We start from the raw sequence: 576,716 nt of genomic DNA, 5'->3' as shown, positions 1-576,716 counted from the left end.
TACAACCCAACGTCACCTCATAGTATGATTATGAAGCTAAAGCACAGCCAAAGCAGTGGCAGCCAAGCAGAAGTGTTCCTATCAAAGCAAAACTGACCAGTCAAAAGGAAAGGTCACAATAACTTTTGTTGTTGTTGTTTACTTTGATATTTTTTGTTGACTCTTTAGATGGCCAAAAACATTACATGTGCTTCTCTTTCTCTTTTTAAGATATTTGTTTATTTTGACAGTCCAAGTTACAAAAAGATGGGAGAGGTAAGGAACTTGTATTCACTGATTCATTGCCCAGATGACTACAGTGAAGCTTCATTCCAGGCTCCCGCACATTCGGCAGGGACCCAAATAATCATGCTCTTCTATGTTGTTTCTTCAGGTCATTAGCAGGGGCTGGATCCTAAGTGGAGGAGCTGGAACATGAACTGGTACCCATAAGGGATGCTGGCATTGCAGGATGTGGCAGTGTTGGCTACTAGCATCAGCTTCTCAGCAGAGTATTTTGGGAGCTTTAACAGGAAAGTGCCTGAGGTGCCTTCCTGGGTCTCCCTGCGCCAGGCTAATGGTCTTGTTGGCTCTCCTCATCAAACCAGAACATTTTTGTGAGTGCTGTAACGATAAATCACTAGATATCCATCTTGCAGTTCTGAGTTGGCTCCTCCTCTCCCTTCTTCTTTTCATTGATTAATCTTCAAAAAAAAAATCTCTAAAGTGTGCCCATATTTTTTTTCAGCTAGTAATGTGACAAAGACTATTTTGGCTCAGTTACATCCTCAAGACTCCCAGTTCCTCATGATACATGGCATCGTTGCTTTTGAAAGTGTTGTGAACGTGGTGGAGCTTACATGCAGAAATAAGATTTATTTTTATTTTCATAAAGTTCAATTACATTTTTCCGTGAACATTTCTGAAGTCCCCTCACAGAGTGCCGAAGAGTTGGACATAAACAACTTTCTTTTGTTTGAATGTTCAGCTAATTTAAACTAATATCATTTCAAGGTTAGGAAATTAAAAGAAATGACTGTGTTTGAACTTTGGATGATATCCAATTCCTTGAAAATGAGGTAGAGGAGGTATTTGTATACAGAATAAATGTAAGGCATGTGAAGCTATTTCTGATGTAATTATTTTCTGGTACAAATAGTGGCAATAATACATCTAATTACTTTTGTTACTTTGCTTTTGCTGTATTTAGATTTGGTTGCATCTTGAGACATCGTGTTGTACCTGCTCTTCGACATTAATGCCAAGATCTGTAGCCTTCTTTGTATCACGCTAGGCTATCTCGATGCATTCTCCTCTGAAATACTTTGGAATGTTTGTTAAATAAGTTCTAAATCACTATGAAATACAGCAAGTTGAAAAGATATTTTCCAATATAGTTAAGTGAGTGGGATGACTAAGCTTATTGAACAAGGAAATCCATGGATGAATAAAACTTCATATGCTGAATAGTTTTTCAGTGTTTTTCCTACTCACTCGCCCTAACACTGATTTCCTATTTTTAGATAAAATGTAATCTGTAAGGAATGAGGCAGTGCTGTTATCTAAATGTAGTTGTCACCATGGACTAATACGTTTGATCAGCCGCATTAGAAGGAATGCCCTGCAGGGAGTTTTAGATCAAACATTAGCAACCTGGATTGTCAACAATCTCAGTCCTAGCTGGGCCTGGGAGTCAATTTACAAATTGATTGTCCTATAATTGGATTTCCTGGGGTTACCACATCAGTTTCGTTTTAGAATTCCATTGGTTTTGCTTCAGCCAAATGAAACAGACTTTCATCGCTTACCTCTTCAATCTGTTTTGTTAGAAAAGTTTGGGTTCTTACTGAACACACTGTATAACAATGAGGAAAAAGTCCAACTATGTGTGCCCCTTTCACCCTTGCGGGAGACCTGGAAGAAATGGTATTTCCTGGGTTCATCCTGGTCTGGCCCTGACTGTTGAGCATACCTGACCCAGCACATGGGAGGTTTCTCTATTTTTCTCCATTGCTTCCTGTAACTCTGACTTTCAAATAAAAATGAAGTAATTTTTTAAAAAGCAAGATTACCCTTACATAAAATCTCAATTTGATTTCTAAGGTTAATATGATTCCCCCTTGATTTAGTCAGAGGTTTTCTCTTGATTTTCAACATCCTGATTTGTCACTGTAGTAGTGGCAATTTTGTTTTTTCTATGTGCTACTCAATGAATTAAATTATTACTATTTTTTAAATTTTAATTTTTTCATGATACAGTTTCATAGATACAGGGATTTCCCTTACCACTTTCCCCATTCTCCACCCCCCGTATGTCTTCCCCCATATTAGTACAATAGCGTAGTCCTTCAGCAATAGTCACAAGTCTGACATTCTCCTATTTAAGTGTATCAAGACATTGTGAATACAGACAATGGTAAAAAGGCAAGTATCCTATTGTCAGTATATATTAACAGTTTCATTGCAAGTCCTCTTTGATTCGAGAGTAGAGACGAATGCTGTAGCATATCTCCATTTTGGTATGCTAGGCTCCATGATACAGTTCTTCTAGATGAATATCCATGTACCTGTTTATATATGTATATATATGTATATATATAGATAGATAGATAGATAGATAGATAGATCTTGTTTTGCATGAAGAAATTACGATATGTGTCATTTGAGGATTGGCTTATTTCACTGAGCATACTGATCTCTAGTTGGGACCATTGTGTTACAAATGGTAGTATATATTTATTTTTAACAGCTCAGTAGTGTTCCATGGATAGCTGTACCAGGATTTCTTTATCCATTCCTCATTTGAGGGGCATGTGGTTGTTTCCCTGTCTTTTTCAAATATAGAATATTATTTTTAAAATATTTTTATGCTTGAAAGACAGAGTTATGGGGTGGGGGGAGACAGAGACAGGGAGAGAGAGAGAGACCTTTCATTTGCTGTTTACTCTACAAGTGGCTACAGTGACTGGCGCTTGGCTAGGCGGAAGCCAGGAATTTTACTTAGGTCTCCTGCATGGTGTACCAGATCCTTTTGCACTATTTTCCAAGGCTCATTAGTATGGAAGCTGATTGGAAGAAGAGCAACTGGCTTCTGGAACTGGCACCTATGTGGGATACTAGCACCAAAGGCAGTAGCTTAATTTGTGTTGCAATATCAACCTAAATTGGCTAAGTTAAGCATAAGTTGTTTATCTCTTCAGTGTTTTAAAAATGATGTGCCAGCAATCATTACTTCCTTCCTCATGATATGGAATCAAATCACCAGGTCTGACAAAGCATTTTTTGCATTTCATGTCCTGATTCAATCAGATGCCTAAGACAGTCTTCATTGTGTTCCGTCAAACTTCTGAACAATCTGAATAAATTTAGAAGTTCCCCCTTTCTTCCTCTTCATTCTTTCTGCCTCCCAGCAGTAGTGGTGGATTAGTTGGACATGAAGATTTTTTTTTTTCAGTCTTACACATTTTCAGTTGGTAGATCATACCAGCTTAAGTGTTCACTGCTGTATTTCCTTGTAGTAGATGTCTCTCTGCTTGATGAGAGGAGAAACTTACCCTATTTTAGGGGGTGAAGCAAAGTGTAATGAGCTAAGAGGGAAGGTTCTTAAATATTATCCATAGGTGTTTTATGCACTTTATATGTAGCTGCTGTTAAAATTCTGTTCTTAGCTAACTTCTACCAGTTTGCTTACTACCACAGTCTTTTTTTTTTTTAAGATTTATTTGGTTTTTTTTGGAAAGTCAGATATACAGAGAGGAGGAGAGACAGAGAAGAAGATCTTCCGTCAGATGATTCATTTCCCCAAGCAACCACAATGGCTACAGCTCTGCCAATCCAAAGCCAAGAGCCACGAGCTCTTCTGGGTCTCCCACGTGGGTGCAGAGTCCCAAGGATTTGGGCTGTCCTTGACTGCTTTCCCAGGCCACAAGCAAGGAGCTGGATGGGAAGTGGAGCTGCCAGGATTAGAACCAGTACTCATATGGGATCCTGGCACGTGAAAGGTGAGGACTTTAACCATTATGCTATTGCGCTGGGCCCGACTACCACAGTCTTAACATCAATCTTTGTGGCTACAGTTTTATGACATCCAAATTCTCTGGATTCTGTAGCTTCACATATTGTTCTTGTGTTTTTAGTGTTCTAATCTCATTTCCCTGTCTGTTAATCGTCTGATTTTAATTTACTTATTTATTTGAAGAAACTTATTTATTTTGTTTGAAAGACAGATCAGCTGGTTCACAATCTAAATGATCCAATGACTAGAGCTAATCTAATTTGAAACCAGAAGCCAGGAGGTTATTCCAGGTCTCTCATATGAGTCCAGAGTCTCAAGGCTTTGGGTGTCCTCAACTGCTTTCCTAGACCTCAAGTAGAGTGCTGGATGGGAAGTAAAGCAGCCAAGACACAAACCAGTGAAATGGAATTCTGGTGCTGGCAAGTTGAGGAATTAAGCACAGAGCCATTGCTTTAGGCCCAGTCATCTGATTTTAGAGATCCAATGCAAATGTCTGATTCTCCCAAGTATGTGCTTTGCATATAAAAGCTCCAGCTGGTTTAACTTTCCTCTGATGATCTGCAGATTTGGGAATGTGTCAGTTTTTGGTGTTTCATTTCATACCTTGAATTCCTAGAGCTATTTGTTCCTCTTTCATGATTCCTGTTCCTATGAGTCTTGGTAGTTACAGGAATCCCTACCATTAAGACTGAACGAGGGGTGTAGGAAGCCAGCTGTGACTGCCCTGTGTTGCTCATTAGCTCTCTCCGTGGACATGAAATCCCATGCCTTCTCATTACCTATTTCTCATTGCTTTTTGCAACCTGCGGACTCAAGGTGCAGCTGTCCCTTCTTTGGATTGTTGCTCTGGCTTTCCACAGCTGGCTGGATTCCAGCATTGCTCACATTTAATCTCTCTCCCTCCTGCAGCTGGTATGATCTTCACTAAAATGCAAATGTGACCTTTTTCTCTTTCCTGCTTAAAACTTTTCAATGATTATAAAATACTTTTAAAATAAAGTCCAAGTTTTCCAGCATGACATACAAATGCTTTATGATATAGTCTCTGCTTAGTCATGCAGACCTGAATCTGCAAATCCTTTGCTTTGCAACCCAAACTCCTGGTACCTGAGTTGAGCACAGACATTGTCGATAGTACTCAGTATGGAATGAACATTTCATACTGTCTTGGAATTTCTGCTAAAGTCCCAAACTGTGGTATAGAGCAGATTCTGATTGCTAAAGGGAGGCACTGGACATTTCTGCAGGGCTTTTTAAAATACAGAAAAATGAGATTGTGAGTATTACTTTCCATTACCTTATGCAAGAGAAAATTAGAAATTCAAAAGACACTTTCCTGGAAAGGAGAGTTACTGGAAGTAGATGATGCTGATGTGTTCCCCCCACCCCTCAGCAGAAACCAGGGTGATTATATTCTCTTCTTCAAGATGACTGAGGGACAATCAAGAGTGTTACTCACTGAAATGGACGATGTCCTAAAGAGTGGCACTCCACATATCACAGTCTTGTTGTTTACTGTTTTGTGGAACTGCTAGTTTGGGCTCTGAAATACTCTGATTAAAGTGTTGGAGAATCCTTGGGAGAATGCTCCCCTGGATATTGGCACCATAGATGGACCTCATCATTTATATCCTCCTGGTGAATTTGAAGGGCTGTAGTTTTAAGTGCCCAGGTGAAGGAGATAAAGCAATGACAGTTGGTAGGAACAACCCTAGTCAGAACTAGGAAGTGTGAGTTTGCTGTGGGCTCAATCAGTGCAATGGAGAGAGTGCCCGCCTCCTGCAGAGGTGAAGGGAATCTAGCTTTTGGCTCTGCATGAGAATGTAGCCCAGAGTAGGAGATAGAGGGGCTAGACAAGGATCCAAAACGGGGATGTGTTTTCAGCTTATGGAACATTGGCGTGGAGGACTCTTCAGAGGCCAGGGTTTGGGTACACCGAAGGGTCTCATCAGCAATTAGCATTTGAACTTCCTCCATGATGAAGAACCCGAGACAAAGCCAGAGTTCACCAAGACAGAACTATGAGCATGCCCACTTGATTGGAAGTTCTCTGTCTGCTGTGTTCTGACCCTTCTTCCCATAGTCCTGACTCGGAGCATCCTGGAAGGATGGACAGAGAACAGAGCAGCAAGACCAATGCTTCCCTACATGCCATAGATGTGGGAGGCTTGTGATGGGGGAGAAATTGTGAATGGGATGTGATTTTTCTCATTTTTTATCAAATATTTGCTGAGCATTTATTTTATGTCTGGCACTTACTAGATAGAGGGAATGTAGCAGTGAACAAGACATAAAAATAAGTCTTCCTGATAAGGCAGGAGAAATGAATAGAGTTTACCTGAAAAATGTGCAGACAGCTATATGTGCTACAAAAGAACAATAAAATGGGAAAGAGTGGAAGAGCAGTAAATGTTCGTGTAAGAGGCGAGAAACATTAGCTTCCCATTAAGGACAGTTAGATTTGCTGGTTGGTTGGATCTGATCTAAAAGAGCTGGGAAGGTAACATGACTTTTGGTCTGAATAATGAGAAGAAGGAAACGCTCTTTTGCTGAGAAAGTCTCTATTATAGGATGCCAGAAACAGCTGCAGCTGACTTCAGAGCTTGCAAAGGATGTGTGGATTGGCGAGAAGACAAGAAGAGACGTGGACCACTACACACGATGCTCGTAATGGACAACTCAGAAAAGTTGCCTTTATTTATACAGAAACCATCACAAGCTTTTGTACAACATCCAACTGTTTCATGTTAACTTGATGATTAAAAGAATGCAAAAACAATCCTTAAAAAGCGTGGTTATCATTTTGCTTCAAAGAAAACATTTTCAGCAAGCCATCACTCATTCAAACCTGCACTCACCCAGCTGAAGCCAGGAACTTCACAGTTGGCAGCACATGTGGTTACATAGTGACAGGTGGTTTACTTATACCCCAAATCAATTTCACTAAGCCTAAACTAACATTTCTTAAAATATCAATGATCCAGAGTTGAAAACAAAATTTATAAATGAAAGGAATTTATAAAGGTATATATTTTATATTCTTTATTAAATCTTGTAATTAATGCAACACCAATTACCATCACCCTCACCTAGCACTGATTCAATTTTTTTATTCTTTTATTAAAGGGCAGTGACAAGGATCAGCACAGCTCAGTCTTTCTAAATGGAAGGTCTTCTCAGGAAATTTCTTTATATCTTTTTAAACTGTTTTCTTTCTCTAAGTATAAGTGCCAATATAAGGTAGAATTTTCAAACTATTTTCCTCTAGGGGCTCACAACATTTGTCTTGCTTTAGAAGATGTTCCATATACTTTCTGCTTTACCTGGCAGGAAGCCAAAATGCATCATTTCTTGTAATGCAGGACTTTGGTCCTGCACGTTAAATAAACTCTTGGCACCTCCACGATTGACATCTATTTCCAAGATATTGTATTGCCAAGCCATCTGTTAACATAATGCATTTTAGGGTAAGTTCTAGGACAAAGGTGGGCACATAACAAGGCATTTGGTAACAATGTGGGCTCATTTGTACTATTGTATGCTTTTAGCTGTGTGACATTCCCTAAAGTTGCTAAAGACCCTTTTACCATAAAATGATGGATAAAATCAGTTCAGGTGTTATGCTTGTTACAGAAATCATTTCACATTTGCAAAAAAACAGTAAGACCCTCAAGAGAATTCCATGAAATATCAGAGAGGTGATAGGGTGTTCATACAATGAGTTGATGTAGCAAAGAGGTGATTAGAGAGACATTCTGCCAGGCATGCAACCAGAAACTCCTCGTAGACTTACTGAGGAGCAGTGTTCATTACCCTCTTGCATGGTTTGTCCCAACTGTGTGACCTCCTGCAATAGGAGAAGCAGGTTGGAGGGAGGCTAATTTTGAGATGTTTATTAGATTCCCAAGTATACCTGTTAAGCAGACTTTGGGATTTCATGGGAGAAGCTAGGTCTGGGGACACAAATATGGAAGTAGACACTGTATGGCTATGAGATTGGATGAGAATAAAATTTGGTTAATATGTTTAAGGAGCTATTTTTAAATTTGATTTTTGATGATGTTTACATAGTTGATTAGGGTGGGAAGGGTTAAGGGCTAGGGGAAAGTGGGCGAAGAAGCTATTTTTCAAGCTAAAATTGGTCAGTGATGGGATTGGTGCAAAATGACAAAATGGGATAGGAGTCGTTGGGAATCAATGGAGCGTGATCAACCAGGTGACCAGAGAGCAAGAGCACTTCACTCAGTGCCCTAAATATATTGTATTCTCTCTAGCCTTACATTTCTTTGATGCCTGGGTATTTCCCATCCCACTGCAGTTTATCTTTTTCTAGATAGCTGTATGGATTTTTCTGACATTCTGTTTCTCAAAAGTATTTTCTACCTTTTTTTGTGACTGAATCTGTTTTGTCTCTATGAACTGTGAGGTTCTTACTCTTCATGATACCACTTACTTCTTTCTTGTCTCTTTCAGAATGACCAATTGCTTGATTCTACAGAATCTCTTTTAGGAACCTGTGTCTCTACTGTGCAGTAGTGTAATATTCATATCTGGGAGGTTCCTGGTGATCATACTTTTCCTTTGCATAGTTTCCTGTGGTGTTTGGGTAAAACACATCATGCTTGAGAGCAACTTTGTAAATGTCTGTGTTGTGCAAGGGATGTTGCTTGCTGATGTTTGCTCAAGGGAAGGGTCAGACAGTGGTCTGGCTGAAGAGGACTGGAGGGGTTCTTGTTCCTTGAAATACTGCTGAGTTTCTTGACCTCTAATCTACAGGAAGATGACAAAATCATTTGAGGAGTAGGATGAGATTTACCTTCTGGGATGAATATTATATATTTTCTATGCATTTATCTTATGTGTAAATGTGTAATGACTCTGGATACTTGGATATTTCTCAGGACAGCAATATATACCCACAGTAACAGCTTTCTTTTCTGGTCTGTGCTTTTTTCCTTCAGCCTTTGCCAATTATAGTGATGTTCATCTCTGTTCTGCAATGACTCTCTTACAGGTTCTGTCCTGGGGTTGTATCATTTAGCATCAGTTGTAGACGAATGTTGCAAAGGACCTAAACTAACAGTTTCTTAAATAACATGGTTACTTGTTTTTCTCTATTGCAAGAGAAATCCAAAGACTGTACAGGGGTTTGGATACCACACAGTCACCAGGGCCTTGGACTTCTTCTTAGTTTCTGTTCCTCCACCCCAGTGCTGTCTGCATCTTCAAGGTCACCTCAGGATCTGGGAATGGTTTTGAAGTTTCATCCATTCTGTCCAAGGCAGAGAACATGGAAGGAGTAGAAGAAGGGACAGCGGAGACTTTGCTTCTGATGGGAATGTTTTGAACAAGCCTTCCTGAGAGCCCTACGCCATGTTTTTTGCTTGTTTCTACCTGGCTGGAATTTAGTGGCACAGAACCTATCTGTTAATGCTGGGATTTGGACATGGAGTCTTAATCTCTGTGAGGGTTTATTATTGAAAGAAAGCAAGCCAGCAATTGATGACAATGGTGAATATGGTTTCTGCGATGATTGAATTCTTGGATCAGTGTTTACTATTTACCGCACTGTTCCTTATTTTACTCTGTCTTCCTTTGAATGCAATGTTCTGCATGTCGATTTCCACAGAATGACTTATTTCTCTACCATCTGCTTGAAATTCTGGCTGACTGCTCTGTTGGTCCACAAATGAATCGCTTTGCCTGGTCTTGCTGCTATCTGTCCTAAAAGCTCCCTCCTGTGTTTGTCTTCTCACAGCCAGATGCACTGTCTTTGGAGCACTGAGACAAAGGCACGGATTTATTCTGCTCATTTCTCAGTTTAAGTCTTCACTCTTTTATGATCTGAAGCTCCAGCCAATACTGAGTCCTTTTGCTGTGTCCCAGAGGAGTACTGGCAGGACTAGGGATGTCTCACTTGTGCCCTGCAGGGGGCACCACCCTGCTGCCGACTGTCACTGCTTGCTGATGCCAATAGAATGGTGGGTCCCTGATGGCTTCTCATCCCTCCTGTGACAGCATGGCTAACTGCAATTTTCTCAGGATCTGCTGCTGCCATTATGAATGTGCCCTTGGAAAGGCAAGCCCTTTATGATCCAGGCTAATATCAGATAAAGCTTCATGAATTTGTGAGACTTTATTCAAAGGCTTGGGAAACTGTTGTAAATTACAAGGTGGGCAGTAGAAAATGTAAACTATATGAAAAATAGGGTTTTTTCTTGGTTAATGAGAGCTGTTGAGAGAATCTTTCAGAGGGTGTCCGTGTGCTGCAGAATTTCTGAACCCTTTTGAAGAAGCTTTATTTCCAATCTTGGAGATTTACTAACTAGTCTGATTTTTTTTTTCTATTGATTGTAAGACACCCATGCTCTGATGTTTACACACACACACACACACACACACACACACACACACACACACACACACACTCTTTACCGAAGACAGACCAAGGCCACTCATGGCTGGTAAAGAAATTGCCCTACTTTTGTTGTGGAGAAGGCTTTAGGGACCTCCCGCCACGGGCCACGTGCTTACTTGTATATTAATGTATGACTGTGATAAGTTTCCATAGCAAGTTGTGTTAGAAGAAATCTATATAAATTCTACCTCTGCCCATTTTTGTTTTCTGTTAATTTTGTGAAGAACTCTAAAATTAGGGCTTGCTGATCTAGAGATATGAAAATTTGACTACTCTGGAAAGAGGTGGTTTTGCAAGGGTTTTTGTTTTTTTTAATGGCTTAGAAAGTAACTAAAAAATCCCCCAGATGAATGAGATAGGACCAAATTGTTATGATTAATTTTGCCAAGCTGTGGATTTTTGGGGGGTTAATAGTGGCAAACAGTTATTTACTTCACTAAGTAACATAGCAATTAGGAAGAATGCATATTATTCTTGAGAGGATTTGTAGCTTCATAGCAAAGTTGAGTGGAAAGTACAGAAAGCTCTCATGCATTCTATATAATTAGCTTATTTGTTCTGCTAAAAAATTGCAATGAATTTACTGTACTATTAAGATTTGGCATGTTTTCAGTTAACATTCTAGTAATTGTTGGGGAAAATCATGCTTAAACTCAGAATAATCCAGACATAATAAGATTTCTATTTACCATTTTGCTCAATATTAGATGCTATTTGCCAGGCTATGATGCTGCTTTTGGGTTGAAGCAGCGTATCTATAATATGCATGACATTTTTTTCCCTTGAAATATAATCCCTTTATCTATTTGATGAGCAAATGAAGTGAAAGTAGTTTGATTATATGTAAATCATTATACTTCACTTTAAATAATAATTTGCTGGGAGTGTACTCTAAATAATGGTAAGCTAAACTGGGTGTGTACGGTTGAGGCCTGAAGGAATTTCTCATGTGACAGGAGGGTTATTTTTGAATCTATTACCTTAGTATTATGGAATGAAAATTATGGTAAAAACATACCTGGTGAAAATGTGAATCAGACAGGAGTGAGAAAAAAATCTAGAATGCACCCAGAGATAGGCTCCCTTTGAGTTTTGAGATGACAAGTAAGAGTTAGCTTGGGGGCTGGTGCGGTAGCATAACAGCCTAAGGCTCAACCTGTAGTACCAGAATCCCATATGGGCACTGGTTCAAGTCTCAGTTACTCTAATTCTGATCCAGTTCCCTTCTTATGGCCAAGGGAAGCAACAAAGGCTGGCCCAAATCAATGGGCCCCTGAACCCATATGAGACTTGGCAGAATCTCTTAGCTTCTGACCCCTGGTTCTAAACTGGCATAGCTCTGACCAACAGATGGAAGATCTCTCTCTCTCTCTGTGTCTCCTTCTCTCTCTGTAACTCTGCATTTCCAATAAAAAGAATATATACATATGCATATATGTTTAAATAGTTATCTTGAAAACTGGAAGAAAAAAGATATTTAAGGGGAGGGAAGTCTGAAGCAATGTATTTGAAGAATGAAAAATCTGCTGATGCTCAGCTAAGGGGGAAAATTATGTGGAAAGTGATGGAGACGTTAGTGTGGTAGGGGTGTCATCATGAAGGGGTTTATGTGTAAGTGAAGGATTTTGAATTATCATGAGAAAGTGATGAGGAAATTCAAAAGGATTTTTAAACAGAGAAGACAAATGATATTTACATCTTGGGAACATCATTCTGGCAGTAATGAGGAAGAGTTGGAAGCAGGACAGAAAGCTATCTGATCATGATGCTCCTAAGATACAGGGGTTGTGGGGAAATGACAGTGGGAGTCAAATCCAAGGCACAGATTAAAGAGACTTGAAAGTGATGCCTTTATTATGCCTTCTACATCTGGGGGAAAGAATCAGCTGGTGATGTTAATGCATAGGATAGGGAACGCAGAGAACAGTATAAGCCCTGGGGGAAAATAGCGTTTTGTTTTGCTCATGGACAGGATAACGTTATAACCAAGATGTTCAAGGTCACTGTCTCAGGCCTTCACAGCAGATTCTCCAGGACTTTGAACGTTAAAGAAGAATGCATGGATGGACTCAGATCCGAGACATGGAGCGGAGGGTGTTTGAGAACGTTATGCTGTCAGTTTTTAGTGTGCAATACTCGTCCTCTAATGGGAAAAAGAAGCGTCATTGTGGTGAAGCAGAACCGTGAATTTGTGAGTTTAGCTTAAGTGGTGCATTGTTTCTGTAGCTTCTCTTTTCACTATTATTGCAGTTCATCTTTTCATGACTCTTGATGCACATGACAGTGTATAAACTCACTTTAATTATGACTTTTTTAAAAAAAGATTTATTTTTATTGGAAAGTCAGATATATATAGAGAGTGGAGGAGAGACAGAGAGGAAGATCTTCTGTCTGATGATTCACTCCCCCAAGCAACCACAATGGCCAAAGCTGCGCTGATCTGAAGCCAGGTGCCAGGAGCTTCTTTTGGGTCTCCTATGTGGGTATAGGGTCCCAAAGCTTTGGGTCATCCTCTACTGTTTTCTCAGCCACCAGCAGGCAGCTGGACAGGAAGCAGGGCTGCCGGGATTAGAACCGGTGCCCACATAGGATCCCTGTGTGTTCAAGGTGAAGACTTTAACCACTAGGCTACAGCAATGGACCCTAATTATCACTTTCTTATAGGAATTATAATTTGAGCCAGTTTCTGCACTATACAGAACCCTTAGAAATGTAGATCTACCTATTACGTTAGCTCTTCAAATTTGTTACCATTTCTAATATTTATAAATAAAGTTGCAAAATTTTTAATCTCTTCCTCTTGACAAAATTACAGGAAGCAACTAGTGGCATGTAGTGCTAAGACGAGTTGTCTGAAGCAGAAACAGGGGAAAAGTAGCTAATGAGGGCAGTAGCTATATCCTTCAAGAAGACAGTGGAGAGAAGGCGTGTCAGAGGTGGAAAGGGCTCATTGAAAGCAAAAGTTCAGGAGCGGTAATTAGAAAGTGACCTGTACTTTTCCGTCTGAGCTTAATCCTATCACACGGCTCCTGTGCAGAACTGCCCAGTCATCTGTTAGCCACCATCTCCGGATTTTCTTCCAGCTGAGTTACGTTTACCTTTCTTCTCATGACTAGTAGGTGGATGCTTAATGAACTGCAAAGCGAACGCTGTTAGAAACATTGTCGCGAAGGACAGCTGTCTCCTTTGAGCCCTGATAAGATAGCAATGGTGAAGGGCCAGGCAGCATAGGAATCCCAACTTGTTTGGAACAGTGTTTATTAACAGGCAATTGAAAGTTTAAGAGCAGTACCAAAGTGAGTGCCCCTGATTCTCTTGTACTTCAGGGAAACAAGTAGAAATTTAGCAACATCAAGCATCAGGTCCCTGCAGACATACCTTCTCATTTCAGTTAAATAGATGGTCTGTGTAGGGGAAATAATCCCACGCATTGTGATGATAAAGAAGCAGGTGCTAGATCTTTGGCATCTGATCTTCTCTTTGCCGGTTTTCGGGTGGGAGGGGGTAATGCCAACTTCTCCACACACCTGATCTAGTGCTGGGGCTCCAGCTGCAGTGGGGTGCATGTGTGAGCATTGCTGGCTCTTGGGTGTGATCCCCCTCTTCAACAGTTGGTTGGGATTGATTACCTTTAGCACTCAGCCCCAGCTGTTGCTTTGTTTGCTTTTTCTCTGCATAGAAAGCCTGTCTTAATTAGTTTTTGGACAAATCAACACTTCGCTCTATGCCCCCTTTTACAGTGTCTCTCAATAAGCAACTATAAACAGCAAGTGAGAGGCAACTATGAACCATCATAGACCCTTCTGTGTAGTACTGGAAGTTAAAATGGGTCTTCTTTATACCACCAGACTTTATTTTTGTAGAAATTTCCTGTTGAGTTAAAGAATGCTTTTGTTTTATCCAAACCACCCACCACAAAAACTGCATGGGGTTCATTAGCTGTGACAAATAAATCACTAATATGTTAGTGATTACATTTTCATGTTGTAGCAGTGGGTCCTTAAGAACCCTAGTTTTATCAAACTCATTTGCTAAGCAATTTAATGTTTATATAACTAAAGTTAATGAGTGTTTACCAAGTATTATGTGCACAAGGGGGGCACAGTCATTATATTTATATTACAGATAAGAAAATGGGGACTCTGAAAAATTAACTTACTGAAGGTCATATGGCTAATAGGTTTTTGAAATGAAGCTAAAGGCCAAGTTATTATGTCCAGATCCAAATCTTGATATGACCATGGCTTGTGAAAATACAAATACTAACCTAACCTAGAAGATGCTAATTTGCAGAGGCCTCGCATTGCGTTGACATTTTATTTCCTCTTGAGATCTAACAACATGAAGTCTTCCGGACCCAGATGTGAAATTTGCATTTCTTTAGTTTTATCGCATATCAACCCCACCAAGTTTTGTTTAGTAAATAGTTTGCTGAAGATTTTGTAGGGGAATCAGAGATGGAGTTTGCATTACTATATCCCAAATAGCCTTATTATTATGTATAAACCTGGCAGAGAAACTGAGATGGAGATCTCCCATTTCTTTAATTTCCTGTTTGCAGTGGCTGAGGTTGGATCAGCCCTCAGCGAGGAGCCTCAAACCTCACCTTGTCTCCCATGTGGATGGCAGGGTCCCCGCTAGGGAAGGAAAGAGGAGGAAGCTGGGAAGGGAAGAGGAGCAGTTAAATAATAGGTCTGTTTTTCACCTTCCTGCTTTTTGGGCTTGCTTTACATGTGAACTTAAAAATGCCAGTTGAGTTTTCTTTCCTTTGTTAAGACATAGCTGTATTCGCACATCAAATGTTAGAGCACCTAGCTTTGAGTCCAAGTTCTGCTTCTGGTTCTAGCTTCCTGCCAATGAGCACCCACAGAGGCAGCCAGGGGTTGGATCCTGCCACTGAGCTGGAGCACTCAGACTGAGATCTTGGTTCCTGGCTTCAGTGTGCTTAACCTTGCCTGTAGTGAATATGTTGGAAGTGAACCAGCCGATGGCAGATGCCTCTGGGATTGGTCTTCCTACCTCTCTTTCAAATAAAATAAAGTTTTAAAACACCTTATTTTACTCATCTGCCTATAAACTTATTCTCTTCTCTTGCCTTAATTCAGAAGTTTCACAAAAGATTCACAAGCAGATATACTTGGGAGGAAGCTATTTAGAGGTGGGAGAGCAGTGTCCACTGCTTTATTTTAACCATCTTATATACATCGATTCATAGGAATATGCAACTTTTCTTAAGCTGTTTTGTGTCATTACTCATGTCCACCCTTCAGTTGTCCAGCTTGTAAACTCATAGTATTTGGTTTTGTTGAGTCTGCTTAGCTTTAATGAATTGCTAGTTTTTACGTGAAAAATCTTTTTGTGAATGAGCTGTATCAGTTAACTATCATTTGGCTTAATGAATTTGTAGTTTGTGGGAAATCACCCCTGGCTCTCTGCCTGCTTGTCCTATGAGAGGTCATAAGGACACGGTGTGCCTGGGAGAGCCCCCTGGTCCTGGGAACTGAGACCTCAACTTGACCTGATCACTGGCAATACAGACAAGAGCAGTGGTCTGCACCCCAATCTTCTCTGTCCTTGAAGGAGCTCTGCGGGGACTTCCTTGATCAGCAACTCTGGGAAGTTGGTGCAGTCCCACGTTACCTGCCAGACATATGTGATATACGTGACCTGCAGCAGGACTGGAGGGTTCAGAGACATAGAGCTGCCTTCTAGCCAATTACAGTACCGTTGGTGGATAGGAAGATTTTCAGGAAACATCCTTCTGCCTTCCCCTTTTCTTAGGCCATTTAAGTTTGTGCTTGCTTTACAATAAATGGATATTCTTGACCAGCCTGTGGTACTGTCACTGCATCCTCTCAGTGGTTGTGGGAACCTGCTACTCAGAACTCCCAAGAGTAGTTCACCATATGTTTTCAGTAAATAACACTGCATGTAAAGGATGAGTTACTGATTTTCTCAAAATATAGCTTCTGTAAAACTGAATTTCAACAAACATGTTCAGTAGCATGTTGAAGGCTTACTGTACTATATACTAAAGTTTTTTAAATGAATGCAAAATGTGTTAAAAGCAGCCCTTGCCCATAGGAGGTGAGTCAAAGCCTAATTTGAAGGTAAGATGTCTCTGAATATAACACTAAGTGGTTGGTACTTCTGAAAACTAGTGCTTCTTGAACACGGATGAATTCCCCTCCCCTCTCCATCCCTCTTTCTCCTCGAGGCTATGGACAAATAACTGGGAAATAAAAGATGTTTCTTCAGGCATTCACAATAAATACTAATACATATGAGTCAAGTGGTAAGAAAAACACCAGAATAAAAAACCCATCTTACCTTGTCTGATATACAGTCTCCCAAATGTACTGAACGGTGGAACCCTTGCTTGCTGCACTGCATTGACCTGTGGAGAGAAACGTATTTCAGGGAATTCAGTTGAGAAAAACTTCAGTCATTGCTGCAGGCAATGGAAAAGAATATAAAATGCTTACGATGGGCAATAGCAAAAACAACAAAAAAATCCCTATTAAAAATTCAGATTGCTTATTTGTTTCTGGATAATATAGCACTTTGGGGACAGTTCCTCATTTTGGATATATGTGGACGTGTGCATTGATAGATACTGCTGACTAAGAGTGTGGGGGATAATATCTTCATGAAGAGAACTTTTTGGAAGGAGTCACCATGATAAAATTCAATGCCCAGCTGGTGTCATTTATGAACATTAACTGGCTGTCAGTTTCTCTGATACATTCATTAACTGGAGATAAAAGGGCAGAATCTGCTTAGAGGAAGGTTCACAAGTCTCACGGACATTAGGAGAAGGCCACACAGAGTAAAGAGGATATTTGGGTTGTTATTAAAAAGCTTTTCCTTCTCTGTCTAGGATGATGATGTTTTATTTTTACTGAAATTCCTTTTTGTTTCAGTCTTACCTTAACAGGTTACATGCCTTCATTCTTATCATGATGGAGAAATCCTTAAAATGTCATGTAAAGTCTGTAGAAATCTTATTTTAAGATTTAATGTGGTAAGTCAGATCTGTTTAGTATGATATCCAATATTTTAATAATTACTGTTTTCAAAAATAAAGTTAGAGTACTACTATTGAAGAGTCCACGAATGTAGTAAGTCTTAGGAAAAGAGATTGCAAATATTATTATTTAACAAAGGATTGCCTGGAATGTTACAACTGTATTTAACAAGGATGTGAAATCTCATGGTTATAAGGTCATCATATCTTTGTCACAGATTTCCAATACATACTTTTGGGGAGTTCCTTGTGTCCTTGTATATGTTCCTCTCTTCATACATGTTCTTTTGGCAAGACTCTTGCCCCATCTTGACTTCATCTCTGATATGGTTTGAAAAATCATTTATTTACCCTAAGGCTCCTGTGGAGTATGGGTCTGCGAGGCGGGGCTTTTAAGAAGTGACAAGGCTATTGAGAAACGGTAATGCTTCTCTTGTGGGACTGCATTAATTCTTCCAAGACTGGGTTAATTTTACAGGAAATAAGAGTTCCCTTTCTCTCAAGAGTGGGTTGTTCTAAAGCAAGGTCACTCCACGCTTTCTCCTTCTGTCACATATGGCCGCTAGCCATTTCTCTTGCAGCTGGGAGTCCAAGCAGCATGAGATAGATGCCCAGCAGGGGCTGGGTAGATGCTGGTCCCAGGTCCTTGAACTTCTCATTGTTTGGGATCTCTATTCTTTATAAGTAACCCAGTCTCAGGCATTTTGTTATAGCAACAGAAAATAGACTAAGACATTCCCCTTCTTCAAACCTTTTAGAGCAGATAATCCACTTTGCACAGTGAAGATATTCAAAAGCTAAGTTTTCAAGGACGTGGAGAAAAGAATCAAGGATCCAAGGAGGAAAATGTGAAATATCCTAATATTTGAAGTGTGCTATTTTCAGATAAGAGAACTAAATATTAAACTATTTTGATAGGAGGCACCAATCCAGGAAGATTCTATGTAAAATTCCATAGTACTTTTTAAGCACCAGTGCTGGTGAGAGATAATAGGAATTTTGGGGTGAGAATGAAAGCAGTGGATTTTTTTTTTCAGTAGACTTTGGAAATATTTTGGACAAAGGATGATAGAAAATTATGTTATGATAAAAATAGAGACGTTAAAATAGAATGAGAGATGAAATATGCAAGAAATTAATTTCACTCAGACTGGTGAATATGGGCATTACTGGGAGAGTCTGGTAGAAAAATAAATCGTTGCTAGTGTTATTTCTGATGTAGTAATTCTGGTGTTATTTAGACTTTGGTGATTAACTGGATTACTAGCATCAGCATTCAAAGTAAGAAATACAGGAGAATGGTGAAGGATTTTTCAATCAAGATATGAACAATCTGTGCTTGACACGCTATGGAAAATGGAGCTAGATTGTATTTTACACTTGCATGTTTATTTTAATAGATTATTTCATTTATATAAAATGAACACATTTCATGTATTTCATAATACACATCTAGGGGAATAGTGATGCTTGCAACCCTCTCCTCCCTTCTGTCCTCATTCTCCACCCACTCTCCTCCTTCCCTATTCTTTTTAAAAACTTTTTTTTATTACAATGACATATATTCCTTTTCTTTGCAATTATAGGCTGAACACTTCATTAGATACATATTTCAACATATAGCAAGTGGGAAAAAATTACTGTATCAGTATCACTCAGACTACATTTTTTTTTTTGTAATTGTGTATTACTTGTCACAGATCAGGGAACCCATATGATATTTTTGGGGAGAGGAGGAGTGGCTAATTTCACTAAGGATAAAGGTTGCCAGGTGTGTTTTGCTATGAAAGACAAGATTTCATTCCTCTTTATGCCTGAGAAATATTAGTGCATATATATGTACATACACATACACACATGCATACATGTATCTGTATATACACTTATATGCATATGTATCACATTTTCTGTATCTAATTAAAACTTCTGTGTTTGCTTTTGGCAGTTATATAAGAAATGCTAGCCAAGATCAATGTCATGAAACTTCCATTATTTTCTAGAAGTTCTAGAGTCATTAACCTCATGTACTTTCAGTTATTTTTGTCTGGATACAAGACAAGGACTAACTTCTTTCTTTTCCGTGTGTGGGTCCAATCTTCTCCAACCTTATGCAGATCCTATCTTTTCCTCATCGTGCACTGTTGGAACTCTGTCAAAGATCAATTGACTATAACGTGCGTGAGTTTGTTTCTGTGCTTAGCATTGTTTTACTGGTCTCTATGTCTTCATGCCAGTACCATATTGTTTTTATGCCTTGTATATATTTTTGATAACTTTGTAATACATTTTGAAATTGAGAAATGCAATGATTCCAATTTTGTTCTTCCTTATCAAGACAATTGTGGCTATTAGAGGTCCTTTGTGGCTTAAGTGAAGTTTAGGATTATTTTTTCTATTTGTATGAAAAATGGTATTGGGATATTGATAGGCATTGCCTTGAATCTATAGATTGCTTGGGAAACATTGACGGTTTTTATACAAGTAAGTTTTCAAATTTATAAATGTGGGGATATGTTTTTGTTTATTTGTGTTAAGTCCTGATAGTACATCTTTCGTTTCAGTTATCAGGTTATTCAGTTTACTTCTTAGTATTTCCCTCTTTATTGAAATTCTCAGTTTCATGTACAAAGTTTTTCCAGCACATTGAGAACATTTATATGTTATTTTAAATTTCTTGTCAGATAATTTTTCTGCACTTCATTTTCTTTAGAATCAGTTTACAGAGTTTTATTGCATCCCTTTCCTTTGGGTTATTTCCTTTGTTTCTTTGTTTTCCCTATAATTTTTCTTTGTCTTCGAATTTATGTATAAATAGCCATCTCTCCGTTTCTTTAAGGAGTGCTTTATAAAGGAAAAGATCTTTACTAATTATTTTTGCTAAAAATCCTGATCCCTCTCAAACATTTTCCATGGTGTATCTTTGCATGGATATGTGAAGTTTCCTGGTTAGAGCAATTTGCTTTTAATTTTTCAGGAACTCATAATCTTTTGCTTTCTCTGGTGTCTGCTGGCAGTACTATGCACCAGCAAGTCACTTGGCTCTTTTTGTTTTCTGTGACATTTAGGCCTCTAGAGGATATTAGGCTCCTTCCTTGCTCCAAAGCCAGGGTGAAAGAATACAGTTTCTTGGCGGGCACCTGTAGCACTTGCATGTTGGACATGTGTGCACTTCGCTCCTGCTCCTGAAGGCGAGCCTACTTGAGTATGTTGGCCTCCACCTGCTTTATTGCAGTTCAGAGAATTCACAAATTCTCATTTGTCTTTAGCTTCCTGCAGCACTCTGGGGATTGTCAGAGCTCTGTGACAGGTAGGACAGTCCTTTAGACTTGTGTGAAAAATCAGAATGCTTGCTGTGCAGTACAGTTTTCTTTTTCCTTCTCCAGAGAGAATTTGGGAGCTAAGAATTACTTCCTTACCATGTGGTGCTATGCTGGAGGAAGGAATTCTGTTGAAAGGACACCAGTAATTATCCTGCTGACTTCAGGTGGTTTCATTCCCTTTGGTGCGGGAACCTCTTGACGTGTTTCTGAATTTCTCACAAAGGGAATTGTTTCATGAATTGTTGAATCATTTATCATCATGGGAGAAAAGTCTGGAGATTCTTATCCACCATGTTGCTGATATCACTCCTTATCTTTTAAAAAGGATTCCCTCCTCCCCGCCAAGTGTTTCTGTATGCTCTGAATTTTAAAATTAAATTGCCAAGTAAATGCTGAGTGCCAACTAAAGAACAATAGAGAGGCAGAGACACATAGCACTTGTGTTTGAAAATGTGCTGTCATTTTCCCACAGAACCTCTCATGTGAGGGCATGAAACTATTTTGTCACGCGTTGATTGGGGTTTGCTGTCTGTCATTGCTGTTGCTATCCTCAGTGGGCAACGGGCCTCTGATGTCTGTGACTGAGTTGCTTTTGCTTCCATCCTAGCAGGTGGGCCAGCATGTTTCTTCTCCTTCCTCAGTTTTCACATGTCCTTGTATAATAGTACCACAATAGTGTTCCTTTCTTACTCCTGTTGGGGACATAAGTGCAACACTTGTGTTGGTTGTTCTGGGGTTTTCTTTTAGGTGAATCCAGCTTCAGTCTTTCCCAGAACTGCTCCATTCCTGTCTGTGTCAGGTGATCCCAGTCTTGGATCTGTGGTTTGTACCAGCCAACAATCTCTTCCTCCACTTTAAGCAGCAAGATACCCCAATGTGGTATCCATAGAGATGCCCGGATGTAGAATGTTTTCCTGCTCTTCCACAGTAGAAATGAATTTTCCTTCTGTCCTTCTTCTAAATGCAAAGGGTCATTGACTGTTTAGCATTCATAGCATTTCCTGCCACATCCCCAGAAGTTTAAGGTTTTCACTTCTTATAAAGGAAGAAGTCTAAGAAAGCTGAGAGGAATTCATGTTTTATTTGCCCGGAGTATTGAACCACACCCACAACCATGCAACATTGAGGTTGGTTTTTTATGGTCTTCTGTTTTGCCCATTTGTTCTTGTGAATATGCAGAGGAACAAGGAAAAGAACTCTCAAAAAAATGAATACTCCTGAGCTATGCTAAACTGTTTGTCTCATTACTAAAAAACATTCAGTTGATTATTCTCACCCATGTGTTAAGTATGTGGTGCCCCATGCTCTGCCACAGCAGAGCCTGTTCTGTCTTGGAAAGACAAGCTTTTATTAGGAATTCAGTTTTATTTGATTGTTTTGCAAGGTTGGATATCTAATATGACCAGAAGCAGCTAGTATTTTATACCTCTGTTGATTTTTTCATTGTTTAGATGGGCATAATTATCTGTCTAGTTTTATTCAGTCAGACAGTGGATCTTAATTTAAAAGATTGTGAAAGTTGATGGTCTCATTTAAAATTGCATGCTTTAGATTACCTCTTAATTACCTACCAATTGTTGAATTTTGATGTTGTCTTGGTGAATGATATTCAAAGTTACCTGAAAGAATGTTCTGAAATTTCTGTATTTTCCAATGGTTTGGGTGAAGTTGATTTCTTTTCTAATTCAGTTAAAGCAGTGTGTTATGAACAGTGGAGCAGATACGAAAATCCAGCTGTCTGCTGCTAAGGTACACATGAAAAACTGTGCAAAAAGTAAAATAATACCATTCTACTTAGTATTTTCATCTATAAAGTTTAGATTTTAAGAATGGAAACATTTATGCTGGTACATGAGTTCAGTTTTCTAATGAATCAGTTTTTCTAATGAATCAGTATTTCTAATGAATCAGTATGAAGCATGTATATTAAAATACTATTTTATAAATAATTTTCCTTTTCTAAAGCAAGTTCTACAGATAAAATCTGTAAAAACAGTATCTCTTGAATTTGAATAGTTTTCAAAGAGTATAAATGATTCCTAGTGTAAAGATGTTTGTGTAACACGGAGATAGCTAAGTTCAATAGTAGAAAATACATGTGCTTGGAGCTCAGAATAAAGATATGAGACAGACACATGGATGAGATGCCAATGGTATTTGGTTCAATAAGATTGCACAAATAGATAATATCCAGAAAGACAATATTGAAAGGGGTACAGGGAAGAGAACTAAGAATCGACCTGTGAAATTTCCATATAATGCGTAGTTCAGTGAAGAAAGATAAGTAAGCAAGGGATACTGGAAACCACTAATCAGGATATCATAGAAGTTAGCAGGATTGAGTTTCAGAAGAAGGGTTTTACTGAATCTTCATATTTCTCCCTTTACACTATCAATGTAATTCTCACATTTTGATTTCATACAGCGTAGGTCAACATGAAAACCATGTTTTGGTAAGTTAAATGAACTGATAGAAACACTTTGTACCCACTTAAGTTTATGCATTAAATCCAACATTTTAGTTCAGGGTATCCAAATCACAATGTTTGTTTTTAGAAATTGACACCTTAGGGCTTGGTTTGGTGCCTTAGTATCTAAAGTCCTCACATGCACTGGGATCCCATAAGGGTGCTGGGTCATGTCCCAGCTGTTCTGTTTCCCATCCAGATCCCTGCTTGTGGCCTGGGAAGCAGTAGAGTTCAGCCCAAATGCCTTGGGACCCTGTACCTGCATGGGAGACCAGAAAAAGTTCTTGACTCCTAGCTTCAGATTGGCTCAATCTGGGCTGTTGCGGCCATTTGGGGAGTGAGCCAGCAGATGGAAGAACTTTGTCACTCTACTTCTGTTTATGTCTTCTTTTTCAATAAAAATAGACAATTCTTTCTTTTTCCTTTTTCTACATAAAAGATTTTTAAATTATTTTTTAATATATCTTATTTAGTTGATTAGGGTACCAAGGGTTAAGGGCTACAGGATAAAAGTGGGTATTACTATTGTTTCCACATTAATATTATCATATTTCCCTGTATTTGGGGTCAGGGGAGAAACAAAGGAAAAAGCCCAACCCAACCTCCCACCAATCCCAGATCCCCAAGGGGAGGTGCACTCTGAGGGTCCTGCTCAAACAGTTTTGATAGTTCATCAGTTCTGCATTGCTGCCAATCTCGCAGTTTCAATCGCAATGAAACCTATTCAGAGTCCACTGGCTGACATAGTCTCTTCATGGTTGGGATTCTAAGATCAGCAGTTCAGTTGGAGGAATCTCCAAAGAAACTTTGTCTGAGATGATCCCTGACCTGATTCTTGTGTGAGTTTGCTAGTACAGACTCCAACAGCCAATCAGCTTATGCACATGCTGGTCACTGCTATTGCTGGGTCCATTCTGTTGCCAGCCCTGTCTTCCTCGTGAACCAGCGGGTGTTGTAGTCCAGCTCGATCCTACCCACATCATACTCGATCCTCACACAAACCAGTGGGAGCTGCAGCCTAGTTGGGGTGACTCCCCATAAGCCTCACCAGTTCTGCCCCATAGCTACTCTGGTTCCCATGCTTGCCAGTACGTACTACAGGCTTGTCCAGTTTGTCCCACATCCCATTTAGCTCTCACACATGTCAATGGACATTGAAGCCTAGCTCAACCCAACTAACCTACTATCCAGCCCACACACATACTGGCAGGTATGTCATACTGCCTTTCTGTCTTGCCACTGCTGCCCCTATCCTGGTTTTTGTGCTGTCCAGTGAGAGTGGTAACCCTGAGGGAGGTGCCCACTATCTCCCTTCTAGGTCACACTCACTCTCATACTATGCACTCTTCAGGTTGTTCTGGCATTTGACTTGACAGAATTAGCTCCCAGTGCCAGCCTCTGCCAGCTAATGCTGTGTCTAAGCCCAACCAACCCTCACGCTCTCTAATTTTTGCTTGCAGCTGTCAGAACAGTCAGCCCACCACCATGGCCTCTCCCTTATCTAGCTCACATGAGGCCCACAGATGTTATAGCCCTGCCTAGTCTGATCTGCCCCCATCCCAATGGAAGTAGTTGTCCATTATGGGAGCCCACCTTCCCCTGTCGGCTTTGCCTCCTCCTCTTGATTATCACATGTGCTGTTTGGGCACTATAACCACATCTGGTGCTGCTCATCTCACCTTGGCATTCCTTAATGTGTACTGGTATGTGTTGCAACCGAACCTGGCTTGGCCCATACTCTGTTCTGGTGCTTAGATTCGCCAGCGGGTGATGTGAACAGGTTCAGCCTGGTCTGCTCCCAACCCATGCCGTGTGTATGCCAGTGGGATAACTTCCATTGCCTCTTCTGGGCTGTATCCTGTTGGCTTCTTGCACTTACCTGTAGGGACTGTGCCCTGCCAGAGAATTTGTCCAGGCTCCTCCCTCAGAAACTCCCAGTGCCAGATTTCGCGCATAGCAAGAGGTCAATGGGCCAGCCCTACTCAGTTTACCTCCTGTGCTAGCAGGGACAGTGGCTTTTCCTGACTAGCCTTCAACCCAATCTGGTTCTTACTGTTGGATGTTTCAACCCAGCCACGGCTCTTCCATACCCCCATATAGCTCACACATGGTTTAGTATGGGCTGAGACCTAGCCTAGTCTGTCACACATCTCTCCCCGGTCCTCCAGAACACCAGATGGTATTGGAGTCTGGCTCGGCTTGGTGTTTCCAGTTCCAGTCCATACTTGTGCCAAGTGAGATTACAATCGTATCCTGATCAGAAAGCAGCCCCAATTCCAGCCCATGTTCTCCTTGGCAGGAAACTCAACCCAGCTAGAGTGTCCCCTTAGCTCCCCAACTGGGCCTATTCACAGCCTTAGATCATGTGCAGGCCAGTGGTTGCTCTGACTCAGCTTGGCAGAGCCCCTCACTTGTTCTGGACCCTTAGATGCTGTGGTTTAGCGTTCCTGTCTCATGCAGATCAGTAGGTGCAAAGGCCTACTTGGCATGACCTGTGCTCCAACCTGATTTCTGTTTTTTCTTGTGAGTTAAGGTTTGCTTGGCCCTGCCCATTCTGCCCCCTTCCAGTGGCTGCCCAGCCCACCCTACATCCTGTTTTAGGATGCACATTCAGGCGCTGCAGCCTTGACCTGCCCTGACTTGTAGGTTCTTTTACCTGAATGGTTGCAGGTGGCATGGTCACACCTAGCTTAGTCCATCGCAACCCCAACTTGTGAGCTAACCAGGGGGACTTGTATTTCCACAGGGTTGGGCCCACACAACCCCACAGAGTCTACCCCCAGACCACGTTCTTTCACATGCTGGATGTTGTCTTGACCCTGCCAGATGTGACCACTCCACCACCCAGTTGGGTAATGGTACTTAATACTGCCAAAGAGGCCCCCATCCATGGCTTTGGTGTGGTCTCTTGTGTGGTGATTAATTATGTTCTATGCTAACAGCCCATCTCTGGATTCCTAATTGGGCTGGTGAATCTGTCCATATTATCTGTCCATATTATCTTCTGGATACTTCCCTCCAAACCACCAGTCCCTCAGTCCCCATGCATGGCTGAAGCTTTCATGACCCTGCAACTAGAAATCACCCAAAATTCACTTCTCACCTACACTCAAACCCTGACAGGTTAATGCACTAGATTTTAGGCATTAACATTTAGTATGTTAAACACTCATGTCATGAATCATCATTGCTTGATTATTTTTGGTAATGAGCTATTTATCACCTTTAAGTCTAATTAATTCATAGAGTCAATTCTTTATCTTATATTTTGAGTTTTTTTTTTTGTTTTCCCTGCCACTAAATGAAAATCTGTTTATATGTCCCCAAGTTGAAGGATTTTAACTAAAGTTCTAATTTCTAGGATAAGGAACTTGAGGCTCTTTTAACTCTTGCAATAAAATGGCAGCTAAGTCAGTGAGACTATCATGACCCATCTTTTCCCTTTTTTTTTTTCAAAGTTACTTACCTATTTTGAAAGTCAAGGCTGCAGACAGAGAAGGAGGGAGAGAGAGAATCTTCCGTATGTTATTTTTCTGCCCAGATGGCTGAAGTAGCAGGGGTTGGGTCAGAATGAAGCCAGGAGCCAGGAGCCAGGAGCCAAGAGCCAGGAGCTTTATCTGACTCTCCCATATGGATTGCAGGGCCTAGAGACTTGTACCATCTTTTTCTGCTTTCTCTAGTCTCCTAGCAAGGAGATGGTACAGCTGTGCCAGAAACTGGCTTTCATATGGGATGCTGGCATCACAGGCAACAGCTTCACCAACTAAATTATGGCTTCCAGGAATACTCTTGACACATGAAATAAGCATGTTTCAAGATCTCAAACCCTGCTTGAGATCACAGCATCTAGCCGAACTTGCCACCGGAGAAAACTGTCCTTTTCTTTCTTTAACCTCAGTGAATGACAGCTCTTTTGGGAATTTGGAGGGAAGGAAGTAGATTCTGGCAAGTCTTATTTCTAGCTTCCCATCTGCAATGCAGATATTTTTTTTTTTTAAGGAAAAGTTGGCAGTGATGCTGTGCTGACCATGTTTAATTTAGTACAGAGCATGAAGTGTTGGGTCCTACCAGGAAATCTGGGAAGATTTACTTCCTAAAATGAAGCAATGGAGCCAACAGGTAGCGATTAAAATAAACTACAATACCTGGCTTGAGGGTATTACGGCCTAAGGGATAGCTCTATGTTAAAACCTAAGTCAGGAACATGAAAAAAATAATTATTGACCATAAAAGTTCTCCATGTTATGCTCTGAAGCTGTCTGTCCAAGCTTAGTGTCTTAAATTACTCCAAATTTCTTTGTTGCAGGGATTCTTTTGTTTCTCTGAGTGTTACGCTTGTGTTTCTCTTTGCCTGAGATGTTTTCCACCATTTCCTTCCATGAAGCCTCTGCTTCAGTTTTTGGATCTTGGCTCAGAAGCCTGCCCCTCAGAAACATACCTGGTAGGAGTTGGATTTGAATAATGTTACTTTCAAAATGTGTAAATCATGACATGTTGGTAACTGCCACTCTGCTTCGGTGTGCTTATCTCTATAGGCAGGCACTATCTTCCCTTCTTTAATTTCTATATTTTGTTCTTTGATTGAATTATTTAATGAATTGTTCTAATGCTTGGTGCACTTGAATAGGTCAACGGACATGTATTCTAAATTCTGAAATTGCTGATTGGTTTGTTAATTCATCTTACAACTACATACAGATATCCACTAGCTTTCCAAAATTTTAGACACTTATATTTTCATGGTATTGAACTTGCATGGCAGTTAGATAATAAACGACCTCATTCATTGAAACCTCTGCTTATTCATCTGCATTTACAATATTATAGCTATTAAGGTACATTTGTTTCACATTCCATTTTATGAAGTCAAGCTTAAAGAACAGAAAAAGAAAGAGACTGTTTCTTTAAGAGGCCAATCCATATTTGTCATTATGGATTGTACTGCTTTTATTGCTGCAAATTTGACCTACAATATTCTTAACAGTGGGGGCAGAACTCCTGTCTGTTATAGATGAAGAATGCAGCAGCAGATTCTTACATATTTGTTTTGAAAGATATGATTGAATACACAGTGAAGCCAAATTCATTGAATAAAGATGTTCTATATAAACTAGATTTCATCTTTCTTTAAATGGCCCTCTGAATATATTGTGTTTATTTATGAAATCATGCACACGTACACCCAAAATGCCATATAATTTGATCCAATCGATTCTGTTTGACTGCTATTTCGCCATTATCTTCTTTCACTTCTGTTCTCAGTTCTTCCAGCTTATTAGTCACAAATCCCTCACCTTCCCTGCTTCCAGGTTTCCCAATCATAGTTTTCACATTTGTATCTCTAGTGGAATCATTCAAGTTCTCCCTAATGAGATTGTTCGTGAATGAGTGCTACAGATTTCAAACTTTTTTCTTTTTCTAAATTTGTATCTGCCCTCAGTTCTTCTGAAGTGAAGCAGTTTACATATTTTGTTTCAGTTTGTATTTAAAAATGTTTTTTCATTTGTTTCTATTTAAAAGAGAAGAGGGAAGTAGGAAAGAGATACACTCAGAGGAAAACATTTCTTCTGGTTCACTTCCCCAACACTCTCAACAGCCACATTTAGTAGTCCAGAGACAGGAGCCATGGTTCGCTCTGGTTCTCTCATCTCGGAGCTAGGGATCCAAGGACTTGAGCCGTGATCCGCTACGTCACATTGCGTGCATCAGCAAGAGGCAATAGTACAACTCAAGCCTAAGTTTTCCAGTAAAGAAAACAGGGTCTGAAGTGGTAGTTTATCCTGCAGCTTTCACTGTTTACCAGATGGTAAAAAAAGTCATATCAGCTTCTCAGGTTTGTTATGAAGATTAGATGAGCTAATATATGCAAAGGAAACCACACACACACACACACACACACACACACACACATACACACACACTCGGCGGTAGAGCAGAAGAAAGGAAAATAGAGGGAATGCGACTCAAACTGGTGTCTATATGGAATGCTGGTGCCACTGGCCATGCAATGCCATGGCACCAACCCAATCTCTAATTACTTCTACTAGCCTGTTACACCCATACCAAACATTTGGCAAGAGACAATTTTGATACCCTAGTGCTGTTCACGAACCTTATGTTTAATCTTTATTTATAGGTGTTAGTGACTTGTTTTTAATATCTTTTTTATTTTAAATTCTTATGTAGTAACGTGCCTTATAAATAAGATATATATGATGCCAAATAAATGTTTGTTAGTTTAAAGTTGGTTATAATTTGGATTTCAAAATGTTTGTTTTGTATAACATGGAATTATTTTGTTGGTAACTGTTCTTTTATGGGGAGAGGGGCACAATGACACCAGTTTTTGGATTTAAATGTCCACACTTGCAGGGCTGAGAAAAATCACTCTGTGCTTCATGCTTCAAACACTGGATTGGAAAAACACAAACCTATGCCTGGTACAGTCATTTCCTTTCTACGGCCTGCATGTTCAGACTGAGGCCCGTGTTGACAATCTACTACTCTAGAAAGTTCACTGGTGCTCTAAGAAACTGTCAGGTGACTCACCAAGTCCTTTTTAAAGCAATGCTGTAGCAGGTCCAGGTGTGGATCGGTTATGACTTCTCTCTGCCACTGCTCCAATCAAGCTGCGTGTGCTCATTTTAGTAACGCAGTCTGCTCTGGAGGACTCGTGCTGTCAGTTTGTCAGTTTGGAAAGTAATGCTGACTTAAGCTTGTCTTTCTAGTTCAACACCCCTGTCTGCTAAAACTGGCAGGTTAAGGGAATAAGAGAATATGAAAGCCACATGGTAAAATTTGTTTCTAGTTTTTTTGAGACATCTCCAAACTGTTCTCTTAAGGGCTGCACTAATTTATATTTCTACCAACAGTGTGCAAGTGTTTCTCTTTTTCCACATCCTGGGCAACATTTGTCACTTTCTGTCTTCCAGTAGGAGTGAGGTGGTATCTCATTGTCGTTTTAATTTACATTTCCCTGATGGACAATGAGATACCACCTCACTCCTATTGAAAGACAGAAAATGAAAAATGCTCATTTTTCATTTTCATATAGCTGTTGTTGGCCATTTGTAGTTCTTTTAACCTGGATTTTGTTTTGAGTTGCTGATCTTATGGATATTAATCTTTTATCAGATAAATATCTTGCAAATAGTTTTTGCCATTACGTCAGCTGTCTCTTCTTGCTTTTGATTGTTTCCTTTGCTGTGCTGAAGTTTCTGAGTTTGGTATCCTATTTATTGAATTTTCATTTTGTTGACTGTGCTTTGGAGGTTTTATCTAAGATATCAACACCTATGCAAGGCCTTGAGTAATCTCTGCTGCTTTTCCCAGGCTATGAGCAGAGAGCTGCATGGGAAGTGGACATCCCCCCACACAGGTTGGCTTTTGTGCCAGACCATGTTGTTTTAATTATTGTATCTTTGTAGTGTGCCTTGAAGTCAGATTCGGTGATGCCTCCCAGCTTGAGTTATCATTTCATGTACATAGTTTACAAGACATCCTAGCCTTCCTTTCTTAATGTTCTTTTGAATTTAATTTAATTACAAGGAATAACATCTTGAAATTTATAACTGTAAGCTTAATCCTCTATTAAAGAATTGAACAAGTAGAAAGTTGTAAAACCTCTTCTCTGTTCCTCATGATAAAGTCAGATTCCCACAGGAGTGGGAAGTATAGGGGAAAATCTTTTAAATCTTTTAAAAAAGCATGGCACTAGATGTGAAGGGATAGTAAAAAGTAAAAATGCAATTGAAATGTTATTAAATACTAATTTTCAAACATTTTACAGAGACTGAAGTAGGGTATACTTGCACAGATTTATAGGGTATCTCATCGTTACATAAGTTTTACCTGAATACAATATTTATATTGTTTGCAAAGATATATGTACATGTATGTATAAACTTTTTTAAAAAACAGATTTGAGGTGTTCTTGGTGACTGAATTTCTATCTCTATTCTTTTGCAAACATCTTATAGTTTTAGACTTCTCTGAGTTTACCTACAGAAAATATTCAGAAGCTGCAGAATATTGAAGATCAATGTTCTAGAAAGTTCTTATCTTTATCTCTTACTCCTAGAATAGGAAAAGTGCATTTGTGTGTAGATTTCTTCCAAATCACTGGTTTCAAATACTCTTTATTCAAGTCCTCATGCATGGATGGTTTTCAAAAAGTAGTTTTTCAACATCACTATGGTCAATTTCATTTGAAAAATGTGGAGGGATCTAAGGAAAAGATGTAATGAAGATAAATGGTTTATTACTTTGAATAAAAGCCATCCTTCCATAGAAATAAGTTTCAGATAGAGTGTAATCACAGCTCATGGGACATTGATTGAGAAAACCAGTGCTGCTTGTTGATGGTTAAGAATGTAACAATCTGTCCTCATGTTATTTCAGAATAGCAGCCAAGGCATGAAAATATCTGTTCAGAAAACTTATTACTTTTTAGTCTCACAATCTTGCCAAGACGCGTTTATCTTGTCTCTTTTTCATTAATATAGAGGATGGCTTATTAACGTTACATAATGAATAGAGGAAAACACTGACATTTCTTTGAATACTGTTAAACACCACAGCGAGACTGTCAGTGCAAACAGCATTTGAAAAAGTCGCTGTTTAATTGAATATAGCTCTAAGCCCATTTAAAAATCAGGAAATATTGCTTAAAGAGCATAATAACAGAAACAAAAGATTCGAATTGTAGTAACTGTGACTTGAACCAGTGCCCATATAGGATGCTGGCATTGCAAGTGGTGGCTAACACACAATGCTACCCCATTCCCTGGTATAGTTCAGTGCTGACTTTTTATTTTTTTAAACTACATTTTGAAGTTTGTTTTATTTTTATTATTTATTTTTTTTAGTAAGAAAAATATTTGTTTGATAGGTGTTTCTAAAATGAAATGAAATTGTCAGCAAGGGTAGTCATTATGGCTCACATTGAATTTTAAAGGTGGGAAGACTTAGCCAGTGGCTCTCTTCTTTCACAAGGCCAAGAAGCACTCCACCACACGTTTATATATATGCTTTCATTATCCAGTCCTTGGTTGGTAGTCTTCTGGGATGATTTTTAACTGTTGTGAATTGGGCTACCATAAACATGAGAATGCAGATAACTTTTTCACATGCTGATTTCACTTCCTTTGCATAAATTCCCAGCAGTGGAATGATTGGGTCATATGGTACATCTGTTTTTTTTTTCTTTCTTTTTTTGTTTATCTTATTTTGCTTTTTTTTTTTATGGTATAGTTCCTTAGGCACAGGTATTTCCCCTGCTACCCTCTGCAAGTCTCTTCTTCCTGCACTGATTTCCCATTTTTATTATAATAGTATAGTCCTTTGGCAACAGTCACAAGCCCATCATCCTCCTATTTAAGTGCATCATGACATTGCAGGTGTACACAATGGTAGAATGTCCAGCATCCTGCTGTCAAGATATCTTTAACAGTTTCACTGGGAGTCCTTCTTTTATTTGGGAGTAGAGATGAATATTGTACTCTATCTTTACTTCTTGGTATGCTAGTCTCCATTTTATAGTTCCTATAGTGATAGATATTTTTCTGATTTATATGCAAGCTCCATATTGTCTTCTATAATACTGTACTAAGTTATATTTCTGCTAACAATGGATTTCTGACATCTCTGCCAGCATTTATTATTATTAGTTTATTTTTGTACAATAGACATTCTAACTCGGATGAGGAGAAAACCTCAATGTAGTTTTTATTTGCATTTCCATGACAGCTAATAATTGTGAGCATTTTTTCATGTCTGTTGGCCATTTGTATTTCATCCTTTGAAAAATGCCTTAAAAGATAAGAACTTAAGAATGTCACCATACTATTACATCATGGTACTATGAAAATAAGAATTCTTTTTTATTTTTCTGAAATTGGACACCAAATGGCTAGATTTCTTCCCATAGCTTATTCTGTAGAGGTGGTGAACATATTTAGTAATAAAATAAAAGTCATCTATCAATACAAAATTCTCTACTGTTGATAATGTGACGTATCCCCTGGCAATGGCACCATTGATTTCCTTAATGTGACAGATAACTGGATAAAACCAAGAGGTGAGTCAGAATCAGTCAATAGGTCATGTTTTTGTTCAGAAAAGATCTAGAGCAAAATTTAACTTGACATTAATTGAGAAACAAAAGTGTAATATTGTTTTATAATCTGTAAGAAATAAATTTATCTTTACCTTAAAATTGTTCTGTGAGTGCTAAATATAAACTTTACATTTGTAGAAAAAATTGAGAAGAAACATAAGGGATCATACCGTCAAATTCAGTATGATTTAGGGCCCTAAAACCATTTTTTTTCCAATTCAATGAGCACTTATGTCTAAAAGGTTTTATTCCCCGCCCCCCCCCGTGCCATTTCCACACTAAGGTGGGATATTAATTCTATACTATTTCTTGTTCATTTTTCTTAAAGATTTATTTTATTGGAAAGTCAGATATACAGAGAGGAGGAGAGACAGTGAGAAAGATCTTCCATCCTATGATTTACTCCCCAAGTGAGCGCAATGGCCGGTGCTGTGCCAGTTCGAAGCCAGGATCCAGGAACTTCTTGCAGGTCTCCCAAATTGGTGCAGAGTCCCAAGGCTTTGGGCCGTCCTTGACTGCTTTCCCAGGCCACAGGCAGGGAACTGGATGGGAAATAGGGCTGCTGGTATTAGAACCAGCACCCATATGGGATCCTGGGGCATTCAAGGTGAGAACTTTAGCCGCTAGGCCGTGCTGCTGGGCCCTATTTCTTGTTCATTTTTACAGTAATGTTTTCTGCTTAGCCAGTAAATAGCCTGTTTAGGAATTTTTGCCGGAATACCCCATATCCTGATGAGTAACGTGGAGAGAGAAGGATCTACAACTACTGGATTTGCTCACTGAAGTAGGACAAGCAGCCAGGTGGCTACAACCTGAAGCGATCCTTGCCTAGAAGACTCACTTGTGGAGCAGGAAGAAGGTCCCTGAGTTTTAGGAATTGTTGGTCACAATCCAGGTGGTAATGAGGGAATTACCTAAAGTGGTGTCTTATTTTCAAAAGAGGATCCAGTGCTACCCAGGGGATTTTGTGGAAATAGAGCTTCGTTTATACTGATGATGAATTTAGTTGAGAGTTGTATTTGGAAAGCCTGTACCGGGACATGAAAAGCCCTGGTTATTATTGGCATGCTGAGTAGTGATTTCAGGTGTACGAACGGGAGTACAAGATACACGAATAAAAGATTGGGAAGAAGGTGGGAATTTGCTTTTCACAGCTCTGAAGCACATGCTACGTCAGGACCTTTGGCAGACAAAATAGGAGGAAGCATTTAAGATGCTTATTAGGTGAAATAGCTTTTGGCGAGGAAATGGCGAAGGAGCTGCCAAACTCTGAGGTCAGACCAGATGAAAATCTGACCCTGCGTGAAGTAGAACTGGAGGAAAGATTGGGAGGAGTCATCTGAGTCTGGCGTACAGCCCACTTAAGGCACCCTAGGGCTGCTTGGGAATGCTTACTCCAGTGTCCACCCTGTGAGGTCTCTGATTTCTCACAGAGATCACTGCCCATACCTGGCAGGGCCCTGGGTGCTCAGTCACTCGTTTGGAGCAGCCCTGGGGAATGTTAACATCAGTGGACAATGGATTTTGGAGCACGGCAGTCATGACTTCTTGACCTGAAGCTGGGTAGTGGGGACGAGTTTGATTTTCCAGGGAATCAGGTGAACACGGGCAGAGGATGATGAGATGGATCCCAGGAACTAGCTTGATTGACTTGTTTGGGAAGGGAGTCAAGGATCTCTTGGCTTTAGCTTTCTGTGTAAATACATAGATGGTTCCAGTGTGAGATGTAAGAATAAAGCTTACCCTATAATAGTTTCTACCTCAGTTTCAAAATACTCTGCTCTGTGTTTCGGCTTATGCTTTTTCATTTTATCCCTCTTGTGATATATTTTTCAGGCTTCTATTTTTCTATAAAAGTAGGCTCATGTTCTTAATAAGGTACAAAGATAAATTACCCTTTTATGTAAAAATTCCTTGGGATTAAAAGTTAACTTCATTTTAGTGCAAAGTTCAGATCCATGCTTAGTTTTTTTATTACATTAAATTTCCATAAATTTTTGTAAAGACTCTGCATATGCAGTTGACTTATATATTGATCCTGAAGTCTTTGCCATAAGTTAGTTGAGTCAAAATGTTCTCCCCCATCATTTTTATGAAATTTATGGTAGTATTTGTGTAAGTTTAATAACAGAAACCACCACAGTGACAAAAGACACCATTGCGGTATGAGATATTTTGAAGGATATCAGGTGTTCTTATCTCATATCCTTTTAATATATTACAGAGAAAGAACAATGAAAAGATGCTGTTTCTCCAAAATAAAGAAGTATTCAAATTGATACAGTAACACCCAAACTGGCTCAAATAATAGTGGAAGCAAATGATTTCTTTGAGTTTTCAATGTGCAGATTCCTGTGTTGTGATGATACATAGTCTGTATTAGGGATGAGGCCTGGTGAGTTCTCGCAGTTGGGAAGGCAGGCTGGCCTCCGGAATGCTGAAATGCAGGGCTCTGTGGATGGCGCAGGTGCATCTGTAGGCACTGGAAAGCAGTGTAGTGAGACAGTAAGGGGGAGCATCGGTTCCCACAGTCTCCTCCTTCACTGAAGGGACTTCCTGAGTGCCTTAGGTGAAGGGTGACAATCAAGGATCTTCCCCTTTCTGCTCTCATGGTTACTGCAGCACGCCATGTCTCTTACTGTTTTTCTTCCTTGCAGGTCTAATTATATAGACTATAACGATAGTGATCTTTCACACACATACATTTTGTTTTCTCCACAGAGAAGTACTCTAGCAGGCAACCTTTGGCACAGTGGTTAAGCAAATGGTTGAGATTTCTGTATCCCACATGGGAGTGCCTGATTCAAGTCCTGATTCTTTCGATTCTGGCTGCTTGCTAATGCACTTCTTGATGGTGAGCGCATCTTTGTCATCAGTATGGGAAACCCAGATTGAGCCCTACACTTTCAGCTTAGTCCAACTCTGGAAATTGGGAACATCGGCATGACACTGGGTAGGGTGTATTTATAAGCTGCTTTCCCATTCAGCCTCTCCATCTTTCAAATAAAGAAAGAAGTCTCTCTCTCCTTAGTATCTTTTTCTTTCTTTTCTTTTCTTTCTTTTTTTTTTGAAAAGCAGGTGTTTTTTTATAAAAAAGGAAAGTCAGAGAGAGAGAGAGAAAAAGAGATCTTTTATCCCCTGTTTCACTCCTGGAGCAGTGGCCCGGAACTGAGCTGATCTGAAGCAAAAAGAATAGGAGCTGTTTGCATGTCTCCCACATGGGTTCAAGACCCCAAGGGCTTGAGCCTCTGCTGCTTTTCCAGATCATAAGCAAGGAGCTGGATCAGAATTCAAACAGTGGGGACATGAACTAATGCTCATATGGAATGCTGGTGTTGCAGAAGAGGCTTAGCTCACTAAACCACAGTGCTGGGCCCACAAAAAGTATATATATATTTTAAAAATAGATTTTACTTCTAGTCAGTTTGAGAAACAAAGGAAACATAAAATAACGTATGTATAAATAAAATAAATATTACATTATTTATTACATAGTCCATATTGTTTGAAGGTACTGGTATTTTTTGGTTTGTAATTCATCTGATTTGAGACTTTTGCAATCTACTTATGCTGTGTTCAAGGAGCAAATTAGTAACCACACATTCTCTTTGGTCTTGCTAAAACAAGCTTTCACTTTGTCAGCCTCGCCTCCTAAAGTCAGTTCATAATATGTTCGGAACAGAATAGTTGCAGTTCTTTTCACCTAAGTGAATTTTACTTCCTGAGGATTTTGCAAAATTGATGACTTGCAGTTTTGTTGTGTTTGTTGAAATCACTGAAATACCCCCGTAGGTTGTTTCAACAATGTCCAATGAATCACATCCCGCCCCCTCATGGCTGTGTCTGTAATCAAGAAGTAGAATCTATTTTTATACTCTCTGTGTCTAGGCTGGCCTTGTGACTTGCTTTGATGAATAGAACATGGCAGAAGTGATATTGTACAAATATGAGGGGTCTTCATAAAGTTCATAGCAGTGAAAATGCAAGTCATAAAAAATGCATACCTGTCAAAATTCTTTTTGTGTCAAAGGAAACTCATCTTTTAGTTATATTTTTTTCCCACCAACTTTTAAAAGTATTCTTCATTCTGGAGTTTGGACCTTAAGGTCTCTTGTAGTGGTTATACATATGTTATGATTAGTTCTGAAGAATGCTTCCAGCCTTCTGGAGGGGGCTCAGAACAAATGAAGAAAATCCAGTTGCCAGCCTACCACAACTGTCAGATACAGAAGCCGAGGTTGTCTTGAACCCTCCGGTTCCAGTGATCAGATAGTTGTGGTTATAAATGAAACCAGAAATGGTTCTTAGATTGATTGTGAGAAGTGGTAAACCCTTGTTGTTTTAAACTGCTAAGTTCAGCAGTAATTTTCATTCAGCAGTAAGTAGCTGACACCCCTACAAGGACTAGGATGCTTTTCCTGGGAGATTTTAAAGACTGAGACATGATCCAGGTTATTATTGCATGATTGTAAAAGTTTTTTTTTACTCACTTTTCTTTAAAAATCGGTATGGTTTTAGATTCTGCTCAATGGTATACTGTTTATTTTGATGGAGAAGTAACGTTAAAATTTTTCCTACCATGAAGTCCAGCAGATACTCATGAAAAGTGCTTCATGTGTCCTGTGGCAACCTAAACGCTTACATACAGCTTTATACTCTCAGTTTGAACAATACAGCGTTTTTATCATCTAGCCACTGGCATGCAGTGTGTTGTCTATCCTTCGCAGCTTTGTCTGAAGACTGCTGCCTCGTCATTGTGATGTGGTGAGTGCGCCTGTGGTTTCTTCTCTGTTTCCCTGAATTAGGGTCTCCGTTATGGAGGACAAGCAGGGTTTCATTGGCAACCTTAATAAGAACCTCTAGCCCTGGTTTTGTTCAGCTCTCTACAGACCTCAGGCTTTGTTTTTGTTGTGAAAGATGTGACCTGCTCATTTTCATTGTTGCTTGAAGGAAACTGGTGGTTGCCTGGCAACCAGTTGCCCATCAGCAGGAGAAGTCTCAGGGTAAATCATCTTACATATTTTTTTGCAAAGATTGGCCTTCTCCAAACATAGACTAACATTTTAGAAAGTATTCTGGAAGCATCGGAAAGACAAAGAAAATAAGGCTGTGTCTGATCTTATGTCGACCCAGTGTGCTCTGGTTCCACTTATTAAACTGTGGAAATACTTTTATTTACTGCTAGCTAATTCAGACTGTTATTCCTTATTTTCTCTCTCATTCCTGCTTCATACCTCATTTCCAAGGGCTAAGATCCGGATACAGGACTCTCCTCTGGGAGCCTGTTCTGGTAATTCTTGTCGTTAATCATTATTAATGTAATTCCTGGAAATGACTATGCAATACAGTTCAATTTAGCTTTCATCAGAATAATTAGGGTGACAGATTAAAGAAAATATGAAAAAATATAAAGCACGTGTGACTAAGAATAAGGGAACTTGTGCTAAAGCTTCAATACATTGAAATGGTCTACCAGGGATTGAACTATTTAATCTCTTGAACCATGGTCGGAGCAAACATTTTAAGTGATTTTAGTTAACAACCTTTATCTTCAGATTTGAAATGCATTTGAACTCAGAAAACATACGCTTTAGAAGGTGGACACTTGGCATGATGGCTAAGTTACCACTTAAGATGCCACAATTTCCATATGAGCCCATTGCTTTGTTTCCAATCCAGCATCATGCTAATGCAGAGCTTTGCAACTCAAGTACTTGATTCCCTTTCTCCAAGTTAAGTGGCGTTCCAGCATTCTAGCTTTGGCATATAATCTGGCTGTTGTACCCTTCCAAACAAAGTAAATAGAATGTAAATCAACTCTTTAATTCATTTCTTTAAAAAAAAACATAGACAATATAGGTAAAAATAAAGCTCAAGTTACAATGCCAGTGCATGACAGAATAAAAGAACACTGCTCACTGAGGCTAATTACAAATCTCAAGGGAAACCAGAGAATTTCTACAGGCTATAAAGAGAATTGGTTGTAGATTGTTCATGCATATCACACTGAGCTGATTTTATAATTGGATGTTTTGGTAAACAGTTATAAAATTGCATACTTTATTAATAATAAAGGCTTTTATAGCAAGGTAAACGACTCTCCTCTGGAAGAATGAGACGAATATATTGGATCACAAGAGATTTATAAACAGAGCAGCATATCTTACTCATAAATACTTGAATTAGAGCATGGCTCCTGCTTGGTTTATATAAAGGAATAGCGCTAACTAAATGAAGTTGTATGTATGTACAGAGATGCAAGACTGGGCATTAGCAAAATGGTGTGATATGGAGTTCTAGTATGGAAAGACTCACTTAGACCTCGATAATCTAAAGTTAGGAAAATGGAACTTTATCATGATGCAGTTTTTAGATTAATATCTATTCAGATTAGATTGTTCTCACTTTAGTATGCTATCATCCCTTTGACAATAAAATATATGGAACCTCTAGAGAAAGAAAGGACATGAGATGAATTAAGAACCTTTTCCTGATTTTTCTTAAATGAGAAATGCAAACTAGTCACATTTATTAAGACACAAGTTTAGTAGTTACTAGGGACATAGACCAAGAAGAAAAGTGTCATTTAATGGGTGCAAAGTTCTTGTTCAAGGTTTGAAAGTTCTGGAGATTATGATATAGATGAGGATTATATAATGTGAATATACTCATTGACACTAAATTGAACATTTAAAATGGTAAAAGTAGTAAATTTTTTGTCATTTGCATTATATCATAATTATAACTAAAATAGAAACAAAAGACACAAAATAATCAAGAATCAAGATGCATGCACATTAGTTTTGGAAAATTTCTATAACTGGACTGATTATTCACACATAAGTCTAATCTACTCAATTAGCTCTATGACAGGAGACATTAGGTAAATCAGTATGGAAAGAATTAAATATTTTGTTTAAAGGTGATGAGTGAGAGTGAAAAATATTTATGTGTGGGTCTGCATAAAATTATCCTTTTTTCTCTATATTTTCATGAAATATATCTTTATAAAAAGAAAGTAAGGGTATGAATTTAGGTAATTTATGATGAAATATGCAATTAACATACAAATATACATAAAAACAAAGTAGCAGCATGCTACTAGAAATTTTTCAAGGTTTTTAAATATCACATAGTTTCTATGAAATATATTTTATTTTCATAGGGAAAATAATTAATGAAATTAGCTTTATTCAAGAAAACTCTTGTTCACTATTTGATTTGGTTTTCGGCTATGTTGGCAGTGGATCCGAGATAATCAGTCAAATATCTGGCTGGCATATCTTTCTGAGTGCGTAACTGGAGTGTGTTTCCCAGCCTCTTTGTGTTTACAAACTATCATTTGATTGAATTACAGCCAGTGAATTACAAAAACTGCTATGCATATTTCTAATCCCTTGGATACCTCCCACTGATGTCCTTCATTTCCTTTTATTTTTACGAAAAATTGAGATGTTATCCATTGTGACTTTGAAAACCACTAAGATGGTGTTAACTCTGTCACCGTTAAGTCCTTGAATAGCTGTAGCAAAAGGATGTCCTAAGTTCTTGTGTGTGTGTTTATATGTATATACACATAAAATATGCAATGTATGATATAAATGTATGTAGTATATAAAATAAACAGCATGTTTGTATATAGATTTATTATACACAATATATAGTATATATACATATATATTTGTATGTGTATTTATTTATTATACATAGTATAAATATTATAAATAAATATATATTCTTTTAAAAAGGACCTTATTTAATTTGTAATGACACGGAGTGATTTTATGTTTAAGTGATATGAGTTACATAAAGAAAGCCAGATCTGTTTGATCACAGTTGTTTGTGGGATCTGAAATTAGCACAGAGATGGAGCGCAGAATGCTGGTTGCTGTAGACCGAAGCGTAGGAGAAAAGGGTACTAAACTTGTGTTACAGAGGATGAATAACTTCCAGGTTTCTGGTGTGATGCCTGGTAACAGTTTTTAATACTATTTGGTATACTTGAAGTTTGCTAAGAGAATAATATTAAATTTTTCAACACACATACAAAATTGAGAGCTGTGTAAGAAGATGGATATGCTAATCAGCTACATTGCAGTACGATTTGAATACCCTTCATTCAAATTGCTGGAGAAAAGAAGTATTGTAATTTTGAATTTTTAAAAATTTGGTACATTTGCATACATGTGATGAGATGTCTTGGGGGGATCCAAGTATAAACACAAACTTCATTTATGTTCATACGTATCTTATGTAGCATGAAAGTAATTTTACACAATGTTTTTAGTGCATTTCCAGTTTGATTGCAAAGTAGCACATGAAATTTGATATGGAGTTTTCCACTTGTAGCATTGTATTACTGATTAGGAATAGTTCCACAGTATTTCACATATATCACAGCTTCATTTGTGTACTTTAATGACTGCTGTGATATGAATCTTGTCTCTACCAAATTTACATGTTTAAAACTAATCGCTGTTGTGAGGGGTTCAGGAGTTGGGGTCTTTGTGAGGTCATTGGGAATGAGTGGCTTTATGAAAGGATGCCAGAGCATTGCTTTGCCCTTCCTCAGGTGAACTTCACTGGGCTTCCATTTGTTGGTATCTTTCACCCTAGACTCCACATCTAAGAGAAATGTTTCTGCTGTTACAAACACTCTAGTTATTGCATTTTTGCTATAACCATCTAAAAAGACTCAGAGACATGTAATATTTGTCAGTTGTACCTCAATAAGAGGACTAAAGGAAAATCTTTTTATTTAAATAAAAATATAAAAATTAAAGCTATTCTTAAAGAAAGGAAGTACAAATTTTAGCTATAGTTACTGGTGGAGGTGAGAAAATTATGATGCGGAGGCAATATACACTAGGATGAAAATGATAAACAAGACTGATGTATAAAAGTGTGAGACTGGATTTTATTTATCTCTAACCCAACCACCGAGAGTTCAGCACACTGAAGGAAAGAACTGTGTTTAATTTAATACTTTTTCTGTTTCTAGCAATGTCTCACACATGAACTAGTAAATTATTCATGAGACCTTGAAAAAGTGTTGATTGCTACCTTTTAAAACCATACAATAATCTCAAAATTGTGGTGATTATAGCTAAAAACCTTCAAAGGATATAAATATAGACTATACAACTTGTATGAATTTGTACTTTAAATTATAAGGCTCTCTACATCTGTGTATATCACTAAGTGATAACATTTTTTCTTTACAATAACATTTAACATATTTGCCTACTTAATAATTTGTAATTGAGTGGTTTAACACTGTGTTTATAAACACACCATGTATATCCATTACAGATCAAGATTGAAAAACCTAAAATGTCTAGTTTTATATGTAGTTTATGGGTAACAAAGGAAAATTTACTCACTTATGCACAGTTTGCAAACATCTACCAAAATGTCATACTAGTTGTACTTTGGAAAGATATTAGGTTTTCTGGTTCCAGTGAATTCTCTTGTTGAAAGTTTTCATGGGATAGTAACAGATGCCTAATTTGCTGATCTATCACAAAGAAAAGAAAAATAGGATCATGACGGGAAGAATTGGCCTCTGTTGTTTCATTGCTTTTGAAATGTTGAAACTAAAAAAGAATTAGTGGAAGCAAAAAACCTATTAGAATGATGTATTGCTTAATGGTGGGTCTATATCAGAGACATGTACTATTAGGCTAGTTTACCATTGTGCTGTTTTGTCATTTTGTCAGCATCACGGAGTATACACACACAGTCAAATGGCTTAGCCGACTACTCACTTAGCTTTGTAGGATGTATATATGGTATAGTCTGTTCTTGAGGGCTGTGATTAACAATGCATGATTAAATCAAGTATAGCATAAGTGATGTGATCCTGAGATGTAGTAAACGGTTGTTTAAGATAGATGCTGCAGTATTGTACAGCAAACATTTTTTTTGTAATGTGAAGGAGGTATGTTTGAAAAGAATGACAAAATGGTAGATCAGTGTACTAGCGAGATACTGGTTTATTATCAAGCATAATGTACTATAGATGATTGTGCATTATGATTTATTTATACCAGCATCACCACAGAGTTATAGTTAATGTATTGTACTTTTTACAATGATTATGATAGCACTAGGAGATAAGAATTTTTGAGCTTCATCCTATTATGGTACTATACCTGTGCATGTGTTGTCATTGAAATGTTATTAGTTCATTATTATACTTTGTACTTTTGAAGTTATATAGTCTTTAAGAAATTATCTCTTGACCGTGGGAGTAAATTTATAAAATTATCAATGTCTTAATTTCTTCTGATATAAGTCTTTCTGCTTTAATACATTTGCATCTTTAAATTCACAGGACTTTTTATGTTTTCAGCAAAACAGTGCTTCTCATTTCCAGGAGCTTGGTTTGAAATAAATTCTTATATATAACTTACATGTCTCTAATTTCTATTCTCAGCTATTTTTCTGTCTTCTTGAACATACAGAATACAGTTGTAACAATTGTTTTTGCTGTTCTTTATAATTCATGTAATCTCTAGACAATTTTCGGTTGATTTTCCCTACTCATTATGAATGAATATATCTGCTCCTTGAGCATTTTTATTGGCTTTCCTATATTTTGAAATTTACCTCCTTTGGTGCTAGATATGTTGGTGTTCCTGCTGAATTTTATTTTGGGATTCATTTAAGTTGCTTGAAAACAGTTGAGTCCTTTTAAATTTTGCTTATTAAGCTTCTTAAGCAGAATTAGAGCCATGCTTCTTCTAGGGCTGCTGTGGCAAGAGCCCTATTGAGTGCTGTTCTCACTGTGCCCTGCATTAAGATGTTTTCTACTCTGGCTGATCCACCTCAGGAATTCTTTCCTTCTCGCATTTCTGGATGTTTCTGTTTTGCAGGGGGCGGGTGGGGGGGAGGCTCAGGCATGGTTAAGTAGTTATCTTATTCTCCTCAGAACAGAACTTAGCTGACTCTCGCGGGGGGCGGGGGTTGTTCCTCAACCTTGGTTCTGTCTTTGTGTCTTTGCATCTTTTTCTCTATTTTCTATACATTTGTTCTATGTTGGTCTCCCTTGATTATTCGTGTCTTTTTGATGAGTTCATCAAACTTTTCAATCATTGAGAAGGGTATTGTGGGGCTCCTGTTGTTGGCTTTCCTGTTAGGAATCACTGTTTCACTGTCTGATGCTCAGTTGTGGTGCTCAACATCTTCAGATAGTCCATTTTATTCATTTTGTCTGTTAAAAGAGTATCGCTGTTGCTATGGTTTTTTGTTATTGCTGTTTCTAGTACTTATGAAAAAACTATTCTCTGTCACTCTGTTTTTTCCTGTAACAGATGTTCCCCTGACGTTTTTGAAAATAGTGAAAATAAATAATTTGTGACAAATCATCATTGGAAAGACTGTGTAGTGAAAAGAGCTTAAGACTTGCAGGGAGAAGATCCAGTTTGAGGGTCTACGCTTTGTTGTCCATGAACTCTTCAGCCAATAGACTCGGGAAAATAAGAGAGTAGAGAAAAGATGCTTTATTAATCCTCGCTGAAGAGACTAACCTTCCACAGTTGCCCTTATTAAACATAAATCTGCTATCTCTCTGTTTTGACTTCTAAAATGATCCCCCAGTATAAACAAACACTTGAGCAGGTAGAGAAAGCATAATGAGCTCCAATCTAACTAAGAACAGGTGGAAGAGCTTTGAGACAGGATGTAGAAGGTAGGTAGAAATTAGCAGATGTGTGGCTACCTATAAGACTTGTCTTAATCTGAAATGGTGAAAATATATAGAGTACATTATTCAAGGATGACTAGGTGAGAACAGCATGGCTATAACTGAGAGCGAGCAGATCTACAGTAGTTTTGAAAAATTAAATTTTGTAGTTAAACCCTTCTAAATCCAGGTATGGTGAACCTTCTAGGTAACTGACTGATAGCTTTGTGCAAGACTTGGAACTACAGGGTAATGCTTTCATTCGTTCATTTATTTAACAGAGATCTATGTGTCAAAATCAAGCTCTAGAAGAGTGACAACGAGAAGTTCTGAGAAACATTTGCTTGAGCCAACTGTTTGACACTTCCTGACATTCATTATGATTACATGTTTTTCTGTTTCTTTCTTTGTTTCTTTGTGTCTTTCTCTCTTTCTCGCTTGAATGTACAGAGGCACAGAGACTAAGACAGATTTCCCATCTTTTGGATCATCTCCCAAAGGGAACAGGACCCAGGAAGAGTTATGACTTCTTCCCCAAAGCACACTTTGGTATAAAACTGGATAGGAAATAAAGTCAGAATTTGCAACATAATCATTGAGCCCTGCACTCGGTTCAGCAATTAGAAAGATTAACAAAGACAAGTGATCGTTTGCTAATTGCAGAATTGACCCAGCTGCTCTGGGCAGAAACATGAACTCCTTCAAACTGTATTTCTAGAGTTAGGATCTATGCGTATAAAGATGTAATGCTATGAACTGAATACTCAGCACTGATGGAAATGTTTTACCTGGTTCAATAGTTATCAGAAACACATACTTCTTTGTCCCAAAATGAATATGCGATTAGCATTTTTGCTCCTGGATAAAGTAAGACACAAAGACAGGAGAGATAGAGATCTTTCTACTTTGAATTCTGGGCTGTAAAGAATGTTAATCTGTAATGGACATACTTGTATACTTGTGGACGGAATTTTTGCTCAAAAGCTGATTTTTCAGAATATGACTAGCAATTGTATAAAAAAGTTTTATGTTATATTCCTGAAAGTATATTTGGGTAATATATATTAATATGAGTAGCCCTGACTCCTCAAAAATCCAAATGATGCATGCTTATACATTAAGTATAAATAGATACATCAAACATGGCAAAATATACTCACAATATGCTTTAAAATATGGGGAGTTGAATTCAGGATCTGTTCATTGATTTAATTTCTAAAAGATGGTCACTTTAAGGAGTGTGGTTTGTATATGAGAGGAAGTCTGCCACTTTTTCTCTGGGAGAGTTTCAATGTATTTATGTACATTTTTTTTCTGGATAAAATTTATTTACTAAGTGCCAATAGTTATAGACATGAGAAAAATATGATATTTAACATTGTGATTCTTAACATAATGAATATAGAATATACATTTGTTGGATGCTAAAACACTTATACTGACTTGGTCTTTTGGTGACTGATGATCTGCAGTCCAGAATACATGCAGGATATAAAACATATGATATCTGTAAAACCCAAGTTACTGAATATAAAAAGAACAAAACCTAGATTCTTATTTTAACACATGATCTTTTCATATTGATGGTATAATATTATTTTTGAGTACTGCCAATTGATATATTTTTGGAATGTTTTTGCAGAATATTCATGGAATTTTTTGTAACCATGCATTCAATTCTACTCTCTTGTGGTTTACATTTCAATGGGCTTTTCATGTCTTAGTAGTAATCTGGCAGCTGCTAGGTTCCTGTTAATAAGTTCATTTGGATGCATGCTCATTCTTTAGTTAGTGCTCTCTGAGCTTCTTTCTCCGTGAAGCAAATCTTCTGATTTTGCCAGCCTCTATTAGTTCTTGCTCATTGCTGACAAACAACTTCTTGAAATATGCTGCCTGACGATTTTGGATTAATAAAGATTGAATTGCATGTGGTGATGTTTTCCATCAGTATTCAGCTACTCCTGTTTACAATGTTAAGATGGTAATGCAATAGTTGGGTTTCAAAGAAACAGTGCTTCATTTTTTTTTAAAAAAGGGCTTCCTTGCTAATATCCACAAGGCTGATTTTCAAGGAGTTCATTAACATTTTGTCCAAGAATCAGTTCTTTACTTAGGCAGTGTTCTAAATGGCTCTTTCTTCTCATCCAGGCTTCACTAATTGCTACTGAAACCTAAGTTTATGGACACCCCATGTCTATGGACACCCCTCACTTGTGCATCTCCATTGCTGTTACAAATGCTCTCATCAGGACACGAATTACCTGCTGCCTAATGATGTTTACATGGCTGCCAGCTTCCGCTTCAGGTTTTTTTCCCTTTAGAGTCACTAAAATTTGGTAGTGGCATGCAATGAATAAAAGTTTTCTGAGTAAAGAATGGTCTAATTTTTTTTAAAAACTACTTTTAGGATATTCTTGAGCCCTTCTCTTTAATATCTATTAAGTATACCTTAGTTATCAGGGTTTTTGTTGTTGTTGTTGGCAGAAGATCTTTATGCAAGAGATTTTCTGGGAATTCCAAGATGGCTGATTAGGGAAAACATATGCTGATTTTGAACAAGGAGAGATAACAGCAAGTGGAGGAAGTGCATTCCCAGGGGAGAATTGTATAAACGTTTGCAGTGGAAATTCTGCAGAAATTAACGATATGTTGTCGCACAGCATGAACAGTACAAGTATGCCACAGTGAGTGGGGCTAGCACCTGTGACTTCTGCAACTGGGGACTAGAGGAGATGCTAGTTTCTCACTGTAACTTATGAACTGCCTGTTCTAGCCTGTGCCACTGGTGAAAATTTCTGGGGTAGAATCTTGCAGTTGCACTGACTTTGAGATCAGGTTTGAACCCAGGTTGGGGTAAGTACCTACTAACTCCATGAAGAAAAGCATACTTTCTCCTCCTCTCAACACAAGGGTCCCTAGCAAGCAGCAGAGAGAAAGCACCATCTGAATATCAATGGAGGCTATGGTAGCTCTTGCTCAGGTGACCACAGTGTTTCATCTGAGGAATAAATTCACATTCTCCTTGGACTCTGAGTCTGTCCTGGAGGCTTGGTAGAGGACTGAGCACTCACTTAAGACTTTGAGAAGGTCCCATTCTCCCACTCTATAACATGCTCTGTGGTCAAACTACCAAGCAGTGCTCGTGGATGCTTTAGTAAGACTGCTAATTCTGAATCACCTCACAAAGACCCCTAATGGCTGCAAATGTCCTCACTCCCTCCATGGGTAGGGCAGGCTTACAGCTGAGAGTCGATTTTCTGCACCCTGTGAATGTGACAACTTTGTGCATGAAAGGGTGTAAGGTATTGTTGGGTCTCTGGACAAACACTGTATCTAGCTTCAGAGCCTCAGAGCTTCCTGATCGCTGGGTGTGTTGTTGCTCCATGCTCACTCTGAAGAGTTATCCAGATCCTTTATACAGTTCACACACCTGCATGGGTAAGGATTTTTCTCATTGTAGGATAATCCTAGGCATGATCACTACTGATTAGAGGGTTTGAGATTGTGATCATGTTAACAGATGTCATCATATCCTCCCCAATAGAGATCTCCCAAGTGGTTTCTTCTTGCCCAAACACTGTTTGGAGCTTCCAGATCCAATCTAGCACATGCCTTTGGATATTCAGTGCTGAAGCAGACACTCCACTTAAGCCACAGAAGCATAAGTCAAAGATAAAATACATCAGAGGAGAAAACTAGCAAGTGTTTGTATAAATGTCTAAAAATAAATGCAGAAATACTAGAAACAGGAACAAGGAAGAAATGTACCTGCTTACAAAGAATTAGAATGTGAAGCCAAAGAGATTTATGACGTCTGCAAATGAATTCAAAAGAGTGATCATGATTACTCAAAAATCAGAGAAATATATTAGTAAGATAAAAATATTTATGCACAATATTGATGGAATATTTTTCTGAGATATGGAAATATTGAAGAATAGTCTAACTGAAATATATAAATATGATCAGTTCAATATGCAAATAGAAAATACAATGGAAATCTTTAACCACAATACTTGATGAGGCAGATGAAAGACTAGCCAAGCTATAAGATAAATCTTTGGAAATGTATCAGTAAGACAAAATAGGAACGAGGAAGAGGAAGAAGGAAGATAGGAAGAAGTAGGACAAGGAGGAGAGTAAATGTAGAGGGGTTAGCACTGTGGCAGCTGGGAGCTGGTGTCCCACGTAGGCCCTGATTTGAGTCTCTGCTACACCTCTTCCAATCCAGTCCTCTGAAACTGTGTCTTGGAAAGCAGCAGAGGCTGGACCAAATTCAGGTCTCATACTGGCCCGGGTCTGGCTATTATGGCAAGCTGGGACATGAATCAGAGGATGAAAAATCTGTCTCCCTGTCTCTCCCTCTCCTTTCTCAGTAACTCTAGCTTTCAAATAGATAATCAATCCTCTAAAAATAGAAAAAGTGAATATGGTTTTTGAGATTTATGAAAACTATCAAATGACCTAACCTATATGTCACAGGACTTCCTAAAAAGGGGGAAAGAGACAATGAATTTGGAGTCCTATTCAGTGAATGAATGGCAGAAACATCCCTAATTTTGAGAAAGAAAGGGACATCTCAGTAAAGAAAGCAGATAGCAATCTTGCCAGACATGATCAGTCTTCATCACAACACATTGTAGTCAAGCTTTCAACAGTGAAATGTAAATATTCTAAAATGTGCCCTAGAGAAATGCCACACTACCTTCATGGATCTCCAGTTAGACTGATAGCTGGTTTCTCATCAGAAACTACAAATCAGGAGAGTGGAGTTTAGTAGCTCACATCCTAAAGTGAGGAAATTGCTGACTCAGAATACCGTATACAGCAAAGCTCTCATTTATAATTGAAGATGAAATAAAGACTTTCTGCAGCTGGCCCTTTGGGGTAGTGGACTGATCCTCCACTTGTGGCTCTGGCTGTTCTACTTCTGATCCAGTTGCCTGCTTGTGCCCTCCAAAAGCAGCAGAGTATGGTTCAAGTCCTTGGGCCCCTGTATACTCCCAAGAGTCCTAGAGGAAACCCCTGGCTCCTGATTTCATACCAGCTTACTTCCAGCTAGTGTAGCCATTAGGGAGTGAAGTAGTGGCTGGAAGAGCTCTCTTTTTTGTCTCTCCTCTCTATAAAAATCTGCCTTTCAAATATAAATACATAAATCTCTAAAAAGAAAATAAAGACTTTCCAAAACAGAAATAAAGAATATGAGGAAAGAAAATCCCCTGGTGCAATTACAAAGAAAATAAAAATTGAACAATAATAATATTTATTGGAAAATGCCATGACCAACTAATTATGTGTCACTAATAACCCTGAATGCAAATATTATCCTAATAAAAGATATAGAGTGGATGAATGGGTTATAAAAACAATACCTACTTGCTATTTGAATGAAACACACCTTACCAATAAAGATACACACAGAGTTAAAGTGAAAGGTGGACATTCAATACTAATTGATAGTGAAAAGGAGCAGATATAGCCAACTTGGTACAAGACAGAATAGATGTTAGCAAAGACTGTCAAATGTCAGCAATCAAGGCCACTATGTTATATATGCACCCAATGCCGGAGGGTCTAATTATTTAAAACAAATGTCAATAAATCTAAAAGGAGATATAAATATTTTTAAAGATTTATTTTTATTATTTTTTTATTGGAAAGGCGGATATACAGAGAGGAGAGACAGAGAGGAAGATCTTCCGTCCGATGATTCACTCCCCAAGTGAGCACAACGGCGGATGCTATGCCGATCCAAAGCCAGGAGCCTCTTCCGGGTCTCCCATGTGGGTGCAGGGTCCCAAAGCCTTGGGCTGTCCTGGACTGCTTTCCTGGGCCACAGGCAGGGAGCTGGAAGGGAAGCGGGGCTGCCGGGATAGAACTGGGGGCCCATATGGGATCCCGGGCGTGCAATGCACCACCGCGCCGGGCCCGAGATATAAATTTAATACCGCATTTGTGGAGGACTTTAACATCCAGCTTTCATCAATGAACATAACAACTAGAAAGAAATCAACAAACAAATTAATTATACCTCACTGATATTTATGGAAGATTTCATTCCACCATTGAAGAATAAACATTTTTTTTCTTCAATGCATGGAATATGCTCTAGGATATACCATATTCTAGGCTACAAATCAAGTCTCAGAAAATTAAAAAAATATGGAAATTATACCATGTATCCTTTTTGACCACAAAGGAATGAAGCTGGAAATGAATAGCTTACAGGAGTCTAAAAAATATGCAAACAGATGGAGATTGAACAATACAATCCTGACTGGTGAGTCACAGAAGAAATCAAAGGGAAATAAAAAAAATGATCATGGAAGTGAATGAAGATGATAATAGATAATATTCAATCTTCTGGTGCAGGACCAAGACAATATTTATAGTTGATTTTATAGCAATTTGTGCCTGTTTCAAGATATTTAATAGTCATCACATAAATGATATATAAGTGCATCTTAAGGACACAAAAATAGGAAAACAAACCAAGAACCAACAGAAAGAAAGAAATAATTAAAATAAGATTAGAAACAAAAAAAATTGAAACAAAAACGACACAATACATCACTGAATTGGAGAGCTGTTCAGTTTTTTTTTTTTTTTTTCAAAAAATAAACAATATCAATACAGATTGGTCCAAAAAACAAACAGACATAAAAGAGAGGGAGGGTATCTACATTAGCAAAACCACAGATGAAATAGAAGCTGTACCAACATACACCCCAGAAATAAAAAGGAAAACATTAGAAGTTACGGAAAACAGTGACAGTCCAACAAATTGGAAATCTAGAAGAAATGGATAGATTTCTGGACACATACAGTCTGCTAAAATGAAGCATGCAAGCATAGAATACTTACATGGAGCAATCATCAAGACGAGATTGAATCAGTAATGGGGACCATTCCAACAACAAGAACAACGAAGACTGGAACCAGATGGCTTTACTGTGAAAGTCTGCCATGTTTTTCAAGAAGAGCTAATTCCAATTCTTCTTAAACTATTTAAAACTGAAATGGAGGGAATCCTCATAAACTCCTTCTTTGAGGTCAGTACCACCATCTTTTGCAAACTAGAAAAAGATATAATAAAGAGAACACTAGATCAATGTACCTGATGAACATAGATAAAAACCCTGAACAAAATACTAGATAATCAAAACCAACAACATGCCAGAAAGACCATTCACTCGAATGAAGTCAGATTTATCCCTGGTGATCAGGAGCGTTTAAATACTTGCAAATCAATAAGGTGAAACATTACATTCACATGTCCTAATTGAAAATTCTGATATATCAGGTCACCCTGTGTTTCCAGAGGTTGTTATCACCGTGTGTGTGTGTGTGTGTGTGTGTGTGAGAGAGAGAGATTCATTTTAATATATCTCATAACTATTTGTAAGAGTAGGGTTACCAGCTGCCTTTTCCTCATTACCTTTGCAAATGATGCATCAATTTATTGTGCAAATAGGATTTGGAATGTAGTAAATTTTTAAAATGTGAAAATAATCAATTCGTTATGAAGAAGGAACTTTTATACCAGATCCATTCCTCAAGACTAACCTGTAGTAAGCATTCCCAGTGCTAAAGCCTCATGGGAGACTGAATTTTGTTATTTAGTTTTCTTTTAAAAGAGGTGACATCACCACAAATTCTAAGAGTTTATCTAAAAAGTATACTAGAAAATCAACCGATCCTTTTTTATTTATCGTTTGTCTTCTAATTTCGTTCCCCTTGAGAACATTATTGGAGTTTGTTCTCAGATTATTTATTTATTTTAAGCAAGGTGATTTCTGGAATGTTTTGTAATGTAGATTTCTCCATGGAACACATTAAATGAAGTCTCTTTTGCTCCCCTGCACCTTTGAAGTATTGTGGAATGAAAAATTCAAGTTGCCACATAATTCTATCATCACATTCTTAATATGTTATGCAAATTGTTGCCATGGTTGCCCTCTGTGGCCCTGCCACTTGAGAGCTCCCATTATAGCTGCAGAATGAATGACAGGTCAGATCCAGTAACACGTGTTTAATTTTCGTTGAGATACCATGAGAAAAAGGAATAGGTCTTCTTGTTTAATAAATCTGCTTATTCCAGCATTATATTGCCTTTCCAACAGGTAGGTGGTTCCAAAAGAAAATTCAGTACATTTGTGTCTTTCCTTGCATAGTAGTCGGATATATGGAATGACAGGTCTTTTTTATTGTAGATGAGGAAAAATGTTTGTATCTAGGTTCCCTATTTCTGCTTTTCTAAGCCATTATGATGCTGTTACATATGTTGATAAAGATATTAAATCTTTATTGTGGCAGAAACTACACATGCATTTGTATTGCATAATTTGTCATGGATATAGTTATGGATTGCCACACCATCACTGCAATCAACGATTTGTTGAGTCTGCGAGTACAGAACCCACAAACATTAAGGGCCAACCATACCATATTTCATTCATTCATTCATTTGTGCAAGGACAGGAACTTGGGTTACTTCCACTTGTTAGCAATTGTCAGTACTGCTGCTGTGAACATAGGTATGCACACATCTGTTGGAAACACTATTTGAACAGTTTTTGAGTATATAGGCAGAAGTGGAACAACTGAATCCTATGATAATTTGTTTTTGAATCTTTTAGGAGGTGCCACACTGTGTTCAATTTTAAATATCCACAGACACTGTGTAAGACTCTGAGTTTCCCACATCTTTGGCAATGCTTGGTATTTTCTTTTTTAAATAAGAACCATTCCAGTAAGTATGCCATTGTGGCATTAATTTGCATTTCCCTGGTGATTGGTGATGTTGGAAAAGTTTGCATGTGCTTGTTGGCATTTGTTATTAAAAAGTGTTGTTGTTCTTTGCTCATCTTTTGCTCAACTCATTTTTTTGGTGGTGGTAATTATAGATTTTTTTTTACATATTCTGAATATTAGCCTACTGCCAACTATATTACTTATATGTTTTCACTATTTCATGGGTTGACACATTATTTGGTTAATGTTCTTTGATGCAACATTAATTATGAGGTGGTCCAGTTTATCTTCTACTTTTGCTGTCTATAATTTTAATAGATAAAATGAAGCCTAGAATGCTTCTCATTTCAAAATTCAATGATGTGAAAGTTTTGCCTTATCTGTTCTTTTAAGAGTTTTATGGTTTAATTCTTATGCTTAGGTGTTTGACGTGTGTGTGTGTGTGTGTGTGTGTGAGAGAGAGAGAGAGAGAGAGAGAGTTGTGTAAATGTTCCATGAATGTTCCACACTGGGATGATCTGAGTCAGAGTTGAGCTGGAGGCAAAGTGGCTCACTCCTCTTCTTTTAACAGGATCTCTGGAAGTCTGGCTGCCCCATGCTAGGCTGTAAAACACCATTATCTGTGCAAACTTCCAACTGTTCCCATCCTTCTTGGTTATGAGACTCCTCCCCCTTAGACCCTGTATGATTTTTTTCTGTCTTGGGGGCAGAGGACTTGGTTTTCATTGTTGTCTTCATGCTCTGATATCTCCCAGAGTAGGCTTTTAGACCTTTACAACTTGAAAACATTTACATTCTTTACATAGTAAGTCTCATTTATGTCACAAAATCAGATTACTGAACTAATGGAAGATTACTGAAGAAATCAGAAACATTGAAGCACGGAGAAAGCATCCGTTACTGTTTCAAATATATTTGTCTCCACAACTAAGCTATAAACTAAGGGGAAGGGTATGTTTTTGTAAGCAGAGGAATGGATTTGAATACTCAAATTAACTCTAATTTTTAACTCTGCTTGATTGTTGGCGTGTTACTTAGTGTTCTACTTCAGAAGGAATTCTATTATATTATTGCATTCTGCAGTTTTATTCCCTAAAATGTGTTGTGTACCTGGTGGACAATTTACCTATGTTGTACCAAGTTGAATCATTTCATATGAACAATATTAGTTTTCTTTTTAAAGAAACTGTTTAAACTGATCCCTATAATCCCCCAAGTCCTAGAATCGTATTTCCAGATTTTAAGAAGTAGATACAAAAACTAGTTCTTTAATATTAAATTATAATATTTGTCCTATGTTAAATTCTCTGTTCTGTTTTCAGTAATGTCTTGACAATGTGATTAAAAATACTAGTAAAGAAGATTTAGTGAGTATATGCACAGATGTATAGTTCATATCTAAAACATAATTTAATTCAAACAATTATGAAATATAAAATTAAAATTGTTATCCATCACTTCCTGGATAACCCATAGTGACACTTAAAAAAAAAACTTGTAAACTTGCTATTTTCAGTACTGAGGACTTTGGACTCAGTACTGAAAATAGTGAAATATTTACTCAGTACTGAAATATTTGGACTCAGTATTGGAAATACTGAAAATATTTATGTCCTACCATCAGCGATTTTAAGTCATTTTGTGACACCAGAAAAATATTGAACACTTACAGCTATGTGGGTTTTTAAATTTTTATGATGGAGGAACTATATTGGATTAGTTGTAGTCTTGCTGTTTGGCAAGAATATCAATTCTGTAAAAATTGGTCTTCAGAACAAATAAGACGCAAGTACTGTTAGTTATTTAGTTAGCTTATTAGGAATTGCAACATTTGCAAGTGTGTGTAAGATTTCTTTTATTATTCCTCTAATAAAGAGTTTCTTTTTGAATTGAATTTCAGAATTACAATAAAGTATTTTTAAGGAAGAATGTTGATAGTTGGTATATTTTGCCTCCCAACTACGATCTGAAACCGTCTAATTGAAAATGTAATTTGTCAAAAGAAAAAAGAAGACTTCCAAATACTATATTCTTTAAAACAAGATCCAGCAGTGTTTTTAATCTAAAAACATGTGATTCCACAGGTACTTGGTATTGAAAGGCACATTTCCATCAGCTCTTTTCCTCATGGTGCAGGCCACTAGGTATACCTTACATTTTAGAGTAGCCAGGCTCTCAAATACTGCCTTCTTTTAGTTCTTTGTTCCTGTGTCTTGCACAGAGGCAATCTCTTTAACACTTAACCTTCTTTTTTGAAAGGTTTACTTATTTTTATTGGAAAGTCAGATTTACAGAGGAAAGGCGATAACAGAGAGAAAGATCTTTCATATGCTGATTCACTCCCCAAGTGTAGGCTATTGAGTCTTCCAGAATCACATGAATAAATTCTTCGAAATTTTCTTAACATGGAACTCATTCAGATTGAACAGCATCTTGGTAGTTATGAAAAAGCGATCTCAGTGATTCTTGAGAATATTGGTAAACACTCATTTTGGATGCCCAAGAGTTTGCTTATGGATTGACAGATTCAACTCGCCTAAGAATACAGTAATATAATAATACCCTCTTAGCCTTAAATGATTTTGGAGATTAACATCATCCCAGAAGTACAGCAGCTCCCTCAGCAAGTTAATTGAGGTTTGTATAGAAGTACACACTTCAAAGTGCACATAAAGGAACAGTCAATAAAAGACATGCACATTGTCTACAAACATCACAATTGCAGTCAAACTGAAGTCAAAGCTTCCCTCATATTAAAGATTGGTCCAAATAACAGCAGTATTTGTATGATAGCAGTTTTTTTCAAATTTATATTTATTTGGAAGGCAGAGTTACAGAGAGGAGACACAGAGACAGAAAGATCTTCCATCTACTTGTTCACTCCCCACCTGGCTGCAAGAGCCAGAGCTGAGTTGAACTAAAGCCAGGAGCCAGGAGGTTTGAGCCTTCCTTCTTCCACTGCTTTTCCAGGCCATGATCAGAAGCCGACTAAGAAATGGAACAGCTGGGACACGAACTGGCAATCTTATTGTTTACCAGTGCTCATAGGCAGAGGATTAGCCAATTGAGCCTTCATGTTAGCTCAAACAAGAGACAATCTGATGCAGATTTATCAATAATGTAAATACCACTCACTATAAGCAGATTTAAAGCATTCTCAAATGGATGGATACTATAAACTGCAAATCATTCATTGATAGTGAGCAGAGTTCGTATTTACAAAACGCATTATCATTATATCCCTGATTAGGACAGATGTGGTAGAGATAGTCTATGTATTTCTCAAAGTTCATTTCATGTCTTTTGGGGCCTATGCATAACATTTCCCAACCTCTCTTGCAGTTGAGGGGCATGGGTATATTATGAGAGCTTACCAATGGAAAGTGAGTAAATATAAAATATACTGCTTACAGTCTTTATGTATGACGTTTTCTGTTATTCACAATTTCTTTCCCCCACCACATGACTCTGGAAGGAAGATTCAGTGAACGTTCTTCAAAATTGCAGTTTATGGTGACACCCTGAGCTGTGTTAGTACCTGCATGGAGCATCTTTACATGTCATTTCATCCCTTGGTCATGCTGCTTGTTACTAAGGAATGAATGAAAGATGATTTTTTTTTTAACTGGGAAGCCTGGCAAAATTTGAAATGGTTTCAGTAGTTAACTTGTCTTGAACAATACAGCTTGTTTGCCATTCTTCTCAAATAATCATACTTGCCAGTCAGACATAAGCTGTGCATTTTGAAGTCTCAATGAAAAATGACCAGTAGACTTTTCCTCACTAATAATATGGCTGCTTGTGGAAGGCTGAAGAGTTACTCACTTTGGCAGATTCCACTAAAGGTAAGGATTGGAAACCCTTTACTGATCTTTGTCATGGGCAAAGGACAAAATCATGGTATAACTATCACATGTTTGAAACCCTGGGGTTTCAAATCTCTTTGTAAGATAGGATCGTATCATACCCAAAGCTTTTTTCATGATAATACCAATTTGATTTACTATTGTAACTAAGTAGAGTCTGCCTAAAGTCCTAGAATAGTGCCTGAATCTCCTTTTTTTTTTTTTTTTTAAAAATATTATTTGTTTATTTATTTTCTTGGAAAGGCAGATTTACAGAGAAGAAGATTCAGAGAAAAAGATCTTTCATCTGCTAGTTCATGCCCCAAGTGGCCACAATAGTCAGAGCTGAGATGATCCAAAATCAGGAGCCAGGAACTTCTTCTGGGTCTCCCGTATAGGTGCAAGTTTCCAAGGCTTTTGGCCACCTTCCACTGCTTTTCCAGGCCACAAGCAGGCAGCTGGATGGGAAGTGGAATATCCGGGATACAAACCCTGAGTCTGTATGCGATCCTGGCACATGCAAGGCAAGGACTTCAGCCATTAGGCTATTTCACAGGGCCAGGGCCTGAATATTAAAAGACATCTAGCAAATTTTCGTCAAATGAGTAAGTGGATATTATGAGTGATTGCCTCTTAAGCAAAAATTCTTTTAAACTATATTGTAAAAAAAAAAAAAGATTTCACATTTACACATGGGTGACAGCCTGTTGGTGATGTTTTTGTCATGAATCTTTAGACGCTGAACCTCATTGGGATGAATATCTTATCTTAGTTTCATTTCTAACCCCAAAGCGTCTGATATATTGGGGGAATTCAGTTACTTATCTGCTGACTCAATCCAATTAAGTTTAACTTACTCTTCCTTTAATCTGCTTTCTAGAAGTGAAAGCTCTCACTTGCCACATGTAGGGGTGATAGAACTTTTATGCTTAGTGCCATGGTTTAGTAGGCAGGCTATATGCTTAGTAACTATCTATCCATTTCAGGAAATTACGGACCCTACAATCAAATTACAGAGACCATCACTTCTTCATGTCCCAAGTATTTGGTTCTGTAATCAGAAGTGTTGTATCATTTCAATAGCATCTTTCAGTGCACAATTGGCCTTTCCTGGAAACTTACTCTTGTGAATTTAATAAACAAAACAACGTGTCAATAGATACAAATGTTGATTTATTTTTGTTACCAGCAATGAAGGGCTTAGATGCCGTATCTTTCTTTTCTGTAGTTTACAAGACATTCCAAATTTACCTTAATTATGGATTGTTTAATATGGAAAATCATAAAGAAGGCCTAGCACTAAGTCACTGTTCAGGGCCAGAATCATGGGCAGTGAATCTGGTTGCCCTGTTCTTGGTTAATGCTCTTAAAATCTCAACAAGTTTTGTAAAAGTGATCCCAAGTATTCAGTTTTTGCTACACCTACAGATTGTGTAGCTGGGCCTACCATGTGACATCTTGTAAAACAAAACTCATAGATAAGCAGATCATTGACTGGCACAGAACCGGTAGCCATAGCAAAAATCAGTTTTTAAAATGAGCAAATGTATAAAATGCTTTAGTAGAATGTCATAAAAATACAAATGTCTGTACTTAAACTGGGGCAAAGAGGTTCTTATTCAGACGAGCAAATGGAAAGGAAGGGAATGAAGGGCAGAAAAGGGCAATCCAAAGTGATTTTCTTTGTAAATCCAAGTGAGTACAAAGGTGAACCTGAGTTCATAGCCTGTGAAGCCAAATAACAGAGAATAAATTGTTACTGGTAACAGAAAGTTATTATCTTTTAACCTTTGCTGTTTTTATGGCATATTTGCTGCAATATACTCAGACACATTTGGAGGTTTATTAGACAATCCATTGAAAATCCTTTAATAACACCCCAAACTACCACCACCCACCAATATCACCACAAAATCCTCACACCCCCACCACCACCCCCCCCCACCCCCCCAAAACCCCCACACCACCCAAAACACCCACCACCAACCCCACACAACACCCCAACCACCCACCCCCCCCCCACCACCCACCCACCCCACACCAACAAAACCCCCACAACCAACCACCCCCAAACCCACCCCCCCACCCCACCCCCCCAACACCCCACCCCACCCCCACAAACCCCCAAAACCACCCCCCACCCAACCCCCCCCCCCCCCCCACCAACAACACCACACCAACAACAAAAACACACCCATAAACCCCCCCCCCCCCCCCCCCCCCCCCCCCCACCCCCCCCCCCCACCCCCCCCCCCCCCCCACACCAACCCACCCCAAACAACAACCCCCCAAACCCACCCCCCACCACCACAAACCATCACACCCACCCCCCACCAACACCCACCCACCCCACCCCCCCCCCCCACACCCCCCCCCCCCCCACCCCCCCAACTTGCCCACAATACCCCCCCACACTCCCATTCATTATACTACTACCCCCCCCTGCCATAAGCTGAAATGACTTAGGTAATGGGTCTGGTGTCAGTGCAGATCTCTTATTTCTATCTCGCATAAATGGTACCTCTACAAAAGTGATAGAGTGTACACATGTTTAAACATTAGGTTTTATGTTTAACCTTGCCCCAGACCAAGAATGATATATCTGATTACTTTTATTAGATGCGAATTCGCAAATTGTATTCTCACTAGAGATGCTCATTCTGGAAGAAATAAATGATCTTTTCAATATCTGACTTCATGACTAACTTAATAGCAAGTTTCTAATTCATTCTGTTGCCATTGGTAGACATTTCACTTATAGAAAGTGGCACTTTCAGATTAAGTTGAAATATTGGCATGCTGGCTGACAAGTGGTACTGATTTCATTTTTAATGGAAAAAATTAAACTAAAATTGGATATTGATTCAATTTTGAGACCATATTTCCTTGGTAGAGGCCTCTTTCATTTATTACAAATTAGAAGTTATTTGGCTGCCTGCTACACCTTCCAATTTCCTCTCTAACACTATTAAAAAGAATTAATGAAATAAGAATGTGAAGCTTCAAGTTTTAACAGAGTTAATACATATAAATCTTCTAGTTGGGGTTTTTACTCTTGATAAAATAAACATCTAGATAAATCTAGCAGACTTTAAATATTAATAATGTGCATGTTAATTGTTGGCATTTTGGCACCACAGATTAAGTCAGCACTTTGCGAAAAATTTGATTCTAAATGTTCATGCCTGAGGCTGAGTCCTATCTCCTCTTCTGATTAAGATTCATGTTAATGCACCATGAGAGGTGACAGATGATGCTCTGCACTTCAGTCTTGGATGCAGCTTCCAGCTCCTGTTGCAGCCTGCATTGTTGCAGACATTTGAGGGAAGTGAGCAGCTAATGGATCTGTCTAATGTATCTGTGGATCCCTCTTGTTCTGCCTTTCAAGTAAATAGAAATATATCCTGAAAGAAAATACACCAACTTTTTAATTTCTCCTTCTTAATGCATTACTGATTATCTTATTATTACTTTATAAACATGAAAAATGAAAGATTTAAATTCCTTAGCTCAGTTTCTACTTGAGTTTATATATAGTTATTGAATAAATAAATTAATAGTATTTCCCCTGAAAATAATAAAATTTATATTTGTCACTAACCATGCAGTGGAAATAGCAAAAAAAAAAAAAAATGGGGCTAAGAAACAAAAGATAGACATGTACTACATGCAATTTGGACAACTTTTACTTTGAACTTGGTGTTCCAGCACTATCATATAATGTTACAATGGTATTTCCTTTGACAGAAAATATTAAATGGAATAATTATTCTGCAGAAAAGTAGGTTAACATAAATTCTTTGCAGAAAATACATCTGCCACTGCATTAAGGAATAACAAATATTAGAGGCAAAATGTTTTTGCAGCTCCTCTTTTTCAGAAATGCCACAGGTCTGCTTTTTGTGTTAAGTATGTGTAGGGAGAAGTTAGGTCTTTTGTATGCCAAAACAGTGCAAAGGAAACAAGTAATGTCATCTTACCAAAGTTTAAATTCTAGTGACATTTTACCATGAGAGACCAAATAGTACAATCCATAAGGGCCTAAAATCATACACTGTGGGAAATAAAATAAAATTGGAGATGGTCTTTTATTGTCAGTCAGGAACTCTAGATAATTCCTCAGACTAGCTCAACTATACTCAGGAAACCCCTTACGTTACCCCATTCTCCGTCAACATGTTATAAACATAAGCTTCAGGGCCACTTGCTTCATTGACCTTTCCCCCTTTAAACAGAAAAATGAAAAGACTGTGTATGATTGCTATGTGCTGGTTAAATAATTTCCAAGGACATGAAGCAAAGGTAAAACACTACCAGTTCCGTTTGCTTTATCCTGAAATTCCCTATTATTGCACAGGTTAAAATATGGACACGTCCTTCCCTCCCTAGCTCAGAGCAGACAGCATAGATGTTGAGGCTATGGGGTGATGGAAACATGAAGGAACCACAAGGAGGCAAGGCAGAGTGGCAGAGGCCGCGACGATCAGCAATATAGTATGAGTGCACCTCAAGAAGTTTGTGGAAAATGGGATTAAAAGCATACAATTATTTCACTACAAAGCAAAAATAATTTTGTGACAGTTTTTTTAAGGTATATAGTCTATATACATTATTGAAAAGGTGATTTACATAAAGTAAATATGCATTTTTTAAAGACCATTTCATTGAAATGCAGTTTATATACCAAAAAAGGCACAGATAAATACATTTTTCGTTCTTCTAGCACACTCATAACCACACTCAGATTAAGAACAAAACATCACTGGTATGCTCAGAGTCCTCACTGTTTCCCAAGTTCCATTTTCTCTCTTCTTTAAAAAAGAAAATCTTAGTTTAAAAAAAAAATTATGTATTTGAAAGGCATATTTATAGAGGAGAGATCTTCCATCCACTGGTTCACTTCCCAAAGTATTGCAACAGCTGGGATTGGCTAGGCCAAAGACAGGAGTGAGGAGCTTCATCCAGGTCACCCACCTGGGTAGCAGGGACTCATGCGCTCGGTCCATTTCCTGCTGCCTTTCCACCGCTGGCAAGGAGCTGCATCAGAAGTGGAGCAATGAGCCTGGAACAGCAGCACACAGAGGAGATGCAGATATTCCAGGCAGTGGTCCCTCCATTGATCTCTCCATCTCTACTTTATTTTAACATGGCAAAGAACAGTATTATTATATTCACATCTACATGGTATGATTCAATGAAGCAGTGTTTGTAACTAAATATAAAATTTTGTGACATACAACTTTACACTATCTATAGTTAATTTACACAAATAAGTAAAAAGGCGATATTTGTATTTCTGGATCTGGCTTATTTCACTTAGGATAATGATCACTAGTTAAATCCATTTTCTTGTAAATATCAGGATTCCATTCTTTTAGATGGTTAATATATTTATACCATACTTTCTTCATCCAACTATCAGAGTGAGGTGATAACTCATTTTGAGTTTTATTTGTATTTTCCTGTTGACTAGAGATCCTGAGGTTTTTTTTTCCCTGTATCTGGTCTGTTAATTATTTATATTTCATCCTTTGAGAAGTACCTGTCCACATCCTTAGCCCATTTCTTAACTGGAATGATTTTGTTGTTAAATTTTTTGAATTTATTCATACTGGATTAATCTTCTATTGATGAATAGTGCTTAAATACTTTCCTCCCATTGTGCATGTTGCTTCTTGTTGGTGATTGTTTCCATTGCTATACAAAAGCTTGGCTGGTTGGTATAAGTCTGCCTAGACTAATGACTTGCTGTATTTCCCTTATATTTTCCTCTGGGTAATTTGATGACTTGGTGTCTCAGTTTTGGATCCTTACTCTGTTATGGGTTGGTTTTGGTAAAGGGCATAAGGTAAGGGTCTGTTTCAAACTTCTACATGTGGAAATCCAGCTTGGTAACAACATTAGCTGAAGAAATTGTCCGTTCTCGAGGGGATGATTTTAGATTTTAGACCATTTATAAAAGACTAGTTAATTGTGGATGTGTGGATTAATTTCTGGGGTTCCTATTTTGTTCCATTGATTGTGGGTTCATTTGTGTGTGTGCGTGTGTTATTGTCAGACTTTTTTGAAATTAGCAACTCCTTAGCATGTCTTGAAATATAATGCGTGATATCTCCAAATTTGTTATTATTTAAGAGCACTTTTATGATTCAGGATTTTTTGTGTTATTGTTTGAATTTGAGGATTATTTTTTCTATTCCTCTATGAAGAATGTCCTTGGGAATTTTGGATCGCATTGAATCTGTAAATTGCCTTAGACAGTATGCGAATTTTGATGACATAAATTCTTCTAATCTATGAATATAATTTTTGTAATCTGTGTCTTCTGTTTCTTTCATTAATTGTGTTGTAAATTTATTGTGTCTATTGTTCATATTCTTGTTCAAATATATCTCAGAGTACTTACTTTGTGACTGTTGTGAATACAAGTGATCTGGTAAGTTCTTTCTCAGCATGAGCCTTCTTGTAGTTTAAGAGTATCATTGATTTTTATGTGTGGATTTTATATCCTGCAACTTTGCGGAATTGTGAGTTCCAATAGTTACTTACTGGAGCCTTTTGGCGCTCTGTATAAAGAATCATGTCATCTGTAAACAGGAAAAATTTGAAGTTCTACTTTCCAAGTTTTATATCTTTGATATTTTTTTTCTTGCCTAATGGTTCTGGCTGTTATCTGCAGAACTTGGTGGAAATGCTTCCAGCTTTTCCCCACAAATATTATTTTGGCCATTATTTTTGTTGTACATTTTTTTACCCTGATCAAGTGGGATTTATCCTAGGAATGCAAGAGTCTTTCTGCATGTGCATTTCAATAAATGTGATACATCACATCAACAAAATAAGAAACAAAAGCCATATGGTTATTTCAATAGTTGCAGAGAAAGTACTTGATAAAATGTGTGACTGTTCATGATAAAAAACTCATACTTTAAATTTTGGTTTTCCACGAACTTTCTGAAATCATTTGGCAGCGTATAATCTCTTGATACAATATGGGATTATGTTGAAATTTCTAAGGAGGCAGGAAGGGAATAGGATCCTCTTCCAACTGGATTCTATTAAAATAGTTGACAGATTATATACATATATATATAGAGAGAGGTTAGTTTTCCTGCTCTAGCGAAAGGGTAGAACCAGGGCAGGCAGAAGCTTTGAAGATAACCCAGTATTCGGAGAGACAAAGATGCTGCTCCAGTGCATACTGCTGTGTCTTCTTTCCAGATTCACTGTCATATCTCTCCCTTACCAATGATTACATGGACTGGTATTTCGTCTGGTAGTTTGTCATTCAAATGGTGGCAATAGCCAGGGTTCAGCCATTCCAAAGCCAGGAGCCGGGAGTTTTGCTGATATCTCCCCTGGGAGAGGACTTATTGGTCCAGCTTCCCTGTGTTACAGCTGTGTATTAACTGGAAGCAGAAATGAGAAGTAGAAACTGGACTCGAATCAGGGCACTAAATTTCACACTTGTGTGACTTTTTTATGACTAATTTATTTTACTAGCTTTGTTTTAATATTTCTCTATGAAGTAAGTTGGCTCAATGTTACATCCTGTTTCAAAACTTTATTTGAAAATTAGATATAGAGATAGAAGTAGAGGGGAGGAGGGAGGGAGGAAGGAAGAGAGGATGAGAGGGAGGGAGGGGGAGAGAGAGGAAGGAAGGAAGGAAGGGAGGATGAGAGAGAAAGAGAGAGAGAGAAAGAGAGAGAGAGAAAGAGAGAGAGAGAAAGAGAGAGAAAGAGAGAGAGAGAAAGAGAGAGAGAGAGAGAGAGAAAGGAAATCTTCACATCTGTTCATTCCCACATAACCACAATGATCAGAGCTTAGCTAATCCAAAGGCAGGAACCTCTTGCCCTGGCCATAAGCAAGGCATTGTATCACAAGTGAAACAGCCTGGACTTGAACCAGTGCCCATGTGGGATGCTAGTGCTGCAGGTGGAGGCTTTACCAAGTACATCATAGTGTTCGCCCCATGTTAGTCATTTTTTAATTTGAAGGAATTTTTCAAACTTTTCATCTCACTATGTTTTTCTTTTAAATATCTTGTTCATGTTTAAGCTCGTATGAACAGTTCCTTGCTGTTTGTTACACATTTTTGATGGGCCAAGTTAGTTGCTGAGAAATATTGAAGGAAAGGATGATGGAAGGCAGTGCTGGAGAGACACATACATTTAGAAGTGAGATTTTTGATTTTTGTGTCATTCTTTTGCCCAGAGAGAAAATTTTATTGTCTTCCCCAGGGTGTAAGTATGACCATGGTTCATATATCTCTTTTCTATCACTTCAGCCCCACCTGGCATGCAGTGTTTTCCACGTGGTAGAGCCTCATACAGTTTTTGCAAGGGATTTTTTTCTAACTTCTGTAACTGAGAAGACAACAATATATTTAAATTGCTTTTATCTCTTCTTTTCAAGCTTACAGACGCAATTATATTATAATTTGTGAGAATGTTGGATGGAATAGAAAGTGGCTGTTGAGGATGTCCTCAAGATATCCCTAATTGCTGTGATATTTGTAAATACACATGTGGATACTTCAAAAAGTTCTTGCAAAAAGTGGAATAAACGAAGTTTATTTTGGTACAAAAACTGTGTGAATTCCATACATCTTTTTTTTTTCATAATACACATTTTCCTTGAGTGCAAATCAAAGATACATTCCTTCCAGCATGTATGGATGTGAAATTATTTTGCACCTACATAAATGTCTATTCAAACGCCAGCATGTTTTCCCATGTAACTGCCTGCAGGTGATCACATTTTGAATGCGTCTTCCTCCACTCCAGAATCAGTTTCTAGCCTCATGTAACAAGCGATTAACGGAGTCACACATCTGAAGGCAGCACTGCCTAGCAGCACGTTGCTCTTCCTCTGCAAGAGCCTAATTTCACAGAGCTGGTGAGACAAACCAGTCAGTTGTGCTTTAGGCTGAGTTGTATAGGTCTATCTGGAATTTGCTTGATGTTTTGGAGTGACTGAGAGGTAGTTAGAGATCCTGGAAGTGACAGACTGGGATTGTGTTCACTGTTCAGCAGAGAAAGGTCAAGTGTCCAGAGCTGTCCTGACAGTCACAGCTCCCTTTAAAAGAAGGACCGTTGCAGAGGCGACAGTCCTTTGTGTGATCTTTTTTCTCCATTCTGCAGCTGCCAATGAAATTTTGGGAAAATTGCTTTTGTAGAAGCAATACACCAAGGATACCGCAGAGGGCGGAATTTGTTACCAACAGCCATCTAAGGAAGCAACATGTATTTTTTTTTTCATTAATAAAAGGAATTTATGTCAAGTGGTGGAAAAGCATGCCAATATAAGAAGATAATCACATCTCAGTGAACTACTGAAGTAAATATTTAAACATTTTCTATGTTTCTTCCGAGAGTTTTTTTTTCCTGTGGAAGTGTTATACATTGAGATTACACTGTCAATGTAATTTTTGATTTATCTGATTAGTTCTTCAGATAGTATATGAAATATATTTGCATGCTTGACATTTGGAGGAAGCATAATCTTTAGTTGATGGGCAATAGTCAGAATAAATAAGCATGTATATGTATGTACATATATAACATGTAATTTGATTCCCATATTGTACATTTATTTTGTAACTATATATGCTGTTATAAGTAACTTCGCAATAAAAATTCAGGGTATATAAATATTTTCCTAGATTTGTATTTTGTTTTCTTAGCTGATTCAAGGAATATAAATATTTTAAGCTATTCTGAAAAATATTTATTATTCAGATTTGTTGTACATTTATTCTAACTTTCTAACTTGTCTTTATGATTCAGTGTTAGAATCCCAAACCTTAGGCAGTTCAATGGTACTATGTATAAGTGTGCAACTGTGTGTGTGTGTGTATGTGCATACGTGCCATAATGACTAAGCTAGTGTTTGTCAAAATACTTATCAGTAAATATTGCTTATGTTAGGGTTTTGAGTATGTACAGAGGGAAAAATGGCTTATGTTCAAATAAATATAAGGGACATTGACCTAAATGCTATTACTTTTGCTTTGCCTAATTACTCACCCTTGGCTAACACCAACGTCAAAATAGCATCTGAGAATTTCATAGAGTGGGAGTAGATTTTCTAGTTTATTGCCAGCAAGCCACCTTGCTATGGGGCTGGTGACCTGAAATATTGTTCCTTCAGAAAGGGAATCCTCAGAGTGCGTGGGAAGTCAGGTGGAAAGCAAATGTTGCTGTTCTCTCACACGCTATCCGTGGACTGATTAGTGATGATGGGTATGCTTGACAGCTGCTGGAACTTTTTCAGGGCACAGAAGGTAATGTGGTATACTGTGCATAGTATTAAGTCTCAAAGGCCTAGAATGCCTTCATGAGATGTATAATTTGTTATTATGTCTTTTACCCACACATGTATTAACTTGCATAGAGTAACAATTAAACCCAGCAGGAAAAAAAATAGAGATTTCACAATGTTTTATAAAGTATTGAAAGGTATGCATGTTCTAAGCAGAGAGAGGAGCAGGTCTGGGATGCTGCCTATTATTCGAAGGTCCACTCCTCTATCCCCCCACTAATTGGATAATTATTTTAATAGGAGACTGCTTGAAAACATAATTTCTGGTTCTTAAAAAAAACCCTACATTAAATGGGGATGTGAAAAAAAAGAAGGACATCACTATTTACCAAGCAAACGTGTTAAATGTATTGTGGCATGTATTATATTTTCTTAAGAGAAAATTATTAATTGAATAATTCAATAACAGATATTTCGGAAACCAGCATACATTTAATCACAATTTTTAATCTGAAACTCTTTTTTACTTATTCTTAGAATAGTTTTATTATCTTAAAAACTGAAAAAAAGTCTTTTCTTTGAATTGGCAAATTAATTTCTAGAACGGTCAGGGAGGTTAATAGATATTAAATAAAAAAGCAAACTTTAGTATAGATGATAGAAAGTTCTCAGAAAAGTACAACAACGAAGAAAAGTACGCCCAGTATCTGAGAATACTCTCTTCACAGGACTGCTGTTGGTGTTGTGATTCAGTTACAGTTTTAAGTGTGACCTCCAAGGTTCATTGATCCTCACTGTGGTCAGAGGAGTTGGAATCTTGAAGAGGTGGGGCTCAGTGCGAGGTAATAAGGTCACTGGGCTGATGCCCTGTGAGCAGACTTAGGGGTTGGTCTCACGGAAGGAACTGGTCCTCTGGTGTCTGGGTTTTAATCAACTGAAGCCATATCATGCCATTGCCCACTCTGCCACAGCATTTTTCCTTCCTGCTTCTCTGTTGTGATGTGATGTAGCCAAGAGGCTCTTACTAGAAACCAGACACATAGAGCCACCAGATTTTGTACCTCCAGTCTCCAAAATAATGAAATAAATGCCCTGTGACTTACAAGTACGAGCTTCAGGTATTTTATTACAGCAACAGCAAATGAACTGGCAGTGTTTTCTTTGCTTTCCACTCTTTAATCTCTGCTCTCTGGAGTTTCCTATCTTATTCTTCCCAAAATAATTGTTCATCTATTTGAAAAGAGTGACTGTAATTTCCACAAGTGCATGTTGATGTACATTCACATTTGTTCCAAATATTCCTTTCAATATCATGTACATATATAGGCAATGATCATATGTACTTGTAATTACATATATTTTTACCCCTTTATGCTATTGGACAAATGGTAATTCTTAGAAATAACTTTTATGCTTAAATACTTTTCACTGTTCTCAACAATTAGTAGAACTAGATGCATTCACATATATTTCCACCTATTTCTGTGCATCAGGACAAGATTATGGGACTCAAACATCAATGTTTTCCTAATGGCCCTTTTTCATTTGATTTTAGCCAGAAGGTCAAGAAGCAATTCTAAAAGCCTTTCTATTTCTCATCGTATTCCCAGAGATCCAACTCTTCCTCCCCTGTCTCAGGCTAGAGACACAGAAGTTCTCTTTGCAATGTGAAGACTTATTTTCCTCAGATACCATCAGTGTACACTTTGAGTTCACCTAGTTTGGGAATGTCTGATTGCTCAATTCAAAGATACATTTCCAGGCATACTTATGTACAAATCTGTGTATGTGTGTGGTCAGTTGAATGTTTTGGGTCAGACAAATATGTGTGATTGATTGTGTGAAATGCATCTTTCCCTTGTCCACTTGCTTCACTTATTGTTGTACTAAATCCATTAATAATCAGCGACATTGTTAGATTTCATGAAGTTTCAGCTAATGCTAACTCTTTAGAACATGTAGTATTTAAATGGATTTTTATCCAATATCAATGCTCTGAGGCTAAATAACGTATGTAATGGATAGCAATGGTTTTAAAAACAATTTACCAGATAATCTTCTTTCTTTTAAGAAAAAAGATTTATTTATTTATTGGAAAGTCAGATATACATAGAGGAGAAGAGACAGAGAGGAAGATCTTCCGTCCGATGATTCACTCCCCAAGTGAGCGCAACGGCTGATGCTTTGCCGCCCCAAAGCCAGGAGCCAGGAACTTCTTCTGGGTCTCCCACACAGGTACAGGGTCCCAAATCTTTGGGCTGTCCTTGATTGCTCTCTCAGGCCACAATCACTGAGCTGGATGGGAAGTGGAGCTGCCGGGATTAGAACCGGTGCCCATATGGGATCCTGGGGGGTTCGAGGTGAGGACTTTAGCTGCTAGGCCATGCCGCCGGGCCCCAGATAATCTTCTATAGAATGACCACTTGAAATCAGCACCAAAGGTCAATGAAAGCACCTATAGATTTTAAAATGAGTGAGAAATTACTGTAAAAGACACATTTACATGTTTAAATATAAAACATAGTAAGTTCTGTTGTAGTGAATGTTATGACCATGACTGTAATGGTAAATACAAGTTACTACTGAAAACAGAAGAATCACAATACATATCTCAACACTTGCATAAGTACATGGTATTAGTGGCAATTCATTCACCAACCCTTGAATGCTTGATCGTTGGTGGGACAGCCATTCTCCTTATTGTGAGAACCGGAAAGAGAATGTTCATGACTCCTTGGCTGTGGTCCTAGAGCTCTGGGAATCATGGGATAAGGTTTTATTATAAGAAGTCAGAGCAGGAAAACATGAAGCCAGCCAGACAGCTCAGATTCAAATTATGGTTTGGTCATTTATTAGCTGAAGTCTCAGGGCAAATCACCTAACCTCACATTCATCAGTAAATTAGAACTAACGATGTTTTCCTATCCCACAGAGGTTTGGTATAAACAGTAAATGAATTAATGCTTCTAATTCAGAGTATTGCCTGTGCAGACAGAAAAATCTTTTCTAAGAAAACCTCTCATGTAGTGGCCCTAGGGTTTCCCTGTATTATTGCCAAGATTTTTATCTTACTTTATAGATAATTACCAGGTGTGATTTTGCATTGCAACTTAGCTCTCTCCCGCCAAATGACATCTCCTGAAATGGGGTTCTCCTTTCAGTCTCCCCAGCACTCCTAGGAAGACAGTAACCCAGAGGATTTTCAATAGGATGTGCTAAAGCTTTCCTTTTGGCCCTGAGTACCAACATATACAGCTGAAAATTAAAGAATAATACCTGAGTATTTGAAGGGTAGGGAACTTTAGTGCTAATAGTAAATTTATTTAAAAACTTGATTGCTTAACCAAATCAACTAGCTACAGTGTCTTGGCAATTGGATAATATGTAGACAGAGTGAATTATAGCCAATTCAGTTAGAGTGTTGAAAATATATTTAAGAAGTTCTCAAATCAAATTGTATGTTCAATTTCTAGAGACTTAGGGGTTTTGAAGTTTACAGATACTTTTATCAGCATAACCTCTTAACAAGAGGTAGATGGAATCAGAGCAAATGTGGGTAGAAAGTCTGAAGCACAAGGAAGGTTATTGGAAGCTTTGCAATTGACTGTTTCTTAGGTAATACTTTCCAGTCATCTTGACCTTCTCTTGAAAGCAGGTGCCATGTGAGACGCTTTCCACTAATGGTGATAGCCTAAGCTTCTCCATCACTACTTGGTATATCAGGAAATTTTCTCTTCAGAAGGCCTGAATAGCTCCACCGAGGATCAAGTATACTTCAGTTTGTAAAACACCACACTTTGGAAACACGAGTGGGGTCAGACAAAAAAATAGAACAAGAGAGGAGAAGTGGAGAGGGCAAGAGAAAGGAGGAAAGGAAAAGGTGGAAGGAAGAAAACAGCCACTCAAAGCAATTTCAGCAACACCAAAAATCAAAACACAAAGTTGAAGACCAGATGAAACTCAATTCATTAGATATTTTGTGTTTGTTCATACTATTCACACTGATTTATAAGAATGGTACATGTAGCAAATGAAAAGTTGACAGTGATTATTAGGATAAAGCTCTGGCCTTAGGAAAAAATGTCTCCTGTCAGTAGGGAGCCTGGCATGTCAATTGAACAGTGTCTTGTGATTCATAGAAGGGCTGTGGATTAAACACTAATGACCACTTACAGGTGTGATAAGGGCTCATAGTGTGTGAGCTGGGCAGTATAGGATGACAAACTGTAAAAACAAACTAAAGAGGGGAGAATGAATAGAGTGACAGAAGGACAAGAACACTAGTTATCTTTACAATGAGCGTTGGCTCTGTTTCTAGTGCAGACAGATGCTGAAGTTGTATCAGTGTAATGGGTATCAATGACTATATTTTTCCATTTCAAGGAGTTTAAGAGTTATATGCAACAGAAAGACAAAAGATATGTGTGTTCTCATAAAGATGTAAATTTTAGCAAGAACATTGTAGATTTATACAATTAGTGGTTATTTTTCCTATAATTTCTTCCAGTATCTGCTTGTAAATTATTCATATGCAGATGACCAAAGAGGAAGATGTATGAATGAATGAGGTACTGTTTTGTTTTTTTCAATAATTGAAGGTCAGTGTGTACCATTTTATTTGAAAGAAATCGTAGTCATTCATGAATCGGATTGTCATTGAAGAAAAATCCAGTTTGATGAATGGCAAGGCTTAGAAACATGACTGGGATCCTTTAACAGCTGTCTTTGTTGTCTAAAGATCCAAATTCTGTTTACAAATCATGAAAATGCTTTTCTCATATTTTTAAAATTTAATTATGTTTGCTTAGCTACTTTTTTTTTCTACCTTCAGAAATTATGTGTAGGTAAAATTCAGTCAATTTCCTAATTTATTTTGATAAATGCTGTGCAATTTTAAGTAATTTCAGCAATGGGCCTAAATTAGGATTGGGGAGAATAATGTGGAGTAAATAATGTGGCATTTTATGGGTTTGGTAAATGGATGTTATCAAATTTCATAGAGATGGTGATGTTGTCATGACAGTATATATTGATGATCATCATTTTGAATCGTGGTGAGAGTTCAAAATACTTCTCCACAATAACTAACAACAGATTGACTGTTTGAAGCTAGCATTTAACTCAAAAACATAAAGAATTGAAGTAGACTGATCCTCATGTGTATTAGAATATTGACTCTGGGCTCACATAAACATAGTACACCCATAGCTACTTTCCCTATTTCAGACATTGAGGAATGCTGAGAATTTTGCTTCAATATTAATTGTTAAGATACATTTCTTTTGTACCTTCGTTCTAGTTCTCCAAGGGCAGGAATTGCTTGATACTGTTAGAAACTAACTGTGTAGTCTCCAAAAAGAAAAACATCAACATTATATAGCTTTGGAAATAAAAATAAATTTGATTGAAAGTCTCACCATGGCATTTAAAGAGGGCTGTTCCCGTCCAGCTCTCTGCTTATGACCTGGGCAAGCAGTAGAGGATGGCCCAAAACCTTGGGATTCTGCAGCCACATGATAGATCTGGAAGAAGCTCCTGGCCTGGCTTTGGATCAGCTCAGCTCTTGCCATTGTGGCCACTTTGAGGAGTGAATCAGCAAATGGAAAATCTTTCTGTCTCTCCTTCTCTATGTAAATCTGCCTTTCAAATAAAATAATGAAATAAAACTCTTTTAAAAAGCCTTAAAGAGGGTTGTACAAATTCCCTTTATTCTGTTTAGTATATGAAAGCTGCATCTGAAGGAGCAAATTCAGTCTTTCTAGTTCATGTGAAGGAGACACTCCTTCCTTCAATGATAGGACTTAATAATGGAAAGAGAGACATAAGGCAGTTAAGAATGTACTTTTCCTGCTCAATCAGGCACAAATATTTATATGGAGATGATTGGAGAGAAAAGAAGATACTAAAGCATTTAGATGTACCTTTCTCAGTTTTGCTTTATGGTCCTGGTCAAGGTTATACTGGGAGAGGCAGAGTTGATGGTAATCACTGGTCAGATGAATTGCTTAAAATTTACATTATCTGATTGGAGAGTTCCTAGGCAGCATGAAAAAGCAAAACGATCCTTACAGTGCTTACTGGAGTGGACAGTTAAACCGGGGGCCAGGAGGAAACAAGAAATATTCAGAAGTCTGTCTCTATCATGTGAGCTGAAGACTGATTGAGTTGATATTTCTGAGACGGGATATTTCTAAGAGAGATTCTAGAGGCTAAAGGCTGATTCATAAATTAGCAACTTTAAACTTGAGTAAGAAGGTCAGCAGAGCCCACAGGAACCCAATCAAGAAAAACTGGTTGTCTGGAAAATAATGTACAATATCTGTATTGCAGCTATCTGAAGGTCAAGATAAAGTCATTTCCACTAATGAAGAGAGAAGGAGCAATGCCCAGAACACATCTGTGGTACACAGTTCACCTTTGTCTGCTCATGCAGATTCCTTAGAAAGAAGACCAAAGGGAAGAAAAGCCTTTTTTTTTAATCTAGAGAATGAACTGTCACAAATTGGGCTAATCTTTAATCTGTACTGAATGGTTAATTAGGTGTACCCTTCAGTCACTAAGAAATCAAATCCTGAAATGAAAAAAAGTTATTTCTTCTGCATGTTTGATCTGCATCAAAATACACCATATAAACAAAGGCTTATATTTTAAATAAACATTTTGAAGATTTATCTTAATTTTCAAATCAGTTTCACTTAAATTTGAAAGATACAAAGAACTATTTGATGTTCTGCAGTGGCATGTGTATGATTCAACAAATGCATGTGTCAGTGCTGTGATAAGGCATAGGAGGAGGGCTGCACCAGCACCTGGAAGCCTAAAGATGTGGGCTTGCAGGCAGAGGGCTGGGGCATTGCACCAGTGGGGTGTGTGAGGATCTGGATCTAAGCAGGTGGAGCAAATCTGGGGATTTCCCCATGTGGTTGGTCCTGGGCAGAGTGAGAAGAGAGAAGGAAGAGCCCCAGGCCAGCAGCCTGGTTTGCTGATAGTCCAAGCCTGGAGAACTTCAGTGGGCCTGGTTCTTGGGTGTGTGGAGAGGTAACATGCCAGGCCAGCACATGTGCCATGAGCTTGTGGTTCTGGTGGGCAGACAGAGCTATGGATCAGCACACCACCCTCTAGGTTTCCAAAGGTATGAACTCGGTCCAGGTGTTCCAGACTGGGCTGTATTCTAGCACCATCTGGTCCTTGTGGGAGCCAGGGTGGGTGTAGGACAGGCTATGCTAGGTCCCTGCTCCTGCTGAGCCATGCATGAGCTGTGTCTGGGTGTGGACCAGTTTTGGCTGGGCTGTAGTAACCAACAGTAAAAACCAGAATGGGTGCAGGTTGGTCAGGAAAGGCTACTATTCAGGTTAGGGCATGAAGTAAGGAGGTGGACTAGGTCAGACTGGGCTGTTGACTCACTGGTGTGCATGAGAACTGGCAATGGGAGAAGTTCTGATGAAGGGGTTTGGGGAACTCCTCTGTTGGGACATAGTCTCTCCAGGGGAATGCAAGAATCAAGGCAAGGAGCAGCCTGATCTTGAGCAGCTCAGACCAGGCCAGGTTATAGTTCAGATCAGGCCAGGTTACAGTATCCACTGGCATACATATGACTCAGGAGTAGGGTCAAGCCAGGCTGGCCTAGTTCATATCACCTGCTAGCAGATCTGAGAACCATTATGGAGTTTGTGAAAGCTGTATTGGAATTCAACCCCAGTCAGTTCACATTAGGGCCAGGAGTGGGGCTGGCTGTCTGGGCTGGGCTGGACTAGGCTATAGCCCCCACCAACATCAACTGGGACTGGAGTTAGCCTGGGCTAGGCCAAGCTACAACACCCACTGGCAAATGAGGTGAAAAAGGCTGTACCAGACTGGGCTGTAGCAGCAATAGCACATGTGAGAACTGGGGATGGTTTGTGAGCCTAGTATGGGAGCTGTGGGGAGTTCCTCTGCTGGGCCACTTTTGCCACTTAATGAGCGTGAGAGCTGGGATTAGGGGCATACCAGATCAGTCAGGGCTACAACACCTGTTGGCTTACATGTGATCTGGGTTAGTGGGAAAGCTAGGTTAGGCTGACTGTACCCACTGGTGCATGCTTAAGTCAGAGTGAATGAGGGTTATAAGGGCATTGGCGCAGCATCATCTGGAAAATACTGGCACTGGGGACAAATCCTGTCAAGCTAAACTGCAGAACCACCTGGAGAGTGCCAGATACATGGGTGGGAATGGGTCCAGTAGTGAAACTGTGGGCATCTCCCTTTTGGGTTGCCACTGGTAAGCACTCGAACCAGGACTGGGAGCAAACATGGCTAGACAGAGAGTAGCACCTGCTGGCACCAGTGTGGACTGGATAGTGGGGCTAGTTAGGTTGAACTAAGCTTCAATGCCCATTGATGTGTATAAGAGCTGAATGGGATGTAGGACAGACTAGACAAGTCTTCTATACTTATTGCAAATCACAGGAACCAGGGCAGGGCATAGGCCTAGTGGGGGTCACCCCAATTAGACCACAGCTCCCACTGGTTTGTGTGAAGGCCAAATGTGTGATGGGCAGGATTGGGTTGGGCTGCAACACCCATCGGTTTGTGCAGGAGATGGGGCTGGAGACATACCTGACCAGCAAATGCATCACCACATAGAGTGCATATAGGCTGATGTGTATGACAGACTGAGCCAGACCCTATATTGGCAAGTATACAAGAATCAGGTCTGGGATCACCTCAGAGGAGGTTTTTTCGGGGATCCTCCCAACTGAACCACTGTACTCAGAACTCTAATCATGAGGAACCATGTGGGTTCCATGGCTGACTATGGAATGCATGTGTCAGCTGGGCCTCTTCAGTGGCTAGGATGGAGGGTTGGATAGCATATCCAGATGCACATGTAGTATGTTGCAGTCCATGGGAGCCTACAGAGAACACCTGGTACCATGACAGAGGAAGGAGGGCAGAACAAATTGATTAAGTACCCCAGCCAAGTGTTGGCAATGAATATCTGGGCAAATGGAGTCTCTAAGTTGGACTGTGTCAGCCAGTGGATCCTGGAGGGATTTCATCATGTTCACAGCAACAAGATTGATAGCAGTTCAGAAATGTTGAACTATTGAAACCATTTGAGCAGGACCCTCAGAGCATACCCTACATCAGAGACTCTGGGATAACATCAGGTGGCTGCCCCCCATACCTGGGTACTGGGGCAGTTGGGAAGCTGGGTATAGCTTGTAACCTTATCTTCTCGATTCCCTGAATCGGAAGACAAAAAGAATGTGGAAACAATGATTTCCTCTAAACCTTGACCCTTTCCCACCGTAATCAACTATATAAATGTCATCAAAATAAAACTAACAAACAAGCAAACAAAGTGCCTTGTGATGTAGGATGCATAATTAGGGGAGTATTGAATGCCACAAAATACACAAAAACAAGGCAAAAGTGGACCCTGGAAGTATCACAGAAGTCTTCATCAAAGGTGTTGCTCTTTTGATGCACCATGAAAAATATGGAGAATTAGGATGAGGATACAATTCATTGATATTGGTATCAATGTGTGTGCTGCAAGAAGAATGTACAAATCTGGATTCAAAACTCTATGACTTAGTCATCATGAACTTGCACAAGTGATCTTAGCTCCCTGAATTCATTTCCTCATCTGTGCAATATGTGGACAAATAATGTCCAAATCACCATGGTTTTAAGAGGGAAATTAAACAAATTGGAAGGCATTAAGTCAGGTGCCTGGAGTAGAACTCAGCAATGTAATCTAATTCTACTTCCTTTCTTTTCGTCATTGCTTTTCAGCTCCATTGATTCAGCAGATTTTGCATCCAGAAGATTTTGTTTCATTTATTCTTTCATTCCCATTACTGTGTTTATCACATCCCTCTAATTGCTAGTATACTAACACTTCCAAAAAGAGTCACTTTGAACAAATACTACTAAAAGGAAACCCAAAACCAAGAGTATTTAATTCAACTGTCAGACTTAATGAAATATAACATCTGTGTTTTCACAAGCACTGCCTTAAGTCCAAAGCACACTATGCTGTTGTGCTGTTTCTCAGAATAGTAGTTATGCTGACTACATGTACTAGAGAGCCCGCGTAATGGATGATGTATTTCTGCATAGTCTGTGAATATGGCCTTTTTGGTTGGGTATTTTCTCTTTAAACTGTGCTGTGTAGATAAATAAGGGATGTAGACAGGGCCATTTATCCACGTGGCTCTTATAACACTATCAGGATGGAGAAACCCGACCTCAGCTATTCTAGTGTTTTCTTTATTTCTTTCTACCCCTCAGGCTAAAGTTGCACTGAGGAGCCTAATAATGAATTTGTGGAGATTATAATTAGATGTTGTAACTCTCCATAATCAAGTTTTCTTCTGAAAGTAAGGATACAGTCCACTTGCACTCTGGACACCTCTATGTTAATCCCTTAATTTTGAAGGTAAAATTGCATTTCCTTCATTTTGAAGAAACAGCATAGACTGTGGAGACTTGCCAACAGATAAGTCAATCGGTTTTTAGCTGAACAAGTGCTATGTTAGATGCAGCAGTTGGGTTTTAAATTCACGATTTGAGACAAAGACACATACCCTGTTTACATGCTGTTTTTCTGTGTCACTCCTACTGCGTCTCTCACCATTTCCATTAGCATAGATATTAAAAAGGTATGCAAGGTAGTTATGCAGAGCAGGAGATGAGGAATATATTTAACAAAGTTCATCTCAGGCCCTGGATTCTTTATGATTGTGTAATCTCTGGGCAGTTTGGATCCTCCTAAGGTTGAGAATCATGCTTAATTCTTCTTAATTCTTCTACTTAAGCTTATGTACCATTATTAAAACATGTGTGTGTGTGTGTGTGTGTGTGTGTGTGTGTGTGTGTACACACATTTCTGTTTAAGGTGGTAAGCATATTATGCCTTTTTGTTTATGAGTTAAACGCAGAATTTGTGATGTTAGCTAAGGGAGAAAATGGAATCAATGCCTGAATATCTCTAAGATGTATCTTCACAGGGCTCCAAATATTCTAGAATATCTGCATCCCCAAACTATTAGCAAATACTATAACATCATTTTTTTTAACTACTTCTCTGAGCTTTGTGGAATGAAAGGGTTAAAATAAGCTACAAAGAAGATGTGAGACAAGAACATGGAGAGTGTCAGGTCAATGTTAGCCACTGTTTGCAGATTAGAAGCACAGAAGAGTGGCTTCAAACATTTGGTCTCTGGACTGACACTAAGTTTGGGCTTTGTGTTTTTGGTTTCTGGTCAGATTTAGGTCTTATTCTTTGGGTGTTTTCAGGTTTATCCTGTCTGCAGTGTGGTTCTGACTTTGATCCTTTGCATGGTGGATCCAGTGACTGTCACTAAAGGAAAAATAGTCTCCCAAATTTATGGGGTCATGCAATCCTAAAGTCAGGATATACTATCCTATTTTACACTAGGACACATGATTTAAAAAAAAAGCAGCAGCAGCTACCTTTGAACTTGTTTATGTCAGTATCTTGGAGACAATGAGGAAAGTGTTTTAGAAACTGCAGTCATACTCTCTTCTTAACTCAGCATGGAGCAAACAAGTTTTCCTTAAGTATTGAGGTTGTAACAGTCATTGGGAGTTGAAAATGGAATGTAGTGTAAAATAGGTCGTACTTCATATATATTAAAAAAAGAAGGTGGCTCATGGTAAACTGTTTTCACAAATTGCTTAAGAAGCTTTTCTAGGGAAGAAAAATCCTTGAGAAGGTTTTATAAATCGATTAATTGGTAGATTCATGCAGCATCTCTGACATCAAGAACCATAACATTTACTTAGAATCCCATTGGCTTTTGTTTTTTGATTCACTTACTGCATATACATTAACCTGTGTGTAGCTATTACTTGTTACTTCCCCAAGGTGACAGACCTTGACAAGCCCACGGGACATGACTAACGAGAGAACACATGATTTTCTATTTCAACTTGGTGATTCTGAATTCCAAAGCTCCATGTGAAAGTTCTTTTATTTCTTATATTTTAAAAACTATCACACACGTCAAGGCAATAATCACTGATTTTCTAGGTCCAAGGCCTTTCTAAATGATGCAGTTTGCTGTTGAGAGTACTTCTGTGGGCTGACAGGTAGGTAGGGTCACGTCCCTGTTGGAAGAGGATAAGAAAGATGTATGCGCGATGGTCATCTCCTGGTTTTGCTGGCCATAGAGTGGTTTTCTCCCTAAAATAAGCAACTTATCATTAATGAAAGACTACTTCATCTTGTTAAATATTCTGCTTCATTGAGTTTTTTGTTTCTTGAAGATTTTTAAAAAATTTCTTCTTCATTTTTTTACAATTATTATTGTTGTTGGTTAGAGGAAAGTTTATTTCAAGAAGCCAGTGTCTTGGGGAAAGAAGAATCTCTTGATAGACAGCGAGAAGGGTCTTTAAACCACAAGGATATTTGCAGATTAGAGCTAAAACAATGAGTCTATTCAATTGACACTTATGCAGATGTATAGGCCTTATTCTGATGAGAGTCCATCTAGCTCCTTTGGGGGAGTCCAGGATGCTGCCAGGTGGAAGCCTCTTGGTAATGGTGACAGGTAGAGTGATATGGAGAGAAAGTCAGAGGAGAGACTCCAATTGTTGGTTCACTCTCTGAACAACTGCAGTAGTTGGTGATGGACCAGGCTGAGACTAGGAGCCTGGAATTCAAGGCAGATTTCCTAATTGTATGACAGGGCCCCACAATTTAAGCTGTCTTCCACTACTTTTCTAGGTACCTTGGTAAGGAGCTGAAGCAGAAAGAACAAAGCAGCTGGCATTTAGTGTTCAGGTGGAATGCCAGTGTCACAGGGAGTAGCATAACCTGCACATAACCTTCCATAATGCTGACTCCTCCAGTTAGATTGTCTTTTGATTGGAAATTGATTACTTCGTATTGGCTCAATAAGACTGTTACAACTAAATTTCATTAAAGTTTTTCAAAGTGCAAATTTTAAATTCAAACTTTTTATTTTTTATTTATTGATACTGGAGGAAAGAGAGAGAGAGAGATTGATTGATGTTTGGAGCAGCTGGGGCTGAGCCACACTAAAGCCAGGAGACAGGAACTCAAGTCAGTTCTCCCTCATAGGTGGCAAGAAAGCACCTACTTGATTCATTATGTGCTTCTGAGATTCTGTGATATCAGAAAACTATAATAAAGGCTAGAGCTGGGATTGAAACTCCGATATGGGAAATGGGCATGTTAATCAGCATTATAACACTAGGTCAGATGCTTACTACTTATTTTGTTCCCTTGAGATTTAGACTTCTGGTTTCAAAATTCCATTGAAATTTTCACTAAATTTATTGTCATAATCACCAAATTTCAACAAAATTATTAGAAGTGTAAGAAAGGACTTATTTGTGCTACTGAAGTATGCTGGTTTACATTGGATTTAAAATTAAAAAAACAATTATACTGACACTCAGTTCAATAGTTTCATTTGGAATTCAGCCATTTTGTTGTCATCTTCCATTTATCAGGCCCTAGAACACAGCTCTTTTTGGTTTAAGTATTTTTTTCCTCCAGGATTTTGGAATAGTAGCCTTAATGTTATGTAATTATTTGGTATTTTTGGATTGATTAGAAACATCTGATGCAAGTTATGCCTAAATTTAATCCAGAGCAAAAATATCAAACTATTTTTTGTGAATGAAGTAAGCGTTGTTTTGTGTTTAGATTTTTACAGTAATTCATTGTTGTTTATATTACAGTACTCAATTTCATACATCTCTGTTCTACCTAAGCAGCAGGAAATTTAATTATAAGCTTGTAATTACCCTTTTTGTCCAAGGTTAAACTATTCCTGGCTAATTAATACAGAATAACTACTTCTAGTAGCCTGACAGTCTTAACAAGGGAGAGTGTTTATTTTGCTCCAAATGGTGAACAATTTATTTAATTTTTATGAATAACGTAAGGATGAAGAGACTGAGAATTTATTTTGCGTTCCACTGAATCAATAAGATAAGCCAAAGAAACGTTTGATAACAAATCATTTAACTAGTGTGGAACATTCCAGAATGAAGTTTTCATTTCAGTCTGTATTTGAATTGATAGCAACTCTTCTGACACTTTATCCCAAGCCATTTTTTTTCTAATCTCAACTATGACACAAACAAAACAAAACTCCCAATTCATTTCAGAGATAATAAATCATTCAAGAAAAGAGTATTCTCTGATAATGTAGTTGCCAGCCAAGGACCATTTATCTTAGGTCCTTCTGCATCTGAACAGATTTAAGAGATTGGTTCTCATTATGCAACAAGAGGCAGAATGGAACCTACCACATTCCCATTTTAGCTACTTGATGCAGACGAGTCTATGTAGGTATTCCTCCAAATTGACAAGCAGGTGTTGAAGATGGCAGAGCCATGAAATGAAAAGACTTTGAATTCCTGAACCAACATTTGACAGAGAAATATTGTGAGACACACTTATTTTGAATTTAATGTTTAGGAGAAGAAAATTGCTATTGTTTTTGAGCATTATATTTTTTTAGAAGACTTATTTATTTTTCTTGCAAAGGCACATTTACAGAGATGGTGAAAAATAGAGAAGGGTCTTTTGCTGGCTTACTCCTCAAGTGGCTGCAGTGACTGCAGCTGAGCTGATTCAAAGCAAGGAGCCAGGACTCTCCTCTGGGTTTCCCACATGGGTGCAGGATCCCAAGGACTTGGACCATTCTCCATGGTTTCCCAGGTCATAAGCAGGGAACTGGATGGGCAGTGGAGTCCAATTGGCACATTGATCTGGTGCCAATGTAGGATCCCGGTACATTCAAGACAGTGATTTAGCTCCTGAGCCATTGTGCCAGGCCCATGAACATTGTAATTTTGTTCAACTTTCGTCTTTAGCACCTGAATTTAAAATGCATTTCAGCTGAAACATCCTATTTAACATTATTTAATTTCATCATATGCACCAACCATGTACATAGAACTTAAACCTTTTACATACATGTGTCAATAGAGCTTATTTACAGATTACTTTTTCTGCCAGATGCTGAGAACACACACAAAGAAGACCTACTTCGTCTTCCACGATAGCACATTGCTTTGTGTTCTCAAAGATCTGCCTCCCTGTATTTTTCTCTTTTCCTGGCCTGTCATTTTCCTTCTGCTTCCCAACAGCAGTTGTTTTCCAATATCTTGCTATCTTGCTCGATATAATCAATCTTTTTTTCTTAGTTATCCTTGATGCAAATGATTTCTAAATCTAATTTCCTGGTTGGAAACTTGTAAACATGACTTGATTTTTCATTAAAATTATTTCCAGAAGAATCTTCCCTTGAATGTCTATAACCATTCAGTGTTCAACCTGGAGGCAAAATAGAGCTATGAGCAACAACATAACAAAGAAGAATAAAAGTTAAAATTTGTAGAAGACATTGCTAAATGAGCAACCACTAAACCACCATAGACTATCTTGTTTTTATCGCCACTTATTGCTGACATTTGGACACACACTGAGTTTCAGTTGAGATAAATTTGTTTACATTTATTTCACATAAACAAGTCAGCATACTCTATGAAGAGCTGTTGCTATAATTGTTTGAAGACTTTTAACATTCGCTTTTATTCTGATGTGAAGCTTCAAGCACTTCTTTTCTAAATGAGGGAGGCCTTTGTAAAAGTGTTTGCTGACCTAAACCCTCTTTCCAATCTTTTAACAGTATTAGGGCACTAGAGTCTGAGCTTGAGGACTAGCATGGCCTGATGCATGAGTTGATGACCTAGTTACCTGGAGTTCTATTTGTATATGGTTTTCAGAAGATTGTGTAAGAGAAACACAAGACATCCTGGAGCCTGACAGGTGTTACCTCCACTGACCCAATACTGAGACCCTCTCTGTGACCAGTGGACAGGACTAACCCTCTAATATATGTTGCCTTCTCTTGGTGTCAGGATTAGATTCAAGTGACTATGGTGGTAAATTCATAACAGGAGTCATGGACACATGCACAGAAGTTAGCATTTGGGAATTGACATGAATCTCTACTTTTCAGAAGCCTGGGCTGATACTCCTCTTTCATTTTACTTTTCAGAATATTTTCTGTCCAAGATCATTGATTGCTCTAGATCGATTTTGGAGTCTTAAGAAATAAAAAGGATGAGATTAATATCAGCCAACACCGCCCACTGCCCATATGTCTATACAAAAGTTAGGCTGGGGGCCTCCCTGGCAGGGGTAGATCACAGTACCCAGCAATGACTGTAGAAACAGTGGATGGATCATGTTAGGTTGGGCCATGACATTAACCAGCACATGAGACAACTGGGTCTAGGGGTAGATTTTGTAGGGGTATGCGGGCTCACCCCTGTGAGAGCACCATTCTAGCTGGTTTGCTCAAAAGCTGGGGCAGTGATGGGCCAAGCAAGGCATGACCTTGGAAGTCACCAACACTATGGGTACTGGGGTTGGAAAAAGCCTGGGCTAGTCCAGGCTGCAGTATCTACAGTTACACCCGAGAATTGGTTGTGGGATGGTCTGGGCCACAACATGCACCAGCACACATAATCAGTGGTCTACATGGGTATTCATCCTTCTCAAATATGTGAACATCATCCAAATGAAATAAATTTATAAAAAATAAATTTAAAAAAGAATATGCAAAAATCCTTATCAGGCCCATAATCAATCCAAAAGTCACTGAGCTGTCCTTATGTCTGTAGTTAAGTTGCTATAACAGTATGAGAAAGCATTCTCAAGTAATCTCTGCAATTTAAATTTTTGTTTAATACAAGTCAGCAGATAGTGATGAAACATAGGTCCATTCAGTATCCACAGCAGCCGACCAGACTTTGTGGACTATTTCTTTATTAATATAAATATGGCTTGGACGCATCTCTGCAGTCTCAGTGGAATGTTCTGTAGATACACACTGTGTACATATGGTACATAATATAGATAGACTCTGCTGTTTCTTTGTTGATTTTGTTTTCAGCTAGTTCAGTTCTCCATGCATGAAAGTGGAGTGTTGAAGTTCCCCCATTCATTATTGTCGTATTGGATCTATGTCTCCTTTTAGATCCAGGAACATTTCCTTTATATTGCCAAGAGACCTGACCTTGTATGCATATCCATCTATCATTTCCACATATTTCTCTTGACTTGATACTTTAATCATTGGATAATGTCCTTGTTTGTTCTGACAGTTTTTGTGTTAAAGTCTATTAGTATTTTGTCTGAGTCTACATTGTTTGCTTCTGCTCTTTGCATTATCATTGAATAATGTTCCCATCCTTCCACTTCCATTCTCTGTGTGTCTTTGTTTAGGTATGTTTCTTGGAGGAAGCAAATAATGGGGACATGTCTTAAATACAGTCTGCCAAACTGTTGCTTTTTATTGGAGAATCTAGGTATTTACTTGTAAATTTACTATTGATAAATAATGACTCAGGCTGGCCATTTCCCCATGAATGTTTCTATTGCTTAATTTGGATTTCCTTCATATGTTTACTAGGGGTTTTTGTATGTTTACATTATTTCATAACAACGACTTCCATTTCTGTTTCTTTGTATAGCACATGTTCAAGCATCATTTGTAACGCTGGGCAAGAGGTGACAAATTTAATTTCTATTTGTTTTTAGAAGACCTTTATTTCACCTTTATTCAAAAGTGAAAACTTTATAGTGTATAGTATTTTGCATTGACTTTTTAAGACATGGAGTGTATTTCTCTATTCTGTCTTATTCTGTTTGTTTTCTGGTGAGAAATCAACTCTCAGTGTAGCCAGACTCATGAAGGTAATCTGGTGTTTTGTCTTGCGCACATTTAGAATCTCTTCTTTATATTTTACCATTGAGAGTTTGGCAATAATATGTTGTGACAATGCTTTCTGGTAATGTCTTTAAAGAGTTCTGTGTGTTTCTTGTGTTTCCATGTCCCTTTCTTTATCCAAATTAAGAGAGTTTCTGTTATTTCACTTTATAGGCTTTCTAATATACTCCTTCTTCCAACCTTCAGGAACTCTTCAGAAACATTTGTTGGATATTTTGATAGTATCCCATAAATCCCAAATAGTATTTTCAGATTTTCTCATGTTATAGTTTTCTTTTTTGTAATTATCTGACTGATATTTCCAAAGATTTTTCTTATAGCTTCAGTATTCTTTCTTCCATCTCATCAAGTGTGTTGTTACAGTTTATTACATTTTGAATTGAAATGCTAAATTTTTTATATCCAATAGTTCAGTTTGTTTTTTCTTCAGTATATCTATGTCTTAGGAAATTTTTTATCCATGTTTTGTGTGGATTTCTTTGAATTTGCTTCTCATTGTTTTTAAGTAATTTTATTAACATTCTTTTAGCATAATTTTTTCAGGTTCTACCTTTTAACAAAAATTTCTTATTTTATGATGCAGTTTTACAGGCTCTGGGATTTCCTTTTCCCCTATTCCCAACCTCTCTTCCACTGATTTCTTCTGTATTAATATAATAGTGTAGTCCTTCATAAATAGTCATAAGTCTATCATTTTGCTATTTAAATGTATCCTTACATTGAAGGTATTGGTCATGGCAGAGAGTCCAGCATCTTATTGTCAAGATACGTTCAACAGTTTCATTAGGAGTCCATTTTGATATGAAAGTAGAGATTCATACTGCATTTTATCTTCACATCTCGATATGATAATCTTTATTATATAGTTACGATACATCCCCTTAAATGGAAAGCCATAAAACAAAATCAACAATAGGAAGAAAAAATATTTAGAACAACATAAAGTTAAAAAAACATGTTACTGAATGACCAATGTGTTGCTGAGGAAATGAAAACAGAAGACCTAGAAAAAATGGATAGGTTTTTGGGCACATACAATCCACTGAAATTGAATCAAGAAGCAATTAACTAGCTAAACAGATCTATAATATGGACTGATATTGAATGGATAATTAAAGCCCTCCCAAGCAAGTAAAGTCCTGGGCCAGATGGCTTCACTGCTGAATTCTACCAAACATTTTAAGAGGAGCTTATCACAATTGTCCACAAACTTTTCTAAACAATAGAAAGGGAGGTAATCCTTCCAAACTCTTTCTATGAAGCCAATTTCCTTACATTTTCTTTAAACTTGATTTCCCTATTCTGTACCAGGCAGGACATCACCTGTATTTCCACATGCATCTTTAGGTACTCCAGAGAGACCATGCCTATCTGTTTTTGATGGCCTTGACAGTTTCCCAAACTTTGGTCAGGTATTTTATGGAATGCTACCAAGTTTTTGAACTATATAGATTTGAGAGCTTTTATAGATGAGACAAATATGCTATGTTGCTTCTCATATAATGGAGAAACCTTTAAAATAGTCATCTAAATAACTTTCAATACTTTAAAATGCAGATTATCATTTATTATTAAATTTTCATTTATACCGAACAGACATAATTATCATGGTTATGTTGTTGAAATTAACTGCGTGGTGGCACATTACCAAGTACTATATTTTTCTTTTTTTATTTTTAAATTTATATTGTTTTTATTTATTTTGAAGTACTATATCTTTCAAGGAACAAATCTGCAAATTTGGGATCATGTCTCATAAAAGAAAAGAAAATGACCTATCTTTGGTTCAACAATTCCTATAATTCAGATGGAACATATCAGATAGGTCTCTGGGTTGTGTAACAAATTCTCTTGCTCACTTTCCACTTCATTATAATGTAGTATGAAGGGCTCTAATGTGTTTTAAAAGTCTTATTAAAATGAATTACATCAGTGGTTTCTAGCACCACTTTGTGCACTTGTACACTGATTTTCCTGTAATAACTTCCCTGTGACCAATGACATGAAAGGATTAAAAGCATGGCTGTATGTCTGTAATTTCTCTTCACAATAATTCTTTCAGCTGGAAAAGTTGTTTTACTAATTTAATAACAGAATTTTGTGGAAAAATCAATTTAAATATTACGGAACTCACATTTAGTCAGCAAGATCTTTTACCACTCATCTAATACACAATCAGTCCTGTTTTTGCAACAATATAGTAAGTACTGTAAGATAAGTCATATTAGAAAGATCTGTGCATTCATCCAACATCATAGAAAACACCCAACCAGCTGCAGATTTCATCCCAGTTGTTTTTTTTTTCAAATTCTTAAATAATTCTTCAAATTTTTAAATATATTCTAAGACTGCTTATGAAGGAGGCAAATTTTGTTTCCATTTTATGTATATGCATCAACCAGTTTTTGGCAAAGAAAGTTAAGACGTGTCTCTGCATAGTATGTGGTTTTGTTTATTTATTTTAAGGGTATTAAATCTTTTTTCATTTTTTATTATATTTATATTTAGCAGTATAGTATTCAAGACAGATTTTACAGAGCTTCATGCATTTTAGGATAATCAATACAGGCTATAACTCTAACAAGCCATATTAACAATTGAAGAGTAGAACAGTTTTAGGAGGGGTGCACAGAGAAATCTCCAATAACTTAGCTAGTGAGGAATAACTGAATTTGCATCCTACCTAGCGAGGTATATGAAAAGCCAAGCTGACTTTTTCTTGTCTGTTCTTGGCTTGCTGAATTAGTCTCTCTCTGTCTTTCTGAGCTAATTTTGGGGTTCTGGAGCAACCCTGATGATCAGTGCAAGAGAGGATGGTGGGCCAAAGTTGGAACGAAGTAAGGGCCAGAGAAAACGCCTCTCCTGGGTCCAAAAGGAAATTTACAATTCTTCTATCTGAGGACCACCTGGGGCTCCTGGCTATTGTTCTGACATCATTAGATTCTGTGAGGAGCATTCTGGGCTGCTCCAATCCCATGTGGGTGATCTGTTAGGGAATGGTTGACCTCAGAGTTCTCGGCCTACAAGGGCACTCAAATTCCCCGTGATCTCCTTGGCAGTTGGGATGTGGCTCTTGGTACCCATAATGACAATTCTTGATGAGATATCCACTGCTTCTGTGCTGAAAGCACTTGGGACGTTTCTGGGGGTCTCCGGGACTAGGATACAGACCTCCTCTTATCCTCCTGTTCTGCATCGTGTCCCCTCCTGCTCTGTGCATAAGACCTCCTGTTAAGAGACTGTCAGGATCATTCTTGGATCCCACTGTATGTTTCTATAGTTTTTGCTAATGTCTAATGCAGTTTCGAATTTTTTAGCTATAAGTCACCTGTTAACAATCTTGATAGATTATACTTAACATCTTCTTCAAACACTCCAAGAAGGTAGAAGATTTCTCTGCCATCCCAACCTATTGCAGAGTAAAAAAAAGATATTAAAAGCATATCAGGTTTTTCAGTTCTTCGATGTAGCTCCTCGGGGGATTCCATCTTCTCCAGGGGCAGCATTGTATTTGAAGTGGTTGTTGCAACTCTGGGGTCAGAGGAGTCATAGGGAAACCCACAGTTTTTCAGGGGAATCCCTCAGAAAAGTCTAGTGACAAGAACGTAACCTTGACCATGAGTTATTAGTGTTCCAGGATACCAGTCATTTAGTTATTTTATCTACATAGGAGTTTGTAAGGTCTTATCAGAGAAAGTAGAAAAATGTTTATCAGCAGGGATGTTTCAGTCTCTCTTTCCAGCCAATTTTAAAAATAATTGTTAAAAGGCAAATTTTTGTCAATGTTATCATATGTAGTCTGTCTTTCATCGATTATTGATTCATAGGTTATATCACAATATCTTATTATGTGTGGTACAGTTTGAGGGTGTAATAATATTATAATTTAAAGCTACTATTTTTAGGTTTGACATCATTTTATCTTATATTAAGGCAAACCTGTGATATCAGTATATTGTTTTAAAATATTTCCCTAAAGTGAGACAACTTCAAAAGGTGAATGGATATCTATCTTGAAATTTGTTTAATTTTAATTAATTTTGAATAATTAAAGTTACTTTTAGACATGGTTTAGCAATTTTGTAGTTCACGGATGTTCTGAGTGCTTAGTTTTAATGGGTCTTACTCATTGTGAGAAATTCATAGCATCAGTACAGAAAATGCCATGGTCCACCATTCATAGATTTACCATATGTGGTAGTTAAGATTAAGTCCATATTAACCCCTCTGCCTGATGCTTACCTCTCTGTTTTCCTAAAGTTCTCATATATGCATACTGAGATGCATTATTATATTCAGAAAGCCACTTAATGACTTAGGACCATGTAACAGCCTCCAAAAAAAAAAAAATGTGTCTACCCAGAACCTCATTTCTAGACCCTGTTTGAAGTGCAAGTGTTTGTAGAAGTAATTAAGGACACCCAAGATGACATCATGTCAGGTTAGGTGTGCCGTAAATCTAATTGACTTGTAAGAGACAGTAAAGAAGAAAGGGGTAGGGACAAGGGAGAAGTCACTCATGGAAAAACAGTGACATATTGATATGATGTGTCAACAAACCAAGGAACATTAAATATTGGCAGTAGCTTATGGAAATGGAAAGAGGCAGAGGCTGGTGGTAAAGTCCTTGTGACAGACCTGCAAAACTACAGATCTCTTTCTTTCATGTGGTTAATGATATAACACTCCGAATTCACTTACCTATCTTGATATAATTACTGTGAAAGTTTTCATCAAGGCCATATGCGCATGTAAGGATTGATGTGTATCATACCTGCAAAGTGTTTTAAGCTTCCTTTCTCATAACTAGTAGGGGCTTAAAAGCAATTATTTTCACTGTAAGGTGACAATAAATAAGGGACTCAATAAATAAAATAGCTTTCATTTTTTTTTTGTCAAGTTGATAACTAGGAAATCTGATGCAGAAATGTTCTGGTCAGGAGCAATCATTTAGACATCCCGTAGATTACATTAATTTGGTGGCTATGTAGATCTTACCATTTCTCTGGCTTGCCAGGAATAGGAACCTACCACATAGACTTTGATTTGTGTGTGTTTTTATATCTTTTCTTGGCCAAAAAGCTGCTGCTGTTCATATTTTTTAATTCTGGAAAGCATTATTCCTTTCCAGTCTCACCCATCCCTGTTTAACTATATATTTCTACCAAGGAAAAACAGATACATACTTTTGTATGTATAATTTAGAACTGTGAGCATTCTGACACCTTTCTGCAGGGAAACAGAGCTGTTGAAGAGATTTCTTGGTTTTTTTTATCATCCTTTGCTGCTGGGACAGGAGAATCTGGATGCGAGACTTCCATTTCACTTTTATCACTGAGGGCATATGTGATGTAAGATATGATTAAAGGCAAACATACTTTTTCATTTTGTTAAATTGCCTCTGTTCCCTGCATCATTAACATTGGTTGATGTCCTGCCATGTAGAACTGAAAATATTGGGAGAAGACATAATTCAGTAGGATAATTTCCACGAAAGCTGTGCCTTGTCAAAAGCCAATCATTTAAATGTGAACTGAGGAAGTTACTCAAAATGTGAATTAAGCTTTTGGGGTATTCCTCTCAGTGTGTAGGAACTTTCTAAATGGGCCAAGTTGAATGAAGGGAACCGATATTATTACCACTGAGTTTATGAGCATAGACTGATCTCTAAGACAAAACTGTAATTTAATCAGGAAAACATGTTGCTTGGTCTCTGCAATATCCTGCAGAAATAAGAACAGCTGTTTTGCCAGCAGTGTGGATTCCTTATTCTGAAGTGTTAGTAACATCAGAATTTTTTTCCCTGATTTTGAAAGGACCAGCTGCTCTGATGTTTTGGGAATATTCCAATATGTTCTGAATGGGAAAAATTAAATGAAGCCAAACCAAAGACTTCTGATTTTATACAACAGACAAAGGTTCTCAAGACTTTCTCAACCAGAAAATTTATAATTAGACTATTAATTTGCTGGAGGGAATTTTTGCTTCATTGTGTAATTTAAAGGACAAATTTTTGATCCATTTTCTCACAGGATTTTGCTTTGTACTTGGACCTAATAGTCCAGGTGAGCCTTCTGGTTGGCTGAAAAGCTAATTTAAGAGCCACTAGAAAGGTTTTAAACATGAATTAGTGCTGAAAATCAATCTTGTATCCCCTAAGAGAAATATGTGACTCTTTTTCATGAGAGACTAATTTCTTATTTGTGCTCACTGGCACTGCTTTGGAGATATCTAGTTTATGAATATTTGCAGACAATCCAAAGAGAACAAAGAGACATTTCTCTCCCAAGAAATTCCTACAGAGACACTAAATGGCCTACAACTGGCGAATCAATTAGAAGAGTCCAGCTTAGATGCTAGCTGCCATTTCTCACAGCTATAGTTTGGTAACAGGGAAACTTCAGGCCTTTTGTTCAATCCTGAACAGTTTAAACCAAGTAGCTGGGAAGTGTATCCACATGACACATGTTATAATCTTCTGTGGCTGCTAGAGCTGTGGTGACCTTCCCAACTGGATATTATGTGCAGTGTTAGATCTAAGAAATGGCTATATTCCTTTAACTTCGGTGAATGAACGATGTGAAGTAGTTGTTTGTGTTAATGAGGAAACCTTATACATAAAAGACTTATGTATCTTATTGAGAATGTGAACACAGTTGACTTCTGTTTTCCGGTTGTAAGGCTTCTAAGTATTCCCTAAGCTAACATTTTAAAGTCACATCATTTTTGCACTACTTTTCCTTCTGCATTTTTCCCTTCGCCAAGAAATTTTATCAAACTCCTATTGCTTTTTTGGTAAAACAATAAGCCAGAAAACCACACAGGTACTAGGATCTTTATGCAAAATGCCAATACACTCCTCACTTCCTAACATTTAGATGTACACTCAAAGGACCTGCATTTACTTTTGCTTAGCTCTGACTGCTTGAAAATCATCATCCAGAACAAAGCATCCATGAGTTCATGTAGTCTTACACACCACTTAAATCTGAGTTAATGTGATGAAATAGGTGTATATTGATTGTTTGTTTAGGTAATATGACACAGTGATGAATTGATAACAAATATTGTTGGTGATACTAATTGATACAGAATAGCATGCTCCAGCTGTGATGTGTATTACATGTTTAGTTTTAGTAGCACATGGTAGCCAGTTATGTTTAGAAACTATCTTTTTTTACGGATCCAAAGCCAGGTGTCTTAGATCATCTTTCTTAAGGTCACCACGCTACTTAGAGGGAACTAGAATCAGAAGCCCAATTTGCCTAACTCCAAATCCAAAGCCTTTGCTATTTCTGTTATGTTGGGTGCTTTCTTGGCTGGGACATCCCTAGGAATAACGGCAGGAATGTACATTGGTGTCAATGATAGTTAAAGCCTTCACACCCAGTGCTATTTTTCTTCATCTGTATGCTAATAACTTTTAACTCTTTCCTGCAATGGACATCTAGTTTTCTCATGCTACCACAGACCCTGCCGCATATAACAAATCAGGCTGAAGAACTATTTGTGACAATTATATGTAAGAATGTTATAGGGATGAAAAATATTTGTACAAATGTGTTGAATCATAAATCACACCATTTCCATTGTTGATTTAGGCTTTGGGGTATCTGGGAATTTTTCCAAAATTTTCTACCTCTTGTTTGGGGGCTGAGAGCTTTCACACAAAGACACCTGTGAGGAATTGGGCTTATTTCAAACGCAGAAACTAATATATTCCATGCCGATATCCACATGATGCAACCCCCCTAGGTCAGGTGGAAGTTTGGCTGAATCCAACTGGGATCAAGAACAACAAAGTCCTCCTTATCAAATTTTCCTTCAAGTAGAGCACATTGGTTTTTATTGCAAAGTCTTCCCCAGAGCGTGGTGATATGAGGAAGAACGACAATCTGAGAACATTGTAATAATTCAGTGTCCTGGATTAAATGAGATTATGCTGTGCCTGAATATCACATCTCCAGGCTGTCTCTTTTTAGCACTTGTCACAGATAAGGATATTTCTCCAAGAGAGGTGCTATGTCTGTTGCTGTTGTTTCAGCTACCTATTTTGTGGACAGTTTGTATACTTAAGTAATTAGTTCCAGAACAATGTAACCTTTGACACTATGCATGTGAGCATTTAGATGCTTATGTAATCTATTTATATGCCAATGAATTTTTTCAAGGATCTGCCTTTCTCCCAGCTCCTAGAAATGCTGCAGTATGTAAAAATGATATGTCACCTCAGTGGTAAAACAGTTTCCAAATTTTATATAGCCTCTTATCCAAGTCAAATGAAAACATCTCCTTATCTTTTTTAAAAAATTAAGCTTATATCATTGGGAACTGATTAAAGGTTGGAAGTAGCAAACGAATTCTCTTATAATTGAGGGCCCAGCCCAATAGCCTAGCAGTTAAAGTCCTTTCCTTGCATGCCCAGGATCCCATATGCATGCTAGTTCTAATCCTGGCAGCCCTGTTTCCCATCCAGCTCCCTACTTGTGGCCTGGGAAGGTAGGAGAAGACAGCCCTGCACCCAATTGGGAGACCTGGAAGAGGCTCCAGGCTCCTGGCTTTGGATTGGGTACAGCTCTGGCCATTGTGGTCAGTTGGGGAGTGAACTGGCACTTGGGAGTGAAAAAATCTTCCTGTTTCTCCTCCTCTCTGTACATGTAACTTTGCAAAAATAAATAAATAAATAAATCTTTTAAAAAAAATCTTACAATTGACAATAACACCTCTTGACTTGGCTCCAATGGCAGTCATTATTCAAAGCAGCCTGTATTATTAAGCTAACTAGATACACTTATCAATAACTGTGAATAATTTATAATTGTTCCATCTTCATAACAATGAGTTAACTAGCTACAGTTTCATTGATGCTGTGTGTTATTTAGCTCAGGGTACTTAAAAGAATGCCTTGGACTGGCAGCATTTTTTTTTTCTCAAATCTGGAAACTTAGAGGTCCAAGTTTGATGTGTCAGCTGATTCAGTTCTAGGCATGTTGTGGACCCCTTGCTGTACCACCGCATGGCTAAGAGAGAGCAAAAGAAAGGAAAGCTGTAGTCTTTCCACCCCTTATGGAGGTATAGTCTTAGTCCATTTTATGCCTCCATAATAGAACATTGAAGACTGGGAATGTATATAATGAATGGAGATTTATTGACTTGTGGTTCAAGAGAATGTGAAATTCAAGATTGTGGGGCCAGAATCTGATGTAGGCCTCTTGTTTCACCATTTTCTGGTAGCAGGGGAAAGAGAGGGAAGAGAAAGCAGAAGGAAATTACAGCTTCCAGCCCCTTCCTAATCAGCATATTAAACCATTCAGGATGGTGCAGTGCTGTTGACCTGAACACCTGCCATTTGGCCCTTCCTTCTAACACTGTTGCATTTGGGGCTAAGGTTCTAAAGCATACCTTTTGGGGAACTCATTCAAACTTCCATAGGCATCAATCCTACTGTGTGAGCTGCACCTTCATTACCTCTCCTAAACTTAATCATTTCTTGAAGCACCCACCTCTGAAAACCATTACATTGAGGATTCCATTTTCACAACATACATTTGAAGGAACACAGTAATCAATCTAGCATACTGGGAGAAGACCCAGTTGATTGATTAGAGATAAAACATGATCTACAATTTGATTTATTGCATAGTTTATCATAACTAATACATATATCAAGATCACCCAGATTTTTATGATACTCTCTGGTCACCAGTTCCCACAGTCAGTTCTCTGATGTGAAAGAGGCCAGACGGCAAGCCTGCCCAATAGTTGGTTGACTAATAATACAGTGCCATTATCTTAAGGGAAAATGTTTTGCTTTTGTTTTTATTATTTTTATATAAATAGTGAGCAAATCTTCTCTTTTTGGGGAAACAGTAATTTTATTTGTTCACTATACAAAATAGTTTTGAAAATAATGATCTGAAACAAAGGGAAATATTCACCTTTGCTTTCAAAATATGTAAGAATGCAAGAAAATTTGTGGAGAATTATTTTGTAAGAGTTTATTTTCTTGTTTTACATTTCATGGTGTTTCTATTTTTCCCCTTTCCACCAGCCCTATCACATTATGACCAAAGCAACACAGAAGGAAAGGTTCAATCCATGGCTTAGTTATTTTAGGAGTCCATTTGGATCAGCTACGTGGGAAAGCTGATCATCTGTGCAAAAACTGGCAATTGGACTGTCATAAATAGCAGTCATGCAAGAAACCATCCACTGCAAAATATGGTTTGATAGAACAAAGCATGGAATGTCACAAAGTAAGGAGCTTGACTCAGATCTGGACAGCATTAGATTATCAGAAGCTGGTGGCCTTACAGCTCAATTCCAGAGAGCAGACTGAGCAGTCATGGATATAGAAGCTATAACTCATCTGAGGAGCAGGGTTAGAGAAAAATCAACCTGGAAATGGCTTCCTGGTTATTTTCCTCTTGGTCTTACCAAGACGTCTTCCATCTATACTGGCCTCTTTCTGCCCAGAGGGATATGTGCCTGCAAACTTCGTTGCCCTGAATCTCTTACCACCTGGCTCACAGAGGGAGCCACCTGGTAGTAGTGTCTGATGGGGTCAAGAGAGAAAGGTAGGGAATGTCTTGCTATGCCCTGCTTGGGCCGTGTTTCTGGTGGTCACTCAGTCTCCCTTGAAGGGCTCCTGTTGGACAGCACTTCCTCTAACAGCTCCCACTCTCCTTAGATTCCAGAGTAACCACCCCCCAACTGTCCTTAGGATTCCATTTGCTTCAAAATTTCGGCGTGGTTCTCTTAACCCTGCACATATTTCGATACGTTTCTTGAATCTTTCAAGTCTCTTTAATCTTCTAAGCTGTATTCTGTCTCCTGCTGGGACTCTGACTTGCATTACCACGGAAAAAGCACCCAAATCTCCTGGAACCAGGCTTAATAATAAACATGAATGAAGTCCTTGCTGTGCTGAGCCTCACAACATTTTAAGCCTCTGAAGTTGAACTGTGAATGGTTCCATTAGACAGCTGAAGAAACTGGGGCACAGAAATCTAGCAAAGTGTGTGGGGGTAGGACTTAGATGCAAACTGAAGCCTTGCCTTTTTCACTAAACTGCAAGACTTGTCCAAAAAGTGTTAGTATCTTGTATTTCCCTGTAAGACAGAGGCTTAGCCACACAATTGGAAGAAGCAGGCGTCTCTCAGGAGGAATAAGGCAAGTGAAATTTTGACAACTAGTGTTCAGCCATTGGCTGACCCAGCACTGCTTTAGCCTAGGATGGTCCCACATGTCTAGATGGAATCAGTGTTTTGATGTTGAGACTCCCTCACTGTGGGAATCAGGGGGCAAGGTATCAGTTGGCATTTATGAGATCTAAATTTTAGCATATAAAGTTGTATGTCCGTTGTAGTTTTCAGAAATACATGTGGCCGTATTTGAAATGTGTAATTATATCTAAAATATTTATGACTATATTTGAAATTTATATGAAAAATTATACAAATGTTTGCATTTAAAAAAAATTGACACCAATTGTCAATATCTTTTGATTCCATTTTCAACCAACTTTTAGAAAGACCCGCAAAGATACATTAAAATGAGAATAGAAAAATAAGTCATTGTGTGCTGAGAGTACAATTCAAAACTCATTAGAGTGTGAACATGTTCTTAAAGAGAGCTGGTATCTTAGTAAAATAGACTGAAAGGAATCAAACAGAATGGGCAAAACAAAAATAGCAGTGACAGCTGGATGGTGACCTGCCTTTCAGATGTCTGGCACTCTTAACTTTCGTAAACAACAATGAATGTTTAGGAAAGTTAAACACATTGAAGGCTATTAATCTAAAACAATAAAAATAGCTCATAACATATTTGAAAGCATTTGGTAGATAAAAGGAAAAGCACTATCTCGTGCCCTTATAATTATAAAGAAATTCATTTCTCTTTTGCACCGAAGCCCAAAAGCCCTGAAGAAATAATAACAGAGTAAACAGCACAAGATTGATGAAATATTATTTTGAAATATCTGTATCCTAGTTCACATCAGGAGGACAACTGTCTGGCCTCATTGCAGATGAAATGTGGCCAGAAGAGAGAGGAAAGTAATAAATTGTTGTGGAGACTGTGATGAGAAGTGACAGCTAGTGACAGAAAAATTCTCACTAGAGGCAGTGGAAGAAATACCAATTAGCTGAGTGCAGCAGCCAGAGATCAGCTGTGTTGGCAAGCACAAGTCAGCATCCCTGACACCTTCCGAGTGTCCTATTGGAGGCATTCCAACCAGCACAGTGTGGGAGTCTGTGGTCAATAGCAGTGATTCAACCCTTTCCCTCTTAGTCCATGCTCTGAGGGAACAAATACAATGAGAAAATACTTCTCACAATTTTCTTCTCCTGCAGATTCTCAGTGAAGTTTCACACCTCCAAAGTATGTGAGTTTTGAGATAAGAAAGCCATTTGGTTCCGCTGAATGCAGTCAGTGAAACTGAACTAACAGGAGAATGTTTTTCTTGCTGTCTCAAGCATGTCCTTTGGTAAAGGCTGCTGGCATCCCTGGCTACAGGGCAAGAACTCGTGCAGAATCACCTGTGTCAGTCAGAGTGGAGTAATGTCAGGAGTTTCCTAAAGGGGCCTGTTTTCTGCACGGGGTGCATTCATTTTAGGAACAGGAACAAGAACAGAGGGAGATACCTGAGCTAGTAATATCAAGTTATTGCTGCTTTCAGATGACTGTGGCTACAGAGGGAGAGAAAGATGGCCTCTAGGAGAAAAACATAGCCATCCTATGGTGACCCAGCAGGGAGGGGAGAGGGAATATGATTGATTTTTGATGTTTTCCCTCTCTTTGATTCTGCTGCTGCCCCCACTGTGTGCCAGCATACAAAGTGGCTCCCAGTACAATTTGTACAGTTGGTGAAGGATGGAAACTGGATATGAAGTAGAGAGAATTTATTTGACACAACATCTTACATGAACAGACATCGAGAAGTTCATGGATAACACATATCATGAGAAAACTACAACAACAACAACAACAACAAAACTCAAATTTTATTTTTGCATGAAAATAAATTTTAATTCCATTCTCCCTCCCAGACGTTTTGAAGTTTCTGTGTATTATCAATCAAAATTTCCTGAGTTATTAACAAAGCATCTGTGAAATTACTGTATTCAGTAAGATTTTACTGGTTCAGATAATGTTGCCCTTCCTTGCTTAGTAATATAATTCACCAAGGAAAAGGGAAATTTCTGGCCAACTTTGAATGAAATAAAGCTATCAGCTAACTCCATTCATACATGCAGCTTAATGAGAGTCTCAAGCTGTGTTTTGTTTGAGTAACACTCAGCAAAAAGATCAGGAAATGTTGGTATCCTTGATTTACTGCTTGCTGAGGAGTGAAAAAAAATCATGTGACTGAAGTTAAAAAATTATGGCAGTAGACAATAAAAATACAGCTGGCAAACCTAATGATGCAAGCAAATAGTTGATAAACCACAATCTGGTGATCTACTTGGAGAAATAATGCATAATTGCAGCTTGTAATTCATGTTACAGAGTACGTATTTTGTCAGTCTGGGAAAGAGGTGTTTTCTAGTAGTTAGATGTAAGAACCCGAAGTCAGAAAGGCAAGGATTAGCTGTGACTACCTCATTATGTAACAACAACTAGGGGGCAGATCCATCAATCTTGGCAAGCTGGAGTTCCTTCAACTTTAAAATATGGACTGTCGTCTTAGTAAATTATCAATGTAAGATGCAGCCTGGTGGGTGGGGAGTATCTGAATTTCCCCTACCAGGCTCACTCCTAGTTTTTGATCTTACGTGTGATGGCAGGTGCTTCAGCCAAGTCTGGCATAGCCAGTTACGGAATTTGAGAGCAGGTGCTGCAGCCTGGCTCATCTTGGTCTACCCCTGCTCCCAGTGTTTTCCAGCAAGTACAATACTCTAGCCCAACTTGGTCCAACCCCAGCTATAATATTTGTGTGAACTGGTGGTTACTATGGGACAACCTGGCCTGCCCTGTAGTCTTTCCTGGCTCTTGCTTATGCCAGTGTGGACTGCAGACTGGACCAGTCTGGCTCTTCTCCAGACATGGCCTACTTTGTTTGCTGAATGGCACTGCAGCCCGGCCTGGCCTGGCCTGCCCCATGCCCTGTCATACTAGCTGCAGTGTTCCCTGAGTTCCCCTACTAGGCCTGCTCTTAGCCTTGGATCTCACACATGCCTGCAGGTATTGTGCCCTAGGTATTGAGCTGGCATGTGCTGCAGCATAACTTGGCCTGTTCCACACTTACCGTGGCTCTCGTGAGTGCCATGGTACTGGACCTATCCCAGTGTGGCCCACACTCTAGCCCACATGCTTCCCTATAAGTGCTATAACCTTGCCCAGTCCAATCTTCCCCAATCCCTGGCTTTTGTGCTTACAAGTGTGAGTTGCAGTCTAGCAGGAGTTAGCCTACTAGGCAGATTCCTAGTCCTGGAGCTTGTGCATGCCAGCAGATGATTGGATTTGTACTGACTCGGCCCACCTATAGTTTCAGTCCTTGCTTGTGGAACTTGCAGCCTAGTTCAGCCCTGGCATGGCCTATCCTTTCCTGGCTCGCATGTGTGCCAGTTGGTACTACAACCTGACCCAACCTGGACTGTCCCAAGACTTAGACCATATATACACATGCTAACAGAGCAGCTTGGCCTGGCCTGTCCTCAGTCCTGGCTCTCATTCTCCCTAACATCAGCTGCAGTCTAGCAAAGGAGTTCTCCAAATTCCCTTATCAAGCCTGCTCGCACCTTTGGATCTCACTCATGCTGGTGCGTACCACAACCCTGCTTGCATTGTCTCTCCTTTCTCATCCTTTGCATCTTCTAGTGGGTGCTGTAGCCAGGCCCAGCCCAGCATTCTCCAACTCCTGCTACCATGAGTTGTTCAGCTCATTCTGGCTTGGTTTTGTCATCCCCTAGCTTTCACACAAGCTGGTGAGTTCTGTAGTCCTACAGAGGAGACTCTGTTACAGATCTTTCCCCTAGTTCTGGTTCTCTTTTAATCTGGTGGTTGCTGTGGTCCATTCCCTGCCCCAACACTCACAAGTGGTTACTATGGCACCACGAAGGCAGACATTCTCCATAGCCCTAGTTTTAGAGTACACTGGAGGGCAGCAGGCAATGCTAATTAGCGCAGCCCAGTTGAACCTAGTAGAAAAATGCGTTGGCTTATTCAAGACATGCTCTTCAGTACCCCCCCCCCCCCGCCGCAGCCATCCTCTCTCAGTTGCCTCACCTACCTGTGAGTTCAGTGGCTTGATCTGTGAGAGCCCACCGGAGTCACCTGTCCTGTCAAACCTCCTCTCAGTGACCCAAATACAACATGTCCCCAGATCATCTTCCCAGGCAATCGGCAGCCCCCCTACCTCAGAGCAGAGTGTGGTGTGCTGAGGGGCTGGGGGGGCATGTCACAGTCTGGTGCCCTAGCCTTCCCCATACATATTTAAAAAAAACAGAATAGGGAATTATGTTGGCACAGTGGTATAGTTAACACATACTTGGCATTAAGCAGGCCCAGAATGCCTGGCAGCTATTGGCTGCTTTTCTCTCAGCAGTGTAATATTTTGCTTAGGTACAAGGCAACCTACACAGTTGCTTACAGATGGGGTCAGTTTAACCTATTAAAACTACACAAGAATCAAAATGAAAAAAATCAGGTAGAAGAGGAATAGAGATTAATGTTTGAGTCTCAGATAAAGTATTGGCACAATTAATTCATTCGTTGTCAACATCAAATTGAATGTGTATTTGGGTGAGTGAGTATGTTTGTGTGTGAGCATGATTGAGGTATAGTTCTTCTACTCAACAAACTTGTAGTTGGGGTAGCTTTCTCCTGAAAGTCAGGTTTAAATAGGCTTTACTCTCTTCCCACACACCAAAATTGTGTATTGATATATCCCTCCCTCGTGCTTTATGTTCCTTGATCTGATATTGCTATGCTGACACTAGTTTGTTCCATAAAAAGCAGCAAGTCGTTGGCCAATGGTTGTGGGTTTCTATGCATTGGCTGTAATGCCATATACCAAAGAGAGATGTCCTTGCTTACCCTAGCTCAGGTGACCGTGACTTTCTGAAGTCCTCCCTGCTGCCCCCTATTGCTACCTGCAGACTCAGCCTTCTGTTCCTATACAAAAACAATTTAGTGTTTTTATTATCAAAATCATGCAATACCTTTTAGATTTAGAAGTCTATTAACTATATATGTTATGTTTAGAATTTTATTAAGTATTAAATATTACGAATGGCATTGGTCAAGATTTGTCCTCTGTGTTTGCACCGAGTGTCTGAGTGCTGCTGCAGGATGACATATAGGTTTTATGACACTATAAAGTGTCATAAATAAATTGGATAAAATAATATGATATATTTCTTCATCTAAGCAAAATAAAATTTAAGCAAGGTGATAAAGGTTCTGTGAATGGTGTTATTATTCATAGTGGCCATATAAATGTATACTGACAATACTAATGAAGGAGTATTGTGGCCGTATAAATGTACAGTGACAATGCCAATGAAGAGGGGTACCATTAGTGATTAACATGCAGATGTGCTCATGAAGCTCGCGAATTCTCCATGAGCTAGAGCTGGAAGAGACATTCTTGCGATTAAAAAATAGTTTGAAGCCAGTTTACTTGTTAAATGCGTGTTGAAAGAAGACACATTTTTCTTCTAATTCAGAAGTTCCATTAGTGCATGATTACCTGTGGGCAACTGATTATTTTCTGAAGGTTCATTTAGTACTTTATTTTCAGCAACTGATTTGCTTTGCAGTACTTCAATTATAGTTACAAGGGCACTATGAAAAACTATGCATAGATTTCAAAATGTTTTGGTGCAAAAATGTAGTAACTTTTTATAACTTGTCTGACCAGAATCTGATTTGAGAACCCAAGAAAGATATTTCTTTGAAAAAGCCTCTATAACAGCAAGATGATTTCAATTAAAATCAAAAGAAGGAAAAGCATTGAGTGTATGGTGAATCTTAGGTAAAAGAATGCTGAAATCATTGATGCTTTCTAAAGTCTAAAGGGACAATACTCCATAGGAACCAGAACTATGTAGATAACTCATTTAAGAAGAGATGAGATCTTGAATTTTTCTACTTCTTTGTTAGATTGTCTTTTACGTAAGTCTTACTGTTTTTAGCCTTTATGATGACATGTAATTTTTGACAAAATTATCAGTACATTGCTGAGTGTGAACTATAGAAATAAACAAATATTCAAATGTGTGTCCAAAAAGATTCTTCATGTCTCGCAGATACTACTTATGAGACACTTCTGTTTAGTTTTCTGTACTTTTGTAATTCTTTAAAAAAATGCCTACATCATCTTGCACAAGAACAGAATGTTTATGGGATTAGTAAATCTTCCATAGAAAGTTTTAAAAAAATGATTCTGGAAATTAAAATCATGGTTTGTTTCCTTTTGTATAATCTAGTTTTGCTACCAAGTTTCAGATTTTCCGAGAATTAAGTAGCATGCCTTTTAGTCCTGTTTTTATTCATAGAAATAGTGCAATGCACAAAGTGCCTGGGGCAGTAGTGCCTTTCATACTACCTCATTAAATGGAGAACTAAAGTCTGGGATTGATATTTTGCAATAATTGGGAAATTAAACCTCATTTTGAAATTCACAAGGTAAAATGTTTTAATCTTTATGCTTAATTTATATTTAAGTTTTTTGAAGCTGCCAGAAGATCTGCTTGAAACCATTGATTATTTTTAAAAAAGATTTATTTATTTTTATTACAAAGTCAGATATACAGAGAGGAGGAGAGACAGAGAGGAAGATTTTCCATCGGATGATTCACTCCCCACATGACTGCAATGGCCGGTGCTGCACCAATCCATAGCGAGGAGCCAGGAACCTCCTCCAGGTCTACCACCTTGGTGCAGGGTTCCAAGGCTTTGGGCTGTCCTCAACTGCTTTCCCAGGCCACAATCACTGAGCTGGATGAGAAGTGGAACTGCTGGGATTAGAACCGGTGCCCATTTGGGATCCTGGCATGTTCATGGTGAGGACTTCAGCCGCTAGGCCAAGGCGTCAGGCCCTGAAACCATTGATTATTTTCATCTCTTCACGTTTGTGAAAAAAATTCCAGTTCTCAACAAAATTCACTACCCAAGGGGGATTTAAGTCAGATAGGTAAAGACATGTAAATGAGCCTCTTGGTCTTAGATTTATTTCATTTATTTGAAAGACAGAGTGGCAAACGAGCAGAGAGAGACAGAGAAAAGATGCGTCATTCATTAATTTATTCTCTAAGCTGCCTCAGCAATTAGGACTGGGTCAGCCCTGAGCCAGGAGTCTGGAACTCCAGCTGGGTGTTCCACATGAGAGGCATGGATCAAAGTACTGGAGCCATCTCCCACTGCTTTCTCGTGCTCATTAACATGGAACTGGCTCAAAAGTGGTGGAGCCAGTACTTGAACTGGAACTCCTATGGGATGCAGGTGTCGTTGGTAGCTGCACGATAGATTGATGTGTCGTGGTGGCTGCATAGTGTATTGTGCAACAATTCACACTCTGAACTGGTGAGATGCTGCTCCCTTTTCAGTGTTTTGTGAAGTTGATGGTACTCAGAAAATGATTGGGAGTGTCTCCTACTTGATGGGCTACACTGTTGTTACTGCTCTTGATCATTGCTTGTGGCAATGTATAGGGTGATATTCTTTGCAACTGCCCTGTTGGTGCAGAGATGAATCTTGAATTCTTAGTAGACTGATTTCAGAAATGGTGGTGCTTGTGATTTCTGTTTGGGATTGTTTCAAGCAAAGCTACCTCATGTTTTCTGTGATAGAAGCTGTCCCGTCCAGCAGGACAGTCAACGGGGGTCGCAACCACCTAGGAGAGATTGGGGGACAAGAGACACGAAGAATGGACAGCAAGACAGGATGTCTGATCAAGCTGTCAGTTTATTGATTTTAATTGAGGGTTTTTATACTCTTCAGTAACTAAGGCTCAGGGAGGAAAGGAGAAACTAGGACGCAAGCCATGGTCTCCAGACCGATTGTTCTTGAGCAGTCACCATATCCACAATAGTAACCAACATATCAACAATAGTGTAGGTAACCAGTAACAAGATGTCGGCAGGTACAGCATAAATCATATTCTAAAACAGTTGCTACAAACAATTGAAGCTAAGCGTGTGATTAGCTTCATAACTTCTTTCCCAAGCATCTAGCCAGCCAGGGATTTTCCACTGGCCCATAGTTCTATATTCAAAATGGCTTCAGTGTGGCTACAGTACACGGCTCCTGACAAGAAGCATCTGTAGGTTTCACATGCTTGTAGTAATGGTGTGTAAGAGCAAGATCAAAATGTTTTTGGTGAAAAAGAAAATCCCCTTTTCACTGCATATCACACATTCTAGGCCAGCAAAACTCTTTCCAAATATACTTGAGATTAGTCAAATACCTTTTCACACTCCTAAATTAGTTCATGTTTTTGCTGCTTCTGCTGCCACTGCTGGAGGCATTCCTTTTATACTGCATACACAGACACACAGTGCACTGACTTCGAATCCAATGACACTGCTGCCTGTGTTTCCACATTCAAGTCTAGGGCTCTGTCATCACTTGTATAAAATATCTACAGGTGCATATCCACTGCTTTAGTTACTAAGCAGGGCTGTCACCCTTGCCTTCACTTAGCAGACTCCACTGTCAGAGAGGAAAGCCAGTCTGATGGTTCAGGTTGGATGAAGAGCATTCTCATCCTTCCTTGTGAGCTCCACTGCCAGGTGAATGTGGAAATGGCTTCCTGCCTGTAGAATAAGGTCCATTGTGCAGATTGCCTAGAAATATCAAAGACCTAAATGCATTCAGTATCGAGGCAGCTCCTTACTGAGGGAAGTGTGCCTTTATTCTTTTGGGTGTTCATAATCTAACTTAGAGTCAAGAGGTTCCAGAATTAGCTATTTACAAAACTGTATCTCACCTTTGGTCCTCAAACTGTATGCAAATTTCTTGAACTTTTCCAAATATTTTCCTTGAGATGAAGTCTCTCTCAAGTTCTGCCGATTCTACTTGAGATTTGCTCCTGTAAATCCTTCTTTGCCCATGTCCTTAGTATGTGTGTGTGTGCATATATGAATATATTCATATATAAAGTTAACCCTCTCATCAATAAGTCTGGCATCTATGGATTCAATCAAGCAAATATTAAAAATATTTAGAAAAAATTGCAGACTCCTATTCTTTGTCATTATTCCCCAAACCATACACAAGAGCATATAACAACTATTTAAGATACCTTCTGTATTGTGATATGTACTGTAGGTATTCTAGAGATAATTTATATAGCACTCTAAGCATAGGGTATTTGCCAGTACTACACTACTTTAAACAATGAATTTGAATATCTGCAGATTGACAAAGGGTTGCTGGAGCCAAATCCCTGACTGATACAACGGACAAATGTATGTAGTCATGATTTTGGACTTCCTCATCACCTGTGTAAATCAATTAATTGTTGGGGAAGAGTTGCAAAGAGTCACACAACTAAAGAATTTCAGTCATAAATATGCAATACTCATCCGGAACTGAGGACCTTCAAATGTGGAAATGAACTGTGTATAACCTTAGGTTCCTACCTTGGCTGGGTGGACAGGTGTAACTTAAAATTCCCTTACATGACATCTGAGTCATTTTCTGGGAAGATAGACACTTCAGAAGTAATGTGCTGCTTGTGGATACTCTACCCTACTCCATACCAAAGTATCCCCAGTGCTCCAAGGATAATAAATGTCAAGTTGTGAAATGATATCTGTAGCTTAATTACTCCTAGAAGCTGAAGTTAACATGGAATTCTGCAGTGGTCTTCAAGACTTAAGGAGTAAAAGCCTGAGAAGCATTTGTTTACAGTTACTCCAGGCATTTAGTTTATCCCGGTTTTGTTGTGATTTCTATTCTGATTCCTCTGAATATTATGGTTTAATAACATACCCACCAATTTTCTCAGCTCATGCCTCAGGTGTGCTTTTACATTTTTCTTATTGTACAGGAGGGATTAGTGTGTTTCCCATTTTTCAACTTCTTTTAGTAGACTCTCTTCTATTACTGCAGAGAATAGCTGTAGCTACATACTCTAAGCTCCATTGGTCAGCCAAATAGCCATGAATTGGCTCCCAGGAAAAGAAAATCCATAGGAGATTAGCTCGTAACCTTCTGGAAGGAAAAAAAAATCCTCAAATCCATATTTGTCAGGATATGGTAAAAACTGATCATCTGAAGTCTAAGAAAGTCGTAACACATTAGAACTTGTTACATCACACATGGTTTACCAGGTCAGCAACACACAATTAGAACAATTGGAGCTGGAAAGGCTCTTCATGAAGCACTGATTTTTCAACTTTTTGAATAAACTTTAGAATGTCAAGGGTCTTTCACATTGTTGCACCATAGAAGTATGTCTGAAATAAAAGTTTCAAACACACTCAATAATAATAACATTTATAATTACTGCAGAGAAGCATGTCCTTATTCTTTATTTAATCCTTTTAAGCTATGATTAATTTATTCAATTGAAATCGTGAGGCATCGTGAGATGTTCCATTCACTGGTTCATTCCCTAGATAGCCACAATAGCCAGGTCTGCACCAGGACAATGTCAGGTGCTAGGAGCTTCATTTGAGTCTCCCACAAGGGCAGAAGGAACCCAAACACATTGGCCATATTCTGCTGCTTTTCCCAGACTGTTAGTCGGGAGCTGGATTGCAAGTTTAACAAGAAGAATGCACATAAGATGCTGACATAATAGAGAGTGCTTTCACTCATTACACTACATCTCCAGCACCGTCTTCAAATTCTTGATTCACTAAATTATTTTCAAACTCCATGTATGGTTGTGAGCAGAAATTAGAAATCATTATTTTAGGTTAGCATGACTGGCCTTTCACTTTATTAAGGAATAGAATGGATCTAGACATAAAGTGAATTTCACAACCCCAATATCCAGCTAAGTTTTCCCTCAGGTCTTCTGATCCCTGTGTCTGCACTGTCTTCTGAACATTAATGGATGGTCTGTGATCCAGGGAGTTCGTGGTTAATGTGTCTGACGGAAGATGTATTTGTTGGGCTTTGTAAGCAATATTGCTAAAAATATAGTAATTTTGAATATAAATGCAAATTAAATCCTATTGTTTAGATAATGATACATGTAAAACTTTTACCTGTGACTGATTTTATATATAGTGAGTACATTTCATTGTTTCATATCTATATTTTAAGAAAATAATGCTACTTCCTGCATCTCTTCTATTCCTCCCCCTTTTCTTTTTAATTTTTCGATAACATTCAATTTTCCTTATAATCACAAGCTTGACTCTCCATTAAATAAAGTATTCAAAAAGTGGCACATACTATGCATGCAAACTGGGAACAAATAGAAGCTCAATACCATGAGGAATGAAATAGAAATTTATTTCGGAAAACTAGAGTTCTGGGCTTCTTTCCGATTTGCATCAAATTTTCTTGATTCCTGATCAGCATGATGATGTAAAGCCATGTCTGGCCTTGCGAGGACAAACCAGAGACTTTTTTCCATCCACAGCAAAAGGCTTCCCTGTAGAAAGGGCTTTGGGATAATCTCAACTCCAGCTGATCTCCTGTTAGAAGTTAGGAGTCAGGATAATTTCGTCTCCAACTGATCTCCTGTTAGAAGTTAGGAGTCAGATAGCTTCACTTGCTTAAAAACTGCTTTGACTCTCACTTTCCTCTGAAAATCAGTTGTGTAACATGAAGAGAATACTTGAGTTGTTTTTTCAATGGTTGTTAAAGAGATATAATGAACTTGAATGTTTCCATTTAAAGTTAGTGGCACATATTACAAAACCAATGGTTGACCAATCATCCTGATAATGTCATAAGACCATTAGTGTCAGGTACTCTGTGCAGAGTTACCACCCCTATCTATAGGATCTTACCCAATATCCCCAGTAGATGTCTGAAATCATCCATAGTACCATATACTGCTTATATTGTCTTACATAAAATTTTTACATATATATTAAGCAGTTATAAGTAGGTATCAAGAAGAGATTAATAATAGTAACTAATGGTTCCAACAATGTGGCATAGTTGGCTAAACCTCAATCTGTGGTCCTTATATGTGCTAGTTCATGTGCTGGCTGCTCCTCTTCCCATCCAGTTCCTGTTTATGGCCTGGGAAAGCAATGAAGGATGATCTAAGTCATTGGCTCCCTGTTTGTAGGAGAGAACTAGAAGAAGCTCCTAGTTCAACTCAGCTTCAACTGCTGCAGCCATTTGGGGAATGAACCAGTGGGAGGGAGATCTCTCTCTCTCTGTCTTTCCTTCTCTCTGTTAACTCTTGCTAATATTTAATAAAGATATTTAATAAATATCTTAATATTTATCTTAATAAATACCTTAATAAATATCTTTATTAAATATAACTAATGATACAGTAGCATGAGTATGATATATTATTAATATTGTATTGTATTTAACCTTCTTGTGGTAATGTGAGATGACATACTACCCATGTGATGTGATGCGCTGAAGTGAATTCTATAGGCAGTGTGCTGCAGAGTTAAGCTGCTACGTGAGGGTTATTTCCATGAAGCATGGGGGTACCACAACAGTAGATGATCAGGATGTGACTGGTAATTAGGTAGCACTGTATGGACATACTGGACAAAAGGGGGACTGACGTGCTAGTTGTAGCTGAAATGCTTTTCAGAATGGTTTTTGATTTAAGTATATTGTTCATTTCTGGAATTTTTTCATGTCATAGTTTCAGACCATGATTGATGGTAACTGAAACCTCAAAAACTGAAACTCTTGATAAAGCAGTAACTATTTAATTAGAAGTACAAAATCTTTAGCCTTTGTATAGTTCAACCAAACAGCATTCTCAGGGATGAACCTGGGAATTCATATCCTTTGTAAGATTTTCTTCCATGTACACTGGCTGATACAGTTCCCCAAAGCCAGACAATATATCTGTTTTGTACTTTGCTATGGCCTATACGAATCCCCTTCAAGATTTGGGTATTGATACTTAATGGTCAAGAAATAATATTATTATACAGAGTTGGTGCCTTTAGGAAGTGATGGATCATGAGGACACAATCTCCTATGAATGGAATTAAGACCTTTATAAAAGAGACTTAACATTGGGTTAACTTGCCATTCTGCCTTCTGCCGTGGGGAGAGATAGAATTATGCCACTCAGGAAGAGAGAGCCAAAACAGTTCCAGTCTTAGAAGCAGTGGGCAGGTCTTGACCAAGACCTTTATCACTTCATTCCTGGTGACTAACAGAATTATTTGTTGACTTACTTCCTAGTTTTTCACCTTTAATATCTGAGGTGAATGATCTACCAACAGCTCTGTAAAAACTTAGTGAGATGGTGAGGGGTAAACTCTGACATGCTCATGTACATGTATTGTATGTGTTATCCAAAGTTCTTAATGCAAACATTTTAACTTAATTGGTAGGTAAAAGACTGTGTAAGTTCAAGAATGAGAATCGGAAGCACTGAAATCGTTGTTTTTTTTTCTAAGAAATATACAGGAAATCACTATTGAAAATGGTTTTAGTTCTTGAACAAAACAGATATTAATATGTTTAAATTAGTTGAAAAATTAGATCCTAGTGGAAGGAGATGCTCCACCTATCCAAGTTTCTGGAATTCCTGAAGCAATCAGGTCCTAGAGGTAATGAATAAGACTGAGATAAAGTTTCCAGTAGGGCACTGGTATTGTAGCACAAGTGAAGAAAGCTTCCACCTGTTATGCCAGCATCGTTATCAGAATGCAGGTTTAATTCTGGACTTCTCTTCTGATCGATTGAGCTCCCTGCTAAAGTGCCTGGGAAGGAAACTGAAGATGGCCCAAGTGCTTCGTCCCTGAAATCCATGTGGGAGACTTTAAAGAAATTACTCCTTGTTTTTAGCCTTTGTGAGCATTCAGAAAGTAAAATAGTAGATGGAAGATTGGTTCTCTCTTTCTCTCTCTCTGTCTCTGTCTCTGTCTCTCTCTCTCTTTCTGTCCTTCTCTCCCTCTCTCTCTCTTTCCTTCATCCTTCCTATCAAAGACATAGAAAAAAATCTTTCAAAAAGCTCCCATTTGGAAGTACTATCTGTACAAAGATTTTTTTTCCTTTCCTTTTAAAATAAAAATTACAGCTGGGAGAAAGCAAAGTCTTTGGTAAATACATGCATATATTAGATGAAATATAGTGCATACATTTCTGTGTTTTATTTGTTTTGAGCTTGGAATGGCTTGGGTTTCGTTGATTTATTCTGTAGCAGATACTATTTGCAATTAAGGACTATTCAACATCAGCTATCAACACCTGCTATTTGTCTCAGATTTTTTTTTTTTACCTGTTATGTTCCAAAGGCTCTATCTCTGAATTACAGATTTCCTCTTAGAAAAGACATGCCCCTAATTTTCAAAGGAAGTAGCATGTGCACTAAAAAGCAAAATCTTCCTTGTGTATTTGTGGCTTAGTTTTACAATTCTGCACATGACAGGAAAATTTTGTGGAAAGGTTTCCAGTTTATTTATTGGATGACAACACACCACACTGCAAACAAATTTTTTTTAACTTTTTTTGTTGTTGCTTTCTGACAGTTGGGAGTTTTAAGAGCAGTGTAGCAGTGCATGCCTTTGTATGAGACCAAAGAAATTTAATCTAGTTGACAAAGATAAGTTACATATGACTTGCTTAATGGATCAACTATGTGAGATGAAGCATAAATATAAAAATGATGAGTGAATGGGTAAATCCTCAGTCCTTTGCCAATAAAAGAAATGGCTGAATTTACTGGGCTAATTTTGTATCATAGTTATAATGTCAACAGTAAAAAAAAAAGGTAATCTCTTTAGGTTGTTTTTTCTAATCAAAAACTATCATGCATTTTCTTTTATTTATTTAATTAATTATTATTATTATTTTTTAAAGATTTATTTTTATTATTTTTTCATTGGAAAGGCGGATATACAGAGAGGAGAGACAGAGAGGAAGATCTTCCGTCCAATGATTCACTCCCCAAGTGAGCGCAACGGGCCGATGCTATGCCAATCCGAAGCCAGGAGCCTCTTCAGGGTCTCCCACGCGGGTGCAGGGTCCCAAAGCTTTGGGCCGTCCTCAACTGCTTTCCCAGGCCACAGGCAGGGAGCTGGAAGGGAAGCGGGGCTGCTGGGATTAGAACCGGCGCCCATATGGGATCCTGGGCGTGCAAGGCGAGGACCTTAACCACTTGCGCCACCGCGCCGGGCCCTAATTAATTATTTTATAATACAGTTCCATAGGCAATGGGGTTTTCTTTCCCTCTTCCTTAAACTCCGTCTCCCCTACTGTTTTCCCTCATATTATTATAATAGTGTAGTCCTTCATAAACAGGCATAAGTCCATCATTCTGCTGTTTAAGTCTGTCTTAAATTGCAGGTATGGACAATGGCAGACATTCCAGCATCCTACAGTCAAGAGGGCTGTTGTTGTTAATTGCTAAGACCTTGATGGGATTCCAGGGTGGTTCACAGCTGAATGTCAGGATGGGTAAAGGGAAGGCATTGTTCATCTGCAGCCTCAGGATTCACAACACTTCAGTGGCAAGGGGTGAGCTAGATTGGAAATAGCTACTGCGGGTGTATTCCCTTCTTACGGAAGCACTTGCAAAGAGCTACGGCCTAGGTCTGCTGTCTCGCCAACACTGTCACCTGCTTTTGTTTATGAATTCAGGATATTGATACTGTATTAAGTGCATATAGTTGTTAAATATTTTCTCCCATTCTGTTAGTGCCCTTTTACCTTATTGTTTGCTTTCTCTGCTGTGATGAAGCTTCTAAACTTAATGTAGTCTTTTCTATTTTGTTGTTTTTATTGCCTGTTCTGGCATATTTTCATAGCCCAAGAAGTTTTTGCTTAGGCCAAGGGACTATAGCAATTAAGGGCCTAATTTCAAAATTTGACTGTGAAATTCCAATTTTCCCAACACCATTTGATGAAGAGACTATGATTTCTCTGGAGAGTCATTTTAGCTTATTAGTAAAATGTTAGCTGATTATAGGTACTTGGATTAATTTACGGAGTCTCTATTCTGTTCCATTGATCAACATGTATATCTTTTAACCAGAACCAGTTTTTCTGGTTTATAACCGTTCTGTGATATGTCCTGCAATCTGTTGTTGTGATGCCCTCCGCTTTTTTTTTCAATTTTTTTTTTTCATGATTGCTGTGGCTGTTTGAGATCTTTTGTGTTTCCATATGAGTTTTCGGATTTTCTAGATAATTTTTAAAAATCTTTAATATTTTGATACTGATTATAGTGACTAAATTTTCATGGATAGTGTGGATATTTAGATGATAATAATTCTTCCAGTGAATGAACATGGAGGATTTTTCCATTTTTTGTGTCTTCTATTGCTTTCCTTAATATTTTGTTATTTTCATTTCAGAGCTCTTTCACATCATTGGTTAAATTTACCCCAGTGTGCTTATTTTTTCTTTTGCAATTATGAATTGGACTGATATTACAGGTTATTTCTCAACCTGAACATTGTTGTAATTCAAGAATGCGATTGAATTTTCAGTGTTGATCTTACATCCTGCAGCTTTTCCACATTTTATTTCCAATTAGTGGAGTCTTCTAATTTTCTTTCATAAAGGATTATATCATCTGCAAACAGGGATGATTTGGCTTCTTCCCTTTCAATTGCTATCCTTTTGATTTCTTTTTCTTGCTGAGTGGCTCTGGCTTATGCTTGCTGAACTATATCGAATAATAATTGCAAGAGTGAGAATTCTTTTCTGGCTCTAGATCTTTAATTCATTCAGCCAGTCTGTGTCATTTAAATGGAGAATTAGGTCCATATACATTCCAGATTATTATTGATAAGTAAGGGCTTGGTACCACCAAATTGTACCCCAAAAATATTAACATTGCTTAGAATCTTTTCTGATTTTTTAGTAGGAAGAATTATGCCCTCACATTCTTTTAAGATGCAAACTATCTTTGATTATCTTTCTGTGTTTCTGTGTGTAGTACATCTTAAAGTGTTACTTGAGAGAGTGATTGCTTGGTAACATATTGCTTTAATTTTTTTTTGTTTTCTTAAAGATCTTTATTTTTCAGTTACAGTGTGAGTTTTACTTGCAAAGTATTTTGTGTTAGCATGCTGGCAGTCTTTTTTTTTTTAAACTTTATCTTTCTATTCTCTCCCAGCTTTTAGGGTTTCTGTTCAGAAATATTATATCATTCTGGTAGGAGCTGCTTTAAAGGTGATCTGGCTTTCCTTTCTGGAAAATTTTAAGATATTTTCTTTATGTTTTACAATTGAAATTGTGACTATAATTTGCCATGGAGAAGCTTCTTGACTTTAGTCACTATATCTTTTCCCAGAATTTCTCATCCATGTCAGGTAAAGGTTACATTATTTCATATAACTGCTTCTCTGTGTTCTTGAGTATCGTTAGGATAATTCTCCTGAATTCCTTTTCAGCATTTTGTCAATCTCCCCTTATTTATGTTCTAGTGTTAATGTTTATTATATTTCTTTCTTAAAGTTATGTTGCTTTTGTCATATTTCTAGTGGTTCTACATTGCTTTTTATGCATCTGCGGTCATTTGTTATTCATCTCTCTATTTTCCTTAAATTGAAAGTTTTTACTCTTGGAAGTGCGCCTCTGTGGCTTGGTGGATTACCCAAAAGTTTTTCACTACAATTTTATAGTTGTCTGCTTGGTGGGGCCAGAGAGCTCTGGCTGCCATTGTGGGCAGAGCGAGAGTATACTGATACCTACATTGGGCATGGTATAGCTCCTCTGGCTATCGTCAGTAGTTGTGGGAAAGTTGGAGTTAGCTGCTGTGTTCATAGTCCCATCTCTTGTGTGTGCCAAGGTGAACCAACTGATTTGTGCTGTAGAGTGAATTAACTATGCATGTCCTACAGATTCCCAATCCACTTGTTCATCGGGCCATATGGATGCACAGAAACCCAATCGCAACCTGCAAAGTTTGTGATCTCAGATCCTTGGCCCAAACCCAGAACTCTACACAGTCACAATAGACTTTTTACCCTGAAAACTGCTCCCATATCTTGAGTCATGAGAGAGACCAACTGCAGCTCCCCCTCAGCAAATCGAATCTGGTTCCTGGATGGCGGTGTAGGGTGGGTTGCAATGCAATATCATTTCATATAGTAAATTAGTTGCTCAAACACTGCTGGACTCAACACCAGTAAAAGTTTATGGAATTCTCCCTTAATCAAAGTTGCCAGTGGCGGGGATCACTGTAGTCTCTTCTCCACTAGGCCCTGAGAAGTTTCCTAGCCCTATGTCAGCTGTGGATCTGCAAGAGTTGCTAGCGGTATGCAGCTAGCAGCGGTGTGTCTGTCCGCTCCTGGAAGCTCTACTCTGCTCTGCCCCTTCTGCCCTGGAGATGTTTCTCAGTTAGTCCTCTAGGAATGTGATTCTTCTTCTGTTTCTCTGGTATCATTGTGTGCCTGAGATGAGTGCAATTTCTCATTATGTAGCCGTCTTGGATCTCCAACCCTGGGTACCTCTAGTAATTAACTACTAGAATGATCTATAATGCATTGTTAATAATGGCACTTAACTTACAGAATTTCTGTGAAGATAAAATAATATAATCCATGTAAACACAAAGCATAATGCCTCAGAAGCTCTTGAAAAATGTTAGCTGTTACTACTATTCCATATAACTGTTAAAATCAGGGTATAAACAAAGTGAAATCTGTGCAGTGAGAAGAAATCCAGCAGATATGTTATTGATAACTTTGTTTCAGAAAGCATATCTTGATCGATCTGTAAGATTCAAAAAGCAAGTATGCAAACCAAAAACACCAGCAGTAGCAACAGCAAAGATTTAAAAGCTTAAAAGTTATGCCTGATTCAGTCCATCCCCCTGTGACCTAGGTTCTCAGGCTCTCAGGGAAGACACTCTGTGTTCCAGAAATGCAGGAACCTAGATTTATCCCTATCTCTTTGGAATTCCCATTCACAGCATGATCTCAGCTCGTAAACATCAGAGAACTCTGGATAAGAATGCTCTTTATACCTTGGAATAAGATGAGAATAAAAACATAAAAACGAACATAAACATAAGACAGAAAAATAAAGAAGCAAAGGTGACACAAGATGAAGCAGAGTCGTGAAAGGAAGAGATGAGGACAAATGCTATATGCAGTTATTTTATCAGTCAACAGAAGAGTTGGAGAAGAAAAGACTGGTTTTGCTACATATTACCTTTCCTTGAAGGCTGTGCAACTCCATGCAAGACAGAAGCTTGGTGTTAGAGGAAACAGGAAAGCAGTGAGATTATTTCAATAGGAAGACTGGAGATTGTGTGAGCCAGGAAGAGATGTCATAGGTAGAAGGATTGATTCCAAGCACAGCAAACAGGCAACTCTAAGTCAGGGGTGATGTTTTCCATCTCCTGTGCTCCCCAGCCAGATTCAGGGAACGCTCTGTGTCTTGTGTCTTCCTGCTGGCCTATGCAGCTCCTCTTGTGTTTATACAATGTAGAAACATGGAAAGCTCATTTTCCTGCTGTATTTGACTCGGTAAGTGCAGAATACCTTTAGAATGCCATTTATTCCAGTTTATCCCAGAGATTATTTTCTTGGTATTATACATGCATAATTAAGCTATAATTTGCCCAAATTTTCTTTGCTTTTCCTGAAGAATCTTAAAAAGAATATGAAAAAAGCATATTCTGAGTTCTTTATATCTTGCTGTATATTATGATGCCTAATTAAATCAAGTGACTTCTTATTGGTCCAAAAATTCAATGGAATAGCCCAGCCAAGGTCTCTATGCAGTGACAAAAACTAAAACTAAAAAAAAAAAAAAAATTCATAGGGCCAGGCTCGGTGGCGCAAGTGGTTAAGGTCCTCGCCTTGCATGCCTGGGATCCCATATGGGCCCGGGTTCTAATCCCGGCAGCCCCACTTCCCTTCCAGCTCCCTGCTTGTGGCCCGGGAAAGCAGTCGAGGACGGCCCAAAGCTTTGGGACCCTGCACCCGTGTGGGAGACCCGGAAGAGTCTCCTGGCTGCAGATCGGCATAGTATCAGCCATTGCGCTCACTTGAGGAGTGAATCATTGGACGGAAGATCTTCCTCTCTGTCTCTCCTCTCTGTATATCCGCCTTTCCAATAAAAATAAAATAAATCTTTAAAAAAAAATTCATAGCCAAAAGTTCTCAGAAGAGATAATGAAAGTAACATCAAGCAGATGTTTGTACAATATGAGAAATTTGGATACTGATAAATACATATGTCTGGTATGTGCAGGTGTGTGTTTTCCTGACTTGTGAATAAAGTTCAGTAGCCAAATGTATGAATCAGAAACATCCAGACTTCTAGAATCTTAAAACAGCGCCAATCACTGTTAATCCTCAGTGCTCAAGGGTTCCATATGTCTGGCTCTAGCAGACTGTATATTTGTTCCCCGAGTTCACATTCACTGTTGGGCTAAACATTTTATAGCTCTTGTATTACCTCTTTGTAATATGGGTGGGGTACACTTTCCCACCCCACTGACTTCAGATTTAGTGATATGACCGAATTTGCTTAAAAAAAAAAGAATGTTAGCAGATGCTACGTGCACTGAAGTTTCAAATATGTCGGCCTGGATGGGCAAGGTTTATTGAAAAGAGTACACTCCCAAAGCGGCTGCTCTTGGGACAACAAGCATGTTAAGTAAACCTGAACCTGAATTGACCTTCAACCTGAAGTTGACCCATCCCGAACAAAATGCAGAACTACAAGTCTTTTGTAAGTGATACATACTGTTTGTGAGCCACTGAGTTTCTAAATTTGTGTATTAGACAGCATTATTATAGCCAAATGTTGACAGATATATCAGAAGAATTCTTCCTTTTCTGGATTTAGCTTTCAGTGAAGTTTACACATTTTCCAATCCTCTTAATAATAGATACAACTAAAGAGATATGAGGGAGGTTATCTCTGCCTCAGGTCGATAAACCTCAGGCTTTCTGATGTAGGATTTGTTATTTCTTTTGGAAGCATTGCCATGCTAAGATATGCTTTACAGAAAAAGCCAGAAAGCTTATTTGAATTGTTCCTACCTTTTTCTCATGCATAAAAATTTTTTAATGGTGTATCCCATTCCAGGGGAATGCCTGACATATTGATTTGGAAGCAACTGGATTCTTTTCCTTAGATAGCTATCATGAATGCAGAAATGTGGGGTAGCATTTTAAAATCCCTTTTCAGGAGGCACACAGAAAACTTTGGAGAATCAAATGCAGCTTATCTCCTGTATTGCTTGCTGCTTGGATGGCTTTGTCTGTGTTGCACATTGCTGTGTTCTGTTTAGCAATGGACAACCACATCTCCTGCCATTGACAGGCTGATCTCACTACAAGTTCCTCAAAAGCCCTGATAGACACAGGGGAGGGGTACATTGCCTTTTTCTAGCCTTGCCCTTCTCAGCAGTTAGGGCTATACAGACTGGCACATTCCTAAAAGGACAATCATCCCCACTAACTGGTAGTTTCCTTATAACTACCTGGTAGGAGGATACAAGCAAAATGTGGTAAAGCAATGTGTGAAGCATCTGGCTGCCCACTCTGACACTGGTCAGCTAGATTGGAAATACAGCTTTGCAAATACTTTTCTTTCTGAGAAGAACCTCTGTTCTTTATATCTGCACATAGATAATGGGTCACTAAGGATAAGTTTAGTGTCACGAATGAAGCCCCACCTACATTGTTTGTAACACCATCCCATGGTTGTGTTTGTACATAGCATGAAGTCCCTGTATTTCAGACCTGAGTTCCTCCCACCTAATGTGAGACTCCTCTTCACACAAAAGGCTATCCCATAATGAATTACTGATTGCTCCAGTTGTGAGGTCTGGCTCCTCAAAGTTATGGGTTGCTTCGCTCAGTTACCAACACCAGATTACTGTCATTCCTTCCCTTGCATGTTTGTGAGTTGTGACTTTTGTTTTCTTGATGTGTTTTTGAAAGATAAATCTCCTCATGTGTTAGTGTGGATTGCTGAGAGTTTGAAAGTTCAGGATACAAGGAGAACTATTAGGAAAACTGGTAGAAGAGAGAGGCATCCCCTGGACAGTTGATAGAACCATAAGTGACTACATGGTGGTTAAGCTTTAAGAAGGATACAAGGGGATCACCCAGAGAAAGAGGAAGACTAAAGGCAGATCTTGAAAAAAATGAGAATAGATCCTGGAGTCGGAGAGGTAGTGAGCACTCAGAGAGAAAATAAGCAAACAGGAAGGAAAATTTGGTGTTTTCTGCCAGCATTGTCTTGGGAATCTTAGGGAAAAGGTTTTAAATGCTAGCCCTGCCTTTTTTTAAAAGATTTTTTATTATTATTATTTTTTATTGGAAAGGCGGATATACAGAGAGGAAGATCTTCCGTTCGATGATTCACTCCCCAAGTGAGCACAACGGCTGATACTATACCGATCCGAAGCCAGGAGACTCTTCCGGGTCTCCCACATGGGTGCAAGGTCCCAAAGCTTTGGGCCGTCCTCGACTGCTTTCCCGGGCCACAAGCAGGGAGCTGGAAGGGAAGCAGGGCTGCCGGGATAGAACCGGTGCCCATATGGGATCCCAGGGTGTGCAAGGCGAGGACCTTAACCATTTGCGCCACTGCGCCGGGGCCTAGCCCTGCCTTGACAGGACTCCAGGAGAAGTGGTCACGGATGTCTGGAGTCTGTCTTCTCTGGCACCATTGTTTATTCCAGCAGATGGCCTGAAACTAACCCAAGACCATGCACCCATTTCACAGGAAGGTTGTTCAATGGCAACTCGCCTCACGGCTCTTGGCTGACCAAGATAGGCACTTTCTTGGAGAGTTGTGAGAGTTAGGTGAGTCTGTCAGGTGAGGCACAGAGAAAGTGACACAGACATGTAACAAGCAGAGCTGTGCATTACCAACAGATCCTAGAGATAAGGGGCAGCGTGAGTTAACGGGCCGTAAGGAACAGGGGTGATCGTAACACACATGTTCAGCCGGGGGGGAGAGAAAAATTGAGAAAGATTTGTTGATCAAAGACCTTATTTTTGTCCTAAGTGTTACCCAAACAGGTGTCCCTGCAGGCTATTCTGTTCAGTAGTTTTAAAGCAAGCAGACAGGTGTTATACGAATTCATGTTGTGACTAATGGTGGTCTCTGTGGCTTATCTGTGTAGTCCATATTGGATATGGGGGCCAATAGGGAATGTCAGATATGCTGTACCTAGCTGTTCCATAAAGAGGTGGCCACCAGGGGGCAGCTGAATAAGGTAGATGTGTATTAACTGGATGGGGAAGTATGAAGAGGCAGAAGAGTGCAGACAGCATCATTGACTAAGTCCTGTTCCTTTCATGATGAAATACATGTAGTAGCAGCATGACATATGAATCCACTGCAGTGGTGTGTACAGAACCCACACTGCTGTAATGAATAACACATCATTACATAGCACAAGAGTTTTACAGCCTTGTTCTGTACAACAGAACAGAGATTTATTTATTTAAAACATATTTATTAAACTTTTTGGTATGATCTGGGCACTTGACATATGAAAATAAAAATTGTGATACTTACACATTGGAAGTGAGAATGGGAGCAAACAGTGAGCCAAATTACAAAGCAAAGGTGTGCTAAAAGGTGATAAAAGGTTATGGGAAAAAATACCATAAGAAAAATCAGTATGGGGAATCTAGAGTGCAGGAGTATTTTCAAATTAAAAGGATGATCAGAACTGGCTTACTGAGTAGTCAGTGTTTCAAGGAGACCTGAGTGCTAGGTCTGTTATGACATGCAACACTGTAGACAGAGGGCAGCACCAAAATCAACCTATGAGGATAGAGGACTTAAGAAGTTGGAAGTAAGACAGAAGACAATGTCCAAGAGTCCAGACACCCGTAAAGAGCCCGGAAGCCATGTGAAGGCCGCACATACCCTGGGAGATATCAGGGAAGTGGACTATGGGCTGCGGCACCAGAGACAGCATCAAGTTGGGACTAAGAGAACACAGCCTTGCATACTGGAGGCACAGACAAGGCCAATGATACAGAGAAGGAAGAGGCTGAAACTTTGGCTGGTGGGGAGAGGGCAGCCAGGCCTCAGTGTGGTCCAGTGACAGCAGAGCGGAGTATCCACACCAGTAATTTAACCCCTTTGTAAATTCAGTTACCTTAAAGGAGACGGGAAGGAGGAAAGACTAAATAACTGAGTGTCTGTTTCAGGAGACTGAATTATAAGAGAGAGGAACAATGAGCTCAGTTTGGAAATATACCCACTTTTTAAAATAGTGTTGCAAAATTGTAGCTCATTGAATCAACCTGAATTTTTATTTTAGACTCGAGAGACTTATAATACCGGTCATATGAATGGTTTGCAGATGCTAAAAAATCAAGATTTTTTTTAAAGTTATTGCAATCTTTAATCCTTGAAGGTCATGCACTATCTAACTGGTGGAATCATATATGTTCCATCTACTACTGGCCAAATTTTTACTGGTTATTCTCATGCATAAACTCTTTGATTCCATCTATATAACCAAGTTTAATAAGATGCTGTGCTCAAGGGGCTGAAAGTATAATATAAATTCTTTGTCATTGGCAGTATATGAAATTGCCCTTAGACATTTTCTTTTGGATGGGACAAAGACAAAATTGAAGATGAAGATTATTTTTGAAGAGTTGTAAGATTGCAGAGTAGACAAATTCAAGGAGTTGTCTACCCACTTTCACCTAAGCCCCCAATCCCCTATTATTATTAATATCTTATATTATTGCTGTACAGTTTTTTTTTAAGATTTGTTTTTATTAAAAGACATAGTTACAAAAAGAAAAGGAAAGACAGAGAGGGGTTTTCTATCTTCTGGTTCACTCCCCAAATGGGTACAATGGCTGGAGCTGCATTGATTCCATGCCAGGAGACAGAAACTTCTTCTGGGTCTCACACATGGGTTCAGAGGCCTGAAGACTTGGCCCAGCAACCTCTACTTTTTCAGGCCACTAACAAGGTGCTCGATGGAAAGTGAAGCAGCCAGGACTAGAACCAGTGCCCTTGTGGCATGCCAGTGCTGCAGAAGTAGCATTAGCTTGGTAAACCATGGAGCCAGTCCCCAGTGCTGTAGAGTTTCCCCAGCTAGAGTGGTGTATTATAAAGTAAAGCTCATGGTTCACACTGGACAATAGCTTTTAACAAATGTCAATATGACAAATATTTGCCATTATAGTTTTATGAGATGGTGTCTCCTAAATATCCCCTCTAATTGGCCTGTTCATCCTGTTCGTCCTTGCCTAACTTCTAAATCCCAGAAACTATTTATCATTCACATTTTCCAGACTGACATATAGCTTCTTCAGTTTGACTTCTTTTAGTTTGTGCAGTGTATAGCCTTTTTGGGTTGACTTCTTTCACATAACAATAAGTATTTAAGTTTTCTCCATATCTTTCCATGACTTGATCACTCATTTATTTTTATTACTGAATAATATCCTATTATATTTATGAACAGTATTTTGTTTGTCCATTTGCCTATTAAAGGACATACTGGTTCCTTTGACTTTTTTTTTAATTTACGTTTTCATTCTGTTCTATGACTGAATATTATTTTTTCATTTAAATCCTATTTACTACTAGAAGCATTAGTACAATGCAATATTAGAGCTTATTTAATTGTAGGTGTTAGAAACAACAAATGGAATTAACTTAAAGAAATGGTTTAATTTACTGTAAGGATACTTTAATATTGCAAAGAGCTGAAAGAAACTGGGACTTGAGAATGAGTGGAATTCATCTCAGAACATTTCCCCTTGAGTGTGAAAACAGGTTGTTTATAAATGTATTTGTCAAACCATCTGGATATGCTTGCATGTGTATCCGTGTATACAGATATGTGCAACTGAATTTTTTCAGAATGACATTTCAACAATCTGCAACTTTAGTCAATAGAAAGAATGTATCCTGATTTTCATTTTGATACCCAAATTAAATTACTAATGATGGAGTTTAAAGAAAGAAGAATCCCCATTTTAAATACAAAATAATGACAGCTATCCAAAAATCTCTGAATAACGGGAAAATGAGAGAATATTAAAATATTTTAGTGATTTCCTTATGTTTTTACTTTCCTAGATTTTATTAAATTATTTTGTTTGTTTTAATGAAGAAGCGCTAGATTAAAATTATGTTTATAACCATGTCTTAGGATAGCTTCTGTTTTCAGGGTGTATTTCTGGCTCTTAGTATGCTGCTTAGAAATTAAGATCAGGAAAGATTATTCAGTATTGTTTAAGCAAATTAACACCCTTCATGTGAATATCTACCGTGGCCTTTCTATGTTTAGCTGTGCACTTGTCTTTACAGTCATTTTGGAAAGAATGAAACACAACAGAGACAATGCGTCTCAAAGTGCTAGAAGCAGCCACACACTGATGAATTTATCGGTTATGGCTGGAAGTTGAAATGACAAAGAATACAAATATGTTGTGGTTTTAGTTTCAGAAATGCTATTAGATAGGCAGGAATGAAAGTAGCTATTCATTGACTATCATTATTCATTTGCTCGTTCAATCAGTGCTTACAGAATGTTTGCTATAAAGAACTGTCACTCTCTGCGACTCTTTTATGAGATTGAACTCCATGAGGAATGACCCCGTCTGTGATCAGATCTCTGTATCATCAGTGGGCAATGCTGTTCACGCTTCACAATAAGGACATAATCAACACATGGAGTTGAACTGAGTCAGCTTGCCTGGTTCTGACAATCACGGATGATGAGAAGTTCTCTGTGCTTAGGGATCTCTGCCTAGTGAGGCAGTGATGCTTTGTGGAAAGTCAGCAGCACATGATCAAAAGTTACTCCCTTTAATCAATAAGCTACAGTGTGCCTCCCACTACACACATAGTACACTTACACCTTATAGCAACCCTGTACACGTGTGTATGCTGTGGGATGAGGGATGCTACATGGAAAGACTAACACAGTTTTTTAAATTACCTGTTTATTAAATAGCCTGGTTGATAAATCTTATAGTTTGGATTTAAAGTCAGGTTCTTAAAGAATTTTATGTTTAAATTCATTAATGGTCTGTATGGTGAAGCTGCACGGTTTATTTATATTTTCTTTATAAAACAGCTCCCTTTCCTTTGAATAACATGAAAAATGCTGTTGATTTTGAATAACATGTTTGAATTGTTTTCCAGTTCAGATTATGTGACTCATTAAAATGTTTATTCTGTCTCACTTGTGACCAAGAGCAGACATTTCCAAATCAAAGCCAAGGGTTTCTTAATTAGCAACTTCTTCCTCTGTGTAACATTAAATGGCTCTATGGTTGCCAGGGAAGGAAGTGCTGTCGAGTTTGGCATCATTAATGCCATGCTTTAGTCAACTGCTCTCTCTAAACTTTCCACAGCATCTCTTTGATTTGTATAACTATTAGCTTCCAGATTTTAGTAATCCTTTCAATTAAATTAGATTCTAAAAACTCCTAATCCAAAAAAGAGAGATTTTATACATTTTTTATTTATTTATTTTTATGGAAAAATTCTTTAATCAAAACAAGTTTACACATTGATATTTATGGCTTAACTAGAATAAATCTATCAAAATTAAAATTGAATTACGGACCGAGACAGGTATATAATGTAACAGCAGAGTTAAAACAGGGGTCCTAGCTTCCATTGTAAGACCTCTCAAATGCAAAAGTCCAATCAGTGAGACAGTTCAAAATCTTAACCTGCAGATGAAACAATTACCTGAAAAGTCAACTTACAATGCATTTCACTCACAAACACAAGTGTTAAAATCCGTCTCCCATATCATATCGTGTCAAAACATAAGTATCTTCCTATCTATTGAAACCAACTGCCCTAACATCTTAGGATGCGATCCTTTGTCACATACCTAGGATCTTTAATAACATTGCTTTACTGTGATTTAGTCTCTACCTTTTGTAATATAATCTTCCTGTTGCAAGTTTGATATCAAAAATGGAAATACAAATTTCTAACACATCCATGTTTTCAGTTAGTTGCTTTGTATAGTATTTATATTTTCTACATAAGTATCATGGACTATTGTTTTCCTAATTAAAATTAATGGTTTTCTTAATGAGTGTGACTTTGTAGAGACTTGTGACATTTCTCAGAAATAAACTTACTGTTTTCAGTTTTAGTTGCGAATGCCTGTAAAGGATCTTACATGGTTGAGCCCTAAAGCCAGACTTATAATACATGTGCAATGTGTTCTCTATGGAAATCATGAGATTTTATATTATTGTAGAGATTGAAACATTAATATATTCAATGTTTTTTCCACATGCTATAGAAACTCCTTTAGTCAATGAAACAAAACTAGTATTATTTTGTGGTTGAGGAGAGGCCTTTCTTATACAATAAGGCTTGGGTAGGTTTATTCTATAGGCAGCGAGAACCTGGAGTATCTGGGGCTATTTTCCATAGGATCTTTACCCTTCTCTGTCAAAATTCCTCTTTATCATGCATTCATATGAACGCTATCAAGGCATGCTTCACTTAATAATCATTCCTTTTGTTCCCTGCAATCATCACTATTCACTGACAGTGACAGATTTTTCTTATAGAGACACATGAAGCTAAATTTATCACCAAGCCATGGCCTAATATGTGTTAGGAATTAAGGGCTTAAATGAGATAAGAGAAGAAAAGAGGGGGTGTATTCTTATAGCTCACCATTTTGAACATAAATATATCTCAGATATCAGCCAGTATCTCTTAAATAGCATTGGAACACAACACCACTAACTTTGGTAAACAAAGCTGTTTCTTTGAAACCAGTGTGTAATTCATGATCAAGATATTAAATATAATATTCATCTTAGAAAATCAAGTTTAGGAGGGGTATGCTGAAAAAGTTTCAATACCTCAGTGCGCCTCAACTGTTGACATATGCCTTGTTAGAGTTATAAGCCAGTTTGGACTATCCTAAAATTCGCCAAGTTCAGTAACAATGATTCAATACTATAAACTGCTAACTATAAAAATGAAAATAGACATGAGACAATGAATAGTACTCTATAGCCATTTTAAGGTGTATAGCAGCCAGCTGTGTATAAACAAAAATTGAAATGTACATGAAGTAGTCACAGGATGTGGTTAAGAACTTGCATTTTCTAACATATTGGTCACTCAATACCACGTCAATTAACTCCATAGTGTTGTAAATTGTTGTGGATGTTATGTTGGGGCTTTTCATTGGATGGGATGATATTCTGCCAGCTCTGCTTTCCAACCAAAGATGGTCTCCCCAAGAAACCATTGAATTTATCTGGGCAGTAAGATGCTGGACTCTAGGCATGGTACATGCTTGCAATGAAGGGATCATGACTGGATTTGAACTGTAATACTGCAACAAGGTGGAGGAACCCACCATGGGGGAGGCATAGGGAGGGTTGGGGGGAATCCCAGAGCCTATGAAATTGTGTCATAAAATGAAATGAAATAGAAAAAAATCAAGTTTACTTTTGTTTCTTAACTTCGGTTAACTTTGGTTAAGGGTTTTGAAGTGATGGATCTTACCTTTAACCTGATGGATGCTCTCTAGTCCCGGTGTAGTTATCAAATGTTGTATGAAATTTCAACAACTGGGATACATATGCCTGTAGGGAGTTTCAAACGTGAGATTTTTATTGTAATGAGCATGCACATTTTTCAAAAATGCATTTGTTTTATTTGAAAGACAGAGTTGCACATATATAAAGAGAGACAGTAACCTTCCATTTGCTGGTCCACAGCTCAAATGACCACAAAGGCCAGGATGAAGCCAGGAGTCTGGAACTCCATCTGAGTCTCCTACATGAGTACAGAGGCCCAAGGATGTCATTCATTTCCACTAATTTCCTAAGCACATTTTCAAGGAGCTAGAACCAATGTGGAATAGCTGGACTCAAATCTCAGGCTCCTATGGCATGCCGGCAATGCAGGCTCCCCCTTAACTCACTGTGCCACAGCACTGGTTTCAGGTGACACACATGTTAATAGTCATGATGATTTAAATGTTTTTAAATGAGAACCAAACCTTCATTACAAGACAAATATTGTGTGCACCAAAATGAATAAAGCTGGTATTAAAACAAAAATAAACCCCACAGTATTCTCCAAATGAATCAGGGATAAACTGAGAAAGTATACTAAAAGGAAATAAGAATTTGCTAAATGTTTACTTACTTTTACAGTTATGTAACAATCTAGACTTTTAAAGGGAAAATAAGAACATGAAAGATTAGAAGCCCAAAAATGTGTTTTTCATCTATAAAAACCTCTGACATTCCTTTAAAGCAATGTGTCTTGATTATGTCCTTATATGACATGTTTATAAGGATTTATTTGATCATCTTGGGGATTTGAACACTATAACAATCCTTGTCTCATCCACCCTGGTCCAGTGCTCACCCTTCACCTGAGTGTCCTTATATCCCCTTTTGATGAAAGTGTTTTGGCAGCAGGGTTGGCACCTCCAGGTTAGGCTAATGTCTTCCGCCAGAATAACAACTTAACAAATAACAGTTGCTTAGGTGAAATATATTTCTTGATTATTAGAAAATGAAAGACTTGATTTAATGCAGTGTGCATCTCTACTTCCAAACCAAAGATGGACTCCCAATGAAATTGTTAAAATCTGGAGAATAGGATGTTGGACTCTGCCATTGTCCTACCTTCAGTGTCTGGATACACTTTAATGTTAGAATGATTGACTTAGGACTGTTTTCTAAGGACTCTACTCTTGTAATAATATAGGGGGAATTATTGAAGGGGAGGGGAAGCCCCAGAGCCTATGGAATTGTATCATAAAATAAATTAAAAAGAAAGACAGTCTTCGAAACTTGATGCAGTTCATATGCTTTTAGATCAAATAAAAGCAAAATTTATTATACAAAAAATAGAAATGGAAACTAATTCTATATATTCATCAAATTTTACTTCCAAATAAAAACTGCCTGCTATCAGGCAAATTTTCATCTATGTCCTTGAATAATACTTCTGAGTGTAACAAGTTGAGATATTGTATGCTTTCCTGTTGGGAGAAAACCAAAACATTTTCCATGAAGTACCAATTTTTCAGAATTTACCATATATATGACTTATGAATATATTCATTGTGCATTTTTTCAGTCAATTCAATGTTGAATGTCCCAGGGACAGAAACAAATGATAGAGACAATTAAGGATTAAACAACAGTTTCTTTCCCCTAAGAACTCTCAGCATAGGCCGATGTTACACATGACAAAGGAAAGAAGTGACACATATCACAGCCATTTGTGAATTAAATACACATGGCATTTGTTGATAGCCTTACTTCTGGAACTTTTGAACCATGGTTCATTCCCAGAAGTAGGTCTATAGGACTTTGATTAAGAAGTGCACAAAAATAAAGGGAAAGGGGAGAATAAACAGCAAGAAGAGAAACTTCTGGAAGAATGCACATTATCTGAAAACCCTTTGTTATCTGAATCATTCACCTATTCATTAAATTAAAAGGTATCACACACCTGTGACACACTGTCTTCAGTTTATCTAGGGATGAACTACATGGACATGGTGTGTCGCATGGGAAAATTATCTAGGAAACAAAACCAAAACTAAGATTTCCAAACAAAAATATCTAAACAGTGAACAAAATTTTACGTTAAGACATCCACTTGTTGTGATAAATCAAGTGGTGGGAGGTGGAGACAGGGAATCTGTGGTACTAGCATTAGAAATAATCACTTTTATTTATTCTGTTTTATTCCTCATTGTTATTATTTTCCATGGTATGGTTTTTGTAAAGAAGGAACAAACACATTTTATTTATATCCATAACACCCCAACTCTTTGGAAAAAGGTAAGGAGGTGTATGTTATCATTTTGCCATTGTACAGAGAAATCCTTGTTAAGTAGAAAGAGTGTTTCTGGTATGTTCTATAGCCCCTGACCTATAGAGATGCACGGTCATTGATGGGCCTCTGGATGTCATCTAAATGCATTTTGTACCTCTTAAACACCATAATCATCTTCATCATCAGCATTTTCACAGTACTTTTATTAAATGTCTATAGGTAGAGCAGTTCATTAGTGAAGGGATGCATGTAATATTATGAACTTTGTTGTAATGTTAAGGGAGCATGTAGATAGAAGGTAACTTGCTGTTGCCAAAATCTCATGCTATTAAGATATCCAAATCTGTGCAACATGCCAAGCGTGGCCTGCAGTGGATGATTTGAGTCTTAGCTGCAAGCAGATGGTCATTTGGATGCTGATTAAGATTTATACGCTGTGTGCCTTTGTTTTGGTTACACATTTTGATAAGCTGTTTGTCAACTATCTTCCAAGTGTATTCATTGATAATGAATTAAAACTGAAAAAATAACTTAGTTCCTTGAAAGGATTGTATTGCTTTGTATGTGTCAAAAAGATCAGAGTATAAGAAAATATCCTGCTAAAATAGTCAGCATGAGATCATGAAAGCAAAACATCAAAATTCAGTGTGGGAACAAGTTAGCTGTTTTGTGTAGAGAGGTTCAAATGGCACATCAGTGTAAGCAGTTATAGTTTCATCCACTCTGCGAACCTCTTTGTCTTTCCCTGCACTAATGTATCTCTTCCATGTTACAAATAATTGTACAGGGTCCAATTTTTCTCTTTCTTGCCTCTCTCCCATCCATTATCATTCATACAGGAATCTGAACTCACAGAATGTCGGAACTGCCATGGGAGAGAGCTTGGGCATCTCATGCCCCTGCACACTGCTTGGGTGTATTTGGGCCTGGAGCACACAAGCAGAGGAACAACCAAGCAAGTTTTACAAGGTGTGACTCATCTGATGAGGACCGGGCTGACAAAAGATGATCTTGTGTTCCTTATTTTATTTTTACTCTTCTTGATTCATATCCCCTTCTTTCAATATGCTTCTATAATCCCTTTGTAACAACAGGAAGTTACCATTTCAATAATGCTTTGAGGCACAAGTGGAAAGACTATTCACTGTGGCTGAAAATAACATACTTCATTGGGAAAGAAACAAATAGAATAAAACCAGGAGATTACTTGTCACTGCCTAAGAGGAAATTCTGCTTAGTTTTGGGTGAAGTTTGTGAGTATCAAAGACATGAAAGCAATTGATTTGGCATCTTACACCTATGGTGGATATTTTGCCCAGAAATGGCTTTGGAACTCTCCTTGACTTCAAGGCATTAGGTACAATTCTCTCACTAATAAATCAGCAATATTTGATGTTTCGGTGCTGTGTGCATAGTGAGCAAGCAACATGTGAGCGCACTTGCGGGGATGGCGTTTCTTAACCTGACTTCAAATGTGGGACTTGGCTTTGCAGTTTCACAGCAGGCAGAAGGGTTGTTTTCCAGGTGAGGGGTGGGGCAATATTGAGAACACTGACCCTAGAAAGGAAACATTCATGCATTACAAATAATCATTAGAACTGAGGGTTCTAACACAGCCTCCATCACATGTCAAAGAATATAGAGCAAACTTCAGAAGATTGTAGGTTCTGGCATAAAATCTGTATGTGAGGAAGAGTACTGTAAAGGCAATAAGTGTTGGTGTACTTTTCCCTTAAGATTTTTATCTTAAAATTATGGTCATGTTACATTCATTATAGACTTTTTCTTCAGAAATAACGTTAATATTTTGTTGATTCTTAAAATATGGATTTTAAATTTAAAATATTATGACAAAAACAAAAGATTAACAAGATTGGGGCAAAAATATAAAATTATAGATAGTTGTATTATGTAAGCACTAACTATAAATTTATATTTGCATAATGATTACAAGAATATTATGTATTTATTAATCTATTGAATAACTCCAAGAATTGCCTCTGTCCTCAAAAGCAGCAACCCACCTTCAAAACACATTATTCAACTTCAGGGATCTCAGACACCAGTTGGAGATACATTTAAAAGGGAATAATATTAATATGCTATGGTTGATGTCACAGTAGAGGTTGCTGTTGCTTTTGATTTCATGAATGTATTCATAGAAGAGGTAATGTCAGATGTAAAATTTAATAAAAACCGTAAAAGAGCAAATATATGCTTACTGAATGATTTGGGAAAGAACTTTTGGGGTAGAGCCACCAAGTTTTGTAAAGAGTATGGAATCTTGAGGAATGAAGATGAGTGTGCTAAATGTGGGGCTGAGCACTCTTAGAATGGCCAGTGGGATTAGAGAGGCAAGTGGAACTAAGGGTAAGGTGTTTTGTAGTATACCAGAATTTTCATTTAGTTCTGGAAGTAGTAAGCAAATTCAATTTTCAAGTCAAAATTATCTTTCTAATGGCAGAGGGAATCAAGCAGACAGTTTCAAGCGGTAATAAACTGTTAAAGAGATTACTGCAAACTTGTTCATTAAAGAACCATGGCTTCATGCCCACAATGATGGACATATGACTGTTTATGAAGAACTATGCTACAGTAATGATATAGGGGAACTCAGTGAGGAGGATGGGATTGGGGAGGGGATAAGAGAAATCCCTGGGCCTAGGAACTATATCACAAAATGATAGTAATAAAAAGAACCATAGCTTCACTATCTTGTGGTTCTGAGGGTGTGAATCTCTAAAGTAAAAATATATATATATGTTTAGAATTTATATTTCCTTTTGCAGTTTTAGGAGCAAAGTGTTTGTTTTTTGTATCTCTGCTGCCTTCTAGAAGTTGCCATAATTCCTTCACTTATTATTTTTAAAATCAAGAAATTGCTTTGGAGATTCTGGGTAATTGCTTGCTTACTATGAGGACACCAACTTAATCACTGCTAAAACAATTTCATTGGTTTTCTGACCCGCTGCTGTTTGTATGTTTCCTGCTTTGCTTTTTTCTCAGCTCTTGTTTATCTGCAGTCTTATCCAGTTCCATACCTCAACCATTCACTGATGTCTCAAATTTCTATGTACAGTCCACACACCCAACCAACTCTCAGCTTTACACAAGTGCACTTCCAAACTCTCATGGAAAAATGGGACTAACCTAAATTTATTATGTATATTATATATATATAAAATCCATGGATCAAAATTACTGAATGGTTTGGAACTCTTTTTTACACTAAAATAAATTTATTTTTTAATTCTACTTCCCCTCAATATTTAAAAAATCCCCTCGTATATCAAATATTATCATGAAGCTTTAGCAAATTCAGATATTTCCAAAGTCAAATTAAGAAAAAATATCTGACTACATTTTTAATGTCTGTAGCATCAAAATTAATCGATAGATTTCAGCAGGGAAATATCCTGAGCTTTTGGTTACATAAAGTATTCCTGTTTCTCTCTATGCTTTCATATTTACTCCAAAAATATTTAGGAGAAACAAATCCCCCTAAATACTTAAAATTATATTTCATTAGGTGTGCATTTAACCTAGTAGTAAGATACCTATGTGTCCCCTTGCCATACATGGGCTATTCTAAACTCTGTTCCTTTTTCCAGCTTCCTGATAATGTAGTCAGCATTGATTACTTAGGTGTTGTGTCCTCGAATTAGGCTTCTATTCTCCAGCTAGGGGCTGGTGTGGGCTTTTGGGGGGTAGACCTATCATTAGAGCATTTTCACTTCTGTCTGTCTCTCTTTCTGCCTCTCATAAATAAAATGTAAATTTTTGAAATGCTGCTAACTTAACTGTTTCTTTGGGAAAATCCTCTTCCTTTTATTCTGGAATATAGATGCCTACTGCAACATATCTTCGCTTCCCAGTATGCCAGTCTCCGTTACCCAGTTCATCTGTGCAAATGCGTGTATATTTATTTACCTATGTATCAATTTGTTTTTGTTTTGTATGAAGATTAAAAAAAAAAGGTACTGCTATAATAATAAGGTGAAAATGGTAGGAAGGGCAAATGGGGATGGGAAATGAGAAGGGAAAAAGGAGAATCCCTTATATTTACAAAACTGCAGCAGCAAAAGTAATAACTACAAAGATTTTAAACGTTAAAATATATTTAGATAAAAATTTGTACATAGTTTAAAAATATGCTTACTTTTTAATCAACAGACACTGATTTCTTAGCCGTTTGTGTTTTTTTAACCAGCATAATGACCATCTCTTTACTTATGACTTAAGTAGTTTACTATTTTAATTAATGTAATTTTAAGTGTATTTGTGCCTTGAGGGAAGTTAAAACAGAGGGTATAGTTTCTGATCCTTTGCAAAAATAAATTCATCAACACAAAAGCCAATTGTAGCTCATTGACCATGAGCTGTAATTCAAGTTGAAGAACTTTGTCAGTCCTATAGACTAGCTGATGGGATAATTTAAGGTGAGAGATGGACTAAGCACAGTTCTACAAAATTGGATGGAATGAGGAAGTTTGGTTGTGTTTTTTGAGCAAGCTGAGACGTGAAGCTGGACGTAAATGGAAGCAGGCAAAGCACATCTTACCTATCTGGAGTGTTCTTTCAGTACTGCCATCTTAGAACATTTACAGGGCCATTGGTGCCAGGAGGAAATGAGGCTTCTATGAATTTTCTCAGTATATTTGAGAAATCCAAAAATGAGTTTCCTTCATTTCATGTTTCATGTTTCATGGGTTTTTACTACAGGGTTTGTTTAGAATAGATGAAGTATTGGAAGATTTTTAATTCTTCCTCTTTTGCCAAAGTTTAAAAACGTTTTAAATATTTCGGGCCCGGTGCGATAGTGTAATGGTTAAGGTCCTTGCCTTGAATGCCTGGGATCCCATATGGGTGCTGATTCTAATCTTGACAGCTGCACTTCCCATCCAACTCCCTGCTTGTGGCCTGGGAAAGCAGCAGAGGATGGCCCAAAGCCTTGGGACCCTGCACACCCGTGGGAGACCTGGAAAGAAGTTCCTGGCTCCTGGCTTTGGATCGGTACAGCTGCAGCCATTGCGGTCACTTTGGGGAATGAATCATCAGACAAAAGATCTTCCACTCTGTCTCTCCTCCTCTCTGTACATCTGCCTTTCCAATAAAGTAAATAAATCTTTTTTAAAAAGATTTTTTTTAATATTTCAAGAAGACAAGTAAGTTTACTGGAACTTAAAATTTGATTGTCTCAAAAAAATCTTGTGATCAAAGGTCTTGTTACCAAAGGTCTTGTACTGAAGATAAACTAAAGATGGAGATATTAGAAGTTGTTGTTCAAGAATAAACTTGTCTTTGAACTGAAGGCATTTTTTATTGTTCAGCATCAGTATCTTTCAGGGTATGTAATTGGACAGGTTTCTTAATGTCTCATTTTTTTCACTTCTAAATTGAAATTAATAATGATTTCTAGAGCATCAGCCCCATAGAGTTTTGGAGGAGACTAAATGAAATAAAACCTTAAAAAATTGAAACCAAGCCAGACATGTGATGATTTAAATTAATGATAGATTTATCCATACAACTAGGTTTATTCATATGTAATTATTGATGTCCCACTCTAAAATTGGATGATATCATTAGAATATAAATTTTCCAGGGAGTTTGATTTCATAGTCTATATGCTTCATTCTTACCTCCCTGGCAATTACAAGCTTTGCTCATAAAATCAATTTCAGTGGAAATATAGTATACACTCAAAATTTTAATTTTCTTCCCACTTTCCCTTCTACTCCATGAACATTCACCTTTATCTTTGCCTCTAATTTCTTTTATGAGTTTTCATCTTGGTCTGTTGTAACCCAAATATTACTTTATATTCTCTATTATTTTACTTTTTATTTATGGTTTCTGGCTTGCAATTTTTTTTTATAGGAACCCAGTCTCGCTCATCATAGACTCATCAGGACAGGTAGTAAATCTTAAAGTCTCCTCTCCCCAACAGCTGGACAGCAATGTCATCACCCAGGGTCTTTTTCTACATTAAGATCTACTCTGGAGACGTCTCAATTGTCATCTCTTACAGTATCTAGAATAATTAAAATCTATGCATCTAATTAAAATCTATGCATCTAATTTTACATTAAAAACCGTTTCTACTTATAAAAACAATACAGTTGCACAAAAGAACACATCTAAAAATCAAAAAGAATATACTTGTAGTTTCAGGATGCAAAATGACCATTTTCTTATTGTTTTCCCCCTCCTCACTTCCTTCCTTCCTTCTCTCCATACTTCTCTCCCTCTCTCTCAATTCTGTTCTTCCCTTCTTTCCTTCCTACCTTCCTTTCTTCCTCTCTTCTTTCCCTTCCCTTTCCTTCCTTCCTTCCTTCCTCCTTCTGCCCTCTTTCCCTTCCTCTCTCCCTCCCTCCCTTCCTCCATCCTTCTCCTCTTCCATTTCTCCTCCGTTTTCCCTCCTCCCTTCCTCCTTTCTTCTTTCCCTCCTCCCTTATTTCCTTCCCCTTTCTCTCCCTCCCTTGTTTAGTTCCTTCCATCCCGTCCTTCACTCTGGCTTCTCCTTTCCTCCTTCCATCTACCTATTTATATTTTTCTCCAATTTCTGACTTTCAAATGGTGCTGTACTCACATGTCAGACATCTTTCTATGTACCTTCATTTCCAGGGTGACTCCATTATCCCATGGCTTCAAACTCCACCTCTATGGTAATAACTTTATCCTAGGCCATTCCCTTCAATTTAAAATTCCAATCCAAGTACTACTCAGAATTTCTTTTTTTTTTTTTTCTGATTGGCATGCCACAAAGAAACTATTAGTTTCTATGTCTGAGTTTTCTCTTCTTTTGTGTCTCCCCCAATCACAGCAAATGGCAGTTTTACACTTACATTTACTCCAGCCAAAAGCCTTGATGTCATTGTTTCTACACTGTCTTTGCTTGCCATTAAGCTGTCAGTAAAAATGTCTTGCCTAAAAATCACTTCCAGGATCCAACCCTTTCATACTTTTGGCTACCACTTCTCTAATCAAAGCCATTATTATGGCTCCAAATTATTACAGGCTCTTGGCTTTCTCTCCTTCTGGCAGCGATTCTTTTAAAAATGCCAGTGATTATTTTAAAATGTCACTCCTCTCTTTAAAATCCACCAGAGGCTTCCCATTCACACAAAATGAAATCCCAAGTTCTCACTATGGACTAAAATCCCTGGCCCTATGTAATCTGCATCCAATAGCAAAAGCTACTGTCAGATCTCATCTAGGAGTTTTTGTTTTCTGCCCTCCATTCTGTCTGGAAACTCTCCCTTCTGTCTCCTGTGGGTCATTGGCTTCTGAGACAGCAGCCCTATTTTGCATTTGGGTGCCTACTTCAGAATAAATACATCATCATTCAATGGGGACCTATGTTCAATCCAGCTGTGAAGACTGTAGCTTCACGGTGCAAATTTACTAAAAGTTACATCTTTTTTTTTCTCTTGCACTTTTACTAGGTTATACTGTCCTAGTACCTACATTCACAACAATCACTCACTAGTCCCATTTGCAATATCTGCTTACTCCATCCTTTATATGTCTTTCATTTTAAATAACACATACTTAAAATCACTGTTGTTTCAGGCAATGTATTTAGGAAAGTAAAGTTACAATGATCAAAACAGCAAACTAAAACAGTACTTCTATGGCTCTAACCCACTTGCTCTAGAGGAACTCTGCTTTCTCAAATTCCTCCCAGAAAGATTGAAGAGAAATCTAGGATTATCAGATTTCAAAATATGAAATCAATGCTGTTTGTTGTTCTTTGCCTTCCCCAGATTTTCATAATAGTGCTCACTTACTGTTAATGCCAAAGGTGGAAGATTACTAAGTGAGGCTGACCAGAGGGGCTGCTGATGCTCAAGGCTAAGGGAGCTAATATTTCTCCTATTGGATATTGAGAGAACTGAAGATGTAGCCAACATATAGCCAAAACTTTTGCCTTTGGTGCTGTTCCTGTTGACAGCAACTATTCAGTGCCTCAATGGATTTGTGGAGTCTCTTAGCTGTCCCTGCTTTGTGGTTGCAGTTTACATCGCCCCAAAGCCTGTGTGTTGAATAATCATTTGTGTGGCACACATTCATATATGCACACAACGTAACCCCATTCATTCCAACAGGGGAATAAACAGGGTCTACCAAATGTCAGACATTATATAACGCCCTGAAACTACAGCAGCAAGCAGAGTTGTTGAAATGCCTGCTTTCATGGAGTCAGTAGAGGTAAATAATCAAGAAGTAACTTAGCTAGCATAATGTCAGATCATAAGTTTATGAAGAAAAGTAAAACAAAGCAAGATTGTACATACGTGTATGAATTTGGGAGACTTAATGATTACAAGAAAGTAGTAGTGACTAAATTTATCCACCTGATGGAGAAGAAAAGGCACGTTTCATCTGAACTGTGAAGGCAAGTCACATGGAAGACCACGTCAGGACTTCCTGCAGGGTATCACATCAGTTTTTATTATCTGCCCTGAGCTCAGATCTCAGCTGTCCAGCTCAGGGAAGATGAAATGTTGATAAAGCTTAAAACAAGGCAAGAGCAACCAAAAATCTGATACTAAAGTTTCCACAGCCAATGGAACAGATCATAGAGTAAGAAAAACACTTTATGGTACAGTTTGCATTATTTATTCTTTACACAGCATTATGAAAGGGAAATTATTCTATAGCAAACCACATGCAGGGAACTTTTTGTGAAATTGTTAATGTTTAATTTCTAAAGCAGTTGAGATACAGACTAATGATTTTCAGGGCAGGCCCACTTATTGTGACAAATAAGATAGTACTTGGCAAAAGTCTCAATTTGGCAACAGTAAAGAATAACACTTAAATTTAGCTGCCTTTCATGGTGAAAAGGAGAGGAGAAGTAAATATATACAGATTTATAAATATTTAATGGAGAGGTTTTTTGACACCTGCAAGAGTTTTATAAATCTGTCTGATATTAGATTTTAAAGGAAGAATATAATTTTAATGATTGTGTATTTGAAAATAGGGTTTCAAAAGTACACCCTTGATCTCATTCAGCCCATTTTCTCTTTAGTATGCAACCCTAGATGAACCTAAAATAAAGGCACGATAGTGCAATTGTTGCCAGAGTGGCTAGGTTCTACATTACAGAATTTGGAACTCACTCTGTTTCTTCGAGTGGGACCTCATAGCAGCTTTATGATCTCCCTGTGTTTTTTTTTTTTCATCTCCCAAATGAAGGTGATAGCATTATCCACTATAATTGAGTTGTCCTCAAATGAAAAGGATTAAACAAAAAATACTTAGGAGATAGAAAATAAGTTACTACAGTAGCTATTACTCATTAATATTGATTTTATCACTCATGTGTTATGGCAAAGTTTATATTCACCTGAAGTGAAAAAGCTAACTTATATAAAAAACTAATTCAGAGAAACAGAAAGAAATCTAATGTATCAACAACACTAACACATAATGATATTTTAGAGAAGAAATTTCCAAAATCATTGAGTTTTATTAAATGTGAAGGTTAATCATGAATAAACAGAAAGAGTAATTCTAGGAAGGTGGGTACTATTAGATGACTCTGAAACAGACAAGTACACTAATTTGTACATAACCTTTTCCTTCAGGCACAAATGAATGCCATTTACATTTTGCACCTGTTAAGTTGAGGATTTGAAAAATGCTTTCTTGTCCCTGACTTCCAGTTGGCTCCTCTGATAGCCTTCATATTAAACAATTCAGGTTATGACTTTAGTAACCTTCACTTCCTTTTTCATGTTTCTGTTTCTGAATGTCTCACAGTGTGAACCTAAATGTGATTCTTTAAAGCTACGCCTTATCTGAGATACAGAAAGGACTGAAAATCAAATCGGAGGTCGAATACTTGCTCCAAACTCTTGCACGCATTTCACACATATTAATTTATTTAATTCCTATGTGTAACAGCACCTTTGGATGCCTATTATCAATCTTAGAATATTGGGATATTAAGTCACATGTCCAAGATCACTCAAATAAATGATAGCAGATTTGTCTAGTAAAACAGGTTTGCTGATAATTAATGGAGTGAATTTTAATTCAACACTTATATTCAAAGACTTTTATTCATAGATTTTAAAAATCAAAATTTCTCACTTTATTACTTACTGAATTTCTGTGGCAAGTCACTTAACCTTTTTGATCTTTAGCTTTATATTCTGTTAAGTGAGATGCAGAGCAGCTGCCTACTGTACAAATGTGTTAAGAGGATTAAGTGAGATGTCGAACAGAAACATTTCAGAATCAGACAGATCTGGTTTCACATCTCTACTTTAGCACTTAAGTACTTGGCTGGTATATCCACACTCACTGCCCCAAAGTGCTCTGATTTGCAAATTGCATGAATAATGCCTGCTATGTAAGGTACAGAGTCAGAGATGTGTGTTACAATCCAAGACCAAATACTAGCACACAGCATTTTCATAAATGGTGGTGGTTAGAAAATGTTTGCAATTAAGCGCTTATACTTTTAGCATCCCAGTGTACTCATCAGTAACTCTGTAATTACTGGAAATACATGTTTGAAAACATGAGAACATTTCCTAACACACACCACAAATCAAAGCTGAAATTCTACCTATTTTCGTGTATATAATTTTCAGAAACTGACATAACAGAAAAAGTGATTTCAGAGTCTGAACACTAAAGAAATGATAATCTGCTTACAATATCCATTTCACTTAAACTCCCCGCTGGAAAAATGGTGACATGTTGTCAGAATGAGCTGTTATATAGATACTTTTCGACTTGCAATAAATTATGACATCTCATAATTCTATCTGGTGTTGTAGGTAATGTAATTCAAAAATTCATCTAATGCCATGTCCCACCAAGCATCCTTCTCAGCCCAGAACAATGTAAATCGTTACTCATTTTCTCCTCCTGATCATTTCCACAGCACCATGTGACAGTATCACATATCACACCACATATCACCTGCCTGCTTAATGATCAGAACTTGAGATTTGAATAAGTTTCAACTGAATGGAAATTGCTTCTGCTCCATTGTAATGTTAAAAAATACTACTATTCAAACCATTGTAAGTTGTGAACCAACTGTACTTGTATTTGATAAAAGCTCTTTTGTATCTTTCTGTAAAAGTATTAGCTGTACATATGGCTGCCCAATTAGCTACTCAGTAGCTTGGCATAGCTGTGATAATGTCACTTCTCATTCACATATAACTAAAAGTGTGGGTGCCCCTTTAGGTCTTGTTCTTAAAGCTTAGGCCCTATGCTTTTGCTAGTTCACTCACCGTTCCTGCCAGATAATAGTGGGACACAACACTAGTCTTGGAAACTATATGTTAAGAATGGAAGAGTTGCTGTTTCAATCTGGGTTCCTGAAATTCCTTTTAGAGTGGAGCCATCGCACATTCCTGGATCAAGAGGACTGTTTCACAGAAGAGACATCTGTTACTTAAGCCATGTGATTTAGAATCTTTGTTACAACAGCTCAAACTTTATCCAGTAAGTAAAGCCAAAACATAGACACCAAGTTTAGCCCCACCTTTTTTTCTTTGAGAGGCATGACTTCCATCAAAGAGAAATTTAGGAGTGGAAGAAATTATGATAGAGATAAATCAATGACGATGTCTAATTCACATTAATAAAAGTTCATTGAAATATTTTATTGTTATTCCTAATTGAAAGGCAGAAGTATACATGAAAGAGGGAGAGAAGAGGAGAGGGAGGGAAAGGAAAGGGAGGGGAAGGAAGGGGAGGAGAGAGGAGGGGAGAATAGACACAGTAACCAGGGCTGTGCCAGGCCAAGTTCAGGAGCCAGCAATTTCATCCAGGTATCTTCTGGGAGTGGCATGGACCCAAGCACTTGGTTGGTCCTTACACTGCTTACCCATGTGCATCAGCAGGAACCTGGCTGAGAAATGAGCTGATGTTCACATGGGCTGCTCCCATCGCAGGTGCTAGCTTTAGCCCCTCTGCCACAATGCTGGCTCCTTATTACGTTTTGTAATGTTCTCAAATTCCTTTTAGGAACACAGAGATCTTAAAGTTGCTGTAAATAATTCATTTCTAAGAAACACATAACCTTCCCATTGCAGAAAATACTATTTTCAGTTTATGTAATTTAGTCCAAAATAAGACTTAGCAGTATGATTAAGGTCATTTTGATATCATATGGATTGGGGAGAACATTGTCAAACTAATAGGAAAATAATTTTACAAGTTTCTTTGTAAATATATTAGAAATTTAAAACTTTTGTTCCAAAAGATCATGACAATTTTGATACCTTCCTGACAGCATTTATTTAATGTCTTTTGAAAAACAGATTGAATAAATGATATATAGAACCTTTATCAAAACAACAGGTGACTTTCATAATCATTGATCTTTAATATATATATGCAATTGTATTTTTTATTGATTTTATTATTCATGATTGTAATTTTATTTATTTATTTATTATTTTATAATAACATTGTATTATGTGACACAGTTTTATAGGTACTGGGATTCCCACCACCCCTCCCATAACCATCCCCCCATGGTGATTCCTCCACCTTGTTGTGTGACCACAGTTCAAGTTCAGTTGAGATTCCTAAATTGCAAGCATATACCAAGCATAGAGTCCAGCATCTTATTCTCCAGATAAATTCAACAGCTTTTTGGGGAGATCTTCTCTGGTCTGAAGGTAGAGCCAACAGAGTAAAAACCCAATCAATCAAAAGCCCCAACATAACATCAGCAACAATATACAATGTTGAGTAAACAATCTATTAAAAATAATGCAAGTTCTTAACCACATCCTGTGACTACTCCATTGACATTTCAACAATTGAGGGGCATAACAGGTATATTAGGGGTGTAGCACAAGGTTTTGAAAGTATAGTAGGTTTTACAATTTTTCAAAATACATGGATTGAGACAGTATTAATTACAGGTTGAAAAAGAAGAAAAAATATTACAGGTTAAATTAAGGCAAACATGTGGTATCTAACCTTTTGGGATTGGCTCATTTCCCTTATATTATGGTTTCCAGTTGGCCCCATTTTGCCACAAAGAACTGCGTTTTGTTTTTTTTTTAATAGCTGAGTAGTATTCCATGGAGTGGATGAACCAAAGCTTTCTTATCCAGTCTCCTGCTGATGGACATTTTGGTTGCTTCCATGTTTTTGCTATTACTGATTGTGCTGCTATGAACATAGATCTTCTTCTGCAATTGTATTTTCTACCCCAGAAGTTGAGTTCTTTTTTCTTTGCCACTGCTATCAAAAGGATTTGACAATTCTGTTTTCTACTTTTTAGGACTAGTTGGGGATATTTTGGGAGGCAAAATATGTAGCAACAAACAGACAAATACATAATCTACTATGAACCCAGGATCCTGTGTGGGAGACCTGGAAGAAGCTCTTGGCTTTGGATTGGCTTAGCTCCATTCACTTGAGGAGTGAACCAGTGGATGCAGGATCTTTCTCTCTTTCTTCTTCTCTCTGCAATTCTGACTTTTTAATAAAAGTAAGTAAATAAATACATTAAAATCATTAAAAAAAATCTTACCCTTGGTAGACTGGCTGAACCCCAGCCATCAGCTAGTGGTTAGAGCACTTAAGCTCAAGGTTTTTTGAATGTTTTGTGGTGTGGACATCTAGGCAATCTGGTGAAGACTGTAAATCTTTATATACTTCAGGATGACACAGAAAACCAACTTTACTAGGTATTTCAAAATGTTTATGCAAAATGAAAAGTAATTGTGGGTGGCCATGTAGTGTTAGAATGCCACTTGAGATACATGCATCCCATTACCAAGGCAATTGGTTTGAATTTCTTCTTCTCCACTTGCAATGCAGCTCTCAGCGAGGTGCCTTTCAGATCCTTATTACTTAGGTGGGACACCCAGGCTGATTCTTCAGCCTGACCCAGCTCAGGGTCCTGGCTGTTTTCAGCTTTTTGGTAGTGAATAAAAACATGAACGCTCTGACTATGTCTATGTCCAGGCCACAAGCAGGGAGCTGGATTGGGAGGAAGTGGAGCAGCTAGGACAAAAACTGGATCTTGGCGCTTGCAAGGCAAGGATTTTAGCTACTAGGCTATCACACCTGGCCCAGCTAGGTTCCACTTTTACTGGAGGCTGAGGTTTCATATTTTCTCAGGACCTCTGGGTTCAATGTTGACATACTTCCACCCTCTCTCTATTCAATAGATAACACTCATTGTGGCTGATAGGCTACAGTCAACTCCACACCTTGCTTTGCAAGTACTATTTCCTGTATCAAGTTTCTTGCCACAGACTTCTAAATGCTCTATGAAAATGTCTCTATATATCAAATTTGATTAAATTTGACAAATATTTCATAGAAAAATAGAGTAAAATACGATAATCCTACACATGAGATAAAAATCTTAGTTACTAGACATTTTCTCTATTATTAGTTGTCTTCTGAGGACCTAAGGTTACCCTATCCTCATGGGTTGTGTTGATGGGGGCATATTGTAGGTTAAATAAACTCAGTTCCTGGGTTTTACAAACACTTGGGGAATAGTCAAATTTTATTTATCGTCTGCCAAGCAGTTTGTCACTTCTTAACCCATTTATGTTTGAAAACAAAATTTCATTTACACATTGCTAAATAGTCCACTCATCCAAAAAGTTTTGTGAAAACTCATTCAAAGCCAGAGTTGTTCGGATCAATGCAGTTCTGTTTTCTAGTAGAATGCGGAGTTGAACTCCACATTGTTTCCTTGTAAATGCCAATTAAAATTCAGAACTTTAGGTGCAGTGAAGGAAACCCAGTGAGACTGAGGGACCCTGGATTCCTATGTGGCTTTAGGGCTGTAGCAACTGCAGGAATTGGGCCACATTACTTGATTTAATGTTTCTCAACTTTATATTTTGTTAGAAGCAGAAGCTTTAAAACATGATGACCCTGGTCCCTTCTCCCCCTCCCTAACTTAAGTTTCAGTGCTTTGGCATAGGATATAGATTTTCAGGAAAGGTATTTTTAACTTACTACAAAAACAGAATGAAAGAGAAGTAGAGAACTTCCATCTGCAAGTTCACTCCTCAAATGCTCATAACAAGCAGGGCAGGACCAGCCAAAGCTGCGGTCTAGAATTCATTCCATATATCTAATATGGGTGTCAGGGATACAAGACTTTGATACATATTCCACTCTTTGCCCAGAGTATGCATTAGTAAGAGGCTAGATTGGAAGTAGAGCAGGAATTCAAATCCAGGGACTCCCATACAACATGCAAGTAATCTAAGTGGTATATAAACACTGTGACAAATTTCTACTCCTAAACCATTATGTATTTTAAAAGTTTGCCTCATTGAGTCTCATGGACAATAAGTATTGATAATATTTTAGGATTGCCAATACCATTGGTTTAAAAAAAAAACTACATCTATATGCTGCTTTTATTGTGAAAATCAATAGAAATTTTAACATTTAAAAAGGGTAAAAGTGGTATAAAATTAATGATGTGAGATTATGATGAATCACCGTATCTGTTGGTAAACAGCACCTGCGTTTCCATTTCATCTATCAAATGAGTCAAAGAACTTCAAAATGTCTAAAAAACATTGGCTTATTATCATTTTTATATGCTTTTTTATTGTTGCTAACTTTATTTTTATTATCATTTTAATTGTTTCATTATTTGGCTTATTCTTTATCACAGGATGATGAAAATCACCTTGTAATATTATTAATAGGAAAATATTCTTATTTATGTGGAACTAGATAATCAGTCAATTATTCATTCTTATTTTGAAATTAGCATTTTCATCACCCTGTGCATGTTTTAACAATGAGCAGCTTATAAGTGTATTTGGCTTTGTTTTGATGCATCATTAGGCCAGAGGTAAATGTATACCCTGAGACTAGTAGCTGCATCTGGTTGTTTGAGGCTTCAGTCTGACCCACAGCACACCTGCGGGTATGAACAGTACCACAGCCTTCTCCCACATGGGATAGGGAGTGTGAACTTTGGCATCTCTGTGGCCCATGTGAGGGGGTGCTAATTCTGCAGAGAAAAGGTTCAGCTATAGGGCCTAGTGCCAGCCTCACTGCATCTGGAACATGGAACACACAAAGGACATGGGGAGAAACACCAGGTACTCCAGGAGCTGTTGCCTTGTGTTTAACTTACTATAGTCACCATTTAGCATTCTGTGTTGAGTATTCCATGTCTTTGGATAAGATTAAAAACCTAGCATCTCAGTTACTGAAGGAGATGAGACCATATTTACCTAATAGTGACAAGTATTTAAGGATCACTCAACACTGCGTGGTGATGGTACATTCTCATCTATCCTCGGTATTTCTTCAAGACATTTGAGGGATGCCTGCACAAATATCGAAGTCCAAGATAAAAATACATCTGAGATAAAAAAACAAGATGGACTCCCAATGAAACTGTTAAGTGTATCTTGACAATAGAATGCTGGACTTTGTACCGTATTCTATACTTACAATGTCATGGTACAATTACAAAGAAGAGTGATGGACTTGTGATTGTTGCTGAAGTTATACTATTGTTATATTAGGAAGAAATACAATAAAGGGGAGTGTGGACAGGGAAATCCCAGAGCCTAAGAAAAGGTATCATGAAAACCAACCAACCAAACAAACATGTGTGTGTGTGTGTGTGTGTGTGTGTGTGTGATGAGTATTCAAATAGGAAGATCAATTTCAAATGAGTTAATGCCAACGCAAAGGTTATTCAAAACCCTGATGTTAAACATATGAGGAAATAAATGTCAAAAATGACAAAGAAAAACACTGTACAGAATTTGAGCTGTCTGCTATAGCCACTGATAATCAAATCTAAGAGAAAAAGAAAAAGGAACCAAAATGATTAAATGTAGGTTCATAAAACATGGAAAAAATACTGTGCAAGAACAATCTCTTTATTCTCTGATAACTTTTGTTTTTCATAAAAAGAGAGGCTGGTGTTATTTTGAAAGATGAATGATATAACACGATATTCAATAAGTTACAGATTATGTCAATATTATGCAGATTCCTTCCCTGTTAAGCAAAGCTAGTACTCTGCTGATTTGATAGCTATAGTGGAAAACATTTGTTCATTTCCTTACAATCTCTTCAGGCAGCATGCCCATCAGATTTTCAACATCCTTGCAAGCATGTTCTCCTGGCATAGAGAATGATTTTGTTCAATTGTGCCGGAACATTCTTCCGGGGTTACAGGAAACAAACTGCAGGTGTGAGTCAGCGCATTCATGCTCACTTCCGCTGCAGGATGCCTCCCTGTAAACTCTCATCAGCTCGCTGCCTCATCAAAGGCTGCCAGAAGCCCGTAAGTCCATTACCAATAAAGGCTTTTGGTCTACATTGGGACTACTGACTGGGTATTCTGATCAGTTTAATATCTTCAGCCTTCATTGCTAAAACCATCACACATTTGCAGGAAGAAGCACACCCATCTGTCTCACTTCCTCATCAGTGCCCTCTTGCAGCTGCCTGAAAACCACAACTTTTCCCTATGGCCCTCTCAACCATGTGAAGTTTCCACTGTTTTTCATTCAAAATGTTAGCACATGTGTGGGCGTTGTACTAACATTTAGTGAGATGCCAAGTAGCTCACTACATCCTGAGTTGAGTAATGTGAACATAAAGATGCTGACCTTCCTCTTGGAGAAAGAAAACCCTGGGATGGGCCCAGGATTCATCCTGAGTGAGAACTGTATGGAATGTGTGTGCATGTTGGGATGCCTGCACCACAGGCGGAGGATTAGCTGTTACCAGTCCACCACGGCAGCCCCTGAAGATTTCTAAAATCTCTGAAAGTAATCTTAGAATGACAGTTTCACACTCATGATGGTCAACTAATTATTCCCTGATGCTCAGCTAATGAACCCTTCTTTATTTGCACAGAAATCGCAGGCTCAGGATGTCAAGGTCAGTGAGAAGGCACTTGGTGAACAGAAGGTCCACGTCAGGCACTCAGTGTCTGCCTTGCCTGTCTCTGACTTTTTGATAATTAAAAATGTTAATACTCATATTTTACTAATGAGGGAATATTTTTTGAAAGATTACATGATTTTCTCAGGGTCTCACCTGGAATTAGAAAATCTATCAAAGCCATGTATTTTCAACATCATGTGGTTGTGGCAGATCTGGAACTTAGACGCAAGGCTTGATAACTTTTGGAGTTTGAAATTTCTGTGAGTCTCCAAAATGTGCCAAATAGGTTATTGTTAGTGCATCATAGTGTAACTATGGCATGTTATATCAGTAGCAATTGATGGGAAGAATTCTAATATGTGTAGCCATCGATAAGTTCATGCAAAGTCATAATGTGAAAAAAAGCATGCCTGAGTTTCATCATTTATTTTACACCAAAGTAAACTCATATTTCTCACTCCATTTGAAAGACTTTTGTATGATTGTATTGAAGTGTTCATAGCAGTTCTATTGTGTGGTAGGATTTGGGTTGAATCCCCTTCTTTTTCCCTTTGAGGCTTTCTAATTCTTCTACAAGAAAGCGTTGTGACCTTGGGAAAGCTGCTTAAGCGTCTTGAGCCACATTTTGTTCATCTGAAATAGAAATAATAGTGGAGTGCACTTCACGTGTCTGTTGTGGGTACTATGCACCGCCGCCTTATAAGGCCTAATAAGCTAGTGCATGGCCTGCCATATGCATTACATGTTGGTCACTAGGAAAAAGAATGTTTTACTTGAAACAAGTTGTATTTTCTCTTCACCTGTTGTATAAGGCATGTTTGCTTAAAAAATCAATTCAATTAAAATTGGTGCTTAAGTTCTTTGATGGTACAACCCAAACAAAGCTGGGTTACAGTCTACTTTTATGGAAGTCAAGGCTTTTAGTCATGATTTATTCGGTGCTGTATCATTAATGCAGGAGAGTTCAGAAGTTGCAGCTGGAGACTAAACTGTGTTGTTTACCCTAGAATTTAGGCTATGTCTCAGCTTGTTCATAGGACTGACAAAGGCGACTTCTTATGTCTAGGTTTGCCTCAAGACCTCTGGATTCTTTTGGGGTGGAGGAAACTAAGGGAACACAGTGAACATACTCTAGTTGGGTGAAAAAGTTTTTTAAAAAAGGTAATAGAGATTAGCAGGAGTGGGTTGATACTGAGATGTGCTTACTATACTTTATGGAAACAAATAGAATACATATAATTGAAGGGATACAATTAAAACTGGCATTTGAGTGGGATAGGGAGTTATGTGGAAATTCAGCAAAAATGTGGACTCTTGGAAGCTGTAGTATTTATTGTTCTATGAATCAAGGCATAAGCTTGCTAGCTGAAAATATTGTTTATTTCTTGTTGTGAAGTTTATTTAATGATCAAAAAATGTGCAGATATAAGTTATACATGTTTATGGGGTGCCATGTGATATTTCAATATATACACAAAAAAATCCCAGTGTATGAATCTCCTTTACATAGTTCCTATAGTTGAATATTTGTAAATACATGTTTCCCTACTAGTATCTAATGATATTATATTTAGCATGAAGGTTGCACTTTATTGTAAGCATATTTCAAAGCCAGTTAATATGTCCTCCAGTATCAAGTGGGATATTGTTTAAATCCTAGGGAATGCAAAATCAACAAATCCTTCTCCGTACTGATCAGCCTACACAACAGGGCTTTGCTGCACCAAATCCTCTGCTCATGTTTTAATTTTCTCAGGCTTTTCAGCCTGAAACCTGTCAGCTTCTGAATGACTGCCCTTCAGATGGTGAATGCAGACAGCTGACAGAGGGCTTGGGAATTCTGAAGTGTGGATCATATGACATTCTTATAACTTAATTATCTTGAGTCCTCTACCATTCTTTTAACTGTCAGCATTATCGTATTAAAATTTTATCATGCCTGAAATGATTGGTCCTGCAGTCAAACACACTACAGGTTGTAATTATTCCTCTTTAAAAGTATTGCTATTTCACTAGGCAGTCGTTTTTATTTTATCATCCATCAGGATAAAAGCTGGTATAATCTCATGCTCAAATGTCTACTATCAATGGATCAACGTTTCTTGCAGTGACACAATCATTCGATTCAGCACAATTCAAGCATCTCAGCAGGCTAGGAGCTGTGACTACCAGCACATACAAAGGGGAATTATAAATGACCGTGGTGTCATAGCAGTCAGTTGTCAGAACGTCCCCAGTCTCAAAGGGGGAAGAATTGTATCAGGCCAATCTCATCCTGGCTTTATTAGCTAATCGCCTACCTGCAGATGTACAGCTCTTGGGATATGCCCATCAGCCTCTTCTGCAGCGAGAAAGTCCAGACTTCTGTCCCACATGTTCCTGAAAGGATCTAATCCCTTGCACATCTGTATTCTGTCTTATTTTGTGTTCCTAAAGACAGGAGATGGAGTAATAGCTTTTCAGACAGAAAATTGTTCTCAGAAGGAGTAGGGAATAGAGCAGTAAAGCCATAATTTTTTCCAGGCCAACATCCTGTCATGCAGGCGACCCTAGAAGATCCTGGGGATTAGACAGATGTAGGACTTTTCTCTCCCTTTGCCTTTTCTCCCTGGAAGGTCGAGTTCTTTTACTAACATCTCTTTTGACTTGGCTTTATTTGAAAAAAAAAAAAAAAAAAAACCACTTTGTTAATTGCCTAGTCTCAGATCCCGCTATGCTGGTCTTCCCTTGCCTCTATAACTATTTCTAGTTTCAACATCTCCTTCTCTCCTTACTGTTTTTTTTGGTCTGGCCATACCTCTGTTCATATAACATAGCTGTGTCTACTCTGTCATGTTGATTCTTGGTTGCCCCCGTGGTGTAACTTTCCTTTTCTCATCTTGGATATCTACGAATGATATGAATCTGTTTTAAAATCCCTTTCTTTTGGTTTCCCTCATCAAGTCAAGTCTCCTTTATTATCCATGTTCTCACTCTTCAATGATTTAGTTATTATTCAGACCCAGTCTGCGTCCTTCATGCTAGGAAAGTTACTCTATTTGCACTGATTTATTTACAATTTACTCAGCTTTTTGTAATCTCTACTGACATTCTACATTGTTCTTGGGCAATGGTTTCCTACCCGTGTTAAAGCTTATGTTTTTTTTAAAATATGTATTTATTCATTTGAAAGTCAAAGTGACAGAGAGGTACTCCATATCTTTGATTAAGTTTATTCCAAGATATTTAAGGTTTTTCTCCACTATTTTAAAGGGGACTGTACTTACATGTTCTTTCTCAGCCATGAGGTTACTTGTGTATATTAGGGCCATTGGATATCCTTGGCTAGTTCCAGATCTTAATAGAAAATCTTCCAAATCTTTGCCCCGTCAGTATAATGCTAGCATTTGGTTTTTTGTATATTGTTTTGAATGAGTTGTAGAGTGTTCCTTCTATGCCTACCTTCCTTAGGGTGATCAACTTTTTCCCTAAAAATGACTTTTATTTTCTGTTCTTTTGCCCTTTATTTATTGTTTGAAGACATGGTAAAGCCATTTTTTTTCCCTTTTCCTTGACAAGGTTACAGACTTTTTTTTTTCTTGACAAGGTTACACATGTCTATCTTTCAGACTGTCTGTGCATTTTAATGACAGCTGGAGTGGACATTTCAGTTGAAAGCATGTGGAGTTTTCTGCAAGGATTCAGCTACAATAGGAGACAAAAATATTTGATTTGCTCACCATATATTGTTATCTGTGGAAGAGAGTTTGTAGTAAAATTGGCTCTTAGACATAAAATCAGGTCCCTGAAAATTTCTAAAACTCAAAAAACCTCAGCGTTTCACCTCTGTCATTTTATTATGAGCAAACTGAGGCATGGAAGAGGAGCAGGAATTGTCCCCACTGCCTGGAAGACTTTTGACATCTTACTGTTCAAATGCCTAACGGACCATTTTCCAAGTACATGGGACTCATTTCTACCAGAACCCTACCCATTATATCTTTAAGGAAAGCTGTCTAACTGTTTAAGGGAAAAATTAGTCTTTTCCCCTTTAATAAATACATTCATAGCACTGCAAGCATAAATCGCCATTTACGCAGAAACACTGTTTTAGTAGAAATAGTTTTTAGTCACAGTAACAAAATAAGACTGAGTTGTTTCTTTTGCCTTTTATCATGCTCAAATTGTGATTCTGAAGACTAAAATAAGTAAGTCCAGATAGCCTTTATCCTTTGTACTCTGTCCCACCTTTAAAGTTTTCAACAATTATATCTATAGTAGAGAAAGATTCAGATAAATATTGTATGTTAACTAATGCTTTCAAGGAATGTCCAATGTGAACTTCCACGGTGGAGTGGCCTGCTTGTGTTTATTTTTAAAATCTGGTGCATGACCTTGAGCATGCGACAAAAGAGAACAGGGCATTTCTTTCAGCTAAATGGGCCAAGGGGCATCCAAATTTGCCCTTCACTTTTTCTTGAAGATGAGATTCTTCCACACATTTGGAGTCTCCAAATATTAGTATTCCAACTTACATAAAGCCCTCCCCTCCAAAAAAAAATGAATTCCTCTATTTAAAATTTATTTGTGGACTTTCAAAGTTTAATTTATTTAAGGGTGATTTGGAGAGTCAGAGAGAGAAAGACTCATCCAACCTATAGTGAATTCCCTAGATGGCCACATGGCCAGGGTAGGGCCAAAGCCAGAATACAGGAACTTTATCTGGGCCTCCCACATGGATACAGGGGCCCAAGCACTTGAGCCATCTTCTGTTGCTTTCATAGGACATGAGCAGTGAGCTGGATCAGAGTTGGAGCAGCTGGGACATGAACTGGCACTCATATGAGATGTCGATATAGCAGACACTATGCTGCAAGCTGCCCCTAATGGTTTTTTTTTTTTTGTTTGTTTGTTTTAATTTAGAATTTTGGAAGGTCTGTTGTGGTTTCCCAGGCAATGCTCCATTACGAAGGAACAAATGGGGTCTAACCATTTGGGAGTCACGATGTGAAGTGTATGCAGAACTCACACATCTTTGATCTAGGAGATGAAGAAAGCTTCCAGTCTAGGAAGCTGGCTTCCCAGACTGTCCCATAGCTAAGCAGTAAGTGGAAACATTGGAGTGGCCACAGAGCTGCTGGGCAGATGGTCCTCCAGACAGAATGCTTTGTGAGAGGATGGACAGACATAGAGTGAAAATAGGTACCCGAGAAGTAGGGATCCGGAAACGGTCACAGTATTTTCCTTACTTGACTGCAGATGTGTCAGGTAAATGTCAAAAACCACTGGAGATTGACTAGTCCATAGGAAACTATGACCACCTTAAAAAATAAGGTAAACATACTGTCTTTTAAAACATCTTAGTACCCAGTAATTTGTATTCCTAGTTAGGATGTCACAAAAATCGTTACTTTATTCTGCCATATGACACTGTTTATTCCCTATTTACTTTTGGCTCTATTCTTATTGCTTGTTATTCAGCTTTGGTGCTCTGGCTTAGCACAATTCCCATTAGTGTGCCTTGCTCCAGTCTTACTCAAGCCCGCCCTGGCCCTATTGTGGTTTTGTGATGTTGGTTCACTACTTCCTGTCCTCATCATCTGACTTCAGGGTCCAGCTTTTGAAAATCTCTTACTTCCCTGGGAGAAAAATAACAGTTCAGCTCTGGTTCTTCCCTTCTGGTTTCTCACCTTGTAAGGGTGGTAGCTGAAAGAATTTATGCCTTACTCTTATCTGCATTTTTGTGACCAAACTGCCTACCATGGTAGGCATGAACTTTTCAGGTCCCAAGTGTTTAAAGAAGTTTATAGCCCTCTCTTCCATTTCTAGACTCTAATATGTTTATGTATGAGATCAGCTGAACAATAAATTAATATTAGGAAGCCAATTTTGCATTCATACTTGTATTTATAATTATGCCAGGAGTTGTGGGACTTTAAAAAAACACATGTCAGCATTATTGATCTTAAGGAGCTTACTTTAATCTTGTTGAGACATAAGTCAAGTTTGTGTGAATGGGCTAGCCTCCTTGTACAGGACAAGTGTATACATATTGCTTAAATTTAGCAGGTGGAGTAAAGAAAAACTTCCAAAAAGAGACACCAATGGACGGGTCATCCTATCAGATTCTGACATTTTTTAGTTGGAATTGTTTTCTGGTATACTCTTCCTGCCACTTTATCCTGGGTCATCTCTGCATTTTCTCCAGGGTTACTGTATAACAGAAATCTCTTCTTGTATTCATTTTAAGATAGAAGAAATAAAAGGATTTTTATTCACAAAATGTGTTATAAAATAGCAGGTAAAGCAAACTTTGATAAGCAGCAATAACAAATCCTAACATTTTTCTCATGGCTTGCCGATGGTGGTGAGATCTGTCGTAGCAGAAGAGGTCAAAGAGAATGTACACATGCCATGGGACTTCTAAGTCGTAAATAACACATTGTAATTTGAGCCAATTCATGATTTTTCTCTGATTATGAATCCCAAGACAAAAAAAAAACACAAACATTTTCAATTCTTGAGGTACTCAGTAGAGGGAAAAAAAATCAAAATCAAAGTTAAAATCTTCACACCTTGGCAAAAGTGTGATTGTAGAATCATCTGAAGGTGGAGTTTTTTCACAGCTACCTTTACTAGCTCTTCTCTTTGTCCTCTCTACTGCCTGTGGCCAATGAGTCTGGCCTGATATCCAGCCTTCTGGGACCTCAGAATATGAGCACCATACTACATCGAGGATGTTCCACCGACCCAGTCCAGTGTGTTTCAAATGTAATGGAAAATTTCTCTTTAAATTTCCCTTTAGGAATTCTTCCTGAATTTCGTAATTGATTTATATACACCAAGTGTTAAGACTTCAACATTTTGTGAGTTAAGTTTCATTCTGCCTCCAAAACTAACACACAAAAGCTTTTTTTTTTTCAAAGACCTTTGAATAGCTTTACAAGTCACCATAAAATGCGGTTTATTGCATTAACAATCTGTTTATTGACATTTGCACTTGCAGACAATTATCCTGGAGAATTGTTGCAAATAATCTACTTTTACTGACATCCTTTTATTGTCCTATGTCAAGATCAGCAGCCACTGGACCACTGTTTCTATCATACTGCTTGTCTGCTGTCCCCATCTTGGTTATTAAATATATCTGCCATGTTGGTTAGCTACTCTCAAGGACTCAACTCTTTGAAAAGAATTTTGGAGGATAAGTTAGGAAATAAACTGTATCTTTCAGGGCATTTTCCATGTGGCAGGCACTGGACACCCATTCTGGCTGCTTTACCAGTACTTTTACAATGCTGTATATTCTATGGGAGTGAGCCCTTTCTTTGATCACACACATCTGTCTGTTACAGCAACTTGCAAGGATCTCCTGGCTGCTTGATATTTGCCTGGACTTGGTGCCTCTTGCCATTGTGTTTTTCTAAGAGATGCTACCATGTCAACTCCATGTCACTTTCTGCTGTCAGATATTTGCCTGCTTAAATGTGTTCTCCATTTCTGTGCTTTCCCTGCTTGCCAAGATACTGCTGCCTGGTATCCTAAAAGTTACATACAGGTGATGAGCTGTCAATCTTCTGGCCACTCTCTTCCCTGCAAGCATCCTTGTAAAATCCAGCTTTCCTCTGTGGGTGTAGGTGCCTTGCTTCTGTTTGCCTTCTAGTACTGCATCTAATTCATCATGTCAGTTCTAATATTCATATGACTGCTTCAAAAGTCTTAAAGTATGACATATTATTTAATTTTTTTCTAACATTTTTAGTGGAAAGTCAGATACACAGAGAGGAGAAGAGACAGAGAGGAAGATCTTCCTCAACGGCTGGAGCTATACATATCTGAAGACAGAGCCAGGAGCTTCTTCCAGGTCTCCCTCAGGATGCAGGGTCCCAACGTTTTGGGCCATCCTCAACTGCTGTCCCAGGCCACAAGCAGGGAGCTGGATGGGAAGCGGGGTGCCAGGATTAGAATTAGCACCCATATGGGATTGGGGCAAGTGCAAGGCAAGGACTTTAGCCACTAAGCTACTGTGCCGGACCTAGTATGCTGTATTTTGGTTTGAAAATACTTACTGCCTTTCAAGAACTTATTTCAAATGAGATCATTATTAATAGAGTGAGAAATGTGCTTACTAGGCTTCCAAAGAAACTAGAAGCAAAGTATAGTGTGATTGATGTTCATGACAACCAGACTCCAATTAAGGACAAGTTTGTGCTGTTAATGCCTGTTTTCAAAATAGATTGTGGAAGCTGGAAGAAAACTAAATTAAAAGTAAAAGCACAAAAGGAGATATTATACAGACTTGGGATCTCATTCCAGAATGGTTGTTCTTCCCTTAGGAGATACGGATATCATAGTTAACATGCATTGGCTAGCCATTGTCTTCTGGATTTCATAAGCATAACTGGCCAAAATGGGTTTTTAATAAAATGAAAAATCCATGTCTTCTCTAATCAAACCCTCCGTTCTGTACACTGCCACTGCCCCATTCAAATTTGAGTACACAATTCTCCTAGATGCTTTGGTCACTTAGAATGAAGTAAGAAAACTTTGAGTAAAAGAGAACATATCTTTGCATAATCATAATATCTGATTTTACCCGCAAAGTTACCTGAAATAAAATGACGTTTGTGTTAAACTATGTATTCCTATCTGTCTTGCATTTTTTCAGTTTTCTGGAATCGGTCAGTGTTTCCCCTGGATGGGCAGAGGGTAGGGTGCTGTCCATGTAAGGCCTTCACTGAGCTTCAGAGGGAGAGTGCAGGGGAGCCCGTGGGAGCACACAGTGTGCATTGCTTGTTGGGATGCAGGCTGGACTGTGAGTGACCTCAGCTCTTAGTCGGCTTTGAATGGGAATTATGGACTCAGACCAAATAAGGGTTACTGATCTCATGGTAACGACTATCTGAATCCTCTGTGTCTCTGCCACAAACTCTCCCTTTTTAAAAAGATTTACTTACTTTTATTGGAAAGTCAGGTATACAAAGAGGAGGTGAGACAGAGAGGAAGATCTTCCATATGCTGATTCACTCCCCAAGTCGCCACAATGGCCGCAGCTGTACCGATCCAAAGCCAGGAGCCTAGAGCCTCTTCCGGGTCTCCCATGCGGGTGCAGGGACCCAAGGTTTGGGGCTGTCCTCCACTGATTTCCCAAGCAACAAGCAGGGAGCTGGATGGAAACCAGGACTGCCAGGATTAGAACTGGCACCCATATGGGATCCCAGCGCATGCAAGGCAAAGACTACCCACTAGGCTGCCACGCCGGGCCCCCATGCAACCTCTTTTGTCTTCTCTGTCTTCATATCTCTTTCATCTGCTCTGCTCTATTTCCCATTGATGAAGTCAGAATTCAACCTATCTCTAAATCACAATGATTTTTCACTAAGTCTCTTGCCTAATTGTGATGGTTATCCTCCTTTGAAGGTTTTTGAATCTGTTTTTTGGTGGTGGTTGTTTCCTTGTTTTCCCTGTATATCCCTGGCCTGAGGCAAATAAACTCCTAGAATAAAGGCACAGGAGAGAAGAAAATCCTAGAAATGAAAATGCTTTGGTTAATATTTTCAGAACAATATCTCATCAAAGTATAACGCCTTCTCACCAAAGTGTTTTATGACCTAGCACCATCTGAATGCTATTTATAGGACATGTGTTTCAAATTTTAAAGTTATTGTGAATACATTACCTGCTGATGCACACGCATCTCCTGGGTAGACTGCTTCCTATCATGTTATCTGTGTAACTAGTGGGAAGTTGAACTGAAGGCTCCTGCAGCTCTGCAAAGTGAAGATGGCATTTAGTGTAACCGAGTGCAGCACAAGCCCGAGGGCCCCTGCTCCATTCTGGGCTTGCCTCTCACCTGGCTTTTCTCTTCTCTTCTGACTCTTGGTTTTCTTTGCAACCTCTAATAGCCTTCTCCTCTCAGCCAGAACTCATATTCTCCCCCTGCAAATTGTGACAAAAGAACGCAGGCAACACAGGAACTCAGGCCTTTACCTCCTGTGTCTTAAGTTACTCCATAGCAAGGCTTTTTTTTTTTTTTTAATTTTTGAGAGAAAGAAATGGAGGATAAAAAACGAAAAACAAAACAAAACAGCTTTAACTCCAGTGCTTCTTGTTTGTTCTCAGGGGATAATCTGTGCTCTAATCCCCATCATCATATTCAGCTCTGTACGTAGACACGTGGATAGGGGATGGCAGTGGGTATGTGGCCTAAGATTGCCCTGTGATTCATCTTTACCTAGGAGAGAACAGAGTCAGGCTTTGTAAGGAAAGCTAGAACTGGCATTCTCTCTGAATTCCAAGGAGAAACAAAGAATAAACGCTAAGACAAGGCTTGTGCAAGACAGAACTTCCATCCCCTTTTCTCTTAGTCCTCAGCAACTCTTCCCTAGACCTGTCAAACCTACCCTGAGTTATTTTTATACTGGGACATAACCCAGGGATGAGGATTAGAGAAAGGATAAAGAAAGAAATAGATAAATTCCTAGGACAGAATGAGAAATTCAATCTGCCATTTGTTTAGACAGACATTGTATCTTAAAATGTTACCTATAAGTCAGTTTCATATATTTCAGAAATAACCCAGAAGGTTAGATAGTATTTTTCTTTCTGAAATTAGATAAAAATGACATACGACTGATTTTTTTAAGCTTTCCAAAGAATGCATCCTGATTTTTCTGTTTGAAATTTGAGTTCTTTCCCAGAATTTGCCACAAACACTCATATTTATTATATTGACTGTCTTGAACTTTGGATGCACAATGCTATTTTGGTTCTTGGGAACTCATGAAGATCAAGTTCTCAGAGAGCTTTAGAGAAGCTAATGAGACAGATGCTTTGTATGGGTTCAGGTATTGAAGATGTTCTAGGGTCAAATGAAAGATGTATTCATTGCATCAAGCTCCATGTGTCTCAATTCATATGTTGTCATTCATTTTTGTCTTTGAAAAAATCCTGTAAGAAACCATCATGACGTTCATGACACAAATTTGCAAAAAACCCAATTGTAAGATGAGTGGAGAAGGAGAGGCTGATACTGAGCAGATCTTTGAAGGGCACAAGAATAAGGCAAGACTGAATCTACTATTGTGTGTGTGTGTGTGTGTGTGTGTATTTGTAGACACAATGATAAAATAATCAGCCAGACACTGAGAAACAGAGTGCTATAGCAGTGTAGAAATAAGAATCCTAATGAAAAGGAAAACAGAGAGCAAGCCACTAGTGTCAGCTGCTCTTGTAGAAGCTGTGGGCTCAGTCTCCTGGTGCTAATTTCCAGGAAAGTCACTTAGCATGAATAGCGTTTTTTTTTCAGTGTTTCTATACCAGCTTCATGGCCCTATACTTTATGGTTCTACTAGGTGACACACCATGGGTTGGCTGGTATGTGTAATTCCTGGGCAGGTCTCATAGTGTTCATAGTAATACGCAAATTATATTGCACATTGAATTACAAGACTTGGGCATTTCTGTTTTTAAACAATTGTCATTATCTCCAAGGGATCTCCAATGCCTGATAGTTTCATGAATATATTATGAGATGTTTGAATTTCTACACATAAAATATAAAAATATCAGTGTATGCATTGTTCATGTCATAGCCCTGTATGCTGTGGTGTCACGGGCATTTGAAATCCTCTTGAAACATAAAAACATTGAAGATTGTTAACAAAAGATTAATTGACACAAACTAGAGTTACTTGATTTTTTTTAATTCAGATACGTTTATTTATTTGAAAGTCAGAATTACTGAGATGGAGATGCAGAGCTAGAGGTAGAAAGAGAATTGATCCTATCTTTCATCCAGTGGCTCATTCTCCAAATGGTTGATAGAGCCAGGGATGGACTAACCAAAGCCAGGTGCCAGGAGCCTCATCCGGGTCTCCCTCATGGATGCAGAGGTACAAGTACCGGGACATTTTCTACTGCTTTATCATGTATGAACAGGGAGCTGGATTGCAAGTGGAGTAGACAAAACATGTTCCCAAAGCTGCAGGAAGTGTTTTAACATTATGACACAGATCCAACCCTATGTTTTAGCTTTGCAACTTGCTTAGAACTCCTATAGCAATCTTACAAAGGGGAGAAGAGAACTTTTAAATCTCAAAATTCTGTGCCCAAACAGTCAAGGTTAGAATAAGGTTGCAGTACAGTTTATATATCAGTATTGTGAAAAGCTATGGTCAAGTTAATTACAATTAGATTATAGTGGAACCATCTAGATGGAGGTATGACAGCCATTTTAATGAGTTCCATTAAACGTAGCAATAATGATTAAACTGTTTTTGAAACAGGCCCAATAGCTTTTGTAAAAAAAAGATCTATTGTGCACACTTCTCTCATGTCCACATTGATAAAACTATAGTACACAGTTCTTAGATTATATACTCTGGAAATAACTGCCTCCACTCCCACCCCAATTACCCTGTGGTAAGTCTTGAAATGAACCAGTGCTGTGTATGGATGTGACTCTACAACTTTAAAGCACAAAGGGAACACAGAAACAAAGGGAAGGTTGAAGGCAAAGCTGCACAGCCTTTTCCCAATTTTGGGGAACTCTTCTAAATGTTGGAATATTTAAAAGTCTTTTTCTATTTATGGAGTTGTATTTTTATTATCATATAAATTAATAAAAGAGATAATAACAGATGACTACATGGGAATTTAGCAATGCTTTGTATTATATTAGCCATAGCTTCGGCATACATTGGGGTCATGTTACTACTTTCATAGAAGAGTTTAGGGATTTTTAGATCTGAAAGCTGCTGTGTTGTCCTCTTCTTTCTCTGTCTCCTGTGGATAAGGCCACTATGTTGGACATCTGGAATGGAAAAGCCAAGGCCCCATGCATGATTTCTCTTTGGGATATCTATTGGGGAAGGTAGTTGCAAGGAGGAAGTGAGTTATTCTGTTGTAGATAACAGCACATCTGGCATTCATGTCCATGGGAATGTTTTCTCATAGCTTACCACAAGCTTCTATTATATGTATTTGTATTAGTAATTGAAAACCAAGTAAAGATGGAAGTTAAACATTTATTCTTTTCCTCAAAATTCAAGATTGACTTTATATAAAGAGTAAATTAGCACAAACAATAAATATACAGAGAGGAGGAGAGACAGAGAGGAAGATCTTCCATCAGATGGTTCACTCCTCAAGTGACCACAACAGCTGGTACTGCACTGATTCGAAGCTGGGAGCCAGGAGCTCTTCCGGGTCCCCCAGTGGGTGCAGGGTCCCAAGGCTTTGGGCTGTCCTCAATTGGTTTCCCAGGTTACAAGCAGGGAACTGGATGGGAAGCAGGGCTGTGGGATTAGAAGCGGCGCCCATATGGGATCCTGGCATGTGCAAGGCGAGGACTTTAACCATTATACCATCGTGCCAGGCCCCATAAATATTTATTAAAGCTTGCTTACTATGCAATATGGACTCATTGCTTTTTATTTGTTTCTTTTTTAATCACAACTTCTTTCTTATGATATGGGAAACACCAAAGGGTAAAGCAGAGTCGGCACACAGAAGAGTCCTAGCATTTCAAAAGGACATCTGTGTGAACATTTCTGTTTTTATTTTTTTAAGGATTTATTCCTTTGATCATTTGAAAGGCAGATTTTGTTAAGAGAGAGACAGATCTTCCATCCTCTGGCTCACTCCTCAAATGGCTACAACGGCCAGAGCTGAGCCTATCTGTGGAAAAAATCCAGGAGCTTCTTTGTGATGTCCCATATGGATGCAGGGGCCCAAGGTCTTAGGCCATCCTCCATTGTTTTCCCAGGCCAGTAGCGGAGATTTAGATCAGAAGCAGAACAGCAGGGACACAAGCCAGCACCATGTGGGGTGGCAGCTGGAGGGTTATTCTGATATTCCACTATGCTGGCGCCAAAGCTCTTTATTTTTCGGTCACTTTCAGAGATAAATCTTGGCCAAGAATGAGTCCATGCTGTATTATCATCTATGAATTATCTTAAATGGAAATTGAAACAAATGATTCCAAAGCTTTCAGTTTACCCATTCTTAATAGTTGAATATAAACTTCTCTTTTAAAAATATATATATTCGACACACACCTCAATAACAACTGGGCCTGGGCTGGATGAAAGCCAGGAACTGAGAGCTCAATGCAGCCTTCCTCCTAGAGGGCAGGAACATGAATGCTTATGCCATCACTATTGCCTCTTGGGCTAACCACCAGCAGCGATTTGGAATCAGGATGCAGAGTTGAGCTTGAAAGTTAAATACTGCAAATTGAGGCCAAGCATCTTAAATAGCACCTAACTGCCAGACTGAATACCCGTCGCTAACCTATAGATAAAATGTGTATTGTTAATGGACGTTCTGTGCATATTCCTGCCTATGCTCTTTTCGATTCCTAGAGATGCTTAAGCACTACCACAAGGAATTTGAAATACAAAGTAGGCATATCCAGTAAGGGTAATTTTATGGAGACGATGAATATTGGGAGAAATAAGAAAACTCAGGAAGTAGCTGGTTGCCACATGAGTGGATGCATATTATCTACATTGAAAATCTGTGTAACACCTCCCCCATGCAAGGCTATGTAGAATATTAAGTAAATTGTGAAGACACTTATAATGTCTTGCCACATATCTCCACTCAATTGTCCATTTTCTGACCCATTGGCTTTGCCCCAGAGTTGAACATGGTAGAAAAACCTGGGTTCCTTCTTGTTTGCTCTTTATTGCTCCTTTCCACACCCAGCTCAAGTCAGGGTCTTGGTGTGTAAAAGGCAAGGACTTTTAGCTGCTAGGCTACTGTGCCGGCCCCCATCCAATTCCTTGATGAACACAGTCATTTTCCTGAAGTTTGAGTCAGAGCATGCAATGGTGTGACTTCCATTCCTGAAAATGTGCAGTGTCCCAGGCTAAAGCCCTCGTTGCCAAAATTCCATTTCTTGAGGCAACTCCCCATTAGCATCATTTGGAAGCATCTTTACTGGCCTCTTCCTGATAAACCCAAAGGACAGAAAATCTTCCCCTGAAGATATCTAGGAGGGCTTGCTTTATTTTTTGAAATTTACTGCTTGGTCTCAGTCTGGGCATCTACTCTTCAGCGTAATCTCTCCGCTATTCCAAAATATGCCTTCCCAAAGCGAACTTATAGACCATGAACTCAACAAAAGCAAGGAAACAATAATTGTGTAATCTACGTAAGTTTTGCATGTGTATGACTGCTTAGCAGACTTATCTTGAACTACACTTTACTTATGTCTTCTTGGAACATCCTCAGATTATTTTTAAAATCTTTGAAAAACATTATTCGTGTTGATTTCCTGAAAGGTCTACGTTATCTAATCTTACAAATGTTGTGGATATGTTGTCCTGATCTTGTTCCTTATATGGTACCTTATGTGATCTACTACTGCCTATATTTTATACATCTTTTAAAAAGCAAGGTTCTGGGCCTGGTACAATAGCCTTGTGGCCAAAGTCCTCACCTTAAATGTGCCAGAATCCCATATGGGTGCTGGTTCTATCCTGGCTGCTCCACTTTCCATCCAGCTCCATGCTTGTGGTCTGGGAAATCAGAGAAGAATGGCCCCAAACCGTTAGACCCTGTACCCATGTGGGAGACCTAGAAAAAACTCCTAACGCCTTCTGGCCATTGTGGCCACTTGGGGCATGAAACAGCATTTGGAAGATCTTCCTCTCTGTGTCTCCTTCTCCTTGTAAGTCGGTCTTTCCAATAAAATCAAATAAATGTTCTAAAAATAAAAAAGCAAGGTTCTTCTTTCCATTTTTCTTCAATTTCACTTTTATATGAACAGAAAACTCATTTTTCAGGGACTAATTTTCCAGTTTGGGAATTATTTAAGCCCCTTGCTGTTCCACTAACTATGTATTTCCTCTTGCTTTGTGGACGATTTACTGCTCATTAGCACCCTAACAGTTGGTGAGCACAGAGGACAGGAACAGCAGTTACTTTTGCTCTTTGCTGGAAACATTAATAAAAGATTTGGGGGACTCGACATTAAAATTAATACCTTAAATAAGATTTAAAATTGGTCTGTAGGACAATGACAGTCTCCTGTGTCACAAAAGAATGGAGTAACAATTATTGCCAAACATTTGGCCAGTATAACTAATAAAGGAGAGAAAAATGTTCTGTCCTTTATATAGGAAGATATTATTGCTGTTAGATTAGTGAGTAAAAATCCATTCATATTTGAATAGCCCGAAATCAAGTCTTTCTTCTTCTTTGATTAGCTTACACAATTGTGATAAGACCAAAACTATAGTCTTCTTTTCTCTCTTCTGGTAAATGTATGTTTCATAGTATTTCTGCCTTGAAAAGACATCATGTCTGGGAAAATATTTTAAATGCTATAAGAACCATTTCTGTCATTTTATTATTACTATCATTATGAATGTGATTGAATGGGTTGTATTCATTAATTTATACTTTCTTATTTAGTTCTCATGAAAGCTAGTTTCTTGAGGATTATACTTATACTTTTATGAAACTATTAATTCTTTGATAATCTAGTTAGCAATAGATGATTTTAAGCAAGACTTCAACCCAAAATGTCTAGTTAACTGAGGTGTAACCCAAACCAGGAAAATAACATTTGGTCAAGCACAGCAGAGCCACGCCTTGTATATGGGATGATTTGCTTTGTTAATTGTCTGTTTTCTGTGACTGGAGTAGGAATCCCCAGTGAGGTAAATGTTTTTCCTTCTGTTTCAGTTTTGAAAGTGAGACTAGATCAAGTGGGCAGTAACAGAAGAGAACAGAGTTGAAGACAAAAGTATAATTATTATTTAAAGAGTATGATAACACTATGATGAAATGAGGATTGGCTAAACAGAAGAGGCGACGTAGAATGTATATGACACTGCAATTAACATACGTTATGAATGTGTACAAGTGGCTGATGACTTGTTTTCTTTGTGCTTTAGTGTGAAACAACAGGAAAGTTTGCAACTTTTTTCAAATGAATGAATGAATTAATATTTTCGAAAGATTTCAAAGCTAGGATAAGCTTGAAAACTATAAAAAGATTGCATTATGTACATGTCCATAATTCTGTTGCTTGGATATTCATGAAATTAGATTTTTTAAAAAATATTTTAAGCTTCTATAAAATATGTATTAATAATTGAGTCTACAATGTGAACCTGCATGTCTAAAGCAATGTTTATAGATGTGCAGTGTGATATGAATGTGTATGGTTTACATGTGCGTCCAGTATGAGTGGATGATGAAGACAGGAGGGAAGACATGATGAGCTAAAATAAGAATGATGCAGAAATAAAGACCAGACAAGCAGGAAAATCACAGAACTTGTCAGTCAAGAAGCACTGGACAACCCTATGATAACTAAAGATTTAGAAATGCATATGCAGATACAAAACAAATCTTTTGGATAATCCAGTGAACTCCTAACTCTAGGCTTAGAAACAGAAGAACACCATTTTCATTGGAACTTAGATTTTGAATTTGGGGTCCAGGTAAAAAGCATCTTGCTTTGGTTAATAAAATGACCCAAGGCACTAAGATGAATATAAACCCAATGGTTTAAACTCAAACTGTTGACAGACTTTTCCAAATCATGAGATTATAAGAAAAATTTTAATTTCTTATATTTCTCTGTGGCCACTATATTTTATAAGTTGAAACAATTTATCAGTCAAGAAATCTCAACAAAATCGCTTTAGAAAATTATTTTAATTCACGGATTTGCTTATGCTCAATCTGCTCTAGAAATTTTGATTGCTGAATGACATGGGATTCCACATAAATATGCTATTTAGTAAAAGTATAAGGATGGTTGACACCATCCTCCTTCTCTCAGGACCCAAACCGGTTCATACTATGCTCCTGTCTTAAAACAGCTTGCAAATAGCAGCTTGGAAGGGAACTAGATCAGCAAGAAGGGATCTGAGTCATAATATACTCTTCTCCTATGTTCTCTTTCCTCTTTTCCTCCTGTATTATTCTTTCTTTTGTGATTAATCAGCTAAAAAAAGAGGGCAGAACAGAGAAAGAGGAGTACAGATGACGTGAAAGCATTCACCCACTGGTTCACTCCCTAAATGCCAACAGTGGCCTGGACTAGGCCAGACTAAAGCTGGAAGACAAGCAGTCACTCCATTTCTCCTAGGACCTGAGCGATTGCCTGTTGTTTCCCAGGAAGCTGGAGTCAACCAGATTCCAGGCACTGTGACAGATGACATGCGAATGTCCTACAGAGTATTTTAACTGCTGTGCAGAGTGTTAGTCTCACTTTTAACATCTTTCCTCCTGGATTCTTTTAGATGGCTCATGTCAGCTATTTCAAAAACAGTAGTGCATATCCAACTCCCCGTGTTCCAAAGCTACTGGGAAGAGTGGGAATGAAACTTCATTTCTTTCAAACTTATTTAGCTAAGACAAAGGTGAACTTTGTGAAAAAAAAAATAATAATAAAAAAAACTTTACCAAGAAACAAAAAGAGAAAAATAACACAGATGTTTAGAAATAGACATGCTCCAAAGCATGCCTTCTATCTTAACCCTGCAGTCAGATCTTGGCATATTCCAGTTACCCACACAAATTCTGCATTGTTGCTCAGTCTGTAAGAAATGTTACAATGTTGGCAAATCTTGACTATTTTGTTTTGTGAACTGTGTTTTTGCCCTCTGAGGAATTTATCTTTTCTTAAAACATAATTAAAGATCTCCAGTATCTGTTATTATGGACAGTAGGGTGATACATCAATTAAGAAAAAAAAAAACTGTATGCTAAGGTCTTCAAAGAGTCTAGCAAGGAATCCAGTAGAGCTTATTTTTGCAAATTTTGACTTATTAAAGTACATTAAGATAACTTTAATCCATCTTGACTAATAGTAACATGTGACCTATATATTTGAAATACCAGAGGGAATATGTAAACTCTTACTTAATTTCCCCAACTGAAGTCCAGATATAGAATGGCCTGACAGTAGCTGTCCAGGGGCTTTGCCTTGGCTGATCTTCCTGTCCTTGCCTCTGGCAATGCTGATATTTGAACAACTGTCCAGTTGTGGGGAGGTCATTATCTTTTCCCTCTTCTTCCTCTTGTTCGTTGTGTTTCTTCATCTTCGGAATCCCTCTGGTTCTAGAGGTATCACACCTCTCTCCTGGCAACAGAGAAGCCCCTCAGCGCCTCCTTGCCTTTGATAGTTTTCATGGACTTGTCTTCTGTAGGACCTGGGAGTCCTGCACAATTATCCCATGCCAGTGGATCATTTCTGGATTTTGTAGCATGCCTTTAACGCACTATTAAGTTTTTTGGGGGGTAAAATCCCACTTTAAATGGTCCCCTAGGCAATCTCTTAGCCCTGACCCTGGTAGCAGGATGGCAGGCACCATGTTCCTGGGGTCTCTGTCATCTCATTTTCTTCTTGTGAAAACCAGACTTTAGCCCTGTTGTTTAAACGTTTGTTCGCTTTCCATGTTGCCATCATGCTTTGGAATGGTATCTCCTAGACCTGGTTAACCCACAAATAAATGAGACAAAATGAGCTCTGAGTTCCATGAAAAACCCAGCATGTCCTTATACAACTAATAACTCTTCTGGGAAGAGAAGGCAGTGGTTCTTCACACTGTAGAGAGAGGTAGGAGGGCGGCAGGAGTGAGAGGGGCTAGCATTGGTACTTGGAACACCTCTGCATCCCCTCCACTGCCTGATCCATCACCTGCCAACCTTTTTCTCCCTCCGTTGTGCTGTGTCAACTAAGAGAACCATGAATACATCACAAGCATCAGAGAAGTCATGTCAAGTGGAAGGGGCACAGAGAGAGAGAGAGAGAGAGAGAGAGAGAGAGCTACAGCCTTGGGCACAAGGATAGGGTGTGTCCTTACCAGTGAATCTTGATCTCTGGAACTAGGTTCTACTCAGTCTTCATTCATGAAAACTTCACTTCTGTATCAACCTGAGTCTAGCTTGCTGTGGTAACATTTGTTAAATCCTGAAACAGGTTGCCAACATGAAAGGTCTCCTGTCTTTTTTAAATGTCACGATCCTGCATCACACCCACAGAACACACAACTTCTCCGGAGGCTTTCGAGTGTTTTAAGTGTGTGCAGATTCTATTTTGGTTAATTGTATTGTTTTCCACCTTTCATCTAAAACTGTCCATCAGCATTCAACCTGCCAGGGTTCCGGGAACATGTAAGGCCTTGATAAAGATCATGTATTCCCACCAATTAGGCAACAAACCATTTTGCCTCTGGCGAGGAATTCCATACGCATTGTGTCAGGAGGAAATATCAGAAGAGATTCCTCTACTCCCATCAGAACTTAGGTTGATTCACTAAAGGCCTGAGAATTCTCCAGCCAGAAAATCAATTCTTCTAGGAGGACTTCAGCCTGGAAGGGAGCCGAGAACTTTTTCTCCCAACAAACGGGGGGAGGGGGCGCGTGGAGGGAGTGGGGATGGAAAGAACCTATCAGCTTCTATTCAGATTCACCATTTGCAGTGTCTGTAAATCTAAACTTGGGAGTGTCCTACTGTATCACTGGAGGTCCCTCAAGGGGACACTTATTTGGGGACTGGTGATGGTCGAAACGGAGTGGGGGGGGGGGGCTCTGTGAAACTTTGGAACTTGGCACAGCATGTCACCTGCAGTGTTAAGACCAGGAACTGAAAGTTCTTTCTGGTAATGATGCGAAGTGGGGGTCTGCATCAGCAAGAGCTGCTCATTGCTGTGTCCTTGTGTCTCTAGCATGTGCTAAGGAAGCCATGCAGCTCGAATTTCTCTAAGGTTGTAACGAGAGACCACCGGTCCAACTGGGCATTTCTCGGAACAGTAATGCGAGGACACAGAAAGCCCTCAGTGCAGAAATAAGATTTTACAGGAGTAGGTACTGGATTTTGTTAAAGAGATGCAGAGGTTTTTGAGGACATGGGACCCACATTTCCCAACCCTCTGGCACCTGCAGGATATATCTGTGCTGCTCTGGAAATGAAACTAGGGAAGGCCGGCCGAGGAGGGAGCCAGCAGAGCAGGGGCGGTTCCGCGGTTCCGGCTGGCAGTCTGGGGGACAGCCACCCGGTGGCAGGGTCCTGGGGCCTGAGATAACCCGGGCGTGGGGAGGGCGGGGCTCCCGCCTGCCTCCCCGGTAGTGCGGCTGAGTCTTCTGAAGCTGCCAGTTGCCAAATGAAATCTGAAACCGGGCTGTGTCTGAGGGTTGGCCTCCCTCAGTTGTCCCGGCCTCTTGTACTGTATATTTACACATTCACACACAATCACTCTTTCTAACTTCTGGGACTTTGCGCAACTGCTCGCATTTCTCAAGTGCATGTGGCAACTCAGCCCAGCTCCTGGTGCAACCCCGCGGGGCTCCGAGCGAGGGCTGTGGAGAAGACGGGAGCTGTCAAGACTGTAGCGGAGACCCGCAAAGAGTTAGGTGCAGGGGACTGAGGGAAGCATTCCCCCAACTCCCAACTTTCTTGGGCCTCCACAGCTCTCCCAGCTGCAGGCTGTTTCCTCCAAATCCAGCGCAGCTGCGGGGCAACCGAGTGAATGGAGCTCAGTACTTGCCCTGTTGGTGAGAAGTGAAAGAACCGTGCGGGCCCCCGATTTCTCTTCCTCTTCTCTGGGCTGGTGCCCAGAGCCTTGTCCTTCGGAGCAGCTGCTGTCCCGTGGCCGGGGTGCACTGGCATCAGGGTAAGTGTTGCGGCTGCGGGGTTTGGGGGCGCTGAGCGCGCTGAACAGTGGCGAAGGGTAGGGAGCAGCTGCTTTGCACCGGGAGAAGGCTGCTGGGGGCAAGCTGGGCTCATAGAATCCTGGGCTGGTGCAGCGTGTGCGTGCTAACATATGTATGTATGTATGTTTTTGTATGTGTGTCTGCGAGCTCAAGCGTGCTTGGAAACACAGCAAGCTGTTTGCGTTTCTGACATTAAAAAACAGCTGAGATTATTGAAAAGCCTTGATGCAACACAGTTTCCTCCCCCCCCCCATTTGTTTCCTCTAGTATCTTTAAAGAACTTTCTAGATGACAAACATATAGAGGTTTTTATAATAAGCATTTGTGTGTGTGTGTGTACACAAGTGTTAGGGAAATTTAAGTCTTCCAAGCTTTTAAAGCTGTTATAAACGTTCTTCTTTTTCTTCTTCTTTTTTTTTTTTTTAAAGAAAAAGAGCAACATTTTGAGAAAGTATCTAGTTTAAGGATAAACATGTAATATGTTCTGATTAAAATTACTTCAGATGGCATATCCTATTTAGGGCCCCAAATAGAAGGCATGTAATATTTCTCTGAATTCCTTTGAGATACTAAGTTTTCACTGTCAACTGTGTCAGAAAGCCCAACATGTCTTGTTGTCAATATCAATTTTAAAGCATTTCAGCTCTCACCTCCAAACATTTTTGTCCCCGTCATATTTTATGTTACTCATTTTCATGGTCTTCCAAGCCATAAATATTTCATGTGCTTCTAGAAAAAGAATATAAATAAATAAAGGTAGGTATTTGCAATATAAAAGTTGGAAGGACTTGCTTTCCTCTAGGTAAAGCAATATGTGTGACTGAGTCTACTTATTTAAGACAAATTAATTGAGACTTGAGGATATTTACAATAGGGTTTAAAAGCTTTACTCGATTAGGGAGAAGAATATGGACAGATTAACCACAAGGGAACTGGTCTCAGATTCTAACTAGAACCCCGAACCAAGTCTTAAGGGTATAGAGGCGTGTTAGTGTTAGTATTGACGTGGGCGGTGGAAAACATAAAGCACATCACATTAATATATTTGAAAATGCTGACACACAAGTGTTAAGCTACATTAAACTTGTCATAAGCTCACTCCCCCTTTTAAATTTCCTGACCCTTCGTTTTTCTTTGGGGTATTTTAACTTCTAAGAGAGTCTAGAAGCTCCCTGTTTTATCTTGCTGATCTGCCTGGTGTTCAGCTAGTAGGTTCGGAAGTCTGTTGGTTTCAGAGCCTTGGCTGAGCTGCAGATTGGGTATTGACAAAACTTGAAACTCAATAATGTCATTTTACTGCTCGCAGGAGAAATGTTCTCGGCAGTGGGGCCTTTAAGTGGGAATACAGGATACAGGATGCAGAGTTTTCAAATCTGGAAGTGAGTGTGAGGCATGTGGTAGGACTACACAATTTAAGGAATAACAGAAAAGAGACCCAGGGATTCCTTCTGCCTGTGGAAATCTGCTGAAAGTCTATCCTTGACTGTCATTTATCTATGATTATACTTCGTTATTTCCTCTCAGAGTTTGGATTTGAGGTCTTCTTTTGGGCTACGCATACCATGAATCTGAACTGTTTGTTTAATACAGACCTTGACAGCCAATGGGAAAGAATTGGGTTCTCTAGAAGAAAAACTCTGCTGCTGAAGAAATTGCTCTCGGAATGCACCCATCTTGACAGGAACATAGATTTAAATATAAGAGTGTTCTTGGCAGCGTTCCTCAGTGACCTCCTTAGATGTTTTGTTTGAGATAGTAGTGGCCAATGGATGGTCTCTGGGCTCCCATGGATGCTGGTTTTATTTACTGTGGGATCTTGGACTCTGGCGGTGGAGGGGGGGCGGTGAGGAATGTGCAGCAGGTGGTCATGAGAAGCTTGTATCTGATTGCTTTGCTGTCTCAGCCAATGACAAGGAAGTGTTTAACAGCAGTGCCCTTAACAGTTTCACAGTGACCTACTGGCCCATCAAAGTCTTTTCTTTCTGGCACTGTTAGTATCCTTGTTGACTTTCCAGGGTTGAAAGAGGAAACCTGGCAGCAAAGTTTCAACTATACATTTTGGTTTTTATTCTTGTATGTATGCTGCTATAGTGTCTTGGTTTCCTGCACTTCTTGTCCTGTGTGTTTCTGAAGAGGGCTCCCTCTATGAATTGAGCTTGTGTCATGCTGATTCCTTATTTCACGCTATGTGTGAGTTTTGTTGAAAGTGGGTGTTCAGGACAAGCAAGCTGAAGGAGATGGAGCCTAGTGACTCACTTGGTCACATGTGGGTGCAGAGGCAGACAATAACAAGAACCGGAGGTGTTCATGTTGGAAGAAAAAAAGGCATAATAGGGTGCACAATAAAGAAGTCTGTTTTGTTCCCCAATGGTTATGACTAAAGAATTAATTTTTTTCCAAATGGAGAAAGCTATTGAAAAATAAAATTGTAAGTGATCAATTTAACCCTTACACGAATGGTCCTCATGTGAGAGCTACAGCCCCATCTTGAGTCTCCCAATTGTGACCATCTTTCTTGACTATGTGAACTGTAACTTTACAAGGTTTCATCAGCTAAGTAAAATCACATGGAAATCGAGGCATTATTGTGATGATGAGTTGAAGAAGATTCTGTTTTCAGAGATTATTGTGCCCATGTGTGTTTTCAAGCAGTGTCTATCCTCTGCTGTGAAATGCTACAATTGATCTTTATGAAGTCCAGACGGGGTTGTATAAACCCTTTGTTCTGAAACTTTTCTTGAATCCCAGAGATCTACACTGCTTGCTTTGAACTCCTTAGAGCTTCCTCTTCCTGTTCAGGGGCTGCACTGATCACACTTCTCAACACTTATTCATGGCTTCACTCATCTGGATTGCCCACTGCCTGGAAAGTCCCAGTTGACGCTTGGTGGCCCACTTAAGATGGAACTTTCTGTGGGAAAATTTAACCAATTCCATACAGGAAGAATTGGTCATTTTATTGTGTTGGCTGTCATGGTGAGTTTTAATAGGTTTTGAATAATATTTTTTTCTCTTCTATTTTATTTTTAGTTTTATGATACAATTCCATCAGTTCTGGGATTTCTCCTACCATCTCCCCCAAATTTCCTCCCCCAACGTATTTCCCCCATATTATTATAATAGTATAGTACTTCATAAGCAGTCATAAGTCCATCATTCTGTTATTTAAGTGTGTCCTGATATTGCCAGTACAGGCCATGGCAGAAAGTCCAGCATCCTATTGTCAAGATATATCCAACAGTTTCACTGGGAGTCCATCTTTGATTTGGAAGTAGAAATGCATATTGCTTTGTATCTTCACAATTGGATATGGTAGTTTCTATTACACAATCACTATACATTCCCTTAATTGAGAAGCCCTGAAACAGAATTAACAACGGGAGTAAAGATAAAACAAAAGATTTACAGCACTATGGAGTCAATGAACATGCTACTGAATAACCAACGTGTCAATGAAGAAATGACCAAGAAAACACGAAAGCTTCTTGAGTAAAATGATGCTACTGTGTGATATATGAGTCAGTGAAGAGCTTAATAAGGGAAAAGAAAATATTTTGAAGAAATGAAAACACAAACAAAAACAGAAAAACTCACGGGGACTGCAGCAAAAATAGTATTGAAATGTCCATTGATCTTATAACTTACATAAAGGTTGCCTTATATCTGAGAATAAATGGTATTTGTGCTTTTGGGATTGACTTATTTCACTCAGAATAATGGTCTTTAGCTGGGACCATTTGGTGGTAAAGGGTAGAATTTCATTCTTTTTAATGGCTAGTTAGTATTCGTAGAGTAGGTATACTACAGTTTCTTTAGCCACTCCTCTATGGACAGGTCTGGAGTTGATGGAGTCATTGTTTTCTTTTGGAAATCAAAAAATGCATTCTAACCTGGAGATAACCGAAACATTTTTAGCACACATTTGTTTTCCACAATTGCACTTTGTAGTGTACTTTATCAAATCTATAACCAATCAAGTCCCAATGGGAGGTCCTGGATTTGACTGTGATTGCTAATAAGGAAGTTAGATTTGGAGATATTGCCTGTGGAATAAAAAGTATTCTTAATTCATCAAACAAAATTTAAAAAAGGGTATTTTTAGCTATTAGTAGTTTTCTTAAGTTTTACTGTTTGAGGGAAATCATATTGCATCAGGGGAGAATGTGGAAATGGATAGAGAGGAAAAAATTGAAAAGCACACCTTATTTCTTGTTACTGATTATTACGAAGGAACTTCATAAAGTTGTGGTAAATTAAAACATAAAAAAGTTTGTTTTATTGTAATTTTTGAGATTGATTCATCTGAAAGTCAGAGAGAGAGAGACAGAAAGAAGGGGAGAGAGTCTCTGATGTGCTAGATCACTTTCCAAGTGTCTGTAACAGCAGGGTCCGGGTCGTTCAGATCACAAGAACCGGGAGCTTCATCCAAATGTCTTTGTGGGTGGCAGGGCTCAAAGTACTTGTGTACTTGGATTTAAGTTCCTAGGATCAGTAACAGGGAGCTGAATTGATATTGGGAGCTAGGTCAGAAGTGCAGCAGGGGGGACTCAAATCAGTGTCCATATGTGATGCTGGCATTGTGGGTGACAACTTAGCCCCTATGCCACAATGCCAGCCCCTGTGGAAAAATGATCTGAAATGTATTCTTAGAGAAGTATTCAAACAGTTCATGGAAAAATGCCTATATTGAACAATCTATGCTTCTATTTCAGAGTTCTTTCACCAAAGGGATCTTTTTAATTCCATTCTGTACAAGCTTTATGCAGTTTCTTCCCACGATGATTAGTTGAGCAGGATAACAGTGTTTCTTCTTTAAAATATGTCTTTGTCTACAGTTATTTCTACTATCCAGCATGCACAAAATGGATTACACTCCATTTGGGTCAAAATACAAATAGGCCCACTTCATTTTCAGAGCACTGTTATCTTTGGCACTTGCAAATGTTATCTTTGGCACTTTGGTTTTTATTGCTGGATAATATTTCCACCGGGAATGCATAATACTTTTATTTCAGGTATTATCTGAAGACTTCATGATCAAGTTAACTCTTTATTCAGCGGCTCTGGATACTGTGACTGGAAGAAGAAGCATTGATATGTAATAGTAATAGTCCAATCAGTAACTTCTTCAAAGTATCCAGATTTTCCATCTATATCAAATTCTATGACTTTGTTATAATATGCTTTAGCAAGATACTCTAGTGTTTTTGTTCTGCTTTTTTTTTCTTAGTGTTAGCAAATATAACTAAGATAATACTTTCATGGACTGCACGAAACTACCCTGACAGTTTATGTTGAACATTTCAAAAACCTTTATGTAAAGGTCTCTACAATAGATCCATTTTTCATTTTGCTGGTTTGGATTTCAAAAGCTCTATTTTCTGATTAAGTATTAGTATTTGTTTTGTTAAAAGCGTGGAAGCTAAGAAAACAACATGTTTCTCATACTTTTGCCTGTTACACAAGAAGCTCAGAAATTTGATGCTTAACTCTACCTTCATTTGGGTCTTTTTATGACAAGTTTTGCATTCTTTTAGCTCTACTTTAATGTACCGATAAAACCCAGCCCTTTCAATTGAGTTTAACTAAGTGGCTTATGAAAAATAAATCAAATTGCCTCCACTTGTATTTTGTTTTAACTCTGTTAGATATTTAGATAAATATTAATATATTTTATTGTGTAGCTTTAGTTTATTTTCCCCCAGCACATCTTTTAAAAATCTTTTATTATTATTATCATTTTGTGATACCGTTCCATGGACCCTGGGATTTCCCTTATCCCCTCCCCAATCTCACCTGCCCCCCGAGTTTCCCTATATCGTTACTAAAGTATCGTTCTTCATACACAGTCATATGTCCATTATTGTGGGCATGGACAATAGCAGAGATTCCATCATCTTATTGTCAAATAGTAAACAGTTTCATTGAGAGTCCATCTTTAGTCTAGAAAAAGAGATGCATACCTGCATTGTAGCCTCACATCTGGATATGACAGTCTCCATCACACAGTTACTGTACATCCCCTTAAATGAAAAGCCTCAAAACAAAATCAATAACAGGAAGAAAAAAAAAAGAAATTAACAACACTGTGAAGTTAAGTAACAAGCTACTGAATGACTGAAGTATAGTTGAGGAAATGAAAAAGAAAATGAATAACCTTCTTGAGGAAAATGATGCTATATATGATCTATGAGTCACTGAAGAATTTAATCAGAAGAAAGTGCTTTGGAGAGATCAAACCAACAACAACAAGAGAATCAAAATCCGTGAGATATAGTTTCCGCTGATTTTTGTTGGTGAAATATGTCTCCTGTAGGCAACAGATGGGTTTTGTTTTTTAATCCAGTCTAGTAATCTATGATGTTTGATCTAGCATAAACAATTTACATTCAGGGTTAATACAAATAGGTGGAAATTTGGTCCTGTATTTTAGCAATGGGTTTTGTTCATGGTCATCTGTTGTCATTTTACTGGAATGTTCTTCATATTTGCCTTTGGTTTTGGTGAGTGCTATTCCTCTTCTCTTTGTCAAGGGAACATTTTGAAGTATCCTTTGTAGGGCAAGTTAGGAAGAGGCAAATTCTTTTAACTTTTCTTTACTGTGGAAGAATTTTATTTCATTTTCAAAGACAGAAGAAAGCTTTGTGAATATGTTATTCTGGGCCAGCAACTTTTTTTCTTTTAGAATCTGGAATATGTCACTCCATTCTCTTCTGGCCTGTAGAGTTTTCTGTGAGAGTTCTCCTATGAGTTTAACTGGTATTCCTATACATAATTTTTTCATGTGTGTATTTAAGGATCTTTTCTTATGTCTGAATGAAGAGAGCATAATTATCATGTGTCTTGGTGAAAATCGCTTATGATCAAGCCTGTTGGGAGTTCTGTGACCCTCCTGCATGTTGTTTTTCAATTCTTTCTCCAGATTAGGGAAATTTTCCTTATTGTTTCATTGAATGTACCTTTAATCCCAGTTTCTCTTTCTGCACCTTCTGGGACTCATAATTCTTATATTAGGCCTTTTAATACTGTCTTTTAATTCTTGAATACTTTCTTTGGCCTGATTCAGCTCTGCTTCCAGCTTTTTGCTTGTTTTACCCTGATGACAAAAAACATCTTCCAATTCTGAGATTCTTTCATCAGCTTGTTTCAGTCTATTTTAGCGATTCTCCACTGTACTTTTATGGTACGGTATACTTTTTTTTTTAAAGCTCCACTTTAATACACCAATAATGCTGTATTTGCTACACTGTATTCTTCATTTCTAATGTATCAGCTTTAATTTGATTTATTTCCAGTATGACATATTCATTGAAGGCCTTAAACACCTGCTTTACATGCGTCTCATTTTTGATAAGAAGCTTTATAACAGATGTTTTAAATTCTGTGTCTCCCATTTTCTCAATGATTTCCTCAGATAACTCTGAGGTTGGCATAGGGTTTTGCTCCTTTGCAGGGGAGTCTTCAGTTTTATTCATTGTGCTTTTGTGTCTTCTTTTACTCTTGGTCATTGTACTTCTTGTTAGCAGATTCTTCTCCTTGGGGCAGATTTCTAAGCTGTGCCACCCACAGGTCTACAGTTTAATTTTACTTACTGCAATTGGTACATGGCTCTTTGCTTGCAGCCAATTGTGCCACTTCCTTCAGCAAGTTCCAGGCCTGGGTTCTTATGTTAGATTTCCACCATGATCTCCATAGCCCCAGCTCCTGGCTCACCACTCTCTACCTCCTGTGACACTGTGCTGAGGCTGCAATGTTGTCTGTACATATTTTCTCCGACTTCCGGTTGGAGCAGATCCCAGAATTAGGGAGACACCAGGAATCCTATATAGCTAAGTTGTTGGTGGTGGTAATCTTGCAGGAACCTGTTGGGCTGTTAGTTTTGAACGCCACCTGGACCTATTTTCACTCGTATGATGCCACAATCAGTATCATTTTCCTGTGGGACCGATACAATCCACTAAACTCAGTGAGTTCTCGAGAGCTCAGCACATGCACAGTTCACTTTTGTCCCTGCAATCCTAAAGCTTTTGCCACAGTGTACAAAATGGTGCCTGACATGCCACTACTAGAGTTCCTGATCCTCTGGCCATCAGGTCTGGGGGCTACAGATCTTGGATGAGCCTGTAGGATGCCACATTGTTGCAGTTCACTTAGTCAGAAATGAGTTCTCTCCCAGCTCAGCATATGCTCAGTTCTTTCTTTCCCTTACTTTTTCCTCTTTAAACATTATGGTGCCTGATTTGGCTCTAGGGGTGCAGATTAGGTTGTGAAACCACCCTGTTCCCTCACTGCCCATCTGGGATCTGCTGCTCTGTCTCTGCTCCTGGTCAAATGAAATGGACCAGCAGGATGGACAGTTCTTTGTCTGGGTTCACCTCCCAAGCTCCCAGTGAAAGTCCCTTCCCACCTGATTGCTGGTGGAGTTCTGGCTGCTGGTGGAGTTCAGATCACCACTGGCTGAATGCCACCAGGGTGTCAGTAACTGCAAACACCACACTATTGTTTTTGCTGCTTTTCTGTGTCTGTCAGTCTCCAGGTATACCTCTGCTATTGTTCTGTCCTCTCCTGTTTCCTGGAATGTGCCCTCTCTGTTTCACACTGGCTAATGTTTCTCTGTTTAAATGTGTCCCTACCCTATTCTGCCATTTTGATTCCCATATCTTTTAAAAACTGTTTAAATTTTTTTATTATTTTAAATTTTATACAACAATTGTATGCTTGCTAGCACTAATTGTGGTGTCCCGTGAGAAAAGACTGTCTACCAGGCCAATAACTGCATCAATATGTAATGATTTGCTTAACTGGACTTTTCTTGTGGGAAGCAAACCTAAAGGCCACAGACCATGGATATCAGATGTTCTTTACCTATTACTTAATGCTTAGACATGGGGACAAAAGACACAAGGGCACTATGAGCCGTGGGTGGAGGTGGAGGAAGGAGAAGCAGGCAAGTATAGCCTCGTTCTGGAAGCATGGACTCAACTTGGGAAAGCTAAACTGTGACAACAAAGTTTGATTTATTTGGGAAAGCAATGAAAAAAGGATTAAAACAAAAATGAAATAAGCACTTGGGATCATCTGTTCAAAGCCAGTGTTTCTTAGGAAAGGAGGATTTTGATTTATAATGTGAACAGTGTATAGGAAAAGACTGGAAGGATGTCTGGCACCTGATAAATATCAATAAAACTCAGTGGTTGTTATGGCTCAGTTAATGACAAATGGGGTGGTCCTGAGCAATGCGTTTTAAAAACTGTAGATCTTTATCTATCATTGGCTATTAAATCCACTAGTGGTTCAGGACCACAGTTTCTTTCTGAGTGAAATGGTATACAATATGGTGAAATAGACTGGAATAGAAAGATATCCAGCCTCATCATGTGCAGTGGAAGGAAAATGTGGCGTCCATTTCATTTTTGTATGTGTGTGTACTCATCCTGCATACTGGGTGGAAGTAAATAACATGATTATAATTGTTGATAATAGTGTAGAAAATGTGCTTTAGAAACTCTTTAAGACAATAGTTAATAAGTGTGGTGCCAGGTCCAAGAGCTCAGTTTTGCCTTAAAAATTCTTTTTACCGGGTCCTGATAGGGACCAACCCTTTTGTTTTAGCAGGACCTCCAATGATTGTGCTATATGTTAAGGAACACTGCTAAAATACAGTACTCCAGAGTGGGGCAAAGTGCTTGTTGATATAATATTGACTGTCTGACATTGTCTGTAGCAATGTTGGGGTACACTTAAATAAGAGAGTGATGGAATTATGATTCCTTATGAAGGATTATACCATTGTAGTAAAATGGGGAAAATCTGTCAAGGGGTGGGAGTTTGGGTGGGGGGAATCCCATTGTATGTGAAATTGTACCACATAATTCAAAAATTCAAGATAAGAATATATATTTTAAAAAAAAAGATTCTAGCTGTCTGGACTCGGCACAGTAGCCTAGTGGCTGAAGTAATTGCCTTGCATTCGCCAGGATCCCATATGGACACTGGTTCTAATCCAGGCTGCTCCACTTCCCATTCATCTCCCTACTTGTGGCCTGGGAAAGCAGTCGAGGACAGCCCCAAACCTTGGGTTCATGTACCCACTTGAGGGATCTGCAGGAAGCTCCTGGCTCCTGCTTTTGGATCATCTCAGCACCCGCTGTTGCAGTCACTTGGGGAGTGAACCAGTAAATGCAAGATCTTCCTCTCTCTCTCTTCTCTGTAAATCTGCCTTTCCAAATAAATAAATAAATCTTAAAAAGAAAAAGATTCTAGCTATCTCCTCAGTACGGTCCAATGTGTTTGTAACTGTAAGTTTGTACATTTGTTTCTTTTCACTTTTTTATATTACTTCCAATGCAGGGTGGTGGGTATTAGTTAACATGTGGAAGCACGTTGAGTAGTTAGATTCTGTGCTTTCTCCTAGAAATCAAATATAAAAGCAGCATTCTTTGTGCATAGCTCTCAGCATCTAAACTATTCAATTCCAGGAATTCTATGATGATTGTCCAGATGCCTAGACAGTTGTAAAATTAAGAATTAAATTAAAAATTTAGTTTAAATACACAATACTTTATTAAATGAAATAAAGCATGAACAGGTTAACAGCCCACTTAATGCAAAAATAAAGCTAATGCTTCAAGAAAATATTTTGGTAAAATGGAAATTCAATTAGTTTATATACTGAGTCTTTTTTTTATCATCAAAGGAAACAATAAATATGTTTAGGATCTTTATCAACGATATGCTATTATTTTAGAGAGACCATGTGCTATTGCATTTTTCTTAACTATGTTGCATGTGGTAGCACTATTATTGTCTTTAGCTTATAGTTGGTGTGTATGTTTTCTTTCAGACTTTAGTCTTCTGATCTTAGGTTGTTTCAGCATTGAAATGTCTGTGATAATTTCTGGGCGATTTTTATAAGAATGTGGCTGTATGTGTACTTTTGGCAGAGCTTGAAGGAATAGCTTTGTGGCTTCTTTGACGCTTTAGGAAACACATATATATCGTGATCAAGTCAGTGTGGCCTTCCGCATCAGATTTCCTGTGCCTAAGGGCCAGTTTTCATTATCTGCAGGTTGATGGTACAGCTGATATCACTGAGAAGACAAAAATGTGAAAAAGCATGGATGATTTTTTTGTTACTGTTGTTATTTTTTAATTTACTTTTATTCTTTCATAAAAAAGATATAGATTGTTATTGAGACTAGGATCAGTTATTTATCAACCCAAGAAACATGAAGATTATTATTCTAATTTTTATATTGAAAGGCACACAAGAAGGAAACATAGTAAAAATTACATGATACATGAATCCAAAGAAAATATGTCTTTTGTTTCCAAGTTGGTGTCATTTGCTTACTATATCAAGTTGGGAAACATTCTTTACCAACATCTGATCCTGAAGATTCAATTAAAACAATAATAATATTTGGATGGAGGATTGTATAGATTACTTGTTTAAAAATTTTTTTTTATTAATTACATTGCATTATGTGACACAGTTTCATAGGCTCTGGGATTCCCCCCACCCATCGCTAAATACTCCCCCATGGTGGATTCCTCCAGTTTGTTGCAGTATTACAGTTCAAATTCAATTGAGATTCTTTCATTGCAAGCATATACCAAGCATAGAGTCCAGCATCTTATGGTTCAGATAAGTTCAACAGTTTCTTGGGGAGACCATCTCTGGTCTGAAGGTAGAGCTGGCATAGTATCATCCTGATCAATTAAAAGCCCCAACATAACATCAGCAATGATTTATAACGTTATGGAATTAATTGACATGGTATTGAGTAACCAATATGTTAAAAAATGCAAGTTCTTAACCACATCCTGAGACTACTTCATTGACATTTCAATTTTAGTTTATATACAACCGTCTTCTTTACACCTTAAAATGCCTATAGGTTACTATTCAGCTTTCTCGTGTCTATTTTCATCTTCGTACTTATCAGTTTATAGTGTTGAAGCATGATTTTGCTGAACCTGGCAGTTTTTCAGGTAGTCTACACTGGCTTATAACTCTAACAAGACATAGGTCAACAGTTTAGGTGCAAAACAGTTTTAGGAGGAGTGTGCAGAGAAATCTTCAATACCCCAGTAAGGAGTAACTAATCTTTGTGTCTTACCTACTAAGGTATAAGTGAATCCACATTGACCATTTCCTGTCTAATTCTAAGCTTTCCTTGTTGTCCTCTGTCTATCTATTCTAGTCTGTTTGTTTGTTTGAACTGCTAATTCCAATTGCTTCTGGAGTTAAGAGTAATATAAGCAAAAACATCTCACAGCATGCTCAGCATGCTTGGTACTTTGTAGCTACCTGATTTGTTCGAGTGGTCATCACTACCATTCGGTGAGACTCAGAAAAGAATTTAACAGTTCTTTCTTCATCTGGAGAATTAAGCAAACAAAAAACAAAACAAAACAAAACAACAAAAAACCATTGTTTTCTGAAGGCTTCACTTGACAATCAAAAATACCCTGATTGTAGCCCTGTTGATCTCAATCTCTTTTATATTTACTTATTTCTTTTAAGTTTAGTGCTTCAGATAGAAACATGCAGAGAAAGAGGAACAGAAGAAGGGAGATACCTTCATCCACTGATTCGCTCCTCAAGTGGAGCCAACAGCCAGAACTGGATTGCCCAAAGTCAGAGGCAAGAGGCAAGGTGCTTCTTTGGGGTCTCCCAGGTCCCAAGATAACCGCTTCCCTCTGTCACAGTCCTAGACATACTAACAAGGAGCTAGATCAGACGGGACACAAACTGGTGTTCATTTGGATGTCAGCACTACAGTTAGCAGCTTTCTGTGTTACACCATAGTGTCACTCTTAACCTCGATTTATCAACAGAGTTTACTTTTTTATATAGATCTCTCTGTGGAATTCTTCTGTACATTTTTGATGCACATATTGGAAGGAACTCACATTTGGCCTTAAGCATCTACTTCAGGAGTTACTATAGTGTGATTTTTTTCCCTTTATGATTTTTAAGAAATCTGGCATTCGGGGTGAGGGGAGTTTACATGTCAGGAAGTATAAAACATTACCTAGATAACAACAAAAATTTACAACATATGGATGATATTCTGCCAGCTCTGCTTTCCAACCAGAGATGGTCTCCACAAGAAACTGTTGAATTTATCTGGGCAGTAAGATGCTGGACTCTATGCATGGTACATGCTTGCAATGAAAGAATCATGACTGGATTTGAACTGTAATACTGCAACAAGGTAGAGGAATCCACTATGCGGGGAGGGAAAAAGAAGGGGTGGGGGGAGTCCCAGAACCTATGAAACTGTGTCATAAACTGAAATGAAAATTTAAAAAAGCATAGATTATATTCTTATTCAGTCAACTGCTTCTAAATGTAACATTGGTTCCTTTTGGCCTAGAAAACTGCTTTGCCAACTTGTACTGAGTTCAACCCACATTCAAAAGTGAATTAAATATTTTTACTTTATGATTCGCTGCATTGCTTTTTTTGGGTGAAAGTTCTGATTATGTAATGAAGCAAAAGTTGTAAACTCCCTGGAGGGGACGAGTTTGGTATTTTAAGAACTAATGTTGAAAATCAAGAAATATAATAGCTGACTTGTAAAAAGAAAAACACTACCTAGATTATTTCAAGGGATCACATAAGATGTACTGGGTTTGCTGCAACCCAAGTGTTTTGATGTTTTTGTTTTATTTTCATTTCTTCAAAATAGTCTTCGGAGCCCATGGATCAAGAACACTTTCATCCTCCACAATATATGATGATTTCTTATTACAAATGAGTTTTCCATCCCCCAAGGCCAAAATCACCTTTGCTGAGAAAACAGATAATGAAGTTAGAAGTCTTCAATCATTTGCATTCAGTATAGCTAAGCTTTTTTGGTGTTCCACTAAATGTTGTGATTGAAGCATTAAATGCATACATTTGCTATCCATAATAAGAAATTCCATTTATCAGGGCCAAAATGATGGCTTAATAGACTAATCCTCTGTCTTCAAGCACCAGCATCTTGTGAACATGGGTTCATGTCCCTGCCCACTCCCCATCCAGCTCCCTGCTTGTTGCCTGGGAAAGCAGTTGAGCATGGCTCAAGGCCTTGGGGCAGTGCACCCATGTGAGAGACCAAGAAGAAGCTCCTGATTCCTGGCTTTGGATCTGCTCAGCTCTGCCCAATGCACTCATCTGGGGAGTTAACCAGTGGATGGAAGATCTTTTCCCTGTAAATCTTCTCTCTGTAAATCTGCCATTCCACTAAAAATGTGGGAAATCGTAGCATGGAAAAATAATACTAATAAAAAATTTTAAAAAAGCAAAACTAACCAAAAATTCACAGTTCAGCTTCTTTCTTTCTAAAGATATAGTTGATCACATACTATGTTTATAGCTTCATATCCATTTTAATTATCAACCTAAACGTTTCTCCATGTTTTAATTTTTTATCCCTAAGAATAATTTTTAATTATTATGAGAATGTACCATAGGCTATTCATTTATGTCCTTACTTAACAAATGTTTAAGTGGTCCAATTTACATAAATAATACTAATAAAAAGCATACAACGAACAAATACATATGTATATATGTATATGTATATATATGAAACTAACTAACTAATTAACCAGTTAGTCTCTGAGCCAGTCCAATAAGCATTGAAGATGTGAGGGAATGGATGATGGAGGGAGAATATTGAGTTTTCAGCAATTGCTGTATAAATCTTCAACACAGGGAGTTCTTTCTATGTAATGCTTCAATGTTCTGTTTGCCCTCTCATCCTGGATTGTTTCATTTGTGGAGCATTCCAGGTAATATCCTTCCCTTGCCTTGGAGGATCTGGAACTGGGGTTTGAAGATACAGACTGATTGCTTCCTAAAACAGGGCAGGAAACAGGCTTTGGCTGTGTGTGTCCATGGGTCAGCTGGGTGAGACAGTCCCTTCCTCTGGCTCCAGGTGAGCCCTTTCTGCAGCCGAGCTATGAGGGCTAGAGCAGGCTGTCCCACGTACCTTGGCAGACAGCTGTGAAGCACGCAGGATATTGTCTCAGAACCATGGGGATAGTTCTGTGTCTCCATATAGAGGACACTAAGTGTTTATGCTTCCATCAGTCATTTACTAATGGCTTTTTGGTGTCACACCTGGGACTGTTTTTGAGGTATCTTTTCAGGCAAGAATAGGACACCAGTGACTCGTGATGGTTAGTACTTATGTTGCAGTAAATAATACTCTAACCAAACAAACTGTGGTCATAATAGCAGTGCATCTCTTGCTGCTATTTTCTGTTAGTTTGATGTAATAAATATTGTGCAACCTCTTAGAACTGGCCATTAACTAAAATAAAAGTCATACTAAACTATTTTGTGAATATGACAAGATATTAGTGTATGATATCATTTATGAGCTGTGTTACAAAAATGAGACATTAAAATGATTCTGAAAGAGTAAGGGATATAGAAAGGTCATATTAATATGATCCTGCAGGGAGTGGAAATGGCGGGGAGCTGGAGGGAGTGAAGAGGGAAAGCAGAAAGTAAATCTGTGTATCATGTTAAGGTGGAATGTGATGGAATTATTGGTTACATTTCATGTAATTCTATGATATGCTGACATATAGTTGGTGATGTTGTTTGTCAAAGCTGACAAGGAACAGAACCGTAATGGTTTAAGAGAATGGAGATTGATTTCTGATACCAATGTTGACCCATAAATTGATTTGGAAGTAGGTTAGAGAGGGCCCTGATACCGGATTCAATTTTTACCTTAATTGTGAATGTTGATTTGAAATAAAGCTACATTTTCTTGAATTGATAGCTACTGTATCTGTAATTTTCTGGTATTCCATCTTTAAATTTCCCCACAATTCTCTTTAGAGTATGTTCACTTAAAAGGATGTCTACCTGTCTCTTTTGGGGAAACTATAATTTGTTAATCAAAGGAAATGAAGCACCATAACTTCCTGACTGTTAAAAACTGTGGGAAAATAGACAGCCATAGACATTTGTTGGGAAGCTTTTGAGAGGATATTAATCCGGCAGTCCCAGCTGTTATGAAATGTCACATTAACCTATGGCAGGGCTCTGAATCTAGGCTTCTTGTGGTAATTGATGTTATATGGCTTATTTGAAACTTTTTTGTTTTCCTAAAAGGAGCTTATAAGATGTAGCATTAAAAAATCCTTGATAAATGTACAAAGTATTCAGGATGTTTTTCACTAGAGAGACTGCCCAGAATAATTTGAAGAATCTCAGAGTTTTAACCTTTTCCTTTTTTAGTTTAAAATAAGTATCCATCTTTTCTACAATCTCCTATTTTCCTTCTGTTAATAGGGTTGTTTAATTAACCTGCTATTCAAATAAGACTAATTTTTTCCACCTGAGGTTTGCAAAGATTATTACAAAACTTGGTACCCTAGGTGGATCAAATCTTATTGTCTTTATTCTTTTGGAAGTTTTGACTGAGTCATATAAGGTACTGAGTGTCTTGCAATCTATCACATGAAAATAATGCTTTTTTAGACTAATTTGAAGTTGATAATTTTTAAATAATTAATGACTGAGTTTAGATTATAGTTGTTTTATAGCTTGCTGATGATAAAGGTGATATTGTTCCATTTAACATAAATCCTCAAGAAAATGATAGTTTTGTTCTGTCTCATTTCATTTGCTATTTTTTGTGTTTGGTTTTAATATCACTTTCAGAATTACAATTACAACAATAAGTGATAGGAAGTAGTCTCTCAGACCATGAATTGCCACATACCACTCTGTGACAATGTGCTCATTGGTTTCTGATAAATAATTCAGCTAGGTGTTTCAGCTCGGAAGCACCAGGAACCCAGGGCCTGTTCACACTTCCGTGACTGTGTGGATACCAGGCTCAAGGAAGAGGTTGGGTGTGAACTTAGAGCATGCTAGGGCTTTGGAATCAGTGTTTTCTTTAATCTAAGCTTTGCCCTGACTCTTGGCCAAGGAAGGATCTCTCAGCATAGACTGTTGACAGAGGAGACCGAGGACGTGGCTCTGTGTGGAGGACCTTCTGGTGTCTGCAGTGCTGTCTCACAGAATTAGCCTCAGGCTCCCTTGGAGGTTTCAGCTGCTTCATATTCTGAATTCTAATGAACTTGAAACTATACCAAGCAGGTGACAGCTGTGAGTTAGAGACCCGTCAACAACCCATTTACTTCTATTCTAATTCAAAGTGATAGGCCCTTTCCTCTTTGAAGTTCCATGCCTAGTTTCTATCTTCTCCAACTACTTTCTTTCCTGTCTCTTTCAGTTTCTTTCCTTTTCTCCCCTCTCCCTTTCTTGTGTTATCTATTGCCTTAGAATTGGGTCATATCAGTTTGTTGTGAGTTCTAAATTGCTTATGGACCCTTTTAATATTTTCATTTTTGTGAGACAAGATGCTTATCTGATCATCTATCCCCTTCAATTATGCAGTGGTTATTCAAAAACGTAGTGGTTATTTCTGCTCCTTTTGAAGCTTCCAAAGCCACTGTAATTGCCTAAAAGTTCCAAGCAGATAGTTACATAATAATAATTATTATTAACTTCTCTTTCCTCCTCCCACTCCCATAAGGCTTTTTAGAAATGCAAAACCAGAGAAGCATGTTAAGTTATTAAACGGAGTTGGTCAAATAGCTAGAGATATTAACTTCAATTCCTTGGTTGAGCTTGCCATGTTTCTCCACCAGGAAGTTTCTAGTTGCCATTTTATAATTAGAAATCCTGTAGAGGATTCCTTTTCTTTTTTTTAAGATTTATTTATTTTTATTGGAAATGTTTTATTGTAAAACGACAGCATGGAAACCACATTTGATTCTTATTTATACTACTATTTCAAGCTTCCTTATGTAACTTTTATTGTCAATGTTCTGTGTCTTTGTCAACTTGATGCTCCTTGTATGTTTTTTTTTTTTTAAAGATTTATTTTTATTATTTTCATTGGAAAGGCAGATATACAGAGAGGAGAGACAGAGAGGAAGATCTTCCGTCCGATGATTCACTCCCCAAGTGAGCGCAACGGGCCGATACTATGCCGGTCCGAAGCGAGGAGCCTCTTCCGGGTCTCCCACGCGGTTGCAGGATCCCAAAGTTTTGGGCCGTCCTCGACTGCTTTCCCAGGCCACAGGCAGGGAGCTGGAAGGGAAGCGGGGCTGCCGGATTAGAACCCGCGCCCATATGGGATCCCGGGCGTGCAAGGCGAGGACCTTTAACCACTTGCGCCACCGCGCTGGGGCCCTCCTTGTATGTTTTTTGTTTTAATTCTACAGTGATGGCTAAACCAGATTGTAGACTTGCAAAATTATTTGCAGTTCCATAGTTTTATTCCCCATTTCTGGCATCACTAAAAATACTATTTTTTAAAGCAATATCTGATAAAAATTCTTACAAGCAAAAGGGAACATTTTAAAAATAACACATATGTTTCTTGTTGTAGTTACATTTCACGGTTTTCACTGTCTCGAAAGACAAAAAACACAAACAGAGTAAAACAAGGGCCAGTGCCGTGGCTCAGCGAGCTAATCCTCTACCTTTAAGGACTGGCCTTCCATTTGGGCACCATTCTGTGTTCTGCTTGTTCCATTTCTTATCCAAGTGCTTGACTATGGCCCGGGAAAGCAGTGGAGGATGGCCCAAGCCCTTGGGACCCTACATTCATGTGGAAGACCTGAAGGAGAGTCCTGGCCCCTGGCTTCAGATCAGTTCAGATTTGGCCACTGTGACCATTCTGGGAGTGAATTGACATATGGAAAATCTTTCTCTTTGTCTCTCCTTCTCTCCATGAATCTGCCTTTCAGATAAACATAAATACATATTCTTTAAAAAAACCATACAACAGTAGTTCAGAGCTCTAGTTTGTTAGCCCAACTTTGCAGAAGAACTACTGAACATCAGTAACTAGGGAAAACCATGTAGCCAGGCAGAATTGACGGATAGCTGATAATCCTTTTGCTATTATCCATATAAATTCTTTTACATTTTCTGGGATAATGTGGCACTTCTATACTTCCCTCATGTAGCAAATTGCTATCATATGTATTTTACATTGTTTCCCTACTTTGGGAGACTACGTATTACAATGGCTCAGAGTAGTTAGGATTTAGGCTGAGAACTCAACCCTTATTCATATTATCTTCTTAGGTATGTGATTGTTGGTCAAAGTGTTTTCTCCTTCTTGGATTCAGTTTCTTCTGAAAATGGAAAGCAAAAGTTTTAGCTTCTCTTGTGTGTGGTTCTTGTACAGTTTGAGGGAGATTATAATTGTCCAGCCCCTGTAGACGCCTGTGTGGAACACAGTAAGCATTTGTAAAATGTTATTGGACTGACTTGTTTATCCTGCCTTACTTTGGACCTCATCATCATGTCTGCATTTTCTAGATATGTTGCACACATGGGTATCCAAATATATATAGTGTGTGCTCAATATAGAGGAGGCGGTGTTATTCTTGTATTATAAAGTGGTGAAATTATATGTGCTCAACTTCTTACATGAGAATAAAGTGAAAAGGAAGATGAATTTTAAAGTCTAAGTAGCAGAGCCTGGATTTAATTCTCAGTGTTGGTTTTGGATCCAGCTTCTTGTGAATGTAGGCAGTGAAAAGTAGCAGGGATGGTTTAGGTAGTTAGGTTCTTGCCACCAACTTGGGAAACCTCATTATATTCCTTATTCCTGGCTCTTGGTCCTGGCTAAAAAGGCATGAATGGCCATGTGGGGAGTAAATCACCAGGGGGAATGAGCATACCTCCTTCTGCTCTCTTTCAAATAATTAAATATAACTATAAGCTTAAATACCATATTATTTACTTTCTTAGAATATTTAATATTGACATATATCTATATTTTTGTATTTTATAACTGAGTATAAAACTTTATAAGAAGTCCAAAATTAAGAGAAAACTTAAGCTTAAAGTAACACTCAAGCCCAACCAAAACTTCTTTTTGAAACAATGATCTGCAAACTGCCGAGTGTAAGCAGTCTCTTGCTACTTATTTCTTTTTCTGCTGTATTTCTGAGAATGTACTGAAGAATAACAAAAAGAAGAAAAAAGATATGCCAGGAAGGGAAGGAGAAGCCCAAGTAACAGTAGAGTATGAAAAAGTGTATTGATATTCATCAGAAACGATCAGACATAAGGGGGCTTTAAGTTCTGTTATTATGCCTTTAATAATACATCATATACAATATCTTATAAATGTTTGTAAGATGTTTTTCTGATATCTAGATTGAGGTAGAATAGTAGCTTAGTGCTCAGGCATCTCCCTTTATAATTTATGAATATCAGCACTGTTTCTCTTCGCTTATGAAGTATACAGATTGTATACATATCGTTATCTTGATTTGATAGCTTCTCAACTGTGGAGAATGCATGAAGCAGACTACTGTTAGTCTGGCGAGATTTTGATCTTTTGTCTTCCATGGCAGAGATTGCAGAGTGAACTCTTTCAGTGAAAGCATTCACACTCTTAGTCACACTTAGTGGTTTCAAAGATCTGCGTTCTTTTATGTAAAGCCAATCCTTTTTTTTTTTTTAAACTTTCTGGCTTATGAATGGGTGTTTTTAGATGTTACCAGACACCATAAAAAGGAAGATACCTCAGTTGTTTTCTTACTGAGAAAGTCATTGATATGGCATTGGCAACGTTTGCCTGCAGAAATTTAGGAAATCTCATGATTGCATTGCCTTTCTGGCTGCACAGTTGCACTACAGGAACAGTTTGTGAGCATGACCATGTGACAGGGCCAGAAGCAGCAGAATTAGACCCATCGCAGTTACTGTTGATTGCTGTGCAGGAAGCCTTTGTATGATGGGAATGTTTACCTGTTTACTTTTCACAACCAGAACCAAAGAATGACTGTCTGGAAGAAGTGCATTTCTCTCATAATTTTGATAAAGAATTTAATCTTTTTGATGATTTATGGATCACCTTTTCAAAACAAGCACATGTCATGCCATATTAGACATGTTTTAATCACAACAAAAAATTAAGCAACTTAGTCATAAAAATGATCAGACAATAATGTGAAAATTCACAAATACCAGTTTCCAGAGATATTAAATTGTAACAATTGAAAAAAAAAAGCACCACATTTTCATGCTAACTTTACAAATTATTTTCTATAGGAACTAGATCTTGTGGTAAATTGATACTTACTCAAATAACATGTGGTCAATGTCCATTCTTCCTGTGGAGGGTCCTATGCATTAAATAAATGGGTATGAAATTTGTGTATGGGGGAAGGAGGAGGTCATGTGGAGTTGACAGGTAGACAAAAAAGGGAAGGAAGTCATTTCAGGCCTAGAGAACACAGGTGCCAAGCAGTAGTGTTAGGAGGAGAATTTTAAGAGATGTGTGACTAATGTCCCGGAGACTAGTCTGAATTTGGACACTGCTGACAAAGAGGAAGAACTGGGGTCAAGAAATGTGAAAGGTCTCAGATGACTAAACGTGGTTAATTAGCAGAAGGAGGCAAGCAGAGGAGCCTCAGCCCATTAGTCACCGATGGTGGTTACGAGTCCCAGTGTGCCCATCCATGCCTGATTCACCCAGAGGATTAACTTGCATGCCTCTGGGAGGCTTTCTCTCTGCCAGTCATGTGTGTAATGTTGGACGAATGACTTTTGTGGATTTGCATTCACTGTATAAAAAAAGAATACTTATTTCTCAGAGATTCTGTAAGGATTAATTACATGGGATATGTCACTTTGAAATCACTTCACAAAAGCAAAAGGCTGGACCCAGCACAGTAGTCTAGATGCCAAAGTCCTCGCCTTGTAAGCACCCAAATCCCATATGGATGCCAGTTCTAATCCCAACACCCCTGCTTTCCATCCAGCTCCTCCCTGTGACCTGGGAAAGTAATCGAGGACAGTCCAAAGCCTTAGGACCATGCACCCACCTGGGAGACCTGGAAGAGGCCCTTGACTCCTGTCTTCAGATAGGTGCAGCTCCAGCCATTGTGGCTGCTTGGGGAGTGAAGCAATAGACAGAAAAGCTTCCTCACTGTCTTTCCTCCTCTTCATATATCTGACTTTAGATAAAGAAATAAATCTTTTTAAAAAAAGCAAAAGGCATTAGTATCTGGTTGTTTATTAACTGTTCACAAGAAAAACAGAGTATCTGCAAAATCAATATCTTCTTGTTATATTAGGAATATAATACCGCGTCCCTCACTTTCCACTTAGTCTATTGAAACTGCCTCTGGACACATCACCATTTGCCAGCTTGGGGTCTCCACGAATATCCAGTCCCCTTTCACAGTTGTTTTCATTTCTAATCTGCATTATACAAGAGGTAGTTATATCTAAGTCCCTTTCATTATTAAGCTGATAGGAAAAGTGTGTAATTCTTTATCCAAGTAAAGTAAATTCATATGCTTTGAGGCAGGCTAGAGGTTTCTTTTCTTGGTAACAGGAACAAGGAAATTTTTTGTGAGGACACAAAATACTTGCTTGCAAAGAATCAGTATTCATATGTCAAAGGTGACTAACATAATGACTCTCGTCCAGACAGCTACCGTAGGGGAATTAAGGACACAGTGAAATAATGGCCATCTCTGATACCTGGGTTGGCTCTGAACACCAAATCATCATGTGGTTTGGCCCCAGTAAGCTGGATCAGGCTACACTCAAGATTGACAGACACATCTCACTGCTTTACTTCAATAATAAACAGAAGGCAGCCCAACTGACTTGTGTTTCATTGTTACCATGATCTGCCTCCTTGGGTGTTCAGTTGTTTTGATGTAGGGAGAAAGAGAGCCCTGGGACAGAGTGACTGTGGGCTTGTGTTTGGGCCCTGTTTCCTGTCAGGACTTTAGAGGAAGAGATCCCATTGAGGCTGTGTAGAGACAGCCTCAAGGTCCCGAATCATCCACGGAAGATAAGGAATTTGGGGGAATGGATGTCTAGAATCCACATTGTAATGATCTTCTGAAAACAAACTTAAGTACAAATAAGTTCAAGAATTTTACTAAAAATGAAACCATCCTCTATGGTCTTTTATTGAAAAAACAAAATCATATATATTCATAACTAGTCCACATTTACCTGCACTACCAGGGAAATGAAAGGCAACTCTAAGAATAGGAAACAAGTCATTGGCACTTACTATCTTCAAATATTGTCAAATAATTATTTTCCTTCCATTTCCTTCACATGGCTTATAAATTGACTGCTTTAAGCACTATGACTCATGAAATCAGAGAAAAAATTCGTAGTCAAGCTTCTCATATCTCAATCTATGGATTATTTATTTTTAAAACAGTCTTTAAAAAATTTTTTTATTTGTTAAGCCTTCCTTATTCAGAGTAACTTCTAATTTATGACCAATCTATCATTTTAGTGTGGGAACATGAACCAAAGCAATATTGGAAAAAATAACATGCATTTCTATAAGGAGACATTGCTAAAATGAATTCTAAAATAACTGATTTAAGCTTAAACTTAGTACACTTGTTGGGATTCTCCAGTCTAACGCTCTCCCAACTGAGTTATTTCGGTGCAGATCACTTGTTGGGATTCTAAGCCCGTGATTTCATAACCAAATATTGTATTTGAATTCAGTAAAATTATTACCCAAATATAATATTAATAAATTGCAATGTTTCAGGGCTATTCAGAAGACATGGTGTAGTGTCATTAGCAAACACTCACATGTGCTTTAGTGAAGAAAACACAAAACAGAGGACGATAAAGCCTTCTTATGCTTTCATTTTTGCTCCCACGTTTGTCTGGTACAGTGACTCAGTTAAACATCTGAAGCCATAAAAAGTGGAGAGCATTTAAAGGAGTTCAATTTAAGACATTCCTAAATAGCCTACACTCTTGGCTATGGCTGATTCTTCTAGTGTTAGCTACTATAAGTATTATTCATTATCATCTCTTAAAGAAAGGATTCATTGAATGACAGACTATAAGAATAAACCAAAAGCTATTTGGCATAGAGATTATTGCTGAAGAAGGAATATGGATAGGGATTCATTCAGGTCAGTGATGTTCAGTATGGTAGTTCAGTTACTGAGCATTTATAATGGACTAGTATCCCTGAGGAACAGGAGTTTCAATTTGAGTTTCTAGTTGTAATTCATTTTGATAAACTCAGATTTAACCATATTTATCTAGTTAAGTTATCTAACCAGCCAAATAGAAAGAGATCTTACATCTGCAGGTGAAGTTCCCAAATGCCTACAACATCTAGGAGCCAAGAACTCCATCTTGCTTTCCATGTAGTGGCATCACTCAAGTTGTAAGTTTCTGCTTTCCAGGTGCATCCACAAGAGGAGCAGATGAGAAGCCCTGACTGCAACAGGCACTCCAATACAATATATGGGAACCCCAAGCAGCAGTTTCGGAATGTGCCACAATGCCTGCTCCAAGACAGAAATAGTTAGAAAATCAGAATTCTTTAATCCCCTTTTCAGCTGTAGTGAACATAACTCCTCTGATTAAAAAAAAAAAACTTATTAATTAAACTTCTTTCAAAAACAGAATTTATTTGAAAGGCAGAGAGACAGGCAGAAATGGACAGAGAAAACTCATCCAATGGTCCACTCTCCAATGCTTACCATAGCTGGACTTGAACAGGCTGAATCCAGGAGCCAGGAACTCAATCTGAGCCTCCCACATAGGTGACAGGGAAACTGCTTTTGCCACCACCACTGCCTAAAAGATGGTAGAGGAGTAATTAAAAGGGAGCTGGAGTCAGAAGCCAGACATGGGAGTCAAACCCAGCACCTCTGATTTAGGCCTTGGACACTGTTAGGCCAAATGAACAGCCCTGTAATTACTTTTGCAATGTTTCATAAATGGCCTCTCTGTGTCTTTTTCAGTGATTGGAATGGCCAAAATTTAAAGTGGAACAATTCCACCTGCCAAATGTATCCTTTGTCTTGTGTGGGTGGCAATAAGATTGTTTTGTTTGAATTTCCACAGAACAAGTGTTATCTCCAAGAAACAGGTTAATACGAGGGTGCACAAAGACAGGTTTGCATAATACAGTTCCTATACCATAGGAAGTGCTTACTAAAATAGAGATACAGAATTTCTTTTCACAAAATAGAAGTGATAGAATGTAGACTAGCAGGGGAGAGAGGAAGAGAAGGAGAGATGGAAGGGGGGGAGAGAGAGAGAGAGAGGGAGAGAGAGAGAGAGAGAGAGAGAGAGAGAGAGAGAGAGAGAGAGAGAGAAACTGAGACTGGGTTATGCTGTTTCGAAAGTGACAAAGGCATGATCAGATGTTTTATGTTGTGAACTTTATTACCTGCCCAAAACTATGCCTGCATCTAAATTATAATAACTATTTATGTGTGATGAACCGGTTTCAACAAGTTTGTTGAAAACAAACTTCTATACGAATAAGAAATAAAAGGATTTAAAATTATTTTAGGGCAAATGAGAAAGAAAGAGGGAGAAAAGTGAGAAGGAAAAAGGAAAAACAGGAGAAAGTAGAAAGTGAAAGGCAAAGAGGAAGGAATGGGAGACAAAGAGAAGAGTGTGAAAGATGGGTAGGGAAGGAGGAAGAGAGGAGGAGAGGAAGTGAATGAGGAGTGAAGGGACTGCCAGTGAAGGTGTGAGTCTTATTTTCTCATCATTCATGAGCTGTCTACAGGAAGTTAGTGCTCACTTGTGCAGAATGGAATTAACACAGTTCCTCCCACTTGCTCATAAGGGCAACTATCCAACTAAAAACCCAGAGTAGGAAAATATTCCTATAAAACCGATTTTTTTTTCCAACTTGGCAACATCTTTTCTCTCAAACAAAAGAGCAGTGTGTAGTGCTGTTGTGAAGAATCCCTTTCAAGAGCCGCCACATCACATGCGACTTGATCACCATCAAAGCCCAAGTTTCCTTGTGCCAAGAGCCAAGTGTGCTGTGGTTTGATCATTGAGAAATATTTTGAGATAGTGAAGATCAAGGGCCATAAATCTGGAAGCACATTTTCTGAGCATGGCTGTTAGAAAATCACACTTATTGGAGCAGGATTCTCTAGGAATAAACAAAATTCCAGCAGCTCCTCATACAATGAAAATACTGAAAATGCAATATATTAGTTTATAAATACACAATAAGAATATATGTTTATAATAGATATGATGAACAGAAAGATATACCTAAAGCTTCAGTGTTCAAGAAAAAACCTTCAACGTAATCAAGTCAGGAAAGACATCATAAAAAGCAAAGAAAAATCACCAGTGTTAGAAATAGGCCTCAAATAGGTCTGTATTTCATGTTAAAAATCAGCATGTTTAGACACAAGAACGTTTCAAAACATATGAACAGTGAGAGTTCTTTAGAGAGATACTGCTCTTAAAGTATATTTTCAACTTCCAGTGCTAGAAAATGTTGATGTGTCTAATAGTTTGAGAACTTTATTTCTGAAACATGGCACATAGATTCTCAAATGTGTATATACCTTTATTTATCTTCTTGGCATCGCTTTGCCTGTTATTTGAACATTTTTCTTTTAATTCAAGTAAGAAATTTCCAGTAAGAAATAAATTTTTTGATGGACCTTCACAGAGTTCATGGAAATGTGTTTCATGAAAAATTTCAATTGTTTCCTATGTTTCTGGGGTAGATTTGTATCCATGAAAGATGATGATAGAAAGATCAATTGTTCGGGGCCCGGCGCGGTGGCGCAAGTGGTTAAAGGTCCTCGCCTTGCACGCCCGGGATCCCATATGGGCGCCGGTTCTAATCCCGGCACCCCGCTTCCCTTCCAGCTCCCTGCCTGTGGCCTGGGAAAGCAGTCGAGGACAGCCCAAAGCTTTGGGATCCTGCACCCACGTGGGAGACCCGGAAGAGGCTCCTGGCTTGGGATCGGCATAGTATCGACCCGTTGCGCTCACTTGGGGAGTGAATCATCGGATGGAAGATCTTCCTCTCTGTCTCTCCTCTCTGTATATCCGCCTTTCCAATGAAAAAATAATAAAAATAAATCTTTAAAAAAAAAAAAAGAAAGATCAATTGTTCTAATTGTGTAGCTGTTGTATAGCTAGACCACTGTATAGCTAGAAATCCTCTAAAATTGGACATAATGGCAGCATAGCTAGTGATAGACTAGAAGTGGGCTTTGTGGTAGGGCATGACAAAACTCAGAAAGGATGGGTGGAGGCGGATTCCTGGGAGGAAATGTCTAGGGATTGAAGACTGTGGAACGCCTAGCCTGGGGGGAAGAACACAGAGGCTTGTCCAGGATGGTTATCAAATCACAGCAATGGATCATCAGTATAGACTTACAAAGAGGTGAGTGGTGTGGTAAACACCATTGTTTATTAACAATAACTGGCACCAATATCCAAGAAGGATTTCATCGAAGTAAAAAAAGGCCAAAGGCATATTAAGTTAATTCACATAAAATTGCAATAATCTGGACATGGAATAGCAAGGCCTCAGGAAGTGAGATAGGAGTGAGAATATTACACAAGAATTATCAGAGTTCAGAAACAGCATGATAGAATTTTATCTTCAGGATCTGTATTACATTTTCCTTTTGGCTCACTGTAAAAAAATGTCTTTTAGCTTTAGGTCAAATGCTTAGGCTTCAGGAAGGGAATTTTTTTCCAAAGCTGTAATTTAGGAGTGAGAAATCGTTCCTGTAACCTTCAATGCAAGTCACTCCGGTAGATGTTTATCTGATGGTGTGTTTCTCTTTAAATTAGCGTGTTTGGTACATTATCTTCAGTAATATTCTTGCTCTTATTTTCCCAATTAATTGTCTACAGGTATTTTTTAAAGGATTTGAGAAAATATGTTTTCTCAATCTGCTTTATGTTTTTGAATAAACAATAAGACGGTATATTTTAGTTGAGATATGTTTTAACATCATGAAAAAAGTCATTCCTAAGGTCATATATCTAGAAACTTCAAAAATATGAATGATACATGTTTATATTCATATTCTCATGAACTGTATAATGGAGACTAGTAAAGCAGAAGTGAAGATGCATCGCAGTATGCATCTCTGCTCCTGAGAAAGAGGAGGACTCCCAACGAAACTGTTAAACATACCCTGACAATATGATACTAGATTTTCTAACATTGCCTATACTTACAATGCCATGATACACTTATTTAGGAGAATATCGGACTTGTGACTGTTGCTGAAGGAACATACTATCCTAATATAGAGGAAAACAGTGGTGGTGGGTGAAGAATGCAGAAGGAGGATGAGGTGGTGGAGGGAAAATTCCTAGACCTACAAAACTATATCATGTAAAATAATAATTTTTAAAAATTTGAAGTAATGATACTTAAGAATAATCAAAATTGTATATTTTTAAATGGTACTGAAAAGGTAAATGGATATAAAAATGGCACTATATAGATCAACTTTATTCGTTAAGCTAGACTTCAAACCTCTCCCAAGTTTATTTAAATATGGTTTAGACACTTTTCTAATTGTAGTAGCTGTTTATGTTCAGGCAGGTTTAAAAAGTAAAAATTTTACAAAAGTAATGAACTCCCATTCATTTGTTGATTAATTTATTTTAAAAAAAACCACAGACACGTATTTACTGGTATCTATTTCTGTGCAAGATGAAATATTCAAATGAGTAGGAACTATACACAACCAATATAGAACTTTATGGTTTATAAATTCTTTTCAGTTTTGTTGTGAATATCTCCAGTTACCCTGAAGATAGGTCAACAGTCATTTGCAGTGCATTTGGTTGAAGACAGAATCGTAATCATGGAAGATCTGTTGCTACCCACATCGCATGCTCAGCATTGTTTCAGTGGCCAATCTCTTTCTTCTGATATGAGTGTTACCATTTACTCATTCAGATGTTGGTGATTATCCCCAACACTGGATTCACATTTGCCCTGGATTCTACAATCCACCTACCAAAGGCCTTAGGATGGGTAAAATGAAATAAACACAATCATTGTCCTTAAGAAGTCTGAATTACCATGTGTAAAATGAGAAGCACATGGTCAGGGGAAGTGATCAGTGACCCAACGGAAGCCCAAAGGGCTGTCTTCCAGAGCACCCTCACCATTCTAAACACACCCAGACCCTTCTACAACAGTACAGTTTTTTCTTTCTTCCACATTCTCAATTTATACTTATTTAATTTTTTGTTAAATCCCTCAGAGTGAGGCCATATGGTAGAAGTTACCATAATTTACTTAAGGTTTTTCACTTGTATGCTGAAGAATATTTAATTTGTCAAGACTTCTGGGATTGTTTGGGAAGTTAGGGTCTCTCTAGGATAGCTTATCTCTGTGAATTATGACTATTGAATCAAATTGAAGTTTCAGGAGGCGAGCCTTGATCAAATTTCTCTGTAGCTTCTCACTCATTTTTAAAAGCCTACATGGCTGAAGGGGAACGAAAAATAATCATGGTGAACTGTTCTTTGTGACATAAAACGTGGAGGGCAGAAGGAGGTGGAATTGTGTTCTGTTGTCACAAAGGCATTCAAGTGAGTAAAGGATGGTGAATTAGATGATAGCTAACCTGACTCTTTCAACTGTTTACACTCCAACATACAAAGAACCTCAAAATAATTTCAACAGGTTTATTCTAGATTAGCTATGCAGTCCGTTTGGACAGACATGCTTAGTTCTGGGAGACACGTCCTGCCTCTCTAACACTTGAATTTGTCTTGGCTTTGGAGCTCCAGCACTCCTTTTGCGGCTTGCATCATCTTTCCTGCCATCCACACAGAAAGAGTGCAATGCACCTTCACCATCCACAGGAGTATCTCAGTCCAGGGGTGAGGCCACAGGGAATTTGCCATCACATTCCAAGAGAGCTGAGAAAGAAATTTGGCATTGACCATTCCTGAGTGCCTGCTAAGCCTTTGACTGAAACGTTGAGTGAGGAGCTAATGTGCAGTCTGAAGCGCCTAAGTGTGATGCCAGGCAGTGGAGGAAGAAGCATAAATCTCTCCTCTTTGGCTGCCACGTTCAGTCCCATGGGAATTTGTAGTGCTGTGTTCCTTTTAGTACCCTGGGGATACTCACACACCATTACCTGTCTGATGAGCATAATTTTTATCTGACTTAAGGAAACAGGGGGAAAGTTAGACTCACCACATTTGACAATATTTTCTGTCAATGTGATTTTCAGTTTTTGCTAAGTGCAACTGCCTAAATAACCCCCAATTAGAATGGTTTCCATCTGTTTTTAAGGGTTCTCTGTTTTTATTAAATGGGTTGGGTATACATGAATGTCTGGACTTTTATTAAGGGTTCTTGGAATAGTGAAGATAGCAAATTCAATGTAATTTTAACACAAAAAGAAAGTTATTGAATCCCATGCATGGACTATAGCAAAGATTGTCCTGCAGTTAACATCAGGAATGACAAAATCTGGGCATTGATGGGTATCAGCACTACACACTAATTTGCTTTCTCTCTGAATGATAGCTCTCTAAGACTGCATTCGCCTCAAGTGAGGACACCTTTCTCTAGAAAGACCTCATTTAAATTTCCACCATCTGATGAGTATGAAGGAAGAGTTGTCTTTCCTTCATGTGAGCTTGACCGACTTTGCCAATACAGACCAGTTAGCTCTCTTTCCTGGGGTTAGCCCCTTGTCACATGGTTTACTTCTCTTACATGCAGTAGCTAATGATCTTCCCTGAAGTTTCCATACTGCATATCATGCACTTCCCACAGGGGAAAAATGCTCTGCAGGGCTTTCCCTTCACGTCTCAGTCACGTAAAGTCTGGTGACTGAATCAGCAGTCGCACCAGACAAGGGGTAGTAAAGAACACCCACATTTTGGTCATGGAGTAAAACTCTATCTTGAAAGCTTAGCCACCAGACTCAGGGAGAACTGTTCAGAAGACTAGGGGGATAACTGGAGCACCAAAAGAATAAATGTCTAACATGTCTGGTATTTTAAAGTTTCCTTACCTACTTTGTTGGAGGCATTCTTCAACTGACCCTCTCCATGCCTTGTAATGAATTCTGTGTTCTTCAAATTGCCTGATCTGGTTTGTCTGTCATTTTAATTTTTGTCCTAGGGGACTGATCAAAGTCTCAATTGCATTGTCCTCCCTTGGTCTAATCGGGACCTTTAGGACAAGACTCCTGGGATGTGTGTGTGGCCCTTGCGGGCTATTTTTTTCTCATTTAAAATATCTATGCTCATATTTTCTCTTCCAGAAAATGACACTCTCATTAATGTTTTGAGTTTTATTAATGTTGTATAATAGTATGCAAATAAAAGCGAATATAGTTTCTGAAACCAACATTCTCTACTGAAACAAAGGCATCCCTTTCAGCATATGACTGTGCACACAGTGTAACTGCCTTTTCTTGGTTAGTTCCTTGTCACATTGTTCATCTGTTGCATACTTAGTAGCTGATCATCTGCCCAGTGGTTCTGTTACACACCATCCATTACCCAGAGGATGAGGATCCATGCAGGAGTTTCTCCTCCTGTCCCAACCACTGGCAGATCTGGGAACTATCTGAATCAGGACCATCAGAAAGGTTTAATAGAGGTAGAGGAGGAGGACATTTGTTTTGACCCTCCCCCAAAGGTCTTCATTACACTTCTGTGATGTTCTTCCTGCAAGAGTGGGTATTTGGCATAAAGATCTTCAGCTCTATTCCCAACTTCAGTTTCCTACTCAGTGTGTATCCTGGGAAGTAGCAATGGTGGTTTAACATGCAGTCATTACCACCCATAAGAGACCTGTGTTGAGTTCCTAGCTCCTACTTTGGCCTGGTCCAACCCCTGCTGTTGCAAGATTTGTACAAACTGTGCATCAGTGGATAGAAGTTCTCTCTAAGTAGATATATAGATACATCATCTTGTGGTCTCTTTACCACAACCTACTTTAGTTCCAATGGCCAAGTTATACCAATTGAGTGGGTTTTCCTTCTGTTCTTTTTTCCCTTTGCTTTCTTAAAAATATGCAAATAATTCATCTGAAAATAGAAACAATATGGCCTGTCCTGGTTTGGATACTCATAGAAGAGACACAGATAGATGATTTAGTGAAAGTGGTTCTGGAGAAATGACCCAAGGCAGCATGGTGAGGAAGAGAGAAGCTAGACAGCAAAGGAATAAAGCCCGAGGAAGAACGCCCGTGGAGCAGATGACTGCTCCTGGCAGCTGAGGATGATCGTGCTGGATATACTCTGAGAGAGATGTAGGATACATGCCAGGTTTAATTCACACAGGAACAGAAAGCTAGAGCCTTGGGCTCCATCGTTAGAACTGTCAACCACCTACATATACAGTCCAAGACTGGTCCTATGATCTGAAGATGCCACCAAACAGAGGAATACTTTTTTCTTTTTCTTCTTTGGATTTAATTTTTATTTTTAGTATGAGAAATCATACATATGGTTTAAAGGCAAAAACAATTCAGAAATTTCCCTTTAATCTGCAGTCCGTGGAATATATATTTACCCTATGCAGGTAGTCATTCTTAAATATACAAAAAGTAAGAAATGACACACACACACTGTTTCTGTCTCACTCTTTCCATTCTGTATGCTGAAGTCTGTCCATTAGCATTAAAATTCTTCATAATTCTTTACAATTTGATATGACTCCATTGTCTGGTTATCATAATTTTTTCCCAATCTACCATGGATGATAATTTGGGCTATTTCTATATGGAGCTATTATGAAATAGAAAAATAAACAGGAATACCTTGTTCTGTAGCTGTAGAATCTATAAAGTAAAATTCAGGAAATGGTGTTGTGTAGTTTAAGGGTAACTACAAATGCTTTTTTTCAGCCTTGTCATAGTCTTATCCTTAGGGTTACATGATAATACAGTGCTGCCTTAGTATGCAGTTGTGTTTGTACTTTGACCTGCCATACTAGTGTGCTATTAATTTGAGCATTTGGGCCTATCCAATATGTACAGTTATAATTTTAATTTTTTATGCTTTGAGAAAACTATTCTTTATATTTAAAGGTTAGGAAATTTCTATTTATTTTAGTATATGCACTTCATATTTTTAACTGAGGAACATATTTCCAGGATATTGAGTCTATTTCTGGATATTCCTGCTGTTATGTTCACTTGTGTTTGTGCCTGTGCTAGTAGGTTACTGTTGTAAAAATAGAATATATTCATAGTATGTTTATCCTGCTTGTGTGTATAATAAGTACATTAGGTTTTTGCCACCTATCTTAATAACGAATGTCTTCATTGTGCTATCATTTCCCATTTCACCATTGACACCACTGCAATAATTTTTTAATTAAAAACTATTGATAGTAAAAAATTCTAAATAATGTGCCTTTCTACAATTGTTAAAAAAAGCAAAGCACTTGATTTCCCCTGTATGTCTTTGTAGTTTAACTATTGTCTAATGCTGATTTGAGTCTCATGTCTATGTGTTACCAATTATGATCATGGTAGGTTGTATTTCATGTCTTCCTCACACATTCTAGGGAGATGGAAGATTTCTCTGCTCTCCCACCCCGTTATGGAATAACAGGGTCTTAAAAGTATATTAGGTTTTACAATTCCTTGATGTAGGTCATAAACAGTCTGACCCACATTGATTGTTTGTTGGTTACTTCACAATATCTTATTGCATGTGGGATAGGCTGTTTGAGGTTGAGATAATATTACATTTTACAGGTACTATTTTTCATATTGACATCATTTCATCTTAAATTAAGGCAAACATGTGGTATCTAACCTTTTGGGATTGGCTCATTTCCCTTATATTATGGTTTCCAGTTGGCCCCATTTTGCCACAAAGAACTGCATTTTTTTTTTTTTTAAATAGCTGAGTAGTATTTCATGGAGTAGATGAACCATAGCTTTCTTATCCAGTCTTCTGCTGATGGGCATTTTGGTTGTTTCCATGTTTTTGCTATTACTGATTGTGCTGCTATGAACATAAAGGTGCGTGTTGGTTTCTCATGTAACAGGTGTTTTGGATATATTCCTAGGAGTGCTATTGCTGGAACATATGGTATGGAGATTTTCAGTTGTTTGAGTGTTCTCCATACTGATTTCCATAGAGGCTGTACCTATTTGCAGCCCCACCAGCAGTGGAGTAGGGTTCCCTTTTCCCCTCATCCTCGCCAGCAAGTGTTGTTGGTGGTTTTTTTTTTTTTGTGGGCCAATCTTACTGGCGTCAGGTGGTACCTCATCGATGTCTTGATCTGGATTTCCCTTATTGCCAGGGAACTTGAGCATTTTTTCATGTGTTTGTTTGCCATTTGTGTTTGTTCTTTTGTGAAATGACTGCCCATTTCCAGTGCCCATTTGTTGAGTGGCTTGTTTGTTTTGGTATTTTGGTTGTTTTGTAGTTCTTTGTATATTCTGGAGATTAGCCCTCTATCACCTATGTTGTGTGCAAAGATCTTCTCCCATTCTGTGAGTTGCTTTTTTACTTTGTTGATTGTTTCCCTTGCTGTACAGAAGCTTCTTAGTTTGCTGAGGTCCCATTTGTTTATTTTAGTCTTGATTGCTATTGCTTTTGGTGTCCTTTTTAGGAAATCAGCACCTACCCCTAGATCTTGCAGGGTGTTTCCAACATTTTCTTTCAAAAGTTTGAAGGTTTCTGGATGTAGGTTTAGGTCTTTTATCCATTTAAATTTGATCTTAGTGTATGTTGAGAGATGTGGGTCTATCTTTTTGTTTCTGCAGGCTATCAATCAGTTGTCCCAACAGCATTTATTGAAGAGACCTTCCCATTTGCCTGGATCGTCATATATCTTTTTGTCTATAGCCATTTTAAGGTGTATAGAACCCGGTTGTATATAAACTAAAATTGAAATGTCAATGAAGTAGTCACAGACTATGGTTATGTAATTGCATTTTTTTTTAACATATTGGTTACTCAATACTATGTCATTTAATTCCATAACATTATAAATTGTTGTTGATGTTATGTTGGGGATTTTAATTGATTGGGATGATACTCTGCTGGCTCTACCTTCAGACCAGAGAGGGTCTCCCCAACAAGCCGTTGGACTTATCTGGACAATAAGATGCTGGACTTTATGCTTGGTATATGTTTGCAATGAAAGAATCTCAACTGAACTTGAACTGTGGTTATGCAACAAAGTGGAGGAATCCACCATGGGGTGAGTGTTTGGGGAGGGGAACTCCCAGTACCTATAAAACTGTGTCACATAATGCAATGTAATTAATAATAAACAAAGAAGATAAATCATTTCCTCATAGTTCATTTACTAATTAGCATTTCTTTTTTGTGACTTTTTACATTATCTCTAATTTTAATCTCTTATTAATTTTAATAAACCTGCATGTAAAGATATCAACTCTTTATAATGTCCAATGGAATGCTTGCCAACATCTTACATTTTTATGCTATTCATGTATATATTGTTGGCCCAGCTAATATTTTGCATTTGTATTTTAAAGCTATGACTGCATTTATTATTTCATTAATAATCTCTAAAGTCATTTCTCATTCATAAGTTTGATGCTAAAGTTTATTATTTTTAAATGAACATGAAATGTTTATTCAGAACACAAGACCAATTCTAAGTTGTTTCATGATTATTTCCTCCTGGTTCAGTGTAGATTTGAAGCAGGATATTAGAAACCAGAGGGGATGTTACAGTCAACCCTACTGACAACTTTAAGACATGATGTCTCTTAAAAAGACAAGTGGTTTTCTAAAAATACTATATAGGAATCCTCAAAATTATAGCTATCTAAGGCCATAGAAGGTAGAACAAAAAAACCTTAAAATTCTATAAACTAATATCTCCATAGTTAAAACATTGATCTGTGTTCAGTACATCATGAAGAAACAGCAAGGGAATATGTAAGATACTTTTACAAACATGTCTAATGCAGATGATTAATATGAGAAAGAATGTGAGCTTAGAAGCATAAAATCTTTACATAGGTAGGAAAATGACTGTGACAATTGACTTGTTTCCAGGAATTTCCTGGTTAGATGACATTTTCTAAAACTTGGTACTTGCTTTTATGGTTCCCTAAAATATAAAGGTCTTGGGAATAATGTTCACAGTTGTTCCTCAGTTCCCTTTAGTGCCAGATGTTAGGAGATGCTGAATGTCAGCCAGGCAGCATTATGCGACATATTTTACGTTTACTTTCTGTTGGGGAAAAACAAAGGCTCAGAAATGTGAAGCTGCTTTCTCAAGACAGATGTTCTATCTAGGACAGTCTGACTCCACCTACATAGCTCATTTCTTCCCATGGTATCTGACAGTATCATGCCTCTACTTAGTTCACTATTTGCCAATCAAGTCAGCAAAGAACCTATTATTAATTTTTGTTAGAGTTTGGAAACAAATGAGTCAGTTTACAGTTTCGTTGGAGAGGTTTTATACACATATAACAAGATCTCAGTGAAGTTAGAAAGTCTATTAATTCAGTTGTTTTTGTGAGATCAACTGAGTCAGCCTGGCAACCAAGAAAAAATAGCAATTGCATTCTTCTAGGATCTGAGTAATATTTGTTTTTAGAAGGAATACAATTTGTGTCAGTAGATTTTAGGATTAAGGCATTATGCCAGGTGTTTCATAGTCTTTCAGATTTTCCTGTGCTGAATTCCTACCTGTTTGTCTTACTGATTGTTAAAGGAGAACCAAGCAAGCAAGCTCTTCATCTTCCTAACCCTGCTTCATTGCAGCATGGTTACCTCAGGTTCCATGTACCTTTGCACCTATCATTTCGTAAACATATTTAAAAATCCACATGTGGTGAGGAAAAAAATTTAGAGGTCAACAGTTTTATGATGTAAATGGTACAAAGATCAGCAGGGACTTTTTGATTGGTTCATGAGCCTGAATGCCCTTTTTATTTTTTTAAAGATGTATTTATTATGTGGAATGCAGAGTGAGAGTAAGAGTGAGAGTGAGAGAGAGAGAGGAAGGAAAACCTGAAGAATATGACATAAAAGGGAGATTTTTCCATCTACTAGTTCAATATCCAAATGATTGCAGCATTTGTGGCTGGGCCACCCTGACGCAGGAGCCATAACTTCTTCTGGATCTCATATGGGTGATGGGAACCCATACATTTGCAACATCTTCTGATGGTTTTCCAAGTATATTAACAGGAAGCTAGATCAAAAGTGCAACAGCCAGGGCTTGAACCAGTGGGTTGTTAGCAACAGAGGTGATGGCTTTACCTGCTTTGCCACAACACTGGCTTTGATCTTTTTCAATATTAACAGCTGCATGGTATCTTATACTCCTTCTGTTTCTTCATGAGGAACTTAAGAATTATAAGCATGGAATTTGAATCTGGAATGCAAAATGTGAAGTAAGAATCTATTTTATTTGAGCATCCAGCAAGGATAGAGTGATTTCTGTCAGGGTCGCTTGGCCCACATTGTTTGAAAAATCTGAAACTGTTTTGTTTGCAACTGATACTTGCCTATGGCTCCCTATCATGCCAAGGTCCAGGTTGGGGACTGTGATGTCTTTCCCCATGTGATGCTTAATGGCAGTCCTCTGAGAGAGATGCTGGATCTTCCACATAGATCTCTCATGTAGGAAGCTGACTGCTTGAGCCATCATCTGCTAACTCCCAGCACCACAGTAACAGGAAGCTGGTTCTAGAGCTGAGCCTGGACCCAAACCCAGCTGCTCTCGTATGTGATATGGGTGTTCCAAGCAGTGTCTTAACCACTGTGCCAAATATTTAAATATTTTCCAAGATACAGTTTTGTAGATGTAAGGATTGCCATCTTGTCCTCCTCTTTTCCCCTCCCCATTTTTCTCTCCCACCATTTCCTGCATATTATTATAGTAGTATAATCCTTTAGTAACATTTACAAGTCTAACATTCTGCTATTTAAGTATATCATGGAATTGTAGGTATAAATGAAACTATAAAATCTATTATATTGTCAAGGTATATTGAACTATTTTACTGGGAGTCCTCCTTTCATTAGGGAGTAGAGATGCCTACTATGATATATTTTCACTTCCCAGTATGAATGGCCTTTTAATGGTGGAGAGGTTGGGGAGAAATCACAAGAAACACTGATGAACTTTTAGATTCCAGCACCATTGCCTTAGGTAATACAGCAAATACCACAGAAACTTGAGCTTTGTTACCTATCTCTTGATTTCCTGTAGTGTAGGGAACCCTTTCATGCAGAGGGTGGGCATGGAAGATGCTCTCTCTAGAAAAGTCAGTTCTGTTGAATAACCATCAAGTGTTGGCCTGATTTAATGCCAACTGCACAGCAGGTGCTTAGTGACTAATAAGAGTTTGCAAATGTAGCAGCGATAAGGTAAGGGACCTACTTGTCACCTCTTACCTTGTGATGTATGCTGCCATTAGTACTCATCCCCTTTCCTACTTGATCCTTTATTTAGTTCCCCTCATGTAGTACCGAATTCTGTCAGTGTTGGTTCAGAGTGTATTCAATTGAACAGATATACTTGATGCAGGCACTCTTTCTGATGGCATGGAGTAGCATTGATTGGATTGAATGTTTTGTCACATGAGGTTGGAAGAGACTACATAATAAATATGCTTAGGAGACACTAGGTAGAGTGGATCACTCAGATAATATGTTGAATGGGTTGGAAAAAGATTAAAAAAGGGCATTCGAGAACCAAGAAGTTGACTAAGAAAAGCTAATGAATTTATGCTTCCATAATTATTTTGTTTTCATTAGGGAAGAGAGTAAAGCTTTGGGACAAGGCATTGGCATGATGAGAGCTTGGTTTTAGCAAAGTAGTTCCTGGCATGTCATAGGATGGATGAGAAAAGTGATTCTTCAGATACATGGCTTTTTCTCCATTGCATTTTACAAATGGCCTCAAGGCACTGATTGTTGAAATGACATGATATTCCATATGCCATACACAAAAAGGCATATTTTTTGCATTGATGCTCTGTTTATCAGCCCCACACCCCAGCAACAACCTTTGAAGGCATTTAATATTGCTGTGATAGGACTTAAAAATTACTTGGTGGCTGAGAGGGAGTATCAAGTAGGAGAGTAAGGTTCTGCCACACGTTCTTAGCAACAGCGTGAAACAATGCATTACATAATATAAATAGAATGTGAAGTATAAATATATAACATATATAAATGCAAAATATGCTACAAATTTCCCCCTCCTTTTTTTTAAACCATCTCCAGGTATAAATTCTACCCACATTCAGGCAATATTACTTTCTGGTTCACACCCTCCAGTCTTCATTCCCAAGGCCACATGGGCAACCCTCCAACTGGAAACCTTGAGGTCACACCTCAACATTGTCATCACACATAATCCCCATGCTGTACATCTTCATGGTGACATTTCCAATCTTTGGGTCACTTTCCTTCTTTTAACATCTCTATCCACTGTTAATCCTAATGTGCTACCTTTTTTAGTTAAATATAACTGCCTTCGATGTTCACTTTAACTTGCTATCACATATTTAAAATTCTATTAGGAACATAATGTATTTTCTTCCTGGATCTCTTAGGAAACTCCCAGAAACTAACCTGATAGAGATAGTTCTTCCTATTTAAGAGGTAAATATAGTTATCATTCACTGTTGACAAGAGCACTAATCAAAGTTAATGATAAACTTTTCTGTTAGAAAGAAATGATTATATCAGAATGTCAGTGAAGAACCTGAAATTATTCAGTTATTAAGATGTAATTATTTAAATCATTGAAATATTTGGTGATTCTCTTGTAGATTTTCTAGAAAGTTAAAAAGGAAACAAGAATTGATCTGTGTCTCAATATATTTATCAGGTGGTTTTCAATTTTGGTGTCCAGAGAAATGGTTCTTATGAACTCTAATGACACAAGTTCTGATAAAACTTCAGAAGGTGAAAGTGAATAGAAAAACATTAGAGCATCTGTTTTATAAGTACCTAAATATCACCAATACCTGGAAAAAATTAAAGACACATAGATTAACAATGATTTTTTTGAAGACTGTCCTGGAGATGTACTTTGAATGAACACATTAATAAAAGCAGTAAAGCCCACAATTATAGTCAAAACCAACCACACATTTTAGAGTTTTTTTGCATGTGATAACTCTTTGTTCTTTATTTTCAATTTTGTTGATAACTTGGTGATAAAGAATTAAAGTAGTCTATGACTCCCTCATTATAAGTAATTCTTCGCATAGATATCAGGTAATGACCCTTAGACATTGGGTAATTAGAAGAATGGATGTTGGTAGCAATAGCAGAAGTGCCGGTGATAATGATAGAAAGGGGCACTGAGTCATTATTGCGTACTTTGTGATTTTCATTACCATCAGTTATTCACATTCTTAGTTCATTAGATGCTATTCAATGGAATTTACGAGCATTATATGTAAACATCACAACAGCACAATTAAATTTATGGTAGAGACTCACTCTCAAAGGGCTCAATAATATACATAATATTTTTAAATTCAAAATTTATATAGCCAAGATTTGAACTCAGAGTCCTGGCTCCAACAGTTCTGCCACCCCATTTTCCGTGGTCTCAGGTGATTCACACAATCCAAAATAAGGGAATTATGTAATAACATAGTTGTACCCTCTTAGAGATCAATTTAATTATAGAACTATAGCTCCTTACTTTGTCTTGTCTTTGCTTCTTCCTGCTTATTCAGAAAATGGTTATTTTAATCTCCTGAAGTGTAGATGTAAATAGCTTATGCTAGAGGACTGCTCCTTTGGCCCTTTGGCGGCGACACATTTTCAGGTGGCTCTGCCAGTCTTTGACGTGGTAGAATGGTATCCAGTCTATTCAGATGATGTTAGGTATTCACAGCTAAGAACAAAGGCCTATATACCAATGGAGACCACATTCTTTTCTCAGAGTGAAACAGACCTCCACTATTTAAGGATGCTTACTGCATGTCTAGCACATTTCCCCCAAGTCATCCAATTTCACTGTGACCCTAAAATAAAATTAATATGCTAAGCCACTTTAATTTTCTTTTAAGGAGAGCTGAAGTCCTTCTCTGGGTGTTGTAAATGACTCATAGTTTCCTTCTGAAAAAGTGGCTTGCGCTTACAGCTTACACCACACTTACCACAGAGCATCTTCTTACTGCCATCCCTTGGTAAATCTCAAAGAGCATCAATCAGTTTTAGACATGATTTAATCACAGTATGGTTAGGGTAGCAGCTGTGCAGAAGCTTAAGTACTCCTTAAACAAATATAAATGTTTATTTTTTGTGCCATTGCCAGACTCATTAGCATAAGTGAAACTTGTCGGAAGTGACTAAACTTCAGGCATTGCTTTCTGTCTTTATTTTTTTAAAACTCCTAATACAAATATGATGGAAACTACCCAGAGTCACAAACTGCTTTGTAGCCTTTGTCTAAGTGTGCTGGGGTCCACGCCGAGGATGTACACTATTGGAAGCCAGCACTTCACTTTGTACAAGTGAGGTACAGGGTTGTCACACAGAGCCTTCTGTGCGATTCATGGAACCCAGCTGTAGCACTTGGTGTTTCTCTTGTTGTGATGCCCTATCATAGGTGCAGATTGAAAAATAAAAGATGGCATTTTCCAAAGGCCCTTTTTTGAGTGGTGTTATTATATTCAAGGTTGGAACTTCTATGAGAACTGCAGGCAAATGTTACTGGCATATTTTGCCATTTGAAGCAGCGACATTTTCAAACAACAACTAAATTAGATTTCCATTTGTTATCCATCTATCCAGTCCACCAGGTTTAACCTTTTAAAGAATCTTTCATGATTTTTAATGTGGCTTAAGAAAATAAAAGCAAAATAGTAAATAACTCAAATACCTTTATCTTTTCAAAAATTATTTTGGTTATTTTCTATGACACAGTTGTGTGGGTCATGGATCCCTCCATCCCTCCCCTTTCTCCATTCCCATTTTCTACTCACCCCATCCCTCCATATTATTACAGTAGGGTAGTCCTGTAGTAACCATTACAATTTAACTGCATCACAACATTGTCAGTATCCACAAAGGTAGAAAACTTAATATTGTATTGTCGAGGTATGTTTAACAGTTTTGCTTAAATGTTATAAAAACATATAATGATCACACTTCTACACTTCACCAGTGATTTTAAATTACTGAAAGGTATTAAATAGAAAATGTTATTTTGGGGGTTGTTAGCATGCTTAAAGGAGCATGTGAAATTTGTAAATGTAATCATCACCTAAAAATATACATAGAATTAGCAATAGGATCACTTAACTTTCAATGAATAAACACCTTAGAGGTGAGCTGATGTTTATAGATGAAAAACAAGTTATTTTTTCCTCTCTGTTTAGAAAAAGTTTTTTTTCTTTGTGGGAGAGTCAGACAAAATGTTAAAATAAAAATTGATCCCATTGATTTCTTTACAACAGAATTAAAGTTTTACAGGAAACTGAATATGGGTCATGCTGGCCCTTAAGCCTGTGATCCTGACATAATTGTGACAAGATTGATCCTTGCTTGGGTTTGTTATTTTGCCTGAGGTAGTAATGGAAAGCATAGTTTTGTGTTCAGAGTTTACATTTGTGTGTGTAACTATTATTTTCTATACTAGAGAATGCATCAATTAACCACAGGCTAATTTTAAAATAGCCATATTTTCTGTCTCTAAAAGAATATTGCCGAGTGTCATTCATATTAAAGAATTACTGTGAGAGTTTAGCTGCACAAAGCATTCCCTGTTCTGGGTCACTGAGTTAGAATTAGAACCCTAGGAAGAGGCTTCATTTTTTACCAAACTCTCTCGGTTCTCTTAAGCACTCAGTATTATTTTCTTTAAGGTTTATTTTATTTTTGTTTGAAAGGCAGAGTTACAGAAAAAAGCAGAGACAGAGAAAGAGGTCTTTCATATTCTGATTCACTCACCAAATGGCCTCAATGGCCAGAGCAGGGCAGATCCAAAGCCAGGAACCAGGGGCTTCTTCCGGGTCTTCCATGTGGGTACAGGTGCAAAAGAACTTGAGCCATTCTTTGCCATTTTCATGGAGCTTTCTTGGAAAGTTAGCAGCCAGAACTGCAACCAGTGCCAACACGAGATGCCGGTATCAGTGTTGGAGACTTAGCCCTGACACTGGCCCCAGCACTCAATATTTATTGTTAGTTATGTTATTTAAAAAATAGAAATTTCACCCTTTAGAATAGTTAAATGAAGATGCATGCCCATTTAGGAAGTCTGATTCTCACAATAGCTTTGCCTGAAGGGTGTGTTCCTCCTGCTTTGTGTTTGGGGAGATCACTTAAAGAGGATGACAGCTTGGATAAGACCACATGTACCATAAGACATGGAATTAGAATTTAAGTACAGTTATGGCTTAGTCCATTATCTAAGTTGATGGTACTACGCCAGAGTGATCAATAGTTAAACTATACATCCATGGCAATAGTTGTGCCCGATATTCTTTCATGTGGGATCTTTATATCAGTAGAAAAAAAAACCCTACTCATCATTCAGTAAATTGAACAGAGCATCTTTTCTATGTTTACTGATTATGTGCAATAAGCACATAGGTCATGTCCTAAATGTTGCTTTTCATGTGTAAATTCTAAGACTGTAATAGGTATCTGAAAGGCTTGCAGAACAGGTTAGGCAGGAGACTACTAAACAGGACAAGGGTAAAGTGAGGGCAAGCCAGCAGAATATAATGGATTGGCCAACTCAATTCATTTATCTTTTGCCTCCCTCTAGGGTTCTTGTGGAATGTGGCAGCTTCGCATTCTGACTTAGTGATGGACAGTATCTATATGAACTCATAGCTGCTTTGCTGGAGCCCAGCAAAGTTTGACCTGGTTTCATTCGTATTTATATGATAGTAACTACACTACTGATATCCAACCTACATTGTTGATACAAGTATAAGCTATCTATAAAATACTCAAAACCTAACCATACTTTACTCCTACAGGAATATTTTTGTTAGCAGTTTTACCTAGACACACATATAATCAGCAATTTCTTTTAATTAGGATAGCTCATGTTTGTGGCTCCAATTATATATTTACAACCTTCCTATGCTTTGTGTAACTCACCTTTTATCAATATTACTGTATCTGATTCAAGTTTTTATTTTGCTTCCTTTACTATTCAATAAAGATTCATTTCAGAAAGCCAAGTTTTTTTTTTTGTTTGTTTTTTGGCACCAAGAGAGTTTCTTGGGTAAAATCTATAGTTACATCTTCAGAATTTTTAGGACATAATGAAATTTAATGCGAGAGTATTATGGAATAACATTGTGGAGTATGTATTGTTTGAAACCTATTGTCCTGGACCTTTTGCATGTTTTTAACTCATTATAGTTCATCACAAGACTCAGTCTGTTGGAGACTGTAGTATGTGATATGGTGTGGCTGATTCAACGTGAACCATCACTGTTATCATGAAAAAGCAGCCCTGTTTAATAAAAAATTACAGACTTTCACATTAACCATGAAGATAGACAAACTACCAAGTCACAACCAAAAGTTCTTGGAGATTTATGATGAAATGTTCTCTGTGTTGCTATTTTCTTAGAAGGTTACACTCATTTTGCCCTCATCTTTTATGTAAGGAAAAGACAGATTCAGGTATTACAAAGCCCTTTACCTTTAAGGCCTCATTCTTAGAGGTAAATGCTCTTGTTTATTTACTTTTTATTTCATTTCTCTTCTTTGAAGCAGTTAATGGAGCTAGTGAATTCAGAGTTTGTTCAGATGCCTGTATTGAATTATACTAAGTTGGTTCTTTTTCACATCTCAAAAAGCTTTTTAAAAATCAGATTATAAGCCACAACCTAATTTCCTGGGAAAAACAATGATTAGATAATAATGGTATGAGGCTTATCATGAAGAAACTATTAAACTCATGGAGTTTCTGCCGGAATTAAGAGATTAGGATAATTCATAGGATCATTTTCCTTACAATTTCCTCGGATAATGATTTTACCTTTGCTATAGAGTAGATAATTGTTGCTATTCATCAAACTAATTTTGCTTTTTTTTTTTTTTTTTGCTTTTTTAAACCAAACTCAATTTCCCCCCGAAAAGGTCAAATTTTGGTGCCTATTTTCTTGGAAATAAGATCCTGTTGGAGATTGTGTTGCTTACCAAAATATGAAGACAAATACTCACAGTCATTTACCATTTGAGTGGCAATATTAGTCTTACAATTCTTTTAATCAAGAATATGTATGTGAAGAAAATATCATATCATTCCTAAATCCAAGCATGTCCAGCATTTTTATTTTAGAACAAGGTTTGGAAATGCATTATGAACGCATTCCTACTATGTCCTATGGATATTTGCTTCAGTGTGTTCTATACAATTGTTATATGATTGATCTCTTTGAAGTCCAAGCAGTAATTTTTCCTTGGGTATTTCCATTAACTCACTGTTCTTTTGATTCAGCATCAAAATGCCCTGTGCACTTGACTTTCTCAAGGGGTAATGAGATGGAGCAAAGGAATAACCATAAGCGTGCTGTAGGGATGATTTAAATAGCCAATTGTACAATCAAAGAATAAGTTGCAACTGGAATATTATAGGGGACAATACTTCCTTTTTGGAGGCAAAATGTTATTCAGAGATTGTTATAATTCAAAATATAAACTAGTTCTGTATGTCTTAGATTTAATATAACCCTGAGTAAACTCTAACTCCTCATGTGCTACCTGAGTTTTTAATTATCAAACCTGTGCTGAATAGGAATTGTGTACTAAACGCACAGGTAAGATGGACATCCCGTGGTAGTCTTTTTTCTGTATTAGAAGAGAATATATGCTTATGAATAGATAAAAGACAAAGTTGGGAATTTTCAACGGTAAAATTTCCTAACAACAGAATTTTTTTTTTTAGATTTATTTATTTTTATTGGAAAGTCAGATATACAGAGAGGAGAGACAGAGGAATATCTTCCATCCAATGGTTCACTCCCCAAGTGACCACAACAGCTGAAGCTGAGCCAATCCAAAACCATGAGCCAGGAGCTCTTCGGGTCTCCCAAGTGGGTGCAGGGTCCCAAGGCTTTGGGCCGTCCTGGACTGGTTTCCCAGGTTACAAGTAGGGAGCCAGATGGGAAGCAGGGCTGCTGGGATTAGAACCAGTGACCATATGGGATCTCGAGGCGTGCAAGATGAGGACTTTAACTACTATGCTATTGCGCCGGGCCCAAAAGCAGAAATTTTGATGCAGTAGGGTTCCTTCCAACAAGTCACAATCAGAGACCTTGACTTTCATACAGAACATTGTTGTTTTCCTTATTTCTTCTTCTTTTATGCCTAGTTCTCCGCACTTACTTGGCAGAGGGGTATCAACTTTTTGCCTTCTTCTGTGTGTTCTGTCTCATCCTGTTCTCCAAGAATTGCAGTGAACATAGGAAATCTCACCCTCAAACACAACAGGTGTTTTTGTTCCATTCTATGTTTTAAATGACTCCTAATATTTCACATCAGCTACAAAATATTCTTGTCTAATCAAATAAACAGGTATGGATTTTCCTGTCATCATTGACAACAAACACTCAGTATTTTCTCCAGGTTTCCTAAGACATGTTTTCAACGTGTTTAATAGTTTTTCTGTCAGAAACATAATTGAATTTGGAATGCTTCTATCAAATATAGATGAAAGAAGTATATACACAGTCGACTCTATATGACATGATTACTGCTATCACAGTAGGGTTATGTTTAAAAGGCATTATGAAAAAAAAAAAAAAACCAAATAGAATAGCTATTCCTTGGAGAGTTGGAAGGGGATGAGATATAAAGTCTATAATGGAAGGTAGTGATCCACTCAGATACCCAAAAATGGGAAATTTGAGTCAGACTGTGGCAGATCTATGTTCCAAACCATGACAGCTACACCTAAATAATATAATGCACATGATGTGTTTAATGTGTGGTGTTTATACGCAAAAGACATGACACCTGTCGTTACCATTGCTGAAAGCATTATAGTTTGTTTTTAATCATAAACAAAAATTTAGGAGGCACCTCATTTTTTTTTCAAAATGAGTAAATGTGTTAATGAAAAAGATTCCGGCATCTTAATTTAGAATATGGATTAGATGGAGAAAGATTTGGCGGGCGATGATCAATTGGAAATTGTTAACAATAAGGTAAATGAAATGAAATTAGGTTCTGATGGCAGGGGTAAAAGAAAACACTTTTAGTATCTTCGTTTCCTGTTCTGTATTTATTGAGAGTATAATAGCACCTAGTTCACAGGAGGAGTAAGGTAATATTTTCAAGTGTAAATTAGCAATTATTTGCAAAAGTAAGCACTATAGGCTTATTAAATGAAAATTGAAGATTTGCAAATTCCATCTGTCTTTTCCATGTGAGTTCTGGATTGCTGCAATTGGACACACACTGTGTCATGTCACATTGCTTGCATGGGACAGAAATAAATACCTGTTCATTTTGCTGAGTATAATTATGATACTGTGTAATTGATACTTGCCAATTCAGTATTATCAGAGTCAGAAGCAAATCTTGGCTTAGAGTCAGATGCTTAATAATACCTTCACTGCACTTCTCCTGATTATGTTCAGTGGTGGCAAAAATACTCTCATGTCCATCATGCAGTGGTCGTTGAATGAATCTGAGATGCAGATATGTGAAAGGCCACATCCATGAAGAACATAAAATGATGTTACTTGGGATTCTTTCTTGTCTCTCCTTCTCTCTGTAAATCTGACTTTCCATATAAAAAAATAAACAAGTCTTTAAAAAAGAATTAGCTTTCTGGACACATTTTGAATGATCCGAATTTGTGTTGGTACATCCAGTACATCATAAACATGCACCTTCTTCTCTCCATCATTGTATTCCCTTGGCCACATCTATGTCTCAGAATTTCTTCCCAGGCTGTCAGATCTGGCACTTATTGTCCTTGACTTCTACAAAAGACACAAGTGTAGTGTTGTTCTCTGTCTTCTTCAAGGCTCAGTGGTCGAGGAACCCTTGTGCTGATGGTAATCAAACCTGCTTTTCCTGCGCGTTCCCTTCGAGGATGTTTGATCCACCTCTAGAATCATAGTATCTTGGGCCACTAAAGAGTAGGTGACCTATGGATTGGATTTCTTTTTCTTTTTCTTTTCTTTTTTTTTTTTTGCTTCAGCTTTTAGAGGGACAATTGTTTCCTATGTTCTTTTCACCATCTGGATAATTGGGGATACTTTTAATTATGATCTTCTGTAACCCAGTTTGATTTTAACCTGATTATTATCAGAAAACAAGTATCTCAATACTTGTGGCCTTATGATGTATGTCAGTTCTGTTTAACTATTAATGTTACTAAAACAGTGGTCTTTGCTTAGGAAATGAAATAACCATGCTTAGTATACTCGATATTTTCCTTAAATACTTATAATATAGTTTATTTTTGTTGTCACAATAATCCCATAAAATGGGTTTTTAAATTCCCTCACTAACAAGTAATGAAACAAAGCCAAAGTAAATTAAATCATATGTAGTTATTTTTTTTAAAAGATTTATTTTTATTATTTTTTCATTGGAAAGGCGGATATACAGAGAGGAGAGACAGAGAGGAAGATCTTCCATCCGATGATTCACTCCCCAAGTGAGCGCAACGGCTGATGCTATGCTGGTCCGAAGCCAGGAGCCTCTTCCGGGTCTCCCACGCGGGTGCAGGGTCCCAAAGCCTTGGGCCGTCCTTGACTGCTTTCCCAGGCCACAGGCAGGGAGCTGGAAGAGAAGCGGGGCTGCCAGGATAGAACCGGCGCCCATATGGGATCCCGGGAGTGCAAGGCGAGGACCTTAACCACTTGTGTCACCGTGCCGAGCCCTGTAGTTATTTTTACTCTAGCTAAAAATTGCCAGTCCTGAGATTTTACCTCTGGATTTTTAAATTGTTTGTGTCCATCTCATTTTTACAACGTGTTGTATTGGTGACCCGTTCCAATATCTGTTTGAATTTGACACCTACCAACTGAAGAGTTTTAAGTTTTAAAGGGCTCATAAACCCTATTTATTGTCTAATCACTAGAATTGAAGGTCAAATAAACCTCATGAATAATAGAAAGTGGTAAAATAGAAAGGAAAACACACGTTTTTAAGCCAGCTATGTACAATGATCATGGGGATAATGTACATCATTGTTTTCAGGAAGAAGTTTCAGAACAATCATGTGAAATGAATTGTGCTCTAAATATGCAGAAATATGTGCTGGGACATTTCATAAGTTGCTGACAAGATAGATTTTACCAAAAAAAAATGGCTCAAAGGAAGAGACTTTGAGAAACAAATTCTTTATAAAGACATGGAAGGGCAGAAAATCCTGGAGTGAGGGATGTGGAATGGCCATGAAGAATAACCCACACAAATATGCATATGGAGGACTGCATAATAAACCACAAACATTCTCTGTGCTTACTTCTCTATAATCCTCTTCAGATATAAAGCACATGGTATGATCAGAGAACACACTTTTTTTCTAAAACTATTGTTTATCCACAATCAGATTCTGCAGAATTTAGTGTCCATATGAAAAACTATGTAACACCAGTTTGGTGAGCTTGTTGGTCTTTAAAAGAAAGGGACAAGAGAACTGTGGTCAGACCATGCACACTTGGGCATCCGCTCCCATCTGCCAGCAGTTGTTTCTATCAGTAGGTTCATGATCTTTTTTGCATCACAGTGTGTGGTGCTCTGGTCATTTTCATCCTGTCAGTGCGAGGAAGCCTCACCAAATCCTTGGTGTGTCATGCTATTTTTATATTCCCCGCTGCTTTTTGTCAGTGATGGAAAGCATCTGAGTTCCTGAGTTCATTCTGTTCACTGATCAGTGCAAGTTCTCAGTAGACAAAAGCCAATTCTGTCAGCAGCTGTGCTGCAATGGAGAGAGGAAACCTCTCAGCTAAGACTGAGCCGTGACACCTGGAACAATGTCACCGTCAAGGACACAGCTGTGTGGTTTAGTTTCCACAGGAGAGAAGTTATCAAAGCCCAGGAAACTTTTCTCAGATATGCTTTGGGACAAAACATGCCAGAGTATATCCAAATGTTTGTTGGAAACTGTAAATTAAACAATAAATCCATTTTTTGTGTAATTTTATGAGTTGTATGGCTTGCATGATGAGGATTTCCCCAAAAAGATATCCCTTTGTTATTTTTATTAATTTCACCTGTAGGTTCATTTTCTAGTCTTCAAGCTAGGGAAGTACACTTTGCTGAAATACCTCTAGTGTTTTTCTTTTAATTGTTTTATCTTTTGATCTTAAACTTACATTATTCTGGCCATCAGTTACATGATTTGGGTAGTCAAAGTTACTCTTCAAAATGACATATTTAAAACAAAAATATATTCTCTAAGATGAACTCTCCAGTGTTCCACATATTGGAAACTGTAGTTTTCTGTGTATCCTTAGTTTACAGGCTAGAGAATTCCGCATGGTTTGCAGCTTAGAATAAGAGGTAACCTACCTCCAATTTAGAATGTAACTTTTGCTTCTAAAATATCACTTATATAATCTGAAATACATCTCTGAGATTGTCTCAGTAATCAAATACAAAAATACATGCACAAAGATGGTTCTGGTTTTGTTGCACAGTAGCTGAAGCTGCTGCCAATCCTCTCAGCATCCCATTTTGGAGTTCTGGTTTGAGGTTCAGGTTTTTTTCTAATTCAGCTTCTCACTGATGATGGCTCATGTACTTGGGCCCCTGCTCCTCTGAGAATCTAGGATGGTGTTCCTGGTTCTGGATTGCCTGGCTGCACTGTACTGGCTGTTGTGGTCATTTAGCAAGTGAACCAGAAGGTAAAAGATCTTTCTCCCTCTCACTCTCTCCCTTTCAAATCAATAAATCTTAAAAAGTAAAGATGGTACCATTAGCAAATTTTGCATTACCATAGCTATTTTTATTTTGATTATAAATGTTATTCTATATATCAAATCAATATACTTTCAATGCAGAAATGCCACACTAAGTATATCAACAAACAGTATGTTAGTCCTTCAAGTTTTCTGAACTTTAAATAGGGAGTTGTTTTCTTTCAAGGAAGTTTATAAGGAACTTTTGTACGGCATTTATAACTTGAAACACGTTTTCCCTTTTATAACATTGAGTGTGGTATACAAGAGCTCAGTTATTAGGGAATGAGAAATCCACACATGAAATGAGCATGGACGTTTGCAAGGCAGTCAGGGACAGTGGAGTTTGTAGAGATGAAATAGTGATATATTCAGCACTGGTGTCTTTTTTTTCTCCTCATATACTTGTTTTTCATTTTCATTTTAGTTTTTGATTAGTTTTTAAATAGATTTTGTGTGATTTGTAGATGCAATTCTAAGATTATAATATTATCCTCCTCCTGCCCTTCTCCCCATTATACATATCTATTCCCTTTCTCTTTTTTTTAGCCTCTAAGATAAAATATTTCAGATTTATATCACAATAAATGGTTAATACTTCACCAGTCAAAAAGGTTAGCGAGTGAAAAGAAAAAAAATAACTTAGTGTGGGAATACAGAAAATAGCTATAAAATAATAATTGAATGGAAAAATGACCATTTCACCAATATGCAATAAAGTGCAAAGTAATCTCAGATCATTACAACTAGGGAAATATAACCAGTTCTAACCACTGGTTTAACAAAGGAATAAAATCATGTTTTACATAACTGTATTTGTGACAACATAGATACTCACAGACATTCCTTTCCTCTTTCTTATTTTTATTTTAAAATTTTAACACTCACACAGGGAGAACTTTTGGCATTTATCTTTCCTGGTCTGGCTTGTTTCACTCAGCATAAGGGTTTTTGCTTAAGACTGTTTTGCTACAAATTGTCAAATTTCATTCTTGTTATAGATAATTAATATTTCATTGTATATAAATACTACATTTTCTTCTTTTTAAAAAAGCTTTATTTACTTTTATTGCAAAGTCAGATATACAGAGATGAGGAGAAACAGAGAGAAAGATCTTCTGTCTGATGGTTTACTTCCCAAACAGTTGCAGTGGCCAGAGCTGTGCTGGTCTGAAGCCAGGAGCCACGCGCTTCTTCTGGATCACCCATGTGGGTGCAGGGTCCCAAGGCTTTGGGCCATCCATGACTGCTTTCCCAGGCCACAACAGGGAGCTGGATGGGAAGCGGGGCTGCCAGGATTAGAACTGGCACCAATATGGGATCCTGGTGCATTCAAGGCAAGGACTTTAGCAACAAGGCCACTGCACCAGGACCAAATACCACATTTTCTTTATCCATTTATCTGATAATGGACACTCTGGCTTGTTCCAAAGTTTGGTTATAATACTGGGGCTGTTACCAACGTGGTGGTGCAGATAACCCTTCAATTCAGTGTTCAAGTCTTCGGGGTATGTACCCAGTAGCAGGATTGCTGGATTATCTGGAAAGTCTATCTCTAGATATTAAAGAATCCCCATGCTGTTTTCCCACACTGGCTACCCTAATTTATATTCCGATAATCATAAATGTTCCCGTTTCTTTACATCCTTGCAGGGTTTGTTACCCTTTATCTCTACTTAGACAAACATAAACCAAAAAGCATTATCAGTAAGGAAGGATAAAAAAATAGTAGTTGAAAAAGATACCAGGGAAAAGAAGAAAAGTGCAATGTTGAGTCCCTTAATTCATTTAACACTTGAAATAGGTTTTTTTTTTTAATGTAAATCAGTATAATAATGGCTAAGTTTGGTTTTCAGGGTAAACGTCTTCCCTGAATGAGAGCTAACATCTTCCCTGAGACTGAAGGATGGAGCTAGGAGGGACTGGCTGATGTTGGCACTCAGGTCTCTGCTGGACCTCCTCAGTCGGCTCCTCTTGCCCTCTATTTTTACAGAAGGAATGCAGTTGGCTGGGAGAAAAGGAGTGCTTGCCGAATAGGTTTGCTTGGCCATCTTAAAGACTGTAAGCCTGTTGACTGGGAAATAAGACAGGTGGTCATGATTTAAGTAGATGAAAATTAAAGGATTAAAAGATGGTTGGTGGGCCTTGCACGATGGTCTTCCACCTTGCAACCCCCAGGGTCCCAAAGAGTACCAGTTTGTTTCCCAACTACTCTATTTCCCATCTGGCTCACTGCTTGTGGCCTGGAAAAGCAGTAAAGGATGGCCCAAAGTCTTGAGACCCTGCACCCACATGGGAGATTGGGAAGAATCTCCTGGCTTCAATTTGGCTCAGCTCTGGCTGTAGGGGCCACTTGGGGAGTGAACCAGCAAATAGACAATATCACACTCTCTCTCTCTGTAAATCTGCCTTTCTAAAAATAAATAAATAAATAAATGTTTAAAAATGATTAAGAGGGATGGTAAGAAAAAATAGTGAAGAGTCTTGAACCCTAGGATCAGCTAGGAGACCAGAGCGTAACAGCTAGCTTCATGCAATCCTGGTATCTACATGTGTGTCAGACCACCTGAGCAATATCTAGTTACTAATTTCATGTAAATGTCACATCAGCAGGATTATGCCTTATATTCCCCTAATCCAATAAAACATGCTTACAGTAACCTCAGGGCAGCAGCTGAAATTGTACAAGAGACATTTAGTTACTTTCTCAATCCAGGATGCTCCTAGCAAAGATCTGTTGACCATTCTTCCAAGTCAAAGAAAATAATCTGAATAAAGTTGTGTTTAATTAAGTGGATCTTCTTACCAAGAATAGTAATTGATACATCTGAAACTTACATTCAGCCTCCAAATATGTCATTTTCTTGAGTTCATTTGCAAAAGTTATAAAAGTGTCAAGTTTAGATCCATTGCTGTTCAGAGTACACACATATATGATTGATATGTCTACCCGTTTTTACTTTCTTTTAGTAGAAGATAAATAAACTATTCATTTTTGCTAATGGAAATAAGAAAAACTGAAGTAAACATGGTCATTGAATCCAGACACAAAGTATCCTACTAATTTACTAAGAACATATAGTCAGTTCAATTAAGATACCACTGCTACTTGAAATATGGGCATCAACTATAGACATATGTAAATATTAAACAAGATTTGATGCTCACCATGTAATTAGCACACAAATTGAATGAATACTTGAATGGATTCAGGGGTGAATTAGAAAAAAATGTTAGTCTTTATGTCAGTTGGCTTGTAAAATCTAGAGATGACTAAGAAAAAAAGGGAACCATTAAAAATAGAAGGGATGTGATTTGCATATGGCGCTTGATGCTTTCCAAAGCCAAGCATTTTCTCATCTGAGTCACTTAACTTTTTTTCTGTCCCTTAAGTTTCTCACAGCCTTTTTTCTCCCTTTTATGCTACTCCTCCTAACTCCAAGAAAGAGACTGAGCTTGAGTTTACATAAAGCCTCTACAATACCATTTCACTGTTGTCTGTGAGTGTATCTCCATTTCCCCCATATTGTAAAAAACTATATTTTGAAATGGTGCAGTAATGTGCCAAGCTTGTTCTCTACCTGCTAGCACTGGCATTCCTAATGAGCATCAGTTCATGTTCCAGCTGCTCTACTTCTGATCCAGCTCGCTGTATATGGCCTGAAAAAGTGATGGATGAAGGTCCATGGCCTTGAGCCACTGCATTCACAAAGGAGTCCAGAAAGAGGCTCCTGTTCCCAGCTTTGGATCAGCTCAGCTCAGGTCATTGGTGGCCATTTGGAGAGTGAACCAGCATATGGAAGATCTCTCTCTCTCTCTCTGTCTTTCCCTCTCTGTAAAATCTGCCTTTCAAATAAACAGATCTAAAAAAAATGCTTACATCACAAAGTGATGGCTTTATCTATTTCTTACAACATGATTTTTGGGAAGTATAACAGATCCATTCACACTCAACGGTTTCCATCTTCCACGATTCTCATTCAGATAACTTGCTGTGAGTCTGAAACTCTTACCTCTGGTTTGAAGTCAGCCTCTGCTCAGTTCACAGCCCCCAAGTCTTGGTGCATTAACCCTGTGTTGCACTCACCATCACGTGTTTTCCCTCTGTGACTTCCATCAAGGCCCTTCCCTGCATGTTTCCTGTGCTTGCCTTTTGAATGTTAAGAACATGAGGGTCAGTTCCGTTTCCACAATTGGTGTTCACCATGTCTCATGATGTTAACTGTCACCAATACCCCATGACTTAATTTACATCTTCTAGTATTTAGTTTCCAATCATTCAATCAGTTTGACAGCAGTTCTCATTAACTCTCTCTCTTTTGACTGACTCTTTATTGACTCTCTTTTCTCTCTCACTCTCTCGCTCTCTTTCTTTCAAGTGTCCAGAGCTGTTGGACTTAAAATGATATAGTCACAACTACTGTCTCAGCACATAAGAATCATGACCACAGAACCACACAGTAAAACTTACGAAATATTTATGCCAGGGTTATTCAATGTAAAGCTTTTGGTTCAAGGTATAATTCATGCATCTGAAAGTAAAAGCACGGTTAGAATGCAGGTAGTGCTGTGTCTATATAATAAAAACTAAGAAGGGAAGCTGAACATTGCTATCTCTGTGGGCAGGTAAACCAGTCTATAGATGGTTACTAAAGGGAACCGTGTTTGGTATAAACTGCAGTTGTATGTTGTATAGTACAGTTGTATGCTGATAACTTTCATTTTGTTATTTGCCTTTATATTAGTTCAAACTATACTCTTTTCTGCATTTATAGGTCATAAAATACCAGAAATCAGCAATTTGGTTAGTTACATTTAATCTGAAGGTTTAATTAAAGGGGAAATTATGTTTATGTTATGTGCTTGCTCCTGAATGAGCATTTCTAAGACAGGAAGACCAGTAACCTCTCTGTGCTGAACTCTGCCTCTTCACTTGTACAAGGGTCTACTTGGCTCATACTTGAATGAATGACCTAAAAGTATTTGAATCTTTGTTAACATGAACTCATTGACTTTATGAATTTGGCAAAGAGCAATAAATTAGCTGAATTGTGAAAATATTTTTGTTCTATAATTGTGCATTTCAGTTGTTTATAGTCTCCATAACTTTTTTTTTTGAGAAGCAGGACAGAAATGTGTACACTTATTCAGTTATTTGAAATATTCCAATGTAAAAGTTAAGGTTCTAGATCAGTCCCTAATAATGGATTATTTTCATTACATAACTGCTAACTTCTGTAATTGTAAATATTCAGCATTTATGTAAAATTTATTTATAAAAAGAAAATAAATTTCTTGGATTTCAAGACACAAATCCAGGAGCATTGCATCCCCCTGCATCCCACCCACACCCTCCTGCATCCCACCCACACCCCCTGCATCCCACCAGCACCCCCTACATCCCACGCTCACCTCCTGCATCCCACCCACACCCCCTGCATCACCCTGCATCCCACCCACACCCCCTGCATCACCCTGCATCCCACCCACACCCCCTGCATCCCACCCACACCGCCCTGCATCCCACCCACACACCCTGCATCACCCTGCATCCCACCCACACCCCCTGCATCACCCTGCATCCCACCCACACCCCCTGCATCCCACCCACACCGCCCTGCATCCCACCCACACACCCTGCATCACACTGCATCCCACCCACACCCCCCTGCATCCCACCCACACCCCCTGCATCCCACCCACACCCCTATATCCCACCCGCACCCCCTGCGTCCCACGCTCACCCCCCTGCATCCCACCCACACCCCCTGCATCACCCTGCATCCCACTCGCACCACCCTGCATCCCACCCACACCCCCCTGCCTCCCACCCACACCCCCTGCATCCCACCCACACCCCCTGCATCCCACCCGCACCCCCCTGCATCCCCCTGCATCCCACCCAAACTCCCTGCATCCCACCTGCACCCCCCTGCATCCCACCCAGCCCCCTGCATCCCACCCGCACCCCCCTGCATCCCACCCAGACCCCTGCATCCCACCCGCACCCCCCTGCATCCCACCCACAGCCCCTGCATCCCCCTGCATCCCACCCACACCCCTCTGCCTGCACATTCCACCCACCGGCTTCTCCTGATATTTTGTTCAATACATTTATTTTCCTCCTGGCTTTAAAAAATAATCTTTTACGATTTGATTTCAGTATTCAGTTTGCTTTACATTATTAATGACTTGTTGGTTCCTATGGCTTTTGCCAAATGTTCTGCTTCTAATTTTCTGATATTGCTGCTAATGAGTAGTTAAGCAGTAGAACCCTTGAATCTGTGGGCAATTAGGGGAGATATATAAACAATAAAAACATAGTGGAATATCAGTGTTTACAAATACATGAGAAATGTCTGCAACTTGTTATGGAATTTGGCACAATCTGTAAGATCTGAAGTAAAAATAGATTTGTTTATTTGTGCAGTAAAGCTGCATCCAACACATGATAGTGTTTTGTAGATCAAGCAGCCTGTTGAATGCTTCATTTAGCAAACACAAGAATTTCTTCCTTCTAATTTTCTGTAGAAAACAGCAGATAATGTAGAAAGTATAGACTAACAAGTATAGACTAACATTTAAATTTGAAATTTAATTTTATTAAGATAGCCATTTTAGAATTTTAGTACTTGTCTTTTCAAACATCATAAAATATATTTCCATTCTAATCGGTATACCAAATAGTGACTTAATTTGTTAAATAAATCACTTATTCATACTAAAATCTTTCAATAAAATTATACACACTTATGGAGTACTTTGTGAGGTTTAAGCACAAGTATGCATCATATAATCACTATATACATATATATCTTTCAAACATCTAACAATCAATAATCCAGGCAAAATGGGTAATAAATGTAAATAGGCATTTCTCAAAGACAGACATTCAAATGGCTAATAGATATATGAAAAGAAACTCAATACCGGGCCCGGCGCAATTGCGTAGTAGTTAAAGTCCTTGCCTTGCACGCGCCTGGATCCCATATGGGCACTGGTTCTTTTTTTTTTTTTTTTTTTATTGTTGCTTACACTGTATTATGTAGTACAGTTTTATAGGCGCTGGGGATACCCCCACCCCTCCCCATATCCCTCCCCCCATGGTGGATTCCTCCACCTTGCTGCATAACCATAGTTCAAGTTCGGTTGAGATTCATTGCTTGCAAACACATGCCTAGCATAAAGTTCAGCGTCTTATTGTCCAGATAAGTTCAGTGGCCTCCTGGGGAGACCTTCTATGGTCTGAAGATAGGTCTAACAGAGTAAAGATCCGGTCGGTTAAAAGCCCCAACAAGGCCTCAGTATCAATATACAACATTATGGAATTAATTGACATAGTATTGGGTAAACAATATGTTAAAAATAATGCAAGTTCCATTCTTCGAAACATCTGGGTTGAGACAGCATCAATGACACGTTCAAAAAATAACAAACAACCAAACAATAAATTACAGGTTAAATCAAGGCAAACATGTGGTATCTAATCTTTTGGGATTCGCTCATTTCCCTTAGCATTATAGTTTCCAGTTGTGCCCATTTAGCCACAAAGAACTGCATTTTGTTTTTATTAATAGCTGAGTAGTATTCCATGGAGTAGATGAACCAAAGCTTTCTTATCCAATCTTCTATTGATGGGCATTTCGGTTGCTTCCATGTTTTTGCAATTACTGATTGTGCTGCAATGAACATAGGGATGCATGTTGGTTTGTCGTAAATCAGGTGTTTTGGATATATTCCTAGGAGTGCTATTGCTGGGTCATATGGCATGCAGATTCCGAGTTGTTTGAGTGTTCTCCAGACTGATTTCCATAAAGGCTGTACCCTGGCAGCCCTGCTTCCCATCTGGTTCCCTGCTTGTGGCCTGGGAAAACAGTCAAGTATGGCCCAAATCCTTGGGACGCTGCACCCACATGGGAGACCTGGAAGAGCTCATGGCTCCTGGCTTCGAATCAACTCAGCACTGACCGTTGTGGTTGCATGGGGAGTGAACCATTGAATGAAAGATCTTCCTCTCTGTCTCTCCTCCCTGTACATCCACCCTTCCAATAAAAAACAAATAAATCTTTAAAAAAAGAAGAAAAAAAGATTCAAGGGATTTAAAGTTGGTTAAGTAGAGGAAAAGCTGGATAAAATCTGTCATTTGAACTATTTTCTATTGTAGTCCGAAGATTTGAAAACTATTTTGTTGTTTTGGAGAACAATGTTCTTTCATCTACAGAATCCTTTTCCATACCTAGCATGGGCTTACTTTTATACAACTTGTCATATTATTAAAATGAACCTGAATTAAATAACTCAGTGTGTAGATCATTTGTTTTCTAGATTCACAAAATAAAATATGGCTTCTTGACATACACATGTGTATATAAATCAACAAAAGTGAAAATTAAAAAAATAAGATTGTGGCATTTCAAATTGATATGGGATAATTAAAAGCATTTAAAACTCATTTTAAATATGAATTCGATGTGACCTATTTCTCCAGACCTTACTAAGAATATGCAGTTGGCGAACTTTTTCTCAGTTAGCAAACAAGATATGCAAGACAAAGCTCTCATCCTTTATAGGAAAGCAATCCAGAAGATATGCTCACCCTGTTTTTTTTTTCTGTGTTGACTTTATCACATAATTTATAAACAGTTCATGTGTACTTTTTAGTGTATATTTTCATGAAAAGCATGTACACATCTATGCGCACAATACACTTTAGCCATCATCTTATATAATAGAAAGAATATTTCTCTTGAAGTGTTGTAGTCACCTTTGGTTCCTTGCAGTAGCAATGCTTCTCTCTCTACTACTGTTTTGTGTACTTAAGAGCAGTATGTGAATGAAAACATCCAGTTATCAGGAAACCTCCAGCTGTGGGTCCTTCACTGTTCTGCAGGTCTTGTGAGCAGAGGCACAGGCTGCAGAGAAAACAGCCTTGTGCTTCAACGTTGTTTGTATAGTGACCATCTGGTGACCTAGAGACGATATCTTTCTCCTGAGAAAAGGACAGGTTTGTGACGGTGTAGTTTACTGCAGCTGATGTCCCTCTGCGGCAACGATTAGGCAGATTTCCTGTCCATTTTAATAGATTCAATTCTCCCAGGCTCACGGTTTATGTCAGGTAACAATCCACTATTTATGCAGGTGTGATATCCTGACTAATGCTATTGCTGTGGACAATAAAGTCTCTAATTTCTGGGATAAGCCATTGGAGTATCAGTTCACTCTTCCTGTTAGAATGCCTTCATACTGTGTTGGACCGAGTGGGTCAGACTCTGCTGTAGCTCCGGGATACAGCTTCCCGTTTTCCCGTTAGAGAAGCAGTGGTGACAGCTGTCATCCACGTGGGAGTCCTGGATTGCGTCCCGGACCCCGGCTTTGCCCACCGTTCTCGGGGAGTGAACCAACACATGGCAATCTTTTTCTGTTTACCTCTCCCTCAAAATAAACGTTCTTTGTTGTTTTTAACCCAGGAATCTTGTCTCTGCTGCAGTGTTTTATTATCTGACATGCTGAATGCAATCTCAGGTCTTTCACAACTCTAAACTGCTGTGTCTAACATCTCAAACATGTTTTTGAGAGTTAAATTATTTCACTAATTAATTGTTGCTTTCATTGATGAATTGTCCTAACGGCATACTTCTAACACAGATGGCTAATCTGTTAGTGTGCAGGTAGACATTTAGGGTAAAACCTGCATAAAGGTCAGCGTAATATGTTTTCAATACAGATATTTATAAAATTCTATTACAATGCAGCAGGCTTATTTAGTTGTAAAAAGCATTCCACAGGTGAGTCTGACATTTAAGTTAAATCAAATGAAGAATGATCCACTATTTATGAGTTTATTGTAAATCTGGCTTAAGCTCTATGAGAAAAGCAACAAACTTCTCAGATTTCTGGATTTGGAGTTTTATTTGTGTCTCTCCATGTATAACAATATTTTCATTTTTTAAAAAATTTGAGTTAGTTTTTAATAGACAATGTGATTCAACGTGATTTATATTCAAAGACCAGAATCAGATCCCCTTCTTCTGTCCGTTCCTTCTTCCCACACTCCTTCCTTATCCATTTTTGTCCTTTTATTTTTAATTTTGGAATAACATTTTAAATTCACTTTATAATTAAAAATCCTATATGGACACCGGTTCGTATCCCGGCTGCTCTACTTACAATCAGCTCCCTGCTTGTGGCAGGGGAAGGCAGTCAAGGACGGGCCCCAAGCCTTGGGACTCTGCACTTGCATGGGAGACTCACAGGAGGCTCCTGGCTTCAAATCAGCTGAGCTCCGGCTATTGTGGCAACTTCAGGGGTGAGTTGGCAGATGGAAGATCTTTCTGTTTCTCTTCCTGCCTTTCCAATGAAAAATAAATAAATCTTTAAAAAGGTTAGTTTCTAAATATAAAGGGAAACATGAAACATTTGTCTTTCAGTGTCCATCTTGTTTCACTCAACATGATCATCTCCACGTTTTGTGCCCTTGATTTGATCTTGCACTTCTTTGGTTAAATTTATTCCTAGGTATTTGATATATTTTTTTTTTGTCGCTGTGGTAAATGGAATTTTTTAATTTTGCTTTTCTGTGAGTCTATCATAATCATACATGAAGCTACTGGTCTTTTAAAAGTTTACTTTGAAACTTGCTACTTCACTGAATTGATTTATCAATCCTAACTGCTTTTAAGTGGAGTGTTAGAGCTTTCCATGTAAAACATCATGTCATCTGCAAAAAAAAAAAAGGGTAGTTATTATTTTTTTTCCAATTTTGGTGTCCTTTATTTTTTTTCCCCTTCCTAATTGCTTTTGCTAAAATTCCCAGTATTAGTTCACTAGTACCTTTCGGAGAATCTGCTTCTATATCCATCAGGAATATAGGTCTCTGGCAATTTTGTAGCAGAACGTGCTTCACTGTTTTTCCTCCTGCCACAGACAGGCTCCATTCCAGATCACTTTGTTAGTGAAATGAAAACTATTTTCTTTTTCACAGTCACAATGTTTGGAAATTTGATTTTCATGTTTACTCTTTTCACATGAAATATTTGAATAAAATAGTGTTCCCTAGAGATATTCATTCTTAGGAGTAATAAAATGTTTCATTCTTATTACAAATTGATAGTTTTCATTAACAGAGAAAAAAATGGAATACATGCTTTAATTAATGACTAATTATCTTACATACAGTGAATATATTATACTTTTCAGTAACTGAAAAATACTGATATAGTGTCTGAGTGTTTTAAATCTGGAACCAGACTGCTTGGTTTGAATTTTGGCTGTGTTGTATACTAATCGTTTGAACTTGCATGAATTACTTCATCACTTTGGACTGTCTTTAAAATGGGAACGATAATAATAGCATACACTTTCATGAGGTTATTGTGAGGGTTACAGTCATTTGGACATATAAAGCACTTCGAGCACTGCATGGCCGATAGCGCTACATGAGTTTATCTGCTCATTTAGTTGTTGCTGTAGCCAATGCCTCTAGTAAATTTCAAGGAGGGAGCAAGAATAATGAAATGGATGAACAGGTTAAATTGACTATACAGATTTGGATGATTGCTTCATAGGATGCTTGTTGGAAAAACAAAGCACAGTAAGTTGGAAAAAATTGGCTGGCTAGATCAGGACACCCTCAATATGAGGCAATGCTTGAATACAATGTGCTGTGCAATTGGAATCTATTGAAGGTCTTGAACTACATACAATACATGTTTGAAATTTATCAGCCTCCTCGTAGGACTGAGAGGTAAGCCCTTAGCATCTCAGAAAAATGCAATAGAATGAAGCTGTCATTGAGATATGAGGCAACGCGATGGTGGAAATGGACCAACAAACTACTTTGGAGAAAAGCAAAGGGGAGGATAGAATAAAGGAATTATATAGTGTTTGAGTAGGAAAATCATATCAATTGTTAGTGTGGTTGGAAAAGGAGACATTTAACATTATATTGATGTTAAAACTACTGATAACTGACTTTTTTGTAGTACTACAAAATTAAATGCTTCTAAATCTTATAGCAAAACCTGAATCCTGCGTATTGCCTTGGTGACATGACCATTTTTCCAAATTAATTGAAAATTAACTGTGAATTTTAATATTTAATTAGCATGAGTTTAGACTTTATAACCATGCTGGAAAGCTAAACTGTTTCTGCAATTATTACATGTATTTTGTTTCTTTTCACTCAAAGATTAAGTTGGACACATAACAAAATTATAAATTACCCTTCATTTAATGCCTTCTTTTTAGGTTTCAATCCTTGAAATCCTTAAAAAATACTATGTAAATAAATGCTGTTAGAGAACTTCCTTAATGTTCTGTTAATTGTGTGAGACATTTCTGTGACAACACTAAACCATGATATAATAAATATCTAAGAGTCTACCTATATCCCTTCTTCCTTTACTCATTCTTTCATGTTTTGGAAAACCAGGAAACATAAGGTAGTGTTGTTGATAGTCTATGTATGATGCTGTGTGGCTCAAAAGGGACAAAAGGGAGAAAACCCTGTTCAGAAGTCAGAGTTAAAAAAAAATGTGCACTCACATTGTTCCTTACATACTTGTTAGATTGATGCCGCAGGCAAGCTACTTCAGCCTCGGATTATATATAAAACAGGGACATTAGCTCTATTTTAAAAAGGTTTATGGAATACTTGATATTCATGGGACTGTGTATCTGTGATTATTATTTTTCCCAAACAATATGTTAGACATGTGAATAAATAAAGCATTTCAGTTCTTCCTGTTGCCCTGACTATGTAATTTTCATCTGTCTCTGGTGATTCTGTTGCCATTTACATTCATCTTTGCTCAACAGTTCTTCAGTTTGGTATTTCTACCTTAGTTCAGGTCCCAGTAAAGCTGAGCTTACAGTTTCCACTTATAATTCTCTGGCATCTTGGCATCTTCCACTTATAATTCTCTGGCATCACCTTTTTAAAAAGTGAAAAGAAATTAGTCTCATTCATAACTAATCTTCTCATCATAATTGATCAAGCACTCTTACTACATACCTTTTTTTCCCCCTGAGCTAAAAATATTCTGAGTTCTGCAGGGTGGTTGTGTTTTATTTCCTGGCTCCTGCAAAGGATAGGCAAAATGCAGCTTCCAAGCTCTTTTGCTTGACAGTTCTGAAGTTGCTGAAAGGAAAAGAGTAGTCAGTTGTGGTAAGAGGTTCACATGGAAGGTTCTGCTGAACTACATAATTTTAAAAATAAAATCCTAGAATGAAATAGATGTGCATAAATCCCAAGAAAAGGGGGCATTCGTGATGTATCTGGAACATAAGGCCATGCATACAGCAGGTGTGTACATACAGCAGGTTTTGCATAGAGACCCGTTTCCTCATTCAGCTGCCTTTGTAAGTCCATGTGTCTGTTCTACGCCACCATGTAATGCTTCTTAATACTTGATAGGCAATGTGAATTTGTGGTTGGGCACACAGTCTCTGCATCTACTTCACGTATGTTTGAATGCCTGATTGTTAAGATCGCCTTTCTGTGTCTGCATTTCTTCATCTGTAAAATAGAAGTATTAAAGCACACACTTCAGTAAGTTATTGTGAGAATGGCATGAATATGTTCACACACGTAAGCACCTGTACTCTGCCATAGGACTGTACCTAGGATCGCTGGAAACACCAAAATCTGATTTGCTCCCTCGATACAGCCATTGCAGCAGATAATGTATGACTTATGCTTTTTTGAATTTGCATCTTTTTCCTACCTTCCTCAAATTCTAATAAAAAAGTTATCAGTACCTCAGTATTATAAACTCCTGGGGGAGCAACTGGGCTTCAGTGATTAGACTAAGATTTATACACTTAGGGAACCTAGTAATTTTCTTGGGCTTACAAAGCGAGCCTGATGATGTTCAATCCGCAGGATTAATTGACAAAGAAGCAGCAGTCCTCATTGGAAATCATTAAGTACCTCAGGGCTTTTATTTGGAGGAGCAAACCTGAGCGTTCACTGGAGACAAATGACTATCTTCTTCAAAGTTACCCACTTATAAAGTCTTTTCTTTGAAGCACAGTTGAATGAAAAGCTGGTGCCACAGAGAGGCTTGAAATCATAATTCAGTTGGCAACATCTATTTTCCCAGGTTTGATTCAGGAATGGAACGTGATATTGAAAGTAATGTTTCAGAAAAGCTGCTATCTAAGCTTAAATGCATAGACTCCAGAGGACAGAGCCAGAGGGACTCCATTTGTGATACACACAGATGTTCTTCTGTTGTGAGGCAGGAGCCAGATGAGCAACTTAGCCCCGGTGAAGCCTGCCTCTTGCAGTGACCCCGCTGCCTCCCTAGCCTAGCTCTCTGCACGCTGTGTGAAATGCTCCTTGGACTCTGCCATCACAGTCCCGTCCTTTCCATAGTGTAGTCCTGTAACTGTTCACATTTAGAAGCTCTTGTATTTAAGATAGCTTTTCAAAGCAGTTTTATAGTGCATGAGAGACGAGAGAGATGCAAAAAGAAGCTTATACACAGCATTCATAAAACCAGGTTTCTATTGACATAATAGAAAAATGAGTGGTTGCCAAAAATGGTTTCAACAGAGAAATGAACCAGAGCACAAAGAATTTTTCGGGTGATAATTTACTCTGAGTGACACTCCTTTGGTGATCCATATCCACATACATGTGTTACAGCCCCTGGAATGCATAGCACAGTAATGGTATCCATGAACTCAAGGTGACAATGCTGTGTCATCAACTGGAACAGATGGAAACACTCTATTGGGGAATTATATAATAAGGGAGCGTGTGCTTTGTGGGGGCCAGGGTTAAACAGAAAGTCTTTACCTTTCTTTCGATGTTACTGTCAATTGAAGATGCTTTTAAAAGTACCTCACAGCAAAAGCGTTTAACATCAAGTTTCTCATCTAATTTTGAGAATTACAATTAGGCATTGGACTAATTAACGTACAAACAAATCCAATTCCTATTTCCAATTTCATGCTTCAGTTTTTATTTCTATTTGATCATATGCATAATATGCAATGATTTTTCCATCCTTAAACTTCTGTAAAGCAATTAGAAATGTATTTTTTTTTAAAGAAGTTGCTATTCCCTTCTTTTCCCAATTCAAATAACATCTCTTTTGGAGTGAGTGCCTCAGTTTCTATTTCATCTTAAAGACTGTCTACAGTTCTTTGCAAAACTAAAGTCACAGTGAATGCTGTTCTCCTATCAGTCCATATGTGACTGATAGGTTGAGGCTGTCTAGAGTATTTGTAATAAGGGCTCTGTGTATGTATCCAGGGAATTACTAATTATGCCTTCAAGAGCTCGAACAGCAGCCATGGAATATCCACAGATCTGTAAATACTTTTGTAATCTCATCAGTGATAGAATGTTTTGATTTGAATTTTGACTTATACTCAGGTTATCTGCATTAGAAATTCTAGGTGTTTTCATTTTTTTTTTTACTTACCCTTAGAGAGTGACATGGTATGGTAATATATATAGTTATATATTAGACTGTTCTCTCTGATTGAATCAAAAATTCCCGAAGAGGGAGCAGATTTTTCTAGAAGGGATGGAGCATAAAATATACAACAAAAACAAAGTAAATACTGAAGAATATTTTTTCTTTGATAAATGGTTCATTCTGTTAAGTAATCTTGGTTTCTTACTAAGCGAATATGAATGAATTAAAGCTTAAAATGAAAATTATAAATTTATATTCCTAATCCATCCCAGCATATACATATTGTTCTATTATTTATTTAATTTCACGTGAATCAAGCAGCAGGATTCTTGTGTTTCCTTAGGAAGCCAAATACAAATGAACAGAATTAATACTTTAAATTTTTCTAATTACTCCTTTCTAGTGACTTTTTAAACTTTTTTTGACTATCGTGTGTAACTCAGTTTCTCATGTTTGCTTCATGATTATACTATTAATTTTTTAAAAGAAATGTGTCTTTATATTTAAACTCATCATGATTAATTGTATCATGCAGTGACAGATGGCAATACTTTGCTCAGTAGTTTCCGACATTCAGATTGGCTTTAAGTAGCTATTTTTGACTTATGTTTTATGTTTAGTAGAGAAAGTCTGACATCTTTTCATTGTATGAAGTAAATGCCAATGTTTTGGGAGGTTTTCACAATATTTTGAATTAAGTTGATACTCTGCCATCAATTGCAATAGGTTTCAAAAGCTGACCGAAGCATTTATAGACTTACTTACTCATCTTATAGTTATTCAACAAATCCTGATTTTCTGCAATATGCCTATCTAGTATGTTTAAGAAATGAAGGTATAGAAAAGTACAAGAATGAGCAGGTGGTCCATATGTGATTAAACTAAGCCCATAGTAATACAGGATCACATGAAAGGGAGAATTCCTGTGTGGGGATGGCAGTGGTGTTGGTATCAGAGGTGGACAATTCCAGCTAACAGGGAAACATTGATAAAAGCAATAAAGTTGACCAGGAACACCAAAATCCTTTTTAAGGAGCTGAAATATATTAAGTTGCTTCCTGAAAAGCAGACATACACTCTTGAAATTTATTCTCAGAGCTACAACAATTTTTGTTGGAGTCTTTCCAATATTAGACCTAGAGTGTTTACTTCCTTACAGACACTGCAGTCTGGTTCTCTTTTCAAGCAAAGAAATGATAAGACAGCAAAGGACAGCACACAAGTGAACTGCTTCGTACTCATTAGTTTTCTTCGTTTCGGTGTTACTTTTTTTCTGCTTATAACCAGCTACTAAGATTTAATTGTCTGAATCTTGCTAGTTTTGTCCCTATTTTTTCATAAATGTATGTATTTGTAGAACCTAGGTAGACAAATTCTTATATATGACTCATTAGTTATGTGGAATGTGCATGCGTGCATCTCTACCAATTCTAGAATTCTGTCCTTTCTTACTGGTGTATTCCTCAGGGAATGTGCATGGATTTAGCATGTGTCTATAGGCTTAATAAAGTCTTCCTGCTTGCTCTAAACTGTGCCGTGAGGAGAAAGTCACCATCCAGGGTGCTCACACACCACAACGGAGGTATAGACAAGCAAAACCAAGCAAGACAGGAAAGGGTTTTTTGTGCGCTGTGCCGAAAAGAAAATAAGGTCAAATGGAGTGTGAGGAGAAATGGGAGTGGTGCAGAAAGCTTAGAAGTCCCTGCACTGAAAAGCAAGCACGCCACAGAGAGGCAACCAGCCGAATGGGAGAGAATCTGTAGTCAATGAAGGTTAATATCCGGAATATACAAGGAGCTCAAGAAATTGAGCAACAACAAAACAAAAACCCAGTGAAGAAATGAGCATAGGATATGAACAGGCATTTTTCAACGGATAAAATACAAATGGCCAACAGATAAATGAAAAAAAAATGCTCAGGATCACTAGCCATCAGGGAAATGCAAATGAAAATACAAGGAGCGTGCACCTCAGCACAGTTAAATTGTATGTTATTCAAAAATAGAAAAAGGAACGAATCTGGTGAGCATGTGGAGAAAATGATTCCCCAACTTACTATAGTTGAGTTTAAAATTTACTGTACATGAGTAAAATGATCATCTTCTCTTTGTTATTGTTTATAGTCCTTGCCTGTATTCCTGCTGAATTATAATCTCTTAGGAAGCTTTTCTTGTCGAGTTATTGATTTGATGGAGCATAAACCCTCTGACTATACTGTAAATTAAAATATGCTGTCTTAAAAATTAATAAGAACAAAATGGAAGGGAAAAATAACTAAATTACTAGGATTTTAAATTATGAATTAGATTGAATCTGCTGTCGATGCATTAATAACACAGTAACATAAGAACTGATGTGAGTTGTATTAACCATCTTGCATTCACTGTGACTCTGAGAATCTAATGTACCCACACATTCCTCCAAAATAATTCACAGCTGAACTAAAATATGAGGCTGGGCAGCTGAACTCAAATACACATGTCCGTATTACCCACAAAAAAGTATTTTAATGGTATTTTATCCTGAAATTACTTAGATGCTTACAGTATTAAAAGTGTTAATTCCTAAATCAAACACATTTGTGTATCTATTAAATGTTCTGAGAAATAAGTGAAGATGAATCTTTGGATTAACAGATGCACTGTAATAATGGCACAAGCATGTTGTTCAGTGAACACCACATGGCAATGCCCTTTAGTATTCTCTGGTGTGGTTATTATATAGCTTCATTTATTGATGCAGCAAATGTTTACTGAGGACAAGTAAGCAGTATTAAAAGGCACTGGGTGTATTGAGTAAAACCATCCCTAAGACTTCATGAAGCTTATGCTGTCCTGGTGATATGAAGAACACAAAACAGAAAAGAGAGAGACAGAGAGACAGAGGAGGAAGTGTGAGGGAGAGAAGGAGGTAGGGAGAGATGGAGGAAGTGAGAAAAGGAAGGGAAGGAGGGAGAAAGAATGATAAAAAAATAACATGGAAACAGAGAAAAGAGAGCTCAATGATGACGAAAAAGAGATAAACTAATTCATGGGAATGGGATGCTTGGTGAAGGCTTGTTGACAAAACATTTAGATTTTAACCTGGGAATTAGAGGAAAAGGCATTGACTATGCCAAGAACCTAAGCATAGTATTCTAGGTAGAGATGAGCAAATATTAATCCTTGAGGCATATAATAACTTGAATATTTCAAGAGCTAAAATGTGCCCAATAGGGTTGAATATGTGTGAGGTGTGGTGATGGAGGAGCAGGAGGTAGCATGAAATTATTTTGGAGAGTAAGTCAAGCCCGAGTTGAGTCAGAGCCTGGAAGGTCATGTTAAGACTGAAATTTGGCATAAGTACAGTGGGAAACCAATAAAAATTTTTAGGGTAAGCCTCATTATCTGATTTGCATTTTTAAAGGTTCATTTTGGCTACAAAATGGAGAATGAAGTATGTGTGAGCATGTACCAAAGTGTTTGTGTTTGTGGTTAAAAATGCAAGGAATGAGATCAATTGGAAGGCTGTGAAAAATCATCTAATCAAAAGATTATGACGGGGCATGTATTTAACCTCCCCGTTAGGATGTCTGCATCCTGCAATGGACACAGTCCCTGGGTTTGATATCTGGCTCTAGTTTGTGACTCCAGGCTCCTACTAATGCAAGCTGTAGGAGGTAGCAGCAGTGGTTCAAGTTTTTGGGTTCTTGCCATCCATATGGTAAATCTGGATTGAGTTTCTGACTTCCAGTTTTGGCCGCAGCCCAATTTCAGCCATTGTAGCCTTTAGGGAGATAATTAGCAAAGAGAAGCTCTGTCTCATTATCTGTCAAGTAAATAATAATAACAATAATAAAGTAAAATAACTGTCAAAAAACCCGATGGTGGCCTGCACTCTAGGGCAGCAGTATAGATAAAACCAAGTGAAGAGGTTTGGGATGTCTTTTTGAGATGAATTGTCTAGTGGACTTAACTGATTGATTTATATTCACAGTGAGGCAAAGTCATGAATTAAATGATCACTTTTTTTAAAACGAGGTAAATCATGGTGTCATTTACAAGATCAGGTGTTAAAGATCAGTTCAGAGAGTGATCATGTTTACTTTTAAACACAATATGAAACCTATTGCAAAATTGATCCGTTCATCAAACATTGATTAAATGCCACTATGTGGCAGATATTATACTAAGTATTGAGGCTATCTGGTCTCCCTATACTCTGGAATCACAGGATTTCAGAGGGCAAAGAGGGGCTGTAATTAGAAATAACCCAATTCAACATCATCCTCATCCTAGAAAGGAAGGATAGAATTTTTATCCAAATATAGCAAGATTTCTTTATAAAAAAAATCACCATTACTTTAATAAAATGATTTAACTTATTCAACAATAGCTGAAGCATTATTTTCCCATACAAATGAAAAATCTATTTCTTTTCTGCTTTACTGAGCTGTTACAATTAGTATTAGTATAATATTTTCTGGTGTATTTGAAGTTATAAAAATACAGGCATAACTAAGTGCTCACTGTGTTTCAGCCAGGCTTATAAACAACATGTGGGAAGAATCATAAAATATGCTCTAATTTACATGCATATTTTACCTGGGTATCAGTAATGTACAAAAATAATTGATTATTTCTATTTTAGTATTATTGATAGTAGGTTGCTAATTACTTCACAACACTTTAGAAATGATTTTGTTTCAAATCTAATAGAAAAACATAAATCTGAGAGAAAAGGAAGGAAAATTGGACCTAAGAGAATTCACTTCTTGTTGCAGAATGCATTTATTTGCAGGTGTGTTTTGGAATATTTGTTTTCAGGTTCTATTTAAGTTACATGGTAGATCAAATATGATATGGGTGGTTATGAGATAGGAAATTATATAAATATGAGCAACTTAAATACCAGGAAACAAGAAGACTGTTTAGGGTTAGCTAAATAAGGTTATTACCTAAGTTATGTTATGCCATTTACTGTTCAATTAGAGTGGGGTTTACTTAACTCTTTATAGGGGGTCAAGTGCTGTAAAAGGAAGGAGATGAAAGTTCCTACCCTAGAAGTATAATAAACTGGAGGCATTCTTTGTGATGCAGTCTACACTCATGTGTGCTGGCTCGGGAAAGGAGAGTGTATTCTGCAGTAAGAAGTTACCATCATGGGAATGCCACTTGGAACAAATGACATATGAGTATGTTTTATAGAGCTCCATTAATTAGACATGCATTTCAATATAAGCACAGAGGGGAATGGGTATTGAATGAGAAGTAATATTGAAACTTAGATGCTGAGACTTAAAAGTTCTAAAAAATGGCAATTAAAGCAGGAAGGGTGATACATATGTTGTATTCAAGTGAGAATAGTAAACTACTGAAAAGATTGTGTATATGATCAGAGTAAGTAATTGAACTCAAAGTTCTACTGTATTTCTGCAATTGGGATGGGAAACTAAATTTGTAGATTATACCTTGGAAGTTTGACCATTACAAACTCAATTTTAAAAGAAAGCAAAAACAAATAGACTGAGGAATTGAAGCATCATAGAATTCATAAGTAGGATTGTGTATTTACAAACTGATTGAAAATTCAGTGGTGAGAATAAAGAGCAGATAGAAGACAGCTCGTCCTCTAGAATCAATCAGATTTATGCAATAGAGCTTTGTGCCTGAATGTGTCTGAACAAGAATAGTCTATTCTTTATTGTTGCTATATATCTACATATCCTTGTCTCAAACACAAGGGTGAGTGTAGGTTTTTCAATAGCTGAATACATCCTTAGAAATAAGTATGAGACATGGGGGTATAATGGAACATGCATCCCTACATCCAGGTGAAAGATGAATTCCCAATGAAACTGTTGGACATGTGGAGACAATGGGATGCTGGACTGTTTGACATTGTTTGTACCAACAATGTTGAGGTACACTTAAATAAGAGACTGGTAGAATTATGATGCCTTAAGAACTATACTATTGTAACAAAATGGGAAAAATCTGATGGGGTGGGAGTTTTGCGGGGGGAATCCCAGCCTATACAAAATTGTACCACATAGTTCAAAATAAAAATATATTAAAAAAATAAATAAGAGAAAAAATTTGGAGGAAGCATTTGCAAGAGGAAGAGCTCTTTCATTTCTTAGTCCTGTATCTGTGTCTCTCCCAGGAAGCTGATTTCCTCTGTTCATATTTGGTCATCCAGTGAGCATCTCACCTGTTGTTTAATATTTTTCTAATGATGTTTTCCTGATGATGAACTTCTGCGCGTTGTATATGGAAGGTGTGGGGGTTTTATATTCCTTTACAGATCATTACAAAATTTGTTTCTCTTGGCATTTACTGAGATATGCAACAATGCCTGAAGTTTCATGGTGAATATGGGTGGGGGTAGAGGGGTAAGTAAGTGGTGAAGCAGACTTTACTTTCTAATTTTCAGTAAACCTTGACAGTGAAGAAACTTTCTACTTGACCGTGTGTTTGGTGTGGTGCTTGCTCAGTCAGTGCACACCAGACAGAGAGGCCATTTAATTTCAAAACCTTGCTTTCATTGATCACTTATTTTGTCAAAAATTGCTTTTTGACACAGTACCTTGAAATCATTCCCATTTTTCAATTGTACATAGGGTTAAAAAAAGAAAAAGAAAATTATCATCACACAGATGCTAAGCTCATTGAAGAATAAAAAGCTCTCTCCAGATTTCCTCTGGCACACTGCTGTTGTTGTAGCTTCCAAAAATACAGCCAATGAACTTGTTCACAAATATATCCTCTTTTCTTTGCTCCCCATACCTCTGCTTTTTTTTTTTTAAATGGTGGTGTTTAAAACGTAATTGACTGTAGCAAAGCATCTTAATATTTCTCCCTCTTTTTGTGTGCTAAATAGGAAAGTCCATCAGCTTGATCATGGAGGACAACAATGACTCCACAGAGAATCCCCAGCAAGGCCAAGGGCGGCAAAATGCCATGAAGTGTGGGTGGCTCAGAAAGCAAGGAGGCTTTGTGAAGACTTGGCATACCCGCTGGTTTGTGCTCAAGGGAGATCAGCTCTATTATTTCAAGGATGAAGATGAAACCAAGCCCTTGGTAAGTCAGAGAAAATAAGTAGCACTGTGGGCCAAAGAGATCAAAGGAGATATACTTGCTGGAAATTAGTGGAGCCTGAGGCTAACCCAGTCTCCTCGGTCTGCTTCAGTCTGTAGGTGCGTCATACTTTCTCCTCATTCTCTCCTTTGACTCAGAGATGTTGCACTTGCTACTTGGGATGGAGAGGCTACGCATACTTGATTAATACTAATTTCAGTATTTCTTAACCTGAAGCAGAAGTTCTAGGCCCTCATAAGCTTATTCAATGAGAAATTTTGAACATACATCTGCTGGAGGTACCTATTATAGCTAAAACATCTTCATGCTTCTCAGAAATACATTGAAATAACACATTTGAAGGCATTACACGCAACTTTTGCTAATTTCTAAAACATGTTTAGTATCAACTCTCTGAGGCTTGCACTCTATCTAACTCACAGAGAACATGAACAAAGTGCTAGACTGAGCATTGCTCAGGCATCCAACCACTACACCTAGCCTGCTGCTCTGGAAATAAGTTTCTTCGTGGTTCCATAGCACTTTTTTGCCTGTTTGCATATCATTCTTTGTAAATCTCAAGATGGCAATGAGAGAGATGCAAAGTCTCCATTTGTAGTTTTAGACTCCAATAAACTTTCTTGGCTGTGACCACTGTTTACTAGCTGATGCAAAGAGATGGGAACCGAGCATCACCTCTGTGTTTGTACTCCGACTCCGGATATACACACAAAGAAAAAACAGATGAGTTCATATAAACTTCCCTAACAGGTTGTTCTTGTTAGAATTTTGGGCTAGGCTTCTACTTCAGTGTCTTAAGTTTCACAAAGAATTATGATTTCACAGGATTCTCACTCTTCTAATTGAATTATGCAAAACTAGCTATATCAGTCATATTTTGAATTCTCATCTACCTTTGAATTTTTAATAGGACCAGACACTAGGAGAAGTATTTACATATGTTTTCCTATGAAATGTTTAGAAAATTTAAGAAATATTTACTAACCATATTTATGCGTGACACTAAACAGGCAATGGTGTCAAAGACATACATAAATTAATAAACTTGTCCCATACTTATGTCATGAAAATTATAGCATATTTGTTCATCTATTCTCTTATTTATCATAACAAACCAATGGAAACTAAGGAATATATTTACAGTAGAGAAAATTATGGTTTATAAATATGAGGCAACATGACCACTCCCATACAGAGTGCAGAAGCAAACTTAATGGTATCTCTGTCTCTTTTCTTAACCTCTTGGGTGCATTTTCTCATTACACCTTAATTTATTCTGTATAAAATTCAGATTAAACTGTTATATTGAGCATAAATCTATATATACGAAACTCAGAGAAAAAAGATTAGTTTCATGTATTAAAAAAAATATTGCAGAGCAGAGGAACAGGTTGTACTAAATGGAAACATGAATCAGATTCCCATATTTGATCACAGGGACTCTTACTAGGACCAAGTGCTGGGTGGACTTGATCATTAATCAGAATGAGTACGCAATCAATGATTTCACTAGATATGATCCAGGATCTGAAATGGGCATTGGAGGAATAAACCAAGAATTCAGGTTCTGAGTGACTGGCAGCTGAAAACAGAACAAACAGATGTTGCGACTGTTTGGGGATTCCAAAGTTTGCCCTGTTAATGAAATGAGATTCTGCAGACCAAGCTTGAATCAGTGTTTCTCAAATTCAGTAACTTGCAAGTGACAAGTTGTAGACAGCTGAAGCCCAGTTTGAGAAATACTACTCTTAGACGTTCAGAGAGAATTTTATCATGGTATCTTGGCCAGTGCCTCTATGTAACCATTCACAGACCATGATTATTTTGATTAAACATTTAAAATCTAAATAGGAAAATGCAAAAATGTTGTGATGACTTAAAAAGAAAATTACATGATAATGAAATTCTGGTTTAATTCATATCCTAAGATAACAGTATTCTTATATTAGTAGGTTACTGTGGCTTAAGACTTAAAATATATAAGACAAATTGAGTTGTATTAACAAAAATTAAAAATAAAGTTAAGAGTCAAATACAGACCAGCAACCACTACCCTGCACATTTTCTTGATTTCTCTTTTTTATTTATTATTTGTTAAATATTTATAATGAACAACACAGTCACAGTTTTGAATAAGCAGTTCGGAATTTTCTTTTTTTTACCTCATCTTTCATGGCAATTCAAGCAAAGGGAATTCTTTCTTTAGAATTTTAATCATCTACATTAATGTTTAAACACATATACAAAAAAATCAGAGAAATGACTGACAGCTTCTGTAGAGAGTGCTTGAGAAAAGCCCTTGCATTGTCCCATGAATACACCGATTCCTTACAGTTATAAATATCTCCATCAGATGATGGTGACCAATATTATGAGATGTGGTGAGAGAAGGAAGGGAAGCCTCAATAAGAAGGGATATAACCTGAGTTCTGTGGTAAGCAGTGAGGAGCGGTCTGCATGACACCTGTGACCCTCAAGCTACACACACAATCTCTTCTAAAAGAGTCAAGGCAGCTCTGTCTTAATGTGTGGATGTGGAAACTGGGTGAATGAATATAGCTTACTAGTGGGGGTTTTCTTTTTTCTGTGCCTCAGTTTTTATGTGTACAGGATCATAATGTCCTGATTCAGTATGTGAGATACTTAATTGCTTGAACCAAATGTTGATATTTTAGATTTTACTTCAAATTTCACCTTCCCTTCTAAATATTCAACAACCTACTCAAGAAGAGAATGCAGAAAGTTTCATTTTTCCTGTATTTTCTTTTTTTTTGTTTTCTTTTTTGTAATCATCTGCAGTTTCATCCTTTAAGAAACCCTAGATTTAGTTATCTTAATAGCTGAGTAATATTCCATTATTTATCTATTTTCCTATACCCATTATTTTAGTCAGTCATCAGTAATGGAAATCTGGGTTGATCTGGTATCTTGGCTATAAGCATAAGGCTGCAAGTCACTTCTTCCTATGCCTATTTTGTTTGGGTAAATCCCAGGCATGGGATGGCCATGTCATATGGTAGATTTATTTTTAGATTTCTGAGGAATTGCCATTCTGTCGTCCAAAATGGTTGCACTAGTTTACATTTTCATCAACAATTTATTAGAATGCTTTTTTCACTATATCCTCTCTAGAATTTATTGTTTTCTGGTCTCTTGATTTTAACTGGGGTGAGGGAAAGCTTAGTTGTGGTCTCTATTTTTTATTTTTATTTGTGTTTGTATTTTCTTAATAGATAGTGATCATGAACATTTTTTCATGGTCTGTTGGCAATTTGTACTTTATCCTTTGAATGATTATTACTCATGTCATTTGTCCATTTATTCACTGAATTGTTTGTTTAATTGCTATTGGTTTTCTTTCTTCTTTCTTAAAGACACATTTATTAATTTACAAGTCACAGTTGAGAGAGAGAGAGAGAGCGAGTGGGAGAGATTCTTCCATATACTGGTTCACTGCCCTGATGTCTAGAATATCCAGGCTGGAGCCAGAAGCCAGGAGCTCCATCCCACATCAGCAACAAAGTTCAAATACTTGGACCATCCTCTCTGCTTTTCTCAGGCCATTAGCAGGTGGATGGATCAGAAGTGAAGAATCTAGGATGCCAAACCACAATGCCTACACCTGCTGTTTAGTTTCTTGAGTTCCTTATGGACCCAATATTTACATTTATCAGATACATGGTTTGGAGACATTTTATCCCATTCTGCCAGTTGGCTTGTCATTTTTTTTTTTGAGTGCTGATTTTTTGTACAGGAGTCTGTTAGCTTAGTATAATCTCATTTCTTTATTTCTGCTTTTGTTGCCTGTCCTTTGGTCTTATCCAAGAAGTCTGCTTATTTCAGTGTCTTACAGATTTCCCCCAATGTTTTCCTCTACTAATTTTATAGAATCAAGTTGTAGTTTTAGAAACTTGTTCTTCTATGGAATATAAATTAGAGGTCCTTTTCCATAATTCTGCATGGGAAGGTTCAGTTTTCCCAGCAGCATTTGTAAAATGGGTTATCCATTCTCAATGGGGTAATATCAACTCATTTGCCAAAGATCAATCAGCTGTAGGTACATGGATTTCTTTCTTCGGTGAAGCAGTTTGCTTTTAGCCAAAGTGCAAAATACAGCACATGAGTTAAGGCTATTCTGCCTTAAGCAACTGTTTAGTGACATAGCACATGGATGTTGAAAAAGATTGAGTAAGCTCTGGCCCAGATTCTTAAAATAGCACCAACAATTCATAAAGAAGATATTAAATTCTAGGTGCATAATGGACAAGTGCAGTTACTGTATAAGGTAATAATTATTTTACTAAGGAAATTTGTGAAACAAATTAGCCACAGCAGGCCTGTCACCATTTCAAGGCTTATGGATTTAATCAAGGGAATAGATGTTGAACCTGAGCAATGAAAGGTAGTTCAAACATCTATTGGGTTATGTGTATGTGTATGGTGAAGAAAAACCAGGAGCCATAGTCATTTGGTAGATGGTTGGGAGTTGGTAAAGATCAGGGATCTCAGTATTTAGAAAAGAATAGAAACAAAAGGTGAGCTTGAAGTAGTAAACAGTATGTTAAGAATCTAGGAAATGGTAATACATACTTTAGATTTTACTTTGAGACTTGCATTACTCTATTTTTGTTTACTGATTTTTGAAGTTAGAGTTAACCAGTTAAAACAGGACTTATTTTGTGTTTTGCTTATCCTGGAGGAGGGAATAAAAATAACTATTTATTTATTTATTCATTCATTTATTTATTTATTGGAAAGGTAGGTTTTCAGAGAGAAGGAGAGACAGAAAGATCTTCCATTCTCTGGTTCACTCTCCAAGCGGCTGTGGCAGCCAGGGATAAATTGATCTGAAACCAGGAGTCAGGAGCTTTTCTCCAAGTCTTCCTTACATGTGCGTGTTCCAAGGCCATGGGCCATCTGATACTGCTTTCCCATTCCATAAACCGCAAATTGGAAAAGACATACAGAGGCCAGGACACAAACCAGTGCCCATATGGGATTCCAGGGAATGTAAGGTGAGGATTTAGCCACTAGGTCGTCACTTCAGGCCCATAGTGGGGGAATTAATACCGTGTACCCCAAAAAGTTTCTGCTGACAATCCTGGAATTCTGGTCTTCGTGTAGTTGTCTATTTCATATTATGATATAATGTCTGAAGAAAATACTGTAAAACAACTATGCTGCCTATAAAGGCTTGATCTCTAATCATTATTTCAGCAGGAATTATGAGCAGGCTCTTCAGGAAACCGTTGACTTTAGGAGGAAGATCCCTTCAAATCTGTTCCTGCTAAGGAGAGAACCGGGGGCGGGCGGGGGGGAGGGAGGGAAAGTGCCAGGGAAATTCAGACAAAGGAGAGGATCATTGGTAGAGGGATCAAGTGATGTAAAAATATTTTTGATCTCATATCTTCCTCTGAAATAGCCTTTGTCCACTATATGCATTTCCTGGGGAGGCTGTTGAGCTCTATTTTCTGTAAAGTTTCTCAGATCAGATTGCAAGGGTTCAGGATTACGCTTTACCACTTGCTATAGACCTTGTATCAGTAACTTTGTTATTCTATCTGTAAAATATTATTAAAATAAAGCCTGTCTGCTAGCTTCATTCTTTGTATTATGTACAATAATGGTTATAGAATGCTTAAATTTTGTTACAAGTACTTAATAAATATTAGCCATCATCATCATCATCGTCTTCAACATCATTTCTAGCATCTTCTATCATCAGGATATACCAGCAAAGCAGCTTAGAATTTAGGATCTATAATATACACATAATTCAGTGAAGAACACAGGAAATGATAGATGATCATCCCATGTAACACCATGTAACATTTAGAAGGACTTTTTTTTTGCTGGTCATCTTAACTTTAGAGATGAAAACTATGTTTATACTTGGGAACTGTGCTGTGGATGCTGAAGTCCCATGGGGCAATCATGCAGAAAGCAGTGCTTGCATTGTAATATGCCTTTTCTATTTGTTTAAATTACCTTTGGGGGCTCCTTTAGAGCTAAGCCTGTGATAGCCAAGGAAACTTGAGAAAGTATATTTGCAAAGTTTTTCACCTATTCCTTAACTCGATTTTGTAGGAACTGGAGGACTTTGAATTTTGCTTTCCAGATTCTTTCATAATGACTGACAGCTTTTATATTTGTGATGCCATTCAGCATATGGTGCCAGATAGTCTATTGCTGTACTTTCGTATTAGTACAAATTGAAGTAAAGTACCATTAATACAGCTGAGAGAGAAGAGAATTTAAGGGAAAAAAACCCACAATTGGTAGAAATGTAATTTATATGCCCTTTGGGGTTTGCAGAAATCTGGTACACTACTTTTTCTGTCCTTGATATACAAAAAAGTTTTCAGTCATCTGTTACTTATTCCCTATTTGGCTTCCTTTGAACAGTTGAGTTTCCTCTCTGCCCTTCTTTGCCTTTATCCTACTAAATCCAGCTGCTGCTTATTTCTCAAGAGTTGCTGTTGTGTGCTCATTGATTCAGTGACTTGATGAACTGTAACTGCATGAATTACAGGCCAATTTTAAACATATTGATTATTTTGTTGTAGAGAGAAGCACCTCCTATGTAAAACTGACTGTTCTCATTTTCTAAATTTTGACTTCTTCTCCAGCACAAAATTTTCAGGGTATTTTTTACTTCTTTTATTATTACCACCAAGTATTGAATTAATATGCATCATTTGCTTTGTCCCTGTTTCAGTTGTTAGGCATTTGGGCTGTTTATATTTTTACTGTTCTGAATAATACTTCTGTGAACATCCATAAGCAAGTTTTTGTGCACATGTTTTCATTTCTCTTGGTTGTAGATTTTGGAGTGGAATTGTTGGTTTATGGAGGAAAATCATTTTTAACCTTTTGAGGGATTCTGTTAGTTTTAAATGCTTACATTTTAATGTAACTTAAAATTCAAGGTTCACATCCAGTTTATGTCTCAGCTGTGTCCCTCCAAACTTCTCCACAGAACTTGTCAGATATACTTCCAGCAGCGAGGAAGCACCACATGTACTTGTTCTTCTGTCTGCCCAGCACTAGGGATGTACAGGTGTGTGAATGTGTGTGTTTGAGACAGGGAAAAAGGAAGAAGCTATGACAATCTTTCCTTCTCAGGGGAACAACAACAACAACAACATGGGCAAATACATCTGTGCCTAACAGCCCATCACTGTCTGGAGACTGCACGTCCATGTTGGCTTCTTTAGTCTTTCTAGATTAGAACTGTTGGCTACCATCATGGGTGTGTGAGTTTGTGTCTTAACCTCTGTGCTCACATTCTAACTCTTGGAATGGATACCATATCCTGTAAGATTTTGTTGCTGGCATCTCATGACTAGGGGACCCCCCCCCCACCTTTCTATGGTTTGGCTTGAACTCATTGAAAATCCATAAAAGCTCACCTGGATGGATGTGGTCTTGTAGGCTTTTCCTGATTGCCACAGAATTTTCTGCTTTTTGTTGACTATTTTGGCATAGGTACAAAGCAACACAAGCATGTAACACATTGAGGAGTGAGGTGCTAATCTCAGTTGCTGGTGACTCTCTTTGGCATTCTGCCTGTTGACAGGAATGGTCACAGATTATCTTCCAGAGTCTGCCCTTGTCAAAGAGGGGAGGGCTGACAGTGATGGCAAAGACATTGGTAGCATTTGACTGAATTGAATTCTATTCTAGTATCTCTTAGGACAGAAAGCACTTAACACATCTGTATCTCTGCTTTTGGACTGCAGAAACCAGTGCTGGACAATAGGATATCTCATACTCAAAATCACTACAAAACCTTGTGTCATATTTTAAGAAAAATATAACCAGTAGGTACAATGTGCATATTTCTTTTTAAAAAATATATTTTTAAAGATTTATTTTGTTTTTTTATTGTAAAGTGAGATATACAGAGAGGAAGAAAGACAGAGCAGAAGATCTTCCATCTGTTGATTCACTCCCCAAGTGACTGCAACGGTCGGAGCTGAGCCAATCCGAAGCCAGGAGCCCAGAGCTTCTTCTGTGTCTCCCATGTGGGTGCAGGGACCCGGGGCTTTGGGTTTTTCCTAGACTGTTTCCCCAGGCCACAACATGGAGTTGAAGGGGTAGTGGGGCTGCCAAATTAGAACCGGCTCCCATATGGGATCCTGGCCCATGCAAGGCAAGGACTTCAGCCGCTAGGCTACTGCACTGGGCCCATATGTACACTTCTCATTTGTCCAGATTACTGGGCCAAAAAAATTCCAGTATTAACCATAGTCTTTCATGTGGTGGCTTATCATGTTTATTAACCTGAAATTATATTCTGTTCCATTTGTGAACTACTAACTATGCTATATATCATGTTTTGCTTTGTTATTACAAAACATGAAAATATTAAACCATGTCACACTAAGCTTGAAACATTTTAAGCTTCTAAGCAGTTACTTTTTCCTCTTGGCCTGCTTTCTATGGTTGTACCAATCATTAGTAAAGTTCATGTAATCAGTCCCATTTTATTAGCAGAATCTTTGAAAACCTGGATCATCTTTGAAAACCTGGATCCCTGTTAAAACATGTATCATAAATGCTTACATAATGTCATTTCTAACTAATGTTAGAAATAATACAGATAAACTGTTTACTAGGCTAATGAATCAAATTTGTAGCTAGGAGGTCAAAATGCTAGATGCTAGGTTAACATGCAATGGCTTAGCTTTACTTTACTGGTTGTTTGATTAAACCAACAGCCCTAGCTTAACTTCACTATTCAACACTCATCATCTCCTTCAAGGAAGGCAGGAAGCACTTGCTGCACAAAGTTCTAATACGTTTTTCAGACAGCATTGCAATGCCAAATTCCTGTATCCATTTTGAAAGCTTTTCCTGATTGCTTTTTTTATTTTTAGTGGCAAGATACAATATCTATATTGTGACTAGATTTTAAAGGAAACTTTCTAAATATCATGTCTACCTTTTGTAATCCTAGTTGCTGCACAATGGCCGTGTGCCTTCCAAAATTAAAATTTTTACTGCTGGTTAATGATTTTGACCCCTTGCATTTGTCACCTCCCATAGGACTTTTGCTAAAAGAAAAGTTGCAGCTGATGGCTTCCAAGTTTCGTTTCAACCTCAGGATTCTGAAAGTTTTATTTAGCCCCACAAATGTTTCTCTTTCTAATATTTAGACTGTGATATTCTTCCAGTAAGCCACTGCTCTTTGCTCTTTTCCTTCCCATAAAATGTGTATTGTGATACCAATAGATACTTTAGAAATAGAACATTTTGCTAGGAGTATCCTGGGGGAAATCAACAGTAGTGATTCAATTTTCAACCTACACAGAGATTTCAAGTATGTTCCGAGTTTTCCATGTTAGCCAGCATTTTGAATACTGAAGCAAACTTCCCTGGTTAAGACAGTTTTAGCCATTATCACAAATAGCAACATGATTTCTTATCCAAAACACTCAGTGTTTTAAAATTTTCCTTTTCAAAGTTTGATCTTTTTACTTGAAATTGTGATTTTAAAAAGTTTGTTTAAAATATTATCTTTCTCTTTGACTCCTTAAAACCACTTAGGATTATTTTCAAGCTATGAGCAATAGAGTTTGTCCCTTCTGATGCTCCTTCCATGAAATTGAAACTTGCCTAGACATTGAAATTCTCAGAATTATATTACTTGGAAATCTATCATAGCTAATTCTATTAATTCTGCTAGTTAATCTTTCAAAGAATTATGGATACAAATAAAACCCTGAAGAAACTCCAATATTCTTTGTGTCACTATCTACAAAGTTTACAATGAAAGAGATTTCAATATCAGGCCTAAATCTTCAACTCTTAGTGTTAACACAACTTAATGTTACTGGAGGAAATTTCCAAAATATTTATGATCTTGAGTAAAAGTCTGAGTTTAGAAGTTTCAACATATTGCAAGTAAGATATTTTGAATTATGTATTGTGATTCGATTTGGAAGTAATTTGTGAAAACAGTATTTGTTGCCTTTCCGTGTTTAAGAGTCTGTGTTTAGCTGCTTTATCAGAAATTTTCTTTTTGTTTCTGGTCTCTACTTTCCTTTTATGCTCTAGATTGGGCAACAGTTGTTGTGCAATGCTACCCCCTGAGCGCTTTCATCATGTCATATTCTTCACAGTAGATACTTTATTCATCTTCCTGTTTTGATGTTGTTTGAAAATACCAGACATGATATCAGATATTTTCTGGCAATTTTTCTGATATCTCAGAAACTAAAATAAGAGGCTTCCTTATTATGGAGTATAGCTGACTCAAATGTTTCCCGCTTAATTGTTTGATTACAGTGGCAATTAAAAATATTGGAGAGACATATTTAATAGTTCATTGCTCCATTGTGCCTTTCAAGAAAGGCAAGAGGGTTAAGCATCTGTTATAAAATATTCCATCCTATATCCTATACTCAGTGCTCTCTGTTTAGATAATTTTATCAATTTTCACAATCACTTACATGTAAGTTTGCATTACTGTTTGGGATACAAAGCTTTGTAAGTGTTTAGAAATTTGAATTTTAATGCTAGCAGTTGGAGATACCGGGCAGTAGCATGGAAAAAAATAATAATATAAGACCAGAAAACAACAACAAAAGTTCTCTGGAGGTAGGTAGTTTCAAGGTATTCTTGAGCTTTAAGGATTATCTTCAAGAGTCATTCTTTTTGCTCATAGGTGTTTAAGGAGTGGCTGCTGACTTTCTGTAGAACAGAATTGGCCCTGTGGGAAGTTTGTTTAAAGAGTATGTATCCATGACAGGAGCAGCTTGCTAAATCCCAGCCTTGAATCTAAAACTCATTTTCTGTCATCTATCCAGTGAGTCTCTCTGCAGCATAGAAACATTTAAAAGTGATTCCATTTTTTGTTGCTGTTGTTGTTTCATATCACTCCACTGTGCCCTGTCCAGACCACAGAGGCAAACCTGAGGTCTGCTTCCGGCTACCTGTAGAAATGCAGGTGATGAAGAGACTTCATGGACAAAAGCAGGTATGATGTGTTTTGGTTCTGATACAAGATAAAAAGAATGCAGAGAAGTGACTGATGTTGGTCTTTCAATTACTATCCAGAAAATTGCAATGGCAAAACACAAAATGAACTGAAGACAATATATTCAGCCTATCTTTGCACTCACTTTTGTGAATTCCTAAAGAATGTACCATTGGTGATTGTAATTTTAGAGAAGAACATAAAGGCATTCAGCACAGTGGTACTCATTTAAACTGCATTTCTGTTTTAAGCTTATTAATTAGAATATAAAGGACTATGGGACCTAGTCATCTGCTGATATGAAAGTGTTGAAGAATGTATTTCATGAATTTTTAAAATAACTTGTATGGAATTAAATATATGAAGCATGTTTATCTTCTCACCCATTTACTTCTTTCTGTGCTTCAGGAATGGAGGTCCTGCTTCAGTAGTCTGGGTTGGAGGACTCTATTTGCTGTCCACTTAACAAGTGGTGGCTTTAGAATTCCTACTGTCTCTACTGGACTTTGACTGCTTGAGTCCAGGCCCTTTCATATAGCACAGGTGTGTGCACAGTGTGTCGTCTATGTATTGCCATTGACTGAAGAAGCATCTTAACCATGATCAATGAGAGTAAACAATTATTTGAAGTGCAATAATAATGAGCAAGTCATCACAGAGGAGAGTGCATTGTTGTTGAAGATGACTCTCAATATTTGCTTCCAAGATGGCTTACATTAGGGGAAATTACCAAACATTGATTTCATTTCTTTTATAAAATAAAAATTTATTTATTTTTATTGGAAAGCCAGATATACAGAGAGGAGGAAAGACAGAGAAGAATATTTTCCATCCATTGATTCTCTCCCCAAATGACCACAATGGCCAGAGGTGCGCTGATCTGAAGCTAGGAGATTTTCCTGCATTTCCCATGTGAGTGCAGGGTCCCAAGGCTGCAGACTGTCCTCAACTCGTTTCCCAGGCCACAAGCAGGGAAATGGATGGGTAGTGGAGCAGCCGAGATTAGAAGCAGAGTCCATATGGGATCCCAGTGTGTGCAAGGTAAGTACTTAAGCCACAAGGCTACCACACTGGGCCACAAATATTTATTTTTACTTCTAAGCTTCCAAAAATGTTGACCCTGTATTTTAAATTTCAATGCAAAATTCCTAACATACACAGGAAAAAATACAAAAGTAGTGATTGATGAAGACTTTGTGTATAGAACGCTTTACTGTTCTTCTTGACCCATAAAGTTTATCATTTAAGAATGATTTGAAGTAGAAAATTATAAATTGCCTTTACTATAAAGGGCATCAGGAGGTATTCTTGGAGTAAATCACTTACAAAGTGAAGCTCAAAAGAGAAGACAATTTTGTACAAGAACTTGCAGTGAACCTCTGAGACATTGGCAAATAATTAACAGAAGTACCATGAACTCTCCCATGTCCTTTTAGCTCTGCCAAGTGGAGCTCCTATGGGTATTCACATAAACATGGATTAGATTGCATATGAAGTGGAATTGTGATCCAGTAGGGGTCAGTGGCCCATCAGGGGCTTTAGTTCCAAATCTGCTGCCTAAAACTTTGTCAGCTAATGTTTGGGTAGCCTCATTTTTTAATCTTTAAAAAAAAAGAAGAAGAAGAGGACGGTTACATTGGTTGACAGCTAATGGTTCCATTAATTTGAAATTTCAGTCACTCTTAAAATTGTATTAATATCTCATTATTTTAGCCTCCAGTTGGCAGGGAGAGGGGAGGCAAATAAAAACACAGGATAGGAAATATTGGCACACGTACATTTGGCTAAGGAAAGGAATTTTTATTGTTTTCATTTAATGTTTGGACAAGTCTGTTATATAATTATGATGATCACATTACTGAATAATGAATCAGGTGCCTAGTAACATCCCCAAGAAGTTTGGGATTCTGTTACCACAGACTGATCATTCCTCCCAGGATACAACAAAGTTGATGGCTTTGATTGGTTAGAGTGGAAGCCCCATAGCTGCACAGAAGACTGCTCCATTGATTTTCTTTGTTCAATTCACATGAAATAAAATTTATTACAATACAATAAGTATAGCAGGTTATGTGGCTGTTGAGAAATTTTGTACTGAAGTGCCTTTTTTATGTATTAATTTTTTTTAAAAAACTGTGTTTAGTTTTGAGACATCAACAAAATAAACCTATATCTAAATAAATGTATATACATATCACATACTGGTTTAGTATGATAAAGAATACTTTCCGAATAGATTCAAGAGTTGAAAAATAGGCATGGGTTTTCATTTTTGCAAATATTTGTTTCTTAATTTAAGTTGTGGAGTTAGAACTGATATTTGTTAAAGCCATTGCAGCAAATTTCCACACTATATCATGTTTTGTAGCATCTATTATAGTAATGAGACTTTTGTATGTTAATTTAGATTATTTGCCCACTTTTTGAAGACAAGACAATGAAGTATAATCTCAAAGACATCAATGTTTATAAAATGGCCAGTTCATGTAAATGAGATTTTAATTTGTTTGGAATTACAAATGTCCCTTATTGCCCCACTACCTTCCTCTTCTTCTCTTTTTATTTCCTTCCTTCTATCATTAAGTTAAATACTTCTTAAGAACCTGCCTGCCATGCATGTACTGCAAAAGAGCATATTTTAAAGGAATTCCCATCTTGCTACTAAAAACTGTCTAAACCTTTTATCAACATTATCATTGTAATTTTAAGAAGACATAAAAATAGTTCTTTACAGCTCAATATAAACATCAATTCTTTCTTAAAAAGCAAATCCCCCCCTGCTATAGATATTTATAGTGTAAAAATTAGAGTTGTCAAATAGCATTGAAAAACATTTGTCTAAGTCTCCACATTGCAAAATGAATCAAGGAACAAAAATAGTTTATAACGTCCTTTTTAGACAGCACCACTAACACAGAAGATTAGCATAATTATTTCCTAGTCTTACTTAGTAATTGGATACATAATTTGAATAAAAAGAAGTTTTATCTGGTTTTTCTTTTATGCAAAGAGATATTTTCATTGAATTCAGTTTAGAATTAGGGAGTGAGTCTGGATGCTGGTACTGTAGCTAGTACTAATCTTTAGTTATTTAGTCACAAATCATTAGTCTGAAGTCACCTATAGTAACAGTCATTAGTGTAGATATTAAAGCATGAGGAAAATTTACATTGTATAAGTTTTACTGAGTGCTAGATTATCCCTATAATAGTCACACACACACACACACGCTGTGATATTTTCTTTCATTGGAAGAGAAAGGGATGCAATTGTAGCTACAACTCTGAGAACTAGTGTAAATCAAAACTTAACTATGTCAAAATATTCCTGTGAGTGTTAAATGAGTGGCTGCATATAAAATAAACATGATATCTGGTATTTTATATCTGGCATATACAATTTTTTAAATTGTGTGATCATCGGACAACAGCAGCAGCACCAGACCCAACAAATTGTTGTTATTGTTAGTTTTAGTACTAATCATGTCTATCACAGACGAAGCAATGTAAGTTTGAAACCCTTTGCATACCTATGATCTGACCCATGATCTTAGGTGTGTCAGATGTGGCTGCCACCATTACTTTCCTACCCAGGTGACCTTTCCTTAACCTTCCCTAGAATTTGGCAAAGATCCACGAAATCCTTCTGCCTTGTGGGCAGTCACAGAAAGCAGCTCATCAGCATATGAGTTAATATCAGTCTTCCATCTCAGCCTTCTGATCAGTGTATATGGAAGAAACCCTCATTTAGAGTTCATGTCTTCTAATTCCAAGAAAGCCTACCAGCAAAAGCACTAGAGATTCATTCTGTACACAGTGTGTGGCCCAAGAATTCTTCTGTAGCCTCTCAAACGTCACCTACATTCCTGTCACAGTTGACTAGACAATAACCATAAATTACAAAAAACCAAAAAAAAGTGAAAGAATCCTTTAAAGTATAATTTTAACTATATGAGATGCCAAAGAGGGGAATAGGTTGAATGCCAAATCCATTCTTCAATTCATTTGCTTGAAGGAAAATGATGCAGTCTATTTAGAAAAGCAACTTCAAGTCGAAGAAGCTGAGCCCACAGCAATGTAGCCCTATTTACTTTGCTGGGGACAGCCTTGTTTAATTCAGCTTTTTCCCTTTCACTTGATTGGCCAGCTCTGTCTACACACTAGACAGCCTGCCCTTACTTTTATCCTGGCTTGCAGAAAATGAAAATTTCTATCTCTCATCAAATAACAGCCTTGATCGAACTGCTAGGCCAATTCACCAAGTGCATAACCTCTCCCAGGGAGATGGATTGTAATAGGGAAACTCCTCCCATTCAAAAACTCAACAGAAGATCCTCCACAGGCCAACAGCACATTCTGTTTGTTTTGTGCCTAGTTCATTTTGTACCAAGAGAATGATAACATACAGCAGTCAACTGTAAACAAAGTGGATGATATTCATAGTACTCTGGAAGACATGAAGCAAAGCAGAAATTTTCCTTTATACAACATACCCAGACTTTCAGGTTGGGATTCCTGGTTACATTAGCTTGCTAAGCTTCAGTGTGCAATATTGGCTTATAAATGTAAAATATCTGCTGAAGTAGAAAGGCAGTTTCTTCTATTCCTCTGTGGATGATGTTAAAACTTTGGAGAGCATAAATGGAAAGCTGCTATCAAATAGTCAGGTGAACAAAAAACCACAAATATTTGTATATGTATTTGACTATTGAATGAGTTCAGAAGGAAGGCAGCGTCAGAGGGATTGAAAACAAACATCACAAAATGGTTTTGGGGAGACTTACAAAAACAAGTACTTTGAGGACAGACATAGTGTATGAATCACAAGGATTTATGTAAACTAATATTCACTTCCCAAGGGATCTGGATACCCAAGGTTATAATTTAGTATCATAGTGTGACTGGCTCAGTTTAATTGGTCATATAACAACAATGAGCAAAACAAGAGATTTGACCTGGTAATGCAGATCAGAAAAATGGCATAAGTGATGCTGTGGTCTGATGGGCTACTAAGAACTGTGTTCCCATTTGGGGCTCCTTCCTGCATGAAAAGGAAGGGCCTGTATGTAACTACTTCTATATTACACATAATGCTAAATATAACCTGACTTTAGCAGGCTAAAAAATAGAACTTAAAAATACAAGAAATTACCTTTCAGAATAATCTATCAATTTAGCCCATGATAAATTGCAACTGATGGAATTAAATAAGCAGTTTTCTGGGCTAAAATATCGATGAAGATAACAAAAGAGTTGCAAATTTGTAATTATGACAGGCGATAATATGAAGCATAAAGAACAGTTATGAAATTATCAAATACACATTTATCCTTCATTTTATTTTGGAGAATGGTTTCAAGCTAGTTGAAGGGATAAACGTGTTAAAGTTCAGTATATCACAATATTTACCTTTTTATTATTCAGCCAAATACTAAAGCAAAAAATGAGCTTGACTTCTCAAACCATTAAGTTGATCATGGTATTGATGTAATGGTGTGTAATGGTGTAACAGCTCATGATGCTATTGAAAGAGAACATTGCATTTGGAGAGAGATACATGAATTGCTGTTAGATTGATCCATTCCATTTTAAACTTGTGTTATATTTACTACACTTCCTAAGTCCAAAGTTCTAGTGTAAGTTGAAATGACTCTACTATTGATGCGCTGTATTTTATAATGTGCCCTTTTAGAGCCCTATAATTGTGTAGGAATTGTTAATGTGTTGCATATTGAAAGTAACAGAATTATTTTCACCTACAGACAAGGGCCAGTTAGTTCAGGTTCTTATTATGATGTTTATTTGTTTTCTTTCCTTGCATGCAATGGAAACATTCAAGAGTTTTCAGAAAAGTAGTGATGTGATCTAATTGAGGTTTAATCCGTTGTGGCAACTATGAAAGTCAAGTGTTTCAGGAGAGCATGAAAGGAAGATGGATTTTATTTAGGAACGTTATTGTGTACTCCAGGGGTGGAGGAAGGAGATGCAGCCTTAATCTCTCAAAATAAAAAAATGTAGAAGACACAGCCAACTCCAGTTTCGCTGTACAGTAAGCTTTGTATTCACACGCCATGGGAAAAGCACTTATCTTCCTGTGGATGGCTAAAAGCCCCCAGGTATTTTGCGTTACACACACTAAGCAGTTTTCATAGTTCAAATGTTTCTGAGAAAAGCTGTTCTTGTGCTGCATCTGCTTCCTGATGTGGTTTCCATTATAGGCTTTTCATGCAAGGCTCATGAAATACCCTATATCTATTCAAGTCTGTTGCCAACTTCAGTGAAAACTTTTTTTTTTTTTTTGAAAAACACTCCTGGGACCATGGAGTTAAATAGATGCATGCCTGGGAACATTTTCTCATTCTGCATTCTGGTCATCTTATAGTAAACGAGGAGACTGATGCTCAAATCAGACTTTATTCCCCTGTAAGATCATTAGTAAATGATGGACAAAATTTGAAAGTGCTCCAAGGTTAGCTTTTATTATATCACAAAAGAATATGCAAATTTTGTCCAAACCCTGCAGTAATATTTGTTGCTTCTTATGAACAGTCTAAAAATCTTTCATTCATTTATGCCATTCATGAATTTTCATTTTTAGGTTATTGTTTGCTCAACTGAAGCACAACTAACGTGGAAGTGAAATTATGTCTGTCCTGTTCAGTGTTGTGTCCCTAGACCTTCGCATGCTTTGGATCACAATAAATATTTGTTAAGTGAATGAATGAATGAACATTCAGAAATAAACCATTGTATTTCAAACATAGCAAAACACATTTAGTTGAAAGGCATTTGTCTATTATTATAATACTCAGCAACCTCTCCTGCTTAAATTTCCCCTCTAATTATATTTGTATTAAAGGTTTTGTTGCTTTTGTTTTTTGCCTTTTTTTTAGCTTTTACACTACTGCAGTTTTCTTAAAAATTCTCTTCTGTGGTTTAACTTTTGCATTGTAGGGTGTTTGGCAGCATGCCTACCTAGTCTCTACTCACTGGCTGCGATTACAAATTTCTACTTGTGACAAGCAAACTTTATCCAGATATAAGCAAAATCCCCCACATGAGAATTAGAATATTAGAGCAATTTCCATAATGTGCAGCTAAAAGTATTAAAAAATATACGAGTTCCAAATTGTTGAACGCCAAATTCAAACGTTTTCCATGTGGAATGTTTCAACTTATTTTATCAATTAAAATGTTTAGAATATATTTTTATTCAAGAAGGCAAACAGAAATACCCTTCCTTGAATGAATTAATCAATTTAGAAAAGTAACTTCCAGGCATCCCATATCTTCCAGAGCTCTTAATTCGTAGGCATCAAGAAAGAACTCACGACTTCAGTAAACTTATCCTTTGCTGGCAACAAAATACTGCCAATTTCTCAAGATGAGTGTTTTGAAGTGGCAAAAATGATTGAACTATAGTCATCAGGCAGGAAACTATTACTTGCACGGAAAGAAGGAGAGAAGAAAGTGGTGTTGAGTTAGCACTCTGTTTGCAGCGTTTGGGGTGATTGGTGGAGTCCTGTTGTAGGATAGAGCATGTGGAAGTTTGTTTACATAGTCATTTCCAAAAGTCCGTGTTTTTTTTTTTTAATGGATCAAAGCAAACCATGGTACTGATAAGACACTGCAGGAAACATGAAAAGGGAAGAGAATTTGAAAGGAAAAATATATCACACTTCACCTAATTTCCCAGGGAAGATGTAATGATCAAAGCAAATGACCACACAACTAGTTTGCAAGGAAGCTGAGCTTTTCTGAAGAAACATAAAAGTTTTAAAAAGGTTTGGATGATTGTAGAGAGAAAGGGACTTCAAAAGCTCACAAAGTGACTAATTTATTTACTAGGATATGTGTGCTAATTGGATAAACCAATAAAGCCTAACTGTTTTTTAGCAGAAGTTCTAGATGTATTACGGGTGCTCAGTATGCATATTTTCATACAAAATTTAAGTTATTTTTCTATCCTTTCCCCTCCAACTCATCATGATATCATCTCTGTTATTCAAGTAATGCACATATATACTATTTATCCTAGTCATCATATCCCAAGTTAAGATATTATAATTAATGCATTATCTTGCATTTTGTACTAAATGCTGTCTCTTCCTACCATGACAGATTCTATACATTTGTCTTTTGAAATCTTACACTTCTTTTCTTCAGACCCTCATATAGAGGAGTCACATGTTGGATTTTAGCTAAACATCGTACATGTACATTTCAGCTAATACTGAGAAAATGATCATTGAATGATTATTGTTACTCTGCTGTATTAACCTATGGATCACGTCACTATACCTCTGTGTGCTCTGCTTCACTGTGTAATGTGTTATAGTTATTATTCCTGTTTTTTTCAGGAATAATAGCAATCCTGGACAAAGATTCTGCTGTCTTAAGTCTTCAAGTCCATTAATTTTGTTCCATCTCTTGGTATTGTAAAGAAGCAGATTGCATAATCATGATTAGCAAGCTAATATTTCCATTTCCGGGGGGAAATGTTATATTTTTACTTAAATAACATGCTTTTACCCACATTTTTTTGAGGGATTGTAAAGTCATATAATAAATTGCCATTCGTAATGGTCATTTATTACAAGTGCTGAATACTTACGAGCACAAATTTGGAAATTCATCTGTGCAAATACATTCATTCTTTGGGTTCCAATCTTTTGTTGAAAGATGAAACATTGGCATGTCTCATTTATCATCTTTGACACTTTTCTCTATATAAGAGCATATTAAGATTACTCTTCAATGGTATTTTAGTTATCCAGTATGCTTAATATTTTTCAAAGGTATTTGAAAAGATAATATGAATGTTGACTATCTTTATTTTCAACACATAGGTATTGTGTGTAAGTTTGAGCAAGAAAAAGGCAACAAGTTAAGGTCTTTAAAATTCTCATATTACTGTTGCTTTTCTCACATCTCAGGTAATGCTGAAAGTGATGCCAAAATGGTTGTCAGTAGAATGGTGTGGGTGACATTTATTAGAAAAGTTAGTTTTAGAGGAATGGGTGGATGTTTGTTCACACTTCTGAGTTCGTGGTTAAGTTTTAATTTGTTCATGTGTTTCTGGCACTGCGAAGGTGATGATGATACATTTATGATATAACCATAATGGCTCATTCACGTACCTGCAGTAGTGTAACTTCTAATTGGGTGCTGGAGTAAATGCCTGTGAGACTGCAGCTGTGGCTGGGAGGATCTTAATAGGAAGCACTAAGATGTGCTGCAAAATCAGAAACGGATGCTCCAAGTAAATGATGTTTGAGCTCAGCAGTTTGATGGTGGTAGTGGTAAGGTCTGTTTAATATGTGGGAATGCTATGTACCCTAATGTGAAAATTATTAAAAGCAAGCTGCCCAGACCCAGCACAATAGCCCAGTGACTAAATCCTCACCTTGCACACAATGGGATTTCATGTGTGTTTGTGTTTGGCTGCTCCACTTCCTATCCAGTTCCCTGCTTGTTGCCTGGGAAGGCAGTAGAGGATGGCCCAACACCTCAGGATTCTGCAGCCGCATGGGAGAGCCAGAGGAAGCTCCTGGCTCCTGGCTTCAGAGCAACTCAACTCTGGTCCTTGGAGTTGCTTGGGGGAGTGAACCAGCAGAAAGATAACTTTTCTCTCTGTCTCTCCTTCTCTCTGTGAATCTGCATTTCCAGGAAGAGAAAAGAAAATGAAGCTGGGTATATTGAATGTATCCTACAATGTCAGGATACACTCATATAGCAGAATGATTGACTTTTGACTATTTTTGAAGGACTGTACTTTGTAATAATAAAGTGGAAAACATTGGAGAGAAGGAGTTGGAGGGAGGGTTGAAGAGGAAATCCCTGAGCCTATGGACCTGTATCATAAAATTAAATGACTAATTAATTTAGAAAGTCAGTTGGTAGAGGAGGGACAAGATGAGAAGAGAAATAATGTGTGATGAACACTGATAGCATGTACACATGGCCCACACTTTAAGAAAGTCTTGATTATGTCAAAGTCTCATGTTAAAATGAAGCTTCTGGATATTTAAAGGTGTATACTAGCTGCAGAAGGAGAAAGACATATAGGCTATCTGAGAGTGGAATAAAAACTTTCAGCAACTTGGAAATGTGCAGATTTGGTTTAAACCAAGGAGGGAACTTGAGAGGGGAAAATCCAGACCACATAAAGAACAAGAGAAAGGAAGTCTATAGGCAATGTGGTGGGATGACCTATGGTCCTATTGCACAGGAGGAAGACTAGTTTCTTTTTTGTCTTCAGAAATCAGGCAATCCTTGACGTTATCAGAGGATGATGGACTACACTCTGAGTCAACTAAGGACCCATGAACTATCATCTTCAAAGTCCAAGCTTTTGTGAATACAGTAGTATTTCTTACCTGAGTTGCTGTCTGATAATACACTCAGCAAAAGTCTACTCACTCATCGCTCCCCCTGATAGCACTCCTAAAAATTCAGTATGCATCTTTGCAAGTGCTGTAAATATCAGGCTTATTGTACAGAATGCAGTTTGCAGAACAAGATGTTGTCCTAGACCCCCAAACTCCATAATGTTAAAGCTGGGTGGCAGTTTCAGATTTCCTGGTTTCCAGCCACAGCCTCAGATGACTCATGAGGCTTGAATGAATTGCTTTGAACCAAGATGACTACAATTATGGACTGACTCTGTTGTTGAAGTGCAAAGTGCTGTCTTGGCCCATTGTCTAATCTGCCTGTCACAGAAAACTCCTGCTGTCTAATACTAAAAGAAAACTATGCCTACATCTTTAGAAAACAGATCTAGGTAAGAAGAATCTAAAGTAAGATGAGTTAAAGAATTACTGATGTTCAACAAATACATGAAAAGTATTAAATAAACATGATATGATTGGAATTTACCATCACAATCAATAATGGGGAACTCCACACTCAATATAGATTCTTTGTGTATCAGAACAGTAAAAAGCCATTAAACCATTAAAATGTCTTTGTAGAAGAATAACTAATACAAAGGAAAGTGTTACTTATATTTTAATTTAAAGACATATCTACTTTAAAATTATAATTATATTTGAATGTACAGTAGTGAGTGTTTGCACATGTCCACAAGTGACTGATGCAGAAAACACTTACCCCTGAGTGTTCATAAAGCTTATTTGTATACATTAGAAAAGATGTTATTTAAACATTTTTCTTTGTCTGAAATTTCCACATTTTTGTACTATGCATGCATTATTTTTATCGTGAAATGAAGTTTGAGAAAAGTAGAGATGATTTCTGCTTATTTCATTATAAAGCATCATAATATGCTGACGTAGCTTCAGGAAAGCATACTATTAAAGAGAGTTTAGTATTATATAATCTTTTCAGATGACAGGTCCACAATACAATTCAGAACCTTAAAATGTCTACACTTTTTCATCTAGAAATTTCACAAAGTGAATTTATTCCAAGAAATAAGCAGAGAAGCTCACCACTATGTGCTTATATAATATGTGTATGGGTTTGCTTATAGGAAAATAGTTCATAACAATGAAAGATCTATAAGCATTAGAATTATCAGCCTATTATATTCATGAAAAGCACTGCAAGGTCCTTAATACTCAAGTTGTAACACTACTGAATAACACTGCAATGCTTGTGAGTCATTACATTTTTTAAAAAGCAGGTGGAAGGTAGTACTGAAATCTCAACTATTTAAAATGCATTATAAAAATGCACAGTGTTTTTTTTAAATTAATAAGATTAGATTAGGAGAAAAGTAGTTATCTTCTGTATATCTTTTCTTAATGTATTTAAATTCTTGCAGTGAGCATCTACTAAGTTCAACAACAACAGAAACATGGAAGTCACTTCATAAAAGCTGGAGCAGTCCAGACTTGGAGGTATATGCCACATCACAGTTGATGAGAACAGCAACAAAGTCCTTGCAGAATTACATTTTATATCCAACAGCTGACCTCGTCGGATGTTGTTAAAATCACCCCGCAGAAACCATCTGTGTCTCCTGTATTCCCATTGATTTTTTCCCCAAAGTTTTCTATTATGTGAAAATCACAATATTTATGTGGCTTTTTAATATTTTTGGTTACTTAATTTGAGATGCAGCAAAATATATTATGCAGCTTCATTGTGCCAGTTATGTTCTGAAGTAATCTTCAGTCTTCAGTGCATCAAAATGCAAGTGGATTTTCATAGAAAAGCAGAGAAAATAAAGACCTCTGAAGTTGGGGTCTGGAACCTACCAATAACTAGTTTTAAAGCCAGAACAAGTCACATTCTTAGGAGTCCTTAAAATTCATTCCTTTATTCGTTTATTCAACAAAATACTGCCAAGCATAAAGCATCCTAATAAACACTATTCCAAACCTTGGAGATAGACCAGGGAATAAATAAGACCCTTGCCTCACTATGTGACATTATGTAAACCTATAAATGCACAATGTGCCAGATAAAGTTAAGACAATTATAATAAATGCCTTCTTTTTCTTGCTTAGTTGGGAGAAATTCATGAAAAAGTTTGACAGGTATGTTTCTAGAATTCTGGGAGAGTCTGTTTTCCTGTGGTAAGAAGGAGCATGAGTCCTCTTCCCCCAGCTGAGGAGGTCTTCCTTTGAAGATCAGGTAGGCTTTACAGAGAGATGGTGTGACAATTACAGCCTTTTACAGGGCCAGGATAACCAGACAACTTCCATCTGCCTACGTAGACCCCATGAAATATTGATTTCCACATTGCCCATAACAGAAATATGTGATCTGCACCAAAAATCCTTAAATCCCTTTTGTTTTAGCCATAGAGTTTCTATGTGTATGTAGAACTCTAGATGGATAGATAGATAGACCTCACTATTGATAGATAGATAGATAGATAGATAGATAGATAGATAGATAGATAGATAGATAGATACTGACCTCACTATTGTACTCCTGTTAATAAATTTGACTCACTTAAATCTTTGCACATACTTTTCTATGAATTTGTGTAAGTATGTCACTGATGTTCTGCGATAAATTTTGTATCATCAGAAAGATGAAGAAAATTCTGAAAACTGTCAAATATTAATTTTTGTGACTTCCTCATTTAGCTTAGGTGTTGTAGCTGCAACTACACTGTGCCAAGGTTTAAGAAATTTACTTCCTCTGTCATGTATTTTTCTGCAAGTGCTGCTGGACCCCAGTAAGAAGGAAGACTAGAGTGCAGGATGCCTGGTGCTGGCTGTCACAGTCTAAATCTCAGGGACTTGGTGTTTATACAGGTGTATGTCTCACGGTCTATTTTGCAGTTACAAAAAAGGAAGCTGCAACGTATCCCACTGGCAGGGGGAAGCTAAGGATGAAGTAAATGTATAAACATATGAACTCCTTAAATTTTCTCCTATTTAAGATTCTTTGACTTTAATATATATTCTGTTTCATTGTTTTTAGTGAATGAGCAAAGAGTGTCTGTTTTAGTGCATGATCAAAATATGTTGCATTTAAGATGGGAGGGAAGAATACAGAGAAGAGGTAGGGTGGGATGGAGCGAAGGGAGAGACTGTTGCCATATGTAACATTAAGGACATAAATAAGCCATAAATAAACAGTGCTTAAAAGGGAATTTCCAGGTATGTCATTATCTAATGCTTCCTTATTTTTATCAGTAATAATAATAGTGGTAGAATTAGGGCAACCATCCAACAGTTCATATGCTAGCCACTCCTCCCTTTGTGCCCCACACTGATGTCACATAAGCCTTTATTGTACTTATTTCCATATAAAAAATATCCAGTTAGTGATCATCACTATAGCACTACATTTAATGCAGAATCTGGTTGATAGGCAGCACTCAGTAAATGTTCTTTAATGTGAACCCAATGATATAACCAGTCTGAAAGATTGTCTTTAGTTGGAGGGCTCTATATAGAAGTGATTTGGGGCCGGACAGCCGCGCTTGGAGTCCTGGCTCTCCATTTACTAACATCTGTGTGGCCTTCTGCTTTTCATGACTCAGGTGCCCCACCTCTAAACTGAGATTAATATTACCTATAACAAAGGATTATCATGATGCTTAAATAACTAAATAAATTGCATCATAAATATGTATGTAATCCAATAAGTGCTGAAACAATGTTTGATATTGTTTAATTGACGTTGAAGAAAGCCACTTCTCTTCTTGGGGAAGAGAAGCCAGGTTTTCCCTTTCTGGAGAATGGGTAAATTTTGATTAGGTTATGCCACTAAATGACACATGCTTTATGGCTCAGTATTAAAGCGCTTTGTGTCTGAGCACCATCAGGCAGCACCTTAGAGTAATTCATTTTCATAGTTATGCAGCTGATATTTCCAGACTACATAATGATCAGGGCTCTAGACATTATAATGAATATTATTTGTGTGAGCACCTTGGGGGCATGACCCACATCTGAATCAACATATTGCTCAGGTCTAGTGAAATGTCTGGTGCTGGGGTGTTGCATTGCATTGGAGGAGGTGGTGTGGAAAACCACGCTATGATGCAATGTATTTTTTTATGAGACTCTCATGGGTAGGAGGCCAAGCTGATGTGTGGTAATACATTTGGCTCTATATCCCACCACAGGCAGACCAGAGGTAAAAGCTGTGGGACAGTGAAGCTGTGTTAGCACAGTTTCAGAAATCATCCCTTCGAGAGGTTTCCAGCCCCTATGGGGCAAGGGGGCATACTGATTTCCCACTTATGGGGAAACGTGCATTGCAATGAACAAGGGTTGCCCTCCAAAAAATCTAGAGTTGACTGGCCCCTTGCAAGTTTTTTCTTCACATTCACTGAGAATCTTTTACTATCTTTTTTACAGAGTCTCCAGGATGTTCTGTTAATATTACCTTAACTTCAGTGACTCTTGTATTTTTTCTTGAAGAGTTGAGCTGCACCATTTTTTTAAAGCATAAAATTTGACATGGATTTGCTTGACTTTTGGGTGTGGTTTTCTATGAGTCTGAGGGAAACAGAGAAAGGTTGTCTTTTGACAGAAAATGTATGCACCTGAAAATAAGGATAATAGCACAGAAGATGTTTTTTAGAAATAAGAGATAATTGGGAAAATGAGAAATAAATCCATATTTGGAAAAGGATACCATTTCCTAGTGAACCATACAACTAACATTCATTTGGACTTTATCTTGAAAGAACAGTTATGCCAGTAAGAGTATTCAATGTAGTATAAAACAACATAATTATACCATGCTCTTTTCTATCTATTAAGCTGAGAAGAAAATTTGAAGGGAGGTGGCTAATTTTATAATTTACTACATAAGTATATATTTTATACTGTAAAAGTCTTTATTGTAAATATAGGGCATTCAACAATAAATTCTCAAATAAGGAAGGCCTACCTAAACTGATGTGTGGAAAACCTGAAACACATTTTGCCATAGAGTTGAGTACATGGCAGTCATTGCTTAATAGTAAAGCATAAATAGCCACTAGATCTCAAAGGATCATCCACTTAAGGATGAAGGCTGCTCTAAAAAGTGTCTGCATTTTTAGATCCTCAGAAATTATGTTTAGCCTTTTCCTTTCCTTAAAACAAAATCCATGGAAAGGATTGTGGATTTATTACCTAGATTCACAAAACATACTACCTCATTGTCTGAACTGTCCCTTGGTGGTCTCCATTGCGTGCATTACTTGTCACATGCATGGACCTAAGGAAAATAATGGAAGCCTCAGAAAACACAGAGTGTTGTTGGAGACTGAGATAATCCTTTGAGCCTGTGGCCAATGTATGACGAAAACAGGTACTGGCTACTTGTTGCAACTTGATAAGCAGGAAAAATGTGAGTATAATTTGCTCATCTTCAAATTCTGCTCTGGCTTTATCTGGCAGATATGCTGTTTCTTTCTTCTTTAAAATGTTTAATTGTAACCCCCTACTTCACTTATAGTTTTTTCAGGTCCGTTATAATCGTACCTGATATGTTGTAATCAATTTCATGTTCTGGCAAAGAGCCCTTTAAAAATATCTGATGCCAGTAATTCAAGTATATTTCTTCTTGGTAGCTACTCAGGAAAACATATGCATAAATTGGTTTCTATTTTATGGTCTTTTACACTTTTGCACACTTCAGAGCATTTTAGACCAATGTGACACCTGGTAGTTGAAGTGGCAAATTTGAAATTTAACATGCAGTGTTCTTGATTTAGTCTGAAGCTATATAATAAAGGAAAAGTTTGTTTACTTTCCAGTTGCATATCCTGGGCTAGGATCAGATAAGGCCAACTCTAGGAACTGAGAACTCCATGTTGGTTTCCTGTGTGGGTGGGAACTCCATGTGGGTCTCCTGTGTGAGCAGGAACCCCACGTGGGTCTCCTACGTGAGTGGCAGGAATCCAGGAAAGCCACACTGCTGCTTTCTCAAGGTCATTTCTTACAAGTAACTGTTATGATTAGTTTTAACTCTGAAGTATTTCAAAAATTTTGAAAGTAAGCCAACTTATAAGATACATGTTGTCATCCACATTTAACATAATAAACCTCTCACTACATGTATTCAGACAGATTTTAGTAAAACAATAAAATATTGTATATACATGTAAATACTATGGTTTCCCTTTTTTCTTTAAAAATATTTATTTTGTTTATTTGAAAGGTACAGTTACAGAGAATGGGGAAGACTGAGAAAAAGGAGAGAGTGAGAGAGATTGATTTCTATCCATTCGTTCATGCCTCCAAATGGCGACAGCTTTCATGGTTGGACCATGCTTAAGTAAGGACCCAGAATTTTCATATTGGTTATACATATGAGTTCCAAAGGCTTATGAACTTGGACCATCTTCTTCTAACTTCCCAGGTGCATTAGCAGGAAGCTGGATGAGAAGTGGAGCAACTGAGACTTGAACTAGTACCTGTGAGTGAGTTAGATTTGGAGGTGGTCACTTAAGTCATATGTCATAATGCCGGCCCCAATCCTTTCCATCTTAGAATTTCGTACTACCCTGAGGTTTGGGTGTTTAATCTATACTTTGCATATTTTTACATTCACATGTATCTATAAGTAAAGTAGATTTTTTAAAATATAAGACTATACTTAAAGTTTCTATTCTATTTTGATTTACTTTCTATTTTGATTTTCTGTTCTATTTTGATTTACTTTATTGATGCATATAGGATATATTTTTTGAATGTTAATTGCCCTACTATTCTACATTGCAAGAACCCAGTACTGTTATAAATCTTAAATTTACGAAATGTCTCCTAAGTGCTAGGCTTTCTGACAATCATTTATGTATGAATGAGAGCATTGTTTGTTTTTTGCTGCCACATTGTACCTTTTCTTCTTCTTTTTTTTTTTAATTAGTTATGTTGCATTATGTGACACAGTTTCATAGGCTCTGGGATTCCCCCAAACCCTCCCCGTGCCCTCCCCCCATGGTGGATTCCCCCACCTTGTTGTAGTATTACAGATCAAATTAAGTCTAGATTCTTTCTTTACAAACATATACCAAGCATAATGTCCAGCATCTTATTGTCCAGATAAATTCAACTGTTTCTTGGGGAGACCATCTCTGGCCTAAATTTAGAGCTGGCAGAATATCATCCTGATCAATTGAAAGCCCCAGCACATCATCAACAACAATTTACAACATTATGGAATTAATTGACATGGTATTGAATAATCAATATGTAAAAATCATGCAAGTTCTGGGCCCGGCCCGGTGGCGCAAGTGGTTAAGTCCTCGCCTTGCACACCCGGGATCCCATATGGGCGCTGGTTCTAATCCCGGCAGCCCCGCTTCCCTTCCAGCTCCCTGCCTGTGGCCCGGGAAAGCAGTCAGCAGTCGAGGACGGCCCAAAGCTTTGGGAACCTGCACCCGCATGGGAGACCGGAAGAGCCTCCTGGCTTGGGATCGGCATAGGATCGGCCCGTTGCGCTCACTTGGGGAGTGAATCATCGGATGGAAGATCTTCCTCTCTGTATCTCCTCTCTGTATATCTGCCTTTCCAATAAAAAATAATAAAAATAAATCTTTAAAAAAAAATCATGCAAGTTCTTAATCATATCCTGTGACTACTTCATTGACATTTCAATTTTTGTTTATGCATAGAACTGGCTGCTACATGCCTTAAAGTGGCTGTGAGGTACTATTCAGCTATCTTGTGTCTATTTTCATTTTAGTATTTAGCAGTTTATAGTGTTAAAACATAATTTTGCTGAACTTGGCAGATTTTAGGATAGTCTAAGCTGGCTTATAAATCTAACAAGGCATTTGTCAACAGTTGAGGTGCAGAACAGTTTTAGGAGGGGAGTACAGAGAAATCTTCAATACACTAGCAAGATGTAGCTAATATTTGTGTCCTACCCAGTAAGGTATATGTGGATCCACGCTGACCATTTTCTTTCTGATTCTATGTTTTCCTTGTATTTCTTTGTCTATCTATTCTAATTTTTTTTTTGAGGCAGAGGGGTGGGGCTCCGGGGCGATCCTGATGATCATTGCAAGAGAGGATGGGGCTCCAAAGTTGTAACTAAGTAAGGACCAGACAAGGCTCTTCTCCTGAGTCCCAAAGGAAGTTTGCTGTTCTTCTGTTTCTGCAGACCACTCAGGGCTTCTGGCTATTGTTCATGATGATATTTACTGGCTCAGAAGACTTTAAATGAGAAATGATTGTCAAATAAGGCCCAATATTCTTCTGCTTACTATATTTCCTCTCAATTCTGTTTGCACTTCTTTCATTACCAAGCTTATCTATTTCTTGTAGAACTTTAGCAAATACAACCTGCAGAATCCTAATAGCTTTATTAGTATTCCAGCTGCAAATCTGCTTGCCTAGTTCATGAGTTCACTAGCTAGACTTTCATTAAAGATGACAGGCAGCATTTTTACCCAATATTCTCTACCACATAAAATGAATCCCGAGTTCCGAAGTTTGCTTTAAGTTTAATTCTCACATGATGATTCATCACTCTGACATTGAGACATATATTAGGTTTCTGGATTTTTAGTGCCTCAATTCTTGGTACCAGGTCCGGGGTCATTTACCCACTGCCACCACAGAATGTAACAGACTGCAACACTACTAAATGTCTTTTAATAGTGAAGCATCTTTTTTGTTTTCACATTGTATATTTTGTTTTCATATTGGATAGAGATTGGCTGCTCAGGGTTGGATTTGGATTAGCTGGAGCAGAAGTGCATGATGAATCCAGGTTCACCTTTTCCCTTGCTTGGCTCATAGACTATTTGGGGCTTGGCATTTATCTAAAGTTGAGAAGGAAAAAACAGAAATAAGCTCATCTTTGGGTCACTTCTGCTAAACATTGCATTGTGTATAGTTGAAGGTCAAGAGACAGGAGTGGACTACCTTAAATCAGTGGCAAGCATACACATGGGGAGTGTAAGAAATTAAGGAAAACAAAGCAATCCCCAAACAGAGAAGAATATCAACTATTTATGTTGATTGCCTCCTTTGTGCTAACACTGAGACAGGCATTTTGAAATCTTGATCTCTCACACAGTTCTGAAATATACTCCATGAGGTGCATTGCTGTCTCCATTGTACAAATAAAAAACTTCATATTCAAAAGAGGTGACTCATTACCTGAACAAGTAGTAAAGCCAGAGACGGAATCCAGCTCTTTAGAAATTCATACAGGCAATCTTCTAAACATTGTATGATTTTGGTTATACTATCCTTTGGTTCTTATAGAAAAATGAGACATAGATGGACATGGAATGTTAAAAAATGAATGGTACTCTCATGTGAGTTCTTCAGAAACCATTTTTGCTCTTTGATTTCCTTGTTCGGGAAGAGATAGGCACCAGCAGCCATTTTGGGCAAAAGAAATGAAGACAGAAAAGAAAAAGTAGAGTAAGCTTGCAATTAAAATAAAAAGTCTGGATTCTAATATTCTGATTAATTTGTTTAGAGCATGCTGAGCATGCTGTCCATTATTTAAAAAGCATCAGCGGCAACAAACATTGTCAGAGTATATTGGAGAAACAGCAGTAAATCAGTGTAGAACTCTGTTGACACTGCCTTTTATCCAGGAAGAATCTAAAAAAAAAAAAAAAATACAATATGATCTTGACATTCCCAGACCGCTTACACTAAAGTAAAGTGATAAGAGCATCTCAGTTCTAAAATTTACCTGTTGTGTGTTTTTTTGGAAAAAAAGAAAAAAACTTGTCTCCTAAAGTTGTTTTCAGAATTTAGTATTAAATGCTATTATTACTCAATGGTTAGCTGGGGAAGAGGTGAGGGACCCAGCTAGAATATTCCCATGTATCTTCCATACAAAGGCAGCACAAATTCTTATGTTATGGTTTTACATTTGTTGGTTCTTGAAACTCTGTATCATATTTCAAACAATGTAAGCCCTTAAAGGCAGTTACTTGAAAACAGAAACAGGTTTTTAAGTCGTTGATCATCTTTCCTACCACTGAGGAGGTTATATCATAAAGACTTGTGAACTTGCTATGGTGAATTTTAGCATTCTGAATTAAATGATCAGTTTGAATGATTGTATAATTTATATGTATGCTGAATAGTTTTAGCTATTAGTCAATGGATGAACTACATTTTGTGAAAGTCACAGTGTTAAACATTGTTAGGGAATACAAAGTTTAATAATGTGATTTCTTCTATGATTAGGTTGATAAGTATATCTTGGTAACTTCATGTAGTTGAACTTCTTCTGATAGAGGAGGTTATTTAAAATAAAATTGCATCTATATAAAGGTCTTTGAGATTGAGTTCATATGCATATAACTGGACAGTGCGAATTTTGTATGAGCTAGTAGGTGACTAAGTAGATACTTAAATGAATTTTCCTTAAATAAAAAAGAGGTTTTGGGCCCTGCGCCGTGGCGCAAGTGGTTAAAGGTCCTCGCCTTGCACGCCCGGGATACCATATGGGCGCCGGTTCTAGTCCCGGCAGCCCCGCTTCCCTTCCAGCTCCCTGCCTGTGGCCCGGGAGGGCAGTCGAGGACGGCCCAAAGCTTTGGGAACCTGCACCCGCGTGGGAGACCCGGAGGAGGCTCCTGGCTTTGGATCGGCATAGGATCGGCCCGTTGCGCTCACTTGGGGAGTGAATCATCGGACGGAAGATCTTCCTCTCTCTCTCTCCTCTCTGTATATCCGCCTTTCCAATAATAAAATAATAAAAATAAATCTTTTAAAAAAAAAAAACAGGTTTCAAATTCAGGTCCCCTGAGCTTCCCTGGACTTTCTTATTTCCCTTATAAAAATCATTAGTTTAAAAAATGCCATTATTAAAGTTATTATAAGAACCACTGTGAATTTTTAAAATGTGTTAATGTGTATTGTGAATAAATAAATAAATATATATTTGTATATTTATTCACACACACATATACACTTACCACAATAAAATGTGTTTTATGAGGATGCATGAAGGCACACAGGAAATCATAGAATACTTAGCACGTTATAGAAAAGATGAGAGATAATTCATTATATTGTCTTGATAAACAGAAGGCAGGAGACAATAAATGAGGAAACTTACTGCACACTACCTGTGATAACCAGAATTGGAGAGAAAGAAATAGGAAAAGATTAAAATCTATATTGGAAGGATAAACAACCATAAATAATAAGTTGATGAATAACCATGTGACATGCTAGCATACAGGACTGCTCCAGCTTAGCGATGTTCCACAGACAAACTGAAAATATCCAGACAGCTTACACTGTGGATTCAGTATGACTAGCTCACTTTCAATGAATTACAGGATACAGCAACATACTGCTGTCAAAATTACCCTAATTTTCTAGAAAGTCATCCAGCCTTGGCCTGCCAGAAGGCAGAAAGCCTGTGAACTGATTCGGAGCTTAAGCACCAACCTCAGAAAGAATTATACACATTTGATTCCTTCTTCTCCACTAAATAATGTTCCAGTGTTAATTTTCAAATGCTTCAAAACACCTCTATACTGCTTTTATTCCTTCTCATATATCAAATACTAGGAAATTTGCTTTCTAACATACTCCTTGTCATTATTAAAAATTGCTCATAGATCCTGTGATTGAGCTACTAGTTTCAGGTGGGAATATTTTAGTAAATTTCTCTCCTATTCTAGGACAACATTGTGTATCTTAAATGTGATTTCACCTAATTTCAAATGCCCTGAAACATTTTTAAGCATAATATCAGTAAAAAAAAGTGTTGCCACCATAGTTGTAATTAATATAAAGATGCTGTCCATCACATTAGAGTTCTTCTCAAAATAGCTGGCAGAAGTGCCCAACCAGCAAGCGTGAGAACCAGAAAGGGAGGGGGCAGAACCGGCAGGGGAATAAGGGGTGGTTCCTTTGCTGGACAGCTACTCCCACTGGAGAGCATGAGCTGCACCTCACTTTGATTACTTAACAGTGTTATTTTCAACTTTCACCAGGAAATTCATAGATCTATTCCTCTTGTACTGATAACTGCTGTATTCGCTTTTTTTTGTTCTCTAATGGTAGTATATTTCCCTGATGATTCATGATCTTTATGGCCTTTCATGGATCTCTTCACATTTGATGAATTAGGCATCTCCTGTTTTTAGAGATTAGGTTTGGCAAGGGAAGTCTTAATTACATGGTTGTCCAGACGTTCTGTGTGGGCCAGCTGTCAGTGTCCATGGCTGACTGGCTGCTGGGGACTTCGATTGGTATGACACCCAGGTCCATGGAGGGCTTCCTGGAGACTCTGTCACAAAGAACAGTCTGAAACATGGCTCCATGGGAGCAAGCTATCTGCACGCTTCTTTATTCATATTCTATCCAATTTTGCAGATTATCAGACTTTTTATTTTTGCTACACTTATGAAAAGCTATTTTAAAAACATTATTTACATTTTTATTTTTTAAATAAATTTGAACATCTTTACATATGTCATTAGGTTTTCTTTGTAAATATTAAGGTAGTTGGTTTCTAAGAGCTTTTAATCTATTAAGCAATTTGCCTTTATGATTTATATATATTTGTATACATATATATACATATATGCATATACAGCTCATGTTTTCCTATTTTTTTTTCCTTTGACAATGATTGTATTATGTAACATACATTTGCATATTTGTTTTTTTTGTAACTACAAAGTGTTGTTTTTATGGGGTCATTCTGACAGAAAATTTCAAATATTTTTATATAAATTCAGTGATTTGGATCTTCTGTCTTTTCTGATGACGTGGAGTAAATCACATTGTCTCGGGTATGATTTAGTTGATCCAAGTTTCATGAGGATGTGTATAATGCAGGCAAACATGCCGTGGAGTATAGATACATTGTGCAGCATGCATCTCTACTTCCGAATAAAAAGATGCTCTCCTAATGAAACTGTTAAGCACATCTTGACCAGAGGATACTGAACTCTCTGCCATTCTCCATGCCTGCAATGTCAGGAGTCACTTAAATAGCAGAATGATGGACTTATAACTGTTGTTGAGGGACTGAACTATTGTTACAATAGTTGCCAGGAAAAAGTAGGAGAAGATAAAAGAGAGAATCCCTGAGCCTAAGGGGCAGTAGCATGAGATAATAATAATAACAATAATAACCACCTGCATCACAGTGTAGGGGCAGAGAGGAGAACTGCACCAAACCTATGGCATGGTGGTTTAAGTTGCCATCTGCAATGGTGGCATCCCATATGGGCACCAGTTCAAATCCATTTCTTTCTTTTTTAAAGATTTATTTGTATTATTTTTTTATTGGAAAGGCGGATATACAGAGAGGAGAGACAGAGAGGAAGATCTTCCATCTGATGATTCACTCCCTAAGAGAGCGCAATGGCCGATGCTATGCTGGTCCGAAGCCAGGAGACTCTTCCGGGACTCCCATGCACGGGTGCAGGGTCCCAAAGCTTTGGGCCGTCCTCGACTGCTTTCCCAGGCCACAGGCAGGGAGCTGGAAGGGAAGCGGGGCTGCCTGGATAGAACCGGCGCCCATATGGAATCCCGGGCGTGCAAGGCGAGGACCTTAACCACTTGCGCCACCGCGCCAGGCCCTCAAATCCATTTCTGATCCAGCTTCTTGCTAATGTGCCTAGGAAAGCAGCAGAAGATGATGGAGGGAGGCCCGGATGAAGCTCCTGGAGTTGGTCTATCCCAGCCCTGGATGTTGGATCCATTTGGGGAGTGAACTAGAAGATGATTCTCTCTCTTTCTGTAACTCGGCCTTTAAATGACTCATTTAAAGCAATCTTTAAAAAAAATTAAATGTATTTTCTGTTAAGCTAATCTTTTTGCTTTGATCATATCTAGTAGCTTATTTTATTTCTGACTCTAATTAGTGATTTCTAATCATTGTTATCTGTTTTCCTAATCCATTTATTCTAACTTATAGTTTTACTAATTCCTCAATTTGACCTTGCCTGGGCTGTTGTGTTGTTCATTTTCAAAGTACTTTATATGTAGCTGTTTATTTAGTATTGGTACCCTAGGTGAGTTCTTAGGAAAGGATGGTTCTAGGCACTGTTCATGCCTCACATTAGCTTTGCTAGACAATGATTTTAATAATACTTCTCCAGTTACTCCAGGAATTTAGTTTTGGGTTTGTCTTTGACTCATGGATTTCTGAAGAGAAAATTAATTGATTTTTAGTTTCCAATCCTTTAATTTTTAATTGTTTCCAACTTATTTCTTGTTTTCTTGATTATTTATCAGAAAATACTATCTATTGCTGGTTTTCAACTTCTTGGAATGTATTAAGTTTGGGAATAGATTAGTTTTTTCAGTCTCTATCTTAGATTTGACATGTAATTTTCATTTGGTATTCTAAATTTTTGTTTTCTTGTGTACTTCATATATCATTTAAAGTATCTGATATGCTTTAAGTTTGCAAATGACATTTATTTTGATCTTTTGCTTTTTGGATGTGAGATTCGTGTTTTTGCATTATTTCTGATGTGGTGCATATTTTACTCAAATACATTTTTTCAATGCTTGCTTATAAAGTTTATTGACAACTGTTTGGTTCCAACATATAAACCAGCACTTGAACCACAAAAAAAGTGTTCAAACAAAGTACACAGTTAAGAAAAACATCTCGGGCCCGGCGCGGTGGCGCAAGTGGTTAAAGGTCCTCGCCTTGCACGCCCGGGATCCCATATGGGCGCCGGTTCTAATCCCGGCAGCCCCGCTTCCCTTCCAGCTCCCTGCCTGTGGCCTGGGAAAGCAGTCGAGGACAGCCCAAAGCTTTGGGAACCTGCACCCGCGTGGGAGACCCGGAAGAGGCTCCTGGCTTGGGATCGGCATAGTATCGGCCCGTTGCGCTCACTTGGGGAGTGAATCATCGGACGGAAGACCTTCCTCTCTGTCTCTCCTCTCTGTATATCCGCCTTTCCAATGAAAAAATAATAAAAATAAATCTTTAAAAAAAAAAAAAAAAAAAAAAAAAAGAAAAACATCTCTTTGCCCAAGCCCGATCCAAAACAAACAGTGCAAGATGGGAAAGGGGGTTTTGGTGGTACACTGTTTCTTTCTTTTTTTTTTTTAAGATTTATTTATTTTTATTGGAAAGGCAGATATATATACAGAGAGGAGGAGAGACAGAGAGGAAGATCTTCCATCTGATGGTTCACTCTCCAAGCGGCCGCAACGGCTGGAGTTGAGCCAATGCAAAGCCCGGAGCCAGGAGCCTCTTCAGGGTCTCCCATGTGGGTGCAGGCTCCCAAGGCTTTGGGCCGCCCTCGACTGCTTTCCCAGGCCACAGCAGAGAGCTGGATGGGAAGTAGGGCTGCTGGAATTAGAACTGGTGCCCATATGGGATTTGGGCGCGTTCAAGGCGAGGGCTTTAACCGTTACACTATTGCTCCGGACCGTCTCTCTCTCTCTCTCTTTTTTTTAACAGATAATTGAATCTGATACATCTCAAAGATATTTCAAAGTAAAAATTTGCACAGTTTATTTGCATATATATATATATGTCATAAAGACCAACGATTATGTTAACATTTTTCTTCCTTTTTTTCTCACATCAAATTTACATTGATAATTTTCTAACAACTGAAGCCTTTCTCATTCATTTCCTTTAAGTTATAGTTGATTTTAAGAAGCTGTAAGAGTCAAGTTACCTTGCACTTTATAAGTGCCAAAGCCTCTCTTCACATTCTTGCCCATTTTGTATGTGTGTGTGTGTGCGCGCGCTCCTGTAGTCAGCATACTGGACATGTATAAAAAGTTCCATGACTCTAATTCTCATGTTTTAAATAAATGGATCTATTGGTCACTTAGCATAATTTTGCTCCAGCTTTTTCATCTTATCCTATTTGGTAAAAAAAAAAAATTCTTCTCAAGTAATTTTTCAAAGTTGAATGCATAAAAATATTCCTTGGTTTTGGTCATTCCAAGATACTAATTTATTGCACAGACATTTGGGTCAGTGGGAAAATTTTGCATTTCCCTTCGAGGCCATTGTCATTTTTTTTTAAAGATTTATTTTTATTATTTTTTTTATTGGAAAGGCAGATATACAGAGAGGAGAGACAGAGAGGAAGATCTTCCGTCCGATGATTCACTCCACAAGTGAGCGCAACGGTCGATGCTATGCCGGTCCGAAGCCAGGAGCCTCTTCCGGGTCTCCCACGCGGGTGCAGGTTCCCAAAGCTTTGGGCCGTCCTCGACTGCTCTCCCAGGCCACAGGCAGGGAGCTGGAAGGGAAGCAGGGCTGCCGGGATAGAACTGGCGCCCATATGGGATCCCGGGCAAGCAAGGCGAGGACCTTAACCACTGCGCCACCGCGCCGGGCCCCATTGTCATTTTTTTTCTTCTACCATCTTGCAATGTTGGACATTGTGATAGAGAAAAACAACATTGGTTTGATTCTTAAGACCTTAAAATGACTTGATCTTCCTGTTTCATTATTTTTTGCAAGACATTAGAGTATAATCATGTATACCACATCATAAAATGGTTCCCTTTGTATTCAAACATGTTCTACTTCTTTTTTCCTAGAAAATTTTCTTCAATTTATAATTTAATAATTGTGAGTCTTCTGTGTTCTAGCTATATCACCTTATAATACATTTTTGTCTTTATAATTTTATTTTTTCCTTATAGCTTTCCTGATGTTTACAAGCTCATGGTTCATCCTTTTTAAACTTTCTTGACATCTTTATTGTGGTCTCTCATGTTGCTCTCTGATCATATAAAAATCCAGTCATATGATAATATTTTTAAGAATTAGAAGCTATAAATCGACAGACAACATACAGAATCTACCATCCAGTAATCCTAACCTCTTGTGAAGTAATGTTTCAGGTTCGGAACTCTGTGTCATAAGATCTGGGAACCAACAAGTGTTGCATAAAAACAACCATCTCTTTTCGGTAAAAAGTAAAATAAAATAAAGGGAGATGCTTGGGAGCAGAACTGTTTTCTATATTTTTTATGCTTTGCTTCAACAAGTCCTCAACCCTCCATTTCACTGACTTTACAGAACAGAACCTAAGGCAAATGACATACCTCATTGCCAGAATTGTAAAGGAAAATCGCCTTTGTGACCTCTTGAGATTTTCAGATTTTTCTGTTATGTACAAATGGGTGATATTTAGCATTCAGCATTCTGTTAACTCGTAGGCAGTCTACTGCCAAGTCGGCATTAATAGCAGCTTGATGTCTAATAGCATTGTCCAATAAAATGCTTGCCTCTCCAAGCACCATTTAACTTTGAAATTGCAATTGCCTTGTGCTCTGTGTATTTTCACGGCATGAGGGTGTCGTTTGCAGGTTTATCAATGATTTAGAAGATATCAAGAGTTAAAATTAGATGTGGTTTTCCCTAGTGAAATAACATATATTCTAGGGTGCTAATTGCCCAAGGAACTGTGTCGTTTGCTTAGAATGTATTAGGCTCATTAATTGCTTTCCTTTTGGTTTTCTTCTATTGGGTAACACTTTTTTCTTGTTCATGTGTATGAGGGGAAAATAGTAATAAGCATCCTGTTGTCTAGTCTCATGCTTTCAGCTCCCAGCGACACCTAGCATCAAAGCGCTCAGTGTATTTGTACACACCTGTTACCAAGCTGTCCACATGGAAATATCAGCACCTGTTATTAACAGTGCGTCTGAATGACTGTCTGTGCCCTTTACTTCTCAGTTTTTTCAGTTTCCCTTCTGACACACTTATCTTCTTGGTGTGTATTAGTTTGATTAATTGTCTATATAATTATCAACTACACTTATAGAAGGTGCATACTTTGTATGACAATTTATTCTTTTCTTGGATTATGTAAGAATAGTGATAACACTTTGCAGTACAAATACGTTGACAAATTGAACTACTATCTACTCTTTTCTCATTAACCATTCGGTGTCTACTATTAGCATATAACTGTACAACCATGTGTTGGACATTTTTGTACAATCCTGGTATCTGTAATGTCCCAAAATTTGTATGAAGATTGCTCCTTGAGCTCATCTCTTAATTCATTTTATTATCATGTAAAATACCATTTTGACAAACAAGTTTTACCAGCAGAGTCATATTTGCAATCATATATTATTGTTTTTTGTGGTCCTGTGCCACTTCTCACTCACCAAGATGGAAGAAATTAGAAAATAACTTTAGGTTAAGACTTACATTTTTATTCACTTTTAATTAAAATTATTTCTTGATTTTAAATGATATTGTTAGAATATAGTTAATTCTTCTATATTCTCTGAAATCCAGCCTGGGCTTAATTTCTCTTAAGTTTAGACTCTGCACTATGGCATCTTTGCTTATAGACTTCAGTGAATCATTGTGATTTTCTTTTCCCTAGTAAATATTTCTTTGACTTGTATCATCAGTAGACTCTTAGTTGCTTCCCCAGCCACATGCTGCAGGAAAATCTCCCCTGATTGGAAAATCTCTCCAGCTGATTGCTGTTTTTTTCACGCAATTTCTGCTATTTAATAACTTGACATATGCACTTCAAAGTAGTTATGTGCCTGATGTCTTACATGTAGAATCTTAGCAGTCTCACTTAACTGAATATGAAAAAGCCCTCACACATGATTCTTTCTGCTTTCTGCCATTTAGTAAGTACTATATATATATTAACATACACAATATGAAATGGAAAATTAGAAGATATTAAAATATTAAAACTAAAAGACATCTCATATTAATTTGTATCAGTTCTACTTCAGGATTTTATGAGCTATATGTACTGAATATTCCATAGGGTTACTCAGTTCAGTAAGTTTGATCTGCCTCTAATGATCACTAATATTCCTTAATTATTACATTTTTAATTTTCGTCTAGAGGCAAACTAAGATCATGATAATATCAAACACAGAGTGTCTGCAGCTCAGCTTTCACTTAGTTTTCAGTTTAGTATCTCCAAGTACCAACGGCCATTCTCAGAAGACTGCTCCATGCTCACAGATTAGACTCTGACTTTCTGATAAAACCCGTTAGTTTCTTTGTCTTTTGCATTGTGTTTCATTCTATCTCCTGCATTTAATTCCTTCTGATGCACAAAAAAGACATCATTTATCCATCTTTACATAAGCAAAATTATTGCATCAAATATCCAGCAGTATTGGATTTGTCCTCTAGCCCTAAGACTCTTCATACCCTTGTTGCAATGTTGCAATCACCACTGATTTTTTTTTTTTTTTTTTTTTTGCTGTCTTTGTACTAGGACTCAGACTTGAATGTATGGGCACTCAGGAAAGACCATAGAGATACTCAGAATAATTGCTGTTCTCTAACTCTTGCTTTATTTCTTGTACTATAATGAATTCTTTCTCATTTCTCATTCTTCCTTATCCTTAAAATACATATAACCTGTACTTCATTCACCCTGAATTACTTAGAGATAGTGAATTTTAAAATAATCACAGATCATTAAAACTATAGCACCATATCACTTTTAAGATTTACTCTTGTTTAAAAGTCAGATTTTACAGAGAGGAGAGGCATAAAGAAGACCTTCATCTTCTAGTCCACTCACCAAATGTCCATGATAGCCAGAGATGAGCCCATCTGCAGTCAAGAGCAAAAAGATTATCCTTGTTCTCACCTGTGGGTGCAGAGGCCCAAGGACGTGAGCCATCCTCCACTGCTTTTGCAGACCCTAAGCAAGGAGCTCGATTGGAAGCCTAGCAGCCTGGACTCAAGCAGATGATCATATTATGATGCCGATATTCCAGAAAGCAAGTTAAACTACTGTACCAAGAAAGTGGCCTCAGATTTATTTAAAAACTAGAAATAGATTGAATATGAGCCTGCAGTCTGATTGGTAAGCATGTACCCACACTTGGGAAAGCAGCAAAAGATGTCTCAAACAGTTGATCTCCCACCACCCAACTGGCATAGGCCCCTGGTTTCAGCTTGGTCCAGCTTTTACTGCTGCAAGAGAGTGAACCAGCAGTTGGAAGGGGGTATCCCAAGCACTCTCTCTTTCTGACTCTGGATTTCAAGTGAATAAATACATATATTTTGAAAAACAATGAAATTCACTGCTCTTTTGCATAGTCTTCCAGCAATTTATATTCCCAGCAACACTGAGAGCTTCATCTTTAAATTCTGCTCTGCCTTTGTCTTTGCTACTCTGGCTGGTGTGAGGTGACATCTCATTGTGGCTTTGATCTGCATTTCCTTGACGGCTAGTGATGTTGAACTTTTTTTTAATATATGTGTTTAACATTTGTTTTGTTGTTTAGAGAAGTGACTCTTGATGATTTTTGCGCATTTCTTAATGTGATTTCTTTTCTTGAAGTTGTTGGCTTTTGGCATTTGCGAGTTTTGTATTGAGTTTTATGAGTTATGTGTTTTATAGATTAATTACTTTTCAGATACATAGTTTGCATGCATTTTCCTTTTTGTCAGCCCTCTCTTCACCCTGTTGTTTCCTTGATGTGAAGAAGCTTCTGAAATTGATATAATCTCATTTGTATAATTTTTCTTCCAATGGGTGTGGTTTGGGGGTCTTATCTAAGACGCTATCACACCAATATCTTTACATATTTTCTCTACATTTTCTTCTAGAAGTTTCATAATTTCAAGTTTTAAATTTAGGTGTTTGATTCAACTTGAGATGATATTGTGTGTGGTGGAGTGCTGGCTCCAATTACATTCTTACAATTGTACACATCCCAAATACACCACTACTATTTATTGAAGAGACTATCTTTATGTATGTTCTCGACACTTTTGATGAAATCAGTTGGCTCTATGTACATAAGTTAATTTCTAGACTCTATTCTATTTCATTTATCTCTGTGTTATTTTTGTGGCATTACCATGATGTTTTAATTTTGGCTTAAGTCAGGTATTGTGACACATCCAAATTAATTCTTTATTCTGACATGGAATACAGGCATCCTATATTGCATCTTAATGGCTTGCAAGATACTGGTCCTTGAAGCTTATTATTAAATTAAATTGTAGCATACATTTAATTGCTGTGGTATACTATTATGGATAGAAATAAGATACATTCTGCCTGCTCATATATACTTCCTATTGGAAAAAAAATCTTCAAGTAAAATTCTGGAATAAAAAATTACTCCCTTAAAGAGAGAACGAGAGTGATCAAAACATTGTGAATGAAGGTTAAGAACCTAGTGTTGTTGGTTCTTGTCTTTAGTTATTGACTTTGGTCTTGGCATTATGTGTTGGTAACACTCGAAATCCTATCAGCAATCCTTTCTCAGACTTTCTGTGATTCTGACCTGACATAGAACTGAAGAATAGACGTCATCCACGGTTTCAATAGTTGTGGCAGCATATCTACAGAAGCAATCTATTTTACAAATCAGGACAATGGATTTCTATTGTTGATGGTTTTGCATCCTGAGTTTTCCTAGCATTACCCAGAAGAGTTGAACATATTTCAAAGCATTCAGAACCATTTGATATGACAACCATTTTCACAGACTTAATCATAACCTGTTTCTCATGAAATGACTTTGGAACAACATATTGACAACTAACATCCAGTTTTATTTCCCAATTGAATGAATCCTAGAATTTCAATGCAGTTTTGAAACTATGTTCATATAGCAAGTGTGATGCTGAGTATTAAATTTTTAACAATCTTTCAATGGCTGTTAAAACAAGACATCTGACCTAAATCAAGTTAAAATAAGAATAGGATTTGGGTCTTTAGATATGCTGTCTAGTAGTCACTAAACCTATATAGATGATAACCTCTCATAGTTTGCTCTAACATTCTTAAATTCAGAAACATTTGATGCTATGTCCTTTGAGTAAGAGTTGATTATTTCAATCAAGACTTTCTCAGATTTATTATTTTTTATTTTCCTTTTTTGAGACAAATAGTTCTTCATTGGAAAAGTATATATAAGTTCATTTGGCAAGTATGTGTACATCTTTATTGGAGCAAATAATTTCCAAAAACAGAAAAATACTGTCCATGGGCTTTATTAAGCATACCTAAAATGGGTGAAATCATAGTAAAATCTCTTACTAACTTTGTTCCCACTTGCCCCTTTTTCACTCCGTGTGCCTCCTGAAAAACCCTGGGTGCTTCCCTAAATGGCCTCTTAGGATGAGATATGTCCACTGCTTTTTAAAAGGCTATAAGACCACAAAAATATAGGTAAACATGCCTGTACATATGATCATGTAAAGAAACTAAAATAATAGACTATCATATTAAGATATGAAGATGCATTGCAATATGCATCTCTACCTCCATATCATAGATGTACTCCAAGTGAAACTGTTAAATATAGTTTGACAATAGGACGCTGGACTCTGCCATTCTGCATACCTACAACATTAAGATACACTTAAATAGCAGAATAATGGATTTAGGACTGTTTTTTTTAAAAAGATTTATTTTTTTTATTATTTTTTTATTGGAAAGGCGGATATACAGAGAGGAGAGACAGAGAGGAAGATCTTCCATCCGATGATTCACTCCCTAAGTGAGCACAACGGCCGATGCTATGCCGATCCAAAGCCAGGAGCCTCTTCTGGGTCTCCCACACGGGTGCAGGGTCCCAAAGCTTTGGGCCATCCTCAACTGCTTTCCCAGGCCACAGGCAGGGAGCTGGAAGAGAAGCGGGAAATGGGGCTGCCTGGATAGAACCGGCGCCCATATGGGATCCCGGGTGTGCAAGGCAAAGACCTTAACCACTGCGCCACCGCGCCGGGCCCAGGACTGTTTTTGAAGTATATACTACTGCAATAAAATGGGGGGAATCAGTGACAAAGAAGTATCTGGGGAGCTGGTGGAGAAATCACAGACCCTTTCGAACCGTGTCATTAAATAAACGAATTAATGTAAAAAACACTATCAATCATCATGTATGTGGGGAGAAATGTATGCTGCTTCTCTGACAGTGTGAGTGTAGGTTAGTACAACTACTAAAGAAAGTTAGTATGGAGAGTGCCAAGACGACTGAAAATTGATTTACTGATGACTCAACCATCTCACTTCTGACTTAAGGCTTGTTTCCATGAATCCACTGTTGTACAATATGCTGTATAAATATAGGGTTGAAGGTTATTTTCTTATATGAAGATTTCACTTCCTTTGGATATATTCCGTAAGTGGGATATACTGATTTCCATAGTGGTTGTACTAGCCTACATTCTCCCCAACAATGGAGTAAAATAATAGGTTACCTTTCTCCCTGCTTCCACAAGCGCTGGTTAAGACTTTTGTTTCTCCACCTATATAGTTGTCACTATAGGTAAGCTATGTCCTGCATATAAATGTTTCTGTTCATTTGTTGAACAGAAAAATATTGCACTTTTGCTATTGATTAGTAACTTTTTTTTAGTTCTGAAGATTATCAAGGAAACGAATGTATGAACTTTTCCTTCTATAAACCCAAAATCTGAAGGAAATGTATTAATGAGATCACTACTGAAAATAAATATAGTCTTAGAATATACCTTGACTTGTCCTACCTGTTACCATTCCACTTATGCTCAGAGTCACCAGTACCTGGATGATGCCAAGCCCAAAGGTTAATTTTTATTCCTTGCCTTACTAGGACAAGCCTGTTCAGATTACATAATCTCTTAGGCTTTTTCTATTCCTCCTCTTCACTTCTCATTCTCCTTTACTGATTATCCTTTGATCCTCAAATTACTGATGTGTTAATTAAGCAAGAAAAGGATCTTGCAAATCAGTCTTTGGTACTTTTTTCTTCTCTGTAAACTATGTCATTTTACTGTGAACCAAGCTCTTGGTTTTTGTTTCATAAATATTCTGAGGCCTCTGTTAATGAAGAGTGATTAGAAAGTTCAGATAAAATGTAAATAGCATAGTGCATGGATTTTAATATTTTGTACCAAAATGAACATTCTAATTCCATTTCCATACTTCTTTGAAATACTCTTGTGTGTAGAGATACAACTCATCCCTTTTTTTCTGTTTTCAGATTTTATCCATATGCTAATAGTCAAACCCAATATGTCTTAGAGTGAACTCTTCTTCTTGCCCTTATGTATGCCTAATCACAGCCTTTCTCAGTTCCATGCTTCTGAACTGATTTGTACCACAAACTTGGGAGTTGTGTTTGGCTCCTCCCTTGCTCTCATATCTTACATATGTCCTATTCATTCCATCAGTGTAAATGCCTTGTGGTCTCCTTCTTCAAAACTTATTCAAAAAAAAAAAAAAACATGCTGTGTGCTTCTGCTCTATCACTTCTGTCTGAGTCACTATCATGTCTTACCTGGATTATCCCAGAAGGACGCCTGCTCATCTCCCTGCATCTGTTCTTGCATTCTATTTTTAACATCATAGTCAGAGTGAGTTCTTTGAATCATAAATAAGATCATGTTACTCCTGTACTCAGAACCCTGCAACATCCGTGGGTCTTAGAAGAGAAGCCAGAGTCTTTGCGGTGACCTTCAAGCTACTTCACCATCTGGTCCCCAGCTATCTGTCTCACATTGTCTTTCTTCTCTTGCCTTTGATCACTCTCCCTGACTTGCAGAAAATCCCCAGTCATGATCACACTTTGTGAGTTCTGCTGAAGCTCTTTCATCTTTCCAGCGCCATGGTTAACTTTGCTTCCTTAATTCAGGCTTTGCTCTAATATCCACCCGTTGGCTATCACTGCTTTGAATTATCAACCAACCTTTTGCCCTCACTTCCAATAGCCCAAACCTGATTTTTCTTTTCTTTCTTTATTTTTTTAAACTTTTCTGTTGGTGTTCACAGCATTCATCACAAACATGTTCTGCAATTTTCTTCCATGAGTCTTATCCTTTGCAGTCTATTTCTTCCACAGGAATGCACCCTTACTAGATCAGAGATCTTTGCCTTTGGCTATGGAAGTGCCTGGTTGATGTTAAAGTTTGCTGAAAATGTGGAAATATAAATGAATTAATCAGTGGGAAAAAACTTTGTATGATATATTCAAAATGTCACAGATAGCTAAGGGTTTGAGTCTCCCAAATGGGTCCTGCAGATTAGCTTGAAGCCTGGTTTAAATATTTTTTCATTATTGCAGATTAAAAAAATTAGTGTCAATGATAGATGGTGCCTATGTTCTCACTCTTGGTGGATAGTTCATTCCTGTTTTGGTCCATGAGGACCAAAATGCCATTTATAAAGTGCCTGCAACTTTACAACCTGATTTAGGGCGAGGGTTCTAGAGTCGGTATCCCTGGGTGCTGAGCGTTTTTCTAGTATCTTAACTGTTACGTGAAAGGCAAGTGATTTGAACTTTGAATTCCATCTATATAACAGCAAAACTAAGAGGACCTACTTGACATGATGTTGTGAAAATTAAATAGCTAGTGAGCATAGTACATGTCTCATCTGGTGAGACTTGACTAGTGATGAGTAGATATTACCATGATTACTAACTTAGGAGGGAAATCTTATTTAATGAATAGAGCATCATGTCAAAATCAAGATTGACATCTAAGTTTGGCTTCATTACAAACTAGTTGCCCAGGGGCAAGAAAGTTGTTTTAAAATGTTTATAATTGAAAATATAAGGGCAGTATAGATTGCCTATAACCTGTCTTTTTGCACTAAAATCCTATGATTCCACAATAATAATGATAATGGCATATTTCCTTAAAGGATAATTTATCAAAACATAACATTTCTTAAAGGAGTTTTCATTTTATTTATTTTCTAGATTAGATGTAATTAGACATCTAGAATACTTTCCTATGTTAATTTCTTATGTTAAAATTATTGGAATTTTTTTGTGTCTGGGGTAAAGGGGGAGATAAAGGGAAAAGCCCCACCCATTCTCCCACCCATCCCAGGTCCCCAATTGGGGCATGCTCTGAGGGTCCTGCTCAAGTGGTTGTGATAATTCAGCAGTTATGAATTGCTGCCAATCTCGCCCATTCCAAGCATGAAGAAATCGCTACAGAATCCACTGGCTGACATAATCCACCATAGAGTCTCCGTTTGCCCAGATTTTCACTGCTAACATATGACTGGGGCAGTTGATTGATTTGTTCTGTCCTCCATCCTCTGTTGTGGTATCAGGTGTCCTCTGCAGGTTCCATGCCATATCCTCCATGTGAACCTGGTTATGCTCTCCACTGCTTTGTCTGAGGCTCAGCTCTGGCACTTGCACTCCATGGCAGACCATGGAACCTGCACTTCTGTTCATGGTTAGAGTTCTGAGTCTGGCAGTTCCATTGGGAAGATCCCCATAAAAACTTTGAAGTGATCACAGACCAGATTCTTGAGTGTACTTGCCAGTACAGGGGCTCAGCAGTCTGTTGCCCCCAATCAGCTGGTGGTTGCAGTTACTGGGTCAATTCTGTTTCCAGCCCAGTCTTCCACTCGAACTGTGGGTGTTGCAGTCCAGCCTGATTCTGCCCAGCACACATTCAGTCCTCACATAAAGCAGTGGGAGCTGCAGCCTGTTTAGAGTAACCAGCCCTAACCCCTACCTAGCCCTCGGAAAAGCAAATATGGAGTTTCAAGAAATACTAGTTAATGGATTGATACCTTTATATGGCATGTCATAGATAATTTATGTAAGCTTTGAATAACACACACTCTTAACCATTTGCAGAGAAATTTGCTTTAAAAAATACTGCAAGTTTTTATGTAACATTCATTTTAGTCACTCAACAAATATATATGTATTCTGAAGAATCTGTCAGATTTCAGTTTGATAAGTAGGAACTCAAATATTTTCAGACTGAAAAGCAGTAAACAACTTACTTCCTGCATGTTTATAATGATTTTTATATCAATCGTCATGAAATTGCTGTTATTTTTTAATGACCATTAGAAGTAGAATAGCCCAGACAATAAATTTGCACTTGCATAGATTTCTCTTGAATAAATTGTGGGTATGATCAGAGGATATCTGCTTATTTTTTACTTTTGTTTATGTTTTCTTCCTGCTTATAGATTAACATAAAAATTCTAGACAGTTGAATAACAGAGTAATTTAAACCATTTATAAATGCTCTTAGCTAAATTTCCATATAGCATAATTATTTTCATATTTTGACTACTGGCACATTTAATTCAAACATTATCTCATGAAAGAATTTTTTGAGAAAAATTTAATAGGATTATAGTGGCTTGGGCAATGGAAATTCGTGTTAAATCTGTGTCTTTACCTTAGATTTTGTTTTTTTTAATCTTAATTAAGTGTAATACAGAGCAATAAATGATAACCTAAAAGAACAATGAATAAAATATACTATAGGTAGAAACATATGAGGGCTTATGTAAGTACTATGAAATTCTCCATAACAATGAATGTGATCTTTATGATAATTATAATTGGCTTTTTAAAATGTAGGTGCATATGCTACTTGACATTGAGGAATAGACACCAAACCTGAGTCCCCTGTGTTATGCTAAATGTTTTTGCTATGAAGTCTCAATTTTCGCATTGGACAAAGCACATATTGGAATAAGAATTTGATTTCTAATAAAATAATTCTTGAAAAGAAGTTTTAAATAGTGTGAATCTTCAGGCCCACAGAATAAATTAATGATCCGAACACTTTGAAGTTTTCTCAATTCTATTGGGATTTCAAAATATATTATGAATCTCTGTTATAGTAGAAAGTCCTAATGTTTAACATAGATGCAGTATGTATTACACCATAGATGTTAGTTCAAGCTCGTTACACAAATATGTCAAAGGTTGTTGTGTGGTTTATGAAAAGTCGTTGAAGTGTGGAAAACTGATATAGTAGAAATCCCTACCTTTTGCTGAGTTTTCCATCTTCTCTTCCAATGGAAGTTTAGAAGACTGTACTTTTGCTTCTCATTCTGCTTCAATTTAGAAAAAAGATTCATTCTTTTTTTTTTTTTTACTTCGAGATTTGTTCATTCACTAGAGAGAGGAAGGTGTGGGGGGAGAACAAGACAGTGACAAAAAATAGTCCATCCACAGCCACTGAATATCCCCAGATGTTCTTCCACATCAACCACATGGTAGTGGACAAACCCTTGGATCATCTGTTGCTGCTTCTCAGGCCCTTAGCAAGGAATTGGAGCAGAAGTAGAACCTCCAAAAATGAAGAAAAAAAAAAGAAGAAGAAGAAAAATTGAACTGGCACTCTTATGGGATACTGGGATCACAGAAAGAGGCTTTACCCAGTATTTCAAAATGCTGACTTCATGATTTTCTTTTAATAAAAACAAATCTTCCTGGGGAGTTAATATTGTGGTACTGCACATTAAGCTGCCACTTACAATGCTATGATCCTTTTCAGAATACTATGTACAATCCAGCTCTCTGCTAATGAGCCTGGAAAGGCAGCACAAGATAGTTCAAGCATTGGGCACCTGCACCCATTTGGGAAACCTGAATGGATTTCTGTGCTCCTGGCTTTGTCTGGCCCAGCCATATCCATTTCAATCATTTCAGTCATTTGGGGGAGTGAACCACTGAGAGGAGTGGATGAAAGGTCTCCTTATCTATTTCTCTTTTTTTTTCTCTCTTTCTGTCCCTCTATTTCTTTCTATCACTTAAAACGTCTTCCAAATGAATAAACTAAAAAATCATATCTCCAATACTCACCATTTTAGGATTAAGTAAGTATATTTTCATGGGCTTTCATTGCATTATTTATACACAAATGCCACTGTTAGATTTGTTATTTTAAAATGTAGTAAGTTCTTGTTATTTGAATTATTTTCCTCTGTGTATGCCAAATTAATATTGACACAAATATTTTAAAACCAGGTTTAGTGATCTGGCCATACTATGGCTTAGCCTAGTTGGGGAAAAGAAGTGCTTACTGTATTTTAGGAGTTCTTCGTATCTGCTTTCATTTCCATTGAACCAAAATGTTTAAGAAGATATCAGTTGAAAGAATCTTAACTGAATTTGAACTGTGGTAATGCAACAAGGTAGAGGAATTCACCACGGGGGGAGGGTTTGGGAAGGGATTGGGGGAATTCCAGTGCCTATAAAACTGTGTCACATAATGCAGTGTAATCAAAAAAAAAAAAAAAAGAAATAAACAATATTGCCAAGAAAAAAAAAAAAGAAGATAACGGTTGAACCTTACGTTCAGGAGTTCTGTGGCATGCAAGGATGAAACAGATGTTGACTCTGTCATGTCGATATATTTATAACCTAGTAGTAGAGAGAAGCACACATAAAAATGTTATTAGTCAAGCAACTTACTTACATAAGAACATACAGAGGGAAAAATTGAAGGAAATTCCTCAATTCCTGAAATTGAGGAATTGGTAGACAGCTGCATGATCATTGGATTTCAGTTGTATTTTAAATTTTAAGGGCAATTTCCAATAAGGGAAGTATGGAGACAGGCAATCCAGTTAGACTCAAGGACCCATGGTTGATTACAGGATGAAAATAACTGTGAAATTGGGTTTGACTATTATAATCACTGTTTAATGAAGCATGTATTCTTTGCCTAATGTTCTACTTAATGATTGAGGTGCATTCTAAAAACTAAGTAAGATCTAATTGGTGCAACATATTAAATTGGACAAAATTACCTACCATTGCTCTGCCTTTCTCTCTGGTATCCTTCACCTTAGTTTGTCCGCTAACACGCTCATCTCATGAAGTATGCAAATTTAGGAGACAAACAACCAGGCTTCCTCCTGACAGGTGAATGATATTAAACAAAGGCACTTAAGTATTTGTCACCTCGGTGCTTTCACATATAACATTAGTAGAAAATAATACTCATCCCAAAGAATAAAATACAAATGTGAATATGTCAATGAGTTTCAAAATGGAAGACTATGTGTAAGTAGACAATAAAGATGCTTTCAGCTGTAGCAATGGCAATGGTATAATGGAAATAGGTTAGGGACTCAAAGTCAAGTGTCTTCTCAATAAACCTTATTGGACTTGCATTTTAAAAATTGCCTTTGTCTACATTCAATTTTACTGCCTTATTTTGCTTCATTTTTGTCCAAGGAACTTATCACTACATCTTACACTATATCTTTTATTTATTTAAAGCATGTTTTTTTCAGAAATCAGAATGTAAAATTTATGAGGGAAGGGTTTTTTTTTTTCTGTCATACTTAATTTATTGCTGTAATACCAATCCTTAGCAAAATGATTTTTATTATGAAATATTTTCAATTTAGGGAATACATAAACGTCCTTAGTGAGTTAGTTAATGTAGTCATCTGAAAATGTTTCTTGACAAATAATTCACACTTAGACAATATATATATATATATACATTCACAGATTATCTAAAGGCACAGAAATTTGGCCAACTTGTTTTAATAGAAGAAACTCCTGGTGCACGCCATAGTGTGGGGATAGTCATTTTCATCATTGTTGTAGAAGTCCATTTGAAACGTCCTGAAACGAGTTATCTTGTTCAGTTTGCTTCTTTGGCATGTTAATAGATAGTGTGTTTATTCTTATTCTAGTTATGAAAAATTAGTTTAATAAATTTTGCACTGAGATGAAAGGCATGTTCATTACTTAACACCAGTTTTGAAATAAATGAAAAGACTCACGCAAATAAAAAGCAGTATTTCAAATGTACCCTTGAAACACACCTGACTGTTTTAATACATATTCTACTTTGAGCTTTTGCAAATAGATATGCTGCCATATGCTACCTTCATCCGACCCAATACGCCGATGACAGAACAGACAATTCTATAAAGGAATCAAGGTCGAAGATTTAGTAACACGTTGTCATGATTCATAGAACTAAATGTGGCACGCTAGTGAAAACTGAAGTTTCCTGTGAGTTCTTATTGGAAAGTTTTCCATCAGGATGTCCTTTGATTTATATAAAAGGGAATAACTTTAAAATTCGTGTTTCAACTTGTAAACTTCCTGTTGGTTTATTAACTTTTAAAAAAAGAGTTATTTATTTTTATTAGAAAGGCAGATATACACAGAGGCAGAGAGACACAAAGGAAGATATTCTGTCCAATGGTTCACTCCCCAAGTGGCCGCAGTGGCTGGAGCTGAGCCAATCCAAAGCCAGGAGCCAGGAACTCTTCCAGTCTCCCATGTGGGTGCAGAGCCCCAAGACTTTGGGCCATCCACGACTGCTTTCCCAGGCCACAGGCAGGGAGCTGGATGGGCAGCAGGGCTGCTGGGATTAGAACTGGCGCCCATATGGGATCCCTGCACACACGAGGTGAGGACTTTAACCACTGTGCTGTTGCGCTGGCCCAGTTTATTAACATTTAATTGTTTCTGATAAACAGCTTATTTTCTTTTTGGGGATATAGTTACTCATGCATCCTCGAGTTAAATTACTACATGCTTGGAGTTCTTGCTAGGGCCTATCATTCATGATCTTTGTCTGAAGGATAGTATTCTTAGATAAATATTGTTAAAATAAAATGTATTATTTTTCTTTTAATTTTAATGCCATAGACACTAACCTTCCTGATAACACTGTCACGTGTGTGTTCAGAATTATAAGATACATCGTATTTGCAAATATACAAGTCCTTACCAGAGGTCTTTGAAGGTTCATGGAAAACATACCATGTTGTACAGGCAATGTGCATAGTTTTCAAAATTTTGTGCATCACAGTAAACTTACATTTTAGTTGGATTTTTTTTCACAAACGTATAGACATTATTTATTTAAGAAGCAGAGAACGCTCACATCCATTACCTCAAATGCCCACAACATAGCGCTGCAACAAGCACAAACCAAGTCTCGTGTATGGGTTGTGGGAACCCTGTCACGTGAGCCATCCTGGCTGCCTCCCAGGTTTGGCATCAGCAGGAATCTGAAGTCAGAAGCTGGAACTGCATTCACACCCAGGTACTAGGAAGAGGGATATGAACTCTAAACAGATAAACACTGGCTTATCCACAAACATTCTGAGGTGCTCACTTGTTTTATTTCTGAAAGTCCAATTCCAAATAGGCTGTTAGCTAGGTAATCACAATTGGCTGACATCAGAGAGAGGCCTTCCGTGTGATGTGCTTTGATTCCCCAGCATTTGCTAACATTTGCTGCATGACTGGTGAGATACAAAAAGCAATCTCCAATCTCAGTCACAGAATGTGTTTAGTGAAGCAGGTGCCTCACACATCACAATCAGCGTGTTAAACAGGTACTGTGTTTTTAAATGCACTCTCATGCTTCGTATTCATATTGCTCTGTGAGGACGTAGTATGCTACTTTGCCACTAACAAAGCAGTATTACATAGAATACTTAGATGGGCTTTTCATGGCCATAAATGATACATACAGTATTCAAACTCAGGCCTTCTTAGTTTTCCCATCCACCACATTATTCTCCCTTAATGATCCTGATGATTTTCCTAGCATTTCAGATATTAAGATATTATGATATTATCCATTTATCAGTGCTGAGACAAATTGGTTTAATTCACCATTAGGAAATCATTGACTTCTTTGTCAACACATCTGAGACATAGACTTGGCTGCCTAGACTTATTCAAAGAAACTGGAACAGATATTGTGATGGACTCTGCTCATCATTCATTCACTGGACCAATAAACTGAGTATGGACTACGTGCCAGCACCCTGAATAGTCGAAAGCTTCAGTACTTTTACTTAGTATTTTTGTATCCCTTTGATATGCATTAGGCTTCATAATGCCTTTGAATATTAGGTATTATTTTCCTGCTTTTATAGGTAAATGTATTATTGATGTTTAAAAATGTCAAGGTAGTTCTCAGGGTAATGTATTTATCAAAGAGGAATAAGGACAAAACTCTAGAATTTCCGACTCTAAGTTCTAATTTCTTTGTAGTGCACTAACTCCCAGGTTTGTTATTTAAAAACATGATAGAAAGAACATGAAACTTTTCAGATATACAATATCAGTGTAACAGAGAAATGATCTTTGCATAAAGGTTCTCCAGCTGTGATTTGATATAATTCGTATTCCTTTCAAATGCCTTGCTGTATGAGATGTTGTTAGCAAAGAAACAAAAGTTATGATAGATTTTATAAACGAGTCATTTAATAAAATAATAAGCAATATTAGGAGCTGGCAATATGGCCTGTTGAGTTAGGGTTTCACCTTTGGCTCTGGCTTCCTGTATGAGCTCTGATTCAAGTACCTGCTGCTCCACTTCTGATTCAGCTCCCTGCTTATGGCCTGGCAGGGCAGCGGAGGATGGATCAAGTGCTTGGATCCTTGCACCCACATGAGAAACAAGGGAGAGACTCTGGTATCGGATAGGCTCAGCTCTGGCCAAGGCGGTCATTTGGGGAAGTGAACCAGTGGATTAAAGATCTTTCTCTCTGTCTCTCACATGTCTTATCCTTTACACAGAAACTATGCCTTACAAATAAAAACAAAATAAATCTTAAAAAGTAAGCAATATGTACAGGTTATTGTCACTGAAAGCAGTCAGGTCTCATGTTGAGCCTCAGGAAATACAATCCAGCAGATTCATACCAGTCATCATAAGCCCATAATATTTCTTCTAAAAAATCAATTATTTCACTCATTCAGTATTTAATGTTTCTTTAGCTTTCTTGAAGAAATATATTCTTTGGATATGAGATTCACTTTACCACTAACAGAGAGAAATTGGCCTAAAATCTCTCTGAGTTTCTGGGTTTTTAAATGACAATGACCATCTGACTGTGTTTATGTAATTGTCATTTCAATGAGTTAAAATATATCAAGTAGTTAAGTATAGCGACTCATTCCTATGGTATACCCTATGTAAACACTTGCTTTCATTAATGGGTTGTAATATAACATTAATTATTAATACTACACACAATGTATATGGAAATGTCACAAGGAAAATACAGTAGTCTTAGAATTCTGAGTATTTATAAACTTACAAGGAGAGCCCTGTGACAGAGGAATGAGTGACACCAGTGGAATTCAAGCTGAGAAGCTGAACTCTGGGTGCAATATGGAAACTTAGGACAAAGAAAAAAAAAAAAGACATATTCCCAGACCATGCTCCTTAGTTAAGTGTAAATTGGTCATTGACCATTATCCTTGAGGTTATGAATTCCCTTAGATAATCTGGGCTGACTTTCTCTAGGGTTGCCACAGGCAATCTAATGGTTAAGTAGAAGCGCAATTTGCAATTGAGTCTGGGAGAAAGTGTTCCATTGGAAGGAACAGTGCACTTTGAAAAAGCCCTAAGGCAAAAAATACCTTTGTGAACTTGGAACTAGATAAGCAGAGAAAGGCAATGGCACAAGGGGGAAAAAGAAAGACTCAAGAATTCAGTTCTTAAGTTGCACCAGGCACATTTTAAATGCTTATTCACAGGTGCCTGGAGGTTATCATACCAGCCCGCATGAATCAAGGACCATTTCCATCTTGATACATTATTCTGTTGGATACTGCTACTGTAAAGACACCTTTCCCTGTTCTCTTATTCCAAACATTTTTAAAGGATTTGTTTATTTTTATTTGTAAAGCAAATTTACAGGGAGAAGGACAGACAGAGAGAGAAAAATCTTCCATCTGCTGGTTCCCTCTAAATGGCTGCAACAGTAGGAGCTGAGCTGAACCTAAGCCAGCAACCAGCAGCTTCTTCCTGGTCATTTATGTGAGTCAAGGGACTCAAAGACTTGGTCCATCCTCCACTACTTTTCCAGGCCATAAACAGAGAGTGGGTTTGGAAGTGGACCAGCTGAGACTAGAGCCATTACTTATAAGGAATGCTGGTGCTTGCAGGTGCAGGATTAACCTATTGAACCACCACACCAGCCCCTCCTTCCATATTTTATTATTACTAATTATGATAATAGGCATCAAGCTAGCATTTTTGGTACTAGAGTGTGAATTAGAAAATGCACAAGGCCTTTGATTATTCAGGGGTTTTCCTTAGCACCCTCAGTTTTGCTTTTGGTGATTTCATTTATCCATCGTAACCGAGTCATCTTTTCCCCAGCTCAGCTGTATTGTATTTGCCCCCAACTCCCACCTGCCAATCACTTGGCTACCATTTTGGATGTCCAATTGGCCATTGCAGTATCACAGTACTTGCTCTTAAGTGACCCTTGTTTTACTTAATAATCATGGGCCCACCATGTAAGAGCAGTGATCCTGGCCTGTGTGGTGCAATATAAGAGTCCAGGATGAAGTTGCTGGGGGTTCCCATCTACCAAGGCCTCTTCCTGGCTGACATATGGCTGCTTTCCCACTGTGACCTCACATGACCTTCTCTGGCACCTCTCTGTCTCTCCTAACAGGGACACAGTCATTTGGAGCAGGTTCCAAAACTCATGAGTTCATTTAACCTGCTTCATGAATCTGTCTTCAAGTACAGCCACATTATAGCTTAGGTCTTCAGCATATAGATCTGAGATATACAAAATTTCATGCTTAACACACACACATACATACTTACACACATTTTGGAGAGTTAACACAGTCCTACAGTGGAGGTCTTCTACTATTTCACAAATGGAGAAGCCATACCATGGCTGTTAGAGAGGAGATTCATATATTATATAGCATGTTTTATAACATGATTGTTCTTATAGAGCTGCTTGTATATGGAAAAGAATCATCATGAATAAAACAGAAAATCCAAGACTATATTTAATAGATGGAAATTGTTATCTTACAGACTGATTAGGAGATTCCTTGGCTATTGATCTTTGTTCTAACTATTAATATCTTTCAGTTCTATGTAATAAAGTCATGTTTTTGACATCATCTCCCCAAAAGAGAAATATCATGTTTTACCTGATTTAAAATTGCTAATATTCAGAATACAAAAAAGTATTCTATATGAGAAAAAGTAGCTGTTTGAAATTTGATTTTTGTTTATGATCCTTGTCTGTATTCTTGAGGAAATGTATTTTTTCTGTTTACCATTTGTTGAATTCTTTATTTACTGGAGGAATAAAACTGTGATTATAAAATAAACAGAGTATGTCATTGTAAGAAAAGCAATAAGAAGAAGGATGGGCAGAAGCAGAATTTGTTATTTATGCATGACTCTTTCAATGACAGAATATATACTATTTGGACTGGAACTTTTAGGGTGAGATTATTGTAATCTAAAATGTATACTTTCTTTCTTCTTTTAAGGTATTTTATAATTTACGGAAGATAACTTTTAGGGGAAGGAGATGAGATATCTTTTTTCTTTTATTCCTTCTAAGAATTCATGTGCTAAAATGAACAGAAAGTCTTTAATATAGCGTTCGCTGTGACTGTAAAAGAATATGGAGGAAAAATGATCAAAACAAATAACCTTTAGAAAATTTCTATCAGTCTGATGTCCTGCAGCAATAGTGCATTGGGTAAATTAATGACTTTCTCCTTCAAGCACTTTCACAAGGTGATAATCTCACTTGGCTGACACAGTGCAAATACTTCAGGAGTATGTGGCACAGTTCCATTATTCTTCATTTATAATAGCATTCTCACTGGTAAATATGTCAATACTTATTTTTTGGATGACAAAAGAAATGAATAATTCTATCTTATGTTTTTACATACATGCGTATAAATACATTTTTAAAAAAGATTTATTTATTTTTATTGCAAAGTCAGAGATACAGAGATGAGAGACAGGAAGATCTTCCATCCGATCATTCACTCCCTAAGTGTGGCTGTAAAGGCCAGAGCTGTGACAATCCGAAGCCAGGAGCCAGGAGCTTCTTCCAGGTTTCCCACGGGAGTACAGGGTCCAAAGGATTTGGACCATCCTCAACTGCTTTCCCAGGCTAGATGGGAAGCAGGGCTACCAGGATTAGTACAAGCACCCATATGGAATTCAGGCACGTTCAAGGTAAGGACTTTATCTGATTGACCACTGTGCCATGCCCTAAATTCATTTTTAATAGTTAAGATAGATAAAAGTATCACCATTGGAATCAATCTCTTTCCTTTTATTTATTTTTTTCTTTTTTCATAAAAAGCAAAGGAAAATTACTGAATTTACAGAAACATGTTTCTGTTATTTCATTATTTTTTACCTTGGACCCTGATATAAGTTCAGCACTTGTCAGGTCCTTGCCTTCTTTTTATTCTTCTTTTAAATTCTTTTTCTTCTTATTATTGTTGTTTTAACCTTTCACTCAAAAAATTAATCCAGCAGAAATTACTTTATATGAACCTGTTGCTTATGGTCCCAAGTATGCAGAAATGTTTTCCCAAACAGTATGTGAATTCTTCTTAAAATTTTGCCCTGATTTCAAAGAACAGTAAGCACCACATTGCATTCATCATCTGAATATAGAAGTAACTCATTATGAGACCAAATTAGGTCCAACAGTATAATGATTAGAGTAATTTTACCAGAACCAGCTTTACAAAAACTATTAGGGTTATAAACATGGACTTCAGGGAGTCATTGAATCATTTTTTTTCCTTCTCTTGGCTGACCAAATCTTAAAGCTCCTTTAATAGGATCTATGGAGATGGTGTTGGTGAGCATGTGTGGGAAAGATGGGTTTCCCCTCCTAAATGAACTTAGCAGAGGAATTCAAGCCCTCTGGCCTCTCACATTAAATGCTCACAAAAGGAAATAGAAAGTAAAATTAGTTAAAAATGAGCCTATCCCCTGATAAATAGACAAAGTGAAAAATTAAGCTATTCTCTAGTGTTTTCAACATTCATGCATATGAAAGATGTTTTCTTGGTGGTTATTTTGATTTAGAAAATGAATTAGTATGAGAAATTGGCTCCAAGATAGGTGACTATCAATAGTACTTTCATGAGCTAAGTCTTTCTAGGACAAGGAAAAATTGAGGCAGCGAATTTTCCTAGGAAGGAAATTATACTGGGTTTTTCTCAGATTATCAGCTTTTTTGATAAAACCAAATATCAACAGTTGTGTGCGATTGAGGTAAAAAGTTGAGGTAAACAACATCAAATAATGAATTTCATGAATCTAGACTGTGTTAAAGTGTTTCTTCATAAATTTTGACTGGATGATTATTGTTAAATATCCAACTTAAAATTCTAAGAAAAGAAGATAAAAGGAGTGCAGATCCAGGAAGAGAGCACAGATTGGGAGACATTATTACGCTCTTAAAAGTGTATGCCCTAAATACATGTAATTTTTCCTTTATATAAATTTATTCAAAAAATAGGGAAATACGTCCCAGTAAAATAACAGAAGACCAAATCAAACAATGAACAGGCCGTTGCAAAAATGGCAGGACCAAATTACCATCTATTCATGTTAATGCTGAATGTAAATAGATTAAACCTATCCAGCAAACAGCATTGGTTAGTAGAATGGATAAAAAAAAAAAAACAAAGAAAAAACGATTTATCTGTTACCTACAGGAGAAACATCTCACCAACAAAGATCACTGGAAACTATTTCTCATGGATTTTGATGTGTTGGTTTTTATTTTCATTTCTTCAAAATAGTTCTTTTCCTCATATTAAATTCTTTACTGCCTCATAGACCATACAGTTCCATCTTTTTCTTTAAGAAGGTTCTTGATTTTTTTTTCAGTAGTTCAGAGACACATTAGTCTTTCCGTAGCATGTTATTTAACTTCATGTTGTGAATTTCTATTTTTCTTCCTGCTGTTGATTTTGTTTTATGGCTTTTCATTTAATGAGATGTTTAGTAACTATGTAATGGAGACTATCATATCCAAGTGTAATGATACAATACAGTATGCATCTGTACTTCCAGATCAAAGATGGACTCCCAATGAAACTGTTAAATATATCTTGACAATAGGATGTGGGACTCTCTGAAGTACTTATGACTATTCATGAAGAACTATACCATAGTAATAATATAGGGGAAATCAGTGAGTAGGGGGAGGAATTTTGGGGTGGGGAACAGGGAAATGTCAGAGCTGATGGAAATGTATCATAAAACGATGATGATGATGATGATGATAGTAGTAGTAATGGAAAAAAAGAAAAAAGGAGAAATTTAATAAATCTTGTATAAATGGAAATACACCACCATTTAAAAACTCCCTTATAATTCTTTAAAGACAATAATTTAGATCACTTTGCTTGTCAAATTCATGAATCCTACAAGAAAAGTTATTGTGAAAATAGTTTGAAAATTTAAAAAATACACTATTTGGAAAAATCACACTCAATCCAATAGCAAAATGCAAAGAAGAAAAAATGAATTACTTTAAAGAAATCAGAATATTTCCTTTCAGAATCCCTAATAATAACCTTAGAGAGGCTATTGCTTCAACATATTTTTTTAAAGGGGGAAAGTTAGGGGGGATGTGGGGATGTGTGCCTCAGTAACGTTCCAGAAGTCTTCTCTTCTTGAGGCTGAGGTTAGTTCATGGAAAAATTCATAGAAGGTGCTGTGCTGATGGAGCACGCCAAGCCAGGATGCATGGTGCTGTTCCCAGACCCTGTTATCGCATAGAGTATGTGGTAGGAAGAAAAGAATCATGGTGAAAGTCAATGAATAAATGGTGGAAAGGAGAAAAATCCTTGGAAAGAAACAAACCAAAGAGAGGGACAGAGAGTAGGTGGGGGAGGGGGGAGGGGGAACATTTGAAGTAGAATTGTCAGAGGCCACTTCACTGCTGGGCTCAGCAAAGACTGAAGTGAGGGTTCATTTCCAGCTATAGGAAGCAGCAAGTACAAAGGCCTTGGGACAGGAGTCAGCAGGTGTAACAGAACAATAAGGCCAATATGATTGGGCTGGAGTGATAGAACATCAGAGACATCTTTAAAAGCTATTACAAGAGCAATGACTGTTATCTGTGGCATAGAAACCAGTGAAAGATTTTGTGCAAGGAAACTTTAACATTTTAATAGTATCTTGGGCTGGCATGCAAGGTAGAGTATTAGGCAACCAAGAGTAGCAACAATCAGTCTAAGTGTCCTTGAAGTAGTGCAGGATTTAGATGATGGCAGCTGGGTCATGGGATACACAATGGAGATGGAGAAGTGCATGTAGCTTTGTTGTTCTGAGGCATAGCCAGCAGGATTTGTGGGGTGATTGATGTGGAATGTGACAGATAGTCCAGTGAAAGGTGAGTCTGAGCCGGTGATTCTGAGTCATGAATATATATTTGACAATGTCCAGAATGTTGGAGGGCATCACCGTTGGAGGGCATCACAGATATCCAGAGGGTGGAGATCAAGGATGCTGCCCACATCCCCAGATGGCATGACAGAACTGTGCCCTATAGAATTATCTGGCTCCAGATTCTCAGGGTGCTGAAGCTAAGAAACTTCTTCCTGGGAAACTGGAAGATGAGTTACCATAAACAGCCAGAGAGGCTGCCAGGGGAATGGTTTGGTAAGGGGAAATCAGGAGTTATTATAAATACCCATTAGATTTTTGTCATAAAACATTATTATAATTTACAGTAAGAGTAAGATTAAAGTTGATCCATTCTTACATTAATGTTTAAATTATTCTCTCAGAAATCAAATTATTGCAGAATAAGAATCATGTCTCAACATGTTCCGATGCCATCTACAATGCTTAATACAAATGCCAAGGTTTTAGACATATTTAAAAGAGCAGGAGTATGATGGAAATGTTAAATTACCCACCCTAGAAATTCTGTGGCGTTATTTCAAGTAATACTTGAAGTAAAAAAAAAAATGAAAAGATTCAGTGGCAGGTATTTTATGGTGAAGATGTTGTTTGACATGCCCATATATCAAATTGCAGTGCTTGGGGTTCAAATCCCAGCCACCTTGTTCTGTCTTTCTGCTAATGTGTGTCCTTTGACATAGCAGGTGCAGTACCTGAGTCCTTGGTACCAACATGGAAAATCCATATTGAGTTTCAGCTCTTGGCTTCATCATGGTCCAACCTCTAATATTACAGGCATCTAGGGAGTGAGACAGCAGATGGGAACTCTCTCTGCCTACCTCTGCTCTCTCCCTGTTTCTGTTTTTCAAATTATATAAAATAAGCAATTGTATTTAAAAAAAAACAGAAAATTCTGTCTCATTTGGCTAAACACATTTTACAACTAAACTACAACAAAGGTTATAATTATTTTTCCCAATATATGATCATTATTTTATCCTTTTATTCTGCTTGGATTTTTATGAAGAGGAAATTTTCATGCTAGAAGGACTTGGAAAAATTATGTTAGAAATCTTCCTCCTTTTCATCCTTTTTCTATTATGGCTCCAGGGCAAGTACTAAACTTATCTCCAAGCAACATTTCTGATAGTTCAGAATAACCTTCTGAGACCATACCCAAGAACAATAGGTTTATTTTTACCCCTTAGTTGTTTAAACTAACTCCTTGTACGTCCGGAATGCTTGGAGCTGAGCGAGCACCCACAAGGGCAGCATGACTCATGGCTAATGGAAGTTGGCCTTGTTACTTCTCAGACAAGGTTAGTGAATTGCATGGAAAAAATAGGTGGTGCTTCATGTAAGACTATAAGGCTTTTAACTTTGCAGTTGAGTACCTTAATGAACTTCGGAGATGTGAGTGTGGTCCTCATTCTTTCCCTCCATACACTCCTGCTGGCCAGCACTGCAGTGAAGAAAAATCCCCATGCTAGTGCTTCAGTTAACTCTATTAGGTGGTGTTGATCCATATTTCTTGGTTTTTATTTTCAAAAACATCAAAAATTTAAGAACACTGTTTTAAAGGGTGCCTTCTCTGTAAATATAACAAAATATAGTAATTAATTCACAGCTCTTCGTTTCAACAACTCAAGTATTCAAGGCTACTAAAGTCATTTTGTGGGACTTGGGAAAGGGAAGGGACTTGCCTGAATTAATTAAAAAGGAAATCTATAGATGGAGAGTCTTTTGAGAGAGGATGCTAGATATAACCTTCAGTTATTTTTAGATCTCCAATTTCTAGTGCATTTGTTATTTTGAGAGTTTCAGTTCACCTTCACTTTTACCACTTTTATTAAAACTTCAGAAATAGAAACAGTCATGCATAGATACTATGATACATGAAGCCTCTGCTTATTTCTTACCAATTTGTCTAGATTCAGGCATTTGACCAGAAACATTGCAAAATGATTGATGCATATTATAAACCCAGAAATTACTAAGGTCATGGTAAGATGTTGAAACATGTTTTAAAATAAAATTGAAGTGTGGATACTTTCCTGTTTGAGACTGAGGTCAATGAATATTCTTGAAAACACAGATTGTGACTAGCGCAGAGAGAAAGTAGGCATCTAAGTAAAATAGAATAATTAAGGAATGAATCTATATATTGGAAAATCTATGGAAGGAACAGGACAAATCAATTCCCACTATACTAAATTATTTTTTCTCAATGTGATCAAAAGGAAGTAGTTCATAGTCTCAAATCTGTTACATCCTAGTTACTAAGCTATCATATGCTGTTCTATTATTTTGTTAATTCTAGACTTACAAATTTGCAAAAACTGCAAGTGTGATTTAATTTATCAGAAACATTGATTGATCCTGCCTAACTTTATCACTTACTGTGTCTTTGAACTAACACCCTAAGTTATTTTACTGACTTCTCTACCTGTAAGTTGAATAAATATTTGTGACTTTTTATATCCTATGTCATGAAGAATAAGTTACGATGAATGTTAAACAAAAATCTATTAGCAAAAGACTTTTCAAAATTAACCAGTTTACAATACTTGTTTAATTGCTACTTTTACTCAGCTGTGTCAAGAGACAAAGAAAAGGGAAATTGATTTAAACCCAGGTTTGGTAGCCCAGGAAAGTTCAAAGTTATAAGGAGCTGTAAACGCAGTTTCCTGACATGACCGAGTACTATAAATCCTAAAAATCTTTTAAACTTGGAAAGGCTATGCATCCCAAAGCTAATCTAAATGTGCTGTGGGGTTCCCTCTTGAGACCTCCTTCAGTTTTCTGTCACTCTTTGAAAATCAGCCTGACAGTTAAGAGAAACTAAAGTCCGAGCAAAATAATGTTTCATTAAAATGTACATGACCCATAGTCCCCCTCAGCGATTCAGCTGATTCATCCCAATATTAATGATTTAACCTAATCATAGTTAGAATTTCTAATTTTCTCTGCCAGCCGATTAAATACCATTAAACTGAAACTGAAAATTGTGTAAGATTTTATTCCATTCATTAATTTACTTATTCCATAACTGGAAATGGAAAACCTATGTGTTCAGACACTGAGATACCCATAAAGAGCTGGTAGTAAAAATGAAAAGAGGGTCAGTGAAGAAAAGAGAGAATTACAGTACATTTTCAAAATACTACAGAAACGCATACATGCATATTAGTAACATATAGAAGGGGCTACTGGCCTTCTTCAGAGAAAAACAACAAAAAAAAGTCTGATTTCTTACTTAGAAAAAAACGGGGAGAAGCAATACTCCAGGCATAAGGCGATAGGTGAGGGAAGATGATGCTTCCAGACACCCTGATGATCCAATCCACCTTATAGAGGAGAGATTTGACCCAAAAGGTGATGGAGAAAGGTGGAATGGTTTTAGATTGTAAAGTAAAACGTTGGCTATGCATGCAGAGGGACTTCCTTAGCTCTAGTTTTGGAGAAAAGAAGGGCGAGGAACCATAAAGTCCACACATCATCTATGAAGCTGGTGGAATGAGCAGGAAGAGGGATGTCTGGGCTGAGTCAGGATGAATGCTGCACATGTGCGGGTGTGTAGACTTTTTCACATTCCCATAATTCTTGTTTTCACTTTTGGGGTTTTGTTCTTGTTGTTGCTATCTCATTGTGAGAAAAATTGCCAAAGGAGGCATGGAGGATACTTTTTATGGTGTAGTGGCCATAGTCAATTCATAATTGGATGAACAGAATTCAGGAACCCTGAATTTTGAAAATTCTCCTATTATCCTGGGACATGGGGAATATGAATCTTTTCAGTCTTCACTTCTGAGTCAAGGTGTCTGGAGGGGAAAAACACGCAACTAGTTCACTGAAGAAATGTGATACAACTCTAACTGCATCATTCCATAGGTCTGACTTCAGTTTCAGGATCACATACTCAACACACTGAAGTGACACAGATTGGTAAGAATTCACAGCACGCATTTGTAGAGTGGAAGATGACAACAGGGAAACTGTCAATGAATGTCTGCCCGTATGATCTACATAACTGCCAACTCTCAGGTTGGACTGAAATGATTGTTTGAAAAAATAATCTCCAAGTGTCTTCAGTGAGCAAACCTAGCTATGAACCACTGTCTTGCAAGATAGAAATCGCATTACTTCAAATGACACACAGAGCACTTCATTATTGGACCTGGGGAAATTTCAAAAGATACAATGACCTTTTAGAAAAAAATATTGTTATTAGCACTTTCCATGATACATTTTTGAAGTTATAGGGATTCTGCACTTTTCCTCTCTCCTCCTTCCCAGATTTCCCCTCATATCATTTTCCAGGTAGGTAGGTAGGTAGATAGATAGATAGATAGATAGATAGATAGATAGATAGATAGATAGATAGATGATAGATGATAGATAGATAGACCTTGAACAAAATTATTGAGATATATGCGTATTTTCTGATACACTTTATTTTTTTACAAATGCCCTTAAGATCCATTACATATAACTGCAGCCTTTGTACCAGAGCTTTGAATTCTTGCCTTCTGCTTCTTTTAAAATTATACTTCTTTTTCTTCTGGAATCTCCATGCGCACTGTATTTATGTGACTAAGAACAGGGTTTTCTATTGAAATCTTCTGACTGATTTCTGAGGTTAGGAAATTGTAGTTGAAGGTCAGGACTCCTTAGAAAATGGATGCACTGCCGCCTGCTCTGCAAAGCAGCACATGCTGCAATACACCACTGCACAAGTGCAGGAACCTGTGCAACAATAGGCACTGGGAAACCGCAGAAGAGCTAGGCTGAAGTAAGAAGGGGCTTTTTCTTTTTCTCCCGTGTTTGGGGAGCTGATTTAATCAGCTTCAGAAATCTTTTTAGACTCCAGGCTTCGGAGTGAAACTTTAGCTTATGAAAAGATGAGTGAGTGTAATAGGAACACAGTCCAATTTTCTATTCCTATGGAGGAAACAGGTTTAGAATACCCTGCCCATCAGGAGTGATTCTGCTGCTATTCTGCTGCATTTTATGTGGACAAGTGGATCAGAAACCATATGGATTAAATTTCTCTTAAAAATTCTTACCTCGTACAAAACCAAAACACCAGGAAAGGCTTCAAGTGGAGCTTGAATGAGGAATGGGGAAGTTGCTGAATTAACCCAAGTTGTGGCTGGATGTGGTCATTCTGCTTAGTTCTGGTTGCAAATATCTCTTGTTTGTGAATGTCTTTGAATCCCATGGGTCCCTGTTTCTTTTTTTTTTTTTTTAAGATTTTTTTTTTAAAGATTTATTTTTATTATGTTTTCATTGGAAAGGCAGATATACAGAGAGGAGAGACAGAGAGGAATATCTTCCGTCCGATGATTCACTCCCCAAGTGAGCGCAACGGGCCGATACTATGCCGGTCCGAAGCCAGGAGCCTCTTCCGGGTCTCCCACGCGGGTGCAGGTTCCCAAAGCTTTGGGCCGTCCTCAACTGCTTTCCCAGGCCACAGGCAGGGAGCTGGAAGGGAAGCGGGGCTGCCGGGATTAGAGCCTGCGCCCATATGGGATCCCGGGGCGTGCAAGGCGAGGACCTTTAACCACTTGCGCCACTGCGCCGGGTCCCTGTTTCTTTAGCCTTCTTTTGGGAGTGCTTCTTGGTGCTTTGGGACTTGTTAACTTTGTTCCTGTCAATGCTAAGAATATATATATATATGGAAATCACAGGGGAGACAGTGATGGAAATTACTGTGTTTGGGTATCCTCTCTGCACTCAGCGACCCATGCCACCTTTGGTTGGAGTTGCCCTAGCTGGTTTTGGCAGTGAGTAACAGCAGAATCATTCTATTTGCCAGCTTTATTATGGCTCAGTATCAATCAGGAAAAGCTTGGCTATCCATCTGTTGTAGCATTGAGTTGTGATGCCAAATGAAAAGAGACAGGCACCTGGCTCCAGTTGAACTGTGATGTTCCTGGAAGAAGTTGGTTTGCATGTGTTACTCCAGGGTGAGGAAAAATTAGATGTTGAGTTTTAGTGAGAATAAAGGCTGGAAAATCATTTGTATGAAAACATTTGGAAATAATAAATGGAAAATATTGAATTATCACATTTTCAAAGACTGTTGCCCTTCTCCCCCCAACCCCTTTCTTTTTATACTTAAAAATTTCCCCTCCTAAGTAAATTCTTTTATGTCCCCAAGTCTAATACTCTGGAGTAATGGTAGAACAACACAATATCTTTAATAATACATTGGGTGTCTGGTAGAGTTTGTCTGAAGCACTACACTTTTTTGGGCATTCAACTCAGTGCTCCTACCTGGACCTTGAGGACCTTAAGTGTCACCTGTACAAACTGAGTCAGAGGATGTAGCATGTGATAGATCATACAGAGGAGGTGATGGATCAAGTTTGAGAAAAGACTTTTGCTTCTTTTAAAAATAAATGTAAATGCATCTGAAATGCACTGCTCTAGAGGCAGAGAGAGAAACAGAGAGAAAGAGACATACATTCCATTTGCTTGTTCACTCCACAAATAGCTGCAATGGCCAGAGTTAACAGGAGCTGATTGGAAGTGGGGCAACTGGGCCTCCAATCAGCGTTCATTTGTGATGCAGGTGTTACAGTGGGGTCACAATGCTGACAAGAGGAAAAGCTTTTAATTCAATGGGTGACACTGTGCCTTTACTGTGCTGCTGCCTTTGTCCTCTCTGCTTCATCCTGATTAAATGTTTCTCCATCCTGTTTAAATGTATGCTTACCCTATTCCACCATCTTGATTCATCTTGATTCATCTCAGAACCATCTTAATGGACCCCAAAAGGTAACCTTTTTGTTAGTGTTTGAAAAGTTGACTTGGTTGAGAAGGACAAGACAAAATAAAAAATTTGCTGTAAATTAATGTACTAACCAATTAACATTGTGCAGATCTATTCCCACGTGTTAACTGAGCAGCCAGACCTATTTTCTGTCAGTCAGTTAAGTTGAAAATAATTTGTGGAGCTAATTCTCAAACATCCTTTGAAGATAAGTGATGTGGTTACAGTGGATGGGGAGACAGCATGTCTGATGAGAGCCTTTATCCTTGGCAAACATGAAGGCCAAAACAGTGCATCATCAGCAAGATGAGGGCAATTACAGAAAAGAGACTTTAATGGGGAAAAATCAAGATGCTTGTGTCACTGAGACATTCAACTAAGACAATGGTGAATATTTGTGTAGTCAAGAGTTACCAATTGGGAGTTAGTCAGAAGTCCAAATAAGAGTGTAACATGTGTCATGTGCCCTTTCTAGTCTCCTTAGAATGTTGTTCATAGGTTAGTGAGCTGATAGGGAAAGTCAACATTTCTGAAGCTGTGGAAAATGGCCTGGACAGATCAGAATGTGGGAAAGCACATGGCAGAAGGCAGAATGGTGCATTGATAAATGTGCGTGAAAACTCAAAGTCTTAGAGAAGTTCCATGAGAGATAAGACTGTGAGATGATCATTTCTGGGTATTGTTCCAGCAGAAGGTTTTCTATAATATTTAAAGTCACTGAGATCAGCTTTTCCAAGACAGTGAGTACCACTAGTAGAAAGTTCTCCTTCCAAAGATGCTCACATTGAGCCTACAGATTCACTATGATGGAGTAAGGATTCATGCATGACTGAAGTATGTTGTTTGCTTCTCTTGACATTGTGTGGAGCTTCAACTCGCATATGGCTCACCTCATTTGATGAAGCACTACTGCCCTAATGCTTCAACATGATTGTGATGTTTACATTTTTTTATCCGCCCTGAATCCTCCAGCAGGATGGTCAGAGCCAAGCCATTCAGTTGTAATTATGCTTGCTTTGAAGTACATATGTGACTTCTACCCTGAGCCTTAGCAACCAGGGTGGCATACTGTATACAGCCTCCATTGTGTGGTGTCTCCCACCATTTGGGGAAGGCTGCCTGGAAGATTCCTAAATGAAAAAGGAGAAGTAATGGAAAGAGTTCCCTGAGTATAAATAATTGATGATGATTATAAAATGGATGGTGAGCTTTCATTGCATAATTTGACTGCTATGGCAGTTATCATAGCAGCCTCGAACAGAATGCTCATGTGAACAAGATAATTTATCTCACCAACTCTATTTCTACATAAATATTTTAAAAATGAAAGGCATAATAAATCTGTCCACAGCATACACACAGTGGGATGCCAAACCTGCCACCTGTTTAAGGTTTTAATGAACCATTCTGCATTCTACAAAAAAAAAAAAAGCCATATCAAATTAATGCTGACATTTTGCTTTGCTGCTGGCTCTTGTTCATATTCGAGGAACTCAGTGAGATCATTTTTGCAAAATCCTCTATTTGTTAATGGGGGAAATGCATATCTCCATTGCAATTTGGCAACAACTATTCAGCAAGAATCCCCAGAATTCTCATTTATATCCTTCATTCACTTTGGATTTGAGACTTTTCTATTTGGAGCAGCAAATTGGCAAACCCTGGGATAGGAATGCTGCAGAAGAAGCTGAGAGGCTTCAACCATTGTCTAGGTTCTTCTAATATTATCTGGCAGCCTTCTGGGCTCCTGAGGACCTGTGCGGGATGCCTCAGGGTACATCCTGATCTGGAGGTGTGATAAGCAAGAAGGGATGAGAACACCTGTGCAATGTCACCAAGGACCAAGCAGTGCCTAGTTATCACTTGAAATTCTTATGGGAACAAATGGAGCAAGATCATCTCTTTCCCTAAAATTCTACCCTTTAATTTTGTCAATACCAGTCAGTCATTGTTACAAAGTATAGTAACATATTAAGGAAAGCAGTCTTCATATTGCCTATTCTAGTTACCTTCACAAACACAGACAGCAGGATTTGGCCAGTAGCAGCACAGGAAAGGAACCACTTCCTCCCTGAGGCTTTAAGGCGTGGAGGGGAAAGCTGGGGAGGTGTACCCACACAGCATGGCAGAACTCCTCCTGGCACAGAGGCAAGCACTCAGGGTGGGGAAAAGTGATGATTGTCTGCAGGCTTTTATAAAAGTATTGCTCCTAGCAGCATGGGTGTGCTATGCATTAAGGAACTTTGGTCATTAGCAGCAGACACATGCACAGTCAATGATTTTTTTTTCCCCTACTTCAGCCACCTCTCTTTATCCCGCTCACAATATCTTAATGAGTTTTTAATCCTCCATTTAGATGTTAGCATGTTTATATAGAGAGATTTGTCTTGTAGTCCTGACCTTGGCAGATAGTCCACATTTTATATTCCTTTTTGGGATGGTGGGAAGGATTCAGGTTTGCCACCCAGCCTCATCAGGCACACAATCTATGACTCCCTGCTGTCTCTTAGAGTAACAGCCAGGCAACAATAGGATTCATTATCCCATTTCACATTCAGAACCTATTTTCACGTTGCTTTTGGATCCGGCAAGCCACCAGGATGTCCTCATTTCTGCTGTTGCTGATGGTGGCAGTGAAGTGCATTTCTAACTGTGAATTGTTGAATTCTCTGATAACATTTCAGTGGTAAAATCCCTTTGATCTTTTCATTTCTTTGAATACTGATCTTACGCAAGGAATAAAACCCAGGTTTTCTGGGCAACAGCAAGTGATGTTATGATTAAGTAAGGGTTGCACTGAATATCAAATTTTGGAAAAATGAACATGAATTGGTATTATATGTTCATTTTCAATTACATAGGATATTTTTGGTGAATTATTTTAAAGGGATTTTTAAAAGGTGAAAAGCCACCTCAAGATGTTGCACAATCACTAGAATTTCTGAGTTCAGTGCCCAAGATGCTTTTACTTACTGGATTTTCAAAAATAACAAACATATAATAAAAGGCAGAGAAACAAAACATTAAAACCAGAGTCCAATAATAATGGCATTGAGAAGTACAAATATTTCCAGGGAGATTAAACTTGTTCACACTGTCATTCTTGGCAGTCAGTGCTGGAATGAATGGTAGGTTTATCAGACTATAAAATCAATGCAAAATAAATTAACTATATTTTTATATAAATCATACTGATCAGAATTTCACTTTCATCTACTGACTATTAAGCAAAGCATGATTAAAATAATACTTTGTCATTTTTATGTCTACGAATGGCTGAGTCAGGTTCTTCTGTAACTTGTCTCCAGATTGGACATGATGTTCAAGACAGTAGCTTTTGCGATTGTATCCAGTCTTCATTGACATCACTGCAATGAAAATCGCTTCTTCAAATAAATCCCTTACTCATACTTACTATTCATTGAGCTAATGTGCCTGGCCTTTCAGGTTTCTAGATCTCAGGCTATTATTTTTCTGTCTCACATTCTCCCACTCCCATTTATCAAACAGTCTCTAGCTTCCTTTTATACTGTTGCTCAATTTTGGGGAACATGAAGGTTAAACTATTCTTTCACATTCCCTGGAATACTATCTTCTACAGATCCTGTACAATTCTAAAAATGGGCTGGGAACTCAGATCAGTGGCTTTTCTCATTAGTAATTGGAAAGCAATAAGTTAGCAGGTGTCTGAACACAAGGCCTTTCTCCAAGAGCCTCAACAGGTCTGTCTCCTCTACCTCCTTTCTTCAGGGCCTTTCGTCCATTACAGCTGTAAGTGTTTATTTTTTCCTAACCTGGAAGAGAGTAGAAGGGAATAGATACATGGAAATACACTAGTTTTGCCTATTTGAGCATTATATCATTCTCTGGATCTGAAACTTGTGAGCTTTGCTACTAAGTTGAAGTTTTTCCTCTCTGGTTGTGTTTTACATTGAAGGGATGAAAGGCTCTCCCAGAGCCAGAATGTGACATGGTTGAGTGGTAGTAAGAAACCTTAAAAAGGACAGTCTCAATTCTTATGTTACCCAGTGATATTATCTCCAAAGTAATGAATGCAATTGGTACGATAATTGGCAGATGAATTTGTTGTCCCTGTTCAAAGAGTTCCGTTTACAGAAACTATGAAAATCCAGGGGTTTTATTTTTTGTTGTGCTACTGTCTTCTTCATTTTTATTTTTTAAAAAAGATTCATTTATTTTCTTTGAAAGTCAGAATTACAGGGAGAGAGAAGGTAAAAGAGAACTTCCATCCACTCATTCACTCCCCAAATGACTTTAATGGCCAGATCAGGGCCAATCCGAGTCTGGAAGCCAAAAGATTCTGCTGGGTCTCCCAAGTGGCTGCAGGAGCCCAAGGACCTGGACCAACATCCACTACTTTTGCAGGTCATCGGCAGAGAGCCAGATCGGAAGTGGAACAGCCAGGGCTTGGCAGGGCACCCACATTGAATACTGGCGCTACAGGTGGAGGATTAGCGTGCTGTGCCATGGTACCAGCTCCTGCAACTGTCATTTAATTTTGTTTTAAAAAATTATCTAACAAAATGGAAAGTGAAAGACATCAACAAAGGTATGCAATCTTGAAATCAGTTAATATTGATAGTTTAAAACACCTATTTCTGTGTCATTCAAGTTCTGAACTCATTAAACTATGAGCTTGTAGGCTCAGGGTTTGTGTTTGTTTCATCCCAACACACAGGACGTTGTTACTCCTAGAATGTATTCACCAAGCATCTAAAGCTGTGAGACAAATGTTTGCCCACGTTTCAGCATAAAACTGATATTAAAGGAAAAGTTAGTAGCCCCAAATCCAATAGGCAGAAAGTATCATATAGAAGAAGTCAAGACTGAAATATTCAGAAGCCAAGTTCACATGCATGGATGTCTCCGTTATTTCTCAATGAATGAGATAGCACTAATACAATACCATCAATTAGGACTCATGTATTAAATACGTATTTCCCAAATTTTCCAAATCTCAACAGTCTCTCCCAAAAAGAATGAGAACTATCAGTGGTGAGTCTTCCTCTTTACATGTTCTCAGCGATTGCAATATTAAGCTTAAAAAATACTGTGGCTAGCATCCTTGATTCTTAGTGTATCTCTTGATCCTGCAGCCAGGAGTATGTCTTTCGTGAAAATATGGGAACTTTTATAGAACCACCATTGCCACATTTTCATCAAGTCCAACAGACAGCCTTTAGACACACAGGAAAACCTTTGATGTAATTTTGAGACTGGAAGCTAAAATGATTGCTTCTGAGAATGGCCTTTCCATAATGTCTTTTAGGAGACAGGAAGAATGTGTGTATTGTGCTGTAAAAACCATCCAGGCCAGCTGACTCCAGTATGAGCAACTCGGCAATCCCATGACTCAAGTCTAATTTGAGATCCCAAGGGAACAGAGATTTCTGGTTTTGTTTTAGATGCCAGTAAGTTTGCTTCTTGTTCCTCCCTCCAAGAAGCACCACAAAACTAACCGCATAATGAGCAGCATTTGATACAGTTCAGCATGATGTAAGTCCAAGGAAGCCTCCACTAACTCGTGACACTCCACTTCCCTCCCCAGACTCCTTCCTGTTTGGAATGAGGCAGTGCATTCTGGCTGCACCAGCAGCAACAAACAGCTGCCTTCACCTTTCTGATTGCCTTTAGAAATACCAAGTTCACCCCAGGAGAGGGTCCATGTTTTTCTAGGAAAGAGGCCAAAGAATTTATGAATATGTAAACTTTAATGCAATGAATCAGAAAAAAAATCTATACATTTAGATCTATTTGCAGAACAACAGATAACTTTACTTGCAGACTCTTCAGGAGGAAACTGAACTGTTCAAGTTGGACAGAAGCAATAGATGAGCCCTGATAAAATGGATTTATTCATTATGCCATTTATTTTGAGCTTCATGGAATTTTCATTTCAGTGACAAAATTCTTTCTCCTAGAGGTGGGGAAAATTAATATCAGAGTTAAAATTTATTGAGCATTTACTGTATGTTAAGATGCTAAATCAAAGTGATTTATGAGGAATATATATGCTAATCCTGAAAATAGCAATAGAATGTAAGCCCTGCTATTATCTTCATTTTACACATGAAGAAACCAGAATAAAGTGAAAAGAATTTGTCCACATTCAGAAGTTTATATGGAGCCTGATTCCAATCAGGTTTTCTGATTCAAGTATGGGCTTTTAAACATACTATACTCCTGCCTCCAAGAGTGCCTGATTTAGGAAGTGTTAGTCAGGTACAGTTCTCTAAGTAACACTATCAATAGTCAATTACAGAAAAAGTTTAAAAAAAAATACACAGAAATAAACATAAGCCACAGATAAACAATTCTGGGTTACTATTATTTCAGCAGAGTACTCTAATTTGAAAACAGTATGCCACTTTACTAAGTCATCAGGAAAAAAGAATCATATTTGAATGAGAGAAGTCAGTGGTTTGGGTTGTCCCAGACTTCTCTGTCTACAAAAGGAGCAGTGGTTCCTTATCACAGAGCCTTCTAATATTACATGAGGGGAGTCAGAGGCAGCCATCCTGGCTTTTCCAGCTCTCATGACCTTATAATGTGGCCACAGTGCTGATGCTACTGCAATTTATTGGGAGCCTGCAAGAAGACAAATAATATGGAAATGCAGAATCATCAGTTTGGCCTCTGGGGAGAAAATTCAAGAAGTTGCTTCCAAGAAATGCAAAAAGATCAGGGTTGGAATCGAATAATCAAGAGAAAAATATTCCTGTTGCTCTGTGTGGTTCCTTAAAGCTTGCTTGAGAGTCACGACTACCTCTAGTTGACAAAAGTTCAGAAGCAGGCTCTGTGAAAACTGCATTGATTATCTTAACATAGTAGATATTACGCAAACACAGCAGTGTGTAGAGAATATTCTTTGAAAGAGTAGTGTTCCTTGTGTCTCTCACCAGGGTAGCTAATTCATCTCATGTGCATTCAATATGTTATGCACTCTCAGAGACATATGCAATATATTTGCTCACAAAACTGCCACTGCCAGAAATATTCTTTCTGCATATTCCAACTGGAATATCCTAACAAATGTGGATAAATTAGAGGTTTCCACACCTATGCTGATTTTTAAATTAAGTTCAAAGGTTGAACTGACCCAAATATTCTCACTTCTATTCCCTCAACTTTTACTTCTTTGTGTCTGTTGATGATAACTTGATAGAAACTGTTATTTCAACTATGACTCAGAGTACAGTAGAGAGCATGACAAGGAAAGCAACGGGCATGAGAGTTCCTCAAAATGTTTGTGGAAAAATGTAATTAAAGGTAAACTTAGTTTTTTAAAATCATTGCGTAGCTTTTGATCTTACACATTTGTTTTTTATTTATAAAAGACTTCTCAGGCAAATGATGCATAAATATTTTTTGCATCCCGAAGAGTTTTTTTTTTTTTTTTGAGAAGCAGAGATATACAGAAGGATAAAGGCAGGGATACAGAGAAGAGGAAAAGCTCACTCATCAAATGGCTCACTTCCCAAATGTCCATAATGATTAAAGCTGAAGCCAGTAGCCAGGAATTCAATTTGTCTCATTCATGGTGGTGGGAGCCCAGTTACTTGAGTCATAGCCTCTGCTTCCCGGAAGATACCTGTGCAGCAAGTTGGAGTCAGTATTTGGAACTGGACACTAGACCCAGATATTCACAGATGTAGTATGGGCATCTCAACCATAAAATTTGATGCCTGTTCCAACTTATCACTTAATTCCACTTCTACTTTTTGAGCTACTCTCATATTATTTCCATTAGTGACCTTTCCACATGTCAGTATAGGCTTACATAAATCTTTTCACATGTTGTAATGCTGTGGAATTGTGTTCTTGTTCATGAAAGTAAACACAGCTACTAATATAGAGAAAATATTAACTTAAAATTCCATTTCATATATGGGTGTATGCAAACACCTTGACCATAATCTGTCAATTGTTAGATTACCCATTTATCTCTTAAGTCATCTATTAATTTCAAAAGTACTTGAACAGGGACAATGTCAAGGTGTGGACGGTAAGCCCACCACCTACGTTATCAGTCCATGTGCTAACTATTCTACTTTCCCTCCAACTCCCAGCTAAAGACCTGGGAAAGGCATTGGAAGACAGCTTGAGTGTGTGGGCTACTGCCATCCCATGGGTGATAAAGAAGCTTCTGGCTCCTGGCTTTCTTCCTGACACAGCACTGGCCATGGCCACCACTTAGGGCATAAACCAGTAGAAGAAATATTTTCTTTCTCTCTCTCTCTATCACTCTAACTCTGTCTTTCTTGCTCTTTTTTTCTTCTTATCTATAACTTTCTCTTTCAGATAGAGAAAATGAATCTTAATAAACTTTAACTATTCAGAAACATGGTCTCTGTTAGATTAACCTCCCTGGGTTGTTTAAAATATTTTGAAATTGACTCATTTTTACTGTTTAAGATGGTACTTTTTGCTATTTTATGTTGAGGAAAGAAATAAATAAGGATATCTACTCTCTCAGAAAAAAATGTAAACATAGTGCATAGTAATGTCAAGTGTATTGTGATGTAGCAGATGTCTGGATGTTTATTTATCTTTCATGACTATAACTCATTCCATCTCCAGCCCTTTAACGCCACAGTCTCTGGCAGCCACCATTCTACTCGCTGCTTCTTTGGTCAGACTACTTCACAGGGCTCATAGACTCAGAATTATGAGCTCTTTGTGCCTTGCTTAGCTTACTTCACTTGCCATATTGGCAGTTGTGTCTACTGCTATAATAAATTTGGAAGTGCAAATATCTCTTCAAGTTTCTGCTTTCAATTATTTTGGTTGAATACTCAGAGGTAGGATCAGAGCACCATATGTTAGTTCTATTTATAACCTTTTTAAGAAACTTCAAAACCATTTCTGCAACAGCTGTACTGTTCTGCATTCCCGCCAACAAGGCATAAGTGTCCTGACTTTCTCTCTATGTTTGCTGTCAATTGTCACTTTCTCTGTATTTTAAGAATAATGCACATCCTAGAAGTTGTGAAGCTGTATCTCATTGTGGTTTTGATTTATGTTTACCTGATAGGTGATAGAGCACATCCAATTTTAATCTTGCAAAAAGTTTCTTTCATCCAGAGAACAATTGTTATGTGGTAGACTATCTATAGAATGCTGCTTCTGGATGAGTCATTCATTCTTTGAATTAGGGAATGCCCTGTGCTGGAGATTGGGTAGTTCGCTCAGACTACTTCCTGGGTTCTAGAAGGCTGAAAATCTCAGATCTCATTTCACTTGGTGCTGTCTCTATTCCTGTATGCCCAAGCTGCTATCATTCCTTTACTTATTTTTAAAGGAATATTTATTTATTTGACAGGCAGAATTACAAATAGAAAGAGTGAGATCTCCCATCCATTAGCTCTTTCTCCAAATGTCCACCACATCTGGCATCCAGGCAAGGCTGAAGCCAAGAATCCAACCTCCATTCGGATCACCCATGTGGATGGCAGGGGCCCAAATACTCAGACCATCTTCCATTGTTTTACCTGATAACATTAGCAGGGAGCTGGATATGCAGTGCAGAAGCAAGACTGGAACAGCCCTCATACGGGATGTTGTGTTGCAGATGACAGCTTACCTGGCTTAGCTACAACACCATCCCCTCCAGGAAGCAGCCTGATAACCACATTCAAAATGTTTCCTGCTTGAGCGGTAGCCCCAATGTAATTACATATTTTTAAAAATCTTTTGTTAACCAGAAAACTCAGATTTTTAGAAAATATACAATATATTTCCTCTTTTATATTTTCCTCTGATTTTTTTTTTGTCCTTCTGGAAATTTGTTTTAGCTTGTTTTTCTCATTTCATGTTATCATAAGCAGTTAAAAATGAGCACTTTGTCATTTTGAGTGTTATACCTGAAAATTTGTAATCACATCTATCAGTTCCATAGAGTTTTGTTTGTTTTCAGGTTATTTTTACAACAGTGCTGCCACACATTTCGCTTCTGTATAACTGGACTCCCTCGTGTCTGTCGAGCCTCATGTTTTCCCTGTCCTGCTTACACTCAGCAGTAACTTCTACATAACTATTTCTCATCCTGCTCTCACCTCGTCTGAATGCCAGTGTTACATGTTTGAGATTTTATAAACAAAAGCAGATATTAATTTATGTTTGTGTCATGTCTGTCACTGCATGACAAGCTGTACCAGGACACAGATGTTGTAAACAAAAGCCGTTTAATTACATTTGAGGACTTGGGCCATCCTCCACTGATTTCCCAGCATATTAGCAGGGAGCTGGATCAGAGGTGGAACAGTCAAGACTTGAACAAACACACATATAGGAGGCCAGTGTTACAGACAACATCTTACTCTGTTATGCCATAATGCCGATCCTTTTTTTTTTAAGACTTATTTATTTTTATTGCAAAGTCAGATACACGGAGAGGAGGAGAGACAGAGAGGAAGAACTTCCGTCCAATGATTCACTCCTCAAGTGACCAAAACAGCCTGAGATGTGCAGATCCAAAGCCCAGATTCGGGAAGCTCTTCTAGGTCTCCCACACAGGTCCCAAGGCTGTGGGCTGTCCTCAGTTGCTTTCCCAGGTCACAACAGGGAATTGGATGGGAAGTGGGACTGCTGGGATTAGAACCAGCACCCATATGGGATCCTGGTGCGCATAAGGTGAGGACTTGAGCCACTAAGCTACTGCACCGGGTCCAAAATAAATAATTTTAAAACAGCTAAAATAAAATAGTAAATAAACTTCCTAACAGCAAATGCATATAGAATGTATACATTCCTCTCTATTTCTAAATCAGCCTTGAAGTATGTATGACTAACATTTAGATTGATAACTTAAATAGTAGGAAGAAAATATGTTCCTCCAGTATTTTTAATAACAGAATAAAGAAAAGCTAGATGTAAGGTCAAGAACTATGCAACTCTACTTAAAAGCCAGTAAGCAAAATAATTTGAATATTTTGTTTTATTCTTTTGTTAAAAAGTTTTATTTATGGGGCTGGTACGGTAACCTAGTAGCTAAAGTCCTTGCATTGTGGGCACTGATTCTAATCCCGGCAGCTCCACTTCCCATCCAGCTCCCTGCTTGTGGCCTGGGAAAGCATTCGAGGATGGCCCAAAGCTTTGGGACCCTGTGTGGAAGACCTGGAAGAGCTCCAGGCTCCTGGCTTCAGATTGGCTCAGCTCCAGCCATTGCGGTCACTTGGGGAGTGAATCATTGGGCGGAAGATATTCCTCTCTGTCTCTCCTCCTCTCTGTATATCTGACTTTCAAAAAAAAATAAGATAAATATTTTTAAATTTCATTTTATTTATTTATTTATTACATTGCTTGGTATATGCTTGCAATGACAGATAAATCTTTAAAAAATTCCATTTGTTCTTGTAATATACATAGTGGTTTTAATGTATGTAGTTCAAATTGAGTGTTTTTTTTTAACATTGAGTGTTCTTTGATAGCTTTTTAAGATTTTTATGAAATGACAGTTTAGTTTGATGAAAAATACATCACTAACATCACATGTACAAGCACCTTATTTATCTAAAACAATTCTTTTAATTTAATAAGAAGTGTCATTTTTTGTCCCGAATTGAAGAAAGTTGCCAGCCTTTCTGTGATTGGCTGCCTGCAGAGGCAAACAAAGCTTCTAGTAGATTATGTAGGAAATATTAGAGGAGAGTATCCGTTGAGTGTACAGCATGTGGTAGATTCCATACATTTTCCAGAGTGAATGTTCACATGACTTTTGGGACTCACTGAATATTAAGTGTCTCAGTGTTTTTGAGGTGCTATTAATTGTACTTGAACATGAGCTTTCTCTATGGAATATAGACTTTCTGATTTCATAGGTTCACTTCCTTAATATTTCAACACTTGATTCTCTAGTGGTATCTTAGTCAGCTCCTACTGCCTTAAGGGAGGTAAACAGAGTAAGTTTAACAAGAGAAATTTGTTTTTCACAATTCTTAAGACTGAAAGTTGAAGATTGAAATGCTCAGAGTCAGCTTCTGGGTAGGGCTCTCTTTCTGGCTTGTAGACATCCTTGGTCACATTGTGTCCCGTGCTGGAGAGAGAGACTGAGAAAGAGTTCGGAAGCTTACAAGGGGATTGATGCTTTGTGAGATCACACCTCATGATCACAGATGAACGTAACTGCATCCTGAAGACCACAGTACCGTCACATTGGAGGTTAGGACTTCTATTTAACATATGAATTGTGAGTGGTCACAAATATTCATTCCATAACAAGTCCATGTTCCTTGGTTGTCTCCCTACCCAAAACATTCCTTGATTTCTCCTTTTCTCTGCTTTGATTTTTAAGATTTATTTTATTTTGCTTTTTAAGGTTACACAGAGAGATACGTCTTGGTATGCACTGGTTCACCCTCTGAATTGGATCAACACTCATGGCTGGTCCACAACAAAGCTAGCAACCAATGGGTGCAGGGACCCAAGCACTTAGCAAAAGACTGGATCAGAAGTGGAGGCTGGGAGCCGTTGCTCATAAGGGATACTGATTCTTCAGGCAATGGCTTAACTGCCTATTCCACAGTACCAGACACCGCTTTCTCCCTTTTTCGTAGAAACTTTGATTGATGTAGAAAAATATTTAAATCAGAGATGAGGCAGAACATGTCATTTTAGTCTGAATACTTCCGTGCTAGTCTTCTATCAGGATATACAAAAAGAAATCAAACTGAAAAGTACCTATGTTTCCAACAAGCCTTTCCTGACCAACTGGTTAAGCCATACCAGACACCTTCCCTATTTCCTAATTGTTCCTGATCCTACTTTTTCTTTTTTTTTTCATTACTCGTAGGATACCTTCTCCGATATTATACAATGTACCTATTTTGTGTACTATCGAAAATAAGTTCCATCAGGACAGGGATCTTTATTTATTCACTGGCATATCCGCAGTGCTTAGAACAGTGCCCTAAACTCTAGGAGGCATTTGTTATTTATTATTTAAGGAGTAAAACCACAATTACTATGTCAACTAATTGAAAAGCATGTCTTTACTGAAAATTGATATATTTGTTTTTCGTTTTTCTTTTTTCTTTTTATCTTTTCCTGATGCTGTCCCTTGGGCTCAGGGACTTCCCCTTCTCCACTCCTCGACCTCCACTCTTTTTGCTTATAACAATTTTTTTGTCTTTCAGCAATGGTCATAAGTCCATCATTCTGCTATTTCAGTGTATCCTAATATTGTACATACAGACAATGGTAGATAGTCCAGCGTCTTATTGTCAAGAAACATCTAACAGCTTCAGTGTTAGTCCTTCCTTTATTCAGAAGTAGAGATGCATACTCCAGTGCATCTCCTCTTCACAGTATGTTTCTTTCCATTATACAGTTCCTCTAGATAAATACATGTGTATGCATATTCACTTATGTATCTATTGTTCTTGTATTTTGCATAAAGGTTGCCTTATATCAGAGGGAACATGTGATACTTGTCCTTTTGGGATTGGCTATTTCACTGAGCATAATTGTCTCTCAAGTTGGGATCATTTGTTGCAAATGGTTGAATTGCGTTCATTTTAATGGCAGGTATATTCCATAGATTAGATGTACCACAGTTTCTTTGTCCATTCCTGTTTTGGTGGACATCTAGTTTGTTTCTATGTCTTCACTATTGTAAATTTTGCTGCTGTGAATATAGGATTACAAGTCACTTTCTCATATGAAGATTTCATTTCCTTTGACTATATTCCTGGAAGTGAGATAGTTGGATTGTGCATCAGATCCGTTTTCAGTTGTCTTAGCAATCCCCATTACTGACTTCCATAGTCATTGAACTAGATGTGGGAGAATGGTACCCTGCTCCACTGCTGGTAGGAGTGCAGACTAGTACAACCACTATGGAAAAATCAGTCATTTTAAGGACACAAAACAAAATGAGGTTTTCAAGCTCAGAGCTAGCAGTGACTTTTAGTTTACTGTGGAAATCATACAAAAGACATAAAAAGAAGCATCTGCAAATATGTTTTGAATACAAAACAAGCCCATTTGGCACATAAACTGAGTGTGATGTAGAAGAAGAAAGACAAAGATAACATGAAGATTTTTGGCAGCACACCTTGAAGACAAAGTTTCCATCCTGTGAAATAGGGAAGATTAAAGAATATGTGCACTTGTTGATAGTGCTGATAGCTCTGTGGAGATTAGGTGAGGGAGCCTTGTGCTGATTGTGTCTGGATAGAAAGTCTAATCCAAAAATACAAATGTATATAAATTTCATGTTAAAAGTTTATTATATGACTGTAATATGAAGGCAACTTTGCATGGATGTTCATTCTGACTTTGTGGTGGGGTAATTCACTATGCTTTTCCCATAAGCAAAAGAGAAAAAAAAATCTTTCTGACTATTCCTAACTTTTCTTTTTGGTGCAGACATGTTTAAAGATCAATTCCTTGATAATTTGCTTCTTGGAAATAATTACATTTCTCTTAAATAGGAAGAAATGTTTAATTATAAATGATAGGTGAATAACAGGGAGACCTTATTCTATTACTGTAGTTATAGGTTACAGAATTGTAAAGAAAAGTTTTAGAAAAAGAGGAAGTAAAGCAATAACCACTTCCTATTATCTCTGCCACAATCAGCTATTTGTGTTTCTTCATAAACATGGCCACACTACATTTACAATATCTCGATCTTCATGACCACATTATCTAGCTAGCCTATTCATCACCTAGCAGCCACTAAGCAATTTTCCATTTCTTTGTGTGGTGTGTGTGTGTGTGTGTGTGTGTGTGTGTGTGTGTGTGCGTGTGTGTGTGTGTGGTGTGTGTGGGTGTGTGGTGTGTGTGTGTGGTGTGTGTGGGTGTGTGTGTGTGGTGTGTGTGTGGTGTGTGTGGGGTGTGTGTGTGTGGTGTGTGTGGTGTGTGTGTGGTGTGTGTGTGTGTGTGGTGTGTGTGGGTGTGTGTGTGTGTGGTGTGTGTGCTGTGTGTGTGTGTGTGGTGTGTGGTGTGTGTGTGTGGGGTGTGTGTGTGTGGTGTGTGTGGTGTGTGTGGGGTGTGTGTGTGTGTGTGGTTTGGATCTTTTAAACAGTCTGTAATTTATGCAGGGCTGCATTCTACTACACAATAAATGACATCAATAAATCAAGAATTTGGAACAGCTGTCATAAAAAGAAAAATCTCTCCTCATATTTCACAACTTCTCTGATGAGAGCTTGTTTGGCGGTGATTTGTTTTTATAAGACAGAATTGCTTGGGTGGTCCTGACAGGTGCTCAGAAGCCTAGTAAACCCTCACATTAGTACCAACTCTAGAATGAGTGTTGTCAATGTACAGTTATAGACATGTGTGCACTATATGCGTTTGCATAAGATGGAAGATCCAGCTGAATGAAACATATGGCAAATGTATTCAATAAAATCCCTGTTTGAAGGCTGAGTATCTGTAGCATCTATAATGTGGTCAGATCACACTTCCATCAGTACAAAACAATGAGATGTTTGGATCTAGCTGCTCTCTAGGGAGCGTATCCAAATCCATCACTCCCAGGAAAAATATTTCTCCTTCTGAAGTTATTTCCTCTACTCCATTACAGTCAACCTGTGAATTTGTATGCCCATCTTTCCCCTCTCTTTCGTGTTAAAACATATAAATGTATAGATACCTGTAAGTGATAAAGCATCTCTTTGCAGCTTGCATGTGCGGTTACACAGATAAGTTGAAAGGAGAGGGGGAAATTAAAAAAGGGAAGTTCACTTTCGTGTTTGGGTTAAAAAGCAGAATGAAATGAGGAAGTGAGACAAGTGCTAAAATCAATCTTTGGGCTAAAATACACAGGTGCATGTTATTGACAAGGGTGAAACTTCTTAAAATTAGAATAAGGTATTCCTTAAAATGATTAGTTCATAGGGCATTAAAACACCCTATTTCTAAACATGCATTTCTGAGATATATGAGCATAACATTTTGTTACTTTTTGGAATTCAGATCATTTTTCTCATATGAATGTTATTCACACACATACACCTGCACACACATACACACACACACACGAGAATACTTTAATACTTTTACCAGCATTTTTAAGGGAAGATAACATGAAAATCTTTTCAGTCTGTTGGTGACCTTAATACTTCACTGTACCTCCCTGAATTAGTATTTCATTTGTCTGTCTAGGAAAAAAGATATGTTGATTATAGAAATTAAACATATTTCTCATAACATTTCCCACTAATACTTTAAAGGTTATAATATTTGTAAAATATGGCTAAATGGTAAATTCTAATTTGAGGTCCCCAGGAAGTACTGCTTGAACACTTAGCTGATAACATATAGCAATTCCTTAAAGGTTTTCTATTTTTCATAAAGAGAAGAAATTGAAAATACTTTCTCCCTTCTGGACTTAGGTGCATGGAAAAAAACAATTTCCTTTAAAAAAAATAAAAGAAACTATAATGAACGCTATAGAATTTGGACAGTCCATTGTGCTATCCAAAAATCAGGTCACCGACCTCTCTGGAGTAAGAATGAAAGTTGATTATCACTAAGTGCAATGAAAAGAAGGTCCAGAGTAACCATGGCACCCTAAGCTCTGAGCACTCCCAAAGCACCTGGTTAATGTCATCAATTATTGCTAATTTTATATTTCATTTTTACAATAGAAAGAAAATAGTAGCCTTCCTTTTCAGCACTCCACCTGCCTGATGCTAATAGCATAATGATCTGAACACACTCAGGAAGTGATGGTTCAGAAATCTGTCTTCTTGTAGGTCAGGGGCTTACCAATTTTCATTTCCTAATTTGACAAAGAAACCCGCCCCTGCCAGGTGAGGCCATGCCCAGACTTTCCAGGATATCACTTAGACTTCAGGTATTCTTCAGCATGATATGTAGCATGACATTGTATATGTATGTGTGTGATCGCTTTTCCACAGGAGTGGAAATGCATGTTAGACTAGAGTACAAATGCTAGTCATTTGTCCATGTACCTGAGAGTTAAAATCTATTCTGAATGTTATACTCCTTTTTGAATTATTCTAGCAGGCTTTCTAGTGTACATGGAAATTATCTTCTTCCCTCAACTTTCCCATACCCTCCCCAATTCTACACCCAATGACCTACAAAACTAGATATAGAATGAAGATTATTTAAAAAATGGTTACTTTTACTACTTCTGAACCCATCCTGGCACTTTGGGAAGCACTGAACTCTTTAAACGTCAAACAACCTTCTGGTGGAAGACTCTTGTTAGGTCTGTTTTATGAATGAAGAAATAGAGTTATAGATACTTGAAATGATTATCCCAAAGTATTGTGTGCAGGATGAGGGAGTCAGAATTTACAGCCAATTCATCAAAATCTGTTTTGACCCACCTCACTAACTAATGCCTAAGCTGGGTAGGAAATGGAAATTTGGGAATCCCCTTCCTTACAAGGTGATATTTTCAGGATTACGTTTGAATTTTTCAGATAAAAAGGAACTCAGGTCACTTAAGAAAAGCAATTTTAGTTTTCAAAATCTATTATTATTATTATACAAAATGAGTTCTCCACAGAGAAAAAAAGGCAAAATAGATGATCCTTCTACACTGTTTTGCAGTTTACAAATTCTGCACGACTTTTAATCTTATTCTCCAGATGAGTCTGTGTTAGTGCACAGATGTGCTGTTGTAATTTTATGGACAGTTTTTGAAATGTTAGTTTGCTTTATTCATTCAGCCATTCAGTAAGCTTTTATCTATATTTTCTATATTCCTCGATTCTTCTAAGTTAAGTATAGCCCTGTATTTGACACAGGAAATCAATGCCTTTTGCTCAGAGGATGAGACATCATGAGCATATCCATTTTTCAAATCATAATGTCTGAGCTCACTTCGTGGTTCCACTCAAGCTTCCAGTTTCCTGCTCACGTGCATCGTGTGAGGCAGTGCGTGATGACTCCTGTGTTTAGGTCCTTGCCCCTTGCGTGGGAGATCTGCATTGAGCTCCTGGCTTTCTTTTTTAGCCTCACTGAATACCAGCTGTTTTAGGCATGTAGGGGTTAAACCACTTGATGGGAGATCCCTATGATCTTTTCTCTCACACACTATCTCTTCTTCCTACCCTCTCAAATATTTTTTGAAAGAATTGCAAGATAAAGAATTTCTACCCAATGTCCTTGGGTAAAATGGGAAATGAAAAACTGGTCATATTAATTTTGACTACTAGTAAATTACACTGGATTTTAATTAGATTACCAGATTCGATTACCACATTAATTAGTCTAGTTGATCTGACAGAAACCAGGTACAAATGAGTATTTGCATTTGAATCACTTTCCTAGTGAATCAGGACAGCGAGTACAATACTTTTAAGGCCAAGAGAGAAATTAGTTCACTTGAGATGCTTAGGGCAACAGCCAAGAACAAATTGCCTGCTAGTCTTCAATTGGTCTTCCAAGGCCTAAAATATGAGACAGTTGACTTTAATACCAATCAGTGATGTTTTCCCAACACTGTTTTGCTATGCAAAAAGTGTAGCTCCTTGCCAAAAAGATCAAAATAATTTAAAAGTAATAAAAAAAAAATTTTGCACACAAACACACTTTCCTTTCTGAAAGGAATTTGGAAATGAGTCAGAATTGCTTTTAAATTGTGCTACCCTTACACCCTGTAGTTTTTCAGTCCCCAAGCTCATACCTTCATAGATCTAGACTAATATAGAACCCGCTAGCTGTGTCTTTAACATTGTGAGTGAAATGAGCTTAACAGCTTTTTACACAAAGCATTTGCATTTTCTGTATAAAAATGCAATATTCTTAATATGCAGTGCTTCTAGAAAAAAAAAAGGCAAACAGACTGATGGAAATCCATGGTAGAGCATTTTTCTAGAATGATTTTTTTTCTCTGCGTATTATTTTCATTTGAATTCAGTTTGTAAATCAGTGAAATTTCCAGTTTCAACATGAAAACTGTTTAAAGTTTATACTGATTTAAAACAAACAAACAAACAAAAAAACCAGAAAGAAAAAAAAAGTTAAGCTCAGAGCATCTAAAAACCTTTGATTAGGTCCTGAAAGGCTTTCTTCTTAAGAGCCTTTCTCCAACTTAAATATTACAAATTTAAAATTTAGATATTTGGAAAATTATTTAGCTGTGAAATTATTTATCTCCTGCTACTAAAAAAAATTGCAAAATTATTGTTTTCAGGCACTGAAGGTTTTTTGGACCTCTAGATATAAAACCACACATTTCCTCCAAAGTTCATTCTAGGTCCCTTCCACTTAATTTATTAAGCAGAGTTTATTCATTATTTAAAATTAGTGACTTAAATGGAACTATTTTTCCTTAATTTTCCAGACTACTCTACATGTATCATAAGATTCCTGTTTAGGGCCTTAGGTTTTTGCTTCATAATGAGAAACAAATTTCATGTACTTTTAGGAATATTCTCTTTTGCCCTAAACTTCTTTTCAAGCCTTTGACATTTACCATCCCCTGAGCAGCTGACAATTCTCTTTGTGACTGAGAGATAATAGAAATTGTAATGTGGCGGGAATTGTTGGACAGTATCAGGCCCCAGTAATTTTGACTGAGAAGGGTTAACAGTTACATTGAGTCTACTCCCAAGAAAAGCTTTTAAATTTGTCATAGACATTTGGGTGCATGGGTTTAACAGTTTACTCCTGTTGGGAGGACAGCTTGGATGAGAAGGCTTTCCTTGAGCTATGACCTGCCTCAGTAGCTGCAACATGTGGATGACCCCGCCCCCGCCCCATGACTGGATCTGTTTCGTCTTTCAGTACTGGAGAATTGGGATCCTCGAGCAATTTGCAAGGTTCTTTATGGACTCATTGGAAGGGTTGTATTGTGTCTGTTGCATATGTTTATTTCTCTTGTTGCTGTAACAAATGACAAAGAAAAGACAGGTGGTGACTTCTCAACAAGTCTAAACTCAGACTCGCAGGAGGTCCCTGTGGTTCTGGTGACTAACAATGGAGTGGCTAAGCTTCTGGTTCCATCTTGTTCTCTCTTGGGTATCAGATCCTCATGTTTCTTACTTGTGAGAAATACCACATTAGCCATTATTAACCTTCATAAATATTTCTGCATTTTTCCCTAAGAATTTTGACTTCTTCAATATGTAATACATGCTAAAGATATATTTGATGAATAAATGAGTAAGTGAATGCACCAACATATTGCTTTGTGACTTCCTGTTATCTGGTTGTAGAAATCGATTTGGTCTCTCAGGATCAAAGTACAAATGTCCACTCTGCCAACTGGGTGCTACTTAGTTCATGGATGCTTCAACATTCTTCTGTAACATGGACACAGCCTGAGTAGATAAAAGCTGTTAGCAATTCAGGGTGGAAAAGGGATTTCACTCCAAGTGAAAGAACATGCGGTGAAATGGTAGGAGATTTGGGGTCAACATTTTAATGCTTATTCCTCCCAATTATAAATATTTCAAAAATGACTTGGGTGCCTGAGGACAAGTAATGAAATGCATCAGCCAAGTGCTGAATGTCTCTGGAGTTGTGGAGGGACTCATATGTTAGGTAAGCACTGAGCAAAGCAACTTTTGGAGCTTTACAAACTTTGAGAAGTTGGTTCTAAACTTTCAGATTTAGAATCATAAACCCTCATAACCTCTCTTTCTCACGACCACAATCAAAGAATTCCTCCATATGACAATGAATCAAAACAATGTTGACAAATAGATGTGGCCCAATGTAACTAGCATGGTTGGGCTCATGCAAGAGCATTTATGCAGAAAATCTTCATCAAGAAAAAAAATCAAGGGAGAATTCACATGGGATAAAGGATCCTTGTGCCTGAAACTAATGGATTAAAGATTTCTACATGAATTATATCAAAATGCTGCCCACATTTTTCTTCCATCTCAATAAAAGCTTTCTTGTTAGCCATAGTAGGATCTGAATATCTGTAGTGATATTATGCAAATGTTACTTTAAATTTTAAATGAACCTAGGAAAATAAGGCCTTTCTGGTGTTAGGTCTGCAGTTTATAAAATAAAAGGGTAAGTTCAGATATGCATATAAAGAATTTATTTCTATTTTGTGGTAATTACAAAATAGCTTCATGCTGTGATGTTTGTCATTGTTAATTTAAATAATGACTTGGAAATATTGCATGTATTACTTGCTTTTCTGGTTTTTATTAGCTGAGAAAAAATAGTACATTTCCAAAGTTGTAAATTTTTACTAATATTATGCTACATTTTTCCTTAAGGCAATTTATAGCAGTATTTAAGTTAGGATTCCCCAAAGAGTTTACACATCATAATCACTTGGGTGGGTTCCAAAATGGTACCAGATTTGCAAGTCTCCCTTTTGCTTCATGGCTGGAGAAAATGCAAGAATCCATGTAGCTGATTTCAGAAGCTAAGAAGAAACTTGATAGCTATGTCTAAAACTTCAAACTGCGTTAGTCACAACTATTGATAGAACAAGAAACATTAGCTGGCTTAATAAGTATAAAAGTCTTTGAAACAGCTTGGATTCATCCATTTTGTCAAACCAAATATCTTAGGAATCTACTATATCTGGTTCCGAGCTTTTTTGTGCTTAAGTATATATACAACCTGTGTCATAGACTCATGGGATGAGTTAATGATATTAAAATGCAACTGTTTAGCAAAATATAAGTAAAGAAATGTGAGCAATCACCATTATTGGCATGAAATATTCTGTTTAGTCTTTATGTTTACTATTTACTGTTTGCTGTTATGATTACAAATTAAGAGATTAACTTGCTTAGGTTCATCTACACTTTCCAACCAGAAAGAAATTCAAACTTCAGTTTTTCTACTTCGTCATGGTTCACAAAAATGATCATATTTACTACAATTATTTCATTATTTGAAGATTATCAAAATACATGCCCACAATTTCTTTGTGTCATCTGAGATGTAAGATGTTTTCAGTATTAGGCAGGTAATAAATACTAAATACTAGACATTTTTCCCCAGACTTCATGAGAACCATGTGCGGAGTAGATTCTGTTTTTGAATGAAGAACCTGAAGAATAGGGAGATGTGTTCTGTCAGAAGTTGCACGGCTAACAGGTGCTAGAGCAGATATCTGGACCTCAGCAACCTGATTGCAGAGCAGATCTGCTAAACACAGACTTCACTGTCGTGGGTAGATGGCTGGTGAGATCAAATTCTTGTGGCTAAGGTTTTATAACTTTCATCAGTATCCTGTTTCTTTCCACCAAAAGCCTTACATATAATAATTTTCTTAATACTCTACCTTCCCTAAATGAATCTTAGATACAGTCTCAGGCTGCCGAGGCTTTCATGTCAATTTTTCTACCCCTAGGACAGGACATTGTACACGCCAAACATTATTTAATTATTATTTACTGAGTGGATAATGCAATTAATTGCTATAAGGAAAAATGAGCCAAATTATGTAACACTAATAAAAATTGTTGAGTAATAATTGTTTCACCCTATTCTAGTTATTTTTTTTAACCTCTCTGTATTCTCATTAAAAATCCACATATATTTTTAAGACAAACTTTGTATCATTCCTTGTGATGCTCCTATTTGCGGTTCATGCTGGAGAAAAAGAAAAAAAAAACCTCACCCTCGTGTTTCTGAAACTAACAAATCATGCATAAGTCTACTGAACTACATGCATTTTATGCAATCCAAATTTCAGAGAAAAAGATCTGCCTATTTTCAACATCATCTAGCCTTATTCCAACCTCCTGTGGTTTTTGCTCATTGAGTTGATATTAACTTGAGATGAAGCTTCTTTTTCATAGAAATTTCAGCTGAAAGTAAATCACTAGTATGATTCCGAATTATATCACTTTTCCAACTCTTAGCTGTCAAAACTAAAAGATTCAAGGCACAACGTTGTTCCATTTTGAATTTTTAAGACATCGTTATAAAAGGGATATTCTCTATCAGGGACAAATCTGTATTGTGATTAATTATTGTCGTAGGGCTAATGCCATAGATGCTACACTATCAAAAAAGGCAGTGCTTTTTTATACTTGAATTTCTACTCTAGGATCATCCAAATTCTTCAATTAGACATAGTGAACATCATGAGACAATATATCCTTACTTAAAATACTCAGCAACCTTCACCCTGGATATTTTATCATTCAGGTTCTCAGCAAGAAATTGATAGCTTCACTCCAAAAGGGGTCACTGAAAAACGTATAAAAAACCAATTGCAAAATGCCAGGAGGGCTCATGAATCCCAATGGGTGATGACAGCCTCATGGAGCTAAAAATAAGGAAGAAACATTACCATCCCCAGCTTTATTAGAATCTGTAAAACTTCCAATTTCAGAAGATGTAGGCTAAGCTATGTTCTAATGCTGCTTAGTGTGGAGAAAAGATGAGTAAAAAAGTTACTTCTTGGAAGAAAAAAACAAAGGATAAGTCATATTCTTAGTCTGAAATTCCTTAATTTTAGTTAGGGAGTGCTATACTTTATCGTTTTAAGCCCAGGAAGTGAGAAATAGTTGATGAGTGTGATTTTCGTGCTAAACCAGGTAGCTTTATAGTGGGGGAAAATTCTACTTGCACTAAATATTACATCAAGCTGGGGAGAAAGTGGGCAGTATAATCTAGTGGATAAGAGCAAGAGTTCTGTGATTAGCATCCTTGGTTTTCAATACTGGCTTTACCTCCCTGACAATGCTCACTCCTTCAGTCATATACCTCCTTAGCATTAAATACATTAAAATCTAAGCAATGGTGGTAACAGGAAGTTAAATAGCAACTGTATTTACAAACGCTCATGGAAAATGAAATTAAATGATAAGGTCATTTTAGTGGAGTTCAAACAAGGTTTTAATGGGACAGATCTTTAAATATATCTCAGTTGGCATGGAAGTAGTCCCCTAAAGAGAAAGACATCTAATGTCTTTGCTACGGTGGAACATCCGTAGTGAGGTAATATGTTTTGAGCAAAAATATGCTGCTTACAATAAAACAAATTGGGAAGTCAGTATTGATGAGCTGACATCTGACAAGAACCTCTTTGCTGCCTTATCTCAGTGGGAGAGAAAAGAAAGGGAAAATCATATCACTCACCTATTCAAACCATTTCAAGACAGTCAGTAATTTATCCATGAGGTGCCCCTCCTCATGACTTAAACACCTGCCATCTCAGCACTCTTACAATGGAGATAAAACTTGCAGCACAGAGTTTTATGGGGACACATTTAAACCAGAGAACAAGAGAAGGCTTATCACAACTTTGGCTAAATGTCTCTTTCTTGATTTACATGGCTATAAAAACTTATATAATCATCCAAGCAAATAAATCAATAATAAGATATTGGTGAAAATCTCAGTAAATTTTTTGCATCATAAAAAGCATTTAATAAATTTGTTCTTACAATGAATTCGATAGTAGAAAAATGTCTTATACGTATTAGATGCTCAAGTAATATTTAACTTTGGTACACGACATTTTATTTAATTTTTTTTTGAAAGGCACAGAGAGAAAAATAGAGAGAAAGAGAGTATCCATCTGCTGGTCCACTTTCCAAATATCTGTAACAGTCAGGGTTGACCTAGGCTAAACATAGGACTTTAACCCAAGTATCCCAGATGGATGACAGGAATCCAAGTACCTGAGCCATCACCTGTTGCCTCCTAAAAGCTAAGCTTGTAAGAAGAGATAGGACCCAAACCCAGGCACTTCAGTATGTGATGTGAGTGCCACAAGCAGCATTTTAATCACTGTGTCAACACCCATTTCCTAGCACATGATTTTTATTAAGATTTGTTTTATTTATTTGAAAAGAATGATGAGAGAGAGAGAGAGAGAAAAAAAACTATAACAGGACTAAGTAAGAGACAGGAAAGAAAGACCTCCCATCTGCTAGTTTAGATGTTAAATAGACTCAGTGGCCAGGGTTGAGCCAGGCTGAAGGCAGAAGACAAGAATTCCATCCTGGTCTCCTGTGTGAGTGGCAGGGGTCCAGCTTGGGCCATCTTCCACTGCTTTCCCAGGTGCATTATCAGGGAACTGAGTTATAAGTGAAGCAGCTGGAAGTTAATCAAAATATTGTGGGCATCCATGCAGCAGCTTAAATATGCTGATCAACAAAACCAACTAAATACCAGCTCAGATTTTTATCTTGGAGACAATAAGTGAATAACATGTATGTTATTGTGTACTAGAGTATACCATTCCTTAAATATTCACTGATGATCTATGATGTTAATATTTTATATATTTGTATTTACAGGGTACTATTTTCCTTCCTGGAAATAAAGTCATCGAGCATCCCTGCAATGAAGACCACCCAGGGAAATTCCTCTTTGAAATAGTGGCAGGTAGGGTGTTTGTCTAGTTTAATTACATTATTTTATTCTATGTTGGTGAGGATTTGTTGGATAGGTTTTATTCTTAAGTCATGACTGAGAATATTAATTTGAGGATGTAAGTATCAAAGTTAGTATTTACACAGGAAATCATTTCATTTTTTATAATGGTACAAATGAATGCATGCACACATACTTATGGCCATGTGACTGTACAATTTCCATTTCTTCACAAGAATCTAGAGTTGACCTGAGGTCATAAAACAACACCTGAAAGAGATCATTGGAACAAAATTTTGCTGTTACAGTGATTCTGTGATAGACACATAGGCAGCTAAAGGCATAGTAATTTTCAAAGATCATTTATTATTTTATTTACTCACAGAACTGGAATAAATTGAGCTTTTGCTTATAAAATCAGAAACAAAACCTGTTTCAATGAGTTCTGTGTTGGGATTTTGTACTTCAGCTTTGTTCCCAAACACACATGTATGGTTCCTAAAATTGATTCTGCCTCTGCCAAACCATTGGATGCTGCAGTTAAAATTTCTGCAACATCTGTTTGTTTCCTCTGTCCCATGCACCCATTTGCCTTTAGTGTTCCTGACCTTCCCTGAAGTCTTTGAGGACCCCAGCAATAGGGCTCCTCCAAGGCCACAATCCGTATTTTCAATCCATTCTCCAGCCTTTCCCTGTCCATTAAGAAAGGGGAATAAGTGTGCATATTTAAAAAATATTAGTTCTGACCATTCCAGTTTAATGTGATACTGATATTGATTTAATCAAGCTTAGGGTGACTTTGAATTGATTTACGTGAAAGATAAGTAATTAATTTCAGTCATGTTGGCACATGGGTGCCAATAAAGCATATTTTTTCAGGTTTTTAAGTGCTGGGAATATAAAACGTGAAAGCATATTTTTCCTGTCCACAAAAGCAGCTGTAGCCCTGAGTTCATCTGGCTCATGATGGAATCCATGACTAAATGTTCATTAATGCAGCTGAAGTGCAGAAAGGTTAGTCAGATGCATTGGGTTATTTGTTTCCCTCCAGGGAGAACATATTGTAAGAAACCTGAATCTTGTTTGCCCTATTAAAATCCTTTTATTCTTACTCCTTGGTGGAATACTCATATGGAACCAGATTCCAGATGTTGCCAACTCTTTGAAGTATCAATAGAGGAAATTTCTGTCTCTATTCATTCTCAAACATTAGTGCCTGTTGGCTTTTAAACCGTCGTGATGTTAACCCACAGTGGCTTTGACTTTTCATCTCCAATAATGTCACAGGTCTGTGTTCCCATTCGTTCTACTAGCAGCACAGACATTTCATCTTTTGATGGAGTAATTCTGATGTAACATAGATGAATATTCCCAAGACTGCTTTAAAGTGAGCTTTGTCTTCAGCTTTGGCAAGTCTGATAAAGCCTCCCCTCCAGCATCGCCAAGCTATGGCTTATTTTCCACCTGCAGTGTGTATGTGATCATGACGTTTGAGAAAAAAAAGCTAAAGAAGTTTAAGATTGTGATATCTGGAATCAGAAGATTGTTGTCCAAAAAAATAAATTCATGCTTGTTGCCATAATGGTGAAAGTAAATACAGTATGTTCAGAGATCATTTGGAAAGATGTTTCCTGAATTGGTAATATGATGTGCAGTAGCTTCTATGTTAGGTTTTATAATCTGAGTCATCTCAAAAAGTGTCAAGAGAATTGTGCCAAATGCTCCTTTGAGGAGAGAGCACTGACAGCACAGTCCTACCTTAATTACCTAGGGTCTGCCTGGGGTCTGTGCGGTTCATCTCGGTCACTAAAGTGTTATTCACTTGCTCTGATTTCAGGATGTTTCCAGGCAGATGTCTGTATGCTTTTTAAGAACGTGGGTATTTGTGTCACAGTTTTTGTCAAGCTTTGCAAAATCAGGGTTATTTAGAGATATCATGACACTTGATTTATCTTTGCAAATGGGAATTACAAGAGCTTTTCCAATCTCTCCACTTGTGTGATGGCCTAATATAGAACTCTGGGATGGTACACAGGAGTGGTTTCATGTGTCAGAACTCATAACGGACAGAAAGTTTTACAGAGATGTGGACAATGCCCCCTATAGGACCCTCTGCAGGCTTACCCGCATACACTAATTCTCAATGGGATTCCTCAGTGGGAGTTCTCCCAATTGCCACTTCTGCAAATCTATCCTAAAAGTCATGCTTCTACATTCAACACGGTTCTGTCTATAAATATAGATGAGAATCTCATGTCTAACTGCTACAGCTGAACCAGTGAGTAGGAAACAATTTGTATAATTGTGTTTGCCCATAATGATATCCAAACTAACAGAAGCTTTTTATGTGATGTAAGTTTTATTCGTGTATTCACTATGTTTTTAAAATGTAATCATATGTATCCATATGTTTGAGTAAGGTTACTTTTTTTTTGCTTTAGTCTATATTACCCTATGATATAAAATGGAAAAAAAAATGTGAGCAAATAACAGTGACCAAATTTTTCTGACAGAATTGGAAGATCTGTGTATATTACTTATTTTCATTTTTGTATATTATATTTCTATAAAGATTTTAGGCTTTTGTAAAGAACCTACTAGGTTTTTTTTAAATGCAGGATTAATTTCTTATAGATTCATGATCCCATGAAATAAAATGTCTTAAGTATGCCATAATTTATATTTTACCCCCCCTTTTTTTTTTACCAATTGCCTTACTTTTTTTTTTTTAAATGTCAACCAAATTGGCAAGTTTGAAGACTTTGCCATCAGACATGCCAAATTTTAGGCTAGAACTTTTACAACCAAGTGTTAAGCTTTTGGGGAAACGTGGCTAGGAAAGCAATAATGGCAGATCATGTGGTCCTTGAAGAAAGAAATTTCGGTACTTCTCTTTATTTTTCAAAATGTGTTCTGGTCGAGTTTTCACTCTACTGTGTCAAAAAATGAAACCAAATCAATGGAATGAAAATACCTGAACTTCTTTAGAAGGTTAAAAAAAAAAACTGACTCAGAAACAGGCAAAATATGGCAAAGGACTATGCTTGTTTGCAAGCGCACAGAATCAGGAACCATATCATCTTGCTCATTGCTCTATCCCTAATTCCTTGTACCATAAAACATTAGGTGCTGAACAACTATATATTGATGTGTGTGCATTCACAAATTTTATGAGGAGAATCTGAGCTCTGTGATAGCTCCCCGCTTTGTTGTGCTGAACTTCTGCTTCACATGCTGTAGGATCCTTCCTTCTGGTAAAGCGGAGACGGCTCTGTGGCTCTCAGTGGCTTAAGAGGTGCGAAACTCCTTTACGTTGCTTCCCTTTCTCTCCCCTCTGATGCTGTCAGCCAGAAAAGGGAGGGAGGAGGCGGGACTCTTCATGCACAGATCCTGTTGTGGTCCTCTCCAACGGTGCACTCTTTCATGGTGGTGTTTGTGGAATATTGCGTATCTCTGCAGCTAGAACCCCATGCTGCATGGTGCGAGCTTTCACACTTGATCACCACTTTCTCTAAGTGGCACTTCTGTTTCTGCTGTCTTCCTGTTCTTGCGGTCAGGGGCAGGGGCCCTTCTTGGAAACGCTTTCAGTGAATCCTGCATGAAAGTGCCCAGCAATTGCCTTCCCTGGGCTTTTCAGTTCAGAATGTGGCATCTTAGCATTTTTTTTTTCTGGAGGTTTGAACCCAAACTTCATTTCCAGGATCATGAGGAGAAATTGTTTTGTTTACAACTCTGTAGAGTTTTCTTTCGGGTTCCCAATACCCATACTTGGTTGGAAAATTACTTTAGAACAACCATCTCGGAGTGCTTGCTGGAGATGCTTCATCCATGAGGAAGTGAGGAAGCCAGGCTGGAGCAGAATAAGTTGGCCCACAACCCCAGTGTGGTTCAGGTCCTGCTGAAGCCACAGGGTGCTCTGAGTCTAGGTTGTCTGTCAGACTAGATCTGAACAGAGAGACTGGGCCTTCAGTTCCTGGTGTCTGCCGCTCATTGGTTGGGAAGGATGGGGAAATTAGGTGAATAAATTCCCCACAGCGGTGATTAGTGAATCCATGAGGACCCCAGGCACATTGAACAGCTAAAGTGCAAGCTTCTGGGAACCCAAATACCACCCTGGTCTCAACTGTGTTGTCTATAGCTTTGTCTGTGCTTATACTGATGCATCCCAGGCAATATGTTAGATTCTTACACAGATTACTTAGTGGGATCCTCACTACTCCTCCATGACAGAGACGATGCTAGCTTTATTCTTCAGGAGAAGAAACTAAGATGCAAAGAAGTCATTTGAATAAAGTCAAAAGTCAATGCTAACTGGTGGATTTGCCTATGTAACAGTGTATACTGAGGAATATTTGTGTGTGTGTTTAATTACATTTCACGGATTTATGCTTAAAATAAAATTATAAATGTAAAATTCATAGCAATTCAAAATAACAGTAAGTACGTATACATACCCACACTTTGGAAATGAGTTATTTAGAATGAGAGTCATTAAGCTGCCTGCATCTCCCATATTGGAATGTGCCTGGATTTGAATCCTACCTCTGACGCCCAATTATACTTTCCTACTAATGTACAATCTGAGGAACAACAGTGATGGCTGAAGTGGTTGCCTTCCCGCCACGCCTGAGGGAGACCTGAGTTGTCTGGCTTGCAGCTTTGACCTGCACTAGTCATTGTCATTGGGAAGTAGGTGGATAGGCTTTATGTCTCCCATCTCACTCTCAAAAAAAGTCTATTTCTTCCAGAAAATGAGCTAGTGGAATATTAGAGGCTTTTTCAAACTATGGAAATGGATTCACTGATATCTCTTCTCAGCTTATCCATTGCAGTGAAGAGCTTTGCCACTTGAGGTAAGAAGGTAACAGAACACAGTTTCACTTATTTTCAAGTCTGCATGTATTTCATCCCATCAGTTAGTGGGCACTGGGTAAAGATGACCACTTTCAGATTGAGGGTTGCAGCTGTGTCACCAAGACAAGGTGTGAAGAAGAAACAGAGACACACAGCAGGGATCTTACTGAAATATGCATACCCGCCACAAAGGAGGATTCTGTGTGTAGAATGTCTTTCCCATAGAAAATGATTGCACTCTGGGGTTTAGCTCTCTTCATTAGGAAACACACATTGCTAAATCATTCTCAGCTTCTTCATAAGCCCCTTCTGATACTGACCTAGCTATCACCCTGTCCAGCCACCAAACACACACCTGATATTAATCATATGCTGGGAAGTCATCCACCAAGCAAGCAGACTCATTACAGGTTTTAAGGGCAACTGTCAATATTCCAAATACTGAAAGCCCCATTTTGGCCCAGAGCCCAAAATCAGTAATAACTAGGGTGAGGAGGTCTGTGTATCTTCTTCTTCCCTCAGGGAAAGGAATGTGGGGAATGCAGAAGGACAGGGGACAAAGGAATAGTTGCTATGGAAATTAAAAAAAAAAATTGTTGAAGGAAACTCTATAGTGATTTGAATCTGCCTGGAAACAAAATTAATCCCATAAAAATGTGCAAGGCGTCACTTACCTCATTCTTAGCTAGGGCTATGCTAATTATTTCCAACATCTTCAGTTTCATGTTACTTGTGTAAATTTCAACAACAGAAAATGTCCATGCTAATTATTCTTCAGAAAGATGTCTTAAGAAGCAAAATAAAAAGTTAAAGGACAGGGATGCTTGGATTATTTAATGACTTCATTGTGGATAGTGTGTGTGTGTGTGTGTGTGTGTGTGTGTGTGTGTGTGTGTGCCAGAGGAAAGTGTATATATAGGTACAGTTCAAAAGGCTATTTGTGATGCCTGCAAACCAACTTCAATTGCCAAAGTTTAGGTTCCAACTCTGTTCTCTATGCTGGCTTCCTGCAAACGCACACGTGGGAAGCAGAGGTGATGGTCTAGCCCTTTGATTCATCCTAGCATTTACAGAGGAAACCCAGCTTTAATTCCCACTCCTGTTCTGGCCTGGCAGAGTCCGGGCTGTTGGGAGTAAGCTGGGAGTGAATCAACGGAAGGGAGATGCCAGTCTATCAGTCTTCTTTTTGTGTTTCCCTGTCATTTAAATACAAAGACACCTATTTTTTTAAATGTTCTTTCCTACTAAAATTGCATACAATTTTTGAGTGGTCAAAGATGCTTCAAAAACCACTGGGGTTAAGATCTATAGTACAAGTTTACAATGAGAAACTTCGTTCATCTCTGTCACACTATCTTTGTATTTAGCTATTTGTGTCTTGATCTAGTCATTTTACTTAGGCACATGTTTGCATAATTAGGATATTTTTCTCTATTATTTATTATCACCTAGTACACATGACCGTTTTAGACACTTATCTCTCTAATTGGTTGCCCTTTCTTCTGCTTCTAGGACCATATAACTCACAGAATTATTTCATGCATTTGTAAAAGAACTATTCCTGGATAGAACATTTCATGGGTCTGGGCTATAAAATTTTTAATTTACCGAGACTTGAACCTATTTCCATGGCCAGCACAGCTGTGTTATGTAATAGGCCAACTGAGAAATTATTGTCTGACAGCTACTCATGGGTGTCTCTGAGAAAAGATCCTTTGCCAATCTGAGTGTTTGAGATAATGATGTAACATCAGCAGTGAGTTTGCCATCATTGCCTGTGCTTGCTACTCCTTCTGGGTTGTACAAGAAAGGCCTGTGGTTTATTAACTTACTGGCATTTAAGTCATTGTTTGGCATCTATTTTATATGAAAATGTAGGGATATTTTCAGTGTTTTAGCATAAAACTTAGTTCTTTTTTTTTTTGAACATTTTAAATATACTGCTAAGACACATACTGTTGCAAGACTTCCTCTATTTGAACTTTTCCACCCTTTTGTGTTAGAACTATAAGTTAAAGCCCATGCAGTTATATTTATTACCCAAAGCGTCAGATATAATGTCTTTGTTGTCTGCCTAGGTTTGTAGGCAGGCCTGAAGGTTTTTGTTTTTTGTTTTTGCTTAGTTTTAATGTGTGCAAATAATTTAGAGAATGTGAGTGGGAGTTGTTTATGGTATAAAACTGAATTCTATATGCACAAGTAGTTCTGGAAATGAATTAAATAAATGCATTGGTAAAGGTTAACATGTTTTAGCTAGTATGTATTTTGCTTTTACTTAAGAACATCTGAGATTTTTCTTTCAAAATTCTCTTTCTACTTAAAATATCTTGAGATGTATTCTTAAAAGAGGTTATTATATGGTGTAAAGAACATTTTGTAAAGCTTGTTTTTTTTTATTTCTTCAAAATTCTGGCTTATGTCATTTCAACCAACAGGCATTTGAGACATGTCTGGATCAAATACAAGTGACTTCATTATCAGCCAAAGAGAAGTGCCTGTAGGAGGACTGTTTTCTTATAGGGTCTGATCCAGTCACTATCACTAGATGCTGGGGCAGGAACGAGCAAAGGAAAGACAAAGGAGTCAGTATGTTATGCTTGTTGGATTGTAAGATCTGTGTTCCAACTGCTGGTCTCTACCATGGTGAACACGTGGTGCAGTTGTGCTCAAATTAAGCTTTATTTGTGGACAATGAAACATATTTTGTATACTTTCCATGTATCAAGAAATCCTTTGATTTTTTGTCCCCAGTACTTTAAAATGGGAAAAATAAGCAGTAGGCCAGATTTAGCCCTGTATTAGATTTGCATAAATAAAGCTGGAAATACTAATAGAACTATTAATCCCGATGGTCTGAGTAGAGCCAGAATTAGAACTCGGATTGTCCATGTCCTCAGTCTGTGGTGTTATTGATGACCTTAGATTCTTGATTCAAATATTATTTGGCAATGTGTTAATTTAGAAGCTTCAATACAGGACAGTGACCAAACTGAAATTCTCTCTTTCCAGCTCTGTCTTATTTTGTTGAGAACTCTAGGTCCTAACAAAAGCTGCAGTAAGCTGTATGGCTTTTTAAAAGAATGAACTAATAAAAGATTGGGAGTGCCTGGCTTGGGAAGCTTCCTCAACCCTATACTTGGACAATCCTGAGAAACTCTTCCTAAATGTTCTAAGATGGCAGCAGTCCTTATTAGAAAAGCTTTGGTCATTTTCCAAACAGTCTTTTCACACAGTACATGTCTGCATTCTAAGGCTTCAAGTGTGTTACAGGATATGGCGTTACGTTGATAAGAAGTAAAACGAGCAAAATTTGTTTTTTAAAGATTTACTTATTTGAAAGTCGGAGTTAGAGGGAAAGATATCAGGTTCACTCCTCAGATGGCCACGATGGCCAGGATGGACCACGTCGAAGGCAGGAACAAGGAGCATCTTCCAGATCTCTTCTGTGGAAGGCAGGGACTCCAGCACTTGGGCCATCATCTGCTGGACTCCCAGGCTGTTAGCAGGAAGCCAGATTATAAGTGGGGCAGTAAGCATATTAGCCAGTGTCCCAGATGGTGGCTTTATGCATGATGCTACAAATCTGCAGGCTCCCCAAACAAACAAAAGTTACCAACACCTCAAGGCCATTGTTGTGACCTATCAGGTAAAGCTGCCACCTCTAGTGCCAGCTTCTCAAACAGGTACCAGTTCAAGGCCCTACTCTTCCACTGCTGATTCACCTCCCTGATAGATGTGTAGAAAAGTCTGGGAAGATGCCCCAGCAGCTTTGTTCTCTGTCACTCATATAAGAGATCAAAATGAAGGCCCTGGTTTCTGGCTTGAATCTAGCTCAGCTCTGCCTCTTATACCCATTCTGGCAATGGAAAAATTTCTCTTTCTCTCATTTTATCTCTCTGTAACTCTTTCAAGAAAGTAAAGAACTCTTTAAAAATAAATTGACAACTCTGGGCCTGGTGCAGTGAGTGGCCTGGTATCTAAAATCCTTGCCTTGCAAGCACCAGGATCCCATGTGGGCACTGGTTTGTGTACTGGCAGGCCTGCTTCCCATCCAGCTCTCTTCCTGTGGCTTGGAAAATCAGTCAAAAATGGCCCAAAGCCTTTGCACGTGCATGGGAGACCCAGAAGAAGCTCCTGGCTTCTGGTTTTGGACTGTTGCAGTCACTGGGGGAGTAAAACAGCGGATGAAGATCTTCCTCTCTGTCTTTCCTCCTTTCTGTATATCTGACCTTCCAATAAAAAATAAATAAATAAATAAAGTGACAACTCCCTATATTTTCCCCATATCCTCTTGTTTATTAGCATCTTCTGGCCCCTGAGCGTATCAGTTTTCCTTTGGGATTGGTATGAGAAGCATTGCCATAGCATTAGTGTTTAATATTCACCAATGTAGATGTCAGGTCCTGTATTGGTACATGCCAGAATGGCTAATTTCACAAATTGTTCTTGGGATACTGACACCTCCATTGGTTACCAGTAACACAGATTCACATTCCTGATACATACATCAGATTTCAAAATTTTGTGCACCAAATAAACTTATATTTTAATTCTGTTTTTCATAAAAATTTTTGAAGATTTTAAAAATTATTTATTTATTTATTGGAAAGTCAGATATACAGAGAGGAGGAGAGACAGAGAGGAAGATCTTCTGTCTGATGATTCACTCCCTAAGCGGCTGCAATGGCTGAATCTGAGATGATCCGAAGACAGGAGCCTGGAGCTTGTTCTGGGTCTCCCACAAGGGTGCAGGGTCCCAGAGACATTGAGCCATCCTCGACTGCTTTCCCACACCACAAGCAGGGAGCTGGATGGGAAGCAGGGCAGTTGGAATTAGAACCGACACCCAAATGGGATCCTGGTGTGTTCAAGGTAAGTATTTAGCCACTAGGCTATCACACTGGGCCCAATATTTTTCAAGTTTTATTCATCTCTTTGGTTAAAATAAAGAAGAGAAGGGGGTGGGGCAGATAGACAAAAAATATTCTTCCATCTGCCAGTTTACTCCCCGCAAGCCTGGACCATAGCAGTGAGGTGCTGCGCCTAGGTATCTCACCTGGGTGGCAGGAACCAAGTGACGGGGGCTGCCATTGCTGCTCCCGGGTCCATCAGGATGACGATGGATGGGAAGCTTAGAAGGAGGCCTCAAACCCAGACATCCAGTACCAAATAGAGGCACCACAAGCAGCATGTCTTAATGCCCGCCACCTAAAAATCTGTAGATGTATGATTCTAAACACGAAAACCAGACTCAGTGCCCCTGTGAGCACCCAGCATGCCATGCTACAGCCTTCCTAAGCTAGAAGAGTAGTGACAGGCTTGCCAACTAGATCACGTTTCAGGTTCAAAGGTAAGTGAACATATGTTTCTGTTCTCTCCTTACAATAATCACATTTCTTTCATTTCATGTGTTGTTCCTGCTCCAATAAGTTAGAAATTGGGAATAGAGATAATACCTTCTTCCTCCAGTGCCTAAAAAGGTGGTATTATAAGGTATATGTTCAGCATATGTTTGTTAAATGAGTGAATGGACTAAACCTCATCTATGGAATGGTTGTACTGGATTAGTCAAAATAAGAAGGGACTGCCAACTCTGGATTGTGTGATGTTTAGCTCTTCTTCCTAGTGCCTTAGCAGACTGGAGACTAGAAGGATTCATTAACTTCATACAATCTTCACTCTAGAAAGTAAGTTGCACTGCCTCACCCTTCAATCCTTCATTAGTACCAAGCCAACAACACCTGTAATTACTTAGTTGCCAGAGCTAACTATTAACAAATTACTTGCCAGAATAAATGTGCCTTACCCTTGCTTGAAGCAAGAGTAGATCTAACAAGTCACTGAGTCCAATGCCAAAACCCTGGGAGCAAACCAACTCGCTTTCACACTTGATCCTACCCAAAAGCCAACAAAGTGCTCAACCAATTCCTCTTTCTCTCTCTCTTCCCTCCTTTTATCCCTCCCTCCACTCCTCCTTCCCTTCCTCCCTTTCTTCCTTCCTTCTTTCTCCGACTTTTCTTTCCCCTCCCTTACTCTTACCTATCTGCTCCTACCCTCCCCTTCTTTCCCCTTGCCTTCCTTTATTAGAGATAGAATGATCCTAAGTGCTTCAGAACATAAAACTACAAGGCTCATCTACAGTCCAGCTCCTTCTTTGGCTTCTTAGCCTTCCTGACTTGAAAATAGTATTATCTTCATTTACTTATTAGTTTGTGGTCCTGTCTGTGTTTCTCTGGTATTGCCCTCTTTAAAACTATTCTTTCTCATGGTCCGATCACACCAGCCCTAGATAAACCTGGAGGGGGTGGTTCTTGATAAGTCCTGAGCGATCCTGGATTCCCCATTAACTTTAGGCCTCATCTGCTGAAATCTACACTCTAAAAAACAAAAGTGGTATAGCTTAAAGTAAAACTACCTAGGATTTATTAAGTGCTAATTATGTTTCAGTTACTTTGCTCGGTACTTTGCCCAGTGCTTAACTATTTTTTTGAAAGATGAGAGTAAATACAGTATAGAAACCTTCATGCTTTACAGTGACAAGTAGAGCCACCTAGAGGGCAGTGTAGGAACAGAAAAGAGGTTGTGACGTGAACATCTGTCTGGATCAACTTTGCTAAGCCATTTGGGCTCTTTAAACTGTAAGTTCCTCTTATGAAACAAGAGTATCTTCCTGATTAGGTTGAGGTAAGGGTAGAAGGAGATGAGAGTATTGGAGCATACAGCACTGTGCCTAGCTGAGAATAAAGTTTACTGTAAAGTATCAACTTTTTGGAGTAAATGGCTGTGTAGTGCCACATATAAATAAATACTTCCCTAGAAAGTGAGTTGTTTTAATGGAATTATAAATGGCCCAGAAATTTAGAAAAAAAAAAGTCAGGGCAACTGGGGTGGTGATTGAGAAAGTCATTCTGAGGCAATTAGTCTATCACTGAAAAGTAAATATATATATATACATATATATATGAGTTTTTTTTTTTACTAAGAACTATATGGTTAAGAATGTTAGGTTAAAATCATATTAGCAAAAGGCCAAAGTTCTGAGACAAGAAATATGTAACAGAGGCCTCTGCACCAGTACCAATTTTTTCTATGAAATTGAGATAAACTATTTCAAAAGATTTGATTTTTATTGAAAAGGCAGATTTACAGAGAAGAAAAGGCAGAAACATCTTCCCTCCAGTGTTTCACTCTCCAAATGGCTACAACAGCTGGAGCTGAGCTGATCCGAGCCAGGAGTTTCTTATGTATCCCCCACATAGGTACAGGGTCCCAAGGACTTGGGGTCATCTTCCACTGCTTTTCCAAACCACAAGCAGGGAGCTGGATGGGAAGTGGAGCAGCCAGGACATGAACTGGCATCTGTATTGGATGCCACTTTTGGAGATAGGGGATTAGTCATTTGAGCCATTACACCAGTTCCCAGATATACTATTAAAAAATTATTTGTTTTTATTTAAAAGGCAGGTTGATAGACAAAGAAGGAGAGACACAAAAATGACAAGAGTCACAGTGGGGCAGGACTGAATTAAAAGGCCTATAGCTTCTTGCAGGACTCCCACATGATTGTGGGGATTCCAAGGGCTTGGGCCATCACCCACTGCTTTCTTAGACACATTAGCAGGCAGGTGGATTGAATGTGGAGATGCCAGGACTCTGACAAGAGCCCATATAGGATGTCAACTCCCTAGGCTTAACCAGGCCCCGATATATACTATTTTGTAAGAATAAAGGGGAGTCAATAGGAAGAGTATTTTGATCATGTATTCATTTCCTAGAACTGCTCAAACAGAATAAAACAGCAGATGACACCTAACTGCTCCTCTGGGGACTTCTCTTTTGTAGGGGCAGCCCCCTCTTTGTGGTTTTTACATCTACAAGAGCCTCATCCTGTTCCTCCAGGAAAGATGTAGACTTCTAGACCTTAATGCATTTGCACCACGTTAAACCCACAACTCTGCATTCTCCTTTCGTAACTGTCCAGAAAACGAAACGATTTAGCAACCGACGTATTAACTAGGAACATGTAAACTTAAATTGGGGCTGCCTTGGGAGGAAAAAAACAAATGTTTTATATCTAACTACTCTTTCCTGCAAGTTAACCTGGACTTTAAATATATTCTTAATTTTATTCCCAGGATTTTTTGTATTTTGTTTTGTTCCAAACACTTTGCCTAAAGAGAATACATGGAACATATAATCTTAGTGTTGGGTTAGTTGTTGTTGTTGTTGGGGTTTTTTTTTTTTTTTTTTTGGCTTTTAAGTCAAAGTGAATAGTATTAGGGAGGAAGTGCCTTTGGAAAAGTGGTCAATTACACGTTATGTACTGCTCTAGTGTGTCTGTTCGCAGGCAGGACAGCAAAGGCAGACCCCAATGGCATCTGCCCAAGTGACTGGGCCACTCATTGTGAAGCACAGCTTAGCATGCAGAGTGTAGAGGAGCAGGGAGTGTCAAGAAAGAATATCCCTGATGCAAATCAATCGTCGTTTGAACTGTGTTGTATTTGCTCACCTTCTCCCCACACAGAACCTTACTGTCAACTCATTTGTGTGGATATTCCTCTAACTTCCTGATACCGATCACAAAAGACCATTTCCATCTTCCATTCAGTCTTCTTTTCCTCTATGGTGAAGACTTCCTTTTCTTCCTAAATCCAGTCTTTTGGCCTTTTGGATTCTCTTCAGTTGCATGGATTTTTGATTGTAAAGTTTCTACCCTATTATACAGCTTCAACTTCCATCTTTCATTATCCCATAGATTCTCAAGTGTAGCAACAGAACTGAAATTTTATTAAAAATAAAGTCATTTGCTGGCCCCGTTTGTTGAATATGTCATGCTTTCCTCTAGCGACATGTCTTAACTATGTCATGCTTCACACTACCCACACACCCTCTTTTTAGAATGATTTTTCCCTTTCATTTCGAGAGTCATGTATTAACTATGCACGTCCTACTGATGGTATCTCCATTGTCTATTCCATATGGAAAGCTATATGTGATCCTCTCCCCTACTATGTTTTAGCCAATTTTTAAGGTCTAGAACCTATACTTCTTATAAAGTTTCATATATAAACTCTGAATCTCCCCAAGAGATTTCCAGCATTTAGCCTGCTTACTGACCTATCATAGTCATTGAGTTAATATTTCTCAAATGATGACAGAAAGGAGAGATAGAGATAAACACAGGATATATATAGGCAAATATATATGTATCAGTATTACATATAGAATAATATAGAATGTATGTATTCCAGTATTTATATTCAGGAGCCTGAACGCTACACTAATTCCATAATTTGGTTCAAAGTTTGATTTAGTTTGATTTAGTTCATCAGACACTTAGTTAAGATGAGTTTTATTCTTGAGAAGATATCACTTATCGTTTCTATCTTCACCCCTTAAGAAATAGAGCTCTGCTGAACACACTGGGAAACACTTCGCAGCCCACTTGGAAGCAGAGCAGCCCCTGCAGAACTAGAGATACCAGAAATGGTGCAGCTGCTTTGGCTGTATCTCTTAAACAAATCTCTATTTCTTTTGGCGTCTAATTCCTCATCAGTGAAATGATCGTTATACCATGGGATGAGCAAACGTGATAGCATATGTGAATGTCTGTACATTTTTGTCACCCAGATGAGAATGGTGTTGTGTGTAAATTAGTCCTCATTGTTTCCTACTATGTGTGTGTCTTACTCATACGCAACTAATTTCTCTCGAAAGGACACCTCATTATTTCTAATACACTGAAATCTAATTATAGCATCAATAGCATCCTTCCTCATTACCTCCCCCTAGTTCATGTGAAAATCAGTTAGTAAGAAAACACTCGATGGAAAATGAATAGAGTCTATTACTGCAGGTATAAAAATGTATTTATTTTGTGGGACTGCATTTCCTTTCTTCTCTAAATACCAGAAGTCAAAGTTTAAACCACTGATGATCCTCTCTCCGGTCAATTTGAAGTACTGCCCAGATGAGAAATTCACCCATTCTGCTCAGCCCATTGTTAGCACATGAATTCTGGTGAACTGACTAATGTTTCCTTTGAGATGAATGTCTCCTGTTGTACTTCCTGAAATCCAGCAGCGCTGTATCATTAGAGTAACTTAACGTGACTGCCTAACAACAGGATGCAGTCTGAGAAACATGCAATATGGTAATTGTGTGAACATTATAGTTTTCTTATACCAACTGAGATGACATAGCCTACTGTATATTATAGTTGTATATAGTTGTATAATATAGCCTGTTACTCTGCAGCTGCAAATCTGCACAGCCAGATATTGTACTGAATATTGTAGGTATTGTAATGCAGTGGTGGGCAATTGTGTATCAAAACATATAAAAACATAAAATTGTGCATTTAAAATGCTAGCTAGACAGGGGTTTTCAGTCCTGATATAAGCTTATGGTATCACTAAGTTATATGAAGGCTGTTGTTTGCGTGTGGATATGTAGCTGTCCCATCATTGAGTGCTGAACATGGTATTTTTTCTCCATTGGATTGGCTTGACACTGCTTCTGTGGCTTTTGCGTTTTAAGTTATGATGATGTTTCCTTCCTCGGATTAAATCAACTACTAGAAAATAGGATCAGTCATATTGATTAAGAGGTTTTAGTTTTCAATACTTGTCTAGTCTCCTGTCTGCTACCCACTTCAGCTCCAGGGAAGATTCCCAAGTTCTAGCCTGGGAACACCCTTTGACATCAGTAAGCCATTGGCATTAAAAAAAAAAGTGTGAACCATATTGCAACTTGCTCCATTGACTGACTTGACTTTTATAATGTGGCATTTGCCCTTTTCTAGCTTTAGGACAGGAATACTCCGCGTACTCCCTACATGCTCTTCTGTTACCTGCCTCTCTGTCTCCTGCTTCCTTAACACGGGGACCTCAATGTTTGAGTCTGTTCACACTTCACCTATGCATCTGTGTTTCCAGGTATTCAAGATGCCTTTAATTGAATGAAAAGGGCTGGACTTGCCAGAAACCTGTGCATCATTTTTGAATCCTCTCTTCCGAGCAGTTGATATCCAAACATTCAACCAGTAATGCTGGTTTTGCTACTATAATATAGCACAGCTCTTTTTTTTCTCTACATCTTTTGACATCTCTTGCTTAGGTTTCTACAAGTAAGATCCTTCTAGAATCCATTTTCCTCTGGGAAAAAACTCATTTAAAATAAGATAAACATAGTTCACTGGCTATAGCATCTTTCCTTGACCTGGAGCCCCGTGCCTAGTGTCAGAAGTCTACAGGGTTCCCTATATACATTACTTCTTAATCCTGTGCAACAGTTACACTGGCTTGCCATAGGGAAATGTGCCAAGAGTTTCAAATGGAGAGACTTTTGTAAATGATAGATTCCTTCCTTATCGTGCTCTTGTCCTGTTTTCCCTAAGAGTGTTTTCTTTTCCTCTGTCATTTTCATTTTAATTTTTAATTAGTATTTAAGGTTCAATATATTTCTTCAGTCTAACACTCTCCCGACCGAACTATTCTGGCTACACGAGGTTAGATATATTTCTAAGAACAGAGTAATATTTTCTTCCTTTCCTCTTCCTTCCTAATTTCTATCCTTGTATTCAACCCTCTTTTTGTCATTGTTAACTTTTGAGACAAAATACTCTTGACTTTTACCATAGTAAAAGGCTTAATACTGAATCACAAGTTGACAAGAAAAAGCAAGAAATAACTTTGTTTGGTGGGAAGCCAGACCATGGCTATAAACAGTATTTGAATGGAAAAATCACTGTTTCACCTGTATGCAGTAAAATATGAAGTAATCACAGGTCTTTAAAACTATACTAGTATAGCATCCTTAAGCATGGTTTTGATAAAGGCATAGAACAAAGTTTTGCAAACTGTAGTTACAATGATAGTGCTATTCACAGACATTTCTTTTATTCTTAATCTTTGCTTGTTCTTTTTCTTTTTAATTTATCTCCCACATAATGACAGAAAGATTACAATATTTGTCTTTGCAAATCTGGCTTATTTCACTCAATATGAAATTTTGCTTCACACAGTAGAATTTTACTCTTTTTATAGTTGAGTGAAATTCTGTTGTGTAAAGTTTCAATTGAAATGTCTTCTTTTTTAGAGGGGATTTTCAAGTAAGGATGACTAACTTCCAATCATAATTCTTCATAAATTATCTTGCTCATATCTATCACCAAATCCTGTCTTCTAAATGTAATAACTGAACTATTTGTTACATGTTTTATTCACCACTGTATTCCATTGCTTATTGTTCAAACCAATAAAAATTAACTGCATATTAATGTTAGTTTTGTATTATCATTCTTCTTTACCTCTTCCTGTCTTTTGTGTGAGTTGAAAAATCTGTTTTTGTTTATAGTTTTTATGATTTATTTATTTATTTTGAAAGTCCAGAGTTATAGAGAAAGAATGACAGGGACAGAGAGATCTTCTATCTGTTGGTTCACTCCACAGATGGCCACAGTGGCCAGAATCAGACCAGGCCAAACCAAATCCTGGAGTCAGAAGATTCATCTGAGCTTCCCATATGGGAATCAGGGGCTTCAGTACTTCAGCCATATTCTGTTGTTTTTCTCAGGTCATTATCAGGGTCCTGAATGGGAACTAGACCAACTGGGACATAAACTGCAGCCATTTGGAGGGCTGACATCACAGGCTCAGCTTTGCCGGCTGTGCTACAATGCTGGCCACTTTTGCATATTTTTAAGCCCTTGACTCATTCTATCATAAGACAAAATCCTGCCACACCCACAATCATCTTCCATTAGAAAACATTATAAAATATATTACACTTCTGATAGCTAACTGAACCCTCGTCCTAGAAATATGTACTCCCTATGCACAGTGGGACGAAAGTAACAGCCTATTTTCTGGGCATCTAGTGTCTTCTTGAGTTCTTTCAAGTTGATAGTGCTTAAGGCAGGGGCTATTGCTATCTTCATTTCTTTAAAAATGAAAGCTTCCAGCTGAAGTAGCTGAGGCTCCATCTATCACAAGCTTTGTCACCAGCTGGTGACATGGTGGAGGCAGTCTCTTTCAAAGACCGAGTTTGCTGCTTTTTCACAGAGAGCTAAGAAGCGAAGACCACAGCAGGAGGGCCTCTTCCTTTTAGCTCTAGCAACCTAGATGCTTGTGTTTCACCAAGTCAAAGAACAAGAGGAAAGGATGGCAGAAAATTATGTGAAGATTGTACGCAAGATGATGCCAGAATGGCTCTAATTATTAGGAGAAATGTAGAAAATATGCTTTGTGCTGTCTTATTAAGGTAAGATTCAGAAAGAAAAGGGAAATGTAAAAACAATGATAATAGGTGAAGTGGGTATTTGACGCAGAGATTGAATTGCTGTTCTGGGAACCTGTATTTCATATTTGGTGGTTTGAGACCTGGCTACACAGCTTTGAACTCGGCTTCCAGTGAATTCTCACATGGAAGGTGATCATGGCTCTTTCCCTCTTTTATTTTATTATTTAGATTCAGTTTGGTTCACTTAGGCATATGCACAGTTTGGGAAGAGGCACAATTACCAAATAGCAGAGAGATGGCTGCGAGAGGTTGGGCAGCATGTCCCATTTCCTATCTTTGGAATTGGAGGGTGAAGCTGGCTGAAAGCTGTTTCATTGTCTACTGAGATTTTGATGCATCATTTTACAGAATGACAACAGTGTTCCATAAGCAAAGGAGAGAAAAGAAGAGAACTGAGAAAATAGCTTCTCGTGCAGACACTGATGCTTTACCCACTGCATGTTGCAGTCATTTGTTACCAGCGGAGTCAAAAACACTCCATGTGGTCTGGCTATGTAATTCAAATACCAAAATCAAACAGGATAATCTGTTCTTTAAATACACTCTTTTCTAATGAGGGGATTATGGAAAAAGTGACAGTGATTAAAAGTCTGTGTTCTGCTTGCCCATGTGTGGGAGGGAGTGGAAAAGCAGAGTAGGCTGGATTGAGAGTTTGGCCATGGAGAAACCATGACACTCCCAAAGGCCAATGGTCCTCTGACTCTTGGAATGTCTGCAAGACACCATCTGCCACCATTTGGTGAGACTGTCACCAGGGCACAGAGTGGGCCATTGTCCTTAACCTTAGAGGCAGAGGCTGGCAGCTATCCCAGAAGAGCTGAGACAGGGATGATGTCTCTTATCCTGCAACCTAACAACTGGGAGGAAAGAGGAGGTTGGAGCAGAATAGTAGAAGAAAAATAAGAATACTGATTGGCTCACAAAGTCTATTTAGCTACACTTTGAATTGATTTTACCCGCTACTTGAATGGAATGAGAAGCCAAAAACAATAGATGCACTAGATGAAGTTTAGAATGAAACAATGAAAAGTAAGTGCACATATTAGAATGGAAATACACAGATAGAAAAATAGATAGGATTATATATATAAATGCATATTGAATTAACTTGTTGAATGTCTACATTAACTTAATTGTAAAAGTTTCAGAGTAATACCATTACGATAGGTTTTTTAATTAGAGTAACTTCTAGTTTACAAATATGGCGACAGAGTTCTGACACGTCACAATCCCTGAAATAATATGGACTGTTTTCTAGTATTTGCGTATTTTCCATTATGATATTTTCCAGTTATTTTCTATATAACTAGCTAATTTGTATATTTATGAGTGGCAAAACAATGTCTTAATTTTTGCTATATCTCAGTGTTGTTTTGTATGAGTTTATAAATAACTATTTCTGTAATTTTAGCATATTATTTAAATTTGCTAAAATGTAGATTCTATGTGGTAAAATATACCATAAATTTCTCATGGTCTTTGATGTTATTCAAAATGTTATGAGCCTCATGATTTATATGAGGCCTGGAGACCAAAGTTGTGAATTATTGCTATTTAGATGAGATTTCAGTGCATAAGCAGGGACCCGGGAACTCAGTTATAGTGAGACAATCCAAGTCTCTGAACAATAATAGATTCATCCAGGGAACAGTTGAAAGCAATAGAATGACAATATTGTACATTGCAATATATGGCTACATAGTTGTCAGAAAGTAATACCTCAAGGGCCTTAAATGGAAGCTGAAATGCGTCCTTTCCATTAAAAAAAAATACTTACAAGTATAAGAGAAGTCAGAAACTTTGAAGAAAAAAAATTGAGGGAGGAAGGGACTTTCTTTCAAATGTTTGAAACAAAGGAAAATAAACAGAGAGGAGAAATACTGCAATTAACGGAAGTAGCAGTTCTCAACCCTGCTTTCCTTTTGCTGAAATAACATACAAGCCAGCCGAGATTGCCTAAAGATTCAGTTAGGGAGCTGTGACTGTAATCACAGCCCTATCCCACCTCCACTCAAGGAAACATGCCCAAAATTTCAGAAAAAATTTGTAACTAAGTCAATCTCTTTAATTATGATTAACTAGTGACTAAATGTGCAACACAGTGGTATGATATGTATCAAGGCAGAAAACTAATAGATCAGTTTGAGGATGTTTTCTAGCTATTGAACTCCAAGATCCGCCTATGTTTGGTCCTAGGAACATAGAACCGCTGCTCAGTGGGTAAATTTCACACTGAATACAAAATGGGGGAGCAATTAAAAAAGTGTTTTAAGGAGTCTATCCTTTTTCAGGTGTATTTGTTGAACTTGTTTTAACTATCACATATGGATCAAGCTTTGTCCAAATATTCACAAAAAAAAAATGAAATCCGTTTTCCACTTGAAAATGTTTTCTTTGTCTCATTAGAACCCTGAGTGCTTTGTTCCGAATGCCACAGTTCAAACATGTTTGGCATTAAGCTTCGATCCTGAAGAGCAGGAAGCCTGGGTCATGTTCCTTTTATTTGCTTGACTTTGCACCCCGTGGACCCTGAACCTAGGAATTTTCAAAATTCTGTTTTTAGTCTCAGGCATGTCCTTGCTTGATATATGTGAGAAAGATGTAAAAAGCCACAAAATGAATGAGGAGAATTTGCTAAATATGAGCCAAGCCTAGTGCTCTCAGAGGAAACGTTCAAGAGACTATGTCTGCAATGTTACAGTGCTGAGATGCTGGAGAGAGAGATTGCTTGAGGCTTAGGAGCTGATGGAGGTTTCTCCTAAACCCTGTCCCCTCCGAGTGTAGCTAAAGTCAGGCCATGTAGTGGCTTGTAGAAATGACATTCCTGTTGGTCAGGAATCCAGAATAACTTGTTAAATTCATCCTTTGTACTCGTTCAGGGATATTTTCCATTAATTGTTTTTAATTTTTTTTAATCGCACAGTTCTTGAGTTCTTTTAAAAATATGACCTTCCCCACACATACCATTTTTTCAGGCCTCATTGCAGAGAATCCTTAACAGCATGTCATTCATTGGAGAGAATTAGGCAGGCAAGACAATCTCATACGCTAAATATGTCTGCCACTTGCAGGAGCCTTCTGGCCCTTAATCTAGTTTCAATATCCATGTTCAAGTAATTAATACATATTTAGAGGATTATAATTTATATAATATATAGTGATCAAATTTGAATCACCAACATCTGCTCTAGTTGTCATAAAATGTGCAGTTATTACAGACTCTATTTCCTCTTGTCCTGCTTCCCAACTTCAGGTGTGTTTTGGTACCCCTTCCTCCCTGTTACTCTGAGAAGACATGGGGTCTCAGGGTGCTTATTTGTAGGAAACCAAACCAAACCGTGATCTATGCTTCATTGACAGTCAGTAAAATTGCAGGGATGACGATGCTTCATTCATTTTAAATTGTTATGAATAGCACAATGGATATCATTTTCTATCTTAAATACCTGGAGCAACAGGAGAAAATGTGTTTTCTTATAGGTTCTTTTATTTGTGTGTATGTTTGTTTGTTTATATCTTATTGCTCATTTGTGTTTAAGTTACATTTTACATGTGAATTGTTAAACATTTGTGCAAAGAAAATACCTTTTTCTTAAGAAATCATCTTAGCAGATATGCCCATTCAATGCAAGAGAGCATCAAAGCTCAAAGCAAAAAAGTACAAACACAAAACCGTCTGTAACATGACATTAAAGTGGACAAAAATTGAAAATTCGTCATTTATATTAAGAATCTGAATCAGGCTGATTTGTATTGCTAATGTGATCACCAAGACAGGATAATCTATTAAAAAGACACGGAAGAAATGAAGAGGATTAGCCAGGTTGTAATGTTTTTAAACATTGTGAGTGAATTGAAAATAATAGTAATAACCAGGTATTTTTACAAACTGTCTAAGCCAGCAGGCCTGCTTCTGTTCACAACTGGATTGTCTGTGTGAAATTGCCGATCCGTATGTACAAAATATACAACAATACTGCCCTCTACAGTTTCCTTGTAAAGCATTCACATGTCTTCAGTGTGTAAATGGCACTCGATTTATATAATCCTTACTTACAATGAAGGCTTCTGGTGTGTTTCAGTTTGACATCTATTGTACCAGCACGGTACCTGAAACATCTGTGTACCTCAATACATGATGAGCAAAAACACAGTCTAGTATTGTAAATGAACATCATACTCTTTATTATTTCTGTGAATGTGCGATATTAGCAGGTCTTAAAAGATTTTTATTCTGTGGTCTAGTAGAAATATAAATCTCCTTTTTCCTTACACACATGCATGCTGAAGTTAAGAAAGCATTCTGATACAGCGGAAATCAGTGAAATAATTAAATCTGGGGAATGTTTTTGTTATTGAATCCATTCATGCTACTTTATTGTAGTCAAGAAAGCATTAGTACATTAAACCCAGCTGTCAATAATAGTGAAAGTTAAAAAGAAATCAAAAGGTAAATAAGCCAAAATAGATCAGTTTCCCGGTATCTGACTATTTAAATTAAGTGTACTATTTCAAATTATACATGCATTGTGAGGCAGTAAGTAGCTAACACTTGTGACATTCAGATATGACAGCTATGCCAAAAAACCTATGTAAAAACCAAAACATCAAGAAAAGAAAATATATTTGATCTGTCAAATATGATGCAGAAGGTAATACTGCATGGTGCGATATCAGCATGGTTTCAAATCTCAGTGCTGTTGCACAATGTACGTTTTGGCAAGCACCAAGATGCTTTGTGCCTTAATTGTGAGAGTTAAATTGAACTACATGAACACTGCCTATATATTTTCTGTCACTCTGTTACTATTTTCAGAGTTATTTTCTTTTCTACCTGTAGGAGTTGTGGGAATATGGAAATTCCATTGTTATCTTCATGATGGTGTCGATTGAAACTAGAGTTCAACTCACATCATCTTACATAAAATGGAGAGGAAATACCACAGTTCAGTTGTGGGTGTTTAATATAGCAGTTCAGGCAATGCTTGGAATACATATGGAAGCCCTGGTTTGAGTTCTTACTCTGCTCTCCACTTCAGCTTCCTGTTAGTTTGTGTACAGGTAATGACTGAAGTAATTGGGTCTGTGATACCCATAGGCATTGAGTTCCTGTTGCCTGAATTTTGGCTTAATATAACCTTAGTGGGCATTTGGGGAACAAGCCACTGGATGGAATATTAATGCATATTCTCTCTCTCATTCTCTCTCTCTCTCTCTCTCTCCCTTCCTCCGTCCCTCCTTTTTTCTCCCTCCCTCCCTTTTTCTCCCTCCCCCCCTCCTCTTTCTCCCTCTCCCTCCACTCCTCTTCTCTCTCTCTCTCTCCTCCCTCCCCCTCTGTCCTTCCTTGGTCCCCACCTCCCTTTCTCTGATCCAAGTGCCAAGTGTCCATCTATTTCTGTTAGTTGCTGTACATCCATCCCTCTCTCAAAATAGTGTCTGGCACTGTCCTACCCTCACATAAGAAAGAAGAAAAACAAATCAGTAACTTCTAGAACTTGGCTTTTCTTTGAAGAAACAACAACAAAAAATGCTTCAGTACAGGCATGTACCACATAACAATTTTTCCCTCAATAGTCAACCATGTAAATAATGGTTGTCCTGTGAGATTGCAATGGATCCAAAAAATTTCCATCACCTGGCTACAGTAATGTTGTCCACAACACACCTGTCATGTGTTTGGGTGATATGCATATAAACAGGTAGCTTCATTACCAGCTGTATGAAAACTGCAGCATCCATAACTATGTGCAATGTGTACTATTGATGATGGTAATCAATTATATTGTCACTGCTTTATGTATTTACTATCTATTTTATCATGATTTTATAATAACATTCTACTTATAAAAGGTAACTGTAAAATAGTATGCGATATCACACCAGTGGCAGCCCTCCAGTGTCCCATCATGTAGAGTGACAGGCTTGTGCCACGTGAGTTTGTGTAAGGGCACTCTGTTAGTACCATCTCCTCACAGCGCATCTCAGAACATGTCTTTGTTGTGACATATAAGTGTGTGTAAGCAATGAAGTAGCAGTTTATGTGTGCCTGTCCAGTCGTAATCAATGCTACATAGAACGGATGTATGTGTTCAAGTAAACCAGGGACGAAGAAATGGAGTGACCAGGTGGTTTCATGGGCCAGTGGAATCAGAGACACCTGTGGTTTTCACTGGCTGTAAGTGTGCCACCCTCCAGCAGGGAGCATTCAGGACTCGCGGGCTCAATATGATGCAGAAGACTTGTAACTTTGTCCCATCAAACATGCTGCTTAGCTCCCAAGTGGCTCCTGCTCATCCTTTTCCAGAGCCCTGTCTAGAAATCAGTTGCTCTGCCTAAATTAATATTTACATCTGAGTGTGGAAATCACATATATATGTGTGTGTACATATACATATGTATGTATTTATACATATACATATATACACATACATACATATATGTGTGTGATTCCTACACATGTTCACTTCTTAATATACTGAAAAGATTAGCCATGTTCTATAATTTATTTCTTCTAGATATCTTTTTGTATCACCACAGTAGGATTCATTTTGGCCTTTTTATAAAGATTTATTTTTTTTATTGCAAAGTCAAATATACAGAGAGGAGGAGAGACAGAGAGGAAGATCTTCCATCTGATGGTTCACTCCCCAAGTGACCACAACAGCTGTAGCTGAGCCAATCTGAAGCCAGGAGCCTGGAGCTCTTCCAGGTCTTCCACAGGGGTGCAGGGTTCCAGGACCCTGGGCCATCCTTGACTGCTTTCCCAGGCCATAAGCAGGGAGGTGGATGGGAAGCAGGGCTGCCAGGATTAGAAACGATTCCCATATGGGATTGGGGCGGGTTCAAGGCGAGGACTTTAACCACTAGGCTATCGCGCTGGGCCCCATTTTGTTGTTTTTAATAGCTGCACAGTACCTTATTGTATGGATGCAAAATAATCAAATTCTTCCATACCTCTCTATTAGACTATTTACAATCTTTGCTATTGAAAGCAAAATTAAACTCTCTTGTACATGAATCTTGTTTGCTGGTTTAAATTTTATGTGGGTTAATTTTTTTTATTATATTTTTGACAATTTTTATATAGTTAATTAGAGTAAAAAGGATCGAGGGCTACAGGAAAGTGGGTAAGACTATTATTTCCATATTGTTTCCTTCATTGGAGTATTAAGGGAGAAGCCCCACCCAGTCTCCCACCCACCCCAGGTCCCTGATGTGGAGCATGCTCCGGGGTTACTGCTCAAGTGGTTTTGATAGTTAAGCAGTTATGACTTGCTGCCAGCCTCGCCACTCCAAGCACTATGAGGTCGTTGGAGAATCCACTGATTGACATAGTCCATCATAGAGTCTCCATTTGCCCAGTTTTTCACTGCCAACATATGGCTGAGGTGGCTGATTTGTTCTTTCCTTCATCTTTTCATGGTTAGGGTTCTGAATCCGGCAGTTTGATTGGGGAGATTCCCAAAGAAACTTTGTCTGAGGTGTTCCCAGACCAGATTCTTGTATCTATTAGCAAGTACAGGGCCCAGCACAGTTTGTGGGTTAAATTTATGTACTAATAAGACTGTAAGAAATGTTTGGGTTTAAAGGTCTAAAATGGTCAAATGTCACATTTTTATGTGCTTTAATCTAATAAAATTATTGTTAAATGCTCTCCAAGTTCTTAGCTAAGGTTTATTTGTTTTTAATTTCTAACAGCTGTTGAGACAGGAAATATCTTGGATGCTAAGCTATGTTGGATAAAATCAGAAAGCTGCGTAGATTGTTATCACTACAGAATTGTGGTTTCTTGTTTACTAGACCCACATTTAAATTCAGCAATATTCCCAGGACAAAACGTTTCCATCTGCTCCAGTGTCATAATGGTCCTAATGCTATTGTAGAAGTTGGGCAGTCAATGGGAAAGAGAACAAACAGGGAACTGTACTACAAGTTGGCTTTAGGATGACACTGAATAAATCATTCAATCTCTGTTTTTTTTTATTGTTATTAACATTGTATTATGTGATACAGTTTTATAGGCACTGGGGATTCCCCCCACCCCTCCCACACCCCTCCCCCCATAGTGGATTCCTCCACCTTGCTGCATAACCACAGTTCAAGTTCAGTTGAGATTCCTTCATTGCAAGCATATACCTAGCATAAAGTCCAGCATCTTATTGTCCAGATAAGTTCAGTGGCCTCTTGGGGAGACCTTCTCCTGTCTGAAGGTAGAGCTAAGAATCTCTGTTTTTTTATTCAAATAAAAAATACATAAAGTTTCTGTCCCAGAAAGTAGATAAAATAATGTTGATGGCACTAACACAGTATTTCATAGTAAATTATTTTTTCCTTTCATGATTTCATTTATTTATTTGAAAGGTAGAATGACAAAGAGAATGACAGAGGCAGACAGAGACTTTCATCTGCTGGATCACTACCCAGATGACCTCAACAGCTGGAACTGGACCAGGCTGATGCCGAGTGCCTGGCACTCCTCCCGATCTTCCTTTTGGATGGCAGGAGCCCAAGTAGTTGAACCATCTTCTGTTGCTTTCTCTGAATAGTAGCATGAATCTGGATTGGAAATAGAGCATATGAGAGCTGAAGCAGTTGTCTAAGGGGGGTGTTAGTGTAGAAAGCAGCAGCTTAATCCCCTGCATCACAACTTTAACCCTGGCCCTGAATTCTTGGCGGGGATAAAGAGAACCAAAGCTTCTCCCTGTACTCTCTTCATCACTTTTACATCCTGGATCTCCAAACTACAGGGATATGGAAAGAAGAGCTTGTTAGCCTGGATCATACACCTTTGTGAGCATTAAGATATGCCTGGGGGCTGTTTCTGTTCCACAGAGAAACACTGAGCAGCTTTAGTAGGCAACAGATACTCACGTCTGCCTTTCAGGTCCATGGTATGAGAGGGCCCTCAAAGTCTGTTGCCAGGGCAGCTGCATAGATAGAACTCAGTTGCAACGCAGGTTCACGGTGTCTGTAGAGTCATTGAGTAAGTACAGCTTATACCCACATTGTGTCTACCACCAGCACAACACTCTTATTACCACCAGGAATCACTACTCAGCCTTTTCAAAATTTGCACTCAGAATATACTGCTGCAGACAACCCTTATTTCATAAAACAGTGTTTTGGCATCTGTTTCATTTGTGTATAAAAGCCTTGTTTATGATATTCCACTGTGAAATAAGAACGCTTAAATGCTTCTCTTTGTAACTGTCTCTCTGTTGGGTCTGTCTCTCTTTCTGCTCTACTAAAAAAAAAACACTGAAAACATACAAACAAATCCTCAAATTCACCTGTAGATTCTTGGATCTCAATAAATACCAATCACCTGGAAGGAACTATTAAGGTACACTCTCTATGCAGTGGCTGAGAAAACAAATACTGTGCATACATGTTTTCAAGAAAATACTAAAAGAGGTAGAAAGAGAAAGCCTGGGTTTAAAATTTGATGCTTGTACCTACCTGCTTGATTTCTGCAACTACATGGCTTGACTTCACTGACATGAAGTGTATTCCATGCTCACAGCATTCACTAACTTGGAGTTATGCATATTCTTCATGTGCTGCAAGAGGAAATGGATATATTTGCCTAACACCTTGTCTGGCACATGAGAGACACTCACATAAATGTCGTTAGCTCTGACTTATTATTGTCCAGACTGATCCTGTGCTAGAGACACTTGTCAACGAAGACCACCAGAATTTCATGATTTGGTGGGATTTGTACTGCAAGGAATAATGCAGTGTAAATTCTTGCACAACTAAAATATTCTCTCCTGAACAGGAACTAAACGTTTGCCAGTTATCTAGATAATGTTTAGTTTGACAAGGCTTTAAGATGAGTATAGAAAGATAAAAGAGTGAAAAAGTGAGAATCTTGTGACCACTTCCAGTCACTGGTGTAGAAGGTGAAGAAGAGTGTCTTTTTGAAACGATTGTTTTACTGATTAGAAAGTTCATCGTGGAATGAACAACACTCCTGGAGATTATACACAGACATACTCACTGTAGGAGCTGGTTCCAATCACCCAGGTTTTATTTCTTCTTCTGTGTTATGAGCGTACTAAGTTTTGTATGTTAGAAATATCACTATGATATATATATATATATATGCAGTATGTAATATTATCCAGCACCCCCAAAATGAAATATTGTCTTGTGCAAGTAAAGGAGTGAAGTAGGAAACAGTTATGCTTAGTGAAATAAACCAATCCCCAAAAGACAAATATCATACATTTCCCCTAATTTGTGATAACTAATAGAGTACAATAATGCAATCTATAGACACAAGAGTGCCGTTTGGGGATTTTATTATTGAGTAGAGCCTTCATTTATACTTCCAAGGAACAGTAAGACTTTCTTTATTTTGTTTTTGTTTTTTGCTCTTTATTATGAGTCTTCTGCTAGCTCTATACTGATATCTTTACCTAGTAGAGTGCTATAACAATGATGGTAAAGTGAAGTGAAAGTATGTTATAAGAAGCAGCGGAGGGGCGGAGGGAGTGGGAAGATACAGGAACAAGGAGGATGGGTAGGGAATGTGAGCCACAGGGAAGGCAGAGTGGGGAGTATTACCATGTTCCTCAATCTGTATTACAATACATATGAAATGTATTCATTTAACATAAATACAAAAATAAAGAAATGTCACTGCTTTCCATAAAACTTAAACCTCAACTATATATTTATTGCTTCAATTTTTAAGAAACAGTTTCCTTAGCGAGTGTATCCTCTTAGCCTCTGAATAGGCACTTGTTTCGGGATACTGTTTGAAAGTCAACATTTCAGTAGAGCAATTTCTAGATCCTACACAAAAACCTGCCTGATAGTTCCCCTCCAGTACCTATCTGCTAAATCGGTTATGGAAAAGAGAATTTTCCTGTTTTGGCTTCTTTTTAAGATTCAGCTATCATTCTTTTATACAAGCAATATTTTTTTTTCAGAAAAAAGCAATATCCTTCTTATGAAGTACTAACTTTAATTTGATTTTAATTGTCAAATTACAGCTTCCATTGAAATTATTAAGGGACTGAACCAGATCCTTAATTTTTTGTTTGCTCTATTGACAACTCTATAAAGCTAGAATGATTATTCTCTTCCTGTCTACCGCCTGCAGATGTTACAAGAATTAAGTTACATAGGATATATAAAGGATCTTTGAGCCGTGAAGTATCATTTGAGTGTAAGGTCTTGGCCTGTATTATCATTTTAAGCTTTGTAAACATCTGAGGATAGAAGTGTTGTCTTCTGATCACAGACCTTACGTTGCTACTGAACAACAGGCCCTTTGCATGTGATGTGGTTTATTATAACCTCCTTTCTTGTTCACTACATTCCAATAGGTATAGTAGTTTCTGTTAAACTTGTAAGTAGAAGTCTATTGCAAGAAGACGCCCATTCTCCCCTCAGTGAAGTCTTTTCTGGTGTACCTGAGATCAGATTTCTGAATGTTGACACAAACCTTGCATAGTGTTGAATGTCACAACATCTTGTGATTTAATTGTTCTTCCAAGCCTTGTTTACGCTCCTGTGGTACTTTGATATTTCTGCTTTTATTTGTTAAATACTATGATTAGTACACTAACTCATGATGATAGAATGCATTGAAATACTTTTTTTATATAAAAATTAAAGAAGAAAAGAAAGAAAAAAGGAGGGGATTATGGAAGGAGAAGCAGGGGTACTCTTAGAATTGTACCTGTTAAAATACATGGAATCTGTCCTCTTTATGTTCATAAAACTTAAAAATAATAGCAACACATTGTTTTTACACACCTCTACACTCTTCAGTGATTTGAATATGATGTTTTCTTCCTTAATTATACTAGAATAAACATATTTCTTCATGTGTCAGTCATTACTTCACCTTATAACACATGGTTTCTAAACTTAGCCCTCTGGTGTTCCAGTCAGTTCTATAGCTACTGATGGATATCACTGGGTAGAGGCTTATTCATGACTTCTTTTAGCAAGTTAAAACGCTAAGAAATTGCAATGATATTTGAGTTTATAATAGCCAGGAGATAATGTATCTATACCTGTTAGATTGTTCCTTAACAGAAATAACTAAACTGAAACAATCACAAGTATAAAAGCTTAGGAGCCACACCTAATACACTTTCTAAAATGGATAATTTAGCATTTTACACCTTACCACTGAAATTCTTAAGCCTAAAAGGTTCTCATCATAACGGAAATGTAGAGCATATGTAATACATGTATACATTCATTAGAAAAGAATCTTCAGAACTTGGTTTCTTTTTCCTCAAATTTTGACACTTTATTCTTATCAAACCTATGTTGATTGTTTACAGTGTATGAAATGCTATTGTATACATGTGTAGTACAAATAACACCATCAGTCCTTTACACATGATGCTGCTAAGTTTCTATAATTTAAAACTGACCTCGATTAGGCAAACTCAACATTTCTTCCATTTGTAATGAAAAGTCATGTGCATTTAATCATAATTATATTCAACTGAAACAAACACTTTTAAACTAAATACATCTATATGAATGCATCTGTCTGACTTTCTCTTATTTCTGTGGCAGTGTTGTAGATACTTTAAGCATAATACTTTTCAAGTAGTCTTCAAATAAAGTTTTCAATTAATAGATGAAAATAAGTATTGAAAGATCATGAAAACAAAATTTCCCTGGACATTCTTTCCATGGCCTCAACTGCAAGGACTCATGCATTTTCTTTACAGTATCTTAAATCACAATACGGAAGTATTTGGTAGGACTAGAGTTCACTGTAAAAAAATGGAGCTGAAGCAGCTATTTTCTGAGTGTCTTTTTTTGTTAAGTATTTGAAAGTTTTCACTGATTCCAATACTTTTTGAGTTAAGAAAGTCTTCATACCAATTGGAAAGTATACGTTTCATACATAAAACAGCAGATGATGTCAAACCCTCGGCTACCTTTTGTTTGCTGTAGTTGGCTTTGACTAGGGCCCTTCCGTTTGGTATATTATCAATTCTTTGAGCCCACGAGCTGCTTGTTAAAGTGCGATATAATTCCACAGTCCCTGCTGACCAAGAGTATGATTTAAGTCTTCGGTAGAAGGAAGCCCTCAGGGAATGAATTTGCTCCAATGAATAAATGCAGGAGTATTACTACCGCCCTTTGTCACTGTTAACTGTTGTCTGAGTTAGCACAGTTGTCTGAAAGTTTCTGCAAGATAGCGCTTTTCCAGAGGCCAGATGACCTTTCAACCTTTCAGGACCTGTAATAAATAAATCACAGTGCATTGCGGTCCACTCTCCCTGGTACACTCCATACCATAGGGGATATGCCAGACTCTCACTAGAGGGCAGCAGGGGGTCAGTGGAACCAGTTTTGTAGGAATTTACTAGACTGAATTTGTGCTATCTTTTAAAATAAATAAGTAAATAAAGCAAGAACAAAAAAGCTCATTGTTTTAAAAATGTGCGTTTTCTCTACTTCTGTTAAAAATAGAGTAATTTTCACATTTTACAGAAAAAGGAACTAAGGAAGAAGTCTGTCGACACTCTCAATTAAACTTCCTACAGACAGTCGTGTACCTACAAGAGCAAGGCTCCAAAGAGAGCCTCTACTTTGCTCTTTTTTAGCAGCCAAGCCACGGGGGCCAGCATTGTGGTGTATCAGTTAAAGTTGCCTTATGTGGCTATGGCATCCCAGAGAGGAGTCAGTCTGAATTCTGGCTGCTCCACTTCTGATCCAGGCGCCTACTCCTGCCCTTGGGAAAGTGGCAGATGATTGCCTAATTGCTTAATAAAACAGAAGTATTAAACAACAAAGAATCAAGAAACCAAGTCACTTGTGAGTGGATGTTGAGGGAGTAGAGCTGTAAGTCAGCTGTGAGAGATGTTCAACCCAGCAGGAAGAGCTGAATTCCTCAACAACACGTGACGTGTGTGCCTACAGCAAGGAATGTAACTTCAACTGGGTCCTTAGAAATCTAACAAGAGGTTGTGAGCACATTTCACAGCTTCCTACAATGAGAAGCAAGCCTGGCATAGCAACTTGCTTGGCGGGGGGCGGGGGGGGGGTGTGAACTATACAAACTGTCATACAATTAACAGGAAAAAATGCTCTTTAATTCTAAAATTTCACTCTCAGGTGACCAATATAAACATACCACCAAAGAATTTTGTTTTTGTCTTTGTTTTTAAAGATGTATTTATTTTTTATTGCAAAGTCAAATATACAGAGAGGAGGAGAGACGGAGAGGAAGATCTTCCATCCAATGATTCACTCCCCAAGTGACCACAACAGCTGGAGTTGAGCCAATCTGAAGCCAGGAGCCTGGAGCTCTTTCAGGTCTCCCACACGGGTGCAGGGTTCCAGGGCCCTGGGCCATCCTTGACTGCTTTCCTAGGCCATAAGCAGGGAGGTGGATGGGAAGCAGGGCTGCTGGGATTAGAACTGGTGATGGGATCCTGGCAGGTTCAAGGTGAGGACTTTAACCACTACACTATCACTCCAGGCCCAAGAATTTTGGCTTTAATCTGAATCCTGCTGGAAAAATATTAATCCTAATTTCATTTCTTCCTTCAGGCATCATTTAGGTGCCGGCCAAATTGAAATCACCAAGGATGAAATCATATATTCATAGGGATAGAAGGACCAAACTTTATGAGGACTGTAGATGAGAGATAAAAGCAAATGGCAAATGACATAAGGGAAGGGGGAAGTTACTTTCTTACATAAGATTCAAGAAATGTTTAGTGTACAAATGGCATTTCAACTGATTGTTATCAACTCAACTGGTAATGTTTTTTACCAACAAAATCATGTGACCAGCCTTCTAAGAAAAGGAAAGAGAAGAATTACTACCATCTTGCGGAGAAAAGAGGGCCTGATGGCTGCAATATTGGTGAAGAGGTTGACTCCAGATTGTAAGAAGTTTTATGCAGAGTGTTGAAGAGTCTGACCTTTATTCTGTATTTTCTTTGGCAGGAGTCTGTAAGCAGCAGTGAGATCAGAACTGGACTGGAGGACAGTTTCTTTCTCTATAGGTTAGGACAAAAATGAAGGAAAAGACATTAGGAAATGTGTGAAGTTGCTGAGGTCCTATAATTCTGTGAAAAAGGGCATGAGAACAGAAGGAAGGAAAAGATGAAATGAACATTTCAGAAAGAAGCAGCTCATTAATTTGAAACTCTTTATATGTGCTGTATCAATGCTAGGAGTGATAGAAATGGTTGTTGTTGCTTTAATTTTTTGTTTCTTTTTGAGAGCAATCATTTGGTGCAGTAGTCAAATCACTGCTTGAAAAGCCTGTACCACGTAGTGGAACACTGGGTGCACACTATCTAAACCTTCAGTTCAACCATCCTATGAGAGGCAACAAATGGTGGCTCAGTTATTTGGGTATCCCCCAATACCCGCTTCCTGTGAAAGATCTGATTTGAATTCCAGGCTCTTGATTTCTTCTTGGCCCAGCCCTGACTGCTGTAGGAATCTGGGAGTAAATCAATAAACAGAAGGAAGAGCTCTCTCTGCCTCTTCTCCGTCTCTCTCTCTTTCTCTCTCTCTCTCTCTCTCTCGTAAATGAAATGAACATACATAAATAAACAAATAAGTAAATCTTAAAACACCTTTTGCATTGTAGCTGTTGATAATATGATCAACAGGAACAAAGGGAATCATGTCCATTTTTGAAATTCTGTACACAACTGGAAGATGGAGGCATTCAGCGTTACAGATAAAGGAAAATTTGTCCTGTTAATACAGACCTCCACAGGGTTGCAGGGGAGTGTGCCATATTGACTTGATTTGGCCAAGTTACAATAAACTTTCCTTTTTAAATTTCCTTTTCTTATGAAAAAAATTCAGATTTGCTGAGTTAAATGTTAGCATGTTTAATTCAATTTATTTTCAAATACCACAAGGTTATTTAAATGAGGTTACATGTGATTTTCATTTCAAAAAAACCAAAACTTAATTATGCCTTGGACTGACTGAAGTCAAGTTTAACTGGTTCAGTATTGTATTATTTTAATATAATATAAATTTGCAAAAATATGATCATTCAAATATTTGTGGAAAATAGAACTAAAACATAAATGCATTTGCATACAAAAATGAAATCCATGTATATATTTTACAGATATGTGTTTTCCATCAACTTTTTAAAGATCTTTCTGAAGATGCTTATATTCATGGAATATATTCAAAATTTTTGTATGCAAGTAGATTAACTTTAATTGTATTTTTCACAGCCCTCTTAAAATCCTGTCATAGTATTCAAGCACTCACTGGATGCTGATGAATGTCAGGTCCACATTGTTTGTCAGTGTTTAAACAACACTAAATTTATGACTGAGAACGTTACAGAGTTGGTAAATGTCTCATCCATACAGAATACTATCCTCTTTGTTTGCTCCAGTAGGATTTTTGCCTGCCAAGTTGAAGAAACTTTTTTCCTTCAGCATTAAGCATTCCGTATAGCAAGAGAAATGACCTTCTATTTCTGCTATTCAAGTAATCTGTTTTTGTCCAAAGAGAAGAAGAGGGGGAAGAATCAAACAGAGTATAATACTTACTTCTGCAGCAAGACATGATGCCTGTTAAATCATTACCATATGATAGATGTTGGACTGTAACTGCTATCATAAAGAGATGAAGAAAGAGCAGAAGGCCTTGGAGCCAAGAAGGATGGAGCTTGGAAGAGTTTAAGTCTAGTCCATTAGCCATTCTTACAAATTGGATTCAGGGGAAATCTGCCTTGTTCCAAGTAGTTCAGATATTGAGCAGTCTCGCTTTGTCTCATGTTCAGTTTCTGCTTCCCAGTCTGAATGATGCAGATCTGTTGTGTTCCAATGGCTCTTTGAAAAGGATTTCTTAGCTGCCTGATTTCTGACATGTATCGGTTATGCTAGAGCTTATCAAAACTTTAAAGCAAAAATACAGAGAGTAACAGTAACGGGACTTCTGTGGGCAATGCACTGTCAACAGGAAGCAAAAATTATGGTAATGAGGAAAATGTTTGTCTGTTTATCATGGGAAGGATAAGTCCTCATTTTGCGGTGCTGAATAAGCTATCATTACTTCTGCAAGCAGAGCTTCAGATCTCAAACACTATCGAGATAACTGCTGTTCTTTCTCAGTGGGTCTCCCCTGTTATTGCATGTCTTCAGCAAAGTTAAAGAAATATGCACCCTGGTTTTAGCAGAGCAGCCAGCATGCTTGCAGAGGTATTTCTCTAAGTGTGTGATTTGTCCTCTTCGGTTTCATGGGGCACTGACATCTGTCAGTCTCCTCTCCAATCAATCCCAGGTGGCCATCATAAAGACCCCGTAAAGATCAAGTTCATCTTTCTGGACCCCTTGTTTATAGGCCTGAATTCTTCTGTTTGTTCTTCTAAGCTGGAAGCTGCCATCAAAAGAGGGGGAAAGATAAAATGACCAGGCAGTTAGAAGAAGACTAATGGGAAGTATGTATCAAAATCCTGAATAGACTGATAAAGGATTCGGGGAGGGTATGGACTTTTTTAAATTTTCAATTAACACAAAGTATTTGTGCATTGTCATGTGATACCATGCAATGTTTTAATACACACATACATGTATGATGATCATCAAGCCAGAGAAATTGATATACTAATCATCTCTGTAGAAAGAACACTTTTAAAATCCTCTCTTCTGATGATTTGAATTATGGAAACCATTATTGTTAATCACGGTGACCTTGTGGGGCAATAGTGACCTTTTCAATCTCAACACTGTAGTCATTCTAACCTTCTGGACACAGGCAATTCTTTCCCTGGGAAGATCTTCAGCTTTAATGAACAAATAAGTGAGTTTAAGGTGTTTGTAGAAAGAATGAAAGCAGAATCCATAGTAACCACTGTATTATGATCAACAGTACAGCTCTGGTTCTTCCCCAAAGTTCCTGTTTATGTCTCGGAGCCTTTATAGTGTCTTTTCAAGAAGGGAGCCAGTTGGCTGGTGGCCACGGTGGAATTGCAACACTTGTATGCCAGTATTCTGTTTAAACTCAGTTTTCCCTCTGAAGTGGCATATGACGATGGGTGCATAGAGAACATCGCTGAAGAAGGGATGCTTTTCTCAAGTGCCAACCAAGAGCTAAGCTACAACACACACAATTACCAGTATCTTTAGGGAAAATGTTACCATGGTTTATGGGGAAAAAACCCTGAAAGCTACAATGTGCACATACTCATTGATATTTGCGTAGTTGAGCATTTGTCCCATGTCCAGACAATTATGTGGCACTTTTGTTTGAGAAAGAAAAGAAAGGGAAGAAGCTAGTCACAAGGAGGACCTGGGCGAAAGAAAATATATGCCCTGCTGACAGACTTCCCATGTTCTCAGCCTACTTTGTGCCAAACTGAATTAGCATAAATAAATGTATACTATTAATAACAAAATTATGGTTTCTAAAAGGTGATTTGTGATTAGCAACTTGCATGTCCTACCTGAATTGTTCCTTAAAATCAGTCTGTGAGATAGGTATTACCTCAATATTAAAAAATTAGGTAAGTTGGGCCCAGCACGGTAGCCTAGTGACTAAAATCCTCACCTTGCAAGTGCCAGAATCTCATGTGGGTGCCAGTTCTATTCCAGTGGCTCCACTTTCCATCCATCTCCCTGCCTGTGACCTGGTAAAGCAGTCGAGGACAGCCCAAATCCTGGGGACCCTTTAGCCATGTGGGAGACCCAGAAGAGACTCTGGGCTCCTCACTTCATATCAGCTTAGCTCTAGCTGTTGTGGCCACTTGGGGAGTGAAATCAACAGACAGAGAATTTTCCTGTCTGACTCTCCTCCTCTCTTTATATCTGACTTTCCAATAAAAATAAATAAATCTTTTTTTTTTTAAATAGGACAGTAAGGAAAAACAGAAATTCTTTTTAAAACAAAGTACCTATGGTCCGGAAGTGCATGGGGGTTGCAGCTTTGGGAGTTGCGAGTCTGTCTGGCTCCAAAGACCACGCTCCAGCGTACACAGCGCGCTGCCTGCCTCGCCAGTCGCAAGCTGCTCAACAGCAGGCCCACCACCAAGAGAGGAACAATTTCCTAGGACACTAATGCAAGGGAGTATTGTTGGTTTTATTTGAAATGCAGAGAGAAAGACAGGCAGACATGTCTCCTCCGTACACTGACTCATTCCCCAAATGCGTGCAAGAGTCAGGGCTGGCCCAAGAAAAAGCTAGAAGCTTTGTAATCAATCTGGATCTCCCACATGGGTGTGAGAACTCCAAGCCTGGAAGAGCTGCCTCCAAGGGTATATAATAGCAACAAGATGGAATGGAACATGGGCAGGAGCTCCAATCCACATATTCTTGTAGGAGTGATCCAAACATCATATTGAAAGCTGTACCAAATACCCACCTGAATGAATTCTTCCATTCCTAAAAAAAATGATTTACTAACCACCATTGCTTTCATGTAAATGTGAAGAATAAGTTAAGAAGCATTTCTCTTTTTTGAGGAAAAGGAAAATAATTTGACAGTATATGCTTTTTAAAAACTGATTTTTTTTTAAAGATTTATTTTTATTATTTTTTCATTGGAAAGGCGGATATACAGAGAGGAGAGACAGAGAAGAAGATCTTCCGTCCGATGATTCACTCCCCAAGTGAGCGCAACGGGCCGATACTATGCCGATCCGAAGCCAGGAGCCCCTTCCGGGTCTCCCACGCGGGTGCAGGGTCCCAAAGCTTTGGGCCGTCCTTGACTGCCTTCCCGGGCCACAGGCAGGGAGCTGGAAGGGAAGCGGGGCTGCCGGGATTAGAACCGGCGCCCATATGGGATCCCGGGCGTGCCAGGCGAGGACCCAACCACTTGCGCCACCGCGCCGGGCCCTAAAAACTGATTTTTGCAATGTAATGATGTAGTAGTTTTCTTTTCTACTGCAGTTTTTCTAATAGCACCTAAAATAAAACATTCTTCAAATTATCATTTGTGAATCTTGTGAACATTTCTTCAGTACTTTGAATATATACATCCGCTGCCAGATTCATGTGCTTTATCCTTGTAAGAAGTTAATGTACTAAGTAGAATGATTTAGTGTCATTATTTAACTCTGAACAAACAGGTCTACAGCAATTCTTGGTGATAAATCACTGACAGCGTCTGGTTACCTCTCTTGTAGCCAGACCTTTGTTGTATTAAGCACAAAGCTAAATGCAGCAAACCAGAATGGTATCCCATTTAATATTAATTGCAAGATTGATTAACTAGGGTACCTCAGGTCCTCACATAAGCAGCTGTTTCTTGTATTTTCCAGGTGATAAAACCTGTTGGTTTGGCAACTTACAGAAAAACTATTAGATCCAGTCCAGTGTCACTAATATAACTGTGGCTGGTCCACTGGACCAGCGTCTGGAGACAACAGGCAAAGGCGGGTGGAAAAACAAAAAAAGCCAGACAAAACCTTCAAAAGGCAAAAACTGTGTTCAGAACTAGGAAATCATTTGTAAAAAGTCTTTGTTTCATACATTTGAAGAATGAAGATGCTTTAGATTGTTCTATGTTACTCTCCTGACATGGTACTATTGATAGAGTGATGGTTTAACTTCCAAAAGTCCATGGTACTTAGCAAGGTACCATCTAAGCCATCAAAACTCTTCACTTTTCTTACAAAGCACAAAGGAGCTAGTCTTCCATACTAAGGGAGTTTTACAAAGGTGTCAAAATTGCATTAAATTATATATGAAAGCCAAAAATCCGCATCCTCTATTTGCCATGTAAGTGTACATATTAATTGTATTCTTTGATGCTTGTGCTCTGTGTTACATAGTAAGTGTTAAGGTCTATGCAAACTTATATGTAACAGTAAAATCTATCATCAAGTATTGTGCAAGTCCCAAAGAGTTTACCAAAGATTCTGAGGGTTTCTGGAAGAATTCATTGATGATTTCTTTTTTTGCCACCAGGAAATCTCAAGCCAAATTTTTGTTTCCCTAATTTGTCTTTGGCTTTTCTCACGGCACTTTACAATCCCTAATATAAGAAGATGTGCTAAGCAATCTCCTTTTCATCTAGTCCAGAGTGAGGCTTCTTGCGTGGGAACATTCTATGGCTGTACTTGCTTGCTGTAATCAAAGCATCCAAAGAAGCGGATTGTACACAGGAATTCTTAGGTGTTCATTGCGATACATTCCAAAGCAGTAATAATGCAGTTGAGTCTCTGCAGTTTGACTTGACCTTTACATTCTTTGTAGAGATAACCCTCATTGATATCATTAGCCAGACGAAACACTGGTCTGCTGCAGCTCTTTTAATCAGTGAGCTTGGTATTGATTGAGAAGCAAGATCTGAGATTTTGTTAGTGTTGAGCTGTTTACACAATCAGGCAGTGCATTGCTTCCCCCTTCTCCGCCCTTCTGACTTTTTCTGTTTTAACCATCAATAAACATAGAGGAGAAACCAAGGTCACTTTCTTATCTTTAGTCTGTCTGACAAACAAAAGCTGTTCGGGTAAGAAAGCAGTTTATGAACACAAACAGGATTACAGGAATTTGGTATCAGCAGATTTGGTAGGGTGTTAATTGCATCTTCTTTTCAGTTATTTCCATTATCAACAATCTTTCATTCCTCAACTCCTTATGACCATATGGAGTCAGAAACCTTTGCCACTTCTGCACATTTATGCTTAAAAAAAAACAGTGCACACTTGCCTTGCCCTGAGAAAGGCATGTTATCTTGAGAAAACCTAGATATTGTTTGTTGGTCCAAATACTATTTGCCTTTTAAAAAGGTTTATCTGTATCCAGCCCCATGGGACATGGGACATTTGTTTGGCCTTTTTAAATGAGTGACCGATCATAGGAATCAACTTTCATTTAAACATTAACTTCCTATAACTGAAACTTAATGTTAACTCAAGTTTAATATACTACCATTGCTATAAATAGAGTTTAGTGAAAACTAGCTAAAGCTTAAAACGGCCTTTTCAGTGTCTGTGAGCCTGAACTGGAGAATCATATCGTTTCTGATGTGCAAATTGGATGCTGTCGTGAGTGGAATATCAGAATATGCTTTTTTTTTTTTTAAAGATTTATTCATTTTATTGGAAAGGCAGATATACAGAGAGGAGGAGAGACAGAGATAAAGATCTTCTGTCCGATGATTCACTCCCCAAGTGAGCGCAATGGCCAATGCTACGTCGATCCGAAGTCAGGATCCAGGAACCTCTTCCGGGTCTCCCACGCGGGTGCAGGATCCCAAAGCTTTGGGTCGTCCTCGGCTGCTTTCCCAGACCACAAGCAGGGAGCTGGATGGGAAGCGGGGCCACTGGGACTAGAACTGGTGCTAATATGGGATCCCAGGGCGTCCAAGGCAAGGACTTTAGCCGCTAGACCACGCTGCCGGGCCCCAGAATATGCTTTTCAGTGGAATTATAAAGCTTTTGTTTTTATTGATTTGTAGACTTGGGGATATATTTGGAGTGTATAAGATAAACACATGGGTTTAGGATGAATAATTAATATTTAGTAAATGAGCATTGAGGAAAATGAGTGGGAAAATTTAATAAAATATCTTTATATATGATATATATGTATGTATATATGTATATAGATGGATGTAGATAGAGATATAGAAGATATAGATATAGACATAGATATAGATACAGATATAGATACAGTGAGGGATAAAAAAATTTCTCAGTATGAAAAAGTGTTTACACATTCCCTGAAGTGTCCAACCACAGCAGTAATTTTAGTAAAAAGCTGTGGACATATACTATTATTTTTATTACAAAGCTTCTATTACATTAAGTGAAGAAATTTCTACTGATTTGCAGTTACAGAGCCAAAAAGTAGCAAATTAGCTATGAGACAGATTGTAGGGATGGATAGATGGGTAGGAGTGTTTATCATGAAAAATTAAAATAAACACTTGATATATAGGCTTGAAACACAGTGCCGAACTGTTAAGATGAAAAATAAACTCATTGTCAAGCCATGACTTTTCACATACAGCATAGTTCTTTAGCAATGAAAAGGTGAGGGCAGCTCAGAAGTAAGTTTGCCTCCCATTGTATAAAGTCACTTTTTGTTAGCTTGAATGTGTCTTGTTGTTTGGAGGGTTTGCTTTCTTTATTTGCACCTTTAGGAAAGAGAGTGTGAAAAAAGCTAATATGCTATTAACTGCCGAACTTAACCATGTAATCACAGTTTCTGTAATTCATAGCCTGTATTCAGCATAAACTAGCATAAAAAAATGTAAAATCAAAACACTGAAAGTCCCAGGGGGAAGGGCTCCACATAGTGCAGCCACTTCTGAATTCTGAATACCATGACTCAGTCATCTTTTTATATTTAGAAGAAGGAAGCTAAGGAGGGGGATGGGGATGGATAGTCAGACACATGGAAACATATATACACAACAGATAAAGCAAATGGGAATAATAAAAATATTGGAAAGAAGCTTCAGAACTGTCTGTCTTTGCCTACATGTATGGGGTGTGGTGAGTTACACTGGAAGAGCTGCTCATTCTTCAGCCAACACAGAACTTTTAGGCCCTTCAAATTGAACTATTCTTTTAAAACAAATAGTGACTGGAGCTTTGTCATTCAAAATGTAGCCCTTTGAGCAGCAGCATTACTGAGAAGTTGTTCAACATTTAAACTCAAGGATGGCTGTCTCCCTTAGGGACAGAATCAGAATCTGTGTTTGTAGGCAGATTTTAAGGTGAATTTTGTACATATTAAAGAATAATATAATATATAGCTCCGTGTCTATTGGCAGGATATGTGTTATTTTTTCCAAAGAGACCAAAGGAATGAACAATAAAATATGAAATGTGATAAAAGTAAACTGTCCTTGTGTGAGAGCACATATGAAAAGCAATTCAAAATTCCTCTCTACTGCAAAATGTTCCATACTAGGGAATAAATCACTAAGACCACACATTAGTCTTAACCTAAAATAAATACATAAATAAATAACAGCAAACAATACTAGCTTGAACTGCCTTTCTCTGTTTCTCAAAGTCAGATAACACTTTCTTACAGTTTAACAGATATAAAAAGTGTGAGTTTATTCTTACAAGTGCAAGCATTCGGGTAATGTGTTAAGATTTGATTTTGAATGAATAAAGCTGCCTGTATAGGTTGAATTGCCCCCAGGCGGCCACTGTGAAGTACAGTGATATGTTTTTTAGAGGCAAAGTACATTACAGATACGCTCTGATGATACACATGCACACACACATTCATACATACCACATGTGTTTTTGTGGATGTTTTACCACTCTCAAACAAGAGCATGCTGTATGGGGCTTCTGTAGAAGAAGGACCCATACCTGAATATATCAGTAGCACTAATAAACTGAGTGTCTCAACAGCAACAAAACTGCCCTAAATACCTGGAAATAAAAAAGAATGAGAGGACACCCAAAGTGTGCCATCCCAGGTTGGAGCCAAACTCTGTTATACCATCAAAATATGAAATGAAAACATGGAAGCACTCTCCAAGCTGTAGGAACAGGGAAAGTCTTCTCACAAAAGACATTAAAAGCATAGGCAAAGACAAACGAAGTGGACTGCATCAGACTAAAACCCTTACATACAGCAAAGAAAACAAGTAACAATGTGAGGAAGCCACCAAGAGAATGGGAGAAAATCTTTGCATACTACACAAGTGTTATGTTTACTTATCACACAGATGAGCCTGTGCTGTGTGACCCTGGGGACAGGATACCTGCTTGTGCATGCTACACTATGAGGCTTCCATTATTAACTTTTGTTTATAATGTGGCCCTTGGAAATGTTTGTAGCAGAAATGATAAGCTGTGAATTTGAAAATCTTGAGACCTTCTGAATGTACAGTCAAGGAAACCATATCAACTCCTGAAGTCACCTTTGCCCCAAGGAAAGGTAAACAGTGCTCTTACAAAGCGAGAAAGATGTCAGAGTTTCACACGATCCCAGAATCAGCTGTTTAGATGTGGCTGTTTCGTTGTCCTGGAGCAAAGTGAAAGGAATTCGTATGACATCTTGCAAATGTTCTAAAGCGAAACTGAAATAATATAAGCAAAATAATTAAAAGAGCAAGAACAAATGAGAAAAGCCTTGCATATATGAGCTAAAAAAACAATCTAATATTGGGTAAAATAATGAGGAGGTATCAAGTCCTCCACAAGTATGCATTGCTATGCATTGTATAAGAATTGCAAGATAATATGAGTCAAGTATGCTGGAGCTCAAAGACAGAACGATAAAACCACAGGAGAAAAATACTTCTGAATTGAAAAGACAAATCAGAAGACTGTGTAAATGTGGCTCGTAATCATTAAAGTCAAGAAAGATAAAAGCACAACCCTGATACATGATTCATGTGATGGAAGAGAGGAAAAATGTCTCATCCCCTTTCCCAGGACTCCTGCTGGCCTAAAAATTAAAATTCATATAAAACAAGTTAATGTCATTTAATCTCAGATACTGTAAATTCCACAGTGATACTGGATTAACATACCCTAGAAAGCGCCAATTGAAATGATGAGATATACTACAGAGCCCAATGTATGATGAAGGATAGAGGCTCTATTCATGACAAGCTTTTTATGGCTTTGTGGTCTTACAATGATGATAAAAATACAGTATTTTCAGGTTTTAAACAAATATGCATTTATGAAAATTCAGTGAATTTTTTTAGAAGTAGTTGATTAAAAGAGGCATGATTATGGGGGGATTCAATTTACACATGGTGGTTTCCTGGCAGCATCACCCACATGGACCAGATCAAAGTCATCATTGTGATTTAGCTCTTCATTCAATCAGTAAACACTTATTAGGAACTCATTTTGCCAAACATCTTGACTACAAGTAACATATCATTGTTAGTTTTCTTAACCACCTGTACAGATATGTCCAAGGAGTAAAAATGGAGGACAAATAGTTTTTGATGGAGAAAGGACACTTGTGTTGTCTTGTTTGTTTGCCTGTCCTTTAAGGTTAAAAAACGAAACCGTGCTTGTACCAAAAACTATAGTAAATTAAGAGAGTATTTTCTTTTCCAAAAACACCTTTACTGGTGTGCATATAAGTATATGTGTGTGTATATAAGTATATATGTATATATGTATTCATATGTATGTATATGTGTATGTATGTGAACTCTACAGATAGCTAGACAGAAAGTCTGGATGGGTCCAAAACAGATCGTTGTTTGAAAATAGAATTGATGTGAAACTGGAATTGTGGAGCAAAAGATAGAGCTGTGGCCCACAATGTTGACATTCCCTATTTTCCCCGTATAGGGTCCTGGCTGTTCCATTTCCAATCTAGCTCCCTGCTATTTGCCTAGAAAAATCAACAGATGGCTCAAGTGTGTATGCCCTGCTACTCATGTGGGAGACCAGGAAGAATCTCCTAATCTCTTGACTCCTGGCTCTTGGCTCCTATCTCCTGACTCCTGGTGCCTGGCTTTGACTTAGCCTAATCTTGGTTTTTGTGGTCAATTGGGTAGAAAACCAGTAGATGGAAGTTCTCTCCTACTTTCAAAATAAACAAGTAAATCTTTAAAAGAAAATAGTATTGGTGTGGATTGAGTATTGGTTTGAATAAGAAAGTTGAAATTGTCTATTAGAAATGTATGTATTTACTGTATATCACATTTATATTTTAATAATTATAATATGAGAAAAAAGTCTAGCTCTCTTATACTTGGTTTTATTCCAGTTTGGAGTCAAGCTAATATCCCAATGCTGATAGACACTGTGCATCTAGGGACTTCTCAAAAGTTATATAGCCCAGGGATGTGCTTAATGTTCTGTATCATAAATGTGGATTCACTCGTTTATGGTGAAAAAATGACAGTGTAGGGAAGCAGCTCAATGCTTTTGAAAACAATATTTCTTTATATAAACTCAGAGAGTTTGATCTTCAGTGTGTTCAGGGAGGCTGATCTGCTTAATATTTAAACATTACTAAGCACAGTGTGATTTGGCATTTTATTCCTGATGCTTTCCTTTCCATAGAAAATTATGATCATCCTGCAATTATACACTCACACAAAGTGAAATGTCTCCCTACACTCTATATTTATATTCTTGGGAGTCTTTCAAATCATCATTATTATTGTCATTATAGTCATTTTGCGATACCTGACTGTTTTAGTTTCCATGAGATAACATAACATGATGTAGATATGAATATGTAACATGATATAACAAATATCCTCCCAATCTGAAAAGCTAAGTAAACCTGAAGGAAATGTAAAGCATATGGGAGATAATTATCCCAGCAAACAGCCAAATTTCACATCTGAAAGAACCTTCAGAGTAATCTTCCCAAATCCCCTTCTTTTATTCAGCAGGGAACTAAGCCCCAGTGACGTGAAATGTTTTGCTCAAGGTCATACCACCACTTGCCTGCACAATCAAAGTAGAAAACATAATTAATTTTTGCTGATATTTCCTGTCTGTAGCTGAGGATGTTTGCTTTCCATACTATGAGCATCCTCTTCTCCATCTCCCCTTGTGAAGGAATATTGCCATGCAAGGAAAAGTGCCCTCATCTTATAAAAGTCAGGAGTGGGCACAACAGTAGGTTGAGATTTGATTCATTTTGGTGTCTGTTGATGTTAACTCATTGAAGAAATGAATACTGTGCTTACTTTTACACACGAGATACCTCAGGGGTACTGGTCTATGTACACTATCTACAGACATTATTAATGTCCTAAATGCAGTCTAAATCTGAGGGCCATGAACCAGGAGCTCTGATGTCTGAGAGCAAGGGAGGATGCATCACCCAGCTCAAGCAGTCAGGGTACCTTTTGTGCTATATGGTTCTGCACTGGATTGATTGATGCCTATGAAACTGAGAACTGTCTTCTAACTTGATCTGCTTATTCAGTTGCCAATCACTTACGGAAACACTGTCACAGACAGACCCAGACTTGTGAGGATATTTCCAAATGTTCCTTTGAAAGTGGGATTGCAGGATGGGCACGGTAGCATAATTGCATAAGGCCCTTGCCTTGCACCCTGCTGGAATCCCATATGGGCACCTGTTCATGTCCTGGTGGCCCGCTTCCCATGCAGTCCCCTGCTTGTGGCCTGGGAAGGCAGTTGAGAAAAGCTCAAGGCCTAGGGACCCTGAACCCATGTGGAGACCCAGAAGAAGATTCTGGCTCCCGGGTGTGGATTGGCTGAGCTCCAGCTATTGCGGCCACTTAAGGAGTGAATCAGCAGACAGAGGATCTTTCTCTCTGTCATTCCACCTCTCTGTAATATCTGCCTTTCCAATAAAAATAAATATGTCACTAAAAAAAAAGAGGAAAAAGTGAGATCAAAAAATTTTCAAAATCTATACACTGGAGGGTCTTCAAAAATTAAGGAAAATGCATGTCATAAACACTTGCACATGATTTTCAATTTTTTGCACCAAATGAAACTTACCTATTAATTCCATATGCAAAATTCTTTAGCAGCTCCAGACTGTTGTACCAGCTAATTGAATCTCCTTCGAATTAGTCAAGGTGACACGTAGTCATCATAACTTGTATTCTGTGATATTAGTAATGAAGAAGCGTTGTCAATTTCCATTATTCTATACCATTTTTAGTAAACTATGGCATTGAAGTAAATAATGTAGTATTACAGATTATTGATCTAGCCTATGCTATTGAGTATTTATCTCCTTGTTCAAATTGTGTTAAGAGTTCTTGATTTGGAGGGCCCAACACTGTGACACATTTTGTTAAACTTCTTGAAAAGCCTACACCTTGTTTGGAGTCCCCGGCTTGAACTCTGGTTTCTAATCAGGTTACAGTTAATGTGATCATGGAGGGCAGTAGATAATGGTTCAAGAGCTTAGGACACTGCCACACGAACGGAGGCCCAGATGAAATTCCAGGCTCCTGATTTTAGTCGTGGCTATTGTGGGAATTTGCAGAATAAGTAAAACAGTAGATTTTTCATCAGACTTACAATGGCATCATTTTCTCAAGGAAACCTTCTTTGGTTATTTCCAAACCCACTTCCACACGTTTCTCTCCCTTTCTTTGTCTCCCTTCCTCGCTCCGTACCTATCTCCTCCCTCCTCCCATCTTCCCTCACTTCTCCCTCTCTTTCAAAGAAACTTTTTTCCTCCCATAATTCTTGTTGTCTTACCTCACTTTAGGAATTGCTATTCCAAGTCCTAATCCTTTATTCTTCATGTCATTATCAGAGAATTAGAAATAATGCATATCTTTTGGATACAGTGATATGTACAAATATGCATATATCAGTCCTTGCTTTTTTGTTCAGTTCCATTGCAATTAAAAGCAGTGAAGAAAAACAGAAAGGAAATTATCCTGCTCCAACTTTAATCAAGTATCAGCATTTTCTCCTGCTCATGCTATGTCTGGCTTTCTTAGAATTTTACCTCTCTACTCCCTGGGCTTCATTGAAACTGAATTATCCTTCAAACTCCATGTAACTCAAAACTCAATATTTGACTTGATTGAACTAGGGTACCTGCCAAGTTCATTTTCATTCTTGTTTCCACTGGCTGTCCTAGTAGAGCGTGTGAATAAATCTTGCAGGCTTAAAAATAATTAGATTACCAAAAAGAATTTGATGAAAGATCTGTGCTTTTCAGGGTAGTTAAACATGCAGTACCATAGAAACTGTGCAAATACAATTATGTGTTGAATCTCAAATCTGAACATACTGTTGCCGGGCAGCATAAACAGTTCTGCCCACAGATTCTCTTAGGTTCGCTGTACTCCAAACATTGTCTTCAAGTCTTGTCATCCTGTGCCCATAACTTAGATTTCCCTCACATAGACAGCAATTGAGTATAAAGAATATGAACTTGGTTAAGAATGCAGCCATGGGTTCAAATTATATCACTGCTTCAAATTATATGTCTTAGTTTCCTCATCTATAAACAGATAAAAACAATAAAAGCTGTCTTTTCTATAAGGTGAATTTTTTAAACGCTAGTTTCACCCAGTTCTCTTATGGTATCTATGTTTCTATAATAAATTTACAAAGATTTTAGAAGTAAATTTGCAAATTTTAACTCTCTCCTATCTCTTCTCAGATTGCTATAATGCCTTGGATTTAGAAAATATGTCTTATCTCTTTCTTTTTTTAAGATTTATTTATTTTTATATTGCAAAGTCAAATATACAGAGAGGAGGAGAGACAGATCTTCCATACGATGATTCACTCCCCAAGTGACCACATTAGCTGGTGCTTCGCCAGTCCAAAGCTAGGAGCCAGGAACCTCCTCCAGGTCCGCCACACAGTTGCAGGGTCCCAAGGCTTTGGGCCATCCTCGACTGCTTTCCCAGCCACAAGCAGGGAGCTGGATGGGAAGTGGAGCTGCCGGGACTAGAACCGGCGCCCATATGGGATCCTGGTGCATGCGAGGCGAGGACTTGAGCCGCTAGGCCACCGTGCTGGGCCCTTAAGACTTTCTTTGTACTACCTGACCCTAAATTCTTCACCCACATTGTGTGTGTGTGTGTGTGTGTGTGTGTAAGTTCTGCCCCCTCCACTTTAAAATCCTTCTTTGGCTACCCATTGTCTTCAGAATAAAGATGTAATTCATGAGTGTAACTTCTGTCTTTCCTTAGGTACGGGTTACCTGTTAGTAATTATCTCTCATCCTACATCTCAGCTCTACAAAACTACTTAGACCCAAGGACGTCTTCCTCCCACTTGGGTTTGCAAGCCTTTCCTCCTCCTTCTGCGTCAATGAGGTAGAACACCATCATGTTCTCAGGGAAGCCTTCTCTGGTTATTTCCAAGCCTGCTTCCCCACATTTTGAAGCTCTCCTGTAACCCAGTGCTTTTCTCCTCAATAGTCAGGAAGCTCCCTCATTTTTAACAGAGTCCGTGTCTGAGGAAGGATTTGCCATTGCCTCTGTACCCAAGCATTTGGCACATTAAATGGGATCAGTAAATATGGACTTGTAGAAATTCACAGATGGAATGTTTTCCTTATTTTCCTGGAAAAGTCTATATTCCAGATGGAGAAATATTGTTATACATGGAGGAATCATGAGTAGTTACACAGCTTCAGAACCTCAAACAAGGCTTTTCCCATATAAGACAATCAACATATATTCATAGCTTGGTTTCACTTACCAAATAAATGACATTTAAGTATTCAGATTAATATGTATGGAAATTTCAAAGAGCTGATGTAAAATTAGTATTGAAAGAAACTTATTTGGGTGCAAAATATTCTTGAAATCAACAAATAACAAGATCTTTTAGAACTTCTTGAAAAATATATATGAAGACAGACACTGTATGAATCTCAAACTTTTTATCACCAAGGTACACATCCTTTAATTTCATTTTCTACAAACTTTTGAAGTACTGCCATAGGTGTTATTACAAAAAAAAAAAAAGAAAGAGCACATTATTGTTTGCACTTTAGATGGAAGTCATTTACTTCTGGTGGCCTCAATTCTCTGTAAAACGTTTTTTCCCTTGAGTATTTTGGGCGGTGGTTATTTTCTTCCTGACAAAAAAAAGTGCCTCGTCTCTGTGTCTTGGCATCTCACAACCACCCTTCTGATGTGGCTGAAGCCAGTGTCTCCCACAATGTATCTGAACCCCAGGGCTCAGAGAGGCTGACTTAGTAGAACAGGCGAGGAAATGTAATTGACAACTCACCAGAGAGCTCCAGATCAGTGCAGGGCAGAGCTGAGATTGTGATGATCTCTCCAGAATTGTTTGATCTCCCCCACAATCCCTTTCAATTTAAAAACATATGTTCTGACTACCAGGATTTAGCTTGCACCATTGAAGATCTGGCAGGTGAGAGCAGCTTCCTGAAACTGCTGGAAAAGGATACAATTAACCCCACAATGGCTATAGTTTCAGTAAGAAATGACTGTAGTGTTCCAAAAATGAAGGGGGCGTCTGAAATTCCTAAGAGCTTCCAGCATCAAAGTAACCCAGAGAGGTGTATCTATCCACACGGGACATTCAGGCAAGTCAAGGTTAGTGGCTTTGTGTCAATAAAAGTCAAGACCTTAGCCTAGCACTCGAGCCTATTGGCTACATGTGTCAGGATCCTGTAAGGGTGCCTGTTCATGTCCCAGCAGGACCGCTTCCTATCCAGCTTCCTGCTTGTGGCCTGGGAAAGCAGTTAAGGATGACCCAAAGCCTTAAGACCCTGAGCTGACATGGGAGACCCAGGACAAGCTCCTGGCTCCTGGGTTCAGATCGGATCAATTCTGTCTGTTGCGGCCACTTGAGGAGTAAATCGGTGGATGGAAGATCTTTTTCTCTGTGTCTCTTTTTTCTGTGTATATTTGACTTTGCAATAAGAAAGAAATAAATAAATGTTAAAAAAAAACCCAGTTAAAATCCTGGAGGTATTTTCTGTAGACACAACTCCCTTGGTCCAGCAAGGCTTATTCCCTGAGATCCAGTGATTCTACCTGCTGGGTGGCAGGAGATGTGTAGAGCTGATTTGTTTGCAGAAATAAGTTAGTCTTTTCTTCTGCTTATGGAGCGATGTTATGTTTATTAATTAGTGATCATTAACCCTGGAAGCAAATGTAACTAATCACTTAGGGAAATATTTGTGTTTGTGTTATACTAGTGTTTTGAATACTGCAAATAATCTGGTTTTAAAAGTCCTAGACGTTATAATTTTGATCCTAAACATACTTGCCTTACTGTCTTTGCAAATACTAATGATCTCTGCTAACTTCTTGAATGAGTAAGAAAATAACTTTTGATAGTGGTTAGTACTATGAAGGAAATATAGGAAGAGATGTTATGTTGGAGGATAGTTAGACAAGACAACATTTAAGAAGAGTCTTGAATGAGGAAGAAATAGTTATATGAACATCTGAGAGAGAGATATTCTTGATGATGAGACAGCAGGTTGGAAAGTTCAATGGAAAATATAAACAGGAGCTAAATCATGTAGTGCTAGGGAGCTGTGATTGGGCATTTGGACTTGTACTGAAGAGACTAGGACATCATGCAAGAATGAAGCAAGAGAATAAAGGGAAATCATTGGTAGCAAAGAAGGTAAAGCATATGGGAAACCGCTGGACAGCACGAGGCACAAGAAATAATGACAACAATGAGAAATCATCGGGGGATGTAATGAGGCAAATTACTTTGGCTGCTGAGAAGAGTATGCAGAGTCCATGTGAGCTTACATTGGTTGAAGAGAGTGGAATGCCTGATATTTTTATGTCTGTTGCATGCATGAAATCTCTCAAGCATAGAGTAGTGTGCTTTGCATTTCATGCAGCCACCATCCTTCTTTGCTATCACCAAGAGCTCTTGGAGATTCCTTGGTGTATGTTGTCTTCTGATGTTACTGTAAACCTGAAAACTGAGAGGTGAGATAAAGAATTGGAGAATTCCAACTGCCTTACTATGTTAATATAGCCTGCCCTGGAATTCACCTCCGCTGTAAGTACTTCTCCCATCAGTGAAATTCAACACCATGGATACAGCCCTCAACACACAGGAGCTAGTCCTCCCTGTTCTGAAATCCATACCATTCCCTCAGAGGATAGCCTGGACTATGACCATGGAACCTAAATATAAAGAAACTTTTTTAATGGTTGAGAAACACTGTGTTATTTTTAGACTGTGTTAAATTTGCTTGTTGCCCATATGTGCTTCACTTCCCTAGTTGGGCTGAACGATGCCATGAAATACGAAGTGGGTTTGTGGGCCAATTTCCTGTTGCTTGCACTAGTCACCAAAATTGCTGGGTTCCTCCAGGTTAGGCCTATTTTGAGAGACTTTGGTTCTTCAGTTTAGAACCTATAATATATTGTCTGTTGCACAGTCAACTGCTGCATCAATCTATTTGTGTGAAATAACTTCTCACGCTTTCTTTCTATCCTGAGGTCATTCAACCACACTTGATCACCTTCACTCATTTCACCAGAATCTCCTTGTCTCCTGACAACTCATTTGTCTAGCAAGACCTCATATTTCCTTGCTGCTTCTTCTAACAATCAAAAGGAAAAAGGTGACATAGTGGGTAGAACCACTGCCTGTGACATCGGCATCCTGTATGAGCGCTGGTTCATGTTCCAATTGTTCCATTTCTAATCCAAATCCCTGCCAATGGCCTGGGAAATAAAGCAGAGGATGGGCCACATGTTTTGGTGCCTGCCCCTCAAATGAGCGCTCTGGAGGATGTTCCTGGTATCTGGCTAGACTCAGCCTTACCCAGCTTTAGCTATTCCAGCCGTCTGAGGGTGGACCAGATGGAGGATCTCTCTGTCTTTCCCATCCACTCTCTCTGCAACTCTGATTTATTAAAAAAAAAAAAATTAAAGTTGACAGTGGAAAGGAAATTTGGAAAATTTTCAGTAATCTCAAAGAGTCATTGTATAAATGAACCAAACTCTCATGGTCATTTACATATTAATGTTATCTATGACATACCTTCAAGGAATTTATATAAAAACACATTACGAAAAACTGTCTATAGATTTCAAAATTTTTCATCAAAATAAACTTGTGCTAGCTTGTTATAACACATTTGAACAGGATCTAGTTTGAAACACTAAGCAGGAAAATATATCAATTTGGAAAAAGCCCCTATCAGCCAAATAAAGTCTGCTAAAATTGAAGCAAGAAAAAAAACAGTCAAATTATTTTGAAGTTTGGATTGATGAATGATTAAACCATTGATGTTTTCTGAAAATCCTGTGAGGGAAATACCCCTAGGAAATGCACAATGTACAAAAGGCTAAATCCCAGGTTGAAGATGAAACCCAGGGTAGTAGATTATCCATATCAGTTTGCAAGGAAGAAATTCAAGACCTAATTGAGAAGACCCAAAAATTAACACTAAAATCAATAGCCAATATGATGGACCTCTCCATTTATTCACTTACACAATTCTGAGCAAGAGTTAATGTAGAACAAACTGTGCTCGGTGGATGCCAACACGGCAGCAGCACACAGACCAGCTGCAGACAAGAACAGATATTTAGCAGGATCTTGTATGTGATGTTGCAGCCTTTATTGGAGGAACACGAACAAGATAGCAGATGTGACTTCATCCGTAAACGATCCTGAATACAAAGCATAATCAAAATGGTGGCTACCAGGAGCGGAAGTGGGCCAGACAATTCCAAAGGAGGCTAGTCAAAAACCAAGGTCAAGGTCGTGGTTTTTGGAGCCACTTAAAGCATTTATTGCTGATGTTAAGGAGGGCATTAGGAGAATGTAAAAAGTCAGCCAAAGCCTTAGTGAAAAAATTTCCTGGGGAGTCCTACACTGTCTCATTAAACAAGAAAGATTTTGGGAGAATTCCAGTGGGAAAATGTTAGGCATTAATCTTATAGTCCTGATTCAACTACTCTTTTTACTAGATTTTTCTGTTTCTTAATCTTAAAAAAAGTTAGGGGTGGATTTTAGCACAGCTGATTAAGCCACCACTTGGGGCACCTCCATCCTGTTATTGTAGTACCTGGGATACAGTGCCAGTGTACTTCTGATCCAGCTTTTTATTAATGCACCTGCTTAGAAGCAGCAAAGATTTTCCTAACTCTTTTGTTCCTGTCAACCACAGGGGAGACCCAGGTGGAATTTCTCAAACCCAGCTTTGCTCTGGCCCAGTTCTGGGTGCTACAGACATCTGGGGAGTGAACCAGCAGCTGGGAGAGCTGGGTTTCTCTTTGTACTTCTCTCTGTCATTTTTTCTTTAAAAATAAAAATATAACTTTATAATTTAAAAACATGTTTAAACATACATATTTTTCATTGGTTAATAATATTTTAAAAAACTATATGATATGATGAAATTCCAGGATCCCCACTCAGTTCATTGGAGATAAACTAAATGGCTGTTACTATTTTATAAAAGTGTCTTCAGACTAATGGGAGGGTATGTTAAGAAGGAAAATTTATATTTTTAATTTCTCCTTCTATTCCATTTTCTTTTTTTCTGATGCTTTATTTTTTTGCTACCAGAACATTAATACAAACAGAACAGGTTGAATGTAGTGCATAGATACAACTCTAAGAATACAATGACATCCCCTCCTCCCTGCTACTCTTCCTCCCTCACCTTTCCTTCCTTCCTTCCTTCCCTCCTTCCTTCCTTCCTCCTTCTCTCCCTTCCTCCTTCCCTTCCTTTCCCCCTTTTTTTCTTTCTATTTTTTTTTTTAATTGGAAAGGCGGATATACAGAGAGCAGAGACAGAGAGGAAGATCTTCCGTCCAATGATTGACTCCCCAAGTGACCACAACAGCCGATACTATGCCGATCCGAAGCCAGGAGCCTCTTCCGGGTCTCCCACGCGGGTGCAGGGTCCCAAAGCTTTGGGCCATCCTCGACTGCTTTCCCAGGCCACAGACAGGGAGCTGGAAGGGAAGCGGGGCTGCCGGGATTAGAACCGGCGCCCATATGGGATCCTGGGCGTGCAAGGCGAGGACCTTAACCACTTGCGCCACCACGCCGGGCCCTCTATTTTTAAAATAACATTTTAATTGACATTCTAGTTGACTTTATGGCCTCCTAAATGAAGAGTAAAATGACTCTAGGTCAGTGATAATGTAACCAAGGCTTATAAACAATATGTTTTGACGTCCCATTTTGTAAATGTGCCTGTTAACATTTTGAGGAGTGACCTTTACAGAAGCTCAATTACACATACTTAACTGAGGGTTAAAAATCCTAACATTGGGTCAAAAACATGCAGGAAAATCTTAAGGTTTCTGTTTCAAAATTTATGTTTTGAATCTTAGTTAGCTCTTTCCTGGCTTGGACAGTTGATATCATATTCATACATCACATGGTATTGTACTGATTTATTAAAATGTGTTCAAAAATGCTTGATTGACATTTGTCATTTTAAATGTCATACTTTTATAATTATCTGTTCATAAATGCATTGCTTTCTGCCAAAGTCCAGGGGAAGAGTGGATGCCTTGATACGGTGTGAGATACAATCTGCTGAGCAGTGATGCTTCTACTTTTACTTGTTCAACTCTTTCCTTACTGGAGCATTAAGCTTAATACTGTAAAATAAATTTGAAAATATATTATTGCAAAAATGGAAGAAAAAGATTGGGAGAAAAAGGGGGAAGTGTCATTGTATACTTAGAATTATACCTATGAAATCATTATGTGAAATCTGTTCTCTTCATACCAGTTTTAAACATAGTTTTAATAAAGAGACAATATTGCACCGCACCATGCCCTAGTGGCTGGATCCTCAGCTTGCATGCATGGGGATCCCATGTGGGTGCTGATTCATGTCTAGGCTGCTCCACTTCCCATCCAGCTCCCTGCATATGGCATGGGAGGGTATTGTAGGACAGCCCAAAGCCTTGGGACCCTGCACCTCTATGGGAGACCTGGAAGAAGTTTCTGGTTCCTGGCTTCGGATCAGCTCAGCTCTGGCCATTGTGGCCACTTGGGGAGTGAGTCAGTAGGCAGAGGATATTCCTCTCTGTCTCTTCTCTTGATATATTTGTCTTTTCAATAAAAATAAATCTTTAAAAGAGAAAGAGAGAAAATGACTTAACCAAATGTCAAATTTCATTTATGTATGCTAGTTTAGTTACTAAAAAGTATTTTATGTTAAAACCTGACATTGAATTTCTTAATTAAAGAATGGGTAACAGTTTGAAAATGAATATTGTAAGAATTTGCTTATTATGCCTTTGAATTGCAGGGTGTAAGGCGTACTTTGCTTTTAATATCTAAGGAACCAAATTAAATGAAAGATTAATAGTGATCAGAGTGGGTTCAGTCATAATCACCTTATGGTTTGACTTTTCTGATCCAGGCAGGATATTTCTGGATATAATGTAAATCAATTTAAGGCATTTGTTTGAAGTTTGAAAACAGTTATAAAAATAGTTATGGAAAACTGACTTTACTTCCCATCCAAATCTTTTGATCTGATAAAATTGTTGTTTGTCAGTTACTCTGCTCCTCATGGAAAGGATGAAATAGACTTGTAGCTATTAAATAAATATTTGTGACATAAATGAATACGTTTATAAATTAATACAGTACAAAGAAAAATGTTAGTCACCATAATAAGAACATCACCTCTTTATTAAAGGAGAAGACATTTTTTCCATACATAGATAGGAAATGCTACAAGGAAGACAAAAATTGTGATATTGCAGCTCAATTTTTTTTTTTTTTTTACGAAATGGGTAGCTAAGCCAGCCATCAGTAAATTTGTATGTGTGGGTAACAAAAGAAAGCATTTTGGAGGATCATTTGCTGCCATAATCAACGCGGCTCTTGCTCAAGAGCCATGCAATACTGTCACTGGTAACAGGTAAAAAAATATCACATAACATTTGTCACAATACCTGCTTGATGAAATTTTCTGTGTAAGAAATAATGCATTTTAACACCCCCTTACCCATGGAAATATTTTTCAAAATCAACAAATGGATTTGCTTGGTATGAAAAGAAATTTAGTGTGAAAAGGAAAATTTCAATGTTAAGGATTTTAAAGCTGAGAAAATGGTTTTCTCTGAGACAGATGGTTCTTGCAACCTGTGTGTCCCTACCAACTCTTTAGAACTTGATGCAAGGATCCAGAAATAAAAGATAAACTTGCTGCAGGAGTATAGTGGAAGCTTGGGAGCTGTGAATCCTGACATCTATTAACTGTGGTACTAATAAGATATGGGAGTGGCTTATACAAGTCATCTTTTCTCTAAGCTTAATTTTCATTACCTATAAAGTAAGTGCATTTGGTTAAATTACATTTGAGTTCCAGATGGACTTTCTATGCTTTGTGTGTCTTTTCTGTGGGCTTTTTTAAATGCTCAAATACTACATTATTTAAGGTATTTTTGGAAGTCCCCAGCACCACCCCCCCACATCTCTTTCTTCAATATATGGGATAGGAGGATACTGACTAAGTCTGAGGGGAAGGAGGAGGAAGAAAATCAGCTACAGGAAGGGTTTATATCCTCGTCTACAAGAAAACTTAAATATAGCCACCACTGCTCTGAAAGGAATGGTTTGTGTCCAAACAGCATTTTCCAGGCAAGCTGTGTACTTTTTTTGCCAACAGAATTAACTTTAAACTGAAGGCAGTAGACAGTTAAGCAAGAGTCGGCACAGAGAACAGCTGTGAGCAGACAAGTTACTTATAAGGTACTGTGTTTTACTCAGCGAAATCTTCAGAGTTCATTTGTTTCAGGTTGCTGTTCTGTGGCCATTCACCTCTTTTTTTCTATCTCAACTCAATTCTCAGGGAAACCACTTTCTTTCCAACTTTCTATTTCATTTTTTGGCTGTGTGGTTTTATGGTTGTTGATTTGGAAGCTGCTAGGTCTTTGTTTTCAGGTACCAATTGGGGTGATATTGTTTTCGTTCCTTTATTCTAAAGGTGAACTCAGCTCTGTTCCTTTGCGGCGTGGTGTCCTGTGTAGTTTTCATGTTTTATTGTTTGTGTTGGATGAAGAACAGTGACTGTGCCTTCGCATTACAGAGTGCACAGAATGTTCCTGAATACGGGGGAGGGAGAGGCTAATCATCTTGCACTTGAAGAATAGAACCAGTATGGAGTGCATGAGGCAGGGCAACCAGAACAGGGCACTTTCAGAGGGATTCACCCACCCCATTGCAACTTGCTCGAGCTTACCTGGAAAGCATGCTGTTTGTGGACAGAGGGTTAACTTTAGTCAGCTTCCTTATTTTTCTATTCCCTCATGTATTTATATAAACTTCTGGTAAGGCTGCTTGCCTTTTTTTTCCCCCTCTGTTGAGGTTTATTTTAGTTTAAACTTACCCAACTTAAAGGAGCAAAACTCCTTAAACTTTGCATTTGTGTTTGATTTCAAGTTACTGAGTCTTGGAGGGACTTCCAGAGCAGAAAAAGCAAAGTAGCCCAGGGAGGATATGGGATGGGCAGGATGGACCCCAGGAACTCTTTCATGTAAAATGTTGGTCTCCCTGGTGACCCCAGCTTATGATTGATAATAGTTACCACTGGCCAGTAAACAATTAGTAGCAACATTGAAAGACTTGTGCAGTTTCCCAAAAGTGATGTTTGTCAGTTTACTGTTTAAGGCTCCACCTCTTTTTTTTTTTTTTTTAACCAGGGTGTGCCTGGGCCATCATCTTTCTGAGGTCTTCTGTGTATTTTGATGGCACTCTGGAGGGAACTAAGCTCAATTTTGTTTTTTTCTGAATGGCAGTGTTTGATCACAGATGTTCATTATAGGGTTATTCTACATTGTAATGAAACCTTTGGGAAGGACTTGTGCCGTGATGGGTGAAGCCATTACTTCTAATATCAAAAGGTCACACCATCACTGTGACCTTTGAATGGGCCTGAGTCCATGTGTGCTTTTTATGGGACATTCTTTTTCTCCTGTGTCTACCCTCCATATGGAGAAAGACTAGATTCCTATGGTGGTAGACAGTTTTGTACTGTTCTAACGCTCCCCTTTCAGCTCCAGCCAGCTCCTTGCAATCATTTCTTGTGTGAGTAGGGGAAACAAAAACCAGAAAGTTTATAAAGAATCATGGGTGAACCAAGAGTCCGCAAGTTTCTGTGAGCATGCAAGAGATTCTCTCATGAGCAAAGCACCTGTACCAAACAGCGTAGACACAATGTCTATTTTGGGTGTTCAGGAGGCTTCTGCTTGGGTCTAAGTTCTCAGTTGTGTTCTGAAGTAGAGGTTGCCATGGAACTGGTTCTGGAATAAGTAACAGGTTACTGCATCTGACACAGTAAGTGCTCTTTGTTCTCTTTTTGATACAGTTACTGGAGGTATGCTTCAAGGAATCATTGACTAATCAAATCCCCAGAGGCAAACCTGATGCTCATGACACTGAGTGTATTATCTTAATCCACTCACACACATGCTGTTCACATGCATACTGTGATGATACTGTGTAGGAGGGAAGAAAATATTCATTTCTGGTGTATACAATTCTTCCGTGTAGAGACGACGCATTAGAGGAAAATGAGTAAGACGAGTCTAATTTTTTTCAGTGAGTTTTGGGAATATTTTGAATTGTTTTGTTACCTACTTGCATGTTCTTTTGAGCTGAGAAATACCAAGAAACAATTTTAGAAACTATGTGTATTTCAATTTAAGCTCAGTGTATGCCAGTATGTGTTTTCATACCTTACTGATTTCTAAATGATCTTGACCATGATGATGAATGTTTTTATTATTCCTGCTCTGCACAAAAAATAATCTGAATACATTAAAGGTGAATGATGCTATGAGCTGAGTCTAAGGCAATTCTAACTTCCAAATTCAATTAAAATCATTTGCTAATTAGTCGTATGTCTTTGTCTGAATCGTATTGTGGAGACTTTTGTGTTATAGATCCTTTTGTGTCTCAGTTTTATTAAAAAATACAAACTTTAATTAGTCACTCTAGAAATCCTTCATATCAAAGAAATGTGTAGTTTACTCTCACATGGTGGATTCTTCTGTTTAAAATCATGAGTTAGAAATTGGGTTTTGTCTGCAATAGCGAATCTTGGGTCCACGGATGTTTGGGAGTTTTTCTAAAAAAAATCACCCAATTTTTTTTTTCTTTTGCTTTTCACTTCTTTCAGTAAGTGCCATGACTTAAGTGAATCATTATTCCAATTGAAACATGGCTCTTTTAAATTGCAATAAATCAATGAAATAATTCTGTTCTTCACTTATAAATGTTTCAGTTTTGGAGGAACTTAATTCTCACACTCATACCTAAATAGGAAATTCAACCTTTTAAAGAATATACATTTCACCATGAGCACCTTAGTGCTATTGTAATATTCAACATTCCTGAAAATCAGTATCATCATACATTCATATTGAGGAAGTCTTCAATTTACAGGCATGGTTGTTAAAAACTGAAAAAGAAACACATCCTAGAGATAAGCCAAGGCATGTTAGTGTGCGCTGGTAACCCTAGCACAACGTAAGAATTCTAAGACTGAGATCTCGACCCTTTACAAACTCCACATCAGTGAGCAAGGCTTATGGTACCCAAGGGGCAGTCCAGCTTGATGGTGCAGGTTCTAGATGGGAAATGGAAGCTCACAGGATAGCTGCAGCTGTTGAAAAGAAAAAGAGAGGATTGCTTTGTCCCCATGGAAGCCTGTATTTCCTTCATTTGAAGTTACAGCCTCTCAGAAAAGAAAGGTAGTTCAGCTTGCTTCAAGTGTGTCCTTACAGATTGGCCCTTGTGTAATGTATTAGACTGGCATTGCCGGACAACCTCAAAGGCAATATGGTCCAGCACCAAGATTATCATCGTGCATCTTAATCATGCAATAATTGTTTGTTGAGTGAAAATAAAACCTATAATTCAACAATACTAAATAAAACTATTTCAAGAGAGCTATGTTTCACTTTATCTTTTATTACTTGGATATGAATTATTTAGTTTATTGCTGGGTCATGCCAAAACATGAGTAAGTCAGTAAGTAATACCACTAAAATGATGCCATTGTTATTATCAGTAATTTGGAACTGTAAGTTGTATTCATGAAAAAGCAGTATACATGACCAATAATTCAAGTAGTCCCATTGAAGAAAATGAAAGAATCAATCCTTTTATTATACTGGGTTTTTTTTTGCCATAGTTTTTGTAGGGATTATCATTCAGAATATTTTGTAGGAATAAAGGTGTTTAAAGTGTGTGTTACTGAGTCTGGTGCAATTGCCAATTGGCTAAAGTCCTCGTCTGGCACGTGCCAAGATCCTATATGGGTGCTGGTTCTAATCCTGGTGGCCCTGCTTCCCATCCAGCTCCTTGCTTGTGGCCTAGGAAAGCAGTCCAGGAAAGCCCAAAGCCTTGGGACTCTGCACCCATGTAGGAGACCCAAAACAAGCTCCAGGCTCCTGGCTTTGGATTGACTTAGCTACAGCTGTTGTGGCCACTTGGGGAGTAAATCAGTGGATGGAGGATCTTCCTCTCTGACTCTCCTCCTCTCTGTATATCTGACTGTCCAATTTAAAAAAAATCTCTAAAACAATAGTGTGTTTCACTGCGTAATAAGACTATCCTGTGTGCAATGGAACATGGCTCTCATTGTCAGGGCTCTAAGTTATGTTTGTGCGCTCTGCTACATTGTTATTAGAGTAGGCATTTCTTTATATAGGATTTTTGTTCAGTGTTACTTGTTTTTTTTAGGAGCTGAAGCTACTTAGAAATTTGTAAACCTGAACCTTCTTTATACAAAGTCAAGAAACTATGTTCAGAAATATTATTCATGTACAACCAAGACTATCAGTCTTATTTCCATATTGATTTAGAATGACTAGGTGACAATTGTATGCAGTGGCTGGAAGGAATAGCATAATTTCCTTCCATCTGAGTAAGAGGTCAACCATGTACCCTCGTCCCTGAAAGGAAATGGAAGGGCTCTCACACTGAGCAAAGAAGTCGAGAATCCATGCCAGAAGTCTTCATTACACAGGAGTGATAAACATATCATCGCTATGGGAACATTTAAAAATAGCTGTCATTTGGTTAATGAATATCTGCTAAAGCATTTCCTGGGCCACTGGTGTTTATGGAACTTTTAAACCAAACATTTCTGAAGATGGGACTGGGTCTGGCTTCTTGAATTATGCCCCTTTTCCTTGCACCTTTGCTTTTCAGCAGTGCACGCTGCTATTTAGGCATTTGCTGTGTTAAAACAACAGACACACACTAAGCTTTCTGTGTCATAGTCTTTCCAGCGCCAAGAAAAAAATGCACTTTTCTGTCTGCTTCCTCATTTCCATCTGCGTTTCGCATATAGCGCTGATTTCCACCAAAGTGCTGGCATAGCCTGTCACAAGTGGCTCCTAGTGGCTAGGTTAACAGTTCTAAGTCAGTACTTCTTACCTTTCACCTCTGTCATTTTCCTCTTTTGCCACTGTTTGTACTGCTTGGCGATGATAAGGATCTTATACTCTACCAAGGTTCCATTCCTCTGAATGAGTTTTTTTTTTTTCCTCTTCCTTCAAGGACTCCCAGTCTTCTTCCCATTTGATGTCTGTGTTAGCTTTATTTCCCCCACTCCTGTAAGCCCTGAATCTTTCTTCCTTAGAAAGCTTTGTCTAGTTCCATGGTTTCAAGTTAAAACCCCAGATAGATGTTAGGTTAGGGAGCTCTCTTTTAACCTCTGTGTAAGCCTTGATAGGGGTCTCGTTTGCCTGCATAGCACTTGCATCAGAATCTTCAGCTTTGCAGGGAAGGGAACTTTCAACCTCACATGCCCTAAAATAAACAAAACAAAACAAAACAAAACAAAACAAAACAAAGCAAAGCAAAGCAAAACAGGATAGTCTGCTCCTCAGGACTCTGTGCAGTGCTGTCTTGAGTATTCTAGTGTTCAGATTCTTTTTCTCTCATTCAAGCCAAGTCTTTATCTTTTATCTCATCTCTCACCTCACATTCAGCCAGCTGCTAATTGTTGTGGAATTTTAAAAGCATTATTGTTGGCATTTTTTTCTTTTCATTGTCACCTCCATCTTGCTAGGAATTTAATCTTTTCTTGTTCACCTCTGTCTCCTCACTGCCTTCTGCCCATTTTCTTTGCCTTATTTGAAATCCAGCCTTCACGTAGTTACCTGTGCTTTCTAAATCTGGAAGTCTCACCTATCATCGGAGTATAGTGGCATGTCATGTACCAAAGCATCCCACACGCCGGCCATGGCGCCTCGCCTGGTTTCCATATAGTTCTTGCAACACCCAGAAATAGTATGAATGTTTGTATCTGTAGTAATCATTGCAAGCAAGTGAAAGCCAGTGAATCCTAAAGAGGTTGCTTCATTCTTTCTGGGGTCAATTAAGGGCAGTTAAATGCAGATTAACCTGGCACGGTTGCAAGTGGTGGTAAAAATAAAGATGAGTAAGATTGTCTTTCATTTTGAGGAAAAGGAATCTCTTGTTCCATTTTTAAGGAAAGGAGAGCAAGAACATAAACTCTCTTCTTTCTGCCATTGCAAATTGCATGATGCAAACAGTGCTTTTGCTTCACAATGCACCTAATTTGGTATTTATTCTTCCTAACTCAATTATAGAGTCACAAAACAAGTAAGTAGAATGACCACAAACCTGTCCCAGGCTTTTTCGACATAAGACTACCTTTGAGGTTACATATCTCCTTTTCTTTGAAGTTAACAATCCACTTGGCAGCATAATCAAATATAATTGAAAAATCAAATTCAGAGTAATGAATAAGCTTTATAGACATATGCCTCAAATATTTCTTCACTACTATTTTAATCTAAAGTTTTAGGCCAATTGCATTTTTCCAAAGTGGCACCTGGTTTTTCCTTTGGATAAGCAGATGGACCATTTGTTCTTGTACTTATTGTAAGTTGTAAAGGCTCCTCCAGTACTTTGTCCTGGACAACACTGCAGTTATTTCTGTGGAAGGACCTTGGTGCTTTCTTAGTATCAAAGGGTTCTGTAACTTCTTTCATTTCCTTAAGCAACTTGTTATTTACTTACAAATGCAAATTTTATAAACCATACGATAAGTAACTTACAGTTAACATTAAAGTTCTTGTCATGGAAGACCTACTTAATTAAAATGACCCAAATAGTTGAAAGTAGCTTAAGGAACTTCTCAGTGCTGTAAAATATATGAATCATGCAGTCATGCTGGCAACTCCTTGAAATACTGCTTGCAATGACATGGTTCTAAATTCACTACAGATATTAACCTTAGCCTTTTTTGTTCATCTTTCAGTGTCAACAGGAATAATTGAGTTGCAAGGTGTTTCTTGGAGATTTATTCTCCTTTCCATTCATGAAAACTCTTTGCTTGACTTTAGACTTCTTCAGTTTTTAGGTGTAAAATAGTGTTATATATAACAAAATGTCTATGAGTCATTACCACAATACAGTCATTACCACAATACTCCATAGCATTCTTAGGAATAAACTGTGTCAGAGATATAGTCTACATGTCAGATGATTTTAACATTATGTTATAGTGATTTGTTACTGTAGAAAGGGTCCTCAAAAAATCATGGAAGCACTCTGCATGGTACCAGGTCTTGAGAAGTGAGTATCTAGACAGACACGTACAAGGCAGCCTTGCTGTTCATCGCCACGCCCTGAATGCAGGTGAGAAGGCAACAGCAGAGCAATGAGAGAGCAGACTCTGAAGAGTAGGTGTCAGCACGGGCAGTCTGGCTCCGGGGTCTGCGGGCGTGAGCTGGGAACACACAGAGGTGTCAGGAAGTCAGCCTTTCCAAGTTGCCATTGAATGCAAAGACTGATGACTAGGGCTCACATCTCCCTCACCAAGGACATGAGGACACCCTGTGTGTCCCTGAGATCCACTGATAGCCAGCAGAGTGAAGGACCCAGATCAAGCAAAAATCATGTTTAGCCACCTGGCAGTATTAAATAATAAGAGGATTATATTTTATTCATCTGAATTTGTAGATCAACACCTATTCCTTCTGCGTGAGTCATGTTTTTATCTTAAACCAATTACTTTTGTCAGTCCATGTTACAATAGAAAATTTTGATGTGGAAAGGATGGTTTATAATATCATCAAAAAATAAAGTGTGCCTGTTTTTCTTTGACGTTGGTGTAATCATGAAGTTTGAAAGACTTAGCAAGCGATTGCACCTTGAGCACAGAGGTGAGAGGATTGGTGAAGGGAAGGAATTATCCTAGGGGAGAATCTCCTTTCTAGACTGTTTTATTTTCATCCAAATTCTGATCTCTAAGGACCATGAATGTTTATTATCTTTCTCGAGGGATATAACACAAATGGTGATCAACTTGGCTGAAAATATCTTATAAAATGAGTCCATACTGGTAATGAGTGATCTTTTCCCAAGTTCTTAAATCACACCAATGTATCAAAACAATAACACTGTTTCAAGCAATGGACTCTAAAAATCAAGCTGACTAATCCTCCACTGGCTTCTGCTGGCATCCCATTTGGGCATTGGTTAATGTCCTAGTTGCTCCACTTATAATCCTGCTCCCTGATTATGGCCTAGGATAGCCCAAGTCCATGGGCCATTGTATCCATGTACAAACCAAGAAGATGCTCCCAGCTTTGGATCAGGCCAGCTCTGTCCCTTGTGGTAATTTAGAGATTGAGCTAGCAAATGGAAGACTTTTTCTCTCTCTTCTCTGTCTTTCCTTCTCTCCATAAAATCTTTCAAACATTTTTTAAAAAGAAACCAAGGACAAAAAAAGGAAATTTATTTCTGATTTAATGAGATTGCAGCATAATAATAAATATACATTTGGTTTGCCCTTACTTTTGCACATGGATCTTAAATCTTTTTTAATTGGAACTGGCACCACGGCCCAACTGGCTAATCCCCTACTTATAAATGTCAGCATCCCATAGGGTCACCAGTTCATGTTCCAGCTGTCCCATTTCCCAACCAGGTCTGTGCTTGTGGCCTGGGAAAGTGGAGGGTGACCCAAAAGCATTGGAACCCTGCACCACATGGGGGATTCCAAAGAACTCCTGGCTCCTGGCTTTGGATCAGCTCAGCTCTGGCTCCTCTGAAGAGGAGTGGTTGAGAGTTGAGTTAATTGCAAAACTGATTGATGATTTCCTCAAGCATGCTATGCAATGGAACCTCCATGTAAACCTCAGGACAATAGAGTTTAGAGAGCCTCTGGGTTGATACTGGTAGATGCTTGCTCACACATGTCAGGGGCAATCTTCAGGAAATCTTTGAGCACTGAGTTACATCTACAGAGAACCCCAGAAAACAGGCAAGGAGACTTCCTATGCCCAAGGCCTTCTTGGGACATCAATCAGCAGAAAAACAATATTCAAGATGCAAACTCATAGTGCACCCAAATTCTAGCTATTAGACAGAAAATAAAAGGCAGAAAATAAAAGAGAAAAGTCAGCTTATGATAGGATAATCCAAAACCTGATTCTGTCTGTGTAAGGCAAGGCTGAGCTAGCAATAAGAACAAAATTATAGTAAGAAAAAGTAGATCATAGATATAAGTGATCAGAGAAACCCAGCAGGTCTGCAGTGCTGTGTTAGTTCTGGATTTCCGGCTTTAGTGTGGAATGCCAGAGGTGATGGGCAAGTTAGCACCTGCTACTTTACTACATGCTCTGCAGAAACTATTGCTAGAGCCTACAGCCACCTCCTCCAGACAAGCTTTGTGGAGGATGCCTCAGAATCCCTTTGAGATGGGCCCGGCCCGGTGGCGCAAGTGGTTAAGGTCCTCGCCTTGCACGCCCAGGATCCCATATGGGCGCCGGTTCTATTCCCGGCAGCCCCGCTTCCCTTCCAGCTCCCTGCCTGTGGCTTGGGAAAGCAGTCGAGGACAGCCCAAAGCTTTGGGACCCTGCACCCGCGTGGGAGACCCGGAAGAGGCTCCTGGCTTTGGATCGGCATAGCATCAGCTGTTGCGCTCACTTGGGGAGTGAATCATCGGACAGAAGATCTTCCTCTCTGTCTCTCCTCTCTGTATATCTGCCTTTCCAATAAACAAAATAATAAAAATAAATCTTAAAAAAAAAGAATCCCTTTGAGAATCCATTACATTGAGATTTTCTAAGGCTATGGGAATTTTCCATCTCTTTACTTTAAGATCAAAGAATGTTTTATTACTTATTGCCCAAATTCCCAGCCAATTTTACATGTCCTTCTCTATTGTCCTCTCTCAATAAGTCCATATGTATCTGATTTTGTTTTTAATTGAGGGCAGAAGTTACCTGAAAAGCTGAAGTGTATATATATGGGCCCCATGCCCAAAGAATCTGATTACATTAGTCTGGTGTGGGGTCCTGGAATATACACTTTCATAGGATCTCCAGGAGGTTGTAGTGCAGGAGGTCCATGGACCACACCTTGAGAAGCACTACCTTGGAAGGTGCTACATGCCCCACAGTGCCTCTTGCCCTCCAGGTACCAGAACATTCTTTTTACACCATCAATCTTGAAAGAAAGTAATCTTTATAAAAGTCTACCCTGGACCAAAACATTGGCAAGGGAGGATTTTAGGGTATAGTTCAGAACTCAAAAGTAATGACATTTTGATTGCTTTTAGTTTTTATATTTTCAAGGGCTGTTTATTTTAACTGAAACAAATCCTCATTCTGGGATATGAAGATGGCTTTAATTTATACCAGAATCATAAGATAGAACTTTTTTGCTGTTCCCCAAGTGAGATCTCTCTCCTCCTAGTTTATTAGCTAATTGTCCTTTTCAACTGCAAAGCATGAAGACAGCTGTAGACTCTTGGTAGATGTTACAGACGCGCGTTGGGGGTATTAATATCTCCTCCCAAGTGAAAAGCTGGGCTGCAAGCACTGGTCACATATGGAAAGATTTACATTGCCTGAGTGGGCTCCAGTTTGATGCAGTGTGAATGGTATTTCCAAGCCCTTAAATTCCCCAGATTTTCCATGGCTCCAGTATATGCTCTTTTTTCTAGTGAGAAATATGTTAGTCTAGGGAATATTGAATAAGCATTCTTGCAGGCACTTTAGTCATAGCCTTTTGTTTTCAGCCAAATTTGGGGTGACTGTTTCACATAAGATTCGCTCTTCATGAACTATATTGGAAAAACTGAAAACCTGGCCTTAAAATAAGTATAATAAGCATTTAACCATGATCTCATGGACACTTGTAATTGCTAAAATCTGTAAGGACCAAGTAGCAAGTTTACACCGTGACTGGGAATATCACACTCATCAAAACTCTCTGGTGTACTTAAACTTTTTAATCCAACCAAAGAATACGGAAATATAAAAAGGAAGGATCTTTGGGAAATAATCTATAAAGCTACTTTTGGTGCATAATTAGAACTAAATATTTATATGTGAGGGAGTCTTTCAGGCCTTTTTCTTTCACAGTAGATTTATCATTGACGTGTTCAGTGTTATAACGTCTGCAGTAACAACATGTTCCAGTAGAGCAGTAAAACATACTTACGCATGAAGATAGAAGGTATTACTGTAAAATATTAGTAGTGACTCTCAAAAAGAAATGGTATATGACAAAATGCCGTGAAGGCCATGAGTTTTCTTCACCACATATTTCCAGCTCTCTGCTGTCAAAGTGCCTACCACTGTGAACACCTTTCCCATTTCTTGAACCTGCTTCTTTTGGCCAATGAAAAATGAACAGAAGTGGTGTGTCCTATATGCAGGTGGAAGCTCAGAACACAAGTGTTGTGACACCACTTTCCAGGTGTCTTCATTTTACCTGGTGTCATTGCCACTGCTCTCGGATTGTGCAAGCCCATGGTAAGGACTTTGAATGACTGTGATGAAACAGGGACCCTGGTGACCACACTGAGAAACTACTGAGAGTCAGAAAGGTTCTTTCTTGATGCTTCCCATGTCAGGGCAGCATGACTCAGCCTATCATGACTAGATTAATTGCAGGCATAGAAACAAACAAACGAAAAGCATTTCAAATGTCCTGAAATAAACTGGAGATTTCCAAAGTAAATGCAGAGGTTGTCAACAATGCAGAAGTGTGTATTGTACATCCTTTAATGGAATGTAAGGACCATTAAAAAGAGAATTGCAATTCATAGTTCAGTTTGTGTGGTCAATTTGGGTCGTATGAAACTAAACTAATACTGCCAAGTACATGTTCATGTATTTGTACAGAAAAAAGCAGAAGTGTACAAAAAGAAACTTGTCAATTATAGTGAAATTTGAAAGTTGAACAGGGGATAAATGGCATGGACATTCTACTTTTTCTTTTAACCATTGAAACTGTTTATTGAATGAATGAGCTGAAGTAATATCATAGCTAAAAATGCATATACAGGAATTTGCAATGCCGTCCTCCCATAAAAATCTGAATTCTGAAAGTTTGTGAAGTTGTATTTAAACAAATAAACAAACAAAACGTCAGATTGAGAGAACTTATAGTATGAATGTCCTGAAAGAATGACTTAGAATCAAGGACAAGAAAAAACATAAGAGTATTACCTGTACAGAAACCATGTCACACATATTCTACTCCTAAAAAGACTGCTTAAAAATGGAGCAAAAGGGTCCAGTGCAATAGCCTAGTGGCTACAGTCCTCTCCTTGCTTGCACCAGTATCCATATGGGCTTTAGTCCCTGCGGCTCCACTTCCCTTTCAGCTCCCTGCTGTGGCCAGGAAAAGCAGTCTAGAACGGCCCAAAGGCTTGGGACCCTGCACCCACATGAGAGACTGGAAAGAAGTTCCTGTCTCCTGACTTCAGATCAGCTCATCTTTGGCCATTGTGGCCACTTGATGACTGAACCAGCTGAGGGAAGATCTTTCTCTTCTCTCTGTAAACCTGATTTTCCAATAAAAATAAATTATTGTTGTTGTTTTTTTTTAATGGAGCAGAAAATATATATTAGAGCATGCTCTGATATTTATTTTATAACAGTATCTCTTAAAATTCTCTGAGGACTTGAACCCAATGCTTGAAACTTTCCTATCTCCTCCCTGAAATCAAGTCCATGCTTCCTTTTCATCATATTTTCTCCCCTTGATTCTCTCAGCTTTTATTCCATAATCTAGCATCAGTCTAAGGAAAGTCCAGGATGGGGGGAGACAGATGCCACATATTCTTTCAAGTGAAAAAAAGTTACAAGTGAAACATGTCATGCTCACCCACAATCAGAAAGAGAGTAGCAGGTGGAAACTGAACCCCAGATGACTGGAGCGTCATTCTTTGTCTGTCTGACAGAGTTTTGCAGGATGAGCGATTAGGGACCTATCCTTGGCTTCTTTGCACTGGCATCTACTGCCCTTAAAAAGAAGCACTGTGAGCTTTCCCTAAACGAATCTGGATCAAGTGAAAGGAACAGCAATATTCTCTGTTGCACCTCTTTAGGGAACACACAAATTGGCAGAGTTTTGTGGAATATGATGACAGATATGGGTCACGTGTCAGAGCATGGGTTGTACAGAGAACATGTCTGCCTTTGCTCCCTGTTGGACTTTATTTCCTCAAAACCTCTGATCTCAAAAAGCTAGTACAGTTCCTGTTCTAGAACTCCTAGATCATCAAGCTGGGTTATTAGAGTACAGTTTGAAGTTCTGTCAGATCTCATTGTCATGTACCACTGAAGTGCATCGACAGGTTCCTCCCATCCACTAATAGTTGAGTTTATTTAACTCCATATCATTATTTAATTGGGCTCAACAATATCAGTGTAGGCAGAGAACTCATTAATTTTTTTGCCATTTTGGAAATCCTCCTTGAAATGTGAAAATTTTTTGCTTCATAAATTAAAGACAGTAGGACAAATAGAGAGTTGACAGGTATAAAAAAAGAACAAAGTGAGTTCCCAGTTATATGACACCAATAAGTTTTTAAAGAATATTTTGTGTTATCAAGAGGTCATAAGTGTTACAGCACACACCATCTAATATGCTTTACTTCTAGGAATACAGTGTACTATAAATCCATTTATTTAAGTGTATCTGAATTACATAGTTAATGCACATGTTTGAGTTTAAAATATCTCTGCTAACGTGTATATTTCACTGCTTTAAATTACAGTAACTGGAATTCACAGTAAATGCATTTACTGTACATGTCAATGGTGAGATCTTCTTAGGAAGACAGATGAAAACACGTCCTATGTCTCTAAACCTTAAAAAGTTTTTTCATAGAGATGCACTCGTGGTCTTTGACTTATGATCTTGATTTCAAAATATAGGGACTGAGAAGCAACGGAGCTATCATAGATTAGCCCGAGCTAAAGCAGGGTTAGCAGAAATGTTAAGCTTTGTTCCCACAGACTTTTCAGAGGCTGGGATAGTTCCACTTTTTATAGTTCTATTTATGGCACTTGGCAAACTGCTCCATCACATTTTATTTTTAAACATGTGTTAAAAGTTCTAAGACCATTGCCATCAATTTGTGTATACTCTTTAAAATTTTCAGATAGAATTTTCAAGGGAATGAGAGGATACAAGACCTTGCATCCTAGAGTGTTGAGGGGAAAGAAAACCAATTCTGGGTATCTTTATTTTCTACAGAAACATCTATTTTTCTATTACCATTTCTATGGTTTTTAGGAGCTACTTGAGACTACTGAAGGAGCTATACAAGTCCTTCATGATGTGATTTATGTCTATCAAGAGAATAGTTGAATTCTACTGAAATCATAAAGTGATGGAATGCAAAAGCAGCCCCAAGCACCACTGTAGCTCATTTGGCCAATGTTTTCAACTCTCACTGGACAACATTATGAAGTGAGTGGCCTAATAAAAAGCAATCATAAAAGGGAAAACAATAATCGTGAAATACAACTGTAGTTTATGATGCATACATATGCAACTTTCATGCGTATGCGCTGCAGTTTTGTTTGAAAAATTGTCTTGATACTTTTGGGAAATTCTGATTTTGTGATCTTTTGAATGAGTCACATTGACCCAGCCCCTTGGCAGGCTTCCTGTCCCATCTCACCTGATTCATGTGGCATTGCTTGGTAACCCATACCGCAAGGATCCCTAGTTAGGCATCTCTTGATTTATCTGTTCAAATAGCATCCTGCAGGTTTCATGATCAGAGCAAGGCGACGATGCACAATCAGGCGAAGCTCTTCTCACAGGGACCTGGACAATATCCATTGCTAGGAAACCCCACCTGCCAGGCACAAGCCTGGCACTCCTCAACACATTTCCTGCTGCCTACTTTCAGTCTTTCACATTTTCGCATTGTTGACATTGGCATCTGTTCCAGAAACAGAAAATCATATCCACTTCATGTAAATGAGTCAGTGATGCCTTTGGAAGGCAAGAAAATATGATAATCATAGGGCGCTTGTTCATCGTTCTGTCCAATTTCTCCTTTCTCTTTTCCTCTCTCTCTCTCCTTCCTCTGTCTCTCTCCCCACTGAAACATAACATGGGGATTTGGAAAGCCCATGGATTGTAAATTCCAGAAAATCTAGGATTTGAACTAGTCCTGTTGTTAATTTTAGTCCGCAGTGTTTTCCTCCACAGAGGAGCAATAATGTTCCCGGAGGAAGTTTCGGGTTCCTGGCCCCAGCAGGCTCAGCTCCCGCAGGTGTAGCCACCTCAGGAATGAAACAGCAGACAGAAGAGCTTTCTCTGTATCTTCTCTCTATGTATCTGCCTTTCTAATGAGAGTAATAATAACAATAACATTAAAACAATAAACACAGTCAGTAGCAGAACCAAAAGTTTTAAAAAATATATATTTTCTATCTATAGTGACATAAGACTTGCTTAATATATTCTAACTGGCTAAATAAGCAAATTCTACCCAGTTCCTCTGTTGCTGAAAAATAGGGACCCTGATTCATTTCATATTTATTTATTTATTTGAAAGTCATATAGAGAAAACATGGGAGCTACTGGGGAAGTGGGCCCCATCCATCATTCACTACCCAAAGGACCGTGAAAACCAATGCTGGACCAGGCCAATGCCAGGACCACCAGAGGCTGTCTCTGTGGTTGTAGCAGTGCACACACTCTAGCCACCCTATGCTGATTTCCCAGGCCGTTAGCAGGGAGCTAGACTGAAATTGGAGCAACAGGATTCATGTCGGATTCAATCTGGAATGCCAGCATCAGAAATGGCAGGGTTGCCTATTAGCCTAGTCCTAAGACACAATTTTAAACATACAAAACTTAAGTTTAGAAAGTAATTCCATTTTTTTTATTGAAAAATAAAAAGAATTTGTAAAAGGATACATGGAATCTTTTAAACAGTTAGGAAAATGAAAGATTTTAGTAGTAGAATTTATTCAAGTGACTTCTTAAAAACAGGAAATTAACTGGGAAAGTCACCACAACTCAGGTGTATCCCAAACCCCTCCGCAGCCCCAACCTGCAATGGCAAAAGGTGATTTACTGTCACGTTATCCTCATCTTTTTTTCCAAGGAGATGAGAGTTCAAGATCAGGAAGTGGAGACTGCTGTTAACCCTTGACTTTATAATGACCGTTGTTCCTTGTATGGCAATTCAGATTTGACCTGAGACCAGGAGAGTCTGGCAATTTCTCCCCCACATCCTTTTTCCAAGACCTTACCTTTCCTGCCGCCAAAAGGCCACACAATTTACTACAAAGACGACTACTTGTAGGTTCCAGTAAATTACAAGCAATGCTCTGTGTGCTAGGGTTTTAGTCAGTGCTTTTAATTTTAAAATCTTAGTGATTTGACTTTAGTGCTGGAGTAGATCTAGAATATCACCATGGGTCTCATCTTCTTCCATGGGAAATTATAAATGAGCACCAATTATTTAATACTCAAATCAAAACAACTCGAATCTCTCACTTTTTTAGCGGAGAATCTGAAATAAGGATATTTATTTGCACATTATCTTCGTACCTGGAATATATCCTTTCAAAAATTTCCAGATTTTTTAATTTTGCTTTTTAAATTGAACCATATTAAATAAGTGAGATATATTTATGTTAATGCAGCATAGTGGGGAAGCAACCAAGCGACCTCTGAGGCCGGCATTGTGGTATAAACCTGCAGCCCGCCACGCTAACATCCCGTACAGTTAGAGCCAGTGACCTGATTACTTCCAATCCAGCTTCCCGCTAATAGCCTGAAAAAGGCAGGGCATTGCCCCAGTGCTGGGGCCCTTGCTATTCACGTGGGGTTCCTGGAAAAACCTCCAAGCCTCTAGCTTTGCCCTGGCTTAGCCCGGGCATTTTGGGGGGACATCTTTGGAGTGAATCAACAGATAGATCTCTCTCCCACTCTCTGTAGCCTTTCAACTAAATAAATGTTTTTAAAAAATCAACTCCTCGGGGCCCGGCAGTGTGGCCTAGCAGCCAAAGTTCCTGCCTTGAAAGCGCCAGGTCCCATATGGGCGCCAGTTCTAATCCCAGCAGCTCCACTTCCCATCCAGCTCCCTGCTTGTGGCCTGGGAAAGCAGTCGAGGACGGCCCAAAGCCTTGGGACCCTGCGTCCATGCAGGAAACCCGGAGGAGGTTCCTGGTTCCCAGCTTCAGACTGGCACAGCACCGGCCATTGCGCTCAATTGGGGAGTGAATCAGCATATGGAAGATCTTCTTCTCTGTCTCTCCTCCTCCTCATAATAATAATAAAATTAATAATAATAATAATAAAATTGCAAAACCAAAATGAAAAATAATTTGTGGTCTTTCTTGGCTTAAGGATATAGCTTGTATATATCTTTCATTAAATCTGCATTTACGCAGTCATACATCCTCACTTGAGGAAATCTCTGAATCAATGTGCATTGATTCTATAATGCCTACTTAATGATATGGATTCATCATCAGGGAGTGATGGGTGTCAATTCCTTGGGAGGAAGACTATGTTGTAGAAATCATGAATGAAACCTGTTCCTTACGGTCTAACCTTGAATTAGAGCCGTGACGTCTACTGCAGTAGGCATTTAAACAGTATACCTATCTACGCCTATGTCATATAACTGTATAATTTAGAGAAAAGTCCAGCTCTTAACTATGTCATTCCTATATGACTGAGAGGAGTTTTCAATTTGTGTTAATAGAGTTTAATTATCACCTGTTTTAAGTTTCTAATAGCCTTCCTATTGAATTTATAGATCTTAGTTGTATCAGAACATTTATAATTCTAACAACTCAGCTCTACTTAACATGGCCTAAAAAATGTAATTTACACGATCATAAAATTGTGAAGTCTGAAGAGAAGGGAAAAGTGCAGCCTTGGGGTACAGCATGCCAATCTGATCCTGATGAAAAGAAAGAAATAACACGATCCTCTGAGCAGGGATGGATTCAAAAAAGAATTAGTGTCAAGGGTATGGACAGGGAGAAGAAAAAAGAATCCTGAGATTTAGGAATCCCAGTTAAGGGAGTCTAGGGATGGAGTCCCCACCCCAGACTGAGAGCCAGATCCAGACATCGCTGTGGACGGTGTGTCTTAGACTCCAAGGAGGGCTCACGGAGGCATCACAGTGTATGCCCACAGAATTTTCTGGAAGTTTTCCCTGGGAATTTACCATTAAAGAGTCCTCTTGGGTGCCATTAACATTCTTGAAGGGTGTCTCATTAAAGGCCCTCTGCTACAAACTGCTTTAGGGAAGAAGAGGCCAGGGCAGGGGAGAGACTTTTGCTGGCCACTGAATGCTCTGGGAACTTCGCACTGAGGGTACTTGATGCTGAAAAAGCTCTGTGTGCTGCAGGCACTGGGAATTGAGGCAGCCCCGTGTATCCTGGAGAACCACGGTTCTGGACAAGAAGCCTGTGCCTTGGGAACCGGCAGAGCCAGTACACAATCTCCAGGAAGCAAATTCCGTTGTCTTCTGCAATGTCTCTCTAGCACCCTCTACTGACGATTTCATATAGTGCCAGCAGGCCATAAAGAAATTTTCCAAGGAACCACATCCACTTTATCAGAGCAGACAGAAAAGGATTCATTGACAGCCAAGGGGCCAGATTCAAGAAGTCACAGGATGCTAGCAGTATTTTCTTCTTTTCCGTTTTCCATATTGCTTCCCCTGGGTAGTGACTTCATTCTAGGAGGTTGCCACCATACGTGGTACACGGTAGCCAGCAACAAAAGGCAAGTTTTCATCATAGTCACAGTTAACAGAAACCCCAGAATTGGGTCTTGTTGACTGATTAGTGTGGTTTGTGCCACATGTCATTTGAAAATCACTTATTGTGGCTTGGGGATGTGATGTTTTTGGAAATCTCTTTTGCTATTATGCTTGCTCACCCAAATGCTAGTACAAGTCTAAAGCAGGGATGAGAAGGGTGTGGGGAGCCAAATGGGGAGCCCCAGAAAAACCCAAATTCAGTCATGTTCAAAACTGTCGGTCATGGAAGGTTAGGGAAGACGAGAGAAGACTAAAGGGATACAAAAGCCCATTGAAACTTGGGATCTTGCATTGTATCCCGAAATATAAAAGGTTTAAAAAATAATAGCAAAAGATTAATGATTTCTGTGATCTAGTGGATAATCTTACGGCAAGATTGATGGCTTGTTTTTAATAATTTGCTGTCAAGGTCAAATGATGGCCAGTGTAATTATTTACTTAATTTTTTATGATACCGTTTCATAGGCTTAGGGATTTCCCTTGCCTTCTTCTCAAGTCCCCTCCCCACATTTCTTTTCCTTGTATTATTACAATACCATAGTCCTTCGAGAAAGTCATGGTCCATCATTCAGCTGTTTAAGTGTATGCTGACATCTAAGCATAGACAATGGCAGAAAGTTCAGCATACTGTTGTCAAGATACATTTGATAGTTTCATCCATATTCGATAGTATTGATAATATGTGATAATTTGATTAGTAGTCCATATTTGATTCAGGAGTAGATACTTTGTTATAGCAAAGTCATGTATTCAGTTTAACACTTGAGAAACTTGAGTGATGAATACACTAGAACTTTTGTTAGGAGACCTTTACAACTCTTCTGTGCATCTGAAAGCACTTCAAATTTTTAAAAGCTCAAAAGAGAAAAGCCTGCCATGCTATTGTGGCATTGAATCAGATCTGAGAGTCTCTGTACTGGTAACTAAGGACAAATTCTTCCTAGCTATTTCCTTTACAAGAGAAATGAATTGCTCAGGCAATGCTCAGCTGAATAAAATTAAACCCAAAAGGCAAAATAATAACTGACTCAAATTGTTGCAGGCAAGGTAAGAAGAAGAAGAAAAAGAAGCAGAGAGGGGGAAGAGGAGGAGAAAGAGGAGGGCAGAAAAACAGCGACAGCATCTGAAACAAAAGTTATTTTGGATGATAAACCTTAATTAGTTTATTAAACAGCAAGAAAGGGCTGGAATAATTATTGCTGCTTAGCAAATACAACAGGCTACTCTGAAGCAACATGGTGCTCTTAGCAGTCAAAGACAGGGAATACTGTTTTAATGTTTGCCTTGCGAGTCCAGAATATTGTAGCACAAGCTGATAATTTTCTAAGTATTCACAGGGTAAATACAGACAATTTGCTGGATATTTACAGCTGAAATTGTCAGTAAGAAAAGACAATTCGTGTTAGCAGTTTGCTTAAAGCATGCTTTTTTTTTTTTTGTTAAATGCATAAATAAAAGAACTTTCAACGGACACAAAGCTCTAATAGAGAAACAGTAAGCACCTTACCTGCGAACTACGGGTGATTTCCTATTAGGCTTTGCTGTTACTGTAAGCTAACAATGATTTCATAGGTTTTAACTTTTTTTCCTTTAACTTTTTTTCTTTTTTCTGTTGTTATTCAAGTGTAGCAGTTTTAAAGTGCACTTAAAAATAACTAATTGGGTGACAACTTTTCTTAGCCTAAATTCTACCCTCTTGTAGCATAACTTTCTACTTATGTCCTCTTGAAGTATAGAAGACCCTGTTCCCCAAACTTTTAATGTTGAATAATTAAGAAATACAAAAACGAAAATAATAACTAACTATATCTGAATGTGTTCTAATTTATAAGAAAGAAAAGTCTTAGGAAAATCACCAAGTCAAGCTGAAATCATTTATTTATTTATTTATTTATTTATTTATTTATTTATTTTATGACACAGTTTCGTAGGCTCTGGGATTCCCCCAAGTCCGCCCCCCATATTGATTTTCTCCATATTGTTACAGTAAATATAGCTCATAGCCAGTCATCATTCCATCATTGTCAGCTGAAATTATCCTAGCGTTATATAACATATCACTAACATCGCAATGTGAAATAAAGGTTACTTTAAAAAAAAGACTTTTTATTTTTATTGGAAAGGTGGATTTGATTTGCAGAGAGAAGAGACGAAGATCTTCCATCAACTGGTTCACTCTCCAAATAGCCACAAAAGCTGCAGCAGAACTAATCCAAAGCCAGGAGCTTCTTTCAAGTCCCATACATATGTGCAGGTTCCCAAGGCTTTGGGCCATCCTTTCCTGCTTTCCCAGGTCATAAGCAGGGTGCTGAATGGGAAATGGAGCATGGCCAGGACATGAACTAACACCCATTTGGGATCCTGGCTTTTGCAAGGTGTAGATTTAGTCATTTAGCCATTGTGCTGCTCCCTAAAGGTTACTTCTAAAAACGTGACAGAGTTGCCCTGCCATGAGAATTTTGTTTCCAAGTGAAAAGTGAAGGTGTTACCTTCTCTTCTCTTGAGCCTATGAATGATAGAAAATTTTAAAATAGGAGTAAGATTCATAAAACAGGAGTCACCTAATGGAATCTTCGGCAGTGCTACATCTTTATGTACCTTAGAAAGCGTTTGAAAGTTACAGTTGTTCCCTGGAGATCAGACCAAGTACCGAAAGCAGCTACACATTCCAAGCATTGCTTGGGTTCTCCTGGTGGAAGTGAGGCAGCAGTCTCACACGGGCATTCGTACCCTCTGCAATGCTAGACAGACCTGGTCAACCCGCCACTCGAATGTCCGTGGAATGTCCAGTCTATTTCGATCACCCAAGTTCAAGAAAATGAATCACCTACAAGAACAGAATTCTGATATTTTACTTTGGGTGGGTTATTCTCATCAGTGAAGTTTATATTTTTTTTCTCCATGGAATTAAGGTATATATGATGATTAGAAGACGGCTTGGTGAGCCTAGAATCTAAAAAATGAGGTTGAATAATGAAACATAGCTGTTTCTCGACAGGAATGGATCTTTGCTCGATTAAAGTAAATGGCATTCATTAGCTAAGATTCTTTCCTAGACCATATTTGTGTGAGAACTGATAATACTGGCTACTTGGTTTCCAAATGTGGCCATTTACACCAATACCTAACCAAATTCACAAACCTCTTTAAAACAATTCTAAAGGATGCTGTGAGAATCAATTAAGATAACATTTATTTATATGTGTCACCTGTTAAATGAGTCCCTCTCCATTTAATACCTAGTTCTGTCTAAAACTAGAAAGGTATTTGAGTGAAAGACCATCAAGGTGCCCATCTGCACTTTACTGTACCGATAGCCACAGGAGATGGAATTGAGAGTCTAACGTAGGAGCTGAGCAAACAAATCCAGAGGAAGAATTGGCTTTTAAATGCTGAGACAGAACAGCCGTTTCTTAATTTAGAAGAACTACTATCCTGTTGCCATTGCGGGATGCATTGCATTGGCCTTGGAACGGGACGATGAAGGGGTCTACGTTTTAGTTAGGTGGACTTCATCTGGACTTCCCAACCCAGCAAGGGGAGAAGTCACTCCACACCCGGGAATTTTTTTTTTTTTTTTACATTTTCAAAGCAATAAGATTGCTTGAACAATTGACAGATTGGTGATAGGTTGAGGTATATAAAATGAGAAACAATACCAGTTCAATCTGCCTTATTATCCTTAACATTGCATAATACCAAGGTAATACACATGAAGCTGGCCTTTGTGCTGGAATGAGACCTGAGCATGTTTACTCTGCTATTATTTTAGTCACCTTTGTCTGTGGTTAAGATCACATTGTATTGCAGTTTTCTTTATTATTTTAAAGATTTAATTATTTTTATTGGAAAGGTAGATATATAGAGAGAAGGAGATACTGAGAAAAAGATCTTCCCCAAGTGGCCGCAACAGACTGAACTGAGCCGATCAGAAGGCAGGAGTCAGGAGCTTCCTCTGGATCTCTGAAGCAGGTTCAGGGCCCTGCTTTGGGCCATCCTCTTGCTTTCCCAGGCCACAGATAGGGAGCTGGAATGGAAGTGGGGCAGCTGGGATTAGAACTGACACCCATATGGGATCCAGAAGCAAGCAAGGTAAGGACTTTAGCCACTAGGCTATCACACTGGTACCCTACATTTTTCTTAGTATGAGGAAATAGGATTACACAGAAAAGTCTACTTATTGATAGTAGTGTTTTCTTTAAATAAAATACAGTTCACTTCATTTGCTGAGATATAAATTTCCAGGGTCTCTCTCGCCTTTGTGGGGTTCAAGAAAAGAAAGGCAAAATATTGTATTCATGTTACAACCTGAGAATAACATTGATGTCTTTGCAGTGATGTTCATTTTTCTCTTCTGTAACTACCCTTCCTCATGCGTTACTTTGCTTGCCTCAATCCTTTTTAAATTTCTTGTTTCTAAATATTTAAAGCCTAATAAACAGCATGCCGTATATTAACAGATATCCAAGGGATGTCAATTGATTTTTTTAAGAAGATGCTGTATCGGTAATGGGTTCATATTTCCTAACATATTTCATTTTATTGCAGTGAAAGCTTTGCTTTCTGTTCTGACATTTGCTTGGATTTTCCTCTTGCTGGCATGTACACAGTGTTCAGATTGCCAAAGAACACAGAACATTCATGGGAACACAAACTCTCACTACAATGTTTAGTTCAAGCAACATGTAACTTTGGAGGTTGGTTAAAAGGAAACAGACATTGGTGAATTTCATGTAGGTGAAGCGCTTCTTGCCATTTTCCCTTTTGATTTCTGATTGTAACAGGTTACTGTCTTATTTGCAGACAAAATAAGAACAACGCTGTGAGATAAAAATTCATTGGAGCTGCAAGTTTATAGCAAGCATGAATGTAAACTGATGAGGGAGCCTGTGGTGAGACTTACAGGGAGAGCCTCATAAAAATACAACTTGATACTTTTGCATTGAAGCTGTTTGCTGGAATATTATCCTTACTAATCATTTGTTGCAAACGGTGATTGTGACTGAGGATCTAGCTGCTCTTGCTTCCTGGTGCCACTCCCACCCTTCTGCCACCCACCCCTACTCCCGCTGAAACAGGAAAGGTCAAGGTGGGCTGTAGGTCTTCTTCGAGTCACCCTGGATGAATACAGAACAGTCCTGTAACACACCATCAGGCTCATCATCCAGCTGCTTTGATAGATTGACCCACATCTGTTCCAGAGTCAATTTCACTGCACAAATCTACCATTAAAAACTGTCAGGACGTTAATTAACTGAATAGACCAAGGTGTGAAACTGATAACATGGCACCATCTGGAATAGAAAGTTGTAAAATTGGCTGCTCCACAGTGTTGACTGGGGGATCATATTAAAATTTGTCTTGATCACAAATGATTCCCCTGCTGTCAGAGTTCTTTGTTAGCAGCAAAACCTTTATGATTTGAAATGCTTCACTCAGGTGTACCACAGAATTAAAATGTAAATTTCCCTGGTTTCAGGTTTCTTCTTTTAGCCTTTTTGTTAATGTCCCATTAGTGCTAGTTAACTTTTCCAACTCCAAAATAATTATTTTGGTCAATTTCGAGCTTCTGGAAGAAGAGCTCAGTCAGCCCGGCAGTAGCCAAACCCTCCAGAGCTGTGCTGAACGATCCTGTTTGGAAATTTAACATCAAGGCAAGCGAGTCTCCCTAGGAAAATTTCCTTGTGCACGTAACTGTAGGATGTTAGATGCAATTTCAGGTTCCCTACGCCATTGGGAGGTCATTCACACGTGGCTCCCAGGCTAACTCTGTAGTCCAGACAGTCTCATTTGTGTCTGGTACATGCAGTGTTGGATCAGGTTGAATTTGGGAACTCAACAGGGGGATGTAGCTATATAAACTCCTGTAACTTAATAAAACAAGTATAAAAAAATAAGAAATAACATTCTTTCACCAGCTACCTCATTAAATTACTTTTATATATTCACTATGGTCATTCCTAGTTCAATTCCTTTTCTAACATGAGAATATTAAAGTAATATAGTTATGAAGAAATTAAGAGAGATCATGATTAATCCAAAATATATAGATTTTGCTATATATGATGTTTTTCCTCACTCCTAATTAAACTTATATTAATATCAATAAAGCCTGGATGTTTCTCAGGTGACAAGAAAAATATATTTATGGGGTATGATTTTTAACCTAACAAGAAATCTTATTACACCATTATTGAATAAAAGCATTTGCTTTTTCAACTAAGTCAAAGGCACTTTATGTCAGGAAGTATTTTTCAGCTAATACTGATGTCTAATAGTTAGAGATTGTTGGTGATCACATAAAATTGTGTGCTTATCAACCTGTGACTTTTGACCCCATTTGTGATCAAGTGCCAGACCTAACTTATTTTTCTAGTCTGCTTAAGCCCTGAAGTTCATATCAACAGAATGTTAAATAAAAAAATGAAATCTTGTATATTACCATCCCTTCTTGTCTCGTCTTTTCCACCCTTTTGAATTGGAATTGTTTGAGTAGGCATTTGGCACAGCAGTTAAAACCTTACTTTGGATGCTTGTTTCCTATGTTCAAGTCCCAACTTGCATCATAATTCCAGCCTCTTGTTGGTGTGCACCCTGAAAGGCAGCAGGTGACAGCTCAAGTATTTGGGTCTCTGTCTCCTACATGGGAGATTGAGTTTGGTGGTCCTGGTTTGGGCTTGGCCCAGTTGTAGCTTTTGTGGGCTTGGAGGATAAACCATTAGATGCAAAATATTCCTTCTATCTATCTATCTATCTATCTATCTATCTATCTATCTATCTATCTATCTATCTCCCTCCCACTCTCTTGTTTTCTATTTCAAATAGAATAAAAAATAGTAAGTGTATATGGTCTTTAACCTGGATCAGGCCACTTACTACCCACTAATGGGTTGTTTGGCTAATTCTATAGCAGCATCCCCAGGGGCTTTGAGGTGTTATCCATCCTTTTAAGACCCCAGGGTTTAAAGCTGGCCCATGGACTAAACAACCATTCCCCTCCAGGATTTGTGTTTGCCCTGGGATACTTTGGTACCACTATGTTCTGCGCCTATGGAGCACCCTTACTTTCCCAGTCAGGGACAATGCGATTTCCTGTCTTGAGGTCAGCATCTTTAGTCTCTTCCCACTAAGCATGTCTCTATCACTAACCCCAATGCCCTTTCTGAAACAATTTTCCCCATCACAAGTCTTTAAAAAGCAGTGTTGACATGCCTTTCTTGAAGTGGGAGAATTTTTCCTTAATAACTTGTCTGAATACATATTTTTATTTACTTCTGACAGTTTTACATCATTGTTTGTTTCTTCTTGCATTGAAAGAGACCAGATGTTCCAGCATGCCTGTTCTACTTTTCTTCTAATTTCAAAAATATGGTTGTTATTTCATTGCGAACCTCTGTGTAAGCATCAGTATAAAGGAAGACTGTCAGTGTTAAGTGCTAGGATCATAAATGGGCATCTTCCGACTTTGCTATTCCATCTTCATGTCTCGACACTATAAAGGTCTCCACTTTCAGCAACTCTGCTTTGGGAGATTACCACCTTCCTTTCAGCTGCTCTAACCAAGCTTTCACCTTTCTTGGTTCCAAAGGAATCCTTCAGTCTTTTACATCTAGTTTTCCCCAGGGCTCCTTCCCCCTTGCCTCAAGCCAAAGTCTTCAGATAAGAAAGGCTGAGGCTATCAGCTGGCACAATTCCTTAGCTCCAGGGAGCTTCTAGCTGAGTTTCGCTTTCCCTCCGTGTTATCTCCCTTCAGTATCCCCTTCCCTCAGCCTCTTCATAATACTGTGTTCCTAAAAAGCCACCAGCAATCTAAAAATCAACACAGTCATAATTACCTGCTTGAATCATGAAAGAGTGATTCAGAAGGAATTGTGGCATTAAAACAACAACAACAAAAATGTTTTCTTAATGAGAGAAGTTGAGTAATTTTTCAAATTACTCTATGAACAGAAACCAAGCTCTTTTTTACATATGAGCAAGAGACTGCGCCATTTGAGAAGTCATAGAAAGGCTCCTGGCAGAAACACTCACACAACTCCTCTCACCTGTCCTGAGAGTTGAGCTAAACAGATGGCAGTAATCCTTCAGTAGGAAATCATTACCCATACTCCATTAATGAGTTTGGTAAACAAAGAGAGATGCTAGCTTCAGGTCAACTGATTTAGGACAGAAGCATGTTCTGTTAATACAGACCAGGTCAAAGACAGCTTCTCTAATAGTAACTATAAATATTTATGGATACATATCTCATCATTTTGTCAACATTACTAACATTTTGGAAATTTCCATGCTAGCTACTCAAAGGGCTTTAGATTTAAAAGCAAGCAAACTCTTCTATTTGAATAGAATTGAGAGGAAAACTAGCATTGTATATAATAAGAAATATCCAAATCCTTCGTATGTGAGGATATTGAATACAGCAAATGAATTATTCATGTATTTAATCAAATAAATAGTCTGAGTAAGACAAGGAGACATTTTATTCCACTTAAGACATGCATTGTCCCAAAATATTATAACTCAATTGAATGTACTTATACAAATTAAAGTTCGGGTGTAAAATCTACTTCAGGTATTATAGCGCTTAATTCGAACATTTTTATTTTTTTTATTTATTTTTTTAAGTTACCTTTTTTTTAAAAAAAAAAAAAAAGATTTATTTTTATTATTTTTTTATTGGAAAGGCGCGCAATGGCTGATGCTATGCCGATCTGAAGCCAGGAGCCTCTTCCGGGTCCCCCACGCGGGTGCAGAGTCCCAAAGCTTTGGGCTGTCCTCAACTGCTTTCCCGGGCCACAGGCAGGGAGCTGGATGGGAAGCGGGGCTGCTGGGATTAGAACCGGCGCCCATATGGGATCCCAGGTGTGCAAGGCGAGGACCTTTAACCACTTGCGCCACCGCACTGGGCCTCGAACATTTTTATTGTCTCATGGTGTACTGAACATTCTGCTCAGCCACCTTCTTCAATAAATTTTTTTGAAAGGCAAAGTAACACAGAAAGGAGAGACAGAGAGACACAGAGAGAGATCTTACATTTGCTGGTTCACTTCCCAAATTGTAACTGACGTTTTAGCGGGACTGGCCCAAAGCCAAGAATCAGCAGCCTCTTCTTGGTCTCCCATGTCAGCACAGATGCCCAAGCACTTGCACCATCTTCTGCTGTCTTCTCAGGCCATTAGCACGGAGCTGGATGAGAAGTAGAACAGCTGGGATTTATGAGATGCTGGTGCCATAGTCAGGGGACTAACGTGCTGTACTGCCGGTCCAGCTACAATCTAACTATAAGATTAAGGAAGCTGAGTCAAGTGGTCAGGATGGGGTTAGGGGGTGGCGGGCAGGTGTGGATGGGTTCTCAAGTCCATAGGAGTGACGAGTGATGAGGAGTGATGAAAACTAAGTGGGCACAGGGATATGAGTTAGGAAGCAGATGCAAAAGACAAATTGTAAGGAAACTTAAGGATGTTCTCTTTCTGTTGCTTTTCTAGTTTCTATCACTAGCATGAATGCCCCAGAATATATTTGAAAACACGTTATCTTTGAGTGCAGTCCTGGTTCATTACCTGACTTACTTGTATTTTGAGAGCAAGACAGTTGAACTTCATGACACTATTTCCTCATCTGTAACATTATGTTATCAAATCATGAATTAAACTGAGAGCCTACCTTTTGACCATTGAGAAGATAAGAAAAATATTTTTAAGGTTGCTGAAACATTACCAGTGCTCAATGAATGATAGGCACAACTAAGACTTCCTTTTGAAAAACTCAGCTTTACCTTTCATATTCGTGTATTAGCAAGTTTGCTTAACACCATCTTCTCCATCTTTCATTTGCAGCTCAGAATAGCCATATGCCTTTGAAAAAATGCCCTTAACCTTTATGTGATTTCCTTGTTTCGCGTATGAGGTAGCAGGGATATTAACCTGACTAATGGTGGAGCACTGCAGGACCCTGTTGCTAATAGCATGCAATCATTTTGTTCTCCATCAGCACAGAAATAAGTGGCAGGCACAGTCAGTAGTATGCTTCAGAGCACAGCACAGCTCAGGCCTGAGAAGCCCACACACTGGGCCAAAACACCTGATGTGTTGGGTGCAGTTCCTCCACTCATTCCTGCTGAATGACCTTCGGTGGCACATCCCCGTGTTGTGCCTCGGTTTCTTCTTCTTCTTTTTTTATTATGCACAGTATTTGCTTTCCTGATGGTAGTACAGAGAAAATCTTTTGTCTTGAAACGTCTCTTGCTTCTTTTGTTTTAATGGGTCTGTATTTTCCAAAAGTGATAAATACTTTTAATGAAAATATTAAATCACTTTACCACAATCTAGCTAAATATCAATGCTTTACTCATTCACCTCAAGCAAACACATGATTCGGAGATTTGTCTTTTATTTATAGAGATATAAAAATATTATAACACATGTTCACCTGAAATGTATAATATTGCCACAAATGAGTAAATGTGTTGTATAAGTTATTACCACAAAAAAGAGGGTATGAAGGCAGCAAGTTCAATGATCAAAACACCGTTAGAATGTCCTTGATAGATTTAGTTTCCATGAGTGAATGTGAAGGCTCACACTGTGTGGTTGCTGTGTCACATTTTCATATTCTTTAAAAATTCAGAAGGCTGTTCTTCCATTGTTAATAGTGTACTACAGTTACTAAGAAAATACATCATTTAATAAGTATTTTAAGCTAAAGAATAAAAGAGGAATTTGAATTTCAAGGCTACTGTCATCTAACGTGAAGATTCTGTGATTTTTTTTATGTGTTCCTTGGCAAGTTTATTCACTATTAAAATCGGCAGCATTTGTAACAACCTCTAGAGTTGTAACTGGTATGAGTCAAATGGGTTTGTCTCAAGATAGTAGACTGTAAATACTACCAAATATTGAATGCAAATTTAAAAAGCATTTACATATCAAAACTGCTCTATTCTCAAATATTTTTTCTGATGCCCAGTGTCTGAAAGGTATGGGTTCACACAAGAACATGTAACCTAGCTGCTAAAGAATGTGGTTGGACTCCATGTCCTAGTCCAGGGTAATGAGATGCCCAGCCCAGGCTGGTGTTTCTGTACATGTTACCTAATCGTCATGATAGAATTTCTTGGTACTTGCTGCTAAATTCATTTTTCTGGTGTTATTACTTAAATGTTTACCTTTTTATCTCACTGATTAAGTATCATCAACAGAGGTGGATGCTTGGCGTAGTCATTGAAATGCTTCTCAGGATGCCAGCATCTCATGTAAAATGTGCACTTGGTTCCTCAACCACTTCCAATCCCAGCTTCCTGCTAAGGCACACCCAAAAGCAGGTGATGACCAAAATACTTAGGGCCCTTCTTTCTGCAAAGGAGACCCTGTCAGGGACTTGGGCTATGGTGTAAGCCTGGGTCAGATCCAAGTATTACAAGCATTTGCAGAGTAAACCAACAGACGAAAAAGCTCTGTGTCTTTGTCTCTACATTTCAAATAAAGCAAACATTTTCAAAATATGCTTTTAGAATGAGCGCATGTGAGGCCTAGCACAATAACATAATCGGCTAATTGCTGCCTAACAAACACTGTGATTCCATATGGGAGCTGATTCCTATCCCAGCTGCCTCACTTCCCATCCAGCTCCCTGTTTGTGTCCTGGGAAAGCAGAGGAGGAAGGAAGGAAGGAAGGAAGGAAGAGATAAAGAGAAAGAAAGAAAGAGAGAGAGAAAGAAAGAAAGAAAGAAAGAGAGAGAGAGAGAAAGAAAGAAAGAAAGAAAGAAAGAAAGAAAGAAAGAAAGGAAGGAAGAAAGAGAAGGAAAGAAAGAAAGAAAGAAAGAAAGAAAGAAAGAAAGAAAGAAAGAAAGAAAGAAAGCAAGCAAGCAAGCAAGCCAGCTTTGGGTCCCTGCACCCAAGTGGGAGACCCAGAAGATGCTCCTGCCTCCTGGCTTCAGATTGGCTCAGCCCCGGCCATTGTGGCCATTTGGAGAATGAACCAGCAAACAGATCTTTCTCTCTGTCTCTCCTTCACTCTGTAAATCTGCCTTTCCAATAAAAATAAATAAAATGAGCACACATAGAATATTGTGATTATAAAAATGAAATTCCAATTAAGAGCAACCATTCACACGTTAGAGAAAAGTTTTCATCTCTTGTTATTATGTAAGCTCACACTTATCAACAGGACAATAAAAATATATATGCAAACTTTATTTCACTATTATTTAGACATACACATATTAATCTCTTGTGTGGAATTTATATGTATAAATCTGATAATACGATTCGTATTGTCTACCTTTATAAAAATACATTTTCTAATATAAATCCATTAGTTTGTAGATAGCTAAGAATTTGTTACTTTATCAAAACATAATTTTCATGGTCTCTTCATAACATTTTGGATAATAAGGACTATTGTAAATATGCTAATTATAAGATAAATTTCTGGTATAGGTTTGTGATATTTTAAAAGTAGTATTTAGATTTAAGATTATTTTATGCCATCCATTCATTTCCAAATAAATATATTACTTCACATTATTTCTAAGCTATAGATAAATTTAACACAACATTTGGTATTCTAAACTGTTCTTTTTCCCTAGTGAAAATATATCTTCTCTTATTGCAAGGAAATCGCTCTCGGGTACAGTAGTAAACCGCAAATCCTCCAGGCTGTCAGTAAGGGGAGTGTCTCCCATGGGTAACCATAGCTCCCATTCTCTCCCTGAATCCCGTGAAAGTTTTCTTTCATTTAGCAGCTACTTTTCTATTATAGCTGCTTGCTATCTTCACCATCATAATGACTTCATAGGGCTTTTGGCGTTCTTGACTTACCAGTTCAGGCTTCCTCATTAGAGCTGATAGGACATGTGATCCAAGGCTGTGTTCTTACAAAAGACCCAGGGAAGACAAAAGGTAACAATACACAACTAAATCATCTGGCTATGAAATACCCCTTGCTTTCCAGGGTGTACCGCTTTGATTACACCAAACCCCCTACTCTGTCTAGTAGGATTGGTGCCACCCAGAACCTGTCACTCAAGAAGGCTTCTGAAACTCCCGTGTTTCTGAAAACTTAGACTCAAGTCTGAAAACAGCTTTTTCCTCTGCTCTTTGAGAGCCTTCTTTATGAAGGAAGAACTTGATGGCAGGAGGAAATAAGAGCATGACTTACCCTTTCCAGGAGACACTGTAACCGAAGACCATAATGGAATAGTAATGACCTCAGGACAGGTCGGTATACCCAGGATTGTCATGGAAGGGAGGCACAGGGGCAGGAGGGCAAGAGTTCACTCGCATTTCTCCATGAACTGCCTTGATTTGAACAAAGGGAGTAACGGAACCATCACCAGGGAGTTATAACTACTGTGTCTAAGTAGGAATTTGGAAACAAAACTTTAGAGTAAAACATAACTGCAGCAAAAGAGCTTTCTGGTGTTTTCTAAGTCTGACTCAAATGTGCCATATCAGTGTGACTTTTGGCAAGGAACTGGTTATCTGAGCGTGACAGAGTCCATAGCCATAAAATTTCCACATTCCTCTCCAGGTTTGTAAATTCTTCAAAATGAAAGATTCCAAAAGAATTGTTTTGGTTGATAGGGGTCAACCATACCTCTTATTTTGCTGCTATTATTAATTCTTTTCTTTGCTTGTATGACTTTGACATTCCACACATAAACGGGATCACACACTATCATTTTGTGCTGGATTCATTTAACCATCGTCATTCATGTTCTCACAGAGTATGTGAGTATATGGATGTCTGTGCAGGTGTGTGTACACCACATTTTCTTTAGCCATCCATTCACTGAAAGACACTTAGGTTGACACCATACCTTGGCTATTATGAATCATACTGTAAGGTAAAGGGAAATGCAGATATTTTTCAAGATAATGAATTCATTTCCTTTGAATATGCACCCAGAAGTGAGATTCCTAGATCACATTGTAGTTTGATTTCTAATTTTTTGAGACATCTTCATACTGCTTTCTACAATAACTGTACCAATTTACATCCTAACCAGCAGTACATAAGCATTTCCTTTTACCCATTTCCTTGGGTGTAAGGTTGTACTTTATTTTGGTTTTGATCTGTGCTTTTCTGATAGTTAGAGATATTGATCATTTTTCACATAGCTGTTGGGCACTGACATATCTTTATTGAGTTGTCTATTCAGAGCTTCTGTATGTTTTAAATCTAAGGGGATTTTTATTTTGTTTTCTTCCCACTGACTCATTTGGGTTGCCCACATAGTTTGGATGTTAACTCTTTATCAAATGTATGATACACAGTGTCTCTTTTCTGTGGGTTGTCTCACCACCCTGGAGAATTTTTTTTTTTCCTATATAGAATCTTTACAGTTTAATGTAATCCAAATTGTTTGTATTTGGTTGCCTGTGTCTGTAGTAGTGTCAAAAAAAATCACTGCTATACCATTGTCATGAGACTTTCCTGCTGTGTTTTTCCTCTAATAACCTTATAATTGCTAATATTATATTTAAGCATGGAATGTTCCTTGAGTTGATTTTTATATGTACTGTGAGATATGGGTCCAGTTTCATTAATCTGCATATAGCTATCCTATGTTTTGTATCCAGCATGGCCTGAAATGAGAAGGAGATTCAAATTTCTAATTTGAATCCATAAAATATTGGAGAAACTGTTTAATTGCTTAATTCATAAAGATACAGTAAATATGTTAGCTTTCTTATATAATGCCCATCTGATGCTAGTACTGAAATCAAGTATAAACAGTGCAGTGAGGATAATCCTTTCAATGCAAGGATGTTTCCTAAGATATTCAGTAGAAAATGTTGGCTTTTATCTCCAGATTCAGGGACCTCTCACAGTTGGCTATTTGACTTATAATTGGCAACCCCATCACCTGAACTTTTTAAGTCTGAATTTCTATCTCTTTTTAGGTTTGATCTAAGAAAATGTTATAACAGCAGTCACCCACTGGGTGATGACTGATACTGTGGGAATGATTCAGCATTTCCTTAAGATGCATTTTCCTTATTTGTAGCATGAACATTTCACTGCAGCCTTTTTCCATTTTAATGTCTGTTTTATCTGAAAATGACATCAGGGAAATTAGGGGTCAGGCAGGGATTTAGGAAGGGGAAAAGGAAATCCCAGAGCCTATGGAATTGTACCATGGAATGATAAAATAAATAAACAAATAATTTTAAGAAGCAATAAACAAGGCCCCATCTTCTGGTATCACACAGGTTCTTATGTGTCTTTTAGCCCAATTTGAGACCATGTGAATGAGGAAGGAACTGTTCAACATTAAAGCAGGAAATAATTGGCTTGATCATGAAATATATCTCACCTAGATGTTAGCTGCTCCATTTTGTTCATCCTTCTACTCCTAGCACAAGAGAACTTCAAAAAATTCATGGGCAGGGGCTGGCGGCATGGCTCAAAAGGCAAATCCTCCATCCTGTGATGCCCACATCCCAGATAGGCACCAGCTCTTCTCCCATCTGCTCCACTTCCAATCTGGCTCCCTGCTTTTTTGGCCTGGAAAAGCAGTGACAGATCAGCCAAATGAGAGACCTGGAAGAGGCTCCTGACTCCTGACTTCAGCTTAGCTCAGTGCTAGACATTAGGGGATAGAAGGCCTTTTCACTCCATCTCTCTTTCACTCTGTAAGTATGCCTTTCAAGTAAAAATAAAAACATTATTTAAAAAAACATGGTCAAATAGAATTAAAAGATAGGTTTATTTTGATGCAGATAATTGTTTTTGAAGTCTATGCATAAGACTTTATATATGCATTTTTATATATGGTTTGTTTTTCCATTTTGAAGATCTCATATGCAGGATTTGAATTATTTTCTCCAAAGTAAAACTAATGTTTTAATTCCACTTTCCATGAACTTTTCAAAGTCCCCTCATATTATGGATCACAGCATTGAAAGTTTCGTGGGTTGCATGTTATTTCCTAAGGGAGAATAGTCCCACTTTCAGTTTTCCTCCCTGCATTACTCCTCTTCCTCACCAGTGAGTTCAGTCTTTTGTTTTCCTCTCTACAGCCAATGAGCAGCAATTGTTGATTGCCTGTTGCGGGGAGAGATGTTTGTGATCTCCACTACCACCTGCTCATCCCTAGTTTTCCCATCTCTTGCAAGATGTCACAACAGCCCTCTTTGTAAGAGATTGCGTGCATGGTACACGCTTTTCTTTTAATGGGAAATGTCATGGGATGTATGGAAGGCAGTAGTTACCAGAAGGTAGATTTTGAGAACTACTGTTTAGACAGATTGAAAAGCTGCACAGCAATGCTTGTGGACTCAGTGTCATACGCCATTCCTTTCTCGTTTGCTTTAAAAAATATTCTTATGGAGACAAAAGAACAAATGTCATGTACTTCATGTATATAGTTCTAAGACCATAATGATACTTCCCACTTGCTCTCCCTCACGCATTCTCACCCCCCTTCTTCCATTTCTTATTTTGCTTTTAACCTTTACAATATACTTTCAGTTTTAATGTTGATATGAGCTAGTGATCACATGCCTTCAGGTTGTCCTGTTGCTTAGACTTGCCTGGCATATAAAGCCAGAGAGGTTAATGTAAAAATCAATGTCATGCCAGATTTAATCCAAATTTAGTGCATATCACCATATCATCACAACTTTGGTCAAAATTTCTTAGATTCTCAGCTTACATGTCATTTCTACATCCACTATCTGCTTGGAATCTCCCTGAGAAGCTAAGGAATGTGAGACACAGCGAGAGATGAATGTACTAGATTACTCAGTTGATGAGCAGCTGAACCTCAGTGCCTTGCTCCATCATTTACTGCTGGTACTTTAACGCAAGAAAATACACAGTTCAGCTTGTAGGTCCCCTTGGGAACAGATGGGAATAAGAAAATATGTATTTTATGCAAATTTATATTCATATTAATATCAAGCACATTATTCCACATATGCATGTTTTCTATCTTTAAAAAAATCTATCATTCTTATTTGATGATACAGATATATATATGTATATGTGTGTGCATATATATATATATACATATATATATGCTTAAGTAACTCAAACCCTGCATTGTATTGCAATATGATTCCTTTAAAGTGCTTTGTAGATGAACTTGAACTAAGTTCAAATTAAATAGACAGGTTTGCAGTCATATGCATGTGCCTGTTTCGTTGATTACATTGTATTCTTTGCTTCCCATGTATTTAATGTCAAAATTATGTGAGCATACCAAGCAAAATGTGTTAAAATAAAACGAAATTAAAAATAACTTTGGAAATTCTGAAACATAAAATGTGAATCATTTTAAACATGCCTATTACAGCAAGTTATTGATGACCGACAACATGGAAACAATGACTTTTATCTTCCATTATTAACTTTTAATGATTTTTTCATGTCATTAAAATAGTCTGAAACCTTTAAGGGACCCACGCATAGATTTATCAGATAACTACTGTGAGTTCTTTGGAAACGTGACATATAGAGCTTGGTAAATAATTAGAATGTGTAGTTGGCATTTAGAACCTATCATGTATAAATGAATGTGGCATTTATAGGAACATCAGCATCTAATCATGTCTAGGTATTTCATTAGGAGAATGTTAGCTTTTTTTTTTTTTTGGTTTTAAAGGCGTATTTATTTATTTATTTATTTTGAAAATCAGAATGACTGAGAAAGTTGGAGAAACCTGGAGAGATAAAACATCCATCCACTGGCTTGCTTGTCACATGTTCACGACAGCCAGGCCTGGGCCAGAACAAAGCCATGAGTCAGGAACTCTCTCCGGTTCTCCCTCCTGGATGGCAGGGACCCTAGTACTTACGCCATACCCTCTGCTCATGAACAGGGAGCTGCTTCTGAAGAGGAGCACCTAGGACTTGAACCAGCAATCAAAAATGAAATGCAAGTGTCACAGCGTTGATTTAATTCACTGTGATGGGAACCCAGTCCTGACTTCTTGTTTAAAGAGCAAATCACAGCCCTTTGAAACACGTTTCTGTCAGCCAATGAACCTTTTCCTCCATTTAAGCATGTTAGAAAATTTTATTTTCATTTGCAAAGAAAATAGGTGCATAGGAGTGAACTATTGAAAGTTGAAGTGTTTCATGCGTGACAATTTAGTCTTGCTTTACTTCCAGTCCCTCAAGTGTTATTTCAACCAGCAAACTAACCAACCCATAGCAGGTGGATGGATTTTCGGCTTAGTTCAAATATACTGACTGGACTGAAGGCTCTAGTGCTCCAAACTGCAGCTTCTGAGAAATGCATACATGTGGGAGCCAAGTGGGTCACTCAATCAACAAGCACACACTCCTTTGTTTGTTTGTAATCCGAGTTCTCTACCAGCTGGCTCCTGGTCATGTCAGAAAGACATATGGAAGCCAAACAAAATTGCTAGTTGGACTCAGGTCACATCCGCAGTGTGATTCCCATGCTAGGGGCTCTATTCAGCCTTCAACAAATGTATTTTGCCACTACAGAAATCATCTCTAAAATACATGGTAAAGCACAGAAAAATTTTAGAAGGAAATGTATATTTTTTTCTAGGCCTTGGGTTTACTGTAAGTTCACCTTTCCACTTTTAGAAATAAAAGTTACTCTAAGACTGTGATTATGTATCCATAAATGTAGGTCATGCTGTTTACATTTGTAATGTATCTTTTCTCTATATATGTTTGAGTTTATATACACACCCTCTTCTTTTTTCCCATGTCTCAGTTATATATTCCAAAAATCATGTCCACACACTCCGTAACTCACCACTCTTTGTTTTCAGATATTTCTATATTCTTACATATCAATTATAAAAGCCAGATCACATTGAACCCACTCTTTTCTAATATGCTTCCCTCAATGTTGTGTAATACAAGCTCCTTAAAGACTTAGCAGTATTCAGCTTTCCACCAGGATTGTGTCATGGCGTAGGGATGTGTATGAGGTTATTTAGGATTTAGAACCATTGATTGTGATGATTTTGAAGGTTCCATCATCAGGGATTACCTACACTCCATGTGGCCCAACTTCCTGAACCAGGTTAAACACTATTTGAGTGGAATAGAACAGCAGCTGAACCCCAGTCCCCCCACTGCCAGATGCCTGCTGGAAACCTTGGGCTTCATGTCTTAAGTAGGCAAGGGGCTAGTTAGACTACGAGACTGCAGTTTTGCAAAGATTTCAGATACTCCCAAAGGTAATGATTACATGTTTTAAAAAGATTTATTTTAATTGGAAAGTCAGATATTCAGAGAGAAGAGACAAAGAAGATCCTCCATCTGATGAATCAGTCCCACAAAGGCAAGAACTGAGCTGATCTGAAGCCAGGAGCCTGGAACCTCCTCCAGGTTTCCCACATGGCTGTAGGGTTCCAAGGCTTTGGGCCATCTTCCACTGCTTTTCCAGGTTACAAGCAGGGAGCTGAATGGGAAGTGGGGCTGCTGGGATTAGAACCAGCACCTATATGGGATCCCAGCATGTGCAAGGTGAAAACGTTAACTGCTAGGCTACTGTACTGAGCCCCATACTTACACATAACTGTATGTATCCACAGATGCCTTATTTTGAGGACACAAGAGATAATCTTATGTATTTCTCTTCTTCGCATTCCTAAATGTTTCTCTTCTAAAATCCCATGACTGCTACTGCATTAGACACATTTTCAGTCAAAGCAGGCCAGTGGTGCTTCACATTCCAGAGTAGGAAAGGCATGAAGAGACACATCAATTGCATCACGCAGTAAAACAAAACTAAAGCATGTTTAAGAACAAAATTGATTATGACTGCTCACAAAGTGTTCCATCTGAACAACAAATGTTCTCCAATTTATGCTGGCTTTCCACTTTACAGTAGTGTTGATGTGACATGCATTCAGTGGAAATTATACTTCACAATGTGCATTTGGAACTTATCCAAAAGATGTGGGCAGCGACACATGGCAAGATCCTCTGTGGCTGTGCCAGGCAGCAGAAGCAGCTGTGGCTACCGTCGGTCCTGTTATCATGAGACAAAACAAGCGATGCTCTCCAGACCACTGTGCTGTCGCTTTGTGTGTATAGATATTCAAATTATATGAGACTTTCAGTACTTTATATAAACTCTGTGTTATAGGTCTTTTTCCCTACTGTAGGCTCAATAAATGTGTTATAAATGTTTAAATTAGGCCATGGGACACTAATATATTAAATGTACCACAATCATTTCTGACTTTTTGACATTTTCATCTTATGACAGGTTTATTGGGATGTTATCCCGCACTGTTTAGGGACATCAGTGTGTGCCACATTTCCTACAATATGTGAAGAAGTTTCACACAGATTGTCTTTACACTTCTACATAAAATGATTGAAGTACTAAGAGCATATGCATTTCAGATTGCTTTCAATTTTTGCCTAAATAGATCTCATTATTTCAACAGTATTTGCTCTCCAGGGAAAACAGACACTATTACATGGAGTTCTTTCTTAGACACAAGATAAAAATGAAATGAAGGAGAGTGGCCAGGGAAAATGGTGTAGAACAGTGTTCTTTAGTTTACATCCTGCACATTTATAAGCCCAGTTCACCCCTAAGTGGAAAGATGATAAGTTTCAGAAAAAGCCTTCAACAATATCTGTGTGAAGTTAAGACACTGTCCCCAGAAGACACCAGGGAGGGGCTACCATTGGTCAAGGCGGTAAGGGCCTGTTATAATACAAAACCATTGCATTTAACCTTTCAAGTCTTAGCTATAATTCTGAATGAGTTTTTCTTCATACTTAGAGTTATTTATTTTAAATTTGCTATTTATTTGAAAGGTAGAGTCAGAGAGATAGACAGAAAAGATCTGTTTGTCCATTCTCTAAATGGCCACGGTAGCCAGGGCTGGGTAGGCAGCCAGGGGTATACAACCAGCAGCCTGGAACTCCTGCTAGGTCTCTCACATAAATGTCAGGACCCAAGTTCATAGGCCATCTTTCTGCTGCTTTCCGAGGCATATTAGTGAGGAGATGGTTGGAAGTGGACTAGCCAAGACATTGAAAAATGTCATCATAGATGGCTTAATCCACTGCACCACAATGCTAGCTCCTCTTGTTCACACTTTTAAATGTCAATGGACGCTTCTTTTCAAGATCTGCTTCTGCAAACAGGATCTCACAATCCAGTTGTAAGGGATAATTGAAGTTTCTGGGATAAAGAAAGGGACAGAGGGAGCAATGTGCTCCCTCTATGGAACTGTTTCATGCTATGATTCCATAGGCACAGGGAGTTCCCCTTCCCCCCTCCCTGCCCCACTGAGCAACGTGCTCCTCTTGAACAATTACATCACAGGATTACTACAAGGATTGAGCGAAGTAAGATTCTGAAGTTCCCAACACTGTGTGTCTCTGAAGGCAGGTGGCAGCTTTGTTTCTTTCCTCTTTACCACCTGTTTGCCTCCCATTCCCTGTCCAGAATAACTTAACCTGTAGATAATTGCCTACGTGATTTTGGGGGTATTAGCACCAGTGCTGAAACTCCATTGAATTAACTTAGCTGTGAACTTGGCATTCCATTCTCAACCTTTCCTCTTCATTAACTCTCTGCTCCAACTCAGTCGAACTGGAACACACCAGGACTCTAGGCAAACTTTGAAGCCAGCATGTGCGTGATGATTTTCTATCAGAGTTTCCACAGTTCTCATTGTGCCTCAAAGGCTAGACTGAACTTGTGTTGCCCACAATGAACTGATCGGTGGCTGCCCTCAAGACAGGGCACCAGAAAGACAGTGGTTCAGTAAAACCTGAGACTTTACATTTGAAACACGCACTCTCCAATGAAGGCCAGCAAGCTCTCCTTGGAAACACAGAAAAGTAATCTCCAGTTCCACGACTGACAAGGGCTGTTGGTGGAGCCAGGGAAGGGGCAGTGTGTTTCACGGATGCTTCAAAGCAATTCATCCTACTTATTCTGTTTTATCCTCACACCCCTATAGGAATGAGCCAAAGATGACATCCTCAATAAATCCATTTTGTAGATTAAAATCCAGATTCCTGGGAGGTGAAATAAACTGTTAATAGTGGTAACTGAAGATGGAGGGGGAGTCTACAGGGGGAGAATAATTTCTTGTTCATGCAATCATTTGAAATTCAATGATGTCTACCACACACATAAGAATAAATAATGTTTATAATGTACTCGCAAGCTTATACACGGATCCATTTCAACTCCTGAGAACATAGACATACAGAAAATAAAAGCTAATATTTTACAGAGGTACATGTACAAACATGTTTGTATTATACCATGCAAAGTGACTCTGCTTTATACAAGAAATTACTTCTTAAAGATCAACGTCCCCCGCTCCCATTAAAATGTGCATAAGTCAAGCCTAATCTTGAAAGTGATGATGGGAATTTTTACGAGATTTTTTAACTGATTCTATCAGTCCACTCTGCTCCATTAATTAAAAACAATTTATACAGGAAGTGCTTATGTAATTCTAGTATGTTCATGAAATCTGAGAGCTCATTGCTATGTGATCAGAAATTACTTTCAAAATAATTATTTTGGTTTTGGCAAAGACTTTGATTTTCCAAGATTCATCTTTAAGACTTGTTACCTGGATAAGATAAGCATAAGCTTTCATATCTTGAGAATATTTGTGGGCAATGTTCCAATAGACACACTAAAGTCCATCTGTGTGTGTGTGTGTGAGAGAGAGAGAGAGAAGAAAGGGGACAGGGAGAGAGAGAAAGCACTATTAAAATCCCCCACCCTCATCCCCAAGCTTCCAAGGTTAACTGGTTGGCTTTGTGCCACTTTGCAGTCTCGGATTTACTGCTCTCTGACCTCCTCTTGCCCGGGCTCTGATTAAGGCAAGGTCTCTGTCTGCAGCTTAAAGACTCTCCTTCAGAACCCCCTCTCTTTCCTTCCACTCTTTTGCTTCATGTTCACCTTGCGGTGACCTTGCAGGACTCAGCATTTTCACCTGGCTCTGTAGCTGGAGGGCTAGGGAAAGCAAAAACAAGAGCCAGTGGTTTCCATTCCTGGGTGATGGAGTCATGGGAGAAGCGGCAGTGAGCAAATACAGAGTAGGACCTGAGCTGGCTGTGTGCTGTAAGCGGCTCAGGACAGCAGCTGCTCTGTCTCCCAGCCTGCAAGTGCAGCCTGCATTTGTCACTGACCACTGAAGTGTGTGTTTGTGCAAGGTGAGAGCTGGGTACTTTTCCTTAACGTGGAGACAAACGACCAGGTATTGCTGCAGATTGCGTTTCATGATTGGGGGCTATTTCTGTCACCATAAATTCAGGATTTAGACTTGCGTGTGGTTTTAGTAATGCCCTTGCTTTCTGTCGTGGTTCATTCAGTTCTCCATGGTGTCCAAATCGTGACAGCAGATGGGACGTAGAGTTTGTTCTTCCAGGCGGAAATGTGATCGTTACAGTGCCGAGGTCTTGGATTCTTTCATTACTTACCGCCGACCTGGCTGTTATCATAAGGAATCCAGTGCGAGTTCACAGTCACAGGCAAACAGCTTCAAAGGGAAATCTGAATTGCTGTTTCATGGAGTGCTTGCTATAGCTTGTTCATGGCTTCACGCACATGGCGGTGGTCGAAACTTCTGAGAAAGTAAAGTGTCTTAGGGTTTGATCTAATGCTTAAAGTATCAGGGAGGTCTCTGTGTATTTGCTTGTCAGAATGATAAACTTTTACTTGGCCATGTGTGTGTGTGTGTGTGTGTGTGTGTGTGTACCTTAAAATGACCGAGAATCAAAAAGAAAGCTGAATAACACTTGGGATATTTTGATGTGCTTACAATTGACTTCATCAACCTAGAAAGCTTTTATGTTCAGCATATTTGAATTTTACAGCGTCACAGTCTGTGTTGAGAAGGACAATGCAAGCACTGTGTGAGCTTGTGAGACTGTGTGGGAACATAGAATATGCACTCATGGTGAGTACATACAATAGGAACGAGTAAAAGCTCTTGAATAAACAGATGGGCCTTAATCTGAGCCAGTTTTGAATGTTAGCTACTTCACGTGAGCCTAGGAAAACAAAGAGATACATTGTGTTGTTATCTTTAAGTAAATACATAGGGATTTGACCTTATAAAACATTCTAGGAAAAGAAAAAAAAAACCTATAGGAATTTGGTGGCAGAAGAAAATGAAGGCAGTGACAGAAGAAAAGAAGATAGTACATCAAAATGAGGAGTAATTAAAAGGAAATTCTGAAATGTACTTCAACTGCTCACACTTTTTGCCCAATTAAAGTATAATAGATACTTAAGGAACACAGAGTCAGCAGAAAGAAAGCCAGGAGTCCACATGCTTAATAAAACCTGCTGTCAACTTGTGGAATGTACTTGTCTGTCTTAATTAAGTTGAATTCCGTTGGTGAGATTCATAAAATTAAATTGGAAACAGTGAATTCCAAAACCTCATTTAAAATTGGCCTCTGTTTCAGAAGACTTTAATAACATTTATCACAATGCAATGAATATTAAAGTTACTCAAAACAATTGGCAACGCGAAAATATCAAAACCACCCAGCTTACGTAATTTAGTTCATTAGAAAGAGGATTCTAACACTGCAAATTAGAGTATCACCTGTTTCTACAAATGCAGTGACTCAAGCTGGTTGGAGGCTCTCTTTATTATTTCCAGACTCTGTGTGAAAACATCATGAGAGGTTGAGCAAAACACACCCGCCTTTAACATCATCAGGCTTTCTGTGCAGGAAGGAATACCATTTGTTTAATTTCACAGATGTGTAACCAGAGGCTGGGGAAGGATTGATGATTGGCACTGATACTGGAACCCTGGACTGCTCTACTTCTGTGATCTAAAATGTGACTATTTTGTAAGAGTGTTTAACAGCACTGTATCCCGTGATGTGGGAGAGGCACTTTTAGATAACCAGAGGACTGTTTTTATATAATGATCACAGCCCCAAAGTTTCAAAAGTGGCATGCATGTGCACCTGTGTTCAGCTTCTATATAAAACAACTAGAACGTTAGTCACATTTGATGGACCATAGTCAGTGCAGGCAGACAAGAAATGCCTTGAACAGTGTCTGAGTTTACTCTTCAGATAACTGGCTTACTTCTACATGCAAAGAGGTTTAAAAGGTTTAGAGATTATAGGTACTGACCTCAAAGCCCAGGGCAGTCCATTCAAACACATTTGCTTCTGTGCAATTAAGTTGTCCCGTGGATGGAAAAGATAAGCCTTTAGGTATATATTTGATAAGTATCTCTCATTTTCTAAAAAGCTTAAACTTAACACTTCATATTCCTGCTTTTCTTCTTCCTTCTTTCAGTTTTGTACTTTTATTTTAGTCTTTCAATGTGATAAGTTTAAATGTATTGAACCTTACTTCCTTTGGCCTAAAGCCAGTGTCTATACACTACGGACACAAAAGCAGTTTTGCTTTACCTTCTTAGACCAAGAAAAACCTCTATCCCCCGAAATCAACAAATCCCTGCCCTCTGTCTGGGCTGGAAAAGGGAAGAGATAGTAAGAAAGACTAAGACAAATATCACCCATCCTGGCAGTGACTAAGCCTATTGTGGCTTGTATTTCTGAGCCTCATACTTTTTTTTTTAAGACTTATTTATTTTTATTTGAAAGTTAGATATACAGAGAGGAGGAGAGACAAAGCGGAAGATCTCCCATCGCTGATTAACTCTGCAAGTGGGCGCAACAGCTGAAGCTGAGCCGATCAGAAGCTGGGAGACCAAAACCTCCTTCGGTTCTACCATGTGGTTGCAGGATTCCCAAGGCTTTGGGCCATTCTTTACTGCTTTCCCAGGCCACAAGTAGGGAGCTGGATGGGAAGCGGGGCTGCCAGAATTAGAAATGGTACCCCACACTAGACTACCACACCAGGCCCCATACATTTTTAGCCATATGAATTGTAACCAGGGTTGGAAGCCCAGTCAGCAATCATTTACACATGCCAGCAGAGATACACTTTAAGGCTTTTGGTAAACTGAGATTAGTGATATTTAGAAAGATTGCCAATTTTTATCTGTTTGCCATATCTAGTAAATTGTATTCTGCTCACTAACCCCTCCCAATGGTGAGTAGATTCCAAAAACAGAATGAGTACTCAGACCCTTTTAACTCACTTTTATCTCTTAGCTCAAGGAGACATCTCAAGGAGACCTGGGTTGTTTGGAAAGAAGGAACCTAGAAGGTAGGGTGTGCAAAGCACCCGCTTCTCTGGGAGCACCATTTTTTGGCAATCACTGCCTGCTAGGTGAACATTTGACCTTTAAGGACTTGGTAGTTGGAGTGAATGCACATGCTCGTAAGTGAGTCTTCATTGGAGAGAAGAACTACAAGGAATGCAAGGAAGCCTGAAAGTCGTGGTCTTGAAGATGCATTATAATTTGAGAATCTCTTATCCAAAATGCTTGGGACCAGAAGCATTAACGGTTTTCTTCCTGGATATTGGAATATTTCCATATACATATGGAGCTATTTTGGCGATGGGGCTTCGAATCTAAGTACACACATTATTTATGTTTCATATATATGTACCTATAGGGACTTTAAAAAAATCCATTTATCTTCATGGGAAAGTAAGATTTACCGGGAAAAAAAAAGGAGGAACAGAGACCCCACCCCTGGTTCACTCCCCAAATAGCCACGATAGCCATAGCTAAGCCCATGCGAAGTCAGGAGCAAGGAGCCTCTTCCACGTTTTCCATTTGAGCAAAGGGTTCTGAAGCTTTTTGCCATCCTCCACTGCTTTCCCAGGCCACAAGCAGGATAACTGAGATACTGGGGATTAACTAGTCAAGCTAGGGTGCCAGGCCCCTGGAGGGACATTGATACAATATTTTTAGTGCAGCTACATTTTCCTGGAATATGTATGATACATGAGGTAAGATGTGAGAATTTGTACCCACAGCTTTATGTTGGTGCTGACAATTTCATCTTTTGAAGAATTTTGATTTGGAGATTTTAGGATTAGGGATCCTTAACCTGGGTTACAACTAACACACTTTTGTGGTTTAAGTTATTTCTACTGGGATAGCTAGGCACCACACCTGATGTGTCTACCCAGGGCCTGGCAAACAGCCATCTCTTCCATGCAATTTTATCTTTGTGTTAAAGGAAATAAAAGAGATTGTTATATGATCCCTTTAGATGAAATACTTCAAGGTCAGTATGCTTGTATATTTTGGAGGTTGCCCATTCTCCAGCTCTTATTCTCTTGTAGAATGGAATTTCATTTTACCAATTCATTGTAACATGTCAGTATGTTAACAGGAATCATTTTTGTAGCTACAGAAAGTGTCTTTTTTTCCCCCTAAGATTGTGGAACAACTATGCTTTTAAATGCAGATTATATTATTTTGAAGATATGCTGAGGCTAACAGATCAGGAGAGAATTGCTATTTGAAAGTTAGTTTGTCTTTTTTGTTTAAAGCTTTTATTTTTATTACAAAGTCAGATATGCAGAGAGGAGGAGAGATAGAGAGGAAGATCTTCCCTCTGATGATCCACTCCCCAAGTGAGCACAACAGCTGGTGCTGAGCCAATCCAAAGCCAGGAGCCAGGACCCTCCCCCAGGTCTCCCACAGGGGTGCAGGATCCCAAAGCATTGGGCCGTCCTCAGCTGTTTTCCCAGGCCACAAGCAGGGAGCTGAATGACAAGCAGAGCTGCTGGGATTAGAACCAGTGCCCATATGGGATCTGGGCATGTTGAAGGCGAGGACTTTAGCCGCTAGGCCACGCTGCTGGGCTTCTCAAGGAAGTAGAGATGCACACAGGTATGAAAGAATTCTTCAACAGTAGAAAGAAATAGTTAAAAATTAGAAGAGATGAACAGATGTTAATCCTCTGAAAATAGCCTGTAATCAAGTAAGAAAGATGTCCATGCATGTCTCACCTTTACTTTTCTAAAATATTGAAGACAGTTGAGGACACCTACATATGGATTTTTATTCTTACACTTCCTATTCAGTTTCTTCATTCCAGTTATTGGAATCTGGTGTGGAAGAAGGTGGGAAGAGAAAACAGTGGAGGAAGAAGGAATAAGTCAGTAAAAATACTGCATATTAAATAGTCACTTAGAAAAGGAAATGCTAGGTGTGAACCTTCTACCAAACTAAATTTCCAAATAAACTGAAGACTTCAAGGAAAATGTGAAGCTCCAAGCATGCCGCAAAGCAGCCTTGGTATGCTTGCTTGCACGGGCAATATGCTGTACCCATTATGTCACCAAGAAGCCATAGACAGTTCGGGAAACAGCATTTTGCAGCTTGGGAGGGACCTTGGTTGCTGATGGTCCTGGTAATTTCTGCAAGAATGGAGAAGTGTCCCTCCAGCATTCTGTCTTTGAGGAGCATAGGATCCTCAGAAGAACAGTAAAGAGGATTTAACTTTGAATTACTAATCTGTGTATTTGTGTTTTATTTGAATAAAAATGACAGAGAGATGAGTCTTTCATCTTCTGGTTAACTCTCTGGTTACAAATGACTGGAACAGGCAGATCTGGCTCAAGTCAAAACCAGCAGCTGGATATTGAGTCCAGATCTTCCACTTGAGGGGACAGAGGCTCAAATACTGTCCTCCCCTGCTTTCCCAAATGCAACAGCAGAAAGCTGCATCACAGGGAGAGTAGCTGGGACCCAAGTGAGAATGAGAATATGCCATGTAAGTGGCAGCGAGCTGACTGTCACACAGTGCTGACCTCCACAGATTTTCTTTTTCATATCAAAGCCGGTGCCAACGTTGATGTTGCAGCCAGGAAAGTATTAAAAAAAAAAAAAGGAAATCCTTTATTGCTCAAAACTTTCCTGATTCTTAAATCTGACACTTCACGGAGGCTTCATAGTGGTATCAAATCCTCTGTTATCTGCAGCTTCTGATCTGTGATTTCCCTTGGGGTGGCAACAGAATTAGATGCAGTCAGCTGTACGTGGGCTTTTCTAACATGTTATCAGACTAGGCTCAACTGATTCCAAAAGCTATCATGAATGAGGTTTGGTGGGGAGCAGGAGAGCTCTTTCGAAAAGATTTTTCCTTAGTGTCTGTAGATTTCTGCTCTTTTTTCCCTTCCTATTCTTCTAGTTGGTTTTCCTTCTCCTGTAATTCATCCCCTCCTGTAACCTCACATACCATCTCCCACCATCCTCTGACCTGGATAAAAGAAACACTTATGTCATTCACGCTTCGTGTCTCCGACTGGCAGGCTGTTTAGAGCGATGTGCAGTGTTCCTAGCAACAGATTAAGGCAAATCTACAGAACTTCAAAGGCCTGAAGGCATTGAAAAATCACAGAGGACTACAGGTTATATTTGGAACTTCTGCTGCTTAGAAACACAGAACACTTTTAAACATCTTTCAAAAATTTTAGTAGAAATTTGAAAGAGACAACTATTTTTTTAATGGTAAATTATGATGACTTTAGTCAAAGTAATATAAATGAAGACCAAATGCATCAATGTTATAATTTTTTAATAGGACATGTAAAGTTTGCTGCTAACCACAAGAAGTTGATTTTGACTGCTAAAACATTTCATATTGGTGAGGAGACAGCCACTAAGATCAGCTAGGTCAGTTTTGAAGCCCATGAGCAAGTTGTTTGGCAATGAGAAAGTTACTTAAATTTTCTTTTTATGTTGTTTTTGCATAAACTGTACATTATGATGCATATATGATGAACATATTTGTCTATAGCAGAAGGCATATTTTTAGAACAAATCTGTGGATAGTAGTATTTTAACAAACACTTGTGATACTATGATATTTTGGAGAAGTGACTGTCCTTTTTTCTATGTTAAGTGGAAGGAAAGGTGGAGAAAGTTATCAGATAACAAGAATTCATATTAGATTAAAATGGTAAGTTTGTTTATCACAGAATAGAGAGCTTGCTGCTATGTTTGACCTCATTCCATGGAACCATATACCATATAGCAAGTGATTATATTTGTGAATGAGTGAAAAATGAAAGGTGGAAGATAGATAACACAGGAGCTACGGTACTTTGCTTTTGTCATATGTATTAAATGTTCACAAACCGAGCGGTTGCAGCAACCACTTGCAAGCAACCACTTGCTATCTCAGTTTTGGAGACAAGTCTAAAATCAAAGTATTGGATGCCCCCTCTGAAGGTACTTGGGAAAACTGGGTCCTGTGCCTCTTCTTATTTCTCATGGACATAGGGATTTCTCTGCTTGTGGATGACAGTGAAGGATGGCCTGAGGTTTTAGGTTCTTATACCCACATGAGCAATCAGGCAAAAACTGCTTGTTCTCAGGTTGGAATCATCCCAGCTTTAGCTATTGTGGTCATTTGGGGAGTGATCCTGCAAATGGAAAATCATTCTTTCTCTATTTTTTCGCTGTCTCTCATTTTCTCCTTCTGTCTCTAGTCCCCTTTCTAATTTTTCTAGTAAAATAAAGTAAATCTTAAAAAAAATGCTGTCCCAAGACAGCATTAAGAAAAAAATAGAGTAACTGGTTTTCAGTGATTGACACATGGCTACCTAGAATTTGAGGTTGGACTTGTCGTGTTTTCTCAGAGGTGTATGTCCTTTGTAAGTTTTGTATTTTTTGTAAATTTACAGTGAAAAGCGACATTTTAGTTTGAATAATGTCTTAATATTAATTATCTTTTTCTCATGGAGACTTTTTAACTAGAAATATTAAACAAATTGCCTATATTCATGCTGTAACTATCTAGAAAATGACCTGCCTGTGTTATCATGGACTTGAAGACTATATGAGTGAAAGGCTATTGTTAAAATTCTTTTCATTCATAACATGGAAAAGAATCAAGAGGATCATATACTTAGAAGTATCGTTTCCATGTAAGCTATGACCATTGTTGTTCTGTCTCATAAAGTGGAAGTCCCATTTCAAATGCCAAGAGAGCAAACAAAATGGAGCAGTATAGATGTTAGGGACTCCACTAAGAAGTACATGTAGCAATCCTGGGCCAATATACTAGCACAGCTGTCATATGTGGAACTCTGAGGTAGTTCTAGGAGGGACATTTAGACACCAGTTGTTTTTATTACCACACATTACTCTTGAGAGTGGACTCAAAGATCACCACATACAGAGGTAGCTCAAAGTTGTTGGTGGCAGTGTTGCTCTTCTTCACTTAACTTTGCTTGTGTAGGTTGGTTCTTTTCAGACAGCCACTACGGTATTATCTGAACCAATCTAAGCAGTTGACTCATACAATATAATCCTGAAATAAGACCTGTGAAGGAAAAAAAAATCCCCAACTAGTGGCGAAAAGTCATTTGAGTTTGTAACATGGTTTTCTATGTGATTGAAAACATGTGATATGTGGTGAAGTGCTGCTTCTGCCTTTCCTGCCTCAGGTCCTTGTGCTTCTACAAAAATGTTACATGAAGACAAGTGGAAAGAAATGAGTTTAAAATAAAAGGGGCAGAATTAGACTTTGCCCTGGAGTCATCTTGGGTAAATACTTAGAATAACAAGGGGTGCAAATGTCACTTCCCAAGAGAAACTCTGAGGTCACAGTTCTCTTGGGGGTGGGGAATTGAAGTGACACATGATTATCCTCCACAGCAAACAGTGCTCAGGGAGGAGGCTGCTGTCTTAAATTCCAGGATATCCGCAAGTTTACAATGTGGTTCATATTCAGATTCCAGTGAAACTGATGACATGGACAATCTTGAAGATAAATTTCCATATATGGCATTGAAGCTTTGTAACTGAAAATCAGAAAACCGTGGATGATATTTTTGTACCATCATCTTTTGAGATTTGTACTTTGTTCACATTCCTAAATAAACATTGTATTCCTGATCTGTTAGCCCTGTATATATTAACCTGCAAGTGCACACTTCAAATGTGCACTACAGCATCATTTGAATGCCATGACATCCTTTCCTCTTACATTATGTACTGAGTTCAAATAATGTTTCTTTAAAAAAATAGATTTGTTTGTATTGGAAAGGCAGATATACAGAGAAAAGGAGATACAGAGGAAATAATCTTCCATCTGCTGTTTCACTCCCCAAGTGGTCTCAAAAGCCAGTGCTGGGCCAATTTGAGCTCAAGAGCCAGGGTCTCCCACAGGCATGCAGGTTCCTAATGATTAGGCTGTCCTCTGCTGCTTTCCTAGGCTACAGGCTGGCAACTTGATGGGAAGCAGAGCATCTAATATGTGAACACTTGAAGTTGGAAGATTAGCCAGTTGAGCTTTCACCATGGCTCCCAAATAATGTCTTGAAAGAATAGTGAACTGATCTGAGTATTGTTCCAAACGTGCCAGTGATTCTCCTCAATGTTTTCTTACTTTGAATTCTCTCAGTGATACTACGCAAAGATGAGAAAGTGTACAGATGAGCAGGTTGTGAGTTTACCTAAATTGTAGTGACAACTCAAGGCAGAATTCAGCTCTGCCCCTGGAGCCTGTGTGCTTAACCATGGTGGACACGGGCTTTGAAAAAAGACATGCATTCTGTATGAATCTTTTAGATGCTCAAATAACCATCATTAAAACGTACTTTCAGCACTCTCCCCTTATTGCATAATCATCACTGCAGTTGTGTTTAGGATCCCCCTATTCCTGCCGACATTTCTTGAACTGTCCCCTCTGTGAGGCACAGCTCCATTTGGATTTAAGGCAAATCAAATGATTTCCACACTCTCCCTACCAAGCTTTTCCCAAATGAGGTTCACTTGGATATCTTCTGTTGCTTCTCTCCTTGCCCCTTCCTCCAGATACATTGACTTCCTCACATGTATTTGTTATTATCATACTAGTTCTGTACGCAGGCCCCATAAAACTTATGTCAATTGCCACAGCCTGAGCATTGTTGTGGCATTTTTATGCACAGCTTAGTCCCTTGGATAGCATCCAGTGATTAATACCTGCGCAGTTCCTGCAGGAAGGGGAGACATAAATGATTTAAAAATGGAAGTGACTCTCATTGATTTTGGAAATCATAGTGAAACTGAAATATATTAAAAGTATTTGCACAAATTATCTTAAGCATTGAAATAAATATTTTTGAATAAATGTGGCTTAGCATAGCTTCTGCTTCCAAATATTTCTCTCAAAGAGGAAAGTATAAATACTGATTAATAATAATATTGATTAGAATTTGAATATCAGGCCCGGCACAATAGCGTAGTGGTAAAGTCCTTTCCTTGAATGCACTGGGCTCCCATATGGGTGCCGGTTCTAATCCCAGCACCCGTGTGTCCCATTCAGCTCCCTGCTATGGCCTGGGAATGCAGTAGAGGATGGCCCAAAGCTTTGGAACCATGCACCCATGTGGGAGACCCGGAGGAAGCTCCTGGTTCCTGGCTTCAGATTGGCCAATGCAGAAGCAATTTTGTATGTTTCATCTGTGAGGGGCACAGATGCAGATATATCCCTTCAGGTGAAATATCATGGTTTCTCTTTTGAAATTAGTGCAGTGAAATGAATGTCCATTGCTGAAGTCTTTGCCTTCACCCAGCACACTCGGATGAATGTTATGGAAGGTAGATGGAATTTAGGAACTGGGTCCACTTTGCATGAGAATCGAACCTTCTTATTTCTGAAAGTTGATAGGGTTGGCTCTGGAGTTAGAACGTTTGGATTCACATTGTGACTCTGCCACTTTCTGCCATGGTAATGCCAACAGTTCACTTAGCCTGTGTTTCTCAGTGACTTCTTCTACAAGTTGTGTTGAATAATATTTCATGCATCATAAGACTGTGATGAGGACTAAACAATGTAAAATATCTTTACTGTTGTTATTGTTAAGACAGTAAATAGAATCCTCCTTGTCCATGAAATGTAGAAAACATTGCCAAAGTGCTGCTTTACCTCAATCTGGCCTCATAAAACAAAGAGCAAAAAGGAAAGCAACTCAATTATTCCATGGTCATGAATTGACCCCATTGAGAGAACTGGCAGGGCTTATTGTCTACACGTCAGCTGTGGCAAAAATTAGTCAACACTGTTTGTAGAACTCCTGTGATGTCTGGATTACCAGCTGTCTGGAACAAGGAGAACATAGCTTCCTTTTTTTGTTTAATTTTGTCTGCCAGCCAGCTGGCATTAGGGCATGAGGAAGGAAGCTTGTGCTGAGCTTGCCATGGAAGTTAACTCATCTGAGCCTCACAGCTTGATGGTGAGGTGGTATCGTTATCCTTGACCTACACGTGGAGGAAGGAAGCTTAGTGCGGTGAGCTATCTAGCCAAGAACCCACGGAGTGAGGTTGTGACTCCAAGATGAAGTACCCATATCATTGTGAGTTTTTGAAGTTTATTCTGGATGCTTGCCTTGACCACTTAGAGGTAGCAATCAAAACAGGAAAGTTAACAATTAGAAACAATGACATTTGCAGTAAAATATATAAAGATTCAACACATGCTTGTTTATCAATGCCCTCTGTTTCTTCCCTGATGTAAGTTTATTCAAAACTTCTTAGGTCTTTCATTTCTATGTTTGCTCTATCCCAAGTTATAATTTTAGCTCTTCCTTTACTAGGGTAATAATTGTGCAAGGGAAGAATATAATGAAACTATACATAGCTATTTCATAGCTTAAGCTATGAAAAATTGTAAGTGCACAAGATTAGAGGTATTCTAGTCTTTCTCATGTCTGAAAGGGCTAGGTTCAGGGAAAATGATTAATTTCTCATTGTTAATTGTAGAATTTGTGAGACAGTGTTAGCATTTATGATTGTCATTAAGTTTTTATAAGATTGAATTATGATAGAGATATTTTCTATGTAGTTTAATAATTTCATTTAAGTGCTATGTCATTAGTCAGATGTTTCTCTTCTTGTGTTTTTCTGTCTGGTAACATAAAAATAGATTAATAGAATTAAAAATAGAACTATAAATCAAGTGACCTACATGCTAGTTCTAAGTTCATATCTTTAATGATTTACAAGTCAAAAAAATGCAATTTAATTACACAGTAAGTTTTGGAACTTATATCCAAAATCAAGAGGCAAAAAAAAATGAGAAAAGTCGTGATTTCTTAAAATTACAAAATAAAACAAAATCACCTGAAAATTTCATGAAAAAAACCTAAAACAAATTTGTAAACTTGAAACTAAAATCTTCTATGTCACCCATTCCAAACCATAGTTGTTCTCAGAATAAAATCCACTTTCTAATAAACATGTACTTGACAATTAAATGTAAAAAAATGAAGCAAAATATTTTATACATAGCTTTATGTTTAAAGTAATTGTCACAAATGTAAATTTCTACATATTCATGATGAATATTTTTCAAAAGTTTGCCTATTTGAAACTTTCCAATGGGTAAGATTTTTTATAATTTTCAGTGACAAGAGCAAGACAAGGCTTTTAAATGCTTTGTTCTACAAAATTGATAGTAAGATGTTGAGTATGAAATGGAAGATATTACATTGTCATTGGACTGAAAATAAACAGTTGTTCTTGGAGTACAACTTAATTGCTAGAATGAAAAACAGTTGATTTACACTGTTTTATTTTTGTTTTTGGAATGGATAAAGATGTGCAGGGTGGGAGGCTGGGTGGAGCTGAAGGATATATATGAGACTAGGTTTCACCTGTATCGAACTTAGTACTGTTAGATGTATTGTAGATATAGGGACATTAATTAATTAGTTTTATCATTGGGGCATTTTCATTAAGTACAGAATAATTAAATACAGTGTATGACACTAAAAGCCCTAGCACATGTCGTGGCCAAATGTCTTAAATTTTTTATTATTTATGAAAACCAAAATATGGATCCTAATATTTCATGTCCTCATGCAAAGATTAAATGAGATAACATTCTTAAGGCATTAGCTCCTCTCTAGAATGTAGTAACTTGCTCAGTGTCCTGGGTGACATTAATAGTCCTGGTATTCTTAGCAAATTCTATGCATAATGAGGTAGTATTAAAATGTCATAAAATAAGTTTACAGATTTGAAGAAAATTTAATTATATACACTGTCATAAAATATTCGGGAAGTATGTATGTATTTTCCAGCCAAATCTATTGGCTTCCTTGTTGAATTATTCATTCTATCATCCTTGTTATATACCTACGGACCCAGCATATTGTGAGTCATTAATAGAAAATTATTGAATGAATGTGTAAAACTCATTCTATAAACTACACAATGGTAAGTTAGCCTTCCTGTGGTGATGGCTTGAGATTACAGAATTAATTTTTAAAAATTCTAAATATACTTCTATTCCATATTTTAGCAATTTTAACTAGCAGTTTACACATGTATACATATACACATGTACATCATCATAAATTGCTATTTTATCAACTAAAATCATGGTTCGTTGTGTATTTATGTAATTGGGTAAATAATTGAATGCTTCACGGTGTTCCTAAGTAATTGTTTGAACGTACCTCATATAAATTGGAATGGCAGTTCTATTTTCTATTTTGAATATTTTGCTAGGTGGTGAAAGTCCTAAGAAATTTTATGACTAAGATGGGATTGTTGATATACTTCATATTTTGGGCTTTTTATGTTGTGCATTTGATCTGTGATCCAATTTTTGTGTGTATAAACAGTGCCATGTCAATGTTATGAAAATAAGCATACTGCAGATGTATGTATATGGAAGACAGAGGACTGGAATTTAACAAGCATTTAATGGACTCAGTGGCCAACTCAATCCTTGAGCTGACCTGTTTCATGGCAGCAATTTCATAGATGTTTCCTTGACCAAGAGTTTGGAAAATTCTAGCTAGTCAGCTCAGCCCACATACTTTATAGGTGTTATCTCTCCAACTTTAAACTTACAATAGAAGAAAACTGTGTAATATTTACAGATAATAATTTTTTTCTTTCTTTTGCATGTCAAACTTATTGAACAGTGTCTGGAAATTAAAGGAAACACTATTGCAATTTTCTTAGTATCATCGAAGTAAACCCCACCCACAGAAAAAATTTGTTAATCATAAAAGAATTCTATTAAATCCTCTAAATTAAAACCAACAACATGATAAATCTTTGTTAATCATAAAAGAATTCTATTAAATCCTCTAAATTAAAACCAACAACATGATAAATCTTTACTTAAGAGACAGTATTCACAGCAATCCCGGAAGTAATTGTTGCATTCCTGTTTTAAAGATGAGAAAGCTGAGGTTAGTGAAGGCAAAGAGTTCACATCAAGTAACATAGCCGGAGAGTAACAGACTCTCTCTGTAACTCTGATGTGTCTTGCTCCCAAACTATAGATAAATTAGCATAATACATTAGTATACATCAGTGTACATATTCTGGAGTTAATGGATTACACTTTGGTTTCTCCCAGATTTTTCTCTGTGTTTCATATTTCCTCAGATTTCAGTGATCACATAATTGTGTTAGTGAAATGAACAGTAAATTTTTGAACGATGGATTGGACTCTCCTACCTGCAGTAATGGATTTCAAAAAAAAAAAAAATCAAGCAAGCAGTTGTAGGTACTACTGGTGGACTTTCCACTAAGCCCCTTCTTTTAACCCAGATTAGTAGGAAGTCCAGAGTTATCTCTATAGCTTATTTAGCTTCAAAAGAACTTAAATGTTTATTAATGATTTTAAGTTTTAAATTAAATATGGGATTTTATCTTTCTGTTTTTTTCATATGTTATACAGTTATTACTGACATTGCTTTGAAAACAAAACAAAACCAAAAAAGTAGCAGCAAAAAAAAAACAACAACAACAACAAAAAAAACACCTTGCCATAGCCACTTTGCCTTCACCCTCTACTCTGCTTTCAGTACCGTTAAGGGACTGGCAACTCAGCATTTCACCTTCATTTGTCACGATTTTTGATTAATGATGCTTTTGTTGAGAGATACTACTTTAATATCCTATCTGTTGCGACTGCTGTAAAATTAAGTCAAACAGCTCAGTATAAATCACCGCCTATCGATTATTGGGCTTAGTGGAGTGTTTTTCTGCAGCTAATACCTAAATTTTCTATTGGAATGAAATTACAAAATGATCAATTAATTCCCACATAATGATAATGTTGCTATTCTCTGACATGGTATGTGGATATAAACCAACTTTCATTTTTCTCTGTTATCTTGGCTAAAAATAATTTGTTGGAATTCCAATACTGTTTTCATCACAATACCCTAGTTGTTTGCTTAAAAAAGAAAGACAAATAATTTCTAGCCTTTTAATTGGGAAAAGCAATAAGAAAACAGATTTGAACAATTCGTTTTCTGAATAATACTTAAATGGTGAGCTGTCTTTCAGTCATGGGAGTAAGGCACTCACCTGAAAAACAAGTCATTATTTCTGTTCCAGGAAGCAAAACTTGATAGATAGCAAAACTTGAAATAACTTTTAGCTCAACTCTCGCTAGACCGGAACTATAATTAAGCCTAAAGCAGAATGAATCCATACCCCCCCGAGAGACGATAGATGTCTCCCAGTTTTAGAAGCAGGAGGGGGATATCTTGAGGGCAGACAGCCTTGTGGACTGTAATGGGAATCGCCCCACACCAGATTCCTCTAAAACATCTTTGGAGCACAGGTGAAAACAAAAGCAGAGTCAATAAATTTTTATGACAATATAACATCTTAACATCTAGGTTTTACTATTTACTTATGGCAATGCCATGATTTTCTTAGAGTTCGAAGTGTCACTGAGCTTGTTTTTTTTTTTTTTTTTAACCACCAGGAAATTTCCTTGATTCATTTCTTTAATTCACCAGTCTAATGTATACTGACTTATATTTTATGGCAAGTACTGCTCTGACTGCTGGGAATACAACACCGAAGTAGAGTGATACAGTCCTTGTCTTCAAGTGCTGGACGCAGGAGAACAATATACATATATACATAAATTCTGCTTAATAAAATAAATGTAAAAAAAAATAGGAGGCAGAAAGGGCCATAAAAAATTGGTGTAGGAAACAAAAGGAGTGAGAGTTGCATTAAAATTAGGATGGTCAAAACAAACGTCTCCACAGAGTTTTGAGCAAAGACCCAAGGAGGGGGTTGCTGTATGGTAAGCTTTCAGAGCTGAGAAAACCACGAGTGCAAGGGTTCAGGTACACACCCATGCCTGACCTATCTGTGGTACTACAGGGTGACCAGTTTGCTACAAGGGGGCAAGTGAAGGGTTGGTCCAGGTCCGAGATGAGGACACACGCATATGGTCATCCTCACTGGCCCGGCGGTCATCTGCAGTATTAGTGATGGAAAGGTCAGGATGTAGTGGTATTGGGAGAGTGGTGTGACAGGAACAGAATTTCCTAGCCCTGAAATGACAAGTTAGGCAATGGAATGTGTCTTTATGCTACAAAGGAATGGAGTTCACTCTGCAGATAAAGACTCACGCTACAGAATCAGCTATGTGTTGGTTGGCGCACCCAGTTAAAAAACGGGAATGTAGATGATTGAATCTATGTTCCCCCACCTTTCTCCTGGTCTTGCACACCGTCTTCACAAGCAGAAAAATCGGCTATTTCTGTGCCCAAATTAAGGAACATATAGTCTGACAATTTAACTATCTCTTACAGTTTTGTTCACCTTGGAAACAGAGTAGCTAAGTTGTATGCTTCCATGCATGTTTCAAATGTGTATTAATACTGCCAGGATTTCACTCTGGTGAGTAGCATGTTTGTGTTCAGGATTGGAGTGACTGGGTTCAAGTCTTGGCTCCAGTCATGATTCCAATTTCTGGTAAGTGAACACCCTTGGGGGTAACAGTACTGGTTCCCCTACTTGGGTCCCTGCTACACACTTGGGAAATCTGGCTTGAGTTTCTAACTCCTGGTTTCAGCTCAGCTCAGACCTGCTATTGTGAACATTTGTGGAGTGAATCGGATGATGGGATCTCTTCTCTCTCTCTCTCTCTCTATCTCCTTCCCTTTTTTTCTCTCTCCCTCCCTCAACTAAATAAGTAAGTGAATCAGTAAACTCCTGTGTATTACAAGGAATGTGAGCATGTAATGTCATGATTACCACGGAGGAGAAGTCACAGAGGCAATATATAGTAATAAGCAATTTAACTATACTTGACAAATACCATGTTGTACTTACAGAACTGAAAAGTTAGAATATAATTTTTTTTTCCCGATGGACTAAGAACTTGTCAATACACTCAAGGGCTTTCCTAAACAGGAGTAGTGTTGCATTTTTAGACTGCTCAGAAAGAAAATAGCAAGGAGCAAAATTCTAAAAGCAGGAGATCACAGACTTGCTTTGTAAAAACTGTCATTTTATTTCTTTCCTTTTCCCTTCCTTTTTCAACCCTAATTTTAAATTGCAAGTGCCAGCAAAGACTACCTTTAAATCTTGAAGCCTATTGTTGAAAGCTGTGGAATTCCCTCAATCTATTCCTTTGCTTCATCTCTCTCTCTTTTCCTTTCACCTGGAAAACCCAGAAGCTGCCCAGTTTAGGGACTGCGTTTCTGTCCTTGGACCAGAGCCAAAGTGAAGCTGGTTATTCCTTCTGAGCCCCATAGCCCAGCTCAGATACCTTATGCTCTTGATCCCTGGAGGACTGCCACTTAAGGAGGATATTTTCAGGGATGACATCACAGTATAGGGAATCGACACTTAACCGTGCTTGCCATCAGTCCTGCACCCAACAGACAGCACTTCCAAGACAAAACAATAACACTTGAAAATTTTCAGCTTTTGAAGCTGTGCTAGTCATAGAAATTTGATGGGGTTTTCAAAGTCCCAGCTTTATGCGAACATCATTGTATTCTTCTAGAAATATCACCAAGGAGCACTATCAGTTCTTTATGACTTGCAGTCAAGACCACATCCCATCACCCTCAGAAGATGCAGCCAACACTAATTTGTAGTAAACATCTTGTTTTGGAAAACAGCTTTCTATGTGCTATCTCCATTAATGGTTCAAACATTCTCTGTGTTGGTTAGTCTTAAACTAAGAGCTAACACATTATTGGTGTGTGATTATGGAAAAGTGAGAAATCCTGATCCGAGGCCAAACTAAAATCATGAGTATCCAAATGCACTATTTCCTCTCCTATGCCATATAAAATGATGCAGGTGTGAAATGTTAGATCCAAAACTAAGTGAGGTACAAAGGAAAAGGTAGAGATTGACAGTGAAAAAATACAGGAACAACGTGGATAGACTGAATTTCAGCCTGATGGTTTCTACATGAAGAACCCGAGGCTCCACTGATGTTTGTATTCTCTCCAGAACAGCAGGATGCTGATATGTTTCTCATTTCCTTAGCCAAGTTGTGTGGTTGGCCTCCTCATGTGACATGTTGGCTTCCCTGTAAAAATCCATTAGGAGTGAATTCTAATCCTTTTTGTGGAGGTAATTTGGACTGTTATAAATATTAGGAGATTTCATATATAGGTTGACTGTTGTGCTAAAATGTGTGTTTAATTTGGGAAATTGGCAAACCGCTTTCCAAATCAGCCGTTACTATCTTGAATTCTCACCAGCACATAGAGTTCCAGTTGCTTTATATCCTTGCCTATACTTGGTGTCAGTACTCATTCTTTTAATCCTAGCTATGCTAATGTCTTCCAATGTGTGCTTAGTGAAATTTCATTGTGGATTTAATTTGCATTTCTATGATGACTAACAATGTTTAGTATTTTTCTGTACTTTTGGACGTTCCTACAATATTCCTTTGACAAGTGTTCAAATACTTTTCTTCTATTTACTTTATACTTTTTTTTCAAAAGATTTGTTTGAAAGTCAGTTACAATGAAACAAGGAGAGAGGAAGAAAGAAAGATCTTCCATCTGCTGTTTCATTGTCAGATTGCCTCAGTGACCAGTACTGGGCCAAGATGAAATCAGGTGCCAGAAACATTACCCCGAGCTCCCACGTAAGAGTCGGGGGTCAATCACTGGGACCCTCTTCTTCTGCTTTTCACAGGCAGTTAGAAGGGAACTGGAATGGAATGAAGCAACCGGGATATTAACCAGTGCCAACAAGGATTACTGTTGTGTGAAAATCACCTTTTCTCACTGTATTTGACTTGTTAATAAGAAAGTAGAAATTCTATATTCAATTTCATCAAGATGGCCAATTATTTGATATTTTTTACTTCCCAAAATTCATGTAGTCTTTCTCCTAATACTTTCATTCCCTACTCAGAAATGTCCTCTGTGAGGTTTTATCAGTTGAAGAGTGCTACTGTTTGTTGGTTGGAAAATTCATATCATTGAAGAAGCAAAAGACACAAGAGCATTACATCCTCAACCCAAGAGAGACAGAAAATAGGAACATGTATTTCTTTTGATTGAAATGATTCTTCCAGTTGTCAGATATATAAAATAAATAGAAATGGCTAGAAACCACAGCGGCCAATAGTAGTTGCTAAGGAGACAATGGATGTGGGTTATTTTGGGGGTCTGGATTATTGCTTTCAATTTGGTTTAATTATTTTTGACCCCTTATAACTCTGGAGTTTGATCTGCAATTTCCTGGTGATTTTAAACATGTGCTATATTTTCATAATCCTCCAGTATTTTGAATTGATATTTTATTTCCTTTTGCTTGTAAGAAAAAAATGGAAGTGGACCAAGCATTACTTGTAAACATCTTCAATACTTACCACGTGTTTATAAAATCCCCCTTGCACATTAAGAGCTTCCCTAAAACTCCGAGAATGAGGAAGACAACTCTAATGCTTGGGCACAGAAACAAAGGTACAGGACACTTGAATGGGTCCTCAAAACTCCTAAAATCTTTCTTATTAGATAACCAATAAGAATTTATGGTATTTTACTTGATTGACATTCTGTCAGTATTCATTTAAACTGTTTTGTAATATAAGAATACCTAAGAAGTTCATGAAAATTGCATTTTGTGAAAATGTATGCATAGACCTCATTTTTTTACACTAAAAAACTTGCCTTTGAATTCCATTTTGTTTTAAGCATGTGATCATGCTTCCTATCATCAACTTAGGGTTTCTCTTTTTGTTTCAATAATAGAATACCACTAAATGGTGCCCAAGTCTAATGTGATATATCTGTACTTTCTCTTCTACTATGGCAGCCGCATTCGTATGAAAACAAATGCCTTAAACAATGAAGTCACATGCATGCACAGTGTTAAATAAGTAAAAACAAAAATATATTCATACAACCATTAAGATAAAACAGTACCTGACTCCCCTTGGGTCCCCAAAGTCACTTTGTCCTTGTGGGCAAAGTAACTCCAGAAAGCAAAGTCTTAGAAGTGAATGTATTTAACAGGTTAAGGACAAAGAGTGTGTGGGTGGCGTTACAGGTAAAGGAATGTGGCATGCAGAAGCAGAGCATCCTGGAGGATGTGACAGGACCTGGATTTTACCTAGAGAAGGGGAAAGGCACATTGGCTGAAAACACAGATATATGAGCTTAGAAGGTGTATGGAATGTTTCATTCAAGCTAACACAATGGAATGGAACTGGAAGGAGGTACTTCTGAGCCAAAGATGCACAGGAGCAATCCAACCTGTACAGGTCAATCCACACAATCTCCATAATCTGTGTCCTTCTGCCATTGCCTGTTTAGCTGTCTTTGAGACATCCATGTTTATATAGGCTTAGGATACTCGTTGACACGGAGTCTGAGAGTGGACGAGAATACAATAAAGAGTGGCAGGCTGACATTAACCTCACACAAATATGCACAATTATGTATTTGCTGGTACCTATGTGCTTATACACACACAAGTGCACCATGCACATACTCACACGTACACACAGGTATGATGTGCTTTGGTTTTATATCTTTCTTGCGAGCAATTTGATCTTCATGCAATACACAATCAGTTCTTCTGCCTTAAACCACTGAGGGCTAGATATTCTTTTACACATCTTTTAAGTTATTCATAAACTTCTGCCAAAAAACTTTGAAGATATTTGCTTAAATAATGTTCACATAAAGCAAAGATAGAAAATCATAGCAGATTACAAACACAGCCCTTGACAGATGCCAACATATTTTAGTACGAATCAGCCAATTATGTAAATACAAAGTGAATTTGGGAACAAGAATATTTATATAAGGATATATGTTATATATTATGTATGAAATAAGTGTGTAATATGTGAAAGCATCTGATATAAGTAAACCACAGCGTTTTCTCTATCAGCTTTTTGTATTTGATTAAGGTCTTTCTCACAAGACATGTGGTAGCAGCCAGTCTTGTGATAAAGGAAGTGTCGTGGTTATCACCATTCTCACACACTCAGGTGCATGGGTTATTTTTTCTGACACATTTTTTGCAGGTTGTGGAAGTCCGACAATCTAATTTCTGAGTTTTTTTTTAAGGGTCTAAGCCTGCTAATTTGGCTGGTTTAACAGTAGACAGGAAGGGAGAGAAACACAGGGAACTCTTTTCTTTTGAACTCATTTCATTATCTTTTAGTCTCCGTAGGGTGCCCATTCTTCACCACCATTTCAACGTGGCGAATCCAAGCTGTAGAGGCTGCAACTTTGAAAAATGCAAGCACTCTCCCAGGAGGGAGATTATCATTCTCCTTGATATTAACAGGGCAAAGCTTCCTGATAAAGATCGTGCCCTAAGCAGCCTTTAATATTTAATACTGGAATCATAGAGGTATTGACCTGAGAGTGAACAATAAATTATAAAAACACCCAGAAGCTCATGTCAAATGAATCAGAACAATTGATTTGCTTTTTAAACATGAGCTTGCTGTGGGAAGTGTTTTAATATGGCAGAAGCCGAGTCAAGAAGCTTAAATTTAGAAAGAATGGGGCATGCAAGATGAATTACAGAGTGAGGGATTTGTTCTGGAGAATATAAAAAGCAAGTGTGACGAAAGGTGAGGGAAACAGAGTGTCTTGCTGAAATATTCTGCCCCATGAGCGCACGTTGATGTATTGTGCAGAGAATACACAGGAGATGCCAGGAAGGGACAGAATTGAGATACGCAGAGATAGTCTCCCCAAAGACCAAATATTAAATGCACATATTTGGGGACATCTTTTCATTTATGGTTTGATATTAGATCTGTCGACCATCTTGGCCATGGCAGCCCTACTTCAGCTGTGTATTGTAGGATCCATTATGGCAAAATCACCAGCCCAATAGATTATGAAGAGTAGATTATGAAGATAGATTATGAAGATTATTTTCCTGTATGTATCTCCGTGAAACCCAGGGTTGGGTTACGTTAGCACACTTGCTGTCCATGAAGCAACAGTTATTGAAAGAAAGTAGGCATTAAAAACAACTTAAGTACCGAAGGACAGGACAACATAGAACGATGAATGATTGTGAATGGACTTGATAGTGTATCCTAGGTACAATACAATATAATTTTTCAGTCACGGGTGGAATGAGGGAAGGAGATGTGGAAGACGATTGCCAGCATACCTCTTACCTTTTTATTAGTTATTAAAACGATTCATGGCAGTCACTTTATTCTATTCAACATATTTTGTGAGCAAGTTTTTGTTAATATTTTTAAATCTTTTTTTCCCTGATGTCTGAATGAAATGCTTTGGAGGAACACAATGTTTTATGCTGGTTTTCTCAGATTTTTTAAATCAGTATTTATTATCTGTGTTTTCCCTCTGAATTGTCTTAGTCCTTGAGAGTATATGTTTTTATCCAAGGTGCATGTGCACACACACACACACACACACACATACACCCTCTCCCGTGTAGCTAAGTTAGACTATATCCTTTTATAAATAATAAAACCAGGACAAAAAAAGAGACACATCTTTCAGCGGCTCAATACTGCTTTAGAACCATTGCATGAATAGAACTATCCAGGTGAATCATAAAGCAACTGTGAAGCTGCCTGGTTCATGGGTTAATCCCTGATGGCTGCATTTCCCCAGGACTGGATTACACTATGATCTTTGATAGCATTTGCATTTTAGCAATCATTCTTTTCCTTTAGCGGAGGAGGAAAGCCGTATATGAGGTAGCTCAGCAAAGGATGGAATGTTACACTGTGCAGCTGCGTAACCACTATATTGTGCATGTTTCCGTGGTCAAGCCACAGACCCTGCACGTCTTCATCTGAACTTGCAGCATTCCTTGCTTCTGTTCTGGAACCTCTTTGGCCCAGCAGTCGCCAGTTTTGTCCTCTTGTTTACCATTATTGCTGTGTAGCTGAGTGCCTACCATTCCACAGGAAACAAAGCGTGAAGCAAAGCACATAGTGTCCCCTGCTTCGGCATACTGCCAGTGGAGATAATTAAGGAAGAAAAGAACTATGAATGGCATTTGACAGGTTATTTTCCTTTATTCTCTTCGCAATCTCAGGCACCATTTTTTTTTTTTTTGCAGAGTTACTTTGTTATTCTTATCCTCTGTTTCTTTATTTCCAGTCTCAGCCCCTAAAACTCATTGATTCCTTCACTGTAATTTCAAAAATGATGTATTAAAAGATCCACCACGTCAACACCATGTCTCCCCCTACTGCAAGCGTCATCTATGTACAGTTATACTTATTTAATAATGGTAAGGGCTATTCGAATCTTTCATGGAAAAATGAACTAATTGCATGGACTTTTTTTTTTTTACAATGCAACAAACTATCTTTCAGTTCTGCTTTCTACAATTTTTGAAGGCCCCTCACACATTTTCTCTGTGTAACATTTCCTACTGCACATTGTTACTCAGTTACCTTTGATAACTCCCTAAAATTTTTAAGCCCCCCATAAACCATAAATGTAAAATTCCCGGATGGGGTCCTTACCGGTTGATCCACCATGTTTTCCCACTCTATGCCTACAAGGAATCTTCACTACAGCAAAGCCTATCGTTTGTTTTTCCACAATTAAATTGACTTCTAACTAACTAACTGCTGACTTTTAAGGCATATTCTTTTTTGATTGGGCTGATCTAAATCTTCAAGTCTTGCATCACGCCTTCCACCCCTGCCCTAGCCCTCTACCTTGATTAACATCCAGACTCATCTTTTCTTTTCTTAAGATTTATGTTATTTTTTATTTTTATTGGAAAGTCAGATATACACAGAAGAGGAGACAGAGAAAAAGATCTTCTGTCTATTGAATCATTTGCCAAGTGGCAGCAACAGACAGAACTGCACCGATCTGAAGCCAGGAGCCCAGAGCCTTTTCTGGGTCTCCTACATGGGTGCAAGGTCCCAAGGCTTTGGGCCATTCTTGACCGTCACAAGCAGGGAGGTAGAGGGGAAGTCGGGCCGATGGGATTAGAACTGGCACCCAAATGGGATGCCAACACGTGCAAGGTGAGGACCTTAGCTGCGAGGCTACTGCACTGGGCTCAGACTCGGTCATCTTACCATGCGTCTCAACATGAACCTGAGCATTTTTCCATGTGACTTCTTTTCACCTTGAGCTGCATTTATTTCCTTCTAACTTATGACAATGCCATGCATCTAACATTTGGTGGGTTCTCACATCTTTGTCCTTCCACATAACCAATTCATTCTGAGATGCTATGGGTTCTGCTCACAAAATATATAAAGCAAAATTAATTGTTCACTGAATAAATTGTAAACTATGCCTAGTGACTATACTTTATTTTACTAATGTGTTTTACAGTAAATTGCATAATTTATTTTAGCAGTAAATCTAGAATATTGAAATCAAGATGTACTAAGTAAAAGGAATTATTGGTTCAAATAAAAATTACTTGTTTTAAATAAGTACTTATTTATATATATTTAATATCATTATATATTTATTATTATCACTTATTCTCTGTATATTTCTAAAGATTATAGAGAAAGTGCATTGAAAACTAAGACAATGTGCAGATCAAAAATCAGCTAAAATTAGAGGAGGAATGGTTTTGGTTGCTGGAAACATCTGTTTTGCAGTGTGTATTTAATGCTTTCTGAGTATAATCATATCTTTTCTCATTCATTGGGTTTCTGATCCTCATAGCAACCCTTTGTTAGCTCTTCTTGCCGGCTGACTCTACATTAACCAGATGCAATTCTAACTTGAGCAATAAATACATATTTAGCATGAAGTGCGCTGTATGGCAGCACAGATGGAAACAGTCATTGAAGCATGTTCAATCATTGCTCAGACACATGCAGCTCCTCAGTGACAGAGCCAGAGTTAAGGCTTCAGAAACCTGGACCAGCTTCTCATGATTCAAGGACTTCACGAGCCAACAGAAACAGTGAGCTCTGTCCTGAGTGTTTGAAGGAGTGCCTTAACTCCCATTTTCTAAATGAGATTTAAAGCACTCAGTGCAGGAGGACTGAAAACAAGGAATGCATGGACTAAGCTGTGCATAAAGCAACTAACACCTAGTTAAAAATTATCTTTAGCAAATTAAACAACTGATTTTAGAGCCCCGTTTTCTTCTGTGAGGTTGCTGTTGGTATAATGTTGGTATAATGTGTGTTCCATCTTGAACATGTGTGCTATTTACATCTCATTGTCATAGATTCTATGACACTTATACCCAGAGTCAGGATTAAAAGCACATCAGACTGCAGGCATTGGCCAAGTAACTAATGTTGAAAGTATCTGACTTTCTGTTCAGCCAGGGATGGGAGATGATGACAGAACTATTGTTGATCTGGGAATAGACAATTATAAACATATGGGGTTTCTAGATGTTTTTTCCATAATCTGGACAACTTCTTTTCCTCAAAATAGCATGCATGGTTTAGCTTGCTTGATAAATTGAGTCTTTTTTTTTTTTTGAACAGGAACAAATGCAAATCTAGTAGTGGCCAAAAGTTTCAGCTATCTTTTCTAATATTCTCTATTTTTATAATCAGCTCTCAATCCTCATTACTATTCTCAGGCAAAATAATCTAGATGACCTAAATGACATTATATGCATTTCCTTTAGCATATGTAAATATATCTAAACTTGCCACTAGGATAATGAACAGAAAAGGATGAGCACTTAGAAATGTGTTACCTGGTGTGGGCATGAAAATAGTCATTAAGATTCAGGTGGAGTTGGATATTTAGATTGTGATTTTGTGTGAAATCTCGGAGAATCTCCCTGCATTGATTACTGGGAAAAGGAAAAGAGTGATTATTTGAGTATGGAATGTTAAGGAAGAAGAAAAAGAAAGAAAGAAAATGGAGGAAATATGTGAATTGTTCATACCTAGGATAGCACACTTAACCTTAAATTAAAAAAAAAAAATGAAAAATCTGAAACACAACTTTAAAATTCAAACATAAGCCAAGCACCAGGATCAATGGAACAAACTAGATCTCTTGAGAAATTTCTGATTCCAGGGCTAGCATACAAAATATGCAAATATGAATATGAAATGTTCTGGAGATCCAGAAGAGAGTGTTGCTGGGGGAAAAAAGCAAAGACGTGATTTTGTTTTCCATATGTTTTTCTTTTCCATCTTTTCCTCTATATTTTTGACAATCTTCACATACTTTATTATGGCACAAAGGCTCAAGGGCTACAGGAAAGTGGGTAAGATTATTATTTCCACATTGTTTTTTTTCCTGTGTCTGGGGTAAAGAGAGAGATAAAGGGCGAAGTCCCACCCAGCCTCCCACCCATGCCAGGTCCCTGATGTGGGGCATGATCCAAGGGTCTTGCTCAAGTGGTTTTGATAGTTCAAAAGTTGTGAATTGCTGCCGATCTCATCATTCCAAGCACGATGAGGTCGCTGCAGAATCCGCTGATTTGAAATAGTGCACCTTAGAGTCTCCATTTGCCCCGTGTGCTTTGCCAGCCTTCCGTAACTTACCTGTAAAAACTGTGCTGCACTGGCTGTGTAAGGCAGCTTGTTTTCATATTCCCTGAGCATTTGCAGGTGAACCTTTTCAGACATGAATGACTATGGATTCTAAATGTTTTATAAATGGGAACTGATGCTAACAGTTCTGAGGACATTAAAAAAATCTAATTATGTTATATAGTGATGTTTGATGAATTAATGAAGCTTTTTTAGGTTCTTCCTTTAATAGTAGATGTGCACAAAAGGGAGAAATTTTGAGACATACCAAGAAGGGAAAGTGCAGAAGGCAAGGCAAGAATAAGCTTTCCTTTGTTTGGAAGGTGGCAGTGTACTCATTGTTTACAGTTTCGTGAGGTTATTTCAAGTTTCCTTGTACTGAATAGTACCTAATGAATGGTGTAATTGTATTCTATTTGCTAACGAGGTAATGTTGAAATAAGAGGGGGAATTATCAAATAGAGAGATTAGACTTGTTATTCCCATTTATTCTCTTCTTTGAATGAAACTTTTTTTTTTTATCTTTTAGAACATTCCTGGTTGGGAGAAAGAGCATTGGTTTTCTCATCTGATCCAAGTTATAAAGTTACACATTATAAGGTTTTAATCCCTACAGATTCTTCACATTTCTTTTTAAGGGTGACTCTGTTCCAGTTTTTGAGAGGCCTAGTGTTTATATAATTTAGGAATCTTGTTAAGGAGAAAGAGTACAATTATAAATAATCAAATACTACTTTATAATTTTTAAAAATCACAACAAATTTATTAAAACTGAATAAATGCCCACAGACATTAATAAAACCAGACTGTTATATGTGAAATGCCTTTTGTGTCTGCTTTCCTGCCTTAATAGACTGTATACTTAGTGAGTACCCCAGATTTGACAACTGCATGATAAAATCATTTTCTAAGAATGAGAAGATAGATAATCCAGCCTTTTTAATGCCACAAATGTGCATATTTCCCACCAAACCTAACTGAGATAAATGTCCAGTACAATTTCCTCTTGCCTAGTTGCCAAAATACTAACAGTATTTCTGTTTACATGGCCCATGCAAAATGTGATTGGTGGTAAACTGGAATAAAGACCAAACTTAATAGTCTGTGGTTTAAATGTGTGACAATGTGAGCACATGGATACAGACCAGGGGACCTTGGAAGTGCTCAGGTTACTGAAAACATTGAAATGCAACCATTGTTTATTTCATATTTAAGTCACTTCTGAGCACAAAGCAATGATGGCATATTGACTCTCCATCTTACCAACAAAATGATAGAGTATCCACATATTTTGTAGTATTGAAGTCTTCCAATCATTGGGTAACATCAATATGCTCAGATAAGGATGAAAATAAATTATTTTCATTAAAAATAATGCAAAAGTCAATATTTTAGGAAGTGTATTTGCTCTTTAACTACATATTAACTAAAACCTAGTGTGAATTAAATAGTAAGTCTAAATCACTGGTTTTCCTACAGAAAGAAATGTGAAAATATTCATGAATTATTTATGGACACACATCAAACTAACTGAACAAATATTTGTTTGGATCTGAAGATTATATATTTTGATAACTGATGGTGACCTTCAACCTATGAAACAATCTTTCACAAGTGTAATTTGAATACCCCAAGTATCATATTAAGGAACAGAATCGGTTGAGACATTAACATAGAAATCACATATATTCTAAACAAACTAAAATGAATCCATTCAAAATGAACTTTAAAGAAAGAAGTGAATTATTAATGTCCAATTTGTCTTCCTTGATTGGGAAGTCATACTCAACCATAAAGGTACTGAAAATCTGGACTTTGAGGAATCCAGTATCAGGCATCAGTATTCTGTGCAAAAAAATGCTGCTATGTGTAGCCTCAATAGAAGTCGTGTTTCCTACTTGTGGTACAAGGATGCTTAGAATATAAACCTCAAGACAGAACAGGTTTCAAATTTTGGCCCAGCCACTTGTTGACTATGTCCACCTTGGGCAAGTAGATCAGTCTTGAAATTTCAGCTTCTTCTTTGTTAACAGACTATGTACTATTTAAGCAGCTGTAAACTCAAAAGTAATTGATTCTCCATTTGACCCATTGTGAACAACAGGTTCATGTTAAATCCTTTGTTTCTTTTGTCCACACTACCCTTTCAGCTGAGCACACATCTTCAGTCATAAATCAGAGAAGAAACTAAAGAAATTATGCAGAAGTAATTGTCTTTTAAAAACCCACTGCTTTTGTAACTGTTGTTAAGGGGCTACACTATTGTTACAGGAAAAAAACAGGGGGTGGGGATGAAGGAGGGTAGAAGTAGAAATTCCTAAGCCTAAGGAACTGTATCATGAAAAATAAAGAATTAAAAAAGAAGAAAAAATACTCATGTTAGTGAAGAATAATGATAAATCTTATTTAAATGAAATGGGTATATTTAATATGTGGTTTTATTTATCAGAAACTTTAATACCTCATAAAAACAAGTGTTTTGATGACCATTATAAATGAGATACATTATCCCATAAAGGCAGAAAGAAAATGCCGTCTATTGACCTGATTAAGTGCTAGATTTGCCAACAGTGCTACTTGGTGTATATATACATATATATATAAACTCCTGCTATAATCTTGTTTTGTCCTACTTTTTTGTCAGACTTTATTAAATTACTTTTCCTGTAGTGTACCTGATGGAAGATGCTTGTGCTTGGATTTCCAGCACTGTCTTTTAATATTTAGCTTCTCTGAAGGAATCTTTTCAAGCCATTTGTCTGTTTTGTAAGGACTACTTAAGGATAAGATCAAATGTGATTATATACCCAACCAGACACCCTATAGTACAACTACAATCTTGCTACAATCCACTAGCTCATAGCTTAAAGACCGTAATAAGACCTCTCTCAAAGCCTTGCCTTTTAGAAATTTCTCTTGCCTGAGGAATCTCCATCCTCGGGAAGGATAACCAAACCCCAAGACGTACTAACAAAACTGAGCAGTGCCAGGGTCAATCACACGTTAAGCATGAATCATATTGAATCTCTTTCTTGGATTTGATGAAAATAATACAAAATCAAACTACAGAATCCCCCTCCAACACCCGTTGGAGAGTCTTGTCCCTGTGTGAGGGCCCTAGGCTGCAAGTGTGACAAAGCACATGCAACGTTAGAAGTAGTTGAGCACAGATCACTGGTCAAACTGAGCATTTATTGTTCTGATCTAACCCCCGATGATAAATGTGGTTTGTCAGAGTTCTGCAAAGGGCTGTTTACGACAGTAGCTGTGTGTTTTCATTAGTCTAACTCTACCATTGATCATTAAAACTTTAGTTTTCCCTACCAAGTTTTATAAAGAGATTACAAATTGAAATGCCAAAATTTTGAGGTTGGCATAATTGTTGTATTCCAGTAAATCTTTTATAAGTGCATTTTGATTTATTTACAGTTATTTCTAAAAGAAAATTTTGAGTCTTTGGTTGTAAAAACAACATACACACATGAAGTGCATTTTTAATAGTTAATTATTGAATTATTAAATAATAAAAAATTCACACCTCAGAGCTTTAGACTCTTCATTTGATGTCAGCCTGGCTGAATAGCAATCCTGTTTTCTGTGCTTAATTGAACTTTGGAATATTTACATAATGAAAGAAGAAATATCTATTTCTTCTTAATATCAGGCTTAATTATTCCTGAATTTAACAAGTTTGTTATGTCAAATTATTGCAGTACTCAAGGATGCTTATTTAATCCCCCTTAATTTTCAGTTCTGTACATGCATAGATAGACAAATAGATAGATAGACACATGGTGTGTGTTAGTGATATTGTTTAATTCTTTTAAAGACCAAGTTGAATCTCTTTGGCTTGGGAATAGAGTACAGTGTGCAGTACAACAGGGTGACCATCTTTTAGTAATGATGCCAGGGAATTTGTGTCTGCATTTTTTAATAAAATGTGTTTACAACAGGTCTATAATCCAAGTTTATGAACATTTTGGAAAGGCTATTTAGCCAACTTTTCGAAGTTATAGTTAGTATCAGTTAATGTTAAATCCGTCATCTTTCGAAAAGTAGAAGAAATTGTTCACTTTTTGTGTCTCTTCTAGTGCTTGAATATTTCATTTTTCCAATTGTCTTTACCAAAGTATATCTAGAAATTTATTTTCTAACATTAAAATTTTAAAAAAACTTTAATGGTAGAATACTTAGTGTCCGTTCATAGATGCAAGTCAGTTCAAGTTCAGCCTTCTAATTTCTGATTTTACATAATACATGTGTTTCCTTGTACACATGAATTTAAAGTCTTTGCTATCACAAAGCATCATACTAGGTTGAAGCTCCTCCAGTTATATCCCTTAAGAGGTTTCTAGAACAGCAGTTTTAAAACTTTGCCATACCACCGTCTCCAATATAATGTTTCTCACACATTATGGTCATTTTCTTCACAACCTTGAATTTTTCCCCCAGTGGCTGAGATTTATGATTTAAGCTGTCACCTTTGTGAAAGCATTCAAGGAGCTGTGTAACAGCATGGAATGAAAAATTGACATGGCAGTCAATCTCCACCAAGCAATCCAGCTAACCCCACTACCAAATGTTTCAATACTTGTTGAAATATTATGAAGGATGACTGCTGAAGAAGGGGTTGCAGCTTTATTTTGGGAAATGATGTTGAAGAATAGGGACATAACATATCTATTCATGAGGAAAATATTTTTTTCGACTTCTTTTGGTGTAAAATTTCAGAATCATGTCCTTCTTAATATATTCTACGGACAGGATAATAAAATCATGAATCATGAACATATAAGTTTTATGAACTCTGAAAACTATTCTGGTGACTTTTTGCATTAAAAGTAATGGGACAGTTTATTTATAATGCACTGCTTACTTCTACAGAACGCTTACCTTCACCATCTATCTGTTATAATTACACACATGGAACAAGCAATAAATGTGAAAAAGAACTGTTTAACACTTCAATTTCAGGAAATTGATTTCTAATTACACTAATAAAATGCGGATTTCCAGTGCAACAATATTTTGGCTAATTTTTAAACTTGTTGATGCCATTCCTTAGATATAATTTTGCTTTCCTTCTTGTGCAACTGCAAGTCTTCATGCATTTCAAATATAAGTATAAATGACAATTAGAATGATACTTAATAAAATTCCATAATATAGTATTTGTGATGGAGATATTAATCAAAATTGAGAAAGAATGCAAGTAGTGGAAGAATTTATGGAAGCAGAAAATTTGTGTTTCGTATCTCATAATCATTAACTTTGTTATGTCATAAAGTTTTGTTCATTATAAAAAAAGATATGTTATAAAATGGATTGTGCAGAAGAGTTGTATAAGATGTAAGCTAACCTTAATGTATAGCTTTTTTTTATTTACTCACATCTCTATTATTCAAACATTCTAGTCTATAATATTCAAATATTATCCATTTGGTCAGATTTAACTGTGGAAGTCAGTGATGCTGGCATACTTTCAAACGGCAAAGCGTGTCATTGCTACTGGGGAAAAGAAAAACAGAAATTTTAATTTGCTAAGCACTTGGGGGGTGCTCTGAAAATCCCATGCTGATCTCCATTGAGAGCTTGGTCTTCAGATTGTTTACATGTATGCTACAAATAGCATTCAACACTCCAGTTGCCCCTCGGCTCCCTTCAGTTCATCCCGTAGTCTAGCGAGGGAAACAGAAAATTCATGAATTAATACTTCCATAAAAATTTAGTGTAGGTGCTTTGGATAAAACAAATCAGATACTTTTAATAGGCAATTTAAGAACTTGAGAGCAATTTTGGACCCAGTAAGATTAGAGCTGCTTGCTGTATTTTATATATTCCTGAATCATATTGACCTTTTAATGAAATTTTTAAAAAGCCCCAGCATGCAATTTTCTTTCATTTAGGACTTTGATGGAGGATTAAAAAATAAAGAGCTAATTTCAGAAAGGGGGTCCCATGGCATTTCTTGGCAACCTGAGAATTCTTAGTACTTTGTCTTTCCTAAGATTGAATTGGCCACAGGCTCCTAAACTGGGTAGACTTTGGTTCCCAAATCTTTCATTTGTCTGGTTTATAGATTTGAAAATAAAAGTTGAATTTATTGATTCTCATTTTCCTTTTCTCTAAAATAAGCACATATTATCAGTACCATACAATTTTATGAGAATTAGAAGCTAGAACACATACAAATTTTTCATTGCTAGTAGATATTTAACACTAGTAAATTTGCAGGTAGGTCTTCTGTCTCCAACACTAATCTTGTGCAGGACTCAGGACAATCATTAAACTCCTGTGGCTGAGTTTCTGATCTTTAAAATGAGGAACTGTGAGCACAATAATCTCTGTGGTTTTCTGTGTTCTGCTGTTTTGGAAGTATTTGAATGAAATGAACCCCCAGTGGCAATAGGTGGGGGACTTTAGGACAATTTAATTTTTAAAAACCAAGCTTGTATATATTATGTTTTCCAAAATATGTTCATAATATGGATTAACTCCCAATGTGCACATACTCTGTGGTATTACAGCATAGATAAATGAGTTGCAGTATTTAATTAATGGTAGGACTCAAGTTTATTGCTTGGAAATATCTGAAATCCAAAAGACATTGGTTGGTGAGAACAGATCTGGGACCTGGCATAATTCCTGACCCTAATTGGAGCCACACAGGGTTAGAACATAGGCCCAACAAATAGAGAGCCAATAAAAATTCAAAGTAAAATATTCACATGGCCAAGAGATTCAGGGGGTGTTTAACAAAACGTTTTCAAGAGTTTTATGTACATGTCTAGACTGTAGCTCATAGAGAAAATGCCAGGATCATGCTGGTGTTCATGGTAGCATTGGTGTGTGGTTCTCCAAAGCACTGTAATTGTGCTAAGATCCTTGTAAGACTAATGTCTATAGAGAAGCAAACTGGAAGCAAAGCAAAGTTTGCCTAGTTCAGAGTGTTGGGCAAGAATGAATTCCAGTCTTCCAGAGACTTGATTTATTGCACTGAAGCTGCCACTGGGGAGAGGAAGAAGAAACTTGCTGAACTGACCCAGACTGGGGTAGAAAGACACTGAGGATGTTCAGATGCTTTCAGCCCAGTGTTTGAGTAATCCAAGTCAATTTTATATATAGGGATATTTATGAGAAACAAAGGAATTTATGTATCATATAATTGTTCATTTCATTGGAAAGGCAGAGTGACAGCAAGACAGATTCCTCCACCCACTGATCCACTGATGGCATGCCTAAGACATTCTGCTGTGGGATAGGAACTGGATCAGACCAGACCCAGGGGCCAGGAATTCAGTCTTGACCTCCCATAAGATGGTAAGGACTCCAAGATTCCCACCATCCCTTGCTACTTCCCACACAGATGAGCCAGGATTCGCACCAGCCATCCTGCTTGTAATGTGGGCACCAAAAGTGGTGCAAGCACTGCTATAACCACCCCCACCCCCGCCACCACCCCTAACTCCCAAACCACCAAAGGAATTTGAAAACAACAGTGAAGACGACTGTCATCCTCTTGTAAGCTTTGCATGGAGGAGGATGGCTGGGAAAGTCTGCATACAACATAGTTTGTAGGATCATCAGAAACTTGCCAGAACTGCAAAGGAGAAAAGGGATACATCTGGCTGAAAGTGTTACACAGGTTTAAAGAGAGGGTTTTTGCAGTTCTTAACCATGGATGAACATTGTAACCAACTGAATCACCAGGATCACTTCTCCAATATTTTATCACAGGCTTTATTACCTTTTCTGGAAGCTGTCATACGTAAAAGCAAGGCTCAACAGGTGCTGGAATAGGGACACTAAGGGAACCAGTGGCAGTTCGGAGCACACATGTGGTAGGCTCGTTTAAGGAACAAAGAGTTATTTATCCAGATTTGCTTTTTGCAGGTGTTTAGAGTACGTGTGCTGAGAAAATAACAAAGCATTATACCAACAAAGGGGGCCAATAAAATATCTACACAAACTTGCTAAACAAGTGATATGGATTCACCAAAATAACATGAAGTCTGGAAGCCAAGAACAGTGAATGTTTCTCAGTAATTAACATCGTTACCCCAGGATGATTCCAAACACAGAGCTAGGAAGCAGCTAGCAAGACACAACACAAGCAAAGAAGGCATGCAGCCTTTTTAGGTTTTCTTTTATCTCCTATATCTCGTTATGTGGATGAAAGCTACTTGTTCTAGCTTTCTTGCTTATTCAGTTCCCTTATTAATGGAGACTTAAATCCATCACATTTCTTTTCCTTTTAAAATCCCCAGGGTGTTTGGAGGGCAAATATATGTGTCCTCACAAAAAAATTATAGACCACAAAATTTTTTATTTAAGAATGTGGCAGTTAAATTTTAATTTATAAGAACACAAAACTCAGTAATTAGTTCATTCCTCTTCTAAACTTTTCTGATCATTACTTAGTGACTTCATCATTCCAACTTATCTTACATAATTTATTTTTTCAAACTTTCTGAAACAAGTCCCCTTTTGGTACAGGATATTCTGGTCCATTTAAACTGGAAGATGCTGAAAAGTTAATGAGGGACAAAACTTTCCTATTTAGACTTGAAAGACCACTGGGACTGTCCGGCACTTCAAAGCCCCTCTTTTAATCTTCTCATTGTGGAGTCCTTTGTGGTGAGGGGACAAGATGGTGTGATTTTTATCCCCGTAATCAGTTTCTGTCAAGAGGAGCTTTCTAAACATTTGCCAAGGGGGAGTTGCAGAGGAATTATGTATGGTCACTGGTCTCTCACCCTCAGCTGATAAAAGGGGCGATGAGGTGAAGGCAGCACCATCCAGTCTGGACGAGCCTTCCTCTGGAGGTCAATAAACTATCCCCCCTCATCCCGCTGACCACTACCATCCCTCTAATGAAGGAAGACCAAGTCTGAAATGAGCAAGCTGTGGGATGTTTGACTTTCTCCTAGAAAGGATGGAAGGTAAAACATAATGGTATTATTAGTTTTTTTTCATTATTTCTAGAAATGTTGGGAAGATTGGATGTAGAATTCTTGGAGTTGAAGTTTTTAAGTACAGAGAGAAGACGGTGTAAGAACTAAGTTTGCTCTCTAGAAATCTTGATATTGCAGTTCCATTTGCTGCATTGCCAAATAAATTATTTTAGAATTTGCTACTTCCTGCACAGATACATATGGTGAAAATGGGTGCAAGAATTTGTTAAGCATGTAGTTTTTGTGTGTGTGTCAGAAAATACAAAGAAGCTCCAGGGGTGAAATGGAGCCACATGTGGAAGGAAATAGGGGGAAAGTGAAGCTTTGAGGGGACTTTTCTTCTTACAAGGCAAGCAGTCTTTCTCCAGTACCCAAATTTATTCATTTTTGACCAGTAGAATTTAGGATCTGTTTCCTTTGTGGTATGTGTTAGATTCCTTTGTGTAAACTCAAGGATTTTGTGTTTCATCTTGATTACAGTGCCTTAAGTGTATGTAACAATCTTAGCCTTTTAGCTTTATAATTCATGAAGATAGCTAAATTTAAGCTTATATTTGCTCCTGACATAGGTTTTTAAATTAATGTTTTTATTTAAACCCACTTTAAGTTGTGCTTTTTAACTGAGAGGCATTTTTACAAATTCTAATTCATAGTACATTTCTTAGGGAAGCAAGTAGCATCTATCAGTTCTTACCCCATTTGGGTCATAGGAATTGTCTCAGAGAATGTAGTAATATGCTTTTTAGAATCTTCAAAATAATCCTTTTGGAATTTTTTTTTTTTGTCTCTGAAATTTAAGTGTTGGAAATGCAATAAAAGTGTTATTTTTATCACATAGTGTATATTTTTGACTGTGGGTTTTGATATCAATTTTTACTTATCTCTAATTTTATAGTATATTTATATTTTTTTACTAACCTCTAAAAAGTTGGGGAAAATAATTCTCCTTGGTGATTCCATACCCTTTCAAATACTTGAAAATACAACATATATGAAACTAAATGGGAAACTAAAATAGTTTAATGGTGTATACAGTGATTGTTTCATTGAATCTGAGCTTTTAAATGCAATTTTTTAGAGTCAGAAAGAATACATTGTATTGGTAGTTATCTTATTGATTATCTTCAATGCCTAACAGAAAAATTCTGGGTTATTTACTCTGCTATATGTACTAATTGCACATAAAGAAATCTGAAATACAATATCATCATTAGTTTGTTACATTTCTCCAATAAATTTAAACGTGAATATTAATGAAATTCATATAAGTGCTATGGAAACTTTTTCATGAATTTATTTTTTAAAATAATCTTACTTAGTCGATTAGGGTACAAAGGGTCAAGGGCTACAGGAAAGTGGGTAATACCATTGTTTCCACACTAATATCATATTTTCCCTGTATCTGGGATCAGCAGAGAAACAAAGGGAAAATCCCCACCTGCCTCCCATCCAACTAGGTCCCCGATGTGAGGCACGCTATGGAAAATTTTTAAAAATCTCTTGCTTTTTCAAATCATCTTCAGGCCATCGTATTTATCTTCCATGTAGCAGAGCCTAAACTCAGAAGTAATGTATTGTCCAAGGGCCAAAGACAATCTTTAGCAAACCATGTATTGGGCAAAAACTTAATGATTATCAAAGTGTGTCATATGCCAACATAATTTATCATTAATCCCATAATTTTAACAGGACCATCATATAACAATAGAAATTGTAATCTGGAATTGTCTAACTCATTTGTGTACAACATTAAACTCCAAGGATAGAGTTAATTTTCATTGTCCATTTTCATCTTGACTACTGATTGACATGCCCATGGCATGTCAAGTGAGCATTAATTGGATGGTCCCACAAGTATTACGCCTAATCATGGTAGACCTACATGGTATGTTGCATCTGGAATTACTGCTAAAATAAAATCTTCAGTTTATGCTGTCTAACCTGATTGACAAGGAAACAACAGTCATTTTATGTTTATTTTATAACTGACACTTTTAAATTGAGAACATATTTAGAGATCTGAAAATATTAATTGAATAGTTTCTTTGATTTTAAGATTATAATTGAATACATTATATGTTCAAATCAGGTCATAAAGCAGCTGAAACATTGAAACTAGGCCATATCCATTTTCCTTGGAAGATTTATAAATAAATAAGTTCAAATTAGCCTTTGTATTCACACAGATGGAATGAAAATAGTTTACAGATGTTTTAGTATAAGATGTTAACGCATGCATGGCTCACAGGCCTTATGTTTATGTTCATTGAGTTTATTGTTGGTCACTATAGGCTTGGCAACAGCTTTCACCATCCACAACCTGTCTATGATTTCTCTCACTTTGATCTCTCTGAAAGCTAATATGTTTACTCTGTTGATGATATTTGGAGCCTTTTGCACTAATATTATCAATTGTTTATGCAACATGTTGCAATTTTTAAAGGAAGCATTTAATAATTGAGAAAAGTTTATCTATCTACCTATCTATCTGAATGAAATATCAAAGTTCTTAACTCCAAAGCTGCAAAATGTTTTCTTCACCCAGGGTTTCACTAACTACATTCAGAATGTCTGTGAAGAATTGTTAGTCAAGGGACTGGCCTGTCAGATTTTAATAGCCTTTAGTGACATCAAATGAAACTTCATGTTTGAAATAAGAGGGAAAAGAGTGCAAGAGTGAGAAACAGGTGCCGCGTATATTTACATACTGTATGGATTGGGAATCACTACCAACACCAAGGCGGAACAATATCATGCAGCCATGTGTTTTCATTGGTGAAAATGCAAACCTTTCCAATGTCTCTACGTGAAACTCACTACCTTGTTTGCAGCCACATACTTACCTTGTTTCAAATTCTCAAAGCTGATTTTTAAGTCGCTTTGGTCCCAAAGTATTACAAAATATAAAGATATTAAAATTTCTTTCAAAGGTGAGGTCATATTGGAAAAATTTATTTCAAATTCTGTTTTAACTATTTTGCCATTGGATTTTTTTTTTCTAATTGGTGACATTTTACTCAATATAGAATGAAATGGTCACATTGGGAGTTTGATTATTATTTTTAGCCCACATTAATAACCCTATGGAAATGTGATTTTTTTTTATTTTTTGATTGTTAAATATTATGACTAATGCCAAATTAAGCAGGTGAATAGACTAGATTAAGATTATGACTTTGCAAACATTTGTGAACAGAGGGTACAGTGGAGTAGTGGTGGGAAGAGAGTCAGAAAGTGTGATTGCCTTGTTGGAACTGTTCCTATGGGAAGCATAATACCTATTCCTTTTCTATTAACAAAAATCTTAAAGAGCTAAAGAATGAACCGTATCTTACAATTCTAATCATTGACAAATATGACAGCTAGCATTTTGCATTGAGAGAATACTCACGATCATAAATCTTCATTTCCCAGATGATATAATATATGTTAATTAACCTGAATGCTGCTTAGTTTACAAAGCTGGTCTCCTTTCCTTTCATTCTCTTAATTTTCAGTTATATGTAGCAAAGAGGAACCAACATCCCCTTATCCCCAACTGCCATCACCAAAATTGTCTTCATGTAAGTCAATATTACTGCTCTTTCTTTGTTCCCCAGTAAGGCCCGCTTATCTTTCACTCCATCCTCTTTGTATGAGAGCAACACAGGTCATCTATGTTTATAATTTCCTGTTTTTGCATAGTTATTGATATATAGAATGTTTTAATGAACTACATGAAAGTTTTTCTCTTTATATTGATATTACAGTAGCATAACAATTGCTGAGAACTGTGTTGTAGTAATTGCCATGCATTTTCTGTGACCATGATAATCTAACATATTAAAAATTCCTTTAAAAAATGGAAAGCAACTTCCAAATATAATTAAATAAGCCTCACTTTCATGACATTTTAGTTTTGATACTCTGATTTGATTTTTTGTCATTTTTAGGGATTCCTCATTTGAGAAAGTTCAATCTATGCAAGAGTGACATTTATGGCATCAGATGTGGTTTTATTCCATTAAGTTAACTGCTAGGAGCAGAAAATTGTTAAAAATAAATAAAGCATAAAATCTATAACATAGAGATGTGCTATAAAATGGAATAGCTTCCTTTTCCCACTGAGAAAAATGCTTGTATTAGCAATAACCTGCAAGATGGACAAACGCAGTATTCTTTTATTTATCTGGTTGTGTAACCTGATCATGATATGCCAATATCTATAACTCCCAAAACCGTCCTAATTAGTGCAAGTGGCAACTGACAGAAGGTGCAAGTGAAATAATGTACTTAGGAAGATGCTTCAGTAAACTTTATTTCTTCTTTTTAAATAGAAGACTTCATAGAAATAAAATAAAAATGAAACACTTTTCACCCTCTCATTGGTGAGGCCCAAGGCTCATGTACTAGTGGATAAGGTGGCTGTGTGGTTGCGATGTTAGAGAATGCGGGTAACCAGCCACCTCTCAGTGGCTATTGAGCTGCTTGCCTGTTAGTGTTTACAGAGCGAGATGGACAGAGTGAGAGCGGAACTCCCACGTATCTCACTGGGCACAGTTCTGCACACTAACTCTCCTCAAGTTTACAGAGCAATTGGAAAAGTCTTCTAAATAAATAGTGACACACTTCCTGCTTCTGTTACTGTTTACAACAGAGTAGCCAGAACATTCAAAGCACAGTGATTCTTGATCCTCCCCAAATGTGTTATCTCTATGCAAATCACCTGAATTCCAGCTGAATCTTATTCTGACCCCCCAATACTTTGATTGCCACTTTTTATTGCCTCTTTCTTTTTTTTCCTTAAATCCATGAGTTGAAAGAGGGATATATTCCAATTACCCACTGATTTATGCACTATATATATATAATACCCACTGAATTATGTACTATATATAATCATTTCTGCCCATTAAGCAGTCAGGTTGTAGAAATGCAATGATTCTGTTATGAAAGATAAATAAGCCAAGAATTATAATAGTCAGTGAATATGGGTGGTGTGAGAGACATGAACAAAAACAGTCCTAAAAGAACAACTAGCTAAGTCAGTTAGGGCATGGTGGAATAATGAGGAAAACTTCACACATGGTGAAATTTTCAAGTAAGTTCTTAAAGTTTCAACACAGTTGTTATAAGAAAGCAATCAGATACATTATATAAATAAGAGATGAAAGCATACTGAGGAAGTGGGGGCTAACAGTGGCCATCTACAAGAAAAATGATGAACTGTGAGTTTGGATTCGATATCAGGACTGAAAGAGTCTTTGGGACTAGATTGTTAAGGACTCAACATGCCTCTAGATCTGGGGACTTCTTAGACTGATGATAATAAGATTGATATCAAAGTTTTTACAAAGTATCATATAATTGAGTTCATGGCAATAGCACAGAAAATCAAGTAGGACAGGAAATTGTCAGTCACAAATGCTATTTTAATGAGTGTACATCCTAAGGACTGTTTTAGGTCAATGTAACATTGGTGGGATGTTAATGGAAGACATCGAAGTCAGGGGACTGCAAAACAATGAAAATATAGTAACCACCCATGGTTGAAACACTGCCTTGGAGGTTTGCATCCCACATTGCCATATCTGGGTTTGAGTGCCAGTTCTATTTCAAGTTTAAGTTTCCTGTTAATATGTGCCCCAGATGGCGGCAGGTGATGGTTCAAGTGCTTGAATTCCTGCCACTCACTTAGGGGAACTAGATTGAGTTCCAGACTCCTCAATTCAGCCTGATTCAACCTTGGCCATTGTGGGCATGTAAGCAGTGACCAAGCAGTAAGGAGCATGCCATTTCCCCGCTTTTCCTTCATCATCAAACTTTTCCTTCCTCCCTCCCTCCTCCTCTTTCTCTTTCCTTCCTTCCTTCCTGTATGTCTCCCAAAATAAGTAGCTAAATAAATAAGTTCAAAATAACCCAACTTATAAGAAAAGTGACCCGTAAGACAATGCCAGTCTCTTTTCTGCTGCCCCACCCTGTGATTTGATTCTTCTCTTGGGCTTTGTAGGTGTAATGGGCTTCTACATATGAGATGTGATTGACAATGTCGATCTAGAATTGTCAATTCTAGGTAGTGAAACCATTGAAGAATTTAGTTAGCACTAATGACTGCATACCACATTACTCATGCGACTATTTAGCAGAAAGGAGACAAAACAGAGAACTGGTAAGATTCAAAATTCAAAGCAAAAGTGACATTTCTTGCAGCCAACTTGTGGGGTTTGACATGGGGAATTTTACAGTGAAGAGTTTAGAACCAGAGCTGGCACAATCTGCATAAATTTATCTATGCAATGGCCAGTTTACATAATCTCCAAGTATATCACTGTGCTCTTGCCAGCAAGGCACTCAGGAAGGACACACACAGTTATGATCATGGTATTTAGTACATGCGCCAAGCAACTGAGTTTTCCACCTTTTGTGTTCTTGTTTTCCTAAGAAAATCTGTTTTTACAGGAAAAGATATGTGTTTTGGAAGCTATGTTAACACTTTCATATCAATAAAACACTTTCATATCAATTCGGGCAGAATTAATATTTCTGGTTTTGGATGCCTTCACATATATTTAGCCTGATTTCTATCAGTGATTTTTGAAATCAAATTCCAGATACAAATGGTAGTATATGTGCCTAAAGATACATGTTGAGATTGTGAGTACCTGACATGTGACAGACTAATATGCAACCAAAATAGCTTCAACAAGGTCAGAGCTAAGCCCCACGCATGTTATTGCCTAGCATTTTCGAATCGTTTCTAGGCTGTCCATCTGAACATATGGAAATGCAGTGCTAGTTCCCAAAAACCTGTCAGGAAGATTTATAGGTCATTTCTCTCTTTCAGAAGCAGTTTATAGATCTTCTTGTCTGTAGTGATCAATTATGTTAATTCCAAGGAAGAGAGTGTACTTCAATGTAAAGTTAATGGCTGCTGAAACTAAACACATACTTCCCTTGATTAAGCAAAAACACAAAACTGGAAGCAGCTTCCATGCCTAAGTAAACAACATTCTTGAAAAGTGGTATAACTGAACAAATAGAACATTCTAAAAGAATCTTATTCTAATCTAGTCTAGTCTTCCATTCCAGGATATGGGCTGAGTGTATCTTAACCGCCATCTTAACTGCAAAACTGGTGGAATAGTTAAACCAAATTCCTAAATTTAAGTGAAATGATGCACTTGTTAGAGAGATATTTACAGTAGTTTACTTTGATAATTTTATATAACCAAAGATAATTTGAAATCTGACCAATTAATATTACACTTTTCCCATTGCAGTTATTTCCTAATTTTTGAAATCTGTTCAGTTACAGTTTTTTTTTTTTTACAGTTGCTATCAGTTCTTAATTACCTTATTATCTCCTTCAAAACTTTTCCTACTCTTGCAGAAACTTCTATCTGTTTCTCTTGTGGCCATTTTCTAGAAAGAAGACAGTCTCTCTCTTGGGCTGTACATTTCTTGTCACCTCTGCTTTGGAAATTCTAGTTGCCTCAAACCTCACAGAGGGTGGAATTTCTTTGTAGAATTGTCTCATAGGTAAAATGTAATCAACTTCCTTGAAGTTTTATTTCTATAAAGATAATTTGTGTTTATTTCATTGCTTCTTTGTGAGAAATAGAACTAAAGCTGCTCTACCTACGGCATGACATTTCGTCCTTCCACACCTGCCTGTTCTGATGTCCAGGGACCCCAGTAGCATGTCAAGTTGGCCTTTCACAGCCCAGTGTCTGCTTCTCTGCTGGGGATCGCTACTGGACTCCACATAAATGTGAGGTCCCATCTCACTTCTCAGATGAAATAGACGAGTCTGTTGCCCTGCTCAGCATCGCTGTTCTCTTCCCACGACCTGAGATGTTTCAGTGAAACAGGGAATGCAAGTAGTAGGTTCTGGCTTTAAAGTGTGGGACTCAAAACTAAAAATCTTTTATGAAGTTTGGTTTAAAAAAGTATCTTCTAGATCTTGCTCTATTTTTTTTTTTTGGCAAACCTTTCAGCATTATGCAGGTATTCTATTGACCATAACATGAAAAACAAATTGTATACAACCACAAAGGCAAAAATAAGAACCACAGACAGAGAGGAGAAACAAAAAGCTACCAGGATCCATGTAAAATGTTCATATTCCTTTTGATTTTTATCTTTCCATCAGTAGTCACCATGTCATGGACAGCTCAAGACCCCAAGAGATCATCTGGTTTAGTCAGCTGTTGAAATGAATCTTTTGGTGTTATCTATTATTGTCACTAATTTTTTAAAGTAACTTTCTGATACAAATCAGAGAATAGCAAGCATTCAACTATTTAAGGAAATGAAGACAAGTAATAGAAATCAAAAGGAATATTCTTCACACTTATCCTAGCATTTTCTCTTTCTCTCTCTCTGTTTCTCTCTCTTCCCCCTGTATATGTGTCCCTCTCATTTTACTGTCTTTCTTACTCCTTTGTTGCTTCCCCCACACATTATATTTATTGTCATTTATCTCCCTTGTTATAATTTTCCCAATTTTCCTCTTTTGTGTTTTAATGTGTTAAACACTTGAGTACATAGATACATGAAAGATGTAAAGCTGTTCTCACGAGAGGAAGGCGAAGTTGTGTGTGTGAGTGTGCACATCTGTGCGGCTGTATGCAGTGCAGGTTGAGTAACAGCTAAGAAGGAAGCAGGGATACAACACGTTTCCGACACTGCACTTTACACATGACATTTCTATGAGGATTAGGTATGTTTTTTGGCTTGTGGTTTTTAGTTTGCAGAAAGATCTGTAAAAACAGGTTTCTGTAGGATATTAAATTTCTACTGTCTCCCTGCAGATCTGCCTTCTTTTTAGCTATGACATTTTTGTTAAGATCATACTTATATTTTTGCTTGATGGACAGCCAATAGGAAAAAGAATGATTGCGTCAGGGGAAAGCAAGCTGAAGGAAGTTGCAGCCACTTCCTTCTGGTGCGTGACTGCTGAAAACAGAGCTCTATGAGCAAACTTCAGCAGGAGTTGCTTCAACTGACAACAGCATTTGCCTGTTATCTGCAGAGATCAATAACAGCTACAATCTTAACCATGGATGCATACATGGTCTAGGATATGTGTTTTTGTCCCCATGGCAATATACTCTTCCTTGATTAAAGAGCAACCTGACAGCCTCTGGCTGGGACTGATAAGATGCCCATTTGGAATCGAGTTAGGCTGGGACACACTTCTTTTGCAATTAAAAAGTGCATTTGTTAAATCATTTAAGATGAGAAATGCCACACTATGAACATGAATAAACCCTGACACACTTTCAGATAAAATTGAATCAGCATAGCTGAGCAGCTGGTAAACCTGGAATCCTGTGGGTTTGTCAGTTTCCTTAAAAGAAAAAAAGACAAGCATCCACAAATATTTCTAAAAGTTATTCTAATCAGAATTGTAGGGGCTTAATATATGCGTAAAAATTTTTTATGGCTACATACATAACTATTGGACACTGTATTACAAAAGCAATTAGTAACTTCTTTTGATAGTTTTTAAAGCACAGGTTCATAAGTAATTTGTTGAAGGTCAAAACTATTCTTTGCTTTAGGAAATCCATATTTGTGAAAGAATATCTTTGGATGGATAAGAAAACCTGAACCTGAAATACTTATATAATTTACAAAACCATGTTGCTAACTGGAGTAGAAATTTGCTTCTGTTGCCCTTAGAACAAGGTCAGTGACTCAGTGAGTGACGTGGGCTGTGCTACAAGCCATGTTTCAGTGGTACCTTCCAGATAATATTAAAGATTCCCTGACCTCAAACACTAGTTCACAGAACTAGTGATTCATAAACATATTAATGGAAAAATATCAAATAAATTCTATAACATCAAAATGGCTAACATAACTAACAAGAAAAAGAAGAATGTGTACATTAAAATGCTTCTGCTGCAAATCTGTGCGGCTAATATATTGGGACAATCACAAAACTATTGAATAGAAGACTTAATATACTGTTGCATAATAATGCTTGGTAATATCCACATACTAAGTTGTATATTTACATATTCTTAGTATCAGATATTTCCTTTCCAGATTTCAGCTTATTTTCTCATCTTAATGATGCAGGAGCGACTTGACAGCACTGCCTGGTCATTTCATGTGACAGGTTGGGAAGGAATAGTGTCGGCAGCAGGCACAGATGGCATGCATTTACATGGGAAATTAAGTAATGCACTGAATCTCAAGTAGCAGGATCCTGCAGATCATTTTTAATGTCAATACTTTCTTCAGAGAGACGAGGTGTCCCCATTCCAATGAGATCCTCTGGGGAGCAGAAATGCTGAGGCCAATATCCTGGATCTCTGCAATGGAAAAAAAAAATCCGTCTTCCAAATCCTACCCATGTAAGAATCCTACCTACACTGTTAACTGTTCTCTTATGACATCAGGAAAGAGATTCCTTTAGAAGAATGGTCCTCACATGACTTCATGTCATTGCAGCTGAAACCATCTTACCATCTGGATTGGCAGGTGTGCAATTAATTGATCTACTTACAATTTAGGTAAATCTTGGAAACTCTGATGTGATATATATATATTACATTAAAATAGTGTGTGTGCAATAAGCTAATTTTGATGTGAGAAAAAGTGTTTTTTTTTTTTTCTCAGTGTAGGTCACATATTTTGGTTTACTCCTGTGGTTTTTTTCTTTTAATTTTATTTTGCATAAATTGTTTCAGGTTCAGTAAATGCCACTTCAGTTTCTTTACAAAAATATTTGTGATATAAACTCAAAACACCTCCATTTCAGTATGGATTTTTTTAAGTCAAATATTGAAGTTAATTTCTAACTCCTTCTTAGGTTGTTTTACATTTATTTCAGAGGGAAGGAAAAAAGGAAGGAGAGAGAAAAGCAGAGAGGAAGAGAAAGAGCGAGAGACAGCAAGAGTAAGCTAACGCACTCCCCAATGCCTAGAGACAGAAACGCAGTCCAGGCCACCACCATGTAAGTGCTTGGATTGTTACTGCTTACCCACAGTGTCTGCAGTAACAGGAACTAGTGAGGAACCCAAGCCTGAATCAGACACTCTTCGTCACTTAGACTAAATGCTTGGTAACAGCACATGATTTTATTTTTCAAAAACCAATAATCACTGTTGTCCTGTCCATATCTCATTTAATAGTAATTTCATTTTACATAAATCCTGGAGAGCAAAATACTAGTTTTTTTCAAACATTCTGTGTTTTTGTGACATTTTTGGATCTTTATATTAGTATTAGTAGAACTGATTTCCTCAGATCATTTGCCTAAGGCATTTAAAGGGAGAGAAATGTTTCGATTCAAGCAAGATTGGCAACTGCCAGTGTACACATGTCATCACACACTTTGAATAGTGTTTCAGAAACTTTAATATACTCAAGCATTATGTGGGTCTCCAAAAGATAAGGAGCAGAATAATTACATATTTTCCAAATTCATTCCAACCAAACCATCTCATTTTTTTTATGCATTACCTATTCACATTTCTAGAAACAAACAGTCAACTTTGGAAAGAGCAGTTGTATATGGAAGTACCAAGTTGCAGTTTTGTGACTGAGAAGGAAGAAAGAAAAGGCAAGAATTGAAAAGTGAGATTTTGTGATATTCAAAAAGGTTAAATTGGAAAAAACCAAACTAAAATTGCAGCAACATTAAGTTGCTGTGATCCTCCTAGAAATGCATTATCATGAATTGTTATGAACATGAAGAAGTCTATGGTTATGTGAACTTTTTCATCAAACCTGCCACTTATTGAAGACAATGCAAAGATGCAAGACAATAGTCCACTCCCCAGTGATAGAGAAAATAGTGTATGAAGAGTGTCAGTGCCTTACCCGGACAGTGATCTCTTAGATATCAGTGTATCATTAAATTTTTTATCTCAATTATCTCATCTGTGGAATCAAAGTTATGAAACTTACATTTGCAACATTATTCCAAAAGGCAAAACACTGCATGCACTAAATATTATTTTCATGCTTCTGTCAGAAATAAACTCTGTCCCTGGAAAAGATGGCCTATCTTCTTGCAGGTAGGGGTAACCCTACACCATCTCTGTGCTTCAGTTTTCTCAGGTGCTCACCTTGCTTTGGCTTGAGGAAAGAAATCTTTGCAGGGCTCAATATCTTATTCTATCTAGGGAGATCGCATTCCCAAGTCTGTTTCTGGTGCTAGACATGTATGATTAAAAAAAAAAAAAGTGAATGATTTGGCAGAGTTGCAGATCAATCAAGGACAACTGTTTCTGTAACAGAGACCTGTGACCATCTTAACTTGATGTTTCTCCCTTAGACTGGAGGGGAATAAGTAGCAAGAGAGGCAAGGTGATTGGGGTTTTACCATGTTCCATTATGGAAGACCAAGTAAGTGAGAAGAACTTTGAAAATATAAGTCTCTTTCTCACGCTCAGATTTCCTACCTCTTAGGAGGTAAGTATGACATTTGATGGATAATTAGATTTTTGACATATTTTAGAATCTTTAATATAATACAATGAGAATTTGAGTAGAATCAATAACACTTGTTTGGTTGCCATTTGTTGTTTTGCAAAGCACATTTTCTTTTCTCAGCAAAGACTAGTTCCTTGCTGAGCCAAAACCTCACCAATTACTTGCATTACCTTATTATAGTACTTCCCTTCTAAGAAGGTTCAGCTTACAGCCAATAAATAATTTATTTGCCAAACAGAAAGTATATGCTTGTTGGAGTTTTACTACCAAAAGAAGCGGTTTGTATTGCTGACAATCAGGGGCCCAAGTAAATGGCACCTAGTTGTATTGAGTAAACTTATTCTTTAGGGCAAATATCATATGAGATACTTTCCTTGTGGTTGTGGCCCCTAAAACATGATTAAAATCTGTGAAATCCTCCGGCACCGCAGAGGGTTACCAATGCTAGCTTACTGGTCTGTTTTAGAGATTATGATATTTTCTTTCCCAGGAAGTTTTGTTTTGAAACAGTCACATTGAAGGGATTCAAGCCCTTCACATTTCCACATTCCAATGTCAGTTGACACAACACCATGGTTCCGTGCCTCAGATAACCTTCTAGCTTTTAACTGGTCACTCATTTGTAAGGTTGGTTGTGAAAAGAACATAAAACCTCCATGGTCTGGTAGTCATGGCTTGCAGTCAGTGGCAACACGGTCCTCTTAGGCTAGGTCAGAAAGCTGTTTTCAAAGAGCTCACCAAACCTTATGGAAACCAAAAGCAAGCACAGCAAACCAGGTGTAACCAGAGTATTGAAATTTGATGAAAACTTTACACTTTCTGGTGAAATGATTCAGGCTTCTGTCCTGTACCCCCTCTTTTTTTTTTTACTTTCATATTTTTCTCCAAGATACAGGTTATTCATGTATGCTTTAATAATAGTGATTTGAAGCTGGAACTAAGTATTCTCTATGAAACATTTCACCTTTTGAATTATTGTAAACATAGAAAAGTGTCCAATTCTTTATTCTTAAAAAAACACATTATCATAATCTATACTATGAGAAGAATAAGTCAAAGCATTTTTTCTGAATACTTTATTCTTCAGTCAAAAGGATATAAATTCTAACATTCTGATATATGCTAGATTTTTGGCAATGCTAAGAGCATGGGCTTTATTTTATTTATTATTTGATTTTTATTTTATTTTATTATAGATTTGATTTGTTATAGTTTGTTTCCACTTAAGCCTGAACTTTTAATTTCGCATTTTATAATGAAAGTGTGTTATAAAAACTATAGGTTATTTCAGGTCAAGATTCTTACATTGTGTAGCAATCATTATAGCACATCTTTTCCAGATCATAGTGGCATTAGTGGCCTACTGTAGTAGGTTAAAAACTACAGTGAAGCAATCATATAAACAGTTATATTTAAAATTTTCCAATGCTAATAATATTAAGCTGCTGCAATGTACAGCTTTAAGGCTAAAAGCTATTTAGCTATTTACATTTTTTTCTGTAAAAATTTTTGTTTGTCGGAAGAGCTCCCGGCTTCGGACCAGCACAGTAACAGCCATTGTGGTCACTTGGGGAGTGAATCATCAGACGGAAGATCTTCTCTGTCTCTCCTCCTCTCTGTATATCTGACTTTGCAATGAAAAAAAAAAAAATCTTTAAAAAAATTTTTTGTTTGTATAAGGCACACAAATTTCATGTATTTCATACATACAGATTTATGAGCATAATGATGCATTCCATCCCATGCTCCCTTCTGCTCACGCTCTCGCCCTTCCTCCTTTCTTTCTCATTTTCTTCTTCAGTCTCTCTTAGAGATTCTAGAAATTTCCAAGTATTCAGACTCTGAGAAGACTTGTAACAAAAACAACAAAGCAAAATCCCATCCTCTTCGGATGTATGTGTTTCACGTAGTGTCTCTATCTAGACCCAAATCCTATTTTCCTAAGAATGTCCTTTAAGAAATGTTATTAAATGAATTTTGACAAGATTTAAATTGTTATTTCCATCGGTTCTCATTTTTATGTGATCAGATGGCTTTAAGAATATATACATTTAGAAATGAGAATTTTTCTACTTAATTTTGATAGAAAATGAAATATTCATATTGTCCAACATGCATCTAAAAATGAAATGCTGGGTCTGCCACAATGGCTCAATGACTAAATCCTTGCCCTGTATGTACCAGGATCTCATATGAGTACCAGTTCAAGTCCCAGCTTCTCCACTTCCCATCCAGCTTCTTGCTTGTGGCCTGGGAAAGCAATACAGCATAACCCAAAGCCTTGGGAAGCTATATCCTGTGGGAGTCCTGAAGGAAGCTCTTGGCTGCTGACTTTGGATCAGCTCATCTCTGGCCATTGTGGCTACTCATTGCAAGTGAACCAGCAAATAGATCTTTTTTTTCTCTTTTCTCTGTAAATGTGCTTTTACAATAAAAACAAAAATAAATAAATCATTAAAAATGAAATGCTAAAAGAGGCACACCATTTTTGCTTACTTTTCTCATTACATAAAATAATTGGAAAAACAGCAAAAATGGTCAAAATGTGTGACATCATTTCAGTAATTTATAATATAAACTACTGTAAGTGCTTGTCAGAGTACTGTTAAATATCTACAGAAAATTTGTGTGTAAATAGGTTTTGTTAACATTGCAATAATAGAAAATAAATTAAAGCAAAATTATATTAGGAATGCTTAGTTGTTATCTTTTTCTAAAACTAAAGTTGACACTTTACTGAGGAGACAGAAGACTCTTCAAAATTTGTGACATAAGTTTTTATTGATACCTTTCTCTTCCATCAGAAAGCTAGTAAAGAAGTTCTGGGTGTGGAGGCTAGAAACAGGGTCACAATTCTAAGAAAGGATATAGATGCATAACATTGGAAAATGTTATAAAAAAAGGAAGATAATGGGCTATTAGTTTTAACATACTGAAAAGAGGAGGAGGTTGATTGAGGAGTGATTGTTACAATTTTTAGATCCTCTGAACAAACTGCCAAGGTAGTGACATCATCCCATTTAAGTAAATTTTCTTCAAATCCTGTTAGACTTACAGAAAAAGATTAAGTGGGTCGTTTAGACTAATAACAAAAAAAATTGTGCAATAAACTTTGGCATACTGTATCTATATTCAAACTATGTGTTTCTTTTCTCCATCCCCCTTCGGTTTGCTATTTGTCTCTTGATCAAAAGTGATCAAAAGTGTGAGCAAGGGGGCCGAGAGCCCAGGTTCCAGGTCTCTTCTGTCTAGAGAAGTTTTCCTTGGCCTTGGTTTACATTGAGCTTGTGTCTTCTTCCTGGGTTTATGCTGCCCATCAATTCTTTGTTGCACCTGTATACACATACAGATTATTTCACTTGAAATTATAATCAACTTTAATAATAGCAGGGCTAACAAGTAACCCTACCCCCTTCCATGTATTTAATTAAGTTAAGCAAAGGAAAATTTGAAATGCTTGGTGCTCAGGAGCAAAGATGGTCTGAACTTGTATACCTACACAGGGTATTTGAATATGTGATTTTGTCCTGGTTGGCTTCATGACACTGTCACCTGGGTGCCAATTAGTACGTTGGACGTCTGCCCAGGAGGAGCTGAAATTAGACTAACAGCTCTGTTCATCTTGGCATCAAGGTCACTGCTAAAGCTGTTTTTAACCTGGTGCTGGAGGCCAAAAAGACTGCTTAGCCAAGGAACCATATTATGATGCAGGAGCCTTATAATAATGAGACACAGACTACTTCTTCTCATTTTCATTCTTCTCACAAAAAAAGGTAATGAAACCTACTACAAATATTCCAGAATTATGGCAACCACTATAGCATACAAAGTACACATTATAGTGTTTCCAGTATAATAAAACCCATCACTCATATGAGAAAGATGTGTATATCTTTTAATAAGATGAATGGTGACAGCCATGTCGTCTGGCAGGAAGTGGTATGTGCACTGGCTGAAATTGCATTTGAAAATGAGATTGAAAATATTCAAACTAAAGTCTCTGATCAATATCCATGAGATTCAAGTATATGGGAAAATAAAAAAAGTCAGTCATAATGACTATTTATTGTTTTTCATTATGGATTTCTGCTATTCACTTGTGTTTTCTTCATTACAAATTAAAACATTATGAAAATATTTTAATCTTGACTACTGAATGATTTTTGCTGCTCCTTTTTTAAATGTAAGGAAACATTTTTTAAATTTTCATTTATTTATTTGCAAGGCAGAGCAACAGAGAAAGTGAGAGAGAGAGAGGCAGGAAGGCTAGACGGGCAGTGATGGAAGGACTCAACAGAGGCGCTCCAACATGGGATGGTGCTTTCCCAAGCAATATTTCACCAAAATGTCAGCCCCTGTGCTATTTATGTTCTGTAGCAACCTAGCTTTGGCTCACGACAAATATAAGCTGAGAAACCCAAGCAATGTATAAGTATTGTAATAAAACAAAAGCTATGATACTTACCCCATGTTTTCTCTTAATAAATTATGACTCTCCAAATTTGGTGGTTACTGAATTTTGAGATTTTGTTTCATGTTAGCGTATGAGCACATCCAAAGCTTCATGAAAAGACGGATAAATGGAAAAGTATGATCTATGCTTTAACAGAAGCAAATTGCCTTCACTGTTAATTTGTTCCATTCGCTATGAATCAGAAAGACATTTTCACTACTTCCCTTTAAAAGATAGGAGAAGATTAAAGTTATGCCAAAGGACATCAGCTGGTAAAAATGTAGGCCAAATATGCATGTCACTGACTTTCTTTTTATTAGAATAAAAATGAATAGGTGAGTAAGCCTGATTTGCATGGAATCTCGCCTTCTCCAATGACTAGCTTTGAAATAGTGATTTAGCCTTAGCCAGCTTTAGCTCCTACATTAGGTTTTCAAATTGCTACTGCCCTCCTTTGCAGTAGTTAATATATTCCTAGTGTTAATAGGCCTCTAAGTTTCTGTGGCCAGCTCATCATTTGGTATTCCTGTAGAAGCCAACTTAAAAGAAGGTAGTCAAACAAATGAGTAAGTTTTGTTTAAAATTTTATGTATGCTTAAATTGTCTATTTTTCTTATCTGAATCACTTCATGGAAACTAAGTGGACCCATCAAAATGGAATGTATTACTGTCTTGATAATTAACAAGACTCCAGCACTTAATTCACTTTTTGGAACTGATGTCTTGAATGATTTCAACATCATGCATTTCCTCTGTTCAATTAGATCAGCTACAAAAGAAGTCCTGCCTGATACAGTTACCAGTACAGATGTGTCTGTGTGTGGGCATCTGTGTATATACGTGTATATGGATGTGTGTAAACATGTATTTGTGTAACCATTGGCCTTGCACATAATTCCTTTGCTGCTTTAGCAATTAGAAATTAGAGATTCATTTACATAGTTATTTATTTTGTCCAGTAGATAGCATGCTATTCATGGACAAGAATTGTGCTTTAATTATTTTTATGTCTGTGGTTCATAATTAGTTTGATGATTGGACTACGCAGTCCATTGACACGTTCACTTCCATGGTTTCAGTTACCTGAGCTCAGCTGTAGTCCAAAAATAATTAATGGAAAATTCCAGAGACAAATGGTTCATAAGTTTTAAATTGCATGCTGTTCTCAACAGTGCTATGGAAACCTATGCCATCCCTTGTCTCCTACCCAGGAAGGGAATCCTTTGTTTTCCAAGTTATTCATATTATGCAGTGTGCCTACTTGTTAGCCACTTAGTAGCTGACTCAGATACCAGACAAACTCAGTGCATCCATGCTGGTGTTCAATCAATACCTTTTTCCTTTCTCTTTACAAAGAACCATGAAGTGCAAAAAAAGTACTGATGTTGTCAAGAGAAGCCATAAAGTTCTTTAGTGAAAAGATGAAAATTTATCACAGTTGCATATGTATGGAAGAAAACACAAAAACAAAACCTTGCATATGAAGGGTTCTCTACTATCCACAGTTTTAGGTTCATATTTGGCTGTTGAAAGGTAAGCCATGTAGATAAGGGGCTCCTACACCAGCATTGGCTCAAGATGATTTCGTTCCCAAAAGTGATGCCCTGCTTACTCCTCTGTTAGGGATTCTCTGATAATGGAGCAGTTATTTACAAAAACACTAAGCGTAGAAAAAGATGGCAATGCACAGGAGAAACAAAGAAAGGCTCAGAACAAGAGTATAAAAGATCATTTGGAGCATGGAGAGGCACTGTGGCACAGCACTTTAAGGTATTGCTTATACCACTGAAAGTTCATACTAGAGCAGAAATGTTCACTGTAGCCCTTGAAAGCCAGCTTCCTGCAAATGTACCTGAAAAGGCACGAGAAGGTGGTCCTGGTATTTGGATCCCTGACATCCCTTTGGGAGATCAGAGTAGTCACTCAGACCTGGATTTGTGGTCATTTGGGGAGGGAACCATCAAATAGAAGATCTCTTTGTTTTTCTCTCTTTCTTTCCCTTTCTCTCCTTGCCACACTCCCTTTCAAATAACTAAGCTAAATATTTAAAGAAAAAACAATATTTTGGTAGGAAGTAGGAAAGGATGTCTCAGAGCATGGGCATAAGCTGAGAAACATGTGGAGCGGGCAGAATCTAATCAACCTGAGACAGGAAGGCTGCAACAAAAACATCTTGGCCAGCCTGCAAGCCTACGAAATCTCCCATGTGTCAATATTCTTTGTTGCAGTGTATAACACCACCTGAATTTGGACTAGTAATCCAAACATGTTTTTCAGATCTGTTTTTGGTCAGATCATTTTGCCAACAGCATATGTTAACATTGATTTCCTACTTTTTTAGCAAGTGGTATCTCTAGTTTTCTGTATCATAAATGATTGCCCATGATGATGTTTAATCCCTGCTTAATCAGGTTCCCCATTTCACACCTTGTCTTCTTAATTAAATCACAGTGTCCTAGTGGATAGAGAATATCTTATAGTTTTTTTTCTGTATTCATCAAAGAACCTTGCCAGAGCTGAAAGAATATAGAATTTAAATAGACCTATCATTAAGATAAATGTATTATACTTTTCCTTTGCATTAAAGTTATAGATAAACTGAGGCTTTAGTAATGGGAAGAATATTGTGTTTTAAAGAATAAAAATGCATGATTTAATTGCATCATTTATAGTTGTAACTAAAAAGGGGAAGCACTCAAAATTGGATGAGTTAAAAATGATCTACAAAGAGTGGATGGGCAACAGGGGATTCACAGATAATAGTGAAATAATAATATCTCTACTCATATTGACTGAGCTTGTCCAGCCTAAGCGACAATGACAGAGAATTCTTGGTAGAACTCGGAATCTGAAAGTGAGTTTTCCTCTAGAGATGAGACCAGCCATGGCAACCCCAGAGTGAGGAGCCAGGAAAAGAAATGCAATGCAATAGACCCTTACTGGAAATAAATTAAATTTAATGATTAGTATGCTGTGAACCATCAAGAGATCTCCCCACATGACCTTTAGGTCTAGTGTGCAGGTATTTCAGGTCTAGTGGGTAAGCGTATAAAACTTTGAATGAAGCCAGAACATTCTTTAATTCCTTATTGTCATGTTTACACAATAACTTTAGTTGATATTAATATAACTGATGATTTTCTTAGAACTGGTTTTGAAGCTTAAGGTTCAGGTCTTGCTTTTTCTCAGATCTTCTGACGGCTAATGCTTTTCCACTATCTAAAATATCAAGTTATATGTGTTTATGGCATATGTTAAAGAGAAACTGAGTGGGCTTGATTTAATATTGCTTTCAACTCCAAAACATTCCTCCTCAATAAATGACTGGATGCATGTGACTTTTATTTCTCTGGTTTGGGAGATGTGTTGTGTGTGAGCATAATCCTCTCAGATAAGGTCTGGAAATGGTAACCACTTTGGTAGCTTTCCATGTTCTTTTTTTCCACTCATCAAAGTGCCTTGGCAGACATGAATGCATATAGTACTTAAACAGGCATATTTTCAATCTAAGTTTATTAAATATGTATATATAAATAAGTATTTATTTATTTTAAATGGACAGTGTGGAAAGAGAGGGGAAGAGAGAGAGATCTTCCGTATGTCCATTCACTCCATGAACGGCCATGCCAGGCTGAAGCCAGGAGTCCAAAACTTCATCTGGTTTTCTCACATGGATTGTGGAGGACCAAGAACTTAGGGCATCTTCCACTGCCTTCCCAGGCTCACTAGCATGGAGAAGGGTTGGAAGCAGAGCAACTGAAGCTCCGGTCAGTGCTCTAACACAGGATGCCAAAACTGCAGGCAGACGCATAGCTCCCTGTGAATCCACTCAAGCCCTGTTTACTTTAACAATATGTCCATGGATCTGGCAATCAGCTCTCTGAGTTTAGCTACATGCATGAGTTTAGCTAGGTTGCTAATTAAACATGACTCCAATATGTTGCTCCCAAACAATGGCTGGTTTATTGAATTATAACACTATCTCACATACCCATGAGTGTTCATTAACTGTTAATTAATGATAGTATGCTGTCTTGAATTGACTTGTGGATTCTGATTACTCCTCAATTTGAAATTAAGACATGTATAACATCAATCAGCAGAAAAATAAAATTTTAATTTATTACAAGTGTCTATAAAATTCCAGTTTTAGAAATTCAAGTTAAGTGTTTATTTTTGCTGGATATGAAAGATCACATATAACCAAACATAAATGATACAGTGTGAAAGGTCTAGCAGCATTTTCTTGGAGCTTCTCCTTGTCTTTTTTTTTTCTCTTTAATTTTAATAAATTATCAGAGCTGTCATTGTGGCAAATGAAGCCATGAAGCCAGTATCACATTTGGGTACCACTTTGTTTCTGACTGCTCCATTTTCTGTCCAGCTCTCTGCTGATGGCCTGGGAAAGAGCAGAAGATGGACCATTTGCTCAGTTCCCTGAACCCATGGAGGAGACCCAAATGAAACTCCTGGATCTCAACTTCAATCTAGCCTAAACCCTGCCCTTACAGACTTTTGGGGAATGAAAACACAGATGGAAGACATGCTCTTCCTGTAGATCTGAATTTCAAATAAAATAAATAACTTATTTTAAAAGTTCTTGTTTGGATTTAATTATTCAAAGTTCATATAAAAGCTATGCAACTTTTTTTGCTTGATCTGGCCATTCAGCAGCTCCTATTTGTCTTACCGCCTTACTATTTCCATTTGACTTACATTTCAAGGGTATTTCAACAAGTTCACGTGAACTTGAATTGAAAGATACATTTATTTGCGTGCCCAAACATTTTGAAATCTATCCATAATTGTTTGTTTGTTTTTGTACTACACATTTTCCTTGAATGCTTTGAAATCCCCTCTTGTTCTCTGAGAATGCCACGGACGTCTTCAGTCCAGACCTTGCCCCAGCTGCAGCCTTTGTTTTCCTCCACTGCTATGTCTCCAGAGCCTGGAACAGTAACTGGCACAAGGCAGGTGCTCAAAGAAAAGTGTCGGAGAAATGAATGCATACACTGCTTCACCTCCTAGAGTTACTGTAAAAAACAAATGTGTCAAGGAATATAAAGGTAATTTGCAAAATGGAAATAACCCTGCTATCTCCAACTGGCATTATGATTACTCATACACATTTGTAATATTCAAAAGCATTAAGAAGAGTGGCAAATGAGTAAATGATTTGTTTTCTTTCTTTCAATCTAGAGCTTCAGGGGTAGTTTATCCTTCCACATTCAGTGTTCTACTTATCAAATTCTGGGCATCAGAGGTAGTGATATAGCAAATCTGTTCTCAAATACAAAAAGAAACATCTTTGTTTTTGCTGTGATTAAAGGTGTGGTGTCTTTAATGTGGGAAAGTCATGCTTGCCAGATTCACCGAATCCCAACTTGAATGGCAGTATCCTTGCAAAACTATTTTCATAATGGTAATCATTTACTATGCAAATAAGAAATTGGGTGAGTCATATGATCCGTGGCTTCAAAACTTGGTACGTTAGGACTGAATAGTTGCCACTGAAAAATTAAGACAAGGATGCAAGCTAATGAGATGAGTGTGGTTGATGTGTATGGATATAAAATTTATAGCCTCCACTTGCTACAGTAAATCCTCTCCTGAGTAGAGGCTCTCAAACTTTATGGTGCATCAGAGTTACCTGTCAGCACCTTAAAACACAGTTGCCTGGGGACCACTGAATTCCACCCTCAGTTTTTAAAGAAATTGCTACATAATATGAAGGCTGCTTCCTACAATTGGGATCTATACACTAACATTTTAATTAACTTTGTTAAACACTGCCATGAGTTTTATCACCACATTTAAGGGGAGTATAAAGTTTTATTTAATGCCTAAAGCATTTGTCCTCCCACATGAGGGATGCATGTTTCTTTATCAAGTTCTTCAGAGTTTCCTATATTTTCACTTCCTTATTGGATAGGAATTCCTATATTCCTCATAAATTTAGTTCAATATCAATGTCCTATTTTGTTCTCATGAGAGTACTTGATTTTTAAAAAATGCGTTTAATTTTAGATTCATAAAAATCCAGAAGCTCCCTGCCTTATTTCTTTCTCCATGAATGCTTTTCCATTTGCTACACATTATAGGCCCTTGCTTCCGATCTGGTTTGCTTTTCTGACTTGGCTTTTTATCGTAATTGTTGAAACAGCATTAACTGACCTACATATAAATGTCACTTACGCTACCTACTGTTCTCCTCTATCAATCAGTTACTTTAAGAAAAAAGAAGATTGATTTATTCTTATTGGGAAGTCAGAGAAGAAGAGAGAAAGATCCGTGTGTTGATCACTCCCCAGCTGGCCGCAACAGCCAGAGCTGAGCCGATCCAAAGCCAGGAGCCCAGAGACTCTTCCAGATCTCAAACACAGGTGCAAGGTCCCAAAGTTTTGAACTGTCCTCTACTGCTTTCCCAGGCCACAGTCAGGGAGCGGGATGAGAAACAGGGCAGCTGGAATTAGAACTGGTGCCCATATGGGATCCCGGTACATGCAAGGCGAGGACATTAGCCACTAGGTTACTGTGCCAGGCCCTGTCAGTTACATTTAATTTATTGTCTCTCAACCTATACCAAGTGAAATTAGACAAGGACATAAATTCTATATAAATAGGCTTGCCAGGAAAATGTTCTACCTTTATTTCTCAGAAATTTCAACTAGAAGAATTTAATTAGGTTTTCAGATTATGAAACTCTGATAAGAATGAAAATAAAAATATATTATTGGACTTCAATTGAGACTTTCTTACCTTTCAAATGCAATGTGGGAATAAAGTCGGACCAGTGTTGTGGTAAGCAATAAAACCTCCACATGTGGTGCTGGCATCCCATTTTGGTATCAGCTCGTATTCCAGCTGCTGCACTGATGATCCAGCCTCCTGATAATGGCCTGTGAAAAGCATCAGAGGTCGGAACAGAGGTTTAGGCCCTTATTACTCATTCCAGAGACCCAGGTGAAGCTTCTGGTTCCTGGGGTGTGAACTGGTAATTCAAAGATTCTTTCTCTCTCTCTGTAAATGTGACTTGCAAAATAAGTAAATCTTTCTAAAAGGTTATATCATTCTTATTAATAATGTACCTAAGAAAAATGCTATATTTTTTAGGAAAAAGGAACCCAAGATAGGGAAATTAATGGAAATATAACTTAAGCCTATTAGAGATTTTGTTTCATTAATCACCTAAAAATAAACATGTCAAAAATTAAAGGTAAATTGATCATAATTTTACCCTTAAAAACATGACCAATGTAATAATCAATTTGTGCTTGAAAAAAAATTACTGTCTTACTGTATTTTTCGCTACAAATGCATTCAAAGTAATACAAAGGTAAACTACCTTCCCACAAAGGTAAACTACTCTTTCCTATTTGAAAGAGCAATTTTCTCAAAGATCCAAGTGTGGCAGAATTATGCCACCACCTTGTTTATAGCAGCTCAATTCCTAATTGATATGATAGAGAAACAAACCAGATGCCCATCAACTAATGACTAGTTAAAGAAATTATGCTGGGGCTAGCATGGCAACAGAGAAAGCAATCCCACCATCTGTGATGCTAGAATCCCACATGTGTGCCAGTTTGTGCTCCAGTTATATATTTTTGGCTTAACCAGCTGCCGGCTTCCCCTCCCCAACCTACACAGAAACACACAACCCCCCCTTGAGACCTGTCCCTTGGTCGGTTCTTGGTGAGACTGCCACAGTTAAGTGACCTGTCAATACAGCACTCTGTTGGAAAGTTCTATTACTTTATCAGGCTACAAAATGCACCACAGATCTCAAAACATACATCTCAAGGTCCTCAGAGAGGCCGAGTGCTGGGGTTGCGGTGCCATGGGTCAAGCCCCTGCCTGTGCTGTGCTGTTGCCTCTCCTGTGCTTTCTGCATATTGTCCTGTTCTGATCCAGCTTCCTGTTAACAACCTGGGAATAGCCATGCAGGACAGCCTAAATGTCTGTGCCCTTTCTACGCATGTGGGAAACTTAAGAAGAAGATATTTTGGTATCTTTTTAGAGAGATTTGTGTGTGTGAGTTTGTGTGTGTGATGGAATACCATGTAGGCATCACTAAAATGAAATCCTGTCTTTCTCAAGAAAATGGATGCAATCAGAGACCATTTTGGTTAGTGAAATACGCCACTGCCCCCCAAAGCAAATAGCATATATTTTCTCTGATTTGTAGTAACTAATAATAAAGAGTACAAAAATCACAATGTACATCAGCAAGAATAAAATGTTGAGATTTCATTGTCTGTACTCCTGAGGAACAGTGGTTTTTCTATTTACCATTTTTTCAATTCTTCATTTAGTTGAAGGTGAAGCTTACGATTATAAAATATTTCAAACGCATGCCTTTGCAAAAATTAAAAGAAAGGAAAGAAGTGAGGGAAAGAGGGTAAAATGGAAAGTATCATGTATAGTTCTTAAAACTATACATGAAATGTATAAATTTTAAGTTCTAAGATATTTATTTTAAGTGTAAGATTAGTGTTCCCCATATTATTACAATAGTATAGTTCTTCTTAAGCAGCCATAAGTTAATCAGTCCTGTTATTTAATCAGTCTGGGGGATGGTGAGAATTTTGCAGGACATGGGGAGGAGAACCCACACCCTATGGAATTGTACCACAAAATTCAAAGCAAGAATTAATAAATAAATGTAAGGTTCAAATTATTATGCAGGGCAATAATAACATGAGCAGAGCAACCCTGTCCAAGCAGCTCCAGGAAGTATTCTATGATTCTCAGCATTTAATTCATTGACAGGAGTACTGCAAGGAGAATACCATTATCAATCACCCTCAGTTAAAGATGGTGACAGCTCTCATAGGCAGAAATGACTGGTTTCAACCCAGAAACTTTGGCTCTCTCTCTTCCAACTTTTAACTGCTTGTCAATACTTCTTTACCAGAGCATATTCATATTTGAAATTTAATCAAAAAGCAGTACTTTTGTTCAAATGTTCATGTTCTTTGGGCCTTTTTCTTTTTTCTTTTTTTTTTTTAAAGATTTATTTTTATTATTTTTTCATTGGAAAGGCGGATATACAGAGAGGAGAGACAGAGAGGAAGATCTTCCGTCCGATGATTCACTCCCCAAGTGAGCGCAACGGGCCGATACTATGCCGATCCGGAGCCGGGAGCCTCTTCCGGGTCTCCCACGCGGGTGCAGGGTCCCAAAGCTTTGGGCCGTCCTCGACTGCTTTCCCAGGCCACAAGCAGGGAGCTGGAAGGGAAGCAGGGCTGCCGGGATTAGAACCGGCGCCCATATGGGATCCGGGGCGTGCAAGGGGAGGACCTTTAACCACTTGTGCCACCCTGCCGGGCCCCTTTGGGCCTTTTTCAATAAAGGTTGATGAAAAGCAAGTCATTCTTAACTTGCGTGCTGTAAAATTCCTGGGTCTGCTCTTTATGTGTCTATGGCCAAGGAGACAGATTCCCTACCCCCCCAAAATCACGTGTATGTTTAATACTTAGAAATTTATCCTAATGAATAAGTACCAGCCATTCATAATCACTAAGTGTTCACTTTTAGCTACCTTAGCGATAAACCTGTGCTAGCTCTGTACTGCAGGATGGCTCCTTTTTACAAAAAGATAATAACTTAGTTGGGGGTATAAAATATATAAAACAGTATTACAAATTTCTCAGGAAATTAAAGCTTAGCATTGATGGTAACATAATGCATGCCAGCAATAATGTGTTTGTTCTGTGGTACTATGGAATGCTACCATGGGGCCCTTGGATAATTCTCACTTTGTGGTTTCAGGACCTTAAAATGATACTAGAGCAATGCAGCTGTAAATATATGATACATTTGAAAGGCAGAGTGATAGAAAAGAGAGACAGAGATTTTCAAGCCACTGACCCATTTTTCTACCCGATGGCAATGTCCAGGTCCACAGGCAGAGTTTTAATTTGCTGTGCCACAATACAGGCACCAGCAATGCAAGTAGTTCTGTTGACAAAACAAATTTAAATTATTAGCTTCTGCTATGTTTAAAGATAATTTTACTTAAAATTAATACTTGGAAAAAATCAGATTGACAAAATATATCAAAACGTATGCTTTTCAGGTGACAAAAACCTTTAAAATAATATGAATAATAATAAAAATAGAATAATATGAAAAGCCTAAATATAATATTGAATTTAAGAACATTTTGCTGTCTAGCCTTGATTGATGAATCATGTGCTGTTTTGTAATTTTTCTCATTAGTTTTTATTAAAAGGCAATAGTATCTGTAGAAACCTTACTTTATATAACTGTTTTCAAAATATCAGTCTCCATAACTTGGCAGAAAAGTTTCTTCATTTCAGTAATTTTCCATTGACATGCATCAGAAATACTTTAAAATTGGCCATTCAACTTTAAAGTTCTACATCCAACAAAGCCCCCAAAGTTTTGAAAATAAGAATGCGTAAAAAAAAAACAGCTTACATTTATATGAAAATTAAGTACACTAGTTACATTAAAGTATTTTTCTAGAAGCTATAATAAAATGCAGTACAGTAGTTTGATTTTGACCTGATTTGCAATTAGGAATGAGGAAATATTTCTCCCTTGAAATTATTAACAGCATCAGAAGTGTTCATTGAAATGTCCTCAGGTCTATAACCTGAGCTTGTCTTGAAAACCAACTCCAAGGTCTGTGACTACTCTTTCCTCTGGGAAACTCATTTTAAAACTTCAAATACAGACAATGCACTGCCAATCCTTAAATTTTCTTTTACTGGAATATGACACACACATAGGTATATCTCCTCTGAAACACTGTTTTTCTTCTTAGTTCACCATTTTATCGACAACTTATAATTCTTTTTCCCTTAAGAAAAGCAACAGTCAACTTTGAGACTATTTCTTTCCACACTATGAATTCAGTGAAATATTTCTGAAAGCATATATATATATTTTTAATAACAGCAATGCCTAATAAGCTTCTTTTCTCTCTGAGGAAGTCCACATTATGTAATACGGTGTGGACTGCTGGAGGGTCAATGGGTAGTGACGAGTCACTTGTCCCAAATCTTCCTTTGAAGATACACTATGGATCACCATGATGGCAAAGAGGGAGAGGAGGTTATAGGTAACTTAGTGACGATTCAAAGGGGTCAGTCTGCAGTGACAGTATGAGAGGTTAATGGTCTTTACTTGTACCATTTAGTGCCTGCGCCACCTTATGATCTAATCTAATATTTGCTCTCATAAATAATTCTTTGTGTGTGTGTGATAAATTACTACATGATAAAACATCTGGAATATCACATTTGGTATGACACCGCATATGCTAGAACATCTGAAAAATACAGAAAAGCCCAAAAGGAGAGTCGGAAAAAATTCCCCACCACAGCAATTTTGGACAACTGTTGTAAAATGACTTTGTATTTTAATCTAGTACTGTTCTCTTCTGGCTTTCTATGATATGAAAATGAAGATAAGGTAAAACATGTGTATTTGCTTTTAAACTCCCATGAATTTACTTCAGAGTTCTATGCTAGTGGCTTCGTCATAAGGAATATTATCTAGATTCCCATAAGCAATGAATGTGCATATCTTGGCATACAATTTCCAACATTTCTTTTCCAAAATGTAAATCTTCTTTTCAAATGCATTCACCAAAAGTATCTTTTACATTAAAATTAGTATTCACTACGGCTGTGGAAATTTTCATATTTAATTGATATGTGTGGCTGTGTTTTGCAATAACTTTTTTTTAGTACAGATTGCTTAAATGATGTGTTTCTTAATTCATTAAACTCATTATGCTTTTCTTGATTTATCTTTTAATTTTTGTAACTTAATTTTATTTTTAGTTAACTGGAAATCATGAATGCTTGATATGTTAACCATAACACTAAAGCACTATTAGCAACAGAAGTTAAAATCTTGAAGTTACTAATATCCTGGATTTTTTTTAATTTTTATTTTTCATGCTACAGTTCCAAGGATTTAGGATTTCCCTTTCCGCCCTCTCTATGCCCCACCTCCCCTCCATCTTCCCCCACATCACTACAATAATACAGTCTTTCAGCAACACTCACAAGTCCATCATTCTGCTTTGTGGGTAGAGATAATTGTGGAAATTCCAGCATTCTATTGTCAGGATATATTTAACAGTTTCATATGCAGTCCATCTTTTATTTGGGAGTAGAAATGTATGCTGCACTGTATCTTCACTTCTTGGCGTGCTAGTCTCCATTACACAATTCCTCTAGATGAATATGTGCATATACATGACTGAGAGGTACCCCATACAGCAGATGTACTGGTTTCTTCCGTTCCTCTTCCAATGGGTATCTGGGTTGTTTCCATGCCTTTACTATTATAGACCATGCTGCTGTAAATATAGAATTATAGGTCACTTTCTCATATGCAGATTTCACTTCCTTTGGATATATTCCCAGAAGTGTGATAGCTGGGACATAGAGTGGATCAATTTTCAGGTGTTTTAGCACTCTCCATACTGATTTCCAGTACACCATCATTTAAATTAATACTTTAAAATTATAACTGTATTATATTTATGTTCAAGAGTTGAAGAATGGAAAATGTATTTTGGCTTTCATAATATGTTATAATACACATACTCACATGCATATTATATGTGGATTAAGGAGGGCTATGAAACATTCAGTTGAAACCATTGATCAGTATCAGTACTGTATTTTTAAATTTCACATCCAGGTTTTCTTAATGAAAATTGCTAAGTAAAGCATTAAAACACGTATTTTGGAGCCTCTTCAATTTTTAGGTAAAATATTAGGCTTTTAGAACTGTGGGTTTGGCTGAGGCATTTGACCAATTACAATGCCTGCATCTCATATCAGAATGCCTAGGTTTGAGTTCTGGCTGCAATTCCACTTCCAGCTTTCTGTTAATGTATTCCTCGGAAAGCAGCAGGTGATAGATAACTTGGTCCCTACCACTCAGGAGGGAAATCTGGGTTCAATTCCCAGCTCTGGCCAAGTCCTAGCTGTCAGAGGAAGTGACCCAAGTGTGGAAGTTCTACCCTTGTCTGTTTCTCTCTGTCCCTCAGTTAAACAACAACAACAGCAATAATCATCATCATCATCATTATTAAGTGAGGGGTTTTTCATTGGAAGAGATGGCACCCAGGAGCTGTGTTTCTGGCATGGGGGTTTAACCATCACCTTGGACACCAGCACCCTTGTGAGTGTTAGTTTGAGTCTCAGCTGCTAAACCTGCAGTCAGGACGGCAGGTGCACCCAGGAAGCATCAGAAGATGGTCCAGGTGCTTGGGCCCCTGCTCTCCTTTTGAGGGAGACTCTGAGGGAGTGCCATTCCTGAACTGGGTCCAGCCCAGCTGCAGCTATTGTTGCCACTTAGGGAGCGAAACAGCAAATAGAGTATTTCTCTCTCTCTCTCTCTCTCTCTCTCTCTCTCTCTCTCTCTCTTCCTTCCTCCCTCCCACTCTCTCTCTCTCCCCCAACCCACCTCTCTCCTCCACCTCTGACTTCCAAATAAACAAAGAAATCCTTAAAAAACAGAGATGACTCTTCACATTAGGAAGCACTGTTTTCATATTACCGTACAGTGTCAGTGGTTCATGTCCATGTAATGATACCCATTATCTGTAGTGATTATGTATCAAGAGCCCTACTACAAACCCAAAATCAGAATGTATGATTTCCCCTTCATGTACACATGTAATGATAAATTTTAATTGGCCATTAGTGCCATTAGTGCAGAAACTGATTAACAATAGCAAAATTACATATACCATAATGATACACTCTAATGAAAGCTATTTAAAAATCATGAATTGTTTATTTCTGGGGTTGTCCTTTCAGACCAAGGCTAACCAGACCATGAGAAACTTACCTTATGAACAGGGAGACCGCAACTGCTGAAACCAGCATGGCACGAACATAAGTTCAGAAAGTGAGTGACACATTACAAGAAAACAAAGGACAGACAGGAGTTTTTGAAAGTGGGCAGTGTTTTACTCAGAGAGAGGAACAACTCAATACCATTTCTGGCAGCTTTTATTTATTTCAGGAACCATAATTCATTCCAACCCAAATTCATCTGTAGGTCTTATTTTTGTGGGGTTTTTTTTGTTTTTGTTTTTGCTTTTTACTGACCAATCTCAGTCCCAGCCAGAAGGTCCTCAAGGGAACCATCACTAACCCAGCGAGAGGTGGAGAGTGGAACCCAAGGCTTATCACCTTAGGTATGTGTGTTGCCTGAGGCTCCAGCCTTGCCAACCATGATCCTCTCCTACAGTTTCCATTCTCAGACACCTGCTGCTGGTTAGCTAGGTCCTTCTCTGGCTCCTGCCGACTTTTTGTGATGACATCCAACACCTGAACCTGTTACCTTTAGAACAACATCTGCCTCTGATGGCATCAGTTTTTGGTCAAGTATTGCCCTATATGCAAATACTCCAGCAGAGTTTTATCCTCAAAACACTGAATTTCTACCTGTGGCGACAACATAAATTCACATAATTGTCTTTCACATGTTTGGTAATAAGTCTGTATTGTCACCAAGAGTCAACAAAAAAATTCTCCTAAGTCATTTTTCCCTCGCTTAAGAAATCAAGACATGTTCATGGGTGAAATCCACAGATGGGATTTCATATCTGTGACTGGCAGTCTAAATGAGAGTCAGAGCCAGACACATACAGTATCACTGGCAAAGATAACGAATCAAATGAAAACTCCAAGAGATAATAACTGGTTGTGCATCTCATTCTCTTTTCCCTCTGCCTGCAGACAGAAACGCTCTAGCGGCTGTCAGTCTCATTACGTGGGCTCTTTCTGCTTGCTGCTTGGGTTGTGAGTGGCAGAGCAGGATATTGCTGTTTGAACTGCTAAGCGTCCTTCAGACAGTAAGAATAATTAAAACATTCTGATTTCAAAGGGGGTAGAATTTTTATGGCTCAGTAATGTGATGTATGCAAGTAAGAATACAGAATCAACTTTCAGTACTGTGCTGTACCAGTGAGCCCCATTTGTGTTTTGTCATTTGGTTACTCCTAGCATATGTACGTCATATACAGATTTGTATGTAGTATATTAGTATGTATGGGGAGTATAGAATTGTAAAGTCCACTGATATTTATGTACATGTCAAAGAAAGAAGCCAGTTACTTGTCAACATTGTCTAATTGCTTCCCGGCATTGTCTAGGAGATAGTAAAATGAGATGCCATTCGTATTTGCAGGATTTATGTCCTAACCAGACACAGTATTAGCATTTTTACATACCTTATGTGTAGGTATGAGAACTAGTATAAAACATAACTGCAGGGCCTGGCTCAGTAGCCTAGTGGCTAAAGTCCTCACCTTGCATGTTCCAGGATCCCATACGGGCAGCAGTTCATATCCCAGCTGCTCTACTTCTTTTCCAGCTTCATGCTTGTGACCCAGGAAAGTGGTGGAGGATGACTCAAAGCCTTGGGACCCTATGCAGCATAGGAGACCCAGAGGAGATTCCTGGCTGCTGGTTTTGGATCGGCTCAGCTCTGGCAGTTCTGGCCACTTGGGGAGTAAATCAACACACGGAGAATCTTTTCTGTCTTTCCTTCTCTCTGTATCTGCCTTTCTAAAAAAATTAAATAAATCTTTAAGAAAAAAATAACAAGTGCAATTCTAGCTTGGTTTTCTTTTAGTCCAGAAGCCAGGTGTCTACAGATATAATTTGCTTAGTGATTATTGATGTAAGGGGAACTTAAATGCAAAATTGGCATTGTTTCTGATTGTGAGATGTTCTGCATGATGAAAGATGGCTCAATTTGTTTGATCGAGAGATTTGTAAGCATTAGAAAACCCATTTAATGTGGTCGCTTGGCCCCTCCTTCTGCTCTCTAGTTGTATGCAAAATCATCAAGAAGTTCATAAAAACGCAAGAAAGAAAGAAAAAATGCAAGAAGAAAACATTCTGCATGAGTTACAAAAGATTTTGCATATAAATAAGTTTAGTCATTTAATTCAATTTAGCTTCACATTGAAGTTCCATTGATAAATTTAAAACACCAATTTCCGTTATTTCACTGAATGGCTTAAAGTCCCTGTATTGACTTACCTATACTACACATTTGCAGAACAGATGTCCTTTTGAATCTAGAGCATTCATTTAGCACTCAGAGGCCCAGACTCCCATGGCTGTAGCTTTCAAATTGTATGAAATATGAAAGATTGGAGAGTGGTAATGTTTGTAGATTGTAGCCTGCAAGTCCCCATAACAGTATTAACATCTACTTACAAGAAAAGAAACTGCAGTACCTTAGCCAAACACAACATTCAGATATTAGCTAATGCAAGCCAAGGCTGTAAGTTTACAACAGTTACTAAAAATTAAATGTCCGTAGAGATTTGAGTACCTGAAGAAGTCAGTATAATATTAACATATTAACCGAATTCAGTTAAATACTTACTGTTCTGTTCTTTTATTGCTTTTTTTTTCCTTTTATGAGGCAACCTTAATTTCTAAAGTACTAAGGTAATATAATCCACGATAGTTGTCCTCAAAAATATTCTGTTAAACATAAAAAAAATTTGAAAAGCGTATGGGAGACTGTGTTTCAAGTCGTTTCACAGTCTGATAGGCTTATCCCTGTTTTGTAAGTGGGCAAGTTAAGTAACCAGGGAAACTTCAATCTGCTGTAAAAGATTTCCTCGTAATTTAATTACATGCTTTGGAAGTCCAGTGCTTCAAGGTTGATCTTAGATATCATAAAGGTTTTTAAGTGTGTCAGGTTTTCGTTGAGAAGGCATTTTGGAGAAATCATTAACCTTTCCAGTGGAGACACTGCTAGAATTTCGTACGTGCCCCTCAGGTGTGAAGGCCATTGGAAAGCTAGCTTGGCCTTTGTGGCTGGCAGGACCTAAGTCTTCTTGCCTTTCTCCTCTTTCCCCTCAGGTGACCTGGGGATGAGGTTTCTCTTCCAGGATCCAGACTTAGAAAAGACCTCTGGGTCCAGAGTGTTGGCATGAGTCTCTTAACCCTTTTCTAGAACTGATACACTACCACAACCTTCCAGTGTTTGCCTCACTATGTGAGCAGCAGGCCATACACAGATTGTCCAGTCCTTGCCTCAGCTCATAATCCAGGCTTGTTTGTACTGCTTTCCCACCTTCTCCAGCCTTCTTCTTTTTTTTTTTTCTATTTCTCCCTATTCAGCAGCTTGTTGTGAATAGACTGGATTATGAGTTAATGCAGGCCCATGGATGGTTGCTAGGACAAAAATCCCAGGCTGTGTTCGGGGAGTGACATTGGCTCTCCAGCTCTCTCCTAGAGATAAAAGAGCTTTTCCTTGGTAAGTAGGTGTTTCTTTCCACCGTGTTGGTATCGATTTCCAAATCAGTGGATCAAACCTTGTGCTGGTTATGCTGGGCCTCGTGTGCATCACAGGGATTCCCTGGAGACTGGTGATGAAATACAGGTGGCTAAGTCTTTGGCTGATTGTGTCTCTGTCTTCAATTTCACAGGAGGTGATCGGGAGCGGATGACAAGCAATCATGAGAGCTACCTCCTCATGGCGAGCACCCAGAATGACATGGAAGACTGGGTGAAGTCCATCCGCCGAGTGATATGGGGCCCATTTGGAGGAGGTGAGTCCATCTTAAGTCACAGAAAGGCAGGAAAGTCTACCAAGTGTCGCCCTAATGGTACTGTCATCTCTGGAATTCATTATTAGAACAAATAGCAACCAGCTCAGCATTGTGTTAGGCTTTTCAAGTAACTCCTTTAGGTTTTCAATGCCAAAGCATGAATAGCCATCCTGTTCCCATGAATATTTTGAGTTTTTAAAATCGAGAATACTTTACTTATAGTTTTTTTTTCCATTATACTAAAAATGAACTGTTATAGGAGAACATTAATGCATGTGGGTTAGGTAAGAATGTCTAGATATGAAACAAAAATGTTGGTTAGTAGATTTAGAAACAATCCCAGCCCCAAACTGTTCAGTGGTATAAGGAATGGATGCAAAATCTTGGGATGGAAATCTAAGGATTATTATAGCTTCATAAAATGTAGTTTGAAGCAGGCATTTGTAACTTTAATGTTTTTTCTAAGTCCTAGAATATGAAGAATAAACTGATAGAATTACAATGACGAAGGAAAGATATTTTGGTAGTCTCTCAGGAAATATCAAATAAATAATACAAGCAGACAAGTCAAAGAAAAAATACAGTAGATGGAGTAAAAAAAAGAGCATGAAAATTTTTATCTACAAGCAACATATACCAAGAATGTAAAACATAATTCTTTTATGTTGATGTAGTTGAAATAAACTGTACAAAATAGAATTCACATTTCATAAGGCAGTCATAATGCCCAGGTATGTATATGTTTAAAGATCTATTTATTTATTTAAAAGAGAGAAAGATATCTTCTCTCTACTGGTTCATTCCATGAATGACCACAATAACCAGAGTGAGGCAACAGCAAAGTCAGAAGCCTGGCACTACATCTGGATCTCTCGCACTGATGGCAAAGACCCAAGTACTTGGACCATCATCTATAGTCTTCTTGGGTGTATGAGCAGAAAGCTGGATTGGAAGAAGGGCAGTCCTAAGGCACAACCTGGGACTCCAATATGAGATGCCAGCATTGCCAATCATGGCTTCACTTACTGTGCCGTGACAATGGTCCCCTATATTTATGTTGCGTTCTTATCTGTGTATTCTCAGCATATAAAATTCAAAAAGGTTTTTTTTCTTCCTAACATATTTGATGCTGCTTAGACTGAATGACCATTCTACAGTTCAAAATCATCTTTAAATGGTTAGTTTAAAAGGTTGAATGTTTAAATTATGGTTAAAACAGTACAGATCCATCAGAGAAACATTTACTATTTTACTAGCTTAATCGTTGTTAACCTTCTCTGGCCTACTTTTGTGGCCTGCAGAGGGCAAGGAATGTTCTAAGCAGAGTGGCTCCTGGCTTCCAGGCAGCAGTCTGATTCATCCTTGTCCTCCCAAGTGGAATGTTCAGGGCTCCACCTTTTACCCTCCCTGTGTCCTAGTTAGAATGGTCACATACAAGGCAACTCTATGAACAAACATTGGAGCATTTTAAAAGACCCCAAAGCTGAAAAATCCCCACCCCAAGGTTTTGTTTGAGGATTCTTCATGACAGAAACAAGAGATGCAAATTCAAGTTGGACAAGCTGGCAGACACCTTTGGGACCAAGGATTGGGAGTCGGGGGTGGGGAGTCACGGAGGATGTGTCTTTTCAAAGTTCCTGTAGTTTCCAAATGGGGCCGTTTCTGCCCTGTGTAGCAAGATTGCTGAGGCAGCTGAGTTCAAGAGGAACCTTAATATCTGCCAAAAGGTGTATGTCAGTTGAGGATTGGTTCCCATTGTGCGCTATTTTCTCCTGTTACATACGTTCTTTCTTCAGGAAGAATGAAGGAAATCCAGTGAGAATTTCCAAATAAGTAGCCACAAGCAGTTCCACAAGCCCAGAGTTTTGAGAAATCATTCCAGGGAGTCTGGGCACCAGCTATTTAACAGTGCTGCAGTCAATGGTTAGCTTATGCACATGACAACCTGGGACATGCTTCAGGAGTTTTACGAATGTTTTATGCAAACTTAAAGGGTTATATTTTACAATAGAGTATGCCTAATAAAACAATGCTATAAAAGGATAAATGGAAAACACTATGAGATTCCAAGACACGTATTTCAGGAATTCATTTAATCCCCCCCTCCAAAAAAAGCTCATTGAATTATTTTGAATATCAGAATGTTCTAAAATTAACACAGAACACAGAACCAAACTGAATGTTGACACTGATGTAAGACTGTAACAATCACTCATGATATTGGGTTTCGGGTGTTCACATTCATACTAATTAGTTACATGCTCACTGAAAGTTAACAAAATTTAAAAAAAAAATTTTTATTTTTAAACAATTTATATAACTGAAAATCATTTTATGTCCTTAAAATTAAGATGTCAGTTAGTGCTTCACTGAAAATAAGTTTTCCACTGTGATAGAACCAACATTTAAAACCAACATTTCAGGTCCATCCCACTTCCTATGCATTAGGTCATTAAGACCCAGGGTGAATCATGTGGCACGTGTCACACTGTTACAAAAATGGAAAGTCGTTGTCTTTCTTGTGGCTTAAAACACAATGGTCTGATCTACTTCTATTGTGGTATAAAAACAACACGATTACAAATTCATATCCTCCAATATATGAAAAACAACAGTGTTTAAAGAATACTATTTAGGGTTATAGCATTTCTTGTACTTTTCAAAACTATCTGAATTGACAACATCAAGAAGGGAATAAAAAAATGAAAAGAAGACAAATGTCTTTCAACAGAAGAATGGATAAATGAAATATAGTTCCATAGTGGCTTAATGACATTAAAGTCAAATGTGACAGTAATCCCTAGGGATTATATAGCCATCTTAGGAAGGACAAGCAAACTCTACAATGTTCCAACATGGATAAACTTAACTATGAACGTCTCTGCCTCCCAAAGCAATGCATGACCATATATATCCATAGGTTAAGTTATTATTCAGCCACGGAAAGGAATGAAATGCTGATTCTTGTGACAGACTCAGTGAATCTGGAAAACATTATCAGAAGCATAAGAAGCCAGCCACAAAAGACCACTTAGATGATTTTATGTGATTCCATTCATATGAAAACATATAGGGAAGTCTTTGGAGACAGAAAATACTATTAATGGTTGCTTTGGTCCAGGATGGAGAGCTAGGGATGTCGTAAAAGGCATGGTATTTCTTTATCAGACAATGAAAATGTTTTGAAATTGACTGTGGTTATGGTTGCATATATCCATGAATATGCTAAAACTCATGTGCCTAAAACAAGTGGATTTTTTGATATGTGAATTGTATTTCCATAAAACTGTTTAAAGTATCTAAATTATCATAATTTACTCTCAAAAGAGAGTACACTTCCTTTTCTAGATCACTTCATCTTAAATAGAGATTTCTTGGTTTTTAACTCTGCAGTGCTTACAGGTGATCAACGATGGCCTATTGGAAAAGGTGACATATCTGAATGGTTATCTGTTTCAGTATACTGCCTCTGGAGACACTTTTAATGTGTCTTTCATTTCACTGAGGCAGTTTCATAATTTGCATTTTAATAACTTAGTGTTTTTCATAAATCAAGTTTACCTTTATTAGGTGTAATGATATGCAAATCATTTCCTCTTTGCCACTATTATAATGGCCATATGATTCCAATATAGGAAATAATTAAGATGCTTGTCTGATAATTATATTTCTGAGAAATTATAACTGTTTCATAAAAATCATAAAATGTTGGCCTTTGTAGTCACAGGCCTTTTCTTTTTTATTAACTAAAGTTAAATTGTAGCAAATATTCACCCCAAACATTTGTGTATATAAATAATTGTCAATAAAATTTTTTAAAAAGCAAAACATTTAGCCTGGGCAAAGGAACCAGTAGAAATATGAAAAGTAGACCTTTCCTACGTAATATACTGGCCCGATAACAGTGTTTGGTGCTGAGTCTAGGTATGCCAACTGAGTTTATCTGCTTAGTACCCCTGAACAGCCACTTCTGGTCTTATCATTGCTACCTAGAGTCTTAGGTTTCTGGCAGAAGGTTAATTCCAAAAGTTGGACTATTAGAACACTTACTGAACAGCTGGAAAATTATTCTTTTCTCCTCTCTCTCCCTCTATCTCCCTCTTTCTTTCTCTTCCTGTTTCCCTCCCCATGTTCATCCCTACCTATGCTTTTTTTTTATTTCTATTCCATTATTCCATTATTCCATTGTCTTCATTGTCAGTGAGGGAGTATTTGTGGAAGTGCCTAGCTGGGATCCAGGAGAGTGAGGACTCATTATTATTCCTTAGATCTGAATGCTGAGCCCACCGTCAGCTACCAACAAAATCACACTCCCACTATATCTCTCTGTCTCCTGGGAGACCCAGCAAGGCAGTGCAAATCCTGCTTGTAAAGAATGCTTTTTGACAAAGGGGCCTGTGGATAGGCGAGGGTTAATTCGGAGGTCAATTCCTTGATCTTGCCTCAGAACTGGAGCAGCTGTGTGATCTTGGATATATGGCTTCTCTTCTTTTTGCTTCAGTTTTCTCACTTGGATAATAAGAAAATTGGAAAAACTGTTTTTGAATTTCCAGTCCCAAAGCCTGTGCAGGCAAGGAATCCTTTCACAGTCCTGGGGCATGATGGGTGAATATTGTAGTCAGTGGTGCCGAGTTAGTTGTCCTCTGTAGCTCTGTTTTCCTAGCAACACGTGGGGAAACACAACTAAGAGGTGTAAATAACTAATAACGATCCTTTCAATTGCAGAATATTAGCGATCTGGGCACATCAGCAAAGGTAGGGATGTTTTTAAGGGGAGTATCATTTCAGCACCCCTTTTAACTCTGAAAAGCTCCAGTGAGGGCTTTTCAGGTACAGGCTCTGTGGGTCAGTTGGGGTTAAAGCACTAGCATTCCAAGCCTGCTCATGGAACAGCCAGGTGGATGAATGATTAACCCAGGGAGTAAACTGTTCAGTAAGCAGGACTCAGAAAGATGGTGGGTGTGGGGATTGAGGAGGGGGCAGGGAGTATGAAAGAGCATGTGAGAATATTGAAAACCGAATTGCTTCTCAAGGCTCGGTCTGGGAAATGAATGTATATCTCGTGCGTGTGTGCACACACACACACCCACACACAGTTGCACATTTTGTATATTTGCATTACCTATAGATTCGGCCATTATGCTTTGACTAACTTTCTATGTTATCAACATAAACCTATATACATATCCATTTATAACAAACATACGTATTTACTGCTATACACATAAAAGCAACATTCATCACTAGATGCTGTTGCAAAGACTTTGCAAAAATGTGAACCTTGTACAGAAAGATAATACATGCAGGTATTACAGGGGAGGGAGTGGGGCACTGGACTCTCCGAGAAGTGGTTTGGGGCTGTGTTACTTGCAGAGAGCTGTGCCAGGCTGCTGTAAATGTGCTGTACAGACAGGACCCAGGAGGTCAAGGCAGAGTCAGGAAGAAGAAAGGAGTTTGCATGGCACTGCAGCATGGCATTCCCATCCCCCAAACCCCCCTCCTCTCATATTGTTGTGACTGCACCTGCTGCATGTGACCAGCGGGCACTGGAGGCAGCCGCAGCCACAGCTACAGTGACGAGGCAACTGCAGCCCTGCCAGCTCATGCCCAGCCCTCATTGAGAAAAGAGGAGAGGAGCGAGTGGAGCGGGTAGAGAAGCTCCCTGCCAAATGACCTGCTCCAGAGGACCCAAGGAGCCTCCGCAATGAGCACTGGGCTCTTCTGACGTATGGATTCCCAGGGGAGTTTGAAGACTGAAGGGGAAAAGGAGAAGCCTGCAGAGCGCATCAAAGCACAAGGGGTGCTGTCAAAGGAACGGGGAAGTCCTTGGAGAGGAATCCATCAGGCACAGAAATGCTTTCTGGAGAAAGGGCCATTATTTTCCTCCCCTTTTTGCTCAGATGAAAGGAGCCAGCAAGGACAGTCCTGAAGTATTCCTCAGGGGCCTCTCTGTCGTGGTGGGGTTTCCCCCTTGTGCACTGGGCTATCTGCTGACCTCTGCAAAGGAATCCCAGTCCAGCTGAGAAGACAGTACTTCAGGATGATGATAATAGTAGTGATAAAACCGGAGCCTGCTGTGTGAGTGGGAAGTGCAGCTTGCTAGCTGCAAATTTTCCTGTGACATTCAGGAATGTCTACAGAAACCTAAAGGAAAAGACCTTTAAAATTCGTCAGATTAGGCAGAAGAAAGGGAAGTTGATTTTTTTAAAATGAGTAAATGAAATGGAATAACTTACTCCTAAGCCTGAACCTGGATGATCACAACCTTGGAGTTGTAAGAATCGGCACTTCAAATCTAACAAATAAGCAAAGATGCAAGAGAGGGGCTGTGGGGTTTTGCACAGAGGCAGATTTTAAAGAAGCCTGAAGCTGTCTCAGGACCTGGGGCTTGTATGATGCCTGAAGACAGAAATTCTGGGGCACGCCCCTCAGGTGCCTTAGCCTCATCTCCTTTCATACCGAAAACTACATACAGAAGAATCAAACGGTGTTTTAGTTTTCGGAAAGGTAGGTAGACTGTATGTCAACGTCCTTTATCTCTACATATATTCACATTCATGTTCTGTTTAGATAAATTGCAACTTTGGAAATCTGGAGCTTGGAACTGTCCAAGCCCATATTCTTCTATTTGCTACTGTGAGTGAAGGGCTAGGTAGGTGGGGCTTAGGGAACAGTCCTTTAAGGATCACTTTGACTGATGGGAATTAAACAAGCTGGCTGACCATTCTGAGAGGAGGTGCTATGGCCACCAGGGGCCCTTTTGGGGCATAAACCCAGCAAGTAGCCTTGCTGTGACCTCTTGAATTACATCTCTGGCAATTCCCTATTCTGTGTTCCCATCTGTTGGCACTTCATTCTGACCTCTTGTGCCTGCCTCACCTCCACTGTTGGGAAGATGTTAATATTCCAATTGTCTGTGTTCACCCCGTCACAGGTGGCTTTCAACTGTATTGATTAACATTCAAGTTAGGGTGACCTTTCGAATGTGTTTAGAAAGTAGAGCTGGGGGAGGCCTAACATGTAAAGTAATAGGAACTGGGGTTGGAAAAATACGAAAATTTACGAACAAGGAAAGAACCTGAGTTGCTTCTGGATTGATTGATTGGGAGTGGAGGATATATAAAGTTCAGCATCAGTACAGTGAAATGTTTATCTACAAGGTTGATATGTCAACACATCGTATAATTACCCCTTGCTTTAAAGCAAGAATAACTAAATGGAATCAGTGTCTAAATAGAAACATGGTGAATGTAATTTTAATGTCCTGTCCAGTGAGCTGATAAATCAGCCAGGAGCTAAAACACGTTCCCTTCTCCCTTTTCCTCTTTGATCTGCCACTTGTTAATTTCCAACCCCTATTTAGTATCAACAAAGAAAATGAAAGAAAGAAAATGAAATTATAGAAGTCAAACACCAAAAAGAAAAAAAAAAACATGGGGATTTTTGGAAACCCTCCCCCTCCAGGTTTTCCTGGTGCGTAGTTTCAGTCTGGCCGGGATGTTTTCGTGAATGTTGCTTACAAGGAATCCACCTTCATACCTCATCCATGAGGTTGGTAAGAACTGCATGTCCCAGTATGTTATAGCTCTAGCAGCAGTGTATGGAGCCTATGCCAGAGTGTGATGGATAGAGAAACAGATGAGAAGAGAGGACAGGTATGGCCCCCGCCTCCTGCACAGTTTATCCACATGAATCCCGGAACAGGTTGCTGCTCTGGGCCAGCTTCTTCTGCCCAGGTGGGGGCAACAGTGCTGTGAGCCCCCATCCCCAGGGCTGGCACAGGAAGAAACGGCATCCATTCAACTCCTCACCGGGGCTGTTTTTAAATTTGTGCCCCTTACCAAGGGGGGAAAACAAAATCTTAACGGCAGGGTTGGAAGGGGAGGGGGAATATTAAGCATTTGAGTTCTAAATAAGAGATGCTTCGTTACCCAGTGACGAGGAGAGGAGACGCGGGAAGGCGTAGGCTGCATGCGGTGTCCTGTGCTTGGTCTCTGGGTTTGCTGCTGGCTGGCAGCGCACGCAGGGTTAGGCAATGGCTAGGAGCAGGGCGCCACTGCTCCAGGCAATCTGGCACAGTGGGGAGCTAGGGGGCCGCCGAGGGAGGTTTGGAGCTGTGGACAATGAACTTTCCCTCCGCATCCCGAGCCAGGCTTCCAAACCCAGCGAGCTCTGGCTGAATGTGTGCTTTTGTGCGCTGGTGTTAATGAGAAGGAGGACTGGGGAAAAGGGAGAGTACTTGAACGACAGCAAGAACCCAGGAGCAACTGGAAGCAAAAGATGTGCACCCGGCTGCTTTTTCTGAACCTCTTGTACAGTATGTTTTTCACCACTGTCAAGGGCAGGACGACTAAAGGGGAAGCTAGCTGTGCTCCCAGCGACCTTGGAGAGGCTCTCTTGGGAGGGGACAGTTTGCTGGGCCCGGGAAGGTTAGAGCAGGCGTGCTGCAAGCCCCAACCCACTTCCCTGTCCCCCTCCCCCAGACTCCTGTGTCTTCTAATGCCCTTCTCTCTGCTTGCTTGGAGCCTAATTAAGGTCACTGAAGACGTTTGTTTAGTGATTTGAAAAAATCCCGAAACTAAGAAATATCTGTAGAGGCTGTAGTTATGTGTCCTGTTCTGGTGAGATAAGCTTCCAGGGAACTCTATCCTGTGGATTTTAACAGCCCGTATTTGCTTGACCTCTGGTTGTTCATGCATGGGAGCACCACCCATGCTCTGTGATTACCAGTGCGCCTAAGGCTTGCTTTGAGGCTTACACGCTTAGGTCTCAGCGAAATCAGATCGGTCGCTTGATTGTAAAATTGTCTTTTCTTCTCTGTACACTTCAGCTCCATCCCTGTCACCTGATTCGTTTGTGCACGTACTGCTTCCTGCGTGCCTCTTGCTTTACCCTAGCAGTGAGCCTTCAACACAGGGTGGCTCCTTACGCGGGCTGTTCGCCAACATCTTCACACTCCCTGCCGCACACAGTCCCACTAGAGCTTTGTCCAGTTAGCATTTCTACCATTCTATACTGCCCAGCAATGCCCCACGGCTCAAAGGCAGTCTGAGTTCCTGCGGGTCACAGGCAGATCTACCGGACGGCTAAATTACCAATTCCTTCTCATCTGTGTCAACTCTACCTTAGGATGTAAGCCCCTCATTTTTGCGGCCGTCCCGTTGTTTCTCCTCTAACGATGTCCTACGTGGCACTCTGGCCCCTTGGCTCCTGCTCAGTTGCTTCTCCTCTCATTTCCTTCCTCCCGCTGTCCTCCCCTGACATTCCACGCATCAGCTCTGTCCTCCAGACAAGCCAAATAGTATTCTTCTGGGGACAGTACAGTGACTAATGTGGTGGAAGAAAACTTTTCCTACAAGCTTCTTCCAAGTTACATACTGCAGTCCAAGCTAAATGTCTTAAAACTGAGGCAGCGATAAATGCTGTCCTCAAAGCAGTGTTTATTTTAATCTACACCTAAGCTGGTTTATATTGCATTTATGAAAACAGCATACAAAGGAAATACAGGTTTGATATTTTTTTGAAAGTGTGTTCTTGCCCAATATACTTGGGCAAGAATAAATGAATATGATTTTTCCGCTTGATCTGACAGGATGACCAAAACTTTATAACAACAAAAAGTATGCACACCTCATGAATATAAAGTGTGGCTATACACATGTATGCACATTCTCCTAATTTTGTGGTACAACAAAACACATATGGAGCATCCCTAATGTGAAATTCCAAAATCTGAAATAACAAAGGGCACCAAAATGATGCTGCAAGTATGAAATTCCTCAGCATGAAACTTTGTTTCATGGATGAAATTATTTGAAATACTGTATAGAATTACCTTCAGAAGGATGCATGTAAAACACTTGTATGAAGCATAAATTTTGCGTTTGGACTTGAGTCCTATCCCTAAAACATGTCATTATGTATATGCAAATGTTTAAAAATTTAAAACTTCGCAAAATATGAAGCACTCTTGGAACCAAGAGTTGCAGAAAAACAATATTCAACCTGTATGAATTTTAGAGCCTTGAGGCCAATTTCAATTCATTCCTTGTGTTTGTGACACCCTGAAAGATTTACCAATGCTTTTCTGAAGTTTATAAAAGGAATTATGGCCTACAGCTGATTTCCAATATTATTTGTAATACTGATAAAAAAATAAAACAATTCAAATAATTATAAAACTAGTGAGAAGCTCATCCAGCAATTATACACAGCTATCTAAACTAACGTGTTAAGGAATCAGAGAAGCAATGTTTCAAGTTTGGGGTAGAGGTTGAGCAAATGTCTTTTATGACTTAAACGGGGGTGATGTGAAATGATTCTTACAGGGTAAGATTGTTCTGGGTTAACTCATGAAAGTAAGACTTCCCTTCTAGAAGGAACAGGAAGACATAAGTCACATTGTGCTTAGGGAGCAACAAATAGTTTAATATAGTATGAGAATATGCTATCTGTGAGGGGAAAAGTAGATATACTATAGCATTTGTTAACTGAAGGGAAGATAAATAGAGATCAGAATATTTTATTTCATCAGTAAGACTTTGGTTGCCAAGAAAGGCTAATTAGACATCACTGGAAAATTCAAAGTTCAAAAATAATGCGGGCTGATGGAGACATTGTGATTACCATGGAAGCATTTGGTTGCGTAAGGAATTCTGCTTTTTGGAGGGTCATGTAAGGAATATGGATGTTTAAGTTAATCTAATAGCAAAGAGTTTAGAGGGAACCAAAGTGACGGATACATGAGTGGGATTGGCTTTTGTATGGCACCTGCATATTTGAGGGAGTAGCGTGAAACTGGTATTTTCCTTCTGAAGCATGTTAGTCACTGCAAATAAATGGATTCTCAACATTCATTCCTAAGCCTAGAAAAACCAACATAAAAACAAATACACTGTAGCTTCTGTTGGACTGCTCCCTCCTTTTGTGTGGAGCTACAATCCAGCTTACAGCAAGTGGTTCATGTGTTCAAGCTACCGTGGCGTGACAAGTTGTAGAGATTTTAAACTTGAGAAGATTTTGAGATATGTTTCCATCCATGTGGTGGGACGGAATGAGCACTGAGAAATCCAATGTGAAAGATCACAACAGCTCCACTTGAGTTACAAATCTGGGAACAATTGATGAGTTGAGATTAGATGAAGGTCAACAGAGGAATTGTTTCAAATAAAGTAAAAATTGGGCTCAGTATAGAACCCAGATGGTCATACAACTATATTAAAGGCTGTACTTAGTAGCCCAGAAAAAAATGGCCGAAAAAGACATTCAGAGAAACAAGACTCATTTAACCCCAGAATCAGAGAGGAGTGACACCAACCATTTCACAGGGAAAGAATAAAGTAACACAAAAGCATACATTTGACCAGCAGTGATTCGTCAACTAGGAACTTGCTGGCAACTGTAAAGACAAAAAAAAGTCGTTTAAGCAGAATGTCAGGATCAAAGGTCAAATTGCAATAGGTTAACAAGAGAATAGAAAGTGATGAAATGAAGGCAAAGTTACCTCTAACTGGAAGTTTACATGCAAGGAGGCTAAATATATAGAGAGTGCTTGGAGTCCAAAAAGGTTTGACTTTATAGTACCTTATTTATTTTGGAAAATTGGAATTTGAATATTCAAGGCTATTTTTAGAAGTTTATGAATGAAAGTCATTTGGCATAGCAGTTAAGATGTCCCTTGGGATGCCTACACCCTGTGTGAGAATGTCTAATTCAAGCCTGGCCTGTCTCCTTGCCCAATTCTAGCATTTGTTCTAATTGTTTTCCCATTAGCCAGCAGATTATGGCTACAGTACCTGAGTCCTTACCATCCACGTGGGAGACCTGGATTGGGATTCAGGCTCCTGCCCTGGCTATTAAAACAAATCAATGGGTGCAAGATGTCTGTTTCTCTGTCTCTGCCTGTCCAAATAAAAGAAACATAAATTAAAGTTTTCTAAGTTCACGGAAAATGTAATTAAAAGATAAGTTTCTTTGGGTACATAATGATTAAAAAATTGGTTTTTTAGGTTTTTGATGATGTGCATCCCGATGAACTTTTTTTTTAAGATTTATTTATTTTTACTGAAAAGTAAGATATACAGAGAGGAGGAGAGACAGAGAGGAAGATCTTCTGTCCGATGATTCACTCCCCAAGTGAGCACAACGGGCCGATGGTATGCCAATCCGAAGCCAGGAACCAGGAACTTCTTCTGGGTATCCCACACGGGTGTAGGGTCCCAAGGCTTTGAGCTGTCCTGACTGCTTTCCCAGGCCACAAACAGGGAGCTGGATAGGAAGTGGAGCTGCCAGAATTAGAACCTGCGCCCATATGGGATCTTGGCGCGTTCAAGGCAAGGACTTTAACCGCTAGGCCACGCCGCCGGGTCCCCCATGAACTTTTTAAAAGCACTTCCTATGTATCTGATCACATTCAAAAGGCTTCCTCCAGCCATTGGGTCAGTCAGTAACTGTGGGAAATGACCCTTGCCATCCCCAAAGGGGCAGGAAGTTCTTCCTCGCCCATACATCTGTAGGAACAGCCTCCTGCAGCTGCTATAAATACACCTGTGGGATTTCCCATCTCAGACCAGAGGAAAGTCACGTCCCAGCTGATGCTCAGTGTCTCCCAAGGGAAGTAAATATGACATAGCATTGTTGCCTAGAAGTTCCAGGGACATTAATATCAGGGAGTGGGAAGTCTCCCTGGGCATGTAAGTGGCCTCGAATGAACTGTTTGCAAGACCCACCGCATGGGATACATTCTCATTAATAATTCACTAACCAGTGTGCCCTCTCGCTGAGCTGAGAGCAGCACAGGGGCTTTATACATTTTGTTAATTTTAGAAATTGAAGTTTCACTACTCTCTCAAGGAAAGTCTTAAGCAAGGCAGTTTTTTCTTTTTCAAATTAACAATCTCTGTTTTGATAACTTTCCCCACAAAGTATATTCCTATGCAGAACTTTAAGTCACACGTTCTTGCCCAAGTTGGAGACATTTGGCAAACTTTGCTTCCAGTGCTGTCAAATGTAGAAAACATATCTCCAATGGTTCTTCAAACCACTGGTGGGAAACAGAATTTGAAGGGAACTTCACTTTGGGGTCAATGTTTTGAAATTCATGGATATAAAGGGGCCTTCAGCAATTTCATTGAAAAAGTGCATCATGGGAAAAAGGACACAGATTGCAAGAATCTTTTCCATTGAATAAACGTCTTTCAGTTCCGCTTTCTACCAGCCTTATCCTGTGCCCATCATATTGTATTCTTTACTATTTAATTGCAAAGCCGGTTCTGCAGTGAGAAACTGCCATTTCCTCCCCAGAATTCTTTAAATTCTATGTACAAATTGTATGTTTTCAGTTGGTTAGCATGGCTACACTTGTAGCAGCCCATGTAAAGGAAATCAATTCTTTAAGTATTGTACTCACTGTTTTTCCACCTGCTTTGTGCACTGACCTTCTCCCTCATGCATATTTGCTCAACTTACGTGACCTCCATTCTTGTATGCTGCAAGGAGCTGGGATAAGAAAGCTAGAGTGGGGGCCTGGCGCGGTGGCGCAGTGGCGCAGTGGTTAAGGTCCTCGCCTTGCACGCCCGGGATCCCATATGGGCGCCGGTTCTAATCCCGGCAGCCCCACTTCCCTTCCAGCTCCCTGCCTGTGGCCCAGGAGAGCAGTCGAGGACGGCCCAAAGCTTTGGGACCCTGCACCCGTGTGGGAGACCCGGAAGAGGCTCCTGGCTTCGGCTCGGCATAGTATCGGCCCGTTGCACTCACTTGGGGAGTGAATCATCGGACGGAAGATCTTCCTCTCTGTCTCTCCTCCTCTCTGTATATCCGCCTTTCCAATAATAAAAATAAATCTTTTTAAAAAATTAGAAAAAAAGAAAGCTAGAGTGTGATAGCAATTTTGTACACATTGAAAGGAAGAGTACTGAACACAGGGAGGCTCTGAAATCCCATCACTCAGAACATACCTGTTGTGCTATTTGCAAGCTTTAGGAAATCACGTGACCTTTCTGCACTTCTTGCTCTGCATACATGGAAGTAGTGTCATGTGATTTTTTACTTTAATTGCTTTATATCTTTTTTTTTTTTTTCTGTGAGTCAGGGTAACAGAGAGTGCTCCCATTCACTGGTTCACTTCTCACATGTCTGAGCTTGCCTAAACTGGGTTGCAGCTGAAGCTGCAAGTCCGGGACACCATCCAGACCTCCTTTGTGTGTGGCAGGAGCCTAATTACTTGAGCCATACTGCTGCATTATGTCATATGAACAGGAAGATGCACTGAGGAGGCAGAGTTCAGTATCCACGCCTATCACTCAGAAGTGGAGCAGACGCCTTTAGTGATGTATTAACTGCTAGGCTAGATATCTTTGTCGTGAGAGGATCTTCTAAAGATTCATCTATCTATTTTGAAAGCTATATATATATATATGTGTGTGTGTGTGTATATATATATATATATATATAGAGAGAGAGAGAGAGAGAGAGAGAGAGAGAGAGAGAGAGTGACAAACATCCATCTGCCGGTTTACTCTCCAAAGGGTCAGAACCACCACAGCTGAGCCTAACCAAAGCCAGGAGCTAGGAGCATCCTCCATTCAGGTATCCGAAGTGGGTAGCCAGGCCCCAAGCACTTGGGCCATCTTCTACACCTTTTCTCAGTCTATCAACAGGAATTAGTATCAGAAGTAGAATGACCAGGACGCATAAACCAGGGCCCACATGCAGGTGACTGCTTAATCCACTGTACCATAGCACCAAACCCCTGTTCCGTGAGTTTTAATTGAGTTTAACATGTCTGGAATATGTATATCTATAAATTCATGCTATTACCGCTCCTTAAGGCATAAAAAAGATAAATTCATTTTGGGCCTTTACTAATATTTTGAATTACTTAAAAATAAGAACTCATTATATTCATGATTGAATTAAAAGAACTTACGTTCTGCCTGAAGCAAAGATTTTTAAGCTGAGTTAACTTGGATATGGACTTTGGTTCTGCCCCTGAGATGCTGTGCAAGTAACCTTGGAAAAAAATTGTTTTTATCCCTCTGGGCTCCAATTTTCTCATATATAAATAGGATTGCCATCAATTTATCTGCTTCCTATGAAGAAAATATGCATCAGGGACAGAAGGGGTTTAAGCTTCTTTCTGTGATTCCTGAGTCACTTCTTGTTTTTTCATGATGTGCTTCTGCATGTACAAAGACATCTAAAAAGAAGTGCACACCTGAAGTGAAATATCTTCTTCTATCACCTGCCTGGGTTGCTGGCAGAAAAAGAAATCCTGGGGGGTTAAGAAAAGAAGGTTTGTCATTTATTATTGTATAAAACCAAACCTTGGCAGATTGGTTCTCATTCGTAGCACACAAAGATGCTGAAATAGAACATATTTAGTAGATTTTTCTGCTGGATTTGAAAAAGCCACTATGTACTGTTTGTCTATCCAAAGTAAAATAAAAAAAGCTATCTAAACTATAATCCCCAGTGCCAATATAGTCTTCTAAATTATTTGTGTCTTACAAATCTTTTTTCCTTAATTTTAGCAAAATGCAATTCAAACATTACAGGCAAATAAAGGTCACACTTTTAAAAAAATAATAAACAGCAAAAGCGTCAATATTTCCCATTCATTAACAATTTGCAGTACTTGTGATTAAAATACTATAATTTCAAAACTATCATCACTACTGACTGGTTTGGAAATTTGCTTTGCTGCAAGTAACAGAAACCCAGTTAGCAATGGGCTAAACATACAGGTGGCTTATTTTTCTCTTTACTGGCAATGTCATCATCCTACATGGGTGTCAATTAGTGTCCCACTTCCAATACAGCTCACTGCTAATGGCCTGGGAAAAAACAATGCAAGATGGCCCAATTGTTTGGGCCCCTGTCACCCATGTGACAGACCTAGATGAAGCTTGTGGCTCCTGGCTTCAGGCTGGTTCAGTCTAGCCCACTGTGGTCAGCTGGGCAGTAAACAAGTGGATAGAAGATTTCTTGCCCTCCTCCCTCTCAGTAACTCTGCCTTTCAAATAGATAAGCAAATCTTAAATAGAAAAGCTATCTGGACACAGATGTTGGGCACAGAAATTTAGAAGCCACCTAGATGACAACCACAACTAATTTCAGAACACCTGGATTGGAGTCCCAGCTCAATCTTACTCGTATCCTTTCTTTTTTTCTCTTCCTTTCTTTTTCTTTTTTTTTCCTTGCTTCTTTGTTTCTCTCTTTTTCTTTCTTTCCTTCTTTCTCTCTTTCTTTCTTTCTTTCTTTCTTCTTTCCTATTTTTAAAATTTATTTATTTTTATTGGAAAGGCAGATTTACAGAGAGAGAGAGGACACAGAGAGAAAAATAGCTGATTCGCTCCCCAAGTGGACACAGTGGCTGGAGCTGAACCAACGTGAAGCCAGGAGCTTCATCTGGGTCTCCCATGTGGCTGTAGGGTTCTAAGGCGTTAGGTTGGCCTTTACCACTCTCCAAGGCCACAAGCAGAGAGCTAGATGGGAAGTGAAGCATCTGTGATACATACTGGTGCCCATATGGGATCCCATTTTTTACAAGAATTTAGCCACTGAACCACCATTCTGCGCCCCAGCTCTGCATTCCGGCTTCCTACTAATGTGTATTGCCCAAGGTAGCAGATAATGGGATAGGTACTTACTTTCCTGCTAATCACATGAGAGACTCATTTTGGGTTCTGTTCTCTTGGCTTTTGCCTGGCCCAGCATCCGCTGTTGTGGACATTTGGAAAGTGAACAATAAGAAAGGAGATCTCGGGCCTGTCATTGTAGCCTAGTGACTAAGGTCCTCACCTTGCATGCGCCAGGATCCCATATTGGGCTGGTTCATGTTTTGGCTGTTCTACTTCTCATCCAACTCTCTGCTTGTGGCCTGGGAAAGCAGTCAAGCATGGCCCGAACTTTGAGACCTGGCACCCACGTGGCAGAACTGGAAGAAGCTCTTGGCTCCTGGCTTCAAATTGGCTCAGCTCTACCATTTGGCCAGTTGGGGAGTAAATCAGGAGATGGAAGATATTTCTGCCCCTCCTTCTCTCTGTAAATCTGACTTTTCAATAAAAATAAATAAATCTTAAAAAAAAAGATAAATTTCTCTCTCTTCCTCTCTTTCTCCCCCTCCTCTTTCCTCTTTTCTTTCTCTCATCCTTGTTGTCTCGCTTTGTGTGTGTGTGTGTGTGTGTGTGTGTGTGTGTGTGTGTGCTCAGTCAAACTTTAACAAACAAGTAAAACTTTTAGAAAACACCAATCTAAAGGAAGAGACTCCTTGTCTTGAGTTAGTGATTCAGTTATTTCATTTCTGGTACCACAGTTTTTTTGATTTAGTAGTTAGGAAATGACTGACACAATGACCAATATCATCATATCCAAGCTCTAGACAGGAAAAAGAAGTGACTGGAAATTTCTTTTTTATTTCTTTTTTTTTTTTAAGATTTATTTGTATGTGGGAGTGTCATAGAGAGGTGGGCAGCGGGATCATCTATCTTCTGGTCCACTACCGAAATGATTATCACAGTTGGGGCTGAGTCAGGCCAAAGGCAGGAGCTAGCACTTTCATCTGGGTCTCCTATCTGGGTGCAGCGGGCCAAGTGCTTGATACATCTTTCACCATCTTTTCTGTGGCTTTTCTCAAGAACCTTAGCAGAAAGCTGGATCAGAAGTGGAGCAGTGGGGTTCTTCTAGCACCCAGACAAGACTAGTGGCCTCACAGGAGGAGACCTAGCCCATTAAACCACAGCACCTGCCTTTGGCTTTCAGCTCAAGAGGAAGAGGAAGATTTCCATTCAGAAACATTTCCCTCTCTCTCACCTTTCCACTACCAACCCACTCCACCCTGAAGATGCCGTATGTGTTTCTGTGATTTCTCACATTTAACATTGAACATTTCTCACATAAACCCAAGAAAAATGAAAAGGAACTTCCCTACCAGGTTTAGAACCAAATTAATGAATGCGACATTAACATATCCAAAAGAAGACAGAAATCTAAAAATACAAAACAAACGAAAAATTGCAAGTCTTTCCAAAAGCTATGTCTTAGTCAAGATTTTGTTGTATAAAAACCCTACTACAGGCCCGGCGCGCTGGCGCAAGTGGTTAAAGGTCCTCCCCTTGCACGCCCGGGATCCCATATGGGCGCCAGTTCTATCCCTGCAGCCCCACTTCCCTTCCAGCTCCCTGCCTGTGGCCCGGGAAAGCAGTCGAGGACGGCCAAAAGCTTTGGGACCCTGCACCCGCGTGGGAGACCCGGAAGAGGCTCCTGGCTTCGGCTCGGCATAGTATCGGCCCGTTGCGCTCACTTGGGGAGTGAATCATCGGACGGAAGATCTTCCTCTCTGTCTCTCCTCTCTGTATATCCGCCTTTCCAATGAAAAAATAATAAAAATAAATCTTTAAAAAAACCCTACTACAAGGAGATATAAAATTATTTGTCTTTCCAACTTTTATAATAGAGAGGCTAAGAGAAAATACCAGTGTGAATGTCTGTTGAATTAGTGAATAATATTTGATATGCTATTATCAAGGAACTGCTTGTTCTAAAGTCTACAGACTAAGGTAAATAGACCTGTTATCTGCTGTAATCTGTACTGCCATTGGAAAATGACATTTTTAAATTCTCCTTTATATGTACTTCAATATTGATGTTAGGTCACTCAATCTTATTTCCCAAAAGGAGCCTTTGAATCCTTTCATTGTTGGGTCTGCTCCTAGGAATAGAATGCTTCTGCCTATTATTACTGCCCCTACTGGGGCTCAAAATATCCTCGGTGGTGGTGAGTCATTTATGTTTAGAATATGATGGTTTTGCATTACTGAATCTATTAACAAATCGTTTTACCAATGTGGAAGCAAAGTGTCTGTTATAATTGTCAAATCCTTAACCTAGTGGCTGGTAGGTAAGCCCCCAAACATTCTGGAGTACTACAGACATTCCACATGCAACCCTTATTTTCCTTCCTTCCAAATTTGGAGATCCGTTAGACCCTTAGAGCCATTTGGTTATTCATTCCATCTGGAAACAGTAGAGTCACATATGCTCTGTTTGTTTGCCCAGCTTTTCTCATAGGTTGATTGTGTCTGCCAAACTATCACAAATATTAATAAATTTTAAAACTGTTGCAGCTCAATCAGTGGGATACTGAGGAAGAAAATGAAGGGTATATTCAGCCCTACATGAGTATATCGAGCATGCCTGGTTTGTAGGCATTTTTTAGTCATTGATAATACACACTTACAATTGGCATGCTTTTCTTTACACCATGTGTCAGCAATTCTAGCCAAGAGTCGCAATCAAATACTATCCTTACCAGAGCAAACCACTCAGACCCAATCTCTCCATTTTCAGTATGTACTGCTTCATATTTTTCTCTTGCAAAGAGATGGATAGCTTAAAGCTTTTAAGAGCCAACACAACCTAGAACATTGTATAGAGAAGCAAAATTCAGGTTTTCTATTCTAGTTTTTTTTTAATCACTTTTGCCTCATTAGAGGCATCATAATTCAATTGAAAACAGAAGAGAAAGAGAGAAAGGAACATAGTTTAAGTGAAAAGTAAATTGAACATAAAGATAAAAGTAAAGACTAGTTTGTTGATCATCTATAGAATATTTTCACATTTAAACTTTTGAATACAATTCTTTCCCAGAAGGAAAAAAAAGGTGAAAGCTCCAATCTGAAATTACATTTATTACTGTGTTCTTTATTTCACAGTGGATATCATAGTATTTCTATTTTGATTCTGAGCTCAACATAAGCATAAGATAACCCTTTCCATTTGATCAATTTGTTTGATGTGAATGTGGTTATAAGACAATGTGATAAACCAAATGCCTGCTACCATTCCAGTGCTTGCCTTTGCATTTCATTGAGTTTCAGAAGAAAATAACAATAAGCAGAGATACGTTTCTCAAGTGTAACTTATCCTTTATTGTCTCAGGCATTTTTGGACAGAAACTAGAAGACACTGTCCGCTACGAGAAGAGATATGGCAACCACTTGGCTCCGATGTTGGTGGAACAATGTGTGGACTTCATCCGACAAAGGGGGCTGAGAGAGGAGGGTCTCTTCCGCCTGCCAGGGCAGGCCAATCTGGTGAAGGAGCTTCAGGATGCCTTTGACTGTGGAGAGAAGCCATCATTTGACAGGTAGATATCTAGGGTTTACTATATTTCCCTGAGGAATTAAGCTGAGCTAAAAGGAAGCACTGAACTGAGGTTGCATCACCTTGATAAAAATGTGATAGAATAATCCACTTTTATTAAGTACATAGTTGAAACTGGGACACCTTAATGTCTTTCTCTTCCACACTTTTTTTTTCTCCTTCTTACTTAACACATTCTTATTTCTTCTTTTCCTTTGGTCCTAACTCAACATAATGTTAAACTTTTATTTCAGAAAAAAATCCTTTAAAATAAGAGTCTTCATTTATTTGTTTTTATTTGTAAAAATTATCTTAGTAAAGAAACATTTAAAATATTGCTGAGTCGAGATTTGCACATTGGCAATGCAAATTAAATAATTATTTTTAATGATAGTGAAAATGTTACAATTGTAAATATGTAGCTCCTCTTTTATATAGAATACAATATTGAGGAAACAAGAAATACAGCATACGGGCCAGTATCCAGGTCCAGGGAGTTCAGCTGATACTTGCACCACAGTCAGCCCATATCAGAGTGCCAATCTGAGTCCCGCTTGAGACAGTTGGTATGCAGTTCCCTGCTAGTGCTCCTGGGAGGCAGCAAATGGCAGCCCAGCTGCCCTCCCTGCCTCTAATGAGGGGCCCTGATGAAGTTCTCAGCTCCTGGCTTTAAACTGGCCCAGTCTAAGCTTTTATGAGCATTTGGAGACTGAACCAGTAGATGAAAAAACTTTTTCTTTTTCTCTTTGCTTTTCAAGCAAATGATGAAGTCATTTTTTTAAAGTTTAGCATAGTGAAATTTCAAAAATAATTGCAGGCCAAGAAAAGAAAATATAAAACATGCAGAAGTACATTGGTTAAGACTTCATCATTGTTAATGTTTTGTGAATTATCTCCTTCTCTTCATATTTCAAAAACTGAATAGAAAAGGAATCATATATAGTAATATTATTAAATATTGTATAGCAGAAATTTTCTATATGGGTAATTGAAAATTGCTCGTTCAATTCAGATTAACCTTTAAAAAGTAGATTAGTTAATAGCAACATAGAGTTGCAGAAAGAGAGAGAGAGAGAGAGACCCATCTGCTGATTTACTCCCAGATGGCCTCAAGAGCTGGAGTTGAACCAGGTTGGAGCAAAAATCCAGGAAATTCATCCAGGTCTCCCACTTGGGTTTAGGGGCTCCAAAGTTTGGGCCATCTTCCTCTACTTTCCCGAGACCTGAGTCTGAATTCCTAGGAGAAGCTGTAGCTTTACTGACTGTAGCACAGTGCCCATCCCTTTGATATATTTTAACATTTTTATCACCAGCAGCTTCTGAAAGCATTATCTTAATAGCTGCTATTTTACTGTACAGACATATTAAAAACAATTCCAATATGATTGGGATTCATTTGTGACTTAGATACTCAGTTGATTTTTATCTACACTTTTTTTAACTTATTTGCTTAGGAGAGATTCTCTTACTGAACTTGGTAGGTAAGAATTATTTGATACCAGGATTCCTTATCTGAAATACTTAGGGTCAAAGTGTTTCCAACTTTAAGATGTTTCAGATTTTGAAGCGTAGTCATGTGCATGCCACCTAACATCTATGTCAACAACAGACAGCATGTGTGATGGGGGTGCCATGGATGTCTGCCTGTCACAATTTGTAGAAGTTCACATTCATCTAATAATGAATTTCTCAGAATGAATTGTTACCGTGAAGAAGCATGCTATTGTACTTGCACAGACATAATGGTGCATCCTGGAGAAGGGCTCCAAGTCCATAGGTGAATTTCATGTATGCTTCATAGGTGCCTTATACACACAGCCTGTGAATAACTTAATACTATATTTTAATAATTTTGTCCATGAAACAAAGTTTATGTTCATTGATCCTCCAAACTGACAGGCTCAAAAAGCTCCCGATTGTGTTGCACTGGGAAGTTTAGGTTTTGGGGGAAAAGGGGGCGGTCAGCCTCTTGGGAGGAGAGTGTTGCTTTGAGTATTTAAAAATAACTGTAAGAGCTTAGGTAAGGTGTGAGCATTCGTCTCCAAATTGAGTTCATCCTAACTTCTGACTAGGAGTAAAACACTATGCAGCTTTTATATAACATGTGATCCTGATTATTAAAATGTGTGTATTTTTGTGTAAAGCACATCATGCATCAACAGATGGAAGAAAATATAACAGAAGGTACGTGTTGTTGAGAGAGATCATGAAGTGCTTAGTCTTTTGGAACAAAGTCACACCCTTCAATGGACTGTAATTCATGTTTCACTGGCTTTGATCTTTTTCTAATGGTCATTTCTTTCTTTGAAAAGCTTTACCAGACAGGGCTATGGACTCAGGCCACTATAGCTTCTCCAGATTCCTCTCCAAACTAGGAAAGTTCCTTCTGTGTGCCTCCTCTCTCTCTCTCATACTATCTTTTCAGAGGCAAATAAAATAATTCAATCTTTCACTCGACATTTGGCCCGGAAAACTCCTTAGCCAGGGCCAAAAGTTCATCAGGAATATGTTCTATAGTTCAAGTTACTGCATCTGACAGCCTTTTCTCCAGCGCTATTTTGTAAGCAGTTATCTTTGCCTCGTCTCCAAGAGCATTTTCCCCCACTGTTTTGCTTGTCTGTCCAGACCTGGGCTGGTCCCAATGCCAATACAGAAACTGTGACTCTTCTTGGGAATAAACTGCTCGATAACAAACAACTCTAAAACAGTTTGAGGTTTTAAAAAAAGATAGTAACCTCTTTAGATTCTGCATTTGGACAGCACCTGTCTATGTGGCCCTTGGTAGTTGTTGCCACAGTTTAGTGTAGCTGCTGTTTTCCAGAGAGCTTTACCTGCAAGTCTGGTGCCTAAACTGGGGCTGAGGAAGGAATGTGGGCAGGAGTGAGGGTTGGGTGGCAAGTATCTGTATTATGAGATATGGGGAAATTTCATTACTTTATATAAAAATAAACTTCTTAAAAGATGATATTTGATGGCTGCTCGAACAGCTCATTTTCTCTTTTTTATTTACAATCTGGGATTTCTCAGGGCTTCCTTCCCTGCTAAGCATTTCTCAATATTATTATGAGATACGGTATATTACTATGTCTCTGTGTTGCAGACGTAGAAATTGAAATTTTAAAAGACAGTATCATCCATATAATAAAGGACACGTGAATAATTTGAATCTAGTGTATTTGACTTGTGTTGTTCTTAATTCTTATATGATACACATTGAACAAAGGGCCATTAGAAGTCATACATATAGTTAAAGATAGGGAAATGATTTCTTTTATGGTGTAAGTATATTTCCCAGCACCATTTATTGAAGAAACTTTCCTTTCTCCAGTCTATAAGCCTATTGCCACACTCAAATCTCAGCTGCACATTCGTTTGTGGATTTATTTCTTTATTCTGTATTCTTTTCCATTGTTGGTGCTCTGCAATTGGTGTTGGCACCATGCTGTTTTGGTTATTACAGCTTTCTGGTATTTTTGAAATAAAGTTTTGTAATGCCTCCAGCTTTGTTCTTTATACATGAGATATTTTGTATAGTGGGATCTTTTATAGTTTAAGAAACTTTAAGAGCATTTTTTCATATTTCCATGAAGACTGTCACTGGTGCTTTGATAGAAATTACATTAAATTTGTGTATTATCTTAGGTGGTTTTGGCTTTGTTTTTGCTGTTAACAGCGTTAGTTCTAACAGCACTAGACTTCGATGTCTTTCTGTTTTTCTCAGGTTCCTGTAATTTTATCAGTGTTTTACAATTCTCATTATAGAGATTTAACTTCCCTGGTTAATGCAGTCCTAGGTATTTAGAATTTTTGTAACTGTTATAAAAATGACTCTTGATTTCTTTTTCAAAAGTTTTGTTATTGATAAATAAAAAATACAGATTTTTTTTTCAAATGTGTATTTTGTATACTGAACCATTACTAAATGTGATCATAAGTTTAACTGATTTTTTTTTTTGCCAAAACCTTTATGTTTTCCTGTAAATAAAATCTTATGTTCTGAATGCAGGGATAATTTGACCACCTTCTTTGCTGTTTGCGAGTATTTATTTATTTATTTTGTCTAGTTGCTCTGGCTAAGATTTTTATTACAGTATTGAATAAGGATAGTGAAAATGTATATCCATATATTTTCAGATGTTTGATTTTTTTTGTTTCTATTCTATTCGTGTGATATATTATGGTTATTATTTTTGTATGATGAGCCTTCCTTGTGTCCTTGGTGTGGATTTTGGTTGATAATAGTATACAGTATTTTTAGAATTTATTTATATATTTATCTATTTATTCGACTGTTTGTATTTGAAGGATGGAGTGACAAATGGAGGAGGGAAGGATGGGAGGGAGAGAAGGGGAGAGAGATCTTCCACGTGTTAGTTCAGTCCCTACAAGGACACATTGGCTAAGAGCAGTAATAGGAACTCAAGTACTTGGAGCCTCATCTGCTGCTTTCTAAGTGTGTTGGCGAGGAATTGGATCAGAAGCAGAGCAGTTGCGACTGGAACTGGTACCCGAAGCAGTGGGTTAGTGTGCTGCACCATAGCGTCAGCCCTTTTTCACATGTGCTAACATTTGGGTGAGAATTTTAACATCTGTGTTTTTCAGGGATGTTGTGTTGTAGTTTACTTTTGTATCATGGTCTTGTCTGGTGTTAGTATGTGGGTAATGCTGTTTGGAAGTTTGAAAGTATTTCCAACCTTTCAATAATTTGTAATAATTTAAGAATTGGCATTAGTTGGTCTTCAGATATTTGGGAATATTCAGTAATAAAACCATTCACCTTGGGCATTTCTTAAAATTTGGAAACTTTCTATTACTTATTCAAACTCATGACTGATTATTGCATTGTCCAGACTGTTTATGTCCTCTTGACTGTGGTTCAATTTTGGTAGATTGTATGTGTCCATACATATATTCTTTCATTCTAGAATATCCAGTTTGTATTCTTTTAAGTATCAGTTCCTCATAATATAATAATACATTCATTGTGATACTAATTTGATCTCTTTCTTATCGTATTTTACTTATCTAAGCACTGCCTCTCTCTATTAGTGTACCTAGAGTTTTATCAAGTTCTTCTCAGATAAAATGATTTTAGCTTTCCTCATTCAATAGGATGTAGGCTATCAAATACAGTTGGTTTTCAAAGAACAGCTCTTTATTTCCCTGATATATATATTCTTGCATATATATATATGCAACATATGTATAATATATATACAATATATGTAAGTCCTCATTTCCTATGTTGTACTCTAATCTTTGTTATTTGCTTCCTTCTGCTGATTATCAATGACTTTTTCTTGCTTTTCAAGTCTCTACAGTTACATTATTATGTTATGAAATTTTAGATCATTTTTTTAATGTAAGCACTATAAGCTTTCTCCTTTGTATTGCTTTTCTTGTGTTTCATATGTCATAGCAGGATGTGGTCTCTTTTTGTTAAAGAAAATTTTCAATTGACCTTTTTTATTTCTTTCTTTATCCATTTGTAATTTTTTAAAATGTTTAAGACCCATATAGGTTTTTAAATTGTCAAAGATCCTCTTTTCATTGGTTTCTAAATTTATTGTTGACGTTCCCCACTGTTGTTGCATCAGATTCTATCTCTCGTATATGATAATTATTGCTTTATATAATGAGGTATTCCAGCACTGGATGCATACTTAATAAAAATTGTTTTTCCATTTTTGAATTCATCTATTCAATGAATAATTTATTGAATAATTCATATATATTATTGGATAATGCCCCTTTTGTCTATTTTTATAATTTCTGCCATTAATTTCAATTTATGTGATACAAATATAGCTACTTCTGTTTACTTTGACTTGTGTCTTCACAGTATATCTTTTCACATCTTTTCACTTTTTGTCTATGTGTGCTTTTACTGGTGAAGTGGATTTCTTATTGGCATAACAAATTTGGATTTTTTTCATCTATTGAGCCAGTCTGTTTAATCAAGGAATTTTCATCTGTTTATAATTGGAGTGTGTTGCTAGAGGGTTATGATGTTTTTAAGAGTTGTCAAGTTCACATATTTTTCCGTATTCCCATATTGATGCAAAGTTACTTCAAAGTAAGCTGCCCAGGCACCTCTTGGGACTTAGTGTGAATGGAGCAGCTTCTCACCAGATTCAGGTTTCAGTGGACCAAGTTTCTGGATTACCTGATCAGCTGCTTTCTGGAGTAGTAGAGGGGTCACACGGCTGTCCAACTCTTTCCTAGGGTCTTCTGCGGGCTGAACTACTCAGAGTAAGCTTGTACAGGTCCCTCCCACAGCTATGGGGGTGAATACAGCCATTCAGCTAGTTTTCGGGGCTGGGTTGGCCAGGTTTCTGAGGGCAGCTGCCCCATTGCTTCACAGAATGCTTAGTGGGCAGTGTCTCAAGCTGTAATTTTCCAAAAGCGACATAAATGAGGGAGGGCACAGCATGTGGAATTCAATGAGGCAATTCAATGGTACGGTCAACTGGTACCTCCCTAAACTGGGCTCAGGGCCTGTGAAGACTGGAAGCTTCTCTAGCAGTGAAGACATCTGTGTTTGTGGTAGGAATGGGGAGTGCCATGAGCCTCTGTCAGACAGCAGCTGAGTAGGCAGCCCTAGACTACCTGATCCACAAAAGTCTGGAATCAGATGGGAAGCTGTTTCCACTCACTTAGTTGTCTTTTTCGCACTAAACAAAGTCTCTATCCACTCAGAATTGATCTTGAGCAATGAGGTCATAGGTTTAATGTTTTTATGTCTCTCCTTTATAAAGCCATAGCATATCACTATTCTGCATCTTGTCTCTCCCTTATCCACACTACACTGTGACTCTCTTCCAGTAAAAATTACTGTTGCTTTTCCTTTGAGTTCTTTGTTGTGGAGAAAAGTATGACAGGCACCTCTAGTCAACTATCTAGCTGACATCACCTCTTTGAATCTTCTACAAAGTAGCAGTCTGGATGGAGAGGGATGGAAGAAATTATCCACAGTTCTCTTTGCCATCTACCTCAAACAATTTCTGGGAGTCCTTACTCTGTCTTAGACAGCATTCCAGAAGTCATATAGTCAGGGTCCACTCTCTCCTGAAGATCACCTCACTAATTATGTGGAAATAAACAATATGCATAGACTTCAAATAGGGATGATATGCTAATGTGTTAGTGAGTGAAGTGATAGTGGCATGGCTCACCTTCTGAAGACATAAAGTTTGAATTTGGAAATGATGGACAGGATGCCTGTTGTGCAGGCACATTGATGGCAGAACAGCAAGTGTTAAGGCCTGGAGTTGCACACAGTTGAGCTGCTTGAAGAAGGTACAGAAAGATGTTGTCACAGGGATACAAGGAGTGGTGAACAGTGATCACAAAGATGAGGTGATAGAGGTTGATTCTGTGCAGACAATAATTACAATAAGAAGCTTGGTTCTTATTGCAAGTAAGATTGAAGTCCATTGAAATATTATCAGGTAAATGAAGCAATATTAATTACCTATCAGAGTAATTTTCTCTGGAGTCTTGAATATCCTCTTTTCTTTTTAAACAGTTATTTATTTTTATTGGAAAGGTAAACTTGTGTAGAGAAGAGACAGAAAAAACTTGACCTTCTGGCTGCAACAGGAAGAGCTGAGCCAATCAGAAGCCAGGAAACAGGAGCCTTTTCTGGATGTCCCACATGGGTGCAGGGTCCCAAAGCTTTGGGCCATGCTCTACAACTTTCCCAGGCCACATGCAAGGATCTGGATCAGAAGTGGAAGAGCATGGATGCTTGCCAGTGCCCATATGGGATGCTGGCACTTGCAGGGGGAAAATTATCCAGTTGAGCCTTTGCACCAACCTGAACATCCTCTTTTGATAGACACAAGGTCAAGCTTGCACCTGTCAATCTCAACTTTGCAAATTTCTAAATTCTGTTTCTAAAGAAAAAAAAACTTGGGATGGGGACTGGTAAAAAAAAGAAAAAAGTAACATTTGTGGCAACATGAAATGGTGAATTAAAATCATAAGGAAAACAGAATTTTGATTTCCCAAGGTATGGTAAAGCTATTTTTGAAAACTTGGTCAAGTACATTGTTCTGAATCTGTATGTTTTTTGTTTTGTTCTGTTTTGTTAGTTTTTGATATATTAGCTGAGTTTGGCATTCCAAATTGTTAAGTTCTAACTTAGGTTTTAGTCTTCATGGTGTACAGATGAACTTTCTCTTGAATAGCCATTATTGCAACTTAGTTTCATTATTATTCACAAGAAAAATGATTTTTAAAAGGAATGTGACATTATTATTAATATTTTCCATGATACAGTCTTGAATGTACAGGGATTTCTCCTTCCTTCTCCACCTGCCACTTCCCTATTTCCCCTCCAGTCATCTTCTCCCTATTATAATAGCATACTTCGTTAGTAATAGTTAAAGCTTCACATTCTGCTACCAAGTGTATCATTAAATTGCAGGTATAGGAAAGGGTAGAAAATCTGTTATCACATTGTCATGGTATATTTAACTGCGTCATTCCTAGTCAAGCCAAAGATAACAAATGAAATCACATCAAACTAAGAAGCTTCTGTACAACAATGGAAACAACAAAGCAAAAGGCAACAAATAGAATGGAAGGCGATATTTGACACTACACAACAGATAGGACTAATACCCAAGATTTAACAAAGAGCTTCATAAACAACAACAACAAAACAAACAGCTTTGTGAAGAAACAGGTGAAGGAAATGAGCAGGTGTTTTTTCCCAAAGAACAAATTCAAGTGGCTAATAGACATGTGAAAAAATAAGCGGATTTCTTAGCTATTAGCGAAATGTAAATAAAAGCTACGTTGAGGTTCCATCTAGCTCTAGGGAGAACAGCCTACAGGCAAAAATCACATAACAGCAACTTGTGATGAGGATGTGTAGGAAATGGTGTCCTACGCTACTGTTGTTGGGTGCTAGCACAGCACTATGGAAGTCAGTGTAGAGAGTGCTAAGATGGATCTAGCATATGACCCAGCTATCCCATTCCTGGGAATATATCCAAAGGAACTAAGACTGCATATGAGAAAAACACCTGCAACCTTATATTTATAACAGCGAACATGTGCAAACAACTCAGATGCTCGTCGAAAGAGGAGTGAATAAAGCAACTGTAGAATGCTACTTGGCCATCCAAAAGAATGAAATTCAACCACTTGCAGCAAAATGTTCCTGATTAGAGACCATTTTGTTCAGTGAAATATGCCAATCCCAAAAGACAAGTATCATATGTTTCCTCTGATTTAAGACAATCTTCATGCAAAATACATAGATGTATATGCAAACATGAATATACATATATTCTCATAGATGAACTGTATACTGGAGACTAGCATGCCAGGGTAGGGGGCAGGCCTGGTGGGGGTTAGTGTGGGTCGCTCCAACTAGGCCGCAACCACCAGTTGCTGTCATCTTTAAATAAGGAGAAGCCAGATCCTTTCTTCTCAGAAATGAAAAGACTTAAAATAGGACATGCTGTATTAAACTTCCCTGCTTTTCAAGGGACAAAAGTGAAATACAGAATGTGTGTAATAATTAGAGACTCAGCTTAAAAAGTCTCCAGATGATATGAGCTCTTAAAGATTCTTTGGGGGCCTGGCGTGGTAGCCTGGAGGCTAAAGTCTTTGCCGTGCATGCCCAGGACCACAAATGGGTGCCAGTTCGTGTCCCAATGTCCCTGCCTCTCATATAGTTCCCTGCTTGTGGCCTGGGACGGCCGTCAAGGACGGCCCAAGGTCTTGGGACCCTGCAGCCATGTGGGAAATCTGGAAGAAGCTTCAGGCTCCTGGCTTTGGATCAGCTCAGCTCCAGCTATTGCGGTCACGTAGGAAGCGAATCAGCAGATGGAAGATCTTCACCTCTGTCTCTCCTCCTCTCTGCATATCTGACTTTCTAATTTAAAAAAAAAAAATTTTTAATTTATTTGGAAATCCCAGGGCCTATGTGGTACATCAAATGTGACAATCAATGTCAGGGCCTATGTATCATAAAATGGTAATAATAATAATAATGAAATAAAAAGATTCATTTGAGGAGAGCTAGGAAGGTCGGGTCAAGAATGGCAGCCTGGGTGCAACCCTCATGGCACTAGGGATTCAGCAACAAAAATTATTGTATTTAGAGAGCGAGGACAGTGGCTGCAGGAAGCCTGGGGTTTTCCACATTCTGACCCAGACCTTGTAGAACAGCTACCATCAGAGGGACATCAGTTCCCCACCCACATATTCAGTTCTGGCTTTCCCTGCTTCTCCTCCTATCCTCTCCTCCTTTTCTCTATTTTCATCCATTTTCTGGTGTGTTTTGGTGGAAAACAATAAGGCTAGAAAGACAAAGTGTGAAAAAAGAATCCCCAAATTTTGAAGTCAGAGAAGCCAGGTACGTTTTAACTTTGTTCCCTGAGAAGCCAAGCAGCTCTTGTCATTACTGAATTGAATTAGGAAAAGTGAACTTGGAAATGGGGAGCACTGTGCATATAGTGGTTGTTCTCAAACATCAGTGTGCGTAAGAATGACTTAGAGGAGGTTCAGGTTCAGGTGGCCAGAGACCACCTACGCTCACTCTTGATTTACAAAGCTGAGGAATACCTACCAATATGTGTGTTAAACCAATTCCCAGACAATTCTTATGTACATGGTCATAAATCCATAGCCAGAGAAATAGCAAGCTAGACAACAGGATGAGAAGATCAGAGTAACAGGGCATTCCTCATTACAGGTAATGTGCTTCCCTTTTCTAGTACATCGCACGGGAAAATCAATGTCATAGTGCTATTAGAAGCAATGCGAAAGGGCGGTTTGAAATGCTCATGTAAAATGGAATTAAATGGGATTTTTATGCAAATGCAGGTTGGGTTCCAGGCACAGTTGTTTTTTGATTTTTTGTTGTTTTTCTTTTCATAATATATCCTTTTCATGGAATTTTCAATGACTCTTCGAAGACTGAATTCCAAATGTGCACATGCCAGTATAAACTTATCTTTTAAATTCCATTGTTTGTGAACTTAATGTCCCCTTGTATTTGTTCTGTGTTCAGTAATTCTCATGTTACCTGGAAAGATTGGATTATTTTCTGGGATAAGGAGTTTAGGTGAACACCTTCATTTGGTCTTTTCAAAAAGGAACATGCTATTTCCAGGCAACCTGAACATTACGTCCCTGCCCCTTTAGACTTTGATCCATGAGAAAACTCAAACACTCCCAAGTAACAGTAGCATATTATGTAGTTACAGAGATTTGGGTTCACAATGTGCGTAAAAGATCTTACAGATAGGATTGGAGAAGGAAAGTGGGAAAGAACACGGATCCTTGAGAGCGTGTGGATAGGTAAAAGACAAGCATCTCATAGATAGGAAAAGTACACTCTCAGATATTTACCTAACGAGGTCATGAAAGCTTAACCAGCAAAATGGCTACCCGTTTCCATAATTAAAGATTTCTCAAGTGAACAAAGAGTTAACTATGGTAGTTCCTAATGTTTCTGTTTTTTTGATTCAGTTCTTAAAGGTCAATGCTGTCACTGATTTGCTAAACACTATCTTGTATTTCTTAAAATGTTGCCAGCCACATACTGTCATTTTTTTTCTTTTTTTACTTTCTTTATTAAAATTTTATTTATTTATTTACTTATTTTTTGATTTCATGATACAGTTCCGTAGGTCTGGGATTTCTCCTCTCTACTCACTCACTGATTTCCCCTATATTAGTATAATAGTCATAAGTCCGTCGTTCTGTTATTTAAGTGTATCCTGACATAGCAGGTATGGACAATGGCAGAGTCTAGAATCCTGTTGTCAAGATATATTCAACAACTTTATTGGGAGTCCATCTTTGATTTGGAAATAGAAATGCATACTGTACTATAACTTAACATCTGGATATTATAGTCTCTAGGTTAATAGGTATTTTTATGTGAATGTAATAATTGTTTTCATTTTCTTATGTATTTTGTTGTAGAAAAATGTATATTCTTGTTAGTTGACAACCAGTATAACTCACAGTGTAGCTATAGCTTGCCAGTGTAACAGTACAACTTACAATATAAAATAATGCTTACAAAGGCTTGGCACTGGATTCCCCTAGATACAACTGCATTCTAAGACTTTTAGCCTAAGGCTATCTATTTATTTGATGAAAATGGACCTCAGCAAGTGCTGATGCAACTTTAACTCATCTCGCACCACCAACTAGTACTTTCTTATCAATTTAATCAGAAAAATTGAAAGACAATCAGTAAAAGGCTAATGTTCTTAACTGGGGGGGTGGGTAAAATGTCATGTCCAATTTTTGCGGCCGTTTAAATGACTTGGAATATCCCACACTTTGGGAAACACACTGGTTCATTCTTCATTAACATAGGCAGTCTGAGTTTGTTTGAATGGTTGACTTCTTACCTAAGTTGAAAAACAGGTGTAACTTCACAAGGATTACATGAAACCACTGTACATATATATATATGCACACACACACACATATATATATACACATATATACATTTGAAAGCTTAATGAGCTCCAAGAGAAAGTACCTTGTACATGGAAAATATATGACTAGGAATTTGCACAGTACTGTTTTGTGGACAAGTCATCTGCTAGAAATGTGTCAGGTTTCTTTGCAGCTTTTTTAAATTTTTGCAAAGGTTCTGAAAAGCTAATGTACCTGAATTTAGGAGCAAGAGCTTCACTCCCCAGCCAATTCATGCCTGCAGAAGTTGGTCTCCCTTCCACTAAGGAATGGGTTATGAGTAAAATTGCCCAGTTAATCTGGAAATTTCTCAGTTTTTTTGAGTAACTTTCAGGTGTTATTTAGTTGCTTACTGACAAGGACACAGAGTTGGGGCTTTAATGACATATAGGTACAGGCTGATAGTCTCGGGTTCCATTTTTTACCCAGGTTCATGACCTGGACCTAGCCAATTAACTTCCCCAAACTCTTCATGTTCTCACTGGAAATGAAAATAATAATGGCTAACCCAAAGGAACCTTGTATTCACAAATTTAAAAATCATTTGGAAAAAATATCGATTCACTGTAAAAGTGAAACATCCAGGATACTCCCTGGCATTTACTAGGCCTTTTGGTTGCCAGAGTAGTAGTCATCCAATTTTGGCTTTATAAGGATGATGATAATAATGATGATGATAATGATGATAATGATAATTCAGAGTGACATTTTCTTTTTCATAAGAAAAAGTGGTGTTTATGAATCCATGAGATGCAGACCCTGAGGGCTAACCATATTCTCATTAGTGTTTATAATTCCTTAGGGATTTTTTCTTTCTGTCTTGAAATCTCCATGGCAGTTCCCACTGGAAGAACCAGGAGACCTATAAAATTTTATGATCTGAAAGTGTGTGATATTTTTGTGTGTGTCTTACAGCTCAGTAAAATTATTGCATAAAAATGAATTCCTTAAAGTCGTATATTTCTTGACATAAATCTGTTGCATTATGCTCACATATCGTGTAATTCACTCACTTGAAGACTATAATTCGATGATCTTTAACAAATTTTCGGAGTCATGTAATCATGACGATAAATCAGCTCAGGATACTTTCAGCACCATCAGAACCCTTATGCCAATTCCCAGTTCATCCCCCTTCTCTCCCCAGGTAACCAGTAATGGAACTTGTATCTCTGTAGATTTTCCCTCCTCTAGACATTTCATGTTTTATTCAGCTTCTTCAGAATAAGATACCGTGTTGGAGGCATATCCATCTCATAACACGTATGAGAAGTTTGATCCTTTTTACCAGTGAACAAAATTTCTTTTTATGGATATATTAGATATATTGTACCTCCACTCATCAGCTGAAAGAAGCAAGTTGCGTCCACGGTTGAGTGTTATAAGGCATGCTTAGCCTGTGAACATTCATGTTTGAGCTTTTGTGTGCACATGCTTTCATTTGTCTTGGGTATATAGATGTGGAATCGCTGGGTCATAACTGTAGTTAACATCTGAGGAATTACTAAGCTATTTTCCAAAATGTGTGTGTGCCATTTTATATTTCTAGCCAATCTAGTGACGGAAACGCTATCTCATTTCGGTTACACTGTGTATTTCTCTAACAACTGTTCAGCACATTTTCATGAGTTTATAAGCTGCTCATATATCTTCTTGGAAGGCGCATAGTTTTAAAATGTTTTATTTTTCTTATTATAAGAAGCCCTATAGTTATAAAGTAAACCCTAAACATATAACTAAAATGAGAACTCGAGGAAGAGAGAATTTTTGAAATATGGGTCACCTTTTTATCCCTAACAGCTAGAAAAATGCCTGATTCAATTTAGGTATACCATAACTCTTTTTGAATAAATAAAAACAAAGTAGCATAGTTTGAATATATTTATTGATATTATTATTTATGGCATCTCAAAGTTAGAAAATCTACATGTTTATTTTCATAGATGAGAATGTAGGAAACTTGAAATTGTTTTTCAAAATAATTCCTCCAGTTTTGAAAAAATATCATGTTTGTCAACTATGCAAAATGCCTGTATTAAGATACAGTCAGACGACTGGTTGGGTTTATAATTTTACAAAAACCAGAGCTCTAAATAAGACCAGTATCTGTATTAATCTATTCCCAACATGTTTTTTTATATTTGTATGCTCTATATTCCAACGTAAACTTATAGTTTATAACAAGACAATGACAACCAAATAAAATTCAAACTACATGAAGTAAAAAAAAAAAAAATCCTTGCTTCTTCTCAATAAAATGGTTTGTTATCTGCTTTCCTTTAATCTGAGTTCACTTTTAAAATGTTACAAGTAGGGGCCAGTGCAGTAGCCTAGTAGCTAGCTAAAAGCCTTCACCTTGTATGCACCAGGATCCCATATACGTGCCAGTTTGTGTCCCTGCGGCCCCACTTCCCATCCAGCTCCTTGTGGCCTGGAAAAGCAGTAGAGGATGCCCCAAGGCCTTGGCACCTTGCAGCCACATGGGAGACCCAAAAGAAATTCCTGGTTCCAGGCTTAAGATCAGCTCAGCTCCTGCAGTTGCAGCCACTTGGGGGGACAAATCAGAGGACGGAAGATCTTCTTCTCTGTCTCTGCTCCTCTCTGTACATCTGCCTTTCCAATAAAATGAATAGATCTTTAAAAACATGTTTCAAGTAGAAAACACTAATAAACATCTATTTATGTTCTGACAAAATATTTCTTCCATGAAAAATACCACAATGTTTTAATGTGAGAGCCTCAAAAACTTAATGAAACTTTGTTCAATGAAACTTTGTTCAATGAAACTTTGTTAAAGCTTTTTCTCACCTCCCTAGTCAAACATATGCACGTTAGTAAGCTAGAATGATAACATCTGGTCCATACACTGAGAATACTTCTTTGTTGTGATAAAAGACTAGGAAGTAGTTGGAGAAAGGGCAGATTTTGTGTGGACTTGAATGGATTGGGTGTTAGCTTATAGACCTACCTTGTCATACCAGAGCCTTTTTAAAAATAAACAGTACAAATTAGAAATTGGACAACACAAACCTAGGCTTTTATTTATTTATCACTCATGTAAGGTGCAGTTTTGCTTTCTGTTTCATTGACTATATTCTAAGAGAATAAATTTCATGGAAAAAAAAGTTCGCATCCTTTATTGTCGCAAAAGCAGGCGATCGCAATTCTCCATGCTTATGTTGGTTGCCATGGATAATATGTCACAGGCCACGACTCAGAACACATAGACACATAAATATATATAGATGTATATACATATATGTACATTTATATATTTTTACATATTTATAAATATATTTTAATATTATATATTCAAATACGTATATATATAATATGTACGTATTTGTATATATATATATGAAGCTTGAAGCCTTTGTTAGCTAGAACAATGACTGATGCTTACTTACCTCTTATTACTTATTTTTAATTAGAAATATTAAAATAGATGTGTAGGTTTGCTATTAGGGATTTGATGATGATGATGCTGCTGTTGCTGCTGTTGCTGCTGCTGCCTAAGTGCATCCTGTTGCCGTTAGGAACTCAGGGCTGCTCTCAGAAGTCCTTGGTTTCATACTCTGAAATCTCTCAGGAGTTTATGGTGAGGATTGCATTTCCTTTGTTTTTCTCCCAACTTCATATGCAGAACTTACCGAAGAAAAATAATTTTTAAAAAAATGTAGGCAGACAAAATAAAATCCTAAAGTAAATGAATAAAATCCATGACATCTCTGTTTTGGTTAAGCCACATTCATTAACCATTTGCCAAGATCTTGAAGATCATTTGAAACAAATTACAACTTCTAGCATTTCAGTTCCTGGATGCAACTGAAACAAGAATGGGCTGTGTGAGGACGTCGCCAGCACTGTTATTTACTAGTGTGAAGACATGAATACTATAAGAGTCATACAAGCTACACAGTATAATAACTTAGTTATCTGTTAAATTATAGGCCAAGCCACATTTGCTAATTAAATAAGACATGTAAGCTCATGAATATAATCTGATAATATAACTTTATAATTCGTGTATGCTTACAGACTATGTTACCACTTCCATTTGCTTCTGTTTCTCGGGGAAAGTGTGAGCTGAGCAGTTTGTATCACATGACATATCTTTCCAATGACATAGAGTCATGTTGACCAGTAGGTGCTTATGTGAAGTCTGATGGGTCTCCCATGTGGGCAGCAGGGGCCCAAGGACTTGGACCATTTTCCACTGCCTTTTCTAGGCCTTTATTTAAAAGGATTAAAAAATCTTATTATTATTTTCCACAATACAGTTTTGTGGGAATAGGGATTCCCCTTTTCATTCTTTGTCCAACATTATGCCATCTTCTCATATATTATGACAGTATAGCCCTTCACCAGTCAGATGGCCAACAGTTTTCCACTGCAATCATGTATTCTACTGAAGAGTTTTTCCAACCGTCGCTGCACTTGAGACTAAAATGCCAATACTCAGGCTTTATGAGCTCAATACATCAGATCAATATGTCAGAATGTATAGAATCTAATCACATATTTTAAAAACTTTGTAGATGATTCAAATATTCAACAAGAATTGAGAATTGAATTTTTCTGTAGGATACTGATTTATCAGACACCGTTTCTATAAATTGAAAGCATGCTTCTATGTTTTGGTTCACATTTCACTGCCTTAAAGTCTACCAGAACTATTAACAGCTTTGGAAGCAAATTGGCTAAATGCAAATTAGGGGGAGGCATGTTAGCTCAGGCTGTCAAATCAGATCCATAGACTGAGTAGCTTAGTGACTGGACGTTGGTGTTGTTACAGTTTGAGTGATTGGAGCTCAGAGAGCTCAGTATCAGCACAGCATGAGCATGTGCTGGTGAGGGCTGCACACTTCCGGCTGTATTGGCATGGCTGTTCCTTAGTGCAGACATGCACAACGGTAGAGAGAAAAACAAGCTCTCCGGCGTCTGCTGTTATAAGGGTATTATATAAGGCGAGACCAAGGCCTCACCTCATGACATTATTGATCCACAACTGCCAAAGGCTCTGTCTCTAAAAGCTATCACGCTAGGAGTTAGGCTTCTGTGAATAGACTGGCTGAAGGGCACCGCTCAATTAATAGCCTGGGTCATCATGGAGTCATCTACCATTGCAGCAGGAGAATTGTACTGGGACAAGCACTGATTCAGTCTAACCCAGGACTTTGCCTGGAGATGAGCAGTCTTTCACTTTTCTGTATGATTTAGTGGGAATACTTACTAAGCCAAAAATGTTTTACACAAATTCAAGTTTCCCCACCAAAATATGGCCAATATGAACAGATGCTTTAAAAAATAGGCTTCAACAGAACCAGACTCTTTAAAAGCAGTTTTATTTAGTTTATAGCTATTTAGTACATTTGGAATTGCTTTTCTGTGCCTTAAATGAAACCCAGTAAGCAGAGCCAAGGGTTGTTTCATCAGGAGAATTTGGCAGCTGTGCTCATCTTCATAGTGCTGCCATGGGCTCTGCAGTCTGCTGTGTGTTCTCATAGAAGTCTAGTCTGACATGGCAACTTCGCTGGAGTTCAAGTGCATTTTAGGTCTTGTCAAGGCACTTATTGAAGACAAGTTTTCAGTATCATTAATGGCTTCCTCTGTATTCCTTTCAGTTAAGTCAAGTGATTATATTGTGTTCTGTGCATGGTATTCTGGGTAAAAGATTCCCACATCTAATTCTGAGGCTTAAATGTTGTCAGATTATATTTGTATAATATTAAATTTATACTGAAGGGACATTTGCATTTCTTACTGTGAATAAGAATCCTTGTTAGGAAAGGAAGACTGAGACTAGAAGAAGAGCAAGGAGGAAGCCATGTCAGACTCCCATCTCTCTGTTCAGATTAAGGACTTACACATAGACAGGAATAGTGCAAGTGATTTTCCAAAAATGGTGATGAATGCATTCAATATCACACATCTGGCAGAAACTTAGTTAAAACATACAAAAGTGTTCTGAAGTTGGAGAGATGAGATTTGCTTTGAGAAGGTATAGCTGGTGGTGATTAGAGACAGAAACCCAAGACAGACACATGGAGGCTGCAATCCACCTCCCGTGTAGCACAAAGCTGTACATGCCAGTTTTTACTCTGACCCCCAGCCGCTTGCTGTGGCAGAGTCTGGGAGACAATGCTGTTGGCTCAAGTAATTGGATTCCTGATATCCACATTGGAGAGCTGGATGAAATTCCCAGCTCTCTGCTCTTACCCTGAATCAGTCCCCGCCATTATGGGCACTAGGGGAGTGAATTAGCTGATGTGATAGCCCTCTTTCTTTCTTTGAATGGGTCTTTCTGTGTTTTTATCCTTCTTGCATTAAAATAGTTATAGAAAAATGGAGTTATAAACCAGATATTAGTACAAAAATAAAATAGGGATTTTTAAAGATTTATTTGTTTTTGTTAGAAAGGCAGATATACAAAGAAAAGGAGACACAGAAAGAAAGATCCGTCTACTGATTCACTCCCCACGTGGCTGCAACAGCCAGTGCTCAGCTGAGCCAAAGCCAGAAGCCAGGAACTTCCTCCAGGTCCCCATACCGGTGCAGAATCCCATGGCTTTGGGCCATCCTCAACTGCTTTTCCATTCCATAGGCAGGGAGCCAGATGGGAAGTGGAGTAGCCGGGACACAAACCAGTATGCTGATGGGATTCCTGTGCATGCAAGACAAGACTCCAGATACCAGGCTACTATGCCAGACCCTAAAATAGTTTCTAATTTTCATTTTCATGATCTTTTTGAAGATCCCTCATATTGGAGAGTGGGTGATGGATAACCTGGGAAAGAAAAAGACTCATAAGAATATAAAATCCTGCCAATCATGAAAAATAGGTTTTGTAAATGAAGTCCAGGTGCAAGAGACCATGAAAAATAAAACCGATTGCTAATCAGCTCCTCTTGGTCTGGTAACAATTGCCTAGTTCTACCTTTTGCTATTACTGGATATAGTGAACCTGATGTCTTATCTTAATTTCTAAACAGATTCTGCCAGCAGATAAGTGAAAGAGACTCGCATCTGTTCATATTTGACATTACCAGATGGTTTGAACGTCTGCTAAAAAAAAAAATCTTGAACATAAAGCTTCATCTACTTCGGTGAATAGCCAAAAAGTTTTTCTGTATGTGCAGTTGCATTGAAAGTCTGATGTGTATCGAGGTATTATTGGTGTTGTGAACAAAACAGCAATTTTATTCTGCAGAGTTACCGAGACTTTTGCCACAACAAACAGGCTCTTTAGTTCATTTTGGTGAAGGTCAAGATGTATTCCTTTGAGGCAAAGATGATGCGTTCTTCTAGGTACAGAAGGCAACCAACATATTGCATAGCTATGTGACTAACTGATTTCACATATTAAGGTATATATTAATTAAGGTAATGGGTTTTTAATAAGAAGTATCAGGCTTGAGAGTGAGCACTACCAGTTGATGTTTTTGGAGAGTGGATATACAGCAAGATTTTACAAAGAAACATGGAAATTCACCCAGTTGCAAGAGGTAGCTTACTGACAATCGGGGCAGAGCGGTAATTAACCTGTACGGTGAATCAGAATTGGCAAAACATGAGCAAGACAGTCCACAGCTAATTATTTCTTTCATTCTGTGGGAAAAGACAAAGTAAAAATGAGAACAGTAAAAAAAAAAATGTGAAATTTCTGTTTCTTTAGTGTAATTGAAGTTTAACATAATACGAAAGAGAGTCATAAACTTTGAAGTTCAAGCCTTTAAGCAAAAATTTAATAACCTTTATTAAATGAAAAAAAAGCAAATATCCTTGGTCATCTGGTCCTCATCATTTCTTATGTAATTAACTGTGTCCACTTTGATGTTAGCAAGTTATTGCAACCTGTCACTTTAGGGAAGGAATAAAATGACCATCCCACTCTATCTCTTATCTCAATTTGTAGTTCGGATATCTCTGTTCTTAAAATCCCACAGCAGCTCTAGTGCTCAGAAAATTGCTGGCAGACAAAGAATGAATCTACAGTCTTTCCTGCTTCGCAATTTTCGCGTCCTCACACTAAGTCTAACTTTGCAATCTTGCCATCTAGTGGGCTAATGTTGTAAGTACCACAGCTCACAAAAAACGTTTCACTTCCGTTAAGTCAAATAAAGGAACCAGCAAGAAAGTTACGTTAGATATAATATATCCGAGCAAAAACAGTGTAATGAATAGATCACCAATGAAAATAAAACACGATTCTTGTTAAATATTTGTATGTTTCTTGATCTAAATTTTGTATTCCATTTATTCATGGATATTTGCTCTTTTATTTACACAGTCATGGGAAGTATATATACATATATACTGAGATATGTATTTATTTTTATAAAAATGTGTTTATTTGACATATGTTCCATGTCATTCCATTTTGCCCTTATAAATGAACAGCGTTGTGGTTGACTTGGATAGCAGAACAAACACAGTTATGGTAGTGACTTGGTTTAGAACAGAATGAAAATCACTTTTGGAATAGGTTGTACTGAATATCCTGCATCATGCTAGGTTTTATCATTAATGACTCTTCCTTCAAGGTCAGAAGCTTCCTATATAGCAAGAGAAACACAGGTGGGTCTGATCAGCACAAAATAGAGTTGTTTGCCATAGAGCGAGCAAAACACTCTCTTGGATCTGTTGTTTTTTAAACTGAGGAAAATTCTGTTTAGGAACTAGTAAACTCATTCTGCTTTCAAAGCATCTTAGATATGTGCATTGATTTTCTTTATAAACTTTGCGATGGATTTTTCTACATTGCCTGTTAATTCTGAATTCTAAAGGAAAAAATATCCATTATGCAAAGAATAAAAGCCATCAGTTAGAACAGACCCTATCAGATTCCACGTGGCACTTTCACATCTGCAGTACTGCACGGTGCCTCTGATGGATTCCAGTGTTGATGAATGGAAACCCCCAGCCTTTGCTCCAAGCTAGGCAGTGTTCCGAAATCCTTGGAGATGCAGCCCACTGCTCAAACCTTGTCCAGGCCCACATTCCCTGAATTTGTCAGTTCTTCAAGCACATAAACGTCCTCTCTACTTCAAGCTCTGTTTTCCTTCCTTGCTTGATCAGAACTGCATTTTTCCTGTCCTGTCTCAGTTCATTGCATACAAGTTTACTCAAAAACAGCTCTTGAAAAACTAATTTAGAATAAAAGCTTATTTTGATACAAAAAAAAAAATGAAGTCTAGGAATTGAGTAGTCTTCATACAGTTCAGAATAGCTCGTATCATGAAAGAGTTTTGTATGGATTCCACAATTGTTTTCATCCAGATGAACTTACTTTTAATTCCATTTTCCATCAGCTTTTCCCCTTACAAACTCTTGAAGTATCCTCACACACCCTTCAGATCTTGGTTGTAGTATCTTTCTTCCAAGGAGGCCATCTAAACCTTGGGTTAGTCCTCTCATATTAGATATCATGTAATGATTTTTCTTAGCACTGCTCACCACCACACTTCATAATTACGGAGTTGTATGATTACCAGTTCAATTGCTACTGTTCCCACTTGATTACAGGCTAAGAGGAAGGCAGAAAAATATATTTAAAAAAAATCCTCACTAGCCCTACCCATTATTTTCTGTTACTTCCAATACCCAGTAAAAGTACAGGCGATAAGTAATGAAATCAACACGTGCCTGTGAAATTGAGAGCCGTGGACACACTGTCACAGCTCATACAGGTGTGTCAAGCCACCATTGTGATGAGAGTGATTGCTGCCGCAGGTAACCCAGATTTCTCAGGGCATACCCCGCCAGGAGCTTGTTGTCTGGCAGTTCCTGTTACCCCTGACTTGTTCATTGTCCCACTTTGTGCTACCTAACAACCAGAGGGCTTTTCACACGACTGACCCTCCTCCAAAGCAACAGCTCCCTGTGTTCTTGCCACCGGACCTCGCAGGTTAACAGGGAATCTTGAAAGGAACACAGACAGCGAGCTAGGAGTTCATATTTTAGCAAATTTCCCAACTTGTATTCAGCAGGAAATAAAAATAAAATATGCAAATTATATGAAATATTTGTCACAATTTCATTGTGTTTATATCACTTTCTGTTTCAAAAAAAATCATCTATTTTAGAATAGTAGACAAGTAATTAAGCTAAGAAATAGTCATCTTCAAAATTAGCTCTTCTAAATAAAGTTCCAGCATAGCTGAGCCAACTTTGTCAGGCCACTGGGCTAAGTGGCCTGCAATGACTCCAACATCCCATTAGGAGCACTGGTCCGAGTTTTAGATGCCCCTTACTAATGCAGCTAGAAACGCAACAGAAGATGGTCAGAATGCATGCGCATGTGTCACCCATGCAGGAGAGCCGGATGGACTTCCTGGCAGTTGCAGAATCTTGGGAAGTGATCCAGATGGATGATCATACCTGCCTCCCTTCCTCTCTCTTTCCCATTCAAACAAATGCATCTTTTAAAAAATAAGTTATAGCATACAATAAACATCCAGAATCCGTAACCAATCACAGTACTTTCTCAAAATTCAGTTCCACATTTTAAGGGATGAAGCAAGGACTCATTTGGGATTACATTCAGCATTAAATTTGGACATGTGGATTTCATAAATTCAAAAATTGTATTGCATTTTATTTAAAGTCCAATAAGTTGTTGTCTTCATAAGTTATCCCTTTTATTGACAATTTTGAGATGTTGGAAGCACATGAAGGATTCTGAAGGATCGGCAGTGTGCCACTCTGCCCCACCTGGGATGGCATCTAACAGCCATGACATAAGTGCCTGCTCCCTAGAAACTGGGTCAATCAATTCTGTTGCCAACTTGAATAGAATTCTGACCTGTGGACAGATTTAGTGAAAACTAAGCCAAATGATGTTAAGTTCAGTCCTACAGATTTTTTCATACTTCTCTCTCCACAGCAACACGGACGTGCATACAGTGGCATCCCTGCTTAAACTGTATCTCCGGGAACTTCCAGAACCGGTGGTCCCTTATGCGAAGTATGAAGACTTCCTGTCATGTGCCAAACTGCTCAGCAAGGAAGAGGAGGCCGTACGTTGATCCGTATCTGTTCTTTCCAAATAAGCTTCTGCTTGGAGTTGTCAGTTTTCTGAGTCTTTATAAGTTTCCCTCTGTCCAATTCTTGGTTTGTTTCCTGCTATGTGTGCTGTGTATTGACATCATACACCTTTAGATGTTATACACTACAGTGTGGATGCTATTTTTGTGATTCTTTTTTTCTCCTGAAATGAACATGGCTGAATAATAATATCAGCCCTGCTTGTCACTTTCAGCTCACTGAATGGTCGATTCTACTGCCACACAGCTCATGTATTCCATGAAAAAAAAAGTGGGTGTATATTTTATAATCCACTTTTCATTGGGTGCTGCCTAATCAGCACCAGTAGTGGGCAAGGATTTACATCCACTGCTTGCATTGCGAAAACAACTTTATTGGTATATGATTTGTGCACTTTATAACCAGTCATTTGAACTATGCAGATCACTAGCTGGTAAATTCTCAGAGTTGTGCAAATACTAAATTCTTATTTTGGAGTATTTACAAGATTTGTATCACCTTCAAATAAACCACCCACCCTTCCTATTTACCTCTATCCTCGGGACATACAACTAATCTATTTTCTGTCACAATAGATTTGCCTATTCTGAACATTTCTTATAAATGGGATAATTCAACATGTGATTTCTTGCAACTGCTGTTTTTACCATTTTATATGTGTTTTACTGAATATCATTATTTAATTTCTTTTTATTTCTATATAATACTCTACTGTCTATCCATTCATCCATTGAAGGACATATGTTTTAGTTACATTGTTGGACTACTATGATGTTGTAAGCATTGATATAACATGACCATATAATTTCATGTTTCTTGCAAGAATTTCTGGGCCTACAGACAATGGGAGCAGGTTGTAATTTTCTGCATCTCTGTCATCACTTGTTTTGCTCTGTGTGGCTTGTGACAACCATCCTCATGTGCACAAGGTGGAATCTCCTCACTGAGGTTGGAATGAAAGCATCCTAAAGGCTGATGATGTGAATATCCTTCAAAGCGCACGTTGGCTTTGTGTATGTTCTGTGGATAATGTAGAAGACTTCTCTATTACTTAGGCTAGAATAATTCCAGTGCCTACGGGGATTGGTTCTAGAACCCTGCAGTGTTCCAAAGTATGTAAATGTTCTGTCTCTCATATGAAATGACAAAGTATTTACATATAACCTATGCCTCTCCTCCATTTTACTTTAAATCACCTGTAAATTAATATATTGTCCATGTTATCTAAAAGTTTATGCATTTTCCTAGTTTAGATAGAAAGCCATATGAGTTTTCCCTATTTACATAGACGCACATATATAACTTGCAAATATTTTCCTCTTTGTGTGACTCATGTACTCATTTCCTTGATGCTGTCTTTGAAGCACCAAGGTTTTAAATTTTGATAAAGCCAAGTTTATCTGTTTGCTTTGTCAGCTGTGGGATTAGAAGGCCTTTGTTAGCACAAATCACAAAGACTCCTGTACTAGGACTTCAATATTCAGCTGTTGCACTTATGTCTATGACTGTTATTGACTTTGTTTAAAATGCATGGGAACCTATGGAAGGGGAACCTTTACATTCCGTTTCCATGAGAATGTCTAGTTGTCCCAGACCTCTTGTTCAAAGGCCTATTCTCTATCCTGCTCCCATCAAATTTTCTTGCATTATTGTCAAAAACAGCGTTATTTTTGTTTGTTTTGTTTGTTTGTTTGCAAATGCAGCTTATTCAATCATGTAATAGTGTCTGGCTGCTTTAGTGCTGCCGGAGCAGTAGTTTTTATAGAAATTCTATGCGCTCTAAACACATGACACAGTTTTTCATAAGGAGCAGGGAAATAAAACCTGATTGCATTAACCATTTTACTTCTGAGCTCATTTGAATTTAGAGGCAAATAGGTAATGAAAAGAAATAAATTAATCTCTTATGAAGTTTCCTGGAAAATGAGACTTTCCAGTCCCTGACACAAGTGTAGCCATGACAGAATCAGTGCAGTCTGTAGGCCTGTGTTTATGTATGTTCTGGGTCACTGTTTAGAGCCTTTTTTTAAGGGAAACATTGATATAATTGAGACCACCTTCATTGTCCAGTCATATCAGAAAAAAATGCTATAAGTGTTTAAAGAGTTTTATTTACATATGCTTCTCCATAAGTAACAGCACTTATGGAGATATTTAGCATCGTAGAAAATATTTCTATTGTGTTCACCATGGTGATAGCAAATTTTCATAGAAACATCTCTCATTGAGCACAGATGGTATTAATGTTTTGTTAAAAGAGCAGCACAGCCAATTGCAGCTGGACTTAACTTCAACACCAACAAACACAGAGAGGTAACGATTTATTCTCCTTACTCTTTGTTCTTAGGGTGTTAAGGAATTAGCCAAGCAGGTGAAGAGTTTGCCAGTGGTCAATTACAACCTCCTAAAGTACATTTGCAGGTAAGAATTGTCTTAAAGGGGAACAAAACTGAAGCATATTGTATTTCTCCTGACAGTAATTTATGTTTGTCAACAAATATCATCACTTAATTGCTCTGAGTTAACTACTGTAAATACTAACATGTGAGGCTTTTGTCATTTTTGAGCCAATGCATGGTATCATGATGGAGAATAAAAGGGCTATGTTTCCATAAACAAAAGAGAAGAAATTCTGGTTTGAGATCTTTGTGTTCACAATAGAAATACTTGATCTCTCCTTACGCATTTTAGTAGGTTTTGTTTTGTTTTTGCTGTCAGATAGTTCAGATATTTCATACATTCTTTGCCTCGGTTTTCCTGCGGGTTGAGTTTGAAGATGTTTTTCTGTAAAACCATGGAAAATGCATATGTAAAAAGTGCCATTCAATTAAAAAACAGTTTTGCATTGAAATACATTTATACTTTTTTTCTCATTCTCAATGAATCTTTTGAAATCCCATCATGTAACAATCATAAACCTATAAAATAGGCACTTTTTGGAAAGTCATGATCGAGTACTTCAGAGCATGAACTTGAGGGTCAGACCACCAGGGGTCACATTTCAGCCCTAATATGTACCAACTGTCAGCTCCTTAACTTGCTCTCATCTGTAAACTGGCAATAATAGCAGTACTTCCCTTTGAGGATTTAACAACTTTGCACCAAGAACCATTCATAGTAGTGCTATGTAGTTGGTATTTTTATTTCTGTTTCTCATTGTGTCCATCAGTGCAATTAGCAAGCCATGGAATAATCAAGATTCCTATAGAAGTAAAGAAGAGTTCATGGACGAAAAAAAGTCTCTTCTATTAAAAGTATTTTTCCATGACTCTCATTTTTAGCAACTAGTAAATTGAAATAATTTGTGCTTACTGCTTTTTCCTGTCAGTAGAACTAATGATTTATTTCCTGAGTTAGATTTAATTTTTTTAATAGACTAAGTTTGTAGTTTATAAGTCCTTCTTTCAAGAGGGCTTGTTCCCCACTCTTTAATATACAGGATTATATTGGAATGTTTTATGTATTGTTCTTGAGTTTAGTATTTATATAAATGTAACTTCACTAAAAGACAAGAAGGAAATTCACAGTACTGACTTTCAAGCTCATATTAGAATTGTCCAAACACATTGATTCCAAATTATTGTTAGAGGAAGTCAAACCAAACCAGGTCCAGGTGGATATTTGATTTGTTCCCTTAGGTTTGAAACTTCCTAATCTACAGTTTACTTTTTCCATATATTTAAGTGAGAAATACTTGACTCTCCAAATGGCTTTATCTCTAAGGTCAACTTAGCTTAAAACATACTTCAGTTTTTTTCAATTTCAATCATCCATTTTCTTCCACTGACAAATTTAATCCACTTGTCTTTTGGTCTTCTTTTCATGCACAACAGATTCTTGGATGAAGTACAGTCCTATTCTGGAGTTAACAAAATGAGTGTGCAGAACTTGGCAACTGTCTTTGGACCTAATATCTTGCGTCCCAAGGTGGAAGATCCTTTGACTATTATGGAGGGTAAGTTATTTTTATTACGTTGTTATCAAAAATTATATCAGTTGCATCTTGGTTGGCCAGTATGTAGTCTCCTTTGAGCAATCTAAGGAAATACTAAGGAAAAGTTGGTGGAATTGGGTAAAGACACGTTAAGCCAGACAAAGGATTAGTGGAGGAGAAGCAGAGAGGGCCCGACTCCAGGTGTTGCGAGTGGACATGCCAGTGGCAGAGAGGCAGCTGTGGACTGGTGACCATGGGTAATCAGCCGAGACAGCAGAGCAGTGCTGATACTCCATCAGCAGCCCAAGTGTCACCAGGAAACAGGGGGGAAGTGAAAATCATCAGGGACACAGGTGGTGAATCAAGTTACAGAATCTTTTAGTCACAAAAAAAGCTATAGAATCACAGGTCTAGGTCATTTTTAATTCGATCACAAGCCAAAATAAAGCTGCGGAGCTGTGCAGATGGTCCTGTGAGCAGGATAGAGTTCATACCAGCACCCCGCCATTGCAATGGTGACACCGTCATGCACCATTTCCAGTATATAGAGGAGAACTGCAAGCTAAATACATGCTAAGGTTGAGGAAAACCCACATCCAGCTCTCCAAAGGCTTTCTGTGCAATCCAACGAATTTTATTGGTCCCACTAGGAAAACAGTAACAACTGGGTATTTCACAGATTCCATCCAAAATAGGTCCCAGTTATCTTCCGACTTAGCCGTGTGTCACAGACCAGAGCGCCAGCAGGGAAACAGGCACGGGTGACGACCCTGCGATCCGATTTGAAGATACAACTGGTGTCCCCCTGATTTCAGGTGTCGTTTAAACCATGAGTGAGTGAAAGACTGATCAGATGACGGGATGGCCAATTCACAGGATCGCAGGGGGTAGAGGAGACCCATGTGTCAGTAGCTGCAGAGGCTGCTACTGGAGCCTGAGAATGAAATTCGCTGGAGAAAGCGGCACAAGTGCCACAAATGGAGAACCTGGCACTGAACGGGACCACTCAAGTCCATGTGTAGACCTGTGAACCATACAGCTTACAGATAAAAATCAGCCCGCGGGATAGAATCCACTAAATTGTAACGGCCCAGGGCAAAAGAGGCACAGGCAGCATGAAGTAGGGTACTGACACCTTCCCCTCAAAGGATCATAAGACTCAATCAAAGAGTTTAAAATATTTCAATATGCACCATAGCATATTGATTAAAATTTGTATATTGGTTACAGATTGACTTGATTGGACCTGTAGACATTTCCTACCCCGAATTTTATTGATTGTATATGCCTGGTTCAATTTAATATAGTCCTGTTTCTCCTATATTTTCCGAAATTTGGAATTTTGTCCAAATTAATAAAATTCCTTTTGCATAATAATATGTTTGTTTTATTTCTAAATCAGAGGCCATATAACACATACTTATCTCTGTTTGGGGGAACTTAATATATGTCCTAAAACTATTAATTCACCAGAAGACAAAATGGTGTTATTATATCTTTATTTTTTCTATAATTTTGTTGTGATTAAATTCACATAAAATTTCCTGTCTTAACTCATTTTAAGTACACAGTTCAGTAAGAGCAAATGCATTCGTACTATTGGGCAACTATCAATACTATACATCTCGAGCTCTTTATCTTGCCAAATTGAAACTGTGCCTATTAAACACATCCCTCCTTCTCTCTGCCTAGTTCATGGCAGCCACCATTCTACCCTCTGTTAAGATGAATTTCAGGTCTCTGGGTACTTGATGTAAGTGGAATCACATGGTATTGTCATTTTTGATGGACTTATTTTACTTACCATAATGTCTTCAAAAACATTCATGTTGGGTTACTTTAATTTTTGATGTAATAATCAGGAGATTTTGCCTGAAACACCTCTTTTTTCTCATCTACTACTTAGTATCTGCATGGTAATGTTCGTATATATAAACAGCAGGGTAGACTTCTCGAATCTCCACCTGACTTACAGTTCTTCCAATTCATCATAAAGTATGCTTCCTTCCTGTTAGTCCTTACTTCAAACATACACACACACACACACACACACACACACACACACACAGCGCCATAAAATTCATTGAAAAAATGCAATTAAGAGATAATGTAAATGTTTCTTGAACTCTTGGAAATCTTGTGTGTGGTTTGTGTGTCTGTAGTGTGCACATGAAACTCTATGTTGAATGCTCCTCATCAGTTGAATATTTTTTATGTTTCCCTAGCTTAGTGGTTCCCAAATGTGGACCACTAAACCTGTGAGGCCTGGGAGGCAATAGGAGATCTAGGGGTTCATATTTCATTACAATATGAAGTTTATTTTGCCATTCTGTAGTCTCAGCATCTTTATTACTGCGCAAAAGCAATGAAGGGTCAAACAACTACTTTCTTAGTGTGAATCAGGATGGCCTTGCCAAGTTCTGCTAGCATGATGCACTTCACAGCCAGGCATTTGCAACAGGTCAGAAAATGCTAATTTTTAAATAATTTTAATCAATCCTACCCTAAGAATACATTTTTTTTTCAAGTTCTGGTGAAGTGATGAATTCTCTATATAGGAAACATCTGCATTATAAGTAATACAATGATTTGCTCGAGGAAAATTATTTGTGTGGTTATTTAAGATATGAGCAGTTCTCATTTTACTTGAACATCTAACAAACAAGCATCTAACAAACTGTGAATATGCGGATGAGCATTTGACACAAACTTTCTCAAACATGAACTGAGTCAACTTTTCACTTTAAGAAATGTAACTGGCAGAATTGGTTGCCGTTGATAAAATTTGAACTTTCTTGAGAAAAAAAACGTAGCTAACACCTTCAACTTGACAGCTTTCTAAGACTTAACTGCTGTGAGATGAGATTAATGTTGGCATGAACAAATACATCCTTGATAGTATGAGTCAATGTGTCTGTACTTGGGAGATTGAGATAATTTGCTGAATTTTTAAATAGTGTGCTATAAGAAAGCTACACTGGTAAAAGATCCATTTGGTAGGAATGGTGTTTGTCACAGCAGTTAAGATGCCACATGGTATGCCCGTGTTCTACATCAGAGTGCCTGATTACCAGTCCTGCTTCACTTCTGATACCAACTTCCTGTTAGTGCACACACAGGGACACAGAAGTGATGGCTCAGGCATTCGGTTACCAGCCACTTCACAGGAGATTCTGATAGAGTCCCCAGCTCTTAGTTTTTCCCTGGCTCTGCCTTGGTTGTTGCTGGCATTTGGGCAGTTGGCCAATGTGTGGAAGACCTCTCTGTTTCATGTTTCTCTGTGTGTGTGTATGTCTGCCTAGATTTAATTTTCCTAATTGAAACTTTATAAATAACCTAGTTTCGGTAAAATAATCATATCTGATGATAGAATTTAATCTTTAAAACAGTAATATTTTAAGATATTTTTTCATTTGTTTATTCACTTAATATTCAGTAAGGTAACTACTTTGTGCCATGATACTAGGAAACCAAGAATTAGATATAGAAAATGTTGAGAGATCTACAGAGGACAAATGAAACATCATGTGAGTTTGCATACAAGGACTCTGCTCAAGAGTGTGGCAGGAAGTTCTAGAAATCAATAAACAGTTCCTGAGAATTCCATAATGCTTAAAATAAAGTGACACACAGAGATAATGGGAGGTCCTGATAATAAGGTGTTAGGGTCCTCCGAAAGTGTGGATAAGGCACTTTTGTGATAAGTATTTGCCTTATCATAAAAGGCAAAACGATGGGCCCATCCTTTCAGAAATTTAAAGCAACCTTAAGAATGCAGTGGAAATTTAGCAAAGAAGAGAAGGATTGAACATAAAAGATTTTTTCTTTAGTCAGTGAAAGGATTTGGTATATTCTATAATTCAATCTTTACATCTCACGTATGTCAAAACCCACAGAACACGCTGCACAGTGAATTCTACTGTAAATCATGGATATTATCTAGTAATAATGTATAAATATTTCTGTATTAATTCTAACACTAATGCAAGATTTTGCTACGGGAAACATGGAAGAGGGTGGTGGTGAAGAAATATTTGCAGATCCTCCATATTCTCTCTATATTTTTACAAACCTGAGAATGCGCTAATGCTCTAAAAGCAAAGAGTATTAATGTAAAATAAAATGATGCAGATGATCTTCCAGCATTCAACTCTAAGCCAGAAAAAAATCAACACCTCTAGAATATTTTTTTAGACAGCTCAATATGGAAAGTTCCTAATACTTTTTTAAAACTACAAAATTCAAAGCGTGTAAATAATCAGGAAAATTTGAGCTGTGTACAAAAGAAAAAAATAAATCATAGAAAAGGACCCAGACATGACTGACTGAGCCAAGTCTGCCAGCAAGATATTACAAATTATACACACACATTCAGTAAGGCAAACATCAGTATCATGAAGCAAGGAATAAAAGACATTTTAAAAGTGCAAATGGGACTTCTGAAGATGAAAATCATAGCTAACATGAATATTGCATTGGAAGGATTAGCAGCAGATTGCAGATTGGAAAAGACAAACACTAAACAGACATTTAAGGCACACAAGTAAATATAGAAGAAACTATCCAACTTAGTGAAAAGGAAAAATGCAGATTTTTCCAAAATTGGTGAAAAGTATACAGATATTTCAGAAGTTCAAAATATACAAGGAGAATGAACATAAAAAGACGATGCAAAAGCATATCAATCAAAATGCTGAGAATCAAAAATAAAAAGAAAAATTCAGAAGTGGTGTGACAGTCGAAATACACATTACATACAGAGGAGCAAGGAGAAGAAATACAGAAGTGCTCTCGTAAGAAAGTATGTAAACCAAAAGGCAGACCAAAATCTTTACACTACTTTAGAATCAAGCCAGACTTTATAAACATATATAATGATCTTTGAAAATAGAGTTTGAAGACATAAAAAAAAAAAGCTCAGTGAATTCATCACAGTCCTGCCCGTCAAGATCAAAATACCCATTTAAATAAATAAATAAAAGGACACCACTACACATCTCTCACAAAGTGCAACATGAATGTAAAAAATACCAAGTTTGGCTAGTAGAAACACAAATTGTTAAGAGTGATTTAACATTTTAAAAAGTTCTTTTAAACTTAAAACATACCAATTATAACACTTTATAGAGTCATGTACTATTTACCAAAGAAGATATAAGTTATACCTTATAGACAGATATCCATATTGATTTCATTTATATTAGCTCCAAACTGAAAACAAACTTATTCTCTGTCAACTAATGAACAGGCAAATGATTGTAGCACATTTATAGAATGGAATACTAGTCAGTAATACTGATTCAGCCAAGAATAGCAATAGAGGGCAAAAGGATTACACCAATGAGAAATGCTTTTACATGATAGACTACACACTGTTACCATTTACATGAAATTCTATAAAAGGCAAAACTATGGTGACAGAAAACATATCAGTGGGTTCCATGATCAGAAAATGGAGAAGGGGAGTGTTGGGCTACCATGGATTACAGGATTTCTGTGGAATGACAGCATGGTGTTACCATAACTATGCCCATTTTGCCTAAATTCACAAATATCTTACTGATAGCTTGAGGCATGCATGAAAAATGATGCATGTATAAGTTATTTGCTGTAAACATATTATAGCTATATTGTTTTGAATGCTATCTATATGTTTTTAAAGAAAAGTTTGAATTCTCACACAATTCCTATAAAGAGAAGTGCTAGCAATATGGTATTTAATTTCTACCTATATGAAATTTTTGTGCAATAATATGCAAGCTATTGTGCAAGTGCTGTGAGATGACAGGATCTGCATGGAGTGTTTGGCATGGTCTGGGCCTAATACATTTTAAAATATTAAATTTGCCTTATTTTTGATGATGTTTACAAAATTAAGAGGGATGCATGTCCATGTGGACTAGCAATTAGGGTGGGGGGCCGAAGATTGGGAGAAAATGGATGAGACAGTTGCCTCCAATCTCCTTTTTCTTTCTGGTATCTGGGAAAAGTGGAGAAAGAAGGGGAGAGGGCCACTCCTCTTTGTTTGGATTTAATATTCCCCCATTTGCATTCTGTAGAAGCAAATGCCAGAAGAGGATATAAAAATAGGGAATGTATAATCTGTACAGTGATATACACACCATTACCATTTTTAGCAAGCTAGACTATCCTAAAAGGCTGTTAGAATTTATCATCAAGAAGCAGTTGCCATTTATTGTTCTAGGGACTAGATGAAAGCAACGCTTCCCAACATGCCAACAACAGTACTAAATTTGTAGGTCCCTGACACTTTATAATTGTGGCAAATTTGCTCTGCTGTGGCTATTCATAAATGCATCACGGAGACCTGGAGGATGTCTCACTTCATTTAATTAAATGTCTTCCATCGTTCACAGCTAGGATGAAAAGCAAGGCAGCTTGGAATGTGGATATATCAGTGATGGCAAAAGGTCCATCGTACCAGAGCACGAGGTAGAGTGATATATAATAGAAGCTCAAACCTTTCAAAGTACATGTGTCACATGGACAGATAGTAAAGGAGCATGAAGTACGCAAATGCCTTCCAACACCATACATAATAATGACACTGTTGACGGCTATTTTAGCTGCTCTAAAACCTTCTCAACAGACTCATTGTCTTGGAATTAGATGAGACTATTAAAGGAAGAAAAATGTGCATAGGATTCATTTTATTCAACCTTTCATCTCACACAGCTTTGTAATAATCTATGGTGAATCTATGGAAATCTATTGTTTTTCATCTCATTTAGTGTTTAGAACTCTCCCAAATGTATTTATTGCTTCTATGCCTTTATATACCAAGTCAACATATAGCAGATTAAGAATAACAAGACTATTAAACTTCACCTTGGTCACTTACTAACCCTCCCAGTTTAAAGTTTTTCATCTGAAGAAAAAAAAAATTAAGCTCCATCCCTCAGACTTTTGAGAAGCCTACACAGATTCAATTGAAATGTTTCTATCACTACAGTATTTCTCAAACTTCAGCATGCAGAGGAATCCCCTGGGGATATTATTAAAATGTAAATTCTCATACAGAATTTTCATGTGGTGATTCTGAAAATGTCAAGCTTCCCTGTGATGCCAATGAGTGCTACCCCTCTGTTTCTTCTTGGAGTCTCCCAAATGCAGTACAACTACAAATCCAGGTGTTCCCTGTGCCCCCTAAGTGTCTCCTTAGTTAGATTCTGTATCTTACCAGGCTCTCTTGAAACCATCTAACAACAGATCTCAGACCTGGGGCCTTGTCAGTGCTTGCTTTACATTTATGATTTGAATCATCACAGAAAAACCAGCAATATAACTGAATGTAATGTGATAGATTCTTTTCCCCTGTCCAAAATCTTCTTTTGCTTTAAGCCAAAGAATGGCCAGGCCCCAGGTCAGGTTTCTGTATGAACAACCTATCCATCAATGGCTCTTTTAGAGGAAGTTTGCATTTTTAAAAGCCCCTTTCATTATTTCCTTCACCAAATCACACATTATAAGTATTTAATATAGAAATTGGATTTACTAAATTGCTTTCCTAAATTTACTTGTCAAAGACTACTTTTAGGATCTCTAATTAGCATTGTATGAATATACTTTAGACATCAAACTGGTATATTTCAAGCCAAAGTAAAGATAAAGGATACTTGAATGAGACCCTACTGTTTCATTATTTTGACATTTTATTCCATTTTATTTCATTTGCAACCCAGAGGCAGGTTAGGGGAGAGGTAAAGAGAGAGCACACACCTGCTCCCCTTTGCTAGTTCACTTACCCAAATGTCCACACTGGCCAGGCGGGGCTAGGCCAGAGACAAAGGCCGTGCCAGAAACACAGTCCAGGTCTTCCAGATGCCTGGCAGAGATCCAGCCATGTTAGCCATCATTGCTCCCTGCTGGGTTCCACATTAGCAGGAAGCTGGAAACAGGAGCAGATCTGGCATTTAAATCCCAGCACTGCAATATGGGATATAGACATCCCAGACACATGCCTCTCCTTGTGGATACATTTTAAAAGGTAATACTGAATAAGATTCTTAGGGAGAGGGTGGGGGCCTCAAGGTAAGAAAGTGATTTATATATCTAGGGTTTAGAGATGTTAGGGTAGAGAAGCTCAGCTTACAACCTGAAGGGGAATGTACAAGAATGTACTTTGAGATTTCAGCTGGTATATGATGCAACCCAGTAAGTCAAATCTCTGCCCTTAAATCACTTAACTGTATTTCCTTAAGAGCAACATTCAATCTAGAAAACTCAAAGACTCACACTGCTTTATTTTTTTTCTGTGTGATTCCAGGTACCGTGGTGGTCCAGCAGTTGATGTCAATGATGATTAGCAAACATGACCGCCTGTTCCCAAAAGACGCAGAACTGCAGAGTAAGCCCCAAGAGGGGGTGAGCAACAACAACAATGAAATCCAGAAAAAAGGTGCCATGGGTCAGTTACAGAACAAGGAGAACAATAACACCAAGGAGAGCCCCGGCAGGCAGTGTTCTTGGGACAAGTCCGAGTCTCCCCAAAGAAGCAGCATGGAAAATGGATCTCCCACGGCTCTATCAGGCAGCAAAACCAACAGCCCAAGGAACAGCGCACACAAGCTGGATGTCTCCAGGAGCCCGCCTCTCATGGTGAAAAAGAACCCAGCCTTCAATAAGGGAAGCGGAATAGTCACCAACGGGTCCTTCAGCAGCAGCAATGCTGAAGGCGGGGAGAAGACCCAAAGCACCCCCAATGGGAGCTTACAGGCTAGAAGGACCTCTTCCCTGAAGGGGTCTGGTACCAAAATGGGCACGCACAGTGTCCAGAATGGAACTGTGCGCATGGGCGTTTTGAACAGTGACACACTGGGGAACCCCGTGAATGGCAGAAGCATGAGCTGGCTGCCCAACGGCTATGTGACCCTGAGGGACAACAAGCAGAAAGAACAAGGCGGAGAGTCTAGCCAGCACAACCGGCTATCCACCTACGACAACGTCCACCAGCAATACTCCGTAATGAACCTTGAAGACAAGCAGAGTGTGGACAGCGCCACCTGGTCCACCTCCTCCTGCGACATCTCCCTCCCCGAGAACTCCAACTCCTGTCGCTCCTCCACCACCACCTGCCCAGAGCAAGACTTCTATGGTGCGAATTTTGAGGACCCAGTTTTGGATGGGCCCCCGCAGGACGATCTTTCCCACCCTGGGGACTATGAAAACAAAAGTGACCGAAGAAGCGTGGGAGGCCGAAGTAGTCGGGCCACCAGCAGCAGTGACAACAGTGAAACGTTTGTTGGAAACAACACGGGCAACCACAGTGCCCTGCACAGTTTAGTTTCCAGCCTCAAACAGGAAATGACCAAACAGAAGATAGAGTATGAATCCAGGATAAAGAGGTGAGTTACATCTTCTGCTTGTAGGTGCTATGGGCTAGGGTTTGCACAGAAACTGTCTTTCAAGATGCCAAAAACATTCTTTGTATTTAGATTAGAAAAAGAAGAAAAAACGTATCATTCTGAAACTGGAAATGTAGGTCTACCTTTCTTCTTCTTTTTTTAAGATTTATTAATTTATTTTAAAGGCATACAGAGATGGATATAGAATGGGAGATACCTTCCATCTGCTGATCCAGCCCCTAGTTGTTTGCAGTAGGCCAAGCCAAACCCAAAAGCCTGAAAATCCATCTATATTTCCTGCATGAGTAGCAGGGACCTAAGCACTGGGCCATCCTCTGCTCTCCCAGGAGTGTTAGCAGAGCGCTGGATCAGAAGTGGAGTGTCCAAGACAATGGCTTCTCAGCACAGGCAGGGGTTTAACGCACCACACCACAACCCCAGCCCCAGACCTTTCTTTCTGAAGACATTGAGAGAGATATTTGTTCTGAGATCTGAGGTATATTTCATAGACTCTGATAAAGTAATAGAACTTTCCAACAGAGTGCTGTCTGGATGGGTCACTTCACTGTGGCATTCTCACCACAAAACAGGCCAAGGGAAAGCCCTGAAGGGAGGTGTCAGTGTGGTCGAAGCTGCCAGTTGGCCAAGCCACAGATAGACAACTGCCATTTAATTTTCCATAATCCCTGTTTATACTTCTTTAATTTTTTTAAATCCTTGTTAATGCTACCCCACAAGTATTGAGGAAGAACGGATGGGTTGAAAAGGAGGGTCTGGAGGGAAAGGTGTTGGGAGGAAGGTGGATAAGTAGGTAGATGATACAACATTTTGCATTGTTTTGTAAGGTGAGGTATGTTTTCTTTGCTTTTTAAATATTTAGGATTTGTGCTCTTCTTGCCTCCTTCCAATTTTACTTTTGTTAGAAATAATTCTTAGAAAAATAAATTATTAACATTATCTTCCTAGAAAATACCATAGTGTGATTAGAAAAGTTCATTTCTATAGTATTAATCATTTGACTGTTCCTCTGTCATTGAGTCGGAATGATACGTTCATACATGAACAGTAGAGCAAGTATGTTAATCCAACATTTCAAATCTACACTCCTCTCCCATGCTGGAGGCCTCTCCTCTGTGGCTATCTGAAAATGAAACAGGACAACCAGCTCCACCTCCAAGGACTTTTCACAACTGGAGGGCCTTGCGCTTCTTCTTTCTAGTCTACATTTAAGTTTCTTCCTCGGCTGTGATAACCCAAGATGGTCTTGATTTATTTTAACTCAGAACATTATGTGTTTTACCAGCATTTTTGTTTGCGTCTATTATGGCGGTTGATTTCTATCCTCAACTCAACTTGGCTTGCTGCATATTTCATACGAGTGCCTGACATACACATAATCAGGTGTTTTAAATACTGTTTTGTGGTTTTCTTTTTAAGCTTGCTTCATCAACCAATATACATTTAGAAAACGAGGATAAACTCTAGAATAATTGTCAGCAAATGCACAATGGCACATTCTTATAGAAAAAATGTGACCATGCGTTTAAAATGGCCTCCTAAGAAAGAATAAAATAAATAAAAGAATAAAAGATAAAATAAAGATAAATAAAGATAAAATAGATAATAAAGAATAAAATATATTCTTTCAAAAAAATTCTACTTGTTATAAAGGTATTCTTAGAATGTGGATTAGTTATCAACACATGTGCGTCATTTTTTTTCAAAAGAATAAAATAATTTGAATTTTGATTTCTAAGAGTTACTAAAATAACTGGATTTCTGGGAGCTATGCGAAGATTGGCCTCTCAGACTTCAGTGATAGGTAAACATGACTCAAACCCTTGGGACTGTAACTCAGGAGAGGGAAAGTGGAAAGCCAGATATTACCAGGTTATAGCTTTTAAAAAAGATTTATTCATTTTTCTTGGAAAGTCAGATATACAGAGAAGAGGAAAAACAGAAAGACCTTCTATCCTCTGATTCATTCCCCAAGTGACGACAATGGCCAGAGCTGAGCTGATCCGAAGTCAGGAGCTTCTTTTAGGTTTCCCACTTGGGTGCAGGGTTCCAGGCTTTGGGCCGTCCTCAACTGCTTTCCCAGGCCACAGAGGGCTAGAAGGGCAATGGAGCAGCCGGGGCACAAACCAGAACCCATATGTGATCTCAGTGTGTGCAAGGTGAGGATTTAGCCTCAGGGCTACTGTGCCAGGCCCCCCAGTTTATATGTTATAATAAACAAGACCTTACTACTTCTTTTGGGCAAACAGTGGTGTCTGTGTGTATACATGTGAGAATATTTGAATACATTTATATAAAATGCAATTCATGATAACCTTATTTTGGTGTAAAAAAACTTGAAATCAATGTGCAGCTTCTTCATGATGCACATTTGTTGCTAAGATCTTGTGTGTGTGTGTGAATTTCATCTTTTTTACCCCAATTTAAAACTTACCTTTAGGACCTATCACAAAAGCTGTATGAGTAGTTGTGAAATAATACAACAGAATGACAGAATGAAGTATTTTCTTAAAGATTTATTTATTTTTATTACAAAGTCAGATATAGAGAGGAGGAGAGACAGAGAGAAATATCTTCTATCCGATGATTCACTCCCTAAGTGACTGCAACAGCCAGTGCTGAGCTGATCTAAACCCAGGAGCCAGGAACTTCCTCTAGGTCTTCCACACAGGTGCAGGGTCCCAAGGCTTTGGGTCATCCTCAACTGCTTTCCCAGGCCACAAGCTGAAACCTGGATGGGAAGTGGAGCTGCCAAGATTAGAACCGGCGCCCATATGGGATCCCAACGCGTTCAATGCAAGGACTTTAGCTGCTAAGCCACGGTGCTGGGCCCAGAATGAAGTATTTCAAAACTATGAATGTAGCATCATAGGTTTGCAAGGGTTCATTCTAATTTCCCATTGTAGAGACAGAATCTAAAGAAAATATCTGTACCCCTCTCGTATATGTAAAATAAATAAAATCTTACTCTTTCTTCTTTCCCCGTCTCACCCTTCATAGCTTAGAACAGCGAAATTTAACTTTGGAAACAGAGATGATGAGCCTCCACGATGAACTGGATCAGGAAAGGAAGAAGTTCACAATGATAGAGATCAAAATGCGCAACGCCGAGCGGGCCAAAGAGGATGCTGAGAAAAGAAATGACATGCTGCAGAAAGAAATGGAGCAGTTTTTTTCCACATTCGGGGAGCTGACTGTGGAACCCAGGAGAACGGAGAGAGGAAACACGATATGCATCCAATGAGCCTGCTTTCTCCCACTGTCTCTGATGGCTCTGGGAAGGACAGGGGAGGTCGGGTGGGATCCTGCGGGGGATCAGGTGGCTGGTCACCTGACTGTACAGAGCACTAATGGGTGAAGGAGTTATCATTTCCAGGCATTAACCATCCATATTTGCAATGTGTACCAAAGTTATACCATGCCTCATAATGCTACTGTCAAGTGTTACAACTGGATATGTGTATATAGAATAGTTTTTAAAAGTGAACTAAAAATGAGAAGTGTATCTCAAGAATTATTTTATTGCAAGTCTTGTATTTAAAATGTTAATATGTTGTTGCGATTTAGCTTGCTTTCAAGCTCCACCCCTTGCACTTAACATAAGCTATTTTTGGCATTGTCTTATCATTGCTTATTTTATAGATCACTATTTTTATTTCCCCTTTTTTTGCTGAAGAGATGAAGATAAGCAGAAATATAAATATATATATATATAAGGCTATATGAGTTATTAAAATCAAAAGAATTCTTGGTGGCTGTGCTGTTTGTGCCAATAGATCTTACCATGACCAAAAAGAGAAATGTAAATAGTTTTATAAACTACAGTTGAATCACCAGGGACCTCGAAGTTGCTCCTTGAACTCTGCTCCTGGCTCCACTTGTTTTGGTTTGTGAGATGATTTTACACAGGCACTTGGAGGAGGTCTAAGAACAGTCTCCTTCCCGAGCCCGGTCTGCCTCACCAGCTGTGACATGCATCTCCTAAGCAGGATGTTACATACAGGGCACAGAGTGATGGCGTGTTGCATATGAACACTCCTTATTGGTTGGCCTGTTCTGCTGGACCAACTCTCTAACTGCTGAATGGTCCGTAGGTAAATTCTTCCTGCCATACAGACACTGAGAAGCAATACTTGCTAACTAAACCATGGCTGTGTATTCTTCCCTTAACAAACCTCTCCCCTCTGTCCCCAACAACTGCTGATGGGGATTCGAGCAGTTACATGGTGTGACCAAGTTCCTCCTGGTGAAAGTGGTGGAGCGAGTAAAATTTAATGACATTTTTCTTCCACTCATGAGGGCCACTACCATCTGGGATTCTCTGCACTACAACTTGCAGTAAGGAGATGATGATGATGATGGAGGGAATGGGGGGGACCAAGAGGAAGAAGCAAATTTGAATATTTTGTTTTTGGTTTTAACAATGTCATGTTTCGTGTTAAGACATACTCACTCATGATGATTGTAAAACACGGATGGTGAACAGTCCAACTTTGATGCTTTGCTGAACATCCATGATGCTGACAGTGAGCATGAGAGACATCCAGGAATCTCTGGATTTGGAGTTTGGCTAAAACAATTCCTCACACTTCAGTAAGACAATGATAGTTGAGAAGCCAAGTAATTAAGTCTCACATCAGAATGAAAGGTCACAAAAGGTTTAATCAGAAATAAAGTCTACTTGAGTTTATGGAATCTGCCTTGTGTGGAGATTGTGTATTGTGTGTGTTTATTTTTGAGAGGGATGGTGATCCTGACATCATCCATTTGTACCATTGTCCTGACTTTGTTTATATCTTCAAACTGGGCAAGCCCTGCGGTCTTTTGGCATTAACCGACGTCTACCAAGCAAGGAAGAACTTAACTATCACTAGTTGTTTTTATTATACATGCGTTCATTTTTCTATGAAAAAGAAATCCAGATAATGGCAGCGTAATGCTGTTAAATCAGATTCAAGGATAAACGAGACCCTATGCTCACGTTTAATGTTTCATTGTTTCTGAAAAGTTGGTACTCTAATCATGGCATTTCAGTTTCAGACTGCAGGAAAGAGAAAATTAAATGGAAAGGAAGCCCTTCTTCTATTTGCCCCATGCTTTTTGAAGTCTTCATAAAACCATCCCCTAGAACACTGATTTCTGTCTTATTGGTCAGAACATAACAATTTTTTTCCTACCTGAGATGCTGGAAACTCCTAACTCATCTGGACACATCATTGTCTCTAAATTATCATTAGTTCATTTTTTTTGTCTCTTTCTAATTATTTAATCATATACTTTCACCTGGATCTCTTGTAAGAAATTCAAAATCAAAATGTGTGAGACTGATCTTAATAACTTTCCCCCATCTTTTTCAGTTAATGAAAATCTGAGACTCATGGAACAAGCTATGTGACAACGAGTTATAAAGCAAAGGTTATACTCATATTATCAATAACCTGGTGGTAGTTCTTGTACCTTCCCAGCAAAACTCTTTTTTTCTGTGTGACTGAAAGAATAAGAATAGTATTTCTTAGCTGGTTTCAGTCAGCTGATTAGGCTGCAAAGAGCAACTGGTATCCAAGGTCTTGGAAGTATTAACTTATTTTTCTCTCTTTTGCCCTGTTGTTCACTCTTAATTTCATTCACCAAGACATCCATTTCCATCTATTTCTGCTTGCCTTTTTAATCTGCTCCTCTTGATCCATTTCCTCTCTCCTTTTGATGAAACTATTCATTCACACACTGTTGTCCCAGCTTTTCTCCACTTCTCTCTCCTTCGCAGGCTTTCCTTTCTAAATCCACCCACCTGGCTCTATCTTGGTCTTACAAAACTGAATGACTCGCACTCGTCCAAGATAGAGCTCTTCACATAGCATGAAAGACCCTGGCCTTCACTTTCATTCTTACCCGCTTTCACTTCCCATAATATCTGCTATGTGCCTGCATGCCTCCAGGATTCCCACTGGCCATTGTCCTCTTCTGCTCTGCCTTCTTTTGCTCTGGAATACCTTTGGACAGTAAAATCACCTATTCCCCATGAAGCTTACTAGAATATCAAATTCAACAATCAAAAGGCTTCTTAAAGAGTGGAAAAGGCAGGAAACTGAAAACCATTCAGACCTAGATCAACACGCTCAGCATAACATGCGTGGGACCTGGCAATGAGGAGTCCTTTAACCCCTCTGAGTCTCTTTTGCATAGTGAAAGCTAGAACTTTTCCAAAGTAGCAACATTGTTATGCTTCAAGAGATCATGTAGGGAACAGTGTTGTGGCAGTTAGGTTAAGCTTCTGCTTGAAGAAATGCAGGTTCAAGTCTTGGAGCTCCACTTCTGATCCAGCTCCCTGATAATATGCCTGGGGAAGTAATGGCAGATGACTCAAGTACTTGGGTCATACCAACACATGGGAGTCTCAGATGGAGTTTCTGGCTCCTAACTTCAGTCTGGCCCACCCCAGCCAGGGGCCATTTGGGGAGTTTATCCACATATGGAAGGTCTTTCTCCCTCTCTCTCTATTATTACTCTGGCTTTCAAATAAAGTTTTAAAACCCTTAAAAATTAAAGTGCATGTACTGTACCTGTTCTGGCATCTGCCAGTTAGCTCCATTGATAGTTCTACTGATAATTAGAGCTTATCGAGGATTGAGATTGTACCTTACTGATCTTCAATCCGTTTCCAGCTCCTTAATATGTCAAGAAGAGAACCAGCCCATAGATTCAAGCATTTGGGGGGCATATAATTATCCCTCCTGTTATTCAACCTATGTTCTAGGAGGAATGATGTCTGTTCGTGTTAATTATAAGTCCCAGTGGTGTCACTCTCCAATCCATTTCCATGAGCAGCATGTCCACTTGGGTTTCTATTAGTGCAACCCAAACTTTAGAAAACACCAACTGCAAATGGCCATAATAAGAAGTTTAAAATGAGTAAGAATACAAGGTATTTATGTAGCATTGAGCATTCACTTATTACATCCTACACACACACACACACACACACACACACACACACACACACATGTAATTGAATAATTCTTAAAATATAAACTCAGGAGAAAGGATCTGTTTCCAGGCATTTGCAGCCCTTTGGCACTAGTTGGTGTCAGTTTTACTAGCTGAACTATTTGCCTAATTGCCTTTTGTGGAACATTTAAACTAGAACTGTCTATGACAACAGGTCAACTGAAAGAGGAATTTAGTAAGTAACTATTAAGATATGACTAAAATATTTAACTTAATGTAATTCCTAACATGAGATCTCCTTTAAATACTAGATTGTACACATCACAGTTTAGACAACTTGAAAACCCAGTAGTCCTCAACAAAGTGCTGCCCATCACAAACGCCAGTTTCCTCCCATTGCAGTGCAGCGCGCTGATTGTAAAAGAGTCACAGAAAAGCACATACATAAGCTTTCAAAATCAGATGCTGAGGTTCAAATCTCACCTCTACTACTTAAGAGAACTATGCACTGTTTATAAAATTTTTTAGCTTCATTTATTTGCTGTTTCTATTTGAGAAACAATGTGACAAAGATAGAACTAGGGTGAGATCTTCTATCTGTTGATTCACTTCCCTGATGCCTGCAACAGCCAGAGCTGGGCCTAACTGAAACCAAGAACCTGGACCTCCATCTGGGTCACTCACCTGGGTGGCAGGGATGTATTATGTGAGCCATCACCTGCTGCTTTTCAGAGTACAGACTAACAGAAAGTTGGACAAGAAACAGTTGGGTCTCCAGCCAGGAACCCTGGTGTGAATTTTGCCTTCTTTTCTTCTTTCTTTTTTATCTTTACAGAAAGGTTATTTTAAAGATATATTTATTTTTATTGGAAAGACAGATTAACAGAATAAGAGACACAGAGAGAATGATCTCTCATCCAGTGGTTCATTCCCCAAATGGCCGCAATAGCTGGAGCTGAGTTGATCTGAAGCCAGTAGCCAAGAGTGTCTTTTGCTTCTCCTGTATGAGTGCAGAGTCCCAGGGCATTGGGCAATCTTTCCCATGTGACAAACAGTGAGAAGGATGGGGAGTAGAGCAGCTTGGACATGAACTGGTGCCAATTTGGAATCCCAGCCCATAAAAGGCCACTGAGCCATGTGCCAGGCCCTGAATTTCTTTCTTCTTAAAGATAATAATAATACCTTACTTATCCTATTTCTGTAATTGAAGAGATAGGTGCAGTACCTAAAACATGGCAAGTGCTCAGTAAATCATGGCTGTCTGCCCTCAAGTCACTGTCGTGAAAGGATTCTCCAGCCTCCACAGACTACAGCAGTTTGTGAGCTCACAAATTTACCAATAGAAAAAAAATGTCATGCCCACAAGCTGGAGGTATAATTATGTCCCTGTGCCACAATATTCTTTAACCTACAACTATGGCCACTGTCTCAAAACAATGTCTACAGAACTTGCCTGTGGCTATCCTTTGTCAGGTCTGCGATTTGCACGTTGAAGATGATACTGGATGTCAAAACTATTGGATACAGTATGATGCAATTATTTAAGGTTATGGGCTAGGTTTCTTGGGAAATCTTGGCTATAACGATCACATCATACGATACACTATAACAATGATTGCAGGATCACAAAGGTAAAGCGTGGAGAAGACTGTGTCATGTCTTGATGAGAATCCTTAGGTGTAGGAAGATATCAAAGATAATGGCTGTTCTAGGCTGCAGCCTTCCTAGCTCATGAAGCAGAGGCTCCAATGGGGTCTTCAGGGCACATCCTGGAGAATATTTTCAATGGATTTAAAATCACTTAGCAAATGCATGCCATCAACATTTCAATGCACACAACAACAAATCACCATGGGTCTGCAAACACACTTACTTATTCATAGAAACCAACCAGGATTAATAATCTGCTTGCCATGTTTGAAGTCACAAACCACAGGGAAGAGAACCGGAACCGTGGCTCCCCAAGGTCTGTTTCATTATTCTCTTTACAGTTCTTTTCTTATTTTTTAAAGATTTATGTATATATGTATGTATGTATTGGAAAGTCAGATTTACAGAGAGAAGCAGAAACAGAAGAATCTTTCATCTGCTAGTTCACTTACCAAGTGGCCACAATCACCAGAGCTTAGTTAATCTGAAGCCAAGAGCCAGGATCTTCTTCCGGGTCTTTCATGTTGGTTTCCGGTCTCAAAACTGTAGGCAGTCCTTCATTGATTTCCCAGGCCACAAGCAGTGAACTGGATGGGAAGTGATGCAGCTGGCACATGAACCAGTGCCCATATGAGGACTTTAGCTACTAGGCTACTGTGCCAGGTCCCTCCTTATAGTTCTGAATTGCACTAGTGGGAATGAATCGTAAGTTAGAACTGCTGAACTTACGGACCCCTTGTCACAAAGTGACTTTGAAAAGGAGCAATTGCCCAGCCAGAATCCTCTCAACCTATTAATCTAGGAGTAAAAGATTTAGCTGATGCAAGTATGTTTTGGAAGACATCATTAATGCCCATTCAAAGGGCTGAATGACATGACTTTATTTGTGAATTGTGTATGGCTACTACTTGAAGGCTAGAGCTAATACCCACTGATCTGCTTCAATAGAAAGACCAGGCCAGCTCCATTTTATTTGCCACCAGTCATCTCGTGCCCGTGAGGTCCTGAGCATCCCACACGTTCCTGTGAAACCACAACACCATTCCAGCCACATCCATCCAGCCCTCTCTTTGCAGCCAAGCCATTTCCTGCTGCATCCTGGTCCTTTAGATGAACTACGGGCCACATCAATACGATCTTTAGGTGCTATGGTTTGATTAGCCTTTTTATCCTTTGGAAATCATGTTGAATTTATTCAAGTTATACCACCAGTTTAAACATTTTAAGTTTTTAAAGAGTTATTCCATTTTTTATGAAAGGCAGAGTTACTGAGAGAATGAAAAACAGAAATATTTCAAGAGGGAGAAGGAAAAGAAAGGAGAGATAGAAAATCTTCCATCTGCTGGTTTACTCCAAATGGTTGCAACGCCCAGAGCTGGAAGTCCCTACAGGTCCCCACATGGCTGCAGAAGCCCAAAGACTTGAGCCATCCTGCATTTCTTTTCCAGGATATAAGCAGGGAGTTGGATTGGAAGTGGAGCCGGTGGCAGGTTATTTGTCAAAAGCCACAATGCCAGCCTCCAGATACACTAGTTTAAAAGCTGGAAAATAATAAAATAAAAATATTTTGCTTTTGCTTTAACTGCTTATTTTAAAACAAAGGCTATTAACTGCATTTATAATGATAAAGATGGTGCTGTATTTGTCTCACACACAGAATTTTATGATAATTGCTCTTGCAGCGAGTTAATGAAATACTTTAGAATGTAAGTCAGAAATTAAACTAGAAATTCAGACATATCTTACAGCTTGATTTGCACAAAATCCAAGTTTGCAATACACATTACTAGAGAAGAAGCAATTGCTGTTTGAATGTCTTTTTTTTCATGGTCCATATAAAATACCATTTGGATTGTAATATTTGGTTTCTGTAAAAAAATGAACATAGATAATATTTTCCTCAATGGATTTGAAAATGTTGATAGAAGTGGTCAACATTAAAGTGCAAAAAATGATTCTGTTACTTGCAACACCAGTGTCCTCTGCATATGAGTGCTGGTTTTAGTTCCAGATACTGCACCGCTGATCCAGCTCCCTGCCAATGCACCTGGAAGAGCTGTGAAAGATGGCTCACACCTTGGGCCCCTGTACCCATGTGGGAAACCCAGACAAAGCTCCTGGCTGATCACTTCAGGATGGTCCTGCCTTGATCGTTGAAGTCATTTACAGAATAAATCAGCAAATAGAAGATGCCTACAGAATTCCTGTATTCCATTTAGGTGCCAATACTACTCTCAGTTGCTCCACTTCCAATCCAACTCCCTACTAATGGCCTAGGAACGCAGCAGAGTAGAGTCCGGGGCCTTAGGCCCTGAACCCACATGAGAGACTTGGAAGAAGCTCCTGGTTCCCAGCTTCAGCCAGGCCCAGCTCTGACCATTACAACTAAGTGTAGAGAGAACCAGCAGATGGAAGATCTGTGTGTGTGTGTGTGTGTGTGTGTGTGTGTGTGTGTGTGTGTGTGTAATTCTTACAAGTAATATGGAAAAAAATTCTTTTTAAGTGTTAATGGAAGGCAAATAATATGTAAGATAGTCTTCCAGATCAAGTGTGGGAGTTTTTGAAGATGAGCCATATTTTGTACTTTCATGATTTGGATCCTATGTGAGCAGAAAACTGACAAACAAGACTAGCTAAAGACCTTGGTGATGAAGGAGTGAAACTACCCAGTTCATTGAGTTAAACAAGTTACTCTTTAAAACTATCTTCCTTTAGGTTTCAAACTAGGAAGATCATGTCTTTAAATACAAACACATTGGAGCTGGCACTGTGTTGTAGCCGGTTGAGCTACTGTCTGCAATTTCAGAAACGCATACAGGAACTACTCAAGTCCCAGCTATCTCACTCCCAATCCAGTTCTCTGCTGATATGTATGGGAAGGCAGTGGAAGATGGCTCAAATATTTGGGCCATGTGGGAAACCCAAAGGAAACTCCTAGCTTCTGGCTCCAGCCTGGCCCAACCTCTGCCCTTACAGCCATTTTTAGAGCAAATGGTAAAAGATTCTCTCTCTCTGTCTCACCATCTCTATAAATTTTTCCTTTCAAATAAGCAAACATTTTTTAAAAAGATCTTTGAAAAGACACATTTGATATAGACTGAAATCTGAGAGTTTTATGCCCAGCCTGATTTAGCTTAGTTGGCTAAATCCTCCCCTTGCAAACACCAAGATCCTATATGGGCAACAGTTTGTGCCCTGGCTGTTCCACTTCTCTTCTAGCTCCCTGATATGGCCTGGGATGTAGAGGATGACCCAAAACTTTGGACCCCTACACTGATGTGGAAGACCCGGAAAAAGCTCCTGGCTCCTGGCTTCAGATTGGTCCCATTCTGGCCATTGAGGCCACTTGGGGAATGAACTAGCAGATGGAAGATATTTCTGTCTCTCCTTGTCTCTGTAAATCTGACTTTCTAATAAAAACAAACAAATCTTTACCAAAGAAAGGAACAGATCTCAGAATCCTGTTTGAATTTTTTCTGAGTCATTTCATGTACATGAGAAATGTAATTTTCCATGGTGTGCAGTAATTACAAAAGAAGATACTTACCTAGCTGGTTGAGTGGGTGAAATCATCATGGAAAGCTAATTTTCTACATCTAGTCAATCCCTACATGCAGTGATTTTGTGTGTATATGTGTGTGTGGTAGTTCTTTTCTGCTTGTCCCAATCTTTGTATGTGTCTTCCGAGCATTCCTTTCCAAACCCTTGGAGAAGGGGCCTGACCACCACTAATGTGAATGGTAAATATCAAAACCTAGTGCTATTATTTGACAAGTAGACTCATCTGTTAAGATTAAATGCTCCATAAGCAGCTCAAGGAAAAAACTTCCCTGACTGGAATTGTGGCACAACAGTTAAGGTGTTGCCTAAGATGTGGACAGTGCATGTGGTATCCAGTTTGAGTTCCCATCTGCTCTGCTTTTCAGCCAACCTCCTGCTGGTGTGCCTGGAAAGCAGTGGGAGATGATCCTAGCTCTTGGAACCCTATCATCCACGTGGGAGATCTGTTTAGAGTTCCTAGCTCCTGGCTTCAGCCTGGCCAAGCCCTGGCTTATGATCCCAATTGGAGAATGAACCAATACATGAGATACCTCTCTTTGTAATCAAGTAAAATAAATGAATCAATAAAACACACAAACAAGTAATTTTGGGGAGCTACCAAGACTTTTTTCTACCCATTGCAAACGTTGTCAAAATCATTAAAAATTTAATAACCCTTGATGGTGTGCTTAAGACACCACTAACCCCTCTGAGTATCTCCATGAGCAACCTTCTTGTAGAAGTCAGTTTTAGGTATTTTGTCTTTGACCATTCTCACATATATTTTTAGGAGAGTGATTATCCGAAATTTAAATTAAAATTGGAATTGTGCTGGAGGTATTTTAGAAAGTTGTCAGTTTCTATTTTTCTTAAATAAATAAAAGGATAAATGTGATAAATGAAATAATTCTTCCAAATTTTCTAATAGTTCATTAGCTAAATAAAATGTATTATTTATGAAAATAGTAGGGTCACTCATTAAATGTGATCAGATGTTATTGGGTAAAGTAACTTCAGTAACCCTCCCTCAAATCACAAACCATATCTTTTATTTTATCAAGGAGCTTGACATATTAAAGTTGGCTACCAATGGCAAAAAAATAAAGTGTTTGCCTGTTCTTAAAAGCAATGAAAATGATTGGGAATCTAATGAACAGACATAGGGACTGTAACTCCATTCTACTTACCTAATGATCCCAGTGACTTCTTTCCTATACTGATTTTATACCAAAAAAAAATTATCAAACTGTAGATAATAAAAATTTGTATCCACAGGTAGAAATTCAGGTATTTTTAGAAGAAACTGGTATCAAAGCACAGCATTCTACATGAACATGTTCGTACCATACACTCTTGACCCACGGTGACAAAGCAAGTCATTTCTTATGTATCCCCTGGCACATTCAGACCGCACTGCACGCTTCTTTTACCAGGTGTCCTATGAGATCAGGTAATACCCTTCAAGACTACCATGAGTACATAAAACCCAAGACAATAAGAATCAAAATCACCTTTGTCAACAGGCAAACTCCAACAAAGTCTGAGCTTAAACTTGTTTTTATGCCGAGGGAAGCAGATTTCCTCAGGTTTTAATAATTCATAAAAACAGATATCACAACATGTTAACTCAGCATCCACCTACAACAAGCCAAAAGAATTCCAAGTTCTCCCCCAATTCATCCTCTTGTTCATAGACATCTTGAAAATAGCAATAAAAGTAGAAATGAGAGAGTGGGAGCAAGAACACGGGTATTATTTGAGTGTTTTCAAATCTTGAAAGACGTCACAGAGATTGTGTTTTACCATCCATCTGACTGATTTTAGTTCTTATCACTGAGACCTTGCAAAGAATTTTGGCATACATGGTTTGGCTTTCTAGTCTTGATCTACAGCTGTAACGGTATATGGCAGTGTGTGCATGAATGTTTGCTTTAAGTCCATTTCTATCAACACTGACACAGGACAGTTTGCATTATTGGTAGTAGTCTTTAGAATCCAATCATGCAGAATAACAGGCAAGTGCAAGACAGTTCTCTTTGCAAGATGGACATGGCAAGGTGCACAGATAATGCTAGATTGGGGTTGGGAGAGTTATTTGCATTGGAATATACTGGCCATTTGTCCCACAAAGTAGAAGTTAGATATACTGCAGTACATATATAAACAGGCCTTCCACTTAGTTTGACTAACCACAGAAATGAGTCAAAGTGAATCATTTTCAGACAACTAAGGAATTGCCTGAGTGCTAAAATAAATAATGGCATATTTTAATCACAAGGAAAAAACTAATATAGCTATTTACATGGTAACTTTTATTCATGTTTTTCTCAGAAAGGAGTTTCCCAGTTTGGTTTACTGACACTTCTGCAAAAGCTTAGATTGTACAGTTAAAATGTGTGAGGATCGTGGTTATGGAGCGGGATCCTCTTCAGACCAAAGTGGCAGGGATTGGACATTCCTCGAGATATTTTGCTCTGTTCTTTATACTCTAGAAGAGACGTTTTTGGCAAAGGTAGTCGAAAAGCTTTTACAGATAAAGGGTGTGTATGATGTGGAGATAAACAGAAGAGAATCGGAGTACTAACGGTTTTATAATGAATATTTAACATCGAGCAAACACATTTGACTTAATTTTCCCTTGACGGGTCATTAAAGAACTTACGTAGTCTGATTCAGTACATTCGTTCCATTTTCCAATGCCAATTTTCTAATTTTCTAGTCATCTCTTGTCAGTATATTTCAATGATGTCTTTTTCTAAAACTGGAAAAGCTGTCCAGCTCTTTGACTCTCTACGAAATAGCATACTTCAACTGGTGGGAACTGGCAGAAGAGCCTTGGTCAAGCCACGGGGTACATTTCTACAAAGCTAAAACAGCAGGTTCTTGAAGATGGAATATTATCAGTTTTTTATTGCACAAAAAGGAATCTTGTTGTAAAGCCAGTGTATCCCATTTTTTAAATGGACATACTGACCCAGACAATACATATATAACTAGTAAAAACATGGCTAAAGTCTTGGTGGCTTTGCCAAAGTCTCACATTAATTGAATTCTTCCTATACATGGGCACAAAGCTGTATCTCCTACACAACACTAAGAAACATTTTATTATTGATCCTTGCAAAACCAATTACCCTCTAGGACGTAGCAGAAGTTATGTACTTCAAGGTGCCGACTTTATGTTCCAAAATGGACCCAATCTTAGTATCTTCACTATTTCCAGGAATGTAGTCCAGGTGACCTAACACTTTCCAGGTCAAGTCCATGTCCTATGGAAGTAAATATGTGTGTGTGTTTGCAAGGAACACTCAATGCAGAATATATTCTGCATGTATATTTGATAATGTCCTGAACATCTCCTTTAATAAAATGGACCCAGACTATGAAAAAATGGAAGCTTTTAAAATTGTTATCTTCTTTGTTGTCTCATCATCCATCTTGCTTTGACTACTTAGTAAAATTCATTCTCTAACCAGATCAGAATCTAAACCTTACCTCTATTTTTCAAATGGGACAAAAATCCAAAGGATTTTTCCTTTTTATTTTTGCTTCTCCCTGTGGGAGATCTGACTGAAGACAACCAATTCCCAAGAGTCTTGCATTAGAAGATAAAAGACCAGATGGTTTGGGCAGAGAGCAATGGCAGGTGGTGGGTACTCTCTAGTTCTTAGCGATATAATCCGAGTGAAGAACCAACACCTTTCAGACAAGAGAGAAAGTCTATTGGTCTCAAGCACCTCTGAGGTGTTGGCTGAGTTGCTCCCTTTACTGTTGGTTGTCATCTGGTGGTGAATGAAAATTCCCCTGTGACTCACATTTTTCAAGCAGCTGCATGCTCTCCGCAGTTAATCCTATGTGGTAGAAATGAATGCACTACAGAGGCCCTTTGTCACTCAAGAGGAAAGCACAGAGAAATGGCACACAAATGAACACCACCAAGAAGAGAAAAAAAGAAACATGGATGTGACAGAAGGAAAAGTGGGAGAGCTTATATGAATGAGGGGTATTTTTAAAAATCAGGTTGTCTGCAATATTAACCCAAAAGAAAGGTAGCAACAAAGAAGAAATGGGACTTTTTATTCCAGGGGACAAACTATACAATAGAATATTTTTCTCTCCATTTTAAACATATTCCCTCCTGCAATAAGCTCTACTGTGTGAAGCAATCCTGTAAATGGCAGCCAAACTCCCTTGGGGATGACAATGCTGGCTGCAGCTGCCTGCTGATTCTATTGCTTAGAAAGAGGCAGGGCTCCCCTAGGTTGAATTTAAGGCAGTTTTCAGAGCACTTCCATTCTTGTTGGTGCTCTCATGGGGAGTTTTCCTTGGCCGGTCATATCGCACTCATCAACCATTCATCTCGTGTATTTCGCAACTTCAGGTGAAATAATACCACACTGGACAGCACCAAAATGGTCAGAGTGGCAATAACTATGACAAATACTTTATCAAAGTGGTTAAGAAGGGAAGTCCAGACATGGTCACTATTATTGCTGAGAAATCACCCTGTGGTTGCCTTGTATATAATCAAGATGTT

At 38.1% G+C, this 576,716-nt stretch overlaps 1 protein-coding gene and 1 long non-coding RNA gene across 5 annotated transcripts; one reads left to right on the top strand and one right to left on the bottom strand.

The window, feature by feature from the left end:
- Window positions 1–121,572: 121,572 nt before the first annotated feature.
- Window positions 121,573–156,344, bottom strand: LOC121147387. Of its 2 annotated transcripts, none has more exons than XR_005882371.1 (4): window positions 156,091–156,344; window positions 151,618–151,732; window positions 129,968–130,085; window positions 121,573–124,427 (listed from the first exon to the last, which is right to left on the bottom strand). It is a non-coding gene; the product is annotated as an uncharacterized LOC121147387 (long non-coding RNA). The 2 variants fall into 2 exon arrangements; XR_005882372.1 differs by lacking the exon at window positions 121,573–124,427 and adding an exon at window positions 126,474–126,500.
- Window positions 156,345–167,549: 11,205 nt separating this feature from the next.
- ARHGAP24 (Rho GTPase activating protein 24) lies at window positions 167,550–564,734 on the top strand. Of its 3 annotated transcripts, XM_040967005.1 has the most exons (10): window positions 167,550–168,055; window positions 241,063–241,262; window positions 334,489–334,576; window positions 502,958–503,080; window positions 523,019–523,226; window positions 546,567–546,699; window positions 549,075–549,148; window positions 550,561–550,682; window positions 558,949–560,026; window positions 563,045–564,734. In XM_040967005.1, exons 2-10 carry the CDS (start codon window positions 241,083–241,085, stop codon window positions 563,286–563,288), a joined length of 2,250 nt encoding a protein of 749 aa, XP_040822939.1. In that variant the 5' UTR covers window positions 167,550–168,055; window positions 241,063–241,082; the 3' UTR covers window positions 563,289–564,734. The 3 variants fall into 3 exon arrangements, with proteins under 3 accessions (XP_040822939.1, XP_040822941.1, XP_040822940.1); XM_040967007.1 differs by lacking the exons at window positions 167,550–168,055; window positions 241,063–241,262; window positions 334,489–334,576 and adding an exon at window positions 390,997–391,766; XM_040967006.1 differs by lacking the exons at window positions 167,550–168,055; window positions 241,063–241,262; window positions 334,489–334,576; window positions 502,958–503,080 and adding an exon at window positions 509,033–509,587.
- Window positions 564,735–576,716: the final 11,982 nt, after the last annotated feature.

Source organism: Ochotona curzoniae, unplaced genomic scaffold, assembly GCF_017591425.1.
Source record: "Ochotona curzoniae isolate NIBS_2020 unplaced genomic scaffold, NIBS_Ocur_1.0 scaffold_4506, whole genome shotgun sequence".
NCBI lineage: Eukaryota > Metazoa > Chordata > Mammalia > Lagomorpha > Ochotonidae > Ochotona > Ochotona curzoniae.
This window is presented reverse-complemented; position numbering and strand designations above follow the sequence as displayed.

Bases quoted from the DNA above. Each gene is read 5' to 3' on its own strand.
- ARHGAP24 (XM_040967005.1), top strand. From the start codon at position 241,083: ATGGAGGACAACAATGACTCCACAGAGAATCCCCAGCAAGGCCAAGGG. The intron at 523,227-546,566 runs GTAGATATCTAG...CTCTCTCCACAG, and splicing joins GAGAAGCCATCATTTGACAG to CAACACGGACGTGCATACAG. The intron at 560,027-563,044 runs GTGAGTTACATC...CACCCTTCATAG, and splicing joins TATGAATCCAGGATAAAGAG to CTTAGAACAGCGAAATTTAA.